At 40.8% G+C, this 465,000-nt stretch overlaps 1 protein-coding gene across 1 annotated transcript; it reads right to left on the bottom strand.

Moving 5' to 3' along the window:
* Window positions 1-46,635: 46,635 nt before the first annotated feature.
* On the bottom strand, window positions 46,636-397,987 carry BMPER (BMP binding endothelial regulator). Its single transcript, XM_073630479.1, has 15 exons — window positions 397,617-397,987; window positions 394,966-395,051; window positions 296,628-296,727; window positions 287,759-287,841; window positions 283,497-283,587; window positions 278,893-278,975; window positions 199,852-199,951; window positions 187,518-187,627; window positions 183,922-184,062; window positions 175,715-175,819; window positions 164,518-164,563; window positions 160,019-160,348; window positions 127,287-127,623; window positions 73,993-74,123; window positions 46,636-51,253 (listed from the first exon to the last, which is right to left on the bottom strand). Exons 1-15 carry the CDS (start codon window positions 397,732-397,734, stop codon window positions 51,072-51,074), a joined length of 2,043 nt encoding a protein of 680 aa, XP_073486580.1. The 5' UTR covers window positions 397,735-397,987; the 3' UTR covers window positions 46,636-51,071.
* Between the last annotated feature and the right edge of the window lie 67,013 nt (window positions 397,988-465,000).

Raw genomic sequence — 465,000 nt, 5'->3', positions numbered from 1 at the left:
TCTTCTAACCACTTGAAGACAAAGCCCTTTCTGACACTTTTTGATTACATGAAAAAATTATTTTTTTTTGCAAGAAAATTACTTTGAACCCCCAAACATTATATATTATTTTAAAGCAAATGCCCTACAGATTAAAATGGTGGGTGTTTCATTTTTTTTTTTCACACAGTAATTGCGCAGCGATTTTTCAAACGCATTTTTTGTGGAAAAAACACACTTTTTTAAATTTTAATGCACTAAAACACACTATATTGCCCAAATGTTTGATGAAATAAAAAAGATGATCTTAGGCCGAGTACATGGATACCAAACATGACATGCTTTACAATTGCGCACAAACGTGCAGTGGCAACAAAATTAATACATTTTTAAAAGCCTTTAAAAGCCTTTACAGGTTACCACTTTAGATTTACAGAGGAGGTCTACTGCTAAAATTACTGCCCTCGATCTGACCTTCGCGGTGATACCTCACATGCATGGTGCAATTGCTGTTTACATTTGACGCCAGACCGACGCTTGCGTTCGCCTAAGCGCGAGAGCAGGGGGGACAGGGGTGCTTTTTTTTTTTTTTTTTTTTTTTCTTTATTATTTTTTTGCTTTTTTATCTTATTTTTAAACTGTTCCTTTCATATTTTTTTTTAAATCATTTTTATTGTTATCTCAGGGAATGTAAATATCCCCTATGATAGCAATAGGTAGTGACAGGTACTCTTTTTTGAAAAAATTGGGGTCTATTAGACCCTAGATTTCTCCTCTGCCCTCAAAGCATCTGACCACACCAAGATCGGTGTGATAAAATGCTTTCCCAATTTCCCAATGGCGCTGTTTACATCCGGCGAAATCTAAGTCCTAAAATGCTCGTAGCTTCCGGTTTCTTAGGCCATAGAGATGTTTGGAGCCACTCTGGTCTCTGATCAGCTCTATGGTCAGCTGGCTGAATCACCGGCTGCATTCTCAGGTTCCCTGTTGAGACAGGAGAGCCAGAGAAAAACACGGAAGACGGTGGGGGGGGGGGCATTCCCTCCCACGGCTTGTAAAAGCAGTCTAGAGGCTAATTAGCCACTAGGATTGCTTTTACATGAAAGCCGACCGCTGGCTGAAAAGAATGATACCAAGATGATACCTAAACCTGCAGGCATCATTCTGGTATAACCACTCAAAGTCGTGAATGGCGTACCTGAAGACAAAAAAATGGTTAACAATAAAGCACAGTAAACGGTAAAGTATAAAAAATTGCATACCTGAAAAGCAAACATGATAAAACATAATAACAATAAAACATTGCAGAATAGAATACAGTAAAAAAGAGCAGAACACCAGAGAGAGAATAGAGAGAGAGAGAACAATAAAACGACAACTATTTTTTTTTATTTTTGTTTGTGTTTTTTTTTTTTTTTTTACACTTTTTTTTTGTAACTGTAACTTTTATAACTGTAACCGGTTCCAGGTTCGGGTCTCTCAAAATGCGATGGCATCTTGGGAGACCCTGTGAAAGTGTGTCCTAGTCTGTGCAATGCTGTACCCTACGCTAATACTCAACTAGTGAATGGTAGCGTTCAAAACATTCACCAATGCAAAGACCAGGATTGTCAGGACAGGAGGGACAATAATAGCGGGTGTCACGTCTATATACGCGCTTGCTGCAGACACATCTTTTTTGGGGGGGTTCGTTGGGTAGGGGTACTCGGGAGGACATATAAATGCCTCTCATGCAGCCGACTGCATTTGGTTGGGGATGTGAATGGGGGAAATACGGGCGCTGCAGAAGTGGTGGGTTCCCAATTAGGATTGGCGAATGCAGCAGGAAGGGCACTATGGGCACGACGGGCCTGTGTTTGTCTTCTTGGTGGCAGCGGGACACTACTTGTGCTTGCCACCTCACCAGCTTGAACTGCACTTATGGGACTCGCCACGTCACCAAGTGTTACTGCAGTGCTGGTATGACTACGACTGGGGTGTACTAGGCCGCTGGCGCTTGCCAGTTCACCAAAACGCTACAAAAAAAAGTGACAGTGATCGATCGATACTGCACTTGGGTGGGCTGGGCTGGGCCGGGCGGAGGGGCAAAACGCAGGTGCTAGCAGGTATCTGGGCTGATCCCACTAACACTGCGTTTTTGGGAACCCTAAACTGCTGGGGACACTAGTATAGATCTGATCGGATCAGATATTGATCCGATCAGATACTATACCACTAAGGGAGGTGTACGGTGCGTGCGTGGGTGTTAGTGGTACTGGCGCTAATCTGACGCTGCTTGGGGCTGGTGCTTGCCAGTTCACCAAAATGCTACCAAAAAAACTGTTAGCGATCGCAGGGATCAGGCCTGACTCTGCGAACGCTGCAGTTATGCGTTTAGTGTTTTGTAAGTGACAGTGATCGATCGATACTGCACTTGGGTGGGCTGGGCGGAGGGGCAAAACGCAGGTGCTAGCAGGTATGTGGGCTGATCCCGCTAACACTGCGTTTTTGGGAACCCTAAACTGCTGGGGACGCTAGTATAGATCTGATCGGATCAGATATTGATGTGTTCAGATACTATACCACTAAGGGAGGTGTACGGTGCGTGTACGGTGCGTGCGTAGGTGTTCGCGGTACTGGCGCTAATCTGACGCTGCCTGGGGCGACGCATATCACCGCCGGGCGATCAGGGGGCTAAACCTTTATTCGGTAATAAACGGCGGGTGCCCTGACACTAAAAAAAATAAACGAACTAACCAGCGTCACCCATAACAGTTATACGGTGATCAGTGGTGAAAGGGTTAACTAGGGGGCAATCAAGGGGTTAAAACATTTATTAGGTAGTATATGGGGGTCCCTGTCGCTATAAAACGCTGACAGCGAACCTAAATATTTACGTTCCTAACTAGCGTCACCAGCGACACTAATACAGCGATCAGAAAAATGATCGCTTAGCGACACTGGTGACAGGGGGTGATCAAGGGGTTAAAACTTTATTAGGGGGGGTTAGGGGGGTACCCTAGACCTACAGGGGGGTAATACTCACTGTCCTACCACTGCTAACTGTCACAAACTGACACCATGCAGTAATCAGGAAAAAAACAAAACAAAACAAAAAAACCTGCTTGCTGTCAGTTTGTGACAGGGGGGGGGGTGATTGGGGGGGGATCGGGGGGCGATCGGGGGTGTTTAGTGTGCCTGGCATGTTCTACTGTGTTGTGTGTGTGTTGGTGCACTTACATGTCTTCTCTCCTCGGTGCTGGAACGGAAACTGGCCAGCCGAGGAGAGATGACATCACATCCTCTGCCTCTGTGTACTATACAGAGGCAGGGGATGTTTCTCATTGGCTGGGAGCGATCGCGAGGGGGGGCCACGATCGGATGGTCTCCCCCTCGTCTCTCAACTCTCCCAGCCAAACGCCGACCGCCGATGGCACCGGGGGGGGGTCCGATTGGACCCCCCGCCCGCGGGAAGGCAATCACGTACCAGGTACGTGATTTTGCCTGCCCGTGCCGCTCTGCTCACGTATATATGCGTGAGGCGGTCGGCAAGTGGTTAACCTAATTTAAAAAAGGAGGGCTGTTTCTCGTAAATACCTAAAAAATCCACAAAAAAATAAAACTTGATTTTCTCAAAAACCAAAAAAAAAAATTGATTTTAAAAAACCAAAAAAAAAAAAAAAAAACTTGATTTTAAAAAACCAAAAAAAACTAAAAAAACTTGATTTTAAAAAAACAAAAAAAATAACAAAACTTGATTTGCAAAAAAACAAAAAACAAAAAAAAAATTGATTTTAAAAAACCAAAAAAAAAAAATATATACTTGATTTTAAAAAAACAAAAAAAAAAAAATACTTGATTTTAAAAAAACAAAAAAAACTAAAAAAACTTGATTTTAAAAAAACAAAAAATATAAAAGTTGATTTTAAAAAAACAAAAAAAATAACAAAACTTGATTTTCAAAAAAAAAAAAAAAGCCTGTTTGCGAAAATCAAAAAGCCAAAAATATTTTTTTGTGGATTAGGTAGAAATATTTAAATATAATTATATTTTTCTACATTATTAAGATATCATTATATTTTTGTATGAACATTTTATACTAAATGCAGAACTGAATGCATAACAACCATTAATAAAAACATCTCCTTATAGGAATTAAATAAATGTGTGGTTTGTTATTTCAAAGCTCAGTATCAGTTTGGTTATAATTGTAAAAAAGTTGTTTACAGTGGCAATGGAGCTTATTTAGACATTTAAAATTAAAATACAGTTGGCACTACAACTGCTCGACCATAACCTAGGAGACAGCCCAAAAGAAAGGCAAGCAATAAATATAATGCAAGATTTCCTCAATATTTTTTTTATTGTAAAAAATTATATATCCTGGCCCATTGCAATGGCCCCCCTACCCATAAAATAATTAACATATTGCTGTCTAACTTGACGGGCACTTTGGGGGGCCAAGCCAGTACGGACAGTATCCAGGCCCGTAAGGTTGGCTTCTATTTGTCCGGCCTCAGGCCCAACTGTGCCTATATAATTCGGAGAATGTTTGTTTAAAAAGTTGTGCAGAATGCAGCACGATAAAATGATAAAATTAAGTTTGTATTCCGCCAAATTAATGGCTGTTTGAAACAGGCGGAACCGGCTGGCCAGAATTCCAAACGCATTCTCAACCACTCTTCTAGCTCTGGCCAGCCGGTAATTAAAAACCCTCCTCTCCGGGGTGAGGGTTCTTTGGGGGAATGGCCTCATGAGGTGCTTGCTGAGAGTGAAGGCTTCATCGGCAATGAAGACAAAGGGGAGTCCTTCCACGTTATCCTCATCAGGTGGCAATCCCAGGCCACCACTCTGGAGACGCTGGCAGAACTCCGTCTGGGCAAATACTCCTCCATCCGACATCCGGCCATTCTTCCCCACGTCCACATATAAAAAATCATAGTGTGCCGACACCACCGCCATTAAAACAATACTGTGGAACCCCTTATAATTAAAATAGTATGACCCCGAATGGGGTGGTGGCACAATGTGGACATGTTTCCCATCTATAGCCCCTCCACAATTGGGAAAGTCCCAACGGCTGGCAAAATGGGATGCCACAGTCTGCCATTCCTGTGGCGTTGAAGGAAACTGGGGAATCAAACAAGAAAACCAAAATCAATTAATTTGGAAGCTAACATTGCAATAAAATTAGACAATTAAAAACATTATTCCCCAGCATCAGTATAACATTAAATAATTTAATTCTTCTGGAATAACTAATATGGAAAGGCACACTTATCAGATTGCTCACCCCCTCTGATGGAACATTGATTACATTTTAGGGGGTTGTGAAATCCCTAAAAAAGATTACTTTTAGGACACGCAGGAATTTAGGGACTAAAAAGGCTACAAGACTGCAGTTGTCGCACTCTGCAGGTGCAGTTGCTAACCAGCTTACAGTAAATGAGGTAATGTAAAAAGGCATTCATGTTGCAAGGAGTACACAATCACAGGCAAGGGCAATTAATGAAAACACTTTAAGGCTTGCATATGATTTGATGATGGAAATCAGCAGAGCTTCTGCTCATTTACTAAAGCACTGGAACAAATGCACTTGTAGAGTGCACATGCATTTTGCAAACTGCAACATATATTTGCTTTAGACAAATCAACACCACAGAACATTCAAGCAAATTTTAACGAGGGTGGGGGGGGGTTGTGAAATCTAGATAATTGCTAATTAGCAGCACACTATTTGGAGTGAGTTTAGGTGGGGGTGGGTGGGGGGGTTGTGAAATCTAGATAATTGCTAATTAGCAGCACACTATTTGGAGTGAGTTTAGGTGGGGGTGGGTGGGGGGGTTGTGAAATCTAGATAATTGCTAATTAGCAGCACACTATTTGGAGTGAGTTTAGGTGGGGGTGGGTGGGGGGGTTGGGAAATCAAGATAATTGCTAATTAGCAGCACACTATTTGGAGTGAGTTTAGGTGGGGGTGGGTGGGGGGGTTGTGAAATCTAGATAATTGCTAATTAGCAGCACACTATTTGGAGTGAGTTTAGGTGGGGGTGGGTGGGGGGGTTGGGAAATCAAGATAATTGCTAATTAGCAGCACACTATTTGGACTGAGTTTAGGTGGGGGTGGGTGGGGGTGTTGGGAAATCTAGCTAATTGCTAATTATAAGCACACTAAATACACTCAAACAAAATACATTCTAAATGAGTAGACTAGGTGGATATGTTCCCATCACTTCATGCTGGGAAGGTTATTGAAGGAAAATATACATGCATGACAAAAAATAACAGGAAAAAATTCCAGCATGTGTGAGGATAAAAAGGGGACATTCACACTATATTGCAATGATGGTAAGTAGTGTTTGAAGCAAGAAATACATTACATTATCAAAGATTACATAAAAGAACATGTGATGCTAATAAAAGAAAAATATCTTACCTTAATATAGTCCTTCTGCAGGACCTGGATGATGGCAGAACAGGTCTCTGGGATAATGATCCCCAGAGCCTGGGGGGAGATGCCTGTCGAGAACTTAAGGTCCTGCAGGCTTCTCCCTGTGGCCAAATACCGCAAGGTAGCGACCAGCCTCTGCTCCGGAGTGATGGCTTGCCTCATGCAGGTATCCTGCCTGCTGATATAGGGGGTCAGCAAAGCCAACAAACGGTCAAAAACGGGGTCCGTCATCCGGAGAAAGTTCCTGAAATCCTCAGGATTATTCTCACGGATCTCACGGAGCAAAGGCATGTGACAGAACTGGTCACGCTGAAGCAACCAATTCTTGGTCCATGAACTCCTCCTCGCCCTGTTCATGGACTGGTCTTGGGCTGAAGAATAAACTACAGCACCAAGCACATACAATGCACGAGCTCTACGACGAGTACGTACAGGTAACATGGTTTCAAAACGGTCGGCTGGTCAGAACGCACTAAACAGAACGCACTGAAGAACAGCAAGGCCTGTGAAGAACGACCTGAAAATCAGGAACGAGCGGCCAATAAAACAAAGATTTCTCAATGCCAACTGACCAAACGCACTGAAAAGCAGATACAAACCTCACAAGCACAGACTGAACAACAGTTAAAACGAACTGAAAAATACGAGTCTCACAAGCGCGAATCGTCTCTCACCAAACACGAGATAAACAAAAGATTAGCAGAAGGAGCCCAAAGGGTGTCGTACGGGCTATTGAACTTCCGTTTTATAGTCTCGTCGGACTTGGTGTACGTCACCGCGTACTAGGCTGTCGTACTTTTGTGTGGTCGTGTGTAGGCAAGTCCGTTCGTAAGAAAGTCTGCCGCAAGTCCGCCGAAGGTACGTCGGAAGTATGTCGGACAGGCTGTCGGACTTTTGTAGACGAAAAGTCCGACCGTGTGTACGCGGCATTAGGAATCCTCCTTACCACCCCAAGCTCAAACCTATACAAGACAAATTTCATCCCCCTCATCACATCACTACAAGATGAATTAAACAGACTAAAATCCTTCTACATATCCTGAGCGGGAAGGCTGTCAGCTTATAAAATGCTCATTTTGCCAAAAATCCTTTACTACTTTAGAGCACTACCAATATCAATTTAAACCACCTTTTTTAGAAAACTACAAACACAGCTTAGCAAGTTTGTGTAGGCAGATAAAAAAAACAATATGCTCCCAATCTACCCTAATGAAACACAAATCAGTAGGAGGAATGAATGGGGTTACCTATATTACAAGATTACTTTAAAGCTTGTATTCTAGAACACACTAAATTCTGGTTCCACTCCTCAGAGATGAAACACTGAGCCTTAATTGAGCCTTAATAGAAAAAAAAACTGAGTACATCCTAATTCCCTTAGAGCTACCATTTTAGCCAGCTCTTTCTCAAACACCCCTACCAAATTCACAAACCCTACTATACAATTGGTGGTAAACATATGGAAGTCCTTCTGCTATTCTGACACTCCAGTAGGAAATCTAACAGATATCCCTACCCCACTTTAATCTATTAAACTAAAAATTCCAGATATCCCAACAACACAATGGGAACAAAAAGGAATCAAAACAATATCAGATCTCTTACACAATGGGAAAATTATCCCATTCAACATACTGGCACAAAAATGTTCCCTACTGAAAATGGACTACCACACATAAACCAGGATACCTTAAAGACCACCCCTTAGACCCCATCAGGGTTCCACACAAAGCCTGGGCCTACTGGAATAACTCAAAGATATCCATGAAAGGGATATCTTTATTCTATAACCTTCTACAACAAAAAATACCTTCCAAAAATCCCTACCTTTCAAAAAATGGGAAAAGGATCTTCCTTCTCCCATCACAGAAGAACAATGGAAAAAAGCAACCCAATTCAACCAACGCTACACCAGGTCAACCACATATTGGGAAATAGCCCAAAAAATAGCACTGCGCTGGTATTATATGCCTTATATCACAGCAAAATTCAAAAAATCTAAATCTAATGAGTGCTGGCGTGGTTGCGGCAAAGTGGGCACTCTACTACACAAGCTCTGGGAATGCCCCCACCTTCTGAGTTTTTGGAAAGGCGTTTTCTGGCTAATATCAAAAATCACGGGATTCATCACGAAAGGATCGGTTGGGCAAGCCATTTTGAGCATACACATTGATCACTTCCCGCCAGCATTCAGAACAATAGTAATGCACACTTTCCTGGCAGCCAGATTATTAATCACCAGAAAATGGAAGTCAGATACAACCCCAAATGTCAGTGAAGTAATAAAACAGGTTGATGAAACTTACAGATATGAACAAATTATGGCCCATAGAGAGGGAAACACAACCCACTTCTATAAACAATGATATCCGTGGACCTCCCTTAGATCACAATACTGAACAACTTTGGTAAGAAGTAAAAAGTGGCGTACAATTTTTGGTAGAAAATATTTATACTATGTTTCTACAAATGAATGTATCACATGTTCTTTAAGAGTAAAGTGTATTAGTCTGTACAAATATTGTATAAGTTACAGCTAAATATAGGTACATCTGTACAACTAGTTCCACATGGAACTATCTTTGTTTTCTTAATTTGGGTTAAGACAGGCGACACAGGAACGTATTTATACTGATATTTCTTGTTCATTGTATTCCACTGTGGACTGCAAGTTGAAAAATGTTCAATAAAAATCTATTTAAAAAAAAAGAAAAAGAAAAGAAAAGGTGCTGAAACACTGGAGGGGACATTTTCTTAGACAGCTTAGTTGTAGGGAGTCTTACTAGATTTATGAGACCAAGGTTTTGGTACCAGAGGGTCTCAATATTAACTAAATTGTTTCCTTAGCAACTCCTAAACCTTCTTTCCGGTGCATTTTTACTATTATTATTTTAAAATGTATATATATATATATATATATATATACATATACACAGTGGGGACGGAAAGTATTCAGACCCCCTTACATTTTTCACTCTTTGTTATATTGCAGCCATTTGCTAAAATCATTTAAGTTAATTTTTTCCCCATTAATGTACACACAGCACCGCATATTGACAGAAAAACACAGAATTGTTGACATTTTTGCAGATTTATTAAAAAAGAAAAACTGAAATATCATATGGTCCTAAGTATTCAGACCCTTTGCTCAGTATTTAGTAGAAGCACCCTTTTGATCTAATACAGCCATGAGTCTTTTTGGGAAAGATGCAACAAGTTTTTCACACCTGGATTTGGGGATCCTCTGCCATTCCTCCTTGCAGATCCTCTCCAGTTCTGTCAGGTTGGATGGTAAACGTTGGTGGACAGACATTAGGCCTCTCCAGAGATGCTCAATTGGGTTTAAGTCAGGGCTCTGGCTGGGCCATTCAAGAACAGTCACAGAGTTGTTGTGAAGCCACTCCTTCGTTACTTTAGCTGTGTGCTTAGGGTCATTGTCTTGTTGGAAGGTAAACCTTCAGCCGAGTCTGAGGTCCTGAGCACTCCGGAGAAGGTTTTCATCCAGTATATCCCTGTACTTGGCCGCATTCATCTTTCCCTCCATTGCAACCAGTCATCCTGTCCCTGCAGCTGAAAAACAACCCCACAGCATGATGCTTCCACCACCATGTTTCACTATTGGGACTGTATTGGACAGGTGATGAACAGTGCCTGGTTTTCTCCACACATTCCGCTTAGAATTAAGGCCAAAAAGTTCTATCTTGGTCTCATCAGACCAAAGAATCTTATTTCTCACCATCTTGGAGTCCTTCGGGTGTTTTTTAGCAAACTCCATGCGGGCTTTCATGTGTCTTGCACTGAGGAGAGGCTTCCGTCGGGCCACTCTGCCATAAAGCCCCGACTGGTGGAGGGCTGCAGTGATGGTTGACTTTCTACAACTTTCTCCCATCTCCCGACTGCATCTCTGGAGCTCAGCCACAGTGATCTTTGGGTTCTTCTTAACCTCTCTCACCAACGCTCTTCTCCCCTGATAGCGCAGTTTGGCCAGACGGACAGCTCTAGGAAGGGTTCTGGTCGTCCCAAACGTCTTTAAGGATTATGGAGGCCACTGTGCTCTTAGGAACCTTAAGTGCAACAGAAATTTTTTGTAACCTTGGCCAGATTTGTGCCTTGCCACAATTCTGTCTCTGAGCTCTTCAGGCAGTTCCTTTGACCTAATGATTCTCATTTGCTCTGACATTCACTGTGAGCTGTAAGGTATTATATAGACAGGTGTGTGGCTTTCCTAATCAAGTCCAATCAGTATAATCAAGCACAGCTGGACTCAAATGAAGGCGTAGAACCATCTCAAGGATGATCAGAAGAAATGGACTTCACCTGAGTTAAATATATGAGTGTCACAGCAAAGGGTCTGAATACTTAGGACCGTGTGCTATTTCAGTTTTTCTTTTTTAATAAATCTGCAAAAATGTCAACAATTCTGTTTTTCTGTCAATATGGGGTGCTGTGTGTACATTAATGAGGAAAAAAATGAACTTGTTGCCTTATAAGTTTATGTGAAATCTCCATTAATAACTGTAAAATATTGTATTGATGAATATATTTCATTTAGCTGGCATCTATGAAAGCTGGGCAAAAAGTTTCATTTAAGCTTTTGCTAAGAGCAGAGAATGTGGGCCAAGGCTTGTATATACAAACAATGCAGAGCCAATTCCATTGTTTTACACCTACTCCTTTGAAAGGATCCCATGTTGGGATATGCATTGGAGGGGGCCCAACCCATAATCAACACCTAACTTCCTGGGGAAATTCAATTAACACACTTGGCCAACATAGTCACAAGGATTTGCATGAAAGGGGGCCGACTTATGGAGTAAGCCCTCCAATCATGATCCAAGCTAGGCCAACCAATGAGACATCAGCTTGGTTTGATATACTCAGAGCCAAGGGGGAGGTAAGCGCTCTCTCTGATGACCAGCAAGCTGAAAGGAACTTTGGTAAGGATGGGTAATTATGGGAAAGGAATGCCCTTTTACTTGTAACTAAATATGTGTGTAGATTACTGTATTGAGGAATATACCCTGTATTCCTTCATGTAAATACTTTATTTCAACCTAATATTTTTTTTCCTTGGTGTAAGGCGATAGATAGACGATTGTGTATTAGCTAGACTTTTAACTGTGTCCTAATAAATGTTATTATATTTTAAGCTTTCACTCTTGATCGAAAAGAACTCTTATTTAACCCACATCATATCTATGAGATATGAAAAATCTTAAATATAGATTTTTCAGGGTAACAGAATGGCGACCACTGAAGTAGATTACAAGACTGAAAGTATTTAATATAATACCGAGATTTGTGTAAGGCAGATTAAGGTTATTGGGGGGAATTTAAACTGAGTCAGTTTGTCCCGGAAATTGGAGGTCAGAACAATTTTATCGAGGGAAAAATATAGGTAAATGTTTGTTTTATTAGTGGGTATTAGATGAACTCTAAAAAGGAGGGAGGATACACCACATATTTTGTTTTGCTTAATATCCCGTAATTATACTTGAAAAAAGTACTTTGGATGTACCATTATAATCCGGATTAAATGTAATGGGGAGGAAGTACAGAGCGGGAAAATTTTTTTTCTTTTTTGTTTTGTTTTTGTTTCTTTTGGGCTCACCAAGCTTCATTGCTCTCTATCTAACCAGGGTTTGAGTGTGCTGTATGGTGAGTACATGTGTTTCATTGAAAAGACACCGATTAAGGGTGGTCTTAGTTTTGTTGAAAAGGCTCAACAGATTTTTGTTTTTAATTTAAATGGTGTGTCCACTAAAGGCATAGTATTGTGTGTAGGACATTGGAAATGAGCTACAAGAGAGTAGTTTGGTTTATTTGTTTGGTTTTTTTTTTAGCTGTGAGAATTTACAAGCAGTAATATTTTCATTGGTGTGAGTTAAAGTACAAAACGGTGGACGTCTTGTTACTGAAGCTAATATTTGATAAAGATTATTATTATAGGGTATAAGGTGCCTCTAGCATACTGTATTATACCTTGAAATTTTTTTTGTTAAGGATAAACCCTATCCAAAATGATTTGATAATCTGAGTTTGTGGTAGATTTTTTTTTTTTTTTAAACTGAATTTGGTTTAACATTAGTGTAAACACGGCTGTGTTTACCTTTCTATTGTAAACCTAGAGGGCTACCCACCCTATTTGATCCTGGTGGCCTTACTATTGTTCCTTTTGTCCCCCGGGCCTATTGTTTTGCGGGTGTAGGCTCAGACAAGGTAAACTACAGTCTATTGTGTGTAGGCTACAGGCTAGTGAGTGTGTCTCCACTAAGCTGAAAGATTGTGTTATTGAGAACTGAAAAGATTTTTTATTTTCTACACTTTACTGTATTTTCAGATTTTTTTATTCTATTTGAGTTTCTGTTTATTGTTTTGTCCCTCCTTCTATAGTGACTGTATAGTACAGGGGAACATTTAACTTAATCTAGCTTACAAATTGTGCATATTTGTTGATAATGGCAGCCATGTCCTCTCTAGAAAAGTTTGTAGCAACGTATACTCTTAAATATAAGAGCAATGAATTGGCATGTGATGCTAGATTACAAAGTTCGCCTTGGGACTATGTCCAAGAGTTATTCGAAGAACAATGTAAAACAACCAAAAAGGATAAAAAGCTCAAAGGTTTAGCTGTAGCAGGCATGTATTCGGCTTGCATCGCTATGAATGCTAAAATACAGCAATTAGAAGATATAGTCTATAATAAAAATATTACAATTTCTGAGAGGGAAAAGGAGAATACAGCTTTACATAACCAAGTACAAACCTTAACTACCCTTAATCAAATGGTTAATGCCTCACAGGAGGAAAATGTTAAAAAGTACAAATTGGCTCAAAAAGAAGTGGTACAATATAAAAACAGGCTAACCAAAGTGGAGACTGAACTGGACCACATAATTACTGCATATAAAGTGATCCAAAATCAGTTACATGAAACTAAGAAAGGAAAATTTATAGATCACACACAGTGCACACAAACAGAGTCACAGTTGCTACAAACAATTTCAATTCTCAAAGGACAGGTGGCTGGGGCTAGCAGATGTGAACATGCTAATGCTACGGCACCTACTTGTGCCTATAACATAGGGGACACAGAGGAATATGAAAAGTACTGGGGAGGTGAAGATATGGGTCCTAATTCTACTTTTCCTGTGGCGATGGAAGAAATCGCTGAGCCACAGGAAAATCGAGAATGCACCATGGTCACAGACCCACTAAACAATGGGGGCCAGCTATCCACAAATGAGGAGCAAGACAAGTTCCCCATCATGGGTAGGATCCAGACCCTCTCCTCACCTGAAGGAAATCAAACACGTTTGGGGTTTGATAGTGAAGGAAATGAGGGGATTTCAGATGTATATCCAATTCAACCAGTAAAAACCCTCAGGAGTGTGGCTGCTTTCACTCACAAAATTAAAACTAATGAACACATTCCACACACAACCAATGTACAACAGAGCTGTGAGCTCTTAGATGGGCGAAGGCCTAGTGGCCAGGTTAAGGCATCTTCCAGCCCAGGGCAGCGTGTGCAATCTACACATACCATAGATTGTAATGCAACCAGGTTGAGTATTTCTAAAGACAACAGGAAGTTATCTCCTCCTGGAGAAGTTGTTAATTTCAACAACTCATTAAAAGGTGAGAGCTCTTTTGTAAATACCCCTAGACCTCCTAGGAAGACAGAAAAAGTGGTTAATCAAGTTGGAGCCATGGAATATTTGCGGTCTAAAACCACACCAGTTGTTAAGAGATGCTTTAATACTTTACAAAAGATAAAGTGCTACACGTGTGGGTTATGGGGGCATATTTCGCAGTTTTGTTTGTCTTCTGGGAAAAAGTTATTTAAACACAAGCAATATACAACCAAGAGGCGTGATGTGGAAGTATACTCACCGCGCTGGGGTGAAGGGCCTAGGAAATATGAAAATGCAAAATCATACATCCCTTCCTCAACTATTAAAGCCGAAAATGAGGCTTTACAGCAGGAGATTAGGCAAATTAAACAGGAACGGGATGAGTTTGTGAAAGAATTCCAATCCTTTAAAAGAAACGTTATTGACTCCTTGAATTGGAAAAATGGAGGGAGTAATTTGTCCATCAAGAAACAAACCACTACACTAAAGCCGGGGTGGCAATACAATATATAAGTTATGTTATAGAGTTCTATGGCATTTAAGTGTCACTATATCCAGACAGGAATGTTATGGACCATTTACCAATATACACGTATGAATGATGTATTGTTTGCTTTAAATAAAGTTAAAGAGAAAAAAGAGGGGGATAGAGTTAATAACTGTTTTCTACAAGTTTTTTTTCAGGTTAAGTGAGTTCCTGAAAATAAATGTACATATAAAGCAGCTGTATTGTAGGTTGCTGTACATATGCGTAAAATACGCGCCTAACAAAGGTAAGGTGTAACAGTCCATTGTGTTGGGCTTTCTTTCTCTCTCTTCTTTCCTTTGTATTCTCCCAGTGGCCAGAAACGCCTAGCTATTCATTTGTAATTAACAAAGCTCTATCCAGAATGTCTGGGATTCATTCTAAATAAATGGGTGTGTCTGAGTGATGGAATACATGGGTATGAACGGTCCATGTGTAATCATTAGATTTTTTTTTTTTTTGTAGGGGTGTACTCACCATTGTGTTATAGCCATCAATAAGTGTGATCACACTAATGCGCATGCTTTGTACTGTTTATGATTATTTTATTAATTTTTCTCATTTGTAATGAGCTCAATACTGGTACCAGTTTAAATTAATACTTTTTTTTACAAGTTTATATGTATTCGCGAATAAATAACCTGTGCACAGATAAGAGATCTCGATCCCTAAAACTCTGAGTAGGGATTTTGTTTTGATAATTTTTCCTTTCCTGTGGCTTAGAGTGAAGTTTCATTCACTCTGATACATGGAAAATACATAACAATGCATTGCTTTGCACCTTTGTGGCATCTTATGGATTCAGTAGGTCTGGTGTTTTGTTTTTCCTTCCAAATTGACGCATGTGCTGTTAATATGTGTAAAGGTTTTATGTCTACAGGTTGTCTTCTTAAACTTTAAGTTCTTACAAACACACCAGGTTTTCCTATAACTTTTTGTTTGTCAGAGTACAGATATGTGGGTGTGTCTGTACATTTTCGACTGTACTTACTGTGGATGGACGCATTATCTCAGCTGAAAGTCTGTTCCAATCATCCACTACTAGTTTAGTCCATTATGAACCTCTCAGAGAGGTACAGTGAGGTGTTATTAATTTTTGAGTTTTGTATTTTAGGAGACATACACAGACAAGGACAAATGATTGGACCCAGACTGGACAAAGTACTTTGAAACACAGAGGACCTTGAAACATAATTTTTATTTTTTTTTTGTTTTAAGGAGAAGCCTTGAATCCAATTAATTGCAGTCAGGCCCAACTAAATTCTAAAAAGAAAAACATTTAAACTTTTTTTTTTAAAACAGAGATCCTGCTCTCTGTAATACAAGTTCTTGTGGCCTGATTGAATTGCAAATAGATTTGCACTGAGAGTCAATTAATATGTTAATCACCACCGACAGAGGGTGTTGCCTTTTGAATAGCTACAATGTTTGAAGGCAGTTTCAATGGGTTTTTTTTGACAGAATACAGATTCAATTTTTTTTTTTAATTTGTTAAATTTTTTTTTCTCTCATTTTTATTCTTTTTTTTTATTCTTAACGGTAACTTTTTTTTTTGTTTACAAAAAAAAAAAAAAAACAAAGGGGGAAGAAAGATTAATTTTTTTATTAATTCTTTTTTTTGTTTACTATTTTTCTTTCTTTCCTATAGTACCTTTATTTTTATTTATTTTTTTTTTTTTATTGTGATTCTTGAGTTTGGTGTCACCAGGGTGAAATAAATGAATAAATAAATAAAAAAAGAGGGAAGTAGGGGGAACATTATATGGAGAACATTTAAAATGGTTAGAAATGTTGATATAGAATATTAAAGCTTCCCTATAGCATTTTGGGGATGGACCAAGTTCCAACAGTTTTTCTTCTCTCTTTCGACATTGGATAATTGTTATATAAATGTATGTGATTGTAGCTATTACCAACTATGACAGTAACACCTGGGTGTTAGCAACAGTCATGTGACTATTTTCGGTAATATGTGACATACAATCCTCTCTACAGTTCTAATATTGGGCAGTCATCATATGTGGTTATTGATCAATTTTTTTTTTTTGTTTGTTGGTCAGTTTTCTTTTTTGTGCCATAACCAAGTTCAAAGAGCATTGTGTGAATATCATATAGATATACTGGGACTGGTGAGACTCATAGTGATTGGCAAATAGCAGGGAGTATAGTATAATTGTACTTAAGAGTAATTTAGTTTGATTGTTCCTGAAGCCACTAGTGACTGATGACATCACACTTATCCATATTCTGAAATCAATTTATTTTTGTCTGCATAGGCCACACTGCCTAATCTGCACGGAGAACTCTTAAAGTGATGACCTCTTCCGTAGACTGCTAAAGGCAGGATTCATACAGTAGCTACACATGGTAGCCAAGGACGGAGCTATATGCCCAACGGTTTGGCACCAGCCAAGGTTGAACTGTTCCCAGTTTCAGTAAAAGGAGTTAGTGGTGAGTTGCGATGGCAACAAAACTCCCCGGAACACGTGAAGGGTCATACACGCACACACAACGTGGTATTCCACAGAAGGTGGGGCAGAGGTACTTGCAGGCATATGACAATGGAGGAAGAAAGATGGGGGGATGAAAATCAGACACCTGGCTGAAGGACGTAACCATTCAAATTGTTACACATGTCACTGGGAAAGGGGTCTCATTAGTATGTCGCAGTATATCTATGACAATTCTAATCAAAGATCCTTACGGCTCAGACTTACCAGACAAGCATTCAGTTGAATGCATATGTTTTAAATGTACTTGTGTTTTTATTTCTCTACCTTTGTCCACATTAATAAAGTATAATCCTAGAAAGCCAGGAAAAGCTGGTCCCCAGGCTATTATTGTATGCTGTATCCACTTGGAATCACCAGTGAAGGCCGTCCCAGAAGCAAGGGCAACAGGACCAGATTCGCCTTATGGACTTTCGTACTGTTATTATCGGACTATTGTTATTATTGGACTGTTGAGAACAAGGATCCTCATTTTTTTTTTTCCTTATTGTTTTGGTGCTGTTTCTCATGATTTCTATTTTGGACTTATGACAAGTGATGACTACCAATACTGGGATCCAGAAGTGTGAACTGTAGAGATGGAGAGTTTAAAAGTGTTTTTTTCTTCTCAAAGTGTTTTATTTCATTTCAGAGGGTAAAGCCGAAAGTGCCAAATATTAAAGGAGATTGCACATAAACCATTATTCTAGGTGTGGCCCAGTCTCATATTCTCAACTGGCCACAAGGGGCCATCTGTTGCCTTATAAGTTTATGTGAAATCTCCATTAATAACTGTAAAATATTGTATTGATGAATATATTTCATTTAGCTGGCATCTATGAAAGCTGGGCAAAAAGTTTAATTTAAGCTTTTGCTAAGAGCAGAGAATGTGGGCCAAGGCTTGTATATACAAACAATGCAGAGCCAATTCCATTGTTTTACACCTACTCCTTTGAAAGGATCCCATGTTGGGATATGCATTGGAGGGGGCCCAACCCATAATCAACACCTAACTTCCTGGGGAAATTCAATTAACACACTTGGCCAACATAGTCACAAGGATTTGCATGAAAGGGGGCCGACTTATGGAGTAAGCCCTCCAATCATGATCCAAGCTAGGCCAACCAATGAGACATCAGCTTGGTTTGATATACTCAGAGCCAAGGGGGAGGTAAGCGCTCTCTCTCTGATGACCAGCAAGCTGAAAGGAACTTTGGTAAGGATGGGTAATTATGGGAAAGGAATGCCCTTTTACTTGTAACTAAATATGTGTGTAGATTACTGTATTGAGGAATATACCCTGTATTCCTTCATGTAAATACTTTATTTCAACCTAATATTTTTTTTCCTTGGTGTAAGGCGATAGATAGACGATTGTGTATTAGCTAGACTTTCAACTGTGTCCTAATAAATGTTATTATATTTTAAGCTTTCACTCTTGATCGAAAAGAACTCTTATTTAACCCACATCATATCTATGAGATATGAAAAATCTTAAATATAGATTATTCAGGGTAACAAACTTAAATGGCTGCAATATAACAAAGAGTGAAAAATTTAGGGGGTCTGAATACTTTCCGTCCCCACTGTATATATATATATATATATATATATATATATATATATATATATATATATATATATATATATATATTGGAATGGGTGCATATCTTATTTCTTGACAGGTTCTGTATTTTGATTATTTATTGATTTGTTTTTATATATAATATTTTTACATTTATTTTCATATGTTCTGGAATTTATATGATAGGATGTATGCATTACATGGTATATACCTGTTCTGCATTTATGCAGGTATAGTAGGGTATTTACGATTTGTATGCAGTAGTAGAGGATTAATGAGGATGGACATGATGCGTAAGGGTTAACTGGGGTGGAGCAATGCTGCGCAGGATATTTTGATCTCTTTCATTGCTGTGATCAGTGTTCCAGGTCCAGATTAGAGCCTTTTTTGTGCTCCTTCTGGGACTTTAGAGAAAGCCACACCCCGGATGAACTCACTTCCCATTTTATAAGATATAGAAATGAGCATGGCTGGTGGGCTCTGATGTTACTGAGAAAGCCCGGAACACCAGCATAACGCATATAGGGAGCTGAGATACACTAGTGATGGTTTATTGTGTCCATCTGTGGGTCAGTAGAGTCTGAGGGCTGAGGAGGAAATGGTTCAATTTGATGTACCATATTTATCGGCATATAACATGCACAGGCGTATAACACACACCCTAATTTTAAGAGGGAAGTTTCAGGAAAAAAAATTATTTTAGATAAAGAACTTTGAAGCAAAATAAGGGTCAGTGCCCATTAATGCAGCCTGAGTAGTGCCCATCTGCAGCCTAGCCATTGCCCATCATTGCAGCCTGATCAGTGCCAATCTGCAGCCTCACCATTGCCCATCAATGCAGCCTGATTAGTGCCCATCTGCAGCCTTGACAATGCCCATCAATGCAGCCTGATTAGTGCCCAGCTGCAGCCTTGACAATGCCCATCATTGCAGCCTGATCAGTGCCCATTTGGAAACAGGAGATCCATCTATGTAATCCGGCGACGCTCGACCACTCCTGAACCCCTAGCACTTAACATCAGGAAGCTTCTTGATGACGTAAATTACATTGCGAAATGCGCAGCGGCTGCTGGGAACTTTCTCATCACTTGAATGAGAGTGAGGCCTGGAATGCATGCCGCTGTGAGGAGACACAGTGACAGAGGGCAAACAAACTGAGACACCTCTCTCCATATACACTGCTGGATTTGCTTGGTGCCGGCTTAAGGGCACCATAACATGTGAGTTTAACCATGCTTTTAACTTTTTTAATAAAATTAAATTACATACTATACCATGATGGCTATCCATATGTCTTTATGAGCACTGAACAGAGCAAGAGATACCAATACATTGCTTGGAAAGGCTGCTATTGGACCCATCACAAATGGATTGGTTATCCCTAATGAACCAAAGGCGTTTATTCTTATTATATCTGGTGAGTGGCCATTGCATGAGGTGGTGGTGAAGTCACGATAAGTGGTGAATTAGGAGCACAATATACTGAAAAGGAACGTTATTGCACAGAAGTGATCACTCACTGAAGACATCTAGTGTACTGTGGTGTTTCTGCATATGTCAAGGACATTTATTTATTTTTTGCGCTATATAGTACATATGCATGTTGATATGTGATATTTTGTTAGTAATATTGGCACATTGTTTAGTATTAATATATTTTTTTATATTTTTGTAGCACTAGCACTTTAAATAGATTTTGGTAGCACCTAACGTCATTGCACAGAAATAATCACCCACTGAGGACATCTAGTGGGCTGTAGTGTTTATGCACACGTTGAGGACATTTTTTACAGCATGTAGTATATATGAATGGTGATATGTGATATTTGATGATCACTAAGTAATATTGGCACATTGCACATTTTTAATATCTGTCATATTTTATATTTTTTTAGCACTAGCACTTTAAACAGTTTTTTGGAATATTATTTTGTCACTAGTAAACACTATGTGGACAGTATTTTTGACACAATATTAATTGATACAGAAAAGCACGCTACATAGGATAGATATCCTATTTTTGTATATTTCAGCAGTGGTATCATACACAGAAGTTAGCGCAATCCACTTTTATATTATATTGGTTTGAATATTGACTGTGTTGTTTGCTTTGGGGATTTCAGTACATTATAGATGAAACTATATTAAAAGTAAATGTAAGCAATACCACATGTTTTTTCTATTTAGTAAAATATACTATCAAATGAAAGCTCCATCTGTCTAAAAAAAGACATAACATTCCCTTTGGCCTCACTTTTGCATGGCAGAGTAATTGTTAGTCAAACTACCACAGCACTGAAAACTGAAATATTGTCTGTTAAGGAAGGGGATATAACATGCTGGTATTGAGGTGGTTAACCCTTTCACTGCCAGAGCCATTGTTTTGCTTTTTTACACATATTAAAATGCCTGTTTTAGGCCTGAAGATTAGTTAAAACTCCCAAACAGTATGCAGTATATTTTCTGAAAGCAGAGAACCTGGAAAATAACATGGTGATAGTTCCAAAATGTTTTATGTCACACGATATTAGGGCAATACTTTATCAAATGCATATTTTCAGTAAAAAATACACTAAAAGTAATTTTGGTGCACACAAATGCAATAAATTGCCCATTTTTTTTTTTTTGGGAAAATATGAAAGACAAGGTTGCATACCCGACATTTCAAGCTTTAAAATTGCATGTGAAATGGCAACACACTTTGGTATGCAAAATTGACCATAAGTGAAGCTTACAGGTCATCGGTTTACAGCTAACTAAAAAAAAAGGCCCTAGAATTTCGGTTCTACTAGCTACTTCTCCAGCCATTGCTCCTGGGGAATGCCAGCTCTAAACCAGGAAGTGACCTAATACATGTTGTTTCCTATTTCATTCACTGCAGGGAGGATCAATGAAATGATATTTGCTGAGCTCCCTCTTTCCCACCCAGTGACATCCCTCATGCTGGTCCCTTACCTTCAGGTGGGACAGCGGAGCCTGGGATACATGGTGGGAGGGGAGGGAGGGAAAGCTTGTGTTCCGGTGCCTAAGGAAGTGATCAGGGCATATTACAGCTGATCACTTCAAGGAGAAATCCTACAGTCAGACACATTAGCAGTGGCTGTGTTTGTAGGAGCCACCGCTGCCATTGCTGTAAGCCCTACATTGGTGGTAGCAAAAGGATTAAAGATTACAAAAAATGTAACTATACCTTTTAGAAAGTCACTATTCTTCACTTTTGTGTGTACCTGATTTTCATCTTCTCGTAGCCATTTCTATAGATTACAGCAAAATACCTAACTCACCTTATACAGGAAACAGTGACATGAATATTTACATTCACACAATTAATATTATAAGCAGTTACAAAACATAATAAAAGACATAGCAACCCATACAGGCTTCTGTGGGTAGAAGGGGCCCCATTAGGGGGGTTGTTGACACAAATGAAACATAGAAAATCTTGTGCATGTAAAGATAGCACATATTCATCACTGTTTTATTAAGTATTGCAGTGAATCCTGCTGACACTGAACCTCTACACCTATGACGTTATCAGTCAAGAAGAGCTGAAGTCATACATACAGGAGAAGACTTAACAATCATTGTTAGTACTGTTGCTATCTACAGAGCCCCTTTTAAAATGTTGCTCTGGGGTACTATGGTCTGACATTCCACATTTGATTGAAAGGAAGGGCTGATTTCAACAGATGTAGTGTGCTATACTGTATACCTGACAAGATAAGCCCATCATCGTCATCACATTATGTTAATTAATTCCTGCCCTTTGCAAAAGGATATTCACTGTAAAGTGACCTGTCCCACAATTTCTCAACCATGTTAAAGAGAAAACCTTGACCTTTCATTTTTCTATCTGAACACATCTGTGCATTCCCACTACTGGCCACTTTTACTGATTGATGTTAGTTTCCCTGAATGAAAGCAAATTATATCTCTTAATCCATAGTGCTGAGTGGTTATGTATTTAGTAACCATACATAACTCTAGTAGCACCTTTTGTAAATGCTATAGAAAGAGCTCTGTAACTGTAAATTAGTAGGTGGAAATTGACTTTACTGAGTGACACTGGCATTCAGAAGTGACAGAAAAAAGCAAACAATTTATTGAAATGTATAATTAGCATGGATAGCTTAATTTAATAACTTCCTGGTGCTCTTTAAACTCAGTCTCCTCCTGTGATACTTATCAACCTTTTTTTTGCAAAACTGAAACAAATTGAAAGGTTTGTTCAGGAATTCAAAATCAATTGAACAACCCTACTTGCACCTGCTGTAGTTTCACTCCTAACTAACTATTGGGCCCCTGGTCTAGGTGTCTGCATACAGTCTGGCATATTGCCCTACTGTTTGACCTACTGCTAACATATTATATATTAAAGTTGTGTATTAAAGTATTATTAGTGGCATCCTATGGATATATTAAAGCCGACCTCCAAGAAAACTGAAAGTTCTCCCTTGCAATGGTGCTGCACTCATACTGCAAAGATTTCTTTGCAGGGGACAGAAAAAGCAATATAACTTAACTGATCCTCCACTTCCCAAGTATACAGCATTCCCCTTTGCTCCAGTAGTGGATTGTCTCTTTGTGGCTTTGCTTTTGATGCAGAGCTATGGGTCCTGCATGAGTCTTGATGATGTCAGGGAAATTTAGAATACAGGGGTGCAGGTGAGAAGAGCCAGCAGGGAGTGGTGTAGCAGCATAGAGAAAGCCTGTAGAAGCTGAGTATTGGATAAGTAAAAGTGCTGTACTCTGTCCCCTAGACATGAAGGAGCTGTTATTTCTTGCAGTGTGGGTGCAGCCATAGCGGAAGGAAGGACTTTTAATTTTCCTGGAATTTCCCTCTGATGCAAACCTGTGTTTTGTGAACTTCACATCCAAGAACGTATGGACTTACCAATTATATGGTATGATACCTTATGGTGAGCTGTTTACAATTATTGGTGGATTATCACAAAGAAGATTTAATTATTTCACTTATGGTCACATTGTAAGATCTCTTACTATCATATATAGGCTGAATATTATTTTTGGGACTGAAGTGTTGTTTATTTATTTTCATATCTGTTTGACAATACCAGAAGATAATGTAATTATTCTTATTATTAGCACATCTTACAAAATATGTGCTGTGCCCATGTAAGTAAAGGAATAGGTTTACTTTAAATCACCCTTCCTGCAGTGCATACTGTCCTTCCTTTTCATTACTTTTCTGCCACTCTGTTATCCATCTTCGTTTATCAGCAGGACACTGATGTAGGCAAAGCATAGGCTCACTTACCAAAAAGGACAGGAAATCTTCTGAAAATTGCCCTTGTCACACCAACTGAGGGCTTGAGCAACATGACTTTTTTGTATTTGGAAGAAGCTAGGAGCAGCTAGGTTCTACGGGTAAAGTCAGCAAGGTAGCCCAAGTAAAAATGTATGTTTTGTTTGGCAGTGATATCTATGAAAATAGGTAGGTTTTGGGGAAAAAAGGGACGCATGGGGTGCACATATTCAACATCAGAACTAGCAACATATAGACTAATTACTTTAATTGATATTTACTCTAGCGGGAGCAAATCCTGGTAAGAAAATAATGAAAAATTAACTGTGGATCAAATGGATCCATTGTTATTGAATATGTAAATGATTCTTTGCAGCTTTTACCAGCTCATTCAGGGAGGTCCATATCTGTGTGTAAGATTTTTCATGGAATAACATTACATTTGTCTCTCCGATTATGCAAATATAGGAAATAGTCTGTTCAAATACAACTGTTTAATGGTATGGAAAATAGTATATTAAATAGTAATAGTTAATAGTTTAATAGTTTTTAATAGTTGGTTGTTAATAATTAATAGTATTTAAAAGACTCATATTCATTATTATGATAATTATTTCAACAAAGTTCTCTTTTACCTAATAATGCTTGAAGGCCAGATCTCAGTGCCCTTTATAATATCATTATTTTTTTTTTATTACCATTATCTATATCAGTATCAGTACAGCTTCAATTTATATTCAATTGTGATGTTTCACGTTTTCTTCAAAAAAAGTTTAAAGGTTTGAAGAAACAAACTTCAGTGTTACTGTAGAGATTAATGCATAATCACATTTTATTAAAGCATCAAAGCCCTTTAGAATACCTTTACTCCTTGGTCTTGTGTTACATCTTTCAGATGGGACAGGCGTATGATTATGCAACGGCAACATCACCACCTTGTGTTTATTTTATGTTACTTCAACTAAGTTTTTACTGCTCAATTTCAAAAGCTTAAAACTTCTATTCCCTACAGGAATAATAATATCTAATCATATCTAAGAATAATAAACATGGCAGCAAACTTAGGAACATTTATTGTTGCACTTTCATTTAGGAAGCTGGACCACATTTCTGTTTCAAAGTGTTTGGAGCTAACAATTTTTTTTAATAAAAGCAATACAAATCTGGCAGCAGCCATTCACCAATCCATAATTTCCTATAGCTTGGTACAAAACATAATACTTAATTTGTGTCAACAATGCTCACCTAGATCCACATAATATGTGTAGCAAAGTGCTGCACTATTGTAACAGTGATTCAATGAAATGAACCACCTAAATATAATAAATGTGGTCAAAAACAATATTACACATATTTTTTTTAGCACAATGGTTTGTCTATTGTAGTGCTAGCAGCTTCTTATTTTTGACTACTAGCGCAGTATTTCCCACAACAGATAGATCCACAGAATAAGTTAGATACAATATAAATATATAAAATATATTTGATATATTAATAGTGCAATAAAAACATTAACTGCTTGCCGACCACCTGCCGCCATTATACTGCGTCAGGTTGGCTCTCCTGGGCGTAGGTGTACGTCTGCCACTCTAAGAGCTCTGGAGGGCGCACGCGCACCCGTAGCGCGACCCTGGAGCCCATGCGTGTGGCCAGTGGTCACAAGGTCTGCCGGGCAACCGCGATCGCTCCTCACAGAGACAGAATGGGGAACTGTAAATGTAAACAGACAGATCCCCGTTTTGTCAGGAAAGTAGAGAGAGATCTGCTGTTCCTAGTAATCAGGAACAGCAATCTCTCTCTCTACTCCCAGTCAGTCCCACCCCCCACACTTAAAAACACCTCCCTAGGACACACTTAACCCCTTGATCACCCCCTAGTGTTAACCCCTTCCCTGCCAGTGACATTTATACAGTAATCAGTGGTTATTTTTAGCTCTGATCGCTGTATACATGCTAATGGTCCCAAAAAAGTGTCAAAAGTCCCGCTAAAAATCACAGATCACCACCATTAGTAGTAAAAAAAATAATAATAATAAAAATGCCATAAATATATCCCCTATTTTGTAGACTCTATAACTTTTGCCCCAACCAATCAATATACGCTTATTGTGATTTTACCAAAAATATGTAGAAGAATACATATTGGCCTAAACTGATGAAGACATTTTTTGGGGGATATTTATTATAGCAAAAAGTTAAAAATATTGGTTTTTTTTTTTCAAAATTGTTGCTTTTTTTTTGTTTATAGCGCAAAAATTAAAACCACAGAGGTGATCAAATACCACCAAAAGAAAGCTCTATTTGTGGGAAAAAAAGTGTGTTGATTATGTGTGGGTACAGCATCGCATGAGCACGCAATTGTCTGTTAAAGCGATGCAGAGCCGTATCGCAAAAACTGGCATGGTCAGGAAGGGGGAAAATCCTTCCGGGGCTAAAGTGGTTAAACATAAAAAAAAAAAACGATTTTCTTTTTTGACCTGGTGGTTTTGCCATTTTCATACTTTTCTATTCTAGGGTGGTAGTGATTTTTTAAGTTTTCATCCTGAATCACCCTCCTGATTATGACTAAAAAACAGCTCCCCCTCGTCTCATCTCAATTAACTGAGGGAGGTTCTGTAGTTCTGCATTCTTTAGTTCTTTAGTTTAGTGATATATGATCATTATTTCTGTTCATAGGTTTATAAGCACTAATAGTTATTGATTTCTGTAGCCTTGCAATATTTTTTTTCACTGCCACTGCACAATTGTTATAATCACTAGTTTTGCATTTTTGTCTATTACTGTGCTGGCTGCTGTCTATTCGGGTGTCAGCGCGATATATTTTTTACCTAATTTTATACTGTATAAGTACTAACTCAAGAAGTCTATTTAGGACTTGTGCATTATTTTGAAATTGTTATTTTATAGAAAGAAACAGTAATGTGATTGCATGGTAAAGTGTTTTAATTGTAGGCAAATATTTTTCCTTGTGAAATTGTTATTGAAGATACTGCAACTGAATAGTGAATATAGTTAACTTATAAACATTGTAACCTTTAGTTCATAGTAAAAGAAGTTTAGTACAATGCTTATTAGTCTTTGAAACATAAATATTTAACAACAATTAAAGGATGAAAATAGACCTTACTGTGTAAAAAAGAATACTTAATATCTGCCAGGCTATAATCTGTGTCCTAATTATATGTGTAAATGATATTATAGCTATATTACTTGAAGTCACAGAAAAAAAAATATAAAACTTTAAAGCATCAAGGTTACAAGACAAACACTTTATACTACCCTCTGTTGGATGCTGGTGTGGTAACCTAGCAACACGTTATACATGTTGCAAATGAAGATCAATTGGTCCACCTGACCTGTCTTTTTTGATCTTTAGTTAATTATTTTCAGGATAGATTTTTGCTTATCTAAACTCAGCATGTTTAATGAAAGCCAAGCTTGCACATCTTATTTTCAATTATGTTTTAAGCAGTAGAAAAGTTTTGAGATTTGAGTTACCCAAACTAATACCCCTAAGAAAGTATAAAGCAAGGCACAACTAACAATAAACAATATAATAAAACTGTATTCAAGCATAATAAAATAGTCTTTTAATTTGTGGTTACGAACTTTAATATTGTAGTATACCATGATTTTAATTAACTTAAGTCGAGTCTGGAATGTTTTGTTACATTTTTCACAGAGGTGCGAGTAATCGGTTGGAGCTTGAATTCTGGGTCTAATTCCCACAAGAACACTGCATGCATGGAGTTATTATATGGTCTTTTGACATTGATTATGTAATTTATAGTGATGAGAAAATCAATTTCAAAAGAGTAGGGAAGGTAAGTCTCTTATTTTGAATGCTTTAGCAACACTGCAGGATCAGGCATGATCAGGTAAAGTAAGATTAGACAATTGCCACAAGAACTGATGTTCCTATTGGAAAACTTCAAGGGACTTAGATAAAAAAAAACATCTCTTCCACATTCTATCCAACACTAAAAAGTATTTTAGGCTTTGCATGCAGTTTAACAAGTCATTGCTGACTGAAAACCTAAATGACATAATTTTCCTATGAACAGGCAGGCCTAAATGTAAGTATTCAGGAGGATTAAAAAGTGCAGTAACAGTAATTATCCTAATTTAATCAGCCCTGTTTAATACCATCTGATTTATTTAAATTATCCATAGTCTGCGTTTTCTGCAAGAAAAGCCTTGCAACCTGCACCTATACCTGTTTTCACTGACCACTAAAGGGACAATTCTCCAATTACCACTAATATAAGGGTTTGACCCAAAAATAAATTATTTAGGTGCTGCTCAGGTAGAGAGGTAAAGTCCAACTAGACCATCATTAGTGCAGGCAGGGACAGGAAGCTCATCCTAGCCTCCAAGCTGCAGCAATGACAAAGGGAAAGGTCCATAAGCTGCACATCATGAAGCAGACCCATGTGCATGAAGTGAGATAAATGGCAGCCTCAGGCCACGCCCCCACTAATATAAGGGGCACTTGTTCAATGACTACCCACATTGGGGAGGAGGGGGAATTCTTTACTGGCCACCAATAGGACACTTCTTCAATAATCATTAAAGAAACCCCTAAACTAAGCTTAAAAATCAAATATTAAAGCATATACAATCCAGTTACTAAAATCCCATGTGTTCTTTAACATGTTAATATAATTTAAAAAGTCGTTTTCAGTCTTTTACACAGTGGTAGCCTATCAATATGGGGCGCAGGGGCGCCGCCCCCCCCCCCCCAAAGTTAGGGATCAAAAAAACAAAAAAACCCCCAAACAAACAAAAAAGTTCCTTTAAGTGCCTGCAGGCGCCAGACACACAGGTGTCTATGGGAAGCATGATGTATCTGCAATCATGTGATTGCAGCTGGGAAGCTTGATTGGCTTCCTTTAGCGCCCAAACACTCCCACTATACAATTATTATTTGTGATTGGTGGAGCCGTGGAGGACATAGGGCGGTGCTTTTAGCTGAACTGCTTCACTTCCGGTCTCACTGGTCAACTTTTCCCAGTCTCATGGTGGTGGAACACAAGGATTTAGCCTCCCTGAGTCGGCTAGCTCCTGTACACCTCCCTGCCTGCTGCTACCTAACCCGGAGAACACAGGATTGAACAGTTGAGTGCCCAGGGCAATTGCTGCCCAGCCTGCAGGTAGGTGACCAACTGGCCATCCATCCAGTGCTCTATGCAGGGCTGCTGATAAGGGGGGACCCCTGGGCTGGGGGGGACATCAGTTCATCTGGAGAGCCGGGGAGATTATAACTGAAGGGACTATTTTTTCTATTTCGGCTCCTATGTGATTTTACACTAGCCGCATATGCCGATAGTAAGTTTAAAGTCCCGGCTCTCTCAGTCCCTGTGCTGCTGACAGAGGAGTGAATCGGCTCACACACTGCCTGCCTCCTTCAGCAAGTAAGTGCTGAGGGAATCAGCAGGAGAAGAAGAACGGTGGCAGGCTCAGGTCCGTGCAGCAGTCAGAGGCAGCAGTCCATGTCCTCCATCCATTTTCCCGTGACAGACTCAGCAGCCAGCAGTGCACACAGAGGGATCCCTGGAAACACAAAGAGAAGGTACAGTACATGCAGGGTCAGGTCGGGGGGGAGGAAGGGGCACCTGCTATGCTATTGTCACTGTCCTGACCTTTCACCTCCAACTTTACTTCCCCCTCTCTCCGTGTAATGGAAGTCTGTACACCTTCCCTATCATACCGATCCTCCCCCTCTCCCCTCTCCTTCACTTTCTGCTGTTTGCTCTCCCCTCACATATATCTTCACTGCTCACACACACCCTGCACCCTCCGGTGTCAGATCTGACCATTCCCATCACTGACTGACACCCTTTCCATCCCAGATTACTTTCTAACTCTTTTACCTGTTCAGCAGCTTAGTACATTCTCTGCACTCATTTAAGCTGGCCATACTAGGAATGAAATAATAAAAGGAATCATCTATTCTATGACCACCTTAAATGAGTGCAGTGAATGTACTGAGCTGCTGAACAGGTAAAAGAGATAAAAAGTAATCTGGGAAGCAAAGGGTGTCAGGCAGTCAATATGTGGACCCTTAGAGAGGAATGCCCAGATCTGAGACCAAACTTGTAAAGAAGACTTTAGGAGCTCATTCACACAGCTGGGAGGTGCAGTACAAGCAGGAAGTTGAACTGAAGTTTTACCACCCTCGACCACCCCACCTGAAAAGAGATGCAACCACTCAGTGCTGTTTAATGGCAAACATTTAATGGCATTTCACCATGAATAGGGTGCACCACAACTACCCTGCAAGTTTGTGCAATGAACATGGCTGGGGCATTGTGAGTCTGCATATGATGGGCACAGTGAGGCTGCAATTGACTTGCACAGTGAGGCTGAAATTGATGGGCACAGTGAGGCTGCAATTAATGGGCACAGTGAGGCTGCATTTGATGGGCACAGTGAGGCTGCAATTGACAGTCACATTGAGGCTGCAATTGATGTGCACAGCGAGGCATTTGATGTGCATAGTGAGGCTGCATTTGATGGGCACAGTGAGGCTGCATTTGATGGGCACAGTGAGGCTGCATTTGACAGGCACAGTGAGGCTGCATTTGATGGGCACAGTGAGGTTGCAATTGATGGCCACAGTGAGGCTGCATTTGATGGGCACAGTAAGGCTGCATTTGATGGGCACAGTGAGGCTGCAATTGATGGGCACAGTGAGGCTGCATTTGACGGGCACAGTGAGGCTGCAGTTGATGGGCACAGTGAGGCTGTAATTGATGTGCACAGTGAGGCTGCAATTGATGTACACAGTGAGGCTGCATTTGATGGGCACAGTGGGGCTGCATTTTATGGGCACAGTGAGTCTGAAATTGATGGTATAGTGAAGCTGCATTTGACAGGCACAGTGAGGCTGCAATTGATGTGCACAGTGAGGTTGCATTTGATGGGCACAGTGAGGCTGCATTTGACAGGCACAGTGAGGCTGCAACTGACTTGCACAGTGAGGCTGCAATTGATGTGCACAGTGAGGTTACATTTGATGGGCACGGTGAGGCTGCAATTGATGGGTACAGTGAGGCTGCAATTGATGGGCGCAGTGAGGCTGCAATTGATGGGCACAGTGAAGCTGCATTTGACAGGCACATTGAGGCTGCAATTGATGTGCACAATGAGGTTACATTTTATGGGCACAGTGAGGCTGCAATTGATGGGTACAGTGAGGCTGCAATTGATGGGCACAGTGAGGCTGCAATTGATAGGCACAGTGAGGCTGCATTTGACAGGCACAGTGAGGCTGCAATTGATGTGCACAGTGAGGTTACATTTGATGGGCACAGTGAGGCTGCAATTGATAGGCACAATGAGGCTGCAATTGACGGCACAGTGAGGCTGCAATTGATGGGCACAGTGAGGCTGCATATGATGGGCACAGTGAGGCTGCATATGATGAGCACAGTGAGGCTGCATATGATGGGCACAGTTTTATCTAGCAGTAATGACACATAATCACTTGATAAATGGCTATTTACAGCCCTGCATTGCTAACAGTTTAATTTTTCAGTTTGTTGACGTCCCCCCAAAAAAATTTTGAGCACCAACCGCCACTGCTTTTACATATGAACCTTTCTATATAATAAGAACTCGTAATACTGCCGTGAAGAGTTCTTAATCAAGCAAAGTGAAAAGTTTATTTGCCTTTAGAAATCTTTAATGTTTAATTACACTGTGCAAGTATTTGGGACCCATAAGTATGGGCCCCAAATCTTTTAGTTATTCTTTGTTCCTACAATAAAACAATTTAAATCAAATACATTTTGAAGACCTACTTGGGCTAGTGTATTTTATGACAAAGTCTCTACTCCTCTTTGTAGAAAAATATGTTTGCTACATCTCTTCCCCATCCATAGGTGTTCTTTTCAATCAACACAAAGCTTAATCTTCTTGAGTTTATTTTCTAAAAATGTCTTTGTCAGTATGATGTGTCAGTATGATATTGATTCTTTGTCTTCCAGCATGTTCCTGGTGTGTCAGAATAGTACTGATTCTGTGTCTGCCGACATGTTTCTGGTATGTTTGTTCTGATATCTTAGTAAAGTACTAATTCTGTGTCTGTGGAGTTGTTATTGGTGCATCAGTATTGTACTTAGTTTGTGTTTACAGACATGTTTCTGGAATGTTGGTATTGTACTGATTCTAAAAAAACAAATGTATTATCTCACGCTACCTAAAAATGATTTACAACTAGGCTAATAATGGGTGGCTGCATCCAAGCTAACTGTGTTCCCAAAAAGTCAAGTAAACTAAAAAGTGCAAATGTTTTGATGTGTGCAAAACAAATAAAGTATAGTCCTTCAAAAAAAATTGACTTTTTTTAAGGACTATACTTTATTAGTTTTGCATTGAAAATCTTGTTTGGAGGAAGTTATACATGCAAAAGCACTTCAGTGATATTTTATGCATGTTATGGTATACAGTTTAAATGTTCATAGTTTAATACATATAGCACAGTGGGTATAGGCACAGCAACATTTGCACATTTGTTTATTGTACTGATTCTGTGTCTGTCAACATGGAGCATACAGTTCCTTCTACTGGCCTGACAGGTCCTGTGTACAAGCAGCTTAAATACAATCTGGCCACGGCCATGGAACTAGAAGGGCCAGCGGACCATGGACATGTGGAAAAGTTATTAAAAACAGATTCAGAACTATGTATATAGCATATAAATGAGCATGAACATTAAAATTAACTGATACATGAACATGATTATTAAGAATATTAAGAATATCTGATAAATGAATGTTAAAAATGATATACATCATGATATAAATATAAATGGATAAATAATATGTGCATATATTTAATCATGGAGAAGGGGGGGGGGGGGGTTGGGCAGGGGGGAAAGCGGAAATTACCAGGGGAGAGAAGGGGGGGGAGTAGGTATGTGGGGATGGGGGGAGGGGAGGGGTCCATTTTTTTTTTTTTTAAAGATATCTAAAAACATATTGGTCCATAAACCCTAAAAAGAAAGGACAAGGGAAAGAAAAACACATATGGATCTTCTACAGATGTACTCTATGGGATAGTTTACTTACTACTGATCTCAGAACCACCACCCCCAAAATAGAGCTATGCGATATCCAGAATAATATATGACCATAAGGGTCCAATGTAGGGAATAAGATATTGTATAATGAGAAATGGAACACGTACTCACTAGAGCAATTATGGAATTCTTTAATTATGTAAGTCTTGCCTTTAGCTATGAAGCTTTTTTGACCATGCTCTACGAGCTGACAAGTCAGGCAGAGTTTTTTCTGGCATTTAAACATGCCCACCAGAGGTATCAAAGGAATATGGTTTCTATGTATGGATTGGGATGGTTTCATTTTACTCGATGCAATTTTCCCTTTAATATTTTTGGCCTTATGGTATTATACTTTGGGTTTAGGTGTGATAACATCTTTTAAAAAGGGATCCTCACGTAGGATAAACCAGTGTTTCGAAAGGATACTTTCCATATTTTTATACTTAGTGTGAAACTGTGTGGAAAAACGCATGATTTGGGGTTGGTTTTTACTGTTTTTTTCCTTTAAGGGTGGATGTTTATAGTGTTCAAAAGCATTGGACGCTAAAGGGGTGGATAACCTTTCTCAAGAAATGTATTGCTTAAAAACTCTCCCTGGATATGGAAATCAATGTCCCCGGTACAATTATTTCGGATTCTGTGAAATTTACTTTTTGGAATATTATTATTCCATTTAGGGTGATGACAGCTTTTATAGTGGTGGAATGAATTACCAGCTGTGGGTTTTACATAATTGGAAGCATGAATGGTGGAACCATCATGACAAAGCTCTAGATCCAAAAAAGCAAGTTTTTCTGGATCCGTAACATGGGTAAATTAGATCCCTGAAATGTTGGTGTTGCAATAGGATAGAAATTGTTCTGCACTATCTGTGGAGCCATCCAAGATTATTATATCATTGATATAACGTCCATAATAAACAACCTGGGAGGTGAAAGGATTTTGGTCAATGACATCCAGTTCCCAAAGACCCATTGCTAAATTTGAATAGCTGGGGGCAAAATGTACCCCCCATAGCTGTGTCATTGGATAGCAGGTAAAATTCCCCATCACATTCAAAATAGTTGTGTTGTAAACAGAAGGCAGTGGCCTCTAGTATGAACTGGAATGGGCACTCATAGGTGGTACTGGTGGGCACTGATAGGCGTCACTGATGGGCACTGAAAGGCCGCACTGATGGGCATTTGTAGGTGGCACTGATGGGCACTTATAGGCAGCACTGATGGGCACTGATAGGTGGCACTGATGGGGAGGCACTGGCAGGCATTACTGATGGGCACTGATTGGCACCTCAAATCGGCACTGATTGGCACATCTAATGGGCACTGATATACAACCCCTGTTGGTCAAGGGTGGGCATACCTGGTGGTCCTGGGTGAGCATCCCTGGTGGGCATCCCTGACAGGCACAGGCGGGCATTCCTCGGGGGTCTTCACTGATAATCAGCGCAGACCCCCCCTGTCAGCAGAGCAGCCGATCGGCTTTCCTCTACTCACGTCTCTCAGTACGAGTGGAGGAAAAGCCGATAAACGGCTCTTCCTGTTTACACTGTGATTAGCTGTGATTGGACACAGCTGATCACATGGTAAAAAGCCTTACCTCAGAGGCTCCTTACTGAGATCGGTGATGCAGTGTGTTAAATATACACACCACACCAACGATCGCTGTGCTGCGCGCCACCGAAGGCGCGCGATAGCGGCTTATCCTGTTGGACGTCAGGTGACATCCAGTCAGGAAAATTTAACCACTTTCTGGATGAAATTCTGCTATATGGCAGGCAGGAAGTGGTTAAAAGACAATAGGAACCTATATAATGCTCACTGTTATTTTATTTAAAAAAGCATAAAAATAGAAAGCCACTCACATGTATTAAGACCAGACATGAGCATATATACCCTGTTTCCCCGAAAATAAGACCTAGCGTGATTGTCGGTGATGGATGCAATATAAGCCCTACCCCTCAAATAAGCCCTAGTTAAAGTCCTTGTAGGTCTTCTTTTCAGGGTAGGGCTTTTTCGGGGAAACAGGGTAGGGTTTATTTGGGGGGTAGGGCTTATATTGCAGCCATCACCAACAATCACGCTAGGTCGGGGAAACAGGGTAGCTTTAAAAAGTTTCCATCTGCAACCATCAGAATGGATGGCACTGAATTGGATTTATTTTAATTTTTTTATACACATTAAAGTGATTTTTTTTTCACTTCTTGCTTCCAGCTTTATTTATTCACATGCATGTGCACAGATAATCACATACACAGCTTTAACCTCCCTGGCGGTATGATTATTTCATATTTTTGATGCTGAAAGCAGTACCATTATTTTGCATGGAAATTTGGCGTTTTATATCTAGTAGACATCCCGGGTATGACAAAGTTTGAAACACAAAATCATAAATTATAATATAATAAATAGCTATAAATAATTATACCAAATAATAATATAATAATAATTAAAAATTATTCAATAATGTAATCAAATAAAAAACACTGAAATTTGCTCAGTTGCAGAATTGTCGCTGTCATTACTTTTCAGTGTTTGATGGCGGACCTCCCCACAAATCACTATCGCTCAATTCTGCGAGTCATTCTTATTTATTATCGCTGTTTTCTAGCTGGTCTAAAACCACTTTTGATGTAAAGGGATGGTTTTGGTTGCTATGGACAATCTCCAGTTTCCTGGCAGAAAAAACAGTTTTTATAATATAAAACTGCATGCAGGGCACTGGAGAAACCACTAGAGACAAAAGGGAGGTGAAATAATTTCATACAGTAATGTAATCTGCAAGATTACAGTATACTGTATGTATTGTGTGTGTCTCACTTTTTTAATTTGGCGCCGTTCTCGGTCCCCATGCGTCTGCAAAGCTTGCAGGGAACAGAGATTGGCTCTGTGATGAATCGAGCGGAGGACGAGCTGCTCACACTGCGGGGAGACATCGCAGGATCCAGGGGACAAGGTAAGTAAGCTCTTCCTGGATCCTGCGATGCGATCCCGAGTCTGGCTCGGGGGTGCCGCTTTTGGTTCTGAAATTTCACGACAAGCCCGACTCGGGAATACCACCAGGGAGGTTAAATTAAGTGGCAGCTGTAGGTGGCATAGGTGTTTTCAAGCTGCTAAAAAAACCCAGGGCCCAGTGCATTCTGGAGCGGCAGTGTTACAGCTGTAAAAATGCCTGATGCAGCTAAACACGCGTTAAGCTGCATCAAGCATTTTTAAGCTGTAGTAATTGAATTTGGGAGTGGAAAATAAAAGAGGGCAGAGAAATACTGCTAAATGCGGCTAAACGCCCATATACACCAATGCAAACCACTTCTAAATGCACATTTTTACAACTACTTTTTCCTGGCATCGGTACTGGCTTTGCAGCTCGTTTTTTTTAACCCCCTGTGTGCATGGGGTTATGGACAAGTTAACAAATAAATTCTGAAGACAGGACTGAAAAGAACAGCAACAAGACAGAAGAAGCAAATCAGATAGAAACACACTTGACAGCTTTTTAATTAAAACTACAGCAGGCATCCAGAGGATGGTCTCTGGTGCTCCTTAAAGGAGAATGGAGCAGTCAGGGTGCATGTATATGTCCCTCCATGCACACAGCTAATTTGACTAGAATGCCCATGGACAAAATGGATATCTAGAGTACAGAAAAGCCAGAAAGAATTGCTGTCCAGAAAGCAGTTGAAGAAGTACAACAGGTTTATACAACGTTATCCAAACACACAGCTTTTGGGCTATTTGTGCTTGTGCTTGCTTTACAAAAAGTATATTACCTCAGCTGCTCTGGGTGCAAAAAATCAAGTATTATCATGTTACACATGCATTGTTTGTTTGCCTTTAGATTATTTTGTCCCTTCCTAACCCTGTAGCTAGGAGATGCTCTGTGTAGCTAGTCTAATTCTAATCCCTAATTATGCTGTGGATATGCCAACCCGCCAACCACCCCCCCCCCCAAAAAAAAATCACTTTTACTTAATGATCCCACACATGGAAAACATTTCTAGAAAAATTCCTTTTTCTTCCTTTTGCCCTTCGCATTTGTTTCCCTGCATACCCATGGACCTACATTTCAACAGAATTATACTGCCCCTTAATTGGGGATCTGCTAGCCATTTGGAGGAATTAACTGACTCCTCGCTTCTTACCTTGTCTTTAGCACCATCGCTAATTTACCTGGGTGCAGTTCGGGCCGTCCGCAGTCCCTTTCCTTCCCCCCCTGTGTGGGAGGTATGTAGGCGTGATCCCTCGCAAGGCACATTTGGTCTACCACCCGTGCTCTGGGGAGTTGGCCGGACACGGGGGAGACAAAGGACATAGGAGGAACCATACTATTTTAAACACTTTGAACTGCCAGGAACCCTGTGATAGGTAATTATACAACTCATGCAGATATGTTCACATTGTATATACATAGGTTTGCTGTTGTTGAGTCTTATGTGATGTTTGATATATGCTTACATTCCTACAGTGGACAACTATCCTCTGAAGAAGACCCAGCAAGGGTTGAAACGCGTCAGTTTTATACGCACAACTCTGGTTGTCTTATATATACTGTATTGTATATTGTTCTCAATCACAGGCACTGTCCACTGTAATATTCTAAGGATCTAATACTCAAAGAAATTTTGGTTGTCCTATAATACATTGTATTGTGCATTGTTCCCTATCACGGGCATTGTCCGTTGCAATTTTTATGCTGTATCCAGTTCATGTCCTGACTTGAATAGTCAGAATCTATTTATTCATTTTATAGTACTTCTTGTACCAATAAAATTAACTTTTTGACCACTCATATTGTATCTCATTGGCTACTTTAAAGCCCCGATAGGGGGTTCTCGTAGTTTTCTATGCACTTTATGGGGTGTGCAGCCTACCTGTCTACACTCATGCGAGTGTCTTTCGTTGTACAGTTCTAGAAAATTTAAAAAAAATGTATTCTATTGTTGCAAATCTTTCATGCTCCCTTGCCACTGATTTTTTTTTCTGGGGGGGTTTCTAGTTTTCTCCTATGGTCTTGGTCTTTAATTCACTCTATTGCACTCCTCAGTCATCCTGCCTTTTTCCATATGGATCCTGAATACTGATGAAAGATTTTTATAATGTTATATTGTTCGTACCTGAGAAAGGAAAGGAGATAAATCTGATAGAATTGTCTGCCGAAGGCTGCTCACAGTAGATGCAATAGATGCGATAAATAAATGTACATGTCTTTTGGGTCAGAGTCATCTCTAACAAAACAAAACAAAAATCTTCATCATCAGACTCTCTGCCCCGAATATCTGTTCCATGAAGCATTGCTCTCGTGCAGACTTGTTATATTTTTTTACACTTTTGAATTCTTTAGTCAAAACCTATAATGATGTTTTGCAGTGATGCTCTGGTACCTTTTTAACAAATCTATAAAATATATATTTTTGTTCTCTTTTTTTAAAGATTTTTTCTTGCACCATTGATCCTCAACTTTCTTATTTTTCATCATCAGCCTGTATGCGTAGTTGAAGTATGTAGTTGTGTTATTTGTGGTATGTTGGTAACACTTTACAAATGCTCTAAAATCAATGCACTTACTTACATGTGAAGAATATATGGGGGTGATTTTGTATATACTGTACTCAAATGGTCTCACTGCTTTTGATCATCAAATAGTGTATTAGAACTTCTCATACCATGATCTGCTAATGTTTCATCTGCTGTCACACAACAAAGTGCTGGGGAAATGCCAACACAAAAAAAGGCTGCATGGGTCTGTCTGGCACAGAAACAGACATACTAAGCCCTTTTCTGGCTTGCTGACATCACAAATAACATAGCTTTGGACATTAATAAAAATACAGCTGAATCAGTGTTCCAATAGATTTTATGTGTGACTGTGGGAGAGATGTTAGCCAATCAGTGAATAGGCAATAGTAATACAGATTTCTCCATTAAGAGTTAAAACACACAACCCCGCTCCTTCCATGTCATCTTTGTCAACTTTACTAAGTTCTTTGTTTTACAGACAATGCAGGGCAATCATCTCATATTCAGACATACTTGTATACACAAATGGTTTTATATTCAGTTATAGGTCTGTTTACCCACCTATATGAACCTTTGTGGCTTTTTAAACTTAGCAATATGCACATTTATCCAAATATTTGAAGCAGAGCTAAATTTTCATATGTAAACATTTTCAAATTGTAAGTAAAAACTGTGAATTCATGCAGACTTGCAAATCTGTGCTAATTTTTGAACACAGGGTGGGATTAGGAAAAGTCCAAAAGGGGGGTGTTGACAGTCTATGACCTCTGAGATGTGCATCCAGCAAAGACTAAGCTAAGTGGTCATCAAAAATTTGGGGTCATGCTGCTATGCCTGTGCATTAAGAAAGCCACAAAAACACATTCTCTGCAATTCATAAAGAAGGTCATAGACCGCTTTAAAATTCTGTAATTCTCTGACACAGCAAATGTTCGTGTCTGTGACAAATTCATGTATCTATCAGGAACAAGTACATGAATTTGTTGTCTGGTGGCATGGTAGGGGATGGCATTGAGGCCAAATAACTACTGGATACTCAATCTCCAATGCAGGCTCAGCCTAATTCCCCTGTTTTCCACAACCTCCCCTCCCCCCTCCTTTCTCCACCTTCACCACACAGCGGCATTGATTGCTAAGCTGCAGTGGGCTGTGCAGCTGACAGTGTTATAGCAACCATTGACTGCTTCCAGGAGATTTCCCTGTTGACAGCTGAAAGTAAACAAAGAATTTGGGATCTAAATAAAATACATTTAACACACTACATGAAAATTAAGCAACCCCTTCTCATTGTCAGCCTTGTCTGTATCTACCTCCCCAAAATGCTACAGCATTTCTTGTGCTCATTGAGGTTCTTCCCAATCAGCCACATTCTCATATTTGCCATTCTCTGGGAAACCTTCAGAGCTGTGCAAGTAATTGGAACCTACGGAGCGTCATATACAGACAGATACAGACAGAAATGGCATGGAGGAGGAGTGGTGAATTATCACTTTGTGTGTGATATTTATCTTATTTGGATTCCCACCCCTTTGTTTATTTTCAGCTGTCAGCAAGGGAATCTCCCAGCAAGCAGCTGAATGGGGCCTGTCCAGAAAACTGTCCAAAACTGTTGAAAGCCCTCCTTGAACTTGGTGCAGGTCCTTTTAAGGAAAATTTCTGTTCTGTTTTAAGAGTATTTAATAAAATAGTTTTTCACAGTATTTAATGACAACAGATATACAGATATTTACAATGATCATCGCATTATCAGGTGGTTTTGTTGCCAACTACTGCTTATTATTCCAGTAAACCTGAACTGATATAGGCTGCCAATGTTGTTCACGTCTTCTTAAAATACCAGCATTTACAAAGCAATGTCAACAATGGTCTGATCAATACAAATGTTTCTTTCAGTTAATGTTGGAAAACACTCTTCTGGCTTTGATGACTCTGCAATCAGCTTCCCATGTTTTGTGCTTCGCATCACTGCAGAAGTCTCTAGCAAGAAAAGTAGGAAGGAAGGAAGGATGGAATAGAGGGAAATGAGGAGTGGTCTTAGATCAAATTATTAGGAACCCCCCCCCCCCCCCACCCTTCCCCTAATAGAAGATAAACAGTTCAGAATCATACATATTCGTAAACAATTACAAATCTCCAAAGTTTTAATTTAATGCATAATAGCAGCAGTATTCTCTTTGGGAATATACAGAAGATTCACCAAGTGCAATGACATTGCAATAACTCTTAAGAGAAAAGACATTTTAAAGTTAAATGCAGACAAAAAAGACACAAATTAATGTAGCTCTGTATTAATTAATACATTAGTAAATGTATTTTTTATTACAAGCAGTGCACCTGAATTTGACTTGGTATACATGTCTTACAGTCCTTGCACAGCAGAACAGGAGTGTGAGCAAAATAAGCAACACAAAGAGCTAACCAGTTAATGTGCTGACAAAAAGTATGCTAATAGGAACAGAAAACAGAGTGAAAAAAATTAGCTCATCATGGTGCTGCTTTTCTGTTCACTGACCATTCACAGAGGTGGGTCCAGGAGGACCTGGGCTTAGATAAAAATAGGTGAAATTATGCTGGCTATTAAACTAAAGATATCTAGTGACATATAATGCTAGGGGGAATCTCTAGATTCAAGGTAAATATTGCAGCAAAGTCTCTTTTTTGCTATTTTATCCTTTGTTGGGCTATTCATTTTTATCTTGTTTTTGGCTGGAGTTCTGCTTTGTTTAGAGGGAAAATGTCTTGAGACAACATTATTAAGAAAATGACCTACACATCAAGTAAATAAATTCTTCAGCAATCCTCTTTGCTGATTTCTACAGTACTGTTACAGGGTGACAAACTATGTGAGTTAACAGGCCAGTGTTTTAACACATAATGTAAGCTTCAAAGTTGTTGTTGAAATCAAAATGTAACCAAGCTTGAGAGCTCATAACTGAAACAAATATTTCTTACCTCCAATTAATTCTCCTTCAATCTATTTTAATCTATTATAATAACACCTTCATGTGAAGATATTCTATTTTTGCTTACAGACATATCCTTTAATTCATGTAATGCTTAAAAATAAGTAAATATGAAGATAGTAAAATTTCCTATGTGGCTGTGGTATCCTGTATGATCCTATATGATCTAAAGGTAATATTCGCTATTGCAGAATTTCATTTGTGCATGTTATTCGTATGTATCATAATGCAATATAACATAAATATGCAATATATATATATATATATATAATATATATATATATATATATATATATATATATATATGTAATATCAAGAAGATTGAGGCACACACAGGTCTTGGATTTTGATGTTACCTTCAGAAAAGTGGGCTTTGATGTTTATCTTGATGTCCCTTGATTTTATCATGGCTTGCATTTATTAAAGCTAGAAGTGTTTAATATATATATATATATATATATATATATATATATATATATATATATATATATATATATATATATGTATATACACACAGAATTTTTGCAAATATTTTATTATATCTTTTCATGTGACAACACTGAATAAATGACACTTTGCTACAATGTAAAGCAGTGAGTGTACAGCTTGTATAACAGTGTAAATTTTCTGTTCCCCTCAAAATAACTCAACACACAGCCATTATTATCTAAACCGCTGGAAACAAAAGTGAGTACACCCCCTAAGTGAAAATGTCCAAATTGGCCCCAATGTGTCTATATATATTTTGTGGCCACCATTATTTTCCAGCACTGCCTTAACCCTCCTGGGCATGGAGTTAACCAGAGCTTCACAGGTTGCCACTGGACTCCTCTTCCACCCCTCCATGACGACATCACAGAGCTGGTGGATGCTAGAGATCTTGTGCTCCTCCACCTTTCGTTTGAGGATGTCCCACAGATGCTCAATAGGGTTTAGGTCTGGAGACATGTTTTGCCAGTCCATCACCTTTACCCTCAGCTTCTTTAGCAAGGCAGTGGTCATCTTGGAGGTGTGTTTGGGGTCGTTATCACATTGAAATACTGCCCTGCGGCCTAGTCTCCGAAGGGAGGGGATCATGCTCTGCTTCAGTATGTCACAGTACATCTTTAGAAGAGTCTTTCTTCTGGGACGACAGCCATGCAGACCTATTTGATGCAGTGTGTGGTGTATAGACTGAGCACTGACAGGCTGACCCCCCACCCCTTCAACCTCTGCAGCAATGCTGGCAGCACTCATACGTCTATTTCTAAAAGACAACCTCTGGATATGACGCTGAGCACGTACGCTCAACTTCTTTGATCGACCTTGGCGAGGCCTGTTCTGAGTGGAACCTGTCCTGTTAAACCATTGTATGGTCTTGGCCACCATGCTGCAGCTCAGTTTCAGGGTCTTGGCAATCTTCTTATAGCCTAGGCCATCTTTATGTAGAGTAACAATTCTTTTTTCAGATCCTCAGAGAGTTCATTGCCATGATAAAATGGCTGAGTGGGCCCAATTTGGACAATTTCACTTAGGGGTGTACTCACTTTTGTTCCCAGTGGTTTAGACATTAACGGCTGTGTGTTGAGTTATTTTGAGGGAACAGCGAATGTACACTGTTATACAAGCTATACTACTTTACTTTGTAGCAAAGTGTCATTTCTTCAGTGTTGTCATATGAAAAGATATAATAACATATTTACAAAAATTTGAGGGGTGTACTCACTTTTTTGAGATACTGTATATAAATATAGTGGGTATAGAAAATAATCCCCAGCCCCCCATTAAAAGAACCACATTTTGTTGCTTTGCAGCCTGAAATGAAGACAGACACCCCCTTATGTCAGTATTTTGTTAAACCACCTTTTGCTTTAATTACAGCCTTTAGTCTGTTGGTATATGTCTCTACTAACTTTGCACATCTAGACTTTGCAATATTTGCCCACTCTTTTTTGCAGAACTGCTCAAGTTCAGTTAAATTTGACCATTTGTGGACTGCAGTCTTCAAGTCATTACACAGATTTTCAATGGGGTTTAAGTCTGGGCTCTGATTAAGCCATGCAAGGACATTCACCTTTTTCTCCTTCAACCACTGTGTGGTCATTTTTCCTGTGTGCTTCTGGTCATTGTCATGTTGGAAGGTAAACCTTCTTCCCATTAACAACTCTCTGGCAGAGGGCAGCAGATTTTCCTCAAGAAGTTGATGGTATTCTGCCCCATCCATTTTTATTTTATCCTGACAAGTGCTTCAGTCCATGCTACAGAAAAACACCACTATAACAGGATATTACCACCTCCATGCTTTCCTGTAGGGATGGTGTTATTTGGATGGTGAGCTGTATTGGATTTCCACCAGACATATAGTTTGGTGTTGAGGCCAGATAATTCATTTTTAGTCTCATCTGACCATAACAACTTTTTCCATGTGGCCGCATAATCTTCAAGGTGCAGTTAAGGTGGTCAGATGAGACTAAAATTTAATTATTTGGCCTCAACACCAAACAATATCTCTGGAAATCCAAGAAATCCAATACAGCCCACCATCCATTCCTACAGTAAAGCATGGAGATGGTAATATCCTATTATGGGGGTATTCCTCTGTAGAAGGGACTGGGGAACTTGTCAGGATAGAAGAAAAATGGATGGGGCAAAATACCATCAACTTCTTGAGGAAAATCTGCTACCCTCTGCCAGAAAGTTGTCAATGGGAAGAAGGCTTACCTTCCAACATGACAGTGACCCAAAGCACACAGCAAATATGACCAAACAGTGGCTGAAGTAGAAAAAGGTCCATGTGTGGCTTAGTCAGTGCCTAGACTTGAACACCATTAAAAATCTGTGGAATAACTTGAAGACTGCAGTCCAAAATCGGTCACCATCAAATGTAACTGAACTTGAGCAGTTCTGCAAAGAAGAGTGGGCAAATATTGCAAAGTTTAGATGTGTACGGTTAGTAGAGACATATCCCAACAGACTAAAGGCTGTAATTAAAGCAAAAGGTGGTTCAACAAAACAATGACATAAGGGGGTGATCCTTTTTCCAACTCAGTGATTCTGTTTTTGAATTTTTTTGAATTTTTGTATTTTGTTCTGACATGGTGTGATATATTTCACGTGGATGTTATAAGTTACATTAGTAAATACAGCTAGATAAAAACAAAAACTGTGTCTGTCTTCATTTCAGGCTGCAAAGCTACAAAATTTGATTATTTTAAAGGGGGGTGATTCTTTTTTATACCCACTGTATGTGTGTGTGTGTATATATATATATATATATATATATATATATATATATATATATATATATATATATATATATATATATATATATATATATATATATATATATATATATATATATATATATATATATATATATATATTATATGTACATAGATGGAGTGCTTGATTAGGAATACCTGTATATCTGGTTAGTATAGCAATTTTCTAAATAGCCAATCACGTGACAGCAGAACAATGCATGAGATTATACAGAAACAGTTTCAGGAGGTTCAGCTATGTTCACATGAAATGCCAGTATACATTTTGATGGAACACCTTGATGGAACACTACTTTAACACCGATAACCACTAAGTTTTGCTATGGTGAACAGATAAGCATCTCAGAATAGACAACAAGTTGACCGGTGGGATACAACATCAGACCATGCTGAGTTCCACTGTCAGTCAAAAATAGAAAACAGTTAAGGACTAAAAAATGTAACCTGGCCTGCTAATTCTAATTTTTTACTGAGGAACACAGATAGTAGGGTGAGAATTTGGTGTCAACAGCATGAATATATAGACCCAACCTGTCTTGTGTGAACAGTCAAGGCTGCTGGTATAATTGTTTGGCAAAGGTTTTCTTGGCACATTTTGGGCCTGTTTATACAAATAAATAATCAATGATCACAGCGTATATGTGTTGTTGCTGACTATATGCATCCCTTTATGGTCACAATTTATTATACTATAGTGTTCCTCGTAAAGTGCTTAGTTAGTGTCTATATATACGTACAAACACAGATACATATACTGCTTTTGAAACAAAAAAACTTGTTGCATGGATCACTATCAATAAATGTAAGGCCTTTCATGGCATTAAAACAAAAGTTCTGTCATCATCTCAATGGCTGAGGCAGATGGAGATGATTTCATCTAGACATGTGCACACTGAAATATTTCGTTTCGGAATTTCGTTTTCGTACGAAAAATACATTTATTTAGTTACTCCCGAAATTCGTTTTTATTCATTTTGTTTTTCGTTAAAAATTGCATTCGTCCGAAAATCCAAATTAAGGTCGAATCTGTCATTGAAGGCTTATGGTGTCTGTCGAATGTTCAAAGAAGATTCGACGGAGCAGCTAAACTGTACAACGCCGTATAGTTTACCTGCTCCGTCGAATCTTCTTAGAACTTTCAACAGACACCATAAGCCAAACTACGTGTGTACTTAGTTCTAGCTATTTTACGGCTCCTCCTCTTTGGTTACAATCAGCCAATAACATTCATCATCATCATTATTTTTATTTATCTTTTCTCCCCTAAGTCGAATCTTTTCTCCCCTACGTCGAATCTTTTCTCCCCTACGTTGAATCTTTTCTCCCCTACGTCGAATCTTTACTCCCCTACGTCGAATCTTTTCTCTCTACGTCGAATCCTTTCTCTATGTGGAATAAGCTTGGACTAATAGAGCTAAGGTTAGGCACATTCGACCACAGGTTCGATGGACACAGATTGTTATTGTCATCATCATGTCGAATCTCCTATCTATATCGAACTGTTGTAGCAACGAAAACGAAAATAAAGCATTTGTTTATGTAGAATCTTTCGTTTTTCGGATTCTGCACTTTCGTTATCGTTTGTTAAAACGATAACGAAAATACCTAAAAATCGGACGAAAATGCATTCGGACGAAAACGAATGCACATGTCTAATTTCATCAGAAATCATGGTCTCTTAAAGGAAGCTTTGCCTGGTAGAAATTTGTAAGCTGCTATTGCTGCCCTCCTTCTGAAAATATCAGTTCCCTGACTGTCCATGGTTTCAAAATGTCTATGAGTCAGGAATTGGTGAAGTCAAAAGGCAAAACTGTAGACCTGTATACTTGTCCCAGGAAAGTGAGTCAAAGTATTGGAGCCACTTGATCAGCTAGGCAGCTAACATTTTCAGAAGTAGAGGTCAATAATGGCAGGCTGTACGTTTCAATCAGTGAAGAGTTTATTTTAACAAATAAATAAAAAACATATAACTGGCCACAACTGAAATATTTACTGCAAACAAGGTACATAATTATACGTACACATAAAATGGCAATGCTTTAACTCTCTCCCAATAGTTTAGGTAAATTTTCAGTTTGCTTTAAAACTGTCCCAGATTCAGATAAATAAACAATAAGTGAGATTTATCATTCAAGCAACAATAAAGATCAGACATCCATCTGGTGCCAATCAGGCTGTCTCTTATTTAGCAAAGGACTTCTGAGAGTGTTTGTGTCTGCATACAACCCCTGCACCTCCAATCCTAGACAGTTCTCCGTGACAGTTTTGCAAACATTTAAAATATATATCATATTACTTCTAATAAACAAACACCTAGGAATTAGTCATGGGCATGTTGTATATTGATGCAATGTTTGAGCAGAAGTGGAGCGACATAGGGAGTCCAGTTATTATCCTGTTGTAAATACGCTTCATAAACCCTTATAATGCCTGTTTTGCATTGCCTATTTAGAAAAATGAATAAATCAAATTTATAATTTTTTTTAAAAAAGTTGATACTTTTAGGGTCCATTTACTCTGGTCTGTCTTGGTGTGTGGCTCAAATGTGTTATTTTGCTTTGTGCTAACATACACTATATTACCAAATGTATTGAGACGCCTGCTGTTACAAACACATGAACTTTAATGGCATCCCAGTCTTGATCTATAGGGTTCAATATCAAGTGGGCCCATCCTTTGCAGCTATAACAGCTTCAACTCATCTGGGAAGGCTGGCCACAAGGTTTAGGAGTGTGTCTATGGGAATGTTTGACCATTCTTCCAGAAGTGCATTTGTGAGGTCAGGCACTGATGTGGATGGGAAGGCCTGGCTCGCAGTGTCCGCTCTAGTTTATCCCAAAGATGTTCCATCGGGTTGAGGTCAGGACTCTATGCAGGCCAGTAAAGTTCCTCCACCCCAAACCTGCTCATTCATGTCTTTATGGACCTTGTTTGTGCACTGGTGCGCAGTCATGTTGGAACAGGAAGGGGCTATCCCCAAATTGTTCCCACAAAGTTGGGAGCATAAAATTGTCTAAAATGTCTTGATGTGCTGACACCTCAACCTTCCTGGCGGTATTCCTGAGTGTGGCTTGCGGTTCATTTTCATTACCATTATCAGTAACCCTGAGCCACACTCGGGATTGCATCACAGGATCCTGGTCCAGGTTACTTATCTTGTCACCAGGATCCTGCGATGTCCCCCCGCTGTGTCCCCCGCCGGATCCTCTGCCCGATGCTCTGTGTGCCGGGCTCTGTTCCTTGCGAGCGGCACAACGCATGGGGGCAGAGCCCGGCGACAAATTCAAAAAGTACAAAAAACATAACACATACAGTACACTGTAATCTTACAGATTATATTACTGTATCAAATCATTTCACATCCCTTTTGTCCCTAGTGTTTTGTCCAGTGCCCTGCATGCACTTTTATATTATATATACTGATTTTTCTGCCTGGAAACTTAAAATTGTCCATGGCGACCAAAAAGCGTCCCTTTATGTAAAAAGTGGTTTTAGACCAGCTAGAAAACAGCAATAGTAAATTAGAGCACTTGCAGAATTGAGCAATAGTGATTTGTGGGGAAATTCATTTTATTAGTATTATATTATTATTTTTTATAATTATTTATAGTTATTTATTATATTATAATTTATGATTTTGATTTTCAAACTTTATCATACCCAAAATGTCTACTAGACTCTTGTTTGGACAGATTTAAGTGTGTTATTACTAAGAATTACAGGTCTATATATATAATATAAAACGCCAAATTTCTATGCAAAACAATGTACCGCTTTGAGATTAAAAAATCTGACCTAATCATACCACCAGGGAGGTTAAGAGTTCCCTTCACTGGAACTAAGGGGCCAAGCCCAACCCCTGAAAAACAACCCCGCACCATAATCCCCTCTATACCAAATGATTTGGACCAGTGCACAAAGAAAGGTCCATAAAGACATGGATGAGTGAGTTTGGGGTGGAGGAACTTGACTGACCTGCACAGAGTACTGACCTCAACCCGATAGAATATCTTTGGGATGAATTAGAGCGGAGACTGCAAGCCAGGCCTTCTTGTACAACACCAGTGCCTGACTTCACAAAAGCTCATTTGGAAGAATGGTCAAACATTCCAATAGACACACTCTTAAACCTTGTGGACAGCCTTTCCAGAAGAGTTGAAGCTGGTATAACTGCAAAGGGTGGGCCAACTTAATATTGAACCCTACGGACTAAGACTGGGATGCCATTAAAGTTCATGTGTTTGTAAAGGCAGGCGTTCCAATACGTTTGGTAATATAGTGTATGTTGCATTAAGACAACCCAATTATTTGAACTGTCAAGCAACACACCAAAACAGACTGAAAATCAGATGTGCATCATTTTTTTCCTCTAATGAAGCACACCACAGCTCACAGTAGTATGTTTAGCGTGCATTGTAGTGTGTTGCAATGCATGCTCTTCGAAAGTATGTCAAGTTAGTGCACTGGCTTGCCATTAAAATGAATGACAATGCATTGTACTATTCACACTTCTTCAGTGCAATGAGTAGTGGCAAAGTGCATTAGTGCATTGCGGTGCCATTTATTTTTAATGGCACCCTAATGCAATAACCTAAAGCACCTCCAATGCGCATGCGTTAAAGCACACCACAAAGCACAGTAACACATTATTGTGTCTGGTGGAGCACTGGGAAAAATGGCTCATGTCTGATTTTTGGTCTATTTTGCTGCATTCAAATGAATAGGCTGTCTTAATGCACTGCTTGCTAACATGCTGTACAATGCGTGTTAACGCGTATGTTTTAATACCACACACCACAACAGACCAATGGTAATTTGCCCTAAAGTTTCGACACCTTGCATATTTTTAAACCTTTCTATGTCTGCTAAACAAAAGGAAGTCTCACGATAAGTGTAACATTTTCAGTGTTACACATGTTCCTCTACTAATACAAAGGTTTAATTAACACTTTTATCCAAAAATGGCCTAGGTATAGCAAGAACAAAATTAAGAGAGTTATGCTGTTGTCACTGCAGCAAAGGGGAGCTGCTCCTAAAGAGACACTGTCACCCAGGGCCCAATGACAACTGCAATCATAACACACTAACACTCTCCTCTCTGGTGGTCAATTGCAGCTCCTTCCTCGGCCACAGCTGACTCAAAATACTAATTGATTCTGGGTATGGGGGAACATGTGACTTTTTCCTATGAAGCAGAACTAGAGGCCAATTAATGGCCCAAGGCGCTGTAGCATACCTAGGGGGATGACATCACCACTCCATCCTAGGCTCCAACACCAGGAAACATTAGGTATTTTGGTGGTGGCATTGACAGAGGAAGGAGCATCATTTGATCACTGGAGGTATCAGTGGGTGGGTGTCGGAATGATTTGCATAGACACTGTCACTTTGCCCTGAATAGGCAAGGTGACAATGGGGTTGATTTACCAAAACTGGTGAGTGCAAATTCTGGTGCAGCTGTGCATGGTAGCCAAGCAGCTTCTGACTTGTTCAGCTTGTTCAATTGAGCTTTGACAAAAAAAAAAAAAAAAAAGGAAGCTGATTGGTTTGTAGAGATGCACCAGATTTGTCACTTTCCAATTTTAGTAAATCAATCTTAGTGTCTCTTTAAGCACTCATTTCTGGAACAGCTCTGGAGCTAAGGTTTCTGGAGTTGCCTGGAGCTTGAAATTAGGGTTTTGTTAGGGTCTGATGTCGGCCTGGAGCAGAAGATCAACTCTTAGAGCTACCAAAAAACAGAATCTGCCAAATTTGGAGCACTACCCACTCTAGATTACTGCCCTGTGTACTGAAAAAAATGTTAAATCTTTATAATAAGTACCTGTCAGCAGTGAGCTATATTGAACAAAAATTCCTCTCATAATATCTGATCAAGTTCTGCATAATTTGTCCATTTTCAGAGATGTATGCTTCAAGTTCAACAGGAAATTCATTTTGAATGTTAAAATATTCTGAAATGTTCTTTTGCTACAAAAATTATTTGTAAAAACATAGAGCTCAAGCTATGGTAATGCTAACCGGTACATTTTCCGATGCCACCATATTAAATTAGAAACATCTGTTTTATTTATACAATTATTCAAATAGTTTAAAGGATAAAATCCTAAAAAATAATACATAAACCTTATAGCAAAAAATATACATATAATTATTTGTCTTTGCGTATATAAGTGATGTATAATTTTGTATTTATATTTATATCATATTTATATTAGTTGCTTGCGTCCATGTGTGTCAATGTGTCAGCACATATTCATTTTTACGAGTTCTGAGTTCAACAGTAGAGTCCTTCATTGGCTGAGAGCTTTTAAAAATAAAAAACTACCAGCTTTAAAAGTCCTTGATGAAAGATTTATGTCACCGCTGTGGACAGAGTGCTGGCTTGATGCATTTTCCTTTGTAAAGTACTAAATTAGCAGGGCAGTGACATCCAGCCACACACGGCCTGATGCATGGACCAATTTCATTCCAGTTTTCACATGTCTTCAGGCATCCTGGACCACAGGTGTCATATACAGCTCCATGTTTACACTGAGTTGCTGAAAAAAGAAAAGCAAAGAAAATTACCTTAATAGTTCTCACTTTACATATTGCTATTTTATGACTGGCAGGAGCATCCTTTATATAGCTGTCCAAGCACTAGCTTTAGTTCTCAGCAATAATGGAAGTTCGGTAAACATAGAACAACATGTACTATTCTATCAATTGATGCAATTGGACAAAATATGAATGGATTGAATGACGCAGAATAATGTTTAGTGGGATTACCTTCCTGAAACAACATTAGAGAAGTAGAAGGTAAGATGAGCAAAGTACCTGTTGATATACATTTAGGCATCTGATGACAGGCAAATATATTTTATTTGCATACCATTTGTTTAACTGTTGGAAATGAATGCCCTTTTTAAAGCAGACCCTACACAACAAAGAAAGGTCTTCTTAAAGGAGATGTATGGGGTACATAAAAAAACAAACCTTCATACTCACCTCGATGCTGCAGCATCGGTGTGATGCTGCAGCTGTCCCATGTCAGTTCTAACACAGATAACTGAGCGATCACATGACCATCGCTTAGTTCTCTGCCTGCTCGGAGCAGAGAGAAGTGACTTCAGTCACCTCTCTCCGCTCTGCCCCTCCGGTGCTCACAGGAGCGCCAGGCAGGAGATGAGGCAGGCACAGTTTGGCTTTGGCTCTCAGCCAAGTGCTGATAATCAGGCAGCTGAGTGGATCCTGACAATTTGGTTGGGATCCTCCTAGAGCCTGGAGCGGCTGTATGATGTCAGCTGATAGCGGCCAATAGCCTGCTATCAGCTGACTCTGGGTCACAGGAGAGCAAAACTAAGTGCACTCCTATGACCCAGAAGAGAAGTATGGCCAAAAAGCTTTGGCCATGTTTCTCTTTTCAAACTTAAGTGCAGCCAAAATAAAAAAAAAACAAAAAGCACATGGGACATTACTTTAAGTCAGTAGGATGTATCCCTTGTGCTGGTACCTTTTCTTTTAGTTGAAATCCTCCTTTGTCCATGGCTCCCCACCCCCACCACCGTAATCTTACAGAGAGGCAGAAGTTAATAATGGGGGCTGTCACAGGCTGTCATCAAGAGAGCCCGGCTATGCCTGCCCTTTCTGCCCAGCTGCTCCATTCACAGAAGCCATACTACAGCTTCTATGAAACAGGATCTATGAATGGAGGAAAGATAGATGATTGATGGATCAACCCCCTTAAATGCATAGATTGTGTTTCATTCATGCTTCTATTGATGGAGCAGCTGAGCGGAAATGGCGGGCATAGTTGGGTTCTCTTGATGACACCCTGTGTAGCCCATTACTTCTATTAACCCCTGTCACATCAGAATATTATGGTGGCTGAGGTGGGGGGACATGGAGAGAGGACTATTTCAACTAAAAAAAGAGGCATCAGCAAAAGGAGCACTTCCTACTGACTGTAAGTTATGTCTTTTGTGCAGATTTTTCTGTTTTTGTTTTGGCTGGACTTAGCCTTTCATACATTGGCAACCCCAAAGCAATTTGCTGCATTATATGAAAAAAAAGAACCTGGTGAGAATTTTTTTCTATAATATACTAATCTTACCCCCAGCTTCTGCACAGCAGAGGGGGATGTCACAATCCAACTAGCGACATCAGTACTGCAAATCTCACAAGAAGATGATCCAACAGGGTCCAACCTTTCTCCTTTCACTTCATTGTAGCAATTTATTATGGGAGAGGGGGTCCTGGTGTATTAAGTGGACCTTGCTTTTAAGTGCAAGGTCCACTTTAACAATAATAGTGAAAAGGACAAACTCTTAAAACTGCCATTAAAAACTGAGTGCCAAATCTAACTTCACTACAATAACACTACAGATAGCGCAAATATAAAAAAGGAAAACTAATGATTGAAAAATAACTTCTTGCTAAGATGATATGTGTATCAAAATGCATCTGTGTTGGCATGATCTCTAAATTCTTAAATGTAGGAGCCACTGGGGCATCATGATGTATACGATTGTTATTTGGGCAGCCTGCCAAAGAGCACAGGAGACCAAGAGGGAAATGCAGAAAAGTTGAAGTAGCTGCAAAAGGTTAAAATACAAATTTGCCAAAGCAAATGAAACATTTGAAAGTGTGATTTACGTAGGGCAGAAGTTGAAATGATGTAAACGCAGTACTGTGTATATTATTTGTACAATGTCAACAATTCGTAAAAATTATACAAAAACAGTCATCTGCAATGAGATAAATGTTTTCTGTCATGGCTTCATAATGCAATTAGATATTAAATAGCACTGCTCTTTACTCAGTTTGAAAAATAAATGTTATTTATCTCTTCAAACAGCAGACAATATTATCACAGCACCCCCTAATCTATCAATATTCAACAAAGAACCTGACGTTTGGAGTATCTGCTGATGTTAGGCATATACTGATGTGACAGATAAAAACAACATGCTAAGTGGGCTCCTTCTGACATATAAAAAGGCTTTGGGATCATTGTTCCATGTTCCAGCTAAGTGCAGCTCATGGCTATTGCTAGGCACCTGTACATTACAGTTAGGGCTGTCACATAAAGTATAGTTACAGATTTAGAAAGATTGAAAAAATACAAAAAGTTTATCTAGTTCAATGAATAGAAAAATTAAATATAATAAGTAATTAGAAACAAAGAAAATAACTCCATATACAGAATCCTATACCCACAGATGATCCAGGGGAAGACACAAAACCTATAAAGCATGGTCAAATTTGCTCCAGCAAGGGAAAAATTAATTTCTTTCCAATTCCCCAAAATGTCAATCAGATATTCCCTGGACATTATTTTAGTGGTCTGGCAGGTTAAAATGCTAATTTTTGCTATGTGATTAACCACATGCCGACCGCCATACGCCGATTTACGTTGGCAGAATGGCACGGACAGGCAAAAGGGCGTTTACTTGTACGTCCCTTTAAAATTCCCACCTAGCGGGCGATTGCACTGAGGAGAGTCAGAACTAATGTAAACAAGGCATTTCCCTGTTCTTCCTAGCAACATGACAGAGATCTACTACTCCCAGTGATCAGGAGCAGTGATCTCTGTCATGCTGTATTGAGCCCATCCCCCCTACAGTTAGACCACTTTCATACTGAGGTGCTTTACAGGCGCTACAGCATTAAAAATAGCGCCTGCATAGTGCCTGTAAAGAGCCTCTCCTGTCTCTCCAGTGTGAAAGCCCGAGGGCTTTCACACTGGAGCGGTGCGCTTGCAGGACGGTAAAAAAAGTCCTGCAAGCCGCATCTTTGCAGCGGTGTATACACCGCTCCTAAAGCACCCCTGCCCATTGAAAACAATGGGGCAGCGCCGCCAAACCACCGCTGCATCGGCGATTTGCGGGCGGTTTTAACCCTTTTTCAGCCGCTAGCAGGGGTTAAAACCACCCTGCTAGCAGCCGAATAGCGGCGCTAAAACAACGGTAAAGTGGCACTAACAATAGCGCTGCTTTACTGCTGACACCCGGTGGGCTCTTAGAACACATCCAGGGAACACACTTAACCCCTTGATCGCCCCTTAGTGTTTAACCCCTTCCCTGCCAGTGACCTTTATAAAGTAATCAGTGGCTATTTTTAGCCCTGATCGCGGTATAATTGTCAATGGTCCAAAACAGTGTCAAAAGTGTCCAATCTGTCTGCCACAATGTCACAGTCATGATAAAAATCCCAGATCACTGCCATTACTAGTAAAAAAAATAATAATAATAAAAATGCCATAAATCTATTACCTATTTTGTAGACGTTATAACTTTTGCGCAAAAACCAATCAATATACGCTTATTGCGTTTTTTACCACAAATATTTAGAAGAATACATATCGGCCTAAACTGTGGAAGAAATTTGTTTTTTTATATATTTTTAGGGGATATTTACTATAGCAAAAAGTAAAAACAATTGCTTTTTTTTCAAAATTGTCGCTCTTTTTTTGTTTATAGCGCAAAAAATAAAAACCGCAGAGGTGATCAAATACCACCAAAAGAAAGCTCTATTTGTGGGAAAAAAAGGACATCAATTTTGTTTGGGTACAGCATCTCACGTCCATGCAATTGTCAGCTAAAGCGACGCAGTGCCGAATCGTAAAAAATGCTCTGGTCAGGAAGGGCTTATATCATTCCGGGGATGAAGTGGTTAATAGAAAAGAGATCATAAATCCAGTGTTTTCCCTAAAAAAGGTAGCGACTTTAATCACAACTCTTAACATTTATGAACACAATCAGACATTATCTATTGCATTGACAGGTATTAATCACAATATATCTGCAGTAACTTTTGGTCTATTGTTCAACAAGGCAGCCTATCATGCTAATTGAGCAATAGGTATCTATGAAGGGAATGGGTGGGAGTGGGCAACCTTCGACACTACAGTGGCTGTAGAAAATAACTATGATTGACACAAAACAAACCAAAATACCCATGAAATGAGCATAGTTCATTAGACAATGATTGTGAATGATAACAATGATCCGTGAGTGTGTATATATAAATGTGTGTTTATATTTTGCAAGAATGTGTATCTTTTTCTTTTTTACAATAGAAGCTGAAAATGGCAAGTGCCTTTTCAGCAGCTATCTTTTTTGCTAATTAAAGTAATTATGCCATGAGCCAAAATACCTGTGTGATTAGCCTGTCATAGAAGCAGCCATTCCCTGACTCAAGTGCCACATTCTAGCTTTAGGGTTGTGACTCAATGAATAGACCTAGCTTTATTGCCTTCTCTGACTGCTAATATAATTGTCTGTAAAATATTTTTGTATTAGTTCCCATATTATGCACAGTTGAAATCAGAATGAGTGGGAGGTTATGCAGTATAAGGCTACCAGGGCTGTACTGTATTGTACAATGCTGACAATTAAATGTGTATTTTTAGGCTGTAGACTCCTTCTGTGTTCCTTGTGACACAATAAACTGTTTACACTAAAATTTACTTGGGGTACATAGAAGTACCATGGAGGAGGAAGGTCATGAAGTATGCTGAAGAATGGGCTTGGCATGATGTAGTCATGTTTTGAGGAAGTAATTAAATAGCAACAGGCTTTTTACACATGGCATAGCTTCCCATGGTCCTGGCCACTGTTGTTGATCAGCCACAGGCAATTTCATTTTTGGCAACCAGAAATAGGTCTATTCTTCACCAGATTGATTGTATGAAACTTGGACAGGAGCGCAACTGGCAACTGTACAGAGACCCCTCCTTGTAAAATCAAGGTGCCTGGTAATATACATTTCTGCTTCTTTATACACAATAACTAACAATATTGTAACTCACTACTAACAGTAGCGCAAACATTGTGAACATTTTGTACCAGAGGGATCAGGAGATGCAGAGATTTAAAAGATTTTTTCCTATGATGCTAAAAAGGAAGAAGACTGATTATAGTATTTTCCAAAGACGTATCTGGAAGGCAGCCCAGACAGCTTGGGACCAAGAAGTTCTAGGATACAATTTGTTAAAGCATGTGTAAACCCCAAATCTATTTTTCAGTATGTTAGGTATTATACTTCATTTTTTTTTCTTACTAAATACCATTTTCTTTAAAAAGAAAATAAAAGGAATATTTTTTGTGACTCTTTTGCAGAGTTTCTTACTTGAAGAACCTACAAGTAACAGCATGTTCACTCTCAATTAGTGTTGCCAGCTGCCCTGCGTGCTCCTTTAGTTGGTCTTTGGGCTACAATCAGGTCTTATGGTTAGGTAGCCCCATGGCCAACTGAAGGAGCGAACATGGCAGGCTGACAATGCTGCTGGTAATTGTTGAGGCAGTGGCTTAGTGTTGTCAGCCTACAACAGAAAGTGCTGTTACTGGCAGGACCTCCAGACACGAAACTTTCCAACAAACTGACAAAAGATATTTGCTTAAAAAACTGTACACAGTGCGAGATGATGCCAAACATAATAAAAAATAGATTTTGGGTTTACATACACTTATTTTCAAAATTTGCAATGTAATATTTATTTGAACAATCAGTTGCATTTTGGCTATGATATTTTCTCACAGCCACCAATCAGATTCAAATCTGCCCTGGAAGTTTAAATATCATTGGTTATATTAAAAAAATGGGTTTCTCCATCCACATTGTGCTTTTGTAACCTGACAGCGGAGACTCCTCCTCAGAATACACTGATCAGCACTGCAGCCAATTGGCTACAGTGCTGATTGAACATCATTTTTTCAACATTCCGCTGATGAGAAGCTGATCATTAGACTGACTTCTCCTGAACAGGAACAGCATCAAACCAGCTGAATATCGGTCCATCTATGGCCAGCTTTAGCAGGATGGCACTTTCTTCAGGATTTACACATCCTGGAAGGTGATATCTGACAACAGTGGATTACAGAGAACTAAGCTTAAAGCAGAGCTCCACCCAATAGGGGAAGCTCTGCTTGTCTGCCCCCCCCCCCCTTGCTGCCACATTTGGCACCTTTTGGGGGGAAAGGGGGTGTGGGTACCTGGTTTTGACAGGTTTGCCCCCCCTCTTTCCCCCCGAAGCCTTCGGGGAAACTTCACAGGTCCCAGAAGACTGCGGCCCATTCATAAAGCGCAGAGCGCTTCACTCATGCGCAGTAGGAAACCGTCTGTGAAGCCATAAGGCTTCACTTCTGGTTTCCCATAGTCAAGATGGTGGCGCCAGCACCCGATAGACTATTGAATAATGGGTTCAGGGGAGGACACCTCTGGATGCCTGGACATCCATAATATTAAGTCAGCAGCTACGGTATTTGTAGCTGCTAAATTTTATTTTTTTCTGAAGCAGCCTGGAGCTCCTCTTTAATGCAAACTGAGTGTACTTTCTGGCTTACACAGAGCTTTAGTGTTTGCCGAACAGCATCAGTAGCTTCCTAGATGCTATCATTTGTTGTCTGGAATTGTTCTTTAAAAGTCGGAATAGCCCAGGAGTCATCAAAGTACCTACCTTTCAAAAACTGCCAAAGAAAAAAACAGCTAACACTGATGCAAAACACATGAAATCATGCAAATCAAACTGGGCTTTGAACATAGTGCTTTTTTAAAGTTAATGTCTATAGATGATACTTGGAATAAAAAAGTGGTCTGTTTTCTTATATGTTCTCAAAGCCATGTTTTACTGCTGACTCAGGCAACCCAGTGCCGGAGGTAAATAGTAAGGGTGCGCAATAAACAAGGGCTCAGCAACAGGATTTACAGCCCAAAGTACAGCAAACATGCAAATTTCCATTCCTGTAAATTGGTACCAGAATTTTGCCATTGATGGCTTGTATTGTGCCAGCGGAATCACATGTGTTGAAAGTGTTTGCGAACTTGAATAGGGGAAATAAAAGGAAATCTTGAATCCATCATAACTTTGCCTCACCCAGTTGTGGTTTTTTTCACAGTAATGAGGATCCTTCAAGCTGCTGTGTTTCAGCTGTCAGAATAAAGTCGGATGTGGTGAAAAGGAAATAAAGGCTTCAAGAAGACAGATGTGCGTAGCTGTGGATGTGTGATCAGGCAGATGTGAAAAGAGGTTTTTAGCTCTGCTAAAAAAAAAAAAAAGTGGCAAAAGGGACCACTGGCACACTTAAGCACGAGCTGTTATTCAATTCCACTAAAATTAACACCTTCCAGCAATGAAAAATGCCAATGCCTAGCCAAATACAACAAACCATAAAAATCCTTGAGAAAAGCTCAATATAGCTCTCAAGTGACCTGGCCGGTTGCACGCGTCTTTTCTATAAGTCACCCGATCTACAGATGTATTTATTACCTCACTTATGTTCCATTATTTTCTCCTTAGCTGACCCAGCTATTCTAATCCCCATGTATCTGTTTTAGGTTTCTGATTGCAAGAAATCCTGTCAAGGAAAGTGGAAACCAATTGTGGGAGGACAGCTAGAGCGAGAATAAATAAATGTATCGCATGTGATATAAGCTAAATCATCCAAGTTGAGATGGGAAAAGTCTGACTTTTCCACTTGCTTAAACGTTCCTGTCTTATGACAGACTGCAGCGCAGAACGAGGTAAAAGTATGAGAACTGGGCTTACGTTAAGCATGTCAGACTCAAATAAAACAGAGGGCCGAATCGAGCAGATGAAAATCTACAAGCTGTTGCGTTAGATCTTTTGAGGTTTCACCTTCATAATTAAAAATAATATTACATGACTTTCTTAATTATTAATATAAAGTGTTATAAAATCCAAAAAAAGACAAAATTATATCTGAAGCATGTAAAGGGAATGTATGGCATTTTCTATTGCTTCTAGACACACAAAGACAAAAGTGATCTGTTTGGTGCAAATATTGTTATCAAAGGTGTTAGTGGTTTAACCACTTCAGTCCCGGAAGGTTTTACTCCCTTCCTGACCAAGCCCTTTTTTGTGATACAGCACTGCGTCACTTTAACTGACAACTGGATGGTCGTGCAACGCTGTACCCAAACAAAATTGACGTCCTTTTTTTCCCACAAATAGAGCTTTCTTTTGGTGGTATTTGATCACCTCTGCAGGTTTTTATTTATTGCGCTATAAACAAAAAAAGAGCGACAATTTTGAAAAAAAAGCAATATTTTTTACTTTTTGCTATAATAAATATTCCCAAAAAATATATAAAAAAAACAAATTTCTTCCTCAGTTTAGGCCAATATGTTTTCTTCTACATATTTTCGGTTAAAAAAAAATCACAATAAGCGCATATTGATTGGTTTGCGCAAAAGTCGGTGCCCATCACTGCCGCCTCATCAGCGTACATCAATGAAGGAGAAAAATTACCTGTTTGCAAAATTTTATAACAAAATATTAAAAAAATATAAACATTTTTTTTAAAATTAGGTCTTTTTCAAATTTTTTAACAAAAACTAAAAACCGCAGAGGTGATCAAATATGACCAAAAGAAAGCTCTATTTATGGGAAAAAAATGATAAAAATGTCATTTGAGTACAGTGTTGTATGACCGCGTAATTGTCATTCAAAGTGCGACAGCGCTGAAAGCTGAAAATTGGTCTGGACAGGAGGGGGGTTTAAGTGCCCATTAAGCAAGTGGTTAAAGAAACTTTGTTTCTGTATACATTTTATTTACACAATGCGCATTTAAAATGCAGGCTCTGATTTTTACTTTGAAATAGTTGTGCTTTGACGCTTAGAAACACAACATTTCCTTGGTGGCTAATAACCTTTGTTGTTAAAGTAACCTTGTTATTTGAAAGGTTGAATGCAACCATTGCTGACCTCTCTTTTGAAAATGCAATTTTAGATGCCATGCTGGTGCTTTGGCTGCAATGAGTTCTGGGTCTCTGCAATAGAACTAACATATGGATAAGGTATATGACACAGTCTCCATACTTTTTTTATGACACTTTAAGGCTGGAGGCAGTGATTCCAAGTTGAGTGTTTGCTCCCTCTACTGGCTAATCAACAAATCTCTATATTTATAGATACACATATAGGTAAAATGAAGCATCCCAACATAATGAGACAGCCGATTGAAGTAGTTTCTTAAAGTGCTACTCTAGGCAAACCCCTTTTTTATTAGGGCAGATTTACCCCTCTGTACTGATGACCATTGTCATCAAGAAGGAAAGTGAGGCAAATTCCAACATTTTAGAGTTGTTCCTAGAACAAGCGATAAGGGGAAATCTTAAAATAGGAACATATGTTCCAGGGGCAAATGTCTAGGAAGGGAAATCCCTCACTTTTGGGGTTCTCCTGTTGTGTCTCTTGTAAAGAAAGTAAAGCGAAATTTCTCCAGTGGTACACAGACTGCTAAATGACCAAAGAGCACCTTCTTGCTGACCACTACTTAGTGACGACCACAACACTGTGGTAGTACTGTCAGTGTCTCATCTAAATGAGTAGCTTGTACAAAAATTAAGGAAATGTACAAAACATTGGGGGGGATTTACTAAAACTGGTGCACACAGTATCTGGTGCAGCTGTGCATAGTAATAGGGCTGCAACTAACGATTATTGTCATAATCGATTAGTTGGCCGATTATTGTTTCGATTAATCGATTAATCGGTTAATAACCTTAAAAAAAAGTATGGTGTATAATTTAGTTAATATGTAAAGTTTTAAAAAAAGGCAATTTATTCTTAAACATCTCTATGCAGTGGTGAATATAAGTAACCAACTATATGGTTAGGGAGCAAAATATCTAATCCACTCTGAGAATAACAGACAGAAGAGATATTCTGTACATACTATTAGAGGAGATATACTGTATATACTATTAAAGGGTGAATCTGGTAAATATCATCAGACTCAGAGATCTATTTTTTATTTAAAAAAACAAACAATGTCTTCCCCGACAAATGACAAAAAATGTAATTTTAAGAACGTTTGTTCGATTTTCTAATTGTGTGGTCAAAATCGAATTGTCAAAGGATCTGCGGGAAAAGGTAGTTGAACTGTAAAAAAAAAAACAGGAAAGGGATATAAAAAGATATCCAAGGAATTGAGAATGCCAATCAGCAGTGTTCAAACTCTAATCAAGAAGTGGAAAATGAGGGTTTCTGTTGAAACCAAACCACGGTCAGGTAGACCAACTAAACTTATTTATATAATTTATTTACAGTAGAGATTATTTGCTCTATTTGTACTATAAAGAGCTCATTTTAGTTTTTTTTTAACCCCATTATGTTACTGGCCGATTAATCGATTATAAAAATAGTAATCGATTAATTTCATAATCGATTAGTTGTCGATTAATCGATTAGTTGTTTCAGCCCTACATAGTAACCAATCAGCTTCTAGGTTTTATTGTCAACACTTAAAGTGGAACTTTACTCAATCAATCAGCATTGATTATTTTTAATCCTTTTGCTGATAGCATTACATAGTTACATAGTTACATAGTAGGTAAGGTTGAATAAAGACACCAGTCCATCCAGTTCAACCTGTGTTGGTGTGTGTGTTTGTGTAGATAATCATTTCCCATATCCCTGTATATTGTGTTCGCTAAGATGCGCGTCCAAGAGTCTTTTAAAATTATCAATGCTTCCTGCTGACACCACCAGATTGTGTAAGAGAGTTCCACATCCTTACTGCCCTGACAGTGAAAAAAGCCCTATGCAGCTTAAGGGTAAACCGCTTCTCCTCCAGTCTCATTGTGTGGCTCCGTATCCTCTTACACTCCCTGGGACTGAAACGTTTCATATTTACGCTGGGATCACCATTGAGATATTTGTATATCACAATCATATCACCTCAAGCTTCTCCAGGGAGAATAAATTTAGTGCTTGTAGTTCCTCATAATTGAGGTCCTCCAGTCCCCATATTAATTTTTTTTATTTAATATTAATTAAGGAGTATTCAGGAGGGGAAGAGGGGTTTTCTCACCTAAGCACACCCCTCTGCCTGCAGGAGCAGAGGCAGACAGATTCCAGAAAGTAAATGGTTCACAAATCATCTGCCTTTACTCAAGATGGCAACAGCCAGAAATGCTAAGGGGGTGTTTTTCAAAGTGATTGCCTAGCAAAATAACATGGATGGATGGGGGAGTTTGGGAGAATATTAAAAATTTATGAAATTGCATATTCGGTATGTGCTGCTCAGATGCTGTATAGTTCCACTTCAATTGAACAAGCTGAAGTTAGAAGTTGATTGGCTACTACAGTATGTGCAGCTGCACCACATTCTGTTTGCACCAGTTTTTTTTTTAATTCTTTTTATTCAGTTTTTTTCATACATGGTATACATTCAAAACATAGAGACCGAGAGGGCAACATACCCTCTCTCCCCTTGGCCTCGCAGCACCGCAACTTGGAACTAACATAGTCCAATTAATCAACCTAAATAGAAATCTAGAAGTCTCCCCCCCCACCCCCCCCAAACTCAACCATCAGCACCAGTCCAGGAGAAATAGAGCACCAGTAAGTTACAATCAGAGTTCAGTTGTGTCACTTGTCCACCTGAATTCAGGGGAATGGTTGGTAAAGCGATCACATATACATGTAGATCAAGCTCTTCAACATCAGTAGCAAGAGTTCACATTACCCGACTCCTATCCATGAGATTATGCAATCCTATAAGCTAAAATTGGGTGTATCAGCCCACTGTTTTAGAGGAGTCTAACCATGGCTGCCAGACCTTATAGAATTTTTTCTTACAGCCCCTTGAAGTGTATGTGGCCTTATAAAGATGGATTACGGAGTTCATCAGACCCTTCCAATATGATATTGTAGGAGCATTTGCCTTTTTCCAATGTAGTAAGATGGCCTTCCTACCATAGACCAACCCTATATTGAGTAAAGTGCGGTGAGCTAGAGAAGGGACAACCTCCTCCACCAAACCTATGAGACATACTCTTGGTGTTGTAGGGATTGGGATACTGAGAACCTCTGACAAACTGGAGGTGATCGCAGACCAGAAACTCTTGACCTGCGAGCAACTCCAGAAAATATGTTCTGCATTCGCAGGTGAGGAGGAACACCTCCAGCATTAATCTGTGGCAGAAGAATTAATGCGTGATAGCCTGGCTGGCGTGTAATAAATCCTATGTAGATACCTAAAGTGTATAAGGCAGTCCCTAGCGGATACCAAGTGTTTGAATGGGTGGTCTCACATATTGCCCAGTCTTTTCCTTGGATTCCTGACACCTAGTTACTGCCGGTGACGTTTTTTTGAAAAAGGATTTGTATGTAGCTGATAAGGGATTGGGCAATTCTTCACCAGCCCAAGAGATCAAGGGCATGTAGGTAAGTAGCGCTGTTACTGTTAGTGCAATAATGCAATGCAAATGTCCTCTGAGGAAAAACAATGATGGATTAATCAATGTCCCAATAGGATATAAAATGAATAAAAAGACCTTCTGTATGGGCTAGAAAACAGTCTGTGTTCCAGGGCAGCTGTCCAGGGAAGCATGAAGCAGGCTCCAAACATGTAGGAAAAAATCAGAAGAGAAGCGCCTCCGGGTCAGAACCAGTTTAAAAGCTTTATTGTACAAAACAAATTTATCCACTTACATGAAAGAAAGGTGAGTTGAGCACAGATCCCTCAGTTAGTGTTGTCACTACGTGTGTGCCTGTAAGTAAGCTCAAAACCAGGGAAGAGTGGAAAGGCAGTCCCATCCAGCAGGATGTGTGTGTGCAGCGTCCCTGGGTTGAGACCGAGGTTTGGCTCGTGTCAGTGATGGAGCGCAGGTCTACAGAGTAGCGACGTCACTGGTATTGCAACAACGTTTCAGCGCATGCGCACTGTATACCACAGGCGCGTGCCTTCCTCAAGAGATCAAGGGCAGAGGGTAGTACCTTCACCTTCCGTGTGGAAAATTGTGTCTGAAACGCATGGCGCAGTTGTAAATACCGGAAAAAGTGTGTGTTAGGTAGATTATGTCTTGCTTTTATTTGGTCAAATGTTATGGGTTCCCCCTCCCTTGTAATATCTCCCAGTACTTTAACCCCCCTATTAGTCCAAACCATGGGGTCCGGCAGGGAATAGAAATGAGGCAAGTTGGGGTTCATCCATAAAGGGGCAGATGGAGTGATTTCCACATAGCTGGGGGACATTTGAGTCGTGGCTATTTCCCAGGCTTTAATGGTTGCTTTCATGGATTCTGTTAAAGGTAGGTTAGACTTTGGGCCTCTATAGAGCGCTAGTCTTAAACTCTCATAGGAGCCCAAATGAGCAGCCTCAAGAACCGTGGCCGAGTAACCATCCTCCGCCAACAGCCAGCGTCTTGCAAAAACCATCTGACCAGCCAGGTAGTACTTCTGCCAATCAGGTAGTGCTAACCCCCCCCTGCCACCATGGTTCCTTGAGTACCTTTATGCTTATGCGGGGTGATTTGGGAGACCACAGAAAGGAACCGATAATGCTGTTCAGTTTGTGGGAAAATGATTTGGGAACCCATACTGGGGAGTGCCTTAAGAAATACAAGATTACTGGCAAGAACTTCATTTTCAGGAGGTTTATACATCCTATTAGAGACAGGGGAAGCCATTTTCAAACCTGTATTTTTTGTGTCAGGCTGGGAACTAATGGTAGAAGGTTCAGTGTTATATAATCCCGTATATTAACTTTTACCCCCAGGTAAGTGATGACGGAAACCCATTGGAGTGGGAGATTGTCTTCATCCACCCTTCACGCTTCCGGACCCAACGGTAGTATTGATGACTTGCTCCAATTCACCCAAAGACCGAGAAAGAAGCAAACTTCTTGAGTATGCGCAATGCCGCCTGTAAAGACATTCCTGGGTCTCTGAGGAACAGAAGCAAGTCATCTGCATAGAGCGCAAGGCTTTCCCATATAGAACCCACCTGGATGGCACACACCCCTTGAGATTAACGTAACGCTCTCGCTATAGGCTCCATCATTAGGGCACAGAGGAAGGGGGAGAGAGGGCAGCCCTGTCTAGTGCCCCTTCCAACCACAAAAGGCTCTGAAGTTAAAAGCCCCAACCGAATTGCTGTCCGAGGGCCACTGTACAGTAAAGTGACCCATCGCTGGAAATTAGGTCCGAAACCCATACTCTCCAACACCCTGTGCATATAGAGCGAGTCAACCGAATCAAAGGCTTTTTCAATGTCGATAGACACTATAACTTTTTCTGGGGCTTCTGTAGTATCTAATTGTAAATAAGTGAATAATCTCCGGAAGTTGGTGTCCGTGGATTTCCCGGGCATAAATCCCATCTGGTCAATGTCCACCAGTGAAGGAACGACCTTGGCCAGTCGTGATGCCAACATTTTGGTTAGTATCTTTAGATCTGCATTTAGTAATGCTATGGGGCAGTAGGACGAACACTCTTGTGGGTCCTTACCCGGTTTCAACAGATGAACCTTGTATGCTTCCATCATTGAACACGGGAGGGCTCCGTTTTTAAGGCAGTGGTCAAAAAGGACACTGAGTCTTGGGGCCAGTTGTGCCATATAATGTTGGTAGAAGTCTGCCGGGAAGCCATCCAGGCCCGGGGACTTGTGTGGTGGAAAAGCTAAAATCGCCGATTCTATTTCTAGAGCAGAGATATCAGCATCCAGAAGGGTAACATCTGAGTCTGACAGTATGGGGAGAAAGAGGTCATTCAATAGCACATCCAGCTCACTGGTATCATATGCTGGTGTAGGGGAGTAAAGTGTACTGTAATACCGCACAAAGTCTTCTAGTATACTAGAAGAGTCAGTAACCACATTCCCCCCAGTGGTTTTAATGACAGGAATACTAACTGGTTTTGTGTGATCCGCCGCTAAAAGGGCCAAGAGTTTGCCATTCTTGTCCCCCTGAGCAAATAGCGACTCCGCCCTCTTCCCAATTCCAGTTCGGCCCAGTTCTGAAAAGTGTACAGAAAGTCGCCGAGTCTCCAGCAGAGATGTATAGTTGGTCTCTGTCGGCGTGGCCACCTGCGCACTCTCGTTCCTTAGTTTGGAGAAGTTCCCCCTGTGCATTATGGTCTCTCCTGGCCACCTTAATCGCAGAAATACATTCACCTCTTGTCACAGCTTTAAATGCATCCCAAACCATGGTCGGGTCGGCCATATCAACATTGGTTGACCAGTAACCTGCAATGGAGCCCTGTACCTGTGAGGCGACTTGTTCCTCTTGTATCCAGTCTGGTGACAACTTCCAGCCTCCCCGCCTCTCCCCAACTGGGAGTGCCAGGGTGACAAAAAGTGGGCAGTGGTCTGAAGTTCCCCCAGCCAAGTATTCAGTATCCTTAACATACATTAGCAGTGAAGGATTGCCAAATGCTAGATCGATTCTGGCAGATGATCTATGTGTAGCAGATAGGTGGGAATAGGATTTGACATTGAGATGCTTCCAATGCCATAACTCGGTGAGGCCTGTCACAGACATCCAAGTACATAGGTCAGCTGAGGCCAGTCTATTGGTATTGGATGAGCCTAGTGCAGGGTTCAAAATGGCATTGAAATCCCCCATAAATATGGTAGGTAGGTTAATAAAGGGCGATAGTTTTACCATAAGGTTATAAAGCACTTGCATCTGTATAGGAGGGAGCAAGTATATATTCACATTCAACATTTTTCGGTAGTGTATGTCCAGTACCACAGCCACATATCAACCCCCCGGGTCAGAGAACACCTGGTGAACAGTGCAAGGGACAGCCTTACTAATTAGGATGGATGTCCCTCTGGCGTATGTGGAATACGTAGACTGAAGTGCCCTTTGAATCCAGGCCTTGCACAGAGATAGGATTTTACTTCCCTCCAGGTGGGTCACTAGCCTAGTCTCTAAATACCAACCTACTCGTTCTCTTCGTTCCTTTCAAGACCTCCTGCTCTCTAGCTCCCTTGTCACCTCCTCCCATGCTCACCCTCCAGGACTTTTCCAAAGCCTCTCCAATCCTATGGAATGCCCTACCCCAATCTGTCCGCTTATCACCTACTTTATTAGCTTTTAGACAATCCCTGAAAACCCTTCTCTTCGGAGAAGCCTACCCTACCCACACCTAACGACTGTATTTTCATTTTGTCCATCAGCTCATCCCTCATAGTTATTACCTTTTTCTTTCCACTTAACCCTCCCTTCTAGATTGTAAGCTCTAACGAGCAGGGCCCTCTGATCCCTCCTGTATTGATTTGTATTGAAAGTGTACTGTCTGCCCTCATGTTGTAAAGCGCTGTGCAAACTGTTGGCGCTATATAAATCCTGTATAATAAAAATAATAATAATAATAGAGCAGTAATTGGTGCAAAATATCTGGATATCTGGTCTTTGTATCATAGGCTGATACACAGACCAGATATCCATGGGGACTGAGCGTTCATGCACCTTCTAGAGGACCCCCTGAGAGGTGACCCTTTGAGATTCGTTCTCAGCAGAGACCCTGTGGCTGGGGGACACAGCCACATGCTCACACGATCTCCCTAACAAGAGATCACTCGATCTGGTAAGGGGCAGTTGGTTTTGAGGTGGAGGAACTTTCCTGTCATCACGCTCCTCAGGATGACAATATTGCATGTCTCACATCGTTTGGATGACTGGTGTATTCCTCTTTTGAAAGACTTTTCCATCAAGGAACTTTTTTTATGGACTTTGCTTACTCCATCCAGTTTTGAATCTGACCTCTCATGCTCAGTTTTTTATGTTTATTTTATGGGATTCATGTTGGAATTTTTTTCAATATCTTAATTTTCATTTCATTTTTTTTTTTACTGTTTATTCATTACATATGGGTGCACTAGCTGCAGTTATCTAAGTGATTTACTTTTGCACTCACTCACCAGTGGCAGCGCAGCCTTTTTTGTATACACTGATGATTATTACTTTTCATGTACTTTTCAGTGTTTTTCTTTCTGCCAAATGTGATTTATTATGCTGGCACAAAACTGTTGTTGAATTGTTTCAATAAATTATATTTTGGCATGCTACTGTAGGCCAATTAATTTCTGTAAATGCTTAGTAACAGTCCAGTTACATCAGCCTTTACAAAAAAAGAATGTTGTTTTATGGAGACATTTATACAAAGCCTCTGGGGAGTCATCATTTTCAATTCAAGCAGACTGAGAATGTGGGTTTATGGTGTCCTGAAGGTACTTTTTGTGGGATTTTCTTTGAACCTTTTATTTATTTTTCTGGAGACACATAATGCCGCATTCATGTAAAAAAAACTAATAACATGAATACATGTTGAATACATCCTCAACTTTCAAAAAAAAAGGATGGTTTATAAACATCCAGAACAAAATTAATATGCTGGACTTAAAGTAAACTTGTGGGGGGTCTCACCTTCTAAGGTAACTTTACATACCTCCATATGCTTGTATTCTGAAGTTATCTTCAGAATGCCCCAAGATCCTGAAAACCTATGAACTCCATTATACATATATCAAGCACAAATTTCATCATCAAGCTCTGACCCACCTTCTCCGCTTTATATGGGTCACGAAAGGGTATAGACAACTTTATTGGACAATAGGAAAGCACAGGAAAAGAAGCAAGGGCATAGTCCAACCATGGAAATTCTGTTAATATCAGCATAATAGAGCACATTTTCTGGGACTCCAGGCAAACTGCATATTTCCAGATTCAAGCAGGGATCTGAAGGTAACTGTTTGATGGGCATATATCTTCCTTAGAAGATAAGAACCTCTAATACATTTGCTTTGAAGTTTTAGCATTATTGGCAATAGGAACTTAGATATGAACAAATCAAACTGCCAATTCACATGGCTGATATGGGGTCTCTTCAAAACCATGCTGATGTCCTCTAAAAATGTTATGATTATACGAGTTCAATAAAGATAAGAGGAGCTTTGCTCTTTATTCAGTTTCAGAGTAAAAAGCTATTTTTTTTTTTTTTTTGCAACTTCAGATACAATTGAATTGGTTTGTATCTATTATCTGAATGGGTCTTTAAAATGCACAATGCACATCAATTTTAAAACACAATCTAGCCTCAGGTGGAGAGTCCAAGAAAAAGCAATTGCTTTTTTCACATTAAATCATTGGTTGTTGTGTCAAAAAATATAATTCAATAGCTCTATATTAATAAACGGTTTATTAATTTATATGCTAACTTCATGCTATATGACCAAATTGTGGTGCAGAATGATAATTAAAAAAGTAGTACATACATGCTAAAAACATTTTTGTCAGTTCCCAAGTATTATTTTTATTTGTTATGCATTTAATGAACATAACAGCCAAGATGGTTTGGTCGCGAACCAGTACTTTTCTGGCACAAATTGATACTGCAGTTATTTTTTTTCTGCCCAACATAATAATTAAACAGATTTATTTACTCAGTCAGTTGTACTGAACATAATGCAACCAGATTTCATGTAAAATACATCAGTGCATACTGCATGTCTGTGGTACAGTATATATTCTTTTTTAATCAACATTCAGGCAGAGTAATTAAAGGATAAATTCACCTTTCGTAACATGTAACATGTTACACCCATATTCAGGGTGTAACATGTACCATGTTACGAATGGACCAGCCCCCGCACCTCCCTGATCTGATAGCTAGCATGGATCTCCACCGCTAGCTGTCACAATTAAAAGAAAATGTGGCACATCATTCATTCACTGTGTCCTGTGAATGGAAAACTACAAGGTTGGCTGTGGAGCGCCATGGTAGTTCATTGTCTCCTCCTGTCAGATTATATCTGCTTGTCTGTATGGGATGTATCGCTGGTGCAATACTTTACAGGCTTCAAAAAAAATATTTTATTCTTACCTGCAAAAAAATGTGCATTTTTCTAAAAAGTGAACTTTTCCTTTAAAGTGGAATCAAACTCAAAAATGAGGGTTTGTTATGTTATAGATACCAATTAGAAATGGTAATTGTTAGTCTTTCAGAGGAAAGGTGGCAAGAAGTCTTACCTATACAATCCCCTATGACTATATCTGCCCGAGATAAGGTCCTCCAAACAAAATTCCTCCATCGCTTTTATTATACCTCTTATATTCTATGCAAGATATTTCTGCTGTGTATATCTGCTGTGTGAGAGCCAAGGCACGGATGTCTTTGCTAGTTTTAGGAGATCTAGAGCGAGATCTGATGATGTCACTACTGTGTTACTCATGGTTCTCCTTGCTGGAGGCTCTGACATACAGAAGCAAACCCCTGCCTTTACCAAGATGGCCACAGAGGCACACTCCTGAACAAGGCATGAGGGCAAGTTTCACTGCCAGAAGACTACAGGCAACACTTGTGCGTAATACTTTGCCCTCTGTCTGCCTTTTTTGGGCACAGTTTCCAGAGTTTAGCTTCCCTTTAAGACTGCTGCAAATATTTGTGCAGGCACTTTAAGAAGATGACAAAAAAGGTGTTGGTGTCAATGGTGCATATCCAATATTAGCAGGCTCAGTTAGCTTTGCATGTGTGCATGCATGCCATTTACACTTATATTAGCCTGTTCAAAACTAGTTGTGAAGGTGCAAAACCTGGAGTTTCCAACCAGGCCTGCCAAACAGAGTGGAATTTACGAGTTGCGTTTCTATGCTGTTACAGTATGTTCGTGCTATATATAAAAGTATGAGAACTGCTATGTTGATGGGAGGCACATATATTTCTTCACCCACAACTCCTAAAATGCATATTTTAGGGTCCAATGGGACCTTAACCTGGTATACTGTAAAGATAACCTCAGTTATTTCACTCCAGTAGCGGTATAGGTTTGAACCTTCCTCCCTACAGCATTTGGGACATAAAGGTGAATTCCTCCTCCCCCAGCGATGTAACTGAATAATTGTTCAGTATGCTCTGTGTAATAAAAATAGGTGAGATAACTTATGTGACTGTGAGATCGATGTAGCTGGTATGGATTGCAGGCATGACTCCCAAGTTTCTCCGCTTATCTCCTCTAGGTCCTGTATCCATCCCCGCCTGCATGGTAAAGCTGCTGAGTCCTGCGTAGATGACAGTAGGGTGGAGTATATATGTGAGATCAGGCCCTTCTTATCAGGCCCATTGAAAATATCCCTTAGTAAGGGATGACTTGAGAATGAAAGAAAAGATTTACGTCCCTTAGCCTGTAGGGCATGTCTTAATTGAAGGTACTTATAAAATTGCTGTCTGGGTAAATTATATTCTGTCTGAACATCATAAAGGATTTTAACACGTTTTGGGTATATAGCTGGGTTATATTGTGGATGCCTGCTGATTCCAATGTCTTAAAGCCCTCTAATTTATATACCTCTGCATAGGACAGGTTGTGCCAGCGTGGGGTTTCACTGAGAAAGCCCAATATTTTCAAATTACTTTTAACTGTAGCCCAGAGTTTCCTGAAAAGATATATGTTACAGATCGGGTCAGATTCAGCTGGCAACCCATAGTCACCCAGATGTTGGAGCTGGGAGGCGTAAAAATAAAGCTTAGAATTAGGGTTTCGCGCTTGATCCTTACTATATTGTAGCGTGGAAAGACGAATCCTAGCCACCTGTTTTTTCCAGATTAGAGACCTGAATAGAGTATCAATGCGAGTAAACCATCTGCATGGTATTCATTGTGGGGAAATGTGTAGGATATACAGCAATTGGGGACACCAAACCATTTTAATTAGTTTTATCCTACCAATTACCGACAACAGTAGCTTACACCAAGTATTGCATTTAATTTGGAGTCTTTTAAATGGGGAAGCAAGTTTTCCTCTAGGTAGTTAGAGGGGGTAAGAGTCACCTGTACGCCCAAATATTTAAATGAGGTAACTAGACTGAGGGATTGTGCACCAACCGTTAACAGAGCTTTCAGATCATCCAATAGTAGGAGGACCGATTTGCTCCAGTTGATGGAGTACCCTAAAAGGAAGCCAAAGTCCCATATCACTGACATTGCACTAGTAAGGGATGTGTCTGTATCCCCTAAGTAAAGAAGGGTGTCGTTGGCATATAGAGAGATCTTTTACTCTCTTAAAACCTGTAATAAGCGGGGAGGGCCTAACTGTAGCTGCCAACGGTTCCAAGGCTAATGCACAGCAGGGGTGACAACGGGCACCCCTGTCGTGTGCCCCTAAAATGAGGAAATGGGTCAGTTAAATCCCCGTTAATACGTAATCTAGCCAAAGGGGCCACATATAACAACTTCACCCAATTGATAAATCGATCTCCCAATCCAAAGCACCTCAACACTTTCCACAGATACGGCCATTTGATGCTGTCAAAGGCTTGGTCGCATCTAAGGCTTCATTCATAGATGGAGGTAGGCTCACTCTTTTCCCAAGAGAATAATCGTTCTATAGTGGACAACCTATTCGATCAAAATGCCATACACAGGGAAGTCAATTTTGATCAATAGTTAAAATGCTACCAAATCGCATCTCTGTTTCCACTGTGTGACTACATAATCTGATTGACTGAAATACAATCGTATTCATAAATGATGTATCTCAGTGCTGCTGATTGATGCAATACGATCGATAATTTTCAGCCCTGCCCGAACAACTCACTTTGATCAAATCCGATCTAAATTGAGTCTAAATTGATCGGAGGTTATGGCTATTCAAATGTGTGCAGATAAAACTGATTGAATCACATATCAATTGAATAATAAAATCAATCCTGCATTCATTAAAATTCACTTCAGGTGAATCTTCCAGGTGCATGTGTTGTAAAAAACAGGGTTGGATTCAGCACTAGTAAATGTTTGATAAATAAGTGATTACATTCACTGATTGTTAAATAGATCCCAAAGGGTTGGCACATCATCCATAAGTGCGACATGTGTGGACCACACAGACTCCCAGGGGGATGGAGCCCAATGTGCTCTCATCCACTCTACACCCCTGGAGGAGATAAGCCTGGGGCACTGCAGTCATAGAGGATCTGTATGACTCAACTCTCAGTCGGGTGTCAACGATTGGTTCCACAGGATAATAGGCCAGATTTTCAGTGGAGCTCATAAATCGTGCGTCTGGCTAGATCCACTTCCAAACTACGCCCCCCGAATGCAACTATTTTTTTTTTAAGTCTAAGATGATCACCCATGGTTCTTCCACTCTCTATTAGGCAGCAAAAGCAAGGCTATGACTATGACTAAGATAAACATTCTGGCATGCTAATTTCTTTTAAGGAAAATTGGAACTGCCTTGGAGACATTTTGGTTAACACTAAGGAACAAGTCATATTTCATCCTTTGAATTTTTTAATGACGAATTGTGGAAACTGTTTTTAAAGGTGTTATTTCTTATTAAGTAGCACTCTACATGTAGAAAAAATAACATTATAGTATGTAAACACAGCCTTTCCATATTAATAAGCTTTTGGAATAACACAGCAAAACTGTATTTAGTTCATCTCTAATATGTTCCACATTATACAACCCTGGGTTACCGTATTATGTTGGAAGCATAATGATGATTACATATTAGTGAGTGATTGCTCACTGGTGATTCACATACCTGCACAGCTGTTTTCTGGTTTCCAGTGAACTTTCACGCCTTCTCTTAGACATGCTCTGGCATAAGCTATTAATGATTCACAGTAGCAGTTTTTATGAACTGGGCATTCGCACATATCTGTCACACATGATCTAAAAATACAAGAGAAATTCAAATCAGAATAATGTTCATCGATTACAATAGTTAGATTTTTTTACAAGCACAAACAGGATACTGCTCAATTTTGTAAAGATGGGTGTAAATTGACAATAGCGAGTACCACAATTTGATGCTTTATTAGGTTTCATATCATGCAGCATATGATAAAACACAGTAAACAAGATTCAGATATCTGTCAGTTTGAAAGCGTGCAAATGCACATTCCCAATGCTCTTAATAATGTACACATCTGGTATTATATAAGAATGATCTGGAAGAGCTGTGAATGTATAAATTAGCTGAAGTCTCTCTCATCTAAATTTACTACAATGACTACAGGCTGCCAATTTTACTCAGTTTTATAAAAGCTCAATCTTAGATAATATCACATGCCCAAAGGGAGTGTGGAGATGCTAACATTCCCACATATTGCAGTCATCTGCTGCTGAACAGATTAGCTTTAAAGTGGTATTTAACTCATTGTTTGAAAAGCGCTGACAGGTAGGGTTTTTATGACAGTGGTCTCTTCTGTCATAAATCCCTTTCCTGGCCTGTCAGTGGTAATGTAATCTGAGTCTCCCTAGCACAGCTAAGACCACATTAATGGCACCCTTGCTGTACAGTGGTGATGCAACTCCTGTGCATGCGTGGGAATGATGGCATCATGGCCCGTCATTCAAGTGGCCAAGAAAACGGAAGGAAGATTAGCATGGAAGTGTTTGGGACCCACTAGATCAGTGACAGTCCAGTACCGTAAGGTACATTTTGACAGGTAAGTCTGTTGGCATATATCTGCACAGGATTTATGCAAAAAATGGAGAAAGGCTGGTGCCATGGAAGTTGGCTAAAACATCTTTTTACTAATGCAGGTGAACAACAGTCAAAACACCAACGCGTTCCAGCCATCAGGCCTTAATCATGCATGACTCAATGATGGTTGAAACGCATTGTCTTTTTGACTGTTGTTCACCTGCATTAATAAAACAATGTTTTAGCCAACTTCCATGGCACCAGCCTTTCTCCCTTTTCTGCATGTATTGTACATGGAGGTTTGCAGAGACTTCCAGGCTGAGTGTTGTGTTCTTGAGGCTGACCAGGCATTACACGAGATAGTAGCTTGGATGTACCTGTTCCTGCACAGGGTTTAGTTGAAATTTTTTTTTAACGGAATTTACTACCAATTTAACTAACAGAAGGGAAGAGCATTAGAAAAGAATACAACCAGATACAAAGCTGAACATCAGACATATACAAAACAAAAAACAAAAATACAGATTGTCGTAGTAATATATTTATTACAAATCATTAAAGTGTATGTAAAGGGGTCCTATAGGCAAAATATTTTTTCACCTTAATACATTCTCTGGATTAAAGTAAAAAACCTTCCAATATCTGTGCCTTTCCCTAAACACTTACTTGACGCCACTCTCGATAAAGCGGTGTCCCCGTCGGCAGCACCGCACTGCTTTCTTCCTGCATTCACAGACTTTACTGAGAGCAGAGGAAGCTCCTGCTGCTGTCAGTCAAATCCTGTGAGGAGGGATTGGGGGCAAGGCCAAGCTGCACTGTGTGTGTCTATGGAAGCACACAGCCCAGATAGGGAGCACACATGCAAGAAGTTTGCTATGGGGGACTCAGAGAAGAGGAGGAGCAAACAGCACAGGCAGGGCTTTCGGGGTTGCTCTGTGCAATACCATAGCACAGAGCAGATAAGTATAACATGTTTGTTATTTCAATTGAAAATAAAGAATAAATAAAATGAGGAAGACACATCCCCACCTTGTTATGGAAATTATGAGAGTGGGGGTTGTTCTATAGCCCTTTCTTAGGGTGGCAACAATGCTTCTTCATAGATACAGTACAGAGAGCAAGCGTTGTCACCCTAGTACAGGAAGTGTGTTACTGACAGGATCACAAGGTAAAAATAAAGAAATAAATGCCTTAGAAAAAAAAATTGCAGACACCATATCTAAGGACTGGCAAACTGCAATACATTACATTTTGTTCTTGGATATAGATACGCTTTAAGGTTTTATGTACACTAGCCTATATTTACCGCAGCCGCTGGAAAATGCAAAATGTGGCAGCTCCTAAACTCAGCTAAAAGCCTATGTGTACATTGGCACATAGGCTTTTATGGAGCTGAGTTTGGGAGCTTTGACAAAAAAAAACGCCAAAAGCTTTAAAAGTTTAGGAGCTGCCAGTGTAGGCTAGTGTACATGAAGCTTAAATGTAATTTAAATGCAACTAAATTTGTCATAACATTAGCCTCCTAAGTACAGAAAAGCTCAGCCTGGATGAGGGCCAGTACTAAGATCCCTTTAGATTTAGTTTAGTGCACATGTGTTAGCAATGAACATGCTGACAGATGTAGAGAGGAAAGTAGGTAAAGACCCAGAATGAAAGCCTAACTCCATGTTTACAAAAACATAAAAAAGCACTGTTCTAAAGTTCCTATCACTGATATCAACCAACATGACATGTTATAAACCGGTGCAGGTTGTATATAACAGATTGTTAGGCTTCAATATGCTACAGAAAAATGGTGGCCAATCGCATTTAGGATGCCAACTCACTGTGACTCAAACTGAACTAGGTAGTATGGGATGGCTTCAGCTCTGCTCCCCACCCAGGAGAGGTCCCTCAGACGTGTTTCGACCCCCCAGTGTGCTTAATCGTCGTGGCCTAAGGCCTGGTTCACACCTATGCAGTTGGCAGTTTGCATATTCCAGGTGCATTTTGCGTTTTTGATCCATTATTAAGTCTATGCAACCAAAAAACAGAAAAAAGTCCCTGGCCCTTTCCATAAAATGCATAGATGTGAACATGACCTATAGGAAACCATGTTAAATGGACTGTATTGTGTTTCTAAAAAACTGGAAACGCACTAAAAGTGCATAGGAGTGAACCAGGCCTTAACATATAGTCATATAGAGGTAGATTTACTAAAACTGGTGCACTCAGAATCTGGTGCAGCTGTGCATGGTAGCCAACCAGCTTCTAACTTCAGCTTGTTCAATTAACCTTTGGCAATAAAACCTGGAAGCTGCTTGGTTCCTATGCAAAGTTGCACCAGATTTTGTACTTTTCAGTTTTAGTAAATCTACTCCATATTGTCTGAACTGCTATAGCCTTTACAACATTTCTTCCTGTTTTCTTAAACAAAGACACATTGAAACCAAACTGGGCCACAATGCATAACTGACATACTTACAGAGACAAAACAAACCTTGCAATAATTCTATTGGTCCATTATTAAAACAGAACTAGACCTAAAAAGGGAAGTTCTATTTATCCTTTTCCTCTTACTCTTATTGTGAACATTTTTTTTGGGGAGCGGGTAACTAGTTTTAACAGGTACCCGCTCCCACTTCCACTCACCTCCCCCATTCCTGCCTACAACCTCCTGGGACATGTCACAGGTCCCACAAGGCTGTGGGACTGTTAATATAGCACAGCGTGGCTTGCACATTTGCAGTGGGAAGCTGGCTGTGAAGTTCTACAAAGTCACAGCTGACTTAACGCAGTCAACATGGTGGCGCCGAGGACCCGAAGACTGGCAAAGAACTGACCCGGGTAAAGACAGCCATGGATCTCTGGGCTGGTAAGTGTCTTATTATTAAAAGTCAGCAGCTACAGTATTTGTAGCTGCTTACCCATTTTTTTTTAAGTTGAATGAAACTCCTCTTTAAAGCGGAGCTCCACCCAAAAGTGGAAGCTCTACATATAGTGTCCACACCCTCCCCACTTCACTGCCACATTTGGCACTTTTTTTGGGGGGGGGGGGGAGCAGATACCTGTGAATTCAGGTACCAGCTACCACTTCCGGGTAAGATTGCTGCACAACGATTGCGATGATCTACGAACTTTCCGGCCCTCCTCCTTCCCCCACTGCCTTCTGGGAGACACGCAGGTCCCAGAAGACAGCAGGACCACTCAGAAAGTGCAGTGTGACTCACGCATGTGCAGTAGGAAACAGGCTGTGAAGCCGCAAGGCTTCACTTCCTAATTCTCTCAGTAAGGATGCCGGGGCGTGCACCCGAAGCCGATGATGAATCAGCTAGGGGTGCCAACATTGTGGGATACCTGGACAGGTAAGTGTCCTTATATTAAAAGTCAGCAGCTACAGTATTTGTAGCTGCTGGCTTTTAATTTTTTTTTTTTATACAGGACTCCTCTTTAAGCATCTCTGATTCACAACTTGTTACCAGATTGATTTCACACCAACAGCCAGCTGTTGCTGAACTAAACCCCCAAAGCATTTATAGCCATTTGGGATGAAAGCACAAGAGTTTGAAAATGTCAGTAATGATCCACTCTTTGCATGCACTGAGGCCCATTTGCTTAAGAGAAATCCATATGATACTGCAATTCATGTAATAACAGCTTGTTGCTAAGGATGTGATCCCAGTGAGTCATGGACAGCAGAATTATCAGCAATTATTTAAATGAAATAATACTATGTAATTATAATAGCGAATTCCACATTACTATAGTATATGCAGGATATTTATATTTGCATGGGGCAGCTGGGATTATTTGGGAGAAATACAATTTCAGAATATAAAGATATTTCCTTATGTTAAAGACTGAATGAAGGAAAACCATTATAACAATTGTCAGTTAAGGGATAAGGAGGTACATCTTTTTAAACCTTAATTTAAGGCAAACCAGGGGCGTTTCATGAAGTCAGTGGGCCTGTGTGCAAAATTATTAGCTGGGCCTCATTGCATGATAAAAAAAAAGTGACATTCGCTGTGCACTGTGACAGAGTAGGCATGGTTTTCAATGTGGCTGGGGTGTTGCTAGTATTGTAAAAGACCTGGGACGTGTTTGGGAACTTTACAGAGATATTAAAACTTTTTTTTTTTGTTTTTTTTTTGTTTGTTTTTTTTACCTTCATAAAATGCATGAAGGTACAAAACCTTGTGCCTTTACAACCATTTTAAGTAGAGCAGTAATGGTGGGTGTGGCTATATTGTGTTAACAGTGGGATGTGTTTAAAGGGTCATAATTAACTAAAGTAAAAGCTTTTTTTACCCATAAAATAGACATCCACCCACAGCCAGCCACTCTCAGCTCCAGCAACAGGATCTCTGTGTGACTGAGAGTTGAGTCATACAGATCCTCTATGACTGCAGTGCCCCAGGCTTATCTCCTCCAGGGGTGTAGAGAGGATGAGAGCACATTGGGCTCCATCCCCCTGGGAGTCTGTGTGCTCCACACATGTCGCACTTATGGATGATGTGCCAACCCTTTGGGATCTATTTAACAATCAGTGAATGTAATCACTTATTTATCAAACATTTACTAGTGCTGAATCCAACCCTGTTTTTTACAACACATGCACCTGGAAGATTCACCTGAAGTGAATTTTAATGAATGCAGGATTGATTTTATTATTCAATTGATATGTGATTCAATCAGTTTTATCTGCACACATTTGAATAGCCATAACCTCCGATCAATTTAGACTCAATTTAGATCGGATTTGATCAAAGTGAGTTGTTCGGGCAGGGCTGAAAATTATCGATCGTATTGCATCCATCAGCAGCACTGAGATACATCATTTATGAATACGATTGTATTTCAGTCAATCAGATTATGTAGTCACACAGTGGAAACAGAGATGCGATTTGGTAGCATTTTAACTATCGATCAGAATTGACTTCCCCGTGTATGGCATTTTGATCGAATAGGTTGTCCACTATAGAACGATTATTCTCTTGGGAAAAGAGTGATCAGAATAGAAATCAATATTGTATCAAAGCATGTATGGCAACCATTAAAGTGTATGTAAACCCAAATGCTACAGTAGTGTAAATAGCTTTCTTTTTGCTTGGTATATGTAGTTGTGCAAAGTTTTTTTTATATTGGTGTAGGAAAATGTTTCATAAATACCTGTTGATCTCTTGAGTTTCTGCTCTCTTTTAGGGACTTTTTTTACCACCTGCTCCCAGTTCTGCATGATGGAAGTCACTCTGTGCTTTCATCTTATCCACTGCCCTCAATACCCCTGCTGGTTGATTGACATCCATTCTGACCTGGGACTTTATGTAAATATAAACTCCCTCTTGACAGATCACATGGCCTGTTATAGTTACAGTAATAGATCTACTGGCAGGTAATAAACTTATGTTACAGGGGAACTCAGAAAAACAAACGCTGCTGTGCCAGTTCCAGACTGTATCATAGATGTCTTTTTGTAATCTTGCCAATAGGCATGGGCGTAGCAATAGGGGTCGCAAGGGTCACAATTGTGACCCCGTCCATGTTCCAGGGGGCCCTGCAGCCTCCCCAGTGGTGTATCATTCGTAGGTACGAAGTGTGCAGTGCACCCATGGATGAGACAAGCCTGAGGGGCTGCAGTTCTGCCTATAAATGCCTGATCTCTGGCTCGTGTCACAGACAATTCTGTGTGACTTGCTTCTCAGTCACACAGAGATCTCTTGCTGGAGCTTCGGGCTGTCTGTGGTGGGAACTGCATCTCTGGAGGGAGCGGGGTGCTGATGTGATCCACCGGAGCCCCAGGAAGTAAAGGAATACGTAATACCACAACAGCTAATTTTACGATCAGCTGTTGTGTCTGCGAGACGGCGCCTGCGCACAATAGCCGACTGAAGATATTTTTCAGTCAGATTGTGCCGAGGCACGTTCATGTAGGTGAGGGGCGGAATTTAACATGAAGGGGGCGGATGTTTTCATTGATGGCCAGTGCTGATCTAACATGAAGGGGGCAGATGTTTTCAAGGATGGCCACTGCTGCAAAGATGGGGGCAGAATTTTAAATGTTTAGCTAGCTAAATCAGCCCTCCGGGAAGAATAGCAGATGAAGATTTGTTTAGCAGATTTATAGGGGCATCGTTAAAAATTCCAACCCCATCTTTGCAGCACTGGCCATCATTGAAAACATCCGCGCCCTTCATGTTAAATTCCGCCCCTCACCTACATGAACACTCCTCGGTAGCGGGAGGCACAATCTAACTGAAAAATGTCTTCAGTTGGCTATTGTGTGCAGGCCCCGTCTCGCCAACGCAACAGCTGATCGTAAAATCAGCTGTTGTGCTATTACTTACGGCACATGCGCAGTTCGTCCCGGGCACTATTCGATAGCGGGCACTTCTCAACAGAACACCGGCCCCGGATCCAGGGTCCTGCTTCCACCTCAGGACGGAAGATTGTGGCATTCTCGGGGTGCCCTACCACTAGGCCTGTGATGAAGCCAGGACCTGACAGGAGGAGAGGCAGAAGATCAGGCCACCAGCTGACTGCCAGAAGGAGAGGTAAGTGAGCCATCACACCGAGACTGAGCAAAGTCCTTAGTTGTGTGACTGGGGTTGAAATTTGTGAAGAGGGGGGATTTGTGGAGTGTGTGTGGGGGGGTGGTATTTGTGGAGTGTAAGGGGGGGTATTTGTGAAGTGGAGTGTGGGGAGGTATTTGTGTGAAGTGGAGTGTGGGGGGGGGGGTATTTGTGGAGTGTAGGGGGTAATGCTGGGTGTTAATAGTGCGCCCGCTGACACCAATGCTGGGGGTTAATAGTGTGTCCGCTGACACCAGTGCTGGGGGTTAATAGTGCGTCCGCTGACACAAATGCTGGAGGTTGATATTGCGTCCGCTGACACCAGTACTGGGGGTTACTAGTGCGTCCGCTGACACCAATGCTAGGGGAAAGGAACATTTGCATGCGGCCCCCATTGGATGTGAAAACTTGTCCTGTGGCCCTCAGGTAATTTGAGATTGAGACCCCTGGTATAGAGGCTTATGAGTTTGTAAAAACCATTTGGTAATTTAGAATGTAATTACACACAATGTTAGAGCTCTATGATGATATCCTATGTGAATATGCAAACATGCCTCGGCTAAAACCCCTTGCTATTCTGCTCCCTGACTGTTGTGGTTGACTATCCTTAAAGAGACCCTGTCACCAGACTATTCATTTCAACAAAAATCTTCTCATGCAATTACATGTGCATTTAGCATATTAAATGCTTTTTATTTACCTGTAAAGGCCTCCCTTAAGTAGACAATCAAAAGCCCTGAGACTGCTGCTGGGTGCCACCATCTTGGATGTGATGTCAGTAACCCTAGCAGACTCACAGCTGTCACTCAATTGACACTCTATAATAATTCCCTTCGCATCTCCCCCTGATGTTACATAAACGTTTATGCAAGGGGGGTGAGGGGAGGGTCAGAGGAGCTGGATCAGCACAGACAGTAATTAGACATCCAAAAGAGAAGAAGACTATGACATGCAAAGAAGGAGGGTGTGTGCTAGGAAATTGACTCTTGCTGGAGTAGTAGTCAAATTTTCTAGCAAGTTCAATGGCACATTGCAAATAATATAATTTACATTTATGGAAAGAAAAAAAAATCACTGCATTTAAAATCTTTGATTTTTTTAATGTGCTTTGCAATGTTTTAACCTAGTGACAGTTTCACTTTAACTTGACATTAGGATTCTGTTAGACCCAGCACATGTAATGATAAGAATGTTCCAATCACAGCAGTCATATTTTCTCAAACATTGCAGGTACTAATATTAGGCAGTAGCAGTTTCATGTACAGTATGTCTGTGCAAAACAACCAGAGCAACTCGAATGCAGAGATAATAACCTATGAATGACATAACATAACCTCAGTCCAGATTTGTGGTTACGTTTGAATTCTCTATAGTGAAAATAACACACCAGAGGGACATAGCTCATACTTAGGACATGATGCAGTTTGATTTGCAGGTACAGGGTATGGCTTGCAATATACATTGCAGCTGTAAGAAATGTCTTGTGTCTGTTTAAATGAACTGATAGAAGATTTAAAGAAGTTTATAATGATACAATAAGAAACGAACAGGATGGAAAAATAAAAAGCCAAGGTAAATAATATAAGTCCCACCTGAGAATGTGGATGTATGCAAATATCAGTAACTGCTTCCCTCTAGTGACCATTTTAGGTACTTGCAAGGGATATTCTATAAACAGTTACGTTAAAGAAAAAGAAAGTTGTAGCTGACCACTTCTGTGTGACCTGCTTGCTAAATACCTATAATAATGTTATTTAACTCCTTCATGACGGAAGGTAAAACTTAACATCTGAAATCAGTTTTGCAACTTTGGAATGTATTTAGTAAAACTGTTGCAAATCTTTGCAATTCACCTTGTATCCCAAAAAAGTGACCCAAAATAGTAACAAAAATATAATTTGTTGACATTTAGCTGTATATTTCTTGCCATTATCATGACCCACCACCAAAGAACAACCTAAAAAAAATCCCCTACTACTGATGATCACAGCAATACCACATATGTGTATATTATTTGTTTGTTTGTATCTGTAATAGAAAAATCTAATAAATAGTGTTCATTTTGTTTTGTTTTTTAATCTCAGCTAAACCACAATGACACTAATTATAGTTCTTTTTCCTAGCTAAAAAACACTGGAGTGGATTTACTAATTTACTAAAGACAGATGGACCATGCGCTTTGCAAGTGCAGTTGCTCTGGAGTTTCAAAAAGGTGGTAAAGCTTCACTTTGCAAAGGTAATCCAATCACATGCAAGGGAAAAAAAAACAGCATTTTTTGCTTTTACATGGTTGGATGATGGAAGTCAGCAGAGTTTCCCCTCCTTTACTAAGCTCTGGCGCAACTGCACTTGCAAAGTGCACAGTCTATTTGCCTTTAGTAATACCCCACTGACTTTGACCCTGACCCTAAGCTTAACCTGACCCTGACCTTGATCAAATTCTGATCTAGCTATTTTATTTGCATTGTATTTTTTTTATTTATTGTACACAATGTTTTTTGTTTTTTTTGTTTTTTTTGACAGACTTTTCCTCCAGCAAGGGGAAAAAAGATACAATGTATTTTTTTTCTCCATTCAAGGGAAAAGGGAAAATGGAGGCAGGTTGTAGAGTTACTGAACACTGTGACAGCCAATCATAGGCTATCACAGCAATCATGAGCTTGAGAGCCGATCCTCCCAGCTCAGGATCTTTAGTACAAGACCAGGAGCTGTTAATGACAGCTCAGCCGCCATGCTGGGAGTATACTGTGCTCCCGATACATACACATGTACACACATATTAAACACCATGGAACACCCACTTCAGCGAGGCTGTACATTTGAGTATGCTCGTTGCAAAGGGGTTAACATCTGAGAAAATAAAAATCCAAAACATATTTGCATATGAAATGACATACTGTATATTACAGATAGAACTCATGAGGTCATTTCTGGGTAATAAATAAACAGCATAACTTTCCTATAAGCTATACTAGATCTTAATTAATCGTAGCAATTAATAATTAAGACCACCATTTCTGTAGAATCAGGGTTATCCAAACTTAAAGCCTGTCTAAACCCCAAACCAACAACATATGTAATATACTGTAGTTTATCAATCCTTATATGTACTAGTTGCATTAGCTTTCTATTTTTCAAGCTTGTTTTCCCTTTATTTTTACCTGCTGGCCATGCAAATAACACACTTCCTATGCCTTTGTGTTTACACATATCTCCTTTATACCTATGGGGACAACCAAGGTTGTCATGCAGGCTGGACTTCAAACATGTCTGCCTTTATTCATATTGATTACATGGTGGCTTAATGGAACTAGTAGTTTAAACAATAAAGACAAGGATGTGTGTGTTTTTATTAACCACTTGCAGACCGCTGCACGCCAAAATACGTCGGCACAATGGCAGCATAGGCAAATGGGCATACCTGTATGTCCCCTTTAATTGGTGGGCCAGTGGCGCGCCCACCGCGTGACCGTGCCCGTAGGTCCCGCAGACTTGATGTCTGCCGGTGTCCAGCGATCGTGTCACGGAGCCGCAGAATGCGGAGATGCCTATGTAAACAAGGCATTTCCCCATTCTGCCTAGTCACATGACAGGGATCTACTGCTCTCTGTCATCAGGAGCAGTGATCACTGTCATGTCAGTGGTAGCCCACCCCCCACAGTTAGAATCACTTCCTAGGACACACTTAACCCCTTGATTGCCCCCTAGTGTTTAACCCGTTCCCTGCCAGTGTCATTTACACAGTAATCAGTGCATTTTTATAGCACTGATTGCTGTATAAATGACAATGGTCCCAAAATAGTGTCAAAAGTGTCCGATGTATCCACCATAATGTCACAGTCACAATAAAGATCGCAGATCGCCGCCATTACTAATAAAAAAAAATTATTAATAAAAATGCCATAAATCTATCCCCTATATTGTAGACGCTATAACATTTGCGCAAACCAATCAATATACACTTATTGAGATTTTTTTACCAAAAATATGTAGAAGAATACATATCGGCCTAAACTGAGGAAAAAAATAGTTTTTTTTATATATTTTTGGGGATATTATATTATTATATAAAAAAATATTGCTTTTTTTTTCAAAATTGATGCTCTTTTTTTGTTTATAGCGCAAAAAATAAAAAACGCAGAGGTGATCAAGTACCACCAAAAGAAAGCTCTATTTGTGGGGAAAAAAGAATGACAATCTTGTTTTGGTGTAACTTCGCACGGCTGTGCAATTGTCAGTTAAATTGACGCAGTGCTGAAACGCAAAAAGTGCTCTGGTCAGGAAGTGGGTAAAATCTTCCGGGGCTGAAGCTGTTAAGCTTACAGGAAGTGACAAGGGCATAGCATTTCTGTCAAGATTAACAGGGATTTTCTGTACTTGCAGAAAATGTTCATAACCTGAAAGGGTATAACAAATGCATTCATCATATCTAACGACTACAATATATTCTTGTTTTTTGGGTTTAGATATACTTAAAATCTGCCTATAAATATTAGACTGCAGCCCGCTCAGGCATGCATGCCTAACAAATAATGTTTCTATAAGCAATAAGCAAATTGAATGTTTGTGCCTATGGATGATGAAATGCAGTTGAAGCATGTCACTGACCAGAATAAATCATCCTGGCCAATCAACTTTTCTCTAAGTAGCCAGAAAAATTGGCTAGATCTGTCTAATATTTACTAATGTGTGGAGGCAGTTTAAAGGAGTTGTAAAGGCAGAAGGTTTTTTTATCTTAATGCATTCTATGCATTAAGATAAAAAAAACCTTTTGTGTGTAGCAGACCCCTCAGCACCCCCTAGTTACTTACCTGAGCCCCATCTCTCTCCAGCGATGTCCACGAATGTCTAAGCCATCCAGGACACTCCTCCTGATTGTCTGAGACACAGTAGCGGCGCCACTGGCTCCCGCGGCTGTCAATCAGAGTCAGTCAGCTAATTAGGGGAGAAAGGAAGCGGGGCCGGGTCGGGGCTCCATGTCTGAATGGGCACACGGAGCTGTGACTCGGCTCCAGTGCCCCCATAGGAAACTGCTGACTGTGGGGGCACTCAATAGGAGAAAGGAGCTAGGAGCAGCAAAGAGGGACCCGAGAAGAGGAGGATCAGGGCTGCTCTGTGCAAAACCAACTGCACAGAAGAAGTATAACATGTTTGTTATTTAAAAAAAAAAAAAAAAACCACAAGACTTTACAATCACATTAAATCCCTCTTGTTGATGTGCCTGTTACACAGTGACACAGTTCTAAACACACATCTAGTGCCACATGCAGGGTCAGAATTGTGTTAAGCAATGCAAGAGATGACATTGGGTAATAACACTTGTGTTGGTGTACTCTTGTTTTTTATTAATAATACTTTTAAATTCCGCACCGGGGGGGATTAAGCTAGGGGGCATTTGCCCCCTAGCACAGTCTAAATTGGGATATGTTGAGCTGGAGTGGAGATAATCTGAATTCAAGCCCTAATCTTGGCAATGACAAATTATCAGTCATAATGGCAGGATATTTTAGCCAGCATTTTATTTCTGTGACTTCATATCACTGTCACAGACTAGCTGTCATCTTGTTCAGTTTATAAAGTAGTTCACTGTAAAACACGCACTCTTTACAATCCCCTTTTTAGTATATATTGAAAGTACTGTGTATGTGAAAAAATATATCAATATTCTATGCCCTTTAAAACAACACTCACCTCTCACCGGGTCTACTAATCATAGCAGCAACACATCACACTTTATGTGGTGCACCTTCTTTAGCCCACGGGAAACTACCCATGCTATGAAAGGGACAGTTGTGGTTGCAAAAAAATGACTAGTCCTTCTTTGTTTTGCATTTTAAATGTATGTATAGGGAAGATGTGTTTAGCTTAGGATAGAGCAGTGGCCTCAAAACTATGGCCAGGGGCCTAAAGAGGCCCCTTATTTGCTTTTATCTGGCCCTTGGGGGAAATATTTCTCCCATTGACACCAATGATGGGGCACCACTCTTTCCAATGACACCAGCAATGGAGCACTGACCTTGCCACTGATATCAACAATAGGGCACTATTCCTCCCACTAAAACCTAAGATGGGGTATTGCTTATTCCCATTAATGGCAGGGAATTTTCTACTTCCACTGGCCACAGTCTGACCCTTCCTTAAGCCTTTGTTTGGAGACCCCAGGAAAGTGCAAAGCTGGCCATTGACAACTTGAATTTAATCCTAATCCTGCTGAATCAGCCAAAATCTGAGCCATGAGTGGCTCTGCTGGAACCTCCTTGGTTAATAAAATTTGATTTAAAAATTGTATTTTTTTTTAACTCTAATTCTTCATATCTCACATCTGGAGGGCTACAACCAAAAACATAAATGTATTTTATTGGGATTTTATGTGATAGACCAACACAAAGTGGCACATTATTGTGAAATGGAAGGAAAATGATTAATGATTTTCAAAATGTTTTACAAATAAATATCTGAAAAGTGTGGCATGCATTTGTATTCAGCCCCCCTGAATCAATACTATTATGTCTCTACCAGCTTTGCACATCTAGAGAGTGACATTTTTGCCCATTCTTCTTTGCAAAATAGCTCAAGATCTGTCAGATTGGATGGAGAGCGTCTGTGAACAGCAATTTTCAAGTCTTGCCATAAATTCTCAATTGGATTTAGGTCTGGACTTTGACTGGGTCATTCAAACACATGAATATGCTTTAATCTAAAACCATTCCATTGTACCTCTGGCTGTATGTTTAGGGTCGCTGTCCTGCTGGAAGGTGAACCTCCACCCCAGTCTCAAGTCTTTTGCAGACTCTAACAGGTTTTCTTCTACAATTGCCCTGTATTTGGCTCCATCTATCTTCCAATCAACTCTGATCAGCTTCGCTGTCCGTGCTGATAGTAAGCATTCCCACAACATGACACTTCCACCACCATGTTTCATGGTGGGGATGGTGTGTTCAGGGTGATGTGCAGTGTTAGTTTTCCATCGCACATAGCGTTTTGCTTTTAGGCCAAAAAGTTCCATTTTGGTCTCATCTGACCAGAGCACCTTCTTCCACACGTTTTCTGTGTAAACCACATGGCCTCTTACAAACTTCAATTGGGACTTCTTATGGCTTTCTTTCAACAATGGTTTTCTTCTTGACACTTTTCCATAAAGGCCAGATTTGTGGAGTGCACAACCAACAGTTGTCATGTAGACAGATTCTCCCACCTGAGCTGTGGATCTCTGCAGCTCCTCCAGAGTTACCATGGTCCTCTTGGCTGCTTCTCTGAATAATGCTCTCCTTGCCCAGCCTGTCAGTTTAGGTATACAGCGATGTCTTGGTAGGTTTGCAGTTGTGCCATACTCTTTCCATTTTTGGATGATGGATTGAACAGTGCTCAGTGAGATGTTCAAAGCTTGGGGTATTTTTTTTATAACCTAACCCTGCTTTAAACTTCTCCACAACTTTATCCCTGACCTGTCTGGTGTGTTCCTTGGCCTTCATGATGCTTTTTGTTCACAAAGGTTCTCTAACAAACCTCTGAGGGCTTCACAGAACAGCTGTATTTATACTGGGATTAAATTACACACAGGTGGACTCTATTTACTAATTAGGTGCCTTCTGAAGGCAATTGGTTCCACTAGATTTTATTTAGGGGTATCAGATTAAAGGGGCTGAAAACAAATGCATGCCACACTTTTCAGATATTTATTTGTAAAAAAAATTGAAAACCATTTATCATTTTCCTTCTACTTCACAATTATGTGCCACTTTGTGTTGGTCTATCACATAAAATACCAATAAAATACATATACGTTGGTTAGTATATGGTTGTAACATGACAAAATGTCAAGGGGTATGAATACTTTTTCAAGGCACTGTAAGTGTGTTTTAAAAAAAAAAAAAAGGCATTTTTTGTATATTTTAGTTTATGACCAACTATGCATTGACATATTTGAAAATTGTTTGTGCATTATATAAATACTGTATGTAGCTCCCACTGTATATTAAGGTTTGATTGGGCTGGATCCTCAAATGAGCCCTAAAATAAGAAGAAAGCACTTCTATATAAAAATACACTATGTTTAATATTTTAATGTGGGAAGTTCCATTATTTAAGCTTTCATTTCCTTTTAAATTATAAGAAAAATAATGACATCATCACTTTACTTAGGAGTGAAAACAGGAGGTATTGACTACACTAAATAAAAATGAGCTAGTAACATTGTATACTTCCACTGAGAGGACAGTGCAGGCAAGATCCATTAGAAAGTTCTACAAGACCACCCACTTAGCCCTTCATCCCATTCTAACTCCACGGCTGCCAGCATTACTCGGTTCCACACTCCCAGAGAGGATATGAAAATCTTACATTTCATCATATTGGCCCTTAAGTGACTATATAGTTAATGAGGGATTTTTCTTTTCTCTGTGGGGTCTCTTTTTACTGGTGACAAAAATTTATTGTAATGACCACTGGAACTGGACTTCCAAACATAATATAAGACAGCCTTTTTTAAAGTCATTGTATAAACACGTCAGTGCAGATCGTTCATTTATCAAAACTGTTTTATGTGAAATTAGCTATTAAAATACACCAATTTAAAGTTAATCAAAGCAGACCACTTGATTGGACGTGGGCCTAAATGTGGACACCCTAGACTTCAGAACTGGTTGTTGTACATTCATACAGCCATTTCTGAATGTTGCTGTCAAACTAATAGACTGTATAAAGGACAGAAAAAAGTACAATAACATTGGACATTTAATGTAAATCAAAACTTATATTCCGCCCAAAAGGTACTAAAGTGGATTATAATGAAATATTATAAATATATAATAAATATATATCTAAATTTCTATTGCAAATTACAACTTCCCTTGCAAAGTGAACAGCCTATATGCCTTTAATAGTTCAACCCCATTGTTTGTAGTGGTTATACTTTTAAGAAAATATATAGTATATTTTCAGTGACTTCATATTGTAATTACTTATCGTTATTACTGTCGTGTTTACTTTATAAGCCTATAACAAACATGATCTTACATATTTGCAGTATGGTATCAAAGTCTAATACCAACATTTTGCATAATGTGGAAAAGAGTTAAAATTTCTGTTGTTTTTAATTCTGTTGGTTTTAATCCCTGTCTGTGACTCCAAAAGACTATACATAGTCATACGTATAGCTGAAATTTTTTTTTTTTTTTTGTAGAGGGAATAAATCATTAAAGTGGTAGTAAACAATGCTTGCTTACTTGTACCAATAGGTAAGCTTATTATGAAGTTTAGAACTGAGTTTAGAACTATATCTTCCAAGAGCCCTTTTCCTACTTTCCTACACATACGCTATATTGTCAAAAGTATTGGGACACCTGCCTTTCTACGCACATGAATTTTAATAGCATCCCAGTCTTAGTCCGTAGGGTTCAATAGTGAGTTGGCCCACCCTTTGCAGCTATAACAGTTTCAACTCTTCTGGGAAGGCTGTCCACAAGGTTCAGAAGTGTGTCTAAGGGAATGTTTGACCATTCTTCCAGAACCGCATTTGTGAGGTCAGGCACTGATGTTGGACGAGAAGGCCTGGCTCACAGTCTCTTTTCTAATTCACCCCAAAGGTGTTCTATCAGGTTGAGGTCAAACTCTCAAACTCGCTCATCCATGTCTTTATGAACCTTGCTTTGTGCACTGGTGCGCAGTCATATTGGAACAGGAAGGGGCCATCCCCAAACTGTTCCCACAAAGTTAGGAGCATGAAATTGTTCAAAATGTCCTGGTATGCTGACACCTTAAGAGTTCCCTTCACTGGGACTAAAGGGCCAAGCCCAGCCCCTAAAAAACAACCCCACACCAAGTTTAGGGTGGAGGAACTTGACTGGCCTGCACTGAGTCCCGACCTCAACCCAATAGAACGCCTTTGGGATGAATTAAAGCGGAGACTGCAAGCCAGGCCATCTCGTCCACATCAGTGCCTGACCTCACAAATGTGCTTCTGAAAGAATGGTCAGACATTCTCATAGACACACGCCTGAACCTTGTGGACAGCCTTCCCAGAAAACTTGAAACTGTTATAGCTGCAAAGGGTGGGCCAACTCAATATTGAACCCTACGGACTAATGCCCCGTACACATGGTCGGATATTCCGACGGAAAATGTGCGATCGGAGCGTGATGTCGAAAATTCCGACCGTGTGTGGGCTCCATCTGACTTTTTCCATCGGATTTTCCGACACACAAAGTTTGAGAGCAGGCTATAAAATTTTCCGACAACAAAATCCGATCGCGTCAATTCCGACCGTGTGTGGACAATTCTGACGCACAAAGTGCCACGCATGCTTAGAAGAAATTCAGAGACGGAACAGCTCGGTCTGGTAAAATTAGCGTTCGGAATGGATAGAGCACTTTCGTCAGGCTGCAATGTTTAAAATTGTTTAATTACGTGCACTCTCTTTTTCTTTATAATGCTAGAAGAATGAAGTAGTTTTGCTGCTCATATTCACACAGACTTCTCACAAACTTATTTCTTTATTATTTATCGTGATTCCCTCAATATATTTTTATTTGTCACATCTGACCAAAAATCTATTTTTTTTTTTTTGTATTTTTTTCAAGGCTGGTGTTTTTTTATTTATTTTTTTGTTGGGTTTGTATTTGTTTCAAGGCTGATGTTTTTTTTATTTCGTTTTTTTTTACTCCACAATATTTTTGTGTGTGTTTTGTGTGTCAAGTTACCACAGCACCATTATTATCTTGTATTATTTAATCTCAAGAAGATTGTTTGGTGTTGGTGTCCCTTGTTAATTTCACATTGGATTTTTGAAATGTACCTGCCTCCTCACAAACAAGCTGTCCTTTTTGAAGGAAAACACACATAGGCGAGTATAATTGAAACAAAAATTCCTTTATTAAAGGCTCAGAACCAAACAAAAAGGGAGGCAACGCTGGATAAACATCATAAATTGGCGAAGCCTTTGACCCCCAGGACAGACATCAATTATTTTACAGCAAAATTGGTGGCCTGAGGAGTCCATATCTAAGGGAGTGCAGTCTGGTCCAGAAGTCCCAGAGATCCTGAAAGCAGCAGATGACATGTATGTTCCCAGGCTGTGGTACTACAAGAGGCTGCATATTTTGTCAGACCAGACTGAATCCAGGTCATCACTCTCTGGTCTTCCTTCCACTATTCCTTCCTGGCTGTGGCTCTGGTGTTGGAGATGTGGCAGGAGGAGGAGTATGACCTGGAGGAGGAGGAGGAGCAGTAGGACCTGGAGGAGGAGGACTATGGGTGAGGTGACAAATGTGGGTTGCACATGTGATTTGGCCCCTCAACCCCTTATTTAGAGCTTCCAAAATTAAGAACTCACATAGGAGGCATTGGCCCTCCTCCATCTGCATCATTTTGCATGCAGTTATGCCAGCAAAGTCCTCCTCCACACTGTGGGGTGTTCTGAGGGCCTCAGTAGCCTTCCAAAATAGGCCTATGGCAGCATGCTCCAGGTTGCTCCTCTTCCTGCCACTTTGTCTTTGAAGGTGGAGGGGAGGGACCTGGATATCAGGCAGCCTGCTTGGCCCGGCCACCTCCTGGCTGAGACTTCCCTGTGTATGAAAAAGGGACATGGTTTTAGTTTTTGCTTCATCAATCACAATCATAAATTAGTACTCCAAACTAACATCTATTTAACATCATTGATTGGACAACCATGCATATTTGGAAGAATGCTATACCTGGCTCAATCTGGGCTCATCCACATGTTGCTGCCTGGAAGGCCCAGGTTGGGCATCTGAAGCCTCAGCTGGGGGGGAAGGAAGCATGGAAGGAAGAGTGGAGAGTGCTGGCCTGGGTTCAGTCTGACCTGCCAGAAAATGCAGTCTGTCATAGTACCACAGCCTGGGGACATAAATGTCATCTGCAGCTCCTGATCTCTGGGAATCCTGGACCTTCTTGTGCTCCCTTAGATAAGTGCTCCTCAGGCCACCAATTAGGATCTTCAAATAGTTGATGTCTGCCGTCACATGGCAGAGACACAGCAGGTGTCTGATAATTACACCAACGAGGAGGAGGAGGAGGAAAGCCAGAAGGCAGAAACGTCCTGATCCAGAAGGAGACGATTCAAATATGTCCTTTGGGGAGATGTTGGAGATGGTCGACATCCTGAAGAAGGCCGACTATGATGGGAAGTATGGACCTTACCCCAACCCCAATGTCAGAAAGGCCAAGATCATGGCGAAAGTGGTCAAGAGTCTACACCGGAATTTTGGGGTATGACGATCCAAGGATCAACTCAGGAAGCGGTGGTCGGACCTCAAATTAAGGGAGCATGAGCAGTACAGAAGGATCAGGAGAGTGCTGCAAAAAAGTAAGTAGTTGTCCTGTGTTCCTATTCTTTATGTTTATTACGTTCGTGCTGCTCCATGTGCTTTTCTTTACTGTTGTACAGTTTAAAATGGCAACTTTCATGTTCATGGGCACATTATTCGTTTGTATGAAACATTGTTCGTTCTGCCTAGAAAACACCATTGTTTTGGCCATATGCATTTGAATACATTTTTTAGGGCCTACTTGTCTGAAAATAATTTGGTTGTGTAGATGGGTTTGTAACTAAATGAAATGCAAACTAGATTCTGTGTAAGGAGAGGACACTCAGCAGCAGTTTTCACATCTGGACGCTAGAGCACTAGTGGGAGACACCAGAACACCCTTTTTATTAGGGGGTCCCACACAGGTGCTCCAGTGTATACTATAGGGGTGACTCCATCTGTGAAGCTTGTACTAAACAGGTAAGTATTGAAGCTTGACAAAGGACAAAAAAAGTCAACATCTTGGAACTCTGACCTAACAGGCAATTGTACACCCCACTTCCAAGTAATGTTTCATATTTATAATTTTGCCATCAAATATCTGTGTGCTAAGTATACCTATTTGTTTTTACATAGGGGATAAAAGACTCGGAGGACACCCCTCATCCGAGGAGACCACAGACCCCCCACCTCTGGAGGAAGGGGAGATCCCACAAAGACAACAGGAGGAGGAGGAGGAAGACTTGGTGGAAACAGTCACCACAACAGGTGAGTGTCTGCGACCACAGGCTCAGGTAAGAGATGGATGCCGGCATATTTATAATACATGGTGTGTTTTTGTTTCTATCTTTTTAGGTGATCGTGATGTTGTGGATCCAGATCATTTCACCTCTGAAAGTGCACAGATCCTGATCGGGGAGATCATGGGGTGTAATAGGGACTTGGAAAACATCCAGAAAAACATCAATGATGTTCAAAAAAAAATGAAGAACATCATTGATGTTTTAGGGAGAGTTTAAAACCCATCCAAATCCCTTCGTTTTTTGTGCTTTTTGTGATCTAAAAATGTATACCATTTTTTGACATATTTGCGAAAAGGCAAATTTTGAAGATGCACACAGTGTGTCAACATGTGCTATCTGCCATCACGGGAGATCAATGTATGCGTTTTGGGGGTGCAACCCCTTCCTCAATAATAAAGTAGCTGGGAGGAAGGGGTTGCACCCACAAAACACGTCCCTTGATCCCCTGTGATGGCAGCTAGCACATGTTGACATTCGGCAATTTGTGTGCATCTTCAAAAATTGGCTTTTCCTGGGGTGACTTCACCCCATCTGAACGCAATATCAAACACAGTTTGTAAATACTCATGTCTGATATTGCCTTCAAGTTCTACCAAATGTGAACTTTGTAAGTTCAAGATTTGTGTCTTTCTTGTTGGTTTTAAACATGCCTGTTTTATCTTAAATGGACATTTCTACTTTTTCTAATGTGACCCAAAAAATAGTTATACAACAAACATGTTGGTTTGTTTTAAAAACCTTTTACAAATGCACATATGATTGTGCTGGGATTAAAAAGATTGATAATCAAGAATGTGTGGATTATTGTTTCAACGCTCAAAAACTTTTGTTGTGCTCTAATTGGTGTTTTCTGTGACAATGAGTGTTATTTCCTAAGGTAAAATCCACTTTGCACTACAAGTGCAGTTTCAAGTGCACTTGTAGTGCAAAGTGTCTTTGCCTTTAGTAAATAACACACAACAGTACTTTGTAATGTTACACAATCATGCCATTTTCAGGACTCACCACATTTCTGTCAGGGTCAGCTAAAAGAAACACAAGCAGTAAATGTCACCAAAGATTTTAGTAGTTAAAATGATTTTTTTATTTGAAAAAGGTTTCAGACATTGTCTGGCATATTTATGGCCCCCCTACCCGCAAAGTATTCAAGGTATCTTAGACGGACCTCACGGGCACTCAGGGGGGGCAAGCCAGGACGGCCACTTTCAAGCGCCGTCAGGGTTGGTTCATTCAGAATTCCGGCCTCAGGCCCAACTGAGCCAGCATAGTTGGCAGAATGTTGCCGTAAAAAGTTGTGTAGAACACAGCACACCAGGATGATATGATTCAGTTTGTACTCCGCCATGTATATGGGTGTAAGAAATAGGCGGAACCGGGTGGCCATGATTCCAAACGTGTTCTCCACCACCCTTCTGGCTCTGGCCAACCAGTAATTAAAAATCCTCTGGTCCGGGGTGAGGGTCCTCATCAGGAATGGCCGCATAAGATGGTCCCCCAGCACAAACACTTCATCCGCAACGAAGACGAATGGGAGTCCTTCCACATTGTCTGCTGGAGGTGGCAAGTCCAAGCTGCCATTCTGGAGACGCCTGTAGAACTCCGTCTGGGCGATGACTCCACCATCCGACATCCGGCCATTCTTCCCCACGTCCACATACAGGAACACATAAGTAGCCGACACCACTGCCAACATCACAATACTATTGAACCCCTTATAATTATAATAGTATGACCCCGAGTTGGGTGGTGGGATGATGTGGACGTGTTTCCCATCAATTGCCCCTCCGCAGTTAGGAAATTCCCACCGCTGGGCAAAGTGGGAGGCCACAGTCTGCCATTCCTGTGGCGTGGAAGGAAACGGTGGAGTCAAACAAGAAAAAAAAATATTCATTTTGCACATAAACAGGGAAAGCAGATTAGACACAAACATTCTTGACCAACATCAAGATAACATTTATTTGAGGGAGTTTTTAAAGACCAAGGTATAAGGTCCACCTATCAGATTCCCCCTCCCCCCTCTCATGGGCCATTTCTAACATTATAGGGGGGAGCTCTTGGACAGGTAACCCTCTCCACTTCATTGAGCGATGAATGCGTAAATAATGTGTATTACTTTGGCCAGCCCCTCCTTAGTTACACTATTGACAGCCCACTGAACAGGTAAGAAGTGTCATAATACAAAGATATAAATACACATTGTACACATTTGAGCACATTTGGACATTCTGCTATTACCTATCAAGATAATAATAGTATACAAAAACTTTAAACAGCAGCATTTGAAAGTATACAGGAAGGCCCTTGCACTACATGCTTTGGGGAATTCATCCATACATCTGACCACAAAAGAGATGGGTATAGTGTGTATGGGTTTGGCAAAGTCAGCAGATAGATGATTGAGGATAGATAGAGAATTGGTATCAGCTGACTTAGCAGTTGGGGGGAGGGAGGGTTCCAAATGATTTGGGGACCCCCAAAAAAAAGCCTCTGGCACTCTGCCTGAATTTTAAGCACAAATCACATTTTAAACATTTTAGGGGGTGTTTGGGGTAAAGCACTACTATGGAGCTGATAAAATACATTGTTAAATGACTACATGAGGTGAATATAGGACCAGAAGACCATGCTGGGGAGGTAAGTGAAGGCAAATATGTATGAAGGACAAAAAAAAAAATTACATAAAAATCCAGCATGCATGAGGACAAAGGGGACATTCACAGCATATTACAATCATGGTAATTAGGGAATGAGGAAAGAAATGCAACATATTATCAAACATTAAATACAATAAAATGTGATATTAAAGGATAAAAATCTTACCTTAATATACTCCTTCTGCAGGACCTGGATGATGGCAGAACAGGTCTCTGGGATAATGATCCCGAGAGCCTGGGGGGAGATGCCTGTCGAGAACTTGAGGTCCTGCAGGCTTCTCCCCGTCGCCAAGTACCGCAGGGTGGCGACTAGCCTCTGCTCCGAAGTGATGGCTTGCCTCATGCAGGTATCCTGCCTGCTAATATAAGGGGTCAGCAAAGCCAACAAACGGTGAAATACGGGGTCCGTCATCCGGAGAAAGTTCCTGAAATTGTCAGTATTATTCTCACGGATCTCACGGAGCAAAGGCATGTGACAGAACTGGTCACGCTGGAGCAACCAATTCTTGGTCCATGAACTCTTCCCCACCCTGTTCATGGATTGGGCTTGTGTCAAGGTAAGGACCCCAACACCAAGCCCCCGCACAGCACGAACTCTACGAGGAGTACGTATACGCAACATGGCTAGAAAACAGTCGGCTGCTCAGAATGAAGTAACAGAACGCACTGAAGAACAGAAAGGCCTGTGAAGAGCGACCTGAAAAACAGCAATGAGCGGACAAGATCGCACAGAAAACTCCAATATGAACTGACTGCATGCACTGAAGAGCAGATACAAACCCACAAGCACAAGCTGAACAGCAGAAAACGATCTGAAATCCACAAGTCTGAAAAAGCGCGAATCGTCTCTCATTAAACTTTTACTAGCACGAGATTAGCAAAAGGAGCCCAAAAGGGTGCCGCGCTTGGTTCGGACCTGCCCTTTTCTAGTCTCGTCATACGTGGTGTATGTGACCGCGTTCTTGGCAATCGGAAATTCCGAAAAACTTTGTACGACCGTGTGTATGCAAAACAAGTTTGAGCCAACATCCGTCAGAAAAAATCCATGGATTTTGTTGTCGGAATGTCCGATCAATGTCCGATCGTGTGTACGGGGCACAAGACTGGGATGCCATTAAAGTTCATGTGCATGTAAAGGCAGGAGTCTCAATAATTTTGACAATATAATGTAGTATGTGGATAGGTTCTTATGCATCAAAGCAGCAGCGTTAGTTTGTTGGGAAATAAATCAAATAATGCAACTCCAGGCTCCCTCACAACATCCCTTTCCTCCACCCCTCTCTAACTAATCCCTGACATAAAAAAATATACTAAATAAAAAACCTACCCCTAAATAAAACCCCTTTTATTCACCTAAATATTCAGTCACGTGGCATTCCAGTCTCAAGTTTTCTCACTCCTTATGTCTAAAGGAGGCAGGGCCCTTCTTAAGGTGTCCAAGTCACTGCCTGCATAATGTGGACACTTTCTTATTTGCTGTCAAGTGACAAGGTCCGATCAATATTCAGAAGGCAAGTTGTCAGAAAACTGGGACCAGCTGGTGTGGGCACATCTGCAGTTTCTGCACAGATGTCACTGGAAATCGTACCCCAAATTGCCAAAAGTAGTACTGAAACTACTTTTGAAATCGGTGCAGCTCCGCAAATGAGGCGTGGCACAGATTAGGACAGTGCCATTGCCGGCAAGTTACATGTGAAATCGCATGCCGAACTGCACCAATGTGAACCAGGGCTAAGGTAAGCTTTTTATAGTGTGTCATCCCTGAATTCCTTGATGCATTTCACACCTTAGCTTACCTTCATTATTTATGCTCACCATGCATGTTACAAAGCTTTACAGAATTGTGTACAGATCCTTGTTCTTCTTGAAAATGTGATTGGGCTTGGCAAACTCTGGTCTTGCACCAGTGCCAAGGCAGATGAAGGCTAGTGTCCAACGTGGCAAAAGAGCTATGCTTCAAATGAAATCTTCCAATATGTCTTTAGCTTCAAAGAAATCTTTGGCTTTAAAAATGCTACTCATAGGGGTTGATTTACTAAGGCAAATAGGCTGTTCCCTCTGCAAGGGAAGTTGTACTTTGCAAGGGAGTTTTGCCCAGAGCTTAGTGAATGAGGTGAAGTTCTGCTAACTTCCATCATCCAATCACATGCAAGCAAAAATGCTGGTTTTTATTTTATTTTCCTTGCATGTGATTAAGTATTCATTGCAAAATGAAATTTGACCACATTTACTAACCTTTTGGAAAAATGCGCTTGCAAAGTGAACATTCCCTTTAACAGCTTATTTGCCCTTAGTAAATCAAGCCCATAGTTTCTGTATGTCAAACATTATACTTTTACCATTGTATACTGCAGATATATACATAGATGCACATATGATTACCTATGTAGATATGTAATTATTGCATTATTTACTTTGCATTTCTTTTCTATTTTTACATAGCTTTACAGCGCTTATATAAAGTGTACAGCTATTCTCACCTGTCTTTGAATTTGCATTTTTTGTGTTTTTTGTGAGTTTCCTCTGTTTGCTTCAGTTTCAAAACTTTTGCCTTATTGTGCCCATTACTATTTCTTTACTGTGTGCAGAGACTCCAATGGGACAGAGATTTGAATGGTGAAATATATACTAAGCATTGTGTAAAAATGCTAAGACCCCTTTCACACTGGGGCATTTTTCAGACGCTTTTGGGGTTAAAAATAGCACCTGTAAAGCACCTGAAAAACGCCTCCCCTGCAGCCCCAGTGTGAAAGCCCGAGTGCTTTCACACTGGGGCGGTGTGCTTGCAGGACGTTAGAAAAAGTCTTGCAAGCAGCATCTTTCGGGTGGTCGAGGAGCGGTGTATACTCCGCTCCTTCACCGCCCCTGCCATTGGACTCAATGGGCACCGCTGCCCGAAGCACCAGCAAAGCGTTTCGGCAGTGGTGATTTGCGGGCGCTTTTAACCCTTTTTTCGGCCGTTAGCAGGGATAAAGGCGCTGCTAAAATTAGTGGCGCTTTACCAATAATGCCCCCGCCCCAGTGTGAAAGTAGCCTAATGCCCTGTACACACGACCAGACTTTTCGTCAGACTGAATGGAGTTCCAACAAAATGGACTTGCCTACACACGATCACACCAAAGTCCGATAGTTTCGAACGTGATGATATATGACCGGACTAGAATAAGGAAGTTCATAGCCAGTAGCCAATAGCTGCCCTTGCGTCCTTTTTTGTCTGTCGGACTAGCATACAGAGGAACGGATTTTTCGATCGGACTCGAGTGCGTCGGAAAGATTGGAATATGTTCTATTTCTAAAGTCCAATTTTTTGACAGAAAAGGTCAGATGAAGCCCACACACGATCGAATTGTCTGACGGATTCGTTTCGTCAGACCAGTTCTGTTCGAAAAGTCCAGTCGTGTGTACAGGGCATAAGGGTTGCGAAATAAGATGGTGGGCAAGTTAATGCTTAACAACATATTACAATCAGTGAGCTAATGAGGTGTTGGGCAACACAATGCTTATCATATCTTTCACTATTCAAATCCCTGCCCCACTGGAACCTGTGCCCACAGTAGTGACATAGGGAAGCGGCACATTAAGGCAAAAATTGGTTACCATACCGCGTGCTTGGGAACTGAAGCAAAAAGAGGAACCTCACAGAAAAGAGTACATGCACATTCAAAGATATGTATATGGGGGGTTGTACATAAGTGTTGCAAGGTTGCAGTGCTAAATATAAGGGCTTTCCGACTGAAATGTATTCATTTTTTAATTAAAAGGAATATGCAATATTTTAGCTTATTCAGTATAAATACCGTATGACAAACAGGCTACTCACCATATGTTGGTTTCCTTTTTTTTTAACAATACAGCAAGCTGGCATGAAGACCACCTCTGGAGTAACACACTTCCTAATCAATTTAAATGCCTATGACTTATTTTGAAATGTGTTGCCAGGCGCCTCAAGAGATGCATATATTATATGTATCTGTCAAAACTAGGAAGGACTTAACAAGCATCTGCAATGAACTCTGTAGGGAACGTGACGCCTGAGATACGCTCTTGCTCATTGCCGGATATCAAAAAGGTCAGAAGTAGACAACAGAGATGAAGCACAATATATATTTTTACATGAAAGGAAGTAAGAAGACAGGATGAAACAATACACATACACAGCTGAATGTTATGATGAGGTTTCATGGTGTGTGTTTTTGGGAGTTCTGTGGTGTAATAATAAACCTAGTAATCTGGTCAATGAACGTCTGGACCCTGCTCAGCCAAATCATACGAGTTCCTCCCAGCAGTGGTTTCTCATAAAGTATTTCTTCAGGGCCAAAAGTTTCTTGTTGAGTATATGTTTTTATATGTAGAGGATGACATCATATGTTATAAAAATAGAAACAGACTTTCTAAATTTAAGAAATAAATATATTCATACTCAAGTCTTAGCCAAGAAACAAGCAGTAGTCATTTCCTTGATTGTGAAATACTTTTCACAGAGGTAGCAATGTAACAAACCTTTCATGGAAAACTTAATTAAAGGTTTTAAAGGGATTTCCATTTTCATCAAGAAAGAAGAAAACACCTTGACTAGTGGATTTATGCCAAGGAGCAAGGTTCCCAGACATTAGCTCCATCAGAGAAAGCAGAAAAGCAGAGATACTTATATGGTACAGTTTGGTTCTGTCCTCTTAGAGTTCAATATCTTCAGGTGCAGGTAGCTTATGATTTTCCTTAGAAGGCCCATTTTTATATAACTACCCCCAAAATTCCATTGTTTTATGCATTATTTAAACATCTCTGTGTTCATTACTGTTGCAATGAAGAAATAAATGTTTTGTGAGTATATAGATATACAGATATTTAATTTTATGATGCTTTTCTGTTTTGATGGGAGAGGAATTCTCTAAATCACTCAATCCACTTTGTTATCTCTCTTATATTATACGTAGGTGCTAAATATATTTACTCATACATATGTACATATATCCCCTTTTTTTGTAGAAATATACCAATCTTTGAAACCCCCTGAGGAAGGAAGTACACATCATCAAAAGAAATGAGTCTTCTTTTGTTATTCCGAAACATGTAGGGTGTTTTTTGCTGCACCTCCACTCCAATCACATGACCAATTTGTGGCCTTTTGGGTGGTTCGTTACAGCAATACAGCAGTTGTACTTGTAATAACCATTGTTTTCTTCATACTCAATTTTAATATGTGTTGTGTATATTTCATGCATTATGTAATAAAATTTTGTTAATTTTCTAAAAACATCTTTTGTACTCTATTTGCACCTACAATCTTTGAACTCCTGGTGATGCACTGCCCATAATATCCCCTTTTGGGGCATATACAATTTTGGTCTTCTTTTTCTCATGGGATGTGGCAGAAATCTCCAGGATCAGCTCACTATTGGTTCCTTTCTACCAATTTTCTTATCCTTGTTTGGTATTTCAGGCATATCTTTTATACTATGGCTACAATGGCTATTTAAATCTCTCTCCTACTGAAAGATTTAACTGCTCATTCACGGTAAACTTATTTGCAAAGCAATTAAAATCAGCGTGCTAATAATGAGATTGTAGACAACATGCAGTTAAAGCTGCAGTTTAATCAAAATTTATATTTTGCTTTTCCAATCACCCCCTTCCATTAACATGCTAATGAAGCTTAAAACACTTTTTGGCTTTCATTACACTATTTTAGACATACTGACATCATCATTGGGTCTCTATGCTTTTCTATGCAATGCAGATAAATAATGGCTGGTGGGAGGGGCTGGCAGTGTGTTATGCATAGCTTCCTGAAAACATCACAACACTTTGCCTCTGTACTTTTTTTGTAGCCCTCAGCCTTGGTGCAAGCCATGGGATGGCTCTTGGGAAGAATTGTGTGAAAATTAAAATGCTTTAAAGCAGGGATATGCAATTAGCGGACCTCCAGCTGTTGCAGAACTACAAGTCTGATGAAGCAAAGCATAGCTTCTGACAGCCATAAGCATGACACCCAGAGACAGAGGCATGATGGGGTAGTTTTGCAACAGCTGGAGGTCCGCTAATTGTATTTCCATGCTTTAATGGGTGGATGTCATTCTGGAGGAGTGGGCATTCTTAGGTAAATGTATATGCATTCAGACTGCCCTTGATAACACTCACATATCATGCTGCGCCTCGATGACTGAAAGAACAGCAATACAATTACTTAAAGGGTTGGGCCAGGAGCAGTCAGGCTGGGGAGGAAACAACTAGATGATGCTGGATGCCCTCCAGTCGGGATATGAGGTAGGCTTTATCTCCCTTGCTGCAGCTTCTAATGCACATTGAGAAAAGCTCACAGTGTGCAGTAAAATCAAAGAAAGCACTTTCAGTAGGGGAGACGAGACCATACAACTGCACATTACTGAAGGTAAAGCTTTAAATCTCTCAGTAACAAAAAAAATGTCATTGCCAGAGAGTTGACTGAAGGACTATAGAGCCCTAGGCTTAATATTTTGTTCTTCTATTCATACCAGGATGTACAAATCCAAAACCTGAAGAAAATATTTGTTATAAAATATTGACTTTTAGATTGTAAGCTCTAACGAGCGGGACCCTCTGATTCCTCTTGTATTGAATTGTATTGTAACTGTACTTCCTGCCCTCAAAGCGCTGTGCAAACTGTTGATGCTACATAAATGCTGTATAATATCAATACTAATAATTATATTCTGATAAGTTATAGTTATCTGATTATATTTTTAGAATGCTGATTTCTTAGCTTATTTAAGAATTATAGACAGTCCAATATGTTATTAGTTTTTGATTTCTGCTATCCAACCACAATGCCTAGGGTTGTAGGATAATAGTCTGTCTTTATATAATCTGGTATGTATTTGATTAAAGCTCAACTGAACTTTAAGTTTAACTCATGTGATTACATTCCAGTTGTATCAAAACAAAAGGCATATAATGTCTTAGGCCTCATTGACACCTTAGCATTTTGTAGCTTGAAGCTCAAAGTTCTCAACAAACAAAATCCCATGGTGGGAATTTGATGGTGGCTATTCCCATATGAGCACTCAAGTGACTGTAGCTCACTGTCTGATGCTTGAAAAGCTATATGAACTATGTTTGAGGTAGATATGGGCATTTTTGGCCCCATAGACTTCAATGGGAGCACCTTTAAATGCTCAAATCAAGCATTTTCTAGCATTTTTTTCTGGCATATTTCAGGCATTTTTTAACCTCTTAGAACTGGCCTCCAGCCCTAGTGCTTTCTATTGACTAAAACAAAAATGCCTGAAGCATGAATACACATGTAAGCCAATTGGGATATGCCTGCAAAAAGACATGTGCAAAAGCTCCTGAAACCTGAAAATGCCTGAATATCACTCTGCTCAACTGTAAATGCATACTTTATTTTCTTTCTATTGCAGCTATAGCCTAAGTAGAAAAGCCTCTTCCCTGCCATCATGGTGCAGAGTGAGGCCTTTGTTCTATGTGGGAGACCAATGATCTCTCTGCAGAGATCTAAAATGCTCTGTGATTGGTATTATTTCCATTCCAGTCTCTCCTTGTAAGTGAAGAGTCATCTCGTCTGTGCAAGCGTTCACTATAAAGATACACAGTGCATACATTGCAACCATCTTACACTTTGTAAGTTGTTGCTTCACTTTATTAATAACTTTGAGAACAAGTTCAGATGTCATAATGCATTGATTACCGCTGCATTTACCTAATTTAACTAATATTAACATTGTTTAAAAAACAAATATATTTCAGATTCTTCTTTTTTTTTGCAAATGTATTTTTATAACAATGATGTACTTCCATTAGCAACATATTTTTAACAATAGGAAGGAAAAGCACCTGGAGGTGTATCATGTTTTCACTTAACTTCCTTAAAACCTAAATCCAAATCCAAATGACAAAACACATGAAATACTTGGGGTCTGTTAGCTTAGCCAGAGCTCCTGAAGGACCTTCATCTGCACACACACAGTTTGGCAGAAATTCCTAAAACCATGGGGACATTAAGCGCCAAGTTGTTGAAAAATATGGATTTCAGACTAAGTTACGCAAGCTTATTTTAGGTGGAAATAGTTCTAACATGTGCAATTACTATATTTATTAGTCAAATTAATGAACTCGATTACACACACCTAGAATAGTCAAGCTTTTGCAGTCATGTACATTTTCTCTAGAGTTAAGAATGGACATTGGTCACACAAGGCCCTAAAAGAAACCCATGCAGCAAGAAAAGCACTGTGGGGTATTCCCGTGATCAGAAGAAGTAGCCTAAAAAATATAGGTTTGCTTCTCCCCATTGTTCTGCTCTGTATTTATACCTTGGGAAAAATGTCCATTCAATCCTTGAGTAAAGTTTGTAAAAAAAAAAAGTGACATTTTTACAATACATAACTTGCTCAATTCCTTACTTGGATAAGTATTTTTAAAGACAGGACTATGTAAACCTTTCCTAAGGGACATATGGGGCTGCCAATGACAAACCCTTTCTGAATATGTTAGTTGTCTGGCTATTATGCTAATCAACTGGGTTCAACTAGCTTTAAAATGGTTGTTAAGCCACTATATTATGATCTTGCCATTCCCTCTGTTAAATAAGATTATGTGTTCCAGTGTCTGTGCTGTATAAAAAAGATGCTGATTTCTACCTTCTATCAGAGTGTCTCCCGGTGACTCACGTGACTCCTCGGCTCTCTCCTCTCCCAGTCTGACAGCTATAGCAGGAGGGGCCGAGACCTCCCACTGGCGTCAGCCAGGGTGGAGGGGAGGAGAGAGAGTCGAGCGGTCATGTGAGTGCTGGGAGATGCTCTGATATAAGGTAGAAATCAGCATCTTTTTTATACAGCATATACACTGGGACACATAATGTTATTTAACAGGGGGAGATGGCTTGATCATAATATAGTTATGATTGCAGCAGAAGGGGAAGGCTAAGGAGTGGGCAGAGCTGACAAGCAGGGAGGGGAGGGGGGAGAGGATGGGGGAGAGCAGAGAGCAGATGATGGAGGCACGTAAACTGACCACGGTGTCAGGGCTCAGCAGCCATGATGAACCATGGTCAGTTTACAGGGGGGAGGGCAGAACCAGGCAGGATCAGTCAGGTATTTATTTTTATTGTTTTGAGTTTTAAAATGTTTATTCAAAAAATATAACAGTTGAACAAAAATGGATAAAGACCATATGAGGAGCTAGTGCAATATGAGGGGAATCTCCATCATAAACATAGAGGGTCAGTCGGGTATTTTAGGTTATACAGGGAGCCAAATTACACAGCCCAAGCACTGTTATTAATGCTTTAAGGGAACAGGATCATTTTTTTTATTTTTTTAGGGTAACAAACACTTTATTTCACTGATCTGGAACAAGTTTGTGTACCTGTAAAGTCAGACATCTTTTTGTACCTACTTTTACCAGGTAATAGATACAAACTATAGAAGCAAGGAGGTAAACATGAGAGCCAGTCACCTAGCAATGGCAGCCTCCATGTCAGGCAATGGCATAGCAGATTGGCACACAAGAATTTGTCAATGCAAATGCACATGTGCGCACGGGCATGAACCCCCCAGCTACCCCATGTGTTCCTGTTAATGTTGTTATTGGATTTCCTGTTACTGACCCGTCTTGCCTTTGAACCATCTTGTCTCCATCCCTGGCTTTGACCCTTGGCTTGTTCCATTGACCCTGCTTCTACCTGCTGATTTGTGTATGACCTTGGTTTGCTCTTCGCTGCTGCCTGTTTACCAGTGTATGACCCCGGCTTTCTCCTGACCCTGCTTTCTGCTTTACCCCTGGCTGATATTCCATGTATGACTACTGGTTTGGCTCCTGACCCTGCTTCTGGGCTTTTGCCCAGTCTCATCTGCTACATCTGAGAGACTCCTGCCCAGAAGTGCATCCTGCTTGTCCAACCATCATCCAGAAGACATCTCATCATTTCAGCCCGTCGCAGCTGGCAACCCCTGCTTCTTTGGGCATAGCACTTCATTACCACCTTCAGGGGTGCCCTGCACTCAGCCACAAGGGAAGCCCTCTCAGCACTTTGGCCCCTGACCAGGTACGTGACACTCCATTTCTGCCCAAGTAAGGGTTTACTTTAAAGTGTACAGTATGTAAACCCACATGTCCATTGCATTACCACAGAACTTCACCTAATAAGGGACGCTTTGCCTTTCCTCCAACCCCCTGGTGGAGGTTTATTATTTTATCTTGAAGCACGTGCCAATTAAAATTGACCACTTTCACTCAGATCGCCTAGGCAATCAATGCAGTGCAGTGCTTTTTTTTCTTCATCAAAAAGTGTTTTTTTTTTCTTCATGGAAAGCAGGTTACATGGGTTCCAATGGCATAGTTCACACCAGCACAGTGTATTCCAGCACTTTTCAGTTCCAGAAAAAAAGAGGACAATATGCTTCATTTTTCCTGCACATAACTCTACTGGAATGCGATGAAATGCATAAAAAAGCATTAAAAGTATACATGCAGAAAAGCATCCTGAATGGATCTGGAGGATGTTTTTGTGGATTGAACGGCACTTATTAGGCAGTCCATTCATTTGTAATAGGAAGCCAACACAACAAATGAACCAAAAAAAGTATGAGAAGTAATTTTTCTCATGTAGCTCACCACAACATACAGAAATGTGTTCCCATGTGTTGTAATAAGCTGAAACCCAAGTGTGTCAGAGCTGCGTTGCATTAGTATGTTGGACACCATTTCAAATGAATGCGTTGCCTTGGTGCATTGAAATGTCATTCAAAAGTGTGGTTCTAAATCAATTCTTAAGTATTCTTGGCATCATGCCTCACTGTTTACTATTTTTCAGAGCAAATTGTGATCTATATCATTCTGTTGTAAAAAAAAATCCCTTTAGACCCTGCCAGTTACAGTACTTCCTGTTGAAGTTTGACAATGCTAAGCTGGTGCCTCAAAATTTGTAGCAGCAGTGTTTTCAGCCTGTCATGTGTGCTCCTACTTTTGGCCATTATATTGCCGGTCTAATAGACCTGTTGAGCAGCCCAAAGGCCAACTGAATATGTGCATATTGTAAGCTGTGAGAAGAGGAGCAGGAATTGTTACTGGCAGGATATCCAGATAAAAAAATGTGCAACAGATTAAAAAAAAGTAGCTTAAAGGGGTTGTAAAGGCAGAAGGTTTTTATCTTAATGCATTCCATGCATTAAGATAAAAAGCCTTCTGTGTGCAGCAGCCTCCCTAAGCCCCCTAATACTTACCTGAGGTCCCTCTCTGTCCAGCGATGTCCACAAGTGTCTCAGCCATCCAAGATTCTCCTTCCTGGTTGGCTGAGACACAGCAGTGGCGCCGTTGGCCCCTGCTGCTGTCAAGCAATGTCAGCTAGCCAATCAGGGGAGAGAGGGGGCGGGGCCAGGTCAGGGCTCCGTGTCTGAATAGACACAGGGAGCTGTGACTCAGCTCGGGTGCCCCCATTACAAGCTGCTTGTTGTGAGGGCACTGAACAGGCCTGCAAAGAGTCCTGACCTCAACCCGATAGAACATCTTTGGGATGAATTAGAGCTGGGACTGCAAGCCAGGCCTTCTCATCCACATCAGTGCTTGACATCACAAATGCGCTTCTGAAAGAATGGTCAAAAATTCCCATAGACACACTCCTAAACCTTGTGGGCAGCCTTCCCAGAAGAGTTGAAGCTGGGATGCTATTAAAGTTCATGTGTGTGTGTAAAGACAGGCGTCACAATACTTTTGGTAATATAGTGTATCTTGCCATTGACTGGGCTGTGTAATAAAGACCACTGTCTCATGGACTCTAGACTCTCTTGGACTAGCTAGTCATGGTGATCATACAGAATGTTTGTTACTTTGATACCCTCTCACTGCAGCACTGCATCTTCTTCTCCTTAAAGAAGGGATCAGAGGCAAAAAAGCATAAAGAAATTCAACTAAAAATGTTCTAGCCATAGACAGGCAGATATCATATTATTATTATTATTATACAGGATTTATATAGCGCCAACAGTTTGCGCAGTGCTTTACAACATGAGGGCAGACAGTACACTTACAATACAAATCAATACAGGAGGGATCAAAGGGCCCTGCTCGTTAGAGCTTACAATCTAGAAGATATTATCATATACAATCATTGATATTTGACACTAGGTCCCCACGCTCTGCAACAACTAATTGAACAATTAACACTTCAAGTGTTATTAAACTCTCATTAAGAAATTTTTTACGTAGCGCCATATCTCATATCCTTCTATTGGTGATGTCCCCCTTGTCTCTGCAGCCTGTATTAAAATAAAGTCTGCAAGCCTTGTACACACAATGAGAATATTGGACGAATGATCGTTCATTTTTTTTTTTTTTGCTAATCTTATATTGAAAATGAAGAGGTTACTAAAGTTACGACAATTCTCGTACAACAGAATAGAACTTTAAAAGTGATGTAATGTATTGTATTGTAGTGTATTCTTTCATTTCTTAGCATGCAAGAACTTGGTCACTCAATTTTCTGTCTGATTTTCACATTCTGTGTAGTAGGCATATGTCCTTTATCTATTCACTTTTAGGGTGGCTCTGCTGCCATGTAGGCTACCCCAGAAGCCACCCTGATATCCCCTCTCCTGGACAGGACTACGAAAGTTTAGGAGGAGGTCTGAGGTTTTTTGCAGACATTGACAGTTCCCAAATAGTGTCAATCTCCTGGTCCCCAGCAGCACTTAGTGGCATTCTTTTGCAGACCACCATGTGACTACAGTGTTATGTAATGATGGGGAGGTTTGAAGGAGGAACCACTGAAGGCAGCAGGAGAAAAGGAGATGAACATATTCTGGTTTGCCATGTTAAAAGCAGGAGAGGTAAATATTCACTTATTTCTTTATGGGTATCATGTTTTATTGGCAATTTAACTTTTGAGACAATGTCGCCTTAAACTCCTCACTACCATCTAAAGCAGGGGTCTCAAACTGGTGGCCCTCCAGCTGTTGCGCAACTAGAAGTCCCATCAGGCCTCTGCCTGAGGGAGTCATGCTTGTAACTGTCAGCCTTGCAATGCCGCATGGGACTTGTAGTTCCGCAACAGCTAGAGGGCCACCAGTTTGAGACCCCTGATCTTAAGGAAATGTGATGGGAAAAGATGTTCCTGATGTTCAGAGCCAACCCTGTACCTCAAACTAAATTCCTCAATACCTGACCCTAACAAAACCTGCCCGTAGCCCTAACACATAATGAATACAGACAATAAATTGGGGTGGATGGCACTCCCTACAGGTGGTTATATCGGGCATGGACAGGTAAATTATGGGAGGGAGGGAAAGGGGGAGCCAGAGTGCTAACCCAACAGTGAGTATGCCCACCTATATTCAAAATATATAATCCCACCTCCAAGAAAAGTTACCAGTGTTGCAATGCCTGTATTCAATAATCTATTAAAGGTGTTCTGTAACTTTATACAGTCCCAGCTACAATTAAACTCCATTAGGATAAAAATAAAAAATAAAAAATTAATGATGCAGAAACATAAAATGTGCCATAAAGTGGCTAATAGGCTTTCCAAAATGTTCAGCCTCTCATGGTGATGTGTGAACGTGATCGGTGTCAAATAATCAGTTAATAATTTAAGTTGGTTATATATGGTGAATTATTTATATCTGTGGTAATAATTTATCGTTTGCAAGTTTATTGGTATCAGATCTCTATTTCTGATATTTGGAGGTTATACTACTAGCTAACCACTAGGAGCATCACCATAAAGCTATTACACATATTGTACCTTATCAAACACTGATTATTTGACACCGATCACGTTCACACATCGCCATAAGAGGCTGAACATTTTGGAAAGCCTATTAGCTACTTTATGGCACATTTTATGTTTCTACATCATTAATTTTTTATTTTTATCCTAACGGAGTTTAATTGTAGCTGGGACTGTATAAAGTTACATAACACCTTTAATAGATTATTGAACACAGGCATTGCGACACTGGTAACTTTTCTTGGAGGTGGGATTATATATTTTGAATATAGGTGGGGATACTCACTGTTGGGTTAGCACTCTGGCTCCCCCTTTCCCTCCCTCCCATAATTTACCTGTCCATGCCCGATATAACCACCTGTAGGGAGCGCCATCCACCCCAATTTATTGTCTTTATCCTGTCTAGAAAACCCCTAGGGGAGTTCCATTAGGGGAGGCAGCAGACCTACTCACTGTCCTATGTGCAGTCATTACATATAACTTAGTCTAACACACAATGAAGACAAGTGCTATACTTTACTTTGCACAATTCACATGCACATGCTACATTATCTCTGTGTTGACATTGCAACCTTTGTTGTCCTTAAAGTCATACTAAAGTCTCAGCTTTTTTCATTTCAAAATAACAAACATGTTATACTTACCTGCTCTGCGCAGTGGTTTTGCACAGAGCAGTCCAGATCCTCCTCTTCTCAGGTCCCTTGCTGGTGCTCCTGGCCCCTCCCTCCTGCCCAGTGACCCCCACAGCAAGAAGCTTGCTATGGGGGCACCCGAGATGAGCAGCCACTCTGTGTGTTTATTCAGACATGGAGCCACGGTTCGGCCCTGCCCCCTCTCTTGTCACTGGCTTACTGACTTTAATTGACAGCAGCGGGAGCCAATGGTGCAGCGCTGCTGTCTCAGCCAATGAGGAGGGAGAGTCTCGGGCAGCCAAGACCCTCCTGCAATAACGCTGGTCCAAGATGGGCTCAGGTAAGGATTAGGGTGGGCTGCTGCACACAGAAGGTTTTCTATCTTAGTGCATAGAATGAATTAAGATAAAAAACCTTCTTACTTTACAACCACTTTAATGGCTCTTTTCAGTGAGCCTTAAATCATCAAAGTTTTTAGCAGAGACACTGATGTAGCTACTTCAAAAATGAGTTATGAACATGCATTAGCACCCAGATCTTATGAATATATCCCAAAAAGTCATTTTTTTTTAAAGATTTGTGACACCTAACACATGTAGACTTTAAAATATGAAAGAAAAGAATGTCAGACTTAATACTCGGCACCACAAATGTCACACTTGGGAACCCGACACACTGTCAACACAGCTGCAAAATTATCAGGAGTACAATAGGCAATGGCTGACCTTTGGATTTATCCCTGCATATTCTCTATACTCATTCATTACATACCATTGCAATATAACTCACAATATTCGTTGTCTCTGCCACTAGACACAGAGAACAATTCAAACATACAAAATGGGAAGGCCATTTTACTAAAAAACAGGTGAAATTTTACTTTATGGGTCACATACAGTGCCTATTAAAGTATTGACCTGCTTCTAACTCAAAAGTTTAAATGTTTTATTGTCCTTAAACATTGAATTACTGTGGATACAAATTTGTTTTTTCTTCTTTTCTATACTGAGCAACATAAATAGACTATTCATTTTAAAGTAGAAACAAATTACAAACAAAAAATACCTATTTAATAAATATATGTCCCCTTTGATATACCTCACCTACATTATCACTAGTGTGACCAATTCTCTTCCAATGTCCAATAATTATTTAAAGCAAACTACTTTTTTGTAATCAAGGAGTACCAAGTAGCTATACTTTAAATACATAAGGGTCTGGAAGGTTCAACTTCTGGTAAGTCAATATTATAGCCTAACCTAGAGCATAAAAAAGAACACACCAAGCACCTCTATGAAAAGCACATGTCAGGGGATAGGTGCAAGAAAATGTCCAACTCATCACCCATCTCTTGAAGTACTATCAATTATTTAAAAATAAGAAAAGTAAATCTGCTCAGAATGGGCCATCTGTCAAAAGACAATGTGCCAAAAGAGATTTATACCCATTCTGGAGGAGTTATGAGCCACCAAGGTTGAGATTGGAAAGACTACGCTATGACAACTGTCGCCCAAGTCTTTCATAATATGCAGCTTTATGAGAGAGTGAAAAGAAGCCATCAACTAAATCTCATATGACATCTCACCTCACCTACAGTTTGCCAGGAGTCACCTAGTAGACTCTGAAGTCAGCTTAAAGTTTTGTGGTCCTGTAAGACCAAATAAGAGTTATTTGGTCATACTCCAGTACAGTGTTTCTCAACTCTAGTCCTCACTGCGCCCCAACAGGTCATGTTTTCAGGCTTCCCATTATTTTGCACAGCTGATTGGATCAGTTTCACTGCCTTAGTAATTACCACAGCTGTTTCATCTGAGGGAGGGAAATCCTGAAAACATGACCTGTTGGGGCGCCTTGAGACCTGGAGTTGAGAAACACTGTACTGGAGTATGACCAAATAGCTCTTATTTGGAACCACTGCTCTAGTATAAGCATGTTTATTTTCACCTCATGTGCATGCAGCATACCGTAATGGCTAGTAGCTCTACCCCTTCTTACAGAAGGTTGATACCAGGTCTAATTCAGTCACAAACACTAGTTGCCTGTAAGAAATCAAGGTCATCATTTTTAATGAACACATAATTAAAATAATTAGTGTTTTTTTTTGTTTGTTTTTTTATCTGCCTGGAGTTCAACTTAAGCATTTTGCTCAAAATAGGCTGTCTCTGATATCACAGAAATATAACACATGTAGACAAATTTAGCAAAAAACAACAAAATCAGACATCTAAGCCTAGCACAGTTAAAAAATGTTTCCACTTCTAAACAGATGGTACCTCACACCATATAAACTATCAAAAATATACCCTACCTCCTTCCCTATATGCTAGAGATGCAACTAGCAAGTTGGCAACCTCCTCTACACTTTATGGAGTTGCAAAAACCTTCACAGTTTTTGGAAATATGTATCCACCTTCTTGTCCAACCTCACAGGCAACCTAACTAGATTTATGCCTGCCATGGCCCTATTAGGTATAAATTTTGATATTTACCCCTTAATATACAGAATGATCATGGCTCATAAATTAACAGCGGCAAGGCTTACTATAACCAATTTATGGAAATCCACAGAAGTACCCAATCTTTCGAATGTAATTTCTAGATTAAACACTCAAGCTCAATTCAAATTAATGCAAGCATATAAAAATTACTCCACTACTGCCTTATATCTCTCAGAGGAAGTCGCGAGGCTGTGATGAAACTAGTAGGAGGGACTTGGAGGGCTGACATATGAGGAAGTATCTGGAAAGTTTGTCTAATGCCCTGTACACACGGTCGGACATTGATCGGACATTCCGACAACAAAATCCATGGATTTTTTCCGACGGATGTTGGCTCAAACTTGTCTTGCATACACACGGTCGCACAAAGTTGTTGGAAAATCCAATCATTCTGAATGCGGTGACGTAAAACACTTATGTTGGGACTATAAATGGTGCAGTAGCCAATAGCTTTCATCTCTTAATTTATTCTGAGCATGCGTGGCACTTTGTGTGTCGGATTTGTGTACACACGGTTGGAATTTCCGACAATGGATTTTGTTGTCTGAAAATTTTATAGCAAGCTCTCAAACTTTGTGTGTCGGAAATTCCGATGGAAAATGTGTGATGGAGCCCACACACGGTCGGAATTTCCGACAACAAGGTCCTATCACACATTTTCTGTGGGAAAATCTGACTGTGTGTACAGGGCATTAGTGTGACGGGCCGAGGGAACACTGCCGACCGGAGCCACGGAGCCGGATCTCAGGTGAAACCACCATCTATACACACATGTTGTTTGCATACAGGCTGGTTTTAACCTCTTCCAGTCCATGCTATAGCCGAAAGACGGCTACAGCGCGGACCTATTTTGCTGGGGGGCGTCCATAGATGTCCTCCCGTACTCGTTTGTAAGAACGTTCTTTCATCATTGCATTGATTACTTATATTTATAACACTTTAATTATTTATTTGCTGTTTATGATTGGGAATTCATGTGGAGTTTTTGAGCACTTGTAATTTATTGAGGATCAGGAGATTGTATTGAGCACTGTACACTACTGACCATTCATAATAGGAGGGTCACATATCACATTTATCGTTTACTCATGTTCACTTAGAGCTGCACTCATTTGGTATTAGTTTTTAAAAATAAATGGCAAGCCTGGCTATCTCATCCTAGAGCTTCTAAATACCTAAAAGAATGTAACCTTTAATAGTACTGGTGAGTTTGATATAACCTTCCTTATTATATGAGATTCAGATGTAGCTCATTATTTATCACTAAGTTCCTTGATCCTTGTTGATAATGTTAAATTGTTGGTTAACCCCTTCTTACAGTTTGATCCCATATGGAGTAACAGACTAACAATGAGATATCAGTACTTATTATTCTTTTTTCTGTTGTACATTGTTTTGTTCGTTCTCACAATATGTGTTGAACAAGTATTAGGATCAATTGTTTAAAGTGATGTCTAATATTGTCAATATCTGTTATGATACCTCTTATTAAAAATAAAAATGTTATGGTTAAAAAAAAAAAAATGTTTCCATGTCTGTCTTATATTGATGTCTGCTATCTGCTGCATGATTTAAAAATCTCCTGTTTAATTTAGTAGCTTACATTAGGAATGCATAGCTGAAGCTCTTGCCACCTAGATAGAAGCAACTCTGCAGTTTTTAATGTATTAGTGCAGGTGCACCATAATTACAGTCCTTATTATGCCAAAAATGTAAGAATGCAAAGCTTATCCCAAATGCTAACTACAAGATGGCTATTTTATCTTAGCTGCTCTGGAATATATTATTTGAATTCAGTGAATGTAAACTCAATCTTCTATAAAGGATGCAGAACAAAGGTTTTAAAAGCATTCCATGGATACTACTGTGAAATGATTTTTTGACCAATATTAGAAGAGAGAATGCCAGTTCATGTGTTTTTTCTATCAAACACTACAAAATGAGAAGCCATCCGTTTCTTATATAGGAAATCAAAGAAAATAAGAGAGTGGGTCGGAGAAGAATCCTACATAGCAAAGACTGGAGAAAAGCCAGAGGCTATCCCAGGTGAACACATCATTGTCCAAGACCATAGCCTGGTCAGATTCTTGTGAAAATCTCCTTCCAACCTTATTTCTTACTTTATGCTATACCCAGAGGGAAGAAGACACATCTGTGATTTCTCTGGCAATGGGTCAGTGTATTACAGCTGTGATAACTCTTGATACAAAGAGAATTATGTGTTTCAAATTTGGTCCCAGGCTGCTGGAAGACATTCTGTGAACACACACAAGTGTGTGAAGGACTGGGGGAAACAGACTTGCTTAGGTCAACAGGTCTTGCTAAGAACCAGGTTCACATTCAAAGCAAGGCTTTCTACTTTGAATTCCCATCCAAGACTTCTCATCACAAGTCTGAGAATATTCTTCTGGCAGTGATTTACATGCGTGTGTGTCATGGACAATAAAATCATCTTCCATTACTGTGGTGAAGGGAGTATAACAATCTCCCTTGATGCATCATAGATGAATAGACAAATGTAGTGTGTAGGACTGGGGATGAGTTGCAGCGATGACCACAATACACAACAGATTTTGCATTCTGAACTTTACAGGGGACAGAACAATATATTTGAATAAGTTAGATTATCAACAAAAGGTATATAATGTTTACACTGATAGGAAGCACATAACTAGCACAAACCTTCTTTTAGGACTATTGCATTAGACATTTTGTATATATGAGGGATTTGGCAAAAGTGTACAGGAGCATCAGGATCTGATGTAAGTGAACATTGTTTCTACACAATATTTACCAACATTAAACTGTGGGCAAGTTTGGGGTCGTGTTCACATAAATGGGAATTGGATGCGGGTTTCCCTGCATCTAATTTGCATGACAGGTGAGTGTGACCGGCTCTTAAATGGAGCTGGTTCACACAGCTCCGGGGTGGCCGTGGTCTGTGAAAGGGTCCTGTGCGTCTTCTGGTCTAATTCAGGTGCGAATTCAGGCAAAAATTCAGACCTGGTTCGGAATTGGTAAACAGGGACGCACCAGACCCCATGCTGTGAGCTGCAGCCACAGCATGTGTGAACAGAGTCTATAGAAAATAAAGTTTAAAGTAAATTAAAGATTTAATAAAGGCAAATAGGCTGTTTATTTGCAAGGGAAGTTGTTGCAAGAAATTTTCCTTAGAGCTTAGTGAATGTGGTGAAGCACTGCATCAATCAATCATGTGCATAAAAATGCTGTAATTTTATTTTCCTTTGCACATCATTGGGTATTATTTGCAAAGTAAAATTTAACCACATTCACTAAGCTCTGGGGAAAATTCCCTTGCATAGTGAAATGTCACCTGCACATGAAGCTTGTCTTTGAGTGGCCTAATTTGTTTTATTAATTGAAAGGATTCAGCCATCAATGTAAAAGTATTTTTAAAAAGCTATCAATAATGAGCACTTGGGTGCCACACAAACAAGAATTGTTTGAGCCATGTTTTGTGGGTAAGACGATGGACAAATCTCACAAACTAAACTGACTAAACCTAGTACTTGCACAGTACTATGATCACACTAAACAAAACCAGCATATAAAGCATTAAAGTATACCTGTCACAAACATTGGCAATTCAGTTGGGCTGGCTAAATGCGAATGCAAAGCTTGCCATTATCTCTAGATATACCATCAGTTCTGCATTATATGTAAGGTCGCCAAGGGCTCGCCTACAACCCAGAGTGTCAAAGAGGAGAGAAAAATGCCGCTGCCATTAAAGCAAGGGAAGAAGTCAGTATTTTACCTTAGTTATTACCCCCTATACAACAGAGCATCTAACCCATGCAATGCCCAGGGTGACCCCACTGCAATGGTATAACATTTTTCAAATCCTAACCAGACCAGCAACTCCTCCTTTAAACAATGATCTCCAGTAACTGATTTTGGCATTCTAAAATAGTAATAAAAAAGCATTGTCATCATCTAATGATCAGCGTCACTGGTAGCCAATCAAAGGAAATTATGAGTTTAGATGCTCTCACTCTTGTCGGAAGGTGAAATGAAGAAACTTTCCAAATTTATATAAAATAATTAAATATGCACTTACATGTCCTGTCAGTTTTGGTTTACTTTGCTTCTTTATCTGCTGATTCTGCATACATATAGAAATGGGCTTTGACAACCAAAAAACAATGTGGGTACCAGCATGTTAATCAGAAGGCTATAAATTGATGTAATTGTTCTTTTTGGCAGTTCCTTGTAGTCTTTTGGGAAATTATATAAACACATCACTTAGGTTTGTGGTTCTGTATTTCATCAAGTTGTGGCAATAGAAAGAAAGGTATTTGTATATTTTTTCATAGTTACTGAGCAGCTAAACTAGAATTTTGCTCCTTACCTAAATCATACAATGGTAGATTTTGTAATCAAAACGACAGTGTACTGGTTCATAAATTGAACTTACAGTTTGTAGGACATGAAACTAAAAATGAGGTATGTTGAAAGCCTGAATATATACAATATATGCTGGATCTCTTAAGGAACAAGCAAGTTATTGGCTATATGTAATATCCAACTTCCCAACTATAGATTAGAAGAGTACTGCAAATATCTAAAGCTATGTGAAAAATAAGTCCACCCCAGGGAATCTTTGACTTTTTTTTACATATTTGAACAAGCAAACATTAGATTTTAATTTGAACATTGCCTACAGATAAATGTGATACACTTGAACACATGACACATAAAATTGGCATGGTGTATTTGTTCTCATAATTTAAATTAATTAAAGTGCAAAATTGTCATGTGGAAAATCAGTTAAATTAGAACCAGGTGTTCCAGGTTAGGTTCCAATGAATAGAACCTCTTAAAGTAGTATGCTGGTGGAACCTGTCTTATTTAAATTTCAGATATCTAAGGTCTGATGTTCCCTTTGCTATTGACATGTGTGGTGACATCAGTCAAAGATCAATAGAGCTTTCTAAGGCCCTCAGAAAGAAGGTTGTGGATACTTATAAGTCTGACAAAGGATTTAAAAAGACCAGTAGGCAACAAACTGTGAAGTATTTTAGTAGCAAAGAGATTTAACCATCTATATAGTCCTAGGCTTGCTTTGGGATTCAGTAATGACTAACAGAGCCCCTATTTAAAGTGGACTTTGTACTTCCAAATGAAAAAAAAACCTTTATATGTCCATTCCCTTTTGTGCTTGCTTATACTGCAAAAATATACTTACATTGGGGATGGAAAGTATTCAGACCCCCTTAAATTTTTCACCCTTTGTTATATTGCAGCCATTTTCTAAAATCATTTAAGTTCATTTTTTTCCTTCATTAATGTACATGCAGCACCCCATATAGACAGAAAAACACAGAATTGTTGACATTTTTGCAGATTTATTAAAAAAGAAAAACTGAAATACTTTGCTCAGTATTTAGTAGAAGCACCCTTTTGATCTAATACAGCCATGAGTCTTTTTGGGAAAGATGCAACAAGTTTTTCACACCTGGATTTGGGGATCCTCTGCCATTCCTCCTTGCAGATCCTCTCCAGTTCTGTCAGGTTGGATGGTAAATGTTGGTGGACAGCCATTTTTAGGTCTCTCCAGAGATGCTCAATTGGGTTTAAGTCAGGGCTCTGGCTGGGCCATTCAAGAACAGTCACGGAGTTGTTGTGAAGCCACTCCTTATTTTAGCTGCGTGCTTAGGGTCATTGTCTTGTTGGAAGGTAAACCTTCGGCCCAGTCTGAGGTCTTGAGCACTCTAGAGAAGGTTTTCATCCAAGATATCCCTGTACTTGGTCGCATTCATCTTTCCCTCGATTGCAACCAGTCGTCCTGTCCCTGCAGCTGAAAAACACCCCCACAGCATGATGCTGCCACCACCATGCTTCACTGTTGGGACTGTATTGGACCGGTGATGAGCAGTGCCTGGTTTTCTCCACACATACCGCTTAGAATTAAGGCCAAAAAATTCTATCTTGGTCTCATCAGACCAGAGAATCTTATTTCTCACCATCTTGGAGTCCTTCAGGTGTTTTTAGCAAAATCCATGCGGGCTTTCATGTGTCTTGCACTGAGGAGAGGCTTCCATCGGACCACTCTGCCATAAAGCTCCAACTGGTGGAGGGCTGCAGTGATGGTTTACTTTCTACAACTTTCTCCCATCTTCCAACTGCATCTCTGGAGCTTAGCCACAGTAATCTTTGGGTTCTTCTTTACCTCTCTCACCAAGGCTTTTCTACCCCGATAGCTCAGTTTGGCCAGACGGCCAGCTCTAGGAAGGCTTCTGGTCGTTCCAAACTTCTTCCATTTAAAGATTATGGAGGCCACTGTGCTCTTAGGAACCTTAAGTGCAGCAGAATTTTTTTTGTAACCTTGGCCAGATCTGTGCCTTGCCACAATTCTGTCTCTGAGCTCTTCAGGCGGTTCCTTTGATCTCATGATTCTCATTTGCTCTGACATGCACTGTGAGCTGTAAGGTCTTATGTAGACAGGTGTGTGGCTTTCCTAATCAAGACCAATCAGTATAATCAAACACAGCTGGACTCAAATGAAGGTGTAGAACCATCTCAAGGACGATCAGAAGAAATGGACAGCACCATTAAATATATGAGTGTCACAGCAAAGGGTCTGAATACTTAGGACCATGTGATATTCCAGTTTTTCTTTTTTAATAAATCTGCAAAAATGTCAACAATTCTGTGTTTTTTCTGTCAATATGGGGTGCTGTGTGTACATTAATGAGGAAAAAAAAAATGAACTTAATTGATTTTAGCTAATGGCTGCAATATAACAAAGAGTGAAAAATGTAAGGGGGTCTGAATACTTTCCATCCCCGCTGTACCAACCCAACCAAGCAAATACAGCGTTGCCCTCTTCTTTCTCCCTATTTACCCCTTCTCCTAATTCCCCACTGAAGGCCCTATCCAGTGCCTTCTTTGTATTATATGTCATTAAGAGCCAGAAGTAGAAAGAAAAGTTGCCACAAGGCGGATGGATAACAAACATCCATGTTTATTGTGTAAACCATCTACAAACATGGCAGTGACAGTTCCCACCCTAGGACCGGCCCTCTGACGTATTTCACCCAATGAGGGCTTAGTCATAGGGACCGAGACTGTCACTGGCATGTTTGTGGACAGTTTACACAATAAATGTGGACATTTGTGATCTATCAGGTGTGCGGCAGCTTTTTTTTGCTTTTACTTCTGGTCAGTAATGCCCTGTACACAGGGTCGGACATTGATTGGACATTCCGACAACAACATTTTTTCTGATGGATGTTGGCTCAAACTTGTCTCGCATACACACAGTCGCACAAAGTTATCGGAAAATCGATCGTTCTGAACGTGGTGACGTAAAACACGTACGTCGGGACTAGAAACGGGGCAGTAGCCAATAGCTTTCATCTCTTAATTTATTCTGAGCATGTGTGGCACTTTGTGCGTCGGATTTGTGTACACACGATCGGAATTTCCGACAACAGATTTTGTTGTCGGAAAATTTTATAGCAAGCTCTCAAACTTTGTGTGTCGGAAATTCCTATGGAAAATGTGTGATGGAGCCTACACACGGTCGGAATTTCCGACAACAAGGTCCTATCACACATTTTCCATCAGAAAATCCTATTGTGTGTACATGGCATAAGAGTGAACAGCTCAGTTTGCCTCCGGCCCCCGAGATTCAAGTGGTGATGGAAAGGAGCGGCTTGTAGCAGAGAGTATTTACAGTCTGATACAAACCAATCATCAGCAGACAGATTTATCTTCCTGATTCTTGCAGCCAGCCCCCAGATCTTGCATATACACAGATGAAGATCTGGAAATAGTGCCACGATTTCAGCAACTTGAGCCTCAGAAGTTGGGGGATTATATGGGTGGCAGAAACCATAACCAAATAGGTATTCCTATTGCCTCACCTAGGCGAGGGTACATTACCTTACTACTGATTCATGTGATACCTGTGTCAAACAACTCAGGCTGGAAGCAGTGGAAAAGTATTGTACCCATCCCTCACCTCTAAATGGGAAATAAGGAAGCAGGAAAGCAATGCAAACAGAAAGGTATAAAAACTCAACAGAAGTTCTAGCCTTTCCTATCTCTAGGGAAAGCTTTGGCTGAAACTGACCTTTATGTTCCATAGTGAATATTGCTTTTACTAAAGAGTAGCATAAAACGTTCTGGCCTAATGCATTACTAAGTTGTTGTTTTTTTATTATTTTCATGCTGTAAGTTGTTTTTCATAGATCCTTCACTATCAATATAAAATCCATTTTGTGCTAAGTGTGATACAGTCAGGGTACATCATAAGTGTCCATATGTTTTTGGCTATTTCCATTAATTCTCTGTCACGTTTAACTATCTGTTCCCATATGGTAAAGTACAAGCTTTTATAACATCTTTACAAGTACTGCGATAGAGAAACATACTTTAGTGGGGGAAAAAAGCAGCAGCTGTTTCTTTTCTTCCCATGTGTCTACTAAAACATTACATGTTTGCATTAGAGAACAGAAGTGAATTACAGCACTAAACATGGTCACATGAAATCATGCATGCATACTTTATACCTATAGTAATGTGTTACAGACAGTTATATTATTTCAGCGGGAGAGTTATGTGGAAGTGACACAGGTAGAGAAGAGACTGAAATACAGTCTAGTCAGAGGGAAAAAATCCACAACTGAGAATACAAATATCACATACATCTTGAATTATCTGGTCGTGTTTTACATCCAACTAGAAAAAGTTTCCACGGGTCATTTACCATTTGATGTTGATGATTTAAAATGGCACTAGTTGTGCTTGGTTATACTTTATATGGTAACACGTAAAGAGGAACCGTGTAAGTGAAGGGTTATCATGACTGGTTCACGTATCAGAATTCAGAGGATGTGTTTAGTTATTCAAGCCGCATTTCTCTTCTGACATTTTTCAGAAGATAAATCCTTGGCTGTAAAAAAATGTATATAATATATAACACAAGCAACTTTGCTTGTTTTTTCCCCCAAGAAAAGAGGCAAACTGAAGCAACCCATAGCAACCAATTACTTTCCATTTTACTGTAGGTGTATCTTTAAAAGTTGCTACGAGTTACTAGCCTTTTCTTATATATCTTTTTTGTGGCTGTATAACAAATTTATTAAATTATATCTAAAGCGAAAATATTTAGTTTAGGTATGGAGAGAGTAGAAAAGTGATAAATTCCTAGGAAGGTTTTTTTTTTATTTCTGTGTCCCACTGGTCAGATTTCCTGCACTCTGTCTCACAGACACAAGAAGTGAGATAAATGTATGAGTATGGGGAAATTTCCTATAAGGCCCCTTTCACAAAAATAGTATCCATTCAGTCTCAGAAGGGAATCTTAGAATGATCCCCTGCTGAGTCAGATCAGAAAGGTATGTATGTCACATCTGTGACATCCATGCCCATTCAGATTTTTTCTCTTTGGAAAAAAAACAGATCCATGTAATCCATATGAGTGGACAGTGTAAGTGGATTGGTGCTCATCTATAGCCGCCCACTTCCAGTCTGGTCACTACAAGCACACCCAGATGCAAATTTGTATTATTTGGTACAATGGATCCAGAGGTGGTAGATATGGGTGGATATATCCACTCAGCCATAGGAATGTATTGCTGCCCATTTTCATCTGAGTAATCATGGGTTAGAAAATTAAAAGATGGACTGTGCATGTCAAAGGGCCCATAGGCAGCTGTCATAAAGACAGGTGTCTTTATTGGAAGATTTTTCTCTCACCATCTTTTCTATAGGTAAACCAAGACAACAGAGAGTAATACAAATGTCTAATGTACCTTTGGGTACATTAGAACTGACATTATCATTTGCCTTTATCAATAGGTATGAATTTCTGTTGCTTACATCTAGGGTAGGTGCGCACTTTGATCCCAAGCCCTAAGGAATAGGACACTCTAACTGGACAGAAAACTGATGGATTTATGGGACAGGCTGCCAGGACACAAACCCCAACTTGAGAAACAAAGTAAAGTCAAAATAATCTCAAATGAAGTACACAGGAGGTTTTATTTGCAAGATGCCATGCTTGTAGTTAGACAGCACATTTAGATGTAGGTAGAGCAGAGAAAAGGTAGATTCATCCTGCACTGAATACACATATAAATGCCCTATCCAACAGTAAGCTCATGGCAGTTGAGGCAACCAATAAAAACAGGTAATAGTAAAGTCCTTTTTCCCTTTAAATGCATAAAATACAGAAACAGTGCCGTCACATGTAATATTTTGAGACATACCAGATGCGTGCTTCAGTTTGAAAATACTGCACATGCATAACGGAAATGGCCGATAGTACCTAGCTTGTTTTGGAAGGATTACTACATTTTATTGAAGGAAGCAGTTATAACAAATACACTTTTAAAATTTCACTCCCTGATGAATATAAAAACATTCATCAACGACATAAAGTGATACCATGTTTTATGCACTGCTGACATAAACCCCAACTCCAGCCAAAACATTTTTTAGGCAAGGATAGAGAGTAGGAAGGGCTAGAACTAGGTTTTTGTTGATGTGTCTCCATTGTGGGATTACACGTCCCTTTACTATCATTGTGATACCATTTATTTAAAGGTGTGGTCAGGACAGGAATTGGGGTAAAATGTCCCCAACTCGCATAAACTGCAATAACTATATAAAGGATCCCTATACATATCTAAAATAGGTTTTGGCCAGAGTTGGACTTTAAAATGGGAATTGTAATCTCTTTTTTTTTTTTTTTTTTTTACTATATTTAAAAAATATGAACTTCAGCTATTCTATTCATAATTAATAATTTACAAAAAAAAGGTATAAAGTATAATATTAATCTAGGCTAAAAGTTCTGGTAAGTTCTGATTAGGTAAAACTTTGGTTATGCCAAAGCTTGCTCTATCCCTCCCTCACATTCCTTTTAGCCCATCACTTTAACAGACTGCCTCATTGGCAAGTAGGAGTGTGCATGAGGCAGGGTGGCTTTGAACTTTTTGAAATGCTGGTTTTGAACTTTGCCCTATCAGAACAGCCCAGGCTGCTGGAGGTCGGAGCACGCCTGTACTTTATACAGGAAACAAGTTTATTTTTAAGTGACAGAGTTACTTGAAATAATCTTGTCAGTCCGTAATAATGCACAATATAAATCTAGTTCAATGTATAGGTTATAATTATCTGTATCTATAGTTGTGCCTTCTTAATCCTCTTCTCTCATTTCAAGTCTCTCAAACTGGGTCTGTCTGATTGAAAACAGTATACATTTTTATTCATGTCAAGGTACTTGAAATAATTATGTAACTTGGTAATGCAGATGTATGACCTGCTAATTTATGTACCATTCAAATTTTAATGATAGATCCACTTTAAAAGGTTTAGATCAACATATGAATTGCATTATTTCATATAACATCTGCAAGGTTCTGTTTTTGAAGCACATTCTTCCTGTATTGTGTGGTGTATTAAAAAACACATAGCTTTTATTTATCCATCAGTATTTTGCTGCAGGAAAGTCAGTGATGTCTTTTCTTTTTAGGCAAAAGAGGAAAAACTAGATGGTGCCAGTGATTTAAATGCACAGTGTCAGTGACCAAGTAACGTGAATATAAAAACAAGGATGTATTTCTAGGCAAAGTGATACAATAAATAACTATTGGATTAGAAGCAATATGATACACTGTTCCGTGCTTTTCAGCAGAATTATCACTGATACTAAATTGTTCTGTTTAAAAAATCGCCAGAAGACACGTACGAAGTACGTTTAACAAAAAAGTCAAAAAGGCTTTGCAAGAACTTTGAAAAATCCTATTTTAAATAGGTCTTCTCAAAGTTATTAAAGTGATTTTAGGACAAGAAAAATACAGTATAACAAAATAAATGTCATGAAACCTGTCACATTGTGCTGAGATCTCTTCAATGTTGGAAAAATTAACAATATACATAAACTTCCATGTAAAAGTGACATTGCACCTTTAGATTGTACACTTACCTAAACAAGGCTTTTGTGTCTGGTGAATAGTGTTTGTTGAAATACATTATTCTGCTACTATTAACTGCTCACTTTACCCAGGGTCTCAATTTAAAAGCAGTCGTATGGTTGAAAAAAAAAAAAAAAAAATCTTTGCATATTTATAAACCATGGTGATGTTCTTTACAAATGTGCTTTGTGATTTATGGATTTGGGACTCTGAAATCAGCTGAGAACAGTGAAATTGAATGGAAAATTTTTAAAAAGTCACAAGGCTGTCTCTTGTCCAATAATGGAACTCAGTGCTGCATTGAGCAGAAAGAACTCCACTGGGCTAAACACCACTGGCCAATTTTAAGAATGGGATATGTCACAGTGTGCATAACAGAAAGTGAATTTAAGATTTCTGCTCTCTATTATAAATAAGCCCCTATAGTGTACAGTGGCACTGGAGATATTACTGTTATTGAAGCCCAGTTGAACAACCTGAGTAGAAATGCATGCCCCTCCCACATGCATACTTCGGAGAAAGACCTTCTCTAGGTGGAAGCATTTAATTCCAATAGGTTACTTGCTAAGTCAGAGCTGGACCTCTACAATAAGCAGTGAACATGAGATTCACTGATAGCGTTACCAAAGGTAATCACTAGGTGACATGCCAGTCCTCTGCAGAGAGACCACTATTTCCACACAGAGAACAGGTTTTTATACTCTTTTTTTTTTATACTTTTATATAGGATATGGCGGCTTTCTAAAAAAGAACAACTGTAATGCCCCATACACACGATCGGACATTTCGACAACAAAATCCGTGGATTTTTTCCGACGGATGTTGGCTCAAACTTGTCTTGCATACACACAGTCAAACAAATCTTGTCAGAAATTTCGAACGTCAAGAATGCGGCGACGTACAACACGTACGATGAGCCAAGAAAAATGAAGTTCAATAGCCAGTGCGGCTCTTTTGCTTGATTCCGAGCATGCGTGGAACTTTGTGCGTCGGAATTGTGTATACAAGATCGGAATTTACGAGAATGGATTTTGTTGTTGGAAAATTTGAGATCCAGATCTCAAATTTTGTGTGACGAAAAGTCAGATGGAAAATGTCCGATGGAGCCTACACAAGGTCGGAATTTCCGACAACAAGCTCCCATCGAGCATTTTACGTTGGAAAATCCGACCGTGTGTACAGGGCATTAGACTTTGCATACCTTTTGTTTTGAAGGATATAACATATTGTTGATATTAACTGAAAGTTTGATTTGAACTTAATAATAACAGCTACAACACATTATTAAAAAACACTATAAGGCATATAAAAAAAATATTGCTTTGTATTACACTTACTTATAGAAAACAGCATAGTCAACAGTGGAGTGACAGTTTTGAAAGTCCCAGGACTTTAACTTCTGGCATTCTCTGTGAGCACGAAGTTTCACCTTAACGGTCCCTTGGCACAGCTCTGGCACAGTCTTCCTACGAGGGCGGTTACAGAATTCATTAGATTCGACTCTCCAGGAATCTCCAAAGTCATCCACATCAAACTTGAAGTTTCCATCACTACCTATGAGATCATCCCGCTTGTGTCCATTGTAGTTGCCACAAAGGCCACAGAGCTTCCCTTTTAGATGAGGAGCGGCCATCACTTCTACAAAGCTGTCTCCATCCCAGGAAATTTCCAGCCCTAACATACAAACATGGAAATGGCATAAATGTTTTGGCCTCAAATTAGGTCAATTAGCGATATTACAGAAACTGGCATGCAATTGCACAGAGCTTTATAATACAAATGAAGCTGAAGTCCCAAAAAACAGCTAATTACACAGACAAACTGCATATATAAGAACTATTATACCCACCAATTTTTTGTTTTAATATCCTTCAAGTTCTGAGATTTACACAGCTCTGTCACATTGCACAGCTCTGTCTGGCAGGGTAGGAGACCTTATTTTTCGCTGCTGCAGTTAAGTAACATTTACAAGTCTTGTACCTCATCCACCCTGTGACTGGACAGTAAAAGGAGAAGCAGCACACTGTCAAACTCATTGCTGTCACTCTTCTCTCTCCTCCTATCAGTATGCACTTTTCACTGCTGCACAATTGATTGGCTTTTTGTGTTGCTGCTCTTCTTCTGAACGCTACTGTGCAGGAGATTGCAAGAGGCAGGTGCAGGTACTTACAGTGCTTGCACTTTAAAATGCTTTTATAGATGTTTTAATAGGGCCCTGTATTAATTTGGGTCCTTCATGTCAGCCTGAAGTTTAGCTTTAGGCTTTTCATCATTAGTATAAAATAACATAATGATGGCAGACCAAAAGGTGATTGGATATTATAACTGGCTCACCCATAAAGCAGGTAACCTAGACATCAAAAACACGCCTTCATTTAAGGAGTCACAAGAAATCATTTTACCCATTCTATTAACTCTAGTGTTTCTTACATAGAATATTTGCCTTTCTATACAGAAGATGATTCAACTCAGGACATCGTTAACCTCTCCAGCGGTAATCCCGAGTGTGGCTTGGGGTGAATTTTCATTACCAAAAGCGGTAACCCCGAGCCACACTCGGGATTGCATCGCAGGATCCAAGCAAAGTTACTTACCTTGTGCCCAGGATCCTGTGATGTCCCCCCACTGTGTCTGCAGGCTGTGTACTCTGCCCAATGTATTACTGTGCCGGTATCCGTTCCCTGCGAGCGCCGCAATAAACGGGGGCAGAGCCCGGCGGCAAATTCAATATAGTGAAAAGAACATAACACATACAGTACACTGACTTCCTGATGACACGTGCTTGAGTGTGAAATGCACTGAAACGAGGCCTGAAACGCACATTAACAGGAGCCCTCCACTTCCGCTCAGGTAGCAGAGATGCGCGCCGCGACTCATACAGTGGTGACGGAACGAATTCTGCTTCCCCTTGTGCTGTTTTTTATGACTGCTGTACCCAGAACTGGACTATGTAAGTGCTAAACTTTTAAGGATTTAAAGCGGGGGTCCACCTATCTATCGTTTTTTTTTTTTTTGAGTTAATTCACAAACTTTTCTTCTCAGCATTACATACTCACATATTGTGTGTAATATGTCCGCCTGTGTCAGATTTCGTCGGAAAGAATAACTTATTATTCACTGCAGGCGGTTTCCATCTTCATTGTGGGCATTTGAAGCCCACAAGCATTTATTTCCTGGATGTGGTGAATGCTGTGCTCCCAGCATTCACCGCTCGTTCCCGCACATGCTCAGTGGCATCCTGGGAAGCCTGAGACTAGCTCCCAGGAGTCTGGGAGAGGCTAGAAACACGCCTACTCCCATGGGAGGAGAACCAGGAAGTGCAAAGAAGAATAGAAAAATAAAAGGTAATTACGGCGATTAAAATTTTTTTAAACGGCATGTCAGCATCTAGGCAAGGAAGAGAATACATACAGATATTGTTCAAAATTTGGGTGGAACCCCGCTTTAAAAAAACAATATTACACTATTCCTGCCTTCTGTGGCTCTTTGTGGCGGAGCCAATTCCACAGAATCTTATGATGAGAGTTGGATGTATGCAGTAGAGGATACATAAGTTTGAAGAAAGTCATGTTCATATACCTTTGCATATTGGACTGGGATCCGGTTTCTCCCACATACGGATTATTGACTTGGGATAAGATTCCTGAAGGGGTTAAATCGTTGAAACGAGGAGTTTCCTATAATACATGCTTAATGGTCACCTGGTGGCCGAGGCTATCTGGTGAGCGCATTTCATTATCACTTCGGGTGAAGCACCACTGTATTTGGAGCACATTGCACTTTAGAAGCATGGTGTTGGAGCATTAACCATAGTGCTTGTTTTGTGCACTTTAAAGCGGCGTTCCACCCAAAAGGGGAACTTCCGCTTATTTGTCTCCCCTCCCCCACAATTGGCACCTCGGGGCTCCCTCCTCCTCCTCCCTCCTCCTCTCCCTGTCGCTGGGCCAGTAGGAGAGAGGAGCGGCGCCTCGCACATGCATAGAAGGGTTCTCGGCATGAAGCCGTAAGGCTAAACTGTCGGGTACCCTTACTCGCCATGACGGCGACAGCACCCGACAGCTGATGGAAACATCAGCTGCGGTGCCGAAATCACTGGACTCCAGGACAGGTAACAATTTAATTGTTGCATAACACTGTGTATGAATAATTTATTTATTAATTATATTTGCATAATTGCACCCTTTACAATTATTATTTTATACAGTACACTGTAATCTGTAAGATTACATTACTGTATCAAATCATTTCACCTCCCTTTTGTTCCTAGTGCTTTGTCCAGTGCCCTGCCTGCAGTTTTATATTTTATATATCGTTCTTTCTGCCTGGAAACTTGAGATTGTCCATGGCAACCAAATAGTGTCCCTTCACGTCAAAAGTGGGTTTAGACCAGCTAGAAAAACAGCAATAGTAAATTAGAACACTTGCAGAATTGAGTGATAGTGAATTTCATCACCAAACACTGAAAGTGTCGACAGAGACAATTCTGCAACTGAGCAAATTTCTGTGTTTTTGATTTGATTACATTATTGAATAAAATGTATTATTATTAAAATTATTATTTTTTATAATTATTTATAGTTATTTTTTATATTATAATTTATGATTTTGTGTTTCAAACTTTATCATACCCGGGATGTCTACTAGACTCTTGTTCACAATTTATTTTAATTATACATTTAGTCCCTGGGTTACTAACGGGATAGGTTCTGTAGGTTTGTTCTTAAGTTACATTTGTATGTAAGTTGGAACAGGTACATTTTTTAAGTATAACTCCAGCCCAAAAAATAATTTTTATGTTTTTAGGATAGCATAGAGAAGGGTTAACACCCCTGTAAGGTTTGTTTAGCTATCCCTGCCCCTGTTCAGAAGATTTCACCTCACTTTCTGTCCCTGTGACAATTGGATCTTGAAGATTTTTATTACTGACCTTCGTTAACCAATATTATTGTTTTCATTTCATCATGCCATTTGTATGTAATTTTGCACTTTTTATGAATGAACTTAGGAAATTCTTCCATAGACTGAATCTTAAATGTTCTTTATTTAGGCAGGTTTAAATGTGTTTAGTAAGCAATATCTTCACTGTTATGAAACATGCTGGTTACAAACAGTTCTGTCCCGGAAGTCGTCCGCTTGAAGATGTCAGCAGATGGGCAGGGAGCTCAGGGACGCCGCATTGCTGGAGCTGAGGTGAGTATTGTTCCACTTTAGGCTAAAAGTGATTTCTCCCTAAGGGAAAGGAGGACCATCACCTTAGGACATTAGCAAAAAACTGTGGACTCGCAGAGTGGGGTAAGGTAATGTGGGGGACCCAAGGGGCATGTTCTCAATAACTTGGCAGTGTCCAACAAACCTGAAGGTATGAGCCTATAATTCAGGGTAAATGAATACTCAGCCTGTGTCTTCTACTGTAGAATCAAGATATACCTTCCATGTTTTCAGGAGCTTTCTCTTTCTGCTGTACAAATATTATGTGTGCGATTAAGAGAATATACATTCATAGTCAACACTATTTATTTCTAAAACTGCAGTTTCACCAAGGCTTGAAATGTACTACAGCAACATTTTTTTAATAAGTAAACTTTAACTGTAACAATTTGCCAGCAAATAATAATAAATCTTCAGTACAAATGTCTTTACATGCACTTATTACATCCTTATAGGCTCCAACAGACATCTCTTTGTAGAACTGCTAAGAGCTGTACTGTATACATAAGGCCAGAACACACAGATGTTTCTCATGCACGACAATGTGGATTGTTCCAAAATAAAATTATGCTGTTTTTAATAACAAACATTCAGCTGCTGAATTTGATTATAAGATAAAAGGCATAATAATTTGTTTATGTAAAGTATTATTCTAAAGTCCATCAGCACTCTCGCTGGGCATATTTTAATAATCTACTTGTAGAAGTTGAGAAAGATTAAATGCTTGGTTACTATAACGCTGGTAATGTTGTAGGTATTCCAGTTATGTCAATTTCTAGGGTCCTATTCAAGAAGCTGTGGGTCCCACTGAGGCTCATGAAAATCTATTATTAAAGCCACTGGCAGGAGTCTGGCTTTGTGGCTATTACAGTAAATTAATTAATAAGGCCCTTGGAAGAATTTCTACTGTTTAAGACAAATGTGCTTTGTTGCCAATGACACATCTTAATGATTGATGCTTTTGAAATGGGTTTTAAAACACATCATAAAGGTAATTTCTAAATGGCAATGCAAATTTGGAAGTAACTTGACTCTTTTTGGCTTCGCTTCATGATCTTAGGTCATTGTTGCTTTAGTAATTTTTGTCCCAAAATGCCTTTTTGCCGGCCTTTTCTAACATTAGGTTGGTATTAAAAATAATAAAATAACCGATAAACACAATTAGGGGGGTAATATAATTTAATCACTGAAAAAAGTTTAAAAATTTGGATGAAGCAACAATATTATATATCCTCAACATCACTGTAATTACCGTAAATTAAAGTCGAACTCCAGGAAAAAAAATGACTTTTGTAGTGCCCCCCTCCTCCACAAGTGTTCACATTTCTGAAATGTGTCTGTTGTACCATGTACTTGTGTTAAAAAGTATCCTGTTCTCTTTGTTTTTCTTCCTTTGTGTGAAATACCTGGTGATCTAGCCATGCCCCCTGCTTTCATATTGGAAACTGACCATGGTGAGAGCACATCCATCCCAATGTGGTCATTTTTGCTGGCTGTCCTGAAAGCTGTCCTGTCATGGCCAAGACTTCTGCTGAACCCCCCCCCCCACACAACTCTTCACGGGGAAGATCAGTCTATTGCTGTTTCTATGCCTCCACCCCCCCTTGCCGTCTCCACTTCCACCTCTATAAGCACCCTGTGCAACTGAAAACAGAGGTTATGTGATCACTTATAGAGAAATATATATATATATATATATATATATATATATATATATATATATATATATATATATATATGTATTGGGACACCTGCCTTTAAATACACATGAATTTTAATGGCATCCCAGTCTTAGTCCATGGGGTTCAATATTGAGTTGGCCCACCATTTGCAGCTATAACAGCTTCAACTCTTAGAGAGTGTGTCTATGGGAATGTTTGACAATTCCCCCCCTCCACCAAATGATTTAGACCAGTGCACAAAGCAAGGTCCATAAAGACATGGATTTATCGAGTTCTGGGTGGAGTAACTTGACTGGCCTGCACAGAATCCTGACCTCAACCCAATAGAACACCTTTGGGATGAATTAGATACAGTTTTACGGCTTGTTTTAGGGGATGATGAATAAAGCAATATATTTACCTTATTTTTTGTAGACTTCCTCCTCTTTGCTCCTCCTGCCTGACTGGTTGCACCTCGCTGATGCCATCCTGTACAGTGCAGGACCAGCTGTCTTCCATTCTATGAGAGGCTACCACGGGCCTGCCTACAATTCAGAAGCAGCACAAAACGGAGGAGAGCACCAGTTGTCAGGGGACAGACCAATAAGGTAAGTATATGACCTTATTTATAATTTCCAAGTCAAGATGAGAAATTAACCCTTGCATGAAATGGATTTTTGCATACAGCAAGCAAATGTACCTTCCTCTGTCTTGTAAAAAGATCTGAACAAATTAATGGGGTGGGCAACTACATGGCAAATGAGGTTTAATGTGGAAAAATATAAAATACTGCATTTGGGTGGCAAAAATATTAATGCAATTTACTCACTGGGGGAAGAACCTCTGGTGAATCTAGGATGGAAAAGGACCTGGAGGTCCTAGTAGATGATAGGCTCAGCAATGGCATGCAATGCCAAGCTGCTGCTAACAAAGCAAACAGAATATTGGCATGCATTAAAAAGGGGATTAACTCAAGAGAAAAAGTGATAATTCTACCACTCTACAAGACTCTGGTCTGGCCTCACCTGGAGTATGCTATCCAGTTCTGGGCACCAGTCCTCAGGAAGGATGTACTGGAAATGGAGTGAGTACAAAGAAGGGCAACAAGGCTAAGAAAGGGACTGGAGGATATTAGTTATGAGGAAAGGTTGCAAGCACTGAACTTATTCTCTCTGGAGAAGTGACACTTGAGAGAGGATATGAGTCCAATTTACAAATACCATACTGGTGACCCCACAATAGGAATAAAACTTTTCCGCTGAAGGGAGTTTAATAAGATACGTAGCCACTTAGAAATTAGAAGAAAAGAGGTTTAACCTTAAACTGCGTAGAGGGTTCTTTACTGTAAGAGCGGCAAGGATGTGGAATTCCCTTCCACAGACAGTGGTTTCAGCGGGGAGCATCGATAGTTTAAAAAAACTTTAGATAAGCACCTGAACGACCACAACATACAGGGATATACAAGGTAATACTGACATATAATCACACACATAGGTTGGACTTGATGGACTTGTGTCTTTTTTCAACCTCACCTCACTATACTGCAACTATGTAACTATGTAATCAGAGTCATGTTAAAACCTGTACAGCAGCACAGAAAGAGCCAGATGTGCCATCTATTTCTGAGTATCTCTGCCCCTTCTATTACATTCTACATAAAAATAGTACATTTTAATCTAGTTGAGGTAATGAGACTATTGTTTAAATTGCCACATCAGGAATGCAAACCTGGCAACCCATGCACAGATTTCTCAACATCAGTTTCATCAAAGTCATTGAGTGGTTTAAAGGTTACAGTATGTAAATCCAACCAGTAAGATTTTACATAAAAGTAATGTGCTATTTTTTCAAAAGTCATTTTTAATATTTTAAATATGCAATGTTCCTTAAAATAATTCATAGTGATCCTGCCATGAAAGGCAATTCTTGTTAAAGGGTGACAAACCTCTGGACCTGCTCCATTCATAGAAGCCATATTACAGGTTCTATTAATTAAATGTAATCTATGAATGAAGGGCAGGCAAATGATTGATAGGTCTGCCTTCTTGATGACAGCCTTTTGTTGTACTAACCCTCATTTCACTGGAAGATTACATTCATAGTGATCCTGCCATGAAAGGCAATTCTTGTTAAAGGGTGACAAACCTCTGGACCTGCTCCATTCATAGAAGCCATATTACAGGTTCTATTAATTAAATGTAATCTATGAATGAAGGGCAGGCAAATGATTGATAGGTCTGCCTTCTTGATGACAGCCTTTTGTTGTACTAACCCTCATTTCACTGGAAGATTACATGAGTGGGGTGGGAGTAGGAGGCATGGACGGAGGAACATTTTAACTGAAAGAGGAAGCATCAGCACAAGGGACACATACTACTGACTATAAGCTATGACCTTGTGCTGACTTTTCTGTTTTTTATTTTGGCTGCAATTAGGCATTAATGAACATAACCTAAAGCATAAAGGGAGCAACCCTTTCACAGTGTGCTATGTCATGATTAAGAAAATGTTAAATACTTTAAAAAACAAAACAAATAAAACACACGCTGGGTTCACACCATTGCGAATTGGATGCAAATTCTCCGCATCCAATTCGCAATAGCAGGAGATTTAGACCGTCTCTCTATGGAAATTTACACAGCAGCCCTGTGCATCTTTTGGTCCGTTTCGGGTCCCGAGTTCAGCCAAAAATTCGGGCTGAAATCAGACCTGAAACGGTGAACCAGGACGCATCGGACCCCTGCTTGGGAGCTGCATGCGGCGATGGTGTGAACCCAGCCTCAGTGGTTCCTTCATATACTGTTTGCATTCTACAGGTTGTAAATCAAAATGCCAGCATTAGTGCTTATTACTATCACTTTTCCAAAATAAAACACAACAGACTACAGGTTCAACTCTGTATAAAGCTTTCTATAGGTCTGACCCAGACTTGGTCATGATATCTTGCCAAAAGTGCAAGGGATTCCACATCTTTTATTACAAGAGCTCAAAGGTTCCTTTGTGTTTACAGAGCCCATTTTACTGACATCTGCTATAGTGTTTTAATGCTGTCTTAACAGTTTGTGTCCACAGTACAGGTCAGGCCATAAAACAGACTGGGGGGCGACCCACAAGGCTTGAGCAGAGATGATAAAGGTAAAAAGCTTTTCCTGAGCATGCAGAAATGTTTCACATAGTTATTCAAATGCCATATGTGTGCATTTTTCAGGCAGAATACCTTAAACTAGCTTGTACTAAACTTAAAGCTAATCTCCGGACAGATATAACAGACAAACATTACAACAGCTCTGTATTCATTAATAAATCATAAAATGTACTTTTCTAATGCATCTATATGATTGGTGTCAGCCTTTTGCAATCCCCTATACAACAGCACTCAGAGTGGTAATGGATGGACTTATCAGCTTTTGCTGCTCTTTAAAGTGGTTCTAAAGTCTAAACATTTTTTACCTAATGCATTCCCTGTATTAAGGTAAAAAATGTTCCAATACCTGTATTGCCACCTCACCCCCCCCCCCTATATATTCAATACATTTAAAAAAAAAAAAGAATATTAACAGACAAAGTATGAGACAACATAAAATGTTATGCATACAACCGTTTAGAGTAACATAGGCAGAAGTTACAGATGTCAAAACAATTCTTGACAATTCTGTAAGTTATTGACTAGTCAGTATGTGTTAAAGGCATCAATAATTACAGGTATAAGAACATGTCTCTGTATGGGAGAAGTAAGAGATAGACAAAAGAGAAATAAGAGAAAGGAGTGAGAAAAGGTCCGAAAAGGCAGGGAATGGGGAAAAAGGGAATGGGGCGGAAAAGAAAGGCCCCTGCAGTAGCCATAAGCAACAATAAGAAAACCTTTATGTGGAGTGGCCATGGTCAGGTGAGTTGAGAAGTGAATTCAGCATACTTGTATTAATTGGAATAGAAAGAAAAAATAAAAACTGCGCTCAGAGACTGTGAATAGCAGCTAGCACTCACTAGACATATAGTGCAAACATATAACAAAAAAATAGTGCAGGGCTCAATACTGTGTACATATATAAAGGTGAAATACATATTGTAACAAAATAGGGAAATAAACAAGATGGCAATAAGGCCAATAAACCATGCAAAATTGAAAACATCAAATAATAATAATGTCTATCACCAAAACATGAGTAGTGAAAAAAACGTGCTGTAATCAATGACACTCTGAACTTGTAAATGCATGATCGAGGGACAAAGTTAAAATATGGACTAGACTTATGCCCCATAGACACAATCGGATTTTCCGACAACAAATGTTGGGTGTGAGCTTGTTGGCTGAAAGTCCAACCGTGTGTATGCCCCATCAAACATTTGTTGGCGGACTTTCAGCCAACAAATGTTGGCTAACAGGTTCTCAAATTTTCCGCCAACAAAACTTTGTTGTCGGAATTTCCGATCGTGTTTACACGCACAAACTTTCACGCATGCTCGGAATCAAGCAGAAGGAACCGCACTGGCTATTGAACTTCCTTTTTCTCGGCTCGTCGTACGTCTTGTATGTCACCACGTTCCCACAGTCGTAATTGTTGGCCAACATTTGTGTGACCGTATGTATGCAAGACAAGTTGGAGCCGACAACCTTCAAACAAAAATCCACGGTTTTGTTGTGGGAAAGTCTGAGTGTCGGGGCATTAGGCTCTATGTAGTAGGGAAGACTAATCTGTTGAAAATGATTTCATGCCACAGCTTCTATTTTTACTTAACTCAACCATTGTTTATCCCCCTTAGGATGTTTAGAGTTATTAACTCCATCTTCCGCTCATTAATATGGCATACTAAACCCCCAAGAATTCAGCTAGAACAGCTCCAAAAATCAAAAGAGAATGGAGCCCTAGCATTGTCTAATCCATGGCTGTACTATCTAGCAGCCCTAATACAGCATATCTCCAGAGTCTTGTTCCGGGCCAATGATGGTTTTGATGCCACTAATCATATATTACACCATGTGACAGGGGTGAACGATGTTGCTATGGGATTGGAAGGCTTAACGTACAGTAAGTCTAATAAACTTTTCCCCACATACACCCTCATGCAGAAAGTACGGAACAAAACAAGACAAATGCAGGAGGTGGTAGGCTTTACTAAATATAGTCTGATATGGGCTAATGCACATTATGACGAGTTGAAATTATTGCAATATGGAGCTGAGTGACATTATTATGGTAATACGTGGCTGTCCTATGTTTTTGTGCTCTTTCCCCACTTTGCAATCCAAATTTCAGCTTCCACAAAATATGTGCTTCTACTATTTGCAATTACAGCATGCTGTCAAAGCGCAATTTGGGGAGGAAACCTGGGCACAATTCCCAACACCTATTTTCAATTACATGGCCGAGGTAGAAATCTATAAGGGTTTCATATCACGCTGCTACTATATGCTGTTAATTATTTTCTTGAAAGGACTTCCCTTTACATGCTGGTTGGGTACAAGATGTGGGGGCATTTGAAGAGGAACAATAGGAGGAAGTCATACAGGCTGTACAGATGTGCTTGCTCAATGTTTCACAGAGACTATTGCTGTACATCCTTTTAGGGCTCATCTTACATCAGCAAGGCTTTTTAAAATGGGAATGAGAGAGGACCCCATATGTGCCACATGTGCTAAAGACCATAGGGATTTAATTCACCTATTATGGAGATGTCCGAAACTACACTTATGTTGCGGAAAAGTCCTAGATACCCTCAATAGGGTGTTTCAAGTTACTATCCAAAGGGATCCTAAGCCTTGCCTCCTGGGTATCTTAGACAATCTCCTGGTGGAGGATCCCACCAAACAGGCTATAGCTCAAGCTTTGTTTCAGGCTAGAAAATTAATTCTGCAACATTGGAAATCGACTGAACCTCCCACATGGAAGGAGTAAATAGCCGCTATGGGGGATACATTATGCCTGGGAAAGTACATATTCCAAAATAGGTGGGCTCACACAAATCTAAAACGGTTTGGGCACCCTGGCTTGACACCCCGGGACTCACTCTGGTTGATCTAATCTTAGACAGAATTTTGTGAATGCAGCTATGGGTACTGAACAATAGTATAGGAAACCAAGGCTGGGTATCACCTCATGGGTATGGAACGGGGACTGTTCTGTTGCAATGAATGCGTTTGTGACTATATTGTGATATTGCAATGTTGTACATGTCTCATGGCTGAAACTTTTCTGTAATACATTTCTGATGTACTATATGTTTATTAATCTTTTCAATAAAAAACTTCTTTAAGTTAAAAAAATAAATAAATGCATGATCATTTGAGAAATAGTCCACCATGGAAATGAAATCACTGAGGTAAAAGAAAGGACACACATGTGAAAGAACAGTAGAGTTGTAACTTCACCTTTAGTTGTGCAATCCACCATCTTATGGCAAAATTGGCACACTTACCAAAGAGTGTGAACTCTCATACCAAAAGTATTGAGTCAAACGAGCGTTTGTGAGGTATACCTCAACAATAATCGGATGTAGCAGATGGATGGTATGAAGATATCCCCGTCAAAGGTATGGATGGAGAACTTTCACTTGAAGCAAACAGACTCCCAATATCAGTAGACATCAATGGGGAAGGCCACTCCCGGACATATATACAGGGAACAAACGGCCACACATAGTGTAAAACTGCATAAAATATTTATTAATAAAAAAACAGGAGTACACTTACAAACATCCACTTGACTAAAGCAGTAAAATCCAAAATGAGATCAGGAAAGATCGCAATGACTCCACAAGCGCCATCCGATGCATTTCGGTCTATTGGACACCATCGTGGGTGTGTCCTTTCTTCTACCTCAGTGATTTCATTTCCATGGTTGACTACTTCTCAAATGATCATGCATTTATAAGTTCAGAGTGTCATCGATTACAGGACGATTTTGTTCCCAGGCCCATATGAAGTTAGGAACTGAGGTGAAGTCTAGGTCCAGTAGGGCTCTGTAACTCACCTCCCTTATACTTGCCTTTGTAATCACTCGATACAACGTTGTGTCCATCTGTAGTGCCTCTCCCTGCTCTCACAGGCAATGGGAGCATTTAATTATTTGACAGTTCAGTTGAGAGCATTCATGGCATGCCTTGAATGTAACTTTTAAAAACAGTTGAAGTGGAACTTTAGGCTAAAATTTTAAATGGGCGGACAGGCAGGAATTTTAATGCAGAAGAGACATGCTTTGTCTCTTCTTCATTAAATTACTTACCTGCCTGTCCACCCTTGTATAGTGAGTCAGGTAAGTGCAGCTCATTGTAGAAATTTGGTAATGCCGAATCTGACTGAAATCCTGTGAACGCACAGGAGTGATGTCATCACCGCCTGGCCAATGAAAACAGCCAGCAATCGAGACCCAAAAGCCAGGCACCCAAAAGGTGTCAGTGGCTGGGCAGGGAGCTCGGGAAGCCACATCGCAGGAGACGAGGTAAGAATAGTTCCACTTTAAATTGATGGGTTTAGTTCCACTTTAACTATTATTGGCGGCACCCTGCATGACTGTGCTGGGTGATGAGGCTGAAAAATCTAATGAATTGGTGGACAGAAATACAAATCTTTTATTAGGTAAAACAACTCCCATACAGTATGCAAAAAGGGAGGGATTGGAGCGTGTATGGGAAGCAATTTGGTCTGCCCGACCCAAATAGAATAAGAACAAAGAAAAACCTGGTGCCAAATGATTAACTCTATACTAAGTTGTACTATTTGCACATTTGCTTGCATTGTAGAAAATCTGCACCCATCTGACTTAATTAACCTCTGAAGAAGGACTTTTTATTTCGTAACATGTAAGGCGTCTATGCCTGTATGAACTTAGAGAACGCCTGGAAATTATGAATAAGGACATTATCATTAAAAAACAGATCAAATTTGGGAAGGACAAAGCTGCCTTTACTGAGGGCATGGCCTATCACTGGCCGGGGCGAGGCCGGGGTAGACGAGGCCCTCCCCGTACTAATAATAGAAATTTTACTACTGATATTGAATCAGATTCCTCCCTATCCTCCACTGTATCCTCCCTAAGCACCACTCAACCCAACACTTCATCTGCACTTAACTCATCACGCAAGAGACTTCGTTTTGGGGGTAACACCCCACCCACGAACCCTAAAAAAGACAAAAAAGGCCCAAAAGGCCCGAGATCTACTCAAGCACTCCCCACACAGACTTCACATGATATCAACACCCCCGTAGAAGGGGCCACCGGCCACTCTACATTGCACGGCACAATTCCTAAAATCTTAAATTCTTCTCTAATGTCAAACAAATATACCAAAATTAATGAGGACGCCATTTTTTTAGATCTGAAAAAACAACAGAGCAACTTAGATGCTTATGTCCTGAAACCTTCACTGTCCCAAACAAATCCTCCCCCCCAGACCACACCGATCGCAACATCATAAACCTTACCCCGTATACCCTTAGCAGTGAGGAAATCTCATTGCTACAGTTAGGTCTGGGCTTTTGTCCTCTTGATCCATTGAAGGTCACTGAAACAATCAAAGATCTATACCTCTTTGCACGCAATCTTACATTCAGATTCATTTACGACAAGGATCGTGTTAACTTAGGACTGGAACATGAGCTCGCGGAACGCACCAAAGGCTTCTCTATGGAGGAGTTTAGGGCACTCCGCGACCTGATGCTCTTATTTGATGAGGGTGACACTGGAGACCTCGCGTCCTCACAAGACTGTGGGACCCCCGACACTGTCCCTTCAAATGAACCTGTAGCAGGGTTAATGCCACTTACCCTCCCTGCATCCAATACTTCTGGTCTTCCAGCTACCCCTAAACATATCTCTTTACCTAAGTCCTTCCGTTTACGATCCCGGAGATTCCCTGATCTCAATACCTGCCCTGAGATATGGGCTTTCTTGCGAGCCACTATCAGTGACCTCAAGAAACAAAAATGGCCCGACTTCCCCTCAAATCTTGATTCTAGTCAGATCCGAGCCCTTCGGTCTTTGCAGCAACGTTCTAATGTCGTGATCAAACAATCAGACAAGGGTGGCAATATTGTCTTGATGACCAATCAGCAATACGAATCTATGTGCCTTGCTATCCTTAGCAATAAACATTGGTATAGACCCATCTCTGCCACTTATGTATCCTCCTTTGCACAGGAACTCCGGGCTCTTTGCACTGAGGCCTACATCATAGGCCTCATTGACAAAGACACCTTGGAGTTCCTGGTCCCCAAATTTCCCTGTACTCCGACTTTCTATTCCCTACCTAAGACCCACAAAGCCGCGCGTATCCCACCGGGAAGACCCATAGTGTCTGGGATAGGCTCCCTAACAGACAACGCAAGCAAATTTGTCGACGCCTTTCTAATGCCCCACGTCCGTAGTCTCCCGTCTTACATTAGGGACACCGCCGACCTTTTGCAACACCTTGAGGGAATCCAGATCCCTCCGGACGCCCTGCTCGTGGCTGTTGATATTGAGTCTCTTTACTCCAGTATCCCCCACGAGCAGGGCGTGCGGATGGCTGGTTCCTTCTTAGCTGAACAAGATACAACTACTTGGCCTTTGAATCAGTTCATACTGACACTATTACACTTTATACTGACCAAAAATTATTTTACTTTCAACAATCAATTATTTTTACAAATACAGGGTGTTGCAATGGGGACGTCGTGTGCCCCAGCATATGCAAATCTATATCTAGGCGGCTGGGAGCGACTTATCCATGCCCATGACCAATATACAGAATTCCTAGACGATATCCTTTTATGGTATCGCTTTATTGATGACCTTTTTATGGTATGGACGGGCTCCAGAGACAAACTTCTACATTTTTTGCGTCAATTGGATAACAATGACTTAAACCTCAAATTTACTTTCAAAATTGAGACTGAGCAAATCCCCTTCCTAGATCTATCGATCATCAAACAACCTGACGGTACGCTAGGCACCGACCTCTATAGGAAACCCACGGCTGGTAACACTTTGTTATTTGCCACCAGTGCCCACCCTAACCCCTTGGTACGGAGCATCCCTTATGCCCAATATTTACGGTTACGTAGGAATTGTACACACCATAGTGACTTCGTACGCCAGGCTAAAGCACTACGCGAACGCCTATTACGACGAGGCTATTCTTCCACCAATTTGCGTAAAGCATTTAATAAGGCCCTATCACGCCCAAGGACCTCTTTATTATTTAAAGGCAATAAACCTCCCCCTTTAGAAACTGTAAGACTCATTACGACCTATTCCGCACACCACAATATACTCCGTAATATTTTAACCAAACATTGGCACCTCTTGGCTGATCATCACGTATTAACCAAATACATCAGACATACACCGGAATTGGTCTTCCGTAGAGCGCGATCACTACGTGACCGACTAACGGCCAGCCACTACAACCCCACTAAATCCACTAGAAGTGGCCCCAACGGCACCTTCCAGTGTGGGGAATGCCCCCGGTGCCCTTGGATTCATGAAAGCCGAACTGTGGTTTTACCTAACGGCGAGACTCTGGTCCCATGGACCTTCGCCGACTGCAGTACAAGAGGGGTGGTTTACCTTATGAACTGCGTATGCAAAGCCTTCTACGTGGGCAAAACAATCAGGGAACTTAGGCAGAGAATCGGTGATCACTTATACGACTCGGAAAATGGTAAACTAACAACTATCGGCCGACACATTGGCCTACATCATAGATTCGACAATTCCGTGGTTAAATTTTTGGTACTGGAGGTTGTTAAACCTAATCCCAGGGGTGGCGATTGGGATCGCTCGATACTCCAGATAGAATCTCTGTGGATTGAGCGACTCAACGCCACCATTCCCCCTGGTTTAAATGAATCCGTGTCCTATAGGGCTTTCCTATGAGATCTTTGTGTGGTCCTTTTTTCCTAATTTTCTGTTCCCCCTTACTATCCCCCATGGTCCCTTGTTTTTTCCCCCCCTCTTTCCCTTCCCCCCCTGTTCCCCCCCCTTCCCCCCCCTTCCCCCCCTCTTTCCCTCGCCCCCCCCCTTTCCCCCCCGTCCCTTCCCCCTCCCTCTTCCCCCTCCCCCCCTTTCCCCTCCCTCCCCCTTTTTCCCCCCCTTTCCCTCCCCCCTCCCCCCTCCTCCCCCTTTCCCCTCCCATTTTTCCCCCTCCCTTGGCCTGTTCCCTTTTCTTTCCTTCCCCCCCCTTCCCCCTTTTTCCCCCTTCCCTTTCCCCCTTCTTTCCCCCCCCCCTCCCCCCCCCTTATTATTGGGTCTCAATACTTTTTATTATACCTTTCTGCCCATAATGAATGTCCTCTATGCCGTTGGTATTGACTTCTTGTTGCTTAGATACAATACTATATACAGATCTTTTTTGCTCATTTTTATGATATTGTAATTTGTTTTATGTGATTTGCTGTACAAGGATGACCTCCCCCAAGTGCAAGTCCCTGTGGTTCTGTCCCGCCTCGAGTTCCTTCTCTCTGTGGCGGACACATGTTCGCCCTGGCAGCCTCACAGCTGCTTGTGTCTCCTTGTTCGGGAACTTGATTCCCCTTGACAGGAGCGCGCGCTTGCGCAGTAGCACCCTACACTGCACCTGCGCAGTGCGGACGAACAGATCCGGTGACGTCAGGGACCGCCTCCTGCGCCGTCCCTGACTTCCGGGTTGGGGTGCTCTTATAGCGGCCGGACATGGCCGCTATGTGAGCTTACAGCCTCTTGACACTGCACTCATTGAGGAACACCGTTGTGGGTAAGTGCTGCCGCCCTCTCTCTCCCTCTATCTCCTCAGCTCTGAGCAATATCTTTCTCCCTACCTGTACCCTTGTTGAATCTGGAATTCTCTCATGTGTCTTACTTATGCGGCGCTCCCTGTGTGATCGCCTGCTGTAATACTGGAGTGCCTTTCTGATACTCCTGCTTTTTTATACCACTTTCAACCTGCTACCTCAACCCTTTCTAGATGGTTGTTCTTGACTGTCGGGCTACTTTTCTATATGACTCTGCTGTTATGGTAATCCATTACTATTTTTGTTTGCAGCCTCGGCTGTGACCCTCTTTGATATACATCCCTAGCCCACCTGTGTGTGGAGGGGAGGAGGGGCTTGCAGTGCCATCCCTACAGCGTTTGATGACTCCTTTATATCCGCTATAGGACCCTTTACTATATGGTCCGCAATCATTCCAGCCTATGTGTCTACAATAATTAGTACTCCAGGGGTGAGTGCTAGCTCCTTATCCCTGTGTGCAACTCCTCTTAATCTAGTCCTTTTTTGTTACATTCTATACCAGCGGCCTCTCCCTTCCCTGCCCTCACTCCCCCCCCTCCCCTTCCCCCCCCCTAAAACCCCCCCCCTCCCCTCCCCACCTCCCCTTCCTTCCCTCCTTTTCCCGTCTCCCCCCCCCCTCCCCTTTTCCTTCTCCCTTTTCCCCCCCCCCTTCCCTTCTCCCCTTCCTTCCCCACCCCCCCCCTTAACTACCCCCTCCCCCCCCTTTTTCCCCCCTACCCCTTTTTTCCCCTCCTCTTTCCCCACTGCCACTCACCTTCACTGTTTTCTTGGTTTTTCCCTTGCACACTGGTTTTTATTGTAGAGACACACTTCCGGCACCCCCCCTACTCCACTTTATATTTTTTTTTTTTTTTTTTGATGTACTCCTCAGTTTATATTTTGTTTATAATTTTATAAAATTCACTTATTTAGAGGCTGTCTGTTATCCCCTGTGTCCGCCACAGGGGGAACCACTTGGGGCCTTGTACACCCACAGGGAATTGCTGAACGGGTGAGCTCATCCTTTTTCTACTCAAATTGCATGTAAATGTCTAAAGTAGTGTTTAATACATCTTGCTGCATCGATAACATATATTTCCTTGTTTTGTATTGGTTATAATTATTGTATGTTGTACCACAGATTCTGCTCTCCTGAGGAAGCGGTTAAAACCGCGAAACCGGTCGAGAATCCAAGCTCTATCTGTGTCCACTATCATTATGGGTTGTAATCCAATTGGTTGTATTTACTGCTTCCGTTTTTAATTACAACTGTATGTGACACTGTCATAATTTTTAACTATGTTTTCTATTAAAATGAAATTTTTTTATATTTTTTTCTTTACTTTTTTGTACTGAATACTTCACCTTATCTAGTACCGCAATAGTCCCCCTCGCCCTCTTAGGGCATATTTTCCCTTGCATGGGGTATTGAGACAATGACCGACAGATGCAGCTAACTGCGGCCACTCTCTGCCTCCTGCTTTGTGTTCTTGTAATAGACATTTGGGATGATGGTACTTTTATTGGGTAATATATCTGTTTGACCTAGACGCTGTTTCTTTATAGTATGCCTGTATGGGTAATCACTAGTCCGTCCAGCCTCAGGACAGTGGTCTCTTCATACAATTGCACAATTGGGTACCACATATTGTTTTTAATCCAATGATCTTCATTTATATATGATGTTATACTCAATAAAATGTATATACTTTTATACCTGTGCATTTGGTCTGTCTATAATAGACCCCTAGGGGTCCCAACTGTGCTATTTGGCACCAGGTTTTTCTTTGCTCTCATACAGTATATGCATTTCATCTCTGTATTTAGCTGTTTGACTGGCGCTGAGCTAAAAAACTGAATTAGATATAGTAGCATTAACAGAAAGGAAATGTTTTTCAGTTCAGTTCCAGATCACCTTTTCTAACTCATAATACTGTATTGAAGAAGACATACAGTATCTATACATTAGAACACATTAGACCTATCTACACATTAGAACACATTAGACCTATCTATACATTAGAGCACATTAAATCTATATTACTCTCATTTTGAGCTACAGCTGTATAGTCCATTTTATATGCTACCATTAACTGGTTAGCTATCATCAAGGCAGACAAAAATAGTTGGTAGTGACAATGCGCATAGATTGTTTGCTGATGAATAACTTCACCACATTTCTTCTTAGTACAAATTTAAGGTGAAAGGGGAAGCTTGGTTGGTTGTACTTCTCCTGTGGATCATAGAAGTGCAGTTCGTTCTGCACTCCTGTGACCCGTTTTCAGCAGACAGCAAGTTGAAGGCAGGGGAAAGATCGCGACCCTATGGTCGGGATCCACCCAGAAGCCTTGACTGGCTTCTGGCTCAGACTCTCAGCGATCCATTCAGCTCTCTTCTCAGAGCAGTGGGAAGAACTGAGCAATCAGTGGTGTTTGATTGCTCAGTTCTCACCTTTAGAGATGGCAGGGGACAGATGCAGCATCAGATCGATGCTACATCCATCCAGGTAAGTACGATTTAAAAAAACAAAAAACAAACCCATACTTCTCTTTTAACCCATGCAACCACTAAAGTGTAGAAAACTTTACAGAGGAATATTTTCAAGGCAAGTAAGCCTTGACATTAGCTATTCTCTATAATTGTCCTTTAATTTGCTTAAGCTGGCAAATCCAAATTGCAGCCTCAAAGCAACTAACAACAAAATAGTATACGACAGGACAAAACTACAAGGCTTGTATACCCATGCTAGAAGTCTAGCTAATAAAATGGGAGAACTGGAGCTGCTAATGTATGAGGAGGATATTGATTTTGTGGGAGTTTCAGAAATTTGGTTTGACAGCTCACATGAATGGCTGGCAAACATTAAGGGGTAGTCCCTCTATTGTAGGGATAGGGAGGGTAGGGAAGGGGGAAGGGTATGCCTAAATATCAAGAATGGTGTACAAGTAAACATGAGCAACAACATCACTAATGGAGCAAGGGAGGAGGTGGAATCCTTGTGGGTGGAGCTCCAAAGGGAGGAAAACAATGGGAAAGTAATAGTGGGCATATGCTACAGGCCCCCTAACCTGAGGGAGGAGGGGGAGGCGGACCTTCTATCACAGCTTGGAATGGCGGCAAAGCTGGAAAATGTTATTATAATGGGGGATTTTATTTATCTAGATATAGATTGGGCAGATGGAACTGCTCGTTCGTCTAAGGCTCGCCATTTTCTAAATGTCTTGTAGGATACTTTCATGGGTCAGCTGGTGAATGCACCAACAAGAGCTAACGCACTGCTAGACCTACTGATTACAAACAATACAGACCTGATAATAACCTGGAAATATGGGGCAACTTAGGAAGAAGCGACCACAAGTCAATTAGATTCAGTATGAATCACAGAAATAAGAAGCACAAGAGTGATACAAGGAAACTGAATTTCAAAAGAGCCATCTTTCCTAAATTTTGCTCCTCGCTATATGATATTAAATGGGATAAAATCCTAGGAACAAGGAAGACTGAGGAAAAATGGGAATGCTTTAAGAGCATACGAAATAAAGGTATTGGCCAGCACATTCAAATGGGAAATACATTTAAAAGAGCTAAAATAAATCCTGGTTGGCTAAACTCTAACGTAAAAATGCATATAAAAGCAATAGAGAAGGCCTTTAAAAAATACAAGGCTGAGGGGTCATTGTCAGCATTCCAACAATACAAAGAATGCAACAAGAAGAGTAAGAGTGCAATCAGGGCAGCTAAAATAGACCATGAAAGGCACATAGCAGAGAAGAGTAAAAAATAAACCCAAAACATTCTTTAAATATATAAACAGTAAGAAAGTGAGGCCAGAACATATTGGCCCTATAAAGGATGATGAATGGAGTTTGGTTACAAAAGACAAAGAGAAGGCAAAAGTTTTAAATGCATCCTTATCCTCAGTTTTCACGAAGGAAACAAGGGAATATAGTAACCAAGACTGTAATGTTAATAACACATCACAGAGTGTACCCTCATGGCTAACAGAAGACAGTATCAGAAATAGACTTGAAAAACATAAATAAGTCACCAGGCTTACACCCAAGGGTCCTTAAGGAACTCAGACAGGTGGTAACTAGACTATTGTTCCTAATTTTATATGGAAAGTTTACTGACTGGGATGGTACCAGCTGATTGGAGAAAAGCCAACGTGGTACCAATATTTAAAAACAGGGCAGCGATATATTCCTGGGAACTACAGGCTGTTAGCCTAACATCAATAGTCTGCAAGCTATTGAAGGGGATGCTAAGGGACTATATTCAATATTTTAGTAATGAAAACTGTATAATTCATGGTAATTAGCATTTTTTGTTCTTGCCAGACCAATCTATTAACATTCTATGAGCTAAGAAGTGAGCTGCCATCTAGATTAAGGAAGGCCTGTGGATGTGGTGTATCTGGATTTTGCAAAAGCATTTGATACAGTTCCCCACAAATGTTTACTTTACAAACTGAGGTCTGTCAGCATGGACCATAGGTTGAGTACCTGATTTAAAACTGGCTACAGGGGCGGGTCCAAAGGGTGGTGATAAATAGCGAGTACTCAAAATGGTTCAGCATGGTAAGTGGGGTCCCCCATGGATCTATCCTGGGACCAGTTCTGTTTAACTTATTCAAAAACTAAATAGAGAATGGGATACATAGCTCAATCTCAGTATTTGCGGATGATACAAAGTTAAGCAGAGCAATAATTTCTGCGCAGGATGTGGAAACCTTACAAGAATACCTAAAAAAATAATGGGATAAGAAACTACATGGCAAATAAGGTTTAATGTTGAAAAATGTAAAGTAATTTGGATGCTAAAAAGACGAACGCAAGTTACTCGCTAGGGAGGGAAACTCTGGAGGAATCCAGGCTGGAAAAGGACCTGGGGGTCCTAGTAGATGACAGGCTCAGCAATGACATGCAATGCCAATCTGCTGCAAGCAAAGCCAACAGAATATTGGCATGTATTAAAAAGGGGATTCACGCCAGAGATAAACTGATAAAATTCTCCCACTCTACAAGACTCTGGTCCAGCCGCATCTTGTGTATGCCATCCAGTTCTTTGCACCAGTTCTCAAGAAGGATGTGCTGGAAGGCACAAAGCTAATAAAGGGACTAGAGGATCTCAGCTAGGGGGAAAGACTACAAGCACTGAACTTATTCTCTCTGAAGAAGAGACGCTTGAGAGGGGATATGATAGCACAAGTACAGTACTGTTGACCCTAGCATAGGGAAAAAACTTTTCGGTGAAAGGGAATTTAAAAAGACATGCGGCCATTCAATGAAATTGTCAGAGAAGCGGTTTAACCTTAAACTGCATAGAAAGTTCTTTACAGCCTGAGAGGTAAGGATGTTGAATTCTCTTCCACAAGCAGAGCTTCAATAGTTTAAAAAAACTATTAGATGGGCACCTTAACGATCACAACATACAGGGATATACAATGTACTATTGACATAAACACAAGCACACTCACACACCACAGGTTAAACTAGATGGACTGGTGTCTTTTTCAGCCTTACCAACTTTGTAACTATGTAATTTTGTGCTAACAATGGATGTTTATGACTTGTTACCTAAAGAGTAAAGCTGACTAAAGATAAATCAAAATTTGGCCGGATCAGCAGGGACTTTGTTAAATGGAAATTTTGGAAATCTTTTGTCGATCAGCAGTTGGAGCCACTGATCAGTGTATTCTGACCACAGAGAGTCCCACTGTCAGATTACAATGTTGTGGTGGGGGTGTTTCCTTTATCAATCTCACTTGCATGGATGGAATAATATGTTAAAGGCAAGAAACCATCTATGGCCAACTTGAAAGATGATGATGGCTAAAGGCTGTACATTTTCACATTGTATCTAAATAAAATTTAGTGTTTGATAGCTTTGCTTCTGTCTCAGGCAGTATAATAATACAGCAACTAAAGTTGGGGAACACGCAATGGAGTCAATGAGGATAGTGGAATGAAAGTGATGTAAGTGGTTTTTAAAGGGTCCATTTAGGTTTATGTGGCCCCCGCTGGAAGCTCATTTCTGCTATCCTAAATCCAATCTTGTGTCAAAAAACAGCCTTATTATTTTAATTTTTTAACAGAAATTAAAAAACAGGCAGTGAAAAAAAGACAAAAGAATAATTTAAAGGCACAGTACACACATATTGGTCAAATACATCTCCCTATATAATCTCCTATGTAGAAGCCTGGGGAGAAGTAAACGGGAATACTATACATAGGGTATCACTGACAGTTCTGATTCTACTGGAGTTGTTGATAACACATCCAGCACACAGCAGCAGTCTCAAGTCTTCATGGGGGCTGTATATTGCCTGAGACAGCTATAAATGCTGCCCAACACAAAATCTTTAACTTAAAAACATTGATTTTTTTCAGAATTGTTTGTAAAAATGTGTTAACACTTAGCAAACACATATGGTTGAAAAATGTATCAATGTCTCTTTACTGGACTTTTATCTTCCCAAAGAAAAATATCCTACTCTTCACAATCAAGCCTTATTCATTTCATCAGTTTTTGGCAGCACCTATATTTATGAGCAACTATTTTCAAGGATGAGGCACACAAAGGGCAAAATTAGAACCAAAACATATGATGAGCGCCTTGAGAATGCCTTGAGTTATAAATATTGTACTAGTTTTATGTTGCCCTCTTTTAATTTTTGTATCATTGTAAAAGAGGCAAATGATAGAATAAAATGTTTGTCTATATCTTTTAATCTACAGTAACACTATTTTTTTTAAACCTACACTGATCAAAATAGGAATAAAGGTAGATTTGCTAGGTGAACAGTCTCAAATCCTTTAGTAAACTAACCCCACCATGTCAAAAGCATTAACATTTGAAACTTTATAACACTATAGTAAGACCACCTGTAACATATGGATTTTAAACAAATCTAGGAAGAGTATAAAAAAAAGATAAGGCTTAGAACATTCAGCCAGCAGGAAAAATAATATGAGGGAGACCTGAGCACAGTGTACAGTCTATAGAGAATCCTGTGCAGTCGCATGGGTGGGTGTTTGGCCAAGCAAAAATAGGAACAAAGTCAGATTTGCTAGGTGAACAGTCTCAAATCCTTTAGTAAACTAACCCCACCATGTCAAAAGCATTAACATTTGAAACTTTATAACACTATAGTAAGACCACCTGTAACATATGGATTTTAAACAAATCTAGGAAGAGTATAAGAAAAGATAAGGCTTAGAACATTCAGCCAGCAGGAAAAATAATATGAGGGAGACCTGAGCACAGTGTACAGTTTATAGAGAATCCTGTGCAAACAGTCGCATGGGTGGGTGTTTGGCCAAGCAAACCTCAGCTGCAATTTAAAGTGTGACATTTAGCATTGATGTTAGGGAGTCGGCAACCTTACAAACCTGTTACTCATCCCCACCCAGCACACTGAGATGTCAGCCAGGGATCTGAGCATGCAGCCTGAATGGCCAAGAAAGGGGTGGATCAGCATGTGCCCCCTTGCCTAAACCATAAAAAGCCACATGCCCTCAACATGCGAACACTTGTCCTCATGTTGATGAAGAACCCTGGTCCAGTGGTTGTGGGAGTCTGCGGGCAGAGGTCTTATCAGAATATGAAATTTAAAAATAAGGAGGCCCCCATACACCACTCCCCACATGAATTAGGAGTATATAGTACTATTACGCATTCACCAAAAAAAGGGAAATAAAGTCCTTTAAAAAAATGCCTCACAATGTAAATTCACAGTTAATCACATCGTCCAGCTGAAAGAAACCTGTCCGAACCCGTTGCTTTTTTGGTCATTTTGTTGGGATGGATTTCTCTAATTAAATGTATAATAAAGTCACATCTTTAAGAGGACCAGTATGCATATAAAGCTGAGATTTTCCATAGAACTGGTAGTCTAAACTCAGTGTTTGCATCCCTATTTTCATTATTTTTACTGTGCCTTCAAATAAAATGGACAATGAAAGTCTCATACCTAACTAAAATGTAGAAGGTCTCAAGGGATCAGATCAATGGTTAAGCCATAAAATACACAAGAATGTTCTGTGGGTATAATCAGCCATTATCCACCACATAAATATCACTGACAAATATTAGCTTCCTTCCTGACATTTACACTCCTGGTAATTTCATAATTTCATGCATTGAAAATGCAGAAAGTTTTGTTTTATTCACTAAACATTCTGCAAGTGTATGCTAAGAATTTTAAAAGGGGACTGTAAATGTTGTAAACCAATGTGTTTTTGCTACTCTTACTTAAAGGAATTCAGTTTATAATAACAATTTCAGAGCTGTATTCTGAAATTCGGTGCACATTTTGTAAAGTGATTGTTGATGAATTTGTGTTTGATCACCCAATCACCATGTCAGAAACTGATTTAGGATCTTGAACTAGAGAATAACATATTTCCAGTCTTATATAAATATACCACAACCCCAGGTCACAGGGTATGATCTTCATTTGACTTAGGAGGTTGTGGAATTACTGTGGTAACCAAGGGAGCAGAAACAGGAACAGTATCCTTTATGAAATTCAATATTTGCTATAGAACCATAATACTATATAATTGTTCCCTGTGACTTAAAAATGATCACATTACATGAAAAAATTGGCTCATTAATTTTACTTGCTGTTTAATTCATTTAACAGTAAATAATATTTGTCTGGAACAGTAATGCACTGTGCAGACCAAATCTCAGAGGAATCCTCACTATGTATCTGACACATGTTAATAAGAAGTTTCTCAGTATTCACCTGGTGTTTATCTACAACCAGGATATTACAGTCCCAAATCAGTTTTGTCAAAACAAATTTAAGCTCTTAACACATCTTCTAGGATTCTGTGGACCTGCATGTCTGTTCAGTATTGAGCCTGTCCAGGAAATTTACCAGATGTTCTTAGCGTTACTTGTTCCCATATCCAACAAACTCTCCAACAAAAACTTGTCTGCTCCAACCATTCATAGGAACTACCCCATTTACTTCATTAAAATGCCAACTTTTCAGCTATGCATCAAAACTCTTTTTAGTTCAGGCCTTTCTTCCTGAAAATCTGGAAATTGTATTATAATATAAAAATAATTGATATATTTAAAATGTTGAAATAAATGCACACTTCTTTTCAAATACTGCACCGAGGTCACCTCTACTTCTACATTTGTATTGCTTAGGCGGGTACAAGACAATAGGCAACTGCAAGAACAGACAGTCTCCCTCCAAACACAGAAGAGAAGTTTACAAATACCTAATTTCCATGGATCCAGTCCATGAACTCCTCTCAGTATCATGAACTTAGGACACCAGGCCCAGAGGATTCTGCCTAGGGACTTGATATATATGTGCACAGGAACTAACCACTAATATACGTGTAGTAGAAAAGATCTGGACAGCCGCACTCCGGAATGGACGACTAAAATAAAAAGCTTCTTTATTAAATACTGTAGCATAAAATCAGTACATGGCACTGTTGGAATAATACAGCATGATCGCTAACGCGTTTCACGCTCTCCCAGAGCGCTTACTCATAGCTGACCACTAGTGTTGTCAAAAAAAGACTCAGTGGATTTGGTTCTTCTGCTGTGGGTCCTTAAAGATTAATTCCAGGTATGAACATTTTATACACATTTACACTGGTCCAGCTTGGACTATAGTAACTAGGCATATACCCCACCACCTTTTTTGTCTTCCTTCTTTCTCAAGTTCCATCTGTCTATACGCCACCTTACCCCACCTCATGGCTTACCAAATGGGCTGAGTGTCCTAGAGGGAAACAGTGGATATCTTAGATGTAAACATTGAGGTACCATGCACCACTCTCACTTTCAATATTAAACAAAAAAGATATAGTCATATTCTCCTCCTGAGTAGACATTTTGTATATCATCTTAACCATTTTACTACTGGCCTTTAATGGATTGACATCCACAAGGTGGCTACTTTATCCTGATCGGGCATCATATGACGTCCAGCAGGATAAGCCACTTGTGCGAGCCCCCGTGGGCGCGCAAGTGGTGATCGGTGCTGCTGTGTGTCGCTCCGACATGGTAAAGAACCTATGACGTAGGCTCTTAGCCACTTGATCAGCTGTGATCAATCACAGCTGATCACATTGGTAACCAGGAAGTGCCGGTAATCGTCTTTCCTTGATTAGCACTGACAGGGAGAGCCGATCGGCGGCTCTACTGATGGGAGGGGTCTGCACTGAAAATCAGCACATTGATTATTAGCGCAGCCCCCATCAGAGATGCCCACCACATATGCTAATCAGTGCCCATTAGATGCCAGTCAGTGCACCTAAAATGACAATCAGTGCCCATCAAAATGCCAATTAGTGCCCATCAGTAACACCTGTCAGTGTCCATCACATATGGCAATCAGTCCACATCATAAATGACTGTGAGTGCCTCCTTATCAGTGCTGCCTATGAGTGTCAACTATTAGTACCTATCAGTGCCACACATCAGTGCCTATCACTGCACTCACATTTTTTTATCAGTGCCCATCATTGCAGCCTATCAGTGCAACCTATTAGTGTCCATCAGTGCCACCTATCAGTGCCCATCAGTGCCGCCTATCAGTGCCCATTAGTGCTGCATATCAGTGCCGCCTATCAGTGCCCATCAGTGCTGCATATCAGTGCCACCTATCAGTGCTGCACATTAGTGCCTCCTCATCAGTGCCCATCAATGTCACCTTATCAGTGCCACCTCATCAGTGCCACCTCATCAATGCCCATCAGTGCAGCCTCATCAGTGTCCATCAGTGAAGGAGAAAACAAAATGTCGTTTTTTAATTTGTTTAGCAAAAAATAAAAAACCCAGTGGTGCTCAAATACCACCAAAAGAAACCTCTATTTGTGGGAAGAAAATGATAAAAATTTAGTTTGGGTACAGTGTTGCATGACCGCGCAATTGTCATTCAAAGTATGACAGCGCTGAAAGCTGAAAATTGGCCTGGGTAGGAAGGGGGTAAAGAGTGTCATGTATTGAAGTGGTTAAAGTATAACTATGGCTCCCTCCCAAAAAAAAACCATGCTAGATCACTTAAATATAAGTGAACCTGCACTCACAGTTTTCTCTTAGTTCCCCTGCAAAGTCCCCAGAAATACCTGTTGAGGCTACTAATGAAGTCCATCAAATGCAGCTTCCTGTGATGGTGTGGAAATGATGCTGCACCGCTCCTGAATTCAGAGTAGAGTTGCCACTCTCAGGTAAGCTGTGTCTATTTGCACTAAAGTGAAATGAAAATGTTGCAGGGGGCGTGGCTATCCATATTGTCACTGCTGATTCGCAAGCCTGAAGCTGGCCACACCTAGTCCTAACTATTGCTTTCTGGTTTTATATTACTGCTTCTATTGCTTAAAAACCTCCACTGTAAGCTGTGGCGTTTGTGTCTGGGAGGAGGAATGTGAGACAGAAATTAAGGTGGATTTGGATCAGTCAGGGAAGGTATTAGAAGTTTTTGTATACTTAATGGGGCTTGTGCATAAAATAGTAAATGGATTTGGTATTTGTTTAGACTATCATATTGAAACCTTTAGTTGTACTCTAATGCTCTATGTTTGTATAGATTTTGAGACTGCATTGGCCAATACAATGTTCCACATTGTATTTAATCTTACTGTTTTGATGTGTTTTGAGTCTTCCAGCTTGCCAATGTACCTACATTTCCCTTAACATAAATAAAGGGAATATATCCCTCTTCTCCACCCCACAATCTGTACATATTGCTCTCACTTCTGCCCTCTCCTTTTTACCACACTCGTCACCTCCTTCTAATTCCAATCCCACATGCTGAGGCATGTCCCCTCATATATATCATATTTTCATATTATCTCCCATACTCTTCTGCTTCTCCTAACCACTGGAGCTATATCTCCAAACCCTGGGCCTCCCTTATTCAACTGTACCCAACACACCCATCTCCATCACCCCACATCCTCTGGCAGTAGTCATAATCTACGCAATTTAGTCTCCATTCCTCTTCTTCCCAAAACTAGCCTCCCCTTCTCCTGTGCCCTCTGGAATGCCATTCTGTCTGCAACAAACTTATCGTTGTTCATGACCTATTTGTCACTAACTCCTTTAATCTACTTGCTGTCACCAAAACCTGGTTTCACAAATCCGACAATCCTTCTCTTGCTTCCCACTCCTACGGTGGCCTTCTCTGGATTCACTCCCCTAGACCTAATGGACACAAGAGAGGTGGAGTGAGAATCCTCCTATGCCCACAGAGCACCTTCCAGGTTCTTCACCCTCCTTCCTCTCTGTCCCTCTCATCATTTGAAGCTCACTTTATACATCTATTCTTTCCAACTTCCATGCTGTGTTGCTGTGATCTACTGGCCCCTGTACCATTATCAACTTTCCTTGATGACTTTTCTGCCTGGCTACCCTACTCTCTCTCTTCTTAAAATCCCACAATCCTTCTCGGCGACGTTAACATCCCTGTTAATACAAACACTTCTGCTACTTCTAAACTCCTTAGTCTAACCTCCTCATTTGACCTGAAGCAATGGGTACAGGCTTCTACTCACTCTGATGGCAACAGCCTTGACACTGTATTCTCCTATGTGCTTCATGCAACCTCTCGAAACTTAGTTTTTTCTCTCTCTCCCTGTCTTCCAGCACCTTTCCCTCCAATCGCCTAACCATCACCCATAGAAACCCTCGCCACTTTAACCCTTCTCTTCTCTATTCTGCTATTGACCAATTCTATGAAAAAATCTCACTTCTGTCCTGCTCCTATCTAGCCACTTCTGTCTACAATCAACCCTGAAAGAGCTTGCCGCTCTCACTACACACAGAATCAGGCATTGACCCCTACAACCATAGCAAACAGATGACACCAGAAATCTCAAAAAGGTAGCTGTGATCTTGAGCGTCTGTCGCATAAGTCTCTCACAGACTTCAACCAATACAAATCTGCCCTCCAAAAATACAATTCCTGCCTCCACACTGCAAAGCAAACCTATTGTATCACTCTAATTAACACCTTCTCATCCAGTTTGTGTCTGGGAGGAGGAATGTGAGACAGAAATGAAGGTGGATTTGGATCAGTCAGGGAAGGTGACTCTTCTCTACCTTTAACTCTCTACTTCATCCTCCACTGCCTCCCCCCACTAAATGCCCAGGAGATGGCAAGTCACTTAAAAAATAAGTTTGATTCAATTTGTGATGAAATCTCCACTCTACATGTATCTCCCCCACTTAACACCCCATGTCGACCGGTACAATTAACAATCTCCTTGTTGAAACCTGTTACTATAGACAAAGTTGCTAAACTCATTTCTAATGCCCACCTAACCACCTGTCCCCTGTACCCTATTTTCTATTCCCTCTCAAATACTATGGTCACCCTCTGATTCTATCCTACACTCTCTAACCCACATCTTCAATCTCTCCCTCTCTTCTGGCATCTTCCCCAACACTCTAAAACATGCACTGGTGACCCCAATATTTAAAAAGCCATCATTGGACCCTACCAATCTTAACAATCTATGCCCTATCTCCTTCCTCCCCATTTTCTCTAAACTCCTTGAACACCTGGTCTACAACCAACTAAGTGACCACCTCATTAAGAGTAACCTTCTTGATCCCCTTCAGTCTGGATTTCACCCTCAACACTCAACACAGAAAATGCTCTTTTAAAACTCACAAATAATTTACTAACAGCAAAAACCAATTGACACTATTCTGTACTCCTACTTCTGGACCTTTCAGCTGCCTTTGGTACGAATGACCACCCCCTCCTCTTCAAAAAACTTTACTCCTTTGGTCTCTGTGACTTTGCTCTTTGCTGGCTCTCATTCTACATATCCCACGGCACCTCCAGTGTCATTTCACTTACAATTCTACTTCCTCCTCTCCTCTTCCTTTCTCCATCAGGGTCCCCCAAGGTTCTGTTCTTGGACCTCTCCTATTTTGAATCTACACCTCCTCCCTGGGTCAGCTGATAGCCTCCCATGGCTTTCAATATCATTTATTTGCTGACGACACCCAAATCTATCTCTCTACCGCTAAGCTCACTCCATCAGTCCCCTCATACATCACTAACTTACTAACAGACATATCTGTCTGGATGTCACACCACTTCCTCAAACTCAACTTGTCCAAAACCGAGCTCATATTTCCTCCCCCACGTGCCTCTTCCCTTGACTTCTCTGTCAAGAGCAACGGCACAATCATCCACCCCTCCCCACATGCCAGGTTGCGAGGTGTAATCCTAGACTCTGAAGTCTCCTTTTGGCCCCACATCCAATCACTTTCCACAGCTTGCCGCTTCACCCTCCGCAACATCTCCAAACTACATCCCTTCCCAACCACCGAAACCACAAAGCTCATGATTCTGCATTTCAGTGTGAGTTCAGGGCCATTTGAAAGACATCTGTGCAAGTTCATGCACAGATGTATATTGAAATTGCTGCCAGTCGCCAAAAATAGTGCAGGAACTTCTTTTGGAAATCGGTACAGCGTTGCAAAGTCAGCATCGCATCGATTGGGACAGAGCCGTTACTGGCAATAGGCTGCAATTTGGCATGCCAATTTAGACAGGAGCTAATAACCTACCAGCATGCCTTTGGAGTGTGGGAGGAAACCCATGCAAGCACGGGGAGAACATGAAAATTCCATGCAGGTAGCGTCCTGGTTGAGATTCAAACTGATGACCCTAGTGCTGCTAGGTAGAAATACTAACCACTTAGTCACTGTGCTGAGTAAAGTTTTTTTTCTCTTTACAATTCAGTGGAACCACTTCAAACTTCTTAAGGCTGTTCCATCAAATAGGATAAATGTAACAAAATAATGCATTCAGAACCCTAAAAAATACACTTATAATTGTATATGTACTTTAAACTGAACTTTTAATGGCTCCCATCAACACTGACTGATTTTCTTATATTGGAGTCTGAGCTTAAAACTGCAAGTTGAATCATGGTAAAACTGCTTTTGTCTGCTCAAAAGAATTAGCTATTTGAAGTGGAAATATGATAGAACGTTTACTTAATTACCTCCTATGTGTGTAATTAAATTAATTTGTGGTCTTGTTGGGCTGTAAAGTTATCCCCTTCTGATTAAAGTTTTAGACAGTCAAGAAAACAATAAAGCAAAAATTAAATTGAGTGACATTTTGCTAAAAAAAGTTTGAAAAGAATCAGTGAATCATTCTTTAGCATTTTCACTCTGTTAAAAAATAATCTGTCTTAGGAAGAAAAAATATTAGATTTCATGGTTACTCATTTCTCAGACTTAGAGACTCATTCTATAACGAAAAAAGTTTTTTTTTTTATAACTGGCAAACGTGTGAATATTCACTTCAATTATCCAATCACGGGAAAAACAAATTATTGTTCGCAGATGATTTTCACATGATTGGATAATTGAAGTGAATACTCACATTTTTTCAGTGACAGATCTCAACTTCTTTATTAAATCGGTCCAGAGTATACAATAGTTACAGATAATATGTAAGTCTTACCTGCTTTTGTGGTGACTTTTAGAAGGTAACCATCTAAGTCTATATAAAATTGAGGTGTTTCATAGGGCAGTGATATTCTTGTTCCATTCCATTTAACTGTAAGATGCTGTTGAAGACTAATGATGCTTCCTTCTATCACTAGGTCCACAGTTTTTGTCCATGAGAAAGAGTGTGTGCGGCGAGCATCATTTTTTACTATAACTTCAAAAGGCGAGGTAGAAGATGAACAATCTTTGGTTAAAATATATTGACAAGTTCCTTGAAAATTGAATGTCCGACCGTCGAAAGTATTGTAATGGGGGTCTCCAAATACGGTACAAACACCAGGCTCTGTATTGAGAAATAAATTATAATTAATGTGCATAGTGTTTCGTTATCACATAATATAATTGCAGCATTTTCAAAAAACAAGGTCTTTCTGAAAAATGATATCACTGCAGGCAGGAAATTGGGACACTGAACAGGCTCTGGGTGCAGAGATTATCCAGACAGAATGGCGGCATTGAAGGACTTAGGTGAGCTGACTATCCTGCTGGTGGCAGTAACTATAAAAATGTCTTCGCACCACCACCACCTCACCTTCTCCCCAAACTGCAAATACCTCCCAATAACACCTCACCTACCCCCATACCACCCCACCTACCCCCATATCACCTCACCTACCCCCATACCGCCTCACCTACCCTCCCATTGCACTTATACTACCTCACCTACCCCCATATCACTTCACCTACCCCTCATACCACCTCATCTTTCCCCCACACCACCTCACCTCCCCCCATACCACCTCACCTTCTCACTTCCAGGTATGGCACCTCCCTTCATCCCTTCCTAATCACTGCGCCTCCCTGTCACCCACCAACCCCCCCCCCAGGTTACAGCAACTCCCACCCACCTCCTCCTCATTCCACCTCTCTCCTACCCACCTAAAACTTCCTCTCCGTTCTCCAGCGCATATCTCATTTCACCCTGCTTGTCACACTGGAAATGTTGACTCATTTGGAAACAATACACTCCCTATATGTTTGGTATCTTCTTTAATTTGTTCTTAAAGTGGAATTCCTGTCTAACCATAATTATTCTCAAAAAAGTCCCCCCCCCTTAATATTGACCCCTGAATTCTGCCTCACTTACTACAGTCCTCTGAACTTACTACTGACCCTTGAACTCTGTTTCCCTTAAAGCCACAGCCAATATTTAGTGCAATGAGAATCACATCCAATATTTGCCATTGCACGCTTTGCACGCCGCACTTTCTTTTACACGTGCAGGAGACATATGATCTTGCACACAGGCCCACTGCTTTAAAAACACCCCCATAGCCAACCTTATTAAGCAGGTGCAAGGGGCACCATCTTGTGTCGCTCTTGCAGTTTGAGAGAGCTGACCCCCCCCAGAAAAAAAAAATATCTACAACCCTGCTAGGCACCAATTGTATGGGAACAATCCAATGGAGGGCAACCCAATTCTAGCTTTATATAAGATATCTGGTTTTGAAAATGTTGTTCTCCACCAAAACATTTGCACTAAGCAAAATCACAGAGATGAAGAGAGAACAAAATACACTGGCAGGATTTGAAATTGCACTGTATGTAGATTTATATTTAAACCACTGGCAGAATTGTCTGCTGAGTTGAAATAGGATCATCAAAAGCTGCATTTTAGGGTGGCTAAGGATCTGAAAAAAAGAATTGGCTAAGACCATACAGGAGAGATTCCACTCAGAACAGGCCTCTCCATGGTCGACCAAAAAAATTGAGTGCATGTGCTCAGCGTCATATCCAGATGTTGTCTTTGGGAAATAGACGTATGAGTGCTGCCAGTATTGCTGCAGAGGTTGAAGGGGTGGAGGGTCAGCCTGTCAGTGCTCAGACCATACACCAAACACTGCATCAAATTGGTCTGCATGGCTGTCGTCCCAGAAGGAAGCCTCTTCTAAAAATGATGCACAAGAAGGCCGTAAACAGTTTGCTGAAGACAAGCAGACGAAGAACATGGATTACTGGAACCATGTCCTGTGGTCTGATGAGACCAAGATAAACTTATTAGGTTCAGATGGTGTCAAGTGTGTGTGGCGGCAACCAGGTGAGGAGTACAAAGACAAGTGTATCTTGCCTACAGTCAAGCATGGTGGTGGAAGTGTCATGGTCTGGGGCTGCCGGCAGTGGGGAGCTACAGTTCATTGAGAGAACCATGAATGTCAACATGTACTGTGACATACTGAAGGAGAGCATGATCCCCTTCCTTTGGAGACTGGGCCACAGGGCAAGAAAGATTGACAAATGTGCATGGCGCTGGATCGAATGAGGTAAGAAGAGGGGGGCTGAGGGGGCGATACTAACATCTAAACATTTTTTACCTTAATGCAAGGAATGCATTAAAGTGATTGTAAAGGCTCGTTTCGTTTTTTTTTTTTTAAATAACAAACATGTTATACTTACCTCCTCTGTGCGGTTGGTTTTGCACAGAGCAGTTCGGATCCTCCTCTTTTCAGGTCCCTCTTTGCTGCTCCTAGTCCCTCCCTCCTTTGTGTGCCCCTCAGCCAGCAGCTTGCTACAGGGGTCATCCAAGCTGCGTCAGAGCTCCATGTATCTATTCATACACGGAGCCCCGACCTGGCCCCACGCCTCTCTCCCCTGATTGGCTGACTGACTTTGATTGACAGCCGCGGGAGCCAATAGCGCCTCTGCTCTGTCTCAGCCAATCAGAAGGAGTGTACTGGTTGGCTGAGGGGATCGTGAACATCGCTGGACAGAGAAGGAGCTCAGGTAGGTAATTGGGGGGTGCTGGGGAGGCTGCTACACACAGAAGGTTTTTTTTATCTTAATGCATAGAATGCATTAGGATAAAAAACCATCTGCCTTGACAACTCCTTTATGGTAAAAAACGTTTAGACTTTACAACCCCTTTAACCACTTGCCGCCCGCCCACTGTCAAATGACGGAGGGATGGTGCGGCTCTCGTTCTGGGTGGACATCATATGACGGCGCACCAGAATGGTATTGCCCACAGGGGTGAGAAGCTCGATGATCGCAGCCGTGCCGTGTTGCTAGGACATAGTGTGGTCCCGATCACTGAAAAGAGCCACTAACACGGCTCTTTTACCATGTGATCAGCTGTGTCCAATCACAGTCGGTCACATATAAATGCGGAAGTGCCGGTAATCGGCTCTCCTCGCCTCACACTGACAGAGTGTGTGGCAAGGAGTGCCGATAAGCGGCCTCTCTTTGCAGGGGAAAACAGGGCTGGTAATCAGGGCACTGATCATCAGTGCCCTGATTACAGTAAAGCGCCAGAAGTGCCACCAATCAGTGCCCATGAGTGCCACCAATCAATGCCCATGAGTGCCACAAATCAGTGCCCATCAGTGACCCAAATCAATGCCATTACTGGTGCTAGTCAGTGCTGCCTTTTAGTGCCCACCAGTGCCTGCTCATCCGTGCTGCCCATCAATGGCTATCAGTGCTGCCCATCAGTGCCGCCCATAAGTGCCCATCAGTGCTGTCTATCTGTGCTGCCTATCAGTGCCCCCCAGTGCCACCTATCAGTGCCACCCACCAGTGCAGCCTTTCAGTGCCCTACAGTGCCACCAATCAGTGCCTATCAGTGCCACCTACCAGTGATCATCAGTGCGGCATAATAGTGCCTCCTCATCAGTGCCACCTAATCAGTGCCCATAAGTGCCGCCTCATCAGTGCCCATCAGTGCAGCCTATCAGTGCCCATCAGTGCCACCTCATCAGCGCACATAAGTGAAGGAGGAAAATTACTTATTTACAAAATTTACTGACAGAAACTAAAAAAAAAAAAAAAATGTTCAGAATTTTTGGTCTTTTTTCTTTTCTTATTGTAAAAAATAAAAAAACCCAGCAGTGATTAAATACCACCAAAAGAAAGCTCTATTTGTGTGAAGAAAATGATTAAAAACTCATTTGGGTACAGTATTGCATGACTGCGCAATTGTCATTCAAAGTGCGACAGTGCTGAAAGCTCAAAAATGGCCTGGGCAGGATGGGGGTGAAAGTGCCCTGTATTGAGGTAGTAAAGATACACTGTCATTGGGGTAAGAGGGAAAAACTGCTGTAAGTATGAATTGCAGACACCTAGAGGTACATTAAAAAACCTACACCAGCCTTGCAAACCTTCCTGTTAAAGGAAATTACAGGTCTTTGTTATAGGCAAAGCGCCAACACTTCTGAGTAGTGTCAGAGCTTACCACAGAAATTTGTCTTCACACATTAGTATTGGCCCATCACTATAATGAGTAACCTCTATGGCCATAAGGACTGTACAGAAAGTAGGAAGAGGCAGTCAAGCTTTGGCGATAACATAGTGTACAGTGACATTGCCTGACAGAATGGCTTGCCGTTTGCCTCCAACAACCTCATGCAAATATGTAACAACTACATTTACCAGTTCCATCCCAAGATGTAAGTTACTGGTGCAATGTAAAACTCTAAAAAGTCACAATGAATAAAAAGTAAAAATTAACTTACTCACTTTCAGTGCAAATAGGACAGCAGCCTTTTCTATTTAGCATTTTGCCCTGTAAAACACAGAAACAAAGCACAAGAGTCAGGAAGAATCTCTTTGGAGGGTAATCCTTTTCAAAAGGTGAATCCCCATGGAAAAAAGCAGGAAAATGAGAGTAAATATCTCTGAAGTGAGAGAAAATCTGCTGTTAGACAATTGCCACCAGAAAAGGTGTCCTCAATGGAAGACTTTCACTTAATTTCTGCTCTGGTGAGAACTGCATAATTTTGGATTCCCATCACTTAATAGTCACCAGGAGAAATAGAGAGGCTTTAGCAGGGACATAGACAACAATACAAATTTGACATGGGTAGTAAAACTTTCCTACCCTATCCAAAACAAAAAACTATTTTGGCTTTCAATAAAGTTAGTTCAGTTATGGTACACAAAAATGTCTGACAGAATTTGGAAAATGTTGTCCCAATATACAGACAATCACCCTGCTTGTGTGGAGTGACAACAGCTAAGAATAGTTCTACAATGCTGTAGCTTCATTGTCAGTGAATGTGGCCTCCCTACCAGGATTGTATTGCTCCACTCAAATTTAATCATGTATTGACTGCCCAGTGGGTTGAGCCAATGTATCTTCTGGTGCCAGATTTAGGAAGGAGCATATAATCAATCAAAAGAAGGAGGTAGCCATTATTATATCAAATATGTTGCAAATGTTAGTCAATAGGGCAGAATCCTCAAGGACCGCAATAAGTGATATAATCCAATTTTTTTCTTAGAAAAGTCTTTAGAGTCTTTCTAATCAGACCAAGTTTCAGACTTTACAGTTTTATGAGCCTTTCAGTTTTATGTCTGAAAATATTTCAGGCAAGACTAATTAGGCCTTTGTTTGGTTGTGCAACAGAAACAGCTGTTGTTTTTTTTTTTTTTTGTGCCTCGTTTGGCACCAAATTTAAAAAGGCAACTTTTGATTTGTAATAATGTACAGATGTGCATTTTACATCACAACTTTTTGGTTTGGCTGCATTCATATCCATCCTGAAGACTTAGCTATAAAAACCTGATGGATCAACTTAATAGTCATTTAGAACCTGCTGTTAAAACCCTGTGTTTATTTAATTTTTTTTTCTTTCGTTTTTTTTTTATCTAGGACAATGTATTTTTTCGTCGATGACTAATAAGTGATAGCATTTCATGCTTTTCTGTGAATGTTTCCAATAAGCCCACATTTTTTTTTATGAGTGTGAGTTCTAGTATAGATCTAAAGTGGCTGGGGAAAAAAAGAAACTATTGAAATCTGCTATTGATATGCAGGAAAAAAAATACTTTGTGTGTCTTCATTGAGCTCAGTGGAATCTAGTTAAATCAGTTACCTTTCTGCTTTTACTATATTTTATTATTTTGACCTTAGTATAGACTATAGAACAGACATTTAAGTTGAAAAGCTGCAATTATCGACTTTACAACTAGCAAAGTATGAAACATGTGTTACTGAGAAGTAGTCAAAATCCTCTTGCGCTGAAGATACTAAATTAAAAGTTTGCATCGCTGTATGAGCACAAAGGGGCCCCTTTACTCCTGCATGGGAACCTGAAAATAGGGCAATCTGCAGCTATGCTCCACATATACACAACCACCTTTATTGATGGCTCTGTATGCTGTATACAGTACACATAGGCTGCTCTGTTGCTGAACTAAAAATAAGAGCTAAAGTTGCAGTTTGTTTTTGCAATGTTGCAATTTATTTTCTTTGGTATTAGAGCAGCTGCTGTTTACGAAAAAAACTGTATGTAACTACCTTTATTAGTACATGCAGGTACATTGAGATTTTACTGCATGATTAGGAACCCATAACTAAGCAAAGATGCGTGTAATATCTCCCATATACACGTTACCTTAAGGGTGAAGTAGAACCAAAGCTTTTTTGGCTGTACTTCTCCTATGGATCACAGGAGTGCTTTGTTCCGTACTCCGGCGACCCGTTTTCAGCCGACAGCAGGCCAAAGCCTGCTGTCGGCTGATGTCACAGAGCCAGTTCATATGGTTGGGATCCACCAAGATGCCTGGACAAGCAGCTTGGCTCAGCCTCTCAGCAAGCTGCTGAGAGACTGAGCCAGCCGCTACCTCCCCCTTCATAACCCGGCACTCCATGAGCCCTGGAGGGGCACAGCAGTCACTCTCTGCAGGCTGAAGACCAAGAGCTATGCGATGTTTGATCACTCAGTTCTCGGTCTTAGAGGCAGCAGGGGATAGATGCAACATCGAACCAATGCTGCATCCACCCAGGTGTGTTTAAACTTTTTTTTTTATGAATCCCATACTTCTCTTTTAATGAAGTTTGTCTTTCTGGACTGATGTAAAGTAAGAAAACATGTATTCTGTAAACATAACTAGTATCCTATTTTTCAAGTATCACCTGTATTTACTCTAGTGGAATGTGTTTAGGCCACTGGTGGTCAACTTACTATGGATAGGAGTCCTCAGCTGTGGCTCCTGATATCACCAATGGATTCCACCTAAAGCCCAACTCCAGGAAACTTGAAAATGATTCCTTGCAGTGGGACTGGACCACTATTGCAAGCGTTAGTTGCTCATCTAGTCTAGAGGAGAGGAGAAACATTTTTACTTACCTGATCCCATGCTATGAACCCTGCATTGATCTTGATGATGTCAGGACCTTAGATCAACGGAGCATAAGGGAGAAGACTTTGCAAGGGTGGATCTAGCAGTGCAGATGATTGGGGGATGAGGTAATTAAATCTACTTTAACAAGTCCTTGAGATCTGAGGGTCCATGCAAATTAGCAGCAGAAAAAATGCCAGAACCTCTGGCAGAAAAAGCGGCAGAAAAAAATGCTCATGGTAGCTTATATTGCACAAGAGTTTAGGAGAGTTTTTGGGCATTTGCTTTTACAAGTGTTTTTTTTCCAAAACATTCACCTCTGCTAATTGTTCAATGTACACTTAAAAACACAAACGTTCCTAAATCCAGAATTTAGGAGCATTTAGTAGTGTTTATAAGCGTTAAGTTTTTTTTTTCTGCTTGAAAGCTTCTCTCAAAAATGCAAACCAGAAGGGTTTTTTTCTGCCTCTAAATGCTGAGCTTAAAAAATAACGTCCTTATGTGCATGAACACATAGGATAACATTGAGCTGATTCTACAAGCAGGAGAAAAAAACACAAACCTCCAGTAGAGACAGTGTTTTCACAATAAACTGTTGCAGTGTGGGTGCAGCTCCACTGCATGGGATAATTTTCAAGCTTCTATGAAATTGAGTTCAATATACAGTATATGCAAAAGCTGTTAGAGATTGGGAACATCATTCAGCAAATGGTCATACACTGTGGATGCATTACAGAATTATAGACTGGGCAGATGTTGCAGGAGCCAGTCAGAGCATTGGGATGTTACCTAAGATTGCTAGAAGTTATTAGCTTTAAAAACCCCCATTGCTTACTGCGGGAGTTCAAGGACTACACAACACGTACTAAAAGGCCACAGATTGCGCAGCATGGGTTCAGCCTATTGCTGTATCTCAGATGTTCTATCATCAAGAACCTGTCTTCTTAAGACCTAAACAGGCTTAAAGTGATTGTAAAGTCTTGTTTAAAAAAAAAAAAAATAACAAACCTGGTATACTTACCTACTTTGTGCAGTTGGTTTTGCTGTTCCTGGCCCCTCCCTCCTATCGAGTGTCCCCACAGTGAGCAGCTTTCTATGGGGGCAATGGAGCCATGTCACAGTTCCGTGTGTTCATTCAGACACGGAGCCCTGACCTGGCCCCATCCCCTCTCCCCTGATTGGCTGACTGACTTTGACTGATAGCCATAGGAGCCAATGGTGCCACTGCTGTGTCTCAGCCAATCAGGAGGAGTGTCCTGGACTTTAAGCAGGACCATCTTTAACAAGATGCATACTGTAGTTAGGGTATGCCCCCCAAGTCTTTGTTTGTTATATGGGTCCTGACCAGACCCCTTGGGATGGAGCACCCCATGATCCCCCACCAGTACTTCTAATCAGTGTCCACCTGAGTTATAGGAGGAGTCTTTTTAGTTCTCCCATAAAGAGGAGTGTATTTCTCCCATGGTTGAGAAGTGGGATCTTTCATTCTATGAATAGTGTAGGACCCATTGGGGTACTTTGATGCAGTAGTGGGCTTAAGCACTGTATGGCCATATGGTGTAATCAAATCCCCATATTTGCTTATTTGCTTATTATGTTCAGGTGCTTTAAATAACCTTGTAGGATTTTAACTGACATTTTTGTATGTCTGCGCTGTAATCTTTTGTTCCCAGATGGCTTAGACACTCATGGACATTGCTGGAGAGAGATGGGGCTCAGGTAAGTAATTAGGGGGTGCTGGGGGGGTCTGCTACACACAAAAAGGTTTTTTACTTTAATGCATAGAATGTATTAGGATAAAAAAACCTTCTGCCTTTACAACCCCTTTAACCTAGGAGGTGGAAAGAACTGTATAACCTGGTGATTTTAATAGGGATTTTAAGTCACATAAGAAGTGAGCAGATTCTTCTATCTCTTAGCACATGTGGGCATTTGGAGTGCACACATCCTGTTTTTGTAATCTCCATTTTATTACCAACCTTTATCTGGCTTGAATTAATCAGAACTGGCTTCGAATTTGGCTGTCCTTTTAAAAACTTTTAAATGTGTTACTATAAAGTGTAGCCAGTTTGTATCTAGCATCTAGTTGTACTGTATAACCAATGTGCTTCTGACAATGTTAGAAGAATTGTCTTTCACTGACTAAGGCTGAAAAAATATTGGGGGTTTCCATATATGTTTCTTTACTTATCTATTATGGTGTATAAAAAAATATACAATCTTTGAGTGTTTTAATTAGTTTTAGTCATATAAATATGAAACATTATATTTACTCTTTTGCAGGTAGATGTGAGTCTGGTACCCCAGGCTTAAGTATAGTATAAACCCAATGCCAAGTATAAACCCAAGAACCAAAATGTAATTTATTGCAGTTTACAAATCCTTAGATGTGGCAGCTGCATTGTTTTGTTTTTTTCAGGCTACATATATTTTCTGTAAGGACTGAAAAATACACATTGATCCTAAATGAAAATCTTTGTCCATGTAACTTCACGTGTACTGAACCAAAAACTCAAATGATGCTATTGGCTTGCAAAGATATTTTCTGCAAACTAACAATCTGTACTGGAGATAAGGAGAGGGGGAGGTGTTTGTAGTCCAAATCAGAGGAGCAGCTTAGGGTGGTAATGTTACTCTGCCATAGATAGAGTATGGTGAGAAACGTGCTTGAATCACCTGAAGAAAATAAAAGAAATACCTCTATAAATTTTTAACTATTGCAGCCACCACAGGACTAAGGACTGTTACAGTGCCATATATGATTTCTTGGGGGTTTGGATACACTTTAAGATTGTTTATTGCTGTGTTATGAAGGCCAAAATAGCAGAACCTATAACCCCTATAACCACCCCTATAACCACACATAACCCCTCCCCCAGGTCCCTGGATCTCAATCTGCAGCCCAATACTTGCATATACAGTGCCTTACAAAAGTATTCACCCCCTTGGCATTTTTCGTGTTTTGTTCCCTCACAACCTGGAATGACATGAATTGTTTGAGGATTTGCATCATTTAATTTACAGAACATGCCCACAATTTTGAAGATTTTTTTTTATTATTGTGAAGCAAACAACAAATAGGACAAAATAACAGAAAAAGTCAATGTGCATAACTATTCACCCCCTTAAAGTCAATACTTTGTAGAACCACCTTTTGCGGCTATCACAGCTCCAAGTCGCTTTGGATAAGTTTCTATGAGCTTGCCACATCTTACCACTGGGATTTTTGCCCATTCCTCCTTGCAAAACTGCTCCAGCTCCTTCAAGTTGGATGGTTTGTGCTTGTGAACAGCAATCTTTAAGTCTGACCACAGGTTTTCCATTGGATTGATGTCTGGGCTTTGACTAGGCCATTTCAACACATTTACATGTTTTCCCTTAAACCACTCAAGTGTTGCTTTAGCAGTGTGTTTGGGGTCATTGTCCTGCTGAAAGGTGAACCTACATCCTAGCCTCAAATCACACACAGAGTGGTACAGGTTTTGCTCAAGAATATCCCTGTATTTAGCACCATCCATCTTTCCCTCAACCCTGACCAGTTTCCCAGTCCCAATTGCTGAAAAACATCCCCAGAGCATGATGCTGCCACCACCATGTTTCACTGTGGGGATGGTGTTCTTTGGGTGCTATGATGTGTTGGGTTTGCACCAGATATAGCGTTTTCTTTCATTGGCCAAAAAGTTCAATTTTCAGTCATCAGACCAGAGCACCTTCCTCCATACATTTTGGGAGTCTCCCACATGCCTTTTTGCAAACTCAAAACCTGCCATTTTGTTTTTTTGCTGAAAGTAATGGCTTTCTTCTGGCCACTCTGCCATAAAGCCCAACTCTATGGAGCGTACGGCTTATTGTCGTCCTATGTACAGATACTCCAGTCTCTACTGTGGAACTCTGCAGCTTCAGCAGGGTTAACTTAGGTCTCTGTGCTGCCTCTCTGATTAATGCCCTCCTTGCCCGGTCTGTGAGTTTTGGTGTGCGGCCGTCTCTTGGCAGGTTTGCTGTTGTGCCATATTCTTTCCATTTGGTTATGATAGATTTGATGGTGCTCCTAAGGATCATCAAAGATTTGGATTTTTTTTATAACCTAACCCTGACTTGTACTTCTCAACAACATTGTCCCTTACTTGTTTGAAGAGTCCCTTGGTCCTCATGGCAGTGTTTGGATAGTGGTGCCTCTTGCTTAGGTGTTGCAGCCTCTGGGGCCTTTCAAAAAGGTGTGCATATGTAATGACAGATCATGTGACACTTGGATTGCACACAGGTGGACATCATTTCACTAATTATGTGACTTCTGAAGGTAATTGATTTCACCAGAGCTGTTTATGGGCTTCATAACAAAGGGGGTGAATACATATGCACATGCCAATGATCATTTTTTTATTTCTGAAAAAATGTTTTATGTATATATTTTTCTAATTTTACTTCACCAACTTAGACTATTGTGTTCTGATCCATCACATATAATTCAGATTAAAAAAACATAAAGGCTGTAATGTAACAAACTTGGTAAAAAGCCAAGGGGGGGTGAATACTTTTGCAAGGCACTGTAGCCCTTTGATATTTATTGTGTGGAACCAGCAGCCAGTACTTTTTTCCATGCTTGGTTGTTTGCTCACAGTGTAGGAAAAAAACATCTTTAGATTTGCTTCTGCTAGTTAAATGGTTCATTTATTTCACATTTTTTGAGACATTCTGTACTATCCATTTCCTTTTCTTCTTTTTGTAAAGAAAGAAAAAATACAATCCAGGACATCTATGGCTTTTCACCCCTTAATTGCAGCAACTGCAAAAAGCTAAAAGCACTTAAAAACTCAGCCAATGTCCGCTTCATGTGGTGACCTGCAGATTTTCATTTTCTCCTTTAATGTACTTTTTTTCTGACCTTTTACAATGGATCTTTATACAATAAAACAGGATTGTTGTAATTACCGTAAAATCTTATTCTTGAAGTTCATTAAGGGACACAAGATTCAGTTCTGATACACTATATTACTAAAAGTATTGGGATGCCTGCCTTTATACGCACATGAACTTTAATGGCGTCCCAGTCTTAGTCCGTAGGGTTCAATATTGAGCTGGCTCACCCTTTGCAGCTATAATAAATGTAACTCTTCTGGGAAGGCTGTCCACAAGGTTTAGTAGTGTGTCTATGGGAATGTTTGACCATTCTTCCCGAAGCGCCTTTGTTAGGTCAGGCACTGATGTGAACGAGAAGGCCTGGCTCTCAGTCTTTACTCTAATTAATCTCAAAGGAGTTCAATTTGGTTGAAACATTCCCATAGACACACTCCTAAACCTCGTGGACAGCCTTCCCAGAAGAGTTAAAGCTGTTATAGCTGCAAATGTTGGGCCAACTCAATATTGAACCCTACAGACTAAGACTGGGATGCCATTAAAGTTCATGTGCGTGTAAAGGCAGGCATCCCAATACATTTGGTAACATAGCGTATTTGGGTTATATGCAGTGGCTTACAGGTGGATTGGCCACTAGCAAACAAAAAACAATTTGCCAGCTAGATATAACCCTTCCTACTACCAGCATGCTTCAGTTTTGTAGAAAAGCTAGATCACAAACACAGAAGTGGTATCTGTGCCCCTAATGAACTTCAAGCAACATACGAAATGACTACTGAAAAAGGGCTAAAGCTCGTCTCAATAGAGAAAAGTCATCCATCTTTCTAGGACACTAGCAAAACCTGAAGCATACTAAGAGAGGTGTTATACCTGGCTGCCCAATAGCTTTTCTATTTGCCAGTATCCAGTTCTCTTGTAGATAGCTGCATATAATTGAATAGCATCAGAATAACAGAATCCTGTGTCTTTTAATGAATAATAAAGAAATATCCAATTTTGCACTTTTTTTTGCACAATTTTTAAGGAGATTATAGGGAGCACAAATCACTTGTGAGTGAGTGAGTTATGTCCTTTTGCATGCTCACAGTCTCTGATTATCTAAAGATCTTTTATTCTATTACACCCACCCAGTTTTTGATCATTTACTGTAGTATGCCCACAGTTTTAGATCATTACCTGATAATCAGTTGGAGTATGCCCACAGTCTTTTGATAGTCTTCTGTAGCATTACATCTAGTTAATGTAACGTGTGGCCCTTATGTCAGGGACCACACCTGCAGCCCCTTATATCGAGTAAGTTAACCACCACTGCTCTACATCTTTAGTCTACAGGTTCACTCAACAAGTACAGACTTACTTTTGCACTCTCTTATTAGACAGCCCAGGATACACTGGCCAAAATTCTACATGGAAGTATCAAATGCGTATTTGTAAAATAAAAGTTTTACACAAATATTAAAAATTCTAATGAAAAATAACAATTAACCAAAAACTCCCAAAGTTTCCTTATGATGTACAATCTACAAGACACTGATACTACTGTATATGAATATCTTTAACTCAATGATATGAGAATATGAGAAATTTGGACAGTTGTGGAGGCAACATGGACTCTCGTGGTACGGTATAAACCTACAATAGTCAATTTACAAAAATATATAAATTTATTATACACAAATACACACATCATAAAAAGCTTTCAATAATACCCGCGCTGTTACACACGGAGATCTGTTCTTCCAAATTACACTGGAAGAACAAATCTCTATGTGTAACAGCGCGGGATCATTATTATATATATCTAGGTTCTTCCAATTTGTGTCAGACAAGTGGATGCTCCATGATTAGCAGCATCTAATGTAATGTATCTATTATTGAAGGCTTCTTATGATGTGTGTATTTGTGTATAATAAATTTATATATTTTTGTAAATTGACTGTTGTAAGTTTATACTGTACCACAAGAGTCCATTTTGCCTCAACAACTGTCCAAATTTCTAATTAGTAATAGGACGAAGGTACATTAATTCTTTCATAACAAGTAGTGTTTCCATATATTTTAATGATATGCATGTTGACCTTTTAGGAACATACTACTTATCCCTGTAAGTTAAAGTGGTATAAAACCCAAAAGCAAACATTTATTATATTGCAGCTTACTAACTCTTAGATGTAATGGCTGCATTCGTTTTCTTTTTTAGGCTTGTTTTCTTTCATTTTCATGGGGTCTGGCCAGTAAGTCTGTTGTTTTTCAATAGAACGAGCTCTCCTGCAAATGTATCAGTTGAGTGTTAAAGTGGTTGTAAAGCCTTTTGTCTTACTTTTATCTACAGGTAAGCCTAGAATAAGGCTTACCTATAGGTAGTGGAAATATCTCCTAAACGTGCGCCGTTTAGGAGACATTTCACTTGTAGTGCGCCGATGTCATCATTGGGGCGTGCTCTGTGAAGAAACGGACCACCGTGCCGTTTCTTCCCCCAGCGTGTGCCATGACTGATGGCTCCCACGCACATGCGCCAGAGTGGCGTTACGCAGCTCTGGCCAGTCACAGAGCCAGAGTCCGCGGTCCTGGAAGGAAGAGGGGCGAAGATGGATACGGCCTGCACAAGGGACAGCGCGGGCTTCGTTTTCAGGTAAGTGTCATATAATGGGCTAGTATGCAATGCATACTAGCTCATTATGATTTAATTTGCAGGCCTTGCGGGGAGCAGAAGAGGAAGTAAAACCCATCAGGGTTTACTTCCTCTTTAAAGTGGTTGTAAAGGCAGAAGGATTTTTATCGTAATGCATTCTACGCATTAAGATAAAAAACCTTCTGTGTGTAGCAGCTCCCCTAATACTTACCTGAGCCCCATCTCTTTCCAGCGATGTTGCACGAGTGCCTCAGCCGTCACTCCCTCCTGACTGGCTGAGACAAAGCAGCGGTGCCATTGGCTCCCGCTGCTGTCAATCAAAGTCAGTTAGCCAATAAGGAGAGAGAGAGGGGGGCGAACGGTTTCTCCGGGTCTGAATAGACACACAAAGCTGTGGCTCGGGTGCCCCCAGAGCAAGCTGCTTGGTCTGGGGGCACTCGACAGGAGGGAGGGACCAGGAGCGCCGGCGAGGGACCTGAAAAGAGGAGGATCTAGGCTATTCTGTGCAAAACCACTGCACAGAAGAGGTAAGTATAACATGTTTGTTATTTTTAAAGAAGAAAAAAAATAGACTTTAGTGTCACTTTAAGATAATCAATTTAGCACTGGCAGGGGTGCTTACAATGATCAGCTTTTTTTAATCATGTAAAACCAAAATAAAAAAAAATGGTTGCTGTAACTGCTTTTATAAATGAAGTATAAACTAGAGTTTGGCTTCAATTTGTAAATCAGCCCAGGTTAACAATGTTGCTGTCTGCTGTGCCCCTGTGCTCTTTCATACAGAGTGGAGGTATGCTAATGCCGCAGGTGTGTTATTGGTCAGAACATCAGGTGAACACAGGTGGAAAAACCCTAAAAAAAAAGAAAACAAATGCAGCCACCATATCTAAAGATTTGTAATTTGCAAAATATAAAATTTTTTATTATGAGCTTAATTCTACTTTTCACTATCCATGAAAGTTAAAGACTCAATTGTAATAAAGGATTATTAGAAATAACTATAAATTGTTACACAGAGAGGTTACTGAAGTTTGCCTCAATTAGTAATTTAAGTGCACAGACTTGTGAAATGACACAGGAATACAGGAACACAGGAATACTTACTTGGGGGCAGCTGTGGACTGGAATGCATTGTTTCTTGCGACACTCTGTCTTGCCTTTCACACAAGAACAGATGGTGCAGTTGACAGAGGACCACATTTCTCCATCCTGCAGAAAAGCCAAAAAAAAAAAAATGCAGCCATCAGCTGTGGCTTTCAACAGCAAATGATCCCGGTCATGTATCAAACTACAGGAGAAAAATAATCATTTCATCCCCAGTGGGCCTGTATCAGTGTATAAAATAAATTATGAGTTATGAAAAAAACATCTTTAAAAGTTTTGCCGGAAGAAAAACAATAGCCCCAGTGATGTGTTCTTAAACACGTCTAGCACAGAACAATGTATACCAGACCCAAGTCTGGTTTATAGCAAGCTGAATGGGCAAAGTAAAAGATTTGCTTTAATCCCCCATCCCCAGCAGTATACATCTTTCCTTCGTTCCCCTCCCACTACTCAATGTAGCATCATTGTATGGAGGACTAGGTGACAGCGCAGGGCTAATCAGCACTGTCAGAAGGGAGGTCCATAGTCCTATGAGCTAGTCCAGTGACTTTTAGCTCACACAGAAAAAAGAATGTAGGTTAACGCATCTGTGAAGGTCTGCATTAAAGTTGACCTGTTGCTATGCTCTTCCTAGACAAAGCACACATTCACTTTAAGAAAAATATTGGCAATCAATTTGTATCTACCATTCAATATTAGTTACTGTGAAAATTAAACAAAGGAACTTGAATCCCAGGTACACAAAGTCTACTCTTAGCTCTAATTTTCATAAACACTTTTATGCCAGGTATATACAAATGCGGCACTTGAGTTTTTAGTCCTCTGTACCAGTTGAATGGAGAGGGGTTGGCTGTATGGCAGGTGTCAAACACTTAAGTAAGTGGAATAGCAAGCACTATTTAGCTCAATATACCATTTAGGTTTAGTCTTCTTGTGGACAATAGACGCATGTACCAAATGCCCCTTTTTGATAGACTTGTATGTGTTTTGTATACTTCTAAACTTTTGTAACCTGATTTTGACTTTGGTCTGAATAGGCCTACAGTGACACCAGGCTGCATTACCAACATGGCATGTTATTGACATTAGGCTTGCACCAAGCTTTCATAAGTAAAAGAAAAATTCACACGCATGGGTTACATGGTCAAGAGTGAGATAGGATATGGAACTGTAATTTAGGCTGGGTTCACACTATCTTCACATGCCGCTCACAGCAGGGGCCTGGTGCATCTCCATTCACTGTTTTAGGTCTGATTTCAGCCCAAATTTTTGACTGAATTTGGACCTGAAATGGATCATAAGACACACAGGGCTCCTGTGCAAATTTGCACCCGAGATATGTGAACCGGCTCCATAGAGAGCCGATCAAAATCTATTGCTATTGCGAATTGGATTTGGGGAACCCGCATCCAATTCACACTAGTGTGAACCCAACCTCAAAGGAGTCTGCACATAGAGAAAACATGAGAGCTGACATTGCTGATTTGTTTTTAAACATATAGGCTTTAGAACCATCATCCTGAGCTTAGTGTCAATATCTAATAAGTCCCTAAACTAGAACAAGCATACAAGATGGAGGTTCGGACTTTACTGGCCTCATGCCTTTTCCAGGTCATTCTCTTATTATGTAGCTGCAGCCCCAGCTCCCATATTTCTAATCTTACTGATTCCTTTTATAGAGGCACACACTTCTTATACAAACAAGGTTTTATTAAATTAAGATATTTTCTAATGATCATAGTTTAATATAATAGGGTGTTGCAGTTAGGTAAATGCAAGCCATTACTTACACTGGACCTAAACTCAGCTAATAAAGATGTTTTATCTATAGGTAATATCTAGAAACTTTCCATGCATTGAGCCGTCTAGCTGCATGCCTGTAGTGTAAGATCATCTTAAGCACTGCTGCATCTGACTGCTAGTCTCACATGATTTGGAATGATTGTTTGTGATGTCATTGCTGTGCAATATTCTCCTTGCTGGAGGAAAAGCATAACCTAAATACCTGTGTCAGAGAACTCACAGCGCTAGCTCCCGTCTCCATGCAGCAGCGTCTAACGGCCATGCGCGGTGTCCCCGACAGATACGAGCGAGTTCCGGATCGGACATGCACAACCGCGCATCCGTACGAACGTATGCACGCACCCGCACAGCCATACGTGCGGGTGTACGTTCTCACGCACGCACGTTCACGTCCACCAATCCTGGCGCTCGGCGCCATATATAAACAAGGTTCGTGCCTGACACTAGTGCTGGATCGTCTTCAGCTAGTTCCTGATTTCCTGACGTTCGTGTGACCTGTTACTTGCTCCTGATTACCTGGCTTCCTGACCACTCTCTCGGATCTCCCTTGTCTGCTACCTACCTTACGGATTATACTGACCCTGGCTTGGACTATCTTCTACGGCTCTGCCTCCTGACTTTGTACCTCGCTGCCTGCCCGTTGCCGACCTCTGCCTGACCTTGACCACGAACTGTCTTTTGTTTTGGATACCTCGCTGCCAGCCCGTTGCCGACCTTTGCCTGACCTGACGTTGCAGTTGCCCCTGAACCTACGCCTGCCCGGCTTCTACTAACAGTTCTGGTGACCTATCTTTCATCTAGCCTCCGGAGGATTCCGAATCTCCAAGTTCCAGTTCTCCAGCCGCAGGCACCTGCACCCTTCTGTGCCCCGGCACTCCCTGTCCCTACTACCAGGGGTGTCAGGACCAGGACCGTGCGAGAGGCCTCCCTCTACATTCAGACTCTGCTGAAGGTACGTGACAGTACGATCCAGCCAAGATGGAGTCTGAAAGGGGGACCTCACCTCTAGACACTCTGTGCCAACAGATTTCGGCCCTTACCCAGGCAGTCCAGGGCCTACAAGATGGCTACCGGCAACTTGAGCAAAGAGTGGAGTCATTGTCTCCAAATCCTTCAACTCACCAGGCAGCTACAGCCGCTCGGTCTCCCGGTCCAGTGGCCGCAGCAGCAGCACCTGCAATAATGGTGCCACCCCTAGAGCCTCGAGTCCCCACTCCAGAGAGGTTTTTCGGAGATCGCAGCAAGTTCCGTGCCTTTAAAAATGCCTGCCAGCTATACTTCCTGCTACAGCCCCGTACCTTCTCTTTGGAGAGCACCAAGGTGGGGTTCATCATTTCACTACTCCAGGGGGAACCTCAAACCTGGGCTCACCGCTTATTGGAGCAAGCCAGTCCACTATTAGATACTATGGACTCTTTCATGAATGAAATGGCCAAAATGTATGACGACCCTCAACGAGCCACCACTGCAGAGGCCAGTCTTCATGCTCTCCAGCAGGGACGTAGGCCAGTAGAAGATTACGTAACTGACTTTAGGCGATGGAGTTCCGATACTCAGTGGAACGCCGCCGCCCTCCGCTATCAGTTCCGCATGGGACTCTCTGAGGCACTGAAAGATGAGTTGGCCCGAGTTGGACTTCCAGACTCTTTGGAAGACCTGATCCAATTGTCCATCCAGATAGACCGTCGCCTAAGGGAACGGAGATCTGAAAGAACCAGTCAGATGCGACCCACCTGGATGCTACCCAAAGTTCCTAGCAACCCTACTATGTCCACCTCCCATGTACCTGCTGCCACCTCCGAAGCTCCGGAACCAATGCAGATAGGGTTGCTCCGCTCACCACTGTCACTTGAAGAGAAACAGCGTCGACGTCAGAACAACCTCTGCCTCTATTGTGGGGAGGCCGGCCACTACGCAAATATGTGCCCAAATAAAGCTCGTAAGTTTAACTATCTACCTCATGAACCTAGAACACTAACTGTAACAAGATCTGCTCACATTGCTGTCCCTGTTTCCTTACAGCTTCCAGAAGGAACACTCCGGGTCCGGGCCATAATTGACTCTGGCGCCTGCAGCTGCTTCATAGACCGTGCCTTTGCCCTACAACATGACATCCCATTAACACCCAAGCAACAGCAACTTTCCATACGACTTGCAGATGGGTCAAACATTAAATCCGGGCCTATTACGCATGAAACCCAACCACTGCCCGCCAGCATATTACCCAACCATCAGGAACTATTGTGCCTGGACGTCATCTCATCCCCATTGTTTCCAATTATTCTGGGAATGCCGTGGCTACAAGCCCATAATCCCCAAATCAACTGGGTTACGGGCGAAGTAGTGTTCCAGTCCAGCTATTGCCTCCAGAACTGCCTCAAGGTCTTCCACCATGTAACCCCAGTCCTCGGCTGTTTAAAATCTACGTCAGAGTCCCAAGAACTGGTTCCATCTGTCTACCATAGTTTCCTGGATGTGTTTGATAAGCATAAAGCAGATACTCTTCCTCCCCACCGGGTTTATGACTGCCCAATTGAACTGTTACCAGGGGCAGAAATCCCGTTTGGAAGAATCTTTCCCCTGTCGGAACCCGAACTCCTGGTCCTTAAGGAGTACATTAATGAAAACCTCAAAAAAGGTTTCATCAGACATTCCTCTTCTCCAGCTGGCGCTGGAATATTTTTCGTAGAGAAGAAAGATCATTCCCTCCGCCCGTGTGTGGACTACAGAGACCTAAATAAAATAACAGTTAAGAACCGCTATCCTCTTCCCTTGATCCCAGAACTGTTTCAGAGACTTCGCTCGGCCCGGATATTCACAAAATTGGATTTGCGAGGTGCCTATAATTTGGTTCGAATCCGTGAGGGTGATGAGTGGAAGACAGCTTTCCGGACACGCTTCGGCCACTTCGAGTACCTAGTTATGCCATTCGGACTCTGCAATGCACCAGCCACCTTCCAACATTTTGTGAATAACATTTTTAGAGATTTCCTGGACTCATTCGTAATTGTCTACCTGGACGATATCCTGATATTCTCAGACTCCTTAGAAACACACCGTGACCATGTGAGGCAAGTTCTTCTGAGATTGAGACAAAACGGACTCTTTGCCAAAGCCGAGAAATGTGAGTTTGAGCGCCAGACCATTCACTTTCTCGGCCTGGTAATATCAACTCGGGGTGTAGCAATGGATCCTCAGAAAGTCTCAGCCATCATGTCCTGGCCACCCCCAACCGATAAGAAAGGGGTGCAACGTTTTATTGGATTCTCTAACTTTTATAGAAAATTTATTAAAAATGTCTCCAGTATTATAGCACCCATCACACATCTTACAAGGAAGCAAAGCCGTTTTCAGTGGACCACAGCAGCCCAAGCTGCATTCGACAAATTAAAGGAGCTATTTACCTCTGCTCCGGTGTTGAAACACCCTGATCCTGCCCTACCTTATACCCTGGAAGTGGATGCATCAGAGAATGCTGTGGGGGCCATCCTGTCCCAGCGCCAAGGGCCAAAATCTTTAATGCACCCTGTGGCTTTCTTCTCCAAGAAATTAGGTGCCTCCGAGAGAAATTATGACGTTGGGGACCGAGAGCTCTTGGCGATAAAAGCAGCCTTGGAAGAATGGCGGTATCTCCTAGAGGGGGCAGCACATCCCATCTTGATCTTCACTGATCATAAAAATCTCGAGTATCTCAGGACTGCCAAACGCCTCAGACCCAGACAAGCAAGATGGGCCCTCTTCTTTTCCCGTTTCAATTTCCACCTTACCTATCGGCCAGGATCTAAAAACATCAAACCCGACGCGCTATCCCGCATGTTCACGGAAACTGTGGATCCTTCCCCACCAGATACGATCCTGCAAGCTGGAAATTTCTTATTGACCCAATCCAGTGTGATATCACAGATCCGTCAGGCATCTTTAGGGACAACGATACCCCCAGGAACTAACCTCCAAGAAAAAGATGGGCTCTTCTGGCAAGGGAGTAAGATTTTTGTTCCCCAAGGTCTACGTACCACCATTCTACAGGTCTGTCATGATTATCCCTTAGCGGGCCATTTTGGGGGTCACAAGACCATGGACTTAATTCAAAGGCATTTTTGGTGGCCCAACCTTGCAAAGGACTGTAGAATTTATGTAAACTCTTGCTTGACCTGCCTCAGGAATAAAAGTAACAAGAACAAAGCCTGGGGACTACTGAGACCACTGCCCATCCCCGAAAGACCTTGGGATAAAATCGCAATGGACTTCATTGTCGAGCTTCCTCCTTCTGATGGATTCTCATCTGTCTTTGTGGTCGTTGACCGTTTTTCCAGGATGGCACATTTTATCCCTATGAAAGGGACTCCGTCGGCAACCGAGACTGCCAGAGTGTTTATTAAAGAGATTGTTAGACTCCACGGAATTCCCAGTGACATTGTTTCTGACCGTGGAGTACAATTCACATCTAAATTTTGGAAGTCATTGTGTGAGACACTAGGCATCAAACTGAACTTTTCTTCAGCATATCACCCCCAGACCAACGGGCAAACTGAACGCACCAACCAAACATTGGAACAGTACCTACGTTGTTTTTCTTCTTTTTCTCAGGAAGATTGGGCCTCATTGCTACCCTTGGCGGAATTTGCATTCAACAATGCTACGCACTCTACCACAAACCAGTCACCCTTCTTCTCCAACTACGGGTTTCACCCTTCCTTTTTGCCAGCGCTCATACCAGACTCTCCTGTACCTGCTGTCCAGGACAGACTCAATTTCTTTGCTGCAAACAATAAGTTGCTTAAAGAAACTATCTCTAAGGCACAGGAAGATAATAAAAAATTCTTCGACAAGAAAAAGAGGGGAGAGTTGGAGCTAAAGGTTGGTGATCGTGTGTGGCTGGCTACTAAGAATCTGAAGTTGGCATGCCCTTCTAAAAAACTGGGACCTAGATACTTAGGGCCCTTCCCAGTCAAGAAGAAGATTAATTCAGTCGCCTATGAACTCGAACTTCCCAATTCATTCAGGATCCACCCTGTTTTCCATGTTTCACTACTCAAGGTCGATGTACCAAATTCCTTTCCAGATCGGGAGGTAGGACCCCCTGAAGCTATAATTGTGAATGGGGAAGAAGAATTCGAAGTTGAAGCCATTTTGGACCATAGGAAACGGCAAGGGCAAAACCAGTATTTAATCAAATGGAGAGGCTTTGGCCCAGAAGAGAATTCCTGGGAACCTGAAACAAATCTCCATGCTCAAAGACTCATACGGGCCTTTCACCGCTCCCGCTCAGAGGGTTCGGTGTCTAGAGGCATCCAGAGGCTGCCCGTAAGGAGGGGGCAATGTCAGAGAACTCACAGCGCTAGCTCCCGTCTCCATGCAGCAGCGTCTAACGGCCATGCGCGGTGTCCCCGACAGATACGAGCGAGTTCCGGATCAGACGTGCACAACCGCGCATCCGTACGAACGTATGCACGCACCCGCACAGCCATACGTGCGGGTGTACGTTCTCACGCACGCACGTTCACGTCCACCAATCCTGGCGCTCGGCGCCATATATAAACAAGGTTCGTGCCTGACACTAGTGCTGGATCGTCTTCAGCTAGTTCCTGATTTCCTGACGTTCGTGTGACCTGTTACTTGCTCCTGATTACCTGGCTTCCTGACCACTCTCTCGGATCTCCCTTGTCTGCTACCTACCTTACGGATTATACTGACCCTGGCTTGGACTATCTTCTACGGCTCTGCCTCCTGACTTTGTACCTCGCTGCCTGCCCGTTGCCGACCTCTGCCTGACCTTGACCACGAACTGTCTTTTGTTTTGGATACCTCGCTGCCAGCCCGTTGCCGACCTTTGCCTGACCTGACGTTGCAGTTGCCCCTGAACCTACGCCTGCCCGGCTTCTACTAACAGTTCTGGTGACCTATCTTTCATCTAGCCTCCGGAGGATTCCGAATCTCCAAGTTCCAGTTCTCCAGCCGCAGGCACCTGCACCCTTCTGTGCCCCGGCACTCCCTGTCCCTACTACCAGGGGTGTCAGGACCAGGACCGTGCGAGAGGCCTCCCTCTACATTCAGACTCTGCTGAAGGTACGTGACAACCTGCAGTGCAAGGTTCTCCCTACTTCTGCTTTATTCATTCTGGTGATCTGTGTTTACTGAAATTCTCCTTTAATGGTTTTGAAATTCACAAATTTTTTGACCTTGCACTTCCAATGCAAGCAGTTTCAGAATGAATATTTGGGCCAGGTCCCTTGTCACATGTGCCCCTCCCTGTCAGGATGGTATGTTCTATGTAACTTGTATGCCTTGGCTTTTCAGCAGCCAGGCAAAAACATTTTTAAGGTGAGCTCAGAATCCTCAGTCTCCATATTTCTCTCATGACATATTTTATTTAAGGAATTATATTATTGTTTAACTGTGTTTACCCTGAATATTTTGTTTCCTGACTTGCAGACCTTTACTTCTTCAGCAGGCACATAGGAGACACACTCATCACAGCATTGCTCTTGCCCATTTTTGCATGTTCCAGCCGGAGAACACTTCCTTCTACACACTACAGTTGAGTCCTAGAGAAACCACAATTTAACAGAAAACGTAATAAATTAAGGACACATAATCCGAAGAATTGTTGCTTCTTTTAGGTAGTTGCCTTCTAGAAGATTACACAGATTAACATCCTTTCAGGAATTATAATTCAGTTTAATTAATAAGCACCCCACTCTAAACAAGGGGATTTTTCTGTAGTTTTGTGAATGAAGCTCTGCTGACTTCTATCATCCAATCATTTGCAAGGAATAACATATGTATTTCCATGTACATGACTGGCCATTCTTGCAAAGTTAGTTTTCAACACATGCACCTAGTTAAGAAAAAAAAATCTCTTTGCAAAGTGAAAATTCACTTGCAAAGCGAACATGTCCCTTTAAATTGAGTTTTGAGGTTAAATTAATAATGGGCCTCATACTTAAAAACTAGAGGGAAGTTAAACTAAAAGAGACAACTTTGGTTTTATTATTTCCCTGTGTGCAACACATCACATTGCCTCTTCTTTTGTTTTTTTGTGAATTATTCCTATTTTATATCCCATGAGGATGTCAAACACATGTTTTTATACAAAAACTTGTATGATTTTAGGTCAGTTTTAAATATGTCGTCTTATTCTTAAAACTGTATATGTACTGCTGTTTTATATCTTTTTTACTATATGTACTATAAACAATCTTTGTTTTACAATTGAACTTTTTTACATGAAAAAAAATCCCAGAGCATTGTGGGTTTGCTAATGAGACAGCACAGAAGAAGAAGCCTGCAATAATCACTATAAAAGAAACATTACATTGACCCCTCCAATAAGAAATGTGTCACTGCTGATTAGTTATCCACTTGTATATATAAACTTCAGTCTAAGCTATTGAGTTCTGCAAAAAAATGATATTTTTATCAGAGAAGCAGAGTTTGCAAAAGTCTGTAAAAGGGAACCTAAATGGTTTTACAGGTGGAGGCCACAGAATTTTTTTTTCCCTACTCATCTATTCTGACTGTTTTTCACTAGTTTTGCATATGGCTAGGGTTATCGTCACTACTGGTAGCATGAAGCAATACCTGGACCTTATAGAGTTTGCACAAGCAGTCCAACTCCTCCAGGATGGCACATCAATATGTGTCACTGTCAGAAGGTTTGCTGTGTCTCCTAGCACAGTCTCAAGAGCATGGAGGAGATTCCAGGAGGCAAGCAGTTATTCTAGGAGAGCTGGACAGGGCTGCAGAAGGTCCTTAACCCATCAGCAGGACCGGTATCTACACCTTTGTGCAAAGAGGAACCTGACCAAACAATCAGACACAGACTTCATGAGGGTGGCCTGAAGGCCCAACTTCCTCTAGTGAGCCCTGTGCTCACTGCCCGGAACCGTGGAGCTCGATTGGCATTTGCCATTGAACACTAGAAATGGCAGGTCCACCACTGGCACCTTGTGCTGCTCACAGATGGGAGCAAGTTCACGCTGAGCACATGTGACAGACGTGAAAGGGGCTGGAGGAGCCGTGGAAAATGTTATGCCAACTGTAACATAGTTCAGCATGACGGGTTTGGTGGTGGGTCAGTCATGGTCTGGGGAGGCATATCCATGGAGGGATGCACAAACCTCTACAGGCTTAACAATGCCTCCCTTACTGCCATTAGGTATCGGATGAAATCCTTGGACCCATTGTCAGACCCTATGCGGGAGCAGTGGGTCCTGGGTACCTCCTGGTGTATGACAATGCCCGGCTTAATGTGGCGAGAGTATGTAGCTAGTTCCCGGAGGATGAAGAAATTGATACCACTGAATGGCCCCCATGCTCGCCTGATCTAAATCCAATAGAACACCTCTGGGACATTATGTTTCAGCTCACTGAAACCACCAGGTTGCACCTCCATCTTTTTAGGAGTCCAATGATGCCCTGGTCCAGATCTGGGAGAAAATACCCCAGGACACCATCCGTCGCCTCATTAGGAGCATAACCCAACGTTGTCAGGCATGCATAAAAGCGCATGGTGGCCATAGAAACTGCTGAGTACCATTTTGAGTTGCTGCAATGAAATTTCAGCAAAATGGACTACACCGCTGCGTCATTTTTTCACTTTGATTTTTGGAATTTTGGAATTGAGCCCTCTGTAGTTTGATCATTTTCATTTCCATCAAATGATGTAGCATCCAGACACATTACCCAGGCAATATCAGTATAGATATCCAGCATGATATTTTTCCCCATTGAGATCTGATGTGTTTTCAAAGTGTTCCTTTAATTTTTTTGAGCAGTATACTTTCCCTAGAAACCAATGGCCATTGAAATGCATTAACAGTTAACTTTTAAATTCCCCCTCTCATCTCGCCAGTAAGGCCCCCAATTCTTATACTCACCTGTCTTCCATCCTTCCAGATCTTCACTTTACCAACCACTAGGAGCCACATAGGTGCCACTGTAGAAGTGTTCTGGCTGGACACTTCTGCCCATGAAAAGGCCATTTATTTTGTTTCAATGATGGACAGACTTCATAGGAATAAATAAACACACAAGCAAAAAACAGACTGCGGGAAGACTTCTGCAGCAGCAGCTGTATGACTCAAGTGGCTCTAGGGTGAAGATCTAGCAAGAGGCTCAGAGCAGAGAGGAAGAGGGAGCAAGGATGGGGCATGAGCCACTCCTGTAATGCATTCAGCTGTGTGTGTAATTTTATTTAGTAAAAATAGGCAGAGCAGTTAAGGTTAAAGTTAAAGTTAAGTTAAGCTTGTTAAAATCTGGAAAAGAACATAGAGCTCCACCCAATGGCTGAAAATTGTAAATAGGAAATATTTAATATTGACCCAACTAAAAAAATATAGACATAGGGTTTTTTTTACTAAAAGCAAATCCACTGTGCACTTCCAAGTGCACTTGGAAATGCAGTCGCTGTAGATCTGAGGGGGACATGCAAGGAAAATAAAAAACAGCATTTTTGCTTGCACATGATTGGATGATAAAATCAGCAGAGATTCCCCTCATTTCAGATCTTCCCCTCAGATCTACAGCAACTGCACTTCCAAGTGCACTTGCAGTGCAGAGTGGATTTGCCTTTAGTAAATCAACCCCACAGAGTATTTTTTCATTGTTTATTTTTAGTCATGAAATAATAAAGAAAACATAGACTAGAATACCGAGAACATAAATAACTAGCTATATATTTTCCTTAAAATGTCCCCTTTTGAAAAAACAGACACATGTTTTCCACAGCCATAACGTTTTTAAGAGGACAGTGTGCCAGTATTCATTCCCTAAAAAGCTAGCTTTCTGACTGACATAATGCCATTCGACTAAATCATAAAATATAAGTATTGAGTATATGACACAATAAAATCACAATTATAATCATGCATTAAACACAGTAATCAGATGTCACTCACAGGTTCAGTGTGTTACTAGCCTTTTGTATATCTGGATAAGTGACAGATGAGAAAGGGATCCAGAGGGAAAGCTCATATGTGGTTGCAGGTGCTTTACTTACCCTGCAGGTGCACGTTGTACAGCTGTCGTACATAAAACTGGAATGGTTGTCATAGACATCACTTCGAAACAGGCAGCTGCCAGAAGGCAGGTCAAACACTTTTCTTTGGCCTAAAATAAGTTTAAAAATCATTTTAAAAATACAGTGCAAGCAAAAAAATATTCCCTAATAAAATCCAGTTCAAAACATTAGCAATGTGGTTTAAAAAGCCACATGAAAGGCAAACAATTCAGTCTGTATTATTTCTCCTATAAGACCTTCTTTCTTTTTTTTCCAACACAGCCACATTAATATCAGCACTGAAAGTGCTATGCTTTAAAGGAAACCTATAAGCACTGAAAAATATTCAATAACTTGCTTCAAAAGGTGCAGATCACACGGCTGTCATCCTGATTTGCATTACAGCCATGGAATGATCAAAAGGAAAGTTTAGCAGTGGCATTCTTCAGATTTCCTATAAAGTAAACAGCAAATGCAGCTTTTGTATGCTGCTGTTCTAGTAGCTGCATTGCTTTTCTTCAGTCTAATGTGTTGGGTCCTTGATAGTGAATAACTGACAGCTAGGAAGATTTTACTCTATGCATGCTCATTGTTCCCTGGAAATGTTTCATATGTTGCTCTAGTTTTACTCTATGTTTAGGAATTTAAAAAGACTCTGCCACACAAAAATCCTAAAAATACATATGTATCGTGAATCCTCCCGCTGCCCTTCACATCACAACAGGACACAGTGGTGATGTAAAGTTCAGCAGGAGGACTTTGGGGAAAAATCTAAGCAGTGTTCGGCAGCACAGGCGAAAAATTTCTTAACTAATGTTTTTAAGTCTCTTTAAAGCAAACCCCTTGACTTTTGTCTTTATACACTGCCTAAAGTGCTGGACAGTAGGCACCTTCCTGTTGCCCACCTTCATAACTTCTTTCCAAAGTGCTCCCAGAAGCTTAGTTGTAAGGATGCTCTATAAATAATTTTGCAACCAGAGCCTGCATGGTTGCCTACATGCCAACTGTTCCAAACCATGGGCTAGGAAGGCCACCTATTCCATTTGTTGGCCAATTGGAAGGGCAAGCCTTACAGTGATCGTGTAGGTTCTGGTTATAGAGCATCCTAAGATTTAGGGCTCCCATGGTGTTGTCCAAATAAACAAATTACATTTCCAAAACGGTAATGCTTCAAGGAATAACTTTATCTATTAGGATCTACATAAAGTTTTTTACCTTCACTCTTTTTTCATTAAAGGAAGTAATATGCAATACAGATATAAAGGCAGCATACAAAGCATCAAACCATGGTAAAGCACATTCAGCTAGGTCTGAGACTTATTACAGGGGAGACATACAAGAAATAAAAGAAAAAATCACAACATTTGCAGTGTGTGAAATGTTCTTTATCATAAATCTGAGGATACCCTAGAAATGGCATAGAGACAAAAGGCAACCATGCCACCAAGATCTTCCACCATAAAAGCGCTTGAGAAAGCACCCTAGCCCTGAAGGGTTATATGGACTCCCAAGTTATTAAGCAATGTATACAGAAACCGAGGAAAGGATAAGAAGAGACAAAAAGAAAAAAAAAGAGACACAAGAGCTTAGAGCAGTAACAGGCTAATGCGTACCAGAGTCATCCAGCTAGTCCTGAGAAAGCACTTTTGGAAACTTTATCAACTAGCATATTGAGCAATGCAATTTGTGGAGACTTGGAGACTCCCAAGACCTGATGCAGCAAAGCAAAAATCCTATTCCGAAATCCTCAGATCCTTGTGGTGAGGAAGCCAGCTATACTTTTGTCAAACGAGTAGGGACTTGATACATCTTGTGATAACTTTTATGCCATGTACAGATGATCGGACATTCTGACAACAAAACCATGGATTTTTTTCCGACAGATGTTGGCTCAAACTTGTCTTGCATGCACACGGTCACACAAATGTTGTCGGAAATTCCGAACGTCAAGAACGCAGTGACGTACAGAAGGTACGATAAGCTGAGAAAAATGAATTTCAATAGCCAGTGCGGCTCATCTGCTTGATTCCGAGCATGCGTGAAATTTTGTGCGTCGGAATTGTGTACACATGCCCGGAATTTCCGACAACAAGTTCTGTTGTCGGAAAATTTGAGAACCAGCTCTCAAACATTTGCTGTTGGAAATTCCGACAGCAAATGTCCGATGGAGCATACACACGGTCGGATTTTCAGACAACAAGCTCACAGCTTAAGGCTACTTTCACACTGAGACGTTTTTCAGGTGCTAAAGGGCTAAAAATAGCACCTGTAAAGCGACTGGAAAACGCCTCCCCTGCAGCCCCAATGTGAGAGCCTGAGTGCTTTCACACTGGAGCGGTGCACTTGCAGGATGTTAGAAAAAGTCCTGCAAGCAGCATCTTTCGGGTGGTGCGGGAGTGGTGAATACACCGCTCCTCCACCGACCCTGCCATTGGAATCAATGGGCACCGCTGACAAAGCTCTTGCAAAGTGCTTCAGCAGCGGTGATTTGCGGGCGCTATTAACCCTTAACACTATTAACCCTTTATTTGGCCACTAGTGGGGGTTAAAAGCGCCCCACTAGCTTCTACAGTAGTAAAGCCCCGGTAAAATTAACGGCGCTTTACTGCTAATGCCCCCTGGCCCAGTGTGAAAGTAGCGTTAAATTTGCTTCAAATTATCGATATAAAAATTTTTTGAGCTAATTAATAATTACAATGCTTTACTTTTTTAGAACTGTCCAATCTATACAGGTCTGGGCACTGTTTACATGTCACAGCTTTGTACTTTCCACCCACCTTTAGCCTCAATTTGGGACATGGTTAGACACAACGGGGTTGATTTACTAAAACCTAAAACCGAAGAGTGCAAAATCTGGTGCAGCGCTGCAGCTTCCATTTTTTTTAGCTTAATTTAACAAACTAAAGTTAAAAACTGATTGGCTCATGCACAGCTGCACCATATTTTGCACTCTCCAGGTTTAGTAAGTAAACCCCAATTTGTGTTATGCTGTATTTTACCAAGGCAACGTGATAAAGAAGCTGTTTTTTTTTTGTATGTAATGGGTTTGTTTGTAATGGGTAGAGGCTACCAGTGGGTGTCAGTTTGTCATGGTTTCTAACTTGCAAAACTGCAAGTTATCCTTTAAGCAAGAACTAAAAATTAAAAAAAGAAAGAAGAATGAAAACAGTATGTGCATGACTGAATTCCACAGTTTGTACCTGAAGTGCTAGATCAAGAGAAGACCACCAACAAAATAAACCAAAAAAATAAATAAACCAACCAATTTAAAAACAACGCCACAAAGAAATCAAAAATAATGTTAAACAAGAAAGTAAAAGCTTGTACACAGCTTTGATATAAATCGTGAACCCCTGTTTCCAAACAAACCAAATCTTAACTGCAACTATTAAACCATATCCATCACAAGAATCATTACAGATGTGCATGAGAGAATGCCATAATTCAAGGCCATTTAGACTGTGAAGTTCAAAGAACTATGTTTTGTTGAATGAAAAAAAAAAAAAAACATCAAACACACTGTGTAACAGATTTAAAGGTGTTGATTTACTAAAACAGTAGATAATATTCATGTAGTATTAAAGAAAGGGATTTAGCTCTTCACATATTGGATGACTAAAAAATAAACCTGCCTGAAAAATATGTGCCTGCTGTACCATGTACTTGTATGAAAAAGTATCCTGTTCTATTTGTATTGCTTCCTTTGTGTGAAATCCCTTGTGTCCCTGCCAGTCCCTCTGCTTTCATATTAAATACTGACCACACTAGGCATGAGAGCACAGCGTGGTAAACTCTCTAGCTTTGATTGGAACTCAGCCTGCTTTCCTCCAATGATCAGACTTGTCCTGACACACTCCCCCGGCACAGCCTTTCACTGGGAAGCTCAGTGTGCTGCAGCTTCTCCTCCCCCAGCTCTTATGCAGCTGAGAACAGAAGGCATGTGATCACATTTAAAAAAGGGGGAAAAAGGTATTTATAATGTCTCTTATATTTATACTCAAATGTTTTGCCTTTCATTTTAATTTTTTTAAGGATTTTTTTGAGGATGTTACACTACGCCAGTGCACTTTCTGTTTCATTTGCAGGTTGTGAGCTTTCCCCCTGGAGGCACATCATCATGAGATTCTACCCTCAAAAAACAGCACTGATGTTTTTAGTGCAATTCTCTGCTTAATTGGGTACTGCCCAGCACTGGAGAAGAGACAAAGAAAAAAGAAAAGGTAAAGCACTGGGGATTGGCACTGGACTTTTCGCTGCACTCCAATGTTAATCTCAGGTGGACAGACCATTTTTGCAAGTTTTCTGTTGTTTTTTTTAATTGTTCACTTACAGCTTTCAGAGTTTGTTATAGACCTACCAAACCATACATTATATGAATGAATAGGAAAGCATAGGACCGGTAGAATAAAAAGAAGGTGCTACTGATTTTTTAGGTCCAGAGATATTTCCGCAAATGTTTATCAAAATTATATTTTCCCTAAAAATACACTAACAAAATTATTAGTAGACACTAACATAACAAAACTTTAAAAATATTGCCTAAATTCCAACTGAATATAAAAGCTAAAACTGTATTAAATTCATAAAAAACATTTTTTTTTTTTTTTTTTTTTTTACAAAATAGTGTTCCTATACCCAAAATATGGTGGTATCAAATTCCACTAATAACAAAAAATATATTCTAATAATCTAGCGGTTATGGTTTTTTTACTTACAGCTTTCAGAGTTTTTGGGGAATCAATGCTGCTGGGGGGGGCGGCGTTCCAGGTCACAGTGCCATGGGGGGGATATGGGGAGAGTTGGGGAGAGTTTGATATCCCCCAGGCTCCCCTGCAGTAGCTGAAGGCAGTAGGAGGTTGAAGGAAGCTGGCCAGTGCTGCAGGGAAGGGGTACTGCGGAATCTGGGGGGGGTACAGGGGGGTTGAAGCAGAGTTTAATTCCCCTGTGGCTACCCTGCAGCACCAAAAGCCAGCGAAAGGGGAGAGGAGGAGAAGCTGGCAGACACAGCACAGAGCAAGGGTGCCAGTGACGGGGGTTGGGGTCACATTTTAGGTAAATAGCTGCGATCAACAGCTTGTCAGCCACCAATTGAAGATATTGGAAAGGCATTTTGCACAATTCTTGCAGCTAAAACAGTTCTCAACTTACTGGATAAAATAGCGACAGGTTAAAACATTTGAAGTTGAACACAATCTCCCTACAGAGAGAATAGGCAGCATAATGAAGAAGGGTTAACAAAATCATTCTAATTCTGTCTGTTTTTGTTGTTGCCATTAACAGAAAGTGAGAATTAAAAAAACAGCAATTAAAATATTCTTACCCTTTTCTGTCTTACCAAAGACTTACAAAATGTTGGCTTTCAGTTCTATACTGTATTCGTATGGTTTATGGAAAACAATATTAATCTATCATGTACTACAATCAATAATATTCTGAAACAGACTGCTAATATAATTATATGGTGAGCTTGCATTAAAGTGTATGTAAAACCCACAAAAAAATATATTGCAGCTTTAGATGTGGTAGGCTTTTGTCCCTTTAGTTCCACCTTGCGATCCTGTTAAAAGGTGACAACGCTCCAGCCTTGTCACCCTAGGCTGCTCTCCTGATATGGACTACAGACATCTCCCCCTCTTCTCTTCTTCATGAGATAAGGGTGATATGATCTGAAATTCCATATAGAGAGCTGGGACAATTTCTAAATGCTAACAGTGTAGAACAGGCAGAGAGCACAGAAAATGGTCAGCTCAGTAGATTTCTGTCATGATCAGTAGTTTATTTATTTATTTACACTTTTTCAAATGGATATGAATACTGTTTTCAACCATATATTTAAATGTCAAAATGGGGAAAACAAGTTCATCATCAGGACTACATTTACTTTAACCACTTAAGCCCCGGACCATTTGGCACGCCAAAGACCAGAGCAATTTTTAACTAACAATTGCGCAGGTCGTGCAATGTTGTACCCAAACAAAATTGACGTCCTTTTTTCCCCACAAATAGAGCTTTCTTGTGGTGGTATTTGATCACCTCTGCGGTTTTTATTTGTTGCGCTGTAAACAAAAAAAGAGCGAGAATTTTGAAAAAAAAAACGCATTATTTTATACTTTTTACTATAATAAATATCCCCCCCAAAAAATATATAAAAAAACATTTTTTTTCCTCAGTTTAGGCCGATACGTATTCTTCTACATATTTTTGGTAAAAAAAATTGCAATAAGTGTTTATTGATTGGTTTGCACAAAAGTTATAGCGTCTACAAAATAGGGGATAGTTTTATGGCATTTTTATTAATATTTTTTTTTTACTAGTAATGGCAGCGATCAGCAATTTTTATCGTGACTGTGACATTATGGCGGACAGATTGGACACTTTTGGCACTATTTTGGAACAATCCACATTTATACAGCGATCAGTGCGATTAAAAATGCATTGATTACTGTGTAAATGTGACGGGCAGTGAAGGGGTTAACCAGGAGGGAGTGTGTCCTAGGGATGTGTTCTAACTGTGGGGGGGTGGGCTATGTGTGACACGACACTGATCACTGCTCCCGATTACAGGGAGCGGTGATCAGTGTCAGTGTCACTAGGCAGAATGGGGAAATGCTTGTTTACATCAGCATTTCCCCGTTCTTCCTCTCCATAAAACGATCGCGGGTATCCCCGCAGACATCGAGTCTGCGGGACCCGCGATCATACTCATGGAGCTCGCGGCAGGGTCACGCGCTTGCCACTGGCGGTGCGCACGCGACCACACGGCGGCAAATTTAAAAGGACGGACCTGTACACCCATTTGCCTATCCGTGCCATTCTGTCAACGTAAATGTACATGCGGTGGTCGGAAAGTGGTTATAGAACATGTACTGTACTGTAAAATATATGTGTGATTGAAATAAAGTAACCCTTAAATAAACATTTGTTAAACTCATATGAGTCAGTTTATATTTGACCGTTAATGGTCCACTAAGTTTAGGGATACTACTCATGTGACAGATACAGTATACATGATTCATTGTTTCAAAACAGTGTTAGATAAAATGTTGGTGCCCCTGTTTTTTTTTTATCTTGAAAAGAATTCTAAAACTTTACAGAATGCAAATACAAGTCTATTCCACTATACGCTATTTGTATTTCTCAACAGCTTGTAAATTACAAGACAAACACACGAATAGGAAAGAAATGTTCATAAAACACACACGGAGTATTTACAAGGATCAGATCTCATATAGATTATTTATTCTTATCAGTAAGTCTGTTTGACATTGACTCGTAGACGGTAATCTTCAGTGATGTTAGTATCAATGTTTGGTATTCTGGTCTGTGATCCAGCTTATTAATGGCATGTCATATTACTACAATATAAGTTAATTAGTAGCAGGAGATCAGCCCAATGTGATTATGTGATATTTATTTTTAGGAATCGTTGTGTGAAGCTTTTGTGTAAATAAAATAAACTTTCTAAGAGACAAGTTGTAAATTGACCATGAATAAGCACCTATACCATATATGGTCCTAACTTAAAGAGTGACACAGTCCATAAAGCTTTCTTACAAAATACCTCTATAAAATGATATACCTAGAGAAATATGCTGCACAGCAGGTATACTGTCATTCAGAGCTAAAATCAACATTTTTGTTCAATTCCCTTTGCTGTTTAAAGCTGAAATCTGGGGAGCAATTAATAGGGTAAGTAAAACTGCTTTTTAATGGTAAGATGAGCAAAAATAAGCATTTAACTCTTGAGCCCACTGCAAGGTTAGTTTTTTTTAATTTCCCTGAAGTTAAGCTTTAACAAAAATGTTTAACAATAATATTATAATAATATATCTATGTAGTTAAAACATGTATATACAGGTAGAGGTGGGATTGTTGTACAATTTAACATTTCCCATTAATGTATGATGATAAATCAGAGATGAAGAAATAACTTAAATGATATAGGTTTTAATGGGGACATTGCCCAAAATACACCCACCACGGGGCTTGAATGCTGAGTGAAGGGAAGATAAATCAAATTTTGCAAATAATTAGATCCATATATGGCCAGCAAATGTTCTATTGCTATATAGACTGAAGGCAAACTCAGGAATTGTGCCAGACACCTTTAAATGTTCTTTATCTTCTTATTGGGTGCAACAAATCTGACTGCGCACAGTAGCAATTTCACATCACAACATTAACCCCTTCACGCCCACCGTACGCAAATATGCGGCCTCACTGCATGGGCTTTTTTCCATGGGGCTGCGTATTTGTGCTGGGAGGCCCACCGAGAGCCCTGGGCCCCGTTCTAATGATCGGGACCAGGAACGTCTCATTCTGGATCACTTGATCGCTGTGACAGCCTCTGATTGGCTATCACAGTGATCAGTCACTGTAAAGCCCACCCCGTATCTTCTGTCTCTGTGAATTGATGAGACAGATATTTTGTATCTATCTCTGTCCTTGCAGAGGTAGAAAAAAAAGGATGCGTATAAAAAAATAATAATAATAATAATAATAATAATAATAATAATAATAATAATAATAATAATAATAAAAAAAGAAAAACCTAGATCATGGTTTGATCTAGGTCAGCCCCAGGGTTAGTGGTTGGGTCAAGGTCAGGGTCAAAGGTCAAGGTCAAATGTCAAGGTCAGGAACAGTATTTTGTGCACAGGATTTGTTTTAATTAGTATCAGTGTCAGTTAGTGTCAGTGTCGTTGTGTTTTTGGTAGGATTAGAAAAAAACAAAGTGTGCACTATTGTTTCTGGGCTGTACTATGGGTACAAACAAAAACTAACATACACATATGTGGTATTGCTGCGATCTTCAGGAGCAGGAGAATGTATTTTGAGTTGTTCTTTGGTGGTAGATTATGGTAGTAGAAATAAATATAAAGTTGCATTTAAAAAAAAAATGTATTATGCCGCGTACACACGAGCCAATTTTGGGCCAATTTTCCTTACATAATAAAAAAAAAAAAAAAAAGGTGATATCCGTAACTATTTACTACCAAATGAAAGCCAAATGAAAGCCCAATGAAAGCCCAATGAAAGCCCAAAGCCCAAAAAGCCAATCCACCTGGATGCACAAAGTAGTTGTGATGGAATATACGGTTTTACTAACACATGTCAAAGTTACAAAATTGGGCTTAGGCACTAAGATTTGTTTTACCCTTAGGCATGAAGGAGTTAATGACATTGCTCAAGGTCTTTCATATTAGGCATTTCTAGTAGCTATCTTATTGCTATGCTTAAGATTGATACTTTCAGTTACAGCGATATCCGTCACCCAGAAAAACAGAGAGAGTGAATCTTCCTGAAAGAGACACCAACAGCAATAAAAACCTACCAGAAGTTTTAAACCTTCTATCAAAAATTAAAAATAAAAGTTATTGGCTTCAGATATACTTGAATTAAGCATCACATTTGAAGTATGTATATTGTTATCTGAGAATGTGTTGTTAGTATTAAAAAATACAAATACATTTTTTTTTTTTTTTTTTTTTAAATATAGCACATTAAAAATCTCTAGTATGACAGACTGCATGCACAGTAACATGCCCTTTCCGTATGGAGACACAAGAAGAATAATTCTCTATAGAAAATGTCAGTAAGTAACCATCTACCGACACAGGGTACACTGCTACTTGTCCCTACACTACTGCATGTAGTTATTATTTGGAAAAATTGAATTGGGCACGCTGTTGCACATATGCCACATGTAATGTTACATGAATATGGAGAAAAAGTCACAGAAGGATTCTACACATTGGTCATTTCAAGAAAGAGCATCTATATCCATTAAAGATGTAACTGCCTTCATACACCCAGATAAAGACAAAGTTAGCACCTGTCAAACTTGATAAGCTGAGTTCATTTTTAGGGGGTTATAAAGTATAGCATCACAGCAATGATATGTGTAACACCCCCTCTGGCTGCCATGGTAGACTTTAGGTGGGCCTTTGGGAGCTGTAAAAACATGGACCAATTGCCTTTTTTTACTGCTCTTTTGCTGCCCATGTGAAAGAGGTCTTAACCACTTGAGTACCAGCCTATAATTCCCCTTCATTACCAGGCCATTTTTCAGTTTTCAGGAACTTTTCTGACAATTATTTCGTTATAAGACAATTTACTCAAAATTAGTTTTATATCTTTTTTTTTTTTTTTTTTAGACAGATAGGGCTTTCTTTTGGTGGTATTAAAAACTGCTATTAAAAGGAAAAAAATTGCTTTTAAGAAAAAAATGTAAAGAAATTTTTTTTCCCCTTACTTTCTGCTGAAATAAAAACGACATATAATATATAGGGTCACTATGATAAGTTCCTAGGAGATACACATTTTATATACATGTTCGTAATAGTATATATGTTATGATGTGTATGAGATCTAATTTTTTTCTTATTTTACTGTTTGTTTTTTACGAATAATGTTAAGGTTTTTCTTGTTGTGGTGTATAATTTTTGGAACTTTTCTTTTTCTAAAATTAATAAAAAAGAATTTAGGCAAAAAAAAGGGCAGAATAGTATGACAACTCCTGAAATAACCCCTTTTTGGAAAATAGGCACCCCAAGGGGATCTCATTATTTTGCCAAAATTTTGTAGAAATAAAGACACATGCTGGTACTGAGGAGATAAAACACAGAGCTTGAGAATAGTGCACTAGTTATTATACCGTACAGGCCATACACAGAGGAAGGAGGAAGTGAAGGGGTTAACGTACTAGTTACATACACTGGCAGGATAGAGATGAAGGGGTTAAAATTTAGATGTGCTGAATAAGGGAGATGAAAGACCTACTATATAGGTTGCATGGAGACAACATGGAGCTAGTATATGTAGCAGGGGGGCATGAAACAATTAATAAAAATGACCCCTGTGTCAGCAAAGCAGAAGAAAGGAATCTGCATCTGCAGATCCATTAATTCTGTCCCTATTCATAAATACTTGTTTTCTCTCCATCCCCTGTTGTAAGGGAAATTGGAGTGATAAGCACTGTAAACAGTACCATATGATCATTGTGATGACCAGTCACAGTGATCACATGGTATACCCTACCCCTTGAATTGGAATGGTACAGCATCTCTGTGTACTGAGCTATCTAATGACAGCTCAGTACAAAGCATTTTCTGGGTGGATCGGATGCCCAATGGATATTTATCTATTGCCGTTTATATACAACACTGGGTAAATAATAGGCCACCAATCTGCCATTGATGAACGTACAAAGGTAGAAAAGATTGATCCAAAGTACTGACACCATAACACTAAGGAATTGCTGAGACCAAGATCTGCCTCAGTATAAGAACATCCCCACAATCATTCCCTTCAGTAACAGGAATGCTTCATCAATGCAGCCAACTTTCAACTGGGGAAATCCTTCTGCTGAAATGACAATAAGAGGGCACAATGGTCTAGTGTATTACCTAAAGAACAACTCACAAAAATCCAAATGGCATCACTTGTACATTCTGATGTGAAGCAAAGTGGGAGGAAGAGGGCTTGTCCCTTGAAAGATGTCAACATGTGTGTCTGAGTGATGCCTAGGTCTCTGTGAAACATCTCAGCTTTACAATCACTTGGGTTTTGCTTTATTCAACACCTTTGCCATTTGTCTTTTAATATCGTTTTAAGGCGGACCTGAAGGGACGCTCCATGCAGTTCTATGGAGTGACGCATGTCGGCGGTGACATGTCCGCTGACATCCGATACGCGCCGCTAAATTCAGACGGATGGAAACCCTACTTTCCATCCATCTGGCGGATCGGATGAAAACGGACAGGCGGATCCGTTTTCATCTGATCCCCCATAGCGGAGTGCGGAGATCTGACAGGTCCGTCTCTCCACAGTGAGCAGAGACACACCTGTCACCCACCGGTTCAGTGGGAATCAATGGATCGATCCCCGCTGAGCAAACTGAGTCCGTGAAAATGGACATACAAGTGTGAAAGAGCCCTTAAATCTAAGAAAGTACTAGAGGTCCAGTGGGGCAGTCACAGTCTGAACAGCATAATGTAAAAGGTTATACTGGTTGTATATAACAGAACCCTGAAGCAGCAAAATATGCCTAGATTTAGGCATAAAACAAGGCCATGTGCCTGTTTGGCCTGGTTCAATGGGCATCATGTGTAAAGAAAAAAAATAATAATAAAAGACAGGAAAATGCAGGCAACAAAATGCAAGTGTTCCTCAACCCAATTAATCAGCAAATATCTCTTCAGGTGTACTTCCACTCTTCCCCTTATCTGTGTTTATACATGAGAGTTATCATATATTAAATGAATTTGTGGGGCCCAACATGAACCTTTAATTCCATGCAGGCATATAAAAAATATAAAATATGTTCACTCACCTATACATTTTGGGCAACACTGTCCAGTAGGAACATGACTGAGATGCTGGGGGCATGACAGAATAGGGCAGACCTCCTTTATGCATTGTGTCCTGCCTCCCTAAAGGAAAATAGGTGAGGTTAGAAATATAAATATTGTACGCCTAACTGGTTGTCTAACCTAGTAATGAAACGTTAGCTGAAAAAAAATCTAACAACATGGCTACCCTCCCGTAAACATACAAAGAAATTATATTTCTCCATTTTACATGATAGGCTATAAAACCAAATCCAATCTGCTTTCAGTTATCTGTATCCAAATAACCTGGTGGCCTCTGCCAGTAACTATTATATATATTATTAAAACATAAACATTACCCTGAAATTTCCACAGAAATTTTATTACTGGGGATTACAGTCTTGGAGTCACAGTCAACATATTATCATATGTTAGGGTTTTTAATGTTGTAGCAACATATAAATCCTATGTTGATTAAGCAATGTGAGAATATATTACCGCAGTGTTTAAGGCAATTAAAGAAAATGAAGTCAAATATTTAGAAATTAAATTCATAGATTCATATTGGCTTACAATTTAGATGATTACTATGCAAAATAATTTCATCCCCTTTTTTAATAACAGATTTAATATTAGTATGTGTTAGCACACTACATCACTTGTGTTGTACACAAATGTTTCTTTTGAGCATAATTCCAACTACAGGATGAATGGAAGCCTTTGGTATTGCATGAAGGGTGTACTTAACTATAGGGGACTTATTGCAAGCAGTGTGCAAGCCTCTGTAAACACTGAATGGGTGGTAACACATTGAGGGACATGTATCGAGCCAATTAGCAACAAGATCAGGCACAACTTAGGCTGCCTATTAGTTAGGAAAGTGTATGCAACTGCTTCACCTGCAATCCTGGGCAGAGTACTGAGACAATTTTGCACAAATATGAAAGAGAATTAGCACTGGAGATTTTCATTAAAAGGAGAAAAAAATCACTAAAAAAACATGCACAGTTAAGGCCTTGTTCACACAGGGCATCCATAACGTCACCCCTGTAAGGAGCCTTGCACCCTCATGGATGTCACATTGGGAGCAGCGGCTGTGTCCATGAAGTCGCTGCATCCCAACTGACAGCAATGGAACTGCCTGCACGGGGATGCATGGAACACCTGTGCATCTTTGTGTGGATAAACATGACCTTGCAGAGGGGTACAGTTATGTATGTCCCATGTAAACATGGCCTAAGAAGTGGCCAGGGATAGGTTTTTTATTTTGTTGCAGTGCTACATCAAAGGAGCTCTTGGAGGAATTTATAAATTAAGCTGCCCAAGTATAATAATTTCTACACTGGCTCTTCCGATTGCCCAACGAATTAAACTCAAAATACTAACAACAACATACAAAGCTATTTACAACTCTGCCCCTAAGCTACATCACCAATCTTGTCTCCAAATATCACCAAAACTGTCCTCTCTGCTCCTCTCAAGACCTCCTGTTTTCAAGGTCCCTTGTCTCCTCCTCCATTGCTCGTCTCCAGGACTTCTCCAGAGTCTCTCCAAACCTCTGAAACTCTCTACCTCAATCGGTCCGGCTATCTCCTACTCTGGATGCTTTTAGGTGATCCCGAAAACTCATCTCTTCAGGGAAGCCTATCATGTCTCCAAATAATCTTTTATCACTTCTATCAGCTCATCTGCCACAGCTACAACCTTTTGTACCACTTTCTTTCTTCTTTTGTACCACCCTATTAGATTGTAAGCTCTTATGAGTGGGGCCGGCTTAAACCTCTTGTATTTTATTGTATTGTAACTGTACTGTCTCCCTTTTATATTGTAAAGCGCTGCGTTAACTGTTGACGCAATATAAATCCTGTATAATAATAATAAAACTCTCTAATTTTTCTCACCACTTCTGTTTATCATTGCCTTGCTGTGCGTCAGAATAGATGCATGTTTTGCTGCCTTATCAGGCAATAGTTTAGCTGGTCACATATTGATAGAATTTTGGTTGAACATTTTTTTTTTAGGAACGTTTGTTCAATTTTCTAATCATTATTGGGGTCAAGTTGAAGTTCAGTTTAATTTTCTAATTGTTATGGGGTCAAATTAATTTTCATTTTTAACTGCAGCAACAAGAAAATTAGCAGTATGGAATTTTTTTCTTGAACCAACAGATCTCTAACAGTGTATGTGGTTTTCCTTTAGGAAAGGAAAGTTAATTTGCAACAATAATAGAATGTTAAAAGCAAACATTTCTTGAGGTACTTTTGAACAACATTCTTCATGTCACTGAATGTCCAGAGAATTTTTGTACAAATGTTTACACAAATATTTAGTCAAAGTGAGCTAGGCTTTCTGATTGTGTGCTGTTCACAGCATCAAATCACTTGTGATTTTAGCGGTTCTATTGAGCAAGTAAAAATTACATATGTAGAGCTAGACTAGACTTAATGCAGACACAGAACTTTGAAATGATGATGTAAATATAGACTAGCCGATATTATTTTCTGAACATGCAAGAATAAAGTGTGTACAGAAAGTGCAAAGTACACAATTAAAAAGTAAACCCAACAGAACCCAACTGTAACAAAAAAAACAACAACTCGCAGCTGTATTTTACAGATTACAAATGTTTAATAATTAACTGATCATTTTCTTGTATTATGAAACAGACACAAAATGTAAGATCAACAAATATAACACAAGCTATAAACTTCCCGAAAATGTTTTTCTAAATTGTATAATTGAGAAACATCATATAAAAATGTTGCTATTTAAAACTGGCTGTCCCTTGCAAAGAAAGTTGGACTGAAGTTTAATCACACATTACACTGTTGTAGTGTGTGGTATGACATCATAAAGAATTCTATACTGACTTGTATGTTAACAAAAGTCTAGAATGGATAATGAGAAACACATGACAAGTTCTAAATGTCACTAATTTAGAAGAGCTTGAACCTCAACCAAGGCTAGCAGTACTTCCACAACTACCTAAATGTAATACATGAAGTTTCGGCAAAGCCCTCATAAAGCTGTCATGAAACAACACTGAACTTTCATTGAAATGGTGAAAAATGAGGTGCGAAACTTGAAGGCAAAGTTGAGAAAGACCAGATGTTGATGGATCTAAGAGTTAATAATCAGAACCTCCTAGTCATTATAACTTCTCTAAGAGCAGCAGCAAAGCACTTATCTTAATTAACACACTGACTGCTTTGTACAGCTACAGAAAGGACTTATGTGTTTCTTAGATGAAACATAAGTATTATTAATGGGATATGACAGCTATCTTCCCAAGATGGGATACATCTGGGAGGCTTAACTAAGGGCTGACCTAAAACAAATTAAGATGACACCTACAAAACTCTATTACAATAAACACTAGCGCTATTGGGACTAGCTTAGTCTAAATAAGGCGGACTCTTGTTTATGCATCAGAGAATGCTATGTCCTCTATAAACATGATAGGTTTAAAAGAGAAGGAAGGGCTAGGGAGAGTCTCCATTCAGTCTATGAACAAATAAACTTAGTCAAGGGCATGAGAAACAATGCTTGTCATGTATTCCATAGTTATTATGGATAGCTGTAATCTATTATAATAACTATGAAGTAATGACTTTTGGGTGAATAGTAGGTTCATTCAGTGTTTGTTAGTAAAAGAACAGAGCTAGCTTATCACATGAATTTATGAGGGCCAAACACAAAATATTTAGTAGTTGTTTTTATGTAGCACCATAAAATCAACATAGTACATGGGCCAGGGTGTATATGAGTGCAAAGGTTAACTTAGCTCACCCATTTACCAGTACATCAATAAATCCACTACCCTAGAAATTTATAATGTGACAATTATACATATATCATTCCTAGAAATGACAACATACCAAGCTGTTTCTATTGTGTTTTCATATCCTACTGTATGCACTGCATTCAAATGTGAAGGTTTTTTACATTGTAAATATACTTATATTTGACATATATACACACAGTGCTTATAGGTTTACATACCCTGGCAGAATGTATGGTTAGTGTTTGGCTGAAGTCATTTATTATCAATCAACTGTGTTTACTCTTTTTAAATCATAATCACAACAGAAACTACCCAAATGACCCTGATCAAAAGTTTACATACCCCAGTTCTCAATACAGTGTATTGCCCCCTTTAACATCAATGACAGCTTGAAGTCTTTTGTGGTATTTGTAGATCAGACTATTTATCTTCTCAGATGGTAAAGCTGCCAATTCCTCTTGGCAAAAAAGCCTCCAGTTCCTGTAAATTCTTGGGCTGTCTTGCATGAACTGCACGTCTGAGATCTCCCCAGAGTGGCTCAGTGATATTGAGGTCAGAAGACTGAGATGGCCACTCCAGAACCTTCACTTTATTCTGCTGTAGCCAATGACAGGTCAACTTGGCTTGTGTTTTGGATCATTGTCATGTTGGAATGTCCAAGTACGTCCCATGCGCAGCTTCCTGGCTGATGAATGAAAAGGTTCCTCCGGTATTTTTTGATAACATACTGCATTCATCTTGCCAACAATTTTGACCAAATTTCCTGTGTCTTTGTAGCTCACACATCCCCAAAACATCAGTGATCCACCTCTGTGTTTCACAGTAGAAATGGTGTACCTTTCATCATAGATCTTGTTGATTCCTCTCCAAATGTAGTGGTTATGGTTGTGGCCAAAAAACTAAATTTTGGTCTCATCACTCCAAATGACTTTGTGCCAGAAGGTTTGAGGCTTGTCTCTGTACTGTTTGGCGTATTGTAAGCGAGATGCTTTGTGGCATTTGCGTAGTAATGGCTTTCTTCTGGTGACTCGACCATGCAGCTAATCTTTCCTCAAGTGCCTCCTTATTGTGCATCTTGAAACAGCCACACCACATCTTTTCAGAGAGTCCTATATTTCACCTGAAGTATTTTGTGTTTTTTTCTTTGCATCTTGAACAATTTTCCTGACAGTTGTGGCTGAAATTTTAGTTGGTCTACCTGACCGTGGTTTGGTTTCAACAGAACCCCTCGTTTTCCACTTCTTGATTAGAGTTTAAACACTACTGATTGGCATTCTCAATTCCTTGGATATCTTTTTATATCCATTTCCTGTTTTATACAGTTCAACTACCTTTTCCCGCAGATCCTTTGACAATTCTTTTGCTTTCCCCGTGAATCAGAATCCAGAAACATCAGTGCAGCACTGGATGAAAGATGCAAGGGTCTGTCAGGAGTCCAGAAACTCATTGACCTTTTATACACACACACTAATTACAAGCAAACAGATCACAGGTGAGGATGGTTTTCTTTAATAGCCATTCAAACTCCTTTGTTTCAATATGCGTGCATGTTATCAGGCCAAAATCACCAGGGTATGTAAACTTTTGATCAGGGACATTTGGGTAGTTTCTGTTGCCATTATGATTTAAAAAGAGTAAATACAGTTTATTGAAAATAAATGGCTTCAGCCAAACACTAACCATGAGTGAAATAAATGTTTTTGTGTTAATCATTCATATTCTCTGAAAAATGGCCAAGAAATCATAAATTCTGCCAGGGTATGTAAACTTATGAGCACAACTGTATATTAAAAACACAAATCTATTGCGCTTGGGCTATAATCAAAAACCTAACGTGTAGCAGCTAGCACAAAGTTGATGGAAAAATAGAGAGTAATTGATAAAAATGGTGCAGCGCTTTTCTAAATAATGTTTGTATATAACAAACATAAGTTCATAAGTATTCAAAGTGATGATCTTGGAGGGAGTAATGGTAGATAGATGAAAGCTTCCACCAACACCCGTTCACACTGACTCTTACCCTAAGGTAAAGTTGTATGCACAGTAGAAAAGCCCAATAGTAATCTCAGCGATCCTTAACTGCAAGAATATTGCTTCCTCCAGAGCAGAATGTACTGATCCTGATAGACAGATATGGATGTCAGTTCAGAAATGAGCTCCACCAATGGCCACCAGGAAAGCCAAATAGAAGACCCCACCACAGCAATGGTACTCTCAAATATGAACAAAATAGTGCTCATTGCACAGACATCCGAAAATTACAACTTAAATAAAGTAAAAGAGTAACTCACATGCTCATAGTAAAAAAACACACATAAGGAAATGACTGGCGTTTCCAACCAACAAAATCCCAGCACGCATTTGCGTCACACATTTCAGCTCCTCCCTTTGCGTTTCGTCACCAGATGACGTCATCAGATGATGTTTGTTATATACAAACTTTATTTAGCAAAGCGCTGCAGCATTTCAACCTATATACATATATGACTTTTTAAATAACATTGTTTTTTGGCATTGGTACTGTACATCCTAGCATGGAACCAAGAAAACAAAAGAGAGATGACACTTGTTTTAAATCAAGTAATATACAGTATAGTATTTAGTGCATGTAGAATGTCAGATACTTGGGAAGGTAAAGGGAAATAAATAATAAAAAAAAGAACAAAAAAATTAGTGCATTCCTTCCACCACAGTCCTGTTTTACATTAAAGTACATAAAGTTACTTTTTTTCTTCAGTGTCAACTTATTGAAGAAACTCAAAGGAGAAGTAGTGCCAAAGCTCTTTTGAGCTTAGTTCTATGATCCTATGTCCCAGATTCAGCTGACAGTGGACTAAAGCTTTGATGTCAGGATCCACCCAGATGCCTAACCACCAGCTGGCTAAGCCTCTCAGCATGCTGCTGAGAGCCCAAACCACCCGCTCCTGCCCTCTCCACAGCCCGGTGCTCCAGTGAACACTGGAGGGGCAGAGCAGAGTCTGAAGCTGCATCCTCCTAGGTGAGTATGATTTTTTTTTTTTTTTCTATCCCAAACTTCTCTTTTAAAGTGTAGCAATTTATCTAACATAGCCAAAATCTTGCTTGCCAATACCCTGAGAAGCATGCGTACAGTAACCACTGTTAGTTCTCTGTCCCCATTATGCAAATAGACAACCCTGTAAAGAAAAGCCAGGAGATCAGTCCTGGTTCTTCATCAAATACCTGTGACATAATGCACTTACTGGGAGTCCATGTTTGAAAAAAAAGTTACAACTCCAGGCAGATGTAAAAAACAAATATTAATAATGCAGCTCTGCATTTATATATTGTGTATTTTTTTTAATGTAACCAGCATAATAAACTAAATTTGACTTGATATCTCCCTCATGCAATTTACTGTGCAGCAGAGCTCAAGGGGTTAGGGACCACTACAGGGAGCCAATCAAGTGTGCTGCAGTGCCAGGACCATGCTGGCAGAAGGAGGAAGCAGAGTGACAGAGAGATGAGCTCACTGTGATGCTTTTTCTTTTATTAACCTCTTCTCATTGGGCAGGTAGGAAGGGGACCTGTAAGTGAAAATGTGTAGCATATATGTGTAAATCCTGCATTCAAACTGACAGAAATACAAATAATTTAGCAGGTAAAAGTTTCTGACATATATTTAATATGTGTATTTAGATTTTTTATTATGGCTAAGCTTTTAACGGTATTGTATAGAATTCTGTGTTATAAATTGTCACTGCTCTCATAACTGAAAATTAGGCTTTAAGACACACGCAGGCAGGACAGCCTACCTGCTGAGTATTTCTGTGTTTTATTCTGGCGTTGGTGTAGAGCATTAACCCGGGCTCTTTTGTCAGTAACGTAAGTGATCCCCACTGCACGCCCCTTGCTGTGTATCATCTCTGACAGTCTAATTATAAATGTGATGTAGGACATTGCCAGGGCCCCTGTGAGCTGCGATCTGAAATTATACGGCAGTAGAGAACAGAGAAACAAGATGGAGGTAAACTGAATGAACTCACTGAGTTTTGTAATCCTCAATATTAAATATTCTAGGGATTTCAAAATTATTTAAAACTGAACTGTAGGCTGATAGTCTACATGCTTCAAAGGTGTTGTAAAATCTTCCTAAAATATCAAACAGCAAGTTTTTGTAGGGGTAAAGTGTAACACACAGCCAGCATTCTTGGCATACTTGGTATGCTGGATTGTGAAGTCACTCATTCCCTTTAGGCCTTTAGGCAGTGGCCACTACTCTCATCATGGCAGTGTTAGAATGGTTTACCTCCCGCTCAACCAATCACATTATCATCAATTACTCTATTCACTTCTAGTTTTAGTAATGGCGGTGGAGAGCTAGCATGCATTGTAACAGCAAACTGCACACAGCAATTATTATTATTTAAGTAATTGTAAAGTTTTTTTTTTATCTTAATGCAGACTCTGCATTAGGATAAAGAACCTTTTTATTGGGATTATACCCCTAAGCCCCCCTTAAATACTCGCCTGAACCCAATCTGGATCTAGCCCATTTGCAGCACCTCTTCTCCCCTCTCTCTGCTCTCACAGGCTTGGCCATTGGCTCCTGCTGCTGTCAGTCAAACCCTGTGAGCAGGGTTGTGCATCTGAATAGATGCATACAGCCCAGATCGGGAGCTAGTCTGTGTGACGGACTCCGGACACATGGACTGGATATCTCTGCCAAGAAGTTGCTTCCCAAGCTCTGTAACACGAGACCAGTGAATCTGGCTATAGTTACCACAAGAACTAGGCAACACCAGTTTTGGAGTAAACCAGAATAAGAACTGTTTATTTGAACAAGAATATAGGCTTTTATACACTTGAGAAGGACAATCCCCCCTCCTGATCATATTACTCTAACAATACAAGCTACACACAGGAATATAATTACAACAACTGACATATACTATAAACATTATGTTAATTAGACACCTGGATGACTCAGATGTCTCACCGCAGGTCAGACTAGCCGGCTCCAAGCTCAGAAGGCACAATACACATTAACATAAGTATAAACACCTTCAGACATCAGCAGGAGACCTACTTGCAATAAACACATTATGGCAGGGGGCCCCAGACATGTGGCCTGCTGATGACATCAACATCAGCTATGAGTCCCCAGCTGGCAGAGACCATCATGGCCTATTTAATATGTCCTTTTGCATTACATAACAGAACATCTTCCTAAATGCTTGTAGCTCCCTTAAATGCCAGGGCCCATAGTCGGTAGGCAAGAGGCTAGCATTCAGTTCCCTCCAAAAGCCTCTGTCCCGGGTGAGTCTGTCACAGCCTGTACAAGTGCCCTCATGGGAAGTGGCTTCCTACAGGGGCACTCGGTGGAGGGAGGAGCCAGGAGTGCCAGCGGGGGACCCCAGAAAAGGAGGACTGGGGATGCTTTGTGCAAAATCATTGCACAGCGCAGGTGAGTATGACATGTTTGTTATTTAAAATAAATAAAAACCAAAGCTTTACAATCACTTTTAGGATTTACTGTATACTGTATAGTGCCAACAATTTGCACAGCGTTTTAGATTATAAAGGGAAACAGTACAGTTACAATACAACTCAATGCAAAAAGGCTAGCAGGGCCATGCTCCTGAGAGCTTACAATCTAGTAGGGATGGGCAAGTGGAACAAAAGGTAATAACTGTGTGGGGGTGAGCTGGGGGGAAAAATAAAATAAAAAATGTTGTTGTTAGATGAAGGTAGGCTATCGACACTGCTTTCCATCCTTACCAATGCAAATCACATAACATTATATCTTATGTAGAGAGGTGTTTTTGCGCATGTCCAGCATTTTCATGAGACATAGCTGAGCATATTTGACACCAGGAAGAGAGGCAAGATGGAAAATCAAAGATTGCTTCAGCTCTGGTGTGCAGTGGCAACAAAAAGTTTATTCATTCTTAAAAGTACTATTGGAAATATGATGTAACCAGTAAGTACATTATAATTGGATTTCATAGTACTGAAGACTTTTGGCTTTAATTTAAATGCTGTATTGGACTGCAGTTATAATTTAATACATTAAAATATTTTATTAAATAGATGACAAGGAAAGCAGGAAAAATCCTACTCTTTCCCACAATTAGTATTTCCCACTAATACATTTCAAGACTGTTAGCACTAAAGACACCATGGACCATAAAAAAGTTACTATATCAGAGTCTTTTCATTTGGCTTCGATTTGCTGCATATTTTTCATGCAGGCTGAGAAAATTTGAAATAAGCCAACCTGAAACTTTATTCCAACCTCAAATATATCACAAGGCAAAACATTGACTTTCAGTAGCCAGAATCACGATCAGGAAGAATTTTAACTCTCCTGAGTTCCCCACTCAGTAACAGATAGTCCCTCTAGTCTTTTGATTGAGTGGAAGAGCAGGTGGTAGCAAACCTATAAATTAGCCAACTCTTGTAGTAAACAGGTTCTATCCAACAGTGAGAATTCACTTTCAGGAAAGTTATGACAGCTTTATGTATTTTAATACATAACTGACATAACTTTGGTTTTATGAGAAGTGCTGGATATTGTCCATGTGAAACAGTAATGTTAATGGATAGAAGAACTTGAATAAAGGGACTTCAGTTTCATAATTAAATTAAAGATACTTTACAATTATGACTGATAATAATTCCCTACTTGCTGAAAAATTGGTATGCGGTACTACCACATCTAGCTTGATAACTATAATACATAATTTATATATATATATATATATATATATATATATATATATATATATATATATATATATATATATATGTATATATATGTATATATATATATATATATATATATATATATATATATAGCAAATAAGTAATCACATTTTAAAAACAAGTCATCTTATGCATATTTTTCACCAGATGGGTCACATGCATACATGTATAAGTGCATTCTTACAGAAAGGATGCTATAAAAATTAATAGTCTATGGGGGATAAGTGTGTGGCCATAGACAACCCTAAAAACCATAGCAAGCTACATCTGTTTTAGTGTGACCACCCATCAACAGTTCTACTTGTAAATTGCTGAATACTTGGAGAGTATGTTGGCCACATTTGTATTTGAGTCGTACATCAACAATTTAAATTACATATTAACTATATCTGGTTAAATTCAAACCTGTACACGTGCAAATTTTAATACTCCCCAGAAGGGATTTTTAGAATATTTTTTTCAATATTTTCGAAGCAAAATGGAATATTAGGTATCCTAGTATGATTTATGACTATAACAGCACTCTACCCCATTTCAAACCTACTTTGCCAATTAAAGTCGCAAATTAGTTTTTGGTAAAATAATTGTGGTTTCTGCATGAGCAGCTACTGAAAAGTAAACCGTTTTGGTTTTTTTTTTTACAAATCACCCTAATGCCCCGTACACACGGTCGGACATTGATCGGACATTCCGACAACAAAATCCATGGATTTTTTCCGACGGATGTAGGCTCAAACTTGTTTTGCATACACATGGTCGCACAAAGTTGTCGGAATTTCCGATCGGCAAGAACGCGGTGACGCACACCACGTACAACGAGACTAGAAAAGGCTAGTTCAGAACCAAGCGCTGCACCCTTTGGGCTCCTTTTGCTAATCTCGTGTTAGTAAAAGTTTGACGATTTGCGCTTTTTCAGACTCGTGGTTTTCAGATTGTTTTCTGCTGTTCAGTTTGTGCTTGTGGGTTTGTATCTGCTCTTCAGTGCGTGCAGCGAGTACCATTGACTCTTGTCATTGTGTTCTTGTTCGTTCGTTACTGTTTTTCAGGTCGCTCTTCACAGGCCTTGCTGTTCTTCAGTGCGTTCTGTTACTTCGTTCTGAGCAGCTGACCGTTTTCTAGCCATGTTGCGTATACGTACTCCTCGTAGAGTTCATGCTGTGCGGGGGCTTGGTGTTGGGGTCCTGACCTTGACACAAGTCCAGTCCATGAACAGGGTGGGGAGGAGTTCATGGACCAAGAATTGGTTGCTCCAGCGTGACCAGTTCTGTCATATGCCTTTGCTCTGTGAGATACGTGAGAATAATCCTGATGATTTCAGGAACTTTCTCCGGATGAGGGACCTCGTATTTCACCGTTTGTTGGCTTTGCTGACCCCCTATATCAGCAGGCAGGTTACCTGCACGAGGCAAGCCATCACTCCGGAGCACAGGCTGGTCGCCACCCTGCGGTACTTGGCGACGGGGAGAAGCCTGCAGGACTTGAAGTTCTCGACAGGCATCTCCCCCCAGGCTCTGGGGATCATTATCCCAGAGACCTGTTCTGCCATCATCCAGGTCCTGCAGAAAGAGTATATTAAGGTAAGATTTTTATCCTTTAATATCACTTTTTTGTATTTAATGTTTGATAATATATTGTATTTTTTTCCTCATTCCCTAATTACCATGATTGGAATATGCTGTGAATGTCCCCTTTGTCCTCATGCATGCTGGATTTTTATGTAATTATTTTTTTGTCCTTCATGCATATTTGCCTTCACTAACCTCCCCAGCATGGTCTCCTGGCCCTATATTCACCTGATGTAGTCACTTAACAATGTAATTTATCAGCTCCATAGTAGTGCTTTACCCCAAACACCCCCTAAAATGTTTTTAAATGTGATTTGTGCTTTAAATTCAGGCAGAGTGCCAGAGGCTTTTTTGGGGGGTCACCAAATCATTTGGAACCCTCCCTCCCCCAACTGCTAAGTCAGCTGATAACAATTCTCTATCTATCCTCAATCATCTATCTGCTGACTTTGCCAAACCCATACACACTATAGCCATCTCTTTTGTGGTCAGATGTATGGATGAATTCCCCAAAGCATGTAGTGCAAGGGCCTGCCTGAATACTTTCAAATGGTACTGTTTAAAGTTTTTGTATACTGTTATTATCTTGATAGGTAATAGTAGAATTTCCAAATGTGCTCAAATGTGTACAATGTGTATTTATATCTTTGTACTATGACACTTCTTACCTGTCCAGTGGGCTGTCCATAGTGTAACTAAGGAGGGGCTAGCCAAAGTAATACCCATTATTTAGGCATTCATCTCTCAATGAAGTGGAGAGGGTTACCTGTCCAAGAGCTCCCCCCCTAAAATGTTAGAAATGGCCCATGAGAGGGGGGGGAGGGGGAATCTGATAGGTGTACCTTATAGTTTGGTCTTTAAAAACTCCCTCAAATAAATGTTATCTTGATGTTGGCCAAGAATGTTTGTGTCTAATCTGCTTTCCCTGTTTATGTGCAAAATGACTAATTTTTTTTTTCTTGTTTGACTCCACAGTTTCCTTCCACGCCACAGGAATGGCAGACTGTGGCCTCCCACTTTGCCCAGCGGTGGGACTTTCCTAACTGTGGAGGGGCAATTGATGGGAAACACGTCCACATCGTCCCACCACCCAACTCAGGGTCATACTATTTCAACTATAAGGGGTTCAATAGTATTGTGATATTGGCGGTGGTGTCGGCTACTTACGAGTTCCTGTATGTGGACGTGGGGAAGAATGGCTGAATGTCAGATGGTGGAGTCATCGCCCAGATGGAGTTCTACAGACGTCTCCAGAATGGCAGATTGGACTTGCCACCTCCAGAAGACAATGTGGAAGGACTCCCATTCGTCTTTGTTGCAGATGAAGCGTTTGCGCTGGGGGACCATCTTATGCGGCCATTCCCGATGAGGACCCTCACCCCGGACCAGTGGGTTTTTAATTACCAGCTGGCCAGAGCCAGAAGAGTGGTGGAGAACACGTTTGGAATCATAGCCACCCGGTTCCGCCTATTTCTTACACCCATACACATGGCGGAATAGAAACTGAATCATATCATCCTGGCATGCTGTGTTCTACACAACTTTTTACGGCAACATTCTGCCAACTATGCTGAGTTGGGCCTGAGGCTGGAATTCAAAATTAACCAACCCTGACGGCGCTTGAAAGTGGCCGTCCTGGCTTGCCCCCCCGAGTGCCCGTGATGTCCATCTAAGATACCTTGAATACTTTGCGGGTAGGGGGGCTATCAATATGCCAGACAATGTCTGAAACCTTTTTCAAATAAACAAAAAATTTAACTACTAAAATCTTTGGTGACATTTACTGCTTGTGTTTCTTTTAGCTGACCCTGACAGAAATGTGGTGAGTCCTGAAAATGGCGTGATTGTGTAACATTACAAAGCATTGTTGGGTGTTATTTACAAAAGGCAAAGACACTTTGCACTACAAGTGCAGTTGAAACTGCACTTGTAGTGCAAAGTGGATTTGTCCTTAGGAAATAACCCCCATTGTCACTGAAAACACCAGTTAGAGCACAACAAAAGTTTTGGAGCGTTGAAACAATAATCCACACATTCTTGATTAACAATCTTTTTAATACCAGCACAATCACATGTGCATTTAGAAAAGGTTTTTTAAAGCAAACCAATATGTTTGTTGTATAACAATTTTTGGGGTCACATTAGAAAAAGTAGAAATGTCCATTTAAGATAAAACAGGCATGTTTAAAACCAACAAGAAAGACACAAATCTTGAACTTACAAAGTTCACATTTGGTAGAACTTGAAGGCAATATCAGACATGAGTATTTACAAACTGTGTTTGATATTGCGTTCAGATGGGGTGAAGTCACCCCAGGAAAAGCCAAATTTTGAAGATGCGCACCAATTGCCGAATGTCAACATGTGCTAGCTGCCATCATGGGGGATCAAGGGACGTGTTTTGTGGGTGCAACCCCTTCCTCACAGCTACTTTATTATTGAGGAAGGGGTTGCACCCCCAAAATGCATCCATTGATCTCTCGTGATGGCAGATAGCACATGTTGACACACTGTGTGCCTCTTCAAAATTTGGTTTTTCGCAAATATGTCAAAAAATGGTAACAATTTTTAGCTCACAAAAAGCACAAACAAAAAAAGGGATTTTGAGGGGTATTAAACTCTCCCTAAAACATCAATGATGTTCTTCATTTTTTGTTGAACATCATTGATGCTTTTCTGGATGTTTTCCAAGTCCCTATTACACCCCATGATCTCCCCGATCAGGATCTGTGCACATTCAGAGGTGAAATGATCTGGATCCACAACATCACAATCACCTAAAAAGATAGAAACAAAAACACACCATGTATTATAAATATGCCGGCATCCATCTCTTACCTGAGCCTGTGGTCGCAGACACTCACCTGTTGTGGTGACAATTTCCACCACGTCTTCCTCCTCCTGGTCTGCTTGGCTTGGGTGGATTTCCCCTTCTTCCAGAGGTGTGGGGTCTGTGGTCTCCTCGGATGAGGGGTGTCCTCCGAGTCTTTTATCCCCTATGTAAAAAAAAATAGGTATACTTAACACACAGATATTTGATGGCAGAAATAGGAATATGAAACATTGCTTGGAAGTGGGGTACAATTGTCTATTTTGGCAGAGTTCCAAGATGTAGAATTTTTAGTGTCCTTTGTCAAGCTTCAATACTTTACCTGTTTCGTACAAGCTTCACAGATGGAGACACCCCTATAGTATCCACTGGAGCACCTATGTGGGACCCCCAATAAAAAGGGTGTTCTTGTTTCCCACACTAGTGCTCCAGCGTCCAGATGTGTAAACAGCTGCTGAGTGTCCTCTCCTTACACTGAATCTAGTTTGCATTTCATTCCAGTTACAAACCCATCTACACAACCAAATTATTTGCAGACAAGTAGGCCATAAAAAATGTGGGCAAATGCATATGGCCAAAACAATGGTGTTTTCTAGGCCGAACGAACAATGTTTTATATGAACAAATAATGTGCCCATGAACATGAAAGTTGCCATTTTAAACTGGAGAACAGTTAAGAAAAGCACATGGAGCAGCACGAACGAAATAAACATAAAGAATAGGAACGCAGGACAACTACTTACTTTTTTGCAGCACTCTCCGGATCTTTCTGTACTGCTCGTGCTCTCTTAATTTGAGGTCCGACCACCGCTTCCTGAGCTGATCTTTCGATCGTCGTACCCGAAATTCTGGTGCAGACTCTTGACCACTTTCACTATGGTCTTGGCCTTTCTGACATTGGGGTTGGGGTAAGGTCCATATTTCCCGTCATAGTCGTCCTTCTTCGGGATGTCAACCATCTCCACCATCTCCCCAAAGGACATATTTGATGCCTTAAATCGTCACCTTCTGGATCGGGACGTTTCTGCCTCCAGGCTTTCCTCCTCCTCCTCGTTGGTGCAATTATCTGACACCTGCTGTGTCTCCGCCATGTGCTCTTCCCCCACTGTGGCGAACGAGAAGGGGTGGGGAATACACTAAAAAGAACATCAGGGGCAGGCGGAGTTTCACGCATGCGCAGTGTCTATAAAGCGTAACACGTGTGCGTAGTACGTATGATCTGTGAGCAGAGGAAGGAGTAACGGAGGCGCCAATCGTGATAGCGAAGGTAAGATTTAACATTGGGCCTATACTGCTTCTAGATTGAGGCCTGTATTTGCACAAGTTTAGAAGACTTTAGGCTGACATTAGGGTTTGTCTTGTGTTGTGTCTTGCAGTGAAAATGGATATCTTGAAAGATAAGGACTTTATGCCAATCTTCATTGATATGTTCAGGGAGCTGCCCTGTCTGTGGCAGATAAACCACCCTGAATATAAGAACCAAACAAAGAGGAAGGCAGCGCTGGATAATTTGTTGGAATTTGTGAAGACGGTGAGCCCCACGGCAGACATCATCTATTTGAAGATCCTAATTGGTGGCCTGAGGAGCACTTATCTAAGGGAGCACAAGAAGGTCCAGGATTCCCAGAGATCCGGAGCTGCAGATGACATTTATGTCCCCAGGCTGTGGTACTATGACAGGCTGCATTTTCTGGCAGGTCAGACTGAACCCAGGCCAGCACTCTCCACTCTTCCTTCCACGCTTCCTTCCCCCCCAGTTGAGGCTTCTGACACCCAACCTGGGCCTTACAGGCAGCAACATGTGGAGGAGCCCAGCTTGAGGCAGGTATAGCATTCTTCTAAATATTACTGGTTGTCCAATCAATGATGTTAACTAGATGTTAGTTTGGATTGCTAATTTATGATTGTGATTGATGATGCAAAAACTAAAACCATGTCCCTTTTTCATACACAGTGAAGTCTCAGCCAGGAGGTGCCCGGGCCAAGCAGACTGCCTGATACCCAGGTCTTTACCCTCCGCCTTCAAAGAAAAGTGGCAGGAGGAGGAGTAACCTGGAGGAGGCTGCCATAGGCCTCTTTTGGAAGGCTACAGAGGCCGTGAGAACCCCCCACAGTGTGGAGGAGGACTTTGCTGGCATAACTGCCTGCAAAATGATGCAGATGGAGGAGGGCCAATGACTCCTGTGTGAGTTCTTAATTTTGGAAGCTCTTAATAAGGGGTTGAGGGGCCCATTAACATGTGCTACCCACATTTGTGACCTCACACATAGTCCTCCTCCTCCTCCTCCAGGTCCTATTCCTCCTCCAGGTCCTACTCCTCCTCCTGCCACATCTCCAACACCAGAGCCACAGCCGGGAAGGAAGCATGGAAGGAAGACCAGAGAGTGATGGCCCTGGCTTCAGTCTGGTCTGGCAAAATATGCAGGCTCTTGTAGTACCACAGCCTGGGGACACATGTCATCTGCTGCTTTCCGGATCTCTGGGACTTCTGGACCAGACTGCACTCCCTTAGATATGGACTCCTCAGGCCACCAATTTTGCTGGAAAAGAATTGATGTCTGCCCTGGGGGTCCAAGGCTTCGCCAATTTATGATGTATCCCTCTTTGTTTGGTTCTTAATAAAGGAATTTTTGGTTAAATTATACTCGCCTATGTGTGTTTTCCTTCAAAAAGGACAGTTTGTTTGTGAGGAGGCAGGGACATTTCAAAAATACAATGTGAAATTAACAAGGAACACCAACACCAAGCAATCTCCTTGAGATTAAATAATACAAGATACCAATGGTGTTGTGACACACAAAACACACACAAAAATATTATGGAGTAAAACCAATAAAAAATAAAAAAAACATCAGCCTTGAAACAAACACAAACCTCCAAAAAAAAAAAAAAAAAACAGCCTTGAAAAAAATACAAAACATAAATAAAACAACAAAAAACAAATTTGGTCAGATGTGACAAATCAAAATATATTGAGGAAATCACTATAAATACTAAAGAAAGAAGTTTGTGAGAAGTCTGTGTGAATATGAGCAGCAAAACTACTTCATTCTTCTCACATTATAAAGAAGAAGAGAGTGCGCTGTATTAAACAATTTTAAACATTGCAGCGTGACGAAAGGGCTCTATCCATTCCGAACGCTAATTTTACCAGGCCGAGCTGTTCCGTCTCGGAATTTCTTCTGAGCATGCGTGGTACTTTGTGCGTCGGAATTGTCCACACATGGTCGGAATTGACGCGATCGGATTTTGTTGTCGGAAAATTTTATAGCCTGCTCTCAAACTTTGTGTGTCAGAAAATCCGATGGAAAAAGTCCGATGGAGCCCACACACGGTCGGAATTTCCGACAACACGCTCCAATCGTACATTTTCCGTCGGAAAATCCGACCGTGTGTACGGTATATATATATATATATATATATATAAGCATATACAGATTGGGCGAAGTTGTGCATCTGAAAAGTTTAGATCTGATTGAGAATGTTATATCGCCCCTTCCCGGATTGCCAAATATCTTCCATCCTACTCTCCTGCTTGTTTCCGAGGTTGTTCAACAGCACACACTTTCAAATCTGGTGGAGTTGCCCGCGAGCCAAATCATATTGGCCCCGACATTTTCTGTATCATTTCCACACTTATTGGCAACACCATAACCCCTGACCCAGCCACTGCTCCACTCATTAAGAAACCTCCTGATGTAACCTATCTCCAATTCAAGCTACTTTTGTAGGTTACAACTGCAGCGAAGCAAACCATTGCGAAGGCCTGGAAAACCCCACACCTCACTATCTTTGAGACCAAAAATAGGGTTACCAGAGCCATGGTTCACGCTAAAATAGAAGCAGTTCTCTTAGACAGGGTCAAAAAGTTTGAATGCCTTTGGAGACATTGGGTCGACCATTTCCTCCCTCCCAGCTTCGATAGAGCTTTATTATAACCCTGGATAGCCCTATGGATAACTCTGCGACAAATAAATACACAAATAGCAGCGCAGGTTACAATACAACTGGAAAACACAGTGCAAATCGTCAGATTAGTCCTTTGAGCAATATTGCAGCTCCTGGTGAGAGATGTACAGTCTATATGTAGGGCAGCCTTGCAAAGGGAGGTGAAGCCACTCCAATATGTGAAAAGAAAAAAACAGCAAAAAGGCGCCTCTTAGTTAGATTGTAGTATTTAATGACAAAGAAGAGCATTAAAAACACTCACATTTCGTGACATATTAGTCCGGTGCAAGGGATGGCAGTAACAGCCATGGGTGATCTCTGCAGTTGTAGGTGGAAGGGAGTCTTGTTCTTCTGTGTTGTCTGCCGTTAGTAAAGTGTGTACTTCCGGGATCTGACCGTAATCTAGAACGAGGCTTGCACCTCAGCCAAGTAATCGTAGGAAGGGCTGGAACGCAGAGTCAGTGGTATGCGCTGTAGTGCCATTAAGCAACGCGTTTCCGAGCATGCGCTGTGAAGCGGGCTCCTTTATCAAGCTAGGGGAGAAGGATAATGTGCGGCCTGTTTAAGTGCTTCCTCAGCACTGCCACCTAATGGTAAAAACTTATATTGCAGAAATACAACTAAGTCGTCCAAAATGAAAAGTAAAAGGATAGGGAAAAAATGATTTAAAATATGCATGTACATTTGGTTGAACTGCATTTGGTCAATGTAACGGTCAATTTTTAACCCAAATACATACATGCATGTATGTCAAATTAATATATATATATATATATATATATATATATATATATATATATATATATATATATATATATATACACGTTTGAAAAAAATCACACACATACATGTATGTAAAAAGTATACATAAATGCATATGTATACACAGGGAAATATCAAATATGAGTAATAAATAAATTATGTAAAATTATGTATATAGTACACACAGTAAGCTTTAGGGGGAAATAAATAAGAATTATGGAGGTGATGAAAAATTTTATAAAAAATAATAAATTAGACATATATGCATATATATATGTATAAACGCATGCATACATGCATTAACATAATAAGTAGAGCCACTATAGGTGATAGATCACTAAAATGACATCAATAAAATTCATTACTATTTTGAGTAAACAGGGGTATTTGTTTGAGTTATGATTACTGATTTATAAATTATGAGCAGGATATAAAAGCAAATACCAATATTCTTATCTTTACAGGATGGTAGATATTTCTAACTCTTCATTAATTCCACCCGGGTTTAAAGTGTCTAAGGAATAAATCCAGAAGGTTTTGCATAGCCTAAAGAATCTCTCTGCCACTGGAAGATTCCTAGGTATTTGCTCTATGACCTTCCGAAGTATTCCGAAGACAAAATTTTGTCGATTACGGAGAAATTGTACCAAAATATCAGACTACCTAGAACAAAGTCATTTACTTGAAAACAAACTCAAAGATAAAAGCTACCCTGAATCATTAGTGGACCAGGCCCAAAAATATTATCTACAGCATACACCTTCGGCCCATCACAAAAATGATGAGAGTTTTAATCAATCTGGACGCTTCATTACTAGGTTCCATACCAATTTCTCTAAAATGGAAGCCATCTTCAAGAAGTATTGGCCAATCCTTCTTGAGGATCCATACCTAAAACCAGACTTGCCGGATTACCCTAGAATTACATATAGAAAGGCTCCCAACATTAAAAATAAAATTGCACAAAGCAAATTAAAGTCGGTAAAACAAATTGCACCAGTACAGGCCTATATGATTCCACTTAAGGTCATGTTCCAGTGCAAAAAAGCCATGTGCAAAACTTGTAGCTTTGTCAAACATGGAAAAAAAGATTTTTCCACAAAAGGCAAAACGTACACATTGGGCGATTTTTACAGATGTGGTTCTGAATTCGTGGTGTATGGCCTCAGTTGTCCTTGTAATCTTATGTATGTGGGGCGCACTATACGCCCCCTAAGACCAAGATTTGGCAAACACAGGCAAAAAATAGAAGGCGGTAGGGACAAACATAGTGTACTACGCCATTTTTGTGAACACCACGCCAAATCAACGGAAGGTCTCGAAGTATGGGTCATAGAGCAAATACCCAGGAATCTTTCAGTGGCAGAGAGATTCTATAGGCTATGCGAACGAGAAACCTTCTGGATTTATTCCTTAGACACTTTAAACCCGGGTGGAATTAATGAAGAGTTAGAAATATCTACCATCCTGTAAACATAAGAATATTGGTCTTCGCTTTTATATCCTGCTCATAATTTATAAATCAGTAATCATAACACAAACAAATACCCCAGTTTACTCAAAATAGTAATGAATTTTATTGATGTAATTTTAGTAATCTATCACCTATAGTGGCTCTACTTATTATGTTAATGCACGTATGCATGCATTTATACATATATATATGCATATATGTCTAATTTATTATTTTTTATAACATTTTTCATCACCTCCCTAATTCTTATTTATTTCCCTCTAAAGCTTACTGTGTGTACTATATACATAATTTTACATAATTTATTTATTACTCATATTTGATATTTCCCTGTGTATACATATGCATTTATGTATATGTATGCTTTTTACATATATGTATGTGTGTGATTGTTTCAAACGTATATATATATATATATATATTTTTTTTTTTATTAATTTGACATACATGCATGTATGTATTTGGGTTAAAAATTGACCGTTACATTGACCAAATGCAGTTCAACCAAATGTACATGCATATTTTAAATCATTTTTTCCCTATCCTTTTACTTTTCATTCTGGACGACTTAGTTGTATTTCTGCAATATAAGTTTTTACCATTAGGTGGCAATGCTGAGGAAGCACTTAAATAGGCCGCACATTATCCTTCTCCCCTAGCTTGATAAAGGAGCGCGCTTCACAGCGCATGCTCGGAAACGCGTTGCTTAACGGCACTACAGCGCATACCACTGACTCTGCGTTCCAGCCCTTCCTACGATTACTTGGCTGAGGTGCAAGCCTCGTTCTAGATTACAGTCGGATCCTGGAAGTACACACTTTACTAACGGCAGACAACACAGAAGAACAAGACTCCCTTCCACCTACAACTGCAGAGATCACCCATGGCTGTTACTGCCATCCCTTGCACCGGACTAATATGTCATGAAATGTGAGTGTTTTTAATGCTCTTCTTTGTCATTAAATACTACAATCTAAGAGGCGCCTTTTTGCTGTTTTTTTCTATGGATAACTCTGCCTACTCATAGGGACCAGACCCCTATCTCTCCCCCCCCCCCGTGAACTCCCTCCTTGACCTACACCCCCCTCTTCTCAGCTGCCTCACCCTCTTTCTCAACTCCCCACTTTCTTTCTTCTCCTTCCTCTCTCTTTCTCTCCTTTCTCTTCACCTTTCAGCTATTCTCCTTCAGATGCAAATCTTTCAGCTCTGACCAATCTATCTGCCCATTGTGCTGGGACTGGACATTCCCCCTACCTACAATCCCTCTAAGGTCAGACCTACAAATCCACTCAAATGCTTATCCTACAACTCAATTTTTCTTAGTTTCAATGACTTTTAGACACTAGTCTGTTTGCTAACTACGAGAGAACTCCGACTGGAGTCCCCGGTAATCAATTTTGGTTCATAGGAATCATATTGGTTCCTGGATTTCACCTACATTCTACTAAGTGTCCCCAAACCAACTCACACCACATAGCCTTACGATGTAATTTCATGCCCTGTTGTTTTCTGTTTTGTTTCTTTTTTTCTCGCTATGGATGTTCTGTTTCAAAAGGCTGCAATGTGTCATTATGCTGCTAATGCTTCTCCTTATCCTGGGGGAGCATTTACTTTCAATGCATCCTGTCAAGATTTAGGTATAAGATTACCATAAGTATATTCAGCTTGAAGATTACACATAACAATATGAAGAAACTGTACAATGTTGCAATTTGAAGCTGCTCTAAGCATAGGCAGAGTGGGAGAATCTATGTATCGTACAAGGTTAGATCTACTTTTTGCAAGTATGTTGGGCCAAAAGGAGGAACTCAGATGTGTAGTTGAGTATTCCTATACCATTCTAGCCAGTACTAAGGGATACTTGGATACTAAGGGTAAACGACCCTCACAGGTAGCGAGCATTCATTCATAAGACCCATGAGTATGTACCAAGGTGACTAATTCATGCTTAGTTGGGATGTTGGGATGTTAGGGGTTTTCCAGTGGTGTACAATAGTTAGTCTGGCCAGTATTGTGTGGGTGGATATTGTGTGGAAACAATAGGGAATGTTTTCCATTACAATTCCTAGTAACTAGTAAACTCTAGGGAGGGGGTGAATGTTAAACCTGTTACTGCTTTAAGAAGCTGGAACAGGTCGTGCCAGAATTTAGATATCTGGGTGCAGTGCCATAGGAGATGGTACAGATTCCCCACCTTCCCACATTGTCTCAAACATGTGGGCTGAGTGACTGGGTCGAATGATTGGATCATAGACGGGGTGATATACCATCTGAGGGTAGTTTTGTGAACTAGTTCCCAAAGGTTCGAAGACCTAGTAGCGCTGAAGCTTGTTTTGAAGGCTAGTAGCCATTGTGATATATCTTTTTCCCATCTTTTTCCCATTTTTGGAAAGGTAGAGTTTTACTGAAGGAAAGCTTGTCTCCTAGTAAGTTATAAAATAGTGTGATGCCCTTCGTAGTTGTATTGGTTGAGGAGAGGTACTTCCATACTAGTGCATGCACATCTATGTGTAGGTGAGGGTTGAGTATCAGACAATGAGTAAATTGTATGTATTGGTAGTAGTCTGTCATGGTAAGGGGGAAAGAGTTTTGTAAGAAAGTGAAGGATCTAAGGAGGTTGTTAGAATAAAGGTCTGGGGTGTATCGTATCCCTTTATCTTGCCATGGTTGCGTTGGGAGGTTGGGGATGAGTAAAGAGAATACAGATATTGGTGCCATAGCTTTATAGCAGACCAATCTTTATACACTTATTGGGATTTTTTTTTTACCAAAGACATGTAGCAGAATATGTTTTGGCCAACATTTATTAAGAGATAAGATTCTTTAATGGGATAAGTTTTATAGCAGAAATTAAAACATATTTTTTATTTCTTTTTTTAAATTGTCTGTCTTTTTTTGTTTATATAAGAGAACAAAATAAAAACCAGTGGTGATCAAATACCACCAAAACAAACCTCCATTTGTGTTTGGGTACAGCGCTGCATGATAGCGCAATTGTCAGTTAAAGTAGCGCAGTGCCAAATAGCAAAAATGGCCTGGTCATGAAGGGGGTTAAACCTTCTGGAGCTGAAGTGGTTACAACTGAAAATTCAGTTGGGCTTTAACATACTGTATTTAAGGTTTACCTTTTCATAGAAATCCGGGCTGCATATGGATAAGGCAATCCAACACAGAGTTTTGATTCATGTATATTAATTTGATCAACTGAAATCAGAATTTCAGAAGTCTACTTTATATTTTTATCCATCCAAAAAAAACAGGTCATATTTTATACAAATCAACATTCGTTTGGGCTAAATAACTTCAGTCTATCACTGAAGTATTTATTTTTCATTTTCCACCCTCTTAGTCCCGGAAAGATGCTGATTTCATGCACCCTGCCAAGTATTCTATTCCTTTCCTTGAATTAGTTATAGTCACTCACATAGGCTCATTTATTGTAGGATTTGTGCATTTAGGTGGCTTGGTGCTCTGTTTATACAGCAGTGCTGAGACACACAACTCCATCATCTGGTGAGAATTACAAAGAATTTGTAATATGTGTTTCGAATTAACAGAAGAAAGACAAATGTGCTCCTTATTTTATAGCCTTACAGCTGACTAGTACAAAGAAGACCGAAATCACTGGGCTACTGATGTGCTCTGTAACTATAGCTGGAACTCTGCGCTTTTGAGGCTCACGCACAACATTAACAAGAGGGAAAAAATAAAAACCGAGACTATGTCATGGAGATTTCTTTCCAAAGTGTGCCCTTCATTCCTATGGAAGTTGTGAGTGCGCAATCTCTTCCAGATTCACGAGCTCTCATCTGCAACTCAAAGAAGGGGAAATGTTTCATTGGAGAATGTGAGGAGATTAAGTGTTCCAGCAGAAGATTTATTTTTCTGTCCTCTGGCTGGATGTATGCCTGCCTTTGTTTTGACTCTCGATATGGAGAGGCTTGCATATTCCACTGGTAGGTGTGAGACAGAGGTCAGGCTTGGACTTATAACGAAAGTAGCAAACATCTACATATCAAACAAATTACTTTTGACTGCAGGTGCAAAGGGCGCATGGTGCTTTTTCTGCCATATGTTGGGATGAGAACTAAAGAAAATCTGAAACGTCTGACACAACATAAAATGATTTATGGAGGTGCAGGCAGAGAGCACACCAATAAGCAGAGGTGGCATGAAGGGGTGAAATACCCTAAAACATGAATTCCAGATATGGTATATTTTTACATAGTTATATTGGTTTGCTTGGACCAATATAACTATGCATATACCATAACTGAATGATGCCGCCGGAAGTCAGAAATTCCCAAAGTAGACATTACTACTCCAGTGATCTCCATTTGTTTCCAGGTCCCATGCTGCGCGGCTGGCCTGCAGCATTCTGAACACAGAAGCTTGGCTGCACTGCATAGGCATGATTCCGAGAATGCTTTGCATTTTCTGAATGAATGCAAAGCAATCAAAGAACACTTTGCATTCATTCAGAAAATGCAAAGCACTCTCTGAATGGAACCCACGTTGAGCAGCCAACTTCTGTGTCAAGAATGCTGCAGGCCAGCCGCTCAGCATGGGACCCAGAATGCATCACGCCGCCCACTCAGTGTGGAACCTGAAAGCAATTGGAGATCACTGGAAAAAAAATTGCATTACTTGTTCTTTTTTCACAACTCTCAAACTCAAGCCTCAAACACACTACTTTTTTTTTTTTTTTTATGCAACCCAGCAGGTTGAACAAAAAATAAACTGACAGAGCAGAGCTGCTGTACTAACAATCCGATATTAGTACAGTGATCTCCCCTGCTGTGCTAATGTGTTCTGACAGGAGGATGGCCCCCACCAGAACACTACAGTCGCTTTTCTCAGCCATTGGCTGAGAGTGCTGACAGGGAGCCGGTCCTTTTTCAGCCATGACCCTTTTGTCGGACCGGCTGCCATACACATGGGCCGAATGTCGGCCTGTTTCTATTGAACCAGCCCCACATTTGGCCCATGTGTACTACGCTTTAAGCTTGTCACTCTTCTAGAATGTTATGGAGGGACTTAAAGCGGAGCTCCACCCAAAAGGGGAAGCTGCGCTTATCTGCCTCCCCCCTCCTCCGATGCCACATTTGGCACCTTCCAGGGGAGAGGGAGGAGCAGGTACCTGGTTTTGACAGGTATCCTGTCCCTACTTCTGGCTGACTTCACCATGACAAACTCATCCCACTGCCAGGCCATCCATTAAGTGCAGCATGCTTCGCGAATGTGCAGTAGGGGACCGGCTGAGAAGCTGCAAGGCTTCACTGACAGTTTCCCTTAGTCGAGATGGAGGCGGCAGCACCCGAGAGCCGATTGAAAAGACTGGATTTGTGGACAGGTACGTTACCTAATATTAAAAGTCAGCAGCTAGAGTATGTGTAGCTGCTGGCTTTTCTAAAGGAGCCTGGAGCTCCACTTTAATGTTTGCCATAATTAACCCTGTCTGTACTCTGCTGACAAATCTCAATCAATTGTATCAATTGTAAACTAGATTTGAAAATTGTCTATCCTAAGGCCCCTTTCACACTTATACAACTTGTCCCACGATTTTGTACTGCAAAATCGCATGACAAGTCATTCTCCATGATTTTCAATGACTACCATTCATATTGGCACAACTTTAAGTCGTGCCAATTTCAAAGTAGTCCCTGCACTACTTTGGTTCAACTTCCATGCGAGTTGATGTCCATAGACCTCAATGTTAAACCCTCAAGTAGCATGCAAATCATACCTGAATAATATAGACACGATTTCAATACGACTTTGTAAGCACAAGCTGTAAGCACAAGCTGAGGGTCAAAGCATTTGTAAACCCCAACCCTGTAAAGTCGTACAAAGTAGTACTGATCCCAAATCGTGGCAAAGTTGCAGTAAAATCGTGGCAAAATCGCGTGACTTTGAAGTCGTACAAGTGTGAAAGGGGTCTAACAAAGAATTTAAGTTCTAAAAACTTGGATTCTGTCTTGTACCTTAAAGCGGGGTTCCACACAAATTTTGAACAATATCTGTATGTATTCTCTTCCTTGCCTAGATGCTGACATGCCGTTTAAAAAAATTTAAATCGCCGTAATTACCTTTTATTTTTCTATTCTTCTTTGCACTTCCTGGTTCTCCTCCCGTGGGAGTAGGCGTGTTTCTAGCCTCTCCCAGACTCCTAGGAGCTAGTCTCAGGCTTCCCAGGATGCCACTGAGCATGTGCAGGAACGAGCAGTGAATGCTGGGAGCACAGCATTCACCACATCCAGGAAATAAATGCTTGTGGGCTTCAAATGCCCACAATGAAGATGGAAACCGCCTGCAGTGAATAATATAAGTTATTCTTTCCGACGTAAACTGACACAGGCGGACATATTACACACAATATGTGAGTATGTAATGCTGAGAAGAAAAGTTTGTGAATGAACTAAAAAAAAAAAAAACGATAGATAGGTGGACCCCCGCTTTAAAGAGAGAAACTGAGTGTGCTGCCACTTTTCCCTTCCACTTTCACTTTCAAATTGCTGAGAATAGCTTGCAGTCTGCACAAAGGCCTGCTCCAAAGAAACAACTACAAAGGTAAGACATTTTTAAAAAATATTTTTGGTATGTTGTTGAATGGGAACACTTACCAAATATATAGTAGGAATTTCCCAATTTCTACTGCACCCTAGTAAGGCAGGATTTCATTGGCCATTGTATAAAACCTCCTATTTGCATTTGTTTTCCTCAGCCAACCTTCCTAACCCAACCAAATACATTTTGTGCTTATTCCAGAATGTCTCCCCCCCCCCAGATTTATTTATTTATTTCCTTCAAATACCCTCTTCATTACTTACTGGTTTGGGTTTAACCCAGTTCTTTGAAGTTCATTATCATTTTTACACTACTGATAGCTCCTAGGCAGGCTAATTGTTGTACCTGTTGTACCAATGATTGTATAACAATACGCTTGACATATTTTTTGTACTGTATGTTTGAAAACTCTATTCCCAATAAATCTTGTTTGGAAAAAATAAAATAAAAAATTCTACTCCAAAAGTGGAAATACACTTTAGGTATAGAGATAGCTACTTGTGTGACAGCATTTAATACACTCTGAAACTAGAGAACAATGTGATTTCATTTATCCCTTATTAATCATGAATTTTATGTAAGTGGGGGCTATCCTGGCTGCTTTCGTGGATGGTTTCCATCATCCCACCCAATCAGCAATTCCTTCCACTGAGGAGAGAGGTGCGAAAGAGAAAGTCATTGTTATGTGAAACTTCATGTGACACATATTATCGATCATTTATTTCACAAATACAGCTTAAATATTGTACGCCTTTCACTGTGTAAAGTGAATGCATAGTGGTTTTAAATCTTTTTAGTTCTTTTTTAATGATATTATAGTTAGGGCTTAAAAAAAGTTGTATGACAGAACTTACATTCATTAAAACTAAATTGTCAAAAATGACTTTTGAGATACAAGTTGCTGTGTTATGTATAAATCTTGAATTTTCCAGAAAACACTGAGCTTGAGCAAGTTCCCTCCCAGGTCCTGTGCTTCCTTATCGGTCTATGAGACAGTCAGTGGATTTACTGACATTGGTGCACTCAGAATCTGGTGCTGGAAGCTGATTGGTTTCTATGCAGAATTGCACCAGATTTTGCACTCTCCAGTGTTTAGTAAATAACCCCCCATCAGATACATTAAACGTCCAACAGCGAAGACTGCAAGATGTATGAGGGAAGGTTTGTGACAAGTTTGCTTTACCATGCTAGATGTACCACATATTTCAAAATAATAATTTGTATGTGTTCAAAAATTTTCGTCTGTCTCCATTGTTGAAATTTACACACATAAATAGGTCAAGATAAAGTGACCTATTTATTATTGGATGGTCCCCTCAAAGATTTCAATCAGACAAAGCTAAATCTGATTTTAATACAGATCCTTTGCCCTTCTGGCCTGTGGACTTGGCGCACGAGTCCTTTTTGGATCTCCGAACTTATGGTTCTATATAAATGTAAGGATGGCATGCAACATTTCTGGGGAGAGAATGAGCAGGATGTTTCTGAAGGGGTTCGCTGGGACGCATTTAAGGCTGTTATGAGAGGTTCATATATGAAGGGTGTTCGTGAGCTTAAAAGCGCCAATGACTCTAGGCACAGTGATTTAGCCAAGAATGTTGCAGATTTGGAAGCGAGCTATGTGGGTGACCCTACATCGGCCAATTATCACTATTGGCAACTCGTTGAAAGGACATATGCTGTGGCCCTTACAGACAAGACTAAAAAAAAACTGCTATACTCTGCACAACACATATTTGAAAAAGGGGATAAAACCGGGAAACTTTTGGCTTTTCTGTCTAAACCAACCCATGAACCTTTTACAATCCCTAGAATCCTAGATAGTACGGGACACGTGCAGGAGTCCATGGCAGCCTTACACTTTTACACTGATCTTTATACTTCCAGAGTCCAATACACTCAAGCTGAGCTTTTGGGGTATCTACAGGGGGTGAGCCTTCCTTCCCTCACCTTGGAGGATAGAAATTTTCTCGATGGCCCCATCCAGGCGGATGAATAGGAAAAGGCTAAGCATAAGACGCCAGGCCTGGATGGCTACCTATCGAATGGTATGTAACACATAAGAAGGAGGTGATCCCCCGCTTGCTGGCATTGTATAAATATAATCTAAAAGAACACACGCTCCCGGTGTCAATGACTGGGGCACTAATTATACTTATGCCCAAACCTCATAAGGATCTTAACCACTGCCAATCCTACAGACCTATATCTCTGATTAACACAGATCTTAAGATCCTCTCTAAAATACTTGCCCTCCATTTAAACACTGTGGTTGCCCATCTGATCAAACCAGATCAAACTGGTTTAATACCTGGTCGCTCCACTTATATTACGCTAAGACGGTGTTTTACTAACCCTACAGGTACCTAATGATTCTGATATACCCAGAGTATTTATGGCCCTGGACACCCACAAGGCATTTGACTCTATAGAATGGCCATATCTCTTACAGGTGCTGCAGCACTTCAGTTTTGGAGACACTGTTATTGCATGGATTAGGATCCTTTATACCTTACCACAGGCCGTATATGAGTTAATGGCAAGATATCTGACCCCTTCTCCATCCAGCGGGGTACGAGACAGGGATGTCCACTTTCCCTGCTCTTGTTTGCATTGAACCCTTGGCGGAATTACTCAGAGCTTCTCCCCAGTTTACAGGCCTCTGGAATGGTACACTGGAAGAAAGAGTGTCTCTATATGCTGATGATATGCTCCAATATCTCTCTGATCCCCTAAACAGTATTCCGATAGCATTAGAGATCATTCAAGAGTTTGAGAGATACTCGGGTTTTAAAGTTAACTGGATGAAGTCCTTTATTTTCCCCATTGACATGGAATCACCTCCTCCTTTGCCACCAGCCTGTCCCCTTCAGGTTACTAGTAAATTTAGGTATCTAGGAATTGAGATTCAGCACCCAGTAGAAAAATATTTTAATAATGATATCTTACCTTGCATCTCCTCCTTTCGCACTAAACGAATGCAATGGCTAAACCTGCCTCTCACTTTATTAGGGCGTGCAAATCTTTTTAAAATTGTCTTTTTACCTAAGTTTCTCTATCTCTTAGCTAATTCCCAGATCTACATTCAAAAACACCACTTTCAAGCTATAGAGTCTCACCTCTCCTCATTTTTGTGGCACCCTGGGGCTCACAGGCTATCCTTAGAGACTTTACAGTTACCAACTTATAGGGAGGGCCTGGCACTCCCTAATTTACGTTTATATTACTTTGCTGCCCAACTGATATACCTCCATTGGTGGCTTTTCCCGCAGATTGAAAATGCAGCCACTGCTGCTGAGGCTGCGGTTATATCCTCCTAAGAAGCTTTGGGTAATCTTATCTATATATGCACGATTATTACCACACAGGGGACTGTAACTCTAAAAACCTCACTACAGATCTATAATCATTGTCTGAACATTCTTAATGAAACTAACCACGTACATTCTCCTAATCAGCCTCTGTGGTTTGACCCTCGTTTACTTAATTTTGCTGATCTGGCGGATGGCTTACATTGGGCACTATATGGCCTAAAGTATCTCCACCAGCTATATGAGCATTGAGTGTTCCAAATACAACTGCAATTTAGAGTACCTCAGACGAGGCACTATCGATACTTACAGCTACGCCATGCGGCTGAGGCTCAGGTAGGACTTAGAGAAGTCCAGCTATGTAAATCCAAACTGGAGCATGCGCTTCTATCACCGGTACACTCCAAGCTTATATCCACCTATTATGCCCTGCTACTGGACAAAACATCACCCCTAATGGAAAGGGTTTATGCCAGCTGGGTGGGGGACATACCCGATCTTACACTTGACGAATGGAAGGAAGTCTGTAGCTCCTATCCAGATACTGTTATTTCGACTAGAGATAAATTAATACAACTATGATTGTATGATGTGGTCCCTCGCGCTAAATTGAGTAAGCAGGTTGTGTAGATATCCCCGTGATTAACTAAAATGACGAGTGATAAAAATATGTAATAGAAAATGATAATAATGTTGAATATATGTAGGTGGTGATGATGTCTCTGTGGACTGCAGCAAAATCTAAAGTGTTCACTTACACTCAGTGATATTGTAATAATAATAAAGTGATTTCGCGCTTGAAAATCTATCACCCCAAAGTATAATACATACAATTAAGAAATAAATGAAATAAATTCTATAGGTGCAACATCAAAAAAGTGCTCAATAGTGCAATAAATATATAATCATCAAAAGTGCTGTCGTGCATCAATAATAAAAATAAAAGGAAAGTTAGTATTGTGCATCAATATTAAAAGTTTATATTGTGCTATTCCACTGGGATCGTTTGGTGGAGAAAGGAAGTGATAATGATCTTGAAATTAGTGATCCGGTGACACCGGGCTCTCTGGACTCTCACCTTAGATGAAATAAATATGGGCATCAAACAGGTTCTTTGTTCTTTGTGGTATAATGGGATTGAGGTAGGGCTTCTCTGGTGCTGTAGCAGTTCTTCTGGTTGAAAGCACCTATCAGATATGGGAACAAAGAAGGGCTGCCCACCTGGGCTCCACCAATCTTAGATGAAATAAATATGGGCATTAAACAGGTTCTTTGTTCTTTGTGGTATAATGGGATTGAGGTAGGGCTTCTCTGGTGCTGTAGCAGTTCTTCTGGCTGAAAGCACCTATCAGATATGGGAACAAAGAAGGGCTGCCCATCTGGGCTCCACCAATCTGGTGGTATAAACAGGAAGGGGAGAGAAAAGATGCCTCCAATAGTGTAGTATGTTGGTAAAAGATAGCTATTTATTAAAAATATATGGGTGGTCTCTTACATTTTAAAAGGTTAAAAACAGCATATACAGTAAAAAGTTTGAGGAGCGGCGTCTGAGGCGCCTCCTTACTGGTTTCCGGTTTCGTCTGTTCTCGGCCACGCCCTACGCGTTACGTCACCGCTCGTGACTTCAACTGGGGAGACTTCAACTCCCCAGTTGAAGTCACGAGCGGTGACGTAACGCGTAGGGCGTGGCCGAGAACAGACGAAACCGGAAACCAGTAAGGAGGCGCCTCAGACGCCGCTCCTCAACCTTTTTACTGTATATGCTGTTTTTAACCTTTTAAAATGTAAGAGACCACCCATATATTTTTAATAAATAGCTATCTTTTACCAACATACTACACTATTGGAGGCATCTTTTCTCTCCCCTTCCTGTTTATACCACCAGATTGGTGGAGCCCAGGTGGGCAGCCCTTCTTTGTTCCCATATCTGATAGGTGCTTTCAACCAGAAGAACTGCTACAGCACCAGAGAAGCCCTACCTCAATCCCATTATACCACAAAGAACAAAGAACCTGTTTGATGCCCATATTTATTTCATCTAAGATTGGTGGAGCCCAGGTGGGCAGCCCTTCTTTGTTCCCATATCTGATAGGTGCTTTCAACCAGAAGAACTGCTACAGCACCAGAGAAGCCCTACCTCAATCCCATTATACCACAAAGAACAAAGAACCTGTTTGATGCCCATATTTATTTCATCTAAGGTGAGAGTCCAGAGAGCCCGGTGTCACCGGATCACTAATTTCAAGATCATTATCACTTCCCTTCTCCACCAAACGATCCCAGTGGAATAGCACAATATAAACTTTTAATATTGATGCACAATACTAACTTTCCTTTTATTTTTATTATTGATGCACGACAGCACTTTTGATGATTATATATTTATTGCACTATTGAGCACTTTTTTGATGTTGCACCTATAGAATTTATTTCATTTATTTCTTAATTGTATGTATTATACTTTGGGGTGATAGATTTTCAAGCGCGAAATCACTTTATTATTATTACAATACAACTATGATATTTCCACTGAACGCGCTATATCCCAAAAAGACTCTTTCTGATGCATAGGAGGCATAAATGTGAGATGGAACAGGGAGACTTCATCCAGATGGTGTGGTCCTGTAATAGGATCAGACCATTTTGGTCAGCAGTCACTGCATTTATTGCAGATACCTTTGAGCTCCCCAAGATCTGCAGCCCCGGATGGTGTCTTCCTGGGATGTTTGGGGACATTGAGCTTCCTACTAAGACTAAGCTATTATTACGGCTACTGCTTTATTATGCCCGGAAAACGGTAGTCTTGTATTGGACTCGGACTGAACCCCTACACATGGGTCTATGGAAACAAATTATAAACCAACATCTCCTGCTGTACAAACTGACTTATGAGGCTAGGGGCTGCCCTATGAAATTCACCAAAATTTGGAGCCCATGGCTTGATTTACAAGACACAAGTGACTCTTTGCTAAGCTTGATATCTAGCCCCCCTCTTTAATGATGGAGTATTTGTAATGGTGACATCCCTCAAGAGACTTCTTCTGATATGTAATTCTAATAGATAACCGTGTTGCTTGCACTCACTTTCCCTGTATGGGAAGCAAGGATATAGACTTACTATGTTTTACTCTGGTTTGTTTACTGTTCCTTAGAACAGATTTTGATAACTACGAGGCATGTTCCAGAGATGTATTTTTATTATCTTCATTGTACATAACTTGTATGCCTCTTCTGCTTCTTTCAAAAGACAAGTTAAAAAAAAATCTGATTTCAATCAGACAGAACTTCAATCAGATCAGCGCTCTCAGACAATGACTGAACATAACAGCTCAGTGGGGGAGATCGATGTACTCACGTCAGATAGTTGGTACAGTGGCTCTGACCTGAGCTATCAGGTTTCTGGCGGGGGGCCATCCCCCTGTCAGAACATAACAGCTCAGTGGGGAGATCGCTGTACTGACGTTGGATAGTTGGTACAGTGGCTCTCACCTGAGCTATCAGGTTTTTTTCGTTCAACCCACTGGATTGAATGAAAAAAAAAAAACTCTTTGTGTATACCAGGCTTAAGGATTGCTCATTTGGACAATCAGACCCAGAGGTAATAATTTGATTGGTTCATCATATTTTATCTTTGGAGGGTTTTGCATTTCTTTTTTGTTAATGATAATATACAAAAACCTAAAACACAACACCCAAACCTCAAAAATTCAATAAACTTGTAAACTGCTAATGCGACAAAAGTTTAAGAAACGTTCTTATTTAATAGTCATAATTACTTAGTACAAAACAGTTTAAATTATCAGAATGCAGAGGTGCAAGACATCTTGGGTTTAAAGTCATGCTAAGTGAACAAAACAGTTTAAATTATCAGAATGCAGAGGTGCAAGACATCTTGGGTTTAAAGTCATGCTAAGTGCCTTTGTTTACAGCAATAAAAACTTTATTAATTTGCTGGAAGTACAAATTTTAAGGTAATAAAAGCATGTAATCAATTATGTGGAGTACACGCAGAACATTTGAGTCGTAAAAAATTAAAATACTTCATGTGATGTACTTCAGATGATCAATTTAATTTTCCATATTAGTTTTCATTGTACTCTGCATTAATTACATTCTTAAAATAATATTTACAATTTAGAATAGACTATGCATTAATTATACAAAATTACTAGCCTGCAGGCATTCATTTACAAAATTATACTTTAGTAGATTTGTCAGAAATACAAAACAGAGAGAAGAGTACCTTGTTATTTATTTCTTTATGGTTCCCAATAAATACATCTGACCATTTGCCCTCTACAATTTTAACAATCTTCTAGCAAATATATGACATATTAAAAATGTAGTGTAAGTTTTTTTCTTCCCTTTATAAGAAATTCAAAAGCTTATAGAGTTTTAGATTAGATGTTCAGTGAGTACAAAGAAGGGCAACAAAGCTAATAAAGGGTCTGGAGGATCTTAGTTATGAGGAAAGGTTGCGAGCACTGAACTTATTCTCTCTGGAGAAGAGACGCTTGAGAGGGGATATGATTTCAATTTACAAATACTGTACTGGTGACCCCACAATAGGGATAAAACTTTTTCGCAGAAGAGAGTTTAATAAGACTCGTGGTCACTCATTACAATTAGAAGAAAAGAGGTTTAACCTTAAACTACGTAGAGGGTTCTTTACTGTAAGAGCGGCAAGGATGTGGAATTCCCTTCCACAGGCGGTGGTCTCAGCGGGGAGCATTGATAGCTTCAAGAAACTATTAGATAATCACCTGAATGACCGCAACATACAGGGATATGTAATGTAATACTGACACATAATCACACACATAGGTTGGACTTGATGGACTTGTGTCTTTTTTCAAACTCACCTACTATGTAACTATGTAACTATGTATGTAAAAGAAATTCAAATGCAATAATAACTCTATGTGCTCTAAGGCAGTGTTTATCAACCTTTTTTCAGTCAAGGTGCCTTTTAGAATTGTGCACAATCTTGGGGCACAGTCTGAGGGCTTGTTCTCACCAGGAGGTGCGTCCGAGTGTGTGTTTTTTGTGTGTTCCAACATGTCACATTTTTAATCGGCTGCTCTATGTGCGTGAAACACACAACAAAGGTGCCGGCATGATTTTTAACCTCTTTGTGGCTCTTTATGAGGTTTAATATGCTGAGAGGTAGGGCTTGGCTTAAGATCATGTGTTCGCCATGATTCTCAGTGCGTAGTTTGCTGGGAAGGATGTATCAGTCTGCAGAGGGTCCATCCAGAATTTGTAGTCTTAATGTGGTCACACCCCTTTAACACTTGATAGTTCAAATACATGTACAAGCTTTTGTGATTTGAGCACAGGTATATGTTTTCTCTGTTGTAAGGCAGGTCAGTGACCATATTTGAACATGGTTGCTCTCCCCCACCTTGGGTCTTTATGCCCCATGTTGGCATGGTGTTCACTGTAGCATTTGCAGTGGCAAGGCAGTGTAGGACTGGCCAGAAGAGGGATTACTTTGACGTGGTTGGTCAGCTTAAACATGTATTGCAACATATGTGAACTAAGTATCCCAGTTTTTCATTGCATAGTTTGCTGGGAAGTGTGTAGCAGTGTGCAGAGGGTCCATCCAAAATTTGTAGTGCTAATGTGGTCACACCCCTTTAGCACCTGATAGTTCAAATACATGTACATGCTATTGGGATTTGAGCACATGTATATCTTTTCTCTCTCTGCCATGCTTGGCTGTCACAGCGATCACGTGATCCAGAGCTTTCGGTTAGACACAGGGTGCACGCTCCCCGCACAGCGCTATTGATCGCAATTCACGCAAATATGCAGCCTCTCAGGTCTAAGACCCAGGTGCCTGAGAGGCCACATATATGCACTTGGCCGGCGCCAAGGGGTTAAACCGCGACGCACCAAAGCGTATGGTACCGTGGTAACATGCGTTTTAGCAGGCATGAACGCATGTACATTTGCTAGATCTGTGGGGGTGCCATTAGGAATTAACAGAACCCTTTTGCCTCTAAAAAAGGCAGTGCATTTTTGTGCGATGAGGGGAAACATGCAATTTTGCATGCATTGCCATACTGCACCTGGTATGAAGAAGCCCTTTAATATAATTTGTGAGGCAGATCTCCACCCAAATCCCCCCTGCTAGCATAAATTCACCCTCCTAGTACAACCCCCTTCCCCCCTCCTAGCACAAATTCTGTTTCTCCTTCCACCGCTAAATCTCCCCTCCTAGCACAAAGCCTCTTATCCCTCCAGTCTGTTGGCCTTTTAAGTGAGCATTCGGAGGAAGAAGGAGCAAAGAGTCCTGTAGAGGAACTCCAGAAGATGAGATAAGGGACGGCTCTGTGCATGCAATACCATTTATTTTAATTTAAAAGAAGTTGTTACAATCACTTTAATGCAATGCATGTTAATACTAGCTCTGTGGTGCAGGAACAGAGGGTTTTCATCACCTGGTGCCCAATGTTCAGCCAGCTGCACACTAGAGCCTGGTGGGCCACAGGTTTCTGACCTCAGGGCCTTTCTGGGTCATCTCGTGTATACAGACATAAGGGAGGGGCTTGAGGGGGGAGAGCACAGACAACATTTCCTCCCTGCTCTCTCCACCTGTCACTAATCCTGTCTGCAACCCAAAAAGCTGTGCAGGTGCCCAACTTGTCCTTAGCAACAAATTATGCCATTGGTTGGTGGGATGAGGTTGGGCAGTCTACATAGCACACAGTTTATATGCCCTTTCAAGCCAGCTTAAAAAAACACCAGACCAGCACCACTGTAAAAAAGCCAACAGAGCCAACAGTGAAAAATGTTTAATGCCTTAATTGGAGCAGTTTGTTATCCCTTTTGCTGTCACACCCCTGAGGACCCTTCACAGCATCCCGGTTGAAAAATTCTGCTGTAAGGCCTATATTTATATAGCAGTGAATATGACATTCACCAAACATTCACAATAGATGTGTCTTACTGTTGCTCGTATAGTTCAAACTCATAAACGTAGAGAACTACTCCAGTCCTGTCCTCTCACTCACTGTGTGCTGGTTACAGAAGCTCCTCTCTGCTTATTGTCTATAGACTAAGATGAAAAGGAAACCACACACTGCTATCCAATTAAAAAAACTGTTTATTGTGATATCAAGTGGCACTACTCCCTTGTATTCCAATTTGCTTTTTCTTTTGGTAGTGAAGGCTCTTTAGGTGAGCTTTTGCATTCAATTAAGAGTTTTAAGTATCAGATACAATGTGGCTAGTTGGCAGTAGAGCACAGCTGATGTTTATGGCCATATTCCTGGAACGAATCTTGTTTTTGGGAGACCTGAGGACCCCCCCCCCCCTCCCCTTTGCTGGTAGAACACAATATCTCAGAGGGAGGAATTCCCCCATCAACATTGACTGATGGGGGAAATAAGCTTTTTTTTTTTGGGTTGCAGGAAAGAAAATTGTGTCATCTATGGCCAGCTTTACTTGAAGGTTTAAATGGTTTTAAGCTCCACAAAAAAAATTAGCTGGAATTCTACTTTAACTGTTCCATTCTGTATGAGCGGATGTCAACAACTAATTCACCCTAAGTGACATGTAATTTAAGATCCCCAGATCTCAATTTATTAAATGGAAAACAAGTCATGCACTTATGTTCCAGATTCTAATGCTTTTATTAGGTTTTATTTCAATCTAAATTTGGCTTTTGTTATCAGTATTACCAAGAACGCCAAACTGGGAAACATTGCTTATCTGTGAGTCTTAAGCATTAATACAGTGGTTTATTTGAGAATTTACTTCTTGTGGAATACTTTCATCCACACTTGACTATTGTAAATGGAATTCCCTTGTTAAAATTTCATTGTTTAATTCTGCAGAATGAAAACATCTGCTCTGACAGTGATTTATATTGTATCATCCATGTCCACATACATTTATATGCTGTTATGGTGCTAAATTTGGGTTATAGCATAAACAATCTGCTCTAGTAAAGTGTCCACACTGTTTGTGATGTAGCAAGTAACTTGGTAACAATAACATCTTGTTTCTTTTCCCATAAGTAGAAGAGATGTTAGAGATGCAAAGATGAACTAATGGTCTGGGATGAGCATTTTAATCCACACTATGAATGAACAACTGAAAAATCTGAGACTATAAAACTTAATGCACATGGTCATTTAAAGTGGCTGTATACCCCCAATGCGGAAGTTGTACCTATAGGAAAGCCTATAATAAGGCTTACCTATAGGTACTGTAAATATCTCCTAAACGTGCACTGTTTAGGAGATATTCACCCTGTAGTGTGCCGATTATGTCATCGACACATGGGCTGTGAAGAAATGGCCCTCCGAGGCGTTTCTTCACTAGCAAGTGTTGTGGCTGACGCCTCCCATGTGCATGCGTGGGAGTGGCGTCACGTGACCCTGGCTTGTCACAGAGCCGGAGTTCACAGCCCCAGAAGGAAGAGGGGCGAAGATGGATGCGGAAACCAGCGGGGACATCACGAGCTTTGTTTGCAGGTAATTGGCACATAATGGGCTAGTATGCGATGCATACTAGCCCTATTATGCTTTCTCTTTGCAGGGGAAACTAGAGGAAGTAAAACCCATCCGGGTTTACTTCCTCTTTAAAGGCTGTACAGCATGCAGAGCCTGAGTAATGACTATAGAATTATTAGATATTAACATTTATAGGTAATATAGGGACTGTTAATCCTGGAAATATTCTATTGTCTCCCGAGGGAACAAATTGGATTCTTCTGGAGTAAATTGAATTATGCTTTATAGGGTTTTTTTGCCTTCCTCTGTAATCCAACTGTGGGTATAGCATTATGGAGGTTTCATAAATGTCTCTTTGTCTCTATTGATTGAACTAGATGGACTTTTTTTCAACCTATGTACATTTGTAAATATGTGTTGGCATTCCAGAGACATACTGCCACCATGTACAGCTGCCTGCTGAAAAGCATTAGAAATGGTAGCATATACCTGCCATGCATTGCACAAACTACCCAAAAGCGCACACTACCTGCATTTGGTTCAATCATCCATGCAACTATGGATGCTTTATACAACCCTGGCTTACAACTGCATACAGTCACCACTTCTCAATGGGCAGCTATATGCGGCAGCAGCAGGCCACAGGAATGTAATTAAACAGGAATGTGGAAGTGGTTGATGGCATATAGTGAACTATAAAGACTTTGCTATATAAAACCTTGTCTATTGTCTATGTTTTTATACATAAAACCTTATCTATCGTCTATGTCTTTTATACATGAGAAAGAGATTGGTGTAAAGCTGAACTCTTGGGTGGCAAAAATAAATAAATAAATAAATGTTTACCCTACCAGAATATACAATATATAATCCTCATTTTCTTTTTCTTGTTCAAAAGTTTTATTGAAGGATTTACATACACATCATCATGGAGTATGCATGGTCAAAATTAAATGTTTGTGACCTTCATGCAGGGAGGAACAATGAGTAACAGATACAAAGCCAAATTGGCCACATCTAAACAACTGCTTGATGGAATAAGATAGAAATTCCTTGAACTGAACAATGAGAGGGAGTTGAACCAATATGTGTACATAAAATGCAAAAGATCAACGGGATTAAAGAGGTAGATAAAGATGTTTCCCCAGCCATAGTTCAGGGTAGATGGCATAGCCTTTGGACACCAGGGATGGAAACAATAAAACTCAACAAAGTAGGTAAGGAGGGGCCGTCCAGGTAGCAGCATCAACCAGAGTGGAAGATGAACAAAATGACTCCAGGAATTAAAACTCCAATGATGCCTTAATCTTAGCATGTATTATCTTTTGCGTAAGTGTGGGCATTTTCTAAGGTCTGGCAATCATTTGCTTAACAGCTATAGTTATTTAGAGCAGGAGTTTAAATTGGGCTTTGGTTAACTCCACTGTTCAAAAGAGCAATCTGAGGTTCCATTTGGATGTAATACCAATTCACATTTTCTTTAAGAGGGATCTATTAAATATGATTACTTATCTGTGGTCTCAATACAGGTGGTCCCATTCTCCGATCCTATTCTCGCCAGCACTGGCCCTCTACACTATTACGCACAATGCAGTACTAACTGTGGTTTATTTATGTGTATAATTTGTATTCCATGTATATAAGAACAGTCTATTACATATACAAGTTTTGCTTACTGCCTATATAACTGACAGCAAGTCAGACATGGTATGTTTTACTAAAAATAATAAATTCTCTGTAGTCTCTAATGATGTGAAACTCCTACAATGCTCCTTTTAGTAAAACACACCATGTCTGACTTGCTGTCAGTTATATAGGCAGTAAGCAAAACTTGTATATGTAATAGACTGTTCTTATATACATGGAATACAAATTATCCAGAGTGATCTAGTCCTCTAGACTGATAACATTTTAATTCTTCCTATGGCAGAGCAGCCAAGATCTTAAAACATACTCATGGTATAAAACTCAACAGCCAACATTCCTCCCTTATGGAAAACTGAGTTGGGTAGCTGGGAAGCCACCCAGTCACTTCTATCTGATCTTAAAGTTGCACACTTCTTTATATGATTAAACCCTCCCCTGGTCTTGGGGCTTACTTTTCTTTCTATTGGATTTACCTTCTAAATGACTTCTAAGGTGCACACCCTCTTGGTGCTACTCCACTCCTGATCCTGAGGATCACCCATCAATCCTGTGAGCTCAGCTGCTAAATTACTTCAAATTTCCCACTCCCTCCAGTGCTACTGGGTCTTGGAGATCATCCTTCCCTTCTGTGAGCACCTCTTTAACATGACTTCAAAGTTGACCATCCCCTTGGGGGATACACCCCCTCCTCGTCCTGGGGGTTCTCATGTCTCTCATGTGAGTTCACTGTCTACACAACTTTAAAGAGTAACTCCACTTTCGTTGAGAAAAAAACACTCATTACTTGTGTTGCAATTGTATGTGCTCTATTTTTTATTTGCTTTTTCATCCATTTCCTCTCTACATGCCATCACAGTAGCATTAGTTGCACAGTACAGCTCTGGCCTGACTTTCTAATAGGTATAACAGTGGACAACCCTCTGTGGTCTCAACCAAGAATGCATGTAATAGGGTGATAATGTAGGAGTACAGTCGAGAGACAGTTGTCACCTCATAACAGGAATTCTCTGAACAAGGACTTTCATAGCAGGATTACCAGGTATTCTTTAAAATGAAGCTGACTTCATTTAAAGATTGAAAACAACTTTTGAAATTAGGCAGCTAACATGTTAAAAAAAATCTAATTTTTGTGCTTGGGTTTACATATGCTTTAATTCAGACACACCTGTGAGACACAACATGCAAAAAAGTCTTGAATTTTGTATACAGTAAAACCTTGGATTGAGAGTAACTTGGTCTGAGAGTGTTTTGCAAGACAAGCAAATTTTGTTTATGATAAACGAGCGATGTCTTGATATACAAGTAGCGTCACGTCCCAACTAAGTATAAAAGAGATGAGAGGCGCCTCTAAGTGTAGCAATATGGTTACATTTAATGAAGGTACAACATTTAGCAACTCACATGGTTGATGATTAAAACAGGCACATCTAAGTATGCAGGCATCCGGGGTAAAGTTGTCCACATAGATCATCCTCTGCACAGCCATCAACTTCATCCCTTCCACGCTGCGCTCCATGAGCACTTAAAGCTTTGCTTTCAGATCGTTCTACTGCAGGGTAGTCTTCCCAGTTACGATTGCAGACTGACAGCAGTGAGAGCCGGTGGTGCGGATGATGGTCTATAAGGTCAGCTTTACCCCGGATGCCTGCATACTTAAATGTGCCTCTTTTAATCAACCATGTGAGTTGCTAAATGTTGTACCTTCATTAAATGGAACCATATTGCTACACTTAGTGGTGCCTCTCTTCTCTTTTATACTCTGTAGGTCCTGCTAGATTTTGCTTATAATCCCCCTGTGGAGGCTGCCATTTGTGGATGGACATTTTATGGTTACATAACCTATCACACTGCTATAATCTTTTTATATGGACTATAAACTAAAGGACTTATGAATAAATGGTTGTGGAAATAATCATCTGAGTTTCCATTAATTTTTATGGGGAAATTTGGTTTGATATATGAGTGCTTTGGATTACAAGCATGTTTCCAGAACGAATTATGCTCACGATCCAAGGTTTTACTGTATATACAGTACTTTGCTTAGATAGATACTATGTACAGCTGGAGGAACCATGTAGTATTAAAATATGTTTGTTTGTTTTTACAGCATTTATATGAGACTACTAGGAATCATTCAGTGCCACTGAAGAGGTTGTTACTCTACCAAAAAAATATTAATGAGCCCAGTGAGGATGTTTTATGCCTGTAGATGCACAAATCAACAAATAAAATAAAGTGTATATAAAGCCAATTCATTTTACTATAGGATACAATAGCAAGGGGTTAGAACATCTGTCAGGATTTTCATTGGTTTATTTGTTCCAGTGGGGATTCATTTTCACTATTGTCTTGGTAACCATTATTGTAAGGACCAAAATAAGGCAAAATCTAATATTCTGAATTGTAACTGTGGCAGAAATCTTTCTTTTACAAAGGGTTTTATTGATAATCATAGCAATTTCACAGTTTAACAGTGTAGATAATGCATCATGAATAAACATAACATAAAGTTTAGCATCTTATAATTAAATAAGTATGCTAGTAAATCAAAGAAAAACAAAACAATAATAATATAACAGAGGCTGAAAACAGTTTTGAGAGGGAGGTTAAAGAAGAACTAGGGGCAGAGATTAGCTAAGAAGGGAGGAGTAAAGAATAGGGGGAAAGGAGAGAAGAGGCCGAAAGGGCAGAGGGTGGGTCCTCACGGTGGGGAGCAAGAGTGCATTAAATCCAAAGAAGGGCGGTATCAAATCTGGTGGCTTTAGTACATTCGACCCATTGCTTCTATACCTTCAGGAACTCATCATGAGTGTCCGAAAGGACAGCAGTCAGCATTTCATTAACCATTATATCGTCCATGCAATTCTTAACCACCTCAAAACTTAGTGTCTGTGTCTTCCATGCCCTAGCTATCGTTAGTTTGGTTGCAGTAAACAGATGCAGAGCCAGCTGGCGCTCCGGGCGAAGCAGCTCCGCAATTGGGTTGCAGAGAAGTGCCTCGAACGGATCCTTTTTGAGGTCAGCATGGAGTATGTTTCAGAGGAGGGAGTAAACTCTGATCCATAACCTGCGTACCCTCGTACAGGTCCACCAGATGTGCAACATTGTGCCCTCCTGGGAGTACCCTCGGAAGCACAAGGGAGAGTAGGTTGGGATGAACCGGGCCAGTCTAGCAGGTGTGTAGTACCACCTGTAAAGTACCTTATAGGCATTTTCTAAAAAGATGACATTCCTTGCTTTCCTTGAGCATTTGGATATTGCTAAAGTCATGACCTGCCAGGGGTCGGTTGAGATTTTATAAGCTTTTATAAGATTTTATAAGCTCCTGGAGAAAGTGATGAATCTGTAGGTAGCTGTAGTGTTCGCGTAACGAGATATCGTGTGAGGAGAGTAGAGCCTCAAATGATATTATCCTGGTGGGGGTGAAAAAAGAGTGAATGTCCGTGAATCCGTTTGTCTTCCACCAAGAGAACTGCTGGGGATTTTTGCAGCCTGGTGGGAACAATGGGCACTGGAGAAGTTGAAGTAGGGGTAGATGAGGAGAAATCAGGCCGGCCGAGTACTTGACTGAGTCCCACATGCGAAGGGAATGGGAGCCAGGGCAATGAGGAGATGGGGTTGGGTGCAAATCCACTAGGTCCATAGTGGCCCATAGCAGCATTTGGTGTTGTGCATGGAGTTGGGATAACGGGGCTATGTTTGCAGCTATATAGTAGGTTTGTAGGTTAGGGACTGAGAGTCCACCATTGATTCTGTGGGCATAAAGTATTTGCTTATTGATCCTGGGGCGGGTAGAACCCCAGACAAATTTCAAGATTTTGCGCTGCTGTATTCGTAGGATATGCAGCAGGATCGGGACCGGTAGGACTCTAAAGAAGTAGAGTAATTTTGGGAGGTATGTCATACAAATTGCCACAATCCTACCGAACCAGGATAATGGGAGATGAGTCCAGGAGGACAACATGTCCGTCAGCTTCTTAAGTATAGGAGGTAAGTTTGCCTTATAGAGTGCCGCGTAGGTTGGGGTGAGCTGGATCCCCAGGTAGGGTAATGAGGTCAGCCATTGGAACGTCAAGGTGTTTTTTAAGGTTATCAAGTCTGAGGACCGAAGATTGATTGACATGGCTTTTGATTTGGTGGGGTTAACGGACAAGCCAGAGGGGTTAACGGACAAGCCAGAGAGGGAGTAAAAGAGTCTAGTAAAGAGAACAGGTTAGGTAGGGTGATTCTAGGGTTTGTTAGGGTTAGGAGGATATCATCTGCGAACAGTGATATCTTATGGGGTGTCCCTGCTATCTCAACACCAGTTATGTTCGGATGGGATCGGATCACCTCTGCCAATGGTTCCATGTCCAAAATAAATAGGAGTGGGGAGAGTGGGCAGCCTTGCCGAGTCCCCCTCCTGATGGAAAAGGGAACTGATTCGAAACCATAATATTTGACCTTAGCCTGGGGGGAGTCATATAGTGCCATTACCCATTGCAAGAATGACGATCCAAAGCCATAGTGGCTGAGTACCTTCATCAGGTAAGGCCAGGACAAAGTGTCAAAGGCCTTGTTAATGTCAAGAGACAGTAACATAGTTGCTATAGACTGGCTATGGGCTGTGTGCTGAAGTTGTATTATACGTCTAATAGCGTCTCTATGGCGGAAATCTTTCAACGGGGGCAACATTTTTTTTGGCATGCAATGCCCATTTACACTTCTGTGTTACGGCAATTGCAGTACAGTGCTGTTGGGAATGGAACCCAAATGCCTGCAATGCACCAGCACAACATACAGCAATGCATATGGTTAATGACCGATTTTGACTACAGTATAATGCATTGGCAACCCATTCATTAAAGTAATGCACAGTAAAAAGCAGCACAAGGTGTACTAATGTACTGCAATGCAGGGCAAAAATGTGAATGAAGTTCTCCTTACTTTCGAAAAATCTCCTTTTACTTCCTGTCTTGTCAAAGTAAAGGAAAATCTCCCTAATGGGTCATAAAGAGGAAAAAGAAAAACATTTCCAACTCTATACTGGAATTTGATAGACTTTAACTATCAACTGTAAATAGCTTTCCTTATGTGCCACTGTTTCTAGACTACACAGAGTTAGTAGACAAATAAGGTTTTATGCAGTAATGGGTGAATATCAAAGATGCTTCAAAAACTGCATTACCCAAAGCAACCAAAGTCTGATAATAAGCAAGTCTGAGAGGGTAAGTAACTACAAATCTAATGTGTACACATGCATACATCCATGGAAGAACTATGTAATACATATGCTTAAAAATCTATTTTAGGCACTGCAGGCTGGATTCTTCCTGGTTAAAGTCATTTAAAGCCATTCCTCTGGACAGATCTCAATGTCTTATGACTACAGACTGAAAAGGGGCCTAAGGCTTAAGCCCACAGTTGAGCTCTTGGCAATGTTAGCATTTCATGAACAGGATGTAGGTACTCAAACACAGAGTCTGTTCGGCTAACTTTTGCTTGATTTTATGGATTCAGACATTTTCTGAATGATATGAAATCCTTTTAACAAGGATTTATTGCTGGTCTTGAATTACTAAGTCCCTGTGGTGGAGGACTATGACGGAGCCTTTCTGGTCTGCCAGCATTTTTTCTTTAGGCACTTAACTAAATTACGTTTTGCTTTATTAACCAATTGAAGTACAGAGACCTGGCATAATGTTTTCCACCTGTTTCATGTAAAACACTACTGGAATGTTGTTTCAACAGAACATCGTAGGAACTGGTGCATCTACTTATCTACATCAGAAAAGATAGAAAAGGGTAGTGAAAAGATGGGTGTTTTCTTTTCCATAATGCTTTCAGGAGCATTATCTTAGACAGTTAGGGTAATTCATAATGACTGCCTAAAACACTCATTGTAATTCTAACATACCACTGCAGGACAAATGTCTGTGCATTCATGTACCTGTTGTAAAAAGGTATGTGAATCTGGGGCACGCACTGCATGCAGAGCCGCACTGAGACCATAGTGTCCATGCAGACATTCTGTCCTGGCAGCTGAGCTTGTGATTGACAGCAGGCAGTAGGTGTATCCTGAGCCAGTAGACAGCCTGCTATAGGTTATAGTATCCGCCCACTGCCTGCTGTCAATCAAATGGGGAGAGACATGATGGGGAACTAGTGTCTCAGCTTCCCCATCATGTTCCGCACTCTATCAGCATCATTGGTTGCTAGCAGGCTGTCTGCTGTAAAACCAACATTGTTCGTAACAAAAGAAAGTTGAACACGCGCTCAGTGCAAATTACAAACGTACAGAGAATTTAAAAAAATGCAATATAATTACAATTATATATTAACAGTCCAAATCCCACTTTGTGGTGAAGTAAAGGGCTTGTGCATTAATCAGATAAAGGTGCTCCAATTCAATGTGCAGACACAGGTGCCCCACATGGAACTAGTGTCTGAGCTTCCCCATCATGTTTCACAATCTATCAGCATCACTGGTTGCTAGCAGTCTGCTGTAAAGCTAACATCGTTCGTAACAACCAGTGACAGAAGGGGAGGGAAGGAGATTGCGGTGGCAAATATGCCACTCTGCTACACAACATACAAAGACAGGCACTCTGCCTGTCCCGGTGTACCAACTTAGAGTTGGTCTTAATTATCTCCAGTTTCATTATCTATGAATTGAAGGTTATTGATTTTGCATTTGGTGCAATAATAGTGCCACTTTAATGACACTAGTAAGAACTACCTGAATTTACTGTATGTGTCAGTAAAGCTACCAAACACAGGTGGCAAAGATCTTTTTAATCTGGGCCAGGCCATTTTAAAGGACTATACCACCAGAAAGGTGTCGCTAGGATTATATTTAAATGTTTTTGATAGAGCATAGTTTTGTCCAGTATATGTAAACAGCTGCAATACTATTTACCAGAATATCGGCTTTTAGGAATGAAAATGTTCAGGTGACTTTCATAGCATTGGTGTGTGGGTTTCAATGCGGCCAATTTAGTGAAACATTACAGTTCACTTTCAATACCTAATTCACTGAACTGCTACTCATATTACACAGTAGAGTTGATTTACTGACACAGTCAATCTTCGTTCACTTCAATCATTCAACCGAGTGCAAGGTGTAATTCTGTTTTTTGTTTTTTTTGTTTTGTTATTCTGCAACATTCAAAGTGAACATTTTTTACTTCTTTAGTCATATCCACAATCCATAAGAAAATACACTCTAGATGTTTTTTTTTCTTTTAATCAATGCACACACATTGGTCATTTAGCAAGAATGCTAGATACAGATGAGAACATCTAAATTCTGTATGTGCATAGTGATTGTGAAAACGAGCACATAAAAATGCACAATGTTTTTCACAATAACCAGTTTTCAGGTATTTGCCTACATATAAAGCACACAATGAAAAGTTACTAAACATACAAAGTAGGTTCCTTCTTAATATACCAAAACAGGCTGCAATAAAACCTTGCATTTCACTTAAAAAGGTTCTGTTTAAATATTGCTCCAATATTGGCCTAAAAGGGTCAGACCATTACCCGTTGGGGTTGATTTACTAAAACTGGACAGTACAAAATCTGGTGCAGCTGTGCATAGAAACCATTCAGCTTCCTTTTTTTTGTCAAAGCTTAATTGAACAAGCTGAAGTTAGAAGCTGATTGGCTGCCATGCACAGCTGCACCAGATTTTACACTCTCCAGTTATAGTAAATCAACCCCATAGTGTTAGAGCAGCAGTCTATCTTCTGCCATCCAACCCATCCCTTGCACATGCAAATCTACTTCTCTTTAAAGTTTTTGCTCCCAGGGTCTAACTCTTGGGTTGGCATTGGAGCACAGTTTAAGAAATAAGATTTGTAATAAAAAATAAAAAAACAATGTTTTTGCAGCCTACTTTCGTCTATTAGGTTGTGCAGAAAGTTACAAAAGAAACTGTGAGCAATAACATACTCTCCCCATAATGGATAATGAAACAGCATCTTGAATCAGTACTCAGTATTACCAAATATAATGTTGTTGGTACTATCACTATTCTTGTAGATATTTAGTGGTGCAAGTGAATTACGAGCAAATTATTGCTATTTGTGACTTTGCATTTACAATGTGGTAGTTACGTACCCTACAAGAACTGTGATTACTGTGCTTTAAAAGAATTAGCTTGCCACTCTAGAACAATACTGAACTCCTTTGACTTCAATCCCATTAACTTCTAACATGATCCCAGGCTTAAATTAACACTTCTTTTTTTATCCAGATTTTCTAGTTTTGGTTTGACAACTGTATTGACTTGACTCCCAGCAGGATTAGGCAAACTGCCAATGATTTTCTCTTGGGATATAAGCAGCAATGACATTTAGACACTAGATGGGGCTAGTGACTAAGAACTCTCCAACAGACACGAGTCTTGATTTACCAGCAGCACTGAACACTGATATTTTGTCATAAAATTGTTTCAAGTAATAATAATATCGAGGCGCTGCTGTGCTATGTTTATTTAATGCACATGTCACTGTTTTAATAAAACAGAATGCTTTGCACTATTTAAACAGAATAACTTTGATGCATGGATTATGCATTAATGCTTTGTGAAAAACATACAGTGACCTAAAACAAACTTTGCTTTTTCTTTGGGGGAAAAAAAAGGTTTTTATTACGTCCAAAAACATCACTGTCAAAATTGATCCTTAAAAAGTATTAGTGTTTATTTTTTCTAACTTTCTAGCATTGACATTGTATATGCATGTATCAAAGAGATATACTGTACAGTATGTGCATATATCATGTTAAATATTTGTATATATATATATATATATATATATATATATATATATATATTATATATATATAACTTTTTTAGAGAATAAGTCATGTATACATATATGTAGACATTATTACTTATTGTATGATATGCATCAATATATACTTAGTTTTAGTCTAATCTTTGTACGCTATAATACCTGTTTGCCTTTAAGACACGGGCCATTGTATTCTAAAAAAAAAAAAGGATCTTAGCAAAAACCCTTCAACGCACCAGACATTCTAGGTGAGTGTCAAATAATGAATGACCCTTTATTAATTGTTCTGTTTTGAGTGGTAGACTAAAGAAACCATGGGGTCTTTCTTCTACATAGTTACCATGTTTTTCTTTCCCAGTTGGTAATACATTAGGAGGTAGTTTGGGGAGAGTCAGACAGGAAACAGGCAGAAAAATGTAAAGGAAGGAAAGAAACAGGTCAATAAGTTAATTTCCATGGATCCTATAAAATGATCCGCAAACTGTAAACACCTTCCTTTCACTTTACTGTCTATATGTAAATAGTCTCTATGGCTCATTAAAATACAATTCTAAACAGGCAATTCAGCTGGCATGGGTGGAGGTTTAATAAAGTATACTGTGAAATTATTGGATTCTGTTAAGAGATTTGTAGCCAAGACATAAAATGCTAGTTAAAATATTTTAAACCCACACATAAACATAAAGATTCATGTTCAATAAATAAAATATACAAATACAGACAGAATGTATAGGAAATAATGCCCATGGCTTTTATAAATCAAAAAATACATGCTGTCTAGGCTTTCCAGATAAAACCTGGGACCTATAAAATTAATGTGCAGAAAGGTAAATGAATAAATATTAAATCCAAAACTGTGGCTTATGGTTTAGTTAGCAACCTTTATTATTGGACTAAGACTACGCCTAAACTATTGGACTAAGACTAAGGTATGTTTTCACCAAAGTGGTAAACAGTTGCTTTAACTCTCCATACAAAAGTTTGCAAGAAAGACCATAGAAGCACTTCAAAATACTCAATAGTGTAATCATAGGAGCAAATCTGTAATCTTAAGATATTTGGCACCCAAGCCAAACATCCTGTTCATGTGAGGAACAACAGAACAGTTGTAAAGTGACTCCACAAGCCGACTGATGTGGTTATTACACAGATGGGATTTTCCATTCCACCTATTCAAGATTCAGCCAAATCTTGATCACACATTGACATAATTGCTCCCCAAAACCAGAACATATTAAAGTCATAATATTATAAGACAATCTTAACAGGGGGATCAGGAAATATCTGTAAATCATCAGACTAAACTCCAGCTTACATAGACACCCTCTCAGGCAACTGTCTTTGGGTGAAGAATTGATTGCTATTGTTATCCATACATATAGACACAAGAGGAAGCATCTACGCAGGACATCATGCATGTTGATGTCGCAGTGGAGTACCTATGTACATAAAGGATCTCTTTCATGTCTATGGGTACCTTAACACTCAACCAACTTAATTTATCTTAACAATTGGCCCCTGTATATGTACCTTAAAATGTAAATCTACAGCAAAGATTGTTTCAAAGACACAGATGACTGTTCCTTACAATAAGGATTGTAGTGGACAAAAATAACAAATTTAACAAGCCAATAACCATGAAAACACAATTACCCATCCAAGCATTACCTATACTGAGCGACAGTTGCCTGAATAAAAGTGTCCGGTGAATCAATGCATTGTTATTGCTACTAGTTAAGATGCATGGTGAGATTACTGTATCTATAGATGTTTCTATACTACAAAATTTGCAATACAAATTTGTTCCCCCTGCTTGATAAACTTTGCTTGGGGCAAAATAATGAAAGACACCCAGAGAGCCTTCTAATAATAGAGTTTTTTTTTTTCTCACAGGCTGTTATTACAGACGATTTTGTTTCTAATAACCATAAATATTTCCTTTAGATGTACTGTGCGTCCAGGAAAGCCCTGAAAGGAAAATAATGTAGTGACAATTGTAGCCATGGAAAAGGACAAGTAAAAAGGCAGTATTTAAACTAATAACTAAGCTCTTTGAATTACAAAAAAGATTTTGTACTTTATTGTTCTGTGGTCCATAGGCCTGGGATCTTTGGCATGCAAAGCATTTAGGGAGGTGAATGGCATCATGCAGAGAGTGAATGGATCAGTCTATTCAGCAGTCCTAGACAATATATACGAAAGTACCCAGCTAATGTTTATTGACTTTTGATGAAACTTCCCTGGGGAAAGAACAAAACAAATGGGAGCATGGTTAAGGAGATTAAGGCACTCATTTCTTATTGTCACCTGGCCCACCATTTTAATCAGATCTGGAGAGGATTGCTGACTTTAAAGTGTATGTCTAACAAAAACTTTTTAAGTTTTGGATAAAACCAGAAATGGTGAAAACCTCTATAAGGCTTTTATTGTGTGTGTGTCTTTTGCAGGGGAGTTTCACCTTTTCTGTCTATCCTGGTGACCAAGATTATGATGGGAACGCTAAAATTTTGCACCTTCACCAGAACAGGGGAATCATTCAATGTTGACACCTGTACTAATGACAAAATGCCTAAAAGAGGATTTCCCCTCACTTTTGATCTTATCTTCTGTCATGTCACCAGGAAAACACTAATAACGTAAAAAAAAAAAAAAAAAAAAAAAAATGAAGGGGGTTCTAATTATCTACTCTTAAAAAAAAATGTTTTGGATACAAATACAGTGAAACTCTGGGAATAGAACTAAATACTCAATTTAATAGATATGTTTAATATAATAAAATAATAATTCATAATAATCACAGATGAAAAACAATATCATACTATATGTATACATAATTTAAATCTTTTGTTAAGATATTCTAGAATACAGAAATGTTCCCATATGCCCTTAATAATATAAATAAAATAAAATGTACAAATTTAAAAAGCATCCCCGGAAAAACTATTCCACCTTCTACTCCCCTATAATTTACCTCAGACTGGGTCATTCTACAGGTATACACATCACTACCTGTGTAGTGTCGAACTACCTATTGGCTGTCCAGCAGTGGGGTCGTCCTATGATTCAGAAGAAGTGTGACATCATCAGAAGGGGACAATAGGGGACCAGCCAATGAGAGATCATCTGCAATCCTGGATTAGCCGGTCCCTGCCGCTGGAGAGTGACCTGGATGAGGGAATTAGTTAAGTATAGCTTGCTTCACAAGTTAAAGGAAATTAAAAACCCTGCAGGATGTATTAAAGTTTATGGGAAGGGGGTCATACTTTGCCCAGAGTGGGGTTTTAACGACCGCCATTGCTTACTTGCAGCAGGAGAAGTTATACCTCCTGAAGTGCATATTTACTCCAGGTCATTGATGCCAAAAGCACTGAAGACTTAAAACTTTGAGAGCCAAGCAGTGGCCCCTCCATGGTCCAATCCCCCCCCCCAGACTCACCCCTCCGCAGCTTCTCCTCCTGGCCAACCTGATTCACCTCCTGTGCTGATTCACCGGGAGGAGAAGGCAGAAAACAATAGCAAATATTGATTCGCTAGCGTCACAAGTGGGTGGGTTTGAGCCCAACCTTTTTCATGCCAATTAGAGCCTCAGGCTCTAATCATGTGACTTGAAAAAAAAAAAGAAAAAACTCATAGCAAGCTGTGAGCCCAGCGCCCTGCATACATCCCGGGGGGCGGCTCCCCTGCGCACTTAATGGACCGGCCGTACCTGGAGCCAAGCAAGCAGTATTTTCAGAAGCAGTTCAGCAATGGCAACATAAGTATTTCTTTCAGAATAGGTTTCCATTTAAAGCCCAACATCCGGGCACCCACGCACCACGAAATGTGCTTTACAAGTAAAATTTTGGTTTGCCACTTAATATAGAAAACAACTCTTAACCACTTGCCGACCAGCCGCAGTCATTATGCTGTGGCAGGTCAGCACAATCCCGTGAACCATCGTAGCTATACGTTGGTTCCTTTAAGCGGTATAGCAGGCACGCGCTTGCCGCCAGAGGCTCGCACGCCGCCAGAGGCACGCACATGTGCCCGCAGCACAGCGGGGGTTCTGATGCTCGTGACTGCGATGACCACTGGCCACGAGCGATCGCGGGTACGAGAGGCAGAACAGGGATGTGTACGTGTGTAAACACACACATCCCAGTTCTGTGAGGAGAGGAGAGAGAGATTGTGAGTTCCTACGAGCTGGGAACCACGACCTCTCATCTCCTATAGTCAGTCCCATCCCCCACAGTTAGAACACATACATAGAGAACACAGTTAACCCCTTGATCACCCCCTAGTCTTAACCCCTTCCTTGCCATTGACATTTATACAGTAATCAGTGCATTTTTATAGCATTGATCGCTGTGTAAGTGTCAATCGACCCAAAAATGTGTCAAAAGTGTCCGATGTGTCTGCCAAAATGTTGCAGTCTCGATAAAAATCGCAGATAACCACCATTACTAGTAAAAAAAAAATAATAATAATGCCATAAATGTCATAAATCAATTCCCTATATTGTAGTCGCTATAACTTTTGAGCAAACCAATCAATATAAGCTTTTTTCGATTTTTATTACTAAAAATATACTTGTTTCCACATTGAATTTCAATTATTTCTAGACTATTCTTATAAATCTGAATGATTACATTTTTAAACTTACTTTGTGAAGATCCACACACATTTACTTCCTTGAATTCTGTGACACCTATTCACTATGCCTTGTGAGTAGGTACCGCTGTGTCACAAAATTCATAGAGGATGCCTTTGGAACTACAAAAATGCTGACAGGAGAAGTTTCAGAAGGGGGAGTCCGTACAGGAGTCACTGCTTGCAGGCAGCAAGATACCATGGGATCTGTAGTTCTTAGACATTGAATTTAAACAGGAGAGGAGAAACTGCAGAGCATTCAGGGAATCCAGGAAGTTGTGGAGAGAGATGGCCAATAGAAATGTAGCTCACAACAAAAGAGAATTTTTAACCACTAAGCCACCGCCCACCGTCATATGACGGCGGGACGAGGCTTCTGTTGTTCTGGGAGGACGTCATATGACGTCCTCGCCCTCCCGAGCCACTAGGGGGCGCGCGCCCGCTGCGTCGCTCAGGACCCGGTGCGCGTGCCCGGCGGCCGCGATGTCCGCCGGGCACCCACGATTGCCGGGTAACAGAGCAGGAGCGTGGATCTGTGCATGTAAACACAGATCCACATCCTGTCAGAGAGGAGAGGAGACCGATGGCGTGTCCCTTGTACATAGGGACAGCGATCGGTCACCTCCCCCAGTCAGTCCCCTCCCCCCACAGTTAGAATCACCTCCTTAGGTCATACATTAACCCCTCGAGCACCCCCTAGTGTTAACCCCTTCCCTGCCAGTCACATTTACACAGTAATCAATGCAATTTTATAGCATTGATCGCTGTATAAATGTGAATGGTCCCAAAAATGTGTCAAAAGTGTCCGATGTGTCCGCCGCAATATCGCAGTCACAATAAAAATTGCAGATCGCCGCCATTACTAGTAAAAAATAAATAAATAATAAAAATGCTATAAATCTATCCCCTATTTTGTAGACGCTATAACTTTTGCGCAAACCAATCAATATACGCTTATCGCAATTTTTTTTTACCAAAAATATGTAGAAGAATACATAATGGCCTAAACTGAGGAAAAAATTTGTTAAAAAAAAAAAAAAAAATTGGATATTTATTATAGCAAAAAGTAAAAAATATTGTGTTTTTTCAAAATTGTCCCTCTTCTTTTGTTTATAGCGCAATAAATAAAAACCGCAGAGGTGATCAAATACCACCAAAAGAAAGCTCTATTTGTGGGGAAAAAATTATAAAAATTTTATTAGGGTGCAGTGTAACATGACCGTGCAATTGTCATTCAAAGTGCGACAGCGCTGAAAACTGAAAAATGGCTTGGGCAGGAAGGGGGTGTAAGTGCCCTGTATTGAGGTGGTTAAATAAGCATATTTTTAAAATCATTTTTAAATAAGCATATATGGGATTGTCAAAAATAACTATTGTTTGTATTGTTAATAAAATGCTGATGATATAAAATGAAAATGTATGCTCTGACCATACCTCTCCATTAATAATTTTGTGTAATTGTCAGTCAAGAGTCCAACTTTCATTCCAATTTAAGAATAGTCATCTTTTTCCCCATTACTGCACCAAGCGCCGATGAGTTTATTACTTTCTATTAGAATTTTGGACATATATATAGTGCATTCATAAAGTATCCAGACCCCCTTCACTTGTTTCTATATTTGTTATGTTGCAGCCTGATACTACAATTGTTTAAATAATTTTATTCTCATTAATCTAAACTCAGTACCCCATAATGACAAAGCGAAAACAGAATTTTCACCAGTCTCCCTGTCCATGCTTAACTGTTGCTATGGTATTGGGCAGGTGATGAGTGGTGCCTGGTTTTCTCCAGACATAACATTTAGAATTAAGGCCAAACGGTTCTAATTTGGTTTAATCAGACCAGAGAACCTTGTTCCTCACAGTCTGAGAGTGCTTCAGGTGCTTTTATGCAAACTCCAAGCAGGCTTTCATGTGTTTTGCACTGAGGAGAGGCTTCCATATAGCCACTCTGCCATAAAGCCCAGATTGGTGGAGATCTGCAGTGATGGTTGTCCTTCTGGAACTTTGTCCCATCTCCACTCAGGAGTTCTAGAGCTCAGTGAGAGTGACCATCGGGTTCTTGGTCACCTCTCTTACTAAGGAACTTTTCCCCTGATTGCTCAGTTTGGCCATGTGACCAGCTTTTGGAAGTTGTGCTAAACTTCTTTCATTTGAGAATTATGGAGGCCACTGTGCTCTTGGGAACCTTCAGTGCAGCTGAAAATTTTCTTCTATGGGGAAACTCGCTTTGATATGCGAATGCTTTGGATTACAAACATTCTCCTGGTACGGATTATGCTCGTAATCCAAGGTTCCACTATATATATATAGTATAGTATATTGTGTATATATATATATATATATATATATATATATATATATATATATATATATATATATATGTATATATATTAAAAAAAATAATTTTATTCTGTATATATAATATACACCATATCGTCAAAAGTATTGGAGCACCTGTCTTTACACACACATGAACTTTAATGGCATCCCAGTCTTAGTCAGCAGGATTCGATATTAAGTTGGCCCACCCTTTCAGCAATAACAGCTTCAACTCATCTGGGAAGGCTGTCCACAAGGTTTAGGAGTGTGTCTATGGGAATGTTTCACCATTCTTCCAGAAGCACATTTGTGAAGCACTCATCCATGTCTTTATGGACCTTTCTTTGTGCACTGGTGCGAAGTCATGTTGGAACAGGAAGAAGGGGCCATCCCCAAACTGTTCCCACAAAGTTGAGAGCATGAAGTTGTCCAAAATGTCTTGGTATGCTGACACCTTAAGAGTTCCCTTCACTAGAACCAAGGGGCCAAGCCCAACCCCTGAAAAACAACCCCACACCATAATTTCCCCTCTACCAAATGATTTGGACCGGTGCACAAAGCAAGGTCCATAAAGACATGGAAGAGCGAGTTTGGGGTGGAGGAACTTGACTGGCTTGCACAGAGTCCTGACCTCAACCCAACAGAACACCTTTGGGATGTATTAGAGTAGAGACCGCGAACCAGGCCTTCTTGTCCAACATCAGTGCCTGACTTCACAAATGTGCTTCTGGAAAAATGGTCAAACATTTCCATAGAAACATTCCTAAACCTTGTGGACAGCCTTCCCAGAAGAGTTGAAGCTGTTATAGCTGCATAGGGTGGGCCAACTCAATCTTGAACCCTACAGGCTAAGACTGGGATGCCAATAAAGTTCACATGCGTGTAAAGGCAGGTGTCTCAATACTTTTGACAATATAGTGAATACTGTATATATTATCACAAATTTGTGCTTCCGGTCCTGTGTCTATATTTTGCTTTTTTACAAAGCACAACAGGTAAAGTCAAACCAATGAATTAAGTATCATAAGCATTAGTTCTCAATTTTTAACAGTATGTTTTATACACTTAAAATTATAACTTTAAAAGTGCCAATATGACCCTACCCTAATCCAGATTTTGCTAAAAACAACCTTAACCCCAAACATCCCAAAATGTACAGTATATAAAATGTATGCAAGTGTGCAATACATGATTTTATAAAAAAAGGCAGTACTTAAATAAAGACAAAAAAAGACTGATACATTTGGTTACACAAAATACAACCACTGGGCATTTTACATAACCCAATTGACAATATATTGTTGTTTTAAACATAATATTGTGTGTCAGTGAAGTAAAAAAATGATTTTCTTTGAAGTTTAAAGTCAACACCTTAGCAGTGTACAATGATATTGTAGAGAGGTAATGCTTGTGTGGTCCTTGATGACCGAATACTACTGGGTCTGCTGACAGCCTTTTGACACTGTATCAACAAAAAAGTTTCATGTGTACGTGGAATTCATGAAGAAACAGACGCCTTAAATTATGTAATCGAAGTCATTCAAAACAACAAAGAAAGTGGAAAATACTGTCTCAGCAGACAAAAAAATTACAAAAAACATAAAGCAAATAAAAAAGGTAAAAATGATCACATTTATTTTTAGTGATCTACCTACTACTAGCATATTTTATCATCGTATTTAGCTTTTGATATGTTTATTTTGCTAATCCTTTCCTCATGATACAGCATACCCAACGTTTGGAGATAGTGGAACAGAACTGCTCTCCGAGATTAAGAGCTAATTAAAAATATTAAGGAAAAACTCAGTCTGTTTGCAATTTCTCTAACCCATTCCCTTTAACCCAACTACCTAGTTCAACATAGCAAAGTGTAAGGACCAGCCAGAGACTGTTGGTTAGAGTTAGAGGGGTCGGGTACCCCTAGTTCTGGGACTAGACACACAATGGGTAATGATTAATAATTACCAGCACCACCAACGTGGTACCCAAGTATCACCAGCTAGAATGAATGGTTATGTATGTTAGTTGGGGACCTTAGATTGTAAGCTCCTTGAGGGCAGGGACTGATGTGACTGTACAATGTATATGTAAAAGTGCTGTGTAAATTGACGGCGCTATATAAGTACCTGAAAAAAATAAATTAAATAAATAAATGATTAGCCAAGTTAAAGACAAAAAAACAAAAATCAAGCAAAGACAACAAAAGAAGGTTACATAGTTACATGGTAGGTGAGGTTGAAAAAAGACACAAGTCCATCAAGTCCAACCTATGTGTGTGATTATATGTCAGTATTACATTGTATATCCATGTATGTTGCGGTCATTCAGGTGCTTATCTAATAGTTTCTTGAAGCTATCAATGCTCCCCACTGAGACCACCGCCTGTGGAAGGGAATTCCACATCCTTGCCGCTCTTACAGTAAAGAGCCCTCTACGTAGTTTAAGGTTAAACCTCTTTTCTTCTAATTTTAATGAGTGGCCACGAGTCTTGTTAAACTCTCTTCTGTGAAAAAGTGTTATCCCTATTGTGGGGTCACCAGTACAGTATTTATATATTGAAATCATATCCCCTCTCAAGCGTCTCTTCTCCAGAGAGAATAAGTTCAGTGCTCGCAACCTTTCCTCATAACTAAGATCCTCCAGACCCTTTATTAGCTTTGTTGCCCTTCTTTGTACTCGCTCCATTTCCAGTACATCCTTCCTGAGGACTGGTGCCCAGAACTGGACAGCATACTCCAGGTGCAGCCGGACCAGAGTCTTGTAGATTGGGAGAATTATCGTTTTATCTCTGGAGTTGATCCCCTTTTTAATGCATGCCAATATTCTGTTTGCTTTGTTAGCAGCAGCTTGGCATTGCATGCCATTGCTGAGCCTATCATCTACTAGGACACCCAGGTCCTTTTCCATCCTAGATTCCCCAGAGGTTCTCCCCCCAATGTATAGATTGCATTCATATTTTTGCCACCCAAATGCATTATTTTAAATTTTTCTACATTGAACCTCATTTGCCATGTAGTCGCCCACCCCATTAATTTGTTCAGGTCTTTTTGCAAGGTTTCCACATCCTTCGGAGAAGTTATTGCCCTGCTTAGCTTAGTATCGTCTGCAAATACAGAGATTGAACTGTTTATCCCATCCTCCAGGTCGTTTATGAACAAATTAAATAGGATTGGTCCCAGCACAGAACCCTGGGGAACCCCACTACCCACCCCTGACCATTCTGAGTACTCCCCATTTATCACCACCCTCTGAACACGCCCTTGTAGCCAGTTTTCAATCCATGTACTCACCCTATGGTCCATGCCAACGGACCTTATTTTGTACAGTAAACGTTTATGGGGAACTGTGTCTAGGTTACTAGGACATCATCAATGAACTTTAAAGTGTAGGTCAGGAGATGGATTATTGTAAAGAAAATAATTCACATTTTGATGCACTGGTCATGGCTGCCTGTTAACTGTTGAGACATATATTAACAGTTTCATATTGTTATATATTAACAATAAGGCAGAACTAAACCTAAAGCCTTTGTAAACTGTAATAACAAACGCCTGTCGTTTTGAACTTTTTGGATTGATAAATATAAAATTGAAAGTGTTTTGTTATAGCAGCTTAATACGTGCATAAAAATACCTGTTAATACTACCAGAACTCTTGTCAGCTTGTAACACTGTCTCTGTGCTCTCTGCTTGTTATCAGTTACTATTTTTCCCATCTCTCTCTCTCTCTCTCTCTCTCTCTCTCTCTCTCTCTCTCTCTCTCACACACCATCCTCTGTGTTTTGAAGAAGAGAAGAGGGAGATTTCTGTAATCTTATACTGTTTCTGTTGTCCTGACACAGAAGAGTGAGTGAACATTGACACCCCAGGACAGGAAGAGTGTTACTACCAGAATCACCAGGTAAATATAAAGAAAACAAAGCATGAAAAATAACTCTAATGTAGACATCACATCTAAGGACTGGTAAGTCGTAATATATTTAATTGCCATTTTTGAGTTTAGAAATGCTTTAAAGGATTGAGGCTGTTCACCAAGCACAGTAAATGTTCTCTTTAGAAAGAATGAGGTTGATTTACTAAAGGCAAATAGGCTGTTCACTTGGCAAGGGGATTTTACTCTGCAAGGACATTATCCCTTAGCTGATTAAATACGGTAAAAATTCACTTTTGAAAGAATGCCCAATCATGTGCAAGGAAAATTACAAAAAAAATATATATTTTTGCTTGCCCATCATTGGATGATGAAAGTCAGCAGAGCTTCACCTCATTCACTAAGCTAAGGGAAAGTTCCCTTGCAAAGTGAACTTCTTATTTGTCTTTAGTTAATCAGCTACAATATGTTCACTTCAGAAAATAATTTATTAGCAAATAAGATTAATACACATTAACTAATGGGGAAAGGGAAATAAAAAAAATCTGGATATTCAGTGTGAACACAGGTCCATTTTGTTAACTAAGGACGGCTATACGCTGATAGAAATTTGGCAGCAGGGACCGGCTAAATTTTGATGTGTGTGACAATCCCTGCTCAACAGTAGTTGATCATTTGATTGACATCTGTCATAGGAACAACCTGGAACACATTTGTCAATCAGCAGCTGCAGCTACTGATCAGTGTATTTACAATCTAAGAATAGAGGGGGGGATATTTCAGTCATTTTCCCATTCATCCATTCATAGTTCATATTTCATTCATAGAAGCTTGGGTATGGCTTAGAAAAATTGAGGAGTTGGTCCGAACGTGCGGGCATAGTCGGGCACTCTTGATGACTGCCTGTCACAGTACACTCAGCTCTATTAATGCTCTCCACACTAGAAGACTATGGCTGCAGGGTGGGACATCAGAGGAGGACGCTTACTTTGAAACCAGGAGACAGCAGCACAAGGGACACATCACACTCTTGGTAATTTATGTCCTTTGTGCTTTCTTTTTTTTTGTAAACTAAACTTAGATTTTAAAAACTCTCCACTAAAAGGTGCTTGTATCTTCCCTATAAGGATTCTCCTTACAACAACAAGGGGCAGGTACAAGGACATAATGAAAATTTTAACAGAGATTTTTAAAAACTAGAAACACAATTTTTAACCGGAGCTGTGCTTTAAATAAAAGACTTACCTGGAATATATTGTTGTCTACTGAAATCTGTATTTTTATTTAGAATGCAGTCAGTTTATTTACTGTTACTTCTACTTATAATGTAACCGTTTATGTTTTCCACTCTCAGTCTTTGCAGCCATTTGTCCTTTTTGTTTTGCACTCTCAGTCTGTGAAGCGTTTTGTCCTTTTTTTCAATGTTTTTGTTTGATTTTTTTTTTTTTTAGTTAAAACAGCCCATGCGCGCTGCTGGCGACGCACTCCCGTTGTGACTGGGCACAGCGGGAGCCAATCAGCAGGTCTGGCAGACCCAATGTTTGCCGTCACCCAGAGATCGTTTCATGAGAGCAGCAGAGTGGCGGTCTGCCTATGTAAACAAGGCAGATCGCCGTTTTGTCAGAGAGGAAGATGAAGATCTTGTGTTTCTGCTAAGCAGGAACACGGATCTCTGTTTTCCCCCAGTCAAAGCACCCCCCACACAGTTAGCAAACACTCCCAGGGAACACATTTAACACATTGATCGCCCCTGATGTTAACCCATTCCCTGTCAGTGTCATTAGTACAGTTACAGTGCATTTTCTTAGCACTGATCACTGTATTGGTGTCACTGGTCCCCAAAAAGTGTCACTTAGTGTCAGATTTGTCCACTACAATGTTGCCGTCCCACTAAAAATCGCTGTTCGCCGCCATCGCTACTTTAAAAAAAAATCCATAAATCTAGCCCATAGTTTGGTAGACGCTATAACTTTTGCGCAAACCTATCATAACACACTTATTGGGATTTTTTACCAAAAACATAGCAGAATACATATTGGCCTAAATTGATGAATAAATTAGATTAAAAAAAAAAAAAAAATATTGGGATTTGTCTTTTTTTGTTTATAGAGCAAAAAAATAAAAACCGCAGAGGTGATAACATACCACCAAAAGAAAGCTCTATTTGTGGGAAAAAAAGGACATGCATTTTATTTGGGTACAGTGTCGCATGACTGCGCAATTGTCAGTTAAAGTAACGCAGTGCTGCATCGCAAAAAATGGCCTGGTCATTAAGGGGGGTAAACCTTCCAGAGCTGAAGAGGTTAAATTAAATGAATTTAAGAAAAAAAGGACAAATCTCTTGGAAGACTGAGAGTGGAAAACATACAATGTCACTCCACACAAAAAAAGTGTGCTATGTTATTTTTATCTGATTTATCTGTTTATCTGATTTCAAAATTTAGACTTGAATACCACTTTAAATCTCATTTAGAAGCAGAATAATTGGTTGATGAAAAATATGACCGTTAAGCAACTTAAGCAACTTGCAAATCCATGTAAGTCATCTCTGGTGCTCTACAGTAAGCTGACTGCTCCCAGTAAGCACTGAACCTCAACTGACAGATAACCCACTGACACGAAGCAGGCTGGTTGGAAAAATAGCCGATGTTTAATTCCTGGTGTTTTTATGGTCATGTCTATACCTAAGTAATAAATTAAATGCAAACTATTTGCTTTGCTTGTCTCATATAAAAAAGAAAAGTATAACATGCATTACAAAGTGACTAATGTTCTATTTTATCTTTGACATCTTCTAGGAGGTGTACAAGGCATTTAACCAAGTACTGCTCTTTCACAGCACAAGTTTTGCAAATATTTGTCTATGTTTTGGCATATTAGTAAGTAGGAATCTGCAGTTACCTTTACAAGCACTTGGCTTTCCCCTTGCTGTAAAGCATTGAAACAATGCCAAAAAGGCAATTACAGTGAAGATTGCACATTCACAAACTTTCTAAAAGCTCTAAATGTGCTGAAAATTTTTGTGTAATGGGAATAAGTCAGGCGGTATAACCCTCACTTTAATAGACCACTGCATTTAGCAAGAATATTTACAAATACACAAACATCTTTTTAGCATCTGATAAAATATTTGGGACAATTCACAGACATGATTTGGATGAAAAACATAAAATATATGTATGTGCATGTAGGTTATGAAGAATAACTATCTGGTTAATATCATTATTTTTTATATTGAAAAAATAATAATATCACCGGTAGAAATACTAATTATTTTTAAAGTGTATTACACGCATTTAGTAGTATAATTATTATCTTGTGAATAACAGTTAAGGTAGACCTCACCTGTGTGTCGGATTTCCCATCATCTTCCCTTATAGACATTGGACTGTTTATGACCACGGACTATTGTCATTATTTCTACTTTTTGACCCTGATTATTGTACTGAACTAATGTTCATGCCATATTACACTATGGGATTGGTTGTTCCAGTTCTCTGCACATTCACTTGTATTAAAGTAGACCTCAACCACTTTTTAATCGAGGACATTTGTTATTCATTTTTCACACACATGTTAAAATCTGCATTTTTGCTAGAAATTACTTAAACCCCCCTCCTCTGAAAGCAGAGGCCCTGCGACATAAAATTTTGACAGTTGGAATGTTTTATGTTGTACAATATTTGCACTATCATATATTAACCATCATTGCATATTTCATGTAAAAATACACTAAAATTAATTTTAGTGCAGGCAAACACAATATAATGCCCATTTTATGCTAACATATAAAAGATTGGGTTGCATCAAATAAATAGATACCAAACATGTATGTCAAACATTATAATTGCATGTGAACATGTAATGGTGAAAAACTATGATACTTGAAATTGTTCATAGGCAATGCTTTAAAAGCCTTTGAAGGGTATCAGATTAGACTTACCCATGAATTATGGGCCTAGAATGATTTTACTCCCTTTGACGTTTGCAGTACTTCCTCACATGTGTGGTGCAATTTATGCTTACATACATGTGCATACCATATGCACGTTTGCTTCCAGTATGTATGAGGGTAACAGAGGTGTTTTTACATCCTTAATTTATTTTAATTTTAATATAATTTGTTTTGTTTTTTTTACACTTATTCATTTTTTTAAATGTAACTTTATTGTTTTTACAAGAGGGCTAAGAAGCCCCCTATGTGATAGCATGGACAGATGACAGGCCCTCATTATGGAGACATTAGGGGTCTATTAGATTGCGATTAATTGCTTCTCCATCCACAGTAGCCAGGGAGTTACAGCTCTGAAACCGGGATCATGAAATGTCCATTACTTCCATGTGCATTATTCACAGAGGAGATTGGGGAACAGATGTTCAACAATCTTCTGCTGTTCTTGATTTCCAATTTATCACAGTCGTGGGAATGAGAACCTAGAAATCACCCTGGGCACTGGCGTTGCAGGGTGGCCGCTTCAGAGCCCTGTTAAAGTGATCTCTTTTCCTGAAAGTCAATATGTACCTTTAATTAAAGAATACCTGGTGATCCCAATATGAAGATTCTTGTGCGAGTACTTCCTCTTATGTGTTGACAACCATCTCTTAATTGTTCTCCTGTGTTGTCACCCTGTCAATCGCACCCCTGCTGGAGACTACTGGAGGCCAGTGGCGTCGTTGGGGGGGCGAGGGGTGCGGGCCGCACTGGGTGACACCCGCCAGAGGGGTGGAGGGAGTCCAAGGGACACACCACTGCATCCCAAGCTGTCTGTAAAGTTTAATGTAATGCAAATGGACATGTGCTGGGTGGGGGCTATGAGAGGGTACAGGGGGTCTGAACTGAGGGGGGTCTGCACTGAGGGGGGTCTGCACTGATGGGGGGGCCTGCACTGAGGGGGGTCTGCACTGATGGAGGGGTCTGTACTAATGGAGGGGGTGTGGTCTGCACTGAGGGGGTCTGCACTGATGGAGGGGGTGTGGTCTGCACTGAGGGGGGTCAGCACTGCTGGAGGCCATGCTGACACACATTGCAAAGGCTTGTTCCATCAATGTTACTATCAGAAAGCCAGTCCAGAGCAATGGTATACAGCCGACTTTGGAGTGAAGATCAGCAGCACTGAGCTGCAAAAAAATTAACAAAATTCGAAAACAATATTTTATTTTTAAAAAAGGCAATTTTTATATGCCATACATTGGTTGTCATCCAATTAGAGTTTAGATTTATTTGAACTAATTGTTTAACTCATAATTCCTTCTATAGTGCCGGTTCACATAGATGAGTCTTCAAAGTTGGGCGACTTTGACAGCCGACATCCTGTGCGACTTCATTGCAGCTTGCCATGCGACTTCATTAACAGAAGTCAATGCGGAGCGTGGCTTCGGCATGGCGGCGTGAGGACGCTTGTACTCTGAGCTCCCGGCCAGCGGCACCCGTGCAGCATACCAACGACACGATACCCCACATTACCAGCATCTACCAGCACTACAGACGGCTTGGAGACCGAACCGCCGCTAATAGCGCACTACTCGCGGCATGGATCGGTATTTAAAACAGCTCAAACTGTCCGCCATACTTCCCCATCAGTGACCTATCTCCCTGCCTGCCAAGATCGCTGGCAGTGTCACCTGATGTGGAAGACGAGCTGCCCATCTCCATACAGACCTCTCCATACACCTTTCCCTGCCACGCTACCTCTGGCTTCAGCACAGCAAACATCTCACAACTACAGGACACAGTGAGTACCCCAGCTACATCATCCCAGCAGTTAGAGCCTGTATTCATTGCTGATCCTACCCACAAGCTATGGACACTATTACAGCAGCTCCCCACCAGAGATGATTTTGAATCACTAGCCTCTAGAATGGAGATGGCCATGAGGGGAGAGATACAGTCTGTTAAACAGGAAGTTGCAGTGCTAGATACACGAATTACAGCAGTGGAGCAGGAACAGGGAGCAATGTCCCAGAATATACAGGCTGTGCAGTCTTCACACTCTGACCAATTTCTCCAGCTACAACTACTCCTAGACGATTTAGAGAATCGCAGTCGCAGACAGAACATACGCCTGAGGGGAATCCCTGAGTCCATCACACAATCTGAGCTCCGCGCGTCGGTGACCTCCATTTTTAACCGTTACTTAGATCGCCCGCAAGACACGGCTATTACCATAGACCGCGTCCACAGAACTCTCGGCCCTAACCCTAACATACCGGACAGACCCAGGGATGTCCTCTGCTGCCTGCATTCCTTTAGCCTCAAGGAAGAAATCTTGCGACAGGCATAGCAGGTGGGTGTTTTGGAGTTCGATGGCGCGGCCATCCACCTGCTCCCAGATATTTCCAGGAGAACTCTGATGATGAGAAGAGCGCTTAAACCACTTCTAGACGGCATCAGTGAGAAGGGTCTCACATACAAATGGGGCCACCCGTTCCACCTTATTGTCCTTAAGGGTGCGGACGCCTTTGCCCTGTGTCACCCCTCAGAGCTTCCACACCTGTTCACTTTCGCTGGGATGAACCCAGTCGCTGTCCCCAACTAGCTCCTGGTGAATGTGCAGTCAAACCCACAACGTCGGCCCTCGGATGGAAGACAACAAAGGGTCCGGGCCTACCGTCGATCACAAAGTAATCGGCAGTCCCCTCTTGTCGGGGGTGTGTTCACCCCTCGCTGCATCTAAGCACTTTTTCCCCTCCTTGGGGGTTGGGGGCCCCCCCCTTTTTTTTTTTCTTCGTTGCTTTGGTTTTTTTCTATTACTGAAGGAGGACCCAACCGCCCCAACAGTCGGTTTTACCGGAGCTCACCAGTTCCCCTTAATGCCTTGAGCCACTCTGAGACATACCTGCGTTGCTCCAGAGTCACGGAGAGGGGGTCTTCTGGGAGGGGGGGTATATATTTTTTTTCTCCCCCATCCCCCCCCCCTTTTTTTTATTTTTTTTTTTTCTTCTTTCAGCCTGGAGTACAGCATCCGGACCCATCGCACGAATTCAGAGGAAGCCCGAGGACTTGTCCAATGCTACGGGTGATGGGGAAAGTACTTGATTCAACAGTTAATTTACATGAGCTCATCCCCTACTGTTTTATACTGTTAGATTGCTTTTTGTCTGTTTCTTCCTATGGGCATGTGGGAGTGGGTGTCGGATTCGTGTTCCCAAATCGCCTCCACTCACACGCTCTGTTAGGTCAGAGGCAGGTATAACCACAGCATTTATGGGGTGCATTTACCTTTTTGACGCTTCACTGGTCTCCTTGGCGGCTCCAATGCCCATTAGCGTTGGACCGCCTACAAAGGGCCCCATATAGGGAGACACTCTCTGAATTGCCGCAGAGAGCGGGTCGGATTTCTTTCCAGGTGGGCCTAGGATGGCAGGGATGGTCCCCTGGTGAGACACGAAAGTGGTAAACCCGGTGCCAAACGCAGGGGAGACTAGGAAGTGTCTCTAGAGCTGGAGTACTGTTAATCTTCTTACTCTTTCCGTGCGCTACTTGGCGTACCGGGCCCGATCCTAGGCATTAGATAACCTTTAATTGTTAACTTTTCAGTATTAATTTTGCTGATTGTACATGTTTTTATGTTCGGTTCTCCAATGTTAGATTTACAATGACTGTTTTACCTTTCATGTTGGTAATGATATTTCATTAATATGCGAATGTTGCTGCGGGGGTTCCAATGGCTGGGACTCCGCGCTTGACCATGCCCTACCTCCTCCCACAGTAGGAATACTCTGCCCTGGTGGCAGTAGCTCTCCTGTACGGAGTTACACCTCTTGATAGACCCCATACCTTTTTTCGTATCTTTCTTCTTCCTCTCTATACTTTAGCTTCTCTCACTTCCCTCAACTCCCCCTTTTTTGTCCACTTCCGCCTTCCCCCCTCTTCTCCTCTTTCCTTTTCTATACCCTCTCACCACCTAGGGAGCAGACACTCTACCATTATGGCTCTCAAATTCCTTTCTTGGAACATTAACAGATTGAACGCTCCTGAGAAGCGGACCAGCTGTCTGTCTGAACTCTGGAGACATAGAGCACATGTGGTCTTTCTCTAAGAGACTCATTTTCGGGCAGACAAGGTCCCAAGACTTACTAACAAGTACTTTCCGGTGGCCTACCATAGTACTTCTACTTCTTCTAAATCCAAGGGGACAAGTATTCTACTATCCAAATCTCTACACTGGCAGTTCCTGGATGAAATCCGGGATCAAGAGGGCAGGTTCCTGCTTTTGAAGGGCAAAATTGATTCTCACACATTTACTCTTGCAAATTTCTACTTACCTAACATGAATCAAGCTCAGGTCTTAGGAACTTTCCTAACAAAGTTGGAGCCCTTCCGTGAGGGAACGCTCGTTCTGGGGGGAGACTTTAACTTCACCTCAGATCGATCTAAGGACTCATCTGCCCAATCATCATCCCTACCTCAAGGTGCAAGACGAGCTCTGAAAGACCTGCTGCATGACCATCAATTGGTTGATATATGGAGAATTTTCCATCCCCAAGAATGAGATTTCTCCTTCTATTCTCTGACCCACAGATCCTACTCCAGGATTTATTTTTTCCTAATACAACACTCCACAATTTCCTTAACCTCCAAAGCAGAGATAGGCCAGATAACACTATCTGACCATGCTCCAGTTTTCCTGGACCTCACTCTCCCATGCTCACACTCAAAGACACCATCTTGGCGTCTGAATGAAACACTTCTCAAGGACCCTGAAACAGTGGCGGAGATCAGCAGAGAACTTTGCTCCTATTTTGAAAACAACACTGGCTCCATGTCTAACCCTCTCTCAGTGTGGTCAGCACATAAATGCTACATTAGGGGGATCTTCATAAAACTTGGCCAAGCAACGCCGCGCCAAAACTCTGACAGACCTTTTCACAAAACTTCACGTTTTGGAGAAGCAACATAAAGTTCGCCCTGACCACACATCGGAAGCAGAGTTACTTCGGACTAGAGAGGCAATCAGAGAGCATTCCCTTTACAAGGCCAAACATATCCTGCTCAAGGCTCGCCGCTCTTTTTATGAGTATGGAGATAAATGTGGCCAGTTGTTGACCAATGCATTAAGAACTAAATGCACACAATCATACATCCCTGCTCCCTTGACCCCATCAGGGTCCAAGATTCATGCTTCCACGGACCTAGCAGCAGCCTTTCGAGATTTCTATTCAAAGCTTTATAATTTAGATGCAGTACAGGCCGTTGGATCTTCGGTCCCCTCCCTCTCAAACATTCGGGAATACCTTCAAGAGGCCAAACTCCCTTCTCTTACGGAAGCCAAATGGGAACTACTATCCCAACTTCTCCACATAGATGAGCTTGCAAATGCCTTGACGGATACACAGCCGGGGAAGGCCCCCGGTCCTGATGGCTTTACGCTCCTGTACCACAGGGCATTTCAGACACAGCTGGCCCCCCATTTCATCAAAGCCTTCAATGCCATACTCGAAGGACATACCAGTCCCCCTGACATGCTGCGAGCTTCTATTTCTGTTGTTCCTAAGTCCAGGAAGGACCCACTGCTGTGCTCCAGCTACAGGCCCATTTCTCTTCTAAACTGCGACATCAAACTCCTCCCAAAAATCATAGCCTCGAGGCTCAACAGTCTAATGCAACGCCTGGTTGCGCTTGACCAGGTGGGCTTCATTCAGACGCGAGAAGCGAGAGATAACACCATCCGGACATTAAACCTCATAGAGAAGGCTAGGCGATCCAACACCCCTCTTTTACTCCTATCCACCGATGCCGAAAAGGCTTTTGATAGGGTGGACTGGGTATTTCTCTGGGAAGCACTCTGTTCTTTTGGAATGCCGAAGTCTATCCTAGACTGGATCTCTGTCCTCTATTTCAAACCCACAGCCACGGTAAGGGTGAACGGGGTGAACACGGACATCTTTGCGATTTCCAATGGTACCAGGCAGGGGTGCCCCCTTTCCCCTCTACTATTTGTCCTTTCCCTAGAGCCATTTTTTCGCCATGTAAAAGACAACCCAAATATCAGTGGTGTCCATTCTGACCACTATCAACACAAAGTAGTAGCGTATGCGGACGATCTTTTAGTTTATATCACTAAACCTATAACATCCCTGCCTTCATTGTTACAAGAATTGAAACGCTATAGCAATCTCTCCAACTTCAAAGTTAACCTCCAAAAATCAGAAGCTCTGAATATTTCGGTACCAGACCGTACACCGACAGGCATTCGTCCCTTCTTCCCGTTTAAATGGGCCACCCGTTCTATTCAATACTTAGGTACCAGAATACGTGCAAATCCAAAGGACATTTATGCCCTGAATTTTCAACCCCTCCTATCATCGCTCACTACAGATCTTAGGAGATGGGATCCACTCGCTTTGTCTTGGTTCGGCCGATGCAACGTACTGAAGATGAACGCAATGCCACGGCTTCCTTATTTGCTACAAGCCTTACCTGTCAAATTACCGCAAACTTTCTTTCACAAGGTCCGTTCGAGGTTTATTAATTTCATATGGCGGGGTGGACACCCTCGAATAGGTAGGACGTTGCTGCGGAGGCCGAAGCTGAGGGGAGGCATTGGATTCCCCGACCCTGCTCTCTATTACACAGCGACGCACATGACTCGGGTGATTGACTGGTGCCGACACGGGGAATGGAAACTCTGGGTCACGCTAGAGCAGGAGATGGCACGGGTCCCATTGGCTGGCCTGCCTTGGGCGGGTGGGTGGTTGGACCCTTACCTGACCACTCACCCGTTGATTGGCCCATCTCTCGCCGAGATGGAAAGTTTTTTTGTCTTTCCTCCCTGCCTAATTTCCCTTCTCCCATGACTCCAATCTTGGGACATCCTAGATTTCCCCCGGGCCTGTCAGACCCGGTCTTTACCAAACAAGCCCCGAAAAGACTCTTACGCGCATCTCATTTCCTAGGACCCACAGGCTGGATCCTTACAGGGACATTAACAGCAGGACAGGCACCCATCTCATTGGATAGTTGGAGAGCAGGGCAGCTCTCCCACTTCCTCAGCTCTCTACCCAAATATACGCTCTTTTCTAGACAACTCCATTCCTTCGAAGAAATATTCCAGAGTGATGGCCGAGGTTCCCTTTCGAGGTCTTACAGAACACTGATGGACATACAAGCTACCACAGACCCTCCCTTCTTAACCAAGTGGGAAAAAGACCTACAAACCACATTTACCACCCCACAGAAGGAACGCATACTCTTCTTCGCTCATAAATCATCATTTTGCAGCAAATATCAGGAAATTTCCTATAAATTGACCACACGCTGGTATCGCACTCCGGCCGTTTTGGCCAAAATATTTCCCAATGATTCTGACCGTTGCTGGCATTGCGAACAACAAGCTGGCACTATTCTACACATTTTTTGGGATTGCCCCAAACTACAAACTTTCTGGCAACCTGTCCTCCGACTCATCCACAAATTTACAGACATTTCCTTAACCAATGACCCCGCTGCTGTGCTCCTCAACCACACCCCCATGTCAAGTAAGCGATACCACAAATCTCTATTTAAACACCTACTCAACGCTGCTAGAGCTTGCATCCCAAGTCAATGGAAGCAACAATCTGCCCCCACGGTGGCCCATTGGTTCGCGAGGGTTAATGACATTGAGCGAATGGAAGACCTGACTGCAATGATCCGGGATAAATCCGAGGAACATAAGACCAGGTGGTTTTATTGGACACAGTTCCGCTTCTCAGAAGAATACCTCCGCGCCACATAGTTGGGCCAAGATGTATGCCAGAGTCTCTTGTTCCAAACCATGGCCTTCAGATGGCCTGGAGAGCTTAGGGCGGTCCTTGCTCTCTGGGTGGACTTCTACTTCTACCCCCTTCACTTTACCATCACATCCCCTCCTCCCCCCTCTTTTCCTTTACTCAGTCCCCCTCCCCCAGTCTCTTTTCTTTTTTCTTCTTTATTCACTTCCTCTCCTTTAAATCAAAAAATTGGTATGTTTCGATTCCAGCTGGTCACACCACAGTACCCTTCCCCTAGGTGAGGATACCCAAATCCTCCATGGATACCAGGGCTAATCCCTAGAGTATTATTAGTGATTAATTGCCTCGTTGAGGAGAAGCCCTAGTCTTATACCTCCTGGGTATCTCGATATCTTTTATACGTATAGAGCTGTCTGTTATAATATCTTGAGTTTACTTATATTTTGTTCAGATACCACTACCTGGTGTACATATGTAAGCTATTTTGTTTGAACAACATATTCTGTGAAGTTATTATTTCATTGTATGTCGCATACCACTAAATAAAAAGTTTAAAAAAAAAAAAAAAACAGAAGTCAATGCAAGTCATTATAAAGTCACCCCAAAGTAGTGGAGGTATCTTTTTCTAAGACGCTGCAACTTGAGTCACACGGATTAGAGCGGTTCCATTGGCGTTAAAGGGGTGCGACTTGTCATGTGACTCTTAAGTCGCATGACAAGTAACGGCAGTGTGAACTGAGCCTGTCAGGAAATAGGAATAATAGGAATAATTCAGGAAATAGGAAAGGATGCTAGATGTTGGGAAAAAGGAAAAAAATTGATCCTTTAGCACTCTGGGTCACATATACTGAAACATCAGCTGCAGCACTAACATGCCAGCTTCTGGACCTGCATTTTGAAGATGACAGATCTTTTTTTATACAATTCTTCCTTTCTTTAATCTCTTATGCTCCATATGGCTTTCAGATTTAAAGTGTTACTAAGCCCACTACAGTAAAATCAGCCTGTATATGCAGCAAAGCACACTTGTTATACTCACTGTGGAACCTAAAGTGTTAATCCTCCGCATTGTGTAAAAAAGGTTGTTTGATTCTGGCTTCTCTAATTCTCCCCTCCTTCCACTGCCCCCTAATAATTTCCTGATAACACAGAGTCTATGGAGTCAGGCTGCACATGCTCGGTTTGGTGTGTATTGCTAGAGAGGTTTTTTTTTTCATGGAAGGATGCATGTGATCAGCACAGGGCCAATCAGCACTGTCAAGACAGAGGGTCAGGGGTCTTGCAGTCTCATAGGACAGTCAGAGAACTTCTGCTACAAGCTTTATCCAGTGCTTGGCTGGACGATGATAGAAATCACAAGACTGCTGTATACTTCTAATGAGAAAAGGGGCCTTGTGGTTTCACAACAGCTGGAGGGCCGCCAGTTTGAGACCTCTGCACTAAAATAATTGCATTTCCATGTTCTGTGTACTGTGGGAGACCAGATATAGTGAATGCAGTGTCTGGGGTTTAGTAACACTGTAGCCTCCCTGGCGGTTTTCCCGAGTGTGGCTCGGGTTTAAAATTCAGGACCATTAGCGGTAACCCCGAGCCACACTTGGGATTACATCGCAGGATCCTGGTGTGGCTTTACTTACCTTGTCCCCGGGATCCTGTGATGTCCCCCGCTTTGTCTGCGGGCTCTGTCCTCCTCCGAAACCTCTCCGGCCAGGCTCCGTTCCCTGCAAGCGTCGCGGAGCCTGGCGGCAAATTCAAAAAATTGTAAAATCATAACACACACAGTACTGTAATCTTACAGATTACAGTACTGTATGAAATTATTTCACATCCCTTTTGTCCCCAGTGCTTTGTCCTATGCCCTGCATGCAGTTTTATGTTATATATACCTGTACTGTTCTTTCTGCCTGGAAACTGGAGATTGTCCATAGTAACCAAAAAGTGTCCCTTTACATCAAAAGTGGCTTTAGACCAGCTAGAAAACAGCAATAGTAAATTAGAACACTTGCAGAATTGAGCGATAGTGAATCGTGGGGAAATTTATTTTATTATTATTATTTATTTTTTTTTTTTTATTTATTATATTATAATTTATGTTTTTGTGTTTCAAACTTTATCATACCCGGGATATCTAGACTCTTGTTTGGACAGATTTAAGTGTGTTATTACTAAGAATTACAGACCTACAATATAAAACGCCAAATTTCCATGCAAAATAATGGTACCCGCTTTCAGCACCTAAAATCCGAAATAATCATACCGCCAGGGAGGTTAAATTGTGAATTTAGGTTTGCTTTTCAAAATTTTTTATAATAACCCCAGTGCTTCTGTCATAACTGAAGGTAAGGTTTCTAAATTTGAGGCTCAGTCTAATCCAGAAAATATTCTTGGGGAACATGTGAAAAACTCACATAAAAAATATTGCAATTCTGTATAATATACTGTATAATGTACAGTGTATAAATAATACACGCAACAAAAATCCAAACATTTTGGGAAAAAAACTTGTAAAAGCTACCAAAGTTTTAAGTTATGTTGAAATTATAAACATCATTATTTGTCTGTGGTTACAAAGGCCATACTGCTAACTTACAAATGCATATCAGATCAAAGCATTGAGTTCCATGACAGTAACCATAAAAAGGCAAAAAGCATGTGTAGTTGCATGTGCACTTGTGCCCCTGTATATACAAACAGTAAATCTGTATGTGTGCGTGTGTGTAAAGAATAAAATCAACCGTTTTAGACATTGTATGGACAGGGAAAGAGCTGTTTAGTCTATATAAAGTTCAGTGCATTTGATGATGCTGGTATAATAATCTAGATGTCTAGCGTATTTTTCATTCTACCTAAATTCCTAATTCTACATACATAACACCAATGTTGTCTCATGAGTTAGATCAGTGAAATAATTTATTTCTGATTCAATGCTATTCAATCTATTTTGTTTCTAATGTTTCCACAGTTCGGAAGAGTTTGAAATGTAAAGTTAAAGTGTTGAAATTAAATGGAATAAAAGAAATGGTAAAACACAGATAAATCTCATTTTAAAAAAAGCCAAAAAGAAAATGAATGTATAAAGGTTAAGTCTTTAACTGATGAAGTCTTTCTAACAATAGACTTTGCTTTGGTACTTTACACCTTTGGTACCTGAATTTATAAGGGTTACATAAAAAAAGTAAAAAAAATAAATAAAATAAAAAAAAAAGTCCTTAAACTGGTGAAGTCTTTCTAGCAATAGACTTTGCTTTGGTACTTTAAATTCACTGGAAATATGGTAAAAATATTTTGAGAAAAATAGGAAAAATACAAATGCTGCTTTGCATATGAATTTAGATAATTGTGTGTATGTTAATTAGGCATGTAATATGATGTCTTTTTTAGGGGTGTTCTTATTTGTGCAGTATCAAAGATTCAGTAGTAAAAGGTTTATAATTGTTGTATGTTGTATATACAGTATAGGGGCTGTAAGTTAGAATATAAAGGGATCTGATATATACATATGACATTTTTTGGTTTATTAAAACAGCTAAGCAGTGAAAAATAAAGTGAAAAGAATGTGTTTACTTTCACTCATTAAACATTTAGAAGTACCTATCTCATCTGCTTTCAGCACTTTCTTAAAAAAATATATATATAAAAAATAATATATATGGAGCATACTGTCAAAACCTATTATATATCACTGCTGATTTTTTATTTATTTTTTCTTAATTTTTCATGTCTATATGGTATGTCTTTTATGAAATAGGATATCCACTCATCTGCTCACCTGCTATTTTTTATATCTTATGAAGAATTCACTTTTTCAAGTCTGAAAATTTTTTTTAGTAAGTAGACAGTTCAAATGCTTCATGTCATGGCCAAGGAGATAAGTAAATATATGGGTCTGCTGTGTAATCACAAACATCTTTCCATTTCAGGAATGAGAAAAATATATAGGAATAGCAAATAAAAGTAAAAGCATGAAAGAAATGAAATATTTGTTTTCAGATTTATTGAGTGTTTCACAGTTACAAAGAACAGTTAGTTACCTGAAGCATCATGAATAATAGCCTATCCACACCAGGACAGTCCCCTGTTTACCACATATTCTTTAATCTCCTTTATGTCGCACATTAAAGTGTATGTTATCCCAATGTTTCATATTTATCATATGACTTTGTTACCATGTACTTATATACTGTATATGTACTTATATGAAAAAAATATCCTGTTCTCTTTGTGTTGATGGTCCTGCCTGTCCCCCGGCTTTCCTATTTTAAAATGACTATGCCACAGCACAGAAGCATATCTTTCCCAGTGTGGTCAGTTTTCTTTCTGTGCATTTAACTTGGGAGCACAGCCTGCCTGTAATCCAATGGTCAGACTTCTGCCACTGGGACAGAAGTCATGCAATAACTTATAAAAAGAAAAAAAGGTATTTATTACTTTTTTTATGGATACACAAACGTTTTGCATTTCATCTCTATTTCAAACCGAATGGGTTGTTTTACAAAGTAAGGATTCACATATACTTTAATGTGTGTTGATTTAAGGAACTCCATTCATGTGAATAGGCTGAAAATACACCACCACTGGACACTGGAAAATGGTCCGGCACAAGTTTGTTAATTGCAGCGCTCTACAATGCATGGTAATGCATTACTGCACTTTGTAGTGTGATGCAATGCAGCTGTGTTTGCAAAGTGTGTTTGGGTGCCATTTCCAATGGCACCACAACACAACAGCCACTTCCAAAAGAATGCAGCTTTGTCCACAAAAGGCTTAGACATGACATTTTACTGCCAGGATGTACACCATCCCAGTACCTGTATCCTATGAGCCCTGTTCTTTTATGCATTCATTGAAATCCTTCAGTAACTTTTAAAATATTGCATATGCAATAATAGCTTGTAATATTTTAGTTCTCTTGGTTTGTGTATTAATGTATGTGATCTCCTGAGAGGCATAATTAAAAGAGAAGTGTGTTTTTTTTTTTTTTGCTGTTTTATACTTACTTACCTAGGTGGATGCATCGGACGATGCTGCATCAGTCCCCCGGCGCCTCTGCACTGAAAACCAAGCCATGGAACATCGCCAATGGCCCGGTTCTCACAGCTCCCTGAGCAGAGAGCTACCGACTGTCAATCAGCATCTCTCCTGCTCTGAGCCCACCCCCCCCCCCCCGGACTCACTAGAGCACTGAGCTGTGGAGGGGCGGGGAGCGGCTGTCTCAGGCTCTCATCGGCTCACTGAGAGGCTGAGACGGGCATTAATCCAGGCACCTGGTGGATCCAGACTTTATTGTCATGATGACACGGTGCCTGGACTGATTCCTGTGACATCAGCAGAGAGCGGACTTCCGCTGAAAACGGGTCACAGGAGTGCAAAACGAATTGCACTCCTGTGATCCCTAGGAGAAGCCCAGCCAAACAAGCTTAGGCTGGACTTCACCTTTAAATACCCATTTTGGGTTGTTACACTATTAACACCACCACTACAGTATTTGTATTATAGTATATCAATTTTTTTTTTTTTAACGTTCCACTATATTCACAGCAGTCTATAACCTTTAAATAGAACTGTGGCCAGGCTATGGACAATATCCTTGTCAAGTAGTATATTAGTATTTTAACAAGCCCTTATTGAACTCTGTATCTTCAAGCACCGTGTTTACAACAGAAAGTACTTTCAATTTCATTAAAGCCGCTCAGCTGCCCCAACAGTAAATTGGAAGCCTTTTTAGCCTTCCCTTCTTTAACGTAAACATCAGAACAGATGCACAGGAAGGGAGGGAAGACAGAGTGCTGGTATCCAAATTGAATGACCATGGCACTTCTCTTGTAAACTTTAAAGCAGAACTCCTGGGTTAACTGCTCATTTTGTCCAGGGGGGCGCACAGAAAGACTATACTCACCCAATCCTTCGATCCTCCAGAAAACAGCATTCCCCCATGTCCAGTGGTGGACTGTTCCTGCCATCCTCACATCCAGAGCCAGGCTATGGGTGTGATGATGTCAGAAACAATCCACCGCACAAGACTGCTAGCGTGCGAGGGGGGCAGGAGCGGCAGGGTCTTACTCTAGGAGGATCGTTGAATTAGGTAAGTATATCTACGCTCTCCTCACTCCTAGACCAAAATGAACAGTTAACACATGCATTGCGGGCACAGCCCCACTGCATGGGAAAATAACAATTTTCATGGTATTCTTCTTTAAGGATCACTTACCTTATTTCATAGTGTCTGCAGCTACAATGACTAGTGAGCGTTTTTTTTTTTAAAAGCTTATTTATTGCTTATTATGAATATGTAAATATGTGCATAACCTTGGTCACAGTTCTACTTTAAAGTCAGCCACGCGAGTAATTGATTATACAATCTCCATACTATCTCTTTTAGATTTACCAATGGCTATTTATTGCTGAGGCTTTCAGCACATATATAAGATCCAATCAGATAAGCCCTTTCAATACATAGTTGTTGGTAAATCTACAGGCAAATCAGTGCGAATAAATATGCAAGGAGATGTATTTTGCCTTTCTTTATATTTACATTATTAGAAGCACGTCTTCTCCTTTAGGATGTTAAACATAGAGTTCTACTTTTATGTCATTTTTATAAATTAGCAAGAACAGAAAACTGTCTGTCGCTTTTTCATGACCACAACTTACGATGCAGGAGCACTTAAGACATTTGTTCCCTTCTGGCTGAAATTCATCCCCCTCTTTATAGTGTCGGCCTTCATATACACAACCTGAAACAGACAGAGGAAGTGGTTAGGAAAGCGAATGCCTCTACAGAACACAAAAACCATAGTCTACATCTTTTCATCATTGTTTCATGTTATCTGTACTTCCTGAGGAGTGTCACATATTAAAAATCTACATAGAGACTAGCCAGCTTGTCATCTCTATTTGCAGTTCATATAAAGAAATATTTAAGAGGGAATGTATAGACTTTTATGATTTTTTTTTTTAAATAGACATGTAAGGCTTCGTTCACATGGATGTACTAACATGTAAGGTCATATTTGCCCACACGGGATGCAGAGGTGTTCCATGCATCTGCGTGCCGGCAGTCCCATTCATGTCAACTGGGGTGCAGCAGCTGCATGGACACATCCACTGCTCCCAATTTGACATCCGTAAGGGTGTGGGTGTGTGCGGGTCCCTGAGCACAGACAGCGTGAGTTCGGGGACATGCACCCACAAACAACGAGAGGGGTATTAAATTAGAAGAAGCAGCTGTGTCTGTGAAGCCGCTGTGTCCCAACTGACATGAAAGGGACTGCCAACATACAGATGCCTGGAAGAACTGTGCATTCCGTGCAGGAAAACACAGCCCTCGGAGAGATGTACTCTTCAATATACCCATGTGAACAAATCCTAAGTACGATCAACTTGATGTAGAAAATTTAATTAGTAACAAAACTGAAAATGAGCAGACTCACCCTTGGGCAGGGGAATCAGTGAGAGAAAAAACTTATGCATCCACCATTCCACCTCATAGGAGGGTGGGTCTACATACCAAAAGACTACTTAAAATAGCAAGAAAAGGTGGGTGTAGGACGCAGAGAAAGTTGGTAGTAGGTGACCCCAGACGATAATACAGTATCAAAAACTGCTGGGGAATTTCTCCCAAAGAGGTTGATTTACTAAATGCAAACAGACTGTGCACTCTGCAAGTGAAGTTGCTCCAGAGCTTAGTAAATGAGGTAAAGGTTCACTTTGCACAGAGTTTCCAATCACATGCAAGGAAAATAAAAAAACAGCATTTTTGTTTGCAGATGATTGGATGATGAAAGTCAGCAAAGCTTCAGATCAGTGCACAGTCTTTTTGCCTTTAGTAAATCAACCCCAAAGTGTATGCAGGCATTTGTAGGAGCAGTGTTAATACAAAGGACACTGGGAGTCTGTGACAGTAGCAGTAATCAGCTGGGGAATGGTTATCAGGGATCTCAGAAAAAAAACGTACAGTTCATCGATTAACCATCCACATTGGGGGATCACTATAACCTGTGAGCTATTATTGGGTCCTAATGTGTGCTGATTGTATTACAACAACGTTGTTATAGTGGTGATAGGTGGAGGCATAAAATGTTTTTTGTAAAGTTGCTATTTTGTATTGAGTCCAATAAAATTTGATATTTTTTGATACTGCATTATTGTCACCTTATACCAACTTTCTCTGGGTCCTACACCCACCTTTTCTTGTTATTTTTAAATACATTTTTTAGTGTTTGTTAGTTTCTTCTGGCCATACAGTGAATTTCAGCCAATTCCTGATGATGCCCATTCCTACCCAACATTTTTTGATTGAAAAATTAAACAAGCTGGGAAGAAAATTGTTGGCTAAACAAGTGCTGCATCCAATTCTGCCGCTGGTAATGTGTCAGAATACAATAGCTCAGAAGGGGGATTCATCCGTTCATACTTTATTGCGTGGATGGAGAAACCTGGTAGATTTTTTTTTTTTCGTTCAGACTACAGCCTGACACAAAAACTCTACTAGTGTATGACTGATCTTACAACCCTTAACTCCATGTATAAGGCTACTTTCACATTGGGGCGGGGTGCTGGGCGATAGCGGTAAACTGTTGTTATAGCAGCGGTTTTCGGTCACTAGCAGGACACTTTTGACCCCATCTAGAGGCCGTAGAAAGGGTTAAAAACTCCCGAAAAGCACCGCTGCCGAAGCGCTTTGCAGGCGCTTCGGCAGCGGTGCCCATTGATTTCAATGTGTGAAAGTAGCCTAATTGTAATTATAAAAAGTATGTAGATGGGACAGCTATTCTTTCTCTTTTACATATGCAAGCTCTACTTCCAGCTTAGCAGTATAATGAATGTGCTTTAATGCCTTTTTTTTATTGCAGGTCTAAACCTGGCCAAAGATGATTTGTTTTTTATTTTTTGAGCAACCAGCTGGCTGTTTAAAAAAAGAAAGGGACAGATTCCCCTATCCACACATTCAAGGTACATGAATGAATCTTCCATAATGCACTATTGTATTCTGACAGTGGGACTCCTCCGTTACTAGAATATATTGATCGGCGCTGTAGCCAATTGGCTGCAAGTGCTGATCAAACACACATTTTTCAACAGTACTGCTCGAGAGGATCACTAGGTCCTCCTCTTGATATTTGGCAGGTCACTGTTGAACCAACTGAATTTCATACAATTTTCATTTATGGCTAGCTTAAGAGTTGCCTGTCTCATTTGTTCACTCCATTAACTGTAAAAAAAAAAAAAAAAAATATCCCTCCCTGTGTGGCTAATATCTCAGCAGCTAAGAGGAACAGTGATTCAAATGAGTTTCAAAGAGATCCCTCTAGTGCAGGGGTCTCAAACTGGTGGCCCTCCAGCTGTTGTGAAACTACAAGTCCAATGAGGCATTGTAAGGCTGACAGTTACGAGCATAACTCCCACAGGCAGAGGCCTGATGGGATTTGTAGTTTTGCAACACTGGAGAGCCACCAGTTTGAGACCCCTGCTCTAGTGTCTGCTCCAGAACCATAGCATTGAATTGAATTACAAAATATAGACGACCAAAGGTATAAAATGTATAAATCACATAAAACAACTTTAAAGTGGTTGTAAACCCTTCCATATACCAAGTGAAGTGACTGGCATCAAATGATGCACAGAAATGAAACAAATCCTGCTACATAAGTTGCACCTGTGTATCTGCAGCCCTCTCTCCTTTACAGCCATTCAAAGTACATACTTTATACAGCTTGTCTGAGCTAGGATGCATTAAGGAGAAACAACACGAGCCTTTACAATCCCTTTAAGGTAAATACTTTGTTGACACCTGGCCTTTACACCCACCTATATGGCCAAAAATATGTGGACACCCCTTCAAATTACTGGGTTCAAGTGTTTCCAGTAAAGGGTACTGTTTTTTCTAGAGCATACAAGAATGTTTTAAGCAATTGTGCACTTTACTTAAATTTGCTAAAGTTTGCTAAAGTTTCAGCAAGATTGTACCCCTTTTCACAAACCCAGCTTCATAAAGATATGTTTGATGAGTTTGGTGTGGAGGAACTCAGGTGACGGGCACAGAGCCCTTACCTCAGTGCAGAGGAAGTCCTATTAAAGTTCCAACTCTTGATCTGTGTACTTGTCCCACCTTAGTGACACGGAATGTATTGAAGCCAGTTGATAAGAATGACAGACAATGACCTAACACTTTGTGTATGACAACAATGGCAGTCTACATATTTTTTTCAATTCATGTTTCCTTTAAAGTCAGCCTGTAATAAACCTGGATGATCCAAGCTCAGCATAGGGTGAGAGTTTGACTCCACACCTTCCATTAATCAAGTCTCTCTATCTCTCTATTGATCATCAAAGCTGTCCATCACTAGGTCAACTAAAAGGGTGGCTTGAGAAGCAAGAGGGTGCAGGTTCAAATGTGAATTTTAATGGAAGTTGAGCATCCCATATACATTTAGCTGTCTAACTCTGGATCTACTGACCATTTTGACATGCAGTTTTCATTCAAGGTAACCTCTGCTGCTGCATTTTTTCATCAAATGCTCTTTGGAGTTGCCCAGATTTTTCACATCATGATAATGGGAATGATTTACTGAAACTAGAGAGTGCAAAATCTGGTACAGCCCTGCATAGAAACCAATCAGCTTCCAGGTTTTATTGTCAAAGCTTAATTGAACAAGAAGAAGTTAGAAGCTGATTGGCTACCATGCACAGCTGCACCAGATTTTGCACTCTCCAGTTTTACTAAATCAACCCTGTAGCTTTCTCGAGCAGATACCATATAGACCTGTGTTAGCCTCGATAATACATGAAGGTAATGCAACATAATGTAGCACTGAGAGGAATGAAGGTCAAAATAAAAAGGATTGAGGCTGCATTCAAACCTGAGCATTTTCAGCTCATAAAAGGCGCGTAAGATGCCCGAAAATATGCCTGAAAAACGCCCAACAAGCAAAATCTCATGCACTTCAATGGCACCTGTTCACATCTGAGGGTTTTGTCACCTGAAGCAAAATGCCTGAAAAACGCCCTAAGCTCAAAAAAGAACATGAGCTTCTTTAGGGCAGATTAAAGGCGTTTTTCTGCATTTTACATTGGTGACCTGAACAAAATTGCAGCAAAAACGCAGCAAAATCATGGTAAAAATGCAGTAAAAATCATCAAAATCGCAGTAAAAACACGCGGCTTTGAAACGCTCAGGTGTGAATGCAGCGTGAAGGAGAGGGAAGGAGGAAAAGAGTCAGTATTATTAAACAATATGTAAATAAAGAAATAATTGCCTGGACATGTAGGACAGCATAATCCCGGTTGCCTTATAGAGTTCTTACAGTGAACTAGACACTGAACATCAGATTCTGTAATAACTCCTTCCTGTAATTGAAAAAAAAGGGTTACTAGTGTGGAGTGTTCTCATTGGATATTGTTAACACTGCTCTTAGGGGCGTCTGGCATTTTTTTTCCCTAAAAGGCCCCTGCATGTTCATGCACACATAGGTGTTTAGAGGCGTTTAGAGGCAGGGACATTTAAAGGCAGAAAAAAAAACCCTGCCAGCGCATCTAGGAGCAGTTGCGTTTTTGCAAAAATAAATACTTGACGTGCCTAAACACATCTAAGTACACTTTAACAGTATTTACTGACAACCCATATGTGCATGGCCATTAGGGATATGAGCTCAAGGTGGACCTAACTAATACTTAGGGATGTAAAATCTTCCTGGTCCTGTTGTTTTCCCAGATGGAGGATCAATTGATATATATTCAAGGGCAAGAAAGAGGATTTCCTTTTCCTATTGGCTCTGCAGAGCCATAGGCCCAGAATGGAGTCACTGATGATATGTGAATTGGTGGGAGGACAGAAGTCTTGTAGCAGTCAACACCCAGATGGACTGAGAAACCAGACTATGAGCTAGCATATGCAGTTATAAACAATGCTGGAAGAGATAATCACTACTCAGCTGGATAAGGTGCTAAATATTATTGCCTTCAGTACTGTATAATTTGTATTTATTGAATTTAATAAATGTTGTACTTTTTATTAATTAATCCCTATTATGACCTTTTTGATGACATTGTAACCGTTATGCTTCCCAGGTGATCTTTACCAGGGTTCCCTTTTTTTTTACATCAGCCAACAGAAGGCTTTTGGAGGATTTTTGTTCTTGTGACAACTCTAAATTTAATTTAATTTTGGATACAGTAAGGAAGGGCTATAACCCCTGTCAGTTTTATTTTTGCCACCTGAGTTCCATTAGAGAGATTTCCCTTTACTTCCTGTCCCATAGCCAAAACAAAAAGAGAGAGAGGGAATCCCTCCAAAATGAGGGAATTCCTTGTTGTCACCAGGGTAGCCAGAACTAGTGTCCCCATTGGAAGATCTCCCCTCTATTCCTGTTCTGGGAACAGCACAAAATTTGTGATTTTCTTTTACTTTCACTTTCAATGATAATGGTAAATAGGACAATTAGAGAGGATGAATCCCCCTAACAAGGGGCACAGATCACAATAAAAGCCTAACAGGGGTTATAATCCCTCTACACTCAAAAAAAAAAAAGCTTTGCCTTTATTTATACTCTAAGGGATTCCCCTTAAAAGATGTGTTCACCTTTTGGAACATGTTACACGTTCCATCCACATTCAGGGTCCTGCTGCTAGTTTTCCCAATTCCGCCCTACCCTGTGACAGTGGGTGGGGGATCTTCTCCCTGCACCTGCTGTCACAATTCAAAAACAATGTGACAGTTTGGGGCTCTGCCCACATGACCATGTCATTCATTCACAGTTCCCTACTAATTAATAGATTACAACTACTGTCAGCCTGTATTGGAGGTATGGGCTGAAATGCTGCAGGGCTTGTCTGCAGAAGCCAGGCATTGCACCAATTATCTACTAATCACGGGTGCAATGTTTTCCAGGCTTCTTCAGGAAACAATAAATGCATATATATTTTATTTTATTTTTGCAAAAAATTCTGCATGTATATTATTTTGTAAAAGAAATGAACTTAGCCTTTAAGCTGGCTTTGCACAGAGAAAATTTTATCAGCTCCATTGGAAAATTTGCTCAGTGGGTGGCCTTGTTTGCCACCTCCAACCTGGCATCTTTCGATTCACTACTTGACATTAATAATAATATCTACACATTCCTCAAAGCCCACAGTAATTGCAAAGAGTTTGCCAATGCAGGTAGAGAAAATCTATATCTAAATTAGCCTTGCAAGTGTGTTTGTATTTGTAGTTTATGCGCTTGGCTTGGTCTGAGAAAATAACAAGGATCTGATTTCCACAAGTTAAGGGAAGGAAAAGTGAAAGTATTCCCACAGCATACTGTTAGATACAATGTCTTAGTTTTTGTTTTCTAATCTGAAAAAATCTATACACAGAGATCTGACTGATTGCTGTTGGGAAAAACGTTACTCTGTTCTCTACAAAACAAAAAATATTACAAATCTTCCTAATATTACTGTTGAAAGCAACTCTGTAGCTTTTGAAATACTAAAATCAAACACCCCCGATTCGGTTCGCACCAGAACATCTCAAATAGGCAAAAAGTTCTAGGGAACATGGCTCTACTAAAGTCTATGGGACACGAACATGAAAAATCAAAAGTCCTCATTTTAAAGGCTTGTATGCAAGTTATTGCCATAAAAAGTGTATGGGGACCTGGGTACTGCCCTAGGGGACATGTATCAATGCAAGTTTTTAAAACGATAAGTCTTTAAAGTAGCAGTGATTTTAATGATGCTTAAAGTGAAACAATAAAAATGAAATATTCCTTTAAATATCGTGCATTGGGGTCCACTTAGTCTGCTGTAAAGTGGCGCATCTGTACAATGTATCATGCCACAGCAATAATTACATTTCTAAAGGAAAAATATCATTTAAACTTGTTCACGGCTGTAATGTATTGCCGGAAATACAGATTTAAAAAATTGAAAAATAAACGACGTGGAGTTCCCCCCAGTCCATACCAGGTCCTTCGGATCTGGAATGGATTTTAAGGGAAACCCCATGCAAAAAAAACAAAAAAACGGCGTGGAGTCCCCCACGGAATCAATACCAGACCCTTAGCCGAGCATGCAGCCTGGCAGGTCAAGAAAGGGGGGGCGAGCAAGCGCCCCCCCCTCCTGAACCATACCAGGCCACATGCCCTCAACATGGGGGGATGGGTGCTTTTGGGGCAGGGGGGCTCTGCACCCCCACCCACCCCAAAGCACCTTATCCCCATGTTGATGCCTCCTTTAACATTGGGGTTCCCAGATCCTGGCCCCTCCCTATGTGAGTGGGTACCCCTACCTATTCACCAAAAAAGTGTCAAAAAGTAAAAACCACAAGAGACAGTTTTTGACAAACTTTTTTTTTTTAAAAAGTGTCCCGCGATGTAAATCCACTGTCAATCACGCCACCCGACGGACCCGAAAAATAGCAAAAATGAAAAACGCTCCGCCTTCATGGGAGGCCTCCCACTGATTGCTCTCTCTTCGCTTTGACAGCTCTTATATAAGCAAGGGCGGGGCACCCGGTGATATAACTTGGTGACCCTGCCCCTTCTGATGTCATGTGATGTCACATGATGTCAGAAAGGGCGAGGTCATCCGGTTACATCACCAGGTGGCCCCGCCCTTGCTTATATAAGAGCTGTCAAAGTGAAGAGAGAGCAGTCGATGGGAGGCCTCCCATGGAGGTGGAGCGTTTTCCATTTTTGCTACTTTTTGGGTCCATCAGGTGGCATGATTGATGGGGGATTTACATTGCGGAACACTTTTATTTTATTGTTAATTTTTTAATAAAGGCTTTGTCAAAAACTGTCTCTTGTGGTTTTTACTTTTTGACACTTTTTTGGTGCCGCACCTGCAGACTTTGACAACTACAGCCCAGGGTTATCGAGAAGAGGCCCTTGTTCCCATCAACATGCATTTCATTTTTATGCAAAAATATTAGTTGTTAAAGAGGTTGTAAACCTACAAAAAAAAAACAAGACAAAGGGCAAGACAAAGGGAATAAGCATACTAGCTCATTATGAAATACCCACCTTAGAGCAAAGCCCCCGCAGCGGTCACGGCACACTGCTCTTACAGGTGACATGTCTCCCGAAGTTATTTCCGGGTATCGCGGGAGCCGCCGATAACGGCACATCAGCTGAAGCAACGGCATGAACGAGCCGCTGCTTCAGTGCGCATGTGCCGATGACGTCAGCCCATGCTGATACAGGGGATATCTCCTAAACCGTGCAGGTTTAGGAGATATCCACGGTAGCTACAGGTAAGCCTTATTATAGGCTTACCTGTAGTGAAAAGTGGTTTATATGGGTTTACAACCACTTTAATGTTCCTTTCGAGATTACTAGCCAAGAACACGGCTGTTTCCTGTTTCCTATTGTCACAGGCTCAGCCTTTATTTTATACACGTTCTATAATCTTTACATGTTGATTCACGAATATTATTGAAACCTTTTTTACTTAACTTATTATCAAATTTAGAAATTGCACATTATTCCACTTTATAAAATAATGAAAACATTTTAAAATCAATAAATTTGTATTTTACCTGACACTGCCGCATGATGCAGGGCTGAGAAGAGTCTTGCCATTTCACTGAACTGTTGTAAAGGCTACCATGGAAATTACAGCCTTCAGGAGGGGAGAGAGAAAAAAATGAAACATGGAAGATATGGATTTCTTCTGCATCTTAATGTCAGTCTTATAGCTTATTGCATTCTATTTCTACACTATGGCCTAACATTTGCAGGCACGTAACCATCACAAATAATGAACATCTAATTCCAAGCCCACACCCATGGTGTTGCCCCTCTTTCCTGTGATAAAAGTCTCCACCTCTCTAGGAAGATTTTCCACAAGATTTTGGAGTACGTAGGAATTTCTACCTATTAAAGGGGAAAGGTGTATTTGTGAGGTTAGATAAGAAGATCTAGATTGGAATCAGTGTTTAAATTGTGAATATCAGGAGGCAGAGGTTTGGAGTGGTGCCCTCTATCTGTGTATGTTTTTACTGTTCAGACCTCTGCGATTATTATTTTTTTTACAATGTTTAAAACATAGGGAGCCTCAGAGAAATACTGTTGAAGAAAGTGGAAAAGTAGTACTGGATCAACTTTTTTATTTTTATTGCTATCTTAAAGAGGAAGTAAACCCTAGTGGGTTTTACTTCCTCTTTATTTCCCTGCATAGGTAAAGCATAATGGGCTAGTCACTTACCTGACACCGAAGCCCGCGCTGTCGCCATTGTCCCCACGAACAGGGAGCTTCCATCTTCACCCCTCTTCCTTCCGGGGCCGCAAACTCCGGCTCTGTGACTGGCCGGAGTCGCTTGACGTCACTCCCGTGCATGCACGCAGGAGCAGCCAGTCACGGCCTGACCCCTATTAGAATCGGCACGATGTGCCCTTTCTAAAGCGTGTATGCGCCGATGACATCGGTGCATGCGCCGTAGTCATCGCCACTTGTCATTTTAGTAAATATCTCCTAAACCGTGGACTTTTAGGAGATATTTCAAGCACCTACAGGTAAGCCTTAATATAGGCTTACCTGTAGGTAAAAGTAGTTGTACAGGGTATACAACCACTTTAAAGTGTTGACCTTGATGTAAATAATCTGATTCTTGAGCATGCAGCTTCTACACCTCAGAGGGTCTCCACTGTTTCCTTGGTCTGTAGTATAATGTAACAAAAATGGAAACTGAAGCACCATACCACTGCCAAGAGGTTCACATACAACTTTATTCCAATAAAAGTCAGAGGGGCTATCCAAAAAGTATCCAATGTGTTTCAGGGGTCAAAAATCTCCCTCTTCATCAGGGTTTGATTGGAAACAATGTGGTTTGAATAGAAGTTAACTGGACCTTTAGGCCTTATGCACACAGGACGTTTTTATAGCTAATCCTAGTTGCATCAGGCGTTAAAAACGCATCTCCATGTTTTTCTATGTGTCCATGCACACATAGGCTTTTAGGAGTTGTAAGTGGCATAGGCGTTTTCAAGCTGCAAAAAAATACCCAGGGCCAGTGCGTTCTGAAGCAACAACATTACAGGGGTAAAAATTGTTTGGTGCTGCTAACTGCGTGTTTACGATGTATACAGTATTAAGCTGCGTCAAGCGTTTTTAAGCTGTAGTAATTGGATTTGGGAGTGAAAAATAGAGGAGGGCAGAGAAATGCTGCTTAACACTAATGCTGCGAAATGCAGCTAAACGTGCATTAACGTCTATGCAAAACGCTTCTAAAAGCGCATTTTTTACAGCCACTTTTTCCTGCCGCTGGTACTGGTTTTGCAGCTCATTTTTTAAAATGCCCAATGTAAATGAGGCCTACATATTATTTCTTCCAATGTGATTACAAGCACCGGCCTTGTCAGCAGCTGGTTTGGCAGTAACACTAACTCAAAGCAGCTGCTGACAAGGCCTGTGCTTGTAATCACACTGGAAGAAATATCATTAAAGGTCCAATTTATTTCAAATCTATTCACATTGTTTCCAATCAAGTCCTGATAAAGATGGCATTTTTGGACCCCCGAGTTGCTTTGGATACTTTCTAGATTGTCCATCTGACTTTTATTGGAATACAGTTGTGTAGGGACCTCTTAGCTTGGTGTGGCGCTTCCGTTTCAGAGAAATACTGAGGAAGCATAAAAATTCAAAGTTTTCCATATGCTCATGACTGTAGCATACCTTCTAACATTCTGAGATGACAAAGAGGTACACCGTTTAGCACAAAGTATGTAGGCAAATAAAGCACATCCCTACCATGTCCCCAGTTACGCAGATCACAAAGATTTGAGGTGCAAAAAATGGTTAGTTAAATCCACAATTGCTTTTTTCCAACAATATTTTTTTAATAAAATGGCTTATCAAAATAAGGAAATGGAATAATTAGGAAGCTGGATTAAAGGTTTAGTGTGGTATAACACTGTTAGTAGTTATCATCAAAAATTGAAGGTAATAATTATCTCCTTCTGCAGGCCAACATTCCTCTATTGTATGAAAAACACTGTTTTCCCCTAGATATGGGACTTTAAAGGCATAGGCGTGTAACAAAGTAGTATAAAATGCAAGTTTAATGGTATCAAAAAGTACATATAGTAAGACAAAGGTATATTAAAAAAAAAAAAAAAAAAAAAAAACAAGCGCGTTGGAACTGTGAATGCCATATCTTTATTCCAAATATATTTTGCCTTATGCTGTGATATACATGGTTCATTTTACTACCCCTTTGTGTGTTAGCTTAGCACTTTTAGCTTAAATTGCTTTTTTTTTATATACCTTTGTCTTACTATATGTACTTTTTTATACCATTAAATTTGAATTGTATACTACTGTGTTACACGCCTGTGCCCAAAGTTCCATATCTAGGGGAAAACAGTGTTTTTCATACTGTTAGTAGTTAAATATTACATTTTATTATAGCAATCTATACATCAGGCCAAAATTGAGGAGGATAGAGGGACAGATGGATTTGGTCAAGAAGAGAAACTTTCCCTCTACGTCAGGGATAGTTGAGAGCTACGCTGTAGAAGGGATGGGAAACCCATAAAGAGCTTTTGGTTTTCTACGACTAGAATGTTATTCGGTAAAGTATCAAATGGTAATCCACTCAGTGAAAGTCCATCAAGAAAAGGCAGGTGAGTATAAACCAGACGATAGTGGAAGAAAATATTAGCAGCGATCCCAAGTCTCCATCACCACACCACTTGTGCCACAGCCCTGTAGGTAATCCACTTACCAGACCCTGCTGATTAACACGCTTATCAATCAAAGGGATAATCGCTGTTCACTGGACACTTTTCATCTGTATTTTGCTCATTGCAAGAATGTTTGCATAATATAAGGGCATGTAACATCAATACTATGTCAGTCGTGCATTCCCCTCTAACCTCTCACCGCTCCCGCGGTGTTCCCGGGAAGGACAGACGAGGATAAGCCGACTCTGTAGATAGCTGCGTAGCAACGCCCTGACGCAGACGTGTTTCTGTCATCACTTTCATCAGAGGGCGTCCCTCTGACGAAAGTGATGACAGAAACGCGTTCGCGTCTGGGCGTTGCTAGAGCTGCTAATGTTTTAGAAATTTTTCATTGACATATATTTGATGCATCTCATTTTAGTATAGCAGCTGCTGACTATTGTTTTATCAATATTTTCTCTGTGTGCTGAGGGAGGGATACTGAACATAGTTTTTAATCTCATTCTTTCAATGTTATTCAGTGCTACAAGTTTAGATACAAACAATACCAAATATGTTCTCCTCCAAACAAAGTGATCCAATCCCAGCAAGGCCCCACAAAAAACTCCTCTGTGCTTTCCATTTACTGCTTTACAGAAAATAAAGACTGGTATTATACACTTGCTTGCCCCAGACCTTGGCTTTTATTTAATGTCATCAAAGGCTGATAATTTGCTACTTACTATTGGAATTATAGGCTGTATATATACAGGGTGATAAACTTAAATTTTGACCTCATTGTTGAGATATGTTTGCTATGTCGAGAAAAGCTACTGTGCTGTTTTATGTGTAGAGAAAATGTTTATAATAGAGATAAACAGAATACTATAACTAAATATACAGTAGGTCTAAAAGATCTTTTTTAGGAGGGGGTCTGAAAATGTTTTTATGGAAATGCAACCTCAGCCATGGTTATTATTTACTACTCCATAAGGTCACAGCACTACAGGAAACTAATGGAAAATGTTATCCATTAAACCAGTACAATGTAAAACATCTGAGCCATAATACTTATGTCGGAATCATTGCGTTTCATGTTTCTTCCCTGGTTTTGCAAACCACAGCCTATATATAGTAAGCCTTACCACTGCCATTTTTTTTATTGAAAAGTGCTTTGAAATACAAATATGATTTTTAAAAGACTGTCTGCATGTATGAAAATAGGTTTAACATTCCACTTTTTAACAAATTAACTTTTAAGAATCCACAAATCCCAGTCTGCATCAGGAATATTTATTTTGTTTGCTCCTTTCAAATATTTATTGATTTTCCATTTAGACTTAGATCCCCAAATTGTGTGGCCATTAAGCTGTACTTAGCGCTAATACACCATAAATAGGTAAACTGATACAAAAATAAATGAACTGTGGACTGATAAAGGGGAACTCCAGAAAAAAACTAGTTGACTGGGAAGAACCTAGTCTAACTGCTCTTTTTTTGCTGTTTAACCACTTGAAAATTACAGTTCAGGAAGTACTTTTTGGAATTGCTATACTATGCTTTCACTTGCCTGTGTTACAACGTGTAGATGCTTGGCCCAAAGAGTTACACAAGTGAAACATATTGGTGGCACAGAACCCATAACTGCTTTGAAAATTGGCTTTTTAGGGGTTGGGTTGGCATGATGAGCATTTGCAATTCCAGATCTGGTAGAGAGACCAATGAACTTGAGTTCTGTTAAAGTCAACTGTTGTAGCAATAATGAGGAGGTCCCAAGAACTGAGTTGGTGAAGAAAGTTTTAGTGCACATTCCTGTGGAAACTCATTGTATTATCTCTAGGAGTCTAATTAATTCTTCAATCAGTCAATTCTTATCTTGGAATACAGAAAAATAACCTTCTATGTTGTGGAAACAAGGAGAGGGTGAGATATTCCATCACATTTAAAGTGATACAAAAGTCTTGTTTTTTTTTTGTTAAAAATAACTAACATGTTATACTTTCCTGCGTTTGCACAGAGCAGCCCTGATCCTCCTCTTCTCGGGACTCTCTTTGGCTCTCCTGGCCCCTCTCTCTTGTTGAGTGCCCACACAGCAAACAGAATGTTATGGGGGCACCCGAGCCAAGCCACTGCTCTGTGTGTCCATTCAGACATGGAGCCATGGCCCCTCTCTCTCCTCATTGGCTCACAGACTTTGATTGACAATGGCGGGAGCAAGTGACCCAGACAGCCTAGTCTCTCGTGCAACATCGCTGGATCCAGTAGGGGCTCAGGTAAGTATTACAGGGGCTGAGGGGGGCTGCTACACATAGAAGGCTTTTTATCTTAATGCATAGAATGCATTAAGATAAAAATCATTCTGTCTTTACAACCACTTTGCACCCAAAGGTGCCCACACATGTCTGCAGAAGCTTTCTGTATCTCCTACTTTTACTGAAAGCAATGCTGTTCTGACAGGTACGTCCTAATGTTTCTAATGTTTCTAAAGCTTCCTTTCACCTTCCTACATCCTGCATATTCTTATTTGGTAGTGAGGCAGCCCATCAAAGAAATAGACCAATAGGCCTGTGAGGGAGAGGCAAGCTCTGACACTACCCAGAAGGTACTGGGTGTCCGCACTTCATACCTGTCAGCATCCTGCAGCAAGGATTTTTACTTTTCCCAGAGTTGGGCTTTATGTGTTAGAGTCTCTAAAATATTACTTTTTGATGTATTGACCCTTTAAGCAAGTCTGTTTATTTTGCTAACATTGCAAGCTGGCTACAGTAAAAAAAAAAAAAAAAAAAAAAAACCTCTTGGATGCGGCAAGAGCCCCAAAGCTCAGAGAGACCTAAAATACAAATTCTAACAATTCCCTGCAGTTAAATTCCTACTGCCCTACTACATAGTAAAACCAGACATCATAGTGATGAGCCAATGGGAAGGCATGGGAGGCAAAAGTGGTGGGCCAGCTGGTGTTATTACAGGGAAGTGCTAAAATTTTCTTTGTAAGACCCCCCGGAAATTTAGCTTTTTCAGGGTGCTTTGAATTTATATTACTAATTGTTATCCCTAGTTTGGAAAATTATCAGAAAGGAGAGGTGTGCTTAAAATGATATCAGTAAGTAGCACTGAACGTTAGAAAACTAGGTTTTTCACAAATTTGAAAATTGGATAAACAGAAAATTGAGCACGTACGCAAGTACAGTCTTTATTCTCCACTGCAGGTGGTGCTCAACCGCAGCTGCAATGCAGGTCTGGGAGGAAGTTGAGAGAAACTTGGTTCCCCTATGATTTCCTCAGTCACAGGGAGGCAACTATCTGTTGGCCAAGTGACTCTGGCAGCCATCTTGGGTAAGATAGAGTCTATTTACGACCCTGGCTCCCGGGCTTGCCGTGCTTTTTGTGAATGGATAGCGTAGGGAAAGGAATCTCATCTGTCAGGGACAGTACTAGAGGTAGGAAAATATTGCAGCGGAGTAAGGACAGTGCAGGGACTACGACTTGCAGGAAGCCTTCTCTTTTGGCTGTGGACCGGCCAAGCTGCATTCTGCTCCTCCATTGCAAATGCTGTCGGCATCGTCCATTCTGCATCTTGTGGTTCTACCATTGTCTCAGTTGTAAGTGGCTCCAGCAGGGTGTGTACCCCGCTGGGCCTGTTGCTCTTGCCGAGCTGTTCTACAATAGACTGTTACTCGGAATCTGTGTGTTTTCTGCCCTAACCCACAAGCACTTAAAAGAAAAATCAGGCAGCACAACAGCCTTACAAAATACTGGAAACAGGACAGCAGAGAAAAATACAAACCAAAATTCTAACCAAATTATTTAATTAAAGGTTCCTAAGAGATTACCAGGTTTTCATTGTTAAAATATATCAGAATATCAAAATATGAAATATTTGTGTGTCTAGAAGAATACTGATATCCGTGGGCCAGGTCACAAGGTGATATAATTGGAGCTAGTATAATGATGTCATCACGCTCTTGATGTCTTGACTGTTATGTACATTGGTACCTTCCATTTCTGTTCCTTGCTCACAGCTTCAAGGTCATCAGAAACATCCCAAACTAAAGGAATAATTAACTACTATGACCGAGGGGAAATGGCCTCCTAACGCTAAACTCCTGTTGATATACTGTATTTCAACTCTCTATATAGTTATCTGCCTGTAGCTGAGCTTTAGGTATCCTCACACTCTACCTAAAGTGGTTGTAAACCCTTTACTACCACTTTTACCTACAGGTAAGCCTATAATAAGGCTTATCAGTAGGTACAGTGAATATCTCCTAAACTTGCACCGTTTAGGAGATATTCACTATATCCGCATGTGCCGACATCATCAGCATCTGCGCACTGAAGAAGCGGCTCGCTCGTGACGTTTCTTCAGTAGCTGTGCCGTGGCCGGCGGCACCTGCGCGGATGCACGGGAGTGACATCATCTCGGGTCTGGCCAATCACAGTGCTGGAGCCCACAAACCGGGAATAACTCTGGGAGACATGTCGCCGGTCACAGTGGTATACAGGGACTGCTGCAACAGCTTCGTTCTAAGTTAAGTATTTAATAATGAGCTAGTATGCGATGCATACTAGCTCATTATGCCTTTGTCTTGCAGGTTGTTTTTTTTTTTAAGAGTTTACAACCACTTTAATGCTTAGTTATACCTGAGGAAAAGCCAAAAATTGTACATTGTGTTATATTCATTCCATGAATGCCAAAGCAATAAAGAGTTACATATGAGCTTAAAGATCAGAAGATAAAATTGTATGAACTAGAAACCAGCTTAATGTGCATTGTATAGATACGTCATTGTATAAGCACAAAGCAGACTAAACCACAAGCTAAAAATATCCTACATCATAACCCTCATCTATGAATATTTGCTACTAGGCTACCCTTCCCTTTCTCTTCTTTTTACATTTAAAAATTACATTTGACATGTGAAATAAACTGTACAAAGAAACATCTGCCACAAATGGTTTATAGAAGTTTTGATAAATTTATCCTTAGAGACAGATCTATTCAGGCCAACACAAAAACAAAAGATGACGCCAAAGAGACTTGCATTATTTCATCACAATTAAATGTGTCTGTATAAGTCTCCGAGCTGCTGCTTTCACAGCCTGATGTATTAGTATTATAACTGAAATAAAAATGCTGAAAAGTGGTAAGCTCCCTAATTAACACTGTTTTAATAGTCCACAGAGGCATTCGGGTGTTAAGCCAAATTTATTTCTAACAGATTTTAAGATCTACATAAAAAACATGTTCATTTCAATTCACTGATCGTTTGCTTAATACATTCCTTCATTTTAGACAAAAATGGGGATTTTATTTTTTGCATGTGCTCACTCAGATTAGGCAATTGTAAAAACAAAAATTAGAACCTATATTGTCAATAGGGAAAAAAAGAAGAGCTTACGTTATGTCCCTGCAGCATGCCAAGTGCTCTGTAGGGTGGCAGTCTAAAGGATATCTGTGACAAAAATAATGCAATCCTATTTATCATACTGTACGGAGTATTGGTTTGGTATAGGGCCATCTGTGGAGTTACTGAAGAGTTGAGGCTCCAGGTGTGATTGGGATGACAGGGAAACATCTTTATTAAATGCTGAGAAAAATTATAATTTTTATTATCTATATATGGATAGTCTGCAGAAATCACTGGTCTTGCTGAATTCTGTGATAAGTAATATAATATATAACAATTGTTAGATCATAATAAAGACAGTGGGGACTACCAGTAAAAAAAAAAAAAAAATGTGCACCTTTACAACGTTCACAGCAAGCTCCTCTCTGTTTGATAACCAAAGCACAATCCTTGGACACCACCGGGCACTTCTCCCTCTTGCAGGTCACTTCTTTGTTCTACAATGACATGAAAAAACACTTGCCATAAGTTTTCTTTGTTTTTATATATACTGTATATTTCTCATTATACAGTTTATGTAACATTGAAATGTGAGTATCTTCTGATCAGCTGAATCTCAGTATAGCTCATTACAACTGATTTACTGATTAATCCAACAAATTATATCCCAACTCCGTAAAATCTGATAAGCAGTACCTGCAGTCTATTACAGGTATGTGTTTAATTTACATGGTCTCTATCCAGTTGTATTTCACAAGTCAGAATCAGGGCATTTTAGCTTTTCACAGTGTTTGTATCCAAAATACAATAGATCAGGGGTATCCTGGATTTTTTAGGTACAGTATTAAATATTACCGTTTTGATATATATACATCGATAAACACATCCAAACTTTATGGACACTTTCAAAGATATGATACCATTGGACTGACACTTGAACTTTAATGTCAAAGTTATATCTATGAGAGCTGAGCATCATCTTTATGAACACCTTCAAATATATGATAACATTGGATTGTCAAAGTTATACCTATAAGAGATAAACACTACTATTGTAACAGCCAGTATGTTTATGAATGTTTTTATCTATGTATAAATAAAAATGTTATTTTTTTAGCAGAGATACTGACATGTTATTTATTACTCTTGGATACCACTGATATATTGTATTTAGGATATAAACTACAGGGATGCTGGCACATACAGTATACAGTCCTAAGTCACACCTCATTTTCTTATTTCAAAGTGGTAGCTCTATGGAGCAAATCACTAGATTGCAGTATTTTAAAAACAATTATTTCTAATTTGAAATACAAAAGCAATTTTGTATAATTGCATTGGGGATGGTGTGTGTTTTGACTACTATTTTCCTGCTAAAAATCAGAAGGGCTTAAAGAAGAACTATAGGCAAACTTTTTTTTCATTTTGGATTGAGTATGGGAAGGTTATAACGCCCATTGGTTTATTTTTTGCCATCTGTGCACCATTGGGGAGATTTACATCCACTTCCTGTCCCATAGCCAAAGCAGGAAGTGAGAGGAAATCCCTGAAAATGAAGGGAATCCCTTGGGGACCCCCAGGCCACCAGAACTAACATCCCCATTGGAAGATTTCCCCTCTTACTTTTCTGGGGACAACCCAAAATGTGGGATTTTTTTTACTTTCACTTTCAATGCTAATGGTAAACAGGCCAAATAGAGAGGGTGAAACAGGAGAACAGACAGCAATAAAATCAGACATGTGTTCTAATCCATCTCCACGCTATCCAAAACTAAACAAAAAGTTTTGCTTTTAGTTATACTTTAAATTTAAAAGTGATATTCTTATTTCAGAACTATTTGTAAAGTTTCAGATGTTTCCTGTCTGAATGTCGTGAGTGGAAGCCAGTTTCTCTATAACCCCATCCTAAAGTTATTGTAAGGGTTGCCCCGAACCTGCTCTTCTGGGGTTCCCGGGCAGCTCTCGCGGCTCCTCCCCACATCAGATAACCCCCTAGGAGAAGCGCTTTCCTGAGGGGGTTACCTTGCGGGCGCGCTCCTGATTCCATCATTCGGCATCCATAATGTATGGCTCGGCCCCGTCCCCCGGCGCCCGCATCATTGGATTTGATTGACAGCAACGGGAGCCAATGGCTGCGCTGCTATCAATCTATCCAATCAAGAGCCGAGAATTCCGAGCAGAGAGACAGCACGTCCCCGTCGGGTCAAGTTCCAGGGCTCAGGTAAGTAAAACGGGGGGGCTGGGGGGCCGGTCAATGCCAGCTGTTTTGCATTAAGGTGAAAAAACACAAAGGTTTACAACCCCTTTAACGCCTGCAGATTCAAATTGTGTTCTTCCTGTATAAAATACCTCCAAAATAGCGCACATCAGTTTTCCTTTTTCTTTTCCAGATTTGATTGTTCTTTTGTTTAGTAGTATCTGCACCAGACAGAACACATTAAAGCATAGCTCCTACTTCTGCCTTACAGCACAGGGGCTCCTGCTGCAAATAATGGTCAAGACACTATATGCATGGAGTTTGCTTGTTCTCCCTGTGCTTACATGGGTTTCTTCCAGGTACTCTAGTTTCCTTCCATTTTCAAAGGCATACGGGTAAATTAATTGGCTCTAGTATGTGTGTGGGCAGGGATTGACCAAGATAGCAAGGATAACTTGCTACAAATTTGTGGCAGTGTTAAATTGTAAGTCTTTTAACTTGCTGCACATTTTCACTGGTAAGTTGAACACTTGCAGAGCACTTGAAGCACAAGCTCTTGTTGACACTTTTCCAACATGTAGCAAATTTGTGTAGCAAGTATCTAGCAAGAGCAAAGTTGCAGGGGTTAGTCTACAGCAGGGGTAGGCAACCTGGGGCCCTCCAGCTGTTGTCGAACTACATTTCCCATGAGGCATTTCAAGGCTGGCATTCGAACTATATTTACTCCCAGAGACATGGTGGGACTTGTAGTTCTGCAACAGCTGGAAGGCCCCAAGTTGCCTACCCCTGGTCTACAGCAAGAAAATTCAGCCACAGTGACCCCTGTGGTGGAATGACTATTGCACAACATAACTGAACCCAAACTTGCAGCAGACTTGCAGAATGTTTGCAAAGAAAGTTGATCTGGAGTCATGCAATGCAAACTTGCTGCAACTGTGCAACAAACAGATCATTTTTAAAGCCAGGTGACGAGTGCAAAGACAAGTGTGTCTTGCCTACAGTCAAGCATGGTGGTAGGAGGGTGGTGGTCTGGGGTTGCATGAGTGCTGCCTTCACTGGGGAGCTACAGTTCATTGAGGGAACCATGAATGCCAACATGTACTGTGACATACTGAAGCAGAGCATGATCCCCTCCCATCGGAGACTGGGCCGCAGGACAGTATTCCAACATGATAATGACCGCAAACACACCTCCAAGATGATCACTGCCTTGCTAAAGAAGCTGAGGGTAAAAGTGATGAACTGGCCAAGCATGTCTCCAGATCAAAACACTATTGAGCATCTGTGGGGCATCCTCAAACAGAAGTGGAGGAGCGCAAGGTCTCTAACATCCACCAGCCCTGTGATGTCATCATGGAGGAGTGGAAGAGGACTCCAGTGGCAACCTGTGAAGCTCTGGTGAACTCCATGCCTAAGAGGTTTAAGGCAGTGCTGGAAAATAATGGTGGCCACACAAAATATTGACACTTTGGTCTCAATTTGGACATTTTCACTTAGGGGTGTACTCACTTTTGTTGCCAGCAGTTTAGACATTAATGGCTATGTGTTGAGTTATTTTGAGGGGAAAGCAAATTTACACTGTTATACAAGCTGTACACTCACTACTTTACATTATAGCAAAGTGTCATTTCTTCAGTGTTGTCACATGAAAAGATATAATAAAATATTTACAAAAATGTGAGGAGTTGTACACACTTTTGTGAGATACTGTATATATATATATATATATATATATATATATATATATATATATAAAACTTCTGGTTTTGATAGCAGCCTTACAAGTAGGGATGAGCCTTAGGTTCGGACCAAACTTATGTTTAGTTCAAATTTCAACTGTTCAAAGTTTGGTATAAAGACTGAACTAATGAGGTATTCGGTTATGTGCTGAGCTTCCGATTGAACAGAAAAATCATACTTGGTAGCAGCGTTACATAGGGGTGCAACGGATCAAAAAACTCACGGATCGTATTGATCCTCGGATCAGAGTCACGGATCGGATCATTTTCGGATCAGCAAAAAAAAAAAAAAAAAAACCACACAAATTTTGTTACACTCACCGGAGTTTTAGATTTAAAAGCTATTTTCAACACAAAACCGAGCTTATATGCATAAATACAATATTTGTAGATCGGACAGACTGTTTAGATGTTAGATTTTAAAAGCAACAGCAAACCTGCTGACCTTACATGGTTGCTAATGTGACAGAACACCTCTGATTTTCACATTTAACATGTTATCTTTATATTTTTTGCGTGGGGTTCCCCTTGACATCCATACTAGACAATCAATGAAAAGAGGCTAATATACAGTATATTTCTGGGGGAAACCCCACACCTTTTTTGTGAAATCCCGCTTTAACATCTATATCAGACCCTCATCTTGGAAAGGGTCTGGTATAAATGAAGGTAAACCCTGGACGCTTTGTGTACAATCAGACAGAAATGGAGGCTGTAATTTACCAGCAATTTAAACAGCATTTATTTTTCTTTGAAAAGGTCAGTTTTGCTGTAGTAGGTTGCATATGCACATGGGTGCCACATCACAGACAGGTCAAGGCATCCCCCAGACATGCTATTTATACACTACATTACATTTTATTTGATTCTGACAAATTACAATACTTTGTTATATGCTCAGTTACAAATTGAAGCGGCTCTAAATGTATCATATTCATTTAGACACATTTTTACCATGTTTCTAATAGAAACCCAGAAAAAAAACACTTTCCTTTTTCTTTTTTCACCCTTCCCTAAAATACTACTTGTTCTGGTCGCCAAACCGGATGTTAAAGTGGAATTGAACCCAAAAAATTAAAACTGCTGTCAGGTAGGGTTTTAATTATATAAGAAACCCTATTAGTCTCCTGTGTCAAAAATGCTTCTCCCTGCCTCTCAGTGGTAAAAACACTGAGCCGCTCATGCGCAGCTCAGCGTACATTTATAGCCACCCCCTTTGTGCCATGATGATGTGATTCTCATGTACATGTGAGGGAGTGACATCATTGTGGCCCAGCCATTCAAGCAGCTAAACAGACCCAACCAGGAAGAGAGACCGGGAGAAGCTCCCATGACAGTGGGGAGCACCGGAGAGCATAGTTTGACAGGCAAGTCTGCCATAATGTACTAATATGTGGTGCATACTAGCACATTATGGCATAAGGCACCTTGGGGTAAATTAATCTAAAATCAAAATAGTGGAGTTTGACTCTACCTTTAAGAGAAGTCTCCCTAATGAAGAAATAGACAGCAATAATAAGGTCACAGCCATTTTAATACTTCTGAACTTTTTCCAAAAGTAGGGGAAAAAATAAGTGGGTTTAATAGCTGTCTGACCTGTACTTACACCCAATAACTTAATATACAAAGATTATTTTTCACTTTAAACTTAGGTTAATGAAAAGCCACGAAAAAGTAAGAAAACTACGATATAAAAATTCAGATCTCCTGAAGGCAGACCTATTCATTGCTGCCTTAATAAAACACTATGTATTTATCAATCAAAAACTTTCTGGTAAGAAATGCTAAGGTCTCCACTTTGCATGTTTTTCTTTACCCAGTAAAGGCTCACTCCAATCAATGTTGAAATTTAAAGCCCCACTCCAAGCATTACAAAAAAAAACCCTGCAGTGAGGCCCCATATTGCAAGGATTAAATGTTTGTTAAGGCTAGGAGTAGAGGAATAAGGTGTAATGCCCATTATTTTCCTCACCATGCCTCCAAAGCCTTTTCTCTAAGGCACTCCAGTCAGTGGTCACATCAAGTACAATGCAGGATCCAGAGTCCTGCATTGTATGTGAGGATGCAGAGAACACGCCCACAGCCCAGAGTGCTGCCAACCAGGGGTGCAAGGAATAAGGTAAATATTAAAACTCATTCCTCTATTCCTAGACTTAATTAGCCCCACTGCAAGGGTCTTTTTTTTATACGTGAGTTAAACTTAAATTCCAAAGATATATATAGGGATAGCTGCCCACCTACCCAGTAATAGACATTTAAACTACAACTATAGGCCATTGGAAGACCCTCTATTACTTTTCTGCCTGCTGTCGGCTGACGTCACAGAGCCGATCCAGGCTCAGGAAAGGTACCAACCATACGAATGGGATCCATCCACGTGCCCGGACCGGTGCCCGGCTCAGCCTCTCAGCGAGCCACTGAGAGCCTGAGCCGCCCGCTCCCGCCCCCTCCACAGCCCAACTCTCCAGTGAACAAGGGGGGAGCAGAGCAAACAGCGGTAACTGACAGTCACCAGCTTTCTGCTCAGGGAGCCCTTAGAACCTTGCGATTGGTGGTGTTATGGTGTTAAAGCCGGCGGGGGACAGATGCAGCATCTGACCAATGTTGGATTCACCTAGGGAAGTATGATTAAAAAAAAAACATTCCCATATTTCTCTTTTTAGCATACTGTGCCCAGGACCAATTGGAAGAGGCACAGTTCACTTGTGGTCCAGTACGGTTCACTTCAATCTGCCAGAGCACAGAACTCCCCATAGATGATTGTGTACAGAAGAATGGATCGCTGTGGTCTGGGTGATGTTAGTGTGCCCTGGAATACTTCCTTATAGTTTCTTGTGAGTGCAGATCAACAGGAGAGTGTTGAGAAATGAACTTGAGCATAGTTCAGTTCAACAGATTCCAGTGGGAGTGCATCCTAGGTGTTGATGTTGGTTAGCATTGTAATTATTTTGTGATTCTGTCTAGGAAATCCTTTACTTTTTCTTAATAAATTATAAAAAGAAAAAAAATGGAAATACCCATGTAAATATAACAGTGATGTTGCTTTTTGTTTGTCATTTAAGACAATGCAGCATGGTATACAAACACGTTCTTGACGTTCACAAGCAGGAACAAGAAATCTACCTTGTCATTTATTAATACAGCTTAGGAGCAACCAGCATTTGCATTGCTCAGCCTGTTCTCTGCTTTGTTATCATGACACAGTAATTCATTTTTACAAGTGACACGCAGAAATGACTAAGGAATGAAATTAGAACAGCAAAGAAGTGCAAACAGTGACATGCCACTAGGGAATAGTGAAAGTTTATTATTTCAGCCGCCTAAGTCAATCCTCTTTCACTGTGCAAAAGGAAATGAAGTTCCGCTCATTTCAGGAAATGTACGATTCATTAACAACCAGAAGATACTTTGTATGTACAGACATCTGACAGTCTTTTATGTCCAACAAAATTGTATTACTTGGTTATCAATTAGCATGTCACTTAGTTTTTAGGATGATCTAAGTAAATCATACTATATAAACAAAAATATTACCCTTTGAAAATAAATAGTTGCTGTTTTTTAATTTATTCTATTGCATGTATATTTTTAATTTTTAAGCCTGAACATACTGTATTAAAAAGACCCGATGCTAGGCCATTTATTTCAACAGCAATCTTATCATAACATTATAAGCACATTTCATGTATTTTATGCATGTTATTTACTTGTAAAAGCTTCCTTTGTGTAAACATTCAAAAAACTGCTGTTGAGGACCGCCATCTGCAATGTGATATCAACAGCTCCATCAGGGTCAGAGCCGTCACTCTGGTGACACTTTATAGTATTGCCCTTTTCTCCTCTCCAGTTGCTACATGAAAGATTATGTAGGAAGGTGAGGGGAGGGGCGGAGGAGCTGGGTCAGCACAGAGACTGATTACACACTCCCAGAAGAGGATGAAGCCATGACATGTAAGAAGGGAGGAAGCTGTGTGAGGGAGATTACTATTCTAAAGTTGTCAAATTTACCAAGATGTTTAGAGGCACATTTCAAGTGAAAAAATAAATATGTTTATGGAATGGAAAATAATTGCAAGCTAGCATTTAAAATATTAGATTCTTCTGTGCTTTTACCCGCCTTTTTAACCGACCGCGCTATAGCCGAATGACGGCTACAGTGGGACCGGCCAGTTCTGCGAGGCCGTCATATGAGGTCTTTCTGTGACGGCTTACCACAGATCTGGGTAAAGAGCCAATCAGCAGCTCTTTTCCACGTTATCAGCTGTGTCCAATCACAGCTGATTATGATGTAAACAGAAACCGGTTATCGGCATTACTTTCCTCACGGGAGAAGAGAGACGATAACCGGCTTCTGTAAAAGGGCCATGTACACTGATAATCAGGGCACTGATTATCAGTGTCCTGATTATAATTGCAGTCACAACAGGGCCCACCAGTGCTGCCAAACAGTGCCCACCAGTGCTACCAAACAGTGCCCATTAGTGCCTCCTTATCAATGTCACCTATCAGTGCCCATTAGTGCCGCCTACCAGTGCCCGTCAGTGCCGCCTATCAGTACCCATAAGTGCCGCCTATCAGTGCTCATCAGTGCCACCCATCAGTGCCGCCTATCAGTGCCCATCAGTGCCACCCATCAGTGCCCATCGGTGCGGCCTATCAGTGCAGCCTCATCAGCGCTTCCTCATCAGTGCCCACCAGTGCCGCCTCATCAGTGCAGCCTATCAGTGCCCATCAATGCAGCCTATCAGTGCTCATCAGTGCAACCTCATCAGCGCACATCAGTGAAGGAGAAAAATTACCTGTTTGCAAAATTTTATAACAAACTATGAAAGAGTTTTTGTTTTTTTTCCAAATGTTTGTTTATTTAGCAAAAAATAAAGAACCCAGTAGTGATTAAATACCACCAAAAGAAATCTCTCTTTGTGTAAAAAAAAAAAAAAAATGATAACATTTTTGCTTGGGTACAGCATCCATGGATGGCCAGGGTTTCTGTACTGAGAGTGCACTCCCACCAGTAACCAAGCTGTGGAAGACAGCTTCCAGTCCAGTAGTGATCGGGAGCTGGCGGTACTGGCTCCCAATCATGTGACTGCTATGACAGCAGTGGCGGCTGGTGGTTCTTTATTTGGGGGGGCGGCAAACAACCGAACCCCCATCTAGGCGGTGGGCATCGGCGGGCATCCGAGGATGCATTGCCCAGTGCCCTAAAAGGGGCCGGGCGCATGAATAGGGGGCAGCCACGGCGGCCATGGTTAAATTCATGCTATGCATGAATCTATCCACTGCATATAGGGGTGGCATGGAGAGAGGAGGCAGCGCCCCGGCACCCATACTGGACGAGCTGCCCCTGTATGACAGCCTCATGTGATCAGGCAGTCCTTCTCACCTCTGGGTGTAAAAACCCTGTTAAAAGGATGCAGGGGCTGGGCAAGAAGAGGTTAAAAATACAGCCATAGCCTGAGTAGAAAATCCTATGCCCTGCTAGCATGTCATAGAGTAGGACCCTTACTCTCTGTGATTTCTCTGTAGAGGTCCAACACACCCCCCTAATGAGTAATAGCTAAGAGTAAGAGTAAGAGACCTCCTATCAGCAGGTTGCCAACTGTACAGCTATAGGTCTGGCTCAGTGGGGGCATGTCAGACCTTTGCAAAGTGACCAATTCTTCCACACAAAGAGCAAAGACTCCCCCTCTATGACTGCTCAGAGGAGACTATGGACAACTTGCATTCAGGTATGCATGACATCTATGCAGTTAACAATTTAAAAAAAGGACCAGCATTACTCTCTAGGCAGGTTTGCTTTAAGGTAAAGTGTATTCCCACTTTTGCAGTCAAACTTGCAAAAGCCCCACTATATGTTTGCTATGTGTTCCAATTCCCACAGCATACATACAAAATGTCTTTCCTTTTAGGTGTTTCCCAGAAGGAGGTGTCATGGCTGACTGTAAGGTTTTTTGAACAATGTTAGAGCAAGCCTGTCCGAAGTATGTCCTCATTAATATATAATGCAAGAAGCCCAGCCCCTACATCTTTAACCCTTTGTTAGTACAGACAGTATTCAACTCTAGTTACAATTGATAATAAAGTGGCTTCCTATGGTGGCACACAGAGAAGGGAAGGAGCCTAGAGTGCTGGTGGGGGACTTCAGAAGAGGATGTTTGGAGCCAATACTGTTTAAACCCTTTCCCCCCTCCAAGCAGATGTAGCCCACCCTCCCTCCTCAATGCTCTATATTCACCAAGCCCAGGGCAATGTTCCCTTGCCGGCTTCATCACCTGAGGTGAGAATAATAGTTTCTGGGGGTAAGTGGGCTACATATGTTTAGAGGAACAAAGGTAAAAGGAGAGGGAAACTTTGTTTAAAAGTTTCCTCATTCTTTAGCCCGGGTTCACACCTATGCGAATTAGATGTGGGTTTCCCTATGGAGCCGGTTCACATATCTCCGGGGCGGCTGCGGAGCACACTGCACAAAAACGCTGTGCGTCTTTGGCTCCATTTCAGGGCCGAATTCAGGCATAGAATCGGCCCTGATTAGTCCCTGAAATGGGGAACAGGGACGCACAGCGCTCCTGTGCGATCCGCAGCCTGGTATAGTGTGAACCCGGGCTTAAAGTGGAAATAAACTTCCATCTTTAGTTTTACCTATAGGTAAGCCTATAATAAGGCTTACCTATAGGTAGTGTAAATATCTCCTAAACATGCACTGTTTAGGAGATATTTACTGTACATGCAGCTGGAATCACTGGTGCATGCCGTTTTTTCAGAGCCCTGTGCCGTGACCAGTGGCTCCCGCGCACATGCACTGGAGTGATATCATTGCGGCTCCGGTCCGTCACAGAGCCTGAGTCTGCAAACCTGGAAGAAAGACCGGGTGAAGATGGACGCCATCTCCAGCGATGTCATCGTTAGTTTTGAGGTAAGTTTCACCTAATGTGCTAGTATGCGATGCACACTAGAACATTATTCCTTTGCCTTGCAGGTAAGAAAAAAAAAAGGTGCTTAAATATAAAACAGAAACAAGTATCCTAGCTATTTGATGCTTTAAAATGGAACACTGTCCAATCAACCATGATACAACCATGTTGTACAAGTCCAGTGGTCCACAGAAAATTACATATTTTATTTTTTATGAATGACACACTGCTCTTCACTGCTTTACAACAGATTTTCAGTCATTAACATATGTTGAAGCCCCAAGAGAAGCTTACAATCTAATATTCATTATGAATACATAAACTGTAAGGCATCTACTTTGGAGTAAATATTATACTGGTATGGTATACTGATATGATTTGCATTATAAAAAGAAATGAGAGAAAGGCATATTTGCATATAGGGCCCCCATAATTCTCTTAGGGAACTCAGGAGGGTTAAGAAGGCTATATGCAGGCACCTCTGGGTCCTGAATTTTTACTTCTGATATCACTTTAAGTACTTAGGCGTCGTGACAGATTTACTTTTAGCTGAAACAAATTCAGAATACAAAAAGCAGAAATGATAAAGCAGGCCTGTCAGAACATTTCTGCAAGAGGTTAAAGCATGACAGATACTTATATGGAAATTGTTATGTGGATATCCATTATCCAGAGCTTTCCTCATTTCAGCAGCATTTGCTGACGTCATATTCAGAAGCATTCAGAAGGTAAACAGATTTTGATTATTAAACTAATAGTATTTTTAAGACAAAATTAAATATTTTATGTATAATGAACCATAAAAATTCCAAATAAAAGATTACGTTAAATTATTGCACAATAATTGCATATTATTTTTACATAGGAAAAATGACTTATTTTAGTGATTGCAGAGGTCTATCACTGGCAAAGATCCCATATGCTGCCTTCTGCTTCTGATATTCAGTCTGTAATTATTTAAATGGTACTTAGGCTTGTTTCAATAACGTATCCCCAGAGGACTAGGATTTGGTTCAGCAAAGGATGCAAAAATTCACATTCTATTGGTTAGATATAGCTTATGCAATGACAGTACAGTGTATGTCAAAGTGTCAGAATAACTCAAAAGGATCTTTAACAAACATTGCTTCCCTGTGTCCTTCAACCTCATCAATACACAGAGATAGAAGCTTGTACATCCAAAAGACCCAACACCCGAACACAGTGACTAGAAAGTATTAACCATAACTGATTACATGTGCAGCACCATGACAGATCAAACAGGATAGGAGGGTTTAAAGTGGTTCTAGTGGCAGAAGGTTTTTTTTTTACCTTAATGCAGTGGCGGCCCGTCCATTAGGGGCACTTGGGCGCCGCTTCCTCTCTCCTTGCCACCCCCTCTATATGCATAATGGATAGATTCGTGCATAGCAGCTTTGTTGACATTGTGATCATGTGATTGCATAGCGATCACATGCTGCCCCGGCCACTCAAAGCAACCAGGTACTGGTAGCCGCAATAAGGAAGACACAGGATGACGTACGCGCACATGACCCTACCTGCCCATACTGTGGCCGGGCGGCAAGCGGTTAAAGAAAACATATTTGCCATGAATGGGTAAAGGCACTGGTGGTATTAGCCACCTTACTTCTATCGTATTGTAAAAAAAAAAACAGCAGAGTGTAAGACATCTATTTTTTGGATGCCATTTATAAATGTCACTTCAGCAATAGCCCTTGGATAGCAAGCGCACATGTTAAATGTCTGTGCACTGAGCCACTATGAATGAACATCTCCCTTAACAGACACGGTATGCATAGCTGATCCAAGCCTATGACCAATCACAGTGATCACATCATGTAAACAGTGCAGTATTTACATGTGTGAACCCTTTCTTGCCTCTACAACAGAAGGAGAAATATCAGGAACTAATGAATAAATTATTATTTTATTTGTTTCAAATCAGCCATTGCAGTAGCATCCGTTGTAGTGAAAGAATTTATACCCTTTCTCCTCCACTTCCCCTCCTATACACCTAATTTACTTTGTCTCTGCTGTGACCTAAATATTAATCCCTTAGCCTCCTTCTCCCTCTGCATATGATGACCTTAACATTAATGTATCTAGTGTACTATTACCAAGCTCATGTTTAAACATAAACATACACACGAGCGATCGACCATATCTTTTTTTAGGGTAGATAGCGATTTTTCGGCTGCCTTTCAGGCCGATAGCCGATATCCGGTGCCGATATTCTGTAGATTTAAACTTTTTATTTTTACTATGCTTTTACTATTTGTATTGCTGTCACAAGGAATGTAAACATCCCTTGTGCCAGTAATAGGCAGTGACAGGTACTCCTTATGGAGGGATCTGGGGTCTATAAGACCCCAAGGCCCTCCTCTGCACTTGAAAGTATTCAAAACTTCAAGATCGGCATGTTTGAATACTTTATTTTTTTTTAAAACTGGCGCCTTTAGGATGGCAGTAACATGGAAGTGATGTCATGACATCGCTTCCGGGTTACTAGATCAGAGACCCAAATAAATGATCAGCTTTGGACGGGTCTTCGGCCAGCCGGAGGACGTGCTGGCTGGTGGCTTGGGTCTCCCGGTGGGACGGGTACATTTTGTGAGCGATACCGATGCTTCAAAAAAAAGTGAATATCGACTGGCCATAATCGGCCGTACCGATAATCGGTTGACCCCTAACATACACACACTCAGGTTGAACTGGATGAAAATAGTGTCTTTATTGAACCATCCAACTATGTAACCCTCTCAATACCAGCATTTTTCTTAATTTCCAAAAAAGCGTGGCAAAAAGTGAGATGGGGTGTTTACTTTCCTAAAAGGGGCCATTACTGGGGTGTTTTCACTATCCTGCTATGTTTTATAACAGAAGAGTTTTTTTGTTCCCTTTTTTATTTTACAGTAAAATATAAAAACCAGAATTTTACTTAAAAAAATACTAAGTTCTATCTGTCTCAAAAAATGATATCAAATTAATTTGGGTACAGTGTTGCATGGCTGATTAATTTTCAGTCATACTAAAAATTAAAAAAATTGCCTGGTAATGATTGTTAAAGTAGTTAAAGCCCATATCCAGTTTTATTTTTTTAACAGCCCCCTTTTGCCTTTTTAGTGTATTTCTATCATGTTTGGTTACAGCCAAGAGTAACCACAGATGCCCATTTGTGCAATACAGCAATGTATTTATGTTATATGCAAGTACTAAAAATTTTGTTTTGATATCCACAAAAGCTTCCAAATTATTGGTACATTGTCGGAAAACTATAAATCCCCTCCCCTCACACACACCACTGCCTACCCGAATACTACCTCCAGTCTATGCTCATACAGTCACTATATTTCCTGCAACCTTTCAACCCAGGCCGGCTGTATAGTCATTGACTGCGTAATAGAACATCAAGTAGTAGAACATCATTATAATAGGCATGACCAAATTCTGGATTATAATATCACTATATACAATTGTGAACCATTTTATTATACATTTTACTATTCAGCAGTGGTAGGGAATAAAATAAATAAATACCTGTATTTTTAAATACACATGTAATGGAAGATATTCCAACTAGTTCAGCAAATTTCTAACATGTCAGTAATAATAGGTGAACAGATGTCCACTGAAAATCTCCTTTCCTGTGTTTTTCCCCTCATGCTTTTTATGGATGGATTAGTTCTTTGAACCATATGTATTTTTGCTAAATGATCCTAACTTCCTCTTTACACCTCTGGGAAATATGAACATAGGGTGCAGGTTAACTCTTTAGTTTTTTTGGGAGGAAATGCTTCCTACAGGAAATATAATTCACATGGTTAATATACTACTTGGGTCACACCATATCTATCATTCCGATTACAGTAGTAAACAAATGACCAAATGCGATATTTAAAGTGGCGCTAAATTCCATGTTGTTTACTTGTACCTATAGGTAAGCCTAAAATAAGGCTTACCTGTAGGTACAGTAAGTATCTCCTAAACATGCAATGGCTTGAAAGAGCCATGCTGCGGCCGTGCATGCACGGGAGTGATGTCATTGCAGCTCAGCCAGTCAAAAAGCTGAAGCCTGCAAAACCAGAAGGAAGATTGGGTGAAGATGGAAGCCCTGTCAGCAGTGACATTGCACCGCTGACGGGCATGGTTCTTAGGTAAGACTTTCATAATGTGCTAGTATGCGATGCATACTAACACATTATGCTCTTAACTTGCAGTGAAAAGATTGTTTTCCTTTCCTTTTTGCAGTTTACTACCACTTTAACAGTATGGGCAATCAGCCAAATTATCAGACAGGGGGTAACTGCAGCCTGCTGTTTATTAAACAGGTGCAAAGTTAGCAACAATAATGCAAAACAGGTTCAGGATGGCAAAAAATAGGTATACAATTCATAGCTGACGTCATCAGCAGCTGACGTCATTGCGGCTCCGGCCAATCACAACACTGGATGGAGCTGCGATACCCGGAATAAACCCCCGGGGGTGATGTCGCCAGCCAGTGCTGAGTACAGGCACCACAGCGAGGGCTTAGATCTCAGGTGAGTAATACATAATGAGCTAATATTCTACACATACTAGGTCATTATGCCTTTGTCTTGCAGGTGTTAGTTTTTTTTTTTTTTTTCAAAGTGGGTTTTTAACCACTTTAAGTAGAATTATATATCTTCTGTACAACATTGTATACTTATAATGTTCTGTTATCTGGAATATTGGAATAAACCTGTATACAGTTTCAGGTATCTGTAAGTTAGGACCAATGTGACTACGTATATAACATGCCTGTCTGATGCCCCTGGAAGCTGGAAATCACTGAAGCAGACACCGCTACTCCAGTAAACGCCACTTTCTTCCAGGTCCTGTGTCTAGCAGAGGTGGAGAAGTGGGGCAGTGACATCACATTTATTATTTATTTAATATTTATTTTGGGCTTAATAATGCTTTAACTTTCCAACTGTATAGGAAAAAGCTACATAAAGTATGAGCTGTTAGATAATTATACAAACTGGCCACAAATGATTTTTATTTTTTAAACTGGAAATGAATCTAGACACTGACAGACTGCAAACCAATATCACTTCATCTATTTTTTGTTGTATGTCTAATCATTGTTTTCTCTGTAACAGATTCCCTAAAACTTTAGCATAATACATGTCTGCTCGATGTAATATATCTACAGCATGCTCATGATAGAATTTGGGAAACAGGAATAAAAACAACACCTGCATCATCTTACAAACTAATCCAAATTAAAACATTAGGAAGTTGACGAGGGAGATTTTGATAACTGCCTACTAGGCCCCATAACAGCACAAGTCATTGAGCAGGCATCCAGTTTATCAAACTATACCCAGTTTTCACACAACCGTAATAAAATAACATCTGACATATAGATGTATCACGTTCCTTATTTTGCTTTTAGTGGTCACAGCAGTAAGGATGTCAGTTAAAAGCCACAGCTTTCAAGATTTATAATGCAGCTATACTAAGGCAACAAATGCAAACATTCCGAGTGTGTACATTTTGCACTAACTTAAATTTCATTACGTATGCAGGTTCCATGCCCTTATGTGTTTTCCTGTTTTTCTTTCCTATTTAACAAAAACACAGAATTGGGCTCAAACAGGATTGGTCACCTAGGGAAATAAAAGCTAAAAAAAAACTGTTACAGCCCATGTGTCACAGTACTTCTGAAATAATGACCTTACAATTGTTGAGCCCTTGGTACTCGTTTGTTCTTACAGACGTTTTTAATATACTCAATTCTGAAAAAAAGGTTCTGAATAATATTTAGTGGTTATGTTTCTGAAGTACGGTACAACATGTGTGTGACAGGGGAGTTAAAGTAGAACTAAAAACTTGTTTTTTTTTCTTTTTTAATTTTGAATAGCATAAAGGGAGGGTTATAACCTCTGTCATCTGTTGCCATCTGTGTCCCATTGGACAGATCTCCCTTAACTTCTTGTCCCATAGCTAAAACAAGAAGTTAAAGGAAATCCATTAAAAGCAAGTGGATCCCTTGTCGTCACCAGGGTCACCAGAATTAGTGTTCCTACTGGAAGTCAACATTTGGGATTTTCCTTCCCCTTTGTTAATACTGCAATGAAAAGTAAACCGTTTGATTACTACAACAACTTGGGTTTTGCATTTCTAATTTTTATGAATCAGGCTCCAGTTGAAAATGTAACTCTTACCTGCACAGGCTGGAGCTGATTTACTAAAGCAGTACATGCACCGAGCTGCAAGCCCAAAAACAAAAATGTAATATATTGCAATTTACCATTCCTAAATGTGGTAGCTGCATTATTTTTTAGGCCTTTTTTCTTTCTTTTATTTTCACCTGGTTATCCAGCCAGTAACATGCTTCCTGGCTTAGGACAGGTCCACTCTGGTTTGGGGGGGGGGGCAATGAAGACACCCTTGGGGAGCAGCACTGTCAATCTGGGGGGAGGATAGGACTAGCATATTTAAGTGGAATTGAATAACAAATTAAATCCGAAATCCAGCACTTTATAAGCAGTTACAGTAACATTTTGTTTTTCTTTTGAGATAAAGATTTTCCATAAATAAATAAAAGCTGACCATTGCGAGCACTCCCTGTCAGTGTTAAATGGTTTGTCTCAACCCTCTAACTTCCACTTTTGCTGGGGTATGGTCCGGAGGAACGCTCTTGGGTCTCATCCTCGGACATACATGCCCATGTCCTTCTCCGTGAATTCCATAGACATTTTCCCCTCAAGCCTGGTGGTCCTCTGAGGGGGAGGGGTCGTTGAGGAGGGGGTACTGTCAGGGCTAGACTCAGCCCTTCCTTCACTGAGCTGGCCACTCAGCTGTCGGCTAATTGCCAGCTCCTATCTCTCCTCAGTGACTCACCTGTTGATGATATCCTGCTCGTCAGCCCTGCTTACTTAAGCCGTCCAGCCCAGATGATCTCTGCCTTCGCCTTGGTCAACATCACAGTGACTTTCTCCTGTCAAAGACTTGCTTGGCTGACATTCCTTCTGGCTCCAGATCCTGCTTGCTGTTCCACTACGCTTATTCCTGGATTCCTGACTTTCTGGCTTGTCTGACTATCCGTTCCAGTTACCGTACTTTGGCTATGTTTTGACCACGCTTGTTCTATTTACTTTTATTATTAAACAAGTGTGATTTAACTGTACTTCTGTCTCGGTCTGATTCATGGTTTCTGACACCTGGAGCTTTCCCCATCTTGTTATTTAGGTTGCACAAAATTGAATAGTGAATTATAGTTGGGGCCCAACGAGTTCAAAAATGGGTAGATGCCCCACATCCCATTGTTCTCTATCAGATATCTGCAGGGTGCTACCATGGATCATGAAGTGCAAGGGACAATCATGTAGACATGATCTGAACTCCAAAAAGCATTCCAATTGACTGATGGTTCTCTTAGCAGGTATACTCATCTCACTTGAGCATATACAGTATGTTTAAAGTATAACTAAAGCCAGCCAAACACTAATCAAAATTCAGTCTGTTTAGCAGGGACCAGCTGAATTTCATTCAGTATGTGGTTGTCCCTGCTTGACAGAAGTAAATAATTTGCTTGACTTCGGCGGAGGGACATGTTGGAAAAATGTTTTCCACCTTGGTGGGTGCAGCTGTCAGAATACAATGTCCCAGTAGGGGTGGGGAACAATTAACCGTGTAAGGCCAGCTTAAGGACATTTTTTGCTTTAAAACAATGGAGAGAGATTGGAGCACCTGCTGTCTGTGCCTCCGTTAGAGAGATTCACCCTCTCTATTTCCTGTTTAGTGCTATCACTAAGAGTGAAAGTGAAAGAAAATCCCAAATTTTGGGTCATCACCAGAACAGGAATAGAGAGGAAATCTTCCAATGCAGATACTAGTTATGGTAAAAACTGAAACACTGCTATCTGCTTTTGCTTATGTCTATTTAATAATGCTGGTACGTGTTGCTGAAACATCTCCACCCAAAAACTGAAACACTGCTATCTGCTTTTGCTTATGTCTATTTAATAATGCTGGTATGTTATTTTTGCTTAACTGTCTGTAGACCTGTCCACATTACAATGCTTTATTATCTCCCTTGTCTTACCAAAAATGATGGCGTTAACTTTAGTGCCCTCTTGCTAGTCTTTTTCTGAAGTAAGAATTTTGTTGAATTTTCTGTTAACCAGCCAACCTTTATTACCTCCTGACTGATAATTGAAATGCACCCATCCCCCATCCCTATCAGTATAAATATAAGCATCTTTTGGGGGAAGTATTTGCAGGGGGCACATTTGCAACTGGGGCTCTTTCTCAAAGTGGGGCTATTTCTATAATTGGGAGCACTTCTGACTCTGCACTTCAGCGAATGCACAAAGCAAATGAACACAAGAACATACTTTGAAAAACACCACACAGACATCAGGTGACCTTGTTTACCCCTTCAGCTCTTCTCCTTGTAAAATGCACTCTCTACCACTCCTTGTGACAGCTCTGTCCTCTATCCTTAAACTATCTCTCCTTCCCCCCTCCACAGCATATATATATCACCCTCACTTCTGTCTTCTCCTTATTACTGCACCCACCAACTGCTAATTCTAAATCCACACACACAAAAAATCTCCAGGACCCTGGGGCATGTCCGTTCATATAAATCACACTCCCATATTACCTCCCTCACCCTCCTGCTTCTCCTAACCTCTGGAGATATATGCCCAAACCCCGGGCCTCCATCATTTAACTGTACCCCATACACTCATCACCCTGTACCCTCTAGCAGCAGCCGCAATCAACACAATTTAGTTCCCATTTCTATTCTTCCCAAGGCCAGACTCCCTTTCTCTTGTGCCCTTTGGAATTCCCATTCTGTCTGTAACAAACTCACCCCTCTCCACGACCTCTTTATCGCTAACTCATTTAATCTACTTGCCATTACCAAAACCTGGCTTCATGAATCCGACACTGCGTCTTCTACTGCTCTATCCCATGGTGGACTTCACTCCCCCAGATCCAGTGGACATAAGGGAGGAGGTATCAGAATCCTTCTAGTCCCACATAGCACCTTTCAGGTACTTCAACCACCTCCCTCTCTGTCACTCTCCTCTTTCGAAGCACACTGCATTCGTCTTTTCACTCCAGTTTCTCTAAGGATAGCTGTGATCTACATACCCCTTGACCAGTATCAACCTTTCTTGATGACTTCTCTGCCTGGCTACCCTACTTTCTTTCTTCTGAAATCCCCACAATCATTCTGGGAGACTTCAACATCCCTATTAATACTAACACTCCTGCAACTTCCAAACTTATCAGCCTAACCTCCTCCTTTGACATTAAGCAGTGGATACACGCTCCTACTCACTCTGAAGGCAATACCCTTGACCTTGTTTTCTCTCACATTTGCACTCCATGCAACCTCTCAAACTAGCCATTCCCTTTCTCTGATCACTACCTTATTAGTTTCACTCTCTCCATCTCCTCTACCTCCTCTCCCTCCTACCGCCTAAAAGTTACCCGCAGAAACCTACGTCTCAATCCTTCTCTTCTCTACTCTGCTACCAACAACCTCTACGACAAAATCTCACTCCTATCCATGAGTGAGTATCCATGACGTTCGGAAATTCCGACAACATTTGTGTGACCATGTGTATGCAAGTCAAGTTTGACCCAACATCCTTCGGAAAAAAATCCATGGTTTTGTTGTTGGAAAATCCTATCGTGTGTACAGGGCATAAGTCTCAGAAAGATTTCAACCAATATAAATCTGCCCTCCAAATATACAATTCCAGCCTCCTCACTGCCAAGCAGACCTATTTTATCACTCTCATTAGCAATTTACCATCCCGTCCCCATCAACTCTTCTCTACCTTCAACTCTCTACTTCGTCCTCCACTAGCTCCACCCACCAACTTACTCACTGCCCAGGAGATCGCCAATCACTTCAAACAGAAGATTTATACAACTCGCAAAGAGATCTCTACTGTTCAGATACCCTCCACGCTTTACACTTCATGCCCATGGGTACAATCATTACTTCCCTCTTTCGACCCCACCACTATAGACAAGGTTGCTAAACTACTTGCTAACGTCCACCTTATCACCTGCACTCTGGATCCTGTTCCCTCGCAAATGCTACGTTCACCCTCTGGCTCTATGCTACACTCTCTAACCCACATCTTCAATCTCTCCATCTCTTCTAGCATCTTCCCCAAATCTTTAAAACATGCACTTTGTCAGACCCATACTTAAAAAGCCCTCACTGGACCCATCCAATCTTAACAACCTACGCCCCATCTCCTTGCTCCCCTTCTTATCCAAACTCCTTGAACGTCTGGTCTACAACCGACTGAGCATCCACCTTGCTGATAATAGCCTTCTTGATCCCCTTCAGTCTGGATTTCGTCCTCAATACTCCAAAGAAACTGCTCTCCTAAAACTAACAAACAATCTACCAACGGCCAAAACCAATCTACACTATTCTGTACTCCTTCTCCTGGAACTCTCTGCTGCCTTTGATACGGTTGACCACCCCCTCCTCCTCAAAAAACTCCATGGCTTTGGTCTCTGTGACTGTGCTTCTCTTCCTACTTATCCAACTGCACCTTTAGCGTTTCTTACAACTCTACTTCCTCCTCTCCTCTTTCTCTCTTGGGTCCCCCAAGATTCTGTTCTTGGACCTCTCCTATTTTCAATCTACACCTCCTCCCTGGGTCAGCTGATAGCCTCCCATGGCTTCCAATACCACCTCTACGCTGACGACACCCAAATCTATTTCTCTACCCCTCAGCTCACTCCCTCTGTCTCCTCATGTATCACTAATTTACTATCAGATATATCAGTCTGGATGTCACACTACTTCCTCAAACTCAATCTATCCAAAACCGAACTTATAATTTTTCCTCCCCCATATTGCCCCTTTCCCTTCCCCTGATCTCTCTGTCAAAATCAATGGCACAACTATAAGCCCATCCCCCCATGCCAAGGTTCTAGGTGTAGTCCTGGACTCTGAACTCTCCTTTAAGCACAACGTCCAATCACTGTCCAAATCTTGCCACCTCAACCTCCGCAACATCTCCAAAATACACCCCTTTCTAACCAATGACACAACAAAGCTCTTAATTCACTCCCTGGTCATCTCTCGCCTTGACTACTGCAACTCCCTGCTCATTGGCCTACCTCTGCATAATTTATCACCTCTTCAATCCCTCATGAATGCTGCTGCCAGACTCATCCACATTACCAATCACTCTGTGTCTGCTATCCCAATCTATCAATCCCTCCATTGGCTTTCACTCACCCAACAAATTAAATTCAAAATACTAACAACTACTTACAAAGCCACAATTTAGCCCCCAGCGACATCACTAGCCTAGTCTCTAAATACCAACCTACTCGTTCTCTTCGTTTCTCTCAAGACCTTCTGCTCTCTAGCTCCCTCATCACCTCCTCCCATCCTCTCCAATCCTATGGAATGCCTTACCCCAATCTGTCCGCTTCTCCTACTCTATTAGCTTTTAGACGATCCCTGAAAACCCTTCTCTTCAGAGAAGCCTACCCTACCCACACCTAACAACTGTATTTTCATTTTCTCCATCAGCTCACCCCCCACAGTTATTACTATTTGTTTCCACTTGACCCTTCCTTCTAGATTGTAAGCTCTAATGTGCAGGGCCCTCTGATCCCTCCTGTATTGATTTGTATTGTAAGTGTACTGTCTGCCCTCATGTTGTACATCGCTGCGCAAACTGTTGGCACTATATAAATCCTGTATAATAATAATGGTGACTCTGGTGACAACCAGGGATTCCCCCACTTTTGAGAGATTTCTTCCCCTTCTTGTTTTTCCTATGGGACAGGGAATGAAGGGAGATCTCCGTAATAGAAATGGATGTAAAAAAAAAAAAAAAAAAAAAGAAGATGGGGATAATAATCTTCCCTTACTCTATCCAAAATTTAAAAAAAAAGTATGGCTTTAGTTCTACTTTAACTAAAGAAGAATGTGGAGGAGGAATGAAGTGGAGAAATACAGCTCCTGGAGGATGAAGAACAGTAGTAACAGTTTTTGAATCTGATTAATATTTCCACCTTTGATCATTTAGCTGGAAGATGATTGCTGGTACCATAGACATCTAGGTTTGCTGCTCATTCAAAAATGTAGGAATTGTCATAAGTCTATTGACAGTTTTACTCCAGGGTGGCCATACTCTATAGCATGGTTACATTTAAATATACTCCTGGCAACCAAGGAGCTAAAAAAAAGGTTATTACTCGAAGTGACTTCATGTTAGAATGAGTTCATATACTTTAATGGCAGGGGCACTTTAAGTGTGAATCGTGACTTCTAATTTTATTTAAACCCTGAAGTATTTTACATGCCAATAATAATTTGGTTGGTTAACCTTAAATGCATGCAACACTTTTTTTTCCTTGTAATGTGCAAAACAGCTGGCAACAGAATTCTGTGTGAGGTCTTCATTCATTGCTGAATAAACTCCCCTATAAGAAAAGCAATTGTTTCTAGCTTCTTGGGTTCTCCATTTGCAGAAGTCGAGGGAAAAGAAAATGTTATGAAAATATTGGTTTATGTCATAATAGATACATCAGAATTTGTGCACCCAAAGAGAATCCCTCAGGATCTCAGCAGGCTTTACAGGGGAAAATTGTTATTTGTAACCAGGTGGACAATGTTTTTTGTAATATATTTACGTGAATATTGGCTTAGAGAATTGAGCATTGTGCTGTATTAAGAAACAAGAACAGCAGTGTAGGATTTTAGCAGCTGCAGCGGCCACTAAAAAAAGAATGGACTTTCTGGATTTTGAGATACCAGCTGTGCAGCTGGACCAAGCTCTATGTTTTGAATGTCCATCCTAACAACTACAATGTGTTTTGTCTATATATATATCACTTTCACATTTCTTGTAAACAAGGAAAAAAACACATATATAGTCTATTTGCCATGTACTTGTATATGCCCAAAAGCTTTAAATACAATATTTTTTTTCCAATAAATAATTTGTTATTTTTTCTTTTTTTTTCTTACTTTAACGGTTTAAATGTCACAAGATTTGGGTAGAAATTATATCTTAATACCTAAATCTGAACACCAGGCATATATAGAAGACAAAAAATGCATATTTATTACCACATTCTTAAATGTTGTTGTTTTTTTGTTTTTTTTGAAACGTAAGCAATAAGTACCTGACTGTCATAGAACCACACTATCTGTCTGCTAACTGCAAGTATCTCTTTGTTTTGCTCAGTTTGCATCTGCCCTGGTGTGGTGCCCAGGCACTATAGCATTGTGTATAAGTTCTGGGGGCAACCAAGTACCGGTAGGCCTGTTTGCATTAAGGGAAAGGAGGCTGCTATGGGGGAAGCACACAGTAGCCAACTATAGTGTTTGACCACCTGTGTTGGGGTAGACGTGACACTGAGATTGACCTTCTCTTCACCTCTTGCAGTCCCTAAAAAGCAGAGCTCAGGCCAGGAGAGATAGAAGCAGCAAAATTAGCTAATTAGTTATGCTAAGGTTAAAGGGGAATGCAAATAGGAGAAAGTAGAGTTAGAGAGAGACAAGCTCATCAATCTGCTGCTTCTACTTTCACTGTCTAGTCACAAGGTGGGGGTGGGATGGAGACCAGTAAGTGTCACTGAACATCTGTGCATTTAGCTGTGTCCTTGGCATAAACCTATACTATGAAAACCAGTAGGCTGCCATTACTAACCTTTAGCAATGTGATTTTTCTGCCTTCCATACCAAACCAATAGCTTTAATACTATCTGATTTGCCAGTATGCAGATCAGGAGTTCTGACTTTGCTCTGACTTAACTAATCAGATGTTTGTTCCAGGATAGTGACTTGGAAAACACTTAGTGGAAGAAAACCCAAACTATGACTATTCTTAAAATGCATCCCCCCTTCTCCTACCTATCCTGCCTAACTTGTATAAAAAAGATTACCTATTTTCAATCTGCTCTGGTCTGGTCGCTTGAACCTGCAGCTGTGTGGAAAGGAGCACTCAACAAAGTCTGTGAATTTGAAGAGCTATCACCCATGTCTGCCATGGCTCAGCCGTTGTCAGTGCTCCCTCCTTTCCCCTGCAGAAAGGGGAGCTGGAGCTGCAGAATCACATAACCAGACTAGAGCAGATTAAAATTAGGTAAGTACACATATATTTTTTTTAAACGGGTTAAGATGGATAAGTAGAAGGAAAGGGAAGGAACATTTTTAGGAATAGTTATAGTTGGGCTTTTCTACAGCTTCAATCCAGAACCAGCCAATCAACTAGAATTTTGGAATGAGCTTAGCAATAACAGACTCCACATTTAACAACAGCAGAGTCCAGTTACAGGTACCTTTATTACAAACATATTGTGAATATCTCCGCTTTCCCATATGATAAAACTCAAATTTCACTGATGTCACAAAGCCAAATGATAATTTAGTGGTCCTTCTAGAAAACTCTAATCTACCCCTCTGTCACCCTGTTGCCCCCTACTAGCAAGGGGAAATGTGTACCAAATGCAATATCTGTACTACCACCATATTGTCCATTTTAAGAAATCTCTGCTTCCTACCTCAATAAAACTTCAGTCTCCTTTCTAAGGTCCAAAGCAACCATTAATCTAGAAAGAATGAATATATTATTAGGGATGAGTGTATCTGCCTGGTTTTAATTAGAGGGGATTTAAATGAATCCTGCTTGAAATCTGCAAAATCCAAACTTGGCAGCAAACCACACTGAAATCTATGGGAGTGAATCTTATTAATAAATGACAGCCTTTTTCAAGGCTAAAAGGCAAGCTATTTTCATAATGGGGCACGGGGAGCTGGTCACTGACACTGGGGACATTTACTAAAGAAAAAAAGAGAAAAATAGCAGGTGCCAAACTACAATACCTAAAAATCTCCAAAGACGACACTTTAAAAGCCTTTATAGGTTACCAGTTTAGAATTACAGAGGGAACTGGTGTTACAATTATTTCCCTTGCTCTTACATTTGCAGCGATACCTCACATGTGTGGTGCAATCGCTTACATATACAGCACTGTTCGCATTTGCACGTGAGCACGGGGGAACATGGGCTCTTTAAAAAAAAAAATTTCATTACTATTTATTTTATTTTTAAAGGATTACACTGTATCTTTAATTTTTATTTTTTTGTTGCTATCAGAGGGGATGAACAACATCCCTTGTGATAGCATGGACTGTGACAGGTCCTCTTTTTTGGAGAGATCCGAGGGCTTTTAGACCCCATACCTCTCCTCTGGCCATCAAAGCATCCCATTAAATCAAGATTGGTTTCATCAGATGCTTGCTAAAGTCGGTGATGGCTTGTTTACATGAGACTGAAATCATAAGTGACTAAATCCTCATCACTTCCAGTTTCTGACATCACACAGCAGGAGGAACAACATCAGTTCCACGCACTATGTCCCAGGAACCGGATGACACCAGTCGCAAACTTATCGGGCTCCCCAAGGGAGTGCCCAGTAAAGACAAGGGCAGGAGGTGGGTGGGACCCTTTCCACCGCCTGTAAAAGTAATCCAGTGGCTTCTTAGCTGCTAGATTTACTTTTACAGGGAAAGGAATTGCTGGCGAAAGAAAATGATATCTTGATCATTACTGCCGCTGCAGCGATGACTGGGCTATCATACTTCCTATACAGTCACGTAACGATACTTCGCTGACAGGAAGGTGTTAAAGACTAAAATGTCAGTAAAAAATACATTAAATTTAATTTTAGAGCGCACAAATGCAATATATTACTTATTTACAAAATTTACTGACAGAAACTAAGAAAAACCTTTTTTATTTCAATTTTTTTTTTTAGGAAAAGATAAAAAATTCAGAAGTTATTAAATACTGCCAAAATAAAGCTCTATTTGTGTGAAGAAAATAAAAAAAATTTTACATGGTTACAGTTTAGCATGACCATGCAATTGTCATTCAAAGTGTGACAGCGCTGAAAGCAGAAAAATGGCCTGGACTGGAAAGGGGGGAAGTGCCCTGTATTGAAGTAGTTAATATAGGCTTACCTGTAGGTACAAGTGTAAAAAAAGAGTTTACTTCCACTTCAAAGTGTGACTATGCCTCGTTTCATGCGAGAAAACTTATCACTGTGGTTTTGTCAAAAACTTGTGCAGTATTCTACCATCATACATGTCATTATTTTTGTACTCCGCTTTTATACTGCTGATAGATCATTACTTGACTGTACTGTGCTTTTCTAATTCTTACAACCATAATAAATATACTATGGGCACACATACTATGTGTGACTATGAGCAAAGTAAATAATCAAATGTATAATGCCGTCCATCAGTAGCATTAATTGTATTATATTCCGGAGTCACCCCCCCATGACATAGTTTTCTTACCTGTGGATTCTGCCAATAGAGCCTAACTTCAGCACATACTTGCTGAGCAGTTACAGAAATTGTTTTTTTATTCACTGGAAAAAAGGTTTAAAACATTTTGAGACTCACTCAGCAAAAAAAAAAAAAAGAATGGACAGAGGTTCTAATCATTCTCCACTCTATTCTAAACAAAAAAAAACATTTTGGCTTGAGATACCGTACAATTACAATTATTAGAATATTAGCAGTAGCACAGACAAAATCCACTGTCCATTGTCTATGAATCAACCCAATCCAAGTAAAATTGTTTAGAAACTCCTAAATTAACTTCTCCAATTTGCTCCCCATTGGTCAGTTAATCTTTCCATGGAAAGTATTTTGTTATATCTGTTCATTAAGTGCAAAAATACCTGTTGATCCTGCCTGAAATCCAGTGCAGTCCTATGTCCTTGTGCACTGCACGTTATTGTGTCTTGTTAAAGCCTGGCTTTGTTAGGCATGTTATCCTGCCTTATCTTGCCTTGTATTAGTCTTAGACATGTGCAATTCGTTTCGTAACGATTCGAAATTCGGATGAATTTTTACATCTTTCGGACATTCGGATGCATCCAAATGTCCGAATAAAAAAATAACGAATTTCAACTAATACAAAAGAAATTATAGCGAATATAATGAATTAATTTGACATGACTCAGTAATTTGTTAAAGATCTAATGAAACAAAAGGTCAACTCAAAGTAAATCTTACAGTCCAATCAGCTGATTAATTTTGTGCTGGAGGTTGGATTACTGGCAAAGTGCATTCCTGACGAACATCAACACTCTACAGAAAAAACAAATTATTTGAAAACGAATTAACGTAACATAAAGAATATAAAAGAATGAAATGATGTATTTTACGAATGACAACGAACCGAAACAAAATTTTCCGTTTTGCACAAGTCTAATTAGCCTTGCCTTGTTTAATATAAGTTCTCCCCACCCAATATAATGGGATGAGGAGAAGGAAGGTGTTCTGTTATTCTAACACACATCCTGTAATAGGGTGACAACACTTCTCCTTCATAGATACAGTACACTAAATGATTGTTGTCACTCTAGGATAGGAAGTGTGTTACTGGCAAGATCACCAGAAAAAAATTAAAGGAGAACCAACCCTAAAAAAAATGAAAATTAAAGGAAAAGTACAGCCAAAGCTCGTTTGGCTGTACTTCTCCTGTGGATCACAGAAGTGCAGTTTTTTCTGCACTCTTGTGACCCATTTTCAACAGACGGCGGGCTGAAGCCCACTGTTGGCTGACGTCACAGAGCCCGTGAGAGCCTGAGTCAGCCACTCCCGCCCCCTCCACAGCCCAGTGCTCCAGTGATCGCGGCGGGGCAAGAGCAGACAGCGTTGACTGAGAGTCACCAGCTCGCTGCTCAGGGAGCCCTGAGAACCAAGCGATCGGCGGTGTTTGATCACTCGGTTCTCAGTCTTAGAGCCAGGGGGGGACAGATGCAGCATTGGACCGATCCTGCATCCACCTATGTAAGTATGATTCTGAAAAAATACTTCTTTTTTAAGGACTGGTAAGCTGTACTATATTACATTTTTGTCCTTGGCTTTATATACACTTTAATTCTCAAACTTTGTAAATCAGTTTGCTACCATCTGACAAGTTCAAATTAACATGAAGCTTGGAGCTTCGGGAGACCACTGCCTTGCTCTTCACCCACTACTGACTGGACATTGAGTTGTTCAATTTATTCCAGCTGACTGCAGCTGCTGTTCTAAAGACTCCCCTTGCCTGTGTTATTCTTTATCATTAGCAGGCCAGGCTGGTAATGTGCCTAGTGACTGACAGGCAAAGTGCTTATGTAAACATTGATTTTTTTGAGACATTACCAAGGGAAACACCCACAAACTGTATTCTACTAAGGATGGTTTATGTATTATAATATTTCTTAAATTAAAATCCATTTAGGTCCCATCCTCAATTTATCAGTTTTTTTTTTGTTTTTTGTTTTTTTTGTTCCTTTATAAAAGTATTATATATATATAGCACGGTCATTTAAACATTATTCAAAATGGCAGTTTTCAATAGTACACTTATGAGGACAAGTTTCACAATCACATTTACAGAACAATCCATTGATTGCTTTATTTAATTTGAACCCTTGTTTTATGACATAATAGTCAATATTCTTCTGCCCTGTTGTACTTTCCAAGTGATAGATGTATTAAGAGTACACAAATCTTTAAATATTTACAGCCTTCTTGTTTTGAAGCTGCAATTTGTGGTAAGGAGATATTAATAAGTTATGACAGCAAGGACAATTTAGGCTATCAACCACACGTACTGCACACCTGGAACAATTGAAAAACTCTTCTGGAACAAATCTGCAATGATTACCATGGTAGACCTATTAAAGTAAGCAACTGCAGGCATCCCAGCTATGAATAACTGGAACTTCTGAAAGTCTGAGCACTCGAGAAAAGTCTGAAGGCATAAATAGTGCATAAATATAACAGAGGCAAACTTATGGGGGACTGGAATATATAATGCAAATTGCAAATGTGCTTGGATTACTTTAAATGAACGCTGCACAAATCATTTGATATCAAGGAAAATATGTTTCTTGCCAATAATAAAAAAACTCTTTCTTTCAAGGAGATCAAAAAAGAGTCTTCTTTAATCAGTGTTATGAAACCTAAGGAAGCCATGCAGTGGTGAGGGAACCATATCAGGTGTACATAAAGAGCTTCCCTGACTGAAGAACATCAATATTCTTGTTGCTTGGCTGTCATTATTTCCCCTTACCTAGGTTATTTATTTTTTATTTTTTTTGAGTGCTCCTTTGTATGCCTGCTGTCTATGAATAGAACCAGGTTTATACTAATGAATGCGTGTGTTCAGCCAATACACTTGTGATCATTTATAAAAATCTAAGCAAAGAAAACTCAAGTATTTGCCTATAGCAGCCAATCAGACCCACACACAATTGCCTTATTTTACATTTGCCACACGTTTATAGATAAACATTGTACTTTGTAAATCATGAGCTATAGTACAGGCATACCCCACTTTTAAGTACACAATGGGGTTTATTTACTAAAGCTGGAAAGTGAAAAATCAGGATCACTTCTGCATAGAAACCAATGAGCTTCCAGGTTTTATTAATTGAACAGCTGGAGTTCAAAGCTAATCTGTTTCTATGCAGCAAAGAGCCTGATTTTGCACTTTCCAGCTTTAGTAAATAAACCTCATTGTGTACTTAAAAGAGGGGTATGCCTGTACACACGGACCGAATGTCGGGCGGCATCGGCTGGTTCAATAGAAACCGGCCGACATTTGGCTCATGTGTACGGAAGGTGTTTCAACAGAAGCTGGCTTCTGTGGAAGGGTCATGACCGAAAAAGGTCTGCCAATCGTCTCCCGTTCACCTCTATCAGTCAATGGCTGAGAGCACTAGCCAAAGTGTTCTGGCGGGGGGCCGTCCCCCTGTCAGAACCCAATAGCACAGCAGGGGAGATCGCTGTACTAACATTGGATTATTAGAACAGTGGCTCCGTCCTGAGATGTCATTTTTTTTTCGTTCAACCCCATTGGTTGAACAAAATAAAAACTAGTAGTGGGCATGAGGCTTTAGTTTGCTGTTAAGCAGTCTGTCTAATAGGCCTGATAAGTAGCTCAAAGGCCAACTTAAGCTGACCATAGACACCTAGAATTTTTTGCTCAGCCTGCGGGCTGAATGAAAAAAATTCTAACAGATATCTTTATCCATGCTAAACAGATGGATAAATTTGATGTTGGCTGCCAAAATACCCTGATAAGAGAGTCTTCATCTGACTGGATGTAGGCACTGTTTGGCCAACAACAATCTGGCTCCTTCAGTTTTCATTTTAAAGGATGAGGGTGCTGATAGGGTTGCCCACCTGTCAAAGTGTGCTTTGTGTATGCACAGCTTTATTTAGTACACATAGCAGACTGAGAACGCTGCCAATTGCGAGGCAGTGGCCTAACACTGTCAGCCTGCAACAAAAAGTGCTGTTAATGGCAAAAATCTCCAGGTAAAAAACTTTGCAACAGTTCCACAAAATTGAAGAAAGCATAATGTTAGCCAAAAATAACAAGATAAAAATGATAACATAAAAAATTAATAAAATTCAACCCAAAGATTTTCTCTGCAGTATTTTTTTTTCTCCTGCTATATGTCCTCTGTCTGATGACCAGAATTATTCAACCCATATCATAGTTACATAGTTACATAGTAGGTGAGGTTGAAAAAAGACACAAGTCCATCAAGTCCAACCTATGTGTGTGATTATATGTCAGTATTACAATGTATATCACTGTATGTTGTGGTCGTTCCTCTAGGCCCACATCCTTCTTGCCCACCCAAGTCTGAGACTGGACAGTAAAAAGAGAAGCAGCTTTCTCTTCATGCTTCTTGTTAAACATGAACTGTTTGTCTGCTTGTACTGTTTCTTCCTCTCATACTTCAATCTAAAATTTTCCCAAAACATTAATTTGCCTTATGTTCTAAAGCTTTAGTTCACACCAACACATTGGGTTCCATTCACAAAGCGGTATGGAGCACCTTAAAAAATGCGGTACAATACCAATCAGCGTTTTTCAGCGTTTTTTGGCGTTCACAAAAAAACACTACTAAAATACAGAATGAGTTATTTTATGAAGTCTTGAGGTATTTTAGTACTGAAAACTTGCGGCAATTTAAAGCCTGATGGTAGCCGGCGTATTTATCTACATTAGTAAATAGGCGATGTTAAGGAGTGTGTAGCCGCTGGCGTCCTTAACAGCCAGTTAGCAACTGATGAGTCATCAGCTGTCGGGGGTTCCCTGCTGAGAGCTGAATGTAAAAGAAGAATTGTCGGCAATGAAAAAAAACAACCATATCAGGATATATGCCCTCAACGTGGACTCTGCCCCCCACCCCCAAGGATATTGACCCCATGTTGATGGGAACAAGGGCCTCTTCCCCACAGCCCTGGCCGGTGATTGTGGAAGTCTGCGGGCAGGGGGGTTATCAGAATCTGGAAGCCCCCTTTAACAAGGAGGGCCCCAGATCCTGGCCCCCCTCCTATGTGAATCATTATGTGACACATAGTACCCCTACTCATTCACAAAAAAAGGTGTAGTGTAAAACAAAGGCAGTAGGCCGTTTTTATTAAAAAAAAAAAAAAATTAAATTTTTACATTTTATTTTAAATAAATGACCCCCGGTATTGATCCATTGTCAATCACAATGTCCGCTGACACTGCTGACCCAGAAAAAAGGCTCCTGCCATCTGACAGTTCCTAAATAACTAAGGGGCGCAGTCAACCGATGACATCACTGGATAATCCCGCCCCCTTGTGACATCATTGCCCCAACATGTCCCTGGTTAATGACATCACAAGGCTGCAGTGTCACCCGGTGACATCACTGGGTGATGCTGCCACCCCATACTCATTAACATGGGGGGGGGCAAGGATCTGGGGGCTGTCTTGTTAAAGGGGGCTTCCAGATACCTAACTGTTCCACAACTTTTTTTTTTAATTCTGGGTGTGGTGGGGGTTTCCCTCAAAATCCATACTAGACCCAAAGGGCTGTTTCTTTTACTTATTTTTTCCATTGCCAGCAAATCTTTTTATATATTTATCTGTCAGTGGGAAATCCTGCTGACAGCTGATCAGGGTGGATTTGATTTAAATCATAATTTTTAAACAGCAACTGTCATCTCTGTCCCGCAGCGGCTCCTCTGACCCGCTGTTGACTCAACAACGGTGAGGGATGTGGCGGCAGCAGGTGGGTGTACGCCCGCTAACGGAAGCTGCCATGATGGATCTGAAATTACTGGTGCTTTTTAAATGTAAGAACTTATTCTTGCTGGTAGTTAGGATCTTTAACCTCCCTGGCGGTATGATTCTTTCGGATTTTAGGTGCTGAAAGCGGTACAATTATTTTGCATGGAAATTTGGCGTTTTATATTGTAGGTCTGTAAATCTTAACAATAACACACTTAAATCTGTCCAAACCAGAGTCTAGTAGATATCCCGGGTATGATAAAGTTTGAAACACAAAAACATAAATTATAATATAATAAATAAAAATAAATAATTAAAAAAAATAGTAATAAAATAAATTTCCCCACAATTCACTATCGCTCAATTCTGCAAGTGTTCTAATTTACTATCGCTGTTTTCTAGCTGGTCTAAAGCCACTTTTGACGTAAAGGGACACTTTTTGGTTGCTATGGACAATCTCCAGTTTCCAGGCAGAAAGAACAGTGTATATCATGTAAAACTGCATGCAGGGCATGGGCCAGAGCACTGGGGACAAAAGGGATGTGAAATAATTTCATACAGTACTGTAATCTGTAAGATTACAGTACTGTATGTGTTATGATTTTGACATTTTTTTGAATTTGCCGCCAGGCTCCGCCCCCGTGCGTCGCGCCGCTCGCAGGGAACGGAGCCTGGCACGGAGAGGCTTCGGAGGAGGACGGAGCCCTCGGACACTGCGGGGGACATCGCAGGATCCCGGGGACAAGGTAAGTAAAGCCGCCCCAGGATCCTGCAATGCGATCCCGAGTGTGGCTCGGGGTTACCGCTAATGGTACTGAATTTTAACCCCGAGCCACACTCGGGAATACCGCCAGGGAGGCTAACATTTGCAAACAAAATGAAGGTTTTCTATTTAGAATAATAAGCTGTCAGGTTAGTAAAACAATTATATCAAAACCGATTCAATCATACAGTTTGTAGTATACATAGATTTGCAAAACAATGGGATAAAGGAATATTTCTGAACTTTGTTTTATCTCATGGTTACTGTGAAATTGTGTGAATGCATCAATGCAGTGCATGTTATCTCAGCTTGCAGAGCTTGGATTCATTGAATGAGTTTACCAAAAATTTAAATATTGCAAAATATACAGCCTCATGCTACATAGCTAAGCTCAATTTCATGCTGAATAAACTATATTATTAATGTATCTTAAATAGAAAACTATTTTTAGATAGATTTTTACTCCGAAAGCATTTTATTAAAATAAATTTGATAAATATCAAGAAAATCTGATTTTTAAAAAAAAAATTACTCATCAGTTCTTAAGGATATGGTGGCCGCCAGCTCCATAGCACACATTCCACAAATACCGCATGCCTGGACCACTACTTCATTTTTGCATGCATTTAATTATTTATTCCCTTCTGCGAATTAAGTTTAACACCTTTACCAAACGTTTTGTGGTAAATACTGCAAAACGGTATAGTTAATTAGCAGTTTTAGGACTGCATGCAATATTTAGGCAAAATGTGTCCAGACACCTAAATAATGCATGTGAGTTCCTTTTGTGAATGAATCCGACTGTGTCGGTGTGCGCTAAAAGGATTAGGACATGTTGCATTGTTGTGCAACTGGTTCTGACGCACTGTAACGTATCACAGCCCACAGCAGTGCATATTAATTACATTCAAGTTGAAAATTAAAAAAAAAACAAGCACTGCAATGTATTTGAAGAAATTCCAGCACACAGTGCGTACCTTCACATGCACACAATGACGTACGCTGTTTGGTGTGAATGGGCCCTTAGGGTTTACATACACTTTAATCTGATATTTTGTGATAAGCCTTCTCTAGAATGTGACAAAGGTTAGCCAAATTATAAGACAAAACTACATGGCGAAAGGCAACTTTATTAGGTGACAGTTCCTTATAATGAACTGGGTTGCTCACGGTCGCTATACACATTCCAAAGTGGCAGAAACCAGAAGCAATGCAGTTTCCATGATGGTCTATTTCAAAGAAATAGCAAGGAAGGTTGCACGCTCTGTTGAAGACTTCTAAATCTTCCCTTTCAATTTAACAATGTTAGCGTGGTTAAATCTGTTGAGTTAATGTAGGGCCATATGGCAGTTCCACTTGTAGCACTAACAACAGCTTGCCAGTGTGAGCAAACAGCAATTAGAGAGAATTGCTCATTAGATTTCTTATGGTAGGGCTTAGATGCAGCAAGAAAAAAATAATACAGTTTTGTTTGCAAACCATAGTTTACCTTCATGCTTCTCTCTAGGGCATAAAAGGCATTTGTGTGTAGGAAAAGACCATAACCCACGAGTGTGAGAATGAGAGAGCTCTAAAACCTAAAGGCTAGTTCATGCTGATTCAAATACGGAATTACTTTACTGGAATGAAGCTCAAGGACCATCAAAGAACTTCATCTATTTAAATTCATACATTTGGTTGCCATATGAGTGTTGAAAAGATATCATCTCTCATACAAACACCATAATCAGATCAGCTCCTGTTGTAACACAGTATGTTTAAACAGGTCAAACATCATAAAAAGAAGGAGTAGTCCTTTCCTGCTTGCATGGAGAAAGCAATTCATGCAATACAATGCCAAACAAGAACCAAAAAAGTAGGCATTACCTATAATGTGGATCAGCTGAAATTTGTATACCTAAAGACGAGTCACTAAATCAATAATTCCACCTTCCTCCTAGCAGCACTAGGGTTGTCTGTTCGAATCCCAACCATGGCACTACCTGAACAGAGTTTGCATGTTCTCCCTGTGCCTGCGTGGGTTTCCTCCAGGTACTCCTGTTTGCCCCAACACTCCGAACACAAGCTGTTGGCCCCTGTCTAAATTAGCCCTAGTATATGTACATATGAATGCGAATTAGGGACCTTAGATTGCAAGCTCCTTGAGGCCAGGGACTGATATGAATGTATAATACATATGTAAAGCAAAATGTATATTGGTGGCTCTATATAAGTTTTCATACTGCGCAAAGCGCAATGTGTTTTGTGAATGGGCCGGCTGCGGGGAAGGGAGGGGGGGCTGAACTTCTGGCTCAGTTCACCGCGGCGAACTGAGCCGGAAGTGGGAGCGGGTAATTGTCAAAACCAGGTACCCACTCCCCCTCCCCCAAAAAGTGCCAAATGTGGGGGGGGGGGGGGAGCTAGACCACCAGAGCTTCCCCTTCGCTTTAAGCAGGAAAGCTGACTGCCAGGAATAAAGTTATTTTTCAGCAGGTAGGCTATGCCCCTTTTTTAAGTTTACATGGAAGTTTTCATTCAAAATATAATATGTGTCTGCAGTCTACCTTTAAGATAGGACTTACAAAGGAGCTTGCAAGAGAAAACATCAGACCAGGACTACTTTCAGATGCACCATTTTCTCATTTGTCTATATTCTGAAGTATTCAAAAATGAAAGACATTTGATATTCTCTTTACTAATTTACGATCATACTGTTTAATAAATCATTGTTAAACATGTACATTCACAGCATTTTTGTTATTGTCTGTTTCCCACCACGGACAGCAGACACCAGATGTAATAAATATGTTCCAGACACAAAGAAAGATATGATGTTCTCTAAACAGCTCAATTATACACATTATTTTACTGCAACTTTGTTTAAAAGCAAATTACAATTTTTAGATTGGTTTGCAAGAATATAAACAGATGAGTATAACAGAGACATAACATCTACGACCTCAACACATGGAAATCGGTGAAAGGGTTTTTCAGGTTACAAAGCAGTTCATCTCCATTTTACCAAGCTAGGAACCTGTTAGGAATGTTCTTCATTTACTATCCTAATGATGTCCCACACAATCTGTCTTGGCCTCTCAGGAGTCTGCAGCTCAGGCTGTCATTGCAGCTGGAGATACCCAACTTTGACGCAGCCCCTGGCTGCACATCCATTACTGAGAAAAAGGTCTAGCTGTGGCTGCAACACCTTCCTGTTTTCAGCCTCAGGCGCATTATTTAAATCTCATAAGCCCATGGGTTTATGATAGGTTCCCTGAACAAGCATGTTGCTCTGTTGTACAGTCTACAGTTCTGACCCTTTGCCTGGCAAGTGTCAGGCAATGTTGTTTGGCACCTGTCCTGACCCTTGCCAGACTTTTAATTACTGTCTGATGTTTGCCCTGACCCAAGCCTGCCTCTGGATTACTCTACTTTCTGCCACCTGCACTGACCCTTGCCTGCCATTGGATTACACTACTGTAGGCCACCTGTCCTTACACTTGCCAGCCTCTGGATTTCACTACTGTCTGCCACCTGCCCCGACACTTCCCAGCCTCTGAATTACAGCACTGTCTGCTGCCTGCCTCCATCCTTTCCTTTTTCATACTTTCCAGCACACCTACATGCAATAAATTTGAATTAGTATAGCTTAGAGCAGCCTTTTTCAACCAGGTTGCCCAGCACCCTGGGGTACCCTGAGGTTTCTTCAGGGGTGCCTTGGCAAAATGCCTACAAATTGCCCCAAAATTGTATACAAGTCAATGGGTGGATGAAACCTGCCTTTTAGTTACACAAAACCACAGGTTTTCATTGTATACCATTACAACCTTCTAGCTGCCAACCTCCTAATGACCAATGGCATTATCAGTTGATAAGGAGGGTGTCAGTTGCCTGCATATCATCCTTGTTTGACCCGCCCTTGCCTCTGTCCGTCATCTTTGGAGTCTCCTTAGCTAAGTGATGGAGAAAAGCAGAGGGAGAAGATAAACATTGGAATACTAGTCAGTACCAGTTGAATAGGGCGCCTCAAAACTGTCCATAATTTTGGACGGTGCCTCAAGATTGTCTATAATTTTAAAGGGTGCCTTGACTGAAAAAAGGTCGAGAAACACTAGCTTAAAGTACTGACCCTTGCTGTCCCAATATGTTTGTTGCTCTACAGATGATTACCAAAAGCGATATCTGAATACTTGGAGACAGGTATTCATCTCATTTACAAAAAAACAAAAGGTTTTTTTTTTTATTTATTTGCCTGAAGGTTAATTATAAAATACAACTACAGCTTTCTTGCGTTGGCACCTGCAGGTTGCAGATACAATGCATTACTTAAAATCTTACAATACTGTTATCCTACACACTTTTATATTGAAATGAAAATCCAGCCAAAATTCTCTTTCATTCCCCTAAAATGTGGAAAAAACAAAATTAGGCAGATGGCACCAGAACAAGAATCCTCATTGAAAGACATCTCTAACATCTTGCATTCCTCTTACTTTCTCTCTCCTTGACAATGGCCCTCAGGATAAATAGTGAGGACAGAACTAACCAGCAAGGAAATATACAGCATTAAAAAGCTGGCAAAGGCTTTGCGCAAAACCTGCATAGTGTAATAAGTCAAATTCAGAAAATATATATAAAAACATAGGAAATGCACTCATAGGGGTTAAAGCAACAGATGGACGGTGGATTAATGCTGGGTCATTGCACAGTGAAGAAGACAGAAACCTCTGATAGGGATGCCTATGCCTTAGCTGAAAGCATAGATGGTCCAATGATAGGAGAGCATCAGCACCACTAACATCTTATTCCTCAGGTCTTATTTATGACGGCTCTCAATTTGCTGGTATGTGGGTGGCAATGTTACTAGTCTTTTCTTGTCAGTCCCCTGAGTCCACCCCTGGCCAACCCCTAGTCCACTTACTACTAAGTAACTATTTAAACGTGTTTAATTCTGTTCCAACAATAGATTTTGCCAGCCATTTGTGCTGAATGAAGGCTAGCACCATTCCTATGGATTCAGACTATATTAGACGCTCCTAATAGGGTCATCATGACAGCCTTGCACTCACTGTACTGCTGCACTAAGCATTACTTCCTGCGCCATATCATGCAAAAATAAGGACCACCTGTTGTCGCCACTGGACAAGTAAGGGAAGGAGCTGTGAGGTTACTGAACCAGCAAGAAGAATTTTACATTAAGGATATGAATGCTTTTATTTTGTAAAATTAGTTGTAGTGGGGGACATAGAGAGAAAGAGATGATTTTTTTGTAAATATGGATTTCTCTTTTAAAAGGGTGAAACTGGTTTACTTTACAGACCTCAGACAGCAAATCCTCTGATATAAAATGAAATCCTTGGTAAACTTGTCTTGATATCTATTTTTTTTGCAGCACTTACTGTATTAAATGTTACTAATTGATTGGTATATGGATATCTATAAAATATGTAAGTAGTAAATAGGATCACTAAAGCAAGCATGTAAAAATATGAAAACCATACTAAAATTAGGTTTAATTAAATTTTACACTGCTTTAAAATGTATACAAATGTTTTTATTTAAATCATTAAAGTAGTAGTAAAGTTTTTTTTTCACTTGTTCCTGCAGGTAAAACTATAATAAGGCTTACCTGTAGGTACAGTGAATATCTCCTAAGCTTGCACTGTTTAGGAGATATTCACACTGCAAGCAGCCAGTGATGTCACCGGCACATGTGCTCTGAAGGGACAGCATACCCGTGCTGTCCCTTCAGAGCTCCGTGTCACGGCCATGACATCATTGCAGCTTGGCCATTCATCATGCGAACCCGGAAGGAAGACTGGGTCAAGATGGAAGTCCTATCAGCAGTGACAGTGCGCTGCTTGAGGGCTTTGTTCTAAAGTAAGCATTTCATAATGTGTTAGTATGCATATGCATACTAACACATTATGCCATTGTCTTGCAGTTTTTTTGTTTTTTTAAAGGATGCGGTTTTCTACTGCTTTAACCTCCCTGGCAGTATTCCCGAGTGTGGCTCAGGGTTAAATTTCAGTACCATTAGTGGTAACCCTGAGCCACACTCAGGATTGCATCTCAGAATCCTGGTCCAGGTTACTTACTTTGTCCCGAGGTTCCAGCGATGTCCTCCCGCTGTGTCTGCGGGCTGTGTCCTCCACTCGATGCCTCTGTGTGCCGGGCTCTGTTACCTGTGAGCATCGCAACGCATGGGGGCGGAGCCCGGCGGCAAATTCAAAAACAATAAAATTCACAACACATACAGTACACTGTAATCTTACAGATTACATTACTGTATGGAATCATTTCACATCCCTTTTGTCCCTAATGCTTTGTTCAGTGCCCTACCTGCAGTTTTATATTATATATACTGTTCTTTCTGCCTGGAAACTTGAGATTGTCCATAGCAACCAAAAAGTGTCCCTTTACGTCAAAAGTGTTTTTAGACCAGCTAGAAAACAGTGATAATAAATTAGAACAATTGCAGAATTGAGCGATAGTAAATCGTGGGAAAATTAATTTTATTATTATTTTATTTTTATTTTTTATAACTATTTATAGTTATTTATTATATTATAATTTACGATTTTGTGTTTCAGAATTTATCATGCCCGGGATGTTTACTAGACTCTTGTTTGGACAGATTTAAGTGTGCTATTACTAAGAATTACAGGCCTATAATATAAAACGGCAAATTTCTATGCAAAACAATGTACCGTTTTGGGATGCAAAAATCTGACATCATCATACCGTCAGGGTGGCTAATACCCCCTACCCCCCAAAAAAACTGCTGCAAAGATAACATTTTTTGTGCACCTGGGGAACCCTTTGAAACCAGGCAATACTGTATTGAATTTTGGATTTTCTTTCTAAAGTGATACGAAAGTCTTGTTTTGTTTTCTTTAACCACCCCAATACAGGGCACTTACACTCCCTTCCTGCCCAGGCCATTTTTCAGCTTTCAGCGCTGTTGCACTTTGAATGACAATTGCGTGGTCATGCTACACTGTAACCATGTAAAATTTTTATCATTTTTTTCACACAAATAGAGCTTTCTTTTGGTGGTATTTAATCACTTTTGGGTTTTTTATTTTTTCTAAAAAAAAAGACCGAAAACTTTGAAAAAAAGAAAGTTTTTCTTAGTTTCTGTCAGTAAATTTTGTAAATAAGTAATTTTTCTCCGTCACTGATGGGCTCTGATGAGGCGGCACTGATGGGCATTGATAGGCTGCACTGATGGGCACTGATGAGGTGGCACTTAAGGGGAACTGATTAGGTGGCACTGATGAGGAGGCACAAATATGCCACACTTGTGGGCACTGATAGGTGGCACTGATATGTGGCACTGATGAGCACTGATAGGCCGCACTGGGTGGCACTGGTGGGCACTGATGGGTGGCACTGGTGGGCACTGCTAGGTAGCCCTGGTGGGCACTGATAGGTAGCACTGGTGGGCACAGATAGGCGGCATGGATAAGCGGCACTGATGGGCACTGATGAGCATTGATGGGTGGCATTGATGGACAGCAGTGTTGGGCATTGATGGGCAACAGTGATGGGCAGCACTGATAGCCAGTACTGACTGGCATCACTAATGGCCACTGATTGTTGGCACTTGTGGGCACTGATTGCTGGCACTGGTGGGCACTGATTGCTGGCAGTGGTGGGCACTCATTTCTGGCACTGGTGGGCACTTATTGCTGTCACTGTGGGTGCTTTATTGTAATCAGGTCACTGATGATCAGTGCCCTGATTACATTCCTAGATGTCCTCTGCGAGGAGATGGCGCTGATCGGCTCTCCTCTCCTCACACTCTGTCAGTGTCAGGCGAGGAGCGCTGATTACTGGCATCTCTATGTTTACATGTGACCGGCTGTGATTGGACACAGTCGATCACATGGTTAAAGAGCCACAGCCGCGGTTCTTTACAGAGATTGGGGTCGCGCCATGTCCTAGCCACACGGCGCGGTCGTGAATGCTGCGCTGCGCGCCCCTGGGGGCGCACGAGAGCGGCCGTTCTGGGAAGCTGTCATATGATGTCCACCCAGAATGAGAGCCGCACCGCCCAGCCATCATTTAATGGTGGGCGGGCGTCAAGTGGTTAAAAATAACAAACATGTTATACTTACCTGCTCTGTGCCGTGGTTTTGCACTGAGCAGCCTGGATCCTCCTCTTCTCGGGTCCCTCTTCTGTGCTCCTGGCTCCCTCCTGTTAAGTGCCCCCACAGCAAGCAGCTTGCTATGGGGGCACACTGAGCTGAGTCACAGCTCCCTGTGTCCATTCAGACACGGAGCAACATTTCGGTCCCACCCCATCTTTCTCCTGGTTGTCTAATTGACTTTGATTGACAGCAGCGGGAGCCAATGGCGATGCTGCTATGTCTCAGCCAATCAGGAGAGAGAGTCCCGGATGGCTGAGGCACTCGTGCACATTGCTGGAGGAAGATGGGGCTCAGGCAGAGGCGTTGCTAGGGGGGTGCGGGGGGTGCGGTCCGCACCCAGGTGACACCCTCCAGAGGGTGACACCAGGCTCAGACAAGTACCGGTACCGCGGCTCCCTCCTTCCCTTCTGAAATCTCTTCAGCTGCTTGCGATGTGCAGTTAGAGTGGGGGAGGAGGGAGTGAGGCAGAGAGACAAGGTGCCCAGGATCCCACCGTCCCGCACTCTACAGTCATCTCTCCCCGCTGGCTGCACTCACTGCAGACTGGTCTATAGCCACCTCCTCTTCCTCCTTACAAGTACACAGACCAGGAGGAGGAGGGACACTGCTCTACAACATCTGCCTGGGGCTAAGGTACTGTAAGTAACAGGAATATTGCAGGGGAGGAGAACATGGCGATTGGGAGGTGCTGCATTGACAAGTAACATCTATGCTGCTAGGAGTGATTTTAGGGAAGGAGGGGGTGGGGTTTAGAGGATATGTGCTAGGGGGCTTTGATTTGGGTTAGAACTCGTGCTAGAAGTAGGGGGGGCAGATTTGAAGTTTGACCCCCCAGCACAATTCCTCCTCCTTCTCAAAGCACCCCCTAGTACATATCCTCTAATCCCATCCCTGCTCCATCCACCTCCTCTGATCCCATCCCGGCTCCATCCATCCCCTCCGATCCTATCCTGGCTCCATCCACCCCTCCGATCCCATCCCGGCTCCATCCACCCCTCCGATCCCATCCCGGCTCCATCCATCCTGGCTCCATCCACCCCCTCCGATCCCATCCCGGCTCCATCCACCCCCTCCGATCCCATCCCGGCGACATCCATCCCCTCCGATCCCATCCCGGCTCCATCCATCCCCTCCGATCCCATCCCGGCTCCATCCATCCCCTCCGATCCCAACCCGGCTCCATCCATCCCCTCCGATCCCAACCCAGCTCCATCTATGCCCTCTATGCCATCCCGGCTCCTTCCATTCCCCTCCGATCCCATCCTGGCTCCATCCATCCCCCGATCCCTCACATCCCAGTTCCATCCACTGTGGCAGGTTAAGGGGGGAGAGCCACATCGATGCACTAGCCTGGCTTAATGCTAGAGGGGGGGGTGACACAGTTTTTTACCGCACCAGGTGACACCAACCCTAGTGACGCCACTGGGCTCAGGTAAGTATTAGGGGGCTGCTGCACACAGAAGGTTTTTTTATCTTAATGCATAGAATACATTAAGATAAAAAACCTTCTGCCTTTCCAACCACTTTAACTTTCACTCTCTGCGATAACAGTAAACAGGGCAAATAGAGAGGGTGGGCACAGACAGAATGGGGCACAGAGAGGGGCACAGACAGCAATAAAAATGAGACAGGTGTTCTAATCCCTCTCCACTCTATTTATAACACAAAAAAACTTTTTTCCTTTAGTTATAATTTAACAATTAAAAAATGGATGCCAAGTTGTCCAGCAAACATAAAAGTCATAGGGAAACCATTTTCCTGGCAGGAATGCTTACAACTGCCAGCTTTTTTTCATATTTTTTTTTTCCAAAAGAAAATATAAACTACTGCTGTAACTTTTTAAAAAGTATCAGATGGAGTTAGGCTTTAATTTATCACTTACTTAAAGTGCATCTAAAACTACATGTCCATTTATACAACCCGGTCTACAGGGTGACAACGTTATAGTTATCTCACTGCAGAACAAACACCTTTGTCACCCTATTACAGGAAGTGGAAAAGTAATGGATCTACTGGCAGTAATAAAACTGTGTTACTGGGTGAGAGGATTCAGAAAAAACAAAAACTGCTAGGGACAGACTGCAACAAATATGCCATTTTTGCTTTTGCCAATAGTTCTACTTTAATTCTTCGTCAGTTAACCTTCCAGGCGCTTTTCTCTCTTCAACCAGTTGTGCATGGTGAGAGGAGAGCAATGGTTCCTATACATAACACTCTAGTGAGGCCGTGAATGCTTGGGATTACATTTTTCTGGTGGCCAGGGTGGGGTGTTGCCAGGAGCAGTTGAGGCCCCTGGCTTTGCCTACACACATAGGAAGATGGAGCTGTGATTACCAACCCTGTAGTGCTGAAATCTACAGGGGTGTTTCTATGATAGCCAAGTTACTGATAAGAGGACTGGGTCATGCAGGATGTTATGAGGTCTGGATTGGGAGCAGATGCCATGGCATCAGGACCTAGTAACGGTGTACAAATCTGCAAGGGGTGAAATAAAAGGAATTTTTTTTTTTTTTTTTTTACACCAAAGCACCATTGTACAATTGTTGAGATTTAACCGATAACTGTGAAGATGTCTTATGTAATAAACTCAATGACATAATATAAATAATACACTGTAATTTTACATTATGCTGGTTATATCGTTTTCGACTAAGACATCCAAGTTGTTATTACTCATGAGCAAATTGAACATTCCTTTTTGAACACCTGCTGCTTATTACACAACTTTCTTAGAATGTAACAGACAATTTGTAGAATAAAACGCTATTATATAATATGACACTTTCATCATCGCCTTATTTGCTTTCTTCAGGATGGCAAAATGTGCTGTTTTGTTAAAACGGCAGTCGGTACCATAGAAACACATACACAAATATATACAGAAAATACACATTTTTCAAAGAAGACACAGCTGTACAATTCTACATTTCTTTTTGAAATTGTTGATGGTAAAAAATAATAATTTTGTCCTAAAAAGTAATATTTATTGTAATCCTATACTAGTATTCTACCCCCTACACAATAATAGCTAAACATTATGATACAGCTTTTTTTTTGTTTTTTTCATACAGTAAAGTGTAGTAGCCACTATGTTGGCTTGGTGTATGTAAACTGTTGACTTTGCTGCCTGCCCGTGTATTAATGTGGCATGTTTAGACGTCTCTGTGAATGATTGCTCAGATGGGTTAATTCACTAATCCAAAAGCGGAACTGAAATCCCCCTGAAAAATAATTGGTAGAGTTTTTTTGGTAGAAAAGACTTTGAGGTTGATATAGTGTTAGTTCACACAAGATGCTGTTCCGTGCGCTTTTTTTCTGCACTAAAAATGCACGCACAATGTTTTCCATGTATTTATAGTAGTATAAGATAATATTGTAGTATAAGATAAGCTTCTATAATGTAAAAGTATGCTGTGCAAACTTACACAGTATGGCAAGTGCTCCAAGAAATGCATAGTGGCTCAATTCTACTTTAAAGTAAACCTGTAATGAGATAAATATGGAGGTTGGCATTGTTGATCTTAATCTGAGAATGCAAGTTGCCAAGCTATTATGCTGACCCTCTGGTCTTAGTACTGATTTAATTAAATATGCATATCAGGAAAGTCCTAGTAAATCAAAAGTCATTATCTGCATATTTGTAATGGGTTAGTGACTCTAAGGGCTGAAACAAGAGGATGAGCATAATGGCTGCTTAACTTGAATGTTCAGATGTTTGCACACAGAGGAGATTTCTTTTAGCATATTACTGTCTCTCTTTGCTCCCCTGTACTGCAGATGTACTTTAAAACTGTCTGTTTTCCCAGGATTAGCTGCTAGGTTTGTCCATGTCCCAACAGTGTCTAAAGCCAAAGTTCCAAAGCTCCAAAACGCCTGAAGCTCAAACAAGTTCTGGAACTATTTTTTTCGGCAGATTTGGGCGTTTTTCTGCTTTTTACAAAAGCGGCAAAATCGCGGCAATAACGCAGTAAAATCGCACGGCATTCTGCCTGAAAACGCTACGCTCAGGTGTGAATATGGCCTAAGACATAAGAGAAAGGTGGAAGTACAGGCACATGGCAGCAGCCACAGATGATATTCAATTGAATTCTCAGGGATTCCCCGAACAGTGGTTCCTGCCATTTGTCTGCTGCAGCCATAGACAGAAGACTGTCATCAGTTCTTGCTTGCAATGCTCATTTATTGTCTATAGAAAGCTTTATAAAAAATAGAGGAAAAGAATTGCGCTAGGTGCGTGAACAAAATGGGATGGGTACCCCTGATGACGTCAGTTGTGACGAAACGGCCGTAGTGTCACAACACGAACACGCATCGTGCATGCGAGAGTTTATTTTAAACAGCGGTGGAGTTTTCTTTCACTATCCCTGCTAAAAACTATATGTTAATGTTTTTAAACTTCAATAAACCAGCCAAAGATTCTCTGCACTAGTGAAGTCTTTTTTTTCTTTTGGCATTTATGGCTCACCTTCACTGGATTCGTGGAAGCATATCTTGATTGCTCTATGTGAAGTGATCCTGGGACTACATCTTGTGAAGTGCTCCAAGTTGTCGCTGACTAGCTGTCCATGAAGGAGGTTGGTGGTCCTTTCAGCAGTGTCTCCTGCAGGACATCCCCTGTGGTCCATATTTCTCTACTAAGCCTGTTTTGACCCCCCTGAATAAGGGCGGTCGCAGGCTTTCCGGCAAGCCTCCATTACTCTATCACCAGGTGGCGGGCAGCACTAGCGGTGGAATATTGACCCCAGGTCCCGCATTGAATACCATAAATTTTGGACTTTATTTCACCTTCACTTTCACCATATGAATTATTTTTTCACTACATTTTTTTTATGTCCTTGCAACATTTATGAGTACCTAATTGATTTAATATCTATCAGTCGATTTGATAATATTGATCCTTATTGGATGCTATTCACCGTTGTTTGTTATTTGATTTATTGATTTGTCACTGTTCACAATTTTTATGTCATATGTCCAGTGCTGCACTTTTCATTTTATATAGAGAGCTTTATGCCCTGTACACAAGACCGGATTTGCCGTCGGAATAAACTCTGAAGGTTTTTGCGACGGAGTTCTAACGGAATTCCGCTCAAGCTGTCTTGCATACACACGGTCACACCAAATTCCGACCGTCCAGAATGCAATGACGTACAAAACGTACAACGGGGCTAAGAAACGGAAGTTCAATAGCCAGTAGCCAATAGCTTCCGTCTCATACTTGCTTCAGAGCATGCATCATTTTTGGTGCGTCGGAACAGCATACAGAGGAGCGTTTTTTCCGATAGTAATCTGTTCCGTCGGAAAATATTTAGAACATGTTCTCTATCTAAGTCTGTCTGAATTTTCAATGGGGCATACACATGGTCGGAATATATGATGAAAAGCTCCCATCGGACTCTTTCTGTCGGAAATTCTGCTCGTGTGTACGCGGCATTAGAATTCAAACTGAGGACATTTATTTATCCAAAAACAGTATGATGATAAATGGTAAAGTTCAAAGCTCAAGTTACAAAGAAAGATTATTTTGGTAAGTGCATTGCAACCATTTAGTTATTGCTATACCAGCATGCAAAGAATGTAATGGGTCATTTGACCACTTATGAACTAGCACTTGAAAAAGGACACGTGATCTCAATTTAAACGTCACGTTGCAAAATAACCAGAAATTTTCAAAACAAAAGTGCTGGTGTTGTTGAAGTCACTTAACTTTGACTGTTCATGCAATTCTGTGAGTAAAGACAGGGATCCATTTACAAGGGTGTTGCATAATGGGTTTATGTAAAATCTCCATTAACAGCTATAAATAATATTGCAATTAGAAATATATTTCAGTTAGAAGAAAATATATTTAAAGTATTGAGTGTTGTTTTGGTGTTACGGTAATTGGTTCAACTTCAAAGGTTGGCCTTTTGTTTTCCCTGATCACATTTCACCTGAGTAGTCTTCAACAGCCTTCTTTGACTCATCCAATCAGGCTGTGCCTAATACACATTTACTAGGTACAGTGACCAATTATATTAACCACAGTACAGAAAGGGGGGGGGATATAATGCTTTACGACCAAGTTGCAAAGTCCCTCTTTCTGGTGTAGGAACAGACAGCAGTCACCATGGGTCGACCTGAAGTTAACAGGTAATCCAACGATATACTTGCATCTTATATTGTATTGTTAATATGGTTGCTGTGGGTAATTTGTAAATATTATGTAAGCCAGGGGACCTACACTGTACATTGTGTTGTAAATACTGTCAGGTGTGTAACTTGTATACATTATGTAACCCTATCAATAAATGTGTATTGCAGATGGAACTACCTCTTTTGTGTAAGATCTCTCAGATCTACAGCAGATATGTATATGTCCATACTACTACAATAATTGAGGTGTATGCACATATTCACAGAAACTAGGCAACAAGGGTCAGTGCTTTTGTAAAGGTAGCACAGATGAGCTAAGACAATTTGTTATCATGGTAGCATAGAAAAGCTGAGGCTATTTTAAACATCACCCACACATAGATTTAGCATCTGTTAAACTGATCCAAATAATCTACAGATCGAGAAATATAGGCAGCTGGAATTTATTGTAAAACTCAGTTTTGGACCTGTCCTCCTTCACCGCCTGAATTTACCTGCTGATCAATTAAAGTGGTTTTAAAGGCTCAAGGTTTTTTACCATTGTATGCATAAAGGTAAAAAACCTTCTGTGTGCAGCAGCCCTCCCAGCCCCCCTAATATTTACCTGAGCCCCTTCTCGATCCAGCGATGTGCATGAGTGCTTCTGCTCTCCGGGGACTCTCCCTCCTCATTGGCTGAGCCAATGGCTCCCGCTGCTGTCAATCACAGCCACTAAGCCAATCAGAAGAGAGAGGGGTGGGGCCGAGCCGCTAATCTGTGTGTGAAGGAATTCTAATACACTATTCCCAATGCACACATTCCTGTAGAGATGGCTGTATTTGTAAGCGGGTGCTGAAGCGACCACTGTCTGGAACCGTGTGTAGTCAGAGAGAGTGATGATCCCAACCTGTGTCTCTGCGTGTCTATTTATACACAGAGAGAAAGATGTCACCAGCACACCAAGATCTCCAAAAATGAGTCCAAAGCTTTACCAGTGATCACATCCTTACAGCAGAAAGCAACAATTCAGAGCCACGTAGGACCCCTTCATCAGGCATGAGTCACATGCCTGATGAAGGGGTCCTGCATGGATCCGAAACAATGCTTTCAGCTGTAATGATGTGATCGCTGATGAAAGCTTTGGACTCATTTTTGGAGATCTTGGTGTGCTGGTGACATCTTTCTCTCTGTGTATAAATGGACACGCAGAGACGCAGGTTGGGATCATGCTCGGGTGCCCCATTGCAAGCTGCTTGCTCTGGGGCCACTTGGCAGAAGGGATGGGCCAGAAAATCCGGCGGGGGGACCCGATAAGAGGAGGATCAGGGCTGCTCTGTGCAAAACCACTGAACATAGCAGGTAAATATAACATGTTTGTTATTTTTAAAAAAAGAGAGACTTTAATATCACTTTAACCTGTCCATCGCATCAAAGCTGGCCATACACTGATCAAAATTATGCTGGTCTGAATTTTAATCAGTGCATGGGCTCTAAAACAATCAACTACAAATTGAAGAGACATATTGAAAAATGTTTTACCAATCAGAGGCTGCAGCCGCTGATCAGTGTATTCTAACAGTGGTGGATGCTGCTAAGACTACAATGTTCCAGCAAGGGAGATTCCTCCATCCACCTTGTGTGTGTGAATGGAGGAATGTTAGTTTTTTTCAGCCCACTGGCTGAGCAAAAGAAACTAACATGCAGTGTACACACGACCAGACTTTCCGGCAGAAAAGCTCCAACGGAATCATTATGTCAGACATTCCAATCGTGTGTGGGCTTCATTGGACTTTTTCTTTCTAAAATTCTGACGGACCTAGAAATAGAACATGTTTCAAATCTTTCCGACGGAATCAGTTCCTATCGGCAAAACCACTCGTCTGTATGCTATTCCAACGGACCAAAAACAATGCAAGGGCAGCTATTGGCTACTGGCTATTGAACTTCCCTTTTCTAGTCCCGTCGTACGTCATTGTGTTCTAAACGATTGGACTTTGGCGTGAATGTGTGTAGGCAAGGCCGTTTTAGCGTAACTCCGTCGGAAAGACCATCGGAGTCTATTCTAAGGGTAAGTCCCATCCTGTGTACGCGGCAACAGTGTATGGCCAGCCTAAAGGACCAGTATGGAAGCTTAGAAGCTAGTAGGAGGGCAAGGGGAAAGGAAGTAGGTTTGCTCACTGTTCTGATTTGTTCAGCAGTGTGTGTATAATTTTATATTGAGAAAGCTCTGCAAACAAAGGTTTTTTATTTCAGCATTGCAGTTAAAATAACTCTGGTAAACATGTGAAAACAGTCTAGAGATTTATTTTCTGGCATGAAATATGAAATATTTAATATTTGTCTGATTTAATAAAATGAAAACATTTTTATTTTTTTCCCAAACATGATAAATAAGAAACATATACAAAACACTATTTATTTTTTTTAAGTGCATAGACATTCATAAATCACCCACAAAATCAGCTCTGAAAAGCATATAATGTCCCATATGAATGGAAAGGCATTACTCATCAGTTTCATAACACGCTATGACGGACAGTTAAATTTATGTAGTATAATAACCAGTATAATGACTATTGTATAGTAACGACATCACAAAACATTTGCTAGGTAAAAGGACTCTGCGAAGTGAATAACAGTATCACAGATGTATGCTCAGCTGAAATGTATAATCTTACATGTTCCTAATTATGGATAAAGTACTGCAAAACCTGTCAAAGCAAAAATTAGAGAGAGCAACATCTTAGCTTTTGACCTTGAAATATCACTGTAATATCTTAACTGTATGGCTTGTAATGAATATCTTTGAGTTGAGTTTGACCCAAGGCAAACCGTGCATTTGATGTTAAAAGTTAACAAGAGCTACAGATGATTACTTCACAGAGTGAATATGTCATGGAAATTCAATTTTAGATGAAATTAATTCACATATTTTTTGGCTCGTTTTGGTCTGTTAAAATTGTATTAGGTCTTTCCCCTAGCAAGTGGTCATGTTGATTCTTGTATTTTCACCTTTTTTTTAGTAAGTTCAGCAAAATGATCACTATTTTTTCTTTTGTTTTTCTTAAAGCTGTTCATGTGACCCTAGTCCTACAGTAGTAGATTTTCCAAACATCATTAGTAAAAAAAAAAAATAAATAAAAATATTTCAAAGCATTGATTACAAGACACGTGTTATTCAAAAATACTTTGAAAAAACTTTGCTTTTAACATTTGATTTTAGAGTGAATGGACTATCGCAAATGCAAACCACTGTAATGCCGCGTACACACGGTCGGACTTTTCAGCTACAAAAGTCCGACAGCCTGTCCGACAGACTTTCGACGGACTTTCGACGGACTTGCGGCGGACTTTCTAACGAACAGACTTGCCTACACACGATCACACAAAAGTCCGTCGAATTCTTACGTGATGACGTACACCGGACTAAAATAAGGAAGTTGATAGCCAGTAGCCAATAGCTGCCCTAGTGTGGGTTTTTGTCCGTCAGACTAGCATACAGACGAGCGGATTTTTCGACCGGACTCGAGTCCGTCGGAAAGATTTGAAGCATGTTTCAAATCTAAAGTCCGTCGGATTTGAGGCTGAAAAAGTCAGTTGAAAGTCCGGAGAAGCCCACACACGATCGGATTACCAGCCAGCTTTAGTCCGTCAGCGTCCGTTGGACTTTTGTAGACGAAAAGTCCGACCGTGTGTACGCGGCATTATAGTTAGAAGTTTGCTCACCAGATATCACACAGACACTTGTTAGCACAGAAAAACACTGCACTTTACCATGATAACTAGTGTGAACGAGCCTTAAGAGGAGATTTCCCTTCACTTAGGATACATTTCTTCTCACTTCCCATTGGTGTCTATAGGAAAGGAAAAAAAATCTCCATATTTATGACATAGATTGGCAAAAAAAAAAAATAAAACCCCACGAAAAAAAAAATTACAGGAGTTTAAAACATTTCTTCCTCTATAAAAAATAAATATTGGCTTTTGATATTTTTTAACCCATTGCTCACAAACTCACCTCTCCTGCGCTGAGCACTAGTTTGTCAGTGCTGAAAAAAAATGTCTCAGAATCCCAGTAACAGAATCTACTGGTTTGCTTTTTTAAAATTACATCTTCCACAAGTAGAAAAAATGTAGATGTAACTCAAAATGTCTTAGTAATTAATTACCAAATGAAAAAGTACCTTGTATTAAAATACTGTAATGCCGCATACACACGAGCGGAATGTCCGACAGAAAAAGTCAGACGGAAGCTTTTCATCGTCTATTCCGATCATGTGTGTGCCTCATTGGACTTTTTCTTTTTCGAAAATTCTGACGGACCTAGAAATGAAACATGTTCTAAATATTTCCGACGGAACCAATTCCTATCAGGAAAACCGATCGTCTGTATGCTGTTCCGATGGACCAAAAACGCATGCTCTGAAGCAAGTACGAGACGGAAGCTATTGGCTACTGGCTATTGAACTTCCTTTTTCTAGTCCCGTCGTACGTGTTGTACGTCACCTCATTCTGGACGGTCGGACTTTCGTCAGACTTTGGTTTGACCGTGTGTAGGCAAGACTGCTTGAATGGAATTCCGTCGGAGTTCCGTCGGAGAAACCTTCGGAGTTTATTCCCACAGCAAAACCGGTCGTGTGTACAGGGCATTACTCTTTGAAATGATGTCACTGCCTTTTCTGTTTTTTTAAAGCGGGGTTCCACCCAAATTTTGAACAATATCTGTATGTATTCTCTTCCTTGCCTAGATGCTGACATGCCGTTTAAAAAAATTTAAATCGCCGTAATTACTTTTTATTTTTCTATTCTTCTTTGCACTTCCTGGTTCTCCTCCCTTGGGAGTAGGCGTGTTTCTAGCCTCTCCCAGACTCCTGGGAGCTAGTCTCAGGCTTCCCAGGATGCCACTGAGCATGTGCGGGAACGAGCGGTGAATGCTGGGAGCACAGCATTCACCACATCCAGGAAATAAATGCTTGTGGGCTTCAAATGCCCACAATGATAATGGAAACCGCCTGCAGTGAATAATATAAGTTATTCTTTCCAACTAAATCTGACACAGGCGGACATATTACACACAATATGTGAGTATGTAATGCTGAGAAGAAAAGTTTGTAAATGAACTAAAAAAAAAAAAACGATAGATAGGTGGACCCCCGCTTTAAAGAGGGAGAATGCAACTGTGTTTTTTGGATAATTACATTGGGTCAGCTTGGCTCGATGTAAGTACAGTGGAACCTTGGATTAGGAGCATAATCCATTCCCAGGGAATGCTTGTAATCCAAAGCACTCGCATATCAAAGCGAGTTTAGCCATAGAAGTCAATGGAAACAAAGATAATTTGTTCGGCATTGACTTCTATTGCATGCAATACCGCATGTGGCCAGAGGTTGGGGGCGCCGGAGAGACTCAGAAATACTTGGGGGCATCTTAGCTGAGTGTTTCCGAGCATTTCCGAGTGATTCTGAGTATTTCTGAACAGCTGTGACCGACTCCAAACCGCTCCGAGTGCCACCGGTGCCCCCGCACCTCTGGCCAAATGCGGTACTGCACACCCCATTGGCTTGAATCCTGCTAGTTTTGTGAGACAACACTTGCAAACCGAGTCAGGATTAAAAAAAAAAAGTTGCTCGCCTTTCAAAACGCTCGTTAACCGCGTTACTCGTAAACCAAGATTCCACTGTATGCATATCTGATATCTGGAAGGCCACTAATGATGCTGTTAGTAGCTAAAGTAGTCTATGTTACATACAATGAGAGCCATGATCCTCCAGGGTCTATGCAAGTGGCTTCCCCTCTGCACATTGATCACATTGGTCGCTTGCTCAGCACCTCAACCATTCACAGAATGTTTTGTATTTCGTATTAATAAATACAATGTATTCTCTGACTGGATGGAGTGGAAAGGAGGGGCAGTGAAGTCTCCCCTTAACTATTATTTTCCTGATGATTTTTTTAAATTTTTCTAATCATTGGGTTTTCATTTTTTTTTTTCATTTGTATTTGTTTTGTTTGTTTAGTGTTACATTAAAAATAGTGTGGCGTTATAAAAAATTTAAATGTTTTTGTAAATACCTTTGCAGTGCTTTGTAGCAGAATCATAATTTTAGTGTAATTTTAAATAAATGAATAATACAAATAGTAAAAATTATACTTTTTATCTAAAGTAACAATACTTTTTTAACTCTGCTCAAATTAGTGATTTTTTTTTAGTTTAGTTATTGATTTTTGCAAAAAATTAATTATTTTCAGGTCAATATTACCAAAAGAAAGCTTTTTCATGCTGGATATCTCTCTTGCATTATAACAAGTTTGAATATAAGGTTAATGTACTGTATGTTGTATGCTAAAAACTGACAGATTACTACTGTGTCCAAATAGGTGTAAATAACTATGTAAGAATCCCTCCTGCCGAACAATTGTCTTCTCCCGGCAGGGGGGTGAGGGAAGCTATCCCCTTCGGAAGAAGACGTGATTATCGCTAGCGGCTATAGCAGCTGCCTGCGATAATTGGAAGCAAATCCGGCAGGCTGGTTGTACCCAAGTTGATCAATCTATCCATTTGGCGCAATTAGCCTGCCCATTAATGGTCTAAATCAGGGTGGATATAGAGCAATGATTTTTTTTTTTTTTTAAATCAGATTTTTTTTTTAATTTAAATTGGATATTTTGGCTTTAAATCGATTTTTTTTATTTAAAAAAAAAAACATTTTAATAAAATGCTTTTGGAGTAAAAAATCTAGCTAAAGATCGTTTTCTATTTAAGATACAATAATAATTTTGTTTATTCAGCTGAAATGGAGCTTAGTTACGTAGCATGAGGCTGTATATTCTGCAATATTTACATTTTTCGTAAATTCATTTAATGAATCCAAGCTCTACAAGCTGAGAAAAAATGCACTGCATTGATGCATTCACACAATTTTACAGTAACCATGAGATAAAACAAAGTTCAGGAATATTCCTTCATCCCATTGTTTTGAAAAACTATGTACACTTCAAACTGTATGACTGAATCGGTTCTGATATCGATGCTTTACTAACCTGACAGCTTATTATTCTAAGTAGGAAACCTTCATTTTGTTTACAAATATTAAAGATTCTAACTACCAGTAAGGGGTCCTTACATTTAAAGAGCACCAGTCATTTCAGATCCATCATGGCAGCGCCTGTTAGCGGGCATCCGCTCACCTGCTTCCGCCAGGTCCCTCATCTTGTTGTGTCACTGCTGTATCACCAGCCGTCCCATTAAAGTGAATGGGACTGTCGGTGAGTCAACAGCGGGTCAGAGGAGAAGCCGCTGCGGGACAGGGATGACAGTTGCTCTTTAAAAATCTTGATTTAAATCAAGCCTTTTTACTAGTGATTTAAATCATGATTTAAATCGTGATTTAAATCGACTTGATTTAAATCAGATCCACCCTGCTTAACCGGCTGCAATTCGAACCGTATATGGCCGGCCTTAGTGTTGTAAAGGAATCACATATACTCCTGTGGAGGATTATTTACAGGTGTATTTTAAAAACAATTTGTCTACAATATGTATGGTATGAACCTTTTTTTTATTTCAATGTTTTTATTAAAGATTTTGCATAGTACAAACAATAATACATTGGGCAAAATATCATTACAGACTTGTAGAAAAAAAGAAACAAAAACAGGATGCGTTGTAAATCTTGGAATACAAATAAAAAGCAGAAGAGGTACAATCAAGTCGTAACTTATAAAGCTCGACCTTAACAGATAACTTTAAAAGGTCTTTCAGCTGAGATAGTGCGTTATATTCTGGGGAAGGACTCTGTACTGATGTACACTGCGCATTGCTCAATGAGATTGGGTATCTAGCCGTTGCACCCAAACACCCCTGTCGGGATCTAACTGTGTCTGGGTGGAGGCTTTTACTGCCCGACTGTTAGATGCTATTGTACCAATCTCACGGTAGTGTGGTGCATTTTACAGAGTGGTTCAGCTACTTTGGTCCTGGCCAGGCATTACCTCTGAGCGTGGTGTGGCGATTATACACAAAAATTCCGTCCGTGAGGCCAGTATTTGGGTATGGGGGGGGGGGGATAGATTATGGGGAAAGGGCTTATGTAGGGAGGGGGTAAATCTGTAGAGAGTTAGTCGGCTCAAGCGTTAGGTAGCCGGTTCTGCCCCTCAGGTCAGGCTATAGGTATGAAGATAGGAGGCTATGGTAGTCTGCTGATTCCTTAAAATGTAGCCAGCATGCCCATGTTGTGTGATACTTGGAGGGGGTATCTCTTGCCTGGTGTATGAGATCCTCCATCTCAGCTATCTTACCCACTCTACGTAACCATTCGGGTATGCTGGGGGGAGAAGTAGTCTTCCAGTGATTGGGTATGCAAAGTTTTGCCGCGTTAATCATATGTAGTGTTAGGGACTTTTTGTACGCTCCTTGGGGAATGGAGGTGTGATGGAGTAAGTATTGAGCCGGGGCAAAGTCTGGTGTGTAGGTAGTGATTTGTGAAATGAGATGGTGTATCGCTTTCCAATAAGGTTGGATGAGGGGGCATTCCCACTATATGTGTATCAGTGAACCGTGGGCATTATTGTATAGTGGTGGGACATTGGGATGGAATCTGTGGATTTTATTGGGGGTTCTATACCACCTTGAGAAAAGTTTGTAACCGTTTTCCTGTGTGGAAACGTGCAAGGAGCCTTTATGTATGTGGGTGAGGATGTGGTCCCAGTCTTCTTGAGTGAGGTCAATCTTTAGTTCATTTTCCCATTTCTGGCTGGCAGTGTCATCTTTGGTAGAGATTGTAGCATATAATAATGTATAAATATCTGATATGATATGCCTTTGAGGTTCAGATCTGGTACATAAAGCCTCAAAGGGCGTTAACTCTCTGTCCCATTGGGTAGGTTGGGTAGAATGAATCAAAAAGTGTCTGATCTGGAGGAAGTTAAAGAAAGGAATATCTGTGTCTGGAAGTTTGGAAGGGAGAGATCGAAAAGGGATCATCTTCCCTTTATCGAAAAATGATCCTGCTCTGACTGAGTGCTTTACGGGGTCATCAGTAATACGAAGGACTGAGATACCCGGAGGAAAGTCCGGGTTTCGATCTAAAGGGGTCAGTGGACCGGGCGAGGAGGCAATTTTCATCTTGTTGCAGACATTACGGAAAATCTGTAAAGTTGGGCCGATTAGGGGGTGTGATCTACTTTCCTTCGGGGTCCCGAGGGTGCTTATCCATGGGGAATGATGGATTGGAAATGAGGAGAACGCCTCCTCAAGGCCAATCCAGGCCTTAAGTTTAGCGTGCAGGTGCCAGTCCACAATTCTGGCCAGATGGCAGGCCCAGTAGTATTTTTGTATATCTGGGAGACCAATTCCTCCCTTCAGTCTGGGTGTCACAAGCTTCTCCCAGCGTATACGCGGGTGTTTGTCAGCCCATAGAAATTTCAAGCACAATTTTTTGTAGGTGGTGAAGAAAGAAGGGGGGAGCTTGATCGGTATCGTTTGCAACAGGTACAGAAGTCTGGGAAGTATGTTCATTTTCAGGATGGCTGCCCTCCCGAACCAGGAAAAAGTGCCCTTATTCCAGGTTTGGAGATCAGTTTGCATAGTCTTAAGAATGGGTAAGAAATTTCTAGAGTAAAGGTCTTCAAGTTTAGCCGGCAACTGAATACCTAAGTAGGTGATGGCCTGCGATTCCCATCCAAAAGGGAAGTTGGCCTGGCATTGTGACATTAAAGAGTTGGGTAAGGAAACATTAAGGGCCTTAGATTTTGTAAAGTTAATTTGGAGGTTAGAGAGGGATTTGAAGAGGGAGAAGTCTTTGAGGAGATTGAGAATTGTGATTATGGGGTCCATGAGAAACAGAAGGATGTCATTAGCGTATGCGGCCAGTTTATAATGATTATCTTTGATGGTAACTCCATTGATAGATGGATTAGTCCTAAGCCTGTGAAGCATAGGTTCCAGAGTGAGAATGAACATAATGGACGATAGGGGACACCCCTGTCAAGTTCCGTTCAACAGGGAGAAGGCGTCCAACAGGTGACCATTGACCCTAATTCTCGCCGTTGGGGATGAGTAAAGAGCCAGTATATATTGGAGCATACGTTCTCGAAAACCCAATTTGCGTAGTACTTCTGTCATGTAGTCCCAGGCCACTCTGTCGAACGCCTTCTCCGCATCGAGGGAAAGAAAAAAGCCCGGAGTGTTAGATGATGACAACCAGTGATGTACACTGATGGCCTTCAGGGTGTTATCGCGGGCCTTGCGGCCAGGGATAAAGCCTACCTGATTCAAAGAAACTAATGTGGGGAGTAGAGGAAGTATGCGGTTCACGAGTATTTTCGCGTAAATCTTCACGTCAACGTTTATGAGTGAGATAGGTCTGTAATTTGACACCACAGTCGTGTCTTTACCCTGTTTGGGTATCATAGTAATATGGGCCTCCAGGATGTCCGGATTATTAGTGGGAGAGGTAGGCAGTGTGTTAAAAGTGGTCAGAAAGTGTGGGATGAGTGTTTCCTTGAAGGTTTTGTAATAGCTAATAGATAAGCCGTCCGGGCCTGGGTTTTTACCTGGTTTCATTTGGTTAAGGGCTGTAATTGTCTCTTCCCACGTAAGTGGATTGTCTAGATTAGCTGCTTCATCGTCTGAGATGGGTTGTGGGCCATAGTGGGTTAAGAAGTCCTTTATCAATTTTTCCCTGTCCTGAGCGAGGTCTGTCGTCAGAGGAGTAGGTAGATTATAGAGATTGGAGTAGAACTGTTTAAATTGATTAGCTATGTCAGAGGAGTCTTCAAATTTGAGTCCTGAAGGATCCACAATAGCATGGATGGTCGAGGACGCCTTTTTATTTTGCAGGGCCCTTGCAAGTAATTTGCCAGATTTGTTACCGAATTCGTAGTAGAGTCGTTGTGTAAGGGCATATTTGCGTCTAGTTGATTTCCAGAGTTCCTCGAGAAGGTCTTCTCTGGCTATCAATAATTCCTTAAAAGTTTTTTCAGCTAGAGATCGTTTGTGCTTCTTTTCCAGAGAATGGATACGCTCCGATAGTTCAGCAATTCGTGCTTGTCTGGCTTTCCGCTTTGTTGCGGCAATGGATATAAGTTCGCCTCGGACGACACATTTGTGTGCTGCCCAAAGGGACATCGGGTGAATATCGGAGGGGGCATTCTCTCGAAAATAGTGTTGTAGGCAGGTGTTTATTCTCTCTATGTGCTCTGGGTCATTGAGGAGGGAGTTGTCCAAACGCCAGATCATTGACCTCGAGGGAGTTGTGGAGAAAGTGATGGTGATGGAGATGGGGTGATTATCTGACAGGATCATGGGGTCTATGGTAGCGGTTACTAAGGAGTCCAAGTCTGATTGAGTCAAAAAGAAGTAATCTATCCTCGTATATTTATGATGTGGTGCGGAATAAAAGGTGAAATCCTTGGTATTGGGGTATAGTGTGCGCCACGTATCATGCAGGGTTAAGTTAGCTAGCTGTATTTTGATTGCGCGCAAAGCCCTATATGTTATGGCAGAGGATCCAGAAGAGGAGTCCAGCGAAGGGGTGAGGGCCAAGTTAAAGTCACCTCCGACAATCAGCATTCCCCTGTAAAATGATGTGAGACTTTGTAAGGTATTGCAGGAAAAAGGGTACTTGCTGTTTGTTGGGGGCGTAAAGGTTGGCCAGCGTAATAGGTTTGTTATGTAATTTGCCAATGAGAAATATATAGCGAGCATTGGTGTCAAGCATCGTGTCCTGGACTTGAAAGGGACAGTTTTTAGAGATTAAAATGGACACCCCTTTAGATTTGGAGTCAGCGTTAGTCGCATGATAGACAGTGGGATAAAATGAGTTGTAAAGTTTGGGGATATTGTCAGATCTGAAGTGTGTTTCCTGAAGAAACACCACATAAGCCCTTGCCTTTTTTAGAAGGAGAAGCAGCTGAGATCTTTTTTCAGGGGTGTTGAGTCCCCTAATGTTTAGAGAGTATAGCCTGACCTGAGGGGGTGGAGCCCCTCCGCCGGGAGGAGCCATAAAATAGTGCGGGATTTCCTTGTCTGTCTGAATGAAGGGCGCCGAGGTAGCAAGAGGGTCTGGGAGAGGGAGGAAGATAAAGGGTGGGAGTGCGGAATAGAGGGAGGGGTAGGAGGATCGTACTCCTAATTAGTAAACCGAGAAGGTGGAGGACCAGCCCTTTCTTCTAAGAGCGACGGGTATATGGAGGTGTATTTGGGAAGCGCTCGGATGGAAAAGATATGATGCCGCCAGTGGTCTAGGTGTGTAGGATGTGGGGTCCAAGTATTCTATCCTCCCTATATTAATAGTCAGACGGAGCGTTCATTATGGAGGGGGAAAGCAAGATTTGTGTCAGTCTGCATTCTAAACATAACAAGACAGTTGAGGAGATGTCGCCTAAAGGTATGGGGATACCTGTAAGACATGTCTCAATATAACAATAACTGTAACTTATAACTGTTGGGGTACAGTGGAAACAGATAAACAAACGGTAAACCCAATTCAAAACCGCAACATGTATTAGCGTCAGCCAGGGAGTCAGTAGGGATTACATAGGATTAAGTCCATGAACTGTGTAATCTACAAGGAGGTTCGGCTAAGCCTTGGCTATCTTGGGACAGTAACCCAGCCACGAGGTTTTCAGTGCATAAGCAGGGCTGACCGTTCGCTACTTGGGAGCTATAGGGGAGCTCCTTAGGGTGTTCAGGTTCTTTTCAGTATAGGTAGTGTCAAGGGTGGGAACTCTAGATATCATCCTGAGGTGAGGAAAGAAAATCCACCCGTAGTATGCTATGTAAAACTGAAAAGTCCGTGGCCTGTACTAAGTGCAGATGAAGAGTAAGGTCTGTTGAAAGAGCTTTGAAGGTATACCTATACAGGCCGGCTGGAGTCCTTAAGTTGGATAGAGACGTCCGCACTGGGGCAGACATATTGGTAGTGGATGTTCCGGGACTGTAAAGAGCCCGGTGTGGGGCCACTTGCTGTGCATTTAAAGTTAGAGGGGAACTCACAATGTACAAGGTTTCCTTATTGCAAGTACATGATGAGGTTATCGAGAAAGGAAACCAGCAGACCTGTGGTAGCTCATTTACTATTCCTGCAATGTGTATATGTATCTAATAAGCCCCTTGGGGGGGGAGGTCAAACATCACACCCTGCTCTTCTGTGCCGACAGTCACTTAGTTTGTTTGAGATAGAGGCAAAAGTCAAGCAATATCACCAACTGTATTAAACCTATAAACCTGAAAACGGTAAGTAAAAGCCTGAACTCAGTTGCCGATTTTGCTTCAGGAGGTGAACGTGTCCTTAGTCTATGAAGGTTAGCTGGCGTTTTTATAAAGCATAGTCCGTCTCCACGAAACCTCAGAACCACAGGAGCAATTATGTGTATCCACTACTGTAAAAGGCAGTGAGAAATAGAGCTCCTGCGGTATTGTGCAGTAAGCCAAGGGTAAAGAAAAGTGAATAAAACAGAGGACAACTTTCTTGCAGAGGCAGATTAAAAACCATGTGAGTTCATTATGAGATGTCAGCGGGGGAAAAAAGAAAAAGAAAAAAGAAAAGGGAGACAGTGGTAGAAACGTATCTGTAGCTGTGGCGAATCATCGATCAGTGCCCCTGAGATTGCCTGCGATTCAGTCCGAAATCGTGTCTGGCCCTTCTTGAACGCGGGGAGTCGGTCGGGCTGACAGCATCGTGGAGGCTTCTGGTGGACACATGAGGTCTAGAGCCTGAGGTGGATCTGCGTCTGCGGTACCGGGTGTTTTGGGCTTCCATCGGTTCCTCACGTCGCTGCTCTCTGCTGGGCGGTGGACGATGGCGAAATTCGGCGTACCAATTCGGAACTTCCGTCAGGGGGATATCCAGGGTTTCACAAAAGGAAGGTAGTTCTTCTGGAACTTGTAGTATTGCCGTGCGGCCTTGATTAGTGGCAGAGAGGGCAAAGGTGTATTTCCATCTATAGTGGATGCCCTTGGCACGCAGAGTATCCAGCAACGGCTTCAAATCTCTTCTATGCTGCAGCGTGATACCTGAGAGGTCTTGGTATATGTGAATGTCTGCACCCCCATGTGAGAGTTGGATCCTGTTCCTTGCCTTGCGAAGTATGTCTTCCTTCAGCTTATAGTCAACCAGGCAGCATACCACGTCTCTGGGGGGGTCAGTTTCTCTCCCCTTGGGCCTTAAAGCGCGATGGATATGCTCCATTTCCACTACTGTCTGTGCTGGTCTGTCTAAGAGATTGTTAAACAGGCCAGTAATGGTGGCCGTAAGCTGTTCAGTCTCTACCGATTCTGGCAGTCCCCTGACACGCAAATTATGGCATCTGCCTCTGTTATCCAGGTCTTCCACATGACGCTGGAGGTCTCTAAGTTGCAGGGTATGTGTATCTACCTTCTGGGTCACTCATGCTGGGCTGAGACTTTTTCTACTTCTTGCACCCTTTCAGAAATGGCGCGAATATCCAGGCGCAAGTCCGCTATGGCTGCTGACAGGGTGTCTTTAATGTCTGCTGCCACTGCTCTCAGATCATAAAGGCTGGGGTGATGTTGTTGGAGAGCGGCATGGTCCCCTGGCTCAGATGTGGAGAGGGTAGACGGTGTGCTCAGCAGTGGTGGCGCTGTGTTCTCCTGAGGGCTCTGGCGGGAAGCCACCATGTTACTCCTCTGGGTCCTGAAAAGCTCAGGGAGAGTCTGGCTAAGAGCGCCTGAGTGTCTCCGTGGAGAGTGGGAGCGGGATGCGGATGAATTCCGGGACGCTGTCCCCATGTTTGACAACTGGCAGAGCGGTACAGGGCTTCCGTCAGAGCAGGGAGGATGGATAGCTGCAGGAGCTTGTCTCTCAAGCGTCCATCTTCTCCTGAGGTCAGGCCAAGCCCCCCCCCGGTATGAACCTTTTTATGTATTTTATGTATGAATACATTTTTGTTATTAGTTTTAACAGATGTGTACTGTGGTTTCTCGGGCACCATTAAAAGTTCATTCTTCTAATACACCTATATGGAGGATACAGTGCTCACGTGTGTATGTCCAATCCCTCCCAAACTGATTATCCTTTAGTTCCTCTTCCTGTTGAAAAAAGCCTACTGTTTCTAGAGTTCACTAGCTAAAGCTTCATTATACACAAATTAAAAAACAAAACTTTCTTGAGTCATAAGCAGTGGCAACTGGTGTTTTTATTTTTGGGGGGGGCAAACACCCCCTCCCCACATCTAGGTTCCAGGCGGGCACCACTGCAATGGGCGGGCATCTTCTTCTTCTCTGAATCACGGAGGCTTCTGCTGTGTGTCTTCTCCATCCTCCTAGGCATCCAATAGGATCGCCTATCCTTTCAGCCAATCAGGTGATGGGTCTCACGACCTGCTTCCTGATTGGCCGGGAGGAGGATCAGTGTGAGAAACTAACTAATGGACGGGCCACCACTAGTCACAAGGGATAGCATACATGCAAGGGCAACATTTATTGATACAAACAAAATATAGGTGTCTTGCGAGCCACAGATGGACTAATGCCTCTAAGGAGTAAACTATTTAAGCTGCAAGCACTGAACCACGTTTCATTGCGTGTAGATAGATAAAAAATATATAATAAATGTGCCCGCGCTAGTATAGTGTCACATATAAAATATATAAAAAATATTTTCACATATAAAACACATGTAATGTGATAAATAAAACCATACAGGTAAAATATAATGCAAATAACTATAAATGATAAACCACCAAGTGCATATAAAGGTGCAATCGTGGTAGTAACTAATAAAAGTGCAACGTGCTAAAATATAAATATCAAAACACTTTCCAGTGACAAATGAGTGTATATCCCAATTAATAAATACAAATCACAAAAAACGTGAATAAATAGTGTCCATAAAATGAATAAACATCATGCTTCTTCTGATGGGTGTATAAATCACAACACGTGAAAACTGTGCTCTCCCGTGACACCCCACATGTGCTTGCGCTCACCTTCAGTCCTGTGACACAGTAATTAAACGGTGTCAAAATAAGCATTGGGGCCACTCCTAGGCTCACTCAGGATACAATGATGCAAAGACACTCCTCCCAGGTGAAACTGCTAGGCTCACTCAGGTTACAATGGTGCAAAAACACTCCTCTCAGGTAAAACCAAGATCCAAAATCATAGAAAAAACAAACAGAGGGACTCCATAGTGCAATATAGCCAGGACATTTATTAAAGAATAAGCCCTCCAAGAGGGTACTCACATTGGATGGGTGCTAGAGTGCACCAGACTGTACAGGTAAAATAATAAGCAGCTGATCGTATGGCGTGCGGTATGGCATGTGCAATCCTCCTCCTCTGCTGACAGCTCCGTCCTACCCCTCCCCTGGGGAGGGGTAGGACGGAGCTGTCAGCAGAGGAGGAGGAGGATTGCACATGCCATACCGCACGCCATACGATCAGCTGCTTATTATTTTACCTGTACAGTCTGGTGCACTCTAGCACCCATCCAATGTGAGTACCCTCTTGGAGGGCTTATTCTTTAATAAATGTCCTGGCTATATTGCACTATATTGCACTATGGAGTCCCTCTGTTTACCTGAGAGGAGTGTTTTTGCACCATTGTAACCTGAGTGAGCCTAGCAGTTTCACCTGGGAGGAGTGTCTTTGCATCATTGTATCCTGAGTGAGCCTAGGAGTGGCCCCAATGCTTATTTTGACACCGTTTAATTACTGTGTCACAGGACTGAAGGTGAGCGCAAGCACATGTGGGGTGTCACGGGAGAGCACAGTTTTCACGTGTTGTGATTTATACACCCATCAGAAGAAGCATGATGTTTATTCATTTTATGGACACTATTTATTCACGTTTTTTGTGATTTGTATTTATTAATTGGGATATACACTCATTTGTCACTGGAAAGTGTTTTGATATTTATATTTTAGCACGTTGCACTTTTATTAGTTACTACCACGATTGCACCTTTATATGCACTTGGTGGTTTATCATTTATAGTTATTTGCATTATATTTTACCTGTATGGTTTTATTTATCACATTACATGTGTTTTATATGTGAAAATATTTTTTATATATTTTATATGTGACACTATACTAGCGCGGGCACATTTATTATATATTTTTTAACATTTATTGATGACTGAACTAACTCTCTACTGATGGCTGACTATGAAGAAAAAATGACTCAAAAAAAAAAAGCAATTTTGGGAAGTAATTTAAATTAATCAGAGATGTACAAAGCAACTATACTAACACTGCACTCCCTGCGTGCATTTCAAGAGTTTATTTTCAATTCTGATTGGAGTGCGCCTTTTAATTATAACAACAATTTTGACAAATATTTAATTAGATGTCACTATGTGTTTCATTAAAAAAAGTAAGTTGTATATATTTTCTGATGAAACCACATAATAAAAATCATCACCTTGCTCTCCGACATGCAAACATTTGCAACAAAAAGATACAATAGAAACATAACAACATAAGTGATTTTTATATGTTTAGCAGTTAAGCACTCAGCAAGTCCAAAACACAAACAACTAAAAATAACAGTCATCCAGGCATGATGAGGAGAGATTCCCTTTCTTAACTTTAGATCTGCTAAGTGAAAAATGATCTTTTATGTAAAGCTATCATTACTTGTCTATTTGCAGCGGGTTTGCTTACACTCTACGTTGTAATTATAGACAATAGGTTTACTCCCCGCCTGTTGCTTTGAACTGAAGGGCGCAGTGTTTCCTCACTCTCCAGTGCACTCATTTTATGACTGAGAGGGGTGCTTTGATTTTTTACGTTCTGTTTAATTGTTACGCAATGATTAAAAAAAAAAAAACGCTGTTAGTTGATATTATTAAAAAAAAAAAAAAAGAGCGTGATTTATACAGCTATGAAACCCAAAACCTGTTTTTGCAGAATGGGGTGATTGAGAGTCTGCAATCTCATATCTATGCGCTACCTGCAAACACTAGCTTTGGGTTTTTTCTTTAGCGGGAATAACCATTGAGCACATTAGAAAACCATGCCTGATTTCTGTTGTCCCCCACCTGAGGGTGGTGGATTTTAATTATGCATTCAAGCCTCTTCCTGTCTATTGCTTAAAAATGTCTTGTGTATTGCTTAGTGATACTAAAGTCTCGCTTTTTTTTTTTTTTTAAACATGATATACTTACCTGCTGTGAAATGGTTTTGTACAGAGTAGTCCAGATCCTCCTCTTCTTGGGTCTCTCTTCAGTGCTCCTGGCCCCTCCCTCCTGTTGAGTGTCTCCCATAGCAAGCAGCTTGCTATGGGGTCACCTGAGCCAAGCCCCAACTTCCAGTGTCTATTCAGACATGGAGCCGCTGCCTGGCCCTGCCCCCCTCTCTCCTCATTGGCTCACTGACTTTGATTGATAGCACCGGGAGTCAATGGTGATTCACTGCTGTCTCAGCCAATGAGGAGGGAGAGTCCAAGACAGCCGAGTCTCTCAACATCACTGGATCAAGAGGGAGCTCAGGTAAGTATTAGGGGTGCTGGGGGGAGTGCTGCACACAGAAGGCTTTTTAGCTTAATGCATGAATGCATTAAGATAAAAAATCTTCTGCGTTTACAGCCACTTTAAGCACACTGTTAAAGCACACTTTAACAGTGTGCGTAAAATTGTGCCATTGTAAATGTTATTACATAGAAACTATAATCTTACCTAGGCTGGGAGTTGGGGAACATCAGTTTTTATTCAAGGTAATTTTATTAAAGTAACTCTGACATTAGAAGGGAGCTGATGATGAGCTGTCTCCCTGGTCAATTAAAATGTGCAGGAGGGAAGAATGGGTCAGCAAGCTTCAATGCCACCAGTAAGTAAATTTGCCTTTAAAAAAGACTATAGCATAGCCAGGGCCTTGGGGTAAGCTGGAGGAATGTGTAGGTAACTCTTGGCTAGAGCCCGGCTAGCCACCAGACAGCTTTGCTGTTTAAACTTTAACGCAGAGCTCCACCCAAAAGTGGAAGCTCCACTTGTCTACACCACCCAGCCCTCCACTGCCACATGTGGCACTTCTTGGGGGTGAGTACCCGGTACCCAAAACCAGGTACCCACCCCCACTTTCTGGTAAGATTGCCCCATGGCAATCTATGTCATGTCAGGCCCGTCCTCCTTCCCCCCGCTGCCTTTTGGGACCTGTGTGTGAGTGTCCCAAAAGACGATGGGACCATTCAGAAAGCGCAGCGTGACTCGCATAGTACGAAACTGGCTATGAAGCCTGAAGGCTTCACTGCCCGTTTCCCTTACCTGCACTGCTGGCGCCTGCACCCAAAGCAGTAGTGTATTTAGGTTTTGTGCTGCTCTAGGCCTGACTAAACCCATGCACCCCCTAATTTAAATGTGACCCACCCCTTCCTATCAAGGCCACACCCCTTGCTGTTTTAAAACCTGTCCTGAAATTTTTGAGTGGGGACACTAGTTCTGAGGGCCTGGGGGGGGCAATGGATTCCCTAATTTGCATAGATTTCCACTTCCTGTTTGGCTATGGGGCAGGAAGTGAAGGGAAATCTTTGCAATGGGACAGGGATGGTAAAAAAATAAACTGACAGGGGCTATAACCCTCCCTTATTCTATCCAAAATGAAAAAAAAAAAAGTGTTGCCTATAGTTCTACTTTACACACAAATTTCTGATAATTTTATAAGAAGATATAACCATGCCAATGGTGCAGCAGAAAACATAGCACAGTGAGGAAGGTTTATGGTCCAGGATGAGAGGACAATCAAAATTAGAAGCGGTGCCCCCCCCCCCCCCCCACAGTTGCGGAATGCTGGCCGGCCGCACTGCTTCCAGAAGCAGTGCGCTTTATGGGGGCGCTAGACTAATTTGCCTCTCAGCCCAGTCCGCCCCATAAGACTGGCGCTACACTAAGAGCACAAACCGGCGCGGACTCTTTCTGTGCTGCCCCCCCTGCAAAGTGCTGCCCTAGGCCTGGGCCTTGTTGGCCTAGGCCAGAATACAACGTTGACCCAAAGCCGAAGGATCCCCAGAAAGGTAAGTGTCCTTATATTCAAAGTTGGACCTACAGTATTTGTAGCTGCTGACTTTTAATTTTTTTCTTTTTACAGGCTGGAACTCCACTTTAAACTACAGTTTATATTTTAAATCCTTAATCAGCCAACTGTCCAGATTGCACTTACACAATGAATCCAAATCCTAATGAAGGGGAATTTGTGTATGACCCCCAAAATGCATTGAGATTGATAGACCCTTTTATTGTGGCAAATTAAAAAATCGAATCTGGATCAATACCTTAGGTCCCTTTCACACATGCGGTACGTCTGTCCATTATTCATCTTTCCATTGATGGATGAAAAACAGACATCAATGCATTTCTATGGAAAAACAGATGATCGTCCATTTACATCAGTTTACACCCACTTCTGCCAACATTAATTTTTTGGAACAGATCAAAGCCCTATTTCTCTTCCGTTAAAAAAACGAATCGGATGAAAAAACGGATGTAAACGGACAAACGGTCTGTTTTGGCATGAAAAAATGTCTCCAAGACTCAAGTGGTTAAGGACTCTAACTGGGAGATGTAAAAAGGGATGAAAAACGGATGAAAAACTGATGTTAAAAATAAACTGATCTGATCAAACGTATGGTCCACATGTGTGAAAGGGGCCTTTGTCTTTTTTTCACTCCATACAACCAGACCAAAGTGATTCTTCCAAGAACCACATGAACTCCATCAGGCAGTAAAGAGCTGCCATACTATAACAAACATTTGATTTAGTCAGACTTCCATAAAGCTTGAAGTTCAGTGCTTCACCATCCTATATTTCAGATTGAACTTTATGCTTGACTACATCTCTCCCCCTTTCCATGGCCAAGTCTTTTCACACCTATGTGCATGCAGTAATTCCTGTTTATGATGCGTGTTACAGTATGCGATTTGCTTGCTTATATGTGTTTGCTCATGAGTTATACACAGAGGGGGAGTAACAGTCGAGAACAGAGTTTCAATGTTGCAGATATAGTACAAATACACAAACAGCGGAATCATTGCCATTCATCTCAGTGGGCCACCAAAATGAAACATGCAAGTACTTAAAAAAGGATCTTTTAAAATAAGGTTTTTATACTTTTTTTTCTTGCGTTATAATATTGGTTTGCAGCAGACAAAATGTGAATAGGTGTGAATAGGCCCTTAGTGGGGATTTAAACTTTGTAGTCTTTTATTAAAATACTAGGATTATTCCCAAGGGTCTCAATTTCTGGGCTACATAAATGATTAAAGTAAAGAGCAGTGGCTTGATTTGCTGAAATCAAATTTGCTTTGTTTTTTAAGAATGAGGGAAAGTAAAATCTAAAGGTCTTGCGCTTGGAAAACCATCTGGAAAAATGAATTGTCAGAGATTAAAGCAATGCATCTCTGTCAGCCAAAGAAAACCGACAGGTACTGTATCAAATATTTTCTTGCCCCAGACAAAAGGTCTGCCTATGTATGGCAGCTACTCTGTCATGGGTTATAGTATCTGGAGAGCCAGGATATTCAACTGATAAGGTTTGTTTTCCAGCTTTAGATATAGAGTGTCCCAATGCTAACTTTGTTAGTTAAACAGTAGGACAACCCTTGACCGCACTGGTTGAATATAAATATAATGGTAAATATTACTGACTGAGACTTCTGATTTTATTATTTTAGAATGTGCTTTTAATTAAATTAATTCTTCCGTATGTCTTTCTGGTAAAGGACTGTCCTGAAATAAACTAAAAGTAATCTTTATTTACAAACAGAAAACATTTAGTCTACGTTTAAGGGGCTTTTTCAACCTCATACGACTTTGACTGATTGTTACTTGCCCCCTGGCAACTTTTACTAAACATACTGCTTTAATTTGGTTGCTTCCACTGATGTTTACAGCCAGATTTTTGTTTCAAAAGGTTGTTTATTTTCTTTGCCAGTCATTTCACATAACCCCGTGCTGGCTACAAATCCATACCTAGTGCACAGTTAAAGGTTTCTGACAACAGAAACATATAAGCATTTGATAGCATGATGTAATGGCTGAAGGTCAAACCCATCCTCTTTAATAAATGGTAATCAATATTCACAAGGATTCTTTGTTTAAAGCTGATTATGTTTCAGTTTCCAAGTGTGCTGGGCTGGGTGCTGAATTCTTTAGAGGTTTTCAAGCCAAACTCCAGGATAACAGCAACTCTTCTCCCAGCCCCTTCAACTACCTGCTGGTATGAAAACAAAAAACGATCCAAATGCCCATTTTACTTAACTGAAGCCACAGTCACATGACAATTCTTCTCTCTTTTTCTATTTACTTGATAGGGTGAAAATAAACGGGTGCCCTTTGGTGGCTAATGAGCACCTATACCTTGCCTGTGCCACGTCCTGAGAGGTACACGTAATGAAATTCAAAAGGAAATAATGGACTTTAAAGGCACGTAACATAAGATTTAACAATTTATTGGTCTAGAGTAAAATGTTTTATACACAGTACAACAATTTAAAAAAGTAGAAAAAGCCTAAAATTGTTCTTGGACTACATATGGATCCCCTAGAGGAAAATGTAGCATATATAATGCTAATAACACAGATCTCAATGCATCAGCATATATTCCAGTCCTCAAAATGTTGGGGTACCATACGCCCTCATATGTATCTTTGAATATTCCGCTCATATGTTTCGCTCTACATGGTTCGCGACCATTAAGTAGTTTCTTCAGGAGCTTTAACAGATCTATTCGGATAAGAACATACATTTATTAAGGTCAAAAACAAAGATCACAAACAATTATAAGACAAAATATTTGCGTAATGCATTTCCCTACACATTGTGTCCGATATGTGTAGGGCAATGCATATGCAAATATTTTGTCGTATAATCGTTTTTGACCTTTTTTGTTCCTTAATACATGTATGTTCCTATCTGAATAGATCTTTTAAAGCTCCTGAAGAAGCAACTTAATGGTCGAGAAACATGTAGAGCAAAACATATGGGCGGAATATTCAAAGAAACATATGAGGACGAGTGGTACCCCAACATTTTGAGGATTTGTATACTGTATGCTGAAGCATTGAGATCTATAGACTGCCTTGAGTCTATAGGTGTGTTGGCTGCTTTTCACTTTCTTTCTAAACGTAGCGCTGTACTTAATTTTTATTTTTGATCTGTGTTATTAGCATTATATATACTGCCTTATCCTCTAGGGCAGGGATCTCCAAACTACGGCCCTCCAGCTGTTGCAGAACTACACATCCCATGAGGCATTGTAAAACTCTGACATTCACAGGCATAACTAGGCATGATGGGAATGGTAGTTCCTGAACAACTGGAGAGCCATAGTTTGGAGAGCCCTGCTGTAGGGGATCCATATGTAGTCCAAGAACAATTTTCGGCTTTTCTATACTTATTTCTATTGTTGTACGGTGTATAAAACTTTTTATTTAAGATCAATAAATTGTTACATTTTATGTTATGTGCCTTTAACGTCCATTACCTCCTTCTGCATTGAATCACTTGTACTTCCTAGGGTCCTTCTTCTGGTGCCCACATCGCTGCCTGCTTGATATGCACACCTCCTATTGGTGGAGGCAACACTTCCAGCAGCCAGGTCCTCTCCAGGCTCCAAAGGCTGGAGAATTTTACAGGGGCAGTAAGGAGTCCAGTGGCTGAAAAGATAACAAGTGGAGAACAATGTCTGGTCTCCAGGGCAGGATTTTACCTTTGCTGATAGAGAAAACTGTGACTTAGATCTATTACACTGCAGGATGGCTTAGGAAGAGGTTTTTGGAATACAGACTGAGGCGTTAAGCAGGGTATTTTCAAATTAAAATGTGTACAAAAACTCTTAGGAAAATTTGTATGAACATTTTCAGTACATTCAAATGTGGTTCGAAAGATTTTGTTTGCTTTTAACATTTGATTTTGGAATGGATGAACTTTATCAAATGAAAACCAAATACACTGTAATGCCCCGTACACACGATCGGACTTTCCGACAACAAAACCGTGGAATTTTGTTTGAAGAGTGTTGGCTCCAACTTATCTTGCATACACACGGTCACACAAATGTTGGCCAACAATTATGAACATAGTGATGTACAAGACGTACGGCGAGCCGATAAAAAGGAAGTTCAATATTCATGTGAAATCTCCATTACGAACGCTAGTTTTACAAGTCCGAGCGCTTCCGGCTCGTCCTTGATTCCACGCATGCGTGTTTGTACTTTGGACTTTTGTCCAACGGACTTGTGTACATACGATCAGAAAGTCCGACAACACACATTTGTTGGCGGAAAATTTGAGAGCATGCTAGCCAACATTCTGACTTACCGCCAACAAGCTCACATCTAACATTTTCCGTCAGAAAATCTGATCGTGTGTACGGGGCATCAGACATTTTCACATTCGAGAAAAAAATTTCATCCTGCTGCATCGAATATTCTCATCGCTGCTGTAAAAAACGAGCATCAATTTGACCCCACTAATGATCAGAAAAACATTCTTACAACATTCTTTTAACAAAAAATGTTGAATGAATTTTTACCAGCTTTAGATTATTGATGCACTATGCACTATTTTAAACTTTTTTATTTATTTTTTCTTGGAGTTGGGCTTTAAGGGCAAATCCCCATAAACTGAAAAGCTGAGATGGATACATTTGGTGGCATGATAAGCATAAGCTACATTTACTTTTGTTGTCACAATCCTTTAATCTGCCATGTGCTTTAAATCTCCTCAGTTTGATTGTCAGCCTTCCTGCATTTCTTTTGTATTATGTGCTGACCCATTAGAAAGTTATGAGGAAATTTAAACAGAATTCAAGCACATCAGAATGTTCAAGCAAAAGATCAGCAAATCAACGCTGAGCACATTTTATTCATCCTACTGAATGCCACCCGCACTGATAGTGCCTACTCTCTCAGCTTGCATGGTGCTGTACTTTAAAAACATACAGTATATCTGGTTTGGTTACTTAATGTACAATATATATATATATATATATATATATATATATATATATATATATATATATATATATATATATATATATACAATTACCAATCAAAGAGTATATATCAGATACAAAAAAAACACATAGGGGGAAATCAGTAAAGCATTTGCACCAGATTCACAAAAGCTTTACTGCCAGTTTTGGTTGTTTTATTAAAATATGGCAGGGTGGCATGTACTGGCCTCAGTGCACCCCCATACAACAAATGTCACTGCTGATCTCAATTGCATGTACCTGTCTCCAACGTAAATAAGATACATACATTTGGGGCAAGCACCAACATTTGCCGTGTGGAGGCACAATGAAGTTCCAAAGTCACTCCTATTGAATTCCCCAGATAGACAACCATTTGGGTACAGAAATTTTTCTGATACCCAAATAGTTATAGTATACATTGACTATATCCAAAGTAAAGGGTCTGGAATCTTTTAGTTCCAAATTTAAAATAATTCAGTTCAACTCTGTTAGCAACTAGTAAGTAAAATTTTACTCTGATCAAAGAGGTGACAAAAGTTCTACCTAAAGCCAGTCAGTTATCTCGACCAGTTATGCCCTGTACACATGATCGGACATTGATCGGACAACTAAATCCATTGATTTTTTCCGACGGATGTTGGCTCAAACTTGCCTTGCATACACACGGTCACACAAAGTTGTCGGAAAATCCGATCGTTATGAACGCGGTGACGTAAAACACGTCCGTCGGGACTATAAACGGGGCAGTAGCCAATAGCTTTCGTCTCTTAATTTATTCTGAGCATGCGTGGCACTTTGTGCGTCAGATTTGTGTACACACGATCGGAATTTCTGACAACGGATTTTGTTGTCGGAAAATTTTACAGCCTGCTCTCAAACTTTGTGTGTCGGAAATTCCGATGTAAAATGTGTGATGGAGCCTACACACGGTCGGAATTTCCGACAACAAGGTCCAATCACACATTTTCCGTTGGAAAATCCGACCGTGTGTACAGGGCATAACACTAATAAGCCCTTAACAATGCAATAAAACTTAAAGGTAAAGTACTTTCACACAGTTTTCCTTTAAATTACCCCCCCCCCTCCCCAATAGTGTGCCGCACATCCATGCCTCTGCAAACCCTCCTGGCTGGCCTCTTATGCCTGTGAATGCTGCTCTGATATAGCCCATGTATTCCTCCAAAGAGGTTATGAATCACTGAGATGCATAATACACAGCCTCTCCATTGAAATGTATGGGATTTTCCACGTATGCATAAAGAAATTAGGAACCAGCCAGGAGAGTTTGCAGTGCCAGCTATATTAGAACCAGTGTTGCTGACAGTCACCAGCTCTCTGAAGACTGAGAACTAAGCGATCAGCGGCCTTTTATCACTCAGTTCTCAGTGTTAGAAGCAGCAGGGGACAGATGCTGCATCCATCTAGGTGAGTTTTTTTTTTTAAAAGCTACAATTATTATGCTTCTTTTGGCTTAAAGTGGAGGGCCACCCTGAAAAAAAAAAAATTCACCAAAAATCCTAAAAAAAATTAAAAAAAAACATTTGAAAAAAAAATTTTAAACTTACCTAAACCCTTGTTGCTAGGCAGTCTTCCTAATCTGCCTCTTCCTATTCCGCGGCGTGTTCTGCTCCTCGGTGAGCGGCCCCGTTGTCTTCTGGGAACTGTGTGTGTTCCCAGAACACCACGGGGCCATTCACAGAGAGCCGTGCCGCTCGCGCGTGCGCAGTAGGAAACTGGCAGTGAAGCCGCAAGGCTCCACTGCCTGTTTCCCTTACTTCGGATGGTGGTGCCGGGACCCGAGACCCGAGGGACAGGTCGGCCTCGGGCGGCCGACATCGCGGGCACCCAGGACAGGTAAGTACTTATTTAAAGTCAGCAGCTACAGTGTTAGTAGCTGCTGACTTTTAAAATTTTTTTTTCAGGGACGGAATCCCGCTTTAAAGCAAATGACCAGTGACTGTTCTATTTACAAGACCATACTGATTTGGTGTATCTTTCTCCATGCAAAATTTCAACAAGGACCTTCTTCTACAGCTCTAGCTACAAGAATCACAAGCAAACTTTGTAAAACGTGCATCTTGCACACTAGAGGTAGCTTCTGTTGAAATTCAGCTGCTGAAGAGCCAAATAAAATGTAGTTCTGTTTTTTACTAATGAAACAGGACTACCATGTATTCTTTTGGTAGTGTGGGTTGTAACTGAACCTCTTTCTAAAACAATCTTTTCAATTCTCTGAAGCACTATTACTCTTTGTGCCAGATCTCAAATCCCTGTTCTTTTAGCTGAGTAAAATCTGATTAACTGAATTGTCTGCAAATAAAAGTGGTTTAGCACTGTCTGCTGTCAAAGGAAACAGCAAAAAAAAAACTAGTCAGAAAAAAAATCTACATTACAAAACAATGTGGTGAAGGTATTAAACATATTTTCTAAAAATGAATGCAGTCATTTTTAACCCAGGTAAACTAAAGACTTGTCCCGGAAGGTACATGTACTTTCCATCAAAATGAGTGGATATCCTGGTGCCCATGCAGGGAGGATTTTAAAGAACTGTCTCTGTGGCAACAAGGATGCCACATAGCCAAGGGTGCCTTTCTTGGTGCCACACAGGGCAATGATAGGTAAATATGTGGCTTGTCAAAGATGCTGAGGGAGGGCATTGGGACCCCATAAGGGTAAGTGTGCCATAAGGTTTTCCCTCTATACTTGTTCTGCCAACAACCTAAACTTGTGAATTGTCTTCCCTTTCAGCCCCGATAAGGGTGATCACTAGGAAAAATAGTGAGAGTGCATTTCCCCGCCGATGAAACAGACAGAACCAAAAACCTGACAGAGGTTCTATCCCCTCAGTACTTTATTTAAAACTGTAAAAAAAAGTTTAGATTTTAGATACACTTTAACTACAGATGCGGAAATTCTTTAAGGCAGCTGCAATGTGCACTTGCCAGCAGCAGTAATCAGTGATCTGAGTTCTGGATCTTGTTAATTAGGGTTAAATTCTGGGAATTATGTTGCGGGCTGTGCAGCTTGTTCTTTAAGAAATGCTAGAAACAAAAAAATGCATTCATTAATTCTATGAAATTAGCAGAGTGCTTCCTAGTACTGCCTTGTACAGCTGTTTTTCATAATGATGCAGCAGGAGGGAGGTTGTTTTAATCCATTACCTTTTGTCAAAAATAGCACAGCTCTTTATTTCTTCCTGTACTTTAAAAGCCAACACCAAGTATAGTTATAGAATTTGTGATGCTGAACAAAAATACATAAAATAAAGCATAAATGCTGCAGATTAAAATAATTGCAGGCCACCTTGCATATTTCCTAATAGAGAAAAAACCTGTTACACACTGTACTACAGGTTATGCTCAGTACTTGGTCTCAGTAACTCCAAATCCTTGCTCTAAACTTTTAAAGCGGTAGTAAACTGCTGGGCGTTTTTTTTTTTTTTTGTACCCTGCAAGGTAATGACCAGGGTGGCCATTCCTTCAGAGCGCCAGTGATGTCACTGGCAACATGTACAGTAAATATCTAATATCTCCTAAACGGTGCATGTTTAGGAGATATTGACACTACCTATAAGTAAGCCTTATCATAGGCTTACCTATAGGTAAAAGTCAAAGATGGGAGTTTGCTTCCACTCTAAAGTTGTTTACAAATATGCTTTGTATAACAAAAATATATATTCAAATCTATAGTATTATATCACGAATGTTGGGAAATGTGGTTGATAAACAACTGCAACATGATTTTATTGCTAGCATATCCGTAGAAGAGCATACGGAGACCTTCTTAACTAAAGTAAAGCTATTCAAATCCTTTCCTTTAAATGTTTAAATTCCAAAGCCAAAAACAATCATTGAGTATATTGCAGCTTAGTTAGATAAGGTTGCTGCATTTGTTTTTTTTTCTTTTCAGACCTTTGTTTCCTTCGAAAAATAACACACTTCCTGTCCCAGGATAGCTACGCTTAGTCACTCTACTTTGGAGGAAGCCATGGTTGTCACCTTAGCTGGACATCAAACATGTCTTACTCTCCTCATCCCTATTACATGGGGGTGGGATGAGTATATATATATATATATATATATATATATATATATATATATATATATATATATATATATATTTTTATTTTTTTTTTCAAATAAAGTTTTATTGAAAAGAAAAGTATGCATACAAAATATTAAACAAAGTACACACTACCAAAGACAGCCTCTTACGTATCTGGAACATCCTAGTAGAGTAATAATTGCAATGTATAATTTACACAGGATTACAGTCTGAGTTCGCCTAGTACAGTTTTGTCAGCGAGGAATGACAACGGAGTTAATAGCCACAGTCCGCTACCACTAATATTAAGTACACACTGAGATTGTCCTACCAAGTGGACATAGTTCAACCAATGACCAACCTATCCATCACCAATTCCAATGAACTCAGACCTGGGGTATCCAGCCAAGGTCCCCAAAGATTATTACATTTGTGGGGGCATCAGCTGTGCTGGTAGATGTATTTTTCCAATCTAAGAGTTTCACCCATACAGTGTATCCACTCCTTGTGTGACGGAGAGTCAGTAGATTTCCAATAGCTAAGTACAGCTCTTCGGGCTTGAAAGAGAGCTCTAGCCACAGCTTCTCTGAAATGGACAGTAAGTTGGAAATCATCTAAGATGCCCAAAAGACAAGGTTTAGAGCCAAGCTGTATTGAGATCTGGAATACACTGTTTAACCTATGCAATACTACCACCCAATAACTGTGTAATTTGGGACACTGCCAGATTAGAGGGATGAGTATATTACAGAAGAAATAAAACACTGTTTCTGCTTTCAGCTCAGCTTGCAGGACATGACATGGATACTGCATTTCTGCCAAGATAACTATGTATTTTCTGTACTTGCTACTCGTGTTCTTAGTCTAAAAAGTTAAAACGAATGCAGCCACCACATCTAAGTACTGGTAAGATGCAATATACAGTATTACATTTACATTTTTGGGTTTAGATATCCTTTAACTTTGACCCACTTTCCCTATCTCCAAAGCTACTCTATTAGCCAGTGAAGCCATGCATATCATTAAAGGGTCAACAGTAGGGCTTAAGAGGTGGGAGGAAAGAACAACCTTAAACCATTCAGGGAAAGCTGAGATTTGCACACATCTTTAGCTACTTATATCTTTGGATCTATTTACTAGAAGGACATGCATTTCACTGAAAGTAATTTCTGCTTATTGATGGTTTGCTTTTCTCACTGCACTCTGACGAAAATTGAACTATTGTACACAAATTTAATAGGGAGGCTGTTTATCAACAACATGTGTAGTACCACATTGCCAAGCATGTGATTAACCCCTCTACTATTGCAACATTTTATTTTAAGCCTTTGGTGTGACCCAAGGCATCAGGAAGTGGCAATGCTATAGTAAAATGTTTATTCATTGTGCTTATCTATTTGTTACTGTTTCATGTGTATAGTGTGCATATATGCCAAGACCAGTGAACCAGAGATATTGAGATGTGTATACATAGTCCTGAAGAGCTGCTATGCCTAAGGCCATAAAGTAATCAGCTAAAGCATTATCTATATCCCCATTTGAATTACCTGTAGTGAAGGAGGTGAAGAAGTTGTTGCCCTCAGCTTGTTTCATCCTTATATCTATGAGTTCTTTCACTCCACTGTCTTATAAAGCTTGCAAATCTCTTAATATCAGTCTTGGCTCCTCAGTGATAGGCTGATTAACTCATTTCTTCACACTAAGCAGGCTATTTATAAATATTTTCCCTCATGATTCACACAACTTTCATCCAGGGTTCACACAAATTTCAGCATAAATACAATTAGAACAATGTGTAAATGTTGAGTAAAAGCTGTGAATCATGTGTGAAATATTGATAAATTGGCCCCTTAAAGTGTAAGCAAACCCTAAATAAGTACATTTCATAGTAGTTACAGTCAATTGGACTTGTTCTCTAATGTCGAAGATGTTTAATAATTTACCAAGTCACTGCTTCAGTGGCTTGGTAAGCTACAAAACGTATTCACCATTAGAGAGCAAGTCCAGTTGAATGTAACAAACTAGATATACCATACGCTAAATAAATGAAAACCACCAAAGACACCTAAATGCTAAAATACGTAATTTCTTGTATTTGCTCCATTGTGATCTGCTTAATATATAAGAATAATTAAAAAAAAAAAAAAAAAACTGTTGATCTTTTTAAAAACTGAGATGTCCTGTGTCCTTTCTAAACTCTTCTTATCTAACAACAACAAAAAAAACTTCTAGTTTTTATTTTGGACTAAAGACTGATTAGCCATTACAGTATGTTGTAGTGATCTGAGAGTGGGAGTGCTTGAGTAGTTTATCAAAAAACAATGGGCAGAAGCTGACACTACTTAGTCCACAAAATTACTTTGTGTTGGGAGCCACCAACAGGACTGAAGGCATTTCTGGCAGATCAACGGATATTGTTCTGTACTTGCAGGGTCTTTAAATGTATAAAACATGGGAAAATGTGTATGTAAAGCAGAGAGAAGCTACAAATTTTATTTTTACATTATCTTGCCAGGCTAGTCATAAATGTGGTAATTTTCAGTCAATGATAACCACTTCCCATCTACCGGGAACCACAAATATGATTGCAAGTAATCACCAGAAACTAAACAATTTACTACCCACAAGTTCAACCTACCACCAGAATCAGGTCAATTGTGAAGTCAAAACTGAGCAATACATGACAACTTCAATATAGTTTATTGAAAGATCAAAAACTGAAAAACAAACTACAGCAATATTGGATTTCTCCACTGGGTTCATCGGTACTGATCCCATCACCTTGAGGTCAATCAAAACCATAATTTTATTTCTTCAACTGCTTGTCATTTTAACAAAAAATAGATCTAAAACTTTGATTGCACTATCGCTATGCCACATGTATGACCAGCTAAAAAGTATTCCTATTATTGCCGTGCTGGATGAAGTTCCAATGTCTGAACTAAAGAAATTAGTTTTTTTTTTAATGTTTCCGTTAAAAAAGTTTCTGCCATTAGATGCTAATTTATTAAATCATATTTTTCACTGTATTTTAACATTTTAGAAAAAGCAACACCAATCGAGTTATTTTCTAAATGGTAGAAAGAATAGAAAATCCTTAAATATAAGAATTAGTCTCACATATCGTGTTCCTAAATAAACTTTATAACATACAGCTATACCCTATTTCTGAGGCATTGAAAGATACATATATAACTTTCTAAATGAAAGATGGCAAAGCCGGTTCTATTACAGCCAATAAATACTAGCACTTTTTTGAAAGTGAGTGCATTAACCTTAGAGTTTTCACGTAACACTTCATACAATCAGTTGCATGTTTTTTTTTTTTGGAATCCAATATAGGTGACTGCATACAAAAGCATTTCACAATAAGCATTCAGAACACTGAAATCTGTGTCGGCTTGCCAAGTATTGTTATGTCATCTTCTACTTGTAACGCTGTTGAAATACGTTGCATGTTCAGCTATTTTAAGGCCCACTGTAGCAAGACATAATTAGAAGGCAATAAAGTGAAAGTACGCACTTATGAACTATGTTTCAACCTTAAGGGAAAGGAGGTAAATGTTTAATCTAAAAGTAGCTACATGTTGTAATGATACGTTTGCTAGGTAAAAGGAGTAATATGGTGCTAATATCTAGTGAATGACATCTAATAGTTTAAAGGGGTTGTAAAGGTGTTTTTTTTTTTTTTTAAAAATAACAAACATGTCATACTTACCTTCACTGTGCAGCTCGTTCTGCACAGAGTGGCCCCGAACCTGGTCTTCTGGGGTCCCTCGGCGGCTGTCTCAGCTCCTCCCCGCAAGCATTTACCACCTTCATGCGAGCTCTCTCGCACGGTGGTGAGTGCTTGCGGGCGCGCTCCCGTGATACAGCCGGCGGCTATAGCCGCTCGCTGTATCACTCGGCCCCGCCCCCCGGCGCGCCGCGTCATCGGATGTGATTGACAGCAGCGCGAGCCAATGGCTGCGCTGCTTTCAATCCATCCACTGCAGCCAATCAGCGGCCAGGGTGAGCGGAGGAACAGATGTCGGGAACGCGAAGCTGACTTTCGAGGCGTCAGGTAAGTAAAACGGGGGGGCTGGGGGCGGCGGTTCTGTCAGAAGTTTTTTCACCTTAATGCATAGAATGCATTAAGGTGAAAAAACTTTTACCTTTACAACCCCTTTAAGTGAAGATGCAGTCAGATCATGGGCAATAGAGTGTTACTGTATTTGACCTTATCAAAGGATATTTTACAGTATTCTTCATTATGACATCACTGTAATTGGAAATGGAATGCACTACTGATATTAAAGCGGTAGTAACCGGGTTAAAAAAAAAAAAAAAGATCTCTGTGCAAATAATGTCATAACGTGCTAGTATGCACAGCATACTAGCACATTATGACAAACTTATCTAAAAAAAAAATGTATCCCTCCCTGTACTGTCACCACTGAAAGGAATTCCATCTTCACCAGGTCTTCCTTCCAGGTTTGCAGGCTTCAGACAAATTAAATGGCTGAGCCGCTATGATATCACTCCCTCGTATGGTTGTGGGAGACACGGTCACGGCACAGCTCTCTCAATAGACAGCATACTCAGGTGTGCTGGCCAATGAGAGCGCAGTGCGCATGCGCTGGTGATGTCTTGTAAATATCTCCTAAATGGTGCACATATTATAGTTTACTACCATAAAATGATTTTTTTGAGCAACAGTGGGACTTCCTAAAGCAGAACTTCGCTAAAAAAAGTGAAGTCCTACCCTGGCAAACCACAATGAAGATATTTGCCAGCACACCACGGATCTTCAAGTTGAGTACAAACATTTTTTCTATTGAAGCATAATCACATCACAAATAAGAGAGTACAACGTTTCGGAGTCACGCAGGACCCATTTGTCAGGCATGCCCCTGACTAATTATGCCTAATGCTCTTTTAATCAAAAAAATTGTGATCAGTTATTAGTCACAAGTAGATTCTCCAACATTTTGAAAAACCTCTTTTGCAGTAATTATTGATTCCAATGACTAAACCACATCTTTGCACACTACAATTGTTGCTGGTATACAGTGTGACTTTTTTGGCCTTACTGTTCTGGGTTAAAGGAGTGCACTTATTTTTGCACTCCTGAGACCCAGATTCAGCTGACAGCGGGCTAAAGTCTGAGCCAGCCGCCCCCCCCCCCCCCCCCCCCCCGCTCCACAGCCCAGTGCTCCACTGAGCACTGGAGGTGCAGAGCAGAGAAGACTAAGAACTGTGTTCATGTGCTCAGACTGATGCTGTAGCCATATAGGTGAATATGCATGTTTTTTTATTTCCCACACTTCCTCTAAAATAACGTTCAGTAAGTTTTTATTGAAAGATGGCAAGTCCAAAAATGAACAACAGTTACGTTCACAACTGGAAGCTATAGTGTCATACAATCAGGGCCGGGACAAGGGGTGAGCAGAAGGGATGGCTGCCCTGGGCGCAATGGTTTATTGCAGGGATGGGGACACCCTGTGCTGAGTTCCTTCTGTTACAAGGCTTAAGGCCTACAGGAGTAGTGACAGCAGCATCACTACTCTTGTCAGCCCAGTTACGGTAGCAGTGAGGAGAAAGCCGAGAGGAAGCATGGGTTGTGCATCCCCTAAGCGGATCCCCTAAGCTCTCACATCATGAACAGGAAGGAGGGGGGGACACAGTTTGGCAATTTTGCCCTGGGTGCTGGATGATCTTGTAGAGGAATGGGATAGACGGAAAGGGAAGGCGGAATGGATGGGGAAGACAAAAACTAGGAAATCAGAACAAGCATTTACCAGTGATTAAATACAATTTTAACTAGTATTGGAGTAATGACTGGTAAATGCTTGTCCTGATTTCCTAGTTTTTCTTTAAAATAAAGGAAGGCTGTTCTCTGAGTGTGGTGCCCACCATTGGTTTACATATGTGTATATATTGTATATATATATATATATATATATATATATATATATATATATATATACACACATTATATATATATATATATATATATATATATATATATATATATATATATATATATATATATATATATAGTATATATACTATATATATATATATATATATATATATATAGTATATATACTATATATATATATATATATATATATATATATATATATATAGTATATATACTATATATATATATATATATATATATATATATATATATATATATATATATATATATATATACACACAGAGAGAGAGAGAGATTGTATAACATGCCAGAGATATGCCCAGACATCATAATCCTTATATCAGCATCATATGGTTTTTAACACTGACAGACCAAACAGTCTACATTCACTGTCCATTCAATACATGTCTTATCTTTTCAGACATTGCATGGGCAGCAAAAATAGACTGTTTGGTCTGCTTCTGTATCAAAGATATGAAAATCCATCTTATCTTCTTTTAGATAAGATGGATTTTGAAATCTTGCATACAGAAGCAGACTTTTCATGTTTTATTAAATCATAAATCACAAATTATTTTAGAAAGTAGCACATTATTTAGACATCTTGCGAAATATGTCACATTACCTACTTAACATCAACCGTATTCATTTGACAGAAAATGATTGCTAAGTTGCCCTCAAAAAATAACCACAGAAGTATCCGTGTTTCCCTTGAAAGTAGAAGGCTCGTACCTATAAAATTTACTTGATTGTTATACTCATTGCATTATACCCCTGCGTGGGTGAACATTTGTCAAGTTGTTGTTCTTATTACAATAAAAATGATTGTCCCGGAAGGTAGAATGCTAGGTAATATTCCAGTCTGTCCCATTTGTATTGCTGTTTTGGTGGTCACTGGGACAGGAAATGAATGGAAATCACTCCAAAGGAAAGGTACATATCGGTAAAAGCCTGAAAGCGGTTCCAACTCATAGTCATGTTACTAAAAGTTTTTAGACAGTGGAGTATCCTCTCTCACTGTCCCAGTGACTGCTGTCACTAGGTTAAAACGGGAAATGCGGGTCACAATTAAATATTTTAAACCTCCCTTGTTTTAAAACAAGTTTTAGACAATACAGACATGGGTAACAACATGGGTAACAACCATAATCAACACACACACACATACTAATATCCCACTGCTGCCTTAAGATGTCAAGAAATCGCACCCGAGGTGACTTGTTAACTGGAGCAAGTTCCTTGCTTGGTGGAAAAAGGGAAGAAGAAGGAGAGAGCTTACCTTGGGAAGTTGAAACAAGGCTGTGCGATAAGTATCCCAGCCTGCAATACCATCAATCGCCACTAGAGGGATACTTATAAAAATTGGGCTGGATGGTCACACACAGACAGATAAAGATTTTCCATACAATTTGGTGTACTCTAAGGGCTGTGGAGCAGCTAGGTTGTTTCCATAAGCTTCTAATATTCCCCAAGCAACCTGGTGATCTGCAATTCTGGTACACCTCCACCTTTTCCATTGCCCACATACACCAAACACATAGTTAGGGGTAGCTAGGCACCAGTTTGTCATTAACATGTACAGATTCTAGACAGCCGAGTATACAGGCACTAGTAATTTAATTAAAAAAAAATCTCTAGCAGCTATGAATTCTTAGCTTAGGACACAGAACGGCATCTATTAATTTTGTATATTTAGTATCCCCTGGTGCAGTGATGGCGAACCTTGACAACCTGAGATGTTTTGGAACTACATTTTCCATGATGCTCATGCACTCTGCAGTGTAGCTGAGCATCATGGGAAATGTAGTTCCAAAACATCTCAGGTTGTCAAGGTTCGCCATCACTGCACCTAGTGCATAGGAATATGTACACAAGTAAACATTATAAAAGACAAGAAATAAAATGGCATAGCGAAATATAAGCTATATGTTGCAAAATAAAACGATAACAGTTGAAATAAACTCTACTATTCAGCAGTATTATTTTATCTTTTTTGGCAGAATAATGCCATCAATTCTGTAATTGCTGTGTATATTTACTATGTTTTTGTTTCTCAATTATGCACGGTTTGCTATGCCAATCAGACATTATTCAGTCCCCTTGCAAATCGCTGATCCCCCCAGATATGTCGGCATCTGGAAGCTTAGGCACTTCATTAGCAATACAAAATCCCTGGGCATGTCAGCTGCTTCCTTCCCCAGCGTATGCGCACTCAGGGCACCGCTTAGTCTGGAGGCAACTGGCGCCTGAGGACGCAATGTCACGTCCTTTATTGACCTCAAAAGAGAAAGCTCCACCCACGCATGACTGAGGGAGAGACTGGGACACAGAATTAGCAGTTGCATGTCTGCAGATAACAACAACAAAAAAGTAGTCAATGGTGATTTCTCCGATTTAACCTCCCTGGCGGTATGATTATTTCAGATTTATAAAGCTCAAAGCGGTACAATGTTTTGTATGGAAATTTGGCGGTTTATATTGTAGGCCTGTAATTCTTAGGAATAACACACTTAAATCTGTCCAAACAAGAGTCTAGTAGATATCCCGGGTATGATAAAGTTTGAAACACAAAATCATAAATTATAATATAATAAATAACTATAAATAATTATAACAAATAATAATATAATAATAATAAAAATTATTCAATAATGTAATCAAATCAAAAATACTGAAATTTGCTCAGTTGCAGAATTGTCACTGTCATTACTTTTCAGTGTTTGATGACGAATTTCCCCACAAATCACTATCGCTCAATTCTGCAAGTGTTCTAATTTTCTAGCTGGTCCACAACCACTTTTGATGTAAAGGGACGGTTTTGGTTGCTATGGACAATCTCCAGTTTCCAGGCAGAAAGAACAGTTTTTATAATATAAAACTGCATGCAGGGCACTGGACAAAGCATTAGGGACAAAAGGGATGTGAAATGATTTGATACAGTAATGTAATCTGTAAGATTACAGTGTACTGTATGTATAAAGTGTTTTTCACTTTTTGAATTTGGCGCCGTTCGACGTCCCCGTGCGTCGCACTGCTCACAGGGAACGGAGCCTGGCGCTGTGATGAATCGAGCGGAGGACGGCTCACACACACAGTGGGGTCACATCGCAGGATCCAGGGACAAGGTAAGTAACTGTACCTGGATCCTGCGATACGATCCCGAGTCTGGCTCGGGGTTACCACTTTTGGTACTGAAAATCCACCCCGGGCCACACTCGGGAATACCATCAGGGAGGTTAAACATATTATTATTATTATTATTATACAGGATTTATATAGAGCCAACAGTTTGCACAGCTCTTTACAACATATGAGACTAATAAAACTATTTATGTTGTAAGATTTGAGCCATTCCATATATAATGCTTTTCCATGTAAAAGGATATGTCTTGGCAAAATAAAATAAAAATAAAAAACTAATTCAGTACATCCCTGTCTGCTATACATGTACATTTTCCCATGTTTTGTCCCATTAAACAGAAAAATGCCTGTAGATCCTGCCAGAAATCCAGTGATCTCCTAATATCCTGCAGTGAGAATCTCCATTTGCTGTCATAAAATCACAAGCAGTGTTGTCAGCTCTGCCCAGTTCTCCTTTGCTACATTACAGAAGGGCCCCCCCCTGGTAGGCCTTAATATTATGGACATTTGGAGGCACGGGCAGGGTCCAGTGTACAAATTCTGGCCGTGAAACTGCAAATAGCGCATTCAACCACCCAAAGAGGAGAATGGCTGTACACCTTTGTACTTGTGAAAATGCCATTTTTTTTTGCATACTTGTTTACCCATGCATGCGTTTATGCCTTATCTCCCAAAATTGCAAATTTCACCTTTGGGGGATATGTCATGCATGCATGCGTGGATAGATGCTGATGCAAATAATCATCAGCATGTGCAGGAGTATAAGCTCATACAGCCATTCACTTCTGTCTGTGACTGCACACGTAATCCATGGCTCTTCAGCCATGTGACACCGGGATTTTTACACCAGGCCCTGCCCCCTGCCTCCAAATGTCCATGTGAATGGGGTCTTTGTAAAGATGCCTAGACTGTGCATTGAAGCTGATTGACTTCTAAAGTGCAGGTAGCAAGTCTACAAGGAAACTGGGTCACTTCTAGTTCCTAGCTGGACTTTTGAAAACAATACTTGAATACAAGTCAAGGAACCATTAAGATAGCAGGTTAACAAAATTTCAAGGTTAGTTTATATTTTCCTATGATTTTGATCAAGATATTGACTCTATTTTTTCCATAAGTGTCCTGCCAAATGTTATAGTGTTATTTGTTCTACCAGAAAGTGTGGCTAAGTGGATTTTAATAGAAGCTGAGATATATTTGTGCTCCTATCCTCAAGGTGAACAGAAAGTATGTTTTCATTTTTACCAACATAGTTTCCATGTGCTTATTACTTGGGGACATATTTACACAGGAATGAATGTGACTTTCACAAATCATTTACTGGTGGTGGACTATCCACTGTCATCTAAGACACATGAACCATGAAGATTCACCTGCAGTGAATGATAAAGATCATATTTACTGCTTTATAAATATACTCCTTGGTACTCTCTGTTAGTGTTGGGCAAGCTTTTCGGCCAGAGCATTAGTTCGACCCAAACATCGCCCGTTTGCCGAATACCCAAATTTGCAGGGCGCTCGCTGATCACCCCACAATGCACTGCGTGCTGCACAGTGCTTTCTAAGCCCTGATTGGGTGAAGCAATTCACTTGACCGCTGGGCATAGTGAATAGCTGGTTGTTAAGGAGTGAGCCGAGAAGCCGGCTGCTGCATCCTTAACAATGAATGAGTCATCAGCTATCAACCGACATCCCCGCTTGACAGTTGAATGAAAAAAAAACCTTGCTGGCTCAAGAAAAATGTGAACAAAAACGGCGTGGGGTCCCCCCAAAATCCATACCAGACCCATATCCGAACATGCAGCCTGGCAGACAAGAAAAGGGAGGTGGGAGCGAGTGCCCCCCTCCTGAACCATACCAGGCCACCTGCCCTCAACATGGTGGGGGGTGCTTATCAAGGGCCTCTTCCCCAGAACCCTGAGCTGTGGGGGTCTGCGGGCAGGGGGCATATTGAAATCTGGAAGCCCCCTTTAACAACCTAGATCCTGCCCCCTTTTATGTGAATGAGCAGAGGTACATTGTACCCCTACTCATTCACCAAAAAAAGTGTCAAAGAGAAATAAAAACACACACGCAATTTTTGACAATTTCTTTATTAAAAATAAAAAAAACAATGTCCCCGATGTAAATCTATCTTCAATCACGATGCCCGCTGCACCACTTGACCCAGAAAAAGAGAAGAAAAAAAAGCTCCGCCCGCGACGAAGGCTAACCACCGACTGCCTGCTCCGCCATTTGACAGTTATTAAATAGGTAAGGGGTGGGGCCACCTGGTGATGTCACCTGGTGGAACCTCTTCCACGTGATGCCATTGACCCTGCGTGCACCGATTGTTTGATGGCACCCTCCCATGTTAAGGGCATGTGGCCTGGTATGGTTCAGAAGGGGGGGTGCTCGCTCCTCGCCACCCCCCCTTTCCTGATCTGCCAGGCTGCATGCTCGGATAAGGCTTTCTTTATCTATGTAAATTTTGCTGCAGCAGGTTCTATGCACGGTACAGATGCACCACTTCACAGGCAGACTAAGGGGAGCCCCCAGGCACTATATTTAAAGGAATTTTTTTATTTTTATTGTTTAAGTTTAGGCATTACTAAAATCAATGCTCCTGCAAAAACAATCCTTTTTTATGGCCAATAATTGCATATAAGCCTTCAAAATAGGGACTTTTGATTCTTCAAGTTCAGGTCCTATAGATAGGGTTCGCGGCTCAGGTCCAAACCTTTTCCATGATTGGGAGTTCTGGTGCGAGCCGAAACAGGGGGTGGTTACTGACTGTAAATTACAAACAATTATATCTGGTAAATACCTTAGGCTGGTCATAGATGGTTCGAATCTTCGCCAGTTCAAAAGAAACCGGTCGAGATTCGAACCATGTATGGGCAGGCTGAATGTACCAAGTTGATCGATCAATCAACTTGGTACTATCAGCCTGCTGGATTTTACTTGCGATTATCACTAGCGGCTGCTATATCCACTAACAATAATCAGTTTCTTCTCCAGCAGGGGCAGCAGGAGGGATTTCCCTGTCAGCACTGTCTGTGTTGATGGGGGAATCTTACAAATCTTACAACCCGTGGCTGCAGGAAATACATTTGCACCGTCTATGGCCTGCTAAATGCTGTGAAAAGTGAATATACTTTAGTTGACGTGTTATGGCTGCAACACCTGCATCCAATGAGTATAAATGAACATCATTCTTGAGAGTAATGAAGGTCTTTCCCTGTGTCCCAGATCACTTTTGACCATGTTACGGTAAACTATGGGCCACTTGTACTTAGTAAGTTGTGCAATAGTGTCATGATGCTTCTGGACATCTTCACAAGGTAGGTTTGCAGCTCAGCCAAAGGTCAGAATGAACAGTCAGGCTGCCTATACCTAGAATAATGTATCAAAATGTAAATTGTAGCACCATATCACTACTTAAAGGTTCATATACGACTCTTTAAAAAACTGTAATAATAATAATAATTAGTAATAACTCTATTGATGAACTGGTATGTTTTATTATTCAGATTCTCACTTTTGTCTGAGGTTCTTGTATATTATTTATTTACTGTTGCCTAACTTTTTATACAATTGACAATGGTTTTAACAATGACCCTAAGGAGAAGATACTGTATTGATATGGTATTGCTATGGGGATGTCCTTATGTTTTTTTCTAGCCCTAATGGAGGTGGTGGTTTTGGACCCCTGGAATGTGTTGGCCACTCTTTTGATTATCCACCTGACCTTTACTGGAATAAATTTGTATCTAGATCTCTTAGCAGTGGTGTGGTGCTTCAGTTTACATTCTTGTTGCATTACACTACAACTCAAGGAGTTTGTGGAGATTATCCAGAGTGTAGAAGCTGCCTTCCTGGGAACCTACATCAACATCAATACCTTAAGATAAGATAGCAATACCAACACAATAACCTTACGGATCCAGTGTTTTTTTCCCGCTTTCCTTAACTACAGTTAGAATAATGTCTAGTACACACGATGAAAAAATCCGAAAAATATCAGTTTCGGAATGGTCTTCCGATAATCTGATCATTAGTACACAGCTTTTGTGAGCCGATCATGATAGCTCATGCATGTCCAGGCATGTGAGCGGATCCCAACCATATGGTCGCAATCTTTCCTGAGCCTGGACCGGCTCTGTGACGTCAGTCGACAGCTGGCTTCAGCCCGCTGTCTGCTGAAAACGGTCACAGGAGAAGTGCAACCAAACGAGCTTTGGCTATACTCCTTTAAAGTGACTTCAAAACAGGCAGGTTTATACTCACCTGTCCCCCCACCCATTCCTCCAATCTTTGCTGTCTTGCAGATCAGTGACCTCTTCACATGTCACACTTCCTGGTGTGTCATATTCCTGCTCCCCTGCTGTACAAAGCATTTGAGTTTAGAGGCATTTCAAGCGCCAAACGCTTCTAAACGCGGTAACTCGCGTTTAGTAGCCGTGTTTCGTTTACAGGCCTTTTTCATTTTTGGCTATATTGAAAAAAAAAAATGATATATATATATTTTTTTTAAAGCTTCTAAACTCAAACGCGGCAAAACGCCGCTAAACCCGGCATGTAAAACGGACATTTTAAACATGGATTACTATCTGCCATGTTAAATGGTTTAGGAGAGGTTGTAAAAAGTCCCGTGTACATAAAGCCTAATGCCCTGTACAAGTGCGATCGGATTGTGTTGTCGGAAATTCCGATCATGTGTGGGTTCCAAAGTTTGAGAGCAGGCTTTAAAATTTTCCGACAACAAAATCCGATCGGTTAAATTCCGATCGTGTGTACACAAATCCGACGCACAAAGTGCCACGCATCCTCAAAATAAATTAAGAGACGAAAGCCATTGGCTACTGTCCCGTTTATAGTCCCAACGTACGTGTTTTACGTCACCGCGTTCAGACCGATCGGATTTTTCGCCAACTTTGTGCAACCGTGTGTATGCAAGACAAGTTTGAGCCAACATCCGTTGGAAAAAAATCCATGGATTTTGTTATCGGAATGTCCGATCAATGTCCGATCGTGTGTACAGGGCATTAGTGTACAACCATGGTGATTAATTCTCTCCAGTGACCAGAAACAAATTTGTGTCCAGAACCCTCATTTCTCATAAGCTGTCATTGTCAACTGCCACCCTTTTTTAAAAATGACCTTCACCCAAACCCCCTTCCCCCTCCACCATGCAGCTGTTTTAAAATCCCCTCTTACCTGGTTTTCTGGGTTATCCTAAAAACACATACTTACATGTCCAGCAAATCCAGCGCGTCATCGGGGTGCTGCTGTCTCTTCCGGGTTCCTTCAGCCTGCCCCTGCATCATCAGGGGGCCAGCTGCAAGTAGCAGAAAGAGACAGCCCCCTGATGATGCTCAGTGGGGCACATGCCATATAGTACCCCGAGGCCTCCTGGGATATGTGACGTGAGTATCCCAGGAGGCTGTTGACATCATTCTCACCTAGGTGATCTCCCAACATAAAGGTATTAGGGATAAAATAAATAAAGGTCCAACTCTGAGGGTGCAATGAAGGTATGTGGGTGAAAGTCCCCTTTGATAATATAGTGTGAAGATCAAGATTCATAATAATAATGTACATAAACTCATATGTGTACTCTTGGGGAGCAATAAGAACAAACTAGACAAGTAGGCCTGATTTACTCAAGTGTGAAACACAGTGAAATGAACTCTGGTCCTGATGTATTAAGGTGAAAATGGAGCAGAAGTTATCCCCGTTCTATTCAAACTTACAGCACATCAATGGAGATGTAGAAAAAAAAAACAAAATAAGAATTTTTTTCACATGATTGTACCAGCAGCCCTTTAAAACGGAGCTACGCTGTATCTGAGCACCACAGACATAAAACACTAATTCACTTTTGTTAATCAAAGCAAACTCAGCCAATGTCTCTATGCTTTATTTGCTGAAAAATCACTTTGAAACCCCCCCCCCCCCCTTCCCAGCATTTCTAGCTGCAGCCATCTTGAGTAAGGGCAGATGATTCATGTAGCACTTACTTCATGGAATCCATCTTCCCTCAGCTCAGGCATACAGATAGGAGGGTGTGTTTAGTTGAGAAAACCCCTCCTCCCCTGGGATGTATGACAAAATTTGTTTAGGCATGGAAACCAGGAAGTAACTGAAAAAAAGTAAGACTAAAAGTTTAACACAAGTAAATATGATATACTGTCCTATCTATTTACTAATTCTAGCAGCATAAAGATTACAAACAGTCAATGTTGATTGAAAGAGTGAAGTTCTGCTTTAAAGAGGGAGTCCACCTAAAAAAAAAAAAAAACTATTAAAAGCCAGCAGCTACAAATACTGCAGCTGCTGATTTTTAATAAATGGACACTTACCTGTCCTGGAGTCTAGCGATGTCGGCAGCCGAAGCCGATCAATCGCTCAGCTCTTGGCTGCTGCTGCTGCCATTCTCTGTGAGGGAATCAGGAAGTGAAGCATTGCGGCTTCACTTCCCGGTTCCCTACTGCGCATGTGCGAGTCGCGCTGCACGTCCTAAGTGGTCCCCGCTATCTCCTGGGACCTGTGTGTTTCCCAGAAGACAGCTGGGGGGGGGGGGGGTGCGGGAAGGGGCGTGACTCTCATGATTGAGTCTATTCCAGGGAGTGGGTACAAATACCTGTAGTAGACAGGAATCTGCACCCCCCTCCCCCCTGAAAGGTGCCAGTTGTGGCACCGGAGGGGGGGGGAAATCAGATGAGCGGAAGTTCCACTTTTGGGTGGAACTCCGCTTTAAGTATCTTTACCACCTACAGCTTCTGTATCATGCGACCACTGCCATTGGTTCACACAGTCACCACATAATCGGGAGCCCATTCCACTCTCTCCCAATCAAAAGCCTTGACCGAGAGCCGTCAGTGACAGCTTGGGGGAACACGCAATGAGCACACTCTCAGGAAAAAATCTCAGGCCCCTGTGGATGCATATGTGTGGCGGCTGAGCTTTAAAGCCTACCTTTCTTGCTCCAGCATATATGCATTACTCGGTTAGGTAAGAGGTTAACCGCTTGCCGACCAGCCGCCGTCATTATACTGCGGCAGGTCGGCACGTTCCCGTGAGCCATCGTAGCTGTACGTCGGCCCTTTAAGCAGGGATAGCAGGCGCGCGCGCTGCACTGCGGGGAAAACTGATGCGCATGGCCAGCGGTCGCGATGACCACCGGCCACAAGCGATCACGGGCACGAAAGCCTGAACAGGGACGTGTGTGGGTAAGCACACAAATCCCTGTTCTGTGAGGAGAGGAGAGACAGATCGTGTGCTCCTACTAGCTAGGAACAACAATCTGTCTGCTCCTCTAGTCAGTTCCTTCCCCTACAGTTAGAACACACACTGAGGGAACACAGTTAACCCCGAAGATCGCCTCCTAGTGTTAACCCCTTCCCTGTCAGTGACATTTGCATAGTAATCAGTGCATTTTTATAGCACTGATCGCTATATAAATGTCCCAAAAATGTGTCAAAAGTGTCCGATCAGTCCGCCACAATGTTGCAGTCCCGATCACAGATGGCAGATCACTGCCATTACTAGTAAAAAATAAATAAATAAATAATAATAATAATAATAATAATAATAAAAATACCATAAAAATGCCATAAATCTTTCCCATAGTTTGTAGACGCTATAACTTTTGCACAAACCAATCAATATATGCTTATTGAGATTTTTATTACCAAAAAATATGTAGAAGAATACATATTAGCCAAAACTGATAAAGAAATTTGATTTTTAAAAACATTTTTGGGGATATTTATTATAGCAAAAAGTAAAAAATATTGTTTTTTTTTTCAAAATTGTTGCTCTTTTTTTGTTTATAGCGCAAAAAATAATAAAAAATGCAATGTAATCAAATACCACCAAAAGAAAGTTCTATTTGTGGGGAAAAAAGGATGCCAATTTTGTTTGGGTACAGCGTCTCATGACCGCGCAATTGTCAGTTAAAACAACGCAGTGCCATATCGCAAAAAAAAGCCTGGTCATTAAGCAGGCAAATCTTCCAGTCTGTAAGTGGTTTAATGTAGAAGTTCACCAAAAACCTAACTAACTTTAAATCTACTCGCAGCCACATTCTAAAACAAATCTATCCAACCCTGTAAAGAAGAAACCGCCATACAAACCTTTTCTGAAGCCGTTCCGGTCCGGTCTCCAGCAGCGGATGCTGTGTGCAAGAGAGAACCGACAACGGCTGGGAAATGCCTGGGAAGTGACATCACCCATAGAGTTACTATGGGGATTCCGTTGTCGGCTGCCTCTCCTGCACACTCCTACACACAGAATCCGCCGCTGACAGCTCAGCGTGGGACCGGACCACAGCGGCTGCAGAACAGGTAAGTATAGAGATTTTTTTTTCTTTCTACAGAGAGATAGATTTGATTTAGAATGTAGCTGTGAGTAGATTTAGAGTTAGTTAGGTGTTAGCTGAATTTTTACTTTAAAGTGTTACTAAACCCACAACAGTAAAATCAGTCTGTATATGCAGTTAAGTATGCCTGTTATACTCACCGTGGAACCTAAGTGGTTAATCCTCTGCTTTGTGTAAAAAGGCTGTTTGTTCCTGTCTGCTCCGATCCTCCCCCTCCTTCCACTGTCCCCAACCCATCTCCTTATAGAACAGAGGCTTAGGGGCAAGCTGCACATGCTCAGTTTGGTGTGTATTGCTAGAGAGTTTTTTTTTTTTTTTCTTGGGAGGGTGCATGTGATCAGCACAGGGATAATCAGCACTGTCCAAACAGAGGGTCAGGGGTCCTGCAGCCTCAAAAAACAAATACTCCTGTGCACTAGTGGTCCAACCAGGTGGGCTAGAGTTCGTAATGGACAACGTCTCAAGCCTTGCTGCCCTCAAGGATAGGAATATCCTAGCAGTCAAAGGAGAAATACAAAAAAGAGCGCGCACGACCTTGTGCATTATCCTTTAATGTTTTTTATTTAAAAAGTAAATTAAAAACTACTCACAAACATGTGGAAGAAAACCGCAATATAAAAAGCCTTCAGATGATGGCCATCAGTCTCACGATAACAGACTCCAGATGGTAATGGAGAAGATTATAAGGGCCACTGCCAACTGACGTGCTTCGAAGGAATACCTTCTTCCTCTGAGCCCTGCAGCCTCAAAGGGCAGTCATAGGAGAATGAAAACTCCTCCTACAAGCTTTGACCAGACACTGATAGAAGTCATAAGACTGCTATATACTGCTGATGAGAAAAGGTATTAAGCAGTTTATATTTACTAAAATAATTGCATTTCCATGTTCTATGTACTGTGGGAGACCAATTATAGTGAATGCAGGGTCCTGGGTTTAGGAACACTTTAAAGTGGGAGTAAACTCCCATCTCTGACTTTTACCTATAGGTAAGCCTATAATGAGGCTTACCTATAGGTACTGTAAATATCTCCTAAAAGTGCACCGTTTAGTCTATATTTACTGTACATGCAGCCGGTGAAGTCACTGGTGCATGCTCTCTGAAGGAATGGCCACCTGGGCCGTTCCTTCAGAGTCCTGTGCCGCAAAGGGTGGCTCCCAAGCGCACACACGGGAGTGACGTCATTGCGGCTCTGGACAGTCACACAGCTGGAGTCCACAGACCCGGAAGGAAGACAGGTAAAGATGGAAGCACTTGCAGCGGTGCCAGCTTGGCACTGGAAGGCTTTGTTTTTAGGTAAGTTTACATAATTTGCAAAGATGCATACTAGCACATTATGACAATACCTTTCATGTCTGAAAAAAAAACACAGAAAAACGCCCAGCGGTTTGCTACTGCTTTAAGTTCTCTTTTCATTAAAAGAATGCCACTGCTGACCTCTCCTAGTGAAATGACTAGTACCATGACTGTAATAATTATTTTCAGTTAAATCCAATGTGATTTAAACATTACACGGCTATAATAAAGATCCTCGTCCTTGTTTTAAAGCTTTGAGAATTGAGTTTTGAGGTTTCTTATTGCTGAACAGTATGTTTCCTTTTCGGAATTGTCAGAATGATATGTTTTAGCATATCCTAATTCTACCTGATAGGCACTGTTTAATGTACACGCTGCGTTTTCAGACCTATGTCACAAGTCCCCAACTTCAGTTTCCAGGAAGCACTATTACTGTAATACAAGCTTAGGAAATAATAAAGTCTGTAATTTCTGCAAGCTTAGTTCTATACAAAGTGCCCATTGCACTGTGTAATCTAGCAAAATACATACTCCGGGAAAAAGGCACAATAATGTCCTGCAATGCAGGCAAACCATTTATTATATACTTTCATTGAGAAAGCACACAGCTTCTCTGTACTATGACAACCTACATACAAAACAATAGAGTTTTTCAGGAAGGTTGTCTTCATCCTATCCTTCTACTTCTTTTTCTCTATAAGTAATAATGTCAGAGCTTTATTTTATTAAGTACGTTGTCAGCATATTTGAAGTTATTTTAATATTGTGCCCTTATTATACATGATCTAAACCTCTCATCTGATTGTGTCACATGAATTTCCATTGTCACCGATACATAATTTTTTGATGACGCTGCGCTGTATCAGCATCAGCTGATTAAATTTTAAAAAAGTCACATGACTGCGCATGGCGATCAATACAGTCAGACACGTGCATGTCATTAAACTTCCTCTCTTCATCTTTTATCACAATAAAGCTATATATTGGAGACAGTGGTCATTGTCATAGCAGAGTGCTGACACCAGCTAGAGAACTTGACTCTATCTATATCTATTTCTGATGACTTTTATAACACTTTATACTAGTTAATATTAAGTTTCTTCATTGATCAAACAAATTTAAAAAAATGTCAGTCATGCACTTGTTTTATATAAAATATTAATTACCTATCTTACAGTGTTTATGCTGCAATCATAATATTGCTGTGTTAGTGCTTGTAAGTTATATTTGCTTGAAATGTTTGTAAATTTTGAATTATTCAATTGCTAAATAAAATCTCTAAACGAAAACTTTTGTCACTAGTGTTGCCTCTGTGATCCGGGACATTGCAGCTTTATAGTGCAGATTTATAACTGTGGGCACCATCTAATATGGAAATTCTACAACCCAATAAAAGTCATTACAACCATCATTATACATTCCTGAAATGGCATAGCTTTGTAAACTAAAATGAAAAAAGTCAGTGGAAGAAAATCAACTTCTCTCTCGATAAACAATTACTTTAAGACCCATGCAGCCTAAAAGGTGAAACTTTTTTTTTTTTTGGTCTTCTGTAGAGCAGACTTCTCCTTAGACCTGCGGAGACGTTGTTCCTGAAAATAATCAGTGTATTGAAATGGTCCTATCACCGCTAGAGACGCAGCTTATATAAAGACACACAGCAAAGCAAACAGCTTAAAGGTAGATTGTGCTACCAAAACTTTATTTACTCCAATCTCCAGATTGTAATCTCTGATCTTTATCACAGGCTAGTACTGTCACGACTGCGCTCATCAAATAGACATACATGATTTACATGAAGGCTAAAAAAAGTAGATTCGAAACAGACTTTTTAATAACTTCCTACAGCACGGTTCTAGATACCCAAAACATTACAGGTCAGACTGAAACCAATTACATGTCATTAAACCACAGAAACTAAAGAACATTACAAAATGAAAAAGGCATACTAATAATTATAAAATTGAAACAAAACTATTAAAATTTATACTGATTTTTTTTTTTTTTTTGTGAAATAAGACTTAACCCTTGATAAACAGATTTATAATATCTTTGATAAGTAGACCCCATTGAGTTGTAATAATAGAATAAACTATATTATTATTATTATTAGTAGTAGTAGTAGTAGTAGTAGTTGTAGTAGTAGTAGTAGTAGTAATAGTACTAGTAGCATAATGAAAATAATAATAATAATAACAATACATATTGATGTAATACTTAATAATAATAATATAAATGATAATAATAATAAATACGAATACTACACACTGTTTTGCCCACCTGACATGATGGCATGTACATACAACATACTTATACGAATACAAAGACCATGTTAGCCATCAGACTTTACTGGATCAACTGTGGGTATAGGATTGGGTATATGGGATTGTATGATATTTTTTATTTTATTCATTTTTTTTTTATTTTTTTTTATGGTTGAACTAGATGGACTTGTGTCTTTTTTCTTTTTTCAACCTGACTAACTATGTAACTATGTAACTCTATAAAGAAAGTTCATGTAACAAACAGCACATTTCAACCTTCTGAGATCACCACCAGCACATAATAGTCTGGTACTTGCCACACATAATAATAACAATAATAATGATAATAACAATAAATAATAAATACTAATACACACGTTTTGCCCACGTGACATGATGGTATGTACAGAAAACATACTTTTGTGAATACAAAGACCATGTTAGCCACCAGACTGCATAAAGAAAGGCACTCAAATAACAAACAGAAAATTTCAACCTTCTGAGATCACCATCAGCAAATAATAGATAGTCTGGTGCTTGGCCAATGGCCAAACACATAATAATGATGATAATAATAGTATTAATAATAGTTGCAATAATTAATAATAAATACTAATAATACACACTTTTTGACCACGTGACATGATGGCATGTACAGAAAACATGTTTTTGTGATTACCAAAAACCATGTTAGTCACCGGACTGTATAAAGAAAGACGTTCATGTTACACTTAAAAAACAGGACATTTCAACCTTCTGAGACCACCAGCAAATAATAGTCTGGCACTTACCAGACACACACAAGAAATACATGGATTGTCAGTGATGAATGGAATTTGAAGAGCTTCTCCTTCGTTTTCACAACTGGCCACAGTGCCTTGCAGAAGAAACCAAAATGATAGGAATTACTACATGACTACACCGGAAGATCTTACAATTTCTGGCAAACTGTGATTTTAGCCTAGCATGGGATGGGGATTGGGGGGGGAGGCATCAGGGGTAGCAATGGGGACTTTTCACCAGGATGACTCTCACTTGTACAAAGCTCAGGTTTTACAGCACATGTGATTGATGTTTATGTGAAACTTGTAGACAGGGTGAGCAGCCTACAATCTGCCACAGTGAATCAGCCACCACTTAAACAGTGCGTCTCCAAAACGAAGTGATATAGTTTAACCGGTTCATAATGTAATGAGCATGGAGTTAGCATTAGACGTTGATATATGACCCAGTGAACAGTAGACACCATAACCTTTTTTTATAGATTGCTTTCAGCACTTAGCAACCCAAGAGGCACCTACAGCTCCCTGTGCCAAGCTGACTGAACTACAGCAACTTTCAATGACTATAAAAGAAATCTAGTCTAGTTATTACATGTTTGCTGTCATCTATCTTTAAACAGGCATGTGATGTAGATAGGAAGAGATAGGGTCTTTGGGACAAAGGTGATCTCCTAACATGAGCCTATGTTATCTGTCACCATTTACCTTCCATCAGTAGCTCATTTTTCAAAAGCTCACACAAGGTTGTACCCTTAACATGCTCCCTATTCCTCCTCCCTCGTACTCTGTTCATCTTAGTATTTATCTACGTTTAGGATCACTTTTTTGTGAAACTGAACACTGCTTGCCTTTAATAGACTTCAACTTTAAAGTTTTTCTTTGGGTTTAATGTACCAGGTGTCAGTGAAATATGTCCTTCCATGGACTGCAGCCCTCACCTGCCTGCAAACATGTAATTACATCCAGCAGCACTGCCACTACTTTCATGTAGAAGATAGCCCCCATCAATTCAATAAAAGCAATCCCATGAGATAGAATGGAGTGAGGGCTAGTGCTTGGCTTTCTATTATTGCACTAGTCAGACACCTGTATAGTGCTTCCAAAATACAGGCAGATTATAGCATGCCTCAGTCATCCTGCAGATCAGAGCCCTGTGCAAACTGAAGATAACCGCAAGAGCACTCCGATCTCACCAGCAATGAACTCTTACATCATCTATGGGGGGAGCACTGCACACAAGAAGCCATGGCAGCTTTATTTCAAACTCAATACCTACTTATAGATAAGTGGTTCATAGTGCACCTAGTGCACAGGCAGATCTATAATGCTCAGGAACAATCTAATAGATGAAACTGACTATGCTTGCTTGGTCTTAATCTAAAACAAGCAATGCAAGTTCAGATACACACATACACTGTATATACAGTATATATATATATATATATATATATATATATATATATATATATACAGTATATTGCTCCAAATGCACATACTAAGATATAATACTCAGGAACGTTATTCTAATCGGTTAAACAGTCAATATTTATTGTTAATCTAAAACAGGCAATGCAAGTTGGTATTCATATATGGATGAACACCTTTATGTATGTGTGAACTCACATAGAATCTATGATACAATTCCTTATTTTTTTTTTTAATATAGCTATGTCAGCACACATACATGAAATTGAGTATATATGGTATGTTAGTAAATATGCATACAAAAATGAATATATATATATATATATATATATATATATATATATATATATATATATATATAAAACAAAGTACTTTTCTGTATGTATATCTAAGATATATATCTATAGATATAGATATCTAGATATCTATATCTATATATATCTATATATCTATATATCTATCTATATATATATATATATATATATATATATATATGTATATAGATATGTCAGCACACATACATGAAATTGAGTATACATGGTATGTTAGTAAATATGCATACAAAAATGAATATATATATATATATATATATATATATATATATATATATATATATATATATATATATGTGTGTTTGTACTAACATGCCATATATACTCAATTTTATGTATGTGTGCTGACATATCTATATTAAAAAATATATTATATATATATATATATATATATATATATATATATATATATATATATATATATATATATACATATATAATCACTATCATCATGTATTTACTCACTATCATGTATATGCACTAATATACCACATTTCATGTATGCCTTCTGACATAACTATTGTATATATACCCACTTTTCTGTATGTGTCCTATCATACCATACACACCAATTTCATGTATATGAAGTAACTTATTTTGTAAAGCACTGCGCAAAATGTCGGTGCTATATAAATCCTGTATAATAATATAATACAAGAATAATAACTCATCTATTAAATATATTGGTACTCACTTTTCTGTAAGTATACATCATACCAATGACAATGATAATCAATTTCATGTATGTGTATGTGCACTGACATATATATATTTATATATTGCCTTTCCTGTATGTGTACTGACATGCCATATATACAGCTGTGATGTATGTGTAGTGACCTATCCATATACAATCTCTATGTATACACTGACTTCCATCCATTGTGCCATGCTGATCCCTACCTGTCAGGAATGAAGATCCCAGTGACACTCTCATGAAGGTGGTGAAGATAAAGATCCATGGGGTGAAGGAGGTAATCCGGGGAGAGGTGGCATGGATTGGCATGCGGTGGCAGTCCATGGTGGTAGTAGTAGTGGATGGAGTGTCAGGCTGGGATCGCACAGAGTAGAGGGGTGATCGGAGGAGGAGATCGGAGGAGGTCCCTCTGCTGGTGCTGCTGTTGGACACACTGCTGCTACTATTACTCTTTTGGTTGGCTTCCGTTTCCTTTATTTTCTTCCCCGGCACCCCTCCTCCTGGATTTTTTTTTTCTTCAACACACAAGCGTGCCGAAATCCTCCGGAGTCTGATCCAGATGAGGCTGGAGTGTGATGTGTGTGTACGATGTGTGTGTACGATGTGTGTGTGGGGGGAGCATCGTCTGATCCCTCCGATCTGATCCCATAGACACAGAGCTGACATCGAATCATCACTCGGGGCTCATGGATCGCCCAGTACCAGGGATGCGCTCATCTCTCATTATCTCCTATGATGGCTACACAAGGTGTGATAAAACTGAACGATCCATGTGCGATTCAACAAAACCATCAAATCAAATATCGATCGAGCCAGAACAAATGGCACGAGCTAGCAATGAGCAACAGAGAGTGCTGGTTTTGATCGACCCACATCAGTTGTAATAGAAAAAGAAAACAATCACAAAAACAATTGACCTTATATGATCATTTTTTTTCTGCCACAACTGATTGATTTGGGTCAATGAAAACTGTCACTATGTGCCGCTCATCGCTCAGCCATGTCATTTTTGTCTCACTTGATCGATGTCTGATTTAATCGTTTTATCAAAACAATTGTCCTGTGAAATTGCACCGTCTATGGCCACTGTTAGGGAGACTATGCACATACAGTAAGGATTCTTCACCAAATTGGACACTCTGATAGAATCGATTAATAAATATTATTATACAGGATTTATATAGCGTCATAAGTTTGCTTTACAATATAAAGGCAGACCATACACAAACAGTGCAATTCAAAACAAAGGGGTTAGAGGGGCCCTGCTCCTGCAAGCTTACAATCTAAATAATGGGAGAGATATAGATTACAGGGATGTGACTGATCAATGAGATTGCCCTATCAGGCCTAAACCTATTTTCTGTACTGTATCCTTATTTGCCCCTTACAATGTATCTAAACCCAAAGACAAAAACTGATAGTACTGCAGTGTACCGGTCCTTAGATGTGTTGGATGAGTTCTTGTTTTTTTCACACTTTTCACTAATTCATTAATCCTAGGGTGACAACCGTACCAAAAAACATTGTCTCCCTAGGACAGGGAGTGTGTTTGGACTACATAACACCTCCCTCTCTATGCCATAGCAGGGGCGGGTGTTTTGTAATTTGCAGGGATAGCAGGGAACAATGGTAACTGATAACAGCCCAGAGACAGAGAGAACAGTTATCAGCACACAAGACGGATGAACAGCTATTTGTTATACATACATACACTTGTAGATCAGATATAATAAAACCCCTTCGACCAAAAGGCACCAAATAACAGACATTGTTAGTTGACATACACTTTAAGAACTCGTAAGGTGCGTTGAAACATGCGGCAGCCCTTGCTGTCCCCCTGAAAATCAATCCTAATTTTAATGCTTTTCAGAGGGTAGTTGACAGGTGGCTGGGAGGCGATTTGTCCTGTTTTAACCCTGTAAATGCTGCACCGCCGTGTATCACATGTGATTGCGGGGCAGTTGTAGCATGGCCCCATTCACGTGAAAGGGTTGCGTTTGGTGGTGATATTGCCCACTGAACGCGCCAAGGAGGTTTTTTTTTGCCGCAACTGTGGCATATGTGCATTTCTCAGCAACTGAATGCTCTTGCTTAGATGGGAAGTCAGTGAATCGTAAAACCGCAGCTCAACTGCCTGCTTTTACCGCCCCCTGGTCACCTGTTTCAATGAGCCCTTACTGACCATGAGCAAAGCTCCATCTGCTTTAACGTTTAGGCCATGTGCACACTGTGATCTCCATGACACCTTTTTTCCTACAAGTTTTTAGCAGCAGAAAAGCGAGGTAATAAGCTGCATTTTTGCATGCCCGTTCACGTCGTGCCTATGCGCGTTAGTGCACGTTCACACACCTGGCATTAATGCATTCTATTGGTCTGAATGCTAATTTATTAACAAGTGTAAACGCATGTTTATGCGTGTTTAGGCGATTTTGAGTGTTTTTTATGCCCAAAAGCTCCTCCCCTGAACACAACTTTGGTGGGTGTTTTTTTCTGCCTCTAAACTCCTGTAAATGCCTATAGTGTGCACACATAGACTAACATAGAGGGGTGTTTAGAGGTAGAGAAAAAATATCTCAAACGCCCATAGGTGTGCGCAGCCTAATGCATTAGGGTGTGCACCCTTAAGCTCAAACACACATGCATGTGTATGTATCTACACATATATGACCCCGGTACATTGATCTCCCTGCTGGCACAGTGAAAGAAAAAACGATAAACACTTCTCTTATGGCAGAGCCGGTAAGAGGGAGATCTTTCCCATGTTCCTGTTGCTATACAGAACGATAACACTAATGCGCATGGGGAGATTAGGGTGTGCCTGGGCACACCCGGCACACCCTGTGCGCACGCCTATGCAAACGCCTGTAAAGTAGGGTTGCCACCTTTTCTTCAAGCCAAACCCAAACACTTTAGTGGCCTGGAACACCTTTGGATTGAGAAAAGTAATGCGGTGTGCATAGCGTGCAGTGGGTGTGCCCACATTTCTCTTGCTGACATCATGACCCCCCCCCCCCAGTGATGCCGAACCTGCCCCCAGACAGCCACCCACAGCTCCCGGATGGCAACAGATTTGTGTGTGACTATCTTGGTTACTTGGGGAGCCACAGCCCAGTCTGAAAAATGTGTCTGGGTTTCAGTCTCCCTGAAACCTGGACACAGGATTCAAAACCCGGACTGTCCAGGTGAATCCAGGACAGGTGGCAACCCTACTGTAAAGCAGCTTTTTTTTAGCTCAAGTGTGCATGAGCCATAAGACTTTAGTCTGTCCTCAAACTTTTTTTTTCCTTTACATTTCCTTTATCCTTTTTTAAAGTTCTCCTTGTCCTCCTCTCAATCTGTGCTCATTTCTCATTCCTCCCCATGTTAGTAATACATTCTGTACAGTAGCAGGTTGTAAGAAAGGCAGAATGGGCTGCTGCATGGGGCTCCAGACCTCAGGGGAGTGCAAGGGAATTCTACAAAAAATCAGCACTTTATTACACTAGTTCCCATTCCCACCTGAGGGATCTGAAGCCCACTTTCTGCTCCATTTTTTTTTTGTTGGTGTTATATATGATTTTTTGTTTGTTTGTTTTTATGAACAGTGATTGCATCCAATCTATTGCAGCCCCTGTTTGGGTATTTTGACAGCTGGCTGTCAGAATTAAGTAGCAGGCATAGGAGATACCTCCATCAGTGATGTTTAGCGTTTAGACGTTTAGGCTCCATGCACACTGGACATTAAAATAATGTTATAAAAATGCCAGTAGCTTAGCAGTGAGTCTTTCAACATTTCTTTTAACATTTTTGCAATAGCGTTTATTAGTGTTTTTCCGCGTTAGCGTTTTTTAGCGTTTTCTTTTAAACGTTTTTTTCTTTTTTTTTAATGGATCAAAAATGTTAAAAAAAGCTGGCGAGCCACATTTTTGAGCGTTTATCTGCAATTATCAGCGTTAATGAGCGTTTTGGCGTTTTATGTGGTCAGAAAAACGACTCTTGAACGCGATTTTATGGCGTTCAAAAAACAGCCCATAAACTCCACTGCTGATAAAAGTTCAAAAACGTCATGGACACATAGGATAACATAGAGTGGGCTGTTAAAAAATACTGCCCAAACTCCAAAAAATGGCCGTTTATGAGCTTCAGCGTGCATGGAGCCTTAGATTTCTATGTGCATGGCTAGCTTTAAAAAGAAACTACACTACGCCTATTAGCATTGGCCATCTTGAGTAAGGGCAAATGACTCATGTAGCATTTACATTCTGGAATCCATCTGCCCTTAGCTCATGCATGGAGGAGGGTGTGCTTAGCTGAGAAAACCCCTCCTCCCCTCCTAAAGACTTCTGGGACTTCTGGGACATATGACATAATTTGCCCAGGTCTAACAACAAGGAAGCAACTTACTTTAAAACAAGTAAATACGATATACTTTCCTATTTAGTTACTAATGCTGGCAGCATGGTGATAACAAATAGTCATTGCTGATTGAAAGAGCGAAGTTTTGCTTTAAAGCACATGATGAGAATATTGGATTAAAAAAAAAACACTTGATCGTCTGACAATCTTTTCGTTAGTACACAGGTTTCAAAACCCAGTCACGACGGTTGATGCAAAAATATCCAAAGGGACAAGCAGGAAAATTTTACTTGTACGATAACGGAACAAATGATTTTTCATGTAATTAGTATAGTATTTTTCCCAAAAAGTCGTGTGACCAAGACCACGCATGCTCAGATACGAAAGAATGCATTACAATACATTACATCACTTCTGAAGTTGTATTTTGTCTTACGAGAATTTTCAGAACTTTAGTAACCTATTGGTTTTCGATATAAAACATTAAAAAAAAAAAAAAAAAACAGACGATCATTCGTCTGATATTCTCATCGTGTGGACGAGGCTTTAGGAGGGCTTTGGTTATGAGAGCTTGCAATCTAAAAGAGACAAGTGATACAAAAAAGTAACATCTAGAAAAAAAAAAACAGACGATCATTCCTCCCATATTCTCATTGAGTATACGAGGCTTTAGGAGAGCCTTGGTTATGAGAGCTTACAATCTAAAAGGGACAAGTGATACAAAAAAGTAACATCTAGAAAAGAAAAACAGACGATCATTCGTCCGATATTCTCATTGTGCGTACAAGGCTTTAGGAGGGCCTTGGTCATGAGAGCTTGCAATCTAAAATAGAGGGACAAGTGATACAAAAAAGTAACATTTGGGTGGGGATGAGTTGATGGAGAAAGTGCCGTTGTTGGGTAGAGGTGGGATAGGCTTCCCTGAAGAGATGAGTTTTCAGGGATTGCCTAAAGGCGGACAGGGTAGGTGATAGCTAGACAGATTGGGGTAGGGAGATTTTTATGGATGGCAGAGGCTCTAGAGAGGTCCTGGGGGCAAGTATGGGAGGAGGTGATGAGGCCATACAATATCAGCATAGAGCTGATCCAAGGACAGCTCATCCTACTGCAGCATGTGGAACCTCAATAGTCAGCCCTGATATCACCCCTCTGCTGCTTACCTGCCCACCAGGCTCGCCATTATCACCACCTTGGGTCTTTTTCAGTCCTTCAGGCTATTAGGTTTTGGCTGGATTTGCTATCAGCGCACTAAGCCCTAGATGTTAGGCCACTTCCCTATATCTCTAGCTCTCTGTTTACCCTCAATTTACATTGATCCACCAGATAATGAAAGTGGAGCAGGGAAAATAGACAAGGTGGTTGCTCTATCTGTTTTCCAAACAGCATGTGCAATTACTGTCTGCAGATAGGGTTTTGCATTCCGCACTAATGAATTACTTCACTGTTCTGTCTGATGGCAGTGAGACCGAGGTGTATTGTTAGTGTCAGGGCAGCACTGAACTTCAGGCAGACAGCAAACAACACCAATGCCTGCAGTTAAATAGTTAATTAAAAGAATGAAATGAATATATAAAAAAATAAATATATATATACCGTATCTCACAAAAGTGAGTACACCCCTCACATTTTTGTAAATATTTTATTATATCTTTTCATGTGACAACACTGAAGAAATGACACTTTGCTACCATGTAAAGTAGTGAGTGTACAACTTGTATAACAGTGTAAATTTGCTGTCCCCTCAAAATAACTCAACACACAGCCATAAATAAATAAATATAAATAAACCGCTGGCAACAAAAGCGAGTACACCCCAAGTGAAAATGTCCAAATTGGGCCCAAAGTGTCTGTCAATATTTTGTGTGGCCACCATTATTTTCTAGCACTGCCTTAACCCTCTTGGGCATGGAGTTCACCAGAGCTTCACAGGTCGCCACTGGAGTCCTCTTCCACTCCTCCATGACGACATCATGGAGCTGGTGGATATTAGAGACGTTGCGCTTCTCCACCTTCTGTTTGAGGATGCCCCACAGTTGCTCAATAGGATTTAGGTCTGGAGACATGCTTGGCCAGTCCATCACCTTACCCTCAGCTTCTTTAGCAAGGTAGTGTTTGTCTTGGAGGTGTGTTTTGGGTCATTATCATGTTGGAATACTGCCCTGCGGCCCAGTCTCCAAAGGGAGTGGATCATGCTCTGCTTCAGTATGTCACAGTACATGTTGGCATTCATGGTTCCCTCAATGAACTTGAGCTCCCCAGTGCTGGCAGCACTCATGCAGCCCCAGACCATGACAATCTCACCACCATACTTGACTGTAGGCAAGACACACTTGTCTTTGTACTCCTCACCTGGTTGCCACCACACACGCTTGACGCCATCTGAACCAAATAAGTTTATCTTGGTCTCATCAGACCACAGGACATGGTTCTAGTAATCAATGTCCTTAGTCTGCTTGTCTTCAGCAAACTGTTTGTGGGCTTTCTTGTGCATCATCTTTAGAAGAGGCTTCCTTCTGGGACAACAGCCATGTAGACCAATTTGATGCAGCGTGTGGCGTATGGTCTGAGCACTGACAGGCTGACCCCCCACCCCTTCAACCTCTGCAGCAATGCTGGCAGCACTCATACGTCTATTTCCCAAAGACAACCTCGGGATATGACGCTGAGCAAGTGCACTCAACTTCTTTGGTTGACCATGGTGAGGCCTGTTCTGAGTGGAACCTGTCCTGTTAAACCCCTGTATGGTCTTGCTGCAGCTCAGTTTCAGGGTCTTGACAATTTTCTTAGAGCGTAAGCAATCTTTATGCAGAGCAACAATTCTTTTTTTCAGACCCTCAGAGAGTTCTTTGCCATGAGGTGCCATGTTGAACACGTTGAACTTCCAGTGACCAGTATGACAGAGTGAGAGTGATAGCACCAAATTTAACACACCTGCTCCCCATTCACACCTGACACCTTGTAACACTAACGAGTCACATGACACTGGGGAGGGAAAATGGCTAAGTGGGCCCAATTTGGACATTTTTAGTTAGGGGTGTACTCACTTTTGTTCCCAGCCTTTTAGACATTAATGGCTGTGTGTTGAGGTATTTTGAGGGGACAGCAAATTTACACTGTTATATAAGCTGTACACTCACTACTTTACATTGTAGCAAAGTGTCATTTCTTCAGTGTTGTCACATGAAAAGATATAAAAAAAAATTTACAAAAATGTGAGGGGTGTACTCACTTTTGTGAGATACTGTATATGTATAGATATATCTATATATAGATACATTTCTAGTAATAAATATAATATATATATTTTTAAATTAATATTTATGTTTTATTATTTACCTGGCAGTCCTTTAAGTGAGCTTTAATAACTAGGGGGTAGAGTAACTTCTCTATAATGTGACTGCTGTGATTGGTTCTCACAGTGATTGGAAGCTCATCTAGCTGGTTTCCGATCAGAAGTCGTGAACGAGAGCTGTCAGTGACAGCTTGTTTAGTGTGCTGGGAATGCACAACCTCAGGTCGCCTTGGACGTATACGTGTGGCCACTGGGTATTAAAGCCCACTGTTCTTGGCACTGCATATATTTGTTCTGTGATTGTCAAGAGGTTAAAATAAATATTATTTATTATTCAAAAAAATAAAATAAAGCAAAATATTATTAAATAATAATAATAATAATAAAAGAAAAAAACAAAATATTTATATTTTATTGCAATTAGCTTAAAAGAGAAGTATGGATTTTTTTTTGTGCAGATTCATACTTACCTAGCTGGATACAGCATCGGTCCAATGCTTCATCTGTCTCCCGCTGGCAATAACACTGAGAACCAAGCGATCAAACACTGCCAGTCGTTCGGTTCGGCTCCCTGAGTGGAGAGCAGTGACTGTCAGTCAGCATCTCTCTGCTCTGCCCCCTCCTCACTCACTGGTCTGCTGGGCTGTGGAGGGGGGCGAGAGCGACTGGCTCAGGCTCTTAGCAGCTTACTGAGAGGCTGAGCTGGATGGCGGTGCAGGCATGTGAGTGGATCCCAACTTCATTGTCCTGATCTTGCCCGAGCCTGGACCAGCCCTGCGACGTCAGCCGACAGCGGGCTTCAGCCCACTGTCTGCTGAAAACAGGCTGTACTTCTCCTTTAAGTATTAGAATTTGACTTGGCAAGAGACTCATGTCATTCCCTGTATATAAGCACTCAGACTGGAAGGGAGTGGGACAGCAACTGGAGCCAATCGAGTTTGCTGCAGTGCACATGTGCTGAGAAGGAACATGCTGATAGGAGCAGCGAGATAACCCTATAACTCTTCTTTTGCTCCTTCAAGGATTGAGCGGTGACCAGGCTCTATTATATAAACTGCAGTAAAGAGATGTCAGTTCACCTGGCTGTGCTCTCTGATGGGATAGTGTAAATCTCAGGACCAGCAGGGAGAAAAACAAACCATCTGGAAGGTAAAGCAATATTATATATTTATTTTAACAGTATATTCAGCTGTTTGCCTGGAGTACAGGTTTAACTGCTTGGCAAGACTTGTATTCGCTTTATGGGAATAAAACGATAATCTTCCAGCAAGAATGGACATAAGGTTGGAAAAATGAACCACTTGAGCTCTGGAAGGTTTTACCCCCTTCATGAACAGGTCATTTTTTGCTATTTAGCACTGCGCTATTTTAACTGATAATTCCGCAGTCATGAAATACTATATGCAAATGTAATTTATATCATTTTCTTTTATACAAATAGACCTTTCTTTTCGTGGTATTTGATCACCACTGGGTTTTTATTTTTTATTATATAAAAGACCAAACATTTTGAGGAAAAAAAAAAAACAATATTTTTTACTTTCTGCTTTAAAACATATCCAATAAAAAAATAAAATGTATTCTACTACATGTCTTTGGGGGAAAAAAAACAAAACAATAAATGTATATTGAATGGTTTGCATGAAAGTTATAGCATCTACAAATTATGGTATATATATATATATATATATATATATATATATATATATATATATATATATATATATATATATATTAGGGCTGGGAAAATTCAAGATTCATTTCTTGATTAATCGTTAATTTTTTTGGTCAACCAAAATTCTTTTGATCGGTACTTACCTCTCCGCCAGCTTCCGGTTCTTCAGGGAGTTCCGTCGGCGATCCGGTGAAGTCACGGACATCAACATCACCGGACTCCTCCCCCTTCCCCAGGTGCCTCCGTTTGCTAACAAAGGGAAGGGGGGAGGAGTCCGGTGACGTCGATGTCCGTGAAATCATAAATTGAGGAAGACAGATCCTAACGAGTTGATTGATCTCATTATTCAGATAAACATCTATGTAAATCCTGGACTTGGCTATGAAAATCAACATATCTGTGGGCTTTCCTGGCAGTAAGTCAGTTTGACGATGAACTGACATTGATTGGTTATCCAGCAATCAAGAAACATTTATGATGAGGGCACTTTTTTTCCAAAGAGCTGACACTTTGCTGTCTCAGTAGGTGTTGGATGTCTCTGGCTCTCCATCGGTCCCCCTGATGCACAATGGTGCTATTTAAATAGACTGCAGGGTGACGCCGTAGCCCCGCCCCGCTAAGGAAGTTCTGATTGAACGTAACACGTACGAGGGAGGAGCTACGCATGACATCAGCTAAAAGTAGTTGGATCTGTATGTGCGTTATAAATATAATTAATAACCAAAATTAGTCGATTAATCGATTAAAAGAAAAATAGATTAATCGAACACAAAAATTTTAATCAGTAACAGCCCTAATATATATATATACTGGATTTTTTTTTTTATACTAGTAATGGCGGTGATCAGCGACTTATAATGGGACTGTGATAGTGCAGTGGACAATCTGATACTAACTGACAATGGGTGGGAACTGACTAACTGCCACTGACATTACCAGTGACACTAATACAGTGATCAGTGCTAATAATATGCACCGTCACTGTACTAATGACACTGGCTGGGAAGGGGTTAACATCTAGGGGCAATAAAAGGGGTAACAAGTGTAAGGTGTGCATTACGTGCTGCTTTTACTACTAGATGTGGCTGATTTTTATCCCAGAAAAATAAAAGTCACATCTCTGCTCCATGTACAGAGCCCTGTGTTGTACGTAAACACAGAGCTCTGTACTGTGATTCACTAAGTCGATCAGCAGGTCCCGGCCGGGACCTACTTACCGACTTATGCTGTAGCGAATCACAGCACAGATGGGGCAGTGGGCGCGCAACACCAGAGCCGATGCGCGCGGCCGGCAGCTGCAATCTCCGCCAGCAACCTGCGATCGCTCCAGAGAGAGCCAGAATGGGGATCTGTCAATGTAAACAGACAGATCCCCATTGTGACAGGGGAGGAGAGAGATACCTGCTGTTCCCAGTGAGCAGGAACAGCGATCTCTCTCTATTCCCTGTCAGTACACCCCCCCAGTTAGAAACACTCCCTAGGGAACACCTAACCCCTTAATCACCCCCTAGTGTTAACCCCTTCCCTGCCAGTAACATTTATACAGTAATCAGTGGCTCTGATCACTGTATAAATGTCAATGGTCCCAAAAAAGTGTCAAAAGTGTCCGATCTGTGCACCGCAATGTCGCAGTCCTGCTAAAAATTGCTGATCATCGCCATTACTAGTAAAAAAAAAAAAATTCGAAATAAAAATGCTATAAATCTATGCCCTATTTTGTAGACACTATAACTTTTGTGCAAACCAATCAATATACGCTTATTGCGATTTTTTTTTACCAAAAATATGTGGAAGAATATATATTGGCCTAAACTGATGATTAATGTTTTTTTTTTTTTTTTGGATATTTATTATACCAAAAAGTTAAAAATATTGGGTTTTTTTCAAAATTGTCGCTCTTTTTTTGTTTATAGCGCAAAAAATAAAAACCGCAGAAGTGATTAAATACCACCAAAAGAAAGCTTTATTTGTGGGGAAAAAAAGACATACATTTTGTTTGTGTATAGCATTGCACGCCTGCGAAATTTTCTGTTAAAGCGACGCAGTGCCGTATCGCAAAAAATGGTCTGGTCATTAAGGGGGCAAATCCTTCTGGTCCTTAAGTGGTTAAAGAAGACATACACCCTGATTGACTTGATAAAGCCCTGTTTACCGTAAACTATCTCCATTTTTTATAAAAAGAAATCCTTGTTTTCACCTGTTTTTGAGCGTTTGGTACGTTTCAGTGTTGTAGATCTCCTGCAGCCTCTTTGAGGCCACTTCAGCAATGGCTGCATAGCAAATACACTTGTTTGTAGGGGAAGGAAGTGGGGGGATGGATGACTGATGATGGCAGCAGTAGACCGTGCCTGCATATTGTAAATGGAAACAATGAATTGTAGTCTCCATTGGAAGACCAGTGTCCCCCTGTCAGAATACAATAGCTCTGCAGGAGAGATGCCTATGTCACACATTGTTGTGTTAATGCGGGAATCTGTTTTTTTTTCCGTTCAGCTCACTGGTAGAGGTCCATTGCTTCTGGAAAGAATCCTATGTACACTGAGGTGTGAGCACTTGGAGTAACACCGGATTACAATATGGACTCACATTATCACTTTTCTGAATGAACTATTTATTATAATTTTAATTTGAATGATTGATCTGCACCATTCATTTATTAATCGATTGATCTTTGAAATGTCTTTAATTTTAACGTTGATATGAATTTTTGTTTTGCTATACACACTTTGTGATGCTTATTGATACATTGGATTGTAAACATTTAGGTCCCATTCACTTCTTGTACTTCCCACTTCACTGCCCATTCACTTCTCATAGCGAGAGCTCGCGTTCCCGCTCGCAATTTTGTGTGGCCGATTTTCACATAGTTCCACGTAGGGCAGACCTTTAATTTTCCTATGTGCGTTTGTTGCCCAAAAGTAGCTCCTGCTCCTTTTTTTGTCGCTTGACAATCGTGGCAAAATCGGTTGGGGTGCCATTAAGGATCTGTGAAGCCTTCAGGCTTCACAGCCTGTTTCCTACTGTGCATGCGCGTGTCGCTCTGCACTTTCTGAATGGTCCCATCATCTTCTGGGGGACACACAGGTCCCAGAAGGCAACGAGGGGGGCACGATAAAACCGCGGAAGTGACGTACTTCCCTGCGGCGACATGGAATGGAAGTTCAGAAGAAAACATGCCAAAAAGGGATGAAAAAAATATTCAAAAAATATTTAAAGAAGCTTTAAAGAAGGACAACTGAGGAAGAATAAAGAAAGGGGGAAATGATTTCAAAAGAGGAACCATCTCTCTAGTCGGGGGACTGCAGGTTGCTTTGTTTAGGGAACAAACATATCCACATTTTATAATGTAAAGGTTGCATACATTGTGACTTTATGTTTCGTATTTAAGGCCCTGACCCAGCACTTGCTACAGACCTTCCTAATCCCCCCATTCTGCTCCATCAGTCTGATAAAGGTTGGAGACCCCCTGCCATTAGAGTCGCCTTGTGCGGCGGTTAACCCCTCGCATGCTGCCATTGTCCTTGTCCCCAGACATGTGAAGGAGGTGGATTTGATCGGAGACTTGATGGTGTGTTATCTAAACAGAGAGCATCCCACAAGCAAAGCAGCAGGCAGCGGCGACAGACAGCTCCATTCTGAGCTCTGACCTGATCACAGTCAGATAAAGGCAGTGATGAGAGACTAATGCAGACGAGACAGTCTGCTAGGCTGACCCCTTCCCCAGGCCTGCCTTGATCTGATGTCACCCGCCTCCTCCCCAATGCACAAGGAGTCAGTCAAAAGAAGTCATTAGTGCTTTAGTTATGCTTGAAAGGTATAAAGGCCATCCCACTCATTCATTGACTTCTGTCTGCCCTCCCAGTACATGTCTGAGACATGGAGGAGGAGAAGGACATGACTTGTCCACCTTCTATTTATCAGCTTCTGTATACACAGCACATCACATCCTCCCTCTGAAATAACAGTTTTAGCACATTTACAGCCCCACAAACCTTACAGGGTGTCAGCTTGTGTACATTCATTCAGAAAATCACTGCAGGGTCAGTTTATTACGAGAGTAAGAAAATACAGCAACTAGAAGGCAGGATTTTGGTGACAGCAAAGCTGCTGTGTAAAACGTGCTTTGTAATGTTTGATCAATGATTAGATGCGGCAAGCCTACAGCGGTAAAGTGACACTAAATGATATCTTTATTCTCTAAAAAGAATCCATACGCATCCACTGCTTAATGGTCCTGTAATCTATTTTTCATTAAATCCTTTCTTGCTGTGTTCTTCTGCTTCCTTGTAATGTCCTCCAGGAGCTCCTGAACCTCTTCTTTTCCCCATCTCTTCGTTTGTTGGAACAAGCAGTGCACATTAGTTGTGGTCTTGCACACATGATCTCTATGCACACTACACATCCACAATCATAGTCCATAGTCCATCTTGGGAGAGAGCAAGAGAGGGTGGCAACGCTCCTACATACAATGGGACTATGGAGAAGGGATGTAGCCACCCTCTAACACAGGGTTTCTCAACCAGGGTTCCATGAAACCTCAGGGTTCCTCCAGAGGTTGCTAGGGGTTCCTTGAGCAATGAGCAATTTCTGCCACTCAAATACGTTCCCACTGACACAATTGTTTTTTTAGCTATCTTTTTTTAGCTATCTGTAAGGGGGGAATTATGCCCAATGACCACAAGTGTAAGGAGCATTATTCCCATTGACCATCACACTAATATATCATGAGTTGTAGATATAGTCATTTTTTTTAGGAGTTACCCGTGACCAGAAAGATATTTCAAGGGTTCCTCTGTGTTGAAAAGGTTGAGAAAGGCTGCTCTAACAGGTAGTCAGACCACAGAAGCAAAAAGAAAAAGGATTTTGGAGGAGGCTGAGAACAATAGAAGGCACTTTTTTAGATAAAATGTTAATGTTTTAGCCATAGGTGTGCGCAGCCTATTGCATTAGGGTGTGCACCTCAAAGCTCAAACACATATACTTGTGTGTGCATGTGTATATATACGGAAGGTGTCAGTAGAGCAGTGAATGGTGTCATAAGGGCAGATATTGGTGGGGCAGTTACAATCTTATTTTGCTTGTTTTTTTGCCATTTTTTGGGAGAAAAAGAGATTTATTTTATTTGTTGAAATATCAGGGGTCTAAACATTGGAAATATGCACCACATGGGGTGATTAGGGTGTGCCCAGGCACACCTGGCACACCCTGTGCGCACGCCTATGGTTTTAGCTAAAAAAGTTGAAAGTTCACCTTTCCAAAAAAAAAAAAAATGAAAAGGTGAACTAACAATGTACAACTTCCCCCTGGACACCGATGTACTTACCTCCATAGGTGATAAACTGTCAGTGCCCATGCAGCTTGTCCAGCGGACTTTAGTCCCTCTGCAGCGTGTCTGGGATGGATCAGAGCAATTCTGTTTGGTCAGGCACAAAGCCTCGCTCTGATCTATCCTGGAAGCGCTACAAAAAGAAGAGGGAGAAGAGTGAGGATTTCCACACCCCGGCAGAGCGGCTCTCCAACGGGGCACTCGAGAAAAGGAGGAGCCAGGAGCGATGCTGAGGGACCCCAGAAGAGGAGGATCAGGGCCACTCTGTGCAAAACCAACTGCACGGGTAAGTATGACATGTTTGTTTAAAAAAAAACAAAAAACCTTTACATATCCTTTAAGGCAGCAGTCATCAACCCTGTCCTCAGGGCCCACTAACAGGCCAGGTTTGCAAGATAACTGAAATACATCACAGGTGATATCATTTGCTGCTCAGTGATTGCAGTATTCTAGTCTGCATCTCCCCAAGGTAATACATAAAACCTGGACTGTTAGTGGGCCCTGAGGACAGGATTGATGACCACTGCTTTAAGGTCATAGAGTGGCCTAGACAGTCTCCAGACCTTAATCCTATAGAAAATTTATGAAGGGAGCTGAAATTTTGAGTTGCCAAGCCACAGCCAAGAAACCTTAAAGCGGAGCTCCAGTCTCTTCAGTGAAAATTAAAAGTCAGCAGGTACAAAAACTATAGCTGCTGACTTTTAATAAACAGCCACTCACCTGTCCCACAATCCAGCAGTGTACTCACCCCAGCCGTTTTCTCCCTGTGTTCTCCCTCAGCGGCGCTGGCATCTTCACTATGGGCACCTGGCCGAGACAGTTTGCGACCTCATAGCCGGGTACCCACTGTAGATGCGCGAGCGGCGCTGCACTCTGTGACTAGTGCCGAAGACTTTGGGAGGGAGAACTTCCACCTCCGATCGCCTAAGGTGACCAGAACGGAAGTGGGAACAGGTACCTGTCAAAATCGGGTACCCGCTCCCCCCTCCTCAAAAGCTCCATTTTACAAACAGGAGCTGGGGAGGAGGCCTTAACCTCCCTGGCGGTATGATTATTTCGGATTTTAGGTGCTGAAAGCGGTACAATTATTTTGCATGGAAATTTGGCGTTTTATATTGTAGGTCTGTAAATCTTAACAATAACACACTTAAATCTGTCCAAACCAGAGTCTAGTAGATATCCCGGGTATGATAAAGTTTGAAACACAAAAACATAAATTATAATATAATAAATAAAAATAAATAATAAAAAAAAATAAAAAAAAATAGTAATAAAATACATTTCCCCACAATTCACTATCGCTCAATTCTGCAAGTGTTCTAATTTACTATCGCTGTTTTCTTGCTGGTCTAAAGCCACTTTTGACGTAAAGGGACACTTTTTGGTTGCTATGGACAATCTCCAGTTTCCAGGCAGAAAGAACAGTATATATAATATAAAATTGCATGCAGGGCATGGGCCAAAGCACTGGGGACAAAAGGGATATGAAATCATTTCATACAGTACTGTAATCTGTAAGATTACAGTACTGTATGTGTTATGATTTTTACTTTTTTTTTAATTTGCCGCCAGGCACCGCCCCCGTGCGTCGCGCCGCTCGCAGGGAACGGAGCCTGGCACGGAGAGGCTTCGGAGGAGGACGGAGCCCTCGGACACTGCGGGTGACATCGCAGGATCCCGGGGACAAGGTAAGTAACGCCGCCCCAGGATCTTGCAATGCGATCCCGAGTGTGGCTCGGGGTTACCGCTAATGGGACTGAATTTTAACCCCGAGCCATACTCGGGAAAACCGCCAGGGAGGCTAAAGAAGAACTTCCCCTTTTTGGTGGAGCTCTGCTTTAAGGATTTAGAGAAGATCTGTAAAGAATAGTGGACCAAAATCCCTCCTGAGATGTGTGCAAACCTGGTCACTAACTACAAAAAACGTCTTACCTCTGTGCTTGCCAACAAGGGTTTCTCCACCAAGGACTAAGTTATGTTTTGCTTGGGGATAATAAATACTTATTTTACTCTCTGAACTGCAACTCAATTTATAACATTTCGATCATGAGTTTATGGATTTTTGGTTTGATATTCTGTCTGTACCATTTAAAACACAGCTACAAAGGGCAAACTTACAAAATCAGCAGGGGATCAAATAATTATTTACCCCACTCTAGCCTTAAGCCAGGTACACACTAGAATTTATTTTTTCGTTCAACCCTGTGGGCTGAACGAAAATAAATATAAACAACTAATACAAATGGCTTAAACAAACCTAACCAAAAAATGCAGCTGTACACTAAATGCCAATGATACAACACCCCAAAACAAATGTAATCAATAAAATAGTGCAGAGCAGACACATGAATTCACATATAGAAAGTAAAAATGCATAAAAGTTCATAAAAGTTCCTGAAGGAAGGGACAAAAATCCCAAATGGTATATAGATGTGCATCAAGGCAAAGAAACTGAGTGTCTTAATCTAGGCAGTGCCTCCACCATAGACATATATAGCCGCTCACCTGACACATATGAACCCTGAGTGAACAGGTAGGTCACACATGCTTGCCCTTGTCAGGGTAAATCTCCTTAAGCCAAAAAGGAGACCTACCCTGACAAGGGCTATAGTGTTTGACCTACCTGTTCACTCAGGGTTCATATGTGTCAGGTGAGCGGCCATATACTGTATATCTATGGTGGAGCCACTGCATGGATTGAGACACCCAGTTTCTTTGCCTTGATACAAATCTATACACCATTTGGGATTTTTGTCCCTTCCTTTATGAACGTATATGAACTTTTATCCATTTTTACATTCTATATATGAATTTATGTATTTGTGGTGCGCTATTTTATTGATTACATTTGAAATCTGAGAGATTGCCGTACTAACATAAGCGATGTTAGTGTAGAGGTCTCCCCCGCTGTGCTATTGTGTTTTGACAGAGGGGACTGCCCCCCTGCCAAAACACACTGATCACACTGGATGTGATACTTGGATGTTGGTCGGATGCTGATTTGTCAGCATGCCCATTCGACAGAAGCCAGTCATGAGACAAGCTTCTGTAAAACAGATAGTTGTACACACAGGCTGAAAGTCAACTGGTTCCTGCCGAACCAGCCAATTTCTGACAATTTTTGGCCTCTGTGTACAAGTTTTTAGGATCTTGTGCACTGATGACTAACTTTTCTGCTCCAAAAGATAATTCCATATAAGTCTCAGGGCTAAACCCCAGCTTTACCCACTTGCCTGCCGGGCACTTTTATCCCCTTCCTGCCCAGGACAATTTTCAGCTTTCAGTGCTGTCACACCTGGCACTGATAGGTGGCACTGGTGGGCACTGATTAGGTGGCACTGGTGGACACTGATGCGGAGGCACTGATGAGGCTCCACTGATGGGTGGCACTGATGGGCTCTGATAGGCAGAACTGAAGGGCACTGATAGGTGGCACCCATAGGCAGGACTTATAGGTAGCACTGATGGGCAGTGATAGATGGCACTGATAGGCAGCACTTATAGGTGACACTAATAAGGAGGCACTGATGGGCACCGATGGACACAGATTGGCAGCACTGATGAGCACTGATTGGCAGCACTGGTGGGCACTGTTGGGACTGCACTGATAATCAGGACACTTTAACACAAGCCAGTTATTGGCTCTTCTTCTCGTCTCCTCACACTGTCAGCACAAGGAAAGGAAAGCCAATTACTGGCTTTTGTTTACATCACGATCAGCTGTCATTGGACACAGCTGATCAAATGGTAAAGGGTCACTGTGATTGGCCTTTTACCCCGATCTGTGATCAGCTGAGTCCGAAGACGTCCATGAACGCCCTTCCGGCAAAGTAAACCCGTGCCATAGCCATCTTTTGGCTATAGTATGGGTGGGAAGTGGTTAAAAAGGCATGCATTGCCCCTTTAAATATAGGTAACTCATTCCCTTAGAGTCTGTTCACACTTTTGTACCTGAAAATGCACTAGATTTTTTTTTAAGGGAATAAAGAAAGGTTTTGTACATATTTTCTTTATTTGTTATGGTCTGGATTACAACGTAAAAACATCAAATATGCACATTAATATTATGTATGTATGTCTTCTATCCAACCAGCAGATGAAGCTCTAGTCTCCTTTGTATAAATTCCACTATTTTAGATTACAAGGTGCTAAGCCCTGGTTCACACCTATGCAATTGCAACAGTGTGCGCTTTGGTGCGCATTTTACACACAACACCGTGCGCTGCATTAAAGCAGTCTGTTCAGTTGAATCACAACATGCACCCTGATACCCTGAAACACATATGTGTTAGCAAGGTGCATTGGGGTGCCATTAGGAATGAATGGCACAATAGTGCAGCTACGTGTGCGCATTCCCCCACCTGTGCCGTGTGCGCATTCCCCCACCTGTGCCGTGTGCGCATTCCCCCACCTGTGCCGTGTGCGCATTCCCCCACCGATCACAAATGTCACAGATGTGAATCAGGGCTAGGAGTTGTTACAGAAAAAACCCATAGCAAACCCATAGTGCTTTGGAAATTCTTTTTAATGTATTAAATATGCAATACAACAGTTTAAAATGTATAAATGTAAAAAAACAAAAAAACTGCTAAAATAAAACTCCAAAACATTATGGTTCCCTTTAAAGTGTTTTAGTATGCAACAATGTCTACATTTTCATAAACTTTCTATGCATTACCAGGAGTTTTTTATGTGTGGTTACTGCATTTTTTTGCTCGGTTTCTGTATAGGTTTTGTGTTGTTAATAGAAGAAAAAAGGAATTGTTTCCTATTATTACATGCGGTTTCCTGTGCAAACATGCTTACACAAAAATTGAACCTTGTTTTCACTGATTTCTTTGGAGAAGTGACAGGTGGATAAATGCATCATAATACAACAGGGAGGGATTTCCAAAAAGCGCACTGCGTTTCTATTTACATGGATACTGGACCTGAACAAATATGACTATGACTGCAGGGTAGGAAAGTAGCTTTAGGGGTTTACACACTGTCTTGGCATTTTTATTCAATATGCTTTCTAAAAGGCAGTAAGTGAAACAATTTTGTTTTATTGGTCTTTTTTCCACAATGGTTATTAAATACTACCCAAGGAAGGCTATATCTGACTCAAAATATTGTATACAATTAATTTGGAGCCAGTGTTGCATCTCTGAGTTAATGTCATTCAAAGCATCACAGCATCTGAAACTAAAAAATGGCCTGATAATGAAGGGGTATTACAGGATGGCACTCAAGTGGTTAAAGTGTACTTTGTACAAGCAACATTCAGTAACTTTTCATCCCCCGCTGCCATATTCACATGTGAAAGTGAAGTGAATTTCTTGCTACTTCTGGGTATGAAGGAATATCTAACACTACATCCCATGATCAAATGTGGGGTATGGGAGAAGCCAGTCACTGAACCCCATTTTTTGTCACATGATGGCAGTGTCTACATCCCTGTGTAGGCTTTGACCAGGCCTACTTAGTGCTTACACAGGGTTTTTTTTTACTTTACTCTGGCGGAATTACTTTTAAACAGCAGAAGGTGTAGGCTATTACATGTACCTTTTATTTTGCCCTGTATGGACACAGTAAAGGTTTATTTTTGAGGATTAATCTGCTACAAAGCAAAACCCATGATTAGGCCATTTCATGACTCATTTGGTGGTTAGTAGTTTTTGGACAGGGAAGCTAAACCCTCTCCCCGAGTCACCACCCTGGAACTAGTACTGTACCAAGAGTTTCAGCAGTCAAGGAAATGTCTGCTTCCATCAGAGACTAAAGAACATAGCATGGGAAATGCTTTTCATGGTCTTTATGGGTTTGACTAGTATAAAGAACAAAGAGGATATGCAAATGAGAGTTTTTATAGCAAGCAATCAAAAGTAATTGAATCTAACTGCGGAAAATTAAAATCTGAATAGTTGTAAGAAGTAACTGCACTTTGCACATTCTCAGTACCCTTTGACTGCCTTATTGAGTAGGCTCACAGATTGCTGAACTGGCTCCAGTTGGTACTTATGTAAAATAAGAGACATTAAAAATAAGTGGCCTTCACTTTGATCTGGTTATGTATTTGAACCAACATAGTCTTGGCAGTCTAGGATAAAATTTGAATTGGCCATACATGGGCAGATATAGCAGCCTGTTCTGACACAGCCTCATTTTCAGAAAAGTTGATTTCTAAGAAATGTGTCTTTTTTAATGTAAAGTCCTGTATTTTCGACTTATACTGCCCAATAATATATTTTTTGGTCTGTGGAAGTTCAGGGTTTAAACATGAAAAAGATGTTTGGAGATAAGAATCTATGGAAAGATATGGCAAATTAAATAAATATTTGAATATTATAATCAGCTTCATTTTCAGAAAAGTTGATTTCTAAGAAATGTGTTCCTTTTCATGTAAAACCTAAAATTATGGACATCTACAATCAAGAAATTATTTCTTGGACCATCGAAGTTCAAAAGTCAGAGTTTTACATGTAAAAAAATTTTGTGAGTACTTGACCTAAGGTGGAGGTTGAGTTGCCTATTCTAAAATGTTTGGCAATAAGAATCTTTGGAAAGACATGGCAAATTGGATACTATGATCATGAAGAAAACAACAAATACATAACATGGTAAACACATAATTGGGCAAGTCATTGTCAATCTATCTCTAAAACCACAAATATTGGATTAATAATTGGCCTACTGTATTTAAAGCTAGCTTTAGGTAGGAGCCCATCACATTATGATCATCCTAAAAAGAAAATAGTACTTGTGTACAATGCACATTATTATTATTATTATTATACAGGATTTATATAACGGCAACAGTTTGCACAGCGCTTTACAACATAAGGGCAGACAGTACACTTACAATACAAATCAATACAGGAGGGATCAGAGGGCCCTGCTTGTTAGATCTTGCATCTTAATATAACTACAGTACATAACAAAGCTGCTAGTGCTACTATCTTGCCACACAGTCCATGCATTTAGACCTCATCAAAGGGGTGGCTTAGGGGGAGAGTAAATGGTGACATCAAATACTAAATGCCTAGCAAACTGTTCAGGGATAATATTGATTTATCAGTTAGTGTCAAAAGATAGCTCAGCAGATTGGAGTTATTGAGGCCAGACTCCCTCTCTTTATAAATCAGTAACCCTGCCAGCACGAAGCCAGCCTGCCAGCCCAAACTAATATTTTTTTTTACCAAAAATACTGCAGCACTACTTCTGCATCAACAAGTACATTATAATATATATACAGTGGGGACGGAAAGTATTCAGTCCCCCTTAAACTTTTCACTCTTTGTTATATTGCAGCCATTTGCTAAAATCATTTAAGTTAATTTTTTTCCTCATTAATGTACACACAGCACCCCATATTGACAGAAAAACACAGAATTGTTGACATTTTTGCAGATTTCTTAAAAAAGAAAAACTGAAATATCACATGGTCCTAAGTATTCAGACCCTGTGCTCAGTATTTAGTAGAAGCACCCTTTTGATCTAATACAGCCATGAGTCTTTTTGGGAAAGATGCAACAAGTTTTTCACACCTGGATTTGGGGATCCTCTGCCATTCCTCCTTGCAGATCATCTCCAGTTCTGTCAGGTTGGATGGTAAACGTTGGTGGACAGCCATTTTTAGGTCTCTCCAGAGATGCTCAATTGGGTTTAAGTAAGGGTTCTGGCTGGGCCATTCAAGAACAGTCACAGAGTTGTTGTGAAGCCACTCTTTTGTTATTTTAGCTGTGTGCTTAGGGTCATTGTCTTGTTGGAAGGTAAACCTTCGGACCAGTCTGAGGTGCTGAGCACACTGGAAAAGGTTTTTGTCCAGGATATGCCTGTACTTGGCTGCATTCATCTTTCTCTCGATTGCAACCAGTCGTCCTGTCCCTGCAGCTGAAAAACACCCCCACAGCATGATGCTGCCACCATCATGCTTCACTGTTGGGACTGTATTGGACAGGTGATGAGCAGTGCCTGGTTTTCTCCACACATACCGCTTAAAATTAAGGCCAAAAAGTTCTATCTTGGTCTCATCAGACCAGAGAATCTTATTTCTCACCATCTTGGAGTCCTTCAGGTGTTTTTTAGCAAACTCCATGCAGGCTTTCATGTGTCTTGCACTGAGAAGAGGCTACCGTCGGGCCACTCTGCCATAAAGCCCCGACTGGTGGAGGGCTGCAGTGATGGTTGATTTTCTACAACTTTCTCCCATCTCCCGACTGCGTCTCTGGAGCTCAGCCACAGTGATCTTTGGGTTCTTCTTTACCTCTCTCACTAAGGCTCTTCTCCCCCGATAGCTCAGTTTGGCCAGATGGTCAGCTCTAGGAAGGGTTCTGGTCATCCCAAATGTCTTCCATTTAAGGATTATGGAGGCCACTGTGCTCTTAGGAACCTTAAGTGCAGCAGAAATTTTTTTGTAACCTTGGCCAGATCTGTGCCTTGCCACAATTCTGTCTCTGAGCTCTTCGGGCAGTTTCTTTGACCTCATGATTCTCATTTGCTCTGACATGCACTGTGAGCTGTAAGGTCTTATATAGACAGGCATGTAGCTTTCATAATCAAGTCCAATCAGTATAATCAAACACAGCTGGTCTCAAATGAAGGTGTAGAACCATCTCAAGGATGATCAGAAGAAATGGACAGCACCTGAGTTAAATATATGAGTGTCACAGCAAAGGGTCTGACTACTTAGGACCATGTGATATTTCAGTTTTTCTTTTTTAATAAATCTGCAAAAATGTCAACAATTCTGTGTTTTTCTGTCATTATGGGGTGCTGTGTGTACATTAAAGCGGGGTTCCACCCAAATTTTGAACAATATCTGTATGTATTCTCTTCCTTGCCTAGATGCTGACATGCCGTTTAAAAAAATTTAAATCGCCGTAATTACCTTTTATTTTTCTATTCTTCTTTGCACTTCCTGGTTCTCCTCCTGTGGGAGTAGGCATGTTTCTAGCCTCTCCCAGACTCCTGGGAGCTAGTCTCAGGCTTCCCAGGATGCCACAGAGCATGTGCGGGAATGAGCAGTGAATGCTGGGAGCACAGCATTCACCACATCCAGGAAATAAATGCTTGTGGGCTTCAAATGCCCACAATGAAGATGGAAACCGCCTGCAGTGAATAATATAAGTTATTCTTTCCGACGAAATCTGACACAGGCGGACATATTACACACAATATGTGAGTATGTAACGCTGAGAAGAAAAGTTTGTGAATGAACTAAAAAAAAAAAAAACGATAGATAGGTGGACCCCCGCTTTAATGAGTAAAAAAATGAACTTAAATGATTTTAACAAATGGCTGCAATATGACAAAGAGTGAAAAATGTAAGGGGGTCTGAATACTTTCCATCCCCACTGTGTATATATATATATATATATATATATATATATATATATATATATACACACACTGTATATATATCCTATCACCATCTACTGTATCACAAAGGATATGTAAATATATATAGTAGTATCTTTTGTGATATATAGAGATAAATGATATATTATATTGAACTTGTTTTGTAGGAGCATAGACAGCTCTGTAAAAAAAAATTCATAAAATCACTCTCCAACATTCTTAAAAAATACAGTTTCAGTTTCCGGAGAACAAATGCTATAAGGGGTGTATATGCTGCATATGTGGAGTCTCTTATGGTGAAGATACCATACGTGGAAACATCACATATAATGATGATTTTAGGGCAATTATGTAACAGTCTCACAATATGAAACAATATCATTTGGATGGAAATATTTGTGAAGGTGCATGTCAAGAGCAGACAGCCCGACATACCATGAATTTTAAAGGGGAGAGTCCCTCACAGCTATCAACATGGACAGAAAGCCTTAAACAACATTTGCATTCTGGCAGCCATGTCCCTTATGTGTCAGAAGTTGGGCTTATCAACTGGCTGTTCAAACTCCGAGTACTAAATTGATAGTGCGCATTGTGCCATAGTTTGGGGAAATTGACTGGATTAAGGAATTTTGATGGACGCCCTGCAAGATACTTTCTGCAAAGAGGAAGGTGGAGAATATTTTCAGTATAGGTTCTCTTTAAATTACCCATAGACATCAGATAAGGATGCCAGATCTGGCCATGCCAAACCAGCCAATGTTTGAGGCAACATCAAATCACTATTTTTTTCAGCCGTGATAAGCAGTGTTAACAGTATCTTCAAGTCCACGTATCTTCAGCACCCTACTCTCTCGATTCACGACAAATACAAGAAAATGGCACCGCAATTGAAAGTGGTTTCTGTAATGCTGTTTTAAAGTTGAAGATAGTGTTCAACAAGTGCATAATGTTTTTCTTTAGGAATATCCAGAAGTACCTCATAGTTTGGGGTATAGAAATGTAACATTGACATCGGAAATGATAACAATGCTACTTTCATCATTTCATGTACTAGGCAATTACTGCTAAACAAACAAAACCTTCAAGGTCTTTCTTTTTATCTTCAAAGTTCTCATATTATCCTCTCTACCATACCAGAGCCTTATGCACCTGGACATCTTTGTCTTCTCCGCTTTCAGCTTGTCTTCTGTTCTCATTATTATCTTAATCTTAATCTTGTCTCTTTCTCATGTCGTCCATTCCTTGCCATTTGACAGTAATTGATCATTTCTCATGTTCAGTATCAATGTATAGGTAGATGCACTTGTTGCAAGCCTTGCTTTGCCCAATACCAATGTGGACTTGACTTTTTCTTTGTGTTAGACTTTCCATAATTTATTCCTGGGGGGTTTCCCAATTTTCAACACCTTATATTGGGATCCACTATTTTTGGCATCCCAGAGCCACATCAAAACAAGTCTATTTTTTTCCTGTATTCTGTAAATTAGAGCAGCCACTGATACAACTTAAAAAAATATGTTCAATTAGTTTTACTTCATTCTAATGGCAGCTATGGAATATTGCACTAACCAATGTCCTCTTTTTTATTTATGGAAGTATTAGGACAGTGTTTATTTCCTGGGGTCCTGGATGTGTATCAAGTAGCAATATATGAGTGCAGGCATCTTGTGATGACAGTCACCTTGATGTGTCTGCTATGCAATTACACTAGCATTTTGTAAGAAGGCTAAAACTATTGTCAGTTTTAGCCAGTGGCTAAAATCTCAGGAAAAAAAACCCCTCTTAAGTTGGCCATACACTGGTAGAAATGAATGCTACATTTTTTGTTTTCAGAATGTTCAATTTTGTAATCGCTAGTTGATATTTGTTTTGACCACAGTGATGGGCACATTACAATGAGCAGGCTAGAAAATTTTTCTTGAACAAACAAATTTCTAACAGAGTATGTGGTTTTCATTCAGGAAATTCCATTTATTCTAAAATCAAATGTTAAAGGCAAACAAAAATTTGAAGTACAATCTTCGTCAAGTCATTGAATGTACTGAGAATTTTCTCTCGATTTAAAAATCTACTAGTGTATGGCCACCTTTAGAATTTGTTGATAGGGATAGGGACTATGTCAAACTGGAAAAAATTACAATCAAAAACATTTTTGTATAAGAACCATTCATCCTTGTTTTCTGTATAAGGCTTTGCCCGTCCAATTTGGTAAAGCGCTTACTTTTTGCTGCAACATTTTTTGCTTTCCTTTAAATATATAGCCTATATCTTGTGATACATGATGATGTTTGGGTAGTATCAGGACTTTTTACTCTTCCCAGTTTCTAAGGTAATATCCCCATTTAAAGATTTCCCTTCACTTTCCTATCATTCTAGTTCCAGAGACAATGGTTATGAGAATATACTGTATAGCGAAGATGAATCTACCCAGCAGGGACACTGACAGTAATAAAGAAAAAAAGTGGCAGTGGCTCTAATCCTTCTCTACTCTATCAAAAGCTAAAAAAAAACTCTCCTGGTTGATATAGCAACCAATCTGACACACCTCACTTCCCAGTGTACAGTAGAACTCTTATGGGTGCCAGAGTTTAGATACATTTAGATATGCTTCCACTCAACTGCCTTATGAAGGGAGATCTGGGGGCTACCACCTGTTGCTTCTGTACTTACATAAACTCTCTTTTGTACTTCTACAGTAAGGGCTTCTTGGAAACTTTCCAATGTATTAAAATTAGAGAATGACGAGTCCCCATATTCATATTATGATGTACTTTCTAGAGCAGTTAGATGACATTATCACAAACGCAGCTGAAATGGGGTCCATAATGTTTTACAAATAGTTTCTTGGTAACAAAGCAGGCCTTCTCAAATTGATGGTCCCAGTGCAGGTGTTCTGTCTGTAGCACCAGTAATTCTGTTTCAGATACTGTACAATCTCACATTAACTCAAATATAAATTTCTCAGGAAGGACAAACTGAGCCTCTTTATTGTGGAGCCAAAGTGCAGAACATACTGAGAGTGGTAGTTTAAAACATCTGGAGAGTCTAAAATGTAGAGCCGGAAATGTAAGCAAGTGTACTATCATTGTTACCATGGAATGTAAACAATTTCTTATTGAGTATTAATATGCTTAATATTGCTGCCAGGTGCAATTTTTCCTTTTACCTTATACAGTTATATCCGGCAAAGCATCACAGTCAAAATGTAAGTGTGAGATCGGTGCTGAAACATCTGTACCAAGGACCATATTTGGAATGGATTAATCTTGTTTCTTTCTCTCTGTCCAACTTTGTGTTTAACCTCTTCTCCTATGTTCTTATTCTTGCTGAATAGGTCTATTGGGACCTAAATGACATGAAACAAAAAGTAAACATGCCATTCCAGACAAAACAAACGGCACAGCTGGATTCTGTTTGTAAGCCTAATTTTTTCTACTTCTGCAAAGTCATTTGACCCCCTAGGGTCACAAAAAATGTTTGGAGTTGTTGTGAGTATAAGTTTTGCATGATTTTTTAATCAACAGTATGTTCCTGCACTAAGGTTGTGGACATCACTGTGAACAATGCTAGGTAAGAAAAGATCAGGGTCAGAAGTCAGGGGAGGATTGACCTCAGTTATATGCAAAGAGATTTGACCCCTATCCAATTGGTTTATACATCTTTGGCTATACAACACAATATTTGCATATAATATTTTGTTTTATATCTTTATATTCAGATAAATATGAAATGCTGGGATTATTTAATGTTAGTTGGTGGTGAGTCACTGGGGTTATTTACCATTTTACCATTTTTTTTTTCTTAAAGCCTGCGGTGTGTGAAACATACTCAGACTAACACCTGGTGCAAAAAAAAGTGCACACACAAATCGTGAGAACACAAAAAAGTGCACAGGGTGTACACATGGACCTCCTCAGAAGAGAAAGGGCCCTTACCCTGATCCCCTGGGGCGCAAGGCTCCTGACAGGGACTGAGGTACTTACTGGTCCACCTAGCTGAAACCAGGTGGACCCCGTTCTCTGGGAGGTCTGCCAAAACAGACCAACCCCAAGTACTACCACAAAGGGAGACCCCATGAGAGAGGACGATCCAAGCCAGAAGGCCATATCCACCCCCTCCCAAGACTTTCAGGGTGGGCCCGAGGACCTACACCCTACTAATCAAACTGTGATAAAGTGTACCATGCCAAAAAAAAGTACGAATGTGAAAAAACACAAAAATAAATGTGGGGAAAGGGAAGTGGAGAAGTGCTTAAGTGTCATAGCGCAATACCATGGCAGGCCCTTCGGCCTTTTCCTCTATGGCCTTTCTTATCAATAGTTCTAAATAGTAGGATGTCAGATTATACACAGAGCTAAATGAGTAAGAGGAGGGACATGGCCGTTCACTTTTATGGTGTCAGAAACCATGAATCAGACTGACACAGAAGTACAGTTAAATCACACTTGTTTAATAATAATAAAAAAACAGCGTAAACGTAGTCAAAACATAGCCAGAGTTCAGGAACCGAAGCAGATAGTCAGACATGCCAAAACGTCAGGGAGCCAGAGATGAGCATAGTAGAACAGCAAGCAGGATCAAGAGCCAGAAGGAATCAGCCAAGCAAGTCTTTAACAGGAGCACAGGAGAGCCCCTCTAGAGATGTGACCAAGGCGAAGGCAGAGATCATCTGGACTGGATGGCTTAAGTAGGGCAGGATATCATCAACAGGTGAGTCACTGTGGAGTCATTTAGCCGACAATGGCAATTAGCCGACAGCTGAGCGGCCAGCTTTGAGAAGGAAGGGCTGAGCCCAGCCCTGACAGTACCCCCTCCTCAATGAACCCTCCCCCCCAGATGACCACCAGGCTTGAGGGGAAAACGTCTATGGAAATCACAGAGGAGGACAGGGGCTTGTACGTCTGAGGATGAGACCCAAGATCGTTCCTCCGGACCGTACCCTTTCCAATGCACCAAATATTGTATGCACCCACAGAGCCTACGGGAGTCAACAATAGACTGTACTTCATACTCCTCATGGTTCTCAACTTGTACAGGGTGAGGACGAGGCACTAGGTAGTAAAGCGGTTGCAGACCAAAAGTTTTAATTAGGAGACATGAAATACATTTTAAATATGCATATTAGAAGGAAGGTCTAATGCGTAAGCCACTGGGTTAATCCTGCGAAGAATATGGAAAGGCCCAATAAACCAAGGTGTGAACTTCAGAGAGGGAACACAAAGTCGGAGGTTGCGAGATGACAGCCCGACCTTGTCCCCAACCTGGTAGGAAGGCGCGGGCAGGCATCTGTGGTCAGCATGGATTCTGGACTTGTGCCCAAGTGGAACAAAGACCACGGAGATGCTCCTCTAACGCAGGAATACTCTGAACAAATGAGTCAGGCAAGGTTGGAAACCATAGTTAGCCATAAACGGGGACAATTGGGAAACAGAATTCAAGGCACTATGATGAGCAAACTCTGCTCACGGTAAGAGGTCTGACCAGGTGTTATGATGGTCAGAAATATAGCAATGTAGGAATTGCTCAAAGGACTGATTGGCTCGTTCTGTGGCCTCATTAGACTGCGGGTGATACGCAGAGGAGAAAGCAAGCTCAATTCCCAACTGTGTACAAAAGGCTTGCCAGAACCGGGACACAAACTGACTACCCCTGTCCGAGACAATCACCTTGGGTAGCCCATGTAAGCGAAAGATCTCCCGAGCAAAAATGGAAGCCAGTTCCTTAGAGGTGGGAAACTTCTTAGGTGGAATACAATGGGACATTTTCGAGAACCGGTCAACCACTGTAAGGATAACTGTTTTGCACTGGGGGTTGGGTAACTCCACAATGAAATCCATGGACAGGTGGGTCCAGGGCCTCTCTCCATTGGGTATGGGTTGTAGGAGGCCCACTGGAAGGTGTTGTGGAGTCTTACTCTGAGCACACACAGAACAGGCAGCTATGAAGGTGGTTACATTAGCACGTAGATTAGGCCACCTGAATTGTTGGAAAATGGCCCAAAAGAGTTGATTCTTCCCAGGGTGGCCAGCAGCCTTGGGAGAATGGTAAGTCTGGAGCATGGCAGAATGGAGACTCTCTGGGACAAAGCAGCGGTCACAAGGTTTCTCGGGAGGAGCGTGGACCTGAGCAGCAAGAATTTTGTCACCCAAAGGAGAAGTGAGACTGGTGCGAACCGTAGCCAGAATACAATCAGGAGGAATCATTGGAACCGGAACCGACTCCATCTTGGAAGTGGAGGAAAATTGTCGTGACAAAGCGCCAGCCCTTACATTCTTAGTACCGGGTAAGAATGAGACAATGTAATTGAAACTAGACAAGAAAAGAGCCCATTGCGCCCTTCTGGGAGAGAGGCGTTTAGCCTCAGACAAGAATCTGAGATTCTTATAGTTAGTTAGAATGAGAACCGGCACAGTGGTACCTTCAAGGAGATGTCTCCATTTTTTCAGGGCTAAAATGATCGCTAACAGCTCTCTGTCACCAATCTCGTAATTTCACTCTGAAGGTGACAATTTCTTGGAAAAGTAGCCACAAGGATGCATAGCACTCTCAGAGGTAAGATGTTTAGACAGAAGGGTGCCAACTCCAGTCTCAGAAGGATTAAAGGTAACGTAGGATCAGGATGTGCCAACACAGGAGCAGGAACAAAGGCAGCCTTGAGACTCTCAAAGGCCTCAATGGACTCCGGAGACCAACTCTGTGGGTTACCATCCTTTCTGGTCATATCAGTCAGGGGCTTGGTCAGAGAAGAAAAGTTACGAATAAACTTCCGATAATAGTTGGCAAAGCCAAGAAAACGCTGCAGAGGACGTAAACCCACGGGGCCACTGTAGGACTGCTGAAAGTTTCTCTGGGTCCATCGAAAACCAGCAGTGGAAATGACATAACCCAGAAATGTAACTTGTTCACGATGGAATTCGCACTTTTCCAATTTACAATAGAGATTGTTCTCTCTTAGTTTCTGAAGCACACGACAGACATCTGTGTGGTGGCTCTCCAGGGACTTTGAAAATATGAGGATATCATCAGGATAAAGCACCACACATAACTGCAACAAATCTCGGAGGACATCCTTAATAAATTCCTGGAAAACTGCCGGGGCGTTACAAAGGCCAAAAGGCATTATGAGGTACTCATAATGGCCTGTTCTGGTATTAAACGCAGTTTTCCACTCATCGCCCTTCTTAATCCTCACGAGATTGTATGCCCCTCTCAAATCAAGCTTCGTGAAAACGTTGCTCCCAAGAGGCGGTCGAATAACTTCGTAATCAATGGAATCGGATAGGCATTCTTAATAGTGAAACGATTGAGACCCCTATAATCGATACAAGGTGTCAGTTCACCACTCTTCTTCTTCACAAAGAAGAAACCAGCAGGAGACGAGGATTTGTGGATGAAACCTTGATACTCCTCCATGGCCTTATCCTCCAAGACTGACTAAGGGTAAACCCAGCCACAAGGGGGTATGGCACCAGGTTGAAGGTCAGTTGCACAATCATACGACCGTTGTGGAGGCAAACTACCAGGTTGACCTTTGTCAAAGACATTGCTAAAATCGTGGTGCTCCTCCGGCAGTAGAGTGAAGAGGTGCACAGGACCTTGGCTACCTTCTGGAAGCATGTCTTACTGCATTGTGGCAACCAGCTGAGAACCTCAGCATGGAGCCAATCAAAAGAGGGGTAGTGCCTCTGTAACCAAGGATAACCAATAACCAGCGGAAACTTAGGTGAGGCAATAACTTGGAATCAGATTATCTCATGGTGAAGAGCCTCTACAGCCATGGACAACGGAACAGTCTCATGAGTCACATGGACAGGCTGTAGAGTTCTTCCGTCAAGAGCCTCAATGGCAAGTGGAGTGTCATGCAGCTGCAGGGGAATCGAGTGCTTCGATACAAAGGAAGCATCAATGAACAGGCCTGCAGCCCCAGAGTCGAGTAGAGCCTGTATCTCGACGGACGACTAAGCCCAAGAAAGGGTAACCAAAACGAGGGTCTTATCCTTCTGGATAACTGGGGACGAAACAATGCCACCATGGGTTCATCTTCACAGACTGACCGGGTACCAGGAGGCATGGAAGGTGAGGGAGGCAAGGGTGGGACTGCAAAGTTCGGAGACAAATGTACAGGAGGCTTCCGGAAGGGCTCCTTAAAAGGGAGTCTTTCTTTGAGTCTGGAGTCAATGAGGATGGCAAACGTGATCAACCTCTCCAGCTCAGTGGGTATATCTCAGGCTGCTATCTCAACCTTGATGGTATCCGAGAGACCATGAGAAAAAGCAGCCACGAGGGCCTCATTGTTCCAAGCAACCTCTGCTGCCAGATTACGGAATTCAATGGCATAATCGGCAACAGTTCTCGTACTCTATTTGATGGACATGAGGCACTTGGCAGCAGAATCGGATCGTGCAGGAATGTCAAATACACTTTTAAAAGAAGCCACAAACTCTGGGTAATTCAAGACAACAGGTTTTTTTTGCGTTTCCCATACAGGGTTTGCCCAGGCCAAGGCTCTCTCAGAAAGCAAAGATATCACGAAACCTACTTTGCTTCTGTCCGTGGGAAACACCTGGGGCAGCATCTCAAAGTATATCTCAACCTAGTTGAAAAACCCTCTGCATTGGACTGGATTGCCCCCAAATCGCTGGGGAAGCAGAGCGGAACCAGACATACCTCTTATAGAGGTAATACTCGAGGTGGGTGCCTGCACAGAGACTGCAGCAGCAGCAGGGACGGCCTGCAACACAGGTTGTACCAGAGCAGCCACAGTGGGAGATTCCAGGTGAGCTGTGCAACTCAAGAGCATTTGTAACGTCATGGCAAACTCATCCATACAGTGATCCTGGTCATCTAATCCGGAAAAAATATTACTAACAAGTGGATTCACTGCATCTTCTGAATTCATGGCCTTCACCTACTGTCAGAAACCCTGAATCAGACGGAGACAGAAGTACAGTTAAATCACACTTGTTTAAAAATAATAAAAAAAGGTAAACAGAGTAAACGTAGTCAAAACATATCTAATCTATCAATGGGTCCGTGTTTCAGACTTTTAAAACACTGCTGCCCACCTATGTAAGTAGGTAACACCTTAGTGTTACCCCGAAAGGTTAAAAACAGAATATAGGGGATGGCGCTGTGTAAATGTGAGTGTTCAATGTGCCAAGTGCTTTGGTGCGTAATATAATCCTACCTCGATACAAAAAGTATAAAAATAAAAATAAATATAAAATAAAATAAAATAAAAGTTGTGAATTGACCAAAAATTAATCAATACGGTGAGGTGATAAATCCTTAATGGAATTGCAAGTAATTATAATCCCATACATTAAGCAAACCCAATCCTAATATTGTCTAAATTGTGAAACATGTGTGAACAAAATCCACTAAAAATGCAGAGTGACAGGTATCGAATCTAAAAAAGTTGGTTGTCAGACCACAGTGCAGCCCACACAGTGCAATAATGTGCAAATACCGTTGAGAGTTGAAACCAATCTATTATATGTGAAAAAGTGTATCAAAAAAATGTATCACAAAAAATTAATATTAAAAAATATTCAAAGAAATATATATATATATAGTCCCAACTGCTGTATAGTACAAAAGTTCATAATGGTGATACAATTGCAGTGTAATAAATCGTATAGCGTATTTCCCAGAAAATTCTTCTTTAGCAGTGGAGATCCATGCAATAATTTTTAGCAATTTCCCCCAATGTGATTGTACTCACCGGAGCTCCCTGCCCCTGCAGGGGTATGAGCGTGTGATGTTAATCCTCAGCCTTTAATCGCTTCGATCTCACCGGTGCCAGTATTCTTCCACTTAGCCCAATCCAGGAGAACCACTTGTTGGGGAGGGGTGTGGCTGAGGGGGCGTGTCCTTCTTTCTTCAGGGAGTACATCCACCAGACACAAGGAGGAGAGCTCAGGGACGTGCTTCCTCTCTCCGGTCCCATCAGCAGGGCCGTAAATAGCAAAAGATTGCTGGAGTCCGTGGAGCTGCTCTGTATTTCCACTCACTGCCTCTAGGGGTCCCCTGAGCTCTCCTCCTTGTGTCTGGTGGATGTACTCCCTGAAGAAAGAAGGACACGCCCCCTCAGCCACGCCCCTCCCCCGTGTGTTCACGTTGCAGAGAATGACCAGAGTCTGCATGGAGGTTCAGCAGTGGATGCCTGGCTGGGATCTGTGCTACAGCAAAGGGCAGTGAGTCCCCCTCCCCTCCACAACAAGTGGTTCTCCTGGATTGGGCTAAGTGGAAGAATACTGGCACCGGTGAGATCGAAGCGATTAAAGGCTGAGGATTAACATCACACGCTCATACCCCTGCAGGGGCAGGGAGCTCCGGTGAGTACAATCACATTGGGGGAAATTGCTAAAAATTATTGCATGGATCTCCAATGCTAAAGAAGAATCTTCTGGGAAATACGCTATACGATTTATTACACTGCAATTGTATCACCATTATGAACTTTTGTACTATACAGCAGTTGGGACTATATATATATATATATATATATATATATATATATATATATATATATATATATATTTCTTTGAATATTTTTTAATATTATTTTTTGTGATAAATTTTTTTGATACACTTTTTCACATATAATAGATTGGTTTCAACTCTCAACGGTATTTGCACATTATTGCACTGTGTGGGTTGCACTGTGGTCTGACAACCAACTTTTTTAGATTCGATACCTGTCACTCTGCATTTTTAGTGGATTTTGTTCACACATGTTTCACAATTTAGACAATATTAGGATTGGGTTTGCTTAATGTATGGGATTATAATTACTTGCAATTCCATTAAGGATTTATCACCTCACCGTATTGATTAATTTTTGGTCAATTCACAACTTTTATTTTATTTTATTTTATATTTATTTTTATTTTTATACTTTTTGTATCGAGGTAGGATTATATTACGCACCACAGCACTTGGCACTTTAAACACTCACATTTACACAGCGCCATCCCCTATATTCTGTTTATAGTCAAAACATAGCCAGAGTTCAGGAACCATAACGGATAGTCAGACAAGCCAAAATGTCAGGGAGCCAGAGATGAGCGTAGTAGAACAGCAAGCAGGATGAACAGCCAGAACGAATGTCAGCCGAGCAAGTCTTTAACAGAAACACAGGAGAGTGTTTCTAGAGATCAGAGATCATCTGGACTGGATGGCTTAAGTAGGCAGGACTGACGAGCAGGATGTCATCAACAGGTGAGTCACTGTGGAGAGATAGGAGCTGGCAATTAGCCGACAGCTGAGCGGCCAGCTTTGAGAAGGAAGGGCTGAGCCCCCCAGCCCAGACATATGGAGACCTTACTCTTGTAATCATTAGCCTGCCACTAGGGATGAGCCGAACACCCCCCGGTTCGGTTCGCACCAGAACCCGCGAACGGACCGAAAGTTCGCACGAACGTTGGAACCCCATTGACGTCTATGGGACTCGAACGTTCAAAATCAAAAGTGCTCATTTTAAAGGCTAATTTGCATGGTATTGTCCTAAAAAGGGTTTGGGGACCCGGGTCCTACCCCAGGGGACATGTATCAATGCAAAAAAAACTTTTAAAAACGGCCGTTTTTTCGGGAGCAGTGATTTTAATGATGCTTAAAGTAAAAAAAAAAGTGAAATATTCCTTTAAATATCGTACCTGGGGGGTGTCTATAGTATGCCTGTAAAGTGACGCGTGTTTCCCATGTTTAGAACAGTCCCTGCACCAAATGTCATTTTTAAAGGAAAAAATCTCATTTAAAACTGCTTGCGGGTTTAATGTCATGTCGGGTCATGGCAATATGGATGAAAATCAGTGAGACAAACGGCATGGGTACCCCCCAGTCCATTACCAGGCCCTTTGGGTCTTGTATGGATATTAAGGGGAACCCCGCACCCAAATTAAAATAAGGAAAGGTGTGGGGCCACCAGGCCCTATATACTCTGAACAGCAGTATACAGGCGGTGCAAACAAGACAGGGACTGTAGGTTTGTTGTTAAGTAGAATCTGTTTGTAATTTTGAACATTTTTAACGTGTTTAGCTCCAGCCAAAAAATCTTTTCTAAGCTTTTTGGAAAACATAGGGAAGGGTTATCACCCCTGTGACATTTGTTTTGCTGTCTTTCCTCCTCTTCAGAAGATTTCACCTCACTTTTTTGTCCCAATGAAAAATGTTTTTTGAAAATTTGGGTTTTTTTGTGGAACAAGGATTGGAAAGCATCAGTGGAAAGGAGAAATTGTTTTCCCATATTAACTCTTACAGGAGAGAATTTCCCTTCCTAGGGGTAGATTTCATCTCACTTCCTGTTGTCTCCTTCCGTTTGCAAGTAGGAGTCGTTTGTAAGTTAGATGTTTGAAAGTAGGGTCCTGCCCTATATACTCAGCAGAAATTTGGGCCTTAGGTGTTGCTGTGGCCACAACACTGTAAGCCCTCACAGGGCCCTGCTGTGAAATATTAGATCAAGAATTGTAATTACATGCCCCTGTTGAACAGGAGCTGAAAAATTAGGCCTTAGGCACTGGTGCTGGTGCCACAACACTGCAACCCCTCACAGACACTCTAGTTGGAACGCAGGAACGAGCCCTGCTGCAAAGTATTGCTTCAAAAATTGTAATTACACGCCCCTGTTAGACAGGGGCAGAAAAATTGGGCCTTAGGCACTGGTTCTGGTGCCACAACACTGCAACCCCTCACAGACACTCTAGTTGGAACGCAGGAACGAGCCCTGCTGCAAAGTATTGCATCAAAAATTGTAATTACACGCCCCTGTTAGACAGGGGCAGAAAAATTGGGCCTTAGGCACTGGTGCTGGTGCCACAACACTGCAACCCCTCACAGACACTCTAGTTGGAACGCAGGAACGAGCCCTGCTGCAAAGTATTGCATCAAAAATTGTAATTACACGCCCCTGTTAGACAGGGGCAGAAAAATTGGGCCTTAGGCACTGGTGCTGGTGCCACAACACTGCAACCCCTCACAGACACTCTAGTTGGAATGCAGGAACGAGCCCTGCTGCAAAGTATTACATCAAAAATTGTAATTACACGCCCCTGTTAAACAGGGGCTGAAAAATTGTGCCTTAGGCACTGGTGGTGGCGCCCAGAACCAAAAATGTTCTTACAAGCTATCAGCGTGATGATTGAGGAGGAAGAGGATAATTACTCAGGGATAGTCACTCAGCATCAGCATAGGCAGTCTTTGAAGGGATCTGAGATTTCAAAAAAAATTATTCGGTTACATCAGCATCAGGTGCTTGGTAGCTGGTGGTGATCCAAGACTCATTCATTTTTATGAAGGTCAGCCGATCGACCGAGTCGGTGGACAGACGCACCCTGTGATCGGTTACCACGCCTCCAGCAGCACTGAATGTGCGTTCCGAAAGAACGCTGGATGCAGGACAGGCCAGTAGCTCAATTGCATACTGTGCAAGCTCTGGCCAGTGATCCATCCTCAAGACCCAATAACCCAGAGGATTTTCGGTGGGAAAGGTGTCCAAGTCTGATCTTGCCCCTAGGTATTCCTGCACCATGTAAAACAGACGCTGGCGATGGTTGCTGGAACCGATCATACCTTGGGGCTGCGGACCAAAAAATTGTCTGAACGCATCGGTCAGACGGCCACCTTCTCCACCGCTCCTTCTTTGACTGACCGAAGCCTCAGCAACACGTTGTCCAGAAACAGGAGTTTGTAACCTCCCAGTCTCTGGGAACGTGTTGCACAGACCTTTCTGCAAGGCCTCCCGAAGATGTTTCATCCTCTGCTCCCTCTGCGATGGCAAGATAAGGTCCGCAACCTTACCCTTGTAACGTGGATCAAGGAGGGTTGCCAGCCAGTATTGGTCCTTCTCCTTGATACCACGAATACGAGGATCCTTACGCAGGCTTTGCAGGATCAGGGAGGCCATGCAGCGTAGGTTTGCTGAGGCATTCGGTCCGGAGTCCTCTGGGTCACTAAGAACGACATGGTCCGCAGCCACCTCCTCCCAGCCACGTACAAGTCCATGTGTTTCTTGGGACTGATCCCTTAAAGACTGCTGCTGATGCTGAGTGCCAGGCTCCACCTCCATACTGACACAATCTTCCTCCTCCTCCTCCTCCTCTTCCTCCTCGTCCTCTTCCTGTGTGATCGGCGGGCACGCAGGAACACTGTCTGGATAAAGGGGGCCTTGAGAGCTAAGGAAGTCCTCCTCTTCCTGCCTCTGTTCGGCCTCAAGTGCCCTGTCCATTATTCCACGCAGCGTGTGCTCCAACAGGTGGACAAGGGGGACAGTGTCACTGATGCATGCACTGTCACTGCTCACCATCCTCGTGGCCTCCTCGAATGGTGACAGGACAGTGCATGCATCCCTGATCATGGCCCACTGGCGTGGGGAAAAAAAACCAAGCTCCCCTGACCCTGTCCTGGTGCCATAGTCGCACAGGTACTCATTGATGGCCCTCTGCTGCGTGTGCAGCCGCTGCAGCATGGCCAACGTTGAGTTCCACCTGGTGGGCATGTCACAGATTAGGCGGTTCTTGGGCAGGTTAAACTCCTTTTGGAGGTCCGTCAGCCGAGCACTGGCATTATATGACCGGCGGAAATGCACACAGACTTTCCTGGCCTGCCTCAGGACATCCTGTAAGCCCGGGTACCTGCCCAAGAACCGCTGCACCACCAAGTTAAGGACGTGAGCCAAACAGGGCACATGGGTCATTTGTCCCTGTCGGAGGGCAGAGAGGAGGTTGGTGCCATTGTCGCAAACCACCATTCCTGCCTTAAGTTGGCGTGGCGTCAACCACCTCTGAACCTGCCCCTGCAGAGCTGACAGAACCTCTGCCCCAGTGTGGCTCCTGTCCCCCAAGCACACCAGCTCAAGCACCGCATGGCATCTTTTGGCCTGCGTACTTGCGTAGCCCCTTGAACGCCTACGGAGCACCGCTGGTTCCGAGGAAGAGGCCATGGAGGAAGAAGAAGAGGAGGGGGTGGAGGAGAGAGGTGTGTCACAATCAGCATTTTGGAGGCGTGGTGGCGGAACAACCTCCAACACTACTGCACCTTGTCCTGCATCCTTCCCAGCTGCCAGCAGAGTCACCCAATGCGCCGTGAAACTTAGGTAACGTCCCTGTCCATGCCTGCTGGACCATGAGTCAGCGGTAATATGCACCTTACCGCTGACCGCCCTGTCCAGCGAGGCATGGACATTGCCTTCCACATGCCGGTAGAGAGCCGGAATCGCCTTCCGTGAGAAAAAGTGGCGTTTGGGTACCTGCCACTGAGGAACCGCACATTCCACAAACTCACGGAAGGGGGCAGAGTCTACCAACTGAAAAGGCAGCAGTTGAAGTGCTAGCAATTTTGCCAAGCTAGCATTCAACCGCTGGGCATGCGGATGGCTGGGAGCAAACTTCTTTCGGCGGTGCAGCAGCTGGGGCAGGGAAATTTGCCTGGTACAATCTGACGTCGGTGTACCAAAAGCAGATTGCCCACAAGTACTTGGCTGTGACACACCTAATTCTACACCTTCATTCCTCTCACTGCAGGTCTCAGAGAGGACTGAAGGTCTAGTGGGGTTGGAAATCTCAGCTGATGAGGAGCAAGGAGAGATCCTCTTTGTTCTTTGGTGTGGGTCTTTTAGATACGCTTGCCAACGAACTGCATGGCAGGTCAACATATGTCTGGTCAAGCATGTGGTACCCAAGCGGGAGATGTTTTGGCCACGCGAGATACGCTTGAGACATATGTTGCAAATAGCAGCGGTGCGATCTGATGCACTCGTCTCAAAAAAGGCCCACACCAAAGAACTTTTTGAATAACGCGCAGAGACTGCAGCGCCCTGCACATGTGGAGCTTTGGGGTGTGATGCAGTCAATGTGCTGCCCTTAGGCTGGCCCCTGGAGGGCATCCTGCCTCGTTGGTGATGTGCCGCCGCCTCCTCCTCCTCCTCCTCCTCCTCCTCTCTCCTATCAGGCACCCACGTTGAGTCAGTGACCTCATCATCCCCTCCCTCCTCATCACTGGAGCAAACCTGGCAGTATGCTGCAGCAGGGGGAGCATGACTGCCAGATTGCTGTCCTTCTTGGGCACCCCCTCTGTCCGTGCTCATGTTACTGCCTTCATCGAGCTCAGTATCGTCATCAGAGCCTTCCAAACGCTGGGCATCCTCCTGGAGCATGTACCCAACACTGTGGTCAAACAGTTCGAGGGAATCCTCATGAGGACATGGTGGAGCTAGGGAAGGAGTCACTGATGACATTGAGCTGAGGGAAGAGGCCGCTGCTTTGCCAGACAAAGCACCCTGGGCATGGGTGAGAGAGGATGAGGAGGATGAGGACGGCTTGGTCATCCACTCGACCAAGTCTTCCGCATGTTGCGGCTCAACACGGCCAGCTGCCGAAAAAAAGGCCAAGCGTGTCCCATGGCCACGTGCTGATGAGGATGCACCGTCTCCACGACCAGCACTAGACACAGAGCCTGCTTGCCCTCTCTTATTGGCTTGTGACTGTCTGCCTCTCCTTCTTGGCCTTCCAGACATACTAATGGCCTGTAGCTGCACTAAGCTGGGATAGAACACCTGTAATTTTCTTCAGGTAGCTTTATATACTGTAACCAGACAAGCCTGCCTGTCAGTAGGAAGATAACAGGAACGGATCTAGCTGAACACTGTGAGCAGGACGCACTGTACTAAATGTAAATAGTCTAGCTGCCTGACCGTGGTACTAATAGGATCAAATAGAACACCTGTAATTTTCTTCAGGTAGCTTTATATACTGTAACCAGACAAGCCTGCCTGTCAGTAGGAAGATAACAGGAACGGATCTAGCTGTACACTGTGAGCAGGACGCACTGTACTAAATGTAAATAGTCTAGCTGCCTGACCGTGGTACTAATAGGATCAAATAGAACACCTGTAATTTTCTTCAGGTAGCTTTATATACTGTAACCAGACAAGCCTGCCTGTCAGTAGGAAGATAACAGGAACGGATCTAGCTGAACACTGTGAGCAGGACGCACTGCACTAAATGTAAATAGTCTAGAAGATAACAGGAACGGATCTAGCTGAACACTGTGAGCAGGACGCACTGCACTAAATGTAAATAGCAGGAACGGCTCTAGCTGAACACTGTGAGCAGGACGCACTGCACTAAATGTAAATAGCAGGAACGGATCTAGCTGAACACTGTGAGCAGGACGCACTGCACTAAATGTAAATAACAGGAACGGATCTAGCTGAACACTGTGAGCAGGACGCACTGCACTAAATGTAAATAGTCTAGAAGATAACAGGAACGGATCTAGCTGAACACTGTGAGCAGGACGCACTGCACTAAATGTAAATAGCAGGAACGGATCTAGCTGAACACTGTGAGCAGGACGCACTGCACTAAATGTAAATAGCAGGAACGGATCTAGCTGAACACTGTGAGCAGGACGCACTGCACTAAATGTAAATGGCAGGAACGGATCTAGCTGAACACTGTGAGCAGGACGCACTGCACTAAATGTAAATAGTCTAGAAGATAACAGGAACGGATCTAGCTGAACACTGTGAGCAGGACGCACTGCACTAAATGTAAATAGCAGGAACGGCTCTAGCTGAACACTGTGAGCAGGACGCACTGCACTAATTGTAAATAGCAGGAACGGATCTAGCTGAACACTGTGAGCAGGACGCACTGCACTAAATGTAAATAACAGGAACGGATCTAGCTGAACACTGTGAGCAGGACGCACTGCACTAAATGTAAATAGCAGGAACGGATCTAGCTGAACACTGTGAGCAGGACGCACTGCACTAAATGTAAATAGCAGGAACGGATCTAGCTGAACACTGTGAGCAGGACGCACTGCACTAAATGTAAATAGCAGGAACGGATCTAGCTGAACACTGTGAGCAGGACGCACTGCACTAAATGTAAATAACAGGAACGGATCTAGCTGAACACTGTGAGCAGGACGCACTGCACTAAATGTAAATAGCAGGAACGGATCTAGCTGAACACTGTGAGCAGGACGCACTGCACTAAATGTAAATAGCAGGAACGGATCTAGCTGAACACTGTGAGCAGGACGCACTGCACTAAATGTAAATTGCAGGAACGGATCTAGCTGAACACTGTGAGCAGGACGCACTGCACTAAATGTAAATAGTCTAGAAGACAACAGGAACGGATCTAGCTGAACACTGTGAGCAGGACGCACTGCACTAAATGTAAATAGCAGGAACGGATCTAGCTGAACACTGTGAGCAGGACGCACTGCATTAAATGTAAATAGTCTAGATAGAAGATAACAGGAACGGATCTAGCTAAACTGAATACAGTGTATATATATATATGCAACATCTGTGATGCATATATATACACAATACACTGTAAGTGCAGCTAACTGACTGACTGTTCTGCCTAATCTATCTAACTCAAATCAAATGACACTGTCTCTCTCTCTCTCTATCTCTCAGCACACCGGAACACACACTACACAGGGCCGCCGTGCAGGCGGCCTTATATAGTGTGGGGTGTGTACTAAATCCCCTGAGCCATAATTGGCCAAAGCCACCCTGGCTTTGGCCAATTACAGCTCTCTCTACTGACGGCGCTGTGATTGGCCAAGCATGCGGGTCATAGTGCATGCTTGGCCAATCATCAGCCAGCAATGCACTGCGATGCCGCAGTGAATTATGGGCCGTGACGCGCCACACGAATTTGGCGGGAACGGCCCATATCGTTCGCAATTCGACGAACGATCGAACAGCCGATGTTCGAGTCGAACATGGGTTCGACTCGAACACGAAGCTCATCCCAACCTGCCACTTTGTACCACTTCTAGGTGCTTGCTAGTGCCGTCTTCTGGAATATATTCAGCACTTCTGGCAGGTCACATTATGAATGAACACCTAGATTTATGTGAAGGGACAACAATCTGGATCAGGGTACTATACTGGATCAGTATCCCAAGAGATTATATGAATAAATGTGCCTATATCTTGACATTTTTTAGGCTGATTTTCAGAATTCTATACCAGTTTTCTTGTTCTAATTTATTTCTGATATGTTTTCAAGTTCTGATCAAGGGGGAGTGTGTAGCTTCCAAAATGTGTTGGCATGTTATATCAGTACTATTGATCATTCAATAAAATATCCTTCTGAACACTATTGCCATTGATGTGGTGCCCTTGTAATGTTTTACACTTCTACAACCTATCCTAAGCTTGTCTGTTATGTTCTAGTCCTGTCTGTCTGTCTGTCTCAAGGATTGCACTTTAATGGCTGTTTAATGGACAACAATCACACCATCAACAAATTTGAGATGTCCATACACTACCTGCTACTGTACCTTGGTGTCAGGCTTCTATTAACTGCTGGTGATACAGATGGTCAAATTCAATCTATGAGAAAGCCTCCTTTTTTTTATTATACGGAGGTAGTTAGCAATAGTAGCATTGGTGCTGGGCTTCCTTTTTGACTGGGAAGAATGCCCTGTAAACAGAAAATCCTGGAATTGCATTGTTACAAGAAATGATCATTTGCACAAAAAAAATAATTTAGGTAAAAAAATGTGTAGCCCAGGTCTGCAGCATTGGCAGGAGAGGTGTGCCAATACACTGGGGCTGTCAACCATACATTGATACTTCAGCTGCCCTCACACAGACACCTCTGCAATTTCTCTCTCCCTCCCTGGTCACAAAGAAGGAGAGGAGTGGCTGTTGTGGGAGAAGGTAGAGAGACAGGGTGCTATCATTTCCATGGCTATTTGCAGCCACAGAGAGACCTGGAGGAAAGCCCTGCCCACCACCCGGGAATACAGTGGAAGAGAAACATGAGCTACTGTGGATTGCGGGAAGGACAGAGCCTGCTCGAAACAGCTATAACTTGTGGGGGGAAGTAGTCCCTAGGGAGATTGAGCCTGTATTATAGATTGGTTATGGGTCTACATATCCCAGCAATACCAGAGCTCTGTGGGGAGGAAAAGTAAGGACTATTCCAGGACTCAGGATGGTCTCAGAGAGTATGTGGTGGAACACACACAGTGTAGCAGGCTGCTGTTGGATCATTTTGTTGCAGTGTTGGGAATGTAGAGAGGCTAAGTAGGAGACATTTCTTGGTTTGTGGGAATGCAGCTGTCAAGCCTGGTGTTGCCGTATGATTGTGGAGAGGATGCCACTGCAGCTAGCAATGCTGAGCCCTAGACAGAGAGCGGGAGGAGACAGGCCATCACCCTAGGGTGACCTACCCTGCCACACTCTTTATAAACGTTCAGGCACCTACACCCAAGGTCTTAATTTTGAGCACTCCACTCCACTGGCCAGTAGGGAAGGATTTGACATGCAGGACCATTGTCATAGCATTGCATCCTAGACTGAACCCTCCACCATGTAGGAATTGTGGGTCATTCACTGGTCTACCTGTTTATTACCAATTGTATATGTAAATGTACAACTGTTTCACATACTTGAAGTGTTTACTGCCATTTTCCATGCATTGGTTGTTGAATTATTGTGTACTATTGCAATAGATTTTCCCTTCCAGCCTTAGTGTGTTAGAGGGTGTGGCAATGCCGGGAAGGTCATTAAATCCTTAACCAGGGGACCAAAGCATCAGCGGTTTCTTTGGGGGTAAGCCCTACAAACGTTTAAATAAATTGCTTAAAAGCCATTATATCTTTACTTGGAGTAACCCAAGTAAACATTAGACATTAAACATAGACATTAGATTTAGATGAGGTTGGATGACAGGATTTGCGGATCAGGGTACAGTTAAATTGGAATAAACATTACTATAATCATATGGTGTACACATTGTACCTGTTCACTGTTGAATGTCCTGTTCAGTTTTGTGAACATTTTTTGTTACTTCCTGTGAAAATTCAATAAAAACTTTATTGGATCAAAAATTGGAATAAACAAGTCTTGTTGTTTGTTTTCAAAGTTGCATTCAGTTGGGTAAGTTGTATTTTCTTAAAAAAAAATTGCTATTGTGTGATTCTGAGGCTGGAGGTGACTGTTAGTGCACTGCAGAGGTGTTCACTTTCAAGCAATACAAATGTGCATATCTATGCCCTTATTTCTTCCTAAAAATCATGTATGGGCTTATATTTAAAAAGGGCACTAACAAGAACATGTATATTGCCCAAAGCAAATTGGCATCTAACTATGAGTTCTGCTGTGCAGATCTGAAAATGAAATTAGGTTTCTGACCGGTTGGTAGGCAAAACAAGAACATTTATTGTTAGCGCACATCATATATAGGTTGAAAAAAATGGAAGGGCCAATTGAAATTCAGAGGAGCTCTGGGCTGGAGAAGAAAAACCCTTCCAGTGGGCCTCCTCACATTATGAGATATAAATGCTTCATACATCTGGGAAGAGATAAAAATAAAAGGTTGCATTGCTTACCTAAACCCACTCTGTCCAGCTCCAGTGCTCTCCTATTCTCCCTCCACCACTTTTATGTCATCATATACAATGTAGGGCTATTAACCCTACTTTGTACGTGGAGGAGGCAGCAGTGCAACCACACCTGGGAGAATCTTAGGGGGGATGCTTTGTGGGATTAGTTGCACCACTGAAGGGACCCTGCTGGAGGGAGGAATAAGGTACGTATTACACCTTATTCCCCTAACCCTGAGAAAAAAAGAGCATTAAACCTTTGTGTATGTGTGGGGAAAGGGTGGCCACTGCAGGAGTAGTTTTTTTTCTGGTTCCCAGAGTCAGACTGGTTAATTACAGTGAATTCAGACAGAACCAGCCTTTTGCCATTAGAGATATTATCCTGAACAGCCAACTGTAACTGTGACATGAGATGCACTGGCTCATAGGTACTTCGAGGTGATAGAATGGCTGGCTACAAAGTTGCCAACTTGTATAACAATACACACTAATAAGGTTGTTTGAAAAGTCTGAGAAATGTTTTGTTAAAATGTATTACATTTATTTTATTCTATTTAATTGATTAACAAATCATGAAATTATTCCAGCATTTTAATCTGATGTACACATCTAGATATATTTGGCAGTTCTCCTGCTAAACAGTGCAAAGCTCACAGCACTCAGCTGAAGATCTGTTCCGCCATTATACCTATCACACACAGTAAGAAAAAACAGATATATAAAATCATTAGTATAAGGCTATTTGCTAATAAAAGGATAGGTGATAGCAGACTGATATTGGTAAAATGCTAATTGTAGTTAAAGTTCCACTAAACTCTTTAAAAACCAATTTAAAAAACAATTCTATTCAAGTACGTATTCTTACCTCAAAAAATTATCTTTGAGGGTGCACTCACACTAGCACTTTTAATGGTCCCAGATGCAGTTCAGCCCCTTGGAGCTGTTCATTTGTATAGAGTGAATGCTCCAAACAGTGCTTGAGAATGGTTAATCTAACCGCACCCAGGACCACCTGTTCCATGTCACTGGTCTGGTTAGCAGGCAAGTGTGCCTGGGAATACTTGGAAGTGTTCCTGTGCACACTTCCTTACAAGCCAGTGTAAGTGCAAACCATAAGGGGAGTGGCGAGGGGGAGAATAAAACTCGGGCACAGTTCAGTTTAACCAGCCCGAATGTTAGTACATACTGAGGTTTTTTTTTTTTGCCATGTGATCTGACTTTCTGTTAAAGGGTGGCTACGTTTGTTCTTCATGGTCCCACTGTACTTAGGAACATAGCTACCCTCTCTTTCTCGCTCCTGAAATGGACTATAAGATTTGCAGTATTAATAGTGACTGACATATCAGCATGAATGATGCACCACTTCCTTAAACAAAATCTCTCTAAAACCGAGCTGATAATATTCCCCCCCACCCATGCCCCCCTCCATGACTCTTCCATCAAAATCAATAATGCAACCATTAATCCCTCCCTCACTCCAGGGTACTAGGTGTAATCTTAGACTCTGACCTGTGCTTTCAGCCCCAAATCCAATCGTTGTCAAAAGTTTGTAGAATTCACCTCCGTAACATCTCTAAAATTCACCCCTTTTTAACAACTGAAACCACCAAGCTCCTCATTCACTCCCTTGTTATCTCTCGCCTTGACTATTGCAACTCTCTCCTCATAGGCCTACCTCTCCATAGGCTATCCCCTCTTCAGTCTAAAATGAATGCTGCTGCCAGACTCATCTACCTTAACAACTCAGTGTCTGCCCCCCATCTCTGCCAATTTCTATCTCTACACTAGCTCCCAATCGCCCAATGAATTAAATTCAAAATACTAACAACAGCATACAAAGCCATTCACAACTCTGCCATGAGCTACGTCACCAATCTTGTCTCCAAATATCACCCAAACTGTCCTCTCTGCTCCTCTCATGCTCGTCTCCAGGATTTCTCCAGAGCCTCTCCCATCCTCTGGAACTCTCTACCTCAATCTGTCCGGCTATCTCCTACTCAAGCTGCCTTTAGGCGATCCTTGAAAGCTCATCTCTTCAGGGAAGTCTATTACACCTCCAACTAATCTTTTACCACTTCCATCAGTTCATTCCCCACAGTTTCAACATTCTGTACCACTTGCCACACCTTATTAGATTGTAAGCTCTTCTGAGCATGGCCCTTTTAACCCTCTTGTATTTTATTGTATTGTAACTATATTGTCTCCCTTTTATAATGTATAGCGCTGCCTAAACTGTTGCTATATAAATCCTGTATAATAATAATGCATTGCACATGACCAAAAGTAATGTGCACTACTCATTCCAAACAAACAAAAGAGAGGGGGAAAAGGAGTAAGAAACAATTTCATGAAAAATAGATTACATTGCTATTAAGCAGTGGATGTGTATGGATTATTTTCAGAGAATATGGGTCTCATGTAGTGTCACTTTAGCACCACTTTTGATATTTTTTTTAATCCCCCTCCCTGTTTTTAAAAAAAAAAATTATTTCTTTCACTACTCGCCCTCTCTATGTAAGCCGGGGCTCACCATACTGCAGTAATGAACAACATTATGCCCTGTACACACGATAGTATTTTCCGATGGAAAACATGTGATAGGACCTTGTTGTCGGAAATTCCGACCGTGTGTAGGCTCCATCACACATTTTCCATAGGAATTTCTGACACACAAAATTTGAGAGCTTGCTATAAAATTTTCTGACAACAAAATCCGTTGTCGGAAATTTTGATCGTGTGTACACAAATCCAACACACAAGGTGCCACGCATGCTCAGAATAAATTAAGGGACGAAAGCTATTGGCTACTGCCCCGTTTATAGTCCCGACGTACGTGTTTTATGTCACACGTTCAGGACGATCGGATTTTCTGACAACTTTGTGTGACCGTGTGTATGCAAGACAAGTTTGAGCCAACATCCGTCAGAAAAAATCCATGGATTTTGTTGTCGGAATGTCCGATCAATGTCCGACCGTGTGTACAGGGCATGACTCCTTATTATGTAAACACCCTTCAGTGGTGCAGTCATGACTGGCTACTACCACAGCTAGACAAATGGGATTTCATTAAACTTTCTTTTTTTAAACATAGGAGGGGAATGAAACTACCATTAGGCAGTTTAGCTGCTTACTCCAAAATCCAGTGGCAAGATTATTATTGTTTGTTGTGTTACAGATTATTGTTGCTGGAATGACCAGGGCATAGGAATAGCAATGGCCTATATAAACTAATGAAGGGCTGACAGCTGCTGTCTCCATTAACATATACCCTCACACCACGGGTTTACCTGCAGTTGGGGATGGATGTCCGAGCCTGGACGCAGTCAGCTGTGTCCAGGCTCAGACATCTACATGTAACCGCTGGGTGTGTGGTTAAAAGTAGACAGCGGCAGCTTATGTCAGCTTACCATTAGTATATAGGCTGAGCAGCCACCACTATTCACATGCCCTGGTCAGTCCAGCTGCAACAATCCACTTACCGTATATACTCGAGTATAAGCTGAATTTTTCAGCACATTTTTTTGTTCTGAAATTGCCCCCCGGCTTATACTCAAGTCAAGCACTTTTCTGCAGCAGAAAATGACATTTTCCGAACCGATGTTGGGGTCCCATATTTCGGGGCCACTTGGTGCTAGGACCAAATTTGGTGTGCAAACCCAGTTGAACAAGCACTACAACATATCCAAAGCTGGGGTTCCTAGCACCAAGTGGCCCCAAGATACAGGCCCCAAAGTTGGTTCGGAAAATGTTATTCTCTGCTGCAGAAAAGTGCTTGACATTTTCTGAACCAAATTTGGGGCCCCATATCTCAGGGCTACTTGGTGCTAGGAACACCTGCTTTGGATATGTTATAGTGCTAGTTCCACTGGGTTTGCACACCAAATTTGGAGCTCCTAGCAAAAAATGGCCCCGAGATACGGGGCCCCAAAGTCGGTCAACTGTGTCCATCTGCAGCAATGTCATTTCGGGACACTTTGGGTCCAGAGATCCCAAGTCTTGGCTGCAGCTAGGGGGCATCTAGGAACCCTTAACTACCGAGTTTGAAGTTTTGGGGACCTATGGCTGCAAATGGGCACAGTGAGGCTGCAAATGGGCATTGTTGACCCTCTTTTACACTTACAATAGCAGCACATTTCTCACCCTAGGTTTATACTCGAGGCAATAAGTTTTCCCAGTTTTTTGTGGTAAAATTAGGTGCCTCGGCTTATATTCGGGTCGGCTTATACTCAAGTATATACGGTATTATTGTCACTGGAACCTGGTGTACATGGCTAAACAGCCAGAGTGTCTTAAAGTGATTGTAAAGGTTCTTTTTTTTTTTTTTTTTTTAAATAACAAACATATCATACCTTACCGTCCATAGCCGCTGAATGTATGACTCGGCCCCGCTCCCTGGCGCCCGCATCATTGGAATCATGCATAGGATGCATTAAGATGAAAAACATATAGGTTTACAACCCCTTTAATTCATTTCCTGCATTAAGGTGAAAAATGGCCCACTATTTTACCCCCCCCCACTTCCCCCTCCTTTCCCTAACACTTGCCTGGCTCCATGTCACCACACCAGCACTGTCTGTGGCTTCAGTAACCGTTCTATTCACTTCCATAGGCTCCCGCTGCTGTCAGGCAAGCACCTCTGAGGAGGGAGTGGGGACGTGGCTTACCATGAGGTCCCATTCAAGTCCTTTCTTGTTATCTGCAATTACTGTAAATTATTCTCTTGCCGCATTGGTAATGCATACATGCAGCAGCAGGTGTAGTGGGCTGTAACATCCAGCCGTTGCACATATATGTCATTGGTGGCTTGAGGTTCTGTGCTGAGGGAAAGCTGATGGACCAAGCATCTCTGACTGCTCTCATTCTCAGGACTGGCTCCTAATCATGTGTCCGTTGTAAAAGCCAAAAAGAATAGGGAGCTTTACACCAGTTGCCAGCCCAAACACATTATGTAGAAAAACGGCTTCTGTTTTTCCACACATTACAAACAAATAAAACATTCCCAGCACACTTACCAGCTAGCCTGCAAACAATCCAAATTGCCCCTATCTAATAATTCACATTAAAAAGAGAGGTTTTAGGTGCACAGCTATATGTGGAAGCCGGATTGCTCACACCAAGGCTCCTCTGTATACTGCAGTCCTAAATCTATATTTTTGAGATTCTCCAAATTGGAGCATATATAGAAATAGATAAATTAAGGGCAGGTTTGCCTGGAGGGAGCCCACTCCTCCTTAAAGTCACAGGGTCACATTGGACGCCCAGCAAGAACACTATGGCAGCTGAAGGAATCCATTGTGTCCAACCTCAAATCAGAAAACAAGCATAGTGATTGGGCTGGCAACTGGTGTTTGGCTCCCCATATTCTTTTTAATACTCATTTTTGGCAGGCTGGACAAGCCCTGTTGGATGTCAGCACCCAGAAGCATTAAAATCACTGGATTGTTGCATGTTTGTGCTTGGATCAACACTCTCCATTATTTCTTAGGGTCACAATGTTGTAAGAGCCAGTAACAGTAGGCACCTTCCAACTTTAAGGATCTCTTAAAGGGCCACTGGGAAGCAGTGTGAAGAGGTCAAGAAACTGTAACCTACTTTATCAAACAGTTTAATTGAACTTTTAAAGAATGTTGAGTAACCACAAAGGATCTACTGCAGATTTTGCAATCAGTTCCATATACATATAAGTAATAATTTGATAGTTTTTTTTTTTTACTAACCTTTCTCTATCAAATGACAACATTATGGTATTGCCATAACTGGTTGTTTTTATATGTGGCATCACAAGACTTTACATTAATTTAGAAAGAAAGAACCCCCTTGGTGTAGCTTGTATCAATCCATAGGAAGAAAGCTAAAATAATTTTTCGTGATTTCCAGAATTTTGCACCAAACTGATTTCTATATTTCAGTATGCAGAAGAGAATCCTGTGATTGATCATACTCTCTCCCATTCACATATGGTGTTATACGCAGTGTAATCAGTTTTCTCAATGGAGATGAGAACAGGAGGAGGTGTGGCCCTATTGAATCATCTTTAGCGCAGCGGAGCCCAGAGACCCAAAACTGTTAACCTCCACAGCGCTGGAAGTTCAGCAGCACGAAGAGGACAGGACAGCCCTTCAGTGAAGATTTTGACAGAATCCAGCAGCCTGTACACACTTCATTACAGGTAGGTAATGTAACTGAAGCTGTAGAGAAAAAAAAAATGTAAACAAAACTTCAGCTTGAAGCCCTAAAACTAGCAGGACCTCATGAAGGACTCCTGCAGTCATCAGTGAACTATTTTATAGTAAGATTATGCCATCATAAAACACTACAGTTATACATTTAGTGGCCTTTATACACCTCTATTTAATGACAGGAGAGTGAATTTTCACCTTACTTTCCATAGGCACCTTTGTCATTATATCCTGTGAGATAGTCCTGCCTGAACTAATGTATAAGCTTGAAAAGTGAAAGAGTTAATTTTCCATTTTTCCAAATAGTTCAATGAAAGGTGTTCATTTCAAAAGCATTTGTTAAAGCCAGAATAGTTTTGTAGGCTTGTTTTCACCAAAGTCTGAATGCTGAAAAAATAGGTAAATAATAATTAATGCAAAAACTGTCATTGATTTTCACAGAAAGTCTTCAGATGAAGTGCTTGTTTCCACACTGGTTTGGCTCGGTGGCTTTACAGCTAGGAATGTTTCCATTTATGCAATGCGTACGTTCATTGAAGGCTACTTGCTGCATATACTTGGCCAGTAGGTGGCAGCAGGAATTGTCTAACAAGCGTTCTCATACAAACCTTTTCTTACTTTGAAATTGTTTTGAATTTTCAGCCCAGCATTTAAACGGGTATAGTGGACATTTGAATCTTTTTAAGTTAAAGGGGACCAAGTGCAATTGTTTAACTGTTTCCCAAAAGAAAACTTAGCTTAGAAATGTTTTAAAAATGTTAATAAATCCCTAATTAAAGATAGCAATATTATATTCTGTTATTTTTTGTAATTTACATTATAGTGCACATGCAATGTATGCTACATTCAGAGTGTCCCTCTGGTGATAAATGTCATAGTGGCCAGAGTGCTTGTGTCAGGTCCAATCTGATCTTTTAAGCTTCCAAATGGATGATGTCATAGCTGGGCACATGTGCAGCACCATCGCAGAGCTCCGAATTGTCCCTCGTTCAGAGACCAAATCCTCTAACATGAGTACACCTCTGTCCAAAATGTACTATTTTACAACCAAAACTGAAAACGTACTATTTTACAATTAAAATTGGTATGCTGCAAAAACTTTTTATCCAACTTCTATATTACTGAACTTGTTATTTTGAAAAGCCAATAAAAAAGAAAAATGGAAGTAAAAAATAACTTCTGAGGACTAGCCAATCATTTTTTGCATGATAAACCTTTGTAGTCCATGTAACTAGCTGTCGCATGAACGTGTCCTTTGCCTACATACAGTGTGCTAAAAGGTGTCTGTATGTTACTGTAAATTCAGATCTAAACATAAAGCTGGCCATACATGGGTCTGTTTTTTCGTTCAGCCAGTGGGTTGAATGAAAAAAACTGACCCAATTTCCCCATCCACACATCCAGTGTGGATGCAGAAATCCTCCCCCCTCTGATCCAATGGAAATTATCTAGCAGGACTGTTCATGAGAAGTCCATCAATAGAACAGAAATGGCCATAGATGGATCGAAAATTCAGCTGGTTCCTGCTGACCTGGCCAAATTGTGAACCATGTATGGCGAGCTTTAGATGATATTGTAATTGGCCGGTGGGGGGAGTTGCACCATGGAAAAGTCTGAACAAAAGGTGAGTGAGTTAGTCTTTTATTTTTGAATTTCCAAGGCCCTCTAGCAGGAACAGAAATGCAGATTTTTGTTTTATTACTGCTAAGGATAGGAGAGATTAGTTCTGCTTCAAAGCTCACAGACCAGCGCTTCAGGCAGAAGAGGGTAGCTCTGGAGCGGCAGGAGATAGTGTAAGTAATAATGCTTGTTCCTCTACCCCTAGACATTATGAGCAGTTAACCCTTGCACTGCATGGGTAGTTTTTTTTTTGTAATTCCTGGAGTTAGGCTTTAAGACTAAAAATAACAGAACTCAGTAGTGTGTATAGTGAAGGTACCATTCTGTCAAATACCAGATTTATTCTTAAAGCGTAACTCTACTTTTGTTGAGAAAAAAAAACATTCCCCCTGGGTGATCTATGTACATTGCAAGGATTATAACAACCTTTGTTGCAAATTCCTACCTTTTGTTATTCTGAAGAAATCCATGTGTGTTTGTCTGTACCTCTGTACTGCGTGGGTCTAATGGGAGTGGTTTCATAATTATCAGTCAGCTGTGGCAGCTGCAGGGCATGAGGAAATCTGCTGGGCCTGCATCCCTTTAGACGTGTTCCTATTGGAAATGGCATTTTTGCTCTGTGTACTGAACACCTCCAGGTAGCCATATTGCATTGCATTTATAGAAAATTACAGCGGCTGCAGATTGAAAAGGAAAGGTAATTTTTAATAACATTCCATTACAATATGACTTGTATCTCAATTGTACACGCTATATTATTTTTTTCTTTATTTGCTATTTTTTCCCTACAAAAGTGGAGTTACCCTTTAACCACTACCGGGCACTTTCACCCCCTTCTTACCCAGGCCAATTTTCCCCTTTTAGTGCTTTTGCACTTTGAATGACAATTGCGCGGTCATGCAACACTGTACTCAAACAAAATTTTTATCATTTTTTGAGACAGATAGTGCTTTCTTTTTAATCACCACTGAGGTTTTTTATTTTTTGCTAAACAAACAAAAAAATACAGAAAATTTGGAAAAAAAAAGTTTTGCTTAGTTTCTGTTATACAATGTTGGAAATAAGTAATTTTTCTCCTTAACTGATGTGCGCTGACGAGCCTACACTGATGGGCACAGATAGGCTGCACTGATGGGCACTGATGAGGCTGCACTGATGGGCACTGATGGGGTGGCACTGATGGGCACTGATAGACTGCACTGATGAGCACTGATAAGGCTGCACTGATGGGCACTGATGGGGTGGCACTGATGGGCACTGATAGACTGCACTGATGGGCACTGATGAGGAGGCTCTGATGAGGCTGCACTGATATGAGGCACTGATAGGCTGCACTGATAGTTGGCACTGATGGGCACTGATAGGAAGCACTGATGGGCACTGATAGCAGACACTGATAGGAAGCACTGATGGGCACTGATTGACAACACTGATAAGCACTGATTACCATAACACCGATGATCAGTGCCCTGATTATCCGCTGTGTGGATTGCCACTTACTGGCTCTCCTCATGCGATGTCAGCATTAGGAGAGGACTGCCGATAACCAGCAAATCCTGTTTACACTGTGATCAGCTTACATGTGTGAGATGATTGCTGCCTGCGTGCCTGTGGTACTTACATTTTTTTTTCAATTATTTATTTATTTTTTACATTTTACACTGTCGCTTTGTTTATTTTATTTTTTTATTACTTTTATTGCTGTCACTAAGAATGTAAATAACTTTTATGACAGCAATAGGCATGTGACAGGTACTTTTTATGGAGAGATCTGGGGTCTATAAGACCCCAGATCCCTCCTCTGCCCTTAAAAGCATTTGATCACATCTTTTCATTTTTAAAAATGGCACTGTTTTCATCCGGGTGAATAGAGATGAACAAAGTGGTTCTGGTCTTTGTTAGTCTCTACGATCAGCTGGCGGAACTGTTGGCTGGTCCATCAGGTGTTCAGGAGGGACAGGACAGCCCAATGAAGCCATGAAAGGAAGTGGGAGGAGGATGTCCCCTCCCACTGCTTGTGAAAGCAACCCAGCAGCTAGTTAGCCTCCAAGATTGCTTTTCCAAGAGAGCCAACCGTCTGCTGCAGCCATCATCCCAGTATAACCACTTGAAGTCCAGCGACATACCAGTACATTGCTGGGCATCAAGTGGTTAAACTTGTCACAATAAAAATATGGCATTTGCCTTGCTAACTTGATTTTGAAGATATATTCTCCAGGGCTCTAATACAACATAGATTTCAGAAGATAGCTGGTGACTGACTAAATTAGAATCCACCCAAAATTAAAATATTGTATACATGTGTGTTCCTTTTTTTCCGTTTAGTGTGTTCTTCGGTAAACATTTGGAAATTTCAAATGGCTGACAGGTCCACTTTAAAGTGCAAGTCTGGGGGAAAAAAAAACAAAATTTCAATACAATTTTCCATTACATTAAAAATGCAAGTACATGCTTCATGTTTTGGCTCTTTAAAAATTCTGCAAGTACAAAAAAAACAAAACAAATCCTAAGATTATTTATATTCACTTACTTTTGACTGACTTACTGGGATTGATTTACTAACAGTGATTACTGTAGATTATCCACCTTACAAGGGAAGTTGCACCCTGTAAGAGTTTTTTCCTCAGAGCTTAGTTAATGAGAATAAACTCTGCTGGCTTCCAACAACCAACCATGTGCAAGCAAAAATGCTTTTTTTTATATGCTCCTTGCACATGATTAGGTACTCTTTGCAAAGTGAAATTTAGCCACATTTATTAAGCTCTTGGGAAAATTCCCTTGCAAAGTGAACAGCCTATTTGGATTTAGTAAACCAACCTCATTACCTTTTAGTTAGTTTTTTGAACTTTCCTTCTGCTAGTTTGAGGTCATGTCCATGTGTTCCTTATCCTAGATTCATATTGACAACACTGCACTATTTACAGATTTCAGTCATGTCTACCCTTCCCCTTCTATCCTCCAGACTGTACATATTAAGCCCCCAAAGTCTCTCCTGATATGTTTTATTCCCCAGAACTTTCACTATTTTTATTGCCTGTCTCTGCACTCGTACTTTATTATCAATAGCTTTTTGTAATTGAGGTCTCCATAACTGAACACAGTGGGGTTGATTTACATTCTTTAAAGTTCAGAATCGCAACAAATGGTGCTGTGAATTGTGTATTTTTCCAATAAAACACCTGGTGGAAGCTATTGGGTGTATGTGTAAAGGGTTAAGTGCTCAGTTGACCTGCTCCAGTGATGGTCACTCTCAGTCTGCTGGTGATTAGATTGTTGTCCCCTGAGCTAGATATTCTCTCCGCAGGGTGAGGATGAGAATGTTTACGTCACACCGTATAGAGGTCTTTGTTTATGCCATATTTAGAATACTGGGGTTGATTTACTAAAACTGAAGAGTGCAAAATCTGGTGCAGCTGAGCATGGTAGCCAATCAGCTGCTCAATTCAGCTTGTTAAATTAGGCTTTGAGAAAAAAAAAAAAAAAAGAAAACTTATTGGTTTCTATATAGATCTGCACCAGATTTTGCACTCTCCAGTGTTGGTAAATCAATTCCAGTGTTCTAAATATAGTATAAACAAAGACCTCTATATGGTGTGATGTAACCATTCTCATCCTCACCCTGCACAGAGAATATCTAGCTCAGGGGACAACAATCTAATCACCAGCAGACTGAGAGTGACCATCACTGGAGCAGGTCAATGGAGCACTTAAACCTTTACACATGCACCCAATAGATGCCACCAGGTGTTTTAATGGAAAAATACACAATTCACAGCACCAGCTGTTGCAATTCTGACCTTTAAATAATGTTGGTGTTACTCGCTGCCATGTCCAGAAAGATCTTAACAGAGTTTACACTACAGTGGCTTTTTCAGAGTTCTTTAATTTATAGTTAGTAGAACATTTATAGTTTTAGCTTAATGGTTTTAAAAAATAGTTTAATGAAAATAATAGTGGTGCAAGAAATATTTACAATTTGAAAGTGAAAAAATACTTAAAGTATCATTAACCCCACATCATTTAAAATGATCAATAAATGCTGTATTACATGCTGTTCATACTCAGTCACTATGGGATTCATTTTCTGTATTCTGCAAAAAAAACCTGGTTGATCCTGCTGCTCTCTATCTCCCCCTTCAGTCCATGTCCCCACTGCTGTTGAGGGTTTTGCAATGCAGTGTTGACAGCAGGTACACATGCTCAGTTTTCAGTGTATTTCTACCCTATGCATTTCCTTCCTATCACATCTGAGCAGTCCTTGTGACTATAGATCACACATGTGGGCTTATACACAGTGGTAAATGCCAGCTCACCTCCTTCCTCCTCCTCCTCCATGCCCACTAATCAGCCAAACACAATGGGGGATGGGATATTACATCTTGGTTGATGGAGGCTTTTGATGGATTACAAGGCCCAGCAGTTCTCCTCCTAGCTGGAAATTACATCTTCAGGGTTGTCTGTGTCTTCTTCCTATACAGAAACCCTTTGTGTGCAGAGCCCTTCCCCCTTTTATTTACAGCACAGAGCCCAGAAAAGACTTGGAAACTGCAGAAACAGGTTTCACCACTTCCCAGCCTGGGCAGCCAGTCTCATTTGCTAACATAAAACATTCACCATGTAAGCAACCTGCCTATAAGCTTAATATTATCATTGACATAAATGGCAACTCTGCCATTATGATTTATATTATGGCCTATGCTCCCTAAATATTCAAGGAAATACATTTTTACTGGTTAGGTCCTGAAATGGGTAGGGAGAGGAGAGTCAGAAGGCATGAGATTTTTATAGGACTGCAGGAAAAGGTCACACTGAAGCCTTATCCAGCTGTCAAGGGAATTTCCAGCCTTCTGACGATTTTTCCCACCATCTCATCCTACTTCTTGTTATTGTCAAAACTTTAATGGCAGGGTGCACTCTGCAAGCAGTCAGATGGACTCTGAAGCCTTCGACAAGCCCAGCGAGTTTGTTGGATGTTTGTCATGAACTTATTGTTAGTACAGGCCAGTAGGCCACTGTTAGATGTTTACGGTTCATCTATGGCTGGCACTGCTTTGGTTGTCAACTGTAAGTTACCAGTCATTATTGTTAAAATACAAATGCTGGATAAATCAATAAAGCTGTGACCTTGTCCTTCCAACTAAAATAGTTTCAGTTTGTATGGGGTGGGAAATGGGCAAGGTGCATTCATTTTAGAATGTTTTATACAAAGTTTTATGCCTATACTTGTCAATAGGCATAAGAAACACTGCTTTATCCTCTAAAGGTCCATGCACACTAGACAGCAGAAAAAAAATCCAGAACTGCTGGCAGAATAAAACAGCATAAAAAACAGAGCATATTGGCCCAATTGCATCAAGTGTTTTTTTTTTTTTCTGCCCGAAAGCTTCTGTCAAAAATGCACATGTGATAGTTTTTTTTTTTACAGCCTGTAAGTGCTCCCCTACAAATATGTCTGTAACCTCCCAAATGTGCACAGTCACATAGGATAACAGTTCTACTACAAGCCGAAAGAAAAAAGGAAATGTGTATAAACAGCATAAAGAATATAATACTGTATGCTGGACCCCTGACTTGGTCTAGGGGAAGTTACATTCCTTTCACCCTCTGTAGTTACACTTTAGCTGGATCATTTTAAGGCAAAACTAAATCTAATAGTGCATAACCAACTTAGAACTATGTGTGAATTCTCCTTGGAGAATCTTGAACATTATCTCTTCATTTGGGCCATGGAAGTCTGTCTCACTTTTCCTATAGCTGTCATTTCCTCAGAGATCTAGTAAAGTCATACCTGTCAAATAAATTGCAAATGTTCCTGCTGAGTAAGCCTATATATATGAATAAATGCAGATTCATTCTGCTTCTGAGCACTGATGTCATTAATACTGCTGTCAGAATAATGTGATATGTGGTACTATTTTTTTCTGAAATGAAAAATGAATTACAACATTCACCAGAGTTATCAGAATATGATATATGAACTGAGGTGCAAAAGTTAAGTTTATTTTTTCACCAATAAGTAAACCTAATATTTTGATTTGGCAAACTCATATTATTTTTTTTTATTTGGCCATTTAATTGATTTTATTCACACATCTGTAGAATGACAAGCAACAGATATAGGTAAAGCCTGTGCACCCATTTCCTTTAGTGTCTATGAATTTATAGGTAAACTCTACAATGGAAAAGTACAGCTTAGTGGTCATGTTTATTAATTTAGTCCAATACCCCAACAATTACTTGGCCGTAAAGAAGGGATTGGGGAGGAAATAGCAAGGACTACTCCAAACAAGTCCTACCTCACCATAGAGAAAAATTTGTGGACTATTGCGGTACCTCATAAAGACATACAATATAAATAAAATTTCAGTTTATTCAGTTATAAACACTAAAAAATCTATATAAACAATACAGATTGATAACAGGACAATTTAAGAACTGTTACAGAACAATATATATTCTTAAAGAGCAATATATAGAGCCCACATGGATAAATGAAGGCAAGCTGATATACTTGATAACAGGTAACACAGAGTATATAGCATAATTTTGGAGTGGATAATCAAGTTTTATAAACACTCACCAACCACTGCCCCTTCGGGCTTAGATGGCACTTGTGAGACGCCCACTTCGGGCGTTCCCCCTGGGGCGAGCACAGGGGATTTGTGACAAAATAGGCTAGTGTAAAAGAAATAATATATAATGAGCGTTGGTGTGGGGTATAGGCTATTTATGAAGTGACTGTCACCACGGTGAAGGGACTGAGAGAGACCGTGAGGGGAATAGAGGGGGGAGGGGAAAAGCAGAAGGGGAAAAAAAGGGGGGGGGAGAAGGGAAAAAAAAGGAAGAAGGGGGAGGGGAATGGATGGGAGGGGGGGAGGAAGGGAGGGAGGAAAAGAGGGGAGGGCCATAATCAATTTTTTCCTCCCCTTTGTCCCCCCTCCCCTCCCTCTGGATTTCGACCATTTATATTATGATAGGTATGATAGGTCCCCTTTATGTGCAAAGAGATTTTTCCTTTTGATTTGAACTGTATATTTCTGTTCTATTGTTGGCCCTTCAAATTACCTTGTTATTGTGTTCATTACTGCATTGATGATGTAATGTACATTGTGTATTTCTGGTGAGGATGCAAGCATCCGTGTTGGTGGATTGGATCATCCTTTTTCTCCCAGCCGGATGTATTGCTCCCCTGACATCTACCTTCATTGCATCTTGTATTTATTGTAATCTCCTACCACTGTCACGGCGTGAGGAGTTCATTCTCCCCCTAATGGTGGGCATGCGGCTTTCCAGCGGTGGGTTGGCTTCCCTAGCTGGGCAGCCTCTCCCCCTGCTTCCCTGGAGGTGACACATCCAGCGTCACCAAAGTTAGGGCTATGCGCACGCGTGGAGAGCCGGACCCGGTGACGACGGCGCTCATGCATAGCGCCATACGCCTTCCTGGGGATATATAAGGCAGCCATCATGGCTGCCTATATGTGGACGACAGGCACCCAGACTTCTTGAACGACCAGCAGACCTACAGTAAGTGTCAGCGGATAGCCAGCCATTTCGGCGGTCTCTTTGTTTCTCTACCCCTACCCCTCTGGATGGATGATGCAGCAACTAGAGCTGAGTTCCCCTTTGGAGGGCTCTGCGGTGGCATCATCCCCCAGATTGAGACTTTTATTAATATTACGCTTTTTATCCCAAGGGCCTTTCATTGCTCTTCCATGCAGAAGTGCTCCCTTAGTCGTTGGGAATTAACATCTACCCCCGGGTGCCAGTAACAATCATTTTGACTTTTTCATTTAAATTGTTGGTGGGTTATACTCCAATATTATATTACTCCTTGAGTGCCTCACAAATGTGGAAGGAAATTTCTATCCATTCCATTATCCCTCCTTGTCACCACCCCTCTCCCTCTCCCCCTCCCCCTTCCTCTTTCCTCCCTCCTCCCCTCTTTCCTCTCCCTTTCCCCCTTCTCTCCTCCCCCCTTTCCCCCCTCCCCCTCCCCTTCCCTCTTTCCATCCTCTCCCTTCCCCCCTTACCCCTTTCCTCCTCCTCCTTTCCCCCTCCCCCTTTCAACCCCTCCTCCCCCTCCCCATTCATTCCTTTCCTTTCTCCCCCCTCCCCTTTTCCCTCCCTCTTGGCCCCCCTCTTCCCCCCCTTCCTTTTCCCCCTTCCCCTCTTCCACCCCCCTCCCCATCCCTTCCCTCCCCCCCCCTTCTTCCTTTTTTTTTTTCCCTTCTCCCCCCTTTTTTTCCCCTTCTGCTTTTCCCCTCCCCCCTCTATTCCCCTCACGGTCTCTCTCAGTCCCTTCACCGTGGTGACAGTCACTTCATAAATAGCCTATACCCCACACCAACGCTCATTATATATTATTTCTTTTACACTAGCCTATTTTGTCACAAATCCCCATGCTCGCCCCAGGGGGAACACTCGAAGTGGGCGTCTCACAAGTGCCGTCTAAGCCCGAAGGGGTAGTGGTTGGTGAGTGTTTATAAAACTTGATTATCCACTCCAAAATTATGCTATATACTCTGTGTTACCTGTTATCAATATTTATATGTAATTCTGATTGTTTTACTTTATAGATACTTTACTTGGACGCCTCCTGAGGAAGCGGCTTAGCCGCGAAACTGTTGAGGCTCACGTCCTTAAGTATATCAGCTTGCCTGCATTTATCCATGCGGGCTCTATATATTGCTCTTTAAGAATATATATTGTTCTGTAACAGTTCTTAAATTGTCCTGTTATCAATCTGTATTGTTTATATAGATTTTTTAGTGTTTATAACTGAATATATATACTTTATGAGGTACCGCAATAGTCCACAAATTTTTCTCTATGGTGAGGTAGGACTTGTTTGGAGTAGTCCTTGCTATTTCCTCCCCAATCCCTCCTATTACAAACTCTTTATGGATGATGGTACCTGCAAATTGAATAACTCCCCGTCCTAATCCTGTGGCATTATTTTGTAATTCTTGTTGGTCGTAAAGAAACAAATATGATTATTTTAATTATATATATATACATATATATATAAAATTATATTTATTTATCTATTTAGGTAATATGACTACGTGGATTATTAAAGTGGTACTATGCACACACTATTTAATTTACAGTATCCCTTCTCTTTCTGTACATGGATGATGGCACTGCAATTATATTAATTGAAAAAAAACTTCTAACTGATATACAGTTATCACGTGACCCAGCTCTTTCCCAGCCTGTTTGCAGGAAAACATAAGCAGGAGGAGCTTCTAGTCCTCTGCTACTGGTCACATGTTCAAAATAAAATGAAAAAAAAAAAAACAATCTTTGGGATACAGAATAAAAAATAAACATTTAATATTAATAAACTGTTTTAAATCACCATACAAATATATATTTAAAATCAAATCTTTATTATTTTTGGCAATAACATGGTGTCAGTGGATTTCTGCCAATCACATGCTGTTTTACACCCCTCCCACCTGTATCTATAGTATGTTTGCACTTAGAATAAGAGGGAGGAGAAGCCTCCTTCAATCGAATTGTAATATCCTGTCGTGTTTAGCTTTTTAGTGCGCATGGAGGAGGACAGAGGGAGTGGGCTGTCATTTACCAGAGTGCAGGGCACTGTGGTGATATCCCCAGAGGTAGAGTCCATGACACCCTACACTCAAAGAAGACCCTTGGTCAACACTGAGGACATATAGAGGCAGTAAGAAATTACTTTGAGGGACAGGAACTGAGAGGAGGTGAGCATTGATGCCAGGGCTCCTTTTTTTTTTAAACTATGGCCTAGACATCTATATTAAAAAAGAAATAAGTTGGAGTTGGGCTTTTAGGTTAATTGAGTGAACTTTATGATTGCTTGAAATTGCTCTTAATTTTAATTAGGAAAAATTATATACTATTATTTCAGGAATTAAATAATGTGCACTGTGTAAAATTTGGTACTGGACTGGCTTAAAAAGGCAATCAAAACTACAGAGATTCAGAAAAATGTGAGCGATCATAACACTTCTAAAATAACAATTTAACATACTACCATAAACCATATGGCTAAATATGACAAGCTAAGCGCAAGCTGGCGTAAATTTCGTAGAGGAAGTCATGTCTTACCATCTGTTAAAATTATGTGAGAGCATTAACAAGCATGCAGCATAGAGATATCCAGGGTTTACCGAGCCTTCATTTTTTAGCAGCCTGTGATTCCTCAGCAAAATGTTTCAGAGTAAACAATCACAAAATGTATAGAAAAGACAGAAGCATATTATTGTGTAGTTAATCAGTCCATTAGACACAGAGGAAGCATGAATAATTGTGTTCTTTAGGGGTCAGCACTTTGACCAGAATGGCGTTATCTGTCAGTTAGCAGTTGCACAGTGGTAAGATAATGTAAATATGTCTATTTAATGCACATTAACAAGAGCAATAGGTCACACAGTTCTGTTTTAACCACTTGCTTACTGGGCACTTAAACCCCCCTCCTGCCCAGACCAATTTTCAGCTTTCAGCGCTGACGCACTTTGAATGACAATTGCGCGGTCATACAACACTGTACTCAAATGAAATTTTTATCATTTTTATTTTTTGCTAAACAAACAAAAAAAGATAGAAATTTTGAAAAAAATAAATCATGTTTCATAGTTTGTTATAAAATTTTGCAAACAGGTAATTATTCTCCTTCATTGATATGCGCTGATGAGGTGGCACTGGTGGACACTAATAGGCTGCACTGGTGGGCACTGATAGGCTGCACTGATGGGCACTGATAGGCACAGATAAGGCAGCACTGATAGGTACAGATAAGGTGGCACTGATGGGGGACAGATAAGGTGCACTGATGGACTCTGATGGGGGGCACTGATGGGTGGCACTGATGGGCACTGAAGGGCACTGATAAGTGTTGCTGATAGGTACCACTGATAGATGGCACTGATAGGTGGCACTGATAGGTGGCACTGATGGGCACTGGTAGGTGACACTGATGGGCAGCACTATTTATGAGGCACTGATTGGTGACACTGATGGGTGGCACTTTGGGCAATGATGGGTGGAACTGTGGGCACTGGTAGGTGGTGCTGGTGGGCACTGGTAGGTGGCACTGTTGTGCACTGGTAGGTGGCACTGGCAGGTGGCACAGGTGGGCACAGGTGAGCTGGCGGGCGCTCTCCTTGATCGCTATCAGCGCTATCATTGGCTGACAGCTGATCATGTGGTAAGGGGTCAGGATGGACCCCTTACTCTGATCTGTAATCAGCCAAGTCTCATAGACTCGCTGATCACAGAGCAGGCCACTCGGGCACGGGGGACATCAATAGACGTACTCCCGGCAAAGTAGGTCCGCGCTGTAGCTGTCATTCGGCTATAGCGCGGATCTGAAGGAGTTAATTAAATATGCTACAAGTGTATGTATAGACAAAGATTTTTTGCTGTTGTTTTGTTTTGGATAGAAGAAAGAACGGTTTAAGCCTCTGTCAGTTTACTTTTTCCCTTGGTGGGGCGACTGTAAAATTTTATATTTCCCGTGGCATTCTATGTTAGTGGTCTCCAGGAAATCCACCGCTCTAATCGAATAAAAAAATGTTTGGTTATATGCTCACATGAAGTTAGCTTAAGCAGCCCATAGATGATTCTTTTTTTTTCCGTCCAAACCCACTTGATTCCCCCATCCACATACTCGATGTGGATAGGGGAATCCTCCCCGCTGAGACTTTGTATTCTGACCCCTGGGAAACTTCCCCCCCATCAGAATACACTGATACAGCGCTGCCAGCTATGCTATGCCATGGTGCTGATCAAGAGGGGAAAATCTGACAGGCTGGTAGTAGAGAGTCGATCGGCAGATCAATTCCTGTACAATCAGCCTGCCCATACATGGATAGAAATTCGGCTGGTCCTTGCTGAACTGGCTGAATTTTGATCCATGTATAGCCAGCTTTACAGCAACTGAAGGCTAAACCTTTGTTTGACTTTGCAATAAGGTGGGGAGGAGTTAGAACCACTGTCAGGTTTGTATTGCTGTATATGTTCCTGCTAGGTAGATCTACCCAATCTATATTTTTTCACTGTTCACTAGCATGAAAGTAAGAGTAAATCCTACCTAGGGAAGATGTCCTCTTACTCCCTGTTGAGTCTACTGGACTAGAAGTCTCCAAAGCTAATGGGATTGTAAAGTTTTTTTTTTTATCTTAATGCATATGCATTAACCTCCCTGGTAGTATGATTATTTCAGATTTGTGATGCTGAAAGCGGTACAATTATTTTTGCATGGAAATTTGGCATTTTATATTGTAGGCCTGTAATTCTTAGGAATAACCAACTTAAATCTGTCCAAACCAGAGTCTAGTAGACAGCCCAGGTATGAAAAAGTGTGAAAAACGAAATAAAAAATTATAATATAATAAATAGCTATAAATAATTATAACAAATAATAATATAATAATAATTATTATTATTCAATAATGTAATCAAATCAAAAACACTGAAATTTGCACAGATGCAGAATTGTCGCGGTCATTACTTTTAGTGTTTGATGACGAATTTCCCACAAATCATTATCGCTCAATTCTGCAAGTGATTCTAATTTATTATCGCTGTTTTCTAGCTGGTCTAAAAGCACTTTTGACGTAAATGGACATTTTTTGGTTGCTATGGACAATCTCCAGTTTCCAGGCAGAAAGAACAGTATATATAATATAAAACTGCATGCAGGACACTGGGCAGACCACTAGGGACAAAGGGGGTGTGTAATTATTTGATACAGTACTGTAATCTGTAAGATTACACTATACTGTATCTATACTATGTTTTTACTTTTTGAAGTTGGCGCTGAACTCTGTCCCCGTGCGTCGCAAAACACTCGCAGGGAACGGAGCTCAACACTGTGAATCGAGTGAGACACGGCGGCTCGCAGATCACAGCGGGGAGACATTGCAGGATCCAGGGGACAAGGTAAGTAACCTCTACATGGATCCTGCAATGCGATCCCGAGTCTGGCTTGGGGTTACCGCTTTTGGTACTGAAAGTCCACCCGAGCTTAACTAAAAGGACTATCCTGAATGGTGGAGTTTTTCATACCCTTTGCTTGTCCAGTGGACAGGTAAATGGCATTGTCTTCACTCACCATTTCCTGCTACTTGTGTATGCAGTGCGGATTGAAGGGTTCTATTTATCTTTTACTATACACTTTTAGCTGTTTTTGGTGGGAGAAGACATGGCTAAGAGTGTAACTGAGGTTCTAGTTCTTCTAGAGCAATATAAAAGTAATTTAGGTAGGATACTTTAAGACCCCTTTCACACTGAGACGCTTTACAGGCATTTTTGCACTAAAAATAGCCCCTGTAAAGTGCCTGTAAACAGCCTCTTCTGCAGCCCCAGTGTGAAAGCCCGAGTTCTTTCACACTGGGGTGGTACGCTTGCAGGATAGGAAAAAAAGTCCTGCAAGCAGCATCTATGGGGCGGTGGGGGAGCGTTGTATATACCGCTCCTCCACTGCCCCTGACCATTGAAATGAATGGGCGCCGCTTTCAAATTGCTTAAAAAACGTTTAAAAGCAGCACTAAGCGGGCGCTTTTAACCCCTTTTTAACCCCATCTGGGGGGGTTAAAACCCCCCCCATCAGCGCCCCGTTATGTAGGTAAAACTAGCATCACTTTACCGCTAATGCCCGCACCGCCCCAGTGTGAAAGGGGTCTTAGTCAAGCCAAACTAGAAAAAATGTGTTGGCTTGACATGCTAATGACTAACATACCTACCAAAATCATGTAGGTAGTATCACTTTAGCAATGAGGCAGTGAGTGTGGCCTCCTATTATACTGGTCCTAGCACTCATATATTTCATTGCTGAGCAGTGCTTGAAAAGGCTACCATTTTAGAACTCCAGTTCCAGATTAATGAAAAGATAAGGGGCTTTTTTGCCGCTCCCAGTAGCATATGGTTGTAATGGCAGTAGGAAGGATATGTGCAACCTAAGTTGCTTCTGGGCACTGTGCCAAGTCTTCTTTTCTGGCTGAATCAAATAGTGACCCTGTGAGGTGAACACAGTTTAGGATATCCATGGTCCTTAGCTTCAAATGTGGGTAAGTCAAGACCTTATATAAAATCTAATTCAGTGGGGTGCACAGCAGCTTTTCTGGCTAAGAAAGGTAATAGCAAGGAACCTATGTTACCTGCTCTTAGGGAGGACCTTGTATATGCTCTTAGCTAGGGAACAAGGAACTCTGTGGAGGGGACACTCGTAGTGCCCTGCAACATTATGAGCTTCAATAACTAATATTCCTAACATGGCAAATGCTATTTTTTGTAGTGATTACAAAATTATGGGGTTGTATATGTCTTATTTTTGGTGGCTTTTTAGGAGCATTGGTTTCAAAAACATGATAGCTGCCCAGTGACAGGGCAAGGTCCTTTAGCGTCTAAGACAAAAAGGCCACAGTGTGTCCACACATGAGCTGTGAACTACTTCAGCAGTAAAGTTTGT

The sequence above is a fragment of the Aquarana catesbeiana genome, linkage group LG05 (assembly GCF_042186555.1).
Source record: "Aquarana catesbeiana isolate 2022-GZ linkage group LG05, ASM4218655v1, whole genome shotgun sequence".
In the NCBI taxonomy this organism is placed as follows: Eukaryota; Metazoa; Chordata; class Amphibia; order Anura; family Ranidae; genus Aquarana; species Aquarana catesbeiana.
The sequence above is the reverse complement of the archived record's forward strand: the minus strand, read 5'-3'. Positions and strand labels throughout refer to the sequence as shown.

Coding starts and splice junctions, on each gene's coding strand:
- BMPER (XM_073630479.1), bottom strand. CDS start 397,734: ATGGACTGCCACCGCATGCCAATCCATGCCACCTCTCCCCGGATTACC. Junction 187,628..199,851: donor GTGTTGCCCAAAATGTATAG/GTGAGTGAACAT, acceptor AACTTATTTTAG/GCCAAAGAAAAGTGTTTGAC. Junction 74,124..127,286: donor GACTATGCTGTTTTCTATAA/GTAAGTGTAATA, acceptor TTGTATTTTTAG/ATCATGTGTGACAGATATGT.